Source organism: Myotis daubentonii, chromosome 2 (assembly GCF_963259705.1).
Source record: "Myotis daubentonii chromosome 2, mMyoDau2.1, whole genome shotgun sequence".
In the NCBI taxonomy this organism is placed as follows: Eukaryota; Metazoa; Chordata; class Mammalia; order Chiroptera; family Vespertilionidae; genus Myotis; species Myotis daubentonii.
This window is the reverse complement of record NC_081841.1, coordinates 127111539-127688254: the sequence shown is the minus strand read 5'-3', so window position 1 is coordinate 127688254 and position 576716 is coordinate 127111539. Positions and strand designations below refer to the sequence as shown.

The following is a 576716-nucleotide window of genomic DNA, read 5'->3' as shown; positions in this document are numbered from 1 at the left end:
TGTTTGTCTTCCTGGTGTTGAGTTGCATAAGTTCTTTTTTAAAACATTAAATCTTTAATGTTGAAAGGATTACATATGTCCCCCTTTATCACCCATTGACCCTTCTAGATCTCTCCAACTTCCCACCCTGGGCCTTCACCACCTGTATATGTTCCTAGAAGTGGGATCACTGGGTCAAATGGCAGTTCCATATTCAATTTTTTGAGGAAACTCCATACTGTTTTCCATAATGGCTGCACCAGTCTGCATTCTCACCCATTTTTTACTTTTTATTCTTTATTTTTTAAATATTTTTTTTAATATTGATAGTATTACAGATATCTCCCATTTTCTCTCCCTCATCCCTCCCCCATCCAAGCCCCTATCCACTCCCTCAGGCCTTCAACACCCTAGTGCCCATGTCCATGGGCTATGTATATCTATATATATAAAAGGCTAATATGCTAAATGTCCAACTGTCTGACTGGTCACTATGATATGCACTGACCACCAGGGGGCAGACACTCAATGCCAAGCTGCAGTGACTTGGCAGCAGTGGTTCTCAGGTGACGCACCCCAAAAACAGAGAGGAGGAAGCCCGATTCCTTATGAGCTGAGCAATTCTACCTTCGGCTGTGGGTTATGTTGTTGCTGGGGCACAGTTGGCCCCGAATCTGGTTTACTGCACACTTGCATTTGCATTCCACACCCTATATGACAACAACTTTGCAGAGTTCCCTCTCCCACTCCAGGACCCCTCAGGAGATATCAGAGAGCCAGTTTTGGCTCTATCTCTGCAGGCCAGGCTAAGGGACCCCACCTGCCGGAGGGGCCTCACTCAATCTGCAGACACCGGGGAGGGACTGCGGGAGGTTGGCTCCAGGGAGTGCTTGACTCATCTTGCCCAGTCCGCCCCACCAACCACCAGCATTTCCACCAGCATTTGCATCTCCACCAGCAGTGAACTAGGGCTCCCTTTTCTCCACACCTAACCTAGCACTTCTTGTCTATTGATTTTTTGATGATAGCCATTCTGACAGGTGTGAGGTGATATCTCATTGTGGTGTTAATTTGCATTTCTCTGATGATTAGTGACTTTGAGCATTTTTTTCAAGTGTTTCTTAGCCATTTGTTTTTCTCTTTGGAGAAGTGTCTATTCAGGTCTTCTGCCCATTTCTTAAATGGATTATTTGTCTTCTTTTTGTTGAGGTTAATGAGTACTTTATATATTTTGGATATTAAGCCCTTATCATATGTGTCATTGGCAAATATGTTCTCCCATATAGTGGGTTCCCTTTTCAATTTTGCTGTTCAGAAGCTTTTTATTTTGATGTAGCCCCATTTGTTTATTTTCTCCTTAGTTTCCTTTGCCCTAGGAGATGTATCCATAAACATACTGCTATGGCTCTGATTATCCCAGCTTGTCTTTCTGGCCCCTCCATGTTACAGAGATACCCAGGGCCCTGGGGCCCAAATAAACAAGCCATACAGCAAAGCAGATGAGAAAGATCTAGGTTGCCTACACAGCAATCAAGAGCTTCACTACATGAGCCAGAGATTGCAATTCTCCCTGGCCTGTGGCAACACTAAGCCACCTAGGGAGAGCAGCAGGGGCAGGGGTGCCAGTGGTTCAGTGTCCAGGCCTGGCGCCCAGCTGCCCCAGGGGCCAGCATGTGAGTGCCAGTGAGACATCAACACCAGGCACTCCAGCTGAGGCAATTTACGTGAGTGGATAATTGCACATAATAGAGTTAAAATGTAATTGTCTCATTAAAGTGGGTCACTAAATCTCATTGTATGTGAGTGTGAAAGAGATAGAGATGTGTGTTAAATTTCAAGAGAACAAAATTGCATACATGAGTGTAAATGGGAGTGATCTGAGAGCTCCCTGCTGCACCACCATGGTGGAGGATACCTTGGTGACTGAAGGAGTCTTCTGAATGACTTGTGGATCCCACCACTTTCGGCTGCTCTCGCACAATGATGGCTCAGAGTTGGGGCTAATGGTAACCAGGTCTCATCTCCTGCTGGGGAATCTCCATTTTGGAAGAGAAAACTCTAGTCTTGTATCAGAAGGATCTTTTCTGTCTCTTCACTGTCTCCATAGTTAACCCTGGCATAGACTCCCCAAGCAAGCTGACATGTCTGGTTGCTCTCATGGCAGAATTCAGAGTTGCAATTGGAGATGCCTAAAAATCAGAGAATGACTAGAGGGGGAACAGTCCCAAACAACAGCATAAGTCCTTGACAATCTGTAAGGGAGCCCATCCAAGTGACATCTCCCGCTGCTCACCTGGGCTGGAAGTATACACACAACCAGGCTTCCATTAGATTCAGTGAAGTCTCCCACCATTAACACACAGTGAAATAATCTCTTCTTTTCTCACAGGTGTGCATCAACTACAATGCTTCCTGCTACTGCCACCCCCAAATTACCAATCCCCATATAAGAGCTCTAACGGGAGAAAATCCCAGTTTTAAGGAAAAAATTCTCCTAAAAATAACTGAGCTCTTATTATCCCCAAGAGCCACAGGTGGTCATGCCTCACTTTGTTCTGTTTCTAACATGCACTCAATCTGGCGATTAGCATAACATAGTCTGAAAGAAACAAAGTTAAGTTTTGTCTCAGAACCCTCACACATTAAAATGACAAGACTAATGAGGTATTTCCTTTCCAGTATTAGAAAGTAGATAAACGTTAATAATCTGGTGTCCGTGTCACTAACAAGACTCAAAACCTGTGTGAGAACCTCCAAGTCTAGGAGTGTTTCATGTAGGCACAACTCAGGCAGAGGTGGAGAAAGGAAATAGAGGAGGAAGAGGATAGATAAATGGGTTCAAACCTCAGCCCTCACCTGTGTGCAGAACACGATGCCTATGGCCTTCACCAGCCTGTATGACGCACTCTCCTGAATTTAAATGCAGATTCACTTCCATGGACAGATTTGTTTTTATGATTAAATATCCTCTTGATTCCTCAGATAAGTTCAGAAGTGAAAAAAGGAGGAGGATAAGCTTTTTAATTACAAGCAGTTCAGCCTGGCAAACAGAACTCTCAACCTGTCCAAGTCCTGGACTTTTGAACCTTGCCAAGATCCCCATCTGCTTCTTCTGTGGGATTGGAGGGGGTGCTGATTCAAGTTCCCACAGAATTAGAAAATCTTGGACCAAATTCTTAGCTGTAACAAATAAAGAGCCTCAGTTCTGGACAAGAGCTGTTAAGACATTCCACTGCTCTAATATTTTGTAGGGGGGTGGGGGCAGGTTGTGGGACCAGGGCGGGATGGGCAAATGGCAGAACCAGATTTCAGCTCATCTTGATGAAACTTTGGCATTATAAAGACTACTCTTGTTTCCCCAGATATTTTTAGGTGCAGGTCTGGGGAGCCTGGATGTCCGTAATCCCCTGAGTGGATCTCCCTATCCCACCCTCATGCCCCATTTTCTTGAGTGCCAGGATATTTCAGAAGCCTCTGAATGGAGCCCCTGAAATGTTATGAAACAGGCATTGGCAACACTTTCCTTTCAAACTGCCAAGCTGGAGAAGGGGTTATGTGTGTGGGGACGGGGGGGGGGAGGGGAGTTGGGGAGGAGTGTCGTGGGGGAGAGGGCGTCACTGTAAAGGTGAATTTAATGTGTCAGATGGATGTCATGACTCAGCCTGTGTGGTGCACCCAACTGTGCACCCATTGCTCAAGTGGCAGGCAGATGGAGGACAGATGGGCAAGAAGGGTGGGGGCAGAGGCAGCTCTGGGGAGAGGATCTAAGCTAGCAGTGACCAGGTGGCAGCTGCTGAGACTCGGCCAGGCTGGCAGGCATGTCAGGAAGCCTATAGTGCCACTCTCTGGTAAGTGAGCCAGGGGCTAGTGGCTAAATCCTGTAACAGAATCCTCCCTACAGGCACTTGGCATTTGAGCCATAATGGTTTTGGCACTTGGCCTAATTGCTTCGTTAGAGAGAGCAATTCCTTCATCGCATTCAGTAAGTATCTGCACGCAGCCCAGAAACTGTGATATTTTTATTCCAATAATTTGACCACCAAAATTCTATGAAAACTTCTCAGAAGCTATTGAGTATAAACCAAACTGTTTTTTAAAGTTTATACTTTAGGTTATGGATAGTTTTATAAACAGCACAATAACCATAAACAAGAAACTGCCTCCTTATTTTTTTCAAGAAACCATCTTGAAGGAATGTTGCAACATTCAGTGATAGAAAGGATTCATATTTTTCTGCCTCAGAAACTGGAAGCTGGAAATCAATGTGACATACTTGCTAATGTTCATTATCCTGATTATGTACATAACTCACTTTGTGATAAGGCCATTTCAGTTAATGAAATCAGATTATCTCTAGTACCTAAAATACCAACATCTCCTAGAGATTAAAGTCATTAAAGCATTAATAACAAAAACAAAAACAGTCAGAGCCAACAAAATCCAAATCACCCCACCCAGAACTTGAGAGAGGCTAGAAGTGATAGAAGTGAAGAATGTGAATGCTATCTCAATATGCTGTGAGGAGTTAGTTTAATTTATCACGGGACCAAAGCAATCAGTGCTGCCAATAGCTCAAATATTAGTGACTAGATTAATTGGTAAGTCTACAGTTTATTTTTATAACTCTAGAGTAGGACACAGAGAAAGAGACATTAAAGGGGCATGCATGGCAGAAGGAAATCTACCCTTATCGCTGAGTAATCTGTTTTAAAAAAATCTGTATTGCCTTACTCCCTTGCTAAAACCTTAATAGAGAAAAAAAACCTTAATAGGAAATAATATACTTATGAGTAGATAATGCTTCAAATAAAATGTCACAATTAATAAAATTTAAATATATAGGCTTGTGTAGCCCGCCCCCATCCAAGGAACAGCACCCTCCTGATCACCACATCCTCTGTCTGAGGAACAGCAGCTGTGTGTGAAGCCTCCCCCCACCAGCCAGAGGAGCCACCACAACTGTGAACAGCACCCACCAGAGGAGCTGCTACCAATTGAGGAGCAGCTGCTACCACAACCACCTGAGGAGCAACCGCAGCCCGAGGAGCCACTGCCACCCAAGGAGCAGCCACTAAACGACTCAACATCTAGATATGGCGGTACGATCAAACATGGGTAGACAAAGAAACCCCCAAAGGAAAGAAAAGGAGGACTCGCCAGAAAAGCAGCTAAGTGATACAGAGGCATGCAACATGACAGAAAAATAATTCAGATTAAGGGTCCTAGAGTGCATAAACCAGATGGAGGAAAAAACCAACAACTTATGCAAGAAGCAAGAAAACAGATGAAAAAATCAATAAATTATATAAGAACCAAGAAGAAATGAAGAGTGATATAGCTGCAATAAAAAACACCATTGAAAGTAACAACAGTAGACTAGGAGAAGTGGAGGACCGAATTAGCAAATTAGAAGACAGGGAAACAAAACACACCCAAACTGAACAGCAATTGGAGAAAAAAATTAAAAGACAGGAGGAGAGCCTAAGGGAGCTATGGGACAACATGAAACAAAACAACATACGAATAATAGGGGTGCCAGAACAACAGAAAGAGGAACAAGGGTTAGAAAACCTAGTTGAAGAAATAATATCAGAAAACTTCCCAGAGGTGGGGAAGAAAAAAATCACACAAGCACAGAGTCCCAAGCAAGGTGAACCCAAAAAGATCCACACCAAGACACATCATAATTACCATGGCAAATGTTCAGGACAAAGAAAGAATCTTAAAGGCTGCAAGAGAGAGACGGAAAGTTACATTCAAGGGATCTCCCATTAGATTGTCAAATGATTTCTCAACAGAAACATATCAGGCCAGAAAAGAATGGACAGAAATTTACAAAGTGATGCAAAGCAAAGGACTGAATCCAAGAATACTCTATCCAGCAAGGCTATCATTCAAACTTGAAGGGGAAATAAGAAGCTTCACAGACAAAAAAAGGGCTAAGGGAGTTTATCACCACCAAGCCAGCAATGCAAGAAATGCTAAAGGGACTGCTGTAAAAATAAGAAATAAAAAGCTCAGAAAGAAAACAGCCACACAAAAAAAGAAATGGCTACAAACAAGTACCTTTCAATAATAACTTTAAACGTAAACGGACTAAATGCTCCAACCAAAAGACATCGAGTGGCTGAATGGATAAAAAAAACATGACCCATACATTTTCTGTCTACAAGAGACCCACCTCAGAAGAAGGGACTCACACAGACTGAAAGTGAAGGGATGGAAAAGTATCTTTCAGGCAAATGGAAATGAAAAAAAAAGCTGGGGTAGCAATACTTATATATGACAAAATAGACCTCAAAGTGAAGGCCATAACAAGCGATAAGGAAGGCCACTTCATAATACTAAAGGGAGCAATACAACAAGAGGATATAACCCTGATAAACATATATGCACCCAATGCAGGAGCACCCAAATACATAAAAAAAACTCCTGGAATATATCAAAGGAGAGATCGACAATACAATCATAGTAGGGGACTTTAATACACCACTGACATCACTTGATAAATCCTCTAGACAAACAATCAACAAAGAAACAGCAATCCTAAATGACGCACTAAATCAGATGGACTTAATTGACATCTTCAGAACACTTCACCCCAAAGCCACGGAATATACATTCTTCTCAAGGGTTCATGGGGCATATTCAAAAATAGACCACATATTGGGTCACAAACAAAGTCTCCCCAAATTCAAGAAGATTGAAATCATACCAAGCATCTTCTCAGACCATGATGGCATAATATTAGAAATAAACTACAATAAAAACAATGCAAAATACTCAAAACAAACAAACAAAAAATTTAAATATCTAAATATAGCCTTAAAATATGTAAAACAAAGACTGACAAAGCTAAAAATAAATATTAAAAATCCCCAACCAGTCCTGGCTAGGTGGCTCAGTTGGTTGGAGTATAATCCTGTATAAGAAAAGTGGCAGGTTTGATTCTCAGTCGGGGCACATATCTAGGCTGTAGGTTTGATCCCCGGATGTAGCATGTCAGGAGGCAGTGAATGTATTTCACATCAATGTTTTTTTCCTCTCTCTAAAAAAATCAATAAAAAAATTATACTCAAGTGATTATTTTAAAAAAAATCCACAATCACAGTTAAAAATGTTAATATACACTGAGTGTCCAGATTATTATAATCACCTGACGTCTGTAGGGAAATTAGCTATAATCTTGCGCTGAAGTTGCTAGAGGGCCAGACCATTATAAATAGGGAAGCAGGTTGTTTACCACGACAGTAGAAGTAATTTTTTTCTGAAGATATGGGTAAACAATGCAATTTAACAGCTTTTGAATGTGGGATATATTTAAACATGAGTGGCCAGATTATTATGACCACCCCATCAGTACTTCGTTGGGCCACCTTTTGTCTTCAATACTGCAGCGATTCTTCTTGGCATTGACTCCACGAGATGTTGAAAGGTGATGCAAGGAATCAGACACCATGCCTGATGAATAGCACTGTCCAGTTCTGTGAGATTTGATGGTTGTGGAACCAGCTTCCTGATGGCTCTTTTAACTTCATCCCACAAATGCTCAATTGGATTGAGATCTGGTGATTGTGGGGGCCACCTAAGCAAGGTAAAGTCTCCCTCATGTTCTTGAAACCACTCCTGCACAATACAAGCACCATGGCATGGCACATTATCTTGTTGGAAGAAGCCATCTCCATTGGGATATGCCATCAACATAATAGGATGAACTTTATCAGCAACAATACTTAGGTATGTTGTGCTATTCAGATGTTGTTCCACACGAATTAAAGGTCCCAAATCATGCCAGGAAAATATGCCCAAACCATAACACTGCCCCCACAAGTTTGAAGGGTTGTACTCATGCATGTGGGGTGCATGCTTTCATGCTGTTTCCGCCCAATTCTCACTCTGCCATCTGCATGATACAACTGGAAATGTGATTCATTGGACCTCATGACTTTTTCCCAATGCTCCACTGTCCAATCCTTGTGTTCCTGTACGAATTGGAGACGTTTTATCTTGGTAACTGCAGACAGCAAAGGTGTTCAAACAGGCCTTCGGCTTCCATATCCCATACGATGCAGTGTATGGCTAATATCCCTACAAACATCAGGTGGTCATAATAATTTGGCCATTCAGTATATATTTACTGAGTGGCCAGATTATATATATATATATATCCCATGTTCAAAGGCTGTTAGATCATGTTGTTTACCTGTATCTTCAGAAAAAAATCACTTCTACTGTTGTGGTAAACAACCTGCTCCCTATTTATAATGGTCTGGCCCTCTAGCAACTTCAGCGTGAAATTATAGCTAATTTGCCTACAAATGTCAGGTGGTCATAATAATCTGGACACTCATTGTATATCTCAGTAGCTGATCCAGCATGCAGACCAAATTTCATAAGGGCTATGTAGATTATTGGAACAAGATTAATAAAATTTATCCTCTTAACATATGTAGAATACTATACCCAATAAGTACAGAACACATTATTTTCAAGTATAAAGAGGAAATCATTTATTAAAATAGATCATACACTGGAATATAAAGTAATTATGAACAATTATAAAAGGATTGGTAGCTTGAAGTCAATAATAAAAGATAACTAAAAAAATCGTCATATGTTTGGACATACATTTCTAAATAATCCACGTATCAAGAAGAAATCACAAAGGAAATTAGAAATTACTTTAAAGTGAAAGATAATGAAAGTATCTATATATATATTGGCTCAGTGGATAGAGCGTTGGCCTGCAGACTGAAGGGTCCCAGGTTTAATTCCAGCCAAGGGCACACACCTGGGTTGCGGGCTCGATCCCCAGTAGAGGGCATGCAGGAGGCAGCCAACCAATGGTTCTCTCTCATCATTGATGTTTCTATCTCTGTCTCCCTCTCCCTTCCTCTCTGAAATCAATAAAATATATTTTTTAAAATCTACACTAATAAAAGGGAAACATGCAAATTAACCATCACTCCATCACTCTGCCACTCTGCTACACCCACCAGCCAATCAGAGCAACTATGCAAACTAACCCAACAAAGATGATGGTTAATTTGCATATACACGGAGTGAAGACTGAAGATGACTGAAGATGGCAGTGGCCACGGAGCTGGAGCAAGCAGGAGGCTTGGGTTGCTCCTGGTGATGGAGGAAGCCAAGCTTCCCCCCGGCCCTGGACTCCACTCAAGGAAGGTCTGGGGGCCTGGGCTCCGCTAAAGGAGCTGTGAAAACAAAAAAGGAGGGGATGGGAGCAGCCGGAGTGGAGAAGCCAAGCCTCACTGTTGCGGCCAGACCAAAGGCCTGGGTCCCGGGTGCCGGCAACCAGGGGAAGGAAGGCCTATTGCGCGAATCTTTGTGCAACGGGCCACTAGTAATAAAATAAAATAAAAAATAAAATAAAATAAATAATAAAATAAAATAAAAATAAAATAAAAAGCCAGGGACCTGAATGCTGTAATGACCAGAACAACCAGTCGCCATGGTGCCCACTGCGGCCAGCAAACCAGCCGATCGGGGGAGGTGGGGTCAACTGGCCAACCCCCTCTCGGCCTTTCCCCTCCTCCTGACCCCACCCCAGATCGGCCCCCCCACCCCGATCAGGGGCAGGGACAACAGCCTGTGGCCCCTCCTCTTGGCCAGCTCCACCCCCAATTAGCTCCCCCACTCTGATCAGGGTCAGGGCTAGCCAGCAAACCACCCATGGCCCCTTCCCCAGGCCACTGGACCTCAATCAGCCCCCCACCCATTTGGGGGCAGAGCCGGCTGGCCCACCACCCAAAGCCCCTCCCCATGGTCGGCCCCAACCCCAATCAGCCCCCACCACCCCAATAAGCCAGTGGTCCCTCCCCCCAGCCAGCTCCACCCCAATCGCCCCCCACACACATCAATTAGGGGTGGGGCTGGCTGGCTAACCTCCCCCAACCCCTCCCCCAGCCACTGACCCCTGATCAACACCCCCCATTCAGGGGTGGGCTGGCTGGCCCACTGCCAACATCCCGTCCCCACGGTCATCCCCTCCCCCAACCAGTCCACCACCCCAATCGGGGGCAGGGCCCACTGGCCAATCACCCAAGGCCCCCCCCCCCAAGCTGGCCCAGCCCTGATCAGGGCCCTGATTGGGGTGGGCTGGCTGGCCAATCTCCCGCTGTCTCCTCCTCCTGACAGCCCTGATTGGAGCCAGGCCGGCCAGACCCCACCTGTGCACTGGGCCTCTAGTGACATATAAAAACTTATGGATATAGCTAAGTCTGTGTTTAGATATGAATACAGATAGAAATTAAATGAATGAATATATTACAAAAAAAATCTGAAAACTGATGATATAAGCTTCCACTTTAAGAAGGTAGAAAAAAAGAGTAAATACCAAGAAAACTAGAAAGAAAGAAATAAGCATAGAGCAAAAATCAATGAAATAGAAAATAAGCATAAAATAAAGATAATAAACCAGATAAAAACCAGGACTTTTGATAAAACTAACAGAGTCTCTAACTCTTAGTAAGACTAATCAAGAAAAAAGAAAGAAAACACAAATTACTAATACATGTCAACAGACATTCAAAAAGATAAGGAGATAGTAAGAAAAACATTATGACAATAAATTTAGATGAAATGGACATAAACCTTGAAAAATATAGTTCACCAAAACTGACACATAGAAATTCCAATATGGCTGCAGAGTAGGTAAAAGCTACACACACCTGCTCCCGGCCCAAAACAGATTTACAGCTAAATTATAGAGCAATCAACCTGAATAACCAACTGAAACTAGCTGAACTGAAATATCATGACCAAGGATTTATAGAAGCCACATAAAGACTGGTAAGAAGAGTGGAAACACGGGAAGGATTAGCCCCTGCATGCAGGTGTAGCAGCTGAGAAGTCAGAGGGATATCACCACTGCAAAATTCCCTCCCGCCAGGAACATGGGCATCAACCCCAACCCCACACAGAGAGCCCCAACCCAGAGCAACCGAGATGGGAAGAGGAGCTGGCATAGCATCTGGTGGTGAAAATCAGTAGGGAGAGATCCAAGATAGCAGCCAACAGGACGGCAGTGCAAAAGAGAGAGTGAGTGAGAGAGTGAAAGGGGAGTGCGTGGACATGTGGGGCGTGTGTGTATGTGTGAGTAAAGGATAGCTATTCCGTGGGACTGTTGGGGGCTGGTGGATCAGGCTCCCCCAAGTGGGGCAACCTCTACTACCACTGAAATCTCTCCCAAAGTGGCTAGTTCGGCCACAGAGACCACGCCATCTTGAAGGGGAGAGCGGCTGTGACTGGGAGCCCAGCCTCACCTCCACCCAGGGAGACCTCGGACACCACCCGGGACCCTACAGCCACACCGGCCAGGGACCTGCTGACCTGGCTGTGAACCCACGAACACGAAGACTCCAGCCTCCCCAGCCACGGGATCCTAAAAAGTTTGTCCAGGGAGAGACAAAATGGCAGCCGAATAGGTAGACAGGTCCGTGCCTTCTCACAGAGCAGACAGAAGAAACAGCTGAATCGAATAGCATCTCCCTGGAATTGGTGAATTAAACACAGTTGGTGAGACAATCCGTGGACGGAAAGGTCAGAGGTCGCCTGGAAAGAGGTGGGATCAGGGTCCTGGGCTGGACGGAGAAACATGTGCAGCCATGACTAGAGTGTCAGAGGGAGACTGTGCTGCACCAACTCCACGTCCCTTGGGGACACATGCAGTGCTCGACTCTAGATCTAAGTCCACAGCCGGGGGAGGCTGCGCCCAGAAAGGCAGCCTAAAGTTGTGCAGTGCTGGAGAAGGGGGGTTGGGGGGGGGGGGGAGAGACGAGAGACGTACAGCGGCACGGTTGCTCTGTCTTATAATATCCTTGCTTTTACTTGCTAAACTCAGTGCATAGGATCTTTCCATTGCAAACACTCACCAAGGCTGCAATGCAGGGGAAGGTGGTTTTGTGGAAGCTGGGGAGAAAAATAAGGAGAGGTGATCAGGAAGCCAGCTCTGGGACAGTCCGATCCCACCAACCCTGAACAGACATTTTTCTCCTGAAGATCAGACCCCTCCTAGCAGCCCAGCTGCACCAGCCTTGAGCTCAGCAGGGAAACAAAGATTCTAAATACTCTCAGGGAGCCCTGGGGGTGGGGCCACTTGGTCCCAGAAACTAATACAGAAACACCGCCACCTAGAGGCCGTGTCAGAAATAAATGCTTGTGTAAATACGACTGAAAGCAGGGAGGAAAACAAAGCAGGCAGATTGATCCCACCTGCCTGAAACCAAGACTGTGGCGTCTGATACAGAGGAGCAGTGGATCGCTGGGAACTAAACAAGGTGCTATCTAACAGGAAACTGAGATGTGTCAGACAGAACAGTAGAGAGGGGTCTTAAACCAGCCCCCATGGGACTTTAAAACATAACCGGTTTGGCTCAGTGGATACAGCGTAGGCCTGCGGACTGAAGGGTCCCAGGTTTGATTCCGGTCAAGGGCATGTACCTTGGTTGCGGCACATCTCCAGTGGGGAGTGTGCAGGAGGCAGCTGATCGATGTTTCTCTCTCATCGATGTTTCTAACTCTCTATCCCTCTCCCTTCCTCTCTGTAAAAAATCAATAAAATATATTAAAAAAGAAAAAACTCAGCTGAAGCTAACAAACCTCACTACTTCACTTTTTCTCTTTTACTTAAGAAACTAATTTTTTTCTCTTTTCTTTTTAAAATTATTTTTATTATTATTATTATTATTATTATTATTATTACTTAACCTTTCACTTTTTTTGGATTAGTGTTCTACATTCTATTATTATTTTATCATTATTTTATTCTATCTCATTTTTTCCTTTATGCCAACCCTTTCTTCCTCACTTCCCCCTTTTTCATCCTGTTTCTCTTCTGTTCCTGGTTTTGTTTTTCTCTCTCCTTTCTTTTTACTCCTTGTTAAAAATTGATCTTCTTTATCTGCTTTATTGACGCATTACTATTATAGTAGTCTCTGTTGGCTTACTCATATATCTAATTTCCTGTCCCCTGCTCCAAGTACATGCACCCTTCTCTTTTCTCTTTCTTTGCTAGCCAATTTTTTTGCTGTTGTTGTTGTTTGTTTGATTGTTTATTAGTTTGTTTTTATTTTTATTTTTTATTTTATGCTTTTCTTTTTCCTCTCCTCACGTGTTCTCTTCTTCTACTAATAGCTTAATTAGTTTCACTCACCAAACTCAGGCCTATCTGCTCACTACTCTATTCTCCTTTTCCAAAAATAGATGAATATATAGATAGACAGATTAAAGAAAAGGGAAAAAATTATTTATATATATAATATATATTTAATTATTATTTATTATTATTATTTCCTTATTTTATTGAGTATTTTGTTTTTTACGTTTCTTCTTATGTATTCATTCTCTTTCTACCTCCTCTATACTGAATCGTGGCCATTCCTCCATTCGTTCAATTCCTTTACCTTACTTTCTGGAAATCAGCTCTGTCTCTTCAGATTCAGCCCCCCTGCTTTTTTCTGGGTGTTTGTTGTTTGCATTATTTGGTTTAGTTGTTGGTTTTGTAGAATTTTCTCCCTATATATGTATATTTCCCCCTTTTTTTTTCTTCTTTTCTTTTCTCTCTTACCTTTTTTTCTTTTCTCAATATCATTTTTGCACTCTTTTCTCTCCAATAATTTTCTTATCTCTGGTGGTCACCTTTATTTGGGGTTATCAGTGTCATGAATAAATTCGTGTTTTGTTCCCTCTGTGTCGTGTCTTGTCGAGGTATATTTTTTGCCTTTTGGTCAACCTGGTAGAGAGTGAGCCACATAACCAAACACCCTGAGAGGAGTGAAAATGAGGAGACAAAGAAATAGGCCACATGCAAAAGAAAAGGAGGAATCACTGGAAAAGGAAGTAAGCAAAATGGAGGCAAGCAATTTATCAGAGAAAGAATTCAGAGCGATGATCATAAGGATCCTGAAAAGGATGGACGACAAATTCAAGAACGAAGAGGAAATGAAGAAGATCCAAGAAGAAATGAAGAATGACATAGCTGCAATAAAGAACATAACAGAAAACATCAACAGTAGACTAGAAGTAGCTGAGGACTGCATCAGTGAGCTAGAAGACCAGGTAGAAAAAAAAACACCCAAGCAGAACAACAACTGGAAAACAAATGCAAAAAATAGGAAGAGAGCCTAAGGGAGCTATGGGACAACACGAAACGAAACAACATCAACATAATAGGGGTGCCAGAAGGAGAGAAAACAGAGCAAGGAATAGAAAACCTGTTTGAAGAAATTATGACAGAAAACGTCCCTGATATTGGGAAGAAAAAACTCACATAAGTCCAAGAAACTCAGAGTTCCAAACAAGAGGAACCCAAAAAGACCGACACCAACACACATCATAATTAAATTGGCAAACACCAATGACAAAGTAAGAATCTAAAAGGCTGCCAGAGAGAGACAGGAAGTTACCTATAAGGGATCTCCCATTAGACTATCAACTGATTTCTCAACAGAAGCACATCAGGCCAGAAGGAATTGGAATGAAATATACAAAGTGATGCAAAGCAAGAGACTGAATCCAAGAATAGTATACCAAGCAAGGCTATCAATCAAAATTGAGGTGAAATCAGGAGCTTCACAGACAAAAAAGGGATAAGGGAGTTTATTACAACCAAACCACCAATGCAAGAAATGCAAAAGGGACTGCTATAAAAAGAATAGATAGGAAGGGAAGAAGGGACACAGGCATAAAGAATAAAAATGGCGACAAACAACTACCTATCAATAATAACCTTCAATGTAAATGGATTAAATGCTCCAATCAAAAAACATAGTGTTGCTGAGTGGATAAGAAATATGACCCATATATCTGATGTCTACAAGAGACCCACCTCAGAACAAAGAATGCACACAGACTGATAGTGAAGGGATGGGAAAAAAAATTTCAGGCAAATGGAAATGAAAAAAAAGCTGAGGTAGCAATACTTACACCTGAAAAATTAGACGTCAAAGTGAAGACCATGACAAGAGATAAGGAAGGCCACTTCATAATACTAAAGGGAGCAATTCAACAAGAGGATATAAGTCTGGTAAACACATATGCACCCAATACAGGAGCACCCAAATACATAAAAAACTCTGGGAGATATCAAGGGAGAGATTGACAACAATACAGTAATAGTAGGGGACTTTAATACCCCATTGACACCATTGGATAGATCCTCTAAACCAGTGTTTCTCAACCTATGGCCCTTTAAATACAGTTCCTCATGTTGTGACCCAACCATAAAATTATTTTCATTGCTACTTCATAACTTTAATGTTGCTACTGTTATGAATCGTAATGTAAATATCTGATATGCAGGATGGTCTTAGGTGACCCCTGTGAAAGGGTTGTTCCACCACCAAAGGGGTTGCGACCCACAGGTTGAGAACCGCTGCTCTAAACAAAAAAATCAGCAAAGAAACATCAATCCTAAATGACTCACTAGATCATATGGAATTAATTGACATCTTCATTTAATTGACTTCAATTAATTGAGATTTCACCCCAAAGCCACAGAATATACATTCTTTTCAAGTACACATGGGACATTTTCAAAGATAGACCACATATTGGGACACAGGCAAAGTCTCTTCAAATTCAAGAAGATAGAAATCATATCAAGCATCTTCTCAGATCACAATGGCCTAAAATTAGAAATCAACGACAGTAAAAACAATGAAAAATATCAAACACTTGGAGGTTAAATAGCATACTATTAAACAATGATTGGATTACCAAAGAGACCAAAGAAGAAATAAATAGCATCCTGGTAACAAATGACAACAAAAACTCAATAATCCATAATCTATGGTACACAGTAAAAACAGTCTTCAGATAGAAGTTCATAGCTATACAGGCCTACCTCAAATAACAAGAAAAACGGTAATAAATTATCTAACTCTACAACTCAAAGAGTTAGAAAGAGAGCAACAAGAAAAACCCAGAGTAAACAGAGGAAGGAAATAATAAAGATCAGAGCAGAAATAAATGACATAGAGACCAAAAAAAACACAATACAAAGGATCAATAAAACCAAGAGCTGCTTCTTTGAAAGGATAAACAAGATTGATGAACCTCTAGCCAGCTCACCAAGAAGCAGAGAGGATCCAAATAAATAAAATCAGAACTGAAAGAGGTGAAGTAACAACTGACCCCACAGAAATACAAATGATTATGAAAAAATGTTGGGAGCCATTAGAAATATTGGCTTAGACAAAGCCATCTTAAAAACTATAAGTTTCTGGTTCCTCCAGAAACTCCTAATTACCAGAAACCACCTGTGTCTTGCAAATTGGCCAGCAGTTAAAGATAAACTACCCTCACACAGCCGCTAAATCACACATCTCCACTGATAAACACACAGCCATCCCGGAGCCTGCTAAATCACACATCTCCGCTGATAAGCACAGCCATCAGGAGCCTAATAAATCTCTAGTAATAGGTTACTGCCCATAGACCCCTTTACCCACCCCCCTTCCCTAAAACAGTATATATTCTGCCGTGGTGAGAATAAAGTTGGAAGCTTGATCAGGACTGACTTGTCTTGCCTCCATTCTTTCGTGTCCCTTGTTTGTCTCATTCTCCTAGGGTGTCTCTTCATTCCCCCGTTGTTGTCCCGTGGGTCGGGGCAAAAAAATACTATGAAAAACTCTATTCCAACAAACTGGACAACCTAGACAAAATGGACATATTCTTAGAAAAATGCAAGCTTCCAAAATTCAATCAGGAAGAATCAAAAAACCTGACTAGGCCGGTAACTACTGAATAAATTGAAGCAGTAATAAAAAATCTTCCAGCAAACAAAAGCCCTAGTCCAGATGGCTTTACATAGGAGTTCTACCAAGCATTCAAAGAAGAACTAAAACCTATCCTCCTCAGACTATGACAAAAAAAAAAATCAAGAGGAAGACACTCTTCAAAGCTCTTTCTATGAAGCCAGCATTACCCTAATACCAAAACCAGATAAAGACACCTCAAAGAAAGAGAACTACAGGCCAATATCCTTGATGAACATAGATGCTAAAACCCTCAACAAAATTCTACCAAATCAGATCCAGCATTACATAAGAGAGATCATACACCATGACCAAGTGGGATTTATTCCGGGAATGCAAGGATGGTACAACATCCGCAAATCAATAAATGTGATAGATCACATAAACAAATTGAGAGACAAAAATCACATAATCATATCAATCGATGCAGAAAAAGCATTGGACAAAATCTCACACCCTTTCTTGATAAAAACTCTCAGCAAAGTGGGATTAGAGGGATCATACCGCAACATAATAAAAGCCTTATATGACAAACCTACAGCCACCATCATACTCAATGGACAAAAACTAACTCCGTTTCCCCTAAGAACAGGGACCAGATAGAGATGTCCACTTCCACCACTCCTGTTCAATATAGTACTGGAAGTGCTAGCCATAGCAATCAGAAAAGAAGAAATAAAAGGCATCCAGATTGGAAAAGAAGTAAAACTGTCATTATTATCAGATGACATGATACTGTACATAGAAAACCCCAAAGAATGCATAAAAAAAACTAGTAGACTTAAATAAATTCGGCAATGTAGCAGGATACAAAATTAACACCCAGAAATCTATGGCTTTGTATACACCAACAATGAACTTACAGAAAGAGAAACTAAAAAAACCCCAATCCCATTTACCATTGCACCAAAAAAAATAAGATACCTAGGAATAAACTTAACTTAGGGGTAAAATTCCTGTACTCAAAAAACTACAGGACATAAAAAAAAAAGAGGAAGACATAAACAAATGGAAGAACATACCATTTTCATGGATCGGTAGAATCAACATCATTAAAATGTCCATACTACCCAAAGCAATTTATAGATGCAATGCAATCCCCATTAAAATACCAATGGCATATTTCACAGACCTAGGACAAACTCTCCAAAAATTCATTTGAAATAAAAAAGTCCCCAGATAACCACAGCATTCCAAAGAAAAAAGAACAAAGTTGGAAGGATCACAATACCAGATATCAAGCTATATTACAAAGCCACGGTTCTCAAACCTTCCTGGTACTGGCGCAAGAACAGACATATAAACCAGTGGGACAGAACAGAGAACCCAGAAATCAACCCAAGCCATTATGCTCAATTAATATTTGACAAAGGAGGCAAGAACATACTTTCCGTCTCTCTCGTGCAGCCTGTAAGATTCTCTCTTTGTCCTGAACATTTGCCATGGTGATTATGATGTGTCTTGGGGTGGGTCTTTTCGGGTTCACCTTGTTTGGGACTCTCTGGGCTTGTGTGACTTTTTTCTTCCCCACCTCAGGAAAGTTTTCTGATATTATTTCTTCGAGTAGGTTTTCTAATCCTTGTTTATCCTTCTGTTGTTCTGGTACTCCTATTATTTGTATGTTGTTTCGTTTCATGTTGTCCCAAAGCTCCCTTAGGCTCTCCTCCTGTCTTTTAATTTTTTTCTCCAATTGCAGTACATTTTGGGTGTGTTTTGCTTCCTTGTCTTCTAATTCAATAATTCGGTCCTCTGCTTCTCCTACTCTACTGTTGATACTTTTTTTTTTTTCCTCATTTAAAAGCTTTATTTATTTATTTTTTTTTTTTTTTTACCCCCCTACCTCCTGCCCCCCAACCCTCCCCGGCCTTCCCGCTGCAGTTTGACAATCTGTTTGAGGCAGCTCTGCCTCTGTATCTATTATTGTTCAAAAGTTTATAATGGTCTCTATTGTCCATGAATGAGTGAGATCATGTGGTATTTTTCCTTTATTGACTGGCTTATTTCACTTAGCATAATGCTCTCCAGTTCCATCCATGACGTTGCAAATGGTAAGAGTTCCTTCCTTTTTACAGCAGCATAGTATTCCATCGTGTAGATGTACCACAGTTTTCTAATCCATTCATCTACTGATGGGCACTTAGGCTGTTTCCAGATCTTAGCTATGGTGAATTGTGCTGCTATGAACATAGGGGTGCATATATCCTTTCTGATTGGTGTTTCTGGTTTCCTGGGATACATTCCTAGAAGTGGGATCACAGGGTCAAATGGGAGTTTCATTTTCAGTTTTTTAAGGAAACTCCATACTGTCTTCCATAGTGGCTGCACCAGTCTGCATTCCCACCAGCAGTGCACAAGTGTTCCTTTTTCTCCACATCCTCTCCAGCACTTGTCGTTTGTTGATTTGTTGATTATAGCCAGTCTGACAGGTGTGAGATGGTACCTCATTGCTGTTTTGATTTGCATCTCTCGGATGATTAGTGACTTTGAGCATGTTTTCATATGTCTCTTGGCTTTCTGGATGTCCTCTTTTGAAAGGTGACTATTTAGGTCCTTTGCCCATTTTTTGATTGGATTGTTTATCTTTCTTTTGTTAAGTTGTATGAGTTCCCTATAAATTTTGGAGATTAGGCCCTTATCAGATATGTCATTGGCAAATATGTTTTCCCACACAGTGGGTTTTCTCGTTGTTTTGTTGATGGTTTCTTTTGTTGTGCAGAAGCTTTTTATTTTGATGTAGTCCCATTTGTTCATTTTTTCTTTAGTTTCAAGTGCCCTAGGAGCTGTATCAGTGAAGAAATTGCTTCGGCATATGTCTGAGATTTTGTTGCCTTTGGATTCTTCTAGAATTTTTATGGTTTCCCGTTGTACATTTAAGTCCTTTATCCATTTTGAGTTTATTTTTGTGTATGGTGTAAGTTGGTGGTCTAGTTTCATTTTCTTGCATATATCTGTCCAATTTTCCCAGCACCATTTATTGAAGAGACTATCTTGGCTCCATTGTATGTTCTTGCCTCCTTTGTCAAATATTAATTGAGCATATTGGTTCGGGCCGATTTCTGGGCTCTCTATTCTATTCCATTGATCTATATGCCTATTCTTGTGCCAGTACCAGGCAGTTTTGAGAACAGTGGCTTTGTAATACAACTTGATATCTGGTATTGAGATCCCCCCTACTTTGTTCTTTTTCAGGATTGCTGCAGCTATTCGGGGTCTTTTTTTATTCCAGATGAATTTTTGGAGAGTTCGTTCTAGATTTGTGAAGTATGCCGTTGGTATTTTAATGGGAAGTGCGTTGAATTTATAGATTGCTTTGGGTAGTATGGACATTTTAATGATGTTGATTCTACCAATCCATGAACACGGTATGTTCTTCCATCTGTTTATGTCTTCCTCTATATCTTTTTTCAACGTCCTGTAGTTTTCTGAGTAGAGGTCTTTTACCACTTTAGTTAAGTTTATTCCTAGGTAGCTTAATTTTTTTGGTGCAATGGTAAACGGGATTGTTTTTATAATCTCTCTTTCTGAAAGTTCACTATTGGTGTATAGAAATGCCTCAGATTTCTTGGGGTTAATTTTGTATCCTGCTACATTGCCAAATTCATGTATTAAGTCTAGTAGCTTTTTGATGGAATCTCTAGGGTTTTGTATGTATAATATCATGTCGTCTGCAAATAAGGACAGTTTTACTTCCTCTTTTCCAATTTGGATGCCTTTTATTTCTTCTTCTTGCCGAATTGCAATGGCTAATACTTCCAGTACTATGTTGAACAGGAGTGGTGAGAGGGGGCATCCCTGTCTTGTTCCTGTTCTTAGGGGAAATGGTGTTAGTTTTTGTCCATTGAGTATGATGTTGGCTGTGGGCCTGTCATATATGGCTTTTATTATGTTGAGGTATGATCCTTCCACTCCCACCTTGCTGAGAGTTTTTATCAAAAATGGGTGTTGAATTTTGTCAAATGCTTTTTCTGCATCAATTGATATGACCATGTGGTTTTTTTCTTTCAATTTGTTTATGTGATGTATCACGTTTATTGATTTGTGGATATTGTACCATCCTTGCATCCCTGGGATAAATCCTACTTGGTCATGGTGTATGATCTTTCTGATGTACTGCTGGATCCGATTTGCTAAGATTTTGTTGAGGATTTTGGCATCTATGTTCATGAGGGATATTGGCCTGTAATTCTCTTTCATTGTGTTGTCTTTACCTGGTTTTGGTATTAGGGTGATGCTGGCTTCATAGAATGAGCTTGGGAGTGTTCCTTCCTCTTGAATTTTTTGTAGTAGTCTGAGGAGGATAGGTTTTAGTTCTTCCTTGAATGTTTGGTAAAACTCCCCTGTGAAGCCGTCTGGTCCTGGGCTTTTGTTTGATGGAAGCTTTTTGATGACTGCTTCAATTTCTTCCATAGTTATTGGCCTGTTGAGATTTTTAGATTCTTCCTGATTGAGTTTTGGAATGTTGTATTTTTCTAGGAATTTGTCCATTTCCTCCATGTTGTCTAGTTTGTTGGAGTATAGCTGTCCATAGTATTTTTTAACAATCATTTGTATTTCTGTGGGGTCTGTTGTTATTTCGCCTCTATCGTTTCTGATTTTATTTATTTGGGTCCTCTCTCTCTGCTTCTTGGTGAGTCTGGCTAGAGGTTTGTCAATCCTGTTTATCCTTTCAAAGAACCAGCTCTTGGTTTCATTGATTTTCTGTATTGTTTTTTTTTGGTCTCTATGTCATTTATTTCTGCTCTAATCTTTATTATCTCCTTCCTTCTGCTCACTCTCGGGTTTTCTTGTTGCTCTCTTTCTAATTCTTTGAGTTGTAGAGTTAGATGATTTACTACCATTTTTTCTTGTTTTTTGAGATAGGCCTGAAGAGCTATAAACTTCCCTCTCAGGACTGCTTTCATTGTGTCCCATAGGTTTTGGATTGTTGTGTTTTCATTGTCATTAGTTTCCAGGATGTTTTTAATTTCTTCTTTGATCTCATTGGTAACCCAATCAATATTTAATAACATGCTATTCAGCTTCCAGGTGTTTGAGTATTTTGGGTTGTTTTTATTGTAGTTTATTTCTAGTATTATGCCATCATGGTCTGAGAAGATGCTTTTTATGATTTCAATCTTCTTGAATTTGGGGATACTTTGCTTGTGACCCAATATGTGGTCTATTTTTGAAGATGTACCATGAGCACCTGAGAAGAACGTATATTCCCTGGCTTTGGGGTGAAGTGTTCTGAAGATGTCTATTAAGTCCATCTGATCTAGTGAGTCATTTAGGATTGCTGTATCTTTGCTGATTGTTTGTCTATAGGACTTATCCAGTGCTGTCAATGGTGTATTAAAGTCCCCTACTATGATTGTATTGTTGTCGATCTCTCCTTTGATATCTTCCAGGAGTTTTTTTTATGAATTTGGGTGCTCCTACATTGGATGCATATATGTTTACCAGGGTTATATCTTCTTGTTGTATTGATCCCTTTAGTATTATGAAGTGGCCTTCCTTATCTCTTGTTAAGGCCTTCACTTTGAGGTCTATTTTGTCCGATATAAGTATTGCTACCCCAGCTTTCTTTTCCTTTCCATTTGCCTGAAAGATATTTTTCCATCCTTTCACTTTCAGTCTGTGTGAGTCCCTTCTAATGAGGTGGGTTTCTTGTAGACAGCAGATGTATGGGTCATGTTTTTTATCCATTCAGCCACTCGATGTCTTTTGGTTGGAGCATTTAGTCCGTTTACGTTTAAAGTTATTATTGAAAGGTACTTGTTTGTAGCCATTTCTTTTTGTGTGTGTGTGTGGCTGTTTTCTTTCTGAGCTTTTTATTTCTTATTTTTATACCAGTCCCTTTAGCATTCCTTGCATTGCTGGCTTGGTGGTGACAAACTCCCTTAGCCCTTTTTTGTCTGTGAAGCTTCTTATTTCCCCTTCAAGTTTGAATGATAGCCTTGCTGGATAGTGTATTCTTGGATTCAGTCCTTTGCTTTGCATCACTTTGTAAATTTCAGTCCATTCTTTTCTGGCCTGATGTGTTTCTGTTGAGAAATTATTTGACAGTCTAATGGGAGATCCCTTGTATGTAACTTTCCGTCTCTCTCTTGCAGCCTGTAACATTCTCTCTTTGTCCTGAACATTTGCCATGGTGATTATGATGTGTCTTGGTGTGGGTCTTTTCGGGTTCACCTTGTTTGGGACTCTCTGGGCTTGTGTGACTTTTTTCTTCCCCACCTCAGGAAAGTTTTCTGATATTATTTCTTCAAGTAGGTTTTCTAATCCTTGTTCATCCTTCTGTTGTTCTGTTACTCCTATTATTCGTATGTTGTTTCGTTTCATGTTGTCCCAAAGCTCCCTTAGGCTCTCCTCCTGTCTTTTAATTTTTTTCTCCAATTGCAGTACATTTTGGGTGTGTTTTGCTTCCTTGTCTTCTAATTCACTAATTCGGTCCTCCGCTTCTCCTAGTCTACTGTTGATACTTTCAATGGAGTTTTTCATTGCAGCTATATCACTCTTCATTTCTTCTTGGGTCTTACTTAAGTTGTTGATTTTTTCATCTGTTTCTTCTAGCTTCTTCCATATGTTATTGATTTTTTCATCTGTTTCTTCTAGCTTCTTCCATATGTTATCGATTTTTTCATCTGTTTCTTCTTGCTTCTTGAAGAGGTTGTCGATTTTTTCCTCCATCCGGTTTATGCACTCTAGGACCCTTATTCTGAATTCTTTATCTGTCATGTTGCATGCCTCTGTATTACTTAGCTGCTTTTCTGGAGAGTCCTCCTTCTCTTTCCTTTGGGGGTTTCTTTGTCTACCCATGTTTGATCTCACTGACATATCTAGACGTTGAGTCGTTCAGTGGTTGCTCCCTGGGTGGCAGTGACTCCTTGGTCTGTGGTTGCTCTTCGGGCGGTTGCGGTAGCAGCTGCTCTTCAGTTGGCAGCAGCTCCTCTGGTGGGTGCTGTTCACAGCTGTGGTGGCTCTTCTGGCTGGTGGGGCGAGGTTTCACATACAGCTGCTATTCCTCAGCAGAGGATGTGTTGCTCAGGAGGTTGCTGTTGCTTGGATCCGCTGCATTGATTTAAAGGCACAAAATACAACACAACAAGGCACCACGTACCAGGCACTATACACAAATATATTCACGATATTAATAACTCCAAATAAAGGTGACCACCTGAATTAAGAGAATTAGGGGATAAGGAAGAAGGAAGAGAAAAAGATAAAAGAAAAAAAGAAAAGAAAAGTAGGGACCAAAAAAAGGAGTGCAAAAATGAAATCGGGAAAAAGGAGGGGGGAAGATAAAAGCGAGAAAAGAAAAGAAAAAAAAAAAGAGCAAAAAGAGAGAATGAAGTGGAAGAGGGGAAGAGACTTTTTATATGAGGAGAATACTCCTATAGAACAGCCATTAATCCCAACAAATTCCAGCAACAGCTCCCTGGATATGAATGCAAACTAGAAACAACCAATAATATAACAATGAAAATAGAATGGAGAACACTAATCCCAAAATAAAATAAAGAGAAAATAAAATGGCACTTTAAAAAATGGTAAAATGGTAGCAGTAATAATACTGGTTAAAAAATAAGAAGGTAGTAATTAAAAGGGTAAAATCAGATGATGGAAAAAGAAAAAAAAAAAGAACAGAAAAAAAATTTTAAAAAAATTGATTTCTTAGTTAAAAAGTGAAAAAAGAAAAAAAAATGCAGTAGTGAAGGTCCTTCGGTTCTTCTATTCTTCAGTGTGGCTCGCCTTAGACCTTCCAGGTATTCAGGAGAGTGTTGAGTTTCCCTGCGATATACTGTTCCTCTGTGTTGTGAACCACAGTCCTTATTTTAAAGCAGGTCGCATTTATTTCCCAGACTGCCTTATTTTGTGTTTAGCAATGAGTCAGTTTGTGGGTCAGCCTCTGGGTGGCAGTGTTCTGGGGTTGGCCTCTGGGGCTATAGGGCCTCTCTTTCCAGTGGAAGTTCACTCCGCAGAGCTGACTGCGTAATAGTTAGTTACCGGTGCTATGTTGTTGCTGGGATTGAAAATCCCTCTATAGGCCAGACCCTGTTAACTCCCAGGGACTGATAAGGTTATTTTAATCCTTGATCTCATACAGGGTGGAATCTGGGTGTGGCTGTGCTCCTTGCCTGGGGGCTGGGGGAGGAGCCTCACTCTCTGGAGAGAATGGCTGCCCCTGTCTTGGGCTCAGGGGTGTCTCAGCACTCAATTCGCTGCCACCTCTCCCGGCTCCCCCTCTCTCCCCAGTCTCTCCCCAGATTCCACTCCTCCGCACAATCTCCCTCTCTTCAGCACAGGTGAGTGTCTGTATCCGAAATGTCCCATGAACAGGATTCAGTGAAAACAGACAAACAAACGCCGGCCGCGGAAACGGGGAAGGCTTGGTTTCTGTAAGCTTCTTCTCTTACCGGGACTGTATGGTCAGGTCAGCTCTTCAGGCTGCCCCCTTTAGGCTCAGTCCTCCGCGGTCACAGAACCCAGCTCTCAATTTCCCTGGCGGCGCCAGGAATCCCGCGGTTCTCCTTTCCCCCCCGTCAGGGGCTGTGCCTGTCCCAGGGGACGCGGCTGTCTGCCACGCGGTCTCCCTCCGACTCTCTGGGCTCAGAGGTCTGGCAAACTTTCCTGCCCAAATCCCTGTTTTTTTTTTACCTTTCCAGGGGAGTTCTGCTCTTCCCGGCTGCAAACCCTCTCACCAGCTGAGCAATTTCGCCAATTCGGTGTGGGTGTTACTAGTTTCAGCTGTTCATTCCATTTGCTCCGGGACACGACCTGGGACGCGTCTGCCTATATCGCCGCCATCTTGGTTCTCCCCTACTGTTGATACTTTTAATGGAGTTTTTCATTGCAGCTATATCACTCTTCATTTCTTCTTGGGTCTTACTTAAGTTGTTGATTTTTTCATCTGTTTCTTCTAGCTTCTTCCATATGTTATCGATTTTTTCATCTGTTTCTTCTTGCTTCTTGAAGAGGTTGTCGATTTTTTCCTCCATCCGGTTTATGCACTCTAGGACCCTTATTCTGAATTCTTTATCTGTCATGTTGCATGCCTCTGTATTACTTAGCTGCTTTTCTGGAGAGTCCTCCTTCTCTTTCCTTTGGGGGTTTCTTTGTCTACCCATGTTTGATCTCACTGACATATCTAGACGTTGAGTCGTTCAGTGGTTGCTCCCTGGGTGGCAGTGACTCCTTGGTCTGTGGTTGCTCTTCGGGCGGTTGCGGTAGCAGCTGCTCTTCAGTTGGCAGCAGCTCCTCTGGTGGGTGCTGTTCACAGCTGTGGTGGCTCTTCTGGCTGGTGGGGCGAGGTTTCACATACAGCTGCTATTCCTCAGCAGAGGATGTGTTGCTCAGGAGGTTGCTGTTGCTTGGATCCGCTGCATTGATTTAAAGGCACAAAATACAACACAACAGGGCACCATGTACCAGGCACTATACACAAATATATTCACGATATTAATAACCCCAAATAAAGGTGACCACCTGAATTAAGAGAATTAGGGGATAAGGAAGAAGGAAGAGAAAAAGATAAAAGAGAAAAAAGAAAAGAAAAGTAGGGACCAAAAAAAGAAATGCAAAAATGAAATTGGGAAAAAGGAGGGGGGAAAATAAAAGCGAGAAAAGAAAAGGAAAAAAAAAAAAAGAGCGAAAAGAGAGAATGAAGTGGAAGAGGGGAAGAGACTTTTTATATGAGGAGAATACTCCTATAGAACAGCCATTAATCCCAACAAATTCCAGCAACAGCTCCCTGGATATGAATGCAAACTAGAAACAACCAATAATATAACGATGAAAATAGAATGGAGAACACTAATCCCAAAATAAAATAAAGAGAAAATAAAATGGCACTTTAAAAAATGGTAAAATGGTAGCAGTAATAATACTGGTTAAAAATAAGAAGGTAGTAATTAAAAGGGTAAAATCAGGTGATGGAAAAAGAAGAAAAGAAAAAAAAAAGAACAGAAAAAAAAAGAAAAAAATTGGTTTCTTAGTTAAAAAGTGAAAAAAGAAAAAAAAATTGCAGTAGTGAAGGTCCTTCGTTTCTTCTATTCTTCAGTGTGGCTCGCCTTAGACCTTCCAGGTATTCAGGAGAGTGTTGAGTTTCCCTGCGATATACTGTTCCTCTGTGTTGTAAACCACAGTCCTTATTTTAAAGCAGGTCGCATTTATTTCCCAGACTGCCTTATTTTGTATTTAGCAAAGAGTCAGTTTGAGGGTCAGCCTCTGGGTGGCAGTGTTCTGGGGTTGGCCTCTGAGGCTATAGGGCCTCTCTGTCCAGTGGAAGTTCACTGCCCAGAGCTGACTGCCTAATAGGTAGTTACCGGCGCTATGTTGTTGCTGGGATTCGAGAATTTTTTTTTAAATGAGGAAAGTCTAAGGCAGCAGTTCTCAACCTGTGGGTCGCGACCCCTTTGGTGGTCAAACAACCCTTTCACAGGGGTTGCCTAAGACCATCCTGCATATCAGATATTTACATTACGATTCATAACAGTAGCAACATTACAGTTATGAAGTAGCAACAAAAATAATTTTATGGTTGGGTCACAACATGAGGAACTGTATTTAAAGGACCAAAAGGTTGAGAACCACTGGTAAGGGACCTCTGGGACAACATCAAGCCTAACAACATCTACATCATAAGGGTACCAGAAGGAGAAGAGAGTGAGCGAGGAGAAGGAGAAGAGTGTGTTTGAAGAAATGATAGGGTAAAACTTCCCTAACCTGGTGAAAGAAAATATCACACAAGTTCAGAAAGCACAGAGAGTCCCAATCAAGATGAAACCAAAGAGACCCACACCAAGATACATCACAATTAAAATGGAAAATGTTAAAGACAAAGAGAGAATCTTCAAGGCAGCAAGAGAGACAGTTACCCACAACAGAGTTACCAGAAGGCTGTCAGCTGATTTCTCAACAGAAACACTTCAGGGCAGAATGAATTGGCATGAAATGCTCAAAAGGATGAAAAGCAAGGACCTGCAACAAAGACTACTCTAACTAGCTAACTATCATTTAAAATTGAAGGTGAAACAGCTTCCCAGACCAAAAAAAAAAAGCTAAGGGAGTTCATTACCATCAAACAAATATTGCAAAAAATGTTAAAGGGCCTGCTTTAAGAAGAAGAAATAAAGGGGGGGATATAGATAAAAAGAATAAAATGGCAATAAATGCATACCAATCAAGAATAAACTTAAACATAAATGGATTAAATGTTCCAATCAAAAGAAAAGATCTAAGGTAGCTGAATGGATAAGAAAACAGGACCCATATATATACTGTCTACAAGAGACCTACCTCAAAACAAAAGATACAAACAGACTAAAAGTGAAGAAATAGAAAAAATATTCCATGCCAATGAAAAGAAAACAAAACAAAAAAGCCAGAGTAGCAATACTTATATCTGACAAAACAGGGTTCAAAATAAAGACTGTAACAAGAGACAAAGAAGATAATACTAAAGGGATTGATCTAATAAGAGGATAATGCCCTTTAAATATATATGCACCCGACAAAGGAACACCCAAATACATAAAGAAAGTCTTGGAGCACATTGAGGGTCAGACTGACAGCAATACTGTCATAATAGGAAATTTTAATACCTGGCTGTCATCAATGGATAGATCTTTCAGACCAAATATCAACAAGGCAACAGCAACCTTAAATGACACACTGTATGGGGTGGATTTAATTGATATTTACAGAAACTTTCATCCCAAAGCAGCAGAATACATAGTCTTCTCAAGTACACATGATACATTCTCAAGAATAGACCACATGTTAGGATACAAAATAAGGCTTAACAAATTAAAGAGGATTGAAATCATATCAAGCATCTTTTCTGACCACAGTGATATGAAACTAGAAATCAGCTAGAATAAAAAAACTGAAAAACATTCAAACACATGGAGGCTAAATAGCATGGTAGTAAACAATTAATGGGTTAACAATGAGATCAAGGAAAAAATAAAAATTACCTGAAAACAAATGAAAATGAACACATAACTCCAAACCTATGGGACAAAATGAAATAAGTCCTGAGAGGAAAGTTTATAATATTACTGACCAACCTCAAGAAGCAAGAAAAATCTCAAATAAACAAGCTAAACCTACACCTAAAAGAACTAGAAAAAGAAACACACACACACACACACACACACACACACACACACACACACACACACACAGCCCAAACTAAGTAGAAGGAAGGAAATAATAAATATCAGAGTGGAAATAATGACATAAAGACTAACAAAACAATATAAAAGATCAATAAAACCAAAAGCTGGTTCTTTGAAAGGATAAACAAAATTGACAACCTTTAATTAGACTCATCAAGAAAAAAAGACTCAAATAAATGAAATCAGAAATGAAAAAGAAGTAACAACTGACAATACAGAAATACAAAGGATCATAAAAAAAAATCTATGTAAATAAAAGCCTAAGCAACTGTTATAACCTGAATGACTGGAACAACTGGTCAACCAGTCGCTATGACATGCACTGACCACCAGGGGGCAGATGCTCAGTGCAGGAGCTGCTCCCTGGTGGTCAGTGCGCTCCCCCAGAGGGAGCACTGATCAGCCAGAAGCTGGGCTCATGGCTGGCGAGTGCAGCTGTGGTGGTGGGAGCAGTGCTACTGAGCGCTGGTGGCAGCAGGCGCAGCAGAGCAGGGATGAGCTATGACACAGCAGCTGGCCCTGGCTCAGGTGCCTCCCCAGCGCTCAGTAGCTTCACTGCTTCAGCACTGATACATCCCTCAGGGGATGTCGGCCTGGCCTGCAGGGATTGGGCCAAAACCGGCAGTCTGACATCCCCTGAAGGGTCCCAGATTTCAAGAGGGCATAGGCCAGGCTGAGGGAGCCCACCCATGCATGAATCCATGCACTGGGCCTCTAGTATATTATGAACAAGTATATGCCAACAAATTGGACAACCAGAGAGAAATGGATAAATTCCTAGAAAAATACAATCTTTCAAAACTGAATCAGGAAGAATCAGAGAACCATCTCTTGTAGCAATATTTTTGCTGATATATCTCCTCAAGCAAGGCAAACAAAAGAAAAAATAAACAAATGGTACTCATCAAACTAAAAAGCTTCTGCACAGCAAAAGAAACAATCAACAAAATGAAGAGAAAACCCACTGTGTGGTAGAACACATTAGTCAATGATACATCTGATATTTTAGTTAATTACTAAAATATACAAAGAATTTATATAAAACCAGAAGACAAACAATCCAATTAAAAAATGGGCACAGGACCAGAATATATATTTTTCCAAAAATGACATACAGATGGCCAATAGACATATGAAAAAATGCTCAAGGTCATAATCATCAGAGAGATGCAAATTAAAACCACCTGCCTGAATGGCTATCATCAAAAAATAAACATACAAGTGCTGGCGAAGATGTGGAGAAAAGGGAATCCTTGTGCATTGTTGGTGAGAATGTAGACTGGTGCAGCCACTGAGGAAAACAGTATGGAGATTTCTCAAAAAAATTAAAAATAGAACTGCCTTATGACCCAGTGATCCCACTTATGGGAATATAGCTTAATAACCCCAAAACACTAATTTGAAAGAATATATGCACTCCTATGTTCACAGCAATGTTATTTACAATAACCGAGATCTGCCATCAATAGATGAGTGGAATAAATAGTTGTGGTACACAAAGAACATATATGCATATATGCATAACTCATGAACACAGACAATAGTGTGGGGTGCAGGATGGGTGGAAAGGGGCAAGGAGGGGTGGGGGCATCTTTAACATTATTAACAATTAAAAAACTGTGGTACATTTACACAATGTAATATTATACGGCCATTAAAAAGAAGGCAATCTTACCTTTTGTGACAGTATGGATGGACCTTAGAGATTATTATGCTAAGTGAAATAAGCCAGTCAGAGAAAGACAAATACCATTTTATTTCACTTATATGTGGGATCCAATGAACAAAATAAAGTGACAAAATAGAAACAGAGGTATGGATATATGGAACAGACTAACAACTGTCAGATGGGAGGGAGTACTGGATAAAAAGTAAAGGGATTAGCCAAAAAACATATATACTTAACACATAGACACAGAAAACCTTGTGGTGATAGCAACAGGGAAAGGTGGGTAAGGGCTAGGTGGAGGTGGGCAAAGATGGGGGAATTGAGGATGGAAGAGACTTTGCTTGGGGCAATGGGTGCATGATGCACTATGCAGATGATGTTTTATTGAATTGTACATTTGAAACCTGTATGGTTCTGTGTACCAGTCATCCCAATAAAATCAATAAAGAAAAAAGAATCATGCTAGGGAAAAAAGTTTAACTTTGCAAGGTAATGGATATTAACTAAACTTAGTGAGTAAATATATGTCAAATAATTATGTTTTACACCTTAAACTAATATGTTATATGTCAATAATAGATCAATAAAACTTAAAGGAAAAAAGTGACATGATAAGTGGGGAAAAAACTGACAGATAAAGAAATGGAGCATATGAATAGGCCTATATATAGTTTAAAATTTGAATCTGTAATTTAAATCTTTCCCACAGTCATCTCTAGGTAAATTGGCTTCACCTGGAATTCTTCCAAATATTTAAGGAAGAAGTAACAACAATTTTACATGAAACTCAGATAACTGAAAAGTAGAGAATATGACCCATGAGGCTAGTATAACCTTGTTACCAATACCTGACAGGGGCATTAAAAGAAAGGAAAATTACAGGGCAATCTCTCTCATGAATACAGATGAAAAAATTCTGAATAAAATATTAGTAAATCATATCATGAGATATATAAAATTTATTTCAAGAATGCAAGGTTGTTTTGACATTTGAAATTTTCCATATTAAGGAAATAAGAGGGAGGGAGACTATATGGTTATCTAAATAGATATAGAAAATAATTTTGATGAAATTCAATACTCATTCATAATTTAAAGCAGAGGTGGGGAGTTTCCAGCCAGCAGACCATACAAAGCCTGCAAAATTATTTGGTCTGGCCCTGCTAAGGTGTTAGGTAGGGGTGAGTTAATTAAATGTTTGACCAAATATAGTAGGCTAATTTTTAAGTTGATAATTTTGTATGGCCTGTGAATGATGTTATAAATATCCAAATGGCCATTTACAAAAAAAAGGTTCCCCACCTCTGATTTAAAGTAATCATAACAAACCAGGAACAGAAGGGAACTTTCTGAATTTGATAAGGTTTATCTACAAACAATCTTACCTAAATGTTTTCCCTCTTCCCCGCATTTTGGAGAAAGATAAGAATGACCACTATTACCACTTCTCTCTAACACTACTATTTTACTAGTTGAACATTACAGTGATAAACCCAGAAAAGGATAAAAGAAACAAAACTGTCATTACTCACAGACTATTGTCATTGAATCTACCTATATAAATAAAACCCTAATATGCAAATAGACTGACTGGCGAAAAAACTGAATACCTGGTTGCTATGACATGCACTGACCACCAGGGGGCATGCATGGAACATGGCAGGCATCGGCAGCAGGCGGCAGAACGCCGAACATGGTGGGTGTACGCTGTTGCAGGATGGTGGAGCAGGTGAGTGGGGACACCAGACCAAGGCAGGGTGGCAGTCGCTGTCACTGGGGCAAGCCTCTGGTGGTTACTGAAAATTCTTTGCTCCCCCAAGCTGCAGTCCCTCCTGGCGCTCGCACCTGATGCTGGCACCCAGCACTGGCCCCAATCACTTCGTGCTGTCAGCGGATGCAAGCAGTAGCTGCCAACCCCGATTGCCCCTCAGGTTTTTTCCACGTCCACCTGCTCCTGAGGGGCAATCGGGGCCAGCAGCTGCCTCTCACACCCACTGCTGGTGCCGGCCCCACTTGCACCCACAGACAGCACTGGCCCCAATCGCTCTGCACTGTCAGCGGATGCAAGTGGGGCTGGTGCCATAAGCGCATGGGAGTGGGGCTTCCGGCAGACAGGGGACCGATGGCCATGGCGGAAGGGGCCAGGTGGGGGCGCGGAGGATGAGCCGAGAACTGACCCTGTGCTCACCACAGCCTTGAGGCCCACAGTTCCTTTCAAGGTGCTCGAATTCATGCACTGGGTCCCTAGTAAAGATTATAAAAAACTCTACATGTAATGTTTAGAACTAATAAGTAAATTTGGCAAAGTCATTAGTGATGTACCAAAACAATACTAAATCCATTGAGTCATGCAAAAAGAAGAAAATAATATGATCAATTTAAGATTATCTGAGGAATACAAGAGTGGTTTATCATCAAAAAAAACTACAAATGACATTTATCACATCCTATATAATAAACAGGTGATATGCAAATTGACCATCACACCCTCACACAAGATAGCTGCCCCCATGGGGTCACAAGATGGTCACCACAAGATGGTTGGCAGGGAAGGGCAGTTGAGGGTGACCATGCTGGCAGGGGAGGGCAGTTGGGGGTGATCGGGCCCGCAGGGGAGGGCAGTTGGGGGGAACCAGGCCTTCAGGGGAGGTCAGTTAGGGGCGATCAGGCTGGCAGGGGAGGGCAGTTAAGGGCAACTGGGCCAACCAGGGAGGGTAGTTGGGGGCAATCAGGCTGGCAAGGGAGGGCAGTTGGGGGTGACTGGGCAGGCAGGGGAGGACAGTTGGGGGGACCAGGCCTGCAGGGGAGGGCAGTTGGGAACAACCAGACCTGTAGGGGAGGACAGTTTGGGGGCAACCAGGCCTGCAGAGGAGGGCAGTTGGGGGTGACCAGGCTGGCAGGGGAGGGCAGTTAGGGGTAACCGGGCCAACAGGGGAGGTCAGTTGGGGGTGATCAGGCCGGCAAGGGAGGGCAGTTGGGGGCAATGAGGCCGGCAGGGGAGCAGTTAGGCGTCAATCAGGCTGACAGGGGAATGGTTAGGGGGTGATCAGGCTGGCAGGCAGAATCAGTTAGGGGCAATCTGACAGGCAGGCAGCCAGGGATCGGGCCTAAACTGGACATTCCCTGAGGGGTCTCAGATTGGAGAGTGTGCAGGCTGGGCTGAGGGAGGCGCCCCTCCCCCCCCCCACCCCGCACCAGCCCGCAGTGCACGAATTTCATGCACCGGGCCTCTAGTTAACATATAAAAGAAAAAACCACATGATCATCTCAATAGATTCTGAAAGTCATTTAATAAAACAACACTTATTAAGAGCATATAAGAATAAAAAAACTTCCCTCTGGTAATATACTAAAAACCTACAGGAAACATAATTCTTAATGATGAGATATTGGGAACATTACCTTTAAAATCTGAATTAAGAAAATTGTCCATTATCACTGCTATTAGTTAACATTTTGCTTGAGGTGCTAGCCAGTATATTAAGACAAGAAAAAGAAATAAAGGGCATACAAATAGCAAAGATAGGAATAATGTTCTTCAGTCTCAAAAATATAAATGTCTTTACAGGAAACCCAAAGCAAATTCATTAGAAGTTATAAGTTAGAACAATGCTTGGATCTAATATAATAAATATATAAAAGTCGATTCCATTCCTATATACAGCAAGAAATGATTTTAAAATGTAATTAAAAATAGATACCATTTACACTATGAACAAATAAGTTCCTTAGGAATAAATATACCAAAATTTTGTTAGATTTCTATGGAGAAAATTATAAAAAAATTTAATGGACATTACCACCTTAATTTAACAGGGAACATTTAACATGTTAATGATCTGAATTATTTAATATTATAAAGAAATTAATTCTACATAAATTGATATACAGATTCAAAATCATCCTGACCATATTCCCAATTGCTATTTGAGAAATATAAGTGATACTTAAACCTAAGTGGAATAACAAAAAGCCAAGAATGCTTGAGGCAGTCTAGATGAAAATAAAATGGAACATCCTACTAGATACCAAGACTTACTTTAAAGCTATAATAATTAAGACATTTGTTATTGGTGCAGGAATAAATAAACCTATGAGAAGAATGCAAAAAAAGATCCAGAAATGTATCCACATCTTTGGAAATTTGATTTATGACAGAGATGGCACTAGATTCCCCACAGTTATCACACACAGAAGGTAGGGAACAACATTAATTCTGCACCATTCCCAAAGATCTGCAGTTACCAGGAGCCACACCTTGGCTAATGACTTACCACTTGCAAAGAGAGTCTTTCAGTGAATCATAAGAGTGTATTTGTACATTTTTTGGTACCTGCATAATCTATTATGGTTTATTATTAAATGATTTATTACATTAGTAACTTGTTAATACTCAATGGATAAGTAATTTTCCTCTTTTGAAGATTCAGAATAAAGACAGGGTACTTTGATATGCTGTTTTTGTTTTTATTTTTGTTTTTTAACAACAGCTTTTTGCCTTTGAATGCTTGTTTTGCTTACATCTCCATGAAAAGGAACTAATACAGTTTTTAAGCAAAACAATTCCTGGTCTGCTATTAAATACATATTGCAAGTCTGTGGAATATTAATTAAATATTTGGTTTCCTTTTTAAGATTTGGCTCCTAAGGCAAATGCATTTTTCTACTTCAGTTCAGTCCTCATTGCCATTTTACATTCCATTTGAGGCATGACTAGCAAACAGCAGCCAGCTCTTTCTTGACCTGAATCCTGCAAACTATGCTCATACACATGATACCCATAGAAAGGCTCATAGCATTTCAACACAGGAGACCCAACTCTTGATGCTGGCTTGCACAAGAAAAACCATTCTTGTTTCTTGTCATTTTGCTTTTTGCAGGCCAAAATCTAATGCTTACTCCACTGGAATTTCAGGTCCTGACATAAGGGAAATAGAATTTAAATAAATTTCCTGGTAGCAAAGCTATAAACTTTGAAAATCCTACATTGGCTTGGACTTTCACTGTTTAAAATACACAATGAAAAAACACTTTGTCAAAAATGACATAAAGCAAGCACAAGTATTTCATATGAAAACCTTTGGCCCTATCAAAAATTTTCCCCAATTCAGCTCATTTTTATAAGCTTAGTATCCGTTATTTTTACTGATTAAATTATCAGTGCTAGGAAAATTTTTACTTTTAACATTCATTGGTATTAATGTTAGTTGAATTTAATGGACTAGCATATTGTTATGAATATGGTTATTATATTAACTTATTAGCTAATTTATAGTAATTTTATATTTAGATTTGTAAAAATACATAATTATAGTATCTCCAAAAGCACATTCTCTTTGAGGAGATATAAATATGTATTTTCAAGCTAGTTGTGCTTAAATACAGTTGTAGCCTCCAAATAACCATATGGAGGCCTATCTATATTTTAAATAGCATATTTAACTAAATATGAAAACTGACTTGTTGCCAAGTTTTTAGCATTATTATGTAACTCTGCTTTTTACTTATATATTTATTTTAATTTCATATTATATAAAAGATGAAAATTGATTGCCTAACACAAGACCAAAAGATTTACATCTGTTTCCTACTGTTTTATAATTTTTATAAAAACTTATATTTAAATATTTTATCCATTTTAATTTTTGTATATGGTATGAGATATGGGTCCAACTTGAATATTTTTTTTGAAATATAATTTTATTGATTTTAGAGAGGAAGGGAGAAGGAGAGAGAGATACATCAAAGATGAGAGAGCACCACTGATCGGCTGCCTCCTGCACGCCCCCCACTGAGGACCTAACCCACAACCCAGGCATGTGCCCTGACCAGGAATTGAAGAGTGACCTCCTGGTTAATAGGTCAATGCTCAATCACTGAGCCATGCTGGTCGGGTGCCAACTTGAATCTTTTGCTTGTGAATTTCCAGTTGTTTCAGTGCCATTTGCTAAAATGACTATTTCCCCCCCATTAATGGTCTTGGCAGCCTTGTGAAAAATCAACTGACAATAGCTATATGGGTTTATTAATAAAACAATTCCATTTACAGTAGCACCACAAAGAATAAAATAGTTAGGAATAGATTTAAGCAAGGAAGTGAAATACTTATTCACTGAAACCTACAAAACACTGTTGAAAGAAATTAGAGGTGAATAAATAAATGGAAAGACATTATATTGTTGTGGATTGAAAGACTTAATATTAGAAGATTTGATAAGGATTAGTATTATGAATTCTTTCATCATTTTGTAGAATTCACCAATGGAGCCATCTGGTCCTGAGCTTCTTGCTGTTGTTCAAAATGTATAGATTACTGATTGAATCTCTTCACTATAATTTACTAGTAGAGTCTATTTCTCCTTGAGTGAATCTAGTTTGAGTTTGTATAGGTATTTGTCCATTTCATCTAAATCATCTAATTGTTGATATGTAATTATGCATAATTCTGTTATCCTATGTATTTTCAGAGTAATGTCTCCTCTTTCACACCAGATTTTAATAATTTGAGTCTTCTCTGATATTTCCTAGCAAAAGAATAGACAATTTTTTCAATCTTTTAAAAAAACAACTTTCCTATTCTATATTTTTACATATATATTTAAACAACTTTCTACATGCAATACTTAATGGTAAGCACGCCCAATAACTGATATAACATTATTCTCAAACTGACTGAGCAGGAAGCACTCCTAGAAACATTGTCTTACATGTGTCTTTAGACACTTGTCTGTATGTATACAGACATAATGGTCAGTCCAGGCTATAAAGTCTCAAAAATAACATTCTTCTCAATAGGCTGTGTAAGAAAATTTTTAAACATCTTTTTTATGGGTTCAAACATCTGTATTCAAGCACATCTCCACATGTGTTGCAGAATGGTTAGCACATCCACTCGCTAAAATATTTTTCCATTCTATATTTTCTGTCTGTTGTAATTTTATTATTTCCTTTTTTCTTTCCATTTCTTTTGCTCTTCTCTTTCTAGTTTTTCATGGTGTAAGACTAGAGGCCCAGTGCATAAAAATTCGTGCACTGGGGGGGGGACCCTCAGCCCTCCCTGTGCCCTCTAGCAGTCCGGGATGCCTCGGGGGATGTCCACCTGCCAGCTTAGGCCAGCTCCCCAGGGGATCGGGCCTAAACTGGCAGTCAGATATCCCTCTGACAGCCCAGGAGGCTCCAGGGGATGTCCAATTGCCGAGGAGGTGGGAGAGGCTCCCGCCACCACTGCTGCGCTCACAGCCATCAGCCCAACTTGTGACTGAGCGAAGCTCCTTCTGTGGGAACGCACCGACCACCAGGGGGCAGATCCTGCATGGAGCATCTGCCCCCTGGTGGTCAGTGTGTGTCATGGCAACTGGTCATTACTGGTTGTTCCACTGTTAGGGTCAATTTGCATATTACCCTTTTATATGGGTAAGATTCTGTTAACTTATTTATTTTTCTTTAACGTAGGCTACACATTTCCTTCTGAGCACTATTTTTGCTGCATCCTACAAGAATTGGTATGCTGTTTTACACCAAGTTTCATTCATCTCAAAGTTTTCTCTAATTTCCTCTGTGATTTCCTCTTTGACCCACTGGCTATTAAAGAGTGTCTTAATTTTTACACATTCATGCATTCTCAAATTTTCTCTTTGCTATTGATCTTTCATTGCATGACACTGTAGTTGGAGAACATACTTGGTATAATTTTAATCTTTTAAATTTTATTGAGAATTAGATTAGGGCCTAATATGATCTACCTTGGAGAATGTAGCATGCATACTTGAGAGGAATTTGTACTCTGCTATTGTTGGGTAGAATGTTCTACAGACATCTCTTAGTTCTAGATATTTTACAGTGTCACTGAAGTCTTCTGTTCCCTTGCTATTCTTTGTTTTGTTTATTCTAATTATTGTCTAATATCAATTCATTTCAGCCTCAAGGACTCCCTGTAACATTCATATAGGGAAGGTCTAATAGTTTTTATCTGGGAATGACTTGGTTTCACCTATAATTTTATAGGCAGTTTTACTGGATATAGAATTTTAAGTTAACAGTTTTGTTTTTCAAACACTTTGAATGTATCATCCAATGAATGCCTTCTGGCCTCCATGGTTTCTGGTGGTAAATCAGGTGTTAATCTTATTGAGAATCATGCATGATGGTTAAATCGCTTGTTGTTTTCAAGATTCCCTCTTATTTTTTGGCTTTTGATAGCTTATGATGTATATCTGTGTATCTCTTTGAGTTATTTTACTTGGAGTTTGGTGAACTTTCTGAAAAAAAAAAAAAATATATATAGCCTATCTAATAAAAGAGAAACATGGTAATTAGCCGTATCTCAGCTACCCTTCCCATTGGCTAATCAGGGTGATATGCAAATTAACTGCCAGCCAAGATGGCGGCCGGCAGCCAGGAAGCTTGAAGCGAACATGAGGCTTGCTTGCTTCAGTGACGGAGGACTCCAACGTTCCCCGCCTGCCACTGCCGGCCTCTGAGGTTGCAGTTTGAAACATTGTTACAAATATAGAAGCTAAACAAAACCCCAGAAACCTGCTTTCAGCCAGTTGGGATCTCAGAGCTGGAGTTGAAACAGTGTTTTGATTATAGAACCCAAACAAACCAGATACCTGCTTTCAGCAGCAGAGGCCTAAGAGCTAGAGCAAAGCCTCAGAGCTAAAGCTGACCCAAAATAAAAAAAAATAAAAAAAGGAGCGATTGGGAGCTTCAGTCACCTGCCAGCCTGAAAACAGCCCTCAGCCCCTCACCCAGACTGGCCAGGCACCCCAGTGGGGACCCCCACCCTGAAGGGTGTGTGACCAGCTGCAAACAGCCATCATCCCCTCATCCAGGCTGGCCAGCCACCCCAGTGGGGACCCCCACCCTGATCGAGGGCATCCTTCAGGGCAAACCAGCCGGCCCCCACCCATGCACCAGGCCTCTACCCTATATAGTAAAAGGGTAATATGCCTCCCAGCACCGGGATCAGCGGAGCCGCGAGGCCTCCTGACACCGGGATCAGCGTGACAGGGGGCGGTGCCCAAACCCCCTGATCGCCCTGCGGCTCTGTGTGTGACAGGGGGCGGGGCCACAACCTCCCTATCCGCCCTGCTCGGTTCGTGACAGGGGAAGGCACCCCAAGCCCCTGATCAACCCTGCTCTGTGCCTGATGGGGGGGAGCTCCCCAACCTCCTGATCACCTTGCGGCTCTGTGTGTGACAGGGTGCGGCGCGCCCCCCCCCCCCCCCCACCCTACGGGCCCTGCTCTGTGTGTGACGGGGTAGAGCCATAACCTCCCCATCGGCCCTGCCCTGAGTGTGACAGTGGTGGCGCCCCAACCCCCTAATCCGCCCTGCTCTGTGTGTGACAGGGGACGGTGCCCCAACTCCCCTATTGGCCCTACTCTGTGAGTGACGGGGGGGAGCTCCTCAACCCCCTTATTGGCCCTGCTCTCTGCGTGACAGGGGGGAGCTCCCCAACCCCCTGATGGGTCCTGCCCTGTGTGTGACAGGGTACGGAGCCCCAACCCCCCTGATTGGCCCTGCTCTGTGCGTGACAGGGGGTGGTGCCGCAACCTCCCCATTGACCCTGCCTTGAGTGTGACAGGGGGCAGTGCCCCAACCCCCCAATCGGCCCTACCCTGAGCGTGACTGAGGGTGGCATTGCAACCTCCCGATCCGCCCTGCTCTGTGCATGACAGGGGGGCGGTGCCCCAACTCCCCAATCAGCCCTGCTCTGAGCCCGACCAGGGGCTGCACCTAGGGATTGGGCCTGCCCTCTGCCACCCAGGAGCAGGTCTAAGCCAGCAGGTTGTTATCTCCCGAGGGGTCCCAGACTGCGAGAGGGCACAGGCCAAGCTGAGGGACCCCCCATTCCCCCCGAGTGCACAAATTTTTGTGCACCAGGCCTCTAGTGTGTGTGTGTGTGTGTGTATATATATATATATATATATATATATATATATATATATATATATATATATATATATATATGTTTTTTAATGAAATTTGGAAAGTTTCCTGCCAATATTTCTTCAAATATTCTTTCGGCCCCTTTCTTCCTCTCTTTTCCTTTGGAGACTCCCATTGCTTGTATACTGCTGATGATATCCTACAGGTCCCAGAGGATCTGTTGTGTGTTTTTTTTCCATTACTTTTTCTTCCTGTTCCTCAGACAAGACAGTCTCAATTATCTACCTTCAAGTTTATTGATTCTTTTTCTTGCCTTCACAAATCTTCTGTTGAGCTCCTATAGTTAATTTTTAAAATTTCGGTTATATTTTCAACTTGAATCTTCACTTGTTCCGGTAAAGGCCCAGAGGAAAAAATACAACAAAGTTCAAACAGAGTTTTTTTGCCAGGGAAATACCTCACTCTCTGAAGGAAAGGCTGGCATTATCTAAGGTTATACTTATGCCACATCAGAGCAGTTCAAAATCCAAACTATGAGGTATATGGAAAATAAAAGTGTTACACTAATGGATTAACACTTTTAATCTCCTTTTTTGACTTAGATCTCAAGATCATATTAATACCACGTTCACCACATCAGCCTTCCATTAGTTATCTCAATTTGACCCTATACTGTACTTCCCTTTCTATTAGTATACTTTCTAAAAATACTTTAATAAAATGTATAAAAATACAGCAGATAACTGATCTAGAAATAGTTTAGTATTTTATTTGAGAAAACTAGGTAAAAGGTCAAAATATGCTTTTTTTCTTAGAAAACAAAGGAATTCACTAATGATAAGGCAGCAATCTTTTTCTTAGTAAAAATAAATTACATAAAATTAAAGCTCTTGATTTACATCATACTTTATTTTCTATGTTTTATATATTACACAAAGTTATTGAAGGAAAAAGTTTAAAAATATACAAAGGAGATCATATATAATCTTCTTGCTCCAAGAGAATCATTTAATATAAATAATTATAAATTTCAGAGAGATGAATAGGCTATGTCCTGCAAATACTAATTTGTTATGTATATTTTAATATAAGTGTTAATTTTATCTTACTACTTTTCAAAATATCTTAACGTAGTCAACTTTCCTATGCTTTGGTTTTCTAATTTATAATTTAAGACTTCTTTTGGTTGATTTACCAGAAATTAAGATATTTTGTTAATAAGAAGTATTCTCAAAATCTTACCAACAAAGCAAGGTCACATGAAACACTGAAATTTATTTTTTAAAAATACACAGTGATTTTCAATATTACTCATAGGTAAAGTTCTAAAGTGAGAATCCAAATCATTCTTGGTAAGGGGCCACCATGGAGATAGATATCAATTAATGTCAATTAGCAATTGCTACTCTGGCATTTTTCTTCTACTGTTAAGAGTAGGTCATTATTTCTTTGGTTTGAACATCAGACAAAATTTGTGCCTGGTTGAATTTATAGTTCACATTGTATAACAAATATCTATCTTTAAATACTAGAGTTACATGCAGCACAGAATGCTACACACCTAAACCCTATTCTAAGTGCTAAACTTCACGTTGAATTAAGCCCAAGGATACACAGAGTGGAATTCACACTGTTTAAATACTCACATAACTAATGAGAAAGCAAACAAATCTTTAGGTAAAGAGACATTTGTTAGGTCATATCCTCCTACTAACTCTTAAATCTAATTTTTTACATATAGTTAATTTAAAACTAATCTTGTAAAAAAAAAATCCCTCTAACTTCATCTACTACATACAATCATATTCCAGAATAGAGGGGACACTACAGAGCTGGAGAGGTAGCTAACAGCTAACAGAGCATCTCTACATAGAGAGTAGAAATGGAGCAACACTAATTCAGGTCAACATACTAGTATGTTACTTAATTCCACAATATTGTGACCAAAGAAAGTAATTATGGGGACTTACAATATTATGACACATAGAAAACTGTAACTATCAAATTTCAAAGTAAAGATTAACAGACTAAATACCAAGAAAACCTTCAGTGTTCTAGGGATGCAATAATTTTCTAACATTCAAATAATATAATCAGGAGAGAAGTGTCTGCACTTGCTCCGGCGATCGGTGTAGAATGCTCTCTGGATCTTTGTATTCATTGACTGGATTCATCACGGCAGTATACACTTCGCCATAGGCTCTGCAGACTAATTCAGTAGACTGTTTGATGATCTGCTCTCTATTGACAAACAAACAAAATATGAAAAGATAATTTAAAAATACTAAGAATTGTAAGAAAGCTTTACATTTGAATTAATGCATTTCATTTTCATAATTATGATATCGATAAAAAATCACTATACTGCTACAAGTTACCTATCTTGATTTTGGGATAAAAAATTGTTTTATATTTAGTATTTCTTTGTTAAATTTTTCCGATTAGTATGTAGGTTTCAGGAAGGCAGGGACTGTATTTTGTTCACTGCTATATATCTTTTGGGCTGGAACAGTGCCTGATATATAAACAAGAAACAGAAACTGTGACCCACCATCAATGTATTGATTTTGCAAACACAGCTGATAACACATTAAAGAAAGGCTTGTAATTATTCAAACTGATTAATACTTCAAATCTCAGAATAACTTACAATAATCTGCCTTTTTACTTACACTAACAGACCTTGTTTTATTGTGTTTTGCTTCATTGTGCTTCATAGATGTTGCATTTTTTTATAAAATGAAGGCAAAATCAACTCACTTTATTGTGATACTCTTTTCATTGCAGTAGTCTGGAACTGAACTCACAATATCTCTGAGGTTTGCCTGTAGCTCCTACACCAGTGATGGCGAACCTTTTGAGCTCGGTGTGTCAGCATTTTGAAAAACCCTAACTTAACTCTGGTGCCGTGTCACATATAGAAATTTTTTGATATTTGCAACCATAGTAAAACAAAGATGTGTATTTTTTATATTTATTTTATATATTTAAATGCCATTTAACAAAGAAAAATCAACCAAAAAAATGAGTTCACGTGTCACCTCTGACACGTGTGTCATAGGTTCGCCATCACTGTCCTACACCAATAACTGTATCTAGATTTCTCATCTCTCTGTTTATATTACCAGGCTAAAATAATCTGACACTTGCCTATAACAAATCACAGCATGTTCATAAATATGCATTTCTACATAAGCACATAAAAATAATAGAAATAGTTTTAAATAAACTAAAGCAAATATTTTGAAAAATATATCTGGCCAGGAAAAAATACTATTTGGCTCATTAAAATCTATATCAACTCTCTCCATGTTTTCATGGCATTTACTTCTTGTCATCCCCAGCTACTTCTATTTATGTAACATTTTATGAAAACTACTGACACTTTTTCTGATTTTTATAATAACTAAATTAAAATGTATTTTTCAAGCTTTACTCTGAAGCCTACTTTTTTTTGCTATGTTTCTTATTTCTGTCAATGGTAGAGCCATGTTCCATCACCTCAGTTCAGACTTCAATGAACTCTCGCCTGGAGTACACAAAAAACTCCTATCTGGTCTTTCCCCTTCTAGTATTTCCCACATTAAATTTATCATAAACATTTCTGTCAATTTTTCTAAAGTGTATCTTTTATCATGGCTCTCCTTACCCAGGGCCTTCCTTCACAGAGCTTTAACAGCTTCTTCTGGTTTCAGAGAAGTCAAAATTTCTTACCCTATCATTCAAAATCCTTAAAATACCTTCTATATCACTACTGTAATTCTGCAGTTCAAAGAAATTCCTGAATGTCCTCTCTGCCCTGTTCTTGCTAACTTCAATCCCTTTGCTCATATTCCTTCATTTGCCTGAAATCCCTACCTCTCAACCACCTTTAAATGTCCTTAATTCTCAGTAATAATATATTCTCTACAAAGTCTTCTCTGATCCCCAGAACTAGAAATAATTACTCTGTTTTTGGAATGTCCATAACCAAAAGAATACATTTGTAAGACACTTGGTGAGTTGAAGCAAACTGATATTTCCCACAAATTGGTAAAACTTCCAAAAGGAGAGTAGGAAAAATGAAAACACACTGAGAATTCTCTGAGCAGTGTGGAGTAATGCCACTAGTTATACTAACCTTTGTTGGAAGGAAAGATGGTGGAAACTGGTTTGGAAATTTGCTTAACTGGATGAGGCTTTAAAATATTTTTTAATCTATCAATTGGTGATCATTCCTCTAATTGATTGAGCTTAACAATGAGTGCATTAAGAAAATGCAAAATGTTTTCTCCAAAAATGAAATAGCTGAGAAACACTGTAAGCTGGTATTTTTTAAATGTGTGAAATATAAGATATATTTGATATCCATTCTGCAGCAAGTCAAAGAAGATATTTTAGATATAGCATTTAGTTCTTTACTTAAAGCAATTAGGACAAACTCTAGGGGATATATAAAGCATTTGTTACTTTCACTTCATACTCTAAAATCTATACTCAATCTAAATATACTGTATATTTAAACATATACATAAAAACACAAAGTAACAAGGCTATTCCTTCTCACCAGTCTATAATCAGAATAAGGTACAATAATGAATAAAAATACTATCATAAAAAATGTAGGTAACTGGTAAATGTAGAATAAATTATTGAATATTTTGAAGTGATAAATTTTAAATTTTACCTTCAAGTCCAAATGATGAAAAATTTTAAGTTTACTTATAACTCAGGGCACCTATCTATTTATAAATGAAACTGGATTACATAGAGATTAAAAATGGCAGCAAAGTAAGTGGAAGCTACACTGACAATCTCCCAGGACCAAAATGGAAATACAATTAAAATACAGAAAAACCACCCTGAAAAATCAACTGAAGACTAACTAGACAGAACCCTGATAACCAAGGACAGAAAGTGGAGATCGCATAGAGACTGTAGGAAATGTGGAGATGTGAAAGGGGTGGCTGGGCTAGACAGCAGCTGAGGTTCAGGAGAGATATCTCAGCTGTGGGGGCATCCCACTGAGAACTCTGGGGTCTAACCCCAAGCTGGGCTCCCTAGCCCAAAGCACATTAACATCTGGTTGTGAAAAGCAGCAGGGTTGCTTCCTGCCAGGGAGAGATGGCTGGAAATGCAGGCACCCTCTTAAAGGACCAACACACAAAATTTCATGTGCAGCCACTCACCTTGGACTCTGGCAGAGGGAGGGCAGAGTGGACTGAAGCTGTGTGAGGAGAGTACAGTGGGGCCTTGATTTACAAGTTTAATTCATTCTGTGACGGAGCTCGTAACTCAAATTACTCATATGTCCAATCAATTTTCACCATTACAATGAATTGAAATGCCATTAATCCGTTCCAGACACCCAAAAAACACTGCAATTGTTTTATTAAATGTTTTTAAATAAGAAAAATGTATTTAAAAATAACCAATACTATCTAATAATAGACAAACACGGTAATTAACCGTACCTCCGACACGCTTCCCATTGGCTAATCAGGGTGATAGTCAAATTAACTGCCAACCAAGATGGCGGCCGGCAGCCATGCAGCTGAAGCGAGCAGGAGGCTTGCTTGCTCCAGTGATGGAGGAAGCCAAGGTTCCCTGCCTGCCACTGCCGGCCTTTGAGCTGCACTCTAAGAAACAATGTTGCAATTATAGAAGCTAAACAACCCCAGAAACCTGCTTTCAGCCAGCCGGGCTTCAGAGCTGGAGCTGCAACAGTGTTTCAATTATAGAAGCCAAACAAACCCAGATACCTGCTTTCAGCAGCCGAGGTCTCAGAGCTGGAGCTGAGCCTCAGAGCTAAAGCTGGCTCTCAGTTCCAGTAACAGCCATAGAAGGTAAATAAATCCCAGAATAAAAAAAAAAAGAAAAAAAGGAGAGGTTGGGAGCTTCAGTCACTCGCCAGCCTGAAAACGGCCCTCAGCCCCTCACCCAGACTGGCCAGGCACCCCAGTGGGGACCCCCACCCTGAAGGGGGCATGACCAGCTGCAAACAGACATCATTCCCTCATCCAGGCTGGCCAGGCACCCAAGCGGGACCCCCACCCTGATCCAGGACACCCTTCAGGGCAAACCAGCCAGCCCCCACCAGTGCATCAGGCCTCTATCCTATATAGTAAAAGGGTAATATGCAAACTGACCATAACAGCAGAAAGACTGGGTATGACTGGTCACTATGACACACACTGACCACCAGGGGGCAGACACTCAATGCAGGAGCTGCCCTCTGGTGGTCAGGGCGCTCTCACATGGGAGGAGCTCTGCTCAGCCACAAGCCAGGCTGACGGCATAGTGGTGGTGGTGGGAGCCTCTCCTGCCTCCTTAGCAGCGCTAAGGATGTCCGACTGCAGTTTAGGCCTGCTCCCCGCTGGCAAGTGGACATCCCCCGAGGGCTGCTGGGCTGCCAGAGGGATGTCTGATTGCCATCTTAGGCCCAATCCCCTGGGGAGAGGGCCTAAGCCAGCAGGTGGTCATCCCCTCAGGGGTCCCAGGCTGCGAGAGGGCACAGGCCGGGCTGAGGGACCCCCCCTTCTCCCGGAGTGCACAAATTTTTGTGCACTGGGCCTCTAGTATTGTATAAAAACACAATACTGAACAATAGAATGTAGTGCAATAAACTTGTTTTATTAAGTTTAATCTACAGCATTTACCTTGGAGATCAAATGACTTAAAGATGCTGATGGAGTTGGAGGAGAAAGGCTGAACTGAATAACTGAATAACTGAATCTTATTTGCTGATTTCTGCCCTTTTCGCCACGCTTTCATCACTTTCATCTACAGGAGTTTTCGATAAAAACCTGTCCAATGAAATCTGTTTCATCCTCCCTTTCAGAATATTTCTGAAATGAGTTAGGCAAGTGTCATTAAATAGCTCCATCGCACGCCCAGTTGCAATTTTATCTGGGTGTTTCTTTTGAATAAAGTCTGAAAGTTTCACCCTAGCTGGCTTGGCTCAGTGGATAGAGCATCAGCCTGTGGACTGAAGGGTCCCAGGTTCGATTCTGGCCAAGGGCACATACCTGGGTTGTGGGCTCAATCCCCAGTGGGGGTGTGCAGGAGGCAGCCGATCAATGATTCTCTCTCATCATTGATGTTTCTATCTCTCTCTCCTTCTCCCTTCCTCTCTGAAAACAATAAAGAAATATTAAAAAAAAAAAGTCTGAAAGTTTCTCCCACATTCCCAACATCTCCTTTATCTCACTTATAGAGATAACCTCCTCCTCCTCCTCCGTGTCATCTATTTCCAGCCAAACCTCCGTGTGCTGCCGTGTCTGTAGCTCCTTTAGCTCCTGCGTTGTCAGTTCCTCAGAGTGTTCCTCGATGAGCTCGTTGATGTCACCTTCCTTTATACCCGTGCTCGCTGCCTCACCATGTCTGACAATGGAGTCTGAATGCTGGTCCTCTTTTAAAAATTTTCGAACCAGCCCCGACTGGCTTTAAACGGCTCGCCCGATGCCTCGTCCACTGAAGTGCCTGGGGCCTGTTGCAGCAAATCAGCATAAATAGCTCGTGCCTTCTCGTAGATTGTAGCCTTCGTCACGGTATCTTCTGCGAGCTGCTTCTCCGTTAACCACACCATTAGCAGCTTCTCCATATTTTCATGGATAGCTGTCCGCTGTTTAGAAATTATTTTAACGCCCTTGGCTGGAGTTGTAGCCTGTATCGACTCCTTCTGCTTCAGTGTGGTGCAGGTCGTGGAAGTGCTGCGCTCGTATTGCTTCACCAAGTCGATCACACGCACACCGTGGTCATGTTTTTCGATAATTTCTTTCTTTAATTCAATGCACATCATCCGCTTCTTCTCAGCACTGTCCTTCGCACTTACTTTCTTCAGATCCATGGTTGAAAAAACGATGTTTTGCAAAATAACTGCAAGCACAAATGCAAGCACAACACTGATGCTAACCGCTTAAAGTGAACGAGTGAGACACGTGATGCTGGGTTGATGTTATGGCGTTCACTGTGACGTTCGCTGCGCCAACTAGCGGTGGAGTATCTGAAGCTGGCTTGTAACCCAAATTTTAGCTCGCAACTCAAAGCAAAAAATCGGCCGAGAGACAGCTTGTATCTCGAAAAACTCATTAGTTGGGACACTCGTAAGTCAAGACCCCACTGTACAGGGTTCAGGGCTCTAGGGTTGGAGGTTGGAGGGCAGCCACCCTGGTTTCCTGTGTGGATTCATTCATTCATGCTGCTGCAGCAGACATGTTTCTCCCAGGGACCTATGCTATGAAGATGGTTTTGGCCTGGGGGAAAGGCAATGGCCATACCCTGTTGGAAGACCTCTAACCCCACCCTGTGGTTGATAGTTTAAGGTGAATCTATGCTGATAACAATCACACTGCCGGCAGAAGAGGATCTCTGGAGGCTTTGAGTCTTTGCCTGATCTCCTTCTAAGCTCCAGGCTAAAAAAAAGCAGTCCAGGTACACAACTTGGTCCTTTCCAAAGGCACCCAGCCCCAGCAGAGGGAGGCATAAGCTGTGGATTGCTGACAACCCCAAACAGGGTACTCAGGGCCAGTAAGAAATAGTGTCTGACATTGTCCTACACTAGAGATGGGAAGTCATAGCAGATCTACTTAATACATAGAAACAAATCCAAAGAGGCAGCCAAAATGGGGAGACAAAAAAACAAAAAAAACAAGCCCCAATGAAAGTACAAGAGAATTCTCTAGAAGAAGAGCAAAACAAAATGGAAATAAGAAATTAACCAATATTGAGTTCAGAATTATGATGGTAAAGATGCTCAACAGCATGAGAAAAGATATAGCAACTATTAAAAAAGAACAGTTGGAAATAAAGAATGAAAAGCATAATAAAGAAAGAATGAAACAGCATAATAAAGAACACATTGGAAGGAATACACAGCAGATTAGGGGAAGTCAAGATCAGATCAGTGAATTAGAAGACAGGGTAGAAGAAAAAAATCACTCAGAGAACTAAAAGGAAAAACAATTAAAAAACAAAGGACAGCTTAAGGGAGCTGTGAACCAATATGAAATGTAACAATGTTCGCATAATGGAAAAGCCAGAAGGAGAAGAGAAAGAGCAAGGGATAGAGAATGTATTTGAAGAAATAATGGCAGAAAACTTGCCTAACCTGGTGAAGGAAAAAGTCACACAAGTCCAGGAGGCATGGAGTTCCAAGCAAGAAGAACCCAAAAAGGCCCACGCCCAGACACATCATAATTAAAATGCCAAACATTAAAGACAAAGAGAGAATCTTAAAGGCAACAAAAAAAGCGTGCAACTTGTTACCTACAGAGGAGTTCCCATGAGGCTGTCAGCTGATTTCTCATCAGAAACTCTACAGGCCAGAAGGGAATGGCATGAAATACTCAAGGTAATGAATAGCAAGGATCTGAAACCAAGATTACTATATCCAGCAAGGCTATCATTCAAAATAGATGGTTAAATAAAGAGCTTCCAGACAAAGAAAGGGTAAAGGAGTTTACCACCACCAAACCAACACTACCAGAAATGCTAAAGGAACTGTTGTAATGAGAACAGAGAGAGAGAAACATAAGCATAAGGAATTAAAATGGCAATAAGTACCTATCAATAATAACCTTAAATGTAAACATATTAAATGCTCCAATCAAAAGACAAAGGGTGACTGAATGGATATAAAAACATAACCCAATTATATGCTGTCTACAAGAATCCCACCTCAGAACAAAAGACTCACACGCGATGAGAATGAAGGGGTGGAAAAAATTTTTCCAAGCAAATGTAAACAAAAAAAAGCTAGGATAGCAATATTCATATCTGACAAAATAGACTTCAAAAAGAAGGCCATCACACGAAACAACAAAGGTCACTACATATTTCTAAAGGGATCAATCTAACAAGAGGATATAACCCTGGTAAACATATATGCACCCAATATAGGAGCAACTAAATATATTAAAAAACTTATAGAGGACCTTCTGGGAGAGATCAACAGCAATACAGTCATAGTAGGGGACTTTAGCACCCCACTGACTTCACTGGATAGACCTTCCAGATAAAACTTAACAAGGAAACAGTGACTCTAAATGACACACTGGATCAAATGGATTTAATTACTATTTAAAAAACATTTCACCCCACTGCTGCAGATTATACAATGTGCACATGGGTCATCCTCAAAGATAGACCACATGTTAGAACACAAAACAAGTCTCTACAAGTTCAAGAAGACTGAAATCACATCAAGCATCTTCTCATACCAGAATGGAATGAAATTAAAAATCAACTACAGTAAAAACACTCAAAAACATTAAACTAGATTACAAATGTCTGTAAAGTAAAATGCAGCTAAAAAAACCCACTGTAGATCTGCAATTGGGAAAAACCAGAATAAAACAATACTGCTAAAGAACAAATAATTAAATAAAGGTAATACAAACAAGTATTAATATAATTTTAAATGTTGCTATTTGATGGTACGGGGCTTCTTCACTCTGCTCCTCAGTTTACAAAGCCACCAAGTACATTTTTAAATAATGTACTAAAATCTATATTCATTTAACTTTTTTAATAACAAAATTCACATTACCAATATTAAACAATGGGACAATAAAAGTAAACATAAGGCTAAAATATATCTTCAGTAAAAAAGACAAACATTTGATTTGAAGTTTTAAAAATCTGAGTTCTCAGATAAACCATATATGCTAAATACTCCTGCTAGTTAAAGATTTTATTTTTAATTTTTATGAACATTAAGGAGGAAAATATTCTATTAAGAGGTATTCCTTGAAAGAAGATATCTCATGCAAATAGATACAAAAAAGGCTGGAGTAGAAATAGTTAGATAAATAGATTTTAAAACAAAGGCTGTAATAAGAGACAAATAAGGGCATTTTATAATGATAAAAGGATCAATCCAACAAAAGGATATAACTCATGGAAACATCTATATACCTAACAGAGAGGAAAATAAGTATATAAATATATTGACAGAAATAAAGGGAAAGATCAACAACAATAGGTGACATTAATACAACAACAGTAGTAAGAGACTTTAACATCCCATTGACATCAATGAATAGATCATCCAGACAAAACAAAAAGGGAAACAGTGGCATCAGATGATACATTAGACCAGATGGCCTTAACTGATATTTTAAAATATTTCTCCCCAGTTAAGCAGAGTATATATTCTTTTTAAGAGCACATGGTATATTTCCTAGGAGAGACCACATATTTGGCCACAAATCAAGTCTCAATGAATTTAAAAAGACTGAAATCATATCAAGCATCTTTTCTGATCACAATGATATCAAACCAAAAATCAATTAGAAAAACAACAACTGAAAACCACACAAACATGTGTAGACTAAATAACATGTTAATAAAAAGTAAATGGGTTAACAAGATCATCAAAAAATACCTTGAGACAAATAAAAGTAAAAACACAATGACTCCAAATCTATTAGACACAGCCAAAGCAGTTCTAAGAGAAAAATTCATAGTAGGAGGCCTCGGTTTGAAGAAACAAGAAAATTCTCAAATAAAAAAATCTAACCTTATACCAAAAGGAACTAAGAAAAAAAGACAAAGAAAGCCCAGAATGAGTAGAAGTAAGACATAATACAGGTAAAAGTGGAATAAAACAAATTAGAGACCAAAATAAAATAAACCAAGATCTTGTTCTTTGAAAAGATAAATAAAATTGATAAACCTTTAGCCAGACTTATCAAGAAAAAAAAAGCCAAAATAAATAAAATCAGAAATGAAAGAGAAGTGATAACTGGCACAACAAAAATAGAGAGGATTAGATGGAAATACTATGAACAATCATATGTCAGCAAATTGGACAACCCCCCCAAAATGGAGAAATTCTTAGAGACATACAAATTTTCAAGGTTGTGTCTGGAAGAAACCAAAAATATGAACAGACAAATTACTACTAACAAAATCAAAACACTACATGAAAAAAATTCCCAACAAACAAAGTTCTGGAGTGAATGGCATCACAGGTTAATTTTACCATAAATTCAAAGAACTATCACCTATCCTTCTCAAACTATTATAAAAAATTCAAAATTACAGGCTAATATCCCTGATGAACATAGATGCAAAAATCCTCAACAAAATGTTAACAAACTGAATTGTGCAATACATTCAAAAGATAATATACCATAATTAGGTGGAATTTATTCCTAGGATGCAAGAATAGTACAATATCAACAAATTAACACAATATACCACATAAACAAAATAAAAGATAATAATCTAATGCTTATATCAACAGATGAAGAAAAGCATTTAATAAAATCTGGCATCCATTTATTATAAAACTCTTAGCAAAGTGGGAATAAAAAAAGAATACACCCTCTACATAATAAAGGCCATATATTACAAACCCACAGCCAACATCATATACAAAAATGAAAAGCTAAAAGCATTTTCCTTAAGATCAGAAATAAGACAAGATGTCCACTTTCACCAACCTTATTCAACACAGTTGAAAGTCTTAGCCACAGTAATCAGATAAGAAAAACAAGTTATAGGCATCCAATTTGGAAAGGAAGAAATAAAATTGTCATTATTTGCAGGTGACATGATACTATATATAAAGAACTCTAAAGACTCCACCACAAAACTATTAGAATGATAAATGAATTTGGATCATGATTAGTGATGTTGTATAAAATTAATATTCAGAAAACAGTTGCATTTTTATACACCAATAACAAACTATCAGAAAGAGAAATTAAGAAAACAATCCCATCTACAACTGCATAAAAATATACCTAGGAATAAATTTAAGCAAGGAGGTAAAAGACCTGCACCTGCAAAACTGTAAGACATTGAAGAAAGAAATTGAAGAAGATACAAATAAAGGAAAGGGTATACTGTGCTGATGGACAGGAAAAATTAGCATTGTTAAAATGTCCATACTGCTCAAAGTAATCTACAGATTCAACCCAATCAAAATATCAAATATCATTTTTCACAGAACTAGAGCAAATAATCCTAAAACTTATATGAAATCACAAAAGACCCCAAACAATCAAAGCAATCTTGAAAAAGAACAAAGTTGGAGGTATCATACTACCTGATATCAAGGTAGGCTATAGTAATCAAAGCAGCATGGTACTGGCATAAAAACAGATACAAAGATCAATGGAACAGGATAGAGAAGTCAGAAATAAGACCATACCTATATAGTCAATTAATCTTTGATAAAGGAGGCAGATCGTTTCTTCAATAAATGGTGTTGGAAAAAGTGCACAGACACATGCAAAAGTATAAACTGGATCACTTTCTTATACCATAGACAAGATAAAACTCAAAATGGATTAAAAACTTAATTGTAAGACCCGAAACCATAAAACTCCTAGAAGAAAACATAGGCAGTAAACTCTTTGACAGAACTCTTAGCAATATTTTTTTGGATATGTGTCCTTGGGCAAGAGAAACAAAAGAGAAAGAAAAAAACAAACGGTACTACATTAAACTAAAGAGTTTTTATACAGTGAAGGAAATCAACAAAACCTAAAGAACACCTACTCAATGGAAGAAGATACTCGCCAATGATACATCTGACAAGGGGTTAATATCCAAAATATATAAGCAACTCATACAACAGGGCAAAGGACCTTAATAGACATTTTTCCAAAGAAGGTATACAGGTGGCCAAAAGACATGAAAAGATGATCAACATCACTAATCATGAAAGAAATGCAAATTAAAACCACAATGAGATATCTCCTCATACTTGGGAGAATGGCCATCGTCAATAAATCAACAAACGAATGTTGGCAAGAATGTGGAGAAAAGGGAACCCTCGTGCACTGTTGGTAGGACTGTAAATTGATGCAGGCATGATAAAAAATAGTATGGAGGTTCATTGAAATTTTAAAAGTTGAACTACCATATGACCCAGCAATTCCACTTCTGGGTATTTATCCGAAGAAACCCAAAACACTAATTCAAAAGACATTTGCACCCCTATATTCTTTGCAGCATTATTCACAATAGCCAAGATATGGACGCAACCTAAGTGTCCATTGATAGATGACTGAATACAGACTAAGTGGCAAATAAATACAATGGAATATCAGCCATAAAGAAGAATGAAATATTGCCATGTGTGCAACAATATAGTAAAAAAAAAACCCCAAACATCATATGATTTCACTTTGCTGGAAGCCGGTCCATCCTTGCTGCTTGACACAGTTGCTGCAGGGAAGAAACATCTGCATATGTCTCAAGGGACCTGGCGTATATGGCATACTGTTCTTAATATGTTTGCTCCCCTTCTTAGCGCTATGTGTTCTAACCAGAGTCACCTCTCCGAGAAAGGTTGTTTCCCCAGGTGGGGATTTTTCCCTGGAGTTAGGGATTAAAAGGACTAAAGAAGGGAATAAATCAGTAAAACCCCTTAACTAAGTGCCAGGCAGGTAGTTAATCAACTTAACTACAAACAATCATGCTTTAGCTACATAATCTTTACTTAAGATAATCTCCTTCAGTTACTTCCTTGTAGCTTAACAGAACAGTAGAGTAGTGACCTTGGAATGGAGATAACAAATGCCCTAACCTTTGGAATAGAATGGATAGGATTAAAATCAAATGGTATAAATACAGATGTAACAGGAGAATAAAGGGAGAACCTGGCTAGAGAACCTGGCTGGAGAACCTGGCTATGCTGATCATCTGAACGCTGCCTCATTTAATTCATTCTTCGCCGACTCTGTCCACACCTTTGGGAACCCCTGGACCTGCTGGGGCTGGACCCCAACACACTTATATGTGGAATCTAAAAAACAAGTGAACAAACAAAACAAACAAACTCATAGATACAGGGAACAAACTGATGGTCACCTGATGGAAGGAGAGGTGTAGAAATGGGTGAAAAATGTGAAAGGGATTAAGGACAAATTGCCAGCTATAAAAATAATCATGGAAAGGTAAAGTACAACATATAGGTAATAGTGTCAAAAGTACTCTAACTATGTATGATGTCAGATGGGTACTAGACTTACAGGAAATATAATTTCATAAGGTACATAAATGTGTAATCACTATGTTGTTCATTAAAACTAATATAGTACTGTATACCAACTGTAATTGAATAAATTTTAAAAAAGAGATATCCCTGAGCATAAGGCTATGTACTTTTAAAATGTTGATATCTGATATATTGCCAAATTGCAGTCTAAAATGATTGTACTTCATTATACTGTCATCAACAGAGTACGCAAATGTCTATTTCCCCAGACCCTGTCCATTAACATAAAATAAGAAACATTTTATTGTCGGTAATCAGAAAGGCTAGCTTAATTGGCTTTTTCTGGATAATTACTATCATCTCATATATTTATTTGACATTTACTTTTCTTCTATGAATTGTCCAAACATACACTACCTGTTTTGCTACTGTGTTTGTAGTGGTTGGTGGGATCTTGTTCTGCACTAAGGATAACTGTCTGTTATGTAACTTGCAAATATTTTTCTACATGATTGTATTTTAACTTAGTTTATATTGTCTTTTTCCATAAAAAGGTTTAAAATTTTATGTAGACAAATTTGTACATTTTTTTCCTTTATGGGCTACATGCCATTCTTTAAAACACATTAAAATCTCCACTCAATCATCCTATATAATAAAAGCCTAATATGCAAATCGACCGAATGGTGGAAAAACCTGTGAAACAACCGGTTGCTATGATGTGCACTGACCACCAGGGGGCAGACACTCAACACAGGAGCTGCCCCCAGCCCACAGGCCTCAGGCCTGCCAAGGCAGGTGCCAGCAGGACCTCCCACTCCCTTTCCTCCCCCCCCCCCCCCCCCGCTGATTGCCCCACCGGTCACCCAGCAGATCAGCCCTGATCGCTGGCCAGGCCTAGGGACTCTACCCATGCACAAATTTTGTGCATCGCGCCTCTAGTTATACTATAAAAAGAATAATGGTATCTTTTATATTTAGTGATGCTTCAAACCACTCAACATTCACATACTACATATTGAAATATGGCTAAATTTATAATAATTACCTGTATTTTGCTTAAAAATTAAATAATTTAAGAAAGACACAATTTGAGCCATAGCAAAGCAGAGTTACTTTTATAATCTCTAATGTCCTCAGAATTCTGGCTATGTACAAAGTATGACATACTTTAGAATAATAAATACAAATTACAAATATTAAAAGCATTTACTCTAACCACACCTAATATGGGACTTTGCTATGTCTGAGAGAAAAATGGAACATCACATTTTCAGCCAATTCTAATCAATATTAAATTCTTCTGCATATTGAGCCAAAATCTGTCTCCTTACTTTATTTACTGCTATAGGCCTACTCTCTAGAACAGGGGTGGGCAAACTTTTTGACTCTAGGGCCACAACGGGTTCTTAAACTGGACTGGAGGGCCGGAACAAAAGCATGGACGGAGTGTTTGTGTGAACTAATATAAATTCAAAGTAAACATCATTACATAAAAGGGTACAGTCTTTTTTTTTTTTTTTTAGTTTTATTCATTTCAAACGGGCCGGATCCGGCCCGCAGGCCGTAGTTTGCCCCTGGCTGCTCTAGAACAACATAAAACAGGTGCACCACCTCTGCACCACTACATCCTTTTAGATATTTGAAGTATTTTCAAGTTCAACAGTTCTTTCCTTAGTGTACTTTTTAATAAAAATATTTGTTCACATGTCTAAATGACCCATCCTATATAATAAAAGGCTAATATGCAAATAGACCGAACAGTGGAACAACCGGTCGGTATGATGCCCACTGACCACCAGGGGGCAGATGCTCAATGCAGCAGCTGCCCCCTGGTGGTCAGTGTGCTCCCACAGGGGGAGCGCCACTCAGCCAGAAGCCCTGAGCCGGCCTCATGGCTGGCGAGCACAGCAACGGTGCTCTCCTGCCTCCACGGCAGTACGACATCCCCCAAGGGCTCCCAGACTGCAAGAGGGTGCAGGCCAGGCTGAGGGACACCCCCCTCTGCCACGAGAGCATGAATTTCATACACCGGGCCTCTAGTTATATTATAATCTTTATGAAGACAGTGCAACTGTCTTTTAAGTCTTAATCATGAGTGCCTGTTACACAGAAAGCACTTAATACACAGCTGGTTGAATGGAAATAAAAAAATAAAAAGAAGAAAAAGGACAGCTGTGGCCTAATTTCCTACTTGTGGACACTTATGATTTCTTAACATTTCTCTTTTCTTTTTTTTTTAATCTAATTTCTTTTTATATGTATACTAGAGGCCCAGTTGTTGGACATCCCTCTCACAGTCCAGGACCCCTCACTCCTTACCACCTGCCTGCTCGCTGCTCCTTACTGCAGGCTCGCTGCTCCTTAGTGATGCCGCAGAGGTAGGAAAGGCTCCCACCACCACTGCTGCGCATGCCAGCCATGAGCCTGGCTTCTGGCTAAGTGGCACTCCCCCTGTGGGAGCGCACTGACCACCAGGGGGCAGCTCCTACATTAAGCGTCTGCCCCCTGGTGGTCAGTGCACATCATAGCGACCGGTCGTTCTGCCGGTCATTCCACCGTTTGGTCAATTTGCAAATTAGACTTTTATTATATAGGATCAGTGGTTCTCAACCTTCCTAATGCCACGACCCTTTAATACAGTTCCTCATGTTGTGGTGACCCCCAACCATAAAATTATTTTTGTTGCTACTTCATAACTGTAATTTTGCTGTTATGAATCGTAATGTAAATATCTGATATGCAGGATGTATTTTCATTGTTACAAATTGAACATAATTAAAGCATAGTGATTAATCACAAAAACAATATGTAATTATATGTTTTCCGATGGTCTTAGGCGACCCCTGTGAAAGGGTCGTTCAACCCCCAAAGGGGTCGCGACCCACAGGTTGAGAACCGCTGATATAGGATAGATGTTCTCCAATCCTTCCACTTCCAGGGAGGGTTGCTGAAAGTGATAAGGAAGGCAGCAGGGTGAACTTTTCTTTTTCTTTCGGGAGACAATTTTTCTTCTGATAAGGGGCTTCAAAGGACAGCAACCTACTTATGCTACCTTCTGTCTCCAGAGACACAATTTCTGATTGGCATCTGGCAGGACAAAGCAGTTGCAGGTACAGGACTGGGAGCACCTTTCTGCATTCAGCTCCCTGGAGAGTCTCTTCTGGCCAAGGAAAGCTTTGTTCTAACCATTTCTCCCGGAGCCAGGGCTGATGGGTGGTCTGGGGCAGGAGGGAAGAATGGAGGTGGGGCAGGGCAAGGCAGGGCAGGAAGAAGTATGGTGTAGAAGACTAGGAGGTACGGGAGGGAGAGGGTGAAATCTGTGTGTGTCTGGGGGGGGGGGGGGGCGGGGAGCTGGTGCAGGAGAGTTGGGGTCAGCATAGGAAGGTTTGGAGGTATTGGGGGAATAAGAGGGACCAACAGATGCCAGAATAGGGGAAGGGTCTACAGAATCAGGTAGGGGTCCAAGAGGGTGAGTATAGACCAGTCCCCTCCCCAGACCCTGACATCCCAGGTGGCTAGTGGGAGGGGTCCATAGTGAGGCGCTGAGCCCCCTACACTTTGTGTCTGAGGCTCCAGAACATGTGAACAACACGCCTCTGCCCCTGCCACCCCCCCCCCCCCCCCAAGTGCTGCCATTTGGAACACATTTGCAGACACATGGATTGTTTTTAAGTTAATGGTTTTTAATTCACTGTTTCCCATTTGTCATTTTTTATTGAAAAGGTGGATTCTGCTGGTGTGTGTTCCTTTGCGGGGGCGGCAGGGGTGTTCTCCACGGGCAGAGATCCGATGAGAGACAGAGACTAAAGCCCCAGAGAGATATAGGGAATGAGTAAACAGGATCAGAGAGCAAGGAACAGGGAGAGAGACACACAGAGCGAGACAGCCAGGCACGGAGAACCGGAGAACCGAGGAAGGCTAAGGGAGGGGCTCAGCCCTAAGGGCAGAGCAAGTGTGCTGAGAAATCCTGCTTCTGGAAGGCTGATACCTCCTCCTCCAACTAAGGCCCCTGGGGCTGAGCTTGCTCTCCTCTGTGCTCTGGTTCTGATCAGCGTAGACATGGCTGAACTGGACTCAGGGAAAGGGCTGGAAGGATGTGGTGGACAATGGACTGAGTATGCAGGACCACGATCGCCAAGGGCTAGGGATCTGAGATCAGAGAGAGGAGGACCTGGAGGCGTTCCCTCCCAGGTCCCCCACACCTTCTGTTTTTGAGCGAAACCTGAATCCCAAATTCTGTGCTGCGGCTCTGGAGAGTGGTGGCCCTGGCCTGCTGTGCCGCCTAGGCTAGGGTGAGTGCCCTAACCTCTCTGAGCCCTGGCAATGCCACCTACAGGAGAGGAGCGTGGGTGGCTGGGGTTTGAAATGACGCAGGGGCCGAGTAGACAGAGCTCAGTCTAGGACACCTCGGTTTGGCAGTTACATCCGAAATCCCAGGAATTTTCGGCCTTGGCTGCTGCTCACGTTTATGTAGGACTTTCGCAGTTGGGAGAGCTGGGTGTTAGCGCTTCTTTCCTTTGCAGCTGAGAACCAGTTTATCCTCCCCCTCCGCCCGCCCCGTGAACCCTCCTCTCCTCTCCTCAACGGTGCCTGGAGAACCTTCCCAGCGGCCATTGTAGACACACGACCAAGGACACACAAAGATATACCCAAGCAAGCATGTGGTGGCTGTGTAGACAGTTGGGCAAACACAGACACACGACACAGGGTGCTGTGAACAGGAATGGAGCTTCCCAGCCCCGGCAAGAGGACTCATTAGGTGGAGCAGCGGCTCTACAGGCACGTTCACCCCGGGCGCAGCTTCCAGGTCCAGAGTTGGCGAACTGAAAGCCCGGGATAATTAGAGCTAATTTCATGTGTGCACACAGCTGCCCCTCCCCTGGCCTGCCCCCTGCGATCCCGCCCGAGCAAAGGGGCTTTGCTGGCACAGCTGGGACTGAATGCCTGGGAGAAGGGTGTGCAGGTGGAGAGCCCCTGGGACCCAGGGGTTGGGGGTGAGCCCTCTGCCTCCAGAACGCCCCCCCACCCCCCACCTCCCGCCCCACTCGATTACACACTCCAGCATGCACTGCAGCCCTGGGATGACAGGTCGAAAACGGGTTAGGAATTGCACCAGAACTTGGTCTGACCTCCCCTTGGCCTTGTGCTGAGCGGGCCCTGGCAGCATGGGCCCCAGCATTTGGGTCCTTAGGTTTCTATATCTTGCCTCCTGAGCATTTCTGTCTCTGCAAAGATTCAAGACAGGGCTCTCCTTGTATCCTGCCATGGGGAGTGCCTGTCTGGAGCTGAGGCCACAGGATCAGGAAGGGACAGAGTCTGGTGCTTGGCTTTTGGTGATCAGTTTGTCTGCCTGGATGCACCACAGGACCCGAAACAAGTGACTTTTCTGAGCTTTCATTTGCACGTCCATACCGTGCATGCCTCCTCTGAGAAGTGGAGTCCAAGGGGAAGGAGAGAGGTGTGAATTCCTCACGTGAATGAGGCTTTATACATTGAACTGCTAGCCTGAATCAGTGATCTAATTTTGTGATTTCAGGAGCCTCTGGCAGGTTGGGTTTGATTGGTGGCGGGGTAGGGTTTTATATAGTGGGGCCTTGACTTACGAGTATCCCAACTAACGAGTTTTTTAAGATACCAGCTGTCTATCGGCCGATTTTTTGCATTGAGTTGACAGAGTAATTTGAGTTAAGAGCTCCTTAACGAGCTCGGTCTCGGAACAAATTAAACTTGTAAGTCAAGGCCCCACTGTATTTCTGAACAGGCACGGTGCACGGGTGGGGACCGGCCGGGAGCCAATCGGGGCTGGACTAGTGGGGGGGAGGGGGAGCGGGGGACTAGCTGGCTGGCCCTGCCCACAATTGGGATGTTGTGGGCCAATCGGGGACAGGGCCGGCTGGGGAGGGGCCATGGGCAGTTGGCTGGCCAGCCTCACCCCCGATCAGGGTGTTGGGGCCAATTGGGGGCAAGGCAGGCGGGAGTGGGGGTGGCAATTGGGGCCAGATCAGGCCAGTTGGCTGCCGCAGTGCACGTCATAGCCACCAGATGTTCCGACGTTCGGTCACTGGGCTTTTATATAGGGCTTTTATATATATACTAGAGGCCCGGTGCACAAAAATTTGTGCACTCGGGGGGGGGGCTCCCTCAGCCCTGCCTGCACCCTCTTGCAGTCTGGGACCCCTCAGGGGATGTCCACCTGCTGGCTTAGGCCCGCTCCCCAGGGGATCCAGCCTAAGCTGGCAGTCAGACATCCCTCTGGCAGCCTGGGAGCCCTTGGGGGATGTCCACTTGCTAGGGGGGAGCAGGTCTAAGCTGCAGTCGGACACCCTTAGCGCTGCTGAGGAGGCGGGAGAGGCTCCCACCACCACCGCTGTACTGGCACCTGTCAGCCTGGCTTGTGGCTGAGCAGAGTTCCCCCTGTGGGAGCGCACTGACCACCAGGGGGCAGCTCCTGCATTGAGCGTCTGCCCCCTGGTGGTCAGTGTGTGTCATAGCGACCAGTCATTCCCAGTCGTTCTGCTGTTAGGGTCAATTTGCATAGTACCCTTTTATTATATAGGATAGAGGCCTGGTGCATGGGTGGGGGCCGGCTGGTTTGCCCTGAAAGGTGTCCCAGATCAGGGTGGGGGTCCCAGTGGAGTGCCTGGCCAGCCTGGGTCAGGGGCTGATGGCTATCTGGAGGATGGCCAAGCCCCCCAGCAGGGACCTTCACCCCATGGGGGTGTGGCCAGCCTGGGTGAGGGGCTGAGGGCTGTTTTCAGGCTGGCCACACCCCCTTCAGGGTGGAGATCCCTACTGGGGTGCCTGGCCAGCCTGGGTGAGGGGCCAAGGGCTGTTTTCAGGCTGGCCATGCCCCCCGGCGACCCAAGCTCCCAGTCTCTCCTTTTCTTCTTTTCTTTTTTTTTTCTGGGATTTATTTATCTTCTATAATTGAAACTTTGTAGCCTTAAGTGGAGCCCAGGGCCAGCCAGGGCAGGTGGGAAGCTTGGCTTCCTCCATCGCCGGGGGCAACCTAAGCCTCCTGCTCACTCCAGCTCCGTGGCTGCCGCCATCTTAGTTGGGTTAATTTGCATACTCGCTCCTGATTGGATGGTGAGCGTGGCTTGAGCATAGCAGAGGGATGGTTAAATTGCATGTTTCTCTTTTATTATATAGGATAGACTAGAGGCCTGGGGCATGAACTTCATGCATGGGCGGGGGGTTCCCCTAGCTCAGCCTGCACCCTTTCCAATCCGGGACCCCTCAAGGACAAAGAAATGTGAACAAATTTTCAAAAGATAACATGAAGACTGGCTCAAGCCCAGGGGAAGAACTTCAATCTGAGCGCTGCAGAACAGAGATGCAGACAAGAAAGAGGCCAAAGGCTTATAGAACCCTTCTAAGAATCAGGTCTTTTTTTACAAAATATATTTTTATTGATTTCAGAGAGAAGGGAGAGGAAGAGAAATATAAACATCAATGATAAGAGAGAATCATTGATCAGCTACCTCCTGCATGCCCCCTACTGTGGACCAAGCCCACAACCGGGGCATGTGCCCTTGACTGGACTTGAAATCAGGAGCCTTCAGTCTGCAGGCCAACACCCTATCCACTGCGTCAAACCACTTAGGGCTTAATATTTTTCATAAAATTAAGAAACTCAGACAATATAATCTCTTACTTTCTTCTATCTATCTATATATAAAAAGCCAGTAACTGGAATGCCGTAAGAACCAGAACCGGTCGCTATGACACCCACTGTGGCCAGCGAACTGGCCTGATCAGGGGATGGGGGAGACCGGCCAACCTCCCGCAGCCCCTCCCCCTGGCAGGCCCTGCCCCCAGTGGGCCCCCACCACCCAGATTGGCCCACAGCATCTCCCCCTCAACTGGCCCTGCCTCTGATCGCCGCCCCCCAACCCCACTAGGGGTTGGGGCTGGCCAGCCAACCTCTTGCAGCCCTTCCCCTTGGCCAGCCCCACCCAAGATAGGCCCCCACCACCTTGATCAAGGGCAGGGCCGGCCAGCCAACCACTCGTGGCCCCTCCCCCCAGCCAGCTCCGCCCCCAATCGGCCCCCCATACTCTTCAGGGGCAGGGCTGTCCAGCCAACCACCCAGAGCCCCTCCCCCAGGCCACTGGCCCCCAATCGACCCCCCCACCCCATTCAAGGGTGGGGCCAGCCGGCCCACCACCCACAGCCCCCCCCCAAGGCTGGCCCCACCCCTGATCAGCCCATGGCCCTTCCCCCCAGCCAGCTCCACCCCTGATTGCCCCTCCCCACACCAATCAAGGGTGTGGCTGGCTGGCCAACCTCCAGCTGTCTCTCCTCCCAACAGGCCCGGCCCTGATCTGCCAATTGGGGCTGGGCTGGCTGGACCCCACCCATGCACGAGTTCGTGCACTGGGCCTCTAGTAATAACATAATGTTTTAATGTTTACAATTCTTTGTCCTGAACACATTCCTGATAAATATATAATACTGAACAATTTTATAATATATCTACACAAACTGTATAGGTCAAAAACAGTCTATAAAGTAGCTTATCTGCATGACACAATGAATATTCCATGACATATTCCATGTCACTCTGACATGTTTGTTAATATATGGGAATTTGGTATTATGGTTACATAGCTCCAATTATATTCATGTTGATTTAAAAAATAACTCACTAAATAGAGATTTTGGAGTTTTATGCATGCAAGAAATAAGTACAAACAGGGTAAGGTCTGCTCTCTTAGAGGTGTTGAGGCATAAAAAATGATTGAGAACTATAGATCTTCAATAGTAACTTTCCTCTTAATGAAAATAATTTTGTTTCAAAGAAATGTGCTTAATATTTAAAAATACGTGAATCTTTACCAACTAATTGGAACCAAGATATACTTACTTCACTGTGGCACTTAGAAGGAAGTTCAACTGTGGCATTAACAGGTTGTCTGGAGCTGATAGGTAACGATCAAACTGAACCTAAATGAAACAGAGAAATGTAAAATAAAGTATGTATATTTCCTAACAGACAACTCAAAATATATTACCGTATCTTTTAAGGGTTGAATATTAAGCAAAATTCCATATTCCAAATAACAAGTTCTCTGTGATCAAAATGAGTTGCTTCCTTAAATATTCTAACTAAACTCCCTAAAAATGTCAACTTTTTAAAGTAGTCAATAACCAGCAATGCCTACTTTTAAAATTCTGAACCTTAGCCATTAATTTTCATCTCCCTCACCAAGCTTTTGAGCAGTAATATTAGCAAGAAGTAAAGTCATCGGATTTCAAATCTACCTTACTTTCTTAAATCCATTGTATTTGTTATTTATTCACTCAACTAATATTTATCAAACATCTACCATTAGAAACATTATATTAGGTAATGTAAATATAATGGTGAGTGAAAGAGGACAGTCTCTACCCTCACAGAGCTAATGGCCTAGTAAGAGAAGTAGTAAATAATAATGTAAATAAATATATATTTAAAAACTGTGTTAAATACTAGTAAGGAAGAAACCAAAGTACTATAAAAGCATAAATCAGAAGGACAGACCTATTCTGTATGTTTGACATTTTAAGTAAGATCTTAAGAATAGACATTAAGTAAGTGTGTGTGTGTGGTGGGGGATTCAGGGTGTAGGGATAGCATGCATGGAGGCTTAAGGACAGAAAGAGAATGGCTTATAGTTAATGTTCAACTTGTATCCTTTTTCAAAGGATTTCAATTCTGACTGTAAAAGCACGAGGAAACCACTGAAGTAAGGGAATAATCTGGCTATAACAAGAAGAATGGATTGGAAGTTTGTAATGGTAGTTGCAAGGACAATAAATAGAGAACTACTATAGCATCTTAGTCTATGGGGCAATAAAGGTGAAGAGGAAAAATTTGAGAGAATTACAAAGTAAAATTATCAAGATTTGGTTAGAGATAGGATGAAGGGATTGGCTCTCAAATTTTGGATCTGTATAATTTAATTCACAGTATTATCACAAATTATAACTGTATAATTTAGACATTTATTTAGTTGTGTAATAGCTGCATCCTTTACTAGATCATGTCTCTTTTCATTTCAATTCTTAGTATGTTGCCTAGAAAACTGCAGATACTTGGTCAATAACTGTTGATATAATAAATGGATAGATGCTCTTACCATTGTGGGTTAAGAACACTTGGAAGAACCTGGGATTGAGGGTGGGGCTAGGGAAGAGTCAGAAGAGTTCAGTTTTAGAGATGCTGAATTGAAGCATCCAAGTGGAGGCAACAGACGGTTATATATAAAATGATAGATCACAAACCAAACTCAATCAAGACTTTGTTTCTTTAATGACACACAATATATCCAAGATAAATATTTTCACCCTGGCCAAGTGGTTCAGTTGGTTAGAACATCGTCCTGTACACCAAGAGAATGTGGGTTTAATTCCTGGTCAAGGCACATTCCTAGGCTATGGGTTTGATCCACACACAGGGTGCATATGGGAGACAACCAATCAATGTTTCTTTCTCCTCTCTCTCTCATCTTTCTCTATCTCTATCTCTGCTCGTGTGTGTCTCTCTCTCCCTTCCTCTCTCGCCAAAAAATCAATAAAAACATATCCTCAGGTGAGGATTTTAAAAAAGAATTATTTTCAAAGTTTAAAAGAGGGCAAATAATAATTTGTAAGGGGTTTAAATATATTTTGTGGATTTTTATTATAGACTGGATATGTGTTGGGTAGAAGAAGAAACAGAGGGAGGAAACACATTTATTGAGTACTAATTATGGTTACTGATCTTTGTGTAGACATGTCCTCATTTTGGGGAGGTAAATATCTTAAAGTGGAATCACTGAGTAGTATGGCAACTATATAGTTAACTTTCTAAGAAACTTATCTTTTAAAATAAATCTAAAATGTATTCATTTTCATTTATTTTTATTTGAATGTTTTGTAATAAAAATTTTTGCATTTCTAAATTTTTACTTTATGTTTCACATACAGAGGTTATAACTGTTACTTCTATATATGGTTTTTTTTTTTTTATCATGGCATAATGTTCCTATTCATCTGATTTATTCTTTCTAAAATCTACCTTGTCTAATATTAATATTATCAGCTATGCATTCTTAGCATTTGTTAGGTATACTGAGCCTATCCCTTTATTTTCTGTTAAATTATCTCTGTAAGGTGACAGAAAGGAAAGCCCTGGAAATAAAAAATAAAAAAAATCTAAGAGAATTATTTATTAAAGTCAAACTACTGTGGTAGTGAGTATATGTGAGTATTTAAACACTTAGGATAGGCAATATAGTACAGTAGTTAAGAGCATAAGTACTGGGTTGAATGGGGTTGTTAGGAGGAATAGAGAGTTCACATCTGAAAAATGTTTAGCAGGCTCAATAAAGTTAATGGCTGTTATTATTCATACTTGGTATTATTATTAGTGTTATTATCATAAATATTCCAAAAGGGATCATTTTGTGAGCTAAATGAGTATAGTCCAAAAGAGGAATTGGATGCAAAGAATATATATGCATACAAAGAATATACACAAACATGGACATGCTATAAAAAGTGGTGCTCATACAGAAAGGGATGTGCAAGCAAGGTCTTCACTTGAAAAGCAATAATGTGGAGATTCGGTTGAGTCTAACAATGAAGGGTAATATAGTACTTTAAGACTGGAATCAAATTTCAGGTATCATCTAAGAAAGAAGTCAAAAACCATAAGCCAAAGATCACTGACAATAAGTAGAAAGTCTAGAATGTTACAGCCTAACTTTTTCGTGTCTATCATTTCTGTTTCTCCATTAGGTTAAGAATAAAATTCTGAAAATGAAAAAAAAAACAAAAACTAAACATAAATAAAAAGTCTACTATGGTATGGTAGAATATTACTACAAATGTATGCCTTCATCAGACTTCCTTAGTAGAAGGAATCCACGTACAATCATTATTATTAGAGCCAGTGTGAATACAGAGATAAAAAAAAATATCACCAAATACAAAATACTTACACAGAAAAAAATTAAGAATAATGTTCAAAAAGCAGCATAAGAAATACAATTAATTAACTATAAGGGAGCTCCCATAAGACTGTCATGTGATTTCTCAATAGAAATTTGTTCAGGTCAGAAAGAATCGGCACAAAATATTCAAAATGATTAAAGCAAGGACCTACAACCAAGACTACTGTACCCAGCAATGATATCATTTAAAATTGAAGAAGAAATAAAGGGCTTCTGAGATAAGAAAAAGTTAAAGGAGTTTATCAGTAACAAACCAGTATTATAAGAAGTGATAAAGAAACTTCTTTAAGAAGAAGAAAATAAGAACATACAGTAAATGTAAGTAATAAAATGGCAATAAATATGTACCTATCAATAATTACATTAAATGTAAATGTATTACCCCCAGTTGGGTGGCTTAGTTGGTTGGAGTGTCGTCCAGTACACCAAAAGACTGTGGGTTTTATTCATGGCCAAGGTACATACCTAGGTTGTGGGTCCGATCTCTGGTCAGGACACATATGGGAGTCAACTGATTGATGTTTCTCATCTCTATCTCTCTTCTCTCTCTCTCGCTCTCTCTCCCTCCTCTCTCTGTCTCTTCCTCCCTTCCTCTCTCTAAAGTCAATAAAAACATATCCTTGGGTGAGGATCTATAATAATAAAAGCGTAATATGCTAATTAGACTGGACAGCCAAAAGACCTTCCGGACAAACTTCCAGACAAAGCTGGGGGGCCAAGGCAGCCACCGCGGCTGCAAGGACCAAGCCCATTGCATGAATTTCGTGCATCAGGCCTCTAGTTTAAAAATAAAATAAAATAAATATAAATGGAGTAAATGCTCCAATCAAGAGACATTGGGTAGCTGAATAAGAAAACAAGACCCATATACATGCTATCTACAAGAGACCCACCTCAGATCGAAAGACTCAGACTGAAAGTAAAGACATAGAAAAAGTTATTTCATGCAAATGAAAACAAAGGAAGCTCACTTAGTAATACTTACATGAGACAAAACAGACTTTAAAACAAAGGTTATAATAAGGGACAAAGGAGAATAAAGGGATCAATCCAACAAGAGAATATAACCCTTGTAAACATTTAAAGACACAATATAGCATCTAACTATATAAAAGAAACTTTTGATGGGCATAAAGAGAGAGAACAATATTAATACAGTTATAGTAGGGTACTTTAACATCCCATTGACATCAATGGATAAAGCTTCCAAACAGAAAATCAACAAAGAAAGGAGGGCCTTGAATGTCACCTTAGGCCAGATGAATTTAATTTATATTCTCAGAGCATTTCACAAGAAAATAGAATATACATTCTTTTCAAGTGCAAATGGAACATTTTTCAGGACAGAACACATGTTAAGCCACAATACAAGTTTCTTTTTTTTAAAAAAAATATATTTTATTGATATTTTACAGAGAGGAAGGGAGAGAGATAGAGAGTTAGAAACATCGATGAGAGAGAAACATCGATCAGCTGCCTCCTGCACATCTCCTACTGGGGATGTGCCTGCAATCCAGGTACATGCCCTTGACCGGAATCAAACCTGGGATCCTTCAGTCCACAGGCCGACGCTCTATCCACTGAGCCAAACCAGTTTCGGCCACAATACAAGTTTCAATAAATTTAAAAAGATTGAAATCATATCAAGTATCTTCTCCAACACAATGAATGTAGAAATAAATTACAAGAAAAAAACTGAAAACACACACACACAATCATAGAGGCTAAATAACGTGTTACTAACAAGGACTGTGTTAACAAGGAAATCAAGGAAGAAATCCAAAGGTGCCTTGAGACAAATGAAAAGAAAAACTCAACAACCCCAAATCTATGGAACACAACAAAAGCAGTCCTAGGAGGACTCCCATCTCAAGAAACAAGAAAAATCTCAAATAAACAATATAAATTTACATCTAACAAAACTAGAAAAAGAACAACAAACAAAGACCAAGTGAATAGAAAGAAAGAAATAATAAAATTCAGAATAATAATAAAATAGAGTCTAACAAATATACCAGATATATATATGTATATATATAGATATAGATATATAGACACACACACACACACACACACACACACACACACACACACACACTAGAGGTCCTAATGCACAAAATTTGTGCAAGGGGCTTGGCCCTCGCAACCGCGGCTGCTGCCTTGGCACTTGCATCCCTGGCATTGTCTGGAAGGTCGTCCAGAAGGACATCTGGTCTAATTAGCATATTACGCTTTTATTATTATATATATGAAACCAAAGACTGATTCTTTGAAAAGATAAACAAGATTAAAAAAACCTTTAACCAGACTAATAAAAAAAAAGAGAGAACAGCAGAATAAATAAAATCAGAAATGAAATACAAGTGACAATTGACACCACAGAAATACAAGGATTATAAAAAACATAATGTGAACAATTATCTGTCAAAAATCAGACTATCTGGAAAAATGGGTAAATTCCTAGAAAGATACACTCTTCCAAGATTAATCAAGAAGAAATGGAAAATCTGAACAGACTGATAATGACCAGCAAAATATGATTTAAAAAGACACCTTTCAATAAACAAAAGTCCTGGAATGAATGGTTCCAAAGAAAAACTAACATCTACCTTTCTCAAACTATTCCAAAAAGTATTTTGAGGTAAGGAAGACTACCAAGCTCATTTTACAAGGCCAGCACTATCCTAATTCCAAAACTAGATAGCACTACCAAAAAAAAAAATTATAGGTCAATATCTCTGATGAACATAGATAGATGCAAAAGTCTTCAACAAAATACTAGCACATCAAATCCAACAGTACACTAAAGATGATCCCACCATGATCAAATAGGATTTTTTCCAGGGATGCCGATTGGTTCAATATCCACAAATCAATTAATGTGACACACTACATAAACAAAGCAAAGGATAAAAATCACAGGATTATATGCAGAAAGAGCATCTAAGAATATCCAGCACCCATTTATGGGAATAACTCTCAGCAAAATGGAAATATAGGAAACATACCTCCATATTATAAAGGCCATTAATGACAAGCCCGCAAAAAAAACATCATACTAAATAAGTAAAAACTAAAAATGTTTCCCAGTAAGATAAGTTACAAGACAGGGATGTCCACTTTCACCACTTTTATTCAACACTAGAGGCCTGGTGCATGAATTCATGCATGGGTGGGGTCCCTTGGCCTGGCCGGCGATCGAGGCCTATGGGGGGGGCAGACGGCCTGGGGGAGGGACCACAGGAGGTTGGCCTGCCGGCCCCCTCAATCAGGGCCCAGGGGGAGGGACCACAGCAAGTTGGCCAGCCAGCCCCCTGATCGAGGCCAATGTGGGGGGGCTGGACAGGGGAAGGGGCTGTGGGAGGTTGGCTGGCTGGGGGGGAGGGGCCATGGGAGGTTGGCCAGGTTGGGGAGGCAGAGGGGCTGTGGGAGGTTGGCTGGCCAGGGAATGTGGGAGTGTCACAGGAGGTTGGCCAGCTGGCCAGGAGGTGGTGGAAGGGGCCATGGGAGGTTAGCCAGTGGAGGGAGGGGTCTGTGGGAGGTGGGCTGCAGGAGCATATTAGCCACCAGGGGGCAGCTCCTGCATTGAGCGTCTGCCCCCTGGTGGACAGTGTGCATCATAGTGACTGGTTGACTGGTCGTAACGGTTATCAGGTCATAATGGTCACTTAAGCTTTTATATATATATACTAGAGGCCCGGTGCACAAAAATTTGTGCACTTGGTGGGGAGAGGGGGTCCCTCAGCCCGGCCTGTGCTCTCTCGCAGTATGGGACCCCTCGGGAGATAATGACCTGCTGGCTTAGGCCTGCTCCCGGTTGGCAGAGGGCAGGCCCAATACCTAGGTGCAGCCCCTGGTTGGGCTCAGAGCAGGGCTGATTGGGGAGTTGGGGCGTCGCCCCCTGTCATGCACAGAGCAGGGCGGATTGGGAGGTTGCGATGCCACCCCTAGTCATGCTCAGGGTAGGGCCGATTGGGGGCTGGGGCGCCGCCCCCTGTCACACTCAAGGCAGGGTCGATAGGGAGGTTGCGGCGCCACCCACTGTCACACACAGAGCAGGGCTGATCAGGGGGGTTGGGGCTCCGTACCCTGTCACACTATGAGCAGGGCCCATCAGGGGGTTGGGGCGCTGCCCCCTGTCATGCACAGAGCAGGGCCCAACAGGGGTTTGGGGCTCCGTAACCTGTCAAACACAGCAGGGACCATCAGGGGGGTTGTGGCTCCGTACCCTGTCACACACAGAGCAGGGCTGATCAGGGGTTTGGGGAGCTCCCCCCTGTCACGCACAGGGCAGGGCCCATCAGGGGGTTGGGGAGCTCCCCCCTGTCACACACAGAGCAGGGCCGATCAGGGGGTTTAGGAGCTACCCCCTGTCACGCACAGAGCAGGGCCGATCAGGGGGTTGAGGCGCTCCCCCCGTCACTCACAGAGTAGGGCCGATAGGGGAGTTGGGGCACCGCCCTCTGTCACACACAGAGCAGGGCCAATCAGGGTGTTGGGGCGCTGCCCTCTATCACCCACAGAGCAGGGCCGATCAGGGGTTTGGGGCACCGCCACTATCACACTCAGGGCAGGGCCGATGGGGAGGTTATGGCTCTACCCCATCACACACAGAGCAGGGCCCATGGGGGGGTTTGGGGCGCCGCACCCTGTCACACACAGAGCCACAGGGCGATCAGGGGGTTGGGGAGCTCCCCCCTATCAGGCACAGAGCAGGGCTGATCAGGGGGTTGGGGCGCCTTCCCTTGTCAGGAACAGAGCGGGGCCTATAGGGTGGTTGTGGCCCCGCCCCCTGTCACACACAGAGCCGCAGGGCAATCAAGGGGTTTGGGCGCTGCCCGTCATGCTGATCCCGGTGCCAGGTGGCCTCACGGCTCCGCTGATCCCAGTGCTGGGTGGCATATTACCCTTTTACTATATAGGATAGAAGCCTGGTGCACGGGTGGTGGCCGGCTGGTTAGCCCTGAAGGGTGTCCTAGATCAGGGTGGGGGTCCCCACTGGGGTGCCTGGCCAGCCTGGGTGAGGGGCTGCGGGCCATTTTCAGGCTGGCGGGTGACTGAAGCTCCCAACTGCTCCTTTTTTTCTTTTTTTTTTAATTCTGGGCCAGCTTTAGCTCTGAGGCTTGGCTCCAGCTCTGAGGCCTCGGCTGCTGAAAGCAGGTATCTGGTTTGTTTAGGTTCTATAATTGTAACACTGTTGTGGTCCTGCTCACTCCAGCTCTGAGTTCCGGCTGGCTGAAAGCAGGGGTCTGCGTTTGTTCTATAATTGAAACAATGTTGCGGTCCTGCTGGCTGAAGCCCGCTGGCTTAAAGCAGGTTTCTGGGGTTTTGTTTAGCTTCTATATTTGTAACAATGTTTCTTAAAATGCAAGCTCAGAGGCCGGCAAGGCAGGTGGGGAACGTTAGCTTCCTCTGTCACTGAAGCAAACAAGCCTCCTGTTCACTTCAAGCTGCCTAGCTGCTGGCCGCCATCTTGGTTGGCAGTTAATTTGCATATCCTGCTGATTAGCCAATGGGAAGGGTAGCGGAGGTATGGCTAATTACCATGTTTCTCTATTATTAGATAGGATACTAGAGGCCCGGTGCACGACATTCGTGCACTGGGGGGGAGGGGATCCCTCAGCCCAGCCTGCACTCTTTCGCAAACCAGGAGCCCTAGGGGGATGTCCAACTGATGGCTTAAGCCCGTTCCCCACAGGAAGTGGACCTAAGCTACAGTCGGACATCCTTAGCGCTGCTGCGGAAGCGGGCCGCTGCGCTCGCCAGCCGTCAGTCTGGCTTGTAGCTGAGCGGTACTTCCCCTGTGGGTGCACACTGACCACCAGAGGGCAACTCCTGCATTGAGTGTGCATCATAGTGACTGGTCATTCCGCCGTTTGGTCGATTTTCATATTACACTTTTATGATATAGGATAGGTAGTATTGGAAGTTTTAGCCACAGCAATCAGACAAGAAGAAATAAAAGGCACCCAAACTGGAAAGGAATAAGTAAAACTGTCATTATTTGAAAATAACATGATACTGTATATGGAGAACCCTAAAGATTCTACCAAAAAATTACTAGAACTCATAAATAAATTCAGTCAAGTAGCAATGTACTAAATAAATACTCAAAGATTGGTTGAAATTTTATATACCAATAATGAGCTATAAGAAAGGGAAAGTAAGAAAACAATACCATTTACAATTGCATTTTTTTAAAAAACCTAGGAATAAATCTAACGAAGAGAGTAAGAAACCTATACTCAAAAACTTATGACATTAAAGAAACTGAAAAAGATACAAACAAATGTAAGCATATGTACACTGTGCTCATGGATGGGAAGAATTAATATTACTAAAATGTCCATACTACCCAAGCAATCTACAGATTCAGTGCAATCTCTATCAAAAAATCAATGGCGTTTTTTCATAGAACTAGAACAAATAATCCTAAAATTTATATGCTACCTGATATCCAACTATATAAAGACTATTGTAATCAAGAGTATAGTACTGGCATAAAAACAGAACCACAGATAAATGGAAGAGAATAGAGCCAGAAATAAACCTACATGTATATAACCAATCCTATATAATAAAAGGCTAATATGCAAATTGGCCAAATGGCAGAACGACTGGTAGCTATGACATGCAATGACCACCAGGGGGCAGATGCTCAACACAGGAGCTGCCTCCTGGGGGTCAGTGCGCTCCCACAGGGGGATCTCTGCTCAGCCAGAAGCCGGGCTCATGGCTGGCGAGCACCGCGGCAGTGGTGGGAGCCTCTCCTGCCTCCACAGCAGTGCTAAGCCATCAGTCAGACATCCCCCGAGGGCTCCCAGACTGCGAGAGGGTGCCGGCCAGGCTGAGGGACACCCCCCACCCCCAAGTGCATGAATTTCGTACATCGGGCCTCTAGTTAATATATGAAAAGGGAGACAAGAACATACAATGGGTTAAAGGTAGTATACTCAGTAAATGGTGCTGTGAAAACTAGACAGATACATGTAAAACAAAAAATGAAGCTAGACTCATTCTTAAACCATATACTGAAAAAAAATCAAAATGCATTAAAGACTTAAATGTAAGAATCAAAACCATAAAACTCCTAGAAGAAAAAACAAAGAGCAAAATCTTTGAAGTCTCTCTTAGCATTATTTTTTCTGTCATATCTCCTCCAGAAAGGGAAACAACAAAAAAAATTAAACAAATGGAACTACATCAAATTCAAAGGGTTTTGCACAGAATAGGAAACCATCAACAAAATGAAAAGAGAACCTAATGAATGGGAGGAGATATTTGCCAATTCTATTTCTGATAAGGGGTTAATATCAAAATTTATAAAGAACTCATACTACTCAACACCAAAAAATAAAAATAAAAAAACCCCATGCAATCCAATTAAAAAATAGGCAGAAGACCTGAATAGACACTTCTCCAAAAACAACAACATAGAGAAGCCAATGCTCAATTTCACTAATCATTAGAGAAATGCAAATTAAAACCACAATGAGATATTATCTCACTCCCGTCAGAATGGCTCTCATCAATAAATCAACAAAAAAAGTGTTGGTGAGGATGTAGAGAAAAAGGAACCCTCATGCATTGTTGGTGGGAATGCAGATGGGTTCAGCCACTAAGGAAAACAGTATGGAAGTTCCTCAAAAAATTAAAAAATGAAATTGCCTTATGACACAGCAATTCCACTTCTGGTATATACTGGAAGAAACCCTAAACACTAATTCAAAAGAATACATGCACCCATATGTTCATTTCAGCATTATTTATAATAGCCAAGCTACAGAAGCAACCCAAGTGCCCATCAAAAGATGAATGGATAAAACAGTTGTGGTAGATATATACAATGGTATATTACTTGGCCATAAAAAAGAATGAAATCTTACCATTTGCAAAATGGGTGAATTTCAAGGATATTATGCTAAGTGAAATAAGTCAGACAGAAAACAAAAAATACCATATGATTTCACTCATACATGGAATCTAAAGAACAAAATAAATGAACAAACAAAACAGGAGCAGACTCATAGACACAGAAAACGGACTGATGGTTGACAGAGGGGAGGGGAACTGAAGGGCTAGTTGAAGAAGGTGAAGGAATAAAGAAATACAAACTGTTAGTAACAAAACAGTCATGGGGATGTAAAGTACAGCATATTGTAATAACTATTTATCATGCAAGCAGGTACTTGAAATAGCAGGTGGATCACTTTGTAAAGTATATGACTGTCTAATTGCTATACAGTACACCTGAAACTAATACAAAATAACAATGAATGTAAACTGTAATTGAAAATTATAATAAATTTTTAAAAAGAATAATGTTCCATAAGGAAACCTATATTGAAATCCCTTATTATGGACTTACCATTGCAGCCTTCAGTGCCACAGAATCTAGGTTGGGAAAATTAGCTAAAGAACCCTAAAATAAATAAATAAATAAATAAATAAATAAATAAATAAACAAACAAACAAACAAACAAGAAAAGGAAACAAAATACAAAAAACATGCTATGCATTTCAGTTCATTTATAAAATACTAGAGGCCCAGGGCATGAATTCCTGCATGGGTGGGGTCCAGCCAGCCCAGCCCTGATCAGGGTGGATCGGGGCTGGGCCTGTCGGGAGGAGGAGATGGCAGGAGGTTAGCTGGCCAGCCACCCCGATCAGGGCCCAATCAGGGCCAGGCTGGCTGGGGAGAGGGGCCGAGGGTGATCGGCTGGCAGGCCGCACCCCCGATTGGGGTTGGGGGGCCGATCAGGGGTCAGCCGCCAGGGGAGCTGCCGTGGGAGGTTGGCTGGCCAGCCCCACCCCTGATTGGTGTGGGTGGTGCCAACTGGGGGTGGAGCTGGCTGGGGGGAGGGGCTGCAGGCTGATCAGGGTGGTGGGGACCCATCAGGGGTGGGGCTGGCAGTGGAGAGGGGCTGTAGGAGGTTGGCCGGCTGGCCCCACTTCCTACTGGGATGGGGGGGGGGGCGCTATCAGGGATGGAGCTGGCCAGGGGGAAGGGCCACAGTGGGGACTGGCCAGCTGGCCCCACCCCCGAATTGGACTGGTTCACTGACTGCACTGGGTGTCATAGCAACTGGTTGTTTCTGGTATTACGGCGTTCCAGTTGCTGGCATTTTATAATACAGACTAGAGGCCCGGTGCACAAAATTCATGCACAGGAGGGGGGGGGGGTCCGTCAGCCCGGCCTGTACCCTCTCCAATCCAGGACCCCTCCAGACATCCTTCTCACAATCTGGGACTGCTGGCTCCTAACTGCTCACCTGCCTGCCTAATCGCCCCTAACCCCTCTGCCTGCCTGCCTGATCACCCCTAACTGCCCTCCCCAGCCGGCCTGATTGCCAACTGCCCTCCCCTGCCGGCCTGATCACCCCTAACTGCCCTCCCCTGCTGGCCTGATTGCCCCTAACTGCCTTCCCCTACCGGCCTGATCACCTCTAACTGCCTCTGCCTCGGCCCCCGCCACTGTAGCTTTTTCCAAAAGGAAGGCAGGTTGACCAGAAGATGGCTGGTCGACCCAGTCTAATTAGCATATTACCCTTTTGTTAGTATAGATAGTCCATTAGTGAATTGCCCACATTTGGAAATTTAGCTTATTTCCAAAGAACTCAAGTATCATCTCTTCAACCTTAATTATAACAGGGATCATGATATGTTCATTTTTATATAAGTAGCAGAAAGGCACTCAATAATATTTATTGGAGATAGTAAAAAGCACATGTTTATTAACAACAGAAAAATCAGGATATCTCAGATAAGCAAAAAAAGAAAAAATGCAATCAGTTAGAGAATGGCAATGAGACATAGAGGCTTTAAGCGTTAAACTTTGACAATTTTATATAGTATAAAAACACAACAGCACTGGTTCCTTCTGGAAGAAATTCGCTTACTGCTTTATCAAAAGAAAAAATTTATAACATGATTTTTGACAGCTTCATTTAAGAATTCCTGGGATATAAAATATTCTCTTTTTTTCTTTATTGATTAAGTTATTACATATGTGTACTTATCCCCCCACTGTAAAATAGTTTTCATGTTGACATCATTTAAAAGAGTTTTCTGCTTTTTAAAGAAGGATGCTTACCTAATTTTCAAGGGTTTCTACCACTCCATTATTTATTTCTATTGGAATTCTATAACTTAATAAGATCATATGCTGGCCCCAGAAGTATTTACCTTTCCAAAGTAATATACCATGATTTTCTAAATTAAAGAAGGGATGACTGCTATTCATATAGTAATGCATGAGTTCAATGAACTGATAATGATATAGTTAATATATAGTTAAAAATATAGATAATATTTTCCAGAATATTCTTTATATGTTTTATACAAATTTTTGAATATTTTCATTACTTTTAACCCAAACTGTCTGTAATAAAAGATAATTCATGGAACTACACATGTATTATCTCATTAAATCTGAGACCAACCCCTTGAAGCACATATTATTACCCCCAATCTACAAAAGAAGAAATGGAGATACGTCATTTTCTTAGTGAAAAACAGCTATTAAGTGGCAAAGCCAAGATTCAAATCAAAGTCTAGCTCTAGAACCCATATTCTAACCTGAGGTATTTCTCTAATTAGGTACATCCACATGCTTACCTGTTCAGGTTTATGTTGCTGTATGGTGTTATAGATGTAACTCAATCCTGATCTAGTTAAAACATAAGAAGCTTGCTCATTTATAAGTGTGTCCAAATGTGCTTCAATCTAAAATAAAACACAATAAAAAAATATTTTAAAAGATTGCCCTAACTGGTTTGGCTCAGTGGATAGAGCGTCAGCCTGCGGACTAAAGGGTCCCAGGTTCGATTCCGGTCAAGGGCATGTACCTTGGTTGCAGGCACATCCCTAGTAGGGAGTGTGCAGGAGGCAACTGAATCAATGTTTCTCTCTCATCGATGTTTCTAACTCTCTATCCTTCTCCCTTCCTCTCTGTAAAAAATAAATAAAATATATTTTTTAAAAAAAAAGACTTATAAGACTGATGAGAGTAGAAGTAGACTATCCTTCAGTCTTAGTTCTTCACCAAGGGGCTGTTTCTTGAAGTGGCTATGGTATCAGACTGTAGGGCACAGGGACTGCTTCTGTAACAAAGGAACTTCCTTCCCCTAAAGAGGAAGTGCTTCTACAAAAAGGAGAGAAAGGCAAATTATAAAGATGATAATCAAAGAGGATTCCAAGACTAGCCACTAGTTCAAAATTTTGAGTTGCTTCTCAGCTCTTTTAAAAGCTGGTAATAAGCCCTAGCCGGTTTGGCTCAGTGGCTTGAGCGTCAGCCTGCGGACTGAAGGGTCCCAGATTCGATTCTGGTCAAACCTGGTTGCCCAGGTTGCAGGCTTGATCCCCAGTAGTGGGTATGCAGGAGACAGCCACTCAATGATTTTTTTCTCATCAATTATGTTTCTATCTCTCTCTTCCTCTCCCTTCCTCTCTGAAATCAATAAAAATACATTTTAAAAAAAAGCTGGTAATAAGTAAAACACAAACAAAAACACTAACAAACGACAGTGTAAAATAAAATAGTAAGAATTCTGGGAAAATAGGGACCTGATGTTCCTAACCTCCTCACTCCCTCACCCTCCTAACTTGCTGGACTGACTCCAACACTCAAACACGCCATCTGGAAAAGCCTGAAGTAAATCCCATTAGGGCTGAGGCAGTAAGTTCTCTTGAGGAGAAAGCAGGTCTGTGACAACAAGGGGAGAGTTGAGGAAGGCAGGTTAAAGATTTCAGGTTCAAGAGCTCCCTAAGACCCAGGTAGCAGAAATGACTTGTATGTGCTATCTGCTTTGTGCTGTCTTTGGGAAGCCAGAGGCAGAAGCCACAGAAGGGAACTACCTATTGGGTTGAAGTATTCCCTAGTGGGAAGAAATGTGCTGTTCCCTTATTTTTACCGGTACAGGCCTGAGAGTCTGGAGGTCTTCCTTCTATTCCTCACCAAGAAGTTCCCTCAGTTTTACCAGTTTGCCAGTAACACAGTACACTACTAACTGTGTTATTATCATCGTAATGCTTGCCACTGACTAAGTAACTCCAAGAGCTGGACCTCTCCCCCTAAAAAAAACTTACAACTAATTTAAAAGAGGTGAATAGCTTCTAATAGGAAACACATCTGAATAATCAGAACAGGTATCTCTTCTTGAGGTAACATTACTGAAAGACACAGAGTACTTTTATTTTTTTTTAAGTGAATGCCCAAGAAAGTAAAATGAGTCCTTATTTACTAGACTTACTGAGAATCAAAGAAAAATGAAATGTGCAAATGTAAACATTTAATTAAAGAGTTACAGATAAGAACCAAATCATTATCTGAAAGAAAAATGGAAGAAAAGTAACACGGAATAAACATCAAAGAAAGAGATTACAGTGAAGAGGTTTAAAAAGAAATTAGAAGACAGACTCAAGAGATAAAGTCAAATAAGTACTGGAGCTTCAGAATATAAAAAGTAACAGATGGACAAGTAATAATTAATTAAAGATAATACAAACTTTATTGAGAAAAAGAAAGGGTTAAATCTTCAAACTCAAATGGCTCTGAAAAGTCCAAAATAAAAATAAGGGAAAAAGAGATATACCAAAAAATATTCTGAGGAAATATATGAACTCAAAGGAACAGCCTCACAAGTTTCCAGATGGATAAAACAGATTGCCACAAACAAAAGAGAAAAAGGCTAGCCTGGACTTTTTACTTGAAAGACTAAGTGAAGCTGAGTCAGAGTAGAAGAAAATTAATAGAATTAATAGAAAAGGTCTGAAAATCAAGGATCTTTTACTCAACAAGGTAAACTGCTACTTTGCGGGGCCTAAAAAACCATGTCTTCCAGTATCCACATCCTTGTATAATCTGTTCGCACACTATGGGCTGGTCCATGCCACTGGGACCAGCCAACAGCCTATCAACAAGAAAAATGCAAGTGCACACTTAAACACTTACATAGTGGGGCCTACTCTCTTGAAATGCAAAAAAAAAAAAAAGTCTATGAATATTTAAGAAATGCAGGTAATTGGTGATAAAACATATTGATGAATACCTGATATACTTAAATACCTAGAAAAAGATTTAGACAAATGAAAAAATTTGAATTAGTGATACAGTAAAAACTAATATTTTAAAAAGAAATTTACTAATTCTATATAAAAACATTATGCAAGAAAGGAAAATTAATCACACTTCATTATATTTCTTTTTAAATAGAAAATATCACAAATTTAGATGGAGCACACTCATTCCTCAGAAAACCCTAAAACTTTACAAATGAATGTTTACCACTGCCAAACTGTTTATGTACTTGTGGTAACACAACATTCAGAGTTTTAAAAAATTATATCTACCAAAAATCACTATTTCAAAATCAGAATTCAAGTATCTGGTAAATTTTCTACAAGGCTTTGTTTTAGCCATTTTATAAAATCCTAAGGGATACCATTTGGTTTAAGGAAGAGAGTGATTGGTATAACAAATTGTAATGTTTTGCCTAACATTGGTTTACACACAGATAAAAATATAATTGTCATCTATAACATCTTCTGCACTAGCCACACCACACGGCCTGCGGGCCGGATACGGCCCATTTGAAATGAATAAAAAAAAAAAAAAAAAAAAGATGGTACCCTTTTATGTAATGATGTTTACTTTGAATTTATATTAGTTCACACAAACACTCCATCCATGCTTTTGTTCCGGCCCTCCGGTCCAGTTTAAGAACCCATTGTGGCCCTCGAGTCAAAAAGTTTGCCCACCCTGCATATTATTACTTACAGTTCAGAAACTGAAATCTGCATACAGAATGTTCAAATTAATCAGAAAAGCTTCATTCTACCACCACATACTGTGGCTTGAATATACTATCTTACCCATTACATATTCTGACTTCTCCAAAGCAAAACTAAAGACTGAATGTGGCCGAAGCCAGTTTGGCTCAGTGGATGGAGCGTCGGCCTGTGGACTGAAGGGTCCTGGGTTCGATTCAGGTCAGGGGCGTGTGCCTGGATTGCGGGCACATCCCCGGTGGGGGATGTGCGGGAGGCGGCTGATCGATGTTTCTCTCTCATCGATGTTTCTGGCTCTCTGGCTCTCTGTCTCTCTCCCTTCCTCTCTGTAAAAAATCAATGAAATATATTTAAAATAAATAAATAAATAAATAAATAAATAAATAAATAAATAAATAAATAAATAAATAAAAGACTGTGTGTGTGTGTGTGTGTGTGTGTGAGAGAGAGAGAGAGAGAGAGAGAGAGAGAGAGAGAGAGAGAGCGCAGCCTTCCATCAGACTATAACGAAGAGTTTATAGAAATTAGGGCATAAAGCTAGTAACTGAGATCATGTATGGAAAAATGATTCCATAACAGTGAAGTCATTTTATGGCAAAATTAACCTGAAACTGTAGCATTTCCAGACGTCGGTCAGTAAACTCAAATAGAGCTAATGTTGTCTTCATCATATATAGTGAATTGACCATGAAAGTTGCCATGTCAGCTGTGCCTAAATTGCTCGCTGACACAGTACACATCTGAAGGAGAGGATCCAAGATACACGATAAAACCTGTAAATGAAATATAAAATAAAATGTATTATTTAATTCCCAATCAGTGACACATGCCTGGGTTAATGGCACTTCAGAATGAAAGCCAAACTAATTTGAAGGGTGCCAACTTACAGAATCACATAAGAAAAGATTAAATGGCATAATAATCAGAATACTTTTTTAAATGGGCATATCGGAATGAATATTTTTTAAATTAAAGAGGATTAATTTAATATTTGAAAGAAAAATCAATGAAAAGGTTTGTCAAAATATATGGATCATAAAATACCAGAATTTCAACAGAATTTACAATAATAAGCAATAATTAAAAACAAATTTACAACATACCTGCACAAAATCAGCTTGACGGGCATCTAATGGTACAACTGAAGAATCATGAGATGCCAAAACTTCACGCAACAACATGAGTGTCTGATTTAATGCAGAACTTGGTCCAAGATCAGGTGGTGGGAGTTCAACCTAAAATAAGGTGTGGTTTATCCACTGCTTTAATTTTTCAACTAAATTTTAATGTATAAATAAATGAGAGTTCACAGTAAAATAATACATGCAAAAGTTATAAAGCATTGGCTGGCACATTAGAAAATCAATTAATTTTTCAACAGCTTATATTATCCCAATCAACACAGAAAGTGAAACAAAAAGTTTTGTTAATTATCTCAGAATTAATATATCACAGTTAGAAGTAAAGAATTTGTACATCTAAAATTCAAAAAATTGTGAGAAAATTTAGTGTTCTTTGAATTGTAGAATAATATTTTCATACAAATTTGAAGCGGCCTACTGTTTTGTTTCTTTTAGCCAAAGTTACAAGAAAAAAGCAATCCAGAGACACCAAATCTCAAAGATTTTGGTTCAATATGTATAGGTTTGGGGTCTAGGAACTCATCTTTCAACAAGTGCCCCAGGCAATTGTCAGGAGACTTGTCCATAAGGCTACATATACACTTCACAGAAAAAGTGTAACACAGCCACTAAAATCTTAAGCTCTGGAGTTAAGGAGATTAATTTTACATTTTGGATCTACCACTTACTTGTAGTGTGTCCTAGTAAAAATTATTTAACTTCTCAGAGTTTCAGAGGGATTCTGTAGGATTAAATGGGATTATTGCATCTAAACTACTGAATAGAGTATTTGACATTTACTAACTGAAAGGTATGCCAACTTCATTATCCCTACTTGCTGGGATCATGATAGCCAAAAAGAGGTGCCTATGAATTTTAAAAAGCAAACATTTTTCATAGTACTTATAATATTAACATAGATTTGTAAGTGAAAAAAATCCCATACTTAGAAGTCCATGCAGCATACTTGTATTTTTTAAAAAATATATGTTTTTATTGATTAAAGAGAGAGGAAGGAAGAGGGAGAGAGAGATAGAAGCATCAAGAGAGAGATTCATTGATCGGCTGCCTCCTGCACACCCTCCCTCTATTGGGGATTGAGCCTGCAACCCAGGCAATGTGCCCTGACAAGGAATCGAACAAGACCTCCTGATTCATGGACCAACACTCATCCACTGAGCCACACCAGCTGGGCAGACTATATAGTCTTGTGTCAGGAAGACAGAAAGGCATAAGAATTTTAAAATATCAGATTTATATTAAGAATATTTTATGTATAAAAGCTAATACATAAGTGATATCAGCAGAAATGATAAAGTATGATCTCTAAAAATACTCTCTCCTTCATAAAAACAACTAAAACAAAAAATTATCATACATGCAAATAAACAAAAAATTATGGTCCATGCACAGAAAAAAAAATGTCAATAGGAAAGTTCCCTGAGAAAGTTTAAATGCTGGAAGCCAAAAACTTTAAACCAATTTTTTAAATATATTCAAAGAACTAAAGGAAGCCATGTTAATAAACCTAAGTATGAGAACAATGTCTCACCAAATAAAGAATATCAACAGAGAAATAGAGATGATAAAGCACAATAACTGAATTTTTAAAAATTCACTACAGGGAACCAACAGCAGATTTGAGCAGGCAGAAAAAATAATCAGTGAACTCAAAGATAGGTCAATTAAAATTACCCAGTCTGAGAAACACAAAGAAAAAAGAACATCAACAAAAAAAATTAACTGCACCCCAGAGACCGCTGGTACACCATTAACAACATAAGTAAAATGGGTGATCTCAGAAGAAGGAAGGGATGCCAAAAGAATATTTGAAAAAATAATGGCAGAAGACTTCACAAATTTGATTTTTAAAAATCTATCTAAACATCCAAATTCATGAACTCCAAGTACAATAAGCTTAAAATGATCTGCTCTGAGATACATCATAATCAAACTGTCAAAAGACAAAGAGAGAGTATAAAAGCATTAAGAGAAATAACTCATTATGAACAAAGGATTCTCAATAAGACTAACAACTGATTCCTTATCAGAAAACATGAAGACCTGAAGACAGTGGATGAAACATGCAAAGGTCGGAAGAAACAGACTGTCAACCAAAAATTTGACATTCAGCAAAATTATTCTTTAAGAATGAAAGGGGAATTCCCAAAAAACACAAAAATTCTTCATTAGCAAGCCTGCTCTACAAGACGTTAAAGGGAATCAATGCTTTGGGCTAAAATGAAGGGACACTAAACAGTAACTCAAATTCTCATGAAGAAATAAAGAACACCATTAAAGATTCTGATATAAGTAAATATAGAAGACAATACTAATGTACTTTCTGTTTGAAACTCCCATTTTTTTCTCCTATCTTAATTAAAAGACAATTGCATGAAGCAATAATTATAAATCTATGTTGGTGAACACACAATGTAAAAAGACATAATTCAAAACAATAATACCATGAAGGAAGAGGATAATAGGTCTATATAGGAGTAAAACTTTTGTATATTATTGAAAATAACTTGGTATTTATCACAATTAAAGAGTTATAAATTAAGATATTTAATTGTAGTTCACAGGCCACCACTAAGAAAATAACAAACTATTCACACACACATATTTAAATAAACAATAAGGGAATTAAAGTAGCATACTAGAAAATATTTACTAAACACAAAAGAAGGCAGTAATGGTGGGACTGAGGAACAAAAAAAATTAAGAAATAGGAGAACAAGTAACAAAATGGCATATATAAATGCTACTTTATCAGAAATTACATTAAATGTTAAAGGATTAAACGTGCCAATCAAAAAGCAGAGACTGGCAGATGGATTAAAAAACAACAACAACATTGACCCAACTATATGCTGTCTTCAAGAAACACACTTTAGATTTAAGGACACAAAAAGCTTAAAAGTAAAAATATGGAAAAAAATATATACTTTGCAGACAATAATCAAAAGAGCCAAAGTGGCTATAGTAATTTCAGACAAAAGACAAAAACTACTACTAGAAACAAAAGGACATTTTTATAATGTTTACTATCATAAAGATATGACAATTATAAAAATACTAGAGGCCCGGTGCACAAAATTCGTACATGGGTAGGGTCCCTAGGCCTGGCTGGCGATCAGGGCCGATCTGTGGGGTAATCGGGGCCCCCGTTCGCACCTGCCTTGGCTGGCCTGTCACTGCCCGCTCGCCAGCCCCGCCACCCACCACCGCTGCCAGTAGGGGCCTGAAGGCTGGGGGAAGCTCCTGCGCTGAGCGTCTTCCCCCTGGTGGTCAGTGCATGTCATAGAAACCGGTTGTTCCGCTGGTCATTCTGCCATTCAGTCAATTTGCATATTAGGGTTTTATATAGATAGATGTGTACCTAATAATTGAGCCCCAAAATACATAAAGAGAAAACTGAAAAAAACTGAAGGAAAAATATCTCCCATAAAGGAAATATTTATTTCAAGTTTCATACCTCCTTCAGTTTTAGTTCCCCTTTTCTATTAAATGCAAATAAATTTGACCTAAGAAAAATTTCAGAATATAAAGTCACCTTTATAAAAGTAATTTTATCCATTTACCCTTCCCCCCCCCCTTTTTTTTAATTATCACCCAAGGATATTTTTTCCCCATTTGGGCTTTAAAAAAACAATGTTTTTATTGGTCTTAGAGAAAGAGGAAGAGAGAGGGAGAAACAACAATGTGAGAGAGAAACATCAATTGGTTGCTTCCAGCACTCCCCAGCACTGGGATCCAGCCTGCAACCTGGGCATATGTCCTGACTGGGAATCAAAATGGGGAACTTCTGGTGTATGGGAAACTCTTAACCAACTGAGCCACACCAGCCAGGGCCATTCATCCATTTTTAAAGAGTATCTAGAATGTTGTTAAACTGATGGTAACAATGGTTAACTGTTATTTCCAAGTTGAAAGATTTTAGAAACTTTCACCTTTGTGCCTTTCTGCATGGTGTGAATATGAGTAAATGCATATCAATTTTACAAAAATTGTGATCCCTGTTCCCAGAATAGAATAAAACATGCCAACCTGTTAGTAACGGTTAATTCCGAATGACAAGGTATGGATGATTGTTATTCTCTTCTTTGTGTAATAAAATTAAACATTTATTTAATAAAATAAGTATATTCATAAGTTTATAAATTTAATTAAAATATGCAGTTATAACATATTAATTCATATATATTCCTAAGTAATGTAAAGTGAACAGAAGTTACTCATATAAAAATTATTCGGTGAAATCTCTACAAATCATAAGATTCACCAGAAGTCTAACAGCTTTAATTTAGAAGAGGGAGCCACATACATAAGAGAAATGTGTGTGTCTCAGTTTCAAAATACCTTTCATAAATAGAAAAAATAATAACCAAGAATTTACTAAATCCTCCAGGAAAGGTAGGTTGGGTGTAGACCTTTAGTATAACTACAAATACTACATCATTAATTATCCTAGATGTTTAATGTGTAATTTTCTCTTTTTAATTATAAATGACAACACAGTGGCTTTTAGAAACAAAAGAACTTAGAGAATATCTTTCAAAAATTATTTAAAAGTTTTTAAATTGCCATTCAAAACAAGACCAATGATAGAAATCTTACGCACAGACGCAGGAAAGCTGAAAATCTTCTTTGCATCCCCTTGAATTAAGGTCTTTAAAAGCTGTGCAAATTTAAGCAAAAGTCATACCCTGTCATAATTAGACCTAATCTATATATATAAAACCCTAATATGCAAATAGACCGAATGGCAGAACAACTAAATAACCGGTCGCTATGACGTGTGCTAACCACCAGTGGGTGCACGCAGAACATGGCAGGCGTTGGCAGCAGGCAGCAGAGCACAGAACATGGCGGCCATCAGCCGTGGCGGGATGGTGGAGCAGGTGAGTGGGGGCACCAGATCAAAGTGGGGCACCAGTCACTGTCATAGGGGTGAGCCTCTGGTAGTTACTGGAAATTCTTTGCTCCCGTGCTGCTGTCCCGCCCGGCACTCGCACATGATGTCGGCGCCAGCCCTGCTCACACCTGTTGCCAGCACCAGAGATGCTGCTTGCACCCACTGCGGGCACTGGCCCCACTCACACCCGCAGCCAGTACTGGAGCCTCCATTTGCAACCTCTGCCAGGACTTGGCACAGGTCCCAATCGCTCAGCACTATCAACAGGTGCGAGCGGCAGCTGCCGGCCCCAATCACCCCTGAGGGCTTCTCCACCTCCCCCTGCTCCTGAGGGGTGATTGGGGCAGCAGCCACTGCTAGCACTCGCTGCTGGAGCCAGCCCCAATCACTCTGCACCATCAGCGGGTGCGAGCGGGGCCAGTGCTGTCAGTGAATGGGAGTGGCGGTGGAAGCAGGGCTGCCGGCAGACAGGAGACTGGGGGCCACAGCAGGAGGGGCCGGGCAGGGACGTGGAGGATGGGCAGAGACCCACCCCTGTGCCCACTACAGCCTCGTGGCCCACAGTTCCTTTCAAGGTGCATGAATTCATGCACTGGGCCCCTAGTGGTAAATAATACAAACGGGTACTACTTGAACTCACTTCATTCAACAACTGCCATTCTATAAGAAGCTATACACATCCCTCAGATCAGCAACAGGTCAGAATCATACTTTTTTTTTCTTCAGTAGAGTGTTAAGTTTTATTATTTCTAATTAACACTTTAAACTGTGCTCTGATGTTTTCCATTTCCTGTTTCTTAATAGCAACTTTTTTCAATTAAAAAAAATGTTTATTGTTTAAAGTATTACAAATAGTAGTACATATGTCTCCTTTTTCCCCCACTGACCTACCCCTGGCCTCCCAGAATCATACTTTTAAACAAAGTGAAAAGTATTGCAGTTATTAGATAAACAAGATTTATGACTTTATAATTCTTGTGTAGAAATAACAGAAAGAGGAGAAAAAGAGAAAAAACTCATGGACATGGGCAATAGTGTGGTGACTGCCAGGGTGGGGGTAGGTAGAGGAGGTTATAGGGGGGATAAATGGTGATGGGAAAAATTTGACTTATGGTGGTGAACACATAATACTGTGTACAGATGATGTGTTGTGGAATGGTGCACCTGAAACCTTTCTACTTTTGTTAACCAGTGTCACCTCAATAAATTCAATAAAAAGGAAACAATACATATATATTGCTATCCTTCCATCACTTCAATGTAATTTCATTTAATTAAATGAAATTAATTTCTAATGGTTAATCTTTATACAACACAAGTCTATTTCTTTGATATCCCTCCCATTCCTGTGCTTACTTCATACTGACCTTGTGTATCTACATATAGTGCTGTGGGGATCAAACACTAGAATTAAGTGGACTTTGTGATTTAAAGAACTATAGGAAGTTATAGCAACTGTTAAAAACGAACAAATTCTATGAACTTCATGTATGACAATAATCACAATACAGAAATTCTTAGCAGTTTTAAGGTGTGCAGCAAATACCAAGTTCTTTACATTCTACTTCCTTGAAAACCAGTCAGCACTGGATGCAGCAAATAAGTGGCAGATGCATCCGCCGAGTGACGTGAGGGAGAAAGAGGTGTTAATACTATCACTGCTCCTTGGGCCAGGACTCCAGCTAATGATAAAAATTTTACACACTGGTGGGAAATAATGTTGAAGAAAATCTAAACTTTTCCCCTACAAATAAATAGCTCCTTCTTTCTTTGTTTGACCTTTACCTCTACTTTTGTCATGATTTTCCTTTAACTCTCAGAAATCTTAGCTAGAGGTTAACCTGAAGCTGGCCACACATGCCAAGCACACAATGTTTTTGTTTGTGTTCCTGGAAGAATAATCTGTATGGCATAATGTTTAACTCAAAGTTAGAATAGCACTTCTCAAACCCTAACTTGCATATAAATAGCCAAGGAATCTTGTTAAATTCATATTCTGCTTTAGGGCTGGAACTTGAGATTTTTGCATGTCTAATAAGCTCCCAAGCTGCTGGCCCATGTACAATACTTTAAACAGTAAAAATAAATTCTAAACAGTAACTATATCCTAGAATTTAAATCACAATTTGTTTAAAAGACCATTTGGGTTTTTATTCCAGAGGTCTGGGCAAATTAATCCTAACTACTGTTAATTTGATATAGATTTCATTTGAGACATACCGTATCCTTTTAAATTAGAATTATACTATTACTATAGTAAAAAGAAGTGTAGAAAATGTTGTCTAGCTTATATTGATATGGTGTTGTCTTTTGCAGTATAGATATATATTTTCCTTAGACTTGGCCAGATTTGCAGTTATGAAACATTTGCAGAATGTTTTAGGAGAGCCAGGAAGGAAGTACATATACTTGAATACTCAAGGGCTTAAAAATGCTTTGTTAGGGAAAAGGCACATCTTTCAACAAATTGATGTTCTTGAATTTTCTTTTTTTTTAATGATAAAGAATTAGGTCCCAAATAGGTCTTTTTAAAAGCACAGAAGGAATTACATGAAAAGAATTCACCTTTGGCTATACCTTTATTTTAAAAGCTATTGTTCTTGACCTGGCTGGTTAGAGTGGATAGAGCATTAGCCCGTGGACCAAAGGACCTCAGGTTTGATTCTGGGTGCAGGTTCAATCTCCAGCGGAAGGCATCCTATCGATGTATTTCTCTCATGTCAAGGTCGGTCTGTGTCTGTCTCTCTGTCTCTGTCTCTGTCTCTCTCTTCCTCCCTCTGCTGCCTTCCTGCCTTCCACTCGGTTTAAAAATCACTAGAAAAAAATATCCTCAGGTGAGGATTAAAAAAATTAAAAGCTATTGTAATTAGCAATATTACTATCCACTTAAAATTATATTAACAGAAATTTCCATTTGTGAGCTTTGCCAATAATGAAAACAAACCTGGAACAAATGTTATTTTCTTTAAAAGGCTAGAATGTTTTTAGAAGTGAATGGTTTATAATATGCAGAGTAAGATATAAGTAATATAAAATATGGAACAATAAAATTTAATAATTATTGGAAGAAACCTGAAATAGTTGTAGATATAAGCAACATAAAAGCTATAAACAGCATGACACTCCAATTTCAATTTCATATTTAAAAAGAATACCTGAATGGTCCAATTCACATCTGAGGAAAACATTTCAGGGCACAATTACCCTTTATAATAAAAGCCTAGGTGGCATCGCACGGCACCATCACAAGGTGGCCACCCCGCATCGTCACAAGATGGCCGCCACATGATGGCCACCACAAGATGGGTGGCAGGGGAGGGCAGTTAGAAGTGATCAGGCCGGCAGGGGAGGGCAGTTGGGGGTGACCAGGCCTGCAGGAAAGGGCAGTTGAGGGGGAGCAGTTAGGCGTCAATCAGGTCAGCAGGGGATCAGTTAGGGGGTGATCAGGCAGGCAGGCAGTTGAGCAGTTAGGAGTCAGCAGTCCCGGATTGTAAAAGGGATGTCCGACTGCCGGAAGTTGGACAGCCCCCAAAGGGTCCCAGATTGGAGAGGGTGTAGGCAGGACTGAGGGACATCCCCCACCCGTGCACAAATTTCATGCATCAGGCCTCTAGTTGATAATAATGACAATAGTAAACAATAAAAATAGTCATAACCCATTCACTGCTATAAACTCACATAGGATACAGTAATAATTGGTACTTCATATGTTCAAATTGCAATTACTTTCTTTCCCTGATATAACCCTATTTTATTTTAGGTGTTAACTGGAAGATGCCATCTTGAAAACTTGCCTGTTACTATTCATTACATTTTCCAATTTTCTTGCAACTTTCATTTTAAACTGTACAAGAGAAATAAAATATATAAGGACCTGGTGATTTTCTTATATAAAATAAAATAAATAGATAACCATTTGGGAAAAATAAATAAGATCCTCCCTTCTCAGCATGGACAAAAATAAACATCAGGCAGGTTATCCTATATAATAAAAGGGTAATATGCAAATTGACCCTAACAGCAGAATGACTGGGAATCACTGGTCACTATGACACACACTGACCACCAGGGGGCAGATGCTCAATGCAGGAGCTGCCCCCTGGTGGTCAGTGCGCTCCCACAGGGGGAACTTCACTCAGCCACAAGCCAGGCTGACGGCTGCCAGCACAGCGATGGTGGCAGAAGCCTCTTCCACCTCCTCAGCAGCGCTAAGGATGTCCGACTGCAACTTAGGCTCGCTCCCCGCTGGCAAGTGGACATCCCCCAAGGACTCCTGGGCTGCCAGAGGGATGTCTGTCTGCCAGCTTACAGAGTAAGATATAAGTAATATAAAATATGGAACATTAAAATTTAATAATTATTGGAAGAAACCTGAAATGGTTGTAGATATAAGCAACATAAAAGCTATAAGCAGTATCATACTCCAATCTCAATTTCATGTTTGAGGGAGTGAAAGCACATAGGCCAGCAGATGGACATCCTCCGAGGGGTACCAGACTGCGAGAGGGCACAGGCCGTGCTGAGGGACCTCCCCCCTCCCACTTGAGTGCACAAATTTTTGTGCACAAAATTTTCGGCTTCTAGTAAATTTGATATAAAAGTGAAACCATAGAAAGATCAAAGAACATAATTTAAATGAATTTATTAAATAATTTAATATTTTCCCACTGATAGGTGCTAACTTTAGCAGATATTAAATTCTAAATATATTTTCTTATTGTCAGGAAGTTTTCAAGTATGGCATGCTCCCAAGGGAGAAACAATAAAAAGAAAATAAATAAAAAGCACATTACATTTTACTATGTAAAAATTAAAAGTGACATGTCAGATAATACAACTGGTAAATTTAGAGGCAAATGATAAAATACCTGTAATATATATGACAGTTAATATTCTTAATGTATAAAGAATAACAGAAAATAACAAGAAGATATTTAACTTAGAAGAAAAAAATGGCAAAGAATATGGAACAAGTAATTCATAAAGTTAATAAACGATTTAAAAACATTCATTCTCACAAGAAGCACCGAAATCCAAATGAAAAAAAAAAACAATGAGATACAAGTTTTGATGATATTGGTGGTTTTCACAGGAGGTAGTATGGTAGATTTGAGGAAATGGGTGAAAGGAAGTAAATATAAGTGGATACCTAATGACATGTAAGACTGCTGGACTTACATGTCCTTAACACTTCACTAATGCTAGCGACTGAATTTTAGTGACTTCAGTTTGTGTGGTTATATGATTTTCTTTAGCAGTGCTCAGCAGTCACAGTACACAAAGAAGAAATTGAAAAGTTAAATTAATAAAGGGTAGTTTTGCAAAGTAAGTATGATAAACTAACAAGGGTAACTGAGATTGAAAGTTAATAGCAAGATAATGATAGATCACAGACTAATAGAAAATGAAGTTAACCAGTTATTCATGTAACTAGTATTTACTGAGTCCTTTGTGAATTGGATTATAGGAAATGTATTTAATCACCTTAACCATTTTTAAGTGCACAGTTCAATGGTATCAAATATATTCATAATGTGCAACCATTACCACTATCTATCACCATTGCTTTCATCTTATAAACTGAAACTCTATAACCATCCTATATAATAAAAAGCTAATATGCAAATTATCCCCTTGACCAGGAGTTAAACTGGGAGTTCAACCAGGGGTTCAACCAGGAGGTGGGGCTGGCTGGCCAACCTCCCGCGGCCCTCCCCCAAACTGGCCCCGCCCCTGATCGGCCCCTACACTCTTAAATCACTGCCTGGCTCCCTGGTGCATGTACATTTAATGAAAGCACAAAAAAATAACTATCAGTCCCTTCTGCCCCCTTTTTTCTCCCATTGACCTCTTCTAACCTGCCTCCACCCCCCACCCCAGGCCTTCACCACCCTACTGTCTGTGTTCATGGATTATCCATATATGCATACAAGTTATTTGGTTCATCTCTTCCCTGCCTTCCCTCTGAGATTCCACAGTCTGTTCCATGCTTCTATGTCTCTGTATCTATTTTGCTCATTAGATTCCACATATGAGTGGGATCATGTGATACTTGTCTTTCTCTGACTGGCTTATTTCACTTAGCATAATACTCTCCAGGTCCCTCCATGCTGTCTTAAAGGGTAAGAATCCTTCTTTTTTTACTGCTGGTCAGTATTCCCTGAACAGCTATTTTAAGCACTCATCTACTTATGGACACTTGGGCTACTTCTCTTTCTAAATTGCTCTGGTTAGAACTCCAGTACTGTTAAACAGAAGTGAGGAAAGTAAGCAGCATCCTAGCCGTATTCCCAAACTTAAAGCAAAAGTATTCAATCTTATATAATTAGGTATAAGGTTAGCTGTGGGTTTTTCATATATGGTATTTATTATGCTGAGATAATTTCCTTCTGTTGCTAGTTTGTTGAGTTATTATTATTATGAAAGGGTGCTGAATTTTGTCAAATGCTTATTCTGTATCAACTGAGATGATCATGTGGTTCTTTTTTTTGTTCTGTTAAAGTGATAATTACATTAACTTTCATATGCTGAACAACCCTAGCATTCCATGAATAAATCCCACTAGGTCATGATCTATAATCTTTTAATATGCTTCTTAACTTGGTTTGCTAATATTTTGCTGATTTTTGCATCAATATTCATAAAGAATACTGATCTGCCCAAACCGGTTTGGCTCAGTGGATAGAGCGTCGGCCTGCGGACTCATGGGTCCCAGGTTCGATTCCAATCAAGGGCATGTACCTTGGTTGTAGTCATATCCCCAGCAGGGAGTATGCAAGAGGCAGCTGATCGATGTTTCTCTCTCACTGATGTTTCTAACTATCCCTCTTCCTTCTTCTCTGTAAAAAAATCAATAAAATATATTAAAAAAAAAAAAAAGAATACTGATCTTTAGTTTCCATTTCTTAAAGTGTCTTTTTCAGGCTTTGGTATCAGAGAAATGCTGGCCTCATAGAATGAGTTAGGAAGTGTTGCCTATTTAATTTTTTGAAAAGGTTTAAGAACTAATATTAGTTTTTCTTCAAATGTTTGGTAGGATTCACCAGTGAAGCCATGAGGTCTGGAACTTTTAGTTTAAAGAGATTTTTTATTAACTGATTTAATCTCTTGACTAGTTATAAGTCAATCCAAATCTCATTTTTCATGATTTGTTTTTGGTAGCTTTTGTATTTCCTGAAATCTGTCAATTTTATCTAGATTATTCAATTTGTTGGTATACAGTTATTCAATAATACCCTCTTAAAATACTTTTTATTTCCACAGATTGGTAGTAATGTCCACACTTTCTTTTCTGACTTTAGTAACTTGAGTCTTCTTTTTATTCTTACTCCATATAGCTAAAGGTTTGTCAATTTCATTGATATTTTCAAAGAACCACAGTTTAACTTTATTAATTTTCTGCATTGTTTTTCTATTCATCAATCTCTGCTCTAATCTTTATTTCCTTCCTTCTGCTAGATTTGGGTTTAGTGTGTTCTCCTTCTAGTTAAATTACAAAGTTAGGTTTTTGATCTGAGCTTTTCTTGTTTTTTAATGTAAGCATTTATAGCTATACATTTTCCCTTGACACTGCTTTCACTGCACTCCATAAGTTTTGGGTTGTTGTTTTCATTTTCATTCATCTCTAAGTAGTTTCTAATTTTTGTTGGGATGTCTCCACTGATTGGTTGGTTGTTTAAAAATGTTGTTAAATTTATACAAATTTGCAGATTTTCCAGTTTTCCTTGTTATAGATTCAAACTTCACCCCGTTGTGGCCAGAGGAGATAATATGTGGCTTAACATATAGTCTATCCTGATAAATGACCCATGTGCACTTGAAAAGAATATGTATGCTGTTGTTGGATATAATGTTCTGTGCATTTCTGTTCGATCTTATTGGTTTATTGTATTAATTCCTCTATTTACTTAAGTATCTTCTGACTAGTTGTTGTGTCTGTTATTGCAAAAGGGGTACTGAGGTCTCTAACTCTTATTTTAGATCTAGTTTCCCTTCAATTTTGTCAATTCTTGCTTCAAATATTTTTCTGGTCTATTAAAGGCATATAAATGTTTTAATTATTGTATCTTCTTGCTGTATAGAAATCTGTTTTTTATAGGAGAGTTTAATCCATTTACATTTAAAATAAGTACTGATAAGGAGAGCCTTACTTTGTCATTTACTATTTATCTTCTGTATACTTCATAGTCTTTTCTGTCCCTAACTTCCTTTTTTAAATATATTTTTATTGATATTTTACAGAGAGGAAGGGAGAGGGATAGAGAGTTAGAAACATCAATGAGAGAGAAACATCGATCAGCTGCCTTCTGCACACTCCCCACTGGGTATGTGCCCGCAACCAAGGTACATGCCCTTGACCAGAATCGAACTTAGGACCCTTGAGTCCGCAGGCCGACGCGCTATCCACTGAGCCAAACCGGTCAGGGCCTGTTCCTAATTTCTTGCATTACTATCTTCTAAGTTGACTTTTTGTACTAAGTGAAACACTTAAATTCTTTTCTCATTTCCTTTTATCTATATCCTTTAGCTATTTGTGGTTATTATGGGGATTTCATTAACATCGTAAAGTCATAACACTCTAATTAGAATTTATAAATGTTTTAATGGTATGTTAACTTCGATAACATACAAGAACTCTGCTCCTTTATAGCTATGTCCCTGCCATTGTTGGTTGCTGATGTCACAAAATTACATCTTTTTACACTGTGTGTCCACAAATATGAACTAATACTTTTAAATGCATTAATCTGTTAAATTCTGTAGAAGACAAAATATGAAATTACCAACCAGTTACAACAATACTAGCTTTCAGACTAATATTTTTAAAATTATTTATCAGTCTTTTAAATCATATAGAAAACAAAAAGTGGAGTTACAAATCTTTAATACAATACTATCTTTTAATTGCCTGTGTATTTCCCTTTATTGAGATGTTTATTTCTTCATTTAGCTTGAGTTGCTGTCTACCATCCTTTCATTGTATCCTACAGGACTCTCTTGAACAGTTATTGCGTGGCAGGCCTTGTGGCAATGAACTCTCTCAGCATTTGCCTGTCTGGAAATGTCATAATTTTTTTCCACTCTTGAAGGACAGTTTTGCCAGATACAGAATTCTTGGTTGACATGTGTTTCCCCCAACCCCTTTGAGCACTCTGAATATATCTGCCATTGTTTTTTGGCCTCCTAAGTTTGAAGAGAAACCTGATAATTTTATATGACAAATCATTTCTCTCTTGCTGCTTGCAAGATTCTTTATCTTTGGCTTTCAAATTAAGTGATTACTAGTAGCCCAGTGTACGAAATTCATGCGGGGGGGGGGGGGGGGTTCTCTCAGCCTGGCCTGCACCCTCTCCAATCCAGGACCCCTGGGGGGATGTCCGACTGCCGGTTTAGGCAGTCGGACATCCCTCTCGCAATCTGGGACTGCTGGCTCCTAACTGCTCACCTGCCTGCCTGCCTGATTGCCCTAACTGCTCTCCCCTGATGGCCTGATCACCCCTAACTGCTCCCCTGCTGACCGGATCGACCCTAACTGCCTCTACCTCGGCCCCCGCCACCATGGCTTTGTCCAGTAGGTCGACTGGAAGATGTCTGGTTGACCTGGTCTAATTAGCATATTACCCTTTTATTAGTATAGACTAGAGGCCCGGTGCATGAAATTCGTGCACTGGGGAGGAGGGGGTCCCTCAGCCTGGCCTGCACCCTCTTCAATCTGGGACTCCTTGGGGTATGTCAGATTGCCAGTTTAGGCCCGATCCTGCACCAGTAGTCACAATTCAGGACCACTGGCTCTTAACCACTCACCTGCCTGCCTGCCTGATTGCCCCTAACCACTCTGTTTGCCAGCCTGACCACCCCCAACTGCTGCCCTGATTCCCCCTCAACTGCCTCCCCTGCCAGCCTGTTTGCCCCCAACTACCCCCTGCCACGGGCCTGATTGCTCCCAACTGCCCCCCCTCACCAGCCTGATTGGGGTTGGGAGGCCAATTGGGGGAGGGGCTGTGGTTGGTGAGCTGGGCAGCTACCCCCCACAAATGGGTTGGGGGGTGGCGATCGGGGCCAGTGGCCTGGGGGAGGGGCCATGGGTGGTTGGCCAGCCAGCCCTGCCCCTGATTGCGGTGGGGGGGGGGGCAATCTGGGGTCGGGCTGGGCAAGGGGAGAGGCTGCAGGAGATTGGCCGCCCAGCCCTGCCCCCTCTTGGGGTTGGGGGGTGCAATCAGGGGCAGACAGCCACAAGGAGGGGCTGTGGGCCTATTGTGGTGGGGCAGGTTGATCAAGGGAGGGGCTGGTGAGGGGGGGGGTGGTGGGAAGAGAGGGGGTATTTAGCCAGCAGGCCTGTTTTTTTTTTTTTTTTTTTTTTGGCAACTTCACAACTTTTACTTGTGGTGCCTGTGCTATGTCTGAAAAATACCTTCTCCCCCTGCCCAGGACAACGATGGGAAGGGGGCAGCAAAAAACAGAAGACATCTCTTCCTATTGCACATGGACCCTATATACAGGCTCACCTGGCCCAGGCTGGCAGGATGCTTGGCACATTCTAGGATCCCTGCTCAGGGGCTGGAGGGGTGACTGGTGGCAGCACACGTGAGAGGGGACCTCTGGGTGACCACTCTGGTCCTGGCTACTGGTCTTGGCACTTCCTGGTCCCCAGTTCCTTTCTGGTCCCTCCTGCAGCCCTGGTCCCCCTACCTGGATCAGCCTCCTGTCTCCATCCTGGACTCAGATGGCCCCCTTGGCTCCTGGGGCTCTGTCCTCCCCTCCTAACCTGGAGATCTCAAGGAAGGTTATGGCTTCTCAGAGACTCCTCGACAGCCCTGTCACTCATGTTCACACAGGGAAGGGGTGCATGTGGCAAAAGCAGCTGTATAAATGCAGGCGCAGGGGCAAGTCCTCTGGGGTCACTTGGAAAGTTTGCTGATGATGCAGATCAGGGCCACATTCTCATCCTTGAGGCGCTGGTTATCAGCTCGGAGATTGGACAGGCCCTTTAGCTCCTCTTCCAGTTCAGCGGCCTTGCACTCCAGGGCCCTGCACTCAAATCTCGCCAGCTCCAGGATGGCCGGCCTCTCTGCAAAGCGCTCTTGCCTCTGCATGGTGCGCTCCAGCTCTACCTTGAGCTGCACCAGCCGCAGCGTGGTCTGGGTCAGGGCCTCACGAAGTCTCTCGTTCTCAATGTGCAGCTTTGTGTAGAGCTTTCTGAAGCTCCCTCAGGCTCTTCCAGTTTGGGCTGGGGTTCTGGGTTTAGATCCTGCTGCCTCTGGAGGGGAAGGGCTGGATTCTGGGCTGATGTCCACTGGCTTCACCTTCTCCCCTTCGCAGGCCCTCTCCTCTCATCGCCAACTCTGCAGTGCTCCCTGGAGGCCTGTGCTCCCTGTCCCTGCCCCTCAGGCGCCTCTACTCTCTGGGCAGGGCCGTCAGAATTCTCAGCCCCAGGGACTCGGGGCTGCCAGGAAGGGTCCAGGCTCTGTTCACCCTGCTCTTGATGTGGATGGGAGAGTCTGATCAGGGGAAGGCCTGCAGTGGGGAGGGGCTGCGAGGTTGGCTGCTGGCCCCACCACCTGATCAGGCCGTGTGCTGGCTACAGTGGGTGTCATAGCGACTGGCCCAATCAGGGCCATGTTCTGCCCGCTCACCACTCCCCAGTCCCAACACCGCCTCCACTGCCGAGCTATCAGGCCTTTGGGATCACCAGCTCACAGCGCCTGCTTTCCCACAGGCCTGTGGGAAAGCAGGTGCCAGTGACTTCAACTGCATGCATGTGCGCCTGGGTGGCAGCTGATGGAACGCACTGCCCGCTTGGGGCCTCTCACACCTGGGCGGGCAGGTCGAGGGCACTGCCGCCACTGCTACTGCCACTGCCGCTGCTGCTGCTGCTGCTGGGGCTTGAGGCACTGGCGGAGGCTGCTGGCGACCTACCCACCCCGGGTTGGGTGGCACATAGGATGCGCTGGCCGGCCGATCGCTACTGCCACCACGTGTCCCTTCACACAGGGGATACCAGGGAGGGTACCCGATCACCGTGGTCCCACCCGCCAACCGCAGGTCCACCGTGGGAGGGCTGGATGAGGGCGGGGCCGGTGCCCGATCACCGTGGTTTCACCCACCAACCCTGGGTCCCCCACGGAGGCCCAGAAGAGGGCGGGGATGAGGGCGGGATGGGTGCCGATCACTGCGGTCCCACCCGCCCGGCCGGGTCCCCCGTGGGAGGGCCGGATGAGGGCGGGGACCTCTGCCACCAGCCCGATAGAGGCGAGCTGGCGTTGGCACTGTCCCACACTGCCTGCAGTATGCAAATTAGCCGCCATCTTGGCTGGCGGTTAATTTGCATATCACCCTGATTAGCCAATGAAAAGGGTAGCGGTCGTAGGCTAATTACCATGTTTCTCTTTTATTAGATAGGATAGATTAGTCAGCTTAGACAGATGTAACAAAATATAAATTTGTGTTGCTTAAACAACAGAGATGTATTTTTCTCACAGTTCTGGAGGCTGGAATTTGGGATCAGGGTACCAGCATAGCATCATCCCATACACCAGAAAGTGGTGGACCAATTGCCAGTCAGGGCACATGCACAGATTGCAGATTCAATACCCAGTCCAGTGAGTGCAGAAACAACAGAACAATGTTTCTCTCTCTCCCTTCTCTCTGAGATCAATTAAAATGAATGATACATAAATAATGTTCTCTAAGTATGGTTTTAACAGGAAAGACATTAGTGATCTATGAAGTGAAAAACTCATTGTAACACATATATACAGCATGACCCCATTTTTAAAAATATATATATATTTATTTCAGAGGAAGGGAGGAGAGATTGAAACATCAATGATAAGAATCATTAATCAGCTGCCTGTTGCATGCCCCTACTGAGGATCAAGCCCAAAATTTGACTAGGAATCATATCGTGACCTCTTGGCTCATAGATTGATGCTCAACCACTGAGTCCCACCAGCCATGCCTCATTTTTATCAATACCAGGCACATGAGGTACATTGGCAAGATCTCATTCCTAGATGAAAGTCTGAAATTGCCCAAACTTCTTTGCAGCTAGGCTTCTGGATATGAATTCATTTCTGCTGATTGGATGCGTGCCACAATATTTTGAAAGCAGAAGTGGGGCAGAGGAATCTTCCTGCAGTTTGGGTGATGTGCTGCTGGTGATCATGTTGGCAGAGATGTGGAGGTTTTCTGCAGCGGAATCCAGGCTGTGCACAGGCAGTTGTGGCAGAGGCAGTGCCCAGTGACCTGTTTTGTGGGAGCTGGAGAGCATTTGCGGGGGCAGCAGTTTCCCGATTTCGAGGGCACAGCTGTGCCAGAGTGTCCTAGAATTCTGTTGTGGCTGAGGGGTCAGCTCCTCCCGCTGGGCAGGGAGTCTTTCCTGGGGGCCCAGCCTAATACCCACTCCTCCAGCTTCCCGATGATTCCCCAAGCACCAATCCCCTGTGCTAAATTCTTTCCTGCCTAAAATAGCAAAGATCTAAAAATATTTTGGATCCTCTACTTTCAACAAAAACAATGCTGCACAGGATCAGGTCTGAGAAGTGGGTGAGGTGTTGTGGAAGGCTCCCTTCTTTTAGTCTCAGCTTCCTCTTCTGTAGAACCGAGACCAAAGATTATCTGTTCATAGTTACCCAAGACTGTGGCAGCTATGTTTCCCGAAGATGGCTACAACATTTCCTATCCCTCCTGTAGCCTTACCACTTTCCTCCATATCCTCTCTCTTGAAGTGGGGCTGACCTCTGAATTCCAAGGCCAAGGCTGAAAAGGAGTGGGGCTGCAGCCCTACCCACCTCTCCAGGGTTTCCAGCTCTGGCCCCACCCATGCCGCTCAGGGCTCTGTCTGGCGCAGGCCTTGCCCTCCTGGCTTGCTTTCCCTCCCAACTGCGGCCCAGTGCCTTGCTGCACTTCATGGCCCACCAGCTGGTGCTGCTAGGCCCAGCGGGGGGGGTAAGAGCCCACGTTGGGCCTCGCACCTCCTGGCTCCTGCGTGCCGCTGTCCCCTGTGACCCGCGGCCCCTATTCCTGCCGCTGTTCTGACCGGGGCCAGATACCCAGGTGCTGTGCGTGGTTCATGAGGACTGCTGTGGCCACCAGGAAAGCCTCCTCATCCCTTCCCCAACTCCAGCACCCTGATCCCGGGTCCACTTCCGCCAAAGGAGAGCTTTGCCCACATCGCTGCCCGAGACTGAGACCAAGCAACTCCAAGGTCCCTGGACCCCATATTTCTGCCAGCCAAGGCGTTGACCGGCTGGTCCCGCCCTGATAAGGGTGTTGGGGGTGATCCAGCCCAGATCAGGCTGGTTTGCTGGCTGCAGCAGGTGTCATAGAAACCAGTTGTTAGGTCATTATGGTTGTGACGGTGTTACGGTCTCTGGCTTTTTATATATATATAGACTAGAGGCCCGGTGCACAAAAATTTGTGCACTGGGGGGGGGGCCCTCAGCCTGGCCTGTGCCCTCTTGCAGTCTGGGACCTCTCGGGAGATAACGACCTGCTGCCTTAGGCCTGCTCCCGGGTGGCAGAGGGCAGGCCTAATCCCTAGGTGCAGCCCCTGGTCGGGCTCAGAGCAGGGCCGATTGGGGGGTTGGGGCACCACCCCCTGTCACACTCAAGGCAGGGTCGATGGGGAGGTTGCGGCGCCACCCCTGTCACGCACAGAGCAGGGCCAATCAGGGGGTTGGGGCGCTGCCCCCTGTCACGCACAGAGCAGGGCCGATCAGGGGGTTGGGGAGCTCCCCCCTGTCACGCACAGAGCAGGGTCAATCAGGGGGTTGGGGAGCTCCCCCCTGTCACGCACAGAGCAAGGCCCACCAGGGGATTTGGGAGCTCCCCCCTGTCACGCACAGAGTAGGGCGGATCAGGGGGTTGGGGCGCCGCCCTCTATCACCCACAGAACAGGGCCGATCAGGGGGTTGGGGCGCCGCCACTCTCACACTCAGGGCAGGGCCAATGGGGAGGTTATGGCTCTACCCCATCACACACAGAGCAGGGCCCGTGGGGTGGGGGGGCTGGGGCGCCACACCCTGTCACACACAGAGCTGCAGGGCGATCAGGAGGTTGGGGCGCCTTCCCTGTCAGGAACAGAGCAGGGCCTATAGGGAGGTTGTGGCCCCGCCCCTGTCACACACAGAGCCACAGGGCGATCAGGGGGTTTGGGCATTGCCCCCTGTCATGCTGATCCCAGTGCCGGGAGACCTCGCGGCTCCGCTGATCCCGGTGCTGGGAGGCATATTACCCTTTTACTATATAGAATAGAGGCCTGGTGTATGGGTGGGGGCTGGCTGGTTTGCCCTGAAGGGTGTCCCGGATCAGGGTGGGGGTCCCCAATGGGGTGCCTGGCCAGCCTGGATGAGGGATGATGGCTGTTTGCAGCTGGTCACACACCCTTCAGGGTGGGGGTCCCCACTGGGGTGCCTGGACAGTCTGGGTGACGGGCTGAGGGCTGTTTTCAGGCTGGGACTGAAGCTCCCAACTGCTCCTTTTTTTCTTTTTCTTTTTTTATTCTGAGCCAGCTTTAGCTCTGAGGCTCCAGCTCTTAGGCCTCCGCTCCTGAAAGCAGGTATCTGGTTTGTTTAAGTTCTACAATCGAAACTCTGTATCAACTCCAGGTCTGAGATCCTGGCTAGCTGAAAGCTGGTTTCTGGGGTTTTGTTTAGCTTCTATTTTTGTAACTATGTTTCAAACTGCCAGCTCAGAGGCCTGCAGCGGCAGGCGGGGAACGTTGGAGTCCTCCCTCATTGAAGCAAGCAAGCCTCATGTTAGTTTCAAGCTGCCTGGCTGCCGGCCGCCATCTTGGCTGCCAGTTAATTTGCATATCGCCCTGATTAGCCAATGGGAAGGGTAGCGGTCGTACGCCAATTGCCATGTTTCTCTTTTATTAGATAGGATTATATATATAGATGATTATACTAGTGTCCTAGTGCACAGATTCATGCACACTGAAAGGAAATTAATTAGAATAAATATTTTAATATCACTATTCGTACCTTGCTAATGAAAAGAAAATAGGGCCCTAGCTGGCTTAGCTCAGTGGATAGAGCATCAGCCTATGGACTGAAAGGTCCCAGGTTCAATTCTGGTCAAGGGCACATGTCTGGGTGTGGCTCAATCCCTATGGGGGGTGTGCAGGAGGCAGCCAATCAATAATTCTCTCTCATCATTGATGTTTCTCTCTCTCTCCCTCTCTTCCTCTCTGAAATTAATAAAAAATATATATATTTAAAAAAAGAAGAAAAGAAAACAGGATTCTACCGAGTCTCCTATTTACCTATTCCAGGACTTCCGTGAGGATCAAATGAGATGAGCCACGGGAAAACGCTTCACAAACATTTGGTAAAACTGTAAAATGTTTGCACCTGGCTATAAAGCAAGTCAGGTTCTTGCGCTGAAGAAACTGCAAGGGAGAGGAAGCCAGGCGTTGCTACATGACATCATTACCTGGCACCCACAGCCACTGTTTCTGGGCTGAGCTGGGCTGTGCGCCGCATTTTGCACAATGGGGTCTTGGCAGAGTTGGCTGCAATTTGGTGGTGTGTCACTTTGGTGTGGTGGCGGAGCCTGTGTCCCACTTGGGGGAAGCCGGGTGTTGGTTTGTCGGTGCCAGGTGCATGGTGCCATTTATTTTTAAGTGGCCAATGTGTGTCATGGCAGCTCCTACATTGAGGGTCTGTCCCCTGGTGGTCAGTGCATGTCATAGTTACCGGTCGGACAGATGGACACTTAGCCTTCTATATACATAAATAGATGGGTCTCTTTGAGCTCATCTTATTTAGAGTTCCTTGAGCTTTTGGATATTTTTACTCATGTCTTTCATCAAACATGGGAATTTTTAGCTATTATTTCTTCAGATATTCTCTCTTCACCTTTCTCTCTTCTTTTTCTAGAATTTCCACAATACTCATGGTGGTCTGACAAACAGTATTCCACAGGTCACTTAGGCTCTGTATTTTCTTTTCACTCCTCAGACTTGAAATTTCCATTGAACTATCTTCAAGTTCATTAAGTCTTTCTTCTAACTGCTCAAATCTTTTTTTTTTCCATTGTTTTTGTTTTCTTTTTAGGTTCTCTAACTCTGATATTTCCAATATGTTCATACACTGTTTTCTTACCCTCTGTATTCTATATAGTTATGATTAATATCAATATTCCCAAGTGAATAACTTAGGAATTATTTTAGACCCCTCCCTGTAATTTACTAATATTCAGTCAGTCACCAAGCTTGGAAAATTTATCTTTACCCTTCAAGAATCTATCCCTTCATGGCTCTTCCTAGAAGCCTTAGAGCACACACTTCCATTAAAATTACTTCATTATTGCCCTAATTGTCCTATTTGCAACCTGGTCTTCTATTTATATGCCATACTACTTTCCAAGTGATTTTTTTACTAAATGAAAAAAATTTTTTATTGGTGACTCACAGCTTGTGTTCTTGCATGTTCTACTTATTTCCTCTACTCAGGATGATCTCTACCCAGTCCCCTTTTCATCTGTCTAAACCCCCTATGTCCTTCAAAGTTCAATTCTTACATGTCCCTCTCAGAAAAGCTCCTCTCTGCAAAGGAGTATATGAAGGTATATTCCTCTTAATGTGTTAAAAGGCCTTGAACACACACCTTTCAAAAAACATGTGATTCTGTAGTAATCACTAATTTATTGGACTATTTTCTGCTAAAGGAGAAGCAATTTGACGCCAATAGACCTTGATTGTTTGATTTTGAATTCTCATCAGCTAGCACATTTATTCATGTTAAAAGTTATCATATACAAGTAATTTCTTAAAATTGTATCTAAATAAAAATGCCTATAAACATATATACATAACCAGAATTGTTAGTAAACTTCTTGTGCAAACAGAAATACATAAACAGGAAAAAGTATAAGATAAATACGCCAGCTCTACAAATTCATGTTGCTTTTCCAAAAGAATTTGAGTCATGCATGGGGGTCAGAAAGAAAACTCCTATTAAGGTTTCTCTGCATTCAGGAATGTAAAAATTTACAAGCTACTCTAGACTGGATGCTACTGACTGTCATACACTATATTATAAAACCTGTGCCGAATATAACCAGGCTATTAGATACAATAGCATAGTTAAAAAAGGAGAAGAAGGAGCCAGTAGTGACTGTGATGCATTCTTGAAAAACTTTAGTCTTTAATAATTATAAGTAAAAAAAAAAAAAAAATTGATCACTATAAACCCATTCCCTTTGGTCCTATCACAACACACTGCTCAATTTAAAATAAGTTCTCATAGGATTCTTTCAGGTTTCTGTTGTTATTTACTTGGTTTTATTTCCCGGGAGAGGGGTTATTATGATGTTTATTTCCATAATTAATTATAGTACTAAACTCAAAGGAGCATACATTTCATAAAGACAAAGCTGGACCATCGGAGAGTAAAAATACAATAAGCTGTTTAGAAAAAACATTAAGTAAGAGTTCCAGTTTTGTAATTTGTATGTCATTTTAGCCCTGACCTAAATACAGTAAGTCTGATTTAGTTACAAAATTTTGGTTATAGAAAAACGGTAGTGAAACTAGGGCTTAAGATCCTATCTCCAATTATGACTCAATGATATGCTGTTCCAGGAACACAGGCTATAAACCTAGATCCAGTAAGCCATCTCAAAATGAATTTTGTTATTCATAGGAAGACCCCAAAAAAACATTTTATGGAATGAAAAAAAAATCACCAGTATAAAAACAGCAAAACATTAAATGTGAAAGATACACATTCAAATAGTTTAAGAATTGCATTTTTCAAACATACCTTGTCCATTAATTTACTTGCATGAAGACTCAAGCTATTGAAGAATATTTTTTTGCTTAGCAAATGCATTTCTTCAATGGTAGTCAACAATGTGGTAGCACTATTTCCAACAATGCCACTAAAAGCAAAGAACATTTCAGGTTGCAAAACAGACTAAAACAATTCAGTTATTTAACTGAATTATTTAGAAAGATCTAGATTTAAATAAAAGTTTCTTTTATTACATTTATTGGGGTGACACTGGATAATAGGATTATACAGGTTGCAAATGTACATTTCTATAATACATGAAGTGTATATTGCATTGTGTGCCCACCACCCAAAGTCAAGTAGAAAAAATAAAAGTTTTTATATAGAAGATTCATAATGATGTAAAAATTTACATCACTAACTGTGAATTAAAACCAATTACTCTGGTATCACATAAAAATGACAGTTTGGTGTGTGTGTTTTTCATTTTGAGTTAGATAATGAAGAAATGAAAACAAAGTACTATATTTTTAATACTTCACAATCTCTTTCAAAAAAACAGTGGGTTAGAACAGACTCATAATATGCAAACCTGTATTTCTATTTTTCCGCTACTAAAATAAATGCATGTCTTGTTTGTCTAAGAATATATAGTTTTAATTGTAGGAAAACCATTCCATCAATAGCTCTACTGATAGAACATTTAAATTTTATTAATACTGAGTTTTCCTTGAATTAAAATTGTTATACCATATCAGTAACACACCTATAAATTATACATTTTTTTTCAAAATTTATAAAGCTACCTAAGTAGCAGATATATATTTAGACTATGAGTAATGTGATATTTTGAAATAATCAGCCCATCTGTAATTCTCAATTTGCCATTACAAGGATATTTCTTTAGACCCATCCAAAGGGGTTTCCCATTTTTCCCAGGATATAAGACAATCATGTATATAAGAAAATTCCCAATTTGATTTTCCTAATTCGTGTACTGAAAGTGATTTTAAAATGTGTTTCTAGGGGAAAAGGGTTTTGTTGATGCAAAAATATACTGTAATCCCGAAGGAAATAATTTCCACAGGCAAAATAACATATTACTTACTATACTAAAAAATGTTTTAGATTGCTAAAAATACATATAATGGTATTAATGACAGTAAATAATAAGCAAAAAATACAGCAAATTGACTGAGAACTGACATACTGCATATGCTATAAGAGTAAACACTAATACTATATATTTTAATATATTCTGAAATGAAAATATATTGGGACAAATTCCTATACAGTTAATGGAGACAAAGCAAATTATCAATTTAAAATATATAATCAGAATAGTAAAAGCAGATTCCTAAACAGGGAAGCAAAATAATAGTACTTTTTGAAAATTAAAGTATCTCAGTTAAAAATATTATAAGCTAAACACCAAAATAAACTGGAATTCCCACATATGCCTATCCATATGAAAAAAATAAGTATGCCTCTTAAAAGTATAATACATCAAGTGAAGAGGAAAGAAAACTAAATGGATACAAAAAGAAACTGACATTTTAGTGAAAAATTTAGAGTGAGAACAAGATATATTTACATCATTTATTTTAAAAAAACTTGAGTTATCAGCCATATTTTGCAGTTACTCAGATCTAGAATTAACTAACGTTTACTAAGTAATCACTAGACATCAGTAACCAGACCAGCTACTTGTAGATACTTTTCTGTTTTTGTTTTTCCTTTAGGCTCCCTGCCTCAATTTATTTGGATTCAGAGGCCACTTTCCATTGAGCCTACTCTGGTTTCTTTAAAGCCATGAATACAAAGGCTAATCCTTATTATCATGACCTCTCAATCATTATCTAGCAGCTAGCTTGTCATATTCTGAATACCAATTCATGGTTTCTAATCACTCTCTTTTTCTCTTTTCTTTTTTTATTTCCTTCCTCCCTCTCTCCCTCCCTCCCTTCCCTTTTCCTTTTTCCTTATTTTAAAAGTACAGTTGACCTATAATATTATATTAGTTTCAGGGGTACAATATAGGGATTCAACATTTATATACCTTATCTTTTGGTATTCCACTTCATATTTCTACCCAATTTGCTCATACTCCTATTACTTAATTTTTCAATGTTAGGTATTACACACAAATTCCCTGATATAGAAGACGAGAACTAAATTCTTTTATACACTGCTCCTCCTCCACCTCAATACATCAAACTTCATCTTTTCCAGGCTTCCTAATTGTTATATCATAGCACTCTAGTAAATAAATATTCAATGTTTCATTATTACAAGCATGTAAATACTATTCAGAGCTGACCAAGTGTGCTAGGGGCAGGGGCCTGACAAAAAAGAATTACTAAGTAGGCTGAGGGGCAGGGACCATGGGAGAGAAAAATTGCTAATTATCTCGCTAGAAAAGAAATGTGTTATGATTGAACCCAGCCAGGTGTGACCCTGCTCGTAAATTTTATGTAAACTTTTTACCCTGCCAGTACCAGGAACGGCTAATGAACTGCCGGAAGCCGGTCCATCCTTGCTGCTTGACACAGTCGCTGCAGGAAAGAAACATCTGCACAGCATATGTTTCAAGGGACCTGGCATATATAGCATACTGTTCTTAATATGTTTGCTCCCCTTAGCGCTGTGTGTTTTAACCAAGGTCACCTCTCCGAGAAAGGTTGTTTCCCCAGGTAGGAATTTTTCCCTGAAGTCAGGGAGGGGATGCCTCTCCTAGAAAGGTTGTTTCCCCAGGTAGGAATTTTTCCCTGAAGTCAGGGAGGGGATGAAACTCCTCAACTAAGTGCCAGGCGGGTAGTTAATCACTACAAACAATCATGCTTAAGCTACATAATCTTTACTCCCTGGAATGGAGATAAGAAACGCCCTAACCTTTGTAATAGAAATTGACAGGATTAAAATCAACTGGGATAAATACGGATGTAACAAGACAATAAACAGCAGAACCTCTCTGGAGATCGAGACCAGAACTTGGCTGGAGATCCTGGCTAGGCTGCTGATCAACTGAACACTGTCTCCGTGTCATTCCTTCTTCACCGACTCCGTCTACGCCTTTGGGAACCCCTGGACCTGCTGGGGTTGGACCCCGGCATCTGGCGCCCAAACAGGGTTCCCTTAGGTAAGTCCCCCCGTACTTGGGACGGATAGGACTGCACCGTAGGGTGCTTCAGACCCCCCCTATAGAGGATAAGTAGGGTAAGCGGGCAGTTAGTACAGAACTTAGATTGACAAGATGGGTCATACTGAGTCTAAAGAAAAAAGACTCTGTATTGATCTTTTAACATATATGCTTGCTAGCAGAGGAATTAAGGTTACTCCCAGTCAGACAGAACGTTTTATACAAGAAGTATGTCCATGCTTTTCTGAGGAAGGAAAGGTAAATGTAATGGCATGGGAGAAGGTAGGCCCAAGGAGCCTTATCCTTAACCCCACTGCAGCCTTTCTACCCTGGGAAAGTGCAGGATTGGCAAGCTCTCCCTGGGATGATAGATCAGGACTCAGGTAATAGCGGAAAGCGCCAATCCTACTCTTAAAATGGATAAAAGAGAGCATTTGAGGTTTTTCTTTTTTAATGCTTGCTTTTAAAAAATAAAAAAGGGGGAATTTGCCGGGAGCTGGTCCATCCTTGCTGTTTTAAGGGACCTGGCATATATGGCATACGGTTCTTAATATGTTTGCTCACCTTCTTGGCGCTATGTTTTAACCAAGGTCACCTCTCCGAGAAAGGTTGAATCCCCAGGTAGGGATTTTCCCCTGAAGTTAGGGAGGGAATAAAACCCCTCAACTAAGTGCCAGGTGGGTAATTAATCACTTTAACTATGAACAAGCATGCTTAAGCTACATAATCTTTACTCCCTGGAATGGAGATAAGAAACGCCCTAACCTTTGTAATAGAGATTGATAGGATTGAATCAACTGGTATAAATACAGATGTAACAAGACAGAAAGACACAGAACTAAGAAGAGAGAACCTACAGACAGAACCTACACAGAACCTACAGACAGAAGAACTTCGCTGGAGAGAACATGGCAAAAGATCCTGGACTGAACCTGACTACAGAAATTGGCAAGAGAACCTGACTAGAACCTGGTGACTGAACCTGGCTGGAGATCTCAGACAGAACCTGGCTGGAGAACCTAGCAAGGGAACATGGCTACAGAACCTGGCTGGAGATCCTAAGCAGAACCTCTCTGGAGATCGAGACCAGATCCTGGCTGTAGATCCTGGCTAGGCTGCTGATCAACTGAACACTGTCTCCGTGTCCTTCCTTCTTCGCCAACTCCGTCCACACCTTTGGGAACCCCTGGACCTGCTGGGGTTGGACCCCGGCAATGAACCACTTTTCAGTTTGTTTTTTCTTTTTTAAAAAAAATACTTTGTAGTGTTGCAGATAAAAGGTCTTGCTGTACTCTTGGTCTGCACTGCAAGCTGTGGGCTCTTACGGGAAAGACACGGCTGGCAGTCAGCTGGCTAGCTTAATAAAGGCTCTTAAAATTTAAATGCTGAGTCGGTGGTCTATCTCGCTGAGCTAACCCATAACACAAGGAATCAGGGAATCCAAAACAAGAGAACGAGCAGGCTTGTGACAAGACAAATTCCAGGGTAATATCCATGCAGTAGCCTAGAGAGCAACTAGTTTAGACTGGAGTAGAATGGGGGCTCTGAAAGGGATGTGGGGAAGAGAAGAGAGGAGGTAAATTGGGTGTTCTTGAATATATAGTAGAAAATGCAGTCTACTTAATAGTTTAGGTCTAAAATAGTGATAAGGACATAGAAAAGCAAGTATAAAACCAAGCAATTATTAACTACAGAAAGAAAAAGTTTTACCAGAAAGAAAAGGCAATCAAAGTATTCTGGATTCCCTGTTTCCTGGATTCCAAATCTTCCCTTTTTTGGTTTACTCCTGCATTGTGATGGAATCTATATCCTTCAGTAGTTTTAATGTACAGGAGAAAAAAAAGTTTTGGAACTTGCATTATCTCCTATTTTTCCCCAACTTTAGTGCCTATTCCTTCCCAGTTTTCTTTGGGGGTTTCTTCTCTTCTTAACCACTAAATAAATAAATATTACAAGCATGTAACTATTCAGAGCTGATCTCATCTAGTTCACAGATGTGTCCTACTGGCTATAACTGGCTATCTCCAAAACCAACTACTTTTCACCATCTCCAAGACTATCACAAACTGCTTCCTAAATGCCTTCTTTGTTCCCCTTTTGCCCCACCACATTACATTATCCACAGAGTACCCAGAGTCAAATTAATCATAAATCAGCTCAAGTCTTTCAAAACTCTCCCACATCTTCCCAACCCACTCAGTATAAAAATCTAAAACCCTTGGAGAAAAAATGGCGACCAAATAGGCAGACATGTCATGCACCTCATCCAGGGGACAGGCGGAAATATAACTAAATCAGAAAACAACCAATTGGAATTAACAAACTAAGGACAGCTGAGGAGAAAAGCTACAAAAAGGAAGGGCAGAAAACACCTAGAGACCAGTAGGAAGAATAGGACATGGGTTTGAGAGGGCTGGCAGGCCAAGAGGTAGAGGAAGAAGCTGCATTACAGGAGTGCCAGCTCCCTCAGGAAAATAGAAGCCCTGCCCAGCCTAAGCACCAAACCTGCATCCCTTGGCAACAGGCTTAACAGTCAACTGTGTAAAGAAGCAACAGAGTTGCTTGCTACCATGCCATGAGGGGAAAACAGCACGGTGCTATGGGGAGAGAAAGCCGTGGTTTCCTTCTTGTTTTTGGTTTGTTTTGTCTTGTTTTTCCTCTCTAATCCCAGAACATAGGACTTTTCAATTGCAAACACTCACCTGAGGCTGGAGCTCACAGAGGCAGGCACAGACTTGAGGTGCCTGAGGGGAGGCTGAGGAGGGAAGCAGGGCAGGGAGACACTGGCCAGGGGCCCTGCATCTGGTCTTAAGCATCCAAACTTAAGGGGCCATTTTCCCCCAGAGAAGCTGGCCCCTCCCAGTAGCCTCAGGTGACATAGCCTGCCACACCCTTCATTCCAAGCTTTAGAGAAGGAAACAAAGGCAAAAGCCAAGCCTACAGGTCTGAATAGGAGCCCTTAGTGACTGCATTGGAAGAGGAGCCTTCAGCCCTGCTATTCTGGGAACCAGACGGATAAAAACTCCAGGTTTCCAGCCAACCCCAGTGGTCTCCTTACCAACCAATGATTCCTGACCAACCAAGGGCAGGGTAATATTTTGGGCCACTCACGAAGGAGAAGCTCTGGGTCAGGAAAAAATACCTATCTTATTCCCTGAAAGTGAAACAGCACCAACTACACCTAAAACCCGATCAGAAACAGATGCTTGAGTGATTAAAACTGACAGCTGGCACATAGGAAAAGAGAGCAGAATGGCCCTGCCTGCTTGTAGCCAAGGTCTACAGAGACTGACATAAGCAGAGGACCTGCGGACCACTTGGAGCTTCAAGTAAGGTGCTAAAAGCCTGATAGTGGCCAGCCAGCACCTAAGTACCTAACAGAAAGTCCAGAATTAGCAGACAGAACAGAAGAGTGTGGTCCTAAACCAGTTCCCAGGGAGCATTAAAACTCAGCTGAAGTGAACAACACTTCACTTTATATTTTTTATTTATTTTTATTTTTATTACTTTTTTAATATTATTTTTTGCACCTCTTTCTTCCTCTCTTCTCTCATTTTTTACTCCCATTTTGCTTCTCCTTTTCCTGTTTTAGTATTTCTCTTTCTTTTTTCCCATTTAAAAACATTGATCTTCTTTATTTGCTTTATTGATGTGTCATTATTCTAATCTCTGTTGATTTATTCATATATCTAATTGCCTCTTCCCTGCTCCTACTCCATTTGCGCTTCTCTTAGCTATTTCTTAACTACACAATTTTTTTCTTTTCTCTTGTACTTTTCTTCTTCTATTTTTTTTAGCTTGTTTCACTTGCTAAATTTAGTCCTATCTTCTCTCTCCTCTATTCTCCTTTAAAAATTTTTTTTAAAATCTTTTCATCTTTACTTCTCATTTCTTTTCTCCTTCCTCTATTCTAAACCATGATCCTTCCTCTACTCATCCAAATCCTTAACCTAATTTTCTTTATTTAAGCCCTGCATAAACAGATTCTGCCCCGCCCTTTTCTCTGGGTGTTTTTTGTTAGTGCTTTTAGGTTTATTTGTTTGTTTTGTTGTGTTTTCTCCCCACATTTCTTTTTTTTTTTATTTCCCGCTATTATTCTTGCTCGCTTTCCTCATTCTCTTCTCTCTGGTGGTCACTTTTATTGGGAGTCATAGGTGTCTTGTGTACATTCGTGTTCTGTTCCGTCTGTGTTGTGTCTTTTAATGTTGTATTTTGTGCTGCTCTGTAAGCTTGGCATGACATGGTAGGGACTGTTCCACATAATCCGACACCCTGAGAGGAGACTTCATCCAAGAAAGGGACAATAACATTAAAGACCCAACTACATCAGGAGAACCCAAATATCTCAAATAAGGGACCTCCCTAGAACATCCAACCCAGGAGACCTGAGATACTGCGCCACTGGGTCCCACAAAAATCTGCTACATAATACCAATTTTAAAAATCTGAGTGGCATAGCAATCTGATTTAATACATAGAAATAATTACAAAGGAACAGCAAAAAGGGGGAGACAAAGAAACAATGCCCAAGTGAAAGAAAAGGAGGAATCACCAGAAAGGGAACTAAATGAAATGGAGGCAAGCAATTTGTCAGAGAAAGATTTAGAATAATGATTATAAGGATGCTCAAACATCTGGATAAGAAATTCACCAGCATGTGTAAAAATCAAAGGGAAATGAAGAATGACATAGCTGCAATAAAGAGCACAATGGAAGGTTTCAACAGTAGACTAGAAGAAGCTGAGGACCAAATCAGCAAGTTAGAAGTTGGAAGAACACCTAAGCAGAACAGCAACTGGAAAAAATAATTAAACATCAGGAGGAGAGTCTAAAGGAGCTTTGGGACAATACAAAACAACACCCACATAAGAGGAGTGCCAGAAGGAGAGGAAGCTGAGCAAGGAATAGAAAACCTATTTGAAGAAATAATAACAGAAAAATTCCCTGACTTTGGGAAGAAAAAGAGTCACAGAAGTCCAAGAAGCACAGAGAATCCCAAACAAGATGAACCCAAAACAACTGACACCAAGACACATTGTAATTGAACTGGCAAATGTCAATGAGAAAGTAAGAATCTTAAAGGCTGCCAAAGCGAGACAGAAAATTACCTACAAGGGATTTCACATTAGACTATCAAGTGACTTCTCAACAGAAACACACCAGGTCAAAAGGGAATAGAATGAAGTATACAAAGTGATGCAAAGCAAGGGCCTGAATCCAAGAATACTATACCCAGCAAGGCTATCATTCAAAATTAAAGGGGAAATCAGGAGCTTCACAGAAATAAAAGGCTAAGGAGGTTTATTACCACTGAGCCAGCAATGCAAGAAATGCTAAAGGAACTGTTGTAAAAAGAAGAAATAGAAAGGGAAGAAGGAACATAGGCATAAAGAATAAAAATGGCAACAAACATGAACCTATCCTATATAATAAAAGGCTAATATGCAAATCGACCAAACAGTGGAATAACCGGTTGCTATGATGCGCACTGACTACCAGGGGGCAGATACTCAATGCAGGAGCTGCTCCCTGGCGGTCAGTACCCTCCCACAGGGGGAGCACCACACAGCCAGAAGCCGGCTCACAGCTGGTGAGTGCAGTGGCAGTGGCAGGAGCCTTTCCCGCCTCTGCGGCAGTGTTAAGGATGGCTTAGGCTTGCTCCACAGGGCCTCAGCCATCAGTCAGACATCCCCCAACGGCTCCAGGACTGCCAGGGGGCACAGGCCAGGCTGAGGGACCCTCCCCCCCGAGTGCATGAATTTCGTGCACCAGGTGTCTAGTAAACAATAACCTTAAATGTAAATGGATTCAATGCTCCAATCAAAAGACACAGGGTAGCTGAATGATAAGAAAACATGACCCATATATATGTTGTCTACAAGAAATACACCTTACAACAAAGGACACACACAGACTGAAAGTGAATGGATAAAAAACAATTTTCCAGGCAAGTGGAAATGAAAAAAATGCTGGAGTAGCAATACTTGTATCTGAGAAAATAGGCCTCAAATTGAAGGCCATAACAAGATATAAGGAAGGTCACTTCATACTACTAAAGGAATCAATACAATAAGAGCCTCTAACTCTCATAAACATATATGCACCCAATACAGGAGCATCTTAATATATATAAAAACTCCTGAAGGATATCAAAGGAGCGATTGACAGAAATACAACCAGAGTAGTGGACTGTAATAGCCCGTTGACATCACTGGATAAACCTTCTAGACAAAAAAATCAACAAGGAAACAGCAATCCTAAATGACACTCTAGAACAGTTGGAAATAATTAACATCTTCAGAACATTCCACCCCAAAGCTACAGAAAATACATTATTCTCAAGTACACATGGGACATTTTCAAAAATAGAGCACATGTTAGGACACAAGCTAAGTCTTTACAAATTCAAGAAGATTGAAATCATACCAAGCATCTTCTCAGACAAAAATGGCATGAAATTAGAAATCAGCTGCAATAAAAACACTCAAAAACAATCAAATACATGGAGTCTCAGTAGCATGCTATTAAACAATGAGTGGGTTACCAAAGAGATCAAAGAAGAAATAAAAAACATCCTGGAAACAAATGAAAATGAACACACAACAATCCAAAACCTATGGGAAACAGTGAAAGCAGTCCTTAGAAGGAAGTTCATGGCACTACAGGCCTACCTCATAAAAAACTGGTAATAAGTTATCTCACCCTGAAACTTAAAGAACTAGAAAGAGCAACAAGAAAAGCCCAGAACAAGCAGAAGGAAGGAAATAATAAAGATCAGAGCAGAAATAAATGACATAGAGACCAAAAAAAAAAAAAAAATACAAAAGATCAATAAAACCAAGAGCTGCTTCTTCAAAAGGATAAACAAGATTGATGGTCCTCTAGCCAGGCTCAACAAGAAACAAAAGAGAGGACCCAAATAAACAAAATCAGAGACGAAAGAGGTAAAGTTACAAGTAACCCCACAGAAAAAAACAAAGGATTGTAATAAAATACTATGAAAGACTTTATTCCAACAAATGGGACAAGTTTGACAAAATGGACATATTCCTAGAAAAATACAACCTTCCAAAACTCATTCAGGAAGAATCAGAAAACCTGAATATACCAATGACTGCTAATGAAATTGAAGCAGTAATAAAAACAAATAAAATAAAATTAAAAGAACTCCCAGCAAACAAAAGCCCCGGTTCAGAGGGACTCACAGGAGAGTTTTACCAAATATTCAAAGAAGTAATACCTCTATGGAAACTATTCTAAAAAATTCAAGAATAAGGAACACTTCCAAACTCTTTCTATGAGGCCAGCATTACCCTAATTCCAAAACCACATAAAGCCATGACAAAGAAAGAGAACTTCAGGCCAATATCTCTGATGAATATAGACACTAAAATCCTCAATAAAATTTTAGGGAGGGAGAAGGATGGGAGCAGGCAGGAAGAGGTTAATGGGGGGAAAAAAGAGGACCTACATAATACTTTCAACAATAAAGATTTTTTTTTTAATCTAAACTCTCACCGTGTCCTACAAAGTCCTATATCATCTGGCCTCTGCCTACCTCTGTGATTTCATTGCCCCCTAATTCATTCCACTCCAACCACTGGCCTTCCTTCTCCTCTACAATGCAAACTTTTCATGGCTTAAAGCCAGAGTATGAACCTACATAGAGCACTCTTCTCCAAGATATTTTCAATCCCAACACCTTAACATTATTCAGATCTCTATTTAAATATCCTCCACCAAAAGACCTTCAAAAACAGTCACACATATATACACCTACTCATTCATGGCCACTCCTTATACTTTCTACTTTCTTTGCCCTGCTTTATTTCTCATTAGTGTCCTTTCACACTACTGAAAATTATTTTATACTTGTTTGTCTCTGCCATTAGAATGTAAGTTTAAACTCTGTTCATTGCCATTTTATTAGGACCTAGAAGAATGACATTTATAGTCAACTTTTCAAATTGACTAAATGATAAAATGTGTGTACAAGTAGAAGAGTACATGTAAAACTATCAAAATATCTTAACTGTCATCTTCAAAATTATTATCTTCAAAGGTAGAAAAGTTATAATTGTCAAAGCCTTAAAAGTTACTACTGTATTCAGAATCCAAATTCTTTTATTCTTAACACTAGAGGCCCGATGAACGAAATTCGTGCATGGGGGGGGGGGGTGTCCCTCAGCCCAGCCTGCACACTCTCCAATCTGAGACCCCTCAGGGGATGTCCGACTGCCGGTTTAGGCCTGATCCCTGGCTACCTGCCTGCCTGATTGCCCCTAACTGATTCTGCCTGCCAGCCTGATCATCCCCTAACCACTCCCCTGCCAGCCTGATCGATGCCTAACTGCTCCCCTGTCAGCCCGATTGCCCCCAACTGCCCTCCCCCGCAGGCCTGGTCGCCCCTAACTGTCCTCCCCTGCAAGCCTAGTCGCCCCCAACTGCCCTCCCCTGCTGCACCAGTCACCCCTAACTTCCCTCCCTTGCTAGCCTGGTCGCCTCTAACTGCTCTCCCCTACCGGCCTGGTCACCCCTAACTGTCCTACCCTGCAGGCCTGGATGCCCCCAACTGCCCTCCCATGCAGGCCTGATCGCTCCCAACTGCCTCCCTTTCAGGCCTGGTCACCCCCAACTGCTCTCCCCTTTAGGCCTGGTCCCCCCCACTGCTCTCCCCTGCAGGCCTGGTCACCCCCAACTGCCCTCCTCTGCAGGGCTGGTCCCTCCCAACTGCCCTCCCCTGCAGGCCTGGTCACCCCCCAACTGCCCTCCCCTGCAGGCCTGGTCACCCTCAACTGCCCTCCTCTGCAGGGCTGGTCCCCCCCACTGCCCTCCCCTGCTGGCCTGATAGCCCTCAACTGCCCTCCCCTGCCAGCCATCTTGCGGCGGCCATCTTTGACCACATAGGGGCAGTCATCTTGCGTGTTGGAGTGATGGTCAATTTGCATATTACCTCTTTATTAGATAGGATTCTCTGCATTATAATTGACTTATTATCTTCAAATAATAAATTTCATTCACTTCCATATCGGCATTACTACATAGATAACTTAATTATTTTACCACTGTTGTTGCATAATACAGCATAAACTATGTGTTAGCTGCTTTCAGCTCTTAAGTATGTATCATTCTCTTATTTTAGGAAGCCTATACCTTACAATTGAAATTAATTTATTGCTTTTGAGTCATGGCAAGTGATAAATTTATATCTAAAATTTTAGAGAACCCAAATCCTATCTCTGATCAGTTGCATGGTTAGTTTTATTTGAAAATCTACCAGTAGGACAGGAAATCAATCTCATAGCTGTGAAGTTTTGAATGTTTAATCTCAGTCATTAGAATCTAGGTAACATCATTGCCATAGTCTTTTGGTGATTTGCAAACTAGTGATCCTTACACCTCTCTGAAGGGGCAAGGGCTACGCCCTCCATCTTGCCCCGTATCCTCCATCTTTGGGCAGCCATGTGTTCAGCAAGGCTTCTTCCTGGAAGCCCAAGCCTCTGCTAGCCACACCCAGGACTTCTTTAAACTAACCAATGACAATCAAGGGAAGTGCGCGCCATAGATATGATCACATCCTGTATAACGAGACACCGACTTGCACCTGGCCATTCGGCAGGGCCCACAGTCCCCTCTCCTCCCCTTACTCCACCCCCCTATAAAACTCCTCTTCCCACCGAGCTAGCGCTCTCTCTGCCACTTACTGCTGTACCAGTAAGGAGGGTAGGGGAGCCAAGCCTGGGTTTGAATAAAAGACTCTCTGCTTTTGCATCGGACTCGGCTGGCTCCCTGGTGTGGTCTCTTGGGGATCTTGAAATCTGGGCATAACACTCTCCAGGAACTATTAGTTATAATAATTATCTTCAATTTTAACAATGGACATTCTATTCCTCATACTGTCATACTGGATAAAAATTATTTTTTAAATCATTTTTAATGAACTAATATGGAAACTATCAAAAATAAAGTTTGAAAAGACAGTGTTTTAACATAACAACATATATAATATAGTCTTAAGGTGACATTTATAATAAAGCTCCAGTGTAGGTAAATACCATCAACATATATATATGCAAAGCTAAAATGAATGCAAACTTTGGAGTCAAAGATTATATTTTAAACTAGAGGCCCAATGCATAAATTCGTGCACCTGCGGGGTCCCTCGGTCTGGTCTGCGAAATTGGGCCGAAACCGGCTCTCCGACATACCCCGAGGGGTCCCAGATTGCAAGAGGGTGCAGGCCAGGCTGAGGGACCACACCAGTGCACGATTGGAGCCGGGGAGGGATAGGAGAGGTTGGCCAGCTGGGGAGGGACCACGGGAGGGCTCCAGGGCGTGCCCAATCTGTCTCACTCAGTCCTGATGGGCTGGACCCCAGCAGCAAGCTAACCTACCAGTCAGAGCATCTGCCCCCTGGTGGTCAGTGCACACCACAGTGATTGGTGGACTGGTCGACTGTCTGCCCCTTGGTGGTCAGTGCACATCATAGCGAGCAGTTGAGTGGCCTTAGCATATTAAACTTTGATTGGTTGAACAGCAGACTGGTCGACCGGACACTTAGCATATTGGGCTTTTATTATATAGGATAAGACAAATGGTCCTTAATCAGATAAAAGTAGGTTTTATTTAGAGACACTAAAACAGCTTTTATTTAGAGATGCTAAAGTAGCTTTATTTAGAGAAGATAAAGCTATGGTTTTGTTTTGTCACTAATAGAAAAATAAATGGTAAAAAAAAATTTATGTTATTTACATCCAGAATAGGATATTTAACTTATTATGCCTTATTCTGAGTATAATATATAGTGCTCTGGGTGCTATAAATCTATTTTACTAGTGCATTTACAATGTTATCTATGTTGTGGATGTATGTAAGCATGTATATAATTTTGTTTGAAGAATAAAAGCAAAAGGAAACAACAGACCTGAAAAAATGACACAGATAATTATGCATATGGTTCATTCATTCATGTGGAAGTTCTACCAGTTATACTTAGTCATGCAAACAATGAAAATTAAAAAAAAAGAAATCTTACACTGTTCTAACTGAACTGAGGCACCACAGGATTTAACAAGCACATTTAACCATTCCACTTACCTGATTGTATGATGGTAAAATTTTAGGAGGTTAGAAATTTTATATAATAAAACCGCTCCAGGTTCAGCGACTATTACTTGTTCAATTCGAACCTATTAAGACATGTGAGAAAAATATTAAACATTTCTTAAAAGCATAACTTTTCTTCACTAATCATTATATTAAAGAAAGCATTAAAAATAATAAAACTTTATTGTGGCAGAAATCATAAAATCCCTTCTAAATAAAAGATTTCAGAATATTAAATGATAGAGGATGGAAAAATAACAAAAATACTTTAACAGATATACTCTACAAAAAAATAATTGCTTATCTACAGAATTTGGCTTAAAGCAGTTGCTACCAGAAATAATCAATAGAATAATGAGCCCAGCCAAAGTGGCTCATTGGTTAAGCATCAACCTTAACCACTGAGGTCAGGGTTTGATTATTGGTAAGAATAAATCATGACACTTCTGGATTTCAATGTCTATACAGTAAACTGAAATCAGTCAACAAGGAAAAATAAACCAACAATTGCAAATTACTCTTTAATAAAGAAAAACAACATCTATTGCAGGCCTTATAGAAGCCAAGAACTACATACTTCATCTACAGTTTTCTCAGTTCATCCCTACACCCCTTGATGGTAGATATTTTTCTATACAGGTTTATTAACGTGAGAAAATTAAGGTGCAGAAGAGTTAGACAATTTGAACAAGTGAACACAACTAAGTTGCAAAGTGGGAATTCTAATTTTGACTTCAAATTCTGTTTCCTGTACTACAAATAGTATTGATAATAACACATACTTATTATTTTATCCTTGGATTTATTATTTATTGCTATCACAAAAGTTTACTATACTTGAAGCAATAAAATAAATGGAAAAGTTGTTAGTAAATCTGTTAAGTGTTCAGAAATTAGTTACTTCAATTCAAGGGATTGACAAATTACTATTGGAAACATAATAGGTAAAAATAAATCAACATATGCAAACTAAGAACGTCTCAAATTTTCTTTCTTAGAAAATTAACAATAATTATTTTTAAATATACATTATTATGTACAATACTGTGTTAATTTGACAAAATTACAGCTTTAATTCAGGCTGTTATCAGTGTGTTTAAACTCATAAGAATAAGGGCATAATTTAACCAGATACCATATAACATACATAAAAACAAAATGTTTTACCTTTAGAGGCCTGCACACCCCCTCAGTGATATGCCCAACAACTTCTTGAATATTTTCTTCAACACCTACAATTAATTATAACATAACTCAAAAATTTTTCCATATTACATTTCACTTTCAAAAAACTGAAAAAATACTACATATGATTAATGGCACTAACAACAAACATTTGAAATAAATATAATCATATTTTATTAAGTTCAATATCCCTTAGGCCATTATTAATTATGTTAATATCTGAGTTTAGAGCCTAGTTAATTCATTTGACTAACAAATTGATTAATTTAGTGATTGATAAAGTGAACACATTTTTTTTGTGAAAAAGTAAATATATGAGTCAAAGGAGAGTGTAAAAGATATTAATTGAAGGAAGCACTGTGAAGATTTATTAGCATTTGTTCTCCAACCACCTTATTCTAGGCAGTGAGAAAAATGGAAACCACACCTTGCAATCTAATGGAAAAGCTAAAATTTACTAAGTACTATTAATCAAGCTCTGTACTAGGTACTTGACATTTACTGCTTATAACCACCTTCATTTTTACAGATGGTAAAACCGAGGCTTAGAAGAATTAAGCCATTCCCATAGAATAACCTATTTCATCTAACTCCAAACTATTTTCTTCTCAGGTCTTAACACTGTCTCTCATATTAAGTTTTCTGAAACATTTTTTAAGAAATACATTTTCTTAAACTGGGTACTAAAGGATAACAGAAACCAACTTTAAAAAGTTCAGACTTTGTGTCTATCTAACAAATATGCTGGAATACCAAATAGTTAAAAATGAGGAGGTTAAGTCTTATCACCAATTTGTACAATGGCCTCTTGTGCAGATCATGTGCTGAACCAGAATGATGAGGGCCCAAGCTATGCAAAACAAAAGTGATTCCAGTGACAATAATTCTCTTCACTGCCTATCAATAACAGAATATCTTAACTAACCATTAGCCCCCTCTATGACATTCAACTTCAGGTAGTCAAAACAAAGATCTGAACTTCTGTGAACAAAAGACTTTAGCAATTCAAAAATAGTAATTTTTCTTCCTTGAAATTGAAACCAAAATTTTAAATACATTTAGTACATAGTTAATTATGCAAAAAACTTTAAAACTCACATGAGAATTAAAAGAAGGGTTGGTTAGTAGGAGTCAAAGAATTAGCAGCTTAATGACCAAGTCACTTAGTCAGCTTACTCACACCTAAATTGCCTTTAAAGTGATGTGGCATGGAAGATCTGAGATAATGTATGCTAAAGCAGTGCCTTAAAAGAAAAGCAGAGGACTCCAGATTTGATATGGAAGGGTCCACTATAAAGGTGTGAACAGTTGTGTGACAAGGATAAAGGGGATAGAGAAGAAAGTTTATTAGGAGAAAAAGAAAAACAGGAAGAGGAAATTTAATTAGGATGCTTATTGTACCTTGTAGGTGAGAAACGCTTATCCCCGTGAAGGAGTCATCAGTAAGTATAGAAACAGAGAAGTCTTGTGTTATTTTATATATTTAGACATTAGCAATACCATTGGAGGGCCCACCTTGTGTAGTTACATGCTTTAAGAGAGCTTCAAGGTGTTCTTTTTCAGAAGCAGTAGCTTGATGGAGCCAAGCCAACATATCTCCCACATATCTAATGAAAAAACTAAATATTAGTAAAGATTCCCTTCAGAAAACCATCAAATATTCCAATATTGTCTGATTACCATACCTTAAAGGGTCATGGGAGTGCATTTCAATGGGTCTAGGTGTACCTCCTGGGCCTCCTCTTGTAAGAGCATCAATAAATCCACGGACAACTGTACTTCTTCTGGCTGTTCCAAATTCATCTAAGGTATACCTAGAAGAAACAAGTAATATAAAAAATAATTGTTTTCTTCCTAATGTTTATATCAAACTATTCATGCAATTTCTAAGATAAGCAAGACATCTATAAAGCTTCTTTACACAACTCTCTTAAGTAATACTGTTTTTAAACAAGGAAAATATAGGAAACACGGTATCACAATGAAAATTCAATCTAAAAGTATACAACTTCACCACTGTTAAGAAAGAATGCTGGGATCTGGGATTAATCACAGGAGCAGTAGCAAAAAAAAAAAAAAAAAAAAAAAAAAAAAAAAAAAAAGGCAGTAGAGCCCCGGCTGATGTGATTCAGCTGATTGGACGTTGTCCTGTGCACTGAAGGGCTGACACTTTGATTCCTGGTCAGGGCACATGCCTGGGTTGCAGTCTCAATCCTGGGGGGGCATGCAGGAGGCACCCGATTGATGTCTCACTCTGACATTAATGTTTCTTTCTCCCTCTCCCCCTCTCTCTAAAAATCAATAAAAATATTTTTTAAAAGCAATGAATTAGGTAAAAGTAAAAATCAAGGTTAAGGTAGAAATCTTGGACTATTCAGGTTTCATTATCCTCCTAGTCCAAACATGATGCTCCACTGTTCACATAAGGCCATATTATCTAATTCTCAGGGCCAATTACAACTCTGCAATCCAAACTACTAGTACAAGCTTTTTCCTTCTACATTAAAAACCTCTCCTTTATACATATTATCACAACCTACCACCAAATTTGTCCAAAACATACTATTCACATTTAAAAGCTTATTTTGACTCCACTAGTAAATATATGTTTCTTAAATTTACTGATCACCTTAGCATACATAGCAAATAACTTTCGTTTACATATGTTTACATGTCATCAATTCTAGTTGAAAAAGGGGGAAGAGGCTTTCTAAGGTGAGGGAATTTTAGAGAAGGAAAACTCTGAAATGGGAGAGCAAACAATTTGGGGTGAAATTATAGGATGGCTTGTAGTTGACACAAGTACCCATTTCTTTGATTAAAATCTCCCTTTGTTTCCCATTATCACCACTATTCCTTACACCCATCACCCAAATGAAAGTTCTTTCTTTTTTAAAAGTACACAGAAAACAAAATTTTTTTCACAGTCCAATGGCAGCAGATTCTAGATCCATTAACTTATAAATGCTTAGGCAGTGTTCTAATAGACTAAATATTAAGAATTATTTTATTACTGTACATATAAACTAAAGCTACCAGGATTTCACAAAGGTTTCCAAAGAATTAATTCCTTCAGCTATTCTGCTTTCTTAAATATGCTACTGATTTTTTAATAGAATACATTTTTTTAACACAAGCTGGAAGAAAAAATATTTTTAAATAAAAGTGAAAGCGTAGTGAAGTGATCAATAACTATAAATTTTTAGGAATCTGAACCTTTTAAAAGACCATTCAGCAGTAACCAGATCATGGTTTTTTGTATGTGTTTGCATTCTGTTAAACTGATTTTGCAATTCCCTGCAATGACATACTAGCAATATGTCAAGATGGAAACAATATCAAGCTCAGTTTTGTTAAACTGTACAACTGCCTTGCATTCACTTTCTATTTTATAAAACAAATTAGAACAAAAATTTCTATTTTTCCCCTCATGCTCTTAAATTCTCAATGTTTTAGTGTAAAGACTGCATTCTTTTAACTCAGGGGTAGGGAACCTATTTTCTGTCAAGGGCAATTTGGATAGTTAGAACATCATTTGCAGACCATACAAAATTATCAACTTAAAAATTAGCCTGCTATATTTGGTCAAACATTTAATTAACTCACCCCTAATGCCTTTGCAGGACCAGACCACATGATTTCAGGGGCCTTATACGGCTCGAGGGCCGGACGTTCTCCACCCCTTTTAAATAATCACCAATTACATTAAGTGACTTTTGATCAAATGACTACTTATCACAAAACAAAATTCAAAACCTTTCAACTTTTTAAATATAGAAAATTAATCCTCACCCTCAGAACCCAACAATCTGATCAAAAGTTATATTAGAAACTATTGGCATTTTAAAAGAGAAGGGGGGAATTATCAAATCCCACAAACCATGGAATCTAATCTGTATAACTCTATAAAATATCAATAAACAATATTAATGTTAATCCAATTGCAATAATAGACATAATCTGAAGCAAGAATAATGTAAGCTACAATAAACCTTCAATGATATCTGTAAACATGAAACATCTCTTCCCAGAAATAGAAGAAAACTTCTTTAACCAAAACCAGATTCTTTTCCAACAAAGGCCAAAAATTCAAAATGCACATTTACAAAGGTGAATGTAAAATTATGTAAATATTCTAAAATGCCTCTAGTAAAATTAAAATGCCCATTTTTTATAATATCTAGCTATAGTGAAAAAGAAAAATTATGGTCAAAAAGCAAATTAAAAGATGAAAAATTTTGTTCAATAACAAATTAAAGGATAAAAGAACAGTATAAAAGCCTCCTAAGAAATGTAACAAATACAGAAAGAATGAAGAAAAATCAATACTGTACTTATTACATTCTTTATATTTATATTCTGAAGGTTTACCAAAGAAAAGAAGACATCTTTTTTTTTCATTTCCACATATAATAAATTTCATTTTGAAGAAATTTCTGTATTTTGAAGAAATTTCAAAAGTTAAGAATGCATTAGCATTCCAGTTATATATCACTAACAAAAACTGAGTATGGCAACTTTCCCTAAGGACTTCAATAACTGACATTTTTCTTATACATGATACCTACACATCTGAGACAAAATAATGAAAAGTAAAGCTAGTGTACATTACTTAAATAAAGTTCATATAATGCCATCTGGTGGTTAACATGATACATTAAGTTTGTGCTAAATTTAAAGAATCCACCACTTTGAAGATACACGATTACTTAATGAAAGGCCAATTTTCTTTTTCAGCACTCATCTTATGGTAATCAACTGGTCTTAAAATCCTCCCTTCTCACTCATCTTCCAAGTGCTTCATCTGCACTATTGTCTCCCTATTCCCTGGCATGTGCCCTTCAGAGAAAAATCATCTTTCCTCTTGATTATAGCTCTATTCTTTGTCCTTCAAGCTTCTGCCTGGCTGTCATGGAGACCCTAAAAACATTCCTTTTTAGTTGACAACTTTCCAGTTTATCTCTTTTCAAAATAAAAATAATAGCTAATATTTAGTGATGAGCAAAGTATTATGCTAAACACCTTAAGTGAAAAATATAATTTAATCTTCCCAAGAACCTGTAAGATAGGTACTAATATTATCCTCATTTTACAGCTAAGGAAACAGAAGCTTATAAAGGTGCAAGCAAAGTCTTCTCAAAAAATGTAACTCAGAACACACACACCTTCTAAGCCATTAAACAGTATTGCTCCTTTCCAAATGTTGATCAAAAAGCAAAATTTAGTGAAAATATATTTATAGAAGTCAGTTGACCTTTTCAAATGTCCAAATACAACGGCATTTTTGTTTAAAAAAAGGTTGACTTTGTGAACAAACATGAATCTGTGGGCAATGTAACACTTATTAAAATCAAACATCAAATGTCTTAGGTACTAAATGACTTATAACCAAACACCAATACCTTAAAGTGAAGAAGCTAGGAAACAAATTTCAAAGTAAATATAATCTAAAAAGCTGGTGACCCATAGTGAACATTAGCTGATCATATGTACATGCACAAGATTTACGGCTATTATGGTCCGGCTCTTACTACTAACCCAATGACCAGTGCAAGCTTTTGTAACGACTGCTCAAAGTTGCATGTTCTTTCTTAATCTGCATCTTCGCAGCTGCTGTTCTCTCAACCTAGGATGTTCTCTGCTCCCATTCTTTCTGGAAAATGCCTATTCAACCTTCAGAACTCACTTTACCTAGTTTCCAGAGGAAACTTTCCCTACTGTTCATCCCTATCTCTTACCACAGAATACTTGAAACATGACCTCTAGAACAGCAACTAGTATATTCATAAAATGGATGTGTTTATATCTGGCTTCATAAACTAAAGCAAATTGAGAGCAGTGTTTCACTGATGTTGTATCTCTAACACTTACAATTCTGCTTAACACAAGAGTGGAATGATATTTTTACACAGCTGTCCCAGCATTTGTGTTCTAGAACCTTATTACAAGCTAAGTAATGTTCCAATCAGAAAGCAGAGTAATGGGAAATCTTGTAAAATATTACTAGCATCTGAAAGGCATGATTCAGAGTAAGATTCAATGTGTATGTACAAGTCCACTTCCTTTCTGTCTCCTGAATTATAACTCCTCACTTGGTCTCCCTTTTTTCATATTATTCCAGTCATTAAAAATAAAAAGTATTTCCTTTTATTTTATACTAGAGGCCCAGTGCATGAAATTCGTGCACTTGCGGGGGGGGGGGGGGCAGTCCCCTCAGCCCAGCCTGTGCCCTCTCGCAATCCAGGACCCCTTGGGGGATGTCCACCTGCCAGTTTAGGCCCGATCCCCGGGGGGGATCGAGCCTAAGCCGGCAGTCAGACATCCCTCTCACTTTCTGGGACTCTCACAGTCCAGGACCCCTTGCTCCTTACCGCCCACCTACAGTGGAGTGGGGAGAGGCTCCTGCCACCACCACTGCACTCATCATTCATGAGCCCAGCTTCTGGCTGAGTGGTGCTCCCCCTGTAGGAGCACACTGACCACCAGGGGGCAGCTCCTGCATTGAGCATCTGCTCCCTGATGGTCAGTGCATGTCATAGTGACCAGTCATTCTGCCGGTTGTTCCATTGTTCAGTCGATTTGCATATTAGAGTTTTATTACATAGGATGAGAAATAAAATAATAAAATTAAAATGAAGATTAATAAAAATATGTAAACAAGTTAGTAATGCATATGTTCTTTTCTATACATTATCACTTATCTCTTGGCTGGCATAAGTTACAGAATCAAAGACCTGGACCCTTTTTTCATTTCTCAGTCTTCTATTTGACCTCTTTCTCTCCAAGATAGTGTTGCTACAGGAGTCTTAGTCACAATTCCAAGGTAGTTAATAAGATGACAGAATGGGGAAAAGCCCCTTAGCCTCTACATAAATATAAGAGGTAGTCTAGATACAGGAACACCTGAGTTTTCCCCTCCATTTTTCATTCTTTAGCATATAATATGCAAATAAACCAATGCTAAGCATTGATATAGACATAATATGGGATTAAAATATCATTGTAAGTTATTACAAGTATCACTCAAACTACTGTATTTAATAATACCAAAAGTTAAGGTGCATTATAAAAACAAAAGTAGGGCTTTTCTTTTTTAATTAGGAAAAAGTCACTTACTTATATAAGACAGGTCTATCCTGCAGGGCTTCCATTGCCTGAGTTAATACTGGAGATATGTCACATGATTCTTGTGTCAATGTTCTGCATTCACCTGAAAAATAATTAACATTAGAACCTCTGTTAAATTAAAGTTAGGTCTTATTATGTCTGTTGTACAATCATAGTCTAAATTCTATAGCAAATATTGCATTTTTAAAATGCTTGGGAAAACCTAGAGAATATGTCTATCAAGAACTGGTTTATGCTGTCAACCAAACTAAAAATTTAAGCTTAAGTATTTATATAACTTTAAATGACCACATATGCGACCTGGTACACCCCAAACTTACATTTTATTATTATTTTAAAAAACTATATTTCTAAAATAAGCATCAATGAAAAAATATTCAGTGAATAACACAGTAATGTTCAAGGCAAGAGGGGAAGAGTATTAAAAATATACACACAGACACACACACACACAATATATACATATATATTACAAAGTTCCTTCCCTTGGGAGTAATCTTTAAGCATATACTTAAAATGTTTAAATGGATAATGTATATTAATAAGAATATCATTTTAAAAGTTTTAAAAATCCCTACACCAAATTTTCTTCATTTTAATATTCTAATATTATCATTAAATACCTATTAAGAGTTCACTATGTTTAAAGAACTTCAAACTTGTTTCAGAAATACCAACCTTTAAGATATGAAGACCTCACACTAGCATTGTATTTTTAGCACCCATATATGTTTCATACATATGCATGTATGAAAATAGAGATATCTTAAAGTTCCTAGGAGCCAAAGGCCCACAGTTTGGAACCACTATGTTAGATGTCATGAGAGCACAAAGAAATTTGAGGCCTTTGAAAAAGAAATCGAAACTAGAGAGCAAAAATATACATATACAAAAAGTAATAATAAGTAGTAACTTATTAAATGCCAAATAAATATTTCCCAACAGTGTTCAGAAATGGGGAAAAGTCACTGTGATTAAATGTAGCCATGGAGAGTTCCAGAAAGATGTAAAACCTAAACTCAGCTTTGAAGACTGAGGTAGGACTTGTATATTAAGAGAGAAAGAGACAAGACTCAAAGTAGGAGTAAACAGTGCAAACATGAAAGGCAGAAAAAGAAACACATTTTGGAGTAAATCTTCTGAACCAGATAAATCATCTGAACCAGGTTTTCACAGTACAGTACAGGTGTTACCAGTTAACGAGATTTAATCCCAACTGCTTCAATAGTCAGTTGGTAACACCTATTAAAATTTCTGTTCTACTATTCCATTCTTGCTCTTAACTATCTTCTTTGGTTTTAATAGGAAATTTTGAGAACTTATTAAAAGATTTTTAAACAAAACTAAAGCAAATAAACCATTTGTGGTAGGCAAAATAATGGTCCTCCAAAGATCCCTAATCTTGTGATAGTTTACCTTACATAGCAAAGACACTCTGCAGATGGTATTAAGGTGATACACCTTAAAAAAGGGCAATTTCCCCAGATTTCCTTAGTGGGTCCAAGGTAATCATATAGGACCTAAAAGTGGAAGAGGCTGGCAGAAGAAGTAGAGATATAGATAGAAGAGTCAGGAGATATTCAAACAAGAGAGTAACTCCATCCTCTGCTGCTAGCTTTAAAGATGGAGGAGGAGGCCATAAGCCAAAGAATGCAAACAGCCTCTAAAAACTGGGAAAAACCCTCAGTGACAGCCATCAAGGGAACTCAAACCTCAGTCTTACAGACTCAAGGAACTAAATTATGCCAACAAACTGAATAAGTGAGGAAACAGATTATTCCTCAGAGCCTCCAGAAATGAATAGAACCCTGCCAACAGTTTAATTTTATTTATTTATTTTATTTTTTATTTTTTAAATATATTTTATTGAATTTTTACAGAGAGGAAGGGAGAGGGACAGAGAGTTAGAAACATCGATCAGCTGCCTCCTGCACACCCACTACTGGAGATGTGCCTGCAACCAAGGTACATGCCCTTGGCCGGAATTGAACCCGGGACCCTTCAGTCTGCAGGCCAACACTCTATCCACTGAGCCAAACCAGCTAGGGCAACAGTTTAATTTTAGTGTGGTGAGAACCATACATGATTCCTGACTTGTGGAACTACTAGCAAATAAATTTGTATTGGTTTAAGCCATTAGCTTGTGGCAATTTGTTACAGCAGAAATACAATATTATTCACTATTTATAATACAGTTATGTAAATAACAAGAAATGTCTAATCGAGATGGCAGAATCTCAGAGGAAAGTCGGGGGAGGTTGAGAGGGTGGGAAGAGATCAAGCAAAGAACTTGTATCCATATATGCATAACCCATGGACACAGACAATAGGATGGTGAAGGCCTGGGGCAGGGGGCAGAGGTGGGCTGGAAGAGGTCAATAGGGGTAAAAAGGAGACATATGTAATACTTTCAACAATAAAGATTTTAAAAAATAATAATTAAAAAAAAAAAGAAATTAAATAATCTAATCTAGCCCGGCCACCATGGCTCAGTAGTTGATCATTGACCTATAAACCAGGAGGTCAGGGTTCAATTTCCGGTCAGGGCATATGCCTAGTTGCAGGCTCCATCCCCAGTGGGGGGTGTGCAGGAGGCAGCCGATCAATGATTCTCTCTCATCATTAATGTTTCTATCTCTCCCTCTCTCTTCTTTCCTGTCTGAAATCAATAAAAATATATTACACACATAAAAACAAAATAATCTAATCTAGATCAGATAAAGTAGTCTAGATTAGATAGAATAATCTAATTAGATAAAATAATCTAGAAATGTTGACTTTATTTTTTAATTTCCATCCTTAATCAACATATTGCTTGACTGATGTTAAATGTTCATAATACAAACATAAAGAAAATATGTTCAGATGTAAAGTTTGTTTTCTTTTTAAAAGTACTTTTTGATAACTAAAATCAAAATATATCAAATAATGACCAAGTGAGATAAAAAATATTGTAACACTGATATTCACAAATCCAGACCACATGAAAGAAATCACTTACTTTGAGCCCATCGATAAAGTCTTTCATAAGCTGTTTCTTGAAGCAAGGCCATCTGTTCCATAATTTCTAAACTAAAAAAAAATAAAAATAAAAAATGCTTTACAATTTAAACTTTTAGCCAACAGCTACATCTAAGCACCTAAATATGGTTTAATTACAGAATGATTTGGTTACATCATGTTAGTTTTTTATCATTTTATGGAATGATTTTCAATTTTTTTATAGTTAAACAAATGTCAAATTTTATTACCATCACTTTGCTACCCAATTGCTGTTTTACTCTAAGCACATCAGGATATAACTCCCTCCTTACCCAAGGACACATAAAGATTAAACTTTTTCAAAAAGAACCTAGACTTTTTTTAATTTTGGAAATATAAGAGGCAATGCAATTATGAACTGAAAAGGTTACTCACCCTGCTGTTTGTTGGTTTGTACGCAAGAGAACTTTGACATCATTATGAATCTGTTTTACTCTTCCCAATCCCTTGAAAAAATCCTTTAAAATTAAGAATGCAATCTTAAAATGTCCATGTTTTCAGGTAAAATTACATTACTCTGAAATATTACTACAAAGGAAAAACAAATACTTTCCCTAGTCTGATGCTTTCTATACTGATCTCAACTTTCTCTAAATTTTCATGTAAAGTGTAATATATTTATTCAAATTTCAAAACATATACTAATTCAATGTCTACTATATGCCAATTGTCTGCTGCCATCGATGAAAAATTTATAAAGAGGAAGTGTATAGTCTAGTGAAGAGAAATGCAAACCTAAAGATTATCACAAAGAAAAATGTGCTATGGAGTGCACATCTTATGACTTAGTTAAGCATGGCTTTCTTATCATTAACATGATATTTTATATATCTTTTATATACCCATTCTTGTCCCCACATCTAAGAGTAGACTGCAAAGTTAGATGTATAAAAGATGCTCATTAAATATTAAAAGCTGAAGATACTGAACTCCAAGGTATTTTTATTTTAGAAAAACATATTGGAGCCTTAGTTTATAAAAGCAAACAGTGTTCTAAACATGAAAATAATAAATGTGTTACTTTTCTTTGATGAACTCAATTTAAATAAAAAACATCCCCTCTAATACAGTTTATTATTTCTCCCAAGAAGAGAAAAGGTGAGATGTCAAATATTTAAAATGTGCAAAGTTCCTCAAACTACAAGGGCTAATAAGTAATGTCCCTACCCACAGATAACTGCTTACATTCCAGCCTGGACTGTAAGATAATAGTGACATCTATCAGAGCCACTCCATGAGACTCCACCTGCACTTTAAGAAGTCTTCCTGCCCTCAGACCCCAGAATAATGACAGCAAGTGTACATTTGTAGTTCCTCCCAGTTAGGAGAATGAAAAATTCCTTTCTGGAAAAACTGAATGTTTTCAAGTAAAAAAAAAAAAAAAAAAAAAGGAAAGAAAACATTTCTCTGTTGTTTAGCATTTTGAGAGGTCTTATAATTCTACTAGAGGCCTGGTACACAAAAATTTGTGCACTCAGGAGGGAGGGGTGGGTCCCTCAGCCCGGCCTATGCCCTCTCCCAGTCTGGGACCCCTCGGGAGATAACGACCTGCTGGCTTAGGCCCGCTCCCGGGTGGCAGAGGGCAGGCCCAATACCTAGGTGCAGCCCCTGGTCGGGCTCAGAGCAGGGCTGATTGGGGAGTTGGGGCACCGCCCCCTGTCATGCACAGACCAGGGCGGATCGGGAGGTTGTGATGCCACCCTCAGTCACTCTCAGGGTAGGGCCGATTGGGGGGTTGGGGCACCGGCCCCTGTCACACTCAAGGCAGGGTCGATGGGGAGGTTGTGGCGCCACCCCCCATCACGCACAGAGCAGGGCTGATCAGGGGGTTGGGGCGCCACCTCTGTCACATAGAGAGCAGGGCCGATCAGGGGTTTGGGGCGCTGCCCCCTGTCACACACAGAGCAGGGCCCATCAGGAGGGTCGGGGCTCCGTACCCCGTCATGCACAGAGCATGACAGATCAGGGCAGATCAGGGGGTTCGGGTGCCGCACCCTGTCACACTCAGGGCAGGGCCGATGGGGAGGTTATGGCTCTACATCATCACACACAGAGCAGGACCCTTGGGGGGAGGGGGGTTGGGGCACTGCCCTCTATCACCCACAGAGCAGGGCCGATCAGGGGGTTGGGGCGCCGCCAATGTCACACTCAGGGCAGGGCTGATAGGGGAGTTGGGACACCGCCCCCTGTCACACACAGAGCAGGGCGGATCAGGGGGTTGGAGCACCGCACCCTGTCACACTCAGGGCAGGGCCGATGGGGAGGTTATGGCTCTACCCCGTCACACACAGAGCAGGGCCCGTAAGGGGGGTGGTGGGGGGCTGGGGTGCCGCACCCTGTCACACACAGAGCAGACCAATCAGGGGGTTGGGGCGCCGCACCCAGTCACACACAGAGCCGCAGGGCGATAAGGGGGCTGGGGAGCTCCCCCCTATCAGGCACAGAGCAGGGCTGATCAGGGGGTTGGGGCGCCTTCCCCTGTCAGGAACAGAGCAGGGCCTATAGGGAGGTTGTGGCCCTGGCCCCTGTCACACACAGAGCCGCAGGGCAATCAGGGGGTTGGGGAGCTCCCCCCTATCAGGCACAGAGCAGGGCTGATCAGGGGGTTGGGGCACCTTCCCCTGTCAGGAACAGAGCAGGGTGGATAGGAAGGTTGTGGCCCCGCCCCGTCACACACAGAGCTTCAGGGCGATCAGGGGATTTGGGCGCTGCCCCCTGTCACGCTGATCCCGGTGCCGGGAGGCCTCGCGGCTCCGCTGATCCCGGTGCTGGGAGGCATATTACCCTTTTACTATATAGGATAGAGGCCTGGTGCACGGGTGGAGGCCGGCTGGTTTTCCCTGAAGGGTGTCCTGGATCAGGGTGGGGGTCCCCAGTGGGGTGCCTAGCCAGCCTGGGTGAGGGGATGATGGCTGTTTGCAGCTGGTCACACACCCTTCAGGGTGGGGGGTCCGCACTGGGGTGCCTGGCCAGTCTGGGTGAGGGGCTGAGGGCTGTTTTCAGGCTGGTGGGTGACTGAAGCTCCCAACCGCTCCTTTTTTTCTTTTTTTCTTTTTTATTCTGGGCCAGCTTTAGCTCTGAGGCTTGGCTCCAGCTCTTAGGCCTCCGCTGCTGAAAGCAGGTATCTGGTTTATTTGGGTTCTAAAATTGAAACACTGTTTCAACTCCAGCTCTGAGATGCCGGCTGGCTGAAAGCAGGTTTCTGGGGTTTTGTTTAGCTTCTATATTTGTAACAATGTTTCAAACTGCAAGCTCAGAGGCCAGCAGTGGCAGGCGGGAAATGTTGGAGTCCTCCCTCACTGAAGCAAGCAAGCCTCATGTTCGCTTCAAGCTGCCTGGCTGCCGGCCGCCATCTTGGCTGGCAGTTAATTTGCATATTGCCTTGATTAGCCAATGGGAAGGGTAGAGGATGTATGGCTAATTACCATGTTTCTCTTTTATTAGACAGGATATCAATTTGAAAAGAATGGCATAGGTTAAAAAATTAATTAGATGAAAAAATAAGGAATTTCCAAATCTAGAAAAGACAAAAAAATGTAAAATGAAGAATATGTAATCACTGTAATGTCATTGAAATGAAAACGGAAAATGCCATGCTACTGTACTGTGAGGTACAAAGGAAAGAGAGAGAGAGAGTGTGTGTGTGTGTGTGTGTGTGCGCGCGCGCACGTGCGCGTGTATGGGGTGGTGAGGCTGAGGGGAAGAGGCTAAATCCTCTTCTTGTTAGGAAATCAATAAAAAATAGTTAACAGAGATAATTAAAAGAACATATTTGTTAAATGAAAGAACATATAGTTTATTCTTTATAATTGATCTAATATCCTGTACACCCCCATCCCCAGAATAACAGGCACTAAATTTAGTACACATAACTAATAGTAATCTTTAAATGCTTTTGATTGGATAACTTACTGCCTTTCCATCCCCACTACATTAAAAGCAAATTCTTTTTAATAATAGCTCTAGAATATAGAATTTACAAAAGCAGCAATTAACAGGTTTGAAATGGTTGACAAAAGACTTAGAGATAAGGAGGAGTGGAAGAGGTGATGTAGCTTTTCTTTATAAGCCTTGTGCCCTTTAAAAAGAATATGTATTGCTTTGAAAAAAATAAAACAATTTAAAATATGCATCTTAATTTCCAAATTTAAAAATATTTTCAAATCAAACATTTTTAAATGATAAAATAAAGCCTTGAAAATGACATCTGTAACTGCAATACTTTAAATGAATATAACAAAAGCAAGATACCTCAGTAATAGGTCCTTCTCTTGTACCTCGGAGAACACTCATTTCATCAGAAGTTAGTTGGAACTTGGATAAGAAAGCATCGGCAACTTGTGCTCTTATTTCTAATCTTTGACTGTAGTAACAAAAAACATAATAAAAATCAAATACATTGTGCATTTGCATAGCTTTAAAACAAATTATGTCTAACATACTAACCTTTTAAAATAAAGGTGTGAAAGATTCTCAACATCTCTAAAAGTATAATTTCTACCTCAAATACTGGAAGCTCATCAGGTATGTAGGTGATAAAATTAGCTGATATCATTCTACCTCAGATACTTGCACATAGTAAAAGGAGTTAACAATTATAAAAAAGAAGAAAAGAGTTCACATATGGTCCCTACAAGTACTTAAATAGTTCACATTATAATAGTAAGGTTATCTTACAGGAGAAAAATATGCCCATGTTCAACTATTTTCTTCTCAGTATTAAAATTCCTAAGCTTTGAAGTTTTCACATGAAGTACACAGCAACCAAAAATCAGGTATATTGTTTTTTTTGTTTTTTAATTTTCAGTTAGAGCTAGAACTCCAAAACTCATTTACTAATTTCCTTATAAACATATAGTCACTTCTCACTTTTGCCTTCCTGGCTTTTTCTGTACACTATGGTAATAAAAAAGTCTTTTAAAATATATTAACTGATTGCAACCTATTTAGACTAGTTGAAAATTAGGAAAAGGCCAACTCTAGTCTGGAATGCAACTTGCCAGGACCTGAAGGACTGAGCAGAGTGACCATCAAAAGGCAAGTTAGGAATACAAACTACCTGAGCAGAACCTCAACATTCCTGGCTTCTGTATCTTAGCTTTGAAGATATATAAATAAAATTCTAAGTGCTTCTTTAGTAGTATTCACAAGGCAGTAATATTCTATAACCTAATAATACCCCCAAAAAATGAACAAATATAGGTATTAACACTATTTGTATAGATAGTCCAATGTATCTATCATCTTTGGTTTGTACTCTTCGGTTGTGAGGTTTTAAATTCACAAAGTCAAATACTCCTGCTGAGTAACATAAAAAGTTAAAAAGGAAAATTCTTCCAGGTGGCAGTAATGTTCTATTTATAGCAAATGATAACATAAATCACCTTATTAAAGATATAGATTTAAATGGCATGTGTCCTTAATCATCATATTATTGATTATGAAAATTTACCTTAATAGGTTTTAATATTTTTTTTAAAAGATTTTGTATTTCACATTAATATATTAACTGGATTTTTTGGTCAAATAAATAGGGAATTCTCTTTAACCATCTCCTCACTTCATGGCAGTCCAAGAGCAAATAAGAGCACATTTGAGTGCATCCAGGGGCACACTGCCAACCAGGCATGAAGCTTAAAGGGAAGAGAGCAGGCTACGGGGCTGCCAGAGGTTGTGGTCAGCACATACCCCGGTTAGGTCCCAGGGGTCAGGGGCATTTGTTCCAGCCCACCCAGCACATCCCAAATGGCATGCTGGGCAGACACGCTTCTCGAATTCTAGAAGCCCCTTTGAGAGGGGAAAGAGAGAAGGCAATGGGAAACAAATTCCAGAAACACTAGCAGGAAGCAGAAGGTTCACCTCCTTGCGCCTCAGAGGCCTGTTCCTGATGCCACCCAGCCCCTGGAAGCTCATGTTAAAGCTCCAAAAGTCACACTGTGGTGGCAACAGAATGACCAAGGTCAGGGCAGAGAAGGCAGGTGTGACTGGGGCAGGAGGCTAGCTGGCAAGGGAATGTGGGCTGACAGTCCTGTGGAATATGGCCTCCATGGCTAGTCACAGCCCAGAGTGTAAGTGCAGAGAATGTGATCAGGGCTGACAGGGTTCTCGGGAGGACCTGAGGCTGAAGATAAAGTGGCTAAAAAATGAGGGAGCTGGAATGCGGAGGCGGAGGTGGCCAGAGAGTCTCCCCTTGGGTAGAAGCTACTAGAACAGGGCAGAAACTGAGAGAGGCATTGAGACCCCACGGAGAGCCCCAGAGATTCTGAGAAGGAAGGGCACTGAGCAAGTGTCAGTTCTGGGCTAGTGCGGGAAGCTGCAGGCAAGCAGCCCCTCCCTTCTGTTAAAGCCAGTTCCTGGTGTTTTGCAATCAGACAGGGAAGAACAAGCCCCTCACCCCTACCCCCACCCCCATCACCCTTCACCCTTCACTCCAGATTTGGCCCCTAGGGGAGGGAAAGGAAAGAGGATGAGAGGCAGGAGGCAGAAGGTGAGGGGTCTACTGGATTTTTTTATCTTCCAGAAGAGGGGTAATGGGTGGGGGGTAGGGGCTGGTTTGTGGGCATGTAGAGTTTGTGTGGGTTGCCCAGGTTGTAATAGGCACTAGCAGCTGCTTCTGCAGCCTTGACTCGGCTGCAGGAGTGGAGAGGACATCAGGGCTGCTGACCTGTGGTTCCCTGAGCCCAGGGTAGGGTGGTGGTGGGAGCTGCACATATCCCCTGGCCCTGTCCATTATGGGAGGTCTTAGATAGAACTCAGGTGGGGGTGGTGGGTAGGGGTAGCCAGGAAGCAGGGGCACATTCCATTGGCGATAGGCAGTGGAAAGACACAGACCCCACTGGGGCAGGTAGTAGTACTCATAGGTTCCAGTGGGGGCTTTAGCCTCTGGAGCAGTGGTTCTCAACCTGCTGGTCGCGACCCTTTCACAGGGGTCGCCTAAGACCATCGGAAAACACATATATAATTACATATTGTTTTTGTGATTAATCACTATGCTTTAATTATGTTCAATTTGTAACAATGAAATTGGGGGTCACCACAACATGAACTGTATTAAAGGTTCGCCGCATTAGAAAGGTTGAGAACCACTGTCTGGAGATGTGCAATGACACCTGTAGCTGTTTAATACTCTTAGATAAAGCTCCAATCATTATCATAGAGGATTAAAGTAATTATAAAACTTCATAAAATTCTTTAAGACCATACAAATGAACTATTTCAACTAAAAAATTTTTGGAGCTTCTTTTGAATCTTTAGAGTCTTCGTTAGGCACAAAGAAAATTAATCTTTTTATAGTTTCACTAGAGGCCCGGAGCACAAAATTCTTGTGCAGGTACGGTCCCCAGGCCCGGCCTGCAATCAGGGCCATCTTCCCCAGCTGCCTGCAGCCGGCCCCGACCCCTGCCACCCACCCCCGGTTCCCCGCTTGCCATCGGGTGATTGGTGCCTGACGGCCGGGGGAAGGGACCAAGAGGTCGGCTGTTCCCGCCCGCTCGCCAGCCCTGCCCCTGCAATGGGTGGTCTTCAGGCAATTGGAGCCTGCTGGCCAGGGAAAGGAACCAAGAGGTGGTCAGTGCACCTCACAGTGACTGGTCCAGTGATCGTTCTGGTCATTCTGTCATTAGGGTCAATTTGCATATTACCCTTTTATTATATAGGATAGAGGCCTGATGCACAGGTGGGGGCCAGCTGGCCTGCCCTGAAGGGGTCCCCGGATCGGTGTGGGGGGGTCCCTGCTGGGGGATGGGGCCGCTGGGGCAGGGGCCACGGGGTTTGCAGGCCAGCCCCACCCCCGATCAGGGTGGGGGTCCCTGCTAGGATGGGGTGGCCTGGGCAAGGGGCCGCCAGCGGTTTGCTGGCCGACTACGCCCGCGATCAGGGTGGGGGTCCCCGCTGGGGGGCAGGGCTGGCCTGGGAAAGGGGCCAGGGCTGTTTGCAGGTCAGCCACACCCCTGGCTTTGTCAGGAAGGTTGTTCAGAAGACATCCAGTCTCATTAGCATATTATCTTTTATTAGCATAGATTTTATTTTTACCAAATCAAGTATTACCTTTTTTTTTTTTTGGTTTCAAAATTCATTTATTTATATTCTCACAAGAATTTGAACATTACATTTGACATTTAAAGAAAAGGCAGAATTATTAGTCTTCAACTTTTGTAAACTTTAAAAGGATTATAAAAACATTTATACTTTTTTTTATTTACTTCTGTGAACAAAGTTTTCTTTGATGATTACAATCAAGAATTCAAAGAGCTCATTCTTAAAATGTCTTGATCAGCAATTGATAGTACACATTTCAAGTACACATTTTTATATTAAAAGTTATGAAGAAAAGGTTATTAAAATTTCTACCAAAAATTTGAAAAATATATTTGATATTTATACAAATTCAATGTTTAACATTGTCTCTAATACTGTGCATTTATTTTTTAAAATTACATGGTGTGAGAAAGCAATGGCATTTTTATTTATTTATTTTTAGTCTTTATTGTTGAGATTATTACATATGTCCCTCTTTTTGCCCCCATTGCCCCCCTCCACCTGGTTCCTGCCCCGCTCCAGGCCTTCGCCACCCTATTTTCTGTGTCCATAGGTAATGCATATATGCATATAAAATTTTTGTTTAATCTCTTCCCGTCCCCCGTTCCCCTAAGTATTACTTATCTTGATCATACAACATTAAAGTTAATTCCCAATGACACAGTTGACTTTTAAAATAAATACTTTGAACCATAGGTTCTAAATCTGCAAAAGTTTTGGCCCAAAAATATACTTAACAATGACCACACTGCTAAAGCAAGGGTTTGGATCTCCAGGTCACAACTTTTAAAATAGTGACGGAATAAATTCTAATAATAAAATCATACTACTCTTTAATTTTACCACATACGTTCCTCCACTCCCCCCCACCCTCCCCACCCCCCGCCATCTCCCTCCCTTCCACTCTCTCTAGAAATCAATGAAAAAACATCCTCAGGTGAGGAATAAAAACAACAACAACAACAAAAAACTACTAAAAAATAAAATAAGAAATATTCAGATAGAATGAGAAAGCAAATAACATAGCTGAGTAAAGCTACTGCAATTAAGCACAAAAGAGCCTAAGCTTGCTAGCCACCACAGCCTATTAGAAATAAGCTATGCTAAACAGGTTTCTTTATCTAACAAAAGAGGAGGGGGATGGAGGAGTACAGTTTCCTGATATATGTCAGGAGTGTTCTACACCTATATAAATTAGTTAATCATCACACACACATTATTCTCTTTTATCAGAGGTGGAAACTGAGGCCGTGGGAGATTAAAAAATAACTTGTACATTGCCGAAACCGGTTTGGCTCAGTGGATAGAGCATCGGCCTGCAGACTGAAAGGTCCCAGGTTCGATTCCGGTCAAGGGCATGTACCTGGGTTGCAGGCACATCCCCAATAGGAGATGTGCAGGAGGCAGCTGATCGATGTTTCTCTCTCATCCATGTTTCTAACTCTCTCTATCTCTCTCTCTTCCTCTCTGTAAAAAAATCAATAAAATATATTTAAAAAAAATAAAAATAAAAATAACTTGTACAAAATAAAAAATCTAATGAGATTTAGATTAGAACTCAGATTTTTGTCCTCAAAGCCTACATTCTTTCCATGTTAATATAGTTACCTCAAAAAGAAACAAACATTCACCGGAGATTTTTTTTCAGTTCAGAGAGAAATGGCGCGTGGGCTTTTACAAGAAATAATATCAACACTAATAAAAGAGAAAAATGGTAATTGGCGTACGACGATACCCTTTTCATTGGCTAATCAGGGCTATATGCAAATTAACTGCCAACTAAGATTGGCAGTTAACTGTCAACAAGATGGCGGTTAATTTGCATATGTAGGCACAATGCAGGGAGGCGAAAGGGAAACCAGGAAGAAGCCCCCTGCCACTGACAGTGATCGGAAACCCAGGGGGGAGCTAAGAGCTGGGGGGCAGGGCAAAGGCGGCCCTGGGGCCGCCTTTGCCCTGCCCCCCAGCCATGATCGGAGAATCAGGTGCCTTTTCCACCCTGGCCAGTGATAGCAGGAAGTAGGGGTGGAGCCAGCGATGGGAGCTGGGCACGGTCGAAGCTGGCAGTCTCAGGAGCTAGGGGCCCCTTGCCTGGACCTAAAGCGAAGCCCACGATCGCGGGGCCGCTGCAGCTGCGGGTCCCCGCTGCCCGGGCCGGACGCCTCAGCCAGAGGCATCCTGCAGGGGCAGGGGCGGAGCCCGCGCAATCGCGGCGCCACCCGCTGCCACTGCAGGTCCCCGCTGCCCGGGCCGGACGCCTAGGCCAGAGGCGTCAGGCCTGGGCAAGGGGCCGATCCTGCGATTGGAGGGTGATGGGGGTCAATGCCTGAGGGCTTCCCAGTATGTGAGAGGGGGCAGGCTGGGCTGAGGGACACTCCCCCCCACACACCCAGTGCACGAATTTCGTGCACCGGGCCCCTAGTATATAATAAATAATTATTTCAATTGTATTAAAAAAGATGGAAGTATGATCATGTAGATTTAGTCTTTCTGGACCATCAATGATCTAAATATTAAGGGGAAATGTTAAGGTGCAGTTCTATGAAGACAATTCTACATTGAACTTTACCTGTCAGAGCATCAGCTATCACAATGACTGACCTTTTTCAAAACCAGTTAGAAAAATATTCATACCCTGTATACATTTACGGTCTGAATGAGGATAATATGTTATCCAAATAAGCCCATTGAATTTCTATTCCTAAAGCTAATTGTTTAACAAAGTTTCATGTAAAAAAAAATTTAAAAATTTATTTAAAAATGGGGAAAAAACACCTCTCTGACAGCTCACAGGAATTTGTTATCATACTTTCTGCTATGTAATTTTCCTTAGATACATTCACACAAAATCCACTTGGTACAACATTTCTGTAGTTCTTGGCATACTAGAATGTCACAAATTTTCATTTGCTAAAAGTATACCAGGCCAAAATACTCTGATAGGCTTACTAAAATGATGATCATAACCTTACTTAGTTTTGAGAAAATATGAACAGAAGAACAATGTTCTAATATGTCTTCCTGTAGACATTAATCAGAATCCCATATCCTATCTAATAAAAGAGAAACATGGTAATTAGCCGTACATCCGCTACCCTTACCATTGGCTAATCAGGGCGATATGCAAATTAACTGCCAGCCAAGATGGTGGCCGGCAGCCAGGAAGCATGAAGCGAACATGAGGCTTGCTTGCTTCAGTGACAGAGGACTCCAACGTTTCCCGCCTGCCGCTGCCGGCCTCTGAGCTTGCAGTTTGAAACATTGTTACAAACATAGAAGCTAAACAAAACCCCAGAAACCTGCTTTCAGCCAGCCAGCATCTCAGAGCTGGAGTTGAAACAGTGTTTCGATTTTAGAACCCAAATAAACCAGATACCTGCTTTCAGCAGCGGAGGCCTAAGAGCTGGAGCCAAGCCTCAGAGCTAAAGCTGGCCCAGAATAAAAAAGAAAAAAAGAAAAAAAGGAGCGGTTGGGAGCTTCAGTCACCCACCAGCCTGAAAACAGCCCTCAGCCCCTCACCCAGACTGGCCAGGCACCCCAGTGCGGACCCCCCACCCTGAAGGGTGTGTGACCAGCTGCAAACAGCCATCATCCCCTCACCCAGGCTGGCCAGGCACCCCATTGGGGACCCCCACCCTGATCCAGGACACCCTTCAGGGAAAACCAGCCGGCCTCCACCCGTGCACCAGGCCTCTATCCTATATAGTAAAAGGGTAATATGCCTCCCAGCACTGGGATCAGCGGAGCCGCGAGGCCTCCCGGCACCGGGATCAGCGTGACAGGGGGCAGTGCCCAAACCCCGATCGCCCTGCGGCTCTGTGTGTGACAGGGGAAGGCGCAAAAACCCCCTGATCTGCCCTGCTCTGTGCCTGATAGGGCGGAGCTCCCCAACCCCCTGATCGCCCTGCGGCTCTGTGTGTGACAGGGGGTGACGCTGCAACCTCCCCATCGACCCTGCCTTGAGTGTGACAGGGGCCGGTGCCCCAACCCCCCAATCGGCCCTACCCTGAGAGTGACTGAGGGTGGCATCACAACCTCCCGATCCGCCCTGGTCTGTGCATGACAGGGGGCGGCGCCCCAACTCCCCAATCAGCCCTGCTCTGAGCCCGACCAGGGGCTGCACCTAGGTATTGGGCCTGCCCTCTGCCACCCGGGAGCGGGCCTAAGCCAGCAGGTCGTTATCTCCCAAGGGGTCCCAGACTGCGAGAGGGCACAGGCCGGGCTGAGGGACCCCCCTCCCTCCTGAGTGCACAAATTTTTGTGCACCGACCTCTAGTATGTTATAAGCTCCAATATAGTGTTTATTTTTCATTTTTTATTTTATGTTCCTTCCCTGATATTATAATAGTTGCATTCCACATCCATGCACTCAAAAATTTTTAATTGAATCCACATGTTAGGCACTGGAGACACAAGGAAAGAAATTGTCACTGTTCTCAAGGAACTCACAATTTAGTAGCAGAAAAGATTCAATGAAACCAACAATAAATTACAAGAGAATATAATACACACTACGATACATGACTCCATATTGTATTGATTGAGTCAACAAATATTAATATACCTATTTGTAAACCACTCCAAGAAGAATTTATACAATTACCTCTTGAACATACCAGAGAAAATAAATCATAGTTAAAAACAAAATAGACAATGATTGTAAAAAAAATTTTTTTTAATCTAAAAATACTGTCCGACTGGTGTGGTTCATTGGTTGAATGTCAACCTATGAACCAGGAGGTCATGGTTCGAATTTTTGGTTAGGGCACATGCCCAGGTTTGGGGTTCGATCCCCAGTGGGGGGCATACAGAAGGCAGCTGATCAATGATTCTCTCTTATCATTGATGTTTTTATCTCTCTCTCTCTCTTCCTTCCTCTCTGAAATCAATAAAAATATGTTAAAAATATACCTACATTTAAAATAGCAATCATTTTTAATCCTATAGCAAATAATAAACAACACATCGTCAACTCCAAAAAAAGGAATAAATTTACCCTTAACCTCAATATCAAGTTTAATGTTGGACAATAGCTTAAACCTTATATGTTATAACAATTTTGAATCATGTTTTTTAATATTTTGTTTTAAATTTGAGTTGGTTTTGTCTATAATTTTCTTTCCATTTAACCTCCAAATTAATGAAAGGGTGATTATATATAAGAAGAACTTACCTTTCAGCTTGAAGCTTAGTGGTTTTTACTATCAAATCCTGAGTCTGTTCTTTTGCTGCCTAAAATTATAAACATACCTAATATCAGTACATTTCAACTTTATTATACTTCATAAAACTGATACTACCACTTACTGGAGTTTAGACCTACAGCAAAGGAGATCATACTCCAGAACTCAAAAGTTTATAAAAACACTCGAGTCGTAATTAAAACGTAAGTTTTAAGGCTCATATACTTCCTTTACCAAGAAGAACTCACTCAATGTTCTCAAAACATACATCATACTAACACTTACAAGAAAGAAAAAGATATCAGGATGCTGACTAAGGAATTTAACAATTTGTGATGCTTTTTGTGAAACAGAAGCACTGGAAGAACAAGTTAAGGATGAAGAATATGACTTGTTATCCACATGTTGAGACACCATGAGACCTCTAAATGGAGTTGTAAGTTTAGTCACTGAAATACTCATCAGAAATGGCCAAGACAGAGATAAAAATTTGGGAGTTGAGATATAAAAACTACCTCTCATAGAGAGTTTTGGTGAAGATTAGAAACAGCCCTACCTAAAAGACACAGGCTGCTCCTGACCAAGTTCCATACCAAGCAGTCCTCCCTTCCCACAAGCCAGAGCTGAAAGAACCAGGGGCAAAATCCTGAAAAATAAGGTGTTCTATCCAAGAATAGGCAAATATTTATAAAGTGGATTAAAACGAAAGACAGATTCTCTCAAAGACCTGAAATAAGGCAGTTATTAATGAGAGAAGAAACAAATGGTTGTAAGACAAAAAGAGACAGAGGGTCTAAGCCTTGAGGGGATATTGAGTCAAGAGTATCTACACTAATAAAAGACAAACATGCAAACTGACCGTACCTTCGCTATGCCTTAAGCCACGCCCACCAGCCAATCAGAGCGACTATATGCAAATTAACCCAACCAAGATGGCGGCCGGCAGCCACGGAGTTGGAGCAAGCAGGAGGCTTGGTTGCCCCAATTATGGAGGAAGCCAAGCTTCCCACTTGCCACGGAGGCTCTGAGCTCCACTTAAAGCAACAAAGTTTCCATTATAGAAGGTAAATAAACCCCAGATACCTGCTTTCAGCTTGCCATGGCCACGGAGCTGGAGTGAGCAGGAGGCTTCTCTCCCGCCCGCCCTGGCCGGCTCTGAACTCCTCTCAAGGCTACAAAGTTTCAATTATAGAAGGTAAGTAAATCCCAGAATAAAAAAAAGGAGAGGCTTGGAGCTTCCGTTGCCAGGGGGCTTGGCCAGCCTGAAAACGGCCCTCAGCCCCTCACCCAGACTGGCCAGGCACCCCAGTGGGGACCCTCCACTCTAAAGGGGGCTTGGCCAGCCTGAATACAGCCATCAGCCCCTTACCTAGGCTGGCCAAACCTCCATGGGGTGATGGCGCCCACGGTGGGGGGGGGGGGGGGGGGGGGCCTTGACCAGTCTTCAAACAGCCATCATCCCATTACCCAGTCTGGCCAGGCACCCCAGTGTGACTCCCACCCTGATCCAAGGACACCCTTCAGGGCAAACCAGCCGGCCCCCACCCATGCACCAGGCCTCTATCCTATATAATAAAAGGGTAATATGCAAACTGACCCTAACAGCAGAACGACTGGGAATGACTGGTCACTATGACACACACTGACCACCAGGGGGCAGATGCTCAATGCAGGAGCTGCCCCCCGGTGGTCAGTGCGCTCCCACAGGGGGAACTCTGCTCAGCCACAAGCCAGGCTGACAGGTGCCAGTACAGCGGTGGTGGTGGGAGCCTCTCCCGCCTCCTCAGCAGCGCTAAGGGTGTCCGACTGCAGCTTAGACCTGCTCCCCCCTAGCAAGTGGACATCCCCCAAGGGCTCCCAGGCTGCCAGAGGGATGTCTGACTGCCAGCTTGGGCCCAATCCCCCAGGTAGCGGGCCTAAGCCAGCAGGTGGACATCCTCCAAGGGGTCCCAGACTGCAAGAGAACATAGGCCAGGCTGAGGTACCCCCCCCCCATTGCACAAATTTTTGTGCACCCGGCCTCTAGTATATACATAAATTCACTAGTAACTGGAAATTATAAAAATTATAAAGTACTAGGACTCTATCCAAAAAAACCAGAAACACCACTCAGAAAGGATATATGCACCCCTATTTTCATAGCAGCACAATTTACAATAGCTAAGATTTGGAAACAACCTAAATGCCCATCAGCAGATGAGTAGATTTAAAAACTGTGGTACATCTACACAATGGAATACTATGCCGCTATAAAAAAGAAGGAACTTTTACCACGTGCAACAGCATAGATGGAACTGGAGAGCATTATGCTACGTGAAATAAGCCAGTCGGAGAAAGATAAATACCACATGATCTCACTCATATGTGGGATATAATGATCAACATAATTTGGTGAACAAGAATCGATCCAGAGACAAATGGCAGGGGAGAAGGTGGTTAGAGAGCAACCAAAGGACTGTATGCATGCATATTAGCATAACCAATGGACACAGACACTGGGCCAGTGGGGGCTTGCCCGGGGTGGGAATGGCTTGGGGGGGGGGGGGGTGTCAATTGGGGAAAAAAGAGACATATGAAAATTTTAGACAAAAACACACAGAGTGGAGGGCAGTCTGTTAAAGAGAGAATACCAGAAAAAAACACACGAAGGTGGCTAGGGGTCATTTTCATGCTGGGTCAGTCCAAAAGAAAACTTCTGCTGCTAACGTTTCTAGAGCTGCATTAGATTTAAAAACAGCCCCCAACCACCACCATGTTCTGGGTTCTTAAAGGCCAAGTCCAGATTGTCAATGACATTTTCTCTTACGGATTTATCTACCTCCCCTCAGTCATTATCAGAGCCCCACCCCATCTCTAGGGAAGCTATTTTGAGTCTGTTTTCCTTGCAACCAGATTAAGTGCCCAAGAAATAGTAGATATTTTTAAGAAAATAGATTTAAACCTAGACAATTCAGCAGATCATGAACTTTTAATGAGTGGTGTCAAACAGGATAGCTTCCACGATACTCTTCTAAAATTATTACTCTTCAAATCCAATAACTTCTTCAAATGTTTATCTTTCCTAATGTCATTTTGCTTTAAAGATCCACTTCCATCCTTTACCTTGCCTTGTACAATTTTTTAAAATATTATATTTTAATTCTAAAACTTATTAACATATTTTAATATGTGTGAAAAATAGTGCTTTGCTAAATCAATATCATAAAATGCTTATTAGCTTCTTTTTAGCCTCATTAATTATTAAATAGAGGGTATGTCTTACAAACACCACCATCAACTAATCACTGAAATATGATACTTGAGCAAAATGTTATGCAATTAGAATTTCTGTATTATTTCCCGACTCTTCATTTATAAATTGTGGTAATAATTCCAAGTTAATGTTTAATAATACTAGTAAAGATTACCCTAAAATAATTTTAGTCAATTTATCTTCAGTGTTAAAGATGATTATTTCTCATTAAATAATAAAAACGACTACAAATGTAATTTATTAAAGTACAACCACAGCCAAAGGGATAAACCATAGCATACCAAAAGATTTCTGATTAAATTTCTGAATGCATCTCATAATATTTTCTAAAATGTCCTAAATCCAAAGCATTTAGAAAAATTAATTAATTAAATTATAATACTCCATAAGTCATTATAACACCCTATAATGTAAAAGAGAGAGGATATACTTCTTTTTATAAATAAATGAATTGAAAACATTATTCTAGAGTTGATAGTATAAGTGGGTACAATTAACACTATATCTAAATAAATTAGTGCCAATAATTAAGATTTGCAAAATAACACCTTCTAATCTGAGAATAAAAAATGAATGTATCATACATGAGTGAAATCATATGGTTCTTGTCCTTTTCCACCTAACATTGCACTTAGGATGGTGAACACACAATGCCATACAGATGATGTATTATACAATTGTACACCCGAAGCCCATAAAATGTTATTAACCAACAGTAACCCCAATAAATTAAATTAAAAAATAATGAATGTAAACAATAAGTAGTATAAAATATTTTTAAATATCCTATACTAGTAGCCCGGTGCACAAAATTCTTGCACACTAAAAGGGAATTAATTGCCCTAAGCGGTTTGGCTCAGTGAATAGAGCATCGGTCTTCAGACTCAAGGGTCCCGGGTTCAATTCCGGTCAAGGGCATGTACCTTGGTTGCGGGCACATCCCCAGTGGGAAGTGTGTAGGAGGCAGCTGATCAATGTTTTTCTCTCATTGATGTTTCTAACTCTCTATCCCTCTCCCTTCCTCTCTGTAAAAAATCAATAAAATATATTTTTTTAAAAAGGGAATTAATTAGCAGAGATATTTTAATATTGCTATTTGTCCTTTCTCTATAATAGAAGTGTGAGAGATGAAAGGAAATTAGTAAAATGTATATGAAAATAATATATAAATTTATTAATAAATAAACAGTAACAAAAGGATATAACAAGAGGCATGATATAAAAACGACAAAAACATGATATGAAAACAACAAAAACATGATATAAAAACAACAGTGATGCAAACAATGACTGATAAAGTGATTAAACTTATTCTAATATCTCCCTGTACACCACATTAAGACTGAAAACACTTTCAGAGTGCTTGACTAATTTCCCTTGTGATGAAGTACTTAGAACTTTAACTGTAACATCACATGCTCTTCAAACTCGAGAGAAAGCAACATATAACTGAGCATGTGCAAAAACGGGTTCAGGTAGGAATATGTCTACTCTGTCTAGAGTTTGTCCTTGTGATTTATCAATAGTCATCACAAATGCTGGCATCACGGGAAACCATCATCAAATCAATTTAAATGGGAGGCCAGTGTCAGATGGAGACAAATTAATTCTTGGAATCAGAACAGCCTCTCCCCTCTGCAGATCCTGTTAATACTTCAGCTTTGATAATGTTAGGTCATAATCTTTTGATAATAAATCTGGTACCATTACAAAGACCCCAGTTACTATTGAGATTTCTCAATAGCATGATGATTGCACCCACTTTCAATTTTAATTTATGACACGGCATTCCCAAAGGAGTAATACTATTAAGAAATTCGATGGGAAAATTTTCCTTTTCAGCATCATCTGTGGAATCAATGGAATCATCACTCAAATATGTGTGAAAATCTCCATTGAGTATATCCAAATTTTCTTCATTTAATTTTTGAACATGCTCATTTTTTGGACAAAGAATTGCACATTTAGATATATTTTTAATATTATCTACAGCAGTGGTTCTCAACCTTGGCTGCACATTAGAATCACCTGGGAATCTTTTTAAAATCCTGATTCCTGAGCCTCATCCTCCGGAAATTGTTTCTTTGTTATGGGGTGGGGCCACAACATCAGTAACAAAGAAACATAATTAAAACTTTATTGTGGGGAGCCGCTACAGTGTTTTGGATAGGTTCAAGCCTTGGACTGATGAGAGGGCACATCATCGCCACGTGCAAGTCCCAGCTTGGAGGGCAGGGCCCTCCCAGCACAATTATAGCCAACAGTTGTAGTTGTAAGCTTGAACCTATGGTCCAAGCACGTGGCCCCACATGCCTGAGTGATGTAGGCTTGATAGAGTTCAGTGCATGTAGTTGAGTAGGATTGAAACCCAGGAGAATGTTGTAAACGTCTTGGTCATGCCCTTACTTTGCCTCGTAGCATCTGCTATAAAATAAAGGCATGGCTGTGGGCATGGTCACTGCCTCTCAGAGAAGCAGCGTCCCACCGAGACTCGGCTTTCATTCTCGTCTGTCTTTTCTAAGCCTTTCAGCCACCAACCCCCACTCAGGTTCACCCCTGGCCATGCTGGCGCGGCACACTTTAGAAAGATATGCCTCCACGCTCGCAGGGCGGGTTCTTGCCTCAAACCCCACCCTTACAGGAAACAGCTCCGGGAAACAGCTCAGGGGAGGGCGCGGCCATTGCCAAGACATCCCCTGCTGGACTGACTTCCTTCCGCTTGGTCGCGGTGGTTGTGATCGTGATGAACACCACCCAGGGTTTTTATATAAGTAGATAATAAAAGGCTAATATGCAAATTAACTGAACCGGATGCTATGATGCACACTGACCATTGAGGGTAGATGCTCAATGAAGGAGCTGCCCCCTGGTGGTCAGTGTACCAGAAGCCAGGGTCACAGCTGGTGAGCTCAGCGGTGGTGGCGGGAGCCTCTCCCGCCTCCACAGAAGCGCTAAGGATGTCCGACTGCTAGCTTAGGCCTAAACCAGGGGTGGGCAAACTTTTTGACTCGAGGGCCACAATGGGTTCTTAAACTGGACCAGAGGGCCAGAACAAAAGCATGGATGGAGTGTTTGTGTGAACTAATATAAATTCAAAGTAAACATCATTACATAAAAGGGTACGGTCTTTTTTTTCAATAGTTTTATTCATTTCAAACGGGCCGGATCCAGCCCGCGGGCCGTAGTTTGCCCACGGCTGGCCTAAACCATCAGTTGGATATCTCCCCAGGGCTCCTGGACTGCACTGTGAGAGGGCACAGGCTGGGCTGAGCACCCCCGCCCCACCAAGTGCACAAATTTCGTGCACTGGGCCTCTAGTTCAATATAAAAAGCTATGAGGAAATCTTGCAAGTGCTGGAAAGAAAAGTCAAACAAAATCAATTACTACGCAACAAAAGTAAGTACAAAAAAGTGAAAAGAATATATAGAAGTTCATATGATTATTTAGGTATTGTATAATTAACAAAGATCTAAAAATTAGAAAATAAATATAGCAATAATATTTGATATGTTAGTTAAGAATAAAAAAATTAAAAACGCTAGGAAAGCTAAAATTTTAGAAACAAGAAATTGACGAGTTCTGCAGACAGATCACACAAGTACCTACAATTATTCTATGGAACATGCATAGATTCATGATTCTTCCTATAATAATTGTAGCTGACAATAGGTCCAAGAGAAGCTTATAGATAAAAGTTTGTAATAAAAATGTGAAGGTAGTAGAAATAATGATGACTGAATTTTAACTTAGGAAGAACCTATTCCAGAATCACATGACTGAGGGTAATTAGATTAAATGCTAACTCCACAGTCAAAATAGAGGTTCAGAACAGTTTTAATAAACAGACTATGAGTAAAATTATACATATTTTCCTGAGATTTTTTTTTTTTTAGGCTGAGCATGAATCATAATTAAGCTTAAATTTGAACTTACTCCTAAGGCTTTCTATTAAGAAATTATTTCTGCTGGACTTACAGCATATATGTGGGATTGAAAGGTTTATCAAAATTCTACACAGTTAGCTCTGTACCAGCCAGATCAAAATATAAAGGCTTCTGGAGTTAACAATATTACCAGCTTCCTATAGGGCATTGCCGGGAGCCGGTCCATGCTTGCTGTTTCAAGGGACCTGGCATATATGGCATACTTTTCTTAATATGTTTGCTCACCTTCTTGGCACTATGTGTTTTAACCAAGGTCACCTCTGAGAAAGGTTGTTTCCCCAGGTAGGGATTTTCCCCTGAAGTTAGGGAGGGAATAAAACCCCTTAACTAAGTGCCAGGCGGGTAATTAATCACTTTAACTACGAACAATCATGCTTAAGCTACATAATCTTTACTCCCTGGAATGGAGATAAGAAACGCCCTAACCTTTGGAATAGAGATTGATGGGATTGAATCAACTGGTATAAATACAGATGTAACAAGACAGAAAGACAGAACTTAGAACAGAGAACCTACAGACAGAAGAACTTCGCTGGAGAGAACATGGCAAAAGATCCTGGACTGAACCTGACTACAGAAATTGGCAAGAGAACCTGACTAGAACATGGTGACCGAACCTGGCTAGAGATCTCAGACACAACCTGGCTACTGAACCTGACTGGAGAACCTGGACAGAACCTCTCTGGAGATCCTAAGCAGAACCTCTCTGGAGATCCAGACCAGAACTTGGCTGGAGATCCTGGCTAGAGATCCTGGCTAGGCTGCTGATAACTGAGTGCTGTCTCCGTGTCATTCCTTCTTCGCCGACTCCGTCTACGCCTTTGGGAACCCCTGGACCTGCTGGGGTTGGACCCTGGCAGGGCATGATGTAGTAGATATCCATACATTTTGTAGACCTATCTAACAGTTACTTTGCACCAGGAACTATGCTAAAATCTAACCATTATACAGTACCTGTAAGCGACTTGTCATATCTTGACAACAGCTACTCATTGCTTGAACATCTTCATTTATGCTTTCAAGTTCCTAAAAGGAGAAAAGTAACACCATTAAATATACTGTTAAAATTTTTTTTCTTCTCTTAGCCAAATCCTGATTTTCAACCCATGAATTTTTTCCCCCAAAACATAACTAAATATCCCATATTTAAGACTGGAAATGATTAAAAAGAATAACATCTAGTGTTAGAAAAGGTGTAAAACAAACTAGTGAAATAAACAATGGCAAATGCTTAACTGAACCAATCTCTTACTATGAAAATATGTCACAAAATCACATTTAGCTTCATAATTCACTGTTACCTTCTTTTTTCTACTTCAATTCAGTGCCTCATAACAGAAAGATATGCGAAGAATGAAAGTTTCAGTGGTAGACTGGGTCTTACGGTCTGGCCCCTTTCAACACAATGCCCAGACAGACGTTCTAGTAGAAACTGGACAGTTTTATGAAGGGGTGGGCCAACTGGGGGCATCAAGCAGCCAAGCCCTAGCCAAGTAGCTCAGCTGGTTAGAGTATTGTCCTGAAATGACAAGGTTGCAGGTTCCATCCCTGGTCAGGGCACATACAAGAATCAACCAATGATGTGGAAAAAAGGGAACCCTCATTCACTGCTGGTGGGAATGTAGACTGGTACACAAACTAGGAAGTCTGGTGATTCCTCAAAATATTGAGAATAGAGCTACTGTATGACCCAGCAAATCCCTCTTCTGGATATACACCCAAAAATCTCGAAATCATGTATTCACAAAGATATATGCAACCTTATGTTCACTGCGGCATTATTCATGGTGGCCAAGACATGGAAACAACCAAAGTGCCCTGCGATAGAGGACTGGATAAAGGAGATGTGGTACATATACACAATGAAATACTACTCAGCCTTAGAAAGGATAAAATACTGCCACTTGCAACAACATGGATTGACCTTGAGAACATTATTCTAAGTGAAACAAGTCAGTCAGAAAAAGACAAGAACCATATGATTTCACTTATATGTGGGATATAAAACTGAAACTCGTGAACACAAAGAACAGTGTGGTGGATATCAGAGGGAAGGGGGTGGAGAAGAAAGTGGTCCTAATATAAGGTGACGGGAGAAGATTTGACTTTACATAGTGGGCACAGTGCAATATACACATCTTGTAACATAGAAACCCACACCTAAAACCTATATGTTTATGTTGACCAATGTCACCCCAATAAATTCAATAAAAATATGTAAATAATTTTTCAAAAGAATGAATGCATAAATAAGTAGAACAATAAAAATTGATGTTTCTCTCTCTCTCTCTCTTTCCCTTCCTCTCTCTCTAAAATCAATAAAAATAAAAATAAAGCAGCCAAGCAGGGCTATAAATAAAACATGAGGATGAACCAGAATTAGGAAGTCACTTATAAGAATAAAAGCATAAATCTCAGTTCTAGAATTAAGATTTTTTCCCTTCTCCCTATTAAGTACTTTATATTATAAAAATTATAGCACCATATGTTTTAGATATTTTCAAATGCTACTCTTTATATCTGTCAATAATCAGTATGTAATTCAAATTACTAAACTAAGTTCTAAACTGTTTTGATATAAATAATAAAAGAAGCAGGTATCAATTGATATCAGCAATAGCAGATACACAAACTCATCTCACCATTCCCTTAAATTTTACCGTATAATATAAAAAGAATAGTACTATGACATTATCAGTCAGGTAGGTCAACAATAACTACTTCTAATATTTACTTTAGCTACCATATTAAATGGGTTTGCTTTGTAAAATAATAGAAATTACATCTCTTAATATATGACTTAAATCTAGAGATTTGCTAAATTGTAATTCAAGAGCTTTTTACACTGTAGTCTTTGAACTTAGAGTAAACTGTCTTCTTTTTTCCCTAATTAAATAAAATTATAGGTTGTGAAATACAACTAGAGTATGATAAATTCTTTAAAATCTTTTTTGTTATGTAGAATTTTCAAAACTATCCAAAAGTTGAGATACTATGAATGCCCATGTACATATTATCTGGTTCAACAATTACCAACTTGTGACCACCTTTGTTTCATCTCTACCCACTTTCTTCCTCTCTCCCCACCCACTTTCTCCTTCCCCCACAAACAAAATCATTTTGAATTCCAGATATCATATAATTTCATCCATAAACATATCCATATGTATTTCTACGAGGACTCAAAAAAAAGACACAATGCTATTTACATATCTAATCATTTAATAATATGTATGCATACAAGTCCTTTGGTTGATCTCTTACCCCCCTCCCTCCTGATAATAATCTCTTAATAACAAATATCTAATCAGTGTTCAAATTTCCCCAATTGTCTCAATTTTTTACCAATTTGTTCACATCAGGAACTAAAGAAGATTCAAAACAGTAATTAATTGAATATTTCTTCTTTTTTTTTTTATTGCTTAGAGAGAGAGAAAGAGAAACATCAATTTCTTGTTCCACTTATTTACTCATTCATAGGTTGATTCTTATATGTGAACTGGATCAAACCTGAAACCTTGGCGTATCAGGGAGGCTCTCTAACCAACTGGATTATCTAACCAGGGCCCTCCCCCTCCTTCCCTCCCTCCCTCCCTCCCTCCCTCTCTCTCTCTCTCTTTTTCTTTCTTCCTTCCTTTTTTTCTCTCTTTCTCTATCCATCTTCTTTTTTTTTCAATTTATTTGTTGAAGAAACCAGTTCATTTGCCCATACAGTTTCCAACATTCCAGATTTTGCTGACAGTCTTTGTGCTGTTAATATACTCCTCTGATGCCTGCATTTCCTATAAACTGCAGCAGTTAGATCTAGAAGCTTGATTATATCTGGTTCCATTTTCTGGCAAGAATTCTGGTGTTGTATACCTTTATTAATGGTCACATATATGGTTTTTCCTCTTTTTGTGAAGGTAGCAGCAAGTGATGACTAAAGGCTTGATCAATGGTTCTCAACTGGGGCAGTTTTGCCCTGCAAGAGGGCATTTGGCATTGTCTGGAGACATTTTTTGATTGAAATAACTGGGGGGAAATGGTGTTACTGGCATCTAGTGTTTAGAGGCTAGAGATGCTACTAAAAATTGTACATTGTAAAATGTAGAATGTTGAAAAACCCTGAGCTAGACCCACATATTCAAGAGTGGTTGCAACTTCTAATCTAATTCTACCATTTCTTCTTCATTTATTAGCTGGAATCCTATATAATAAAAGCCTAATATGCAAATCGACTGAATGGTGGAATGACTGGTTGCTATCATGTGCACTGACCACCAAGGGGCAGATGCTCAACGCAGAAGCTGCTCCCTGGTGGTCAGTGCGTTCCCACAGCGGGAGTGCTGCTCAGCCAGAAGCCGGCCTCACAGCTGGCTGGAAAGCACAGCGGTGGTAGGAACCTCTCCCGCCTCCCTGGCAGCGCTAAGGAGCAGCGAGCAGGCAGGCGGTAAGCAGTGAGGGGTCCTGGACTGCGACAGGGCACAGGCTAGGCTGACCGCCCCCCCCCCCCCCCAGTGCACGAATGTCGTGCACCGGGCCTCTAGAATTTCTATAAAGAAAAGCTTGCCCTCAACAACCCTATATAATTGGTATGAAAGGTAGGATTAATGTTTAATTCTTTCCTTTTATTTCAAAGTTTTCAAAATAATAAGTTGGTTCTCTTATATCCACTAAAGATAACTAATGAGGGTTTTGTTCGGTTTTCGATATCATTATGAATTCACAGACTAAACATGTTTGATGTGTTTCAGTCCACTGAGTTATTCTTACTGATGCTCAAATAGTCCTACGTTTGGTCAGTAGAAGCCTTTTCAAGTAGCTCCAGTCTTTCTGATACTTTCCCAATCATCATAGACAGCTTTCTTACTTTCTGGTACTGATAACATTGTTTCTTTCAGTGGGAAAGGGTGTTTAGAGAGCCAAATCTGGATGTACTCATTGCTAGCTACCAGTTCTTCCTATTTTGGTGAACACCACTTTACTTTCCATTTAACCTTCTAGATTATTAGTCTTTACTCAATGAAAACCTACTAAGCTGTTTAAAATGTTTTTATTAAGTACTCATTGAAACCATGTATCACTCTCATACAACTCACACAGAAATATTAACTATGTAATATTATGATGTCATATTAACATAACTAACAATATATTATATAATGAAAATAGACCATAAAAAATAAAATTCATTTTACCTGATGATGAGTAGACTGCTCACTCAAGTATGATGAATCATTATTTACACACTGAAGTATTCATCTTAATTAATCTGAAATTTTCATAATTTAAAATGTTTTAAAGGAATTCAACCTTAATTACCTCCACCGGGGAAGTGGTTATCCAAGGGAGGTTTATTCAATGAGGGAATATCTCTACTGGAAAACTATTCAGAGAATTGTTATTTATTATTATCATTATTATTGTTTAAAAAGCTAAAATTCCACAGAGAATATCCTAGAAAAAAATGTTACAACTTTTTAAGAACCAGCATTAGTGGAAGTCACAAATTCAGAAATCACTCTAATCCACAGACCCAGATGCTTCTAGAGTAAATAGTTAAATTTTCTATTTGAACATGATACATGAATAGCAAATATGTCAACCTAATTAATAAAAATACTTAGTACAGAGTCAGGCATATAGTAAATTTTCAATAAATGCTTAATGAAAAGAGTTTACATACTTCCTTCACTTCCTTGAAAATGCTCACAAATTCTTCATTGATGGCTAAACTTCTGCGTTCAATATCTCCACGTAAATTTCTTCGAGTCCGCAAACTATTTTCAACAAAAAAGGTTGAAAGTGCCTTGAGAGCTTCCAACATTTCCTAAACAAGTGATGATAGAAGAAAATTATTGGGAACAATTTTCAAATGTTTTCATAAGTCTCGAGCCAAAAATTAATAAAATCATTTTCAAATAATTTTTTTCCATTAAACAACCCCCAAAATGCTGAATGACCTTCACATTACTGAACAGTACCAGTATTATTTCTGAAACATAATAAGGATATTCTTACTGTGTATTGTGGCATGTATACAAGGTTATTTACTTCAGAACTGTTTGTAATTGCAAAGATTAGAAATGACTTTAATGTCTATTTAAAGGGGATTGGTTAAAGAAATTATGATACATCCATTTTAAAAAGGTGAAAATTTGCCCTAGCTGGTTTGGCTCAGTGGATAGAGCACTATCCTGCAGTCTGAAGGGTCCTGGGTTCGATTCTGGTCAGGGGCACTTGCCCGGGTTGTAGGCTCCATCACCAGTGGGGGGCGTGCGGGAGGCAGCCGATCAATGATTCTCTCTCATCATTGATGTTTCTAGCTCTCTCTCCCTCTCCCTTCCTCTCTGAAATCAATAAATATATATATATATATATTTTTTAAAAAAAGGTGAAAATTCTTATATGCTTATATAAATCTTTTTCTGGAAGGATATATAAAAGAAATAAATACCAACGGTAGCCTGCAGGCTAGGAACTGAGTAAATAGAAGCAAAATGTAAAGAAACTTGGAGAGGAAGGCCTCTTTGATGTGACTTTTGAACTTAGGCCTCAGTGATAGGAAAGAGGCATCAGTGGGGGCAAAGCCTTCTACAGACAAAGGAAATGAAAACAAAGATCCTAAAGCAGCAGAAAGGCCAATGTGACTAAAGCTAAGGGAAACTACTAGAGGTTTTAAGCAAAGGAGTAATGTAATATACTTTACATATTTAAAAGTTTGTTCCAACTTTGTGAGGATGGGTGGTAGAAGGGGGCAAGAAAAGCAGCAAGTAGGGAAAAACTAAAACAATCCAAGCAAGATTTGACAGCAGCATACACCAACATGGTAGCAGTACTGCAGGTGACATTGCAAAAAATAGTTTTTTCAAGGTAGAGCCTATAAGACTTGTTAATGGATTGGATGTGGGATGTGAAAAAAAATGACAGGTATCAAACATTACTTACATGCTTCTTGATTATATGGGTAAAAGGTCATGTTCTTTACTAACAGTGGGGAGAGAACCAGTTTGGAGAAAAAGAGTTCTAGTGATGTTAAGTTTTTATTATGTCGATCAAGTAACCAATTGGAGGTGCCATATGGACAAATGATTGTACAAATCTGGATCTCCGTAGAGATGTCAGAAATAGGATTATAAATCTGAGAGTCATAATGCTTTTTGGTATTTAAAACTATGAAAATAAGAGAGTTCTTCTATAGAGAGATGAATAGAGGAGAGAGGACAGAGGACCAGGCCCAAGATATAAAACAGGAACCTAAATCTTACATATATGAATTCCTATAACCAAACTAACACACTATATAGTCTAACAGGCTTACCCTTCCATGTTTCAGTTAAAATGTTATTTTGAAATACTGGCTAGATTGACAAAAATAGTAAAGCTATTTAAATTCAATTTAATACTTAAGAGAGAGAAAAAATATCTTTTTTGTCATTGTTGACACTATTACAGATGTCCCCCATTTTCCCCTTTGCCACACCCCCTCCTCAGGCCTTCACCACACTTGTCTTTGTCCATGGGCTCTTTAGACTACCGTCTTGGAATGTGTTAGGGCTTGGCTACTGCATTTACTGACTACAAAGAAGTAGTCAGTAAATGCTGAATGAACAAAATCACACAGACTTGAGTGTAAATTACAACTCCACCAATTACTAGTTATATGATGTAACTTACACTCTCTACATACCTTCTTTTTCTCATGGGTAAAAGGAAATAATGTCAATTTATTGGAGTAGCTGTATTAAATGAGATAATAAATATCAATATTTGATACTGTTTTAAACACTTAATAAGTTGTATGATAAAATTAACATTTAATAACAAACAGTAAGTGCCTGGCATTTGTCTGAGCACTTCACCTGGATTCTTTCATTGAACCCTCACAACAATCCTGAGGTTACTAGCAGTATTCACAATTTAGAAATAATAAAACATAAGCTTAAAGAAGTTAACAGATTAACTTAAATCATAATGCACCAATTTGGTGGTTTTATCTAATAAGTGGTAGCCTAGAAACAGTCTTACTCATTATATTATACTGTTATTTTTTACACACAAATTCTTACCGACAGCTTGTTTTCAGTAACCTACAAATTTATAAAGCTCAGTGATATATTATCACTGAGGCCAATTTACTAGAGACTCGGTGATAGAGAAGAGATCACCAGCTATGACAGGAGCTAGAAAGTCCAATCTAAATTTCAGGAAATACTTGGGTGAGGATGTGGACAATCTATTTTGTACAGATATACAGCTTGAGCCCACAAATCACAGGAAGTACTTAGACCAGTAAATATTATTTCATCTTAGCCACGAGCAAGTTCTTTCGCGTTGCCTTACATAAAATATAACATAAATAAGAAGTAAAATAATGTCATATTTTAATTGTTTTCACTTGTCAATGGAAATGCTCAGTTACACCTGACCCTGCCCTCCTGGTCCTCGTGTCCCCGACTCACGGTGTCTCTTGTATTTTGCGCTTTGGCATCGGTTTTTTCTCCTACCCTCTCCCAATTCAGACCCCAACAACCCCGAGGTTTCGCGAGGGGCCCCACGCTTTTCCTCCCAGATCCGAACTTATCAAGAACCTTTTCAAATAGGAGGGATACCCAGGAAACCGCTTTCCTTTCCCAGGGCTCCTCGCCTCCCTCGTCACCCTCCCCGCGAGGGTCCGGGGTGTCCTCCCGGCGGGGGACTGGGTGTCGGACAGAGGGTCCCGGTTCAGCCTCGCGGGCGACGCACGCCCCAGTCCAGCCAGCTCCGGTTACCTTGTCGTTGTCCAACCGCGTCTCCAAAATCTTATGCAGCTTCCGCGACAGCGGGTTGTTGGGTTGCGCCGAGGGCCCGCCTGCCCCATTGCTGAGGCCGTTGGCAGCCCCGGAGACGGGGACTGCGACTGCCTCCGCGCTCCCCTCGGCCATAGCGCAGGAGTCCGCCCCCAGCTCTGCCGTGGCCGCCGCAGACCGGCAGCCGAGTACTGCGCGTGCGCTGGGTGCCGCGCATGCGCGGGGATGGCTCTGCAGGCACCGCCCCGCTCTGCCAGGCCCAGGGCAGCGATAAGGCTGGAGAAGGTAACGAGAGGCGGAGCAAAGCCCTCAGCGTGAGAGGAGGGGACCAACGTGGTCTGAATTGCAGTCAGGTTTAGCGTTCTGGGTTAATATTTATGGGATTAAAAGGATTTCATAATCCTGAATCTATGAGAGTATAAGCTGATGTTATAGTCAGCCTCCTCTCCCCAACACCAGAGAGGTGTTACGGACAGGACAGCCCCCTGAGTCAGTGGGAGAGAGCTGTTCCTAATCTCGATTCTTGTCTTCTCATATAAATGTGTTTATATGAAGGACCTTGACTGTATTGTGAAAAGCCACTTTATTAAAGCAATTAAAGCATGCACCTTTATTGAAAAAGCAAAGCAAGCGAACTGATACATCTGGTTTATGACAATGCAGACAGGCTTACAGCTAATTTGAAGAGCAGGTTGGGTGGGGATCCAAAGTGTTATATACCCTTTTGTTTATAGGATTTAAAATTTCTTCGTTGAATATTTGGCATAGATTAATTTTCAAAGTTCCTTTTTTTACTTTGTTGTGGCCTTCCCAGAAATCATGAGAAGCACCTGACAACTTTATCTTGCCAAGCCTTAAAATTGTTGGCTTCTCTGCTTAAGGAGTAAAACTGCCCTTTTTTGCTTTCCCCATCACCCCTCCCTTTCTGCATTCTCTTAGTTGGGAGGGTTTTTTTTAACCATTTGCTCTCATGTCCTTGGCTGGGGAAGATAATGGCTTGTTGGTTACCAGCTGGCTGCAAATTTCCACACTGTTTGGCCTTTATTTAATTTTCCTGTCTTAGTTTCCCTATTCCTTCTGACTTGGAATCCTGTGACATAAGTATTAGGAAAACACACTGAAACCTATGCCTGGCATTTAAATTCACTAAAAGTTAATTCAAATCAAATTCACCTTCCCTGAATGCTTTTCTTTTATTTATTTATTTATTTATTTATTTATTTATTTATTTATTTATTTCCATCGCCATTTTTCCTCTCTATGCCCCCTACCACCTCCCCCTCTTTTGTTTGAAAAGTATTTATTGAAGGCATTTTATGAGCCAGATACTCTGGTAGGCATTGGAAGATCTACATTTTGTGTCTGAGACAAAGGACTTAAAAAAATGTTATTGGACTGTGATTAGTGCTAAAGGAAAGGAAGTGCTGTTCAATGAAATAGTAATGGAGAGGGAGGCCTACTTCACCCAGGAAGGTCTGGAAAGTAATTGCCCATTAAACAGATTTGAAGAAAGTGAAACATAGGGTAAAATCATTCCCGCAGGAGAAAGTATAAATACAAAGTTCCCAAACCAAGGAAGAACTTGATTGTTCCACAAATTGGCCAAAGCCAATGTAGCTATAGAATAAATAACAAAGAAATGAGTAACTATATTAGAAATATATTCCTAGGAAGTTCTAGATGACAAGCATCATTATTTCTATTCTTTCTTTTCTCACTGTTTAAAATTTGGGTCAGACCCCACCGGTGTGGCTCCAGTGGTTGAGCCTTGACCTATGAACCTAGTAATAGGTCAAAACACTGTATAGATTTAATACAATCTCTATTAAAATATTACAGTTGGATTCCTGGTCTGGGAGCATGCCCTGGTTTCCAGCTCTGTTCCTAGTAGGAAGCATGCAGGAGGCAGCTGATCAATGATTCTCTCTCATCATTGATGTTTCTATAACTTTTTCACTCTCTCTCCCTCTCTGAAATCAATACAAATATATATGTATATATATATTTTTAAAATAAGTATTTTAAAATTGGGGTCAGAATAAAGTCTCTGAACCTCTTGTGATGCATGTGTCTGCTTTTATGCCAGTACCATGATGTTTTAATTAATATAGCCTTTTAGTATAGCTTGATATCAGGTTCTTCTTTCTCAATATTGCTTTGGCTATTCAGGGTCTTTTGTGGTTCCATATAAATTTTGGAATTATTTGTTCTACTTCTGTAAAAAAAGTCTTTGATATTTTAATAGAGATTGTATTAAGTCTATAGAGTATTTTGGATGGTATAGACATTTTAATAATATTGTTCTTCCTAACCATGAGCACAATATATGCTTCCATTTATTTGTATCTTCACTTTCTTTCTTCAGTGTCTTTTACAGGTATTTTACCTCCTTGGTTAAATTTATTACTAGGTATTTTATTTTTCTAGTACAATTGTAAATGGGATTGTTTTATTAATTAATCTTTCTGATAGTTCATTATTGGTTTATAAAAGTGCAACAGATTTCTGGATATTAATTTTGTAGGAGGAACAGAGAGGAAAAAAAGAGAGGAAAAGAAGAAATGCTTTAAAAAGAAATGGCCTGGCTGGTGTTGCTCAGTGGTTGAGCATAGACCTATGAGCCAGTAGGTCATGATACAATTCCCAGTTGGGATGCAAGCCAATTATGGTTCTCTTTTATCATTGACTAGAGGTCCGGTGCACGAATTCGTGCACAGGTGGAGTCCCTCTGGGTGGCCTACAGGGATCAGGCTGAAACCCACAGTCCAATGCTGCCTGCAGCTCCTACCTGTGGCTCCCGCTCATCCCAGCCCCACTGTGCCTGCCACAGGCTTGCGCCCAATTAGTCCCCTTTGGGAGAGGCTTGTGCTGCTGCAGCAGCTCTAGCCAGCCATGAGCTCTGCCTCTGGCACCCTCCCAAGGGGAGTGGCCTGCGGAATCAGGCTGAAACTGGCTCTCCGACATCCCCAGAGAAGTCCCAGATTGCGAGAGGGTACAGGCCAGGCTGAGGGACCCCACCGGTGCACGATCAGACAGGGGAGGGACCGCAGGAGGGCTCCAGCGCATGTCTGGCCCATCGAGCTCAGTCCTGATCTGCCGGACCCCAGCAGCAAGCTAACCTACCAGTCAGAGCATCTGCCCCCTAGTGGTCAGTGTGTGTCATAATGACTGGTAGAACAGTTGACTGTCTGCCCATTGGTGGTCAGTACATGTCATAGCGACCAGTTGAGCAGCCTTAGCATATCATTAGCATATTATGCTTTGATTGGCTGTTTGGTTGTTCTGCTGTTTGGTCTAATTGCATAATACCCTTTTATTATATAGGACTAGGGGCCCGGTGCACAAAATTCGTGCACTGGGTGTGTGTGTGTGGGGGGGGGAGTGTCCCTCAGCCCAGCCTGCCCCCTCTCACATACTGGGAGCCCTCAGGCGTTGACCCCCATCACCCTCCAATCCCAGGATCGGCCCCTTGCCCAGGCCTGACGCCTCTGACAGAGGCGTCAGGCCTGCGCAGGGGACCCTCATTTCCCCCCATCACTGGTTCTGCCCCCAGCCCAGGCCTGATGCCTCGGCCAGAGGCGTAGACCCCCATCACCCTCCAATCGCCTGATCGGCCCCTTGCCCAGGCCTGACGCCTCCGCCAGAGGTGTCAGGCTTGGACAGGGGACCCCCATCTCCCCCTTATCACTGGCTCTTGCCCCCGCCCAGGCCTGAGGCCTCTGGCCCAGGAATCATGCCTGGGCAGGGGACCCCCATCTCCCTCTGATCGCTTGCTCCACCCCCCGCCCAAGCCTGACGCCTCTGACCCAGGCTTCAGGCCTGGGCAAGGGGACCATCATATCCCTCCAATCCCCAGCTCCGCCCCCCACCCAGGCCTGATGCCTCGGCCAGAAGAGTTGACCCTCATCACCCTCCGATCACCAATCACCGGATTGACCCCTTGACCAGGCCTGAGGCCTCCAGCAGAGGACCCCCAGCTCCCCGTGGTTGCAGGCTCTGCCCCAGGACTGCCAGCTTCGACCGTGCCCAGCTCCCATCGCTGGCTCCACCCCTACTTCCTGCTATCACTGGCCAGGGAGGCAAAGTCGCCTGATTGTCCTTGGCAGGGGGCTTCTTCCTGCTTTCCCTTTCGCCTCCCTGCGTTGTGCCTACATATGCAAATTAACCACCATCTTGTTGGCAGTTAACTGCTAATCTTAGTTGGCAGCTAACTGCCAATCTTAGTTGGCAGTTAATTTGCATATAGCCCTGATTAGCCAATGAAAAGGGTATCGTCGTACGCCAATTACCATTTTTCTCTTTTATTAGATAGGATGTTTCTCTCTCTCTCCCTCTACCTTCCCCTCTCTAAAATCAATAAAGGCAAATTCTTTCTTTAAAAGAAGGAAGAAAGAAAATGCCTTTATGTAACTTTTACTAAAAATCCAGTGTTATTTTCTAAGTGTGGCTCCTGGAAAACTTGTATGAGCATCACCTGGAAACTTGTCAAAAAAGCAAATTCTCAGGCCCCACCCTACATCCACTGCGTGAGAAACCTTTAGGGTGAGGCCCAATAATCTGCATTCTAACTGTCCTCCAGAACACTAAAATTTTGTGTTCCTCTGTTCTGGCTTCATCACATGTGTTTTTCAGTGATGTCCAAATATGACAGGTCCCAAAGAGAAACTTTATTTCTGAAATAATTTTGTTCTCTCTCTCTCTCTCTCTCTCTCTCTCTCTCTCTCTCTCTCTCTTTCATTCTCACAAACCTAGAGTTTGTGGAAAAATAAGTAACAAGTGGAATTTGTATGTGTTTTTGCATACATTCCTCATCGGTGTCCTTGCTTATAAGATACCTTAAAGAACAGTGTTATTCATCTATATATCCCACAGCAGAAATTAGTATAATACCTTATGCATTCAATAAATATTTGTTGATGAACAAATAAATAAACTTTCTTATATAAAAATTAAGGTTTCGGGTTTTGTTTTTTTAATTTACAAAGACATCCAGTTAGGATGGTGGTTGTTTATTTACTCTTTGGTGGGCACATGGTCAGCTAATGTTACAACATGACATATGTGTGTATAGTTTACACATAGAGGGAATAAATTGCCACAATCAACAAAAAAAATTCAAACTAAGTATCATACTAATTTGGGGTAAGGAAAATCAGATTCTTAGTTCAGTCTTAGGTTCTTAAAATATATTCAGTAAATCATGTTTAATGATGATAATATGCATTTCAGGGTTATTAAGCCTTTAGGTAAAGATCTCACTGGAAAATTAGGTTGTCATTCCTGGCAACCTAAAGCAAAGTTATGCTGATCAGAAAATTGGAAAATATTTTCTAATAACCAGCCTACTAGAAAAAGCACATTAGATGTTATTACTGAAATATGATGAATTTTGAAAATGCTAAGACCATAAAATCAAATACAGATGGTTAAAAGCAATTCTTTTTATGAATACAGATTTATGGATCAGTTAATCAATATTTGAATTATATATATGTTGCTTAGTTGTTAAACCATTTCTTTACAAACTACAAGTGAATATTAATGAGAAATTCCATGGCATTCAGCAGCAGCATTCTGTCACTGTGTTAGGGTAATTGTTGATTTTAATTTTAAATATTAATACAATGGAATTTGGGGGTTCAGCTTAAAGCAGTAAGTATACAGAAACAGCAAGATCTAAGTCAGGTAAGACTCTATCAAAGGAGATTTGATAGCAAAGCTGTCAACAGTAACTGGTTAGCAAAATTGAATTGCTCTCCAGCAATTGGTGTATGATTATGACTGATTACATTCCTCATAACGAAGAGCTGACATCTGGGGTTATTTGGTTTTCAGTGTTCAGCCAGTCTGTTCAAAGAGATGCCTGGTGTCAAAGATGAAGTGATTCATTATGAACAAGAAATTCAATCATGAGACCAAGGAACAGAGCCTTCAACACTAGCTGGCACTTTGTACCATGGAGAGAAGAACTGAGAGAAAAGCTTGGGGAGCCACCTTTGTGAAGCACCAGCTTGGTGTGAGAGGCCTGATAAAATATGGACTGTGAATTATTGAGGTCAGCCCTATTCCTTATGTCTAAAAGAGTGAAAACAGTGTCCTGTAGTAATCTCAGAGGAGAAAAGAAGAGGAAGACTATTTGATTAAGATGAGATGATTCCAGCCCTAGCCGATTGCTCAATGGTTAGAGCGTCAACCTGAGTACTGAAGGGTCTCAGGTTCAATTCTGGTCGAGGGCACGTACCTCAGTTGTAGGCTCCATCCCCAGCCCCTGTGGGAGGCAACCAATCAATGTGTCTCTCTCACATCGATGTTTCTCTCTCTCTCTCTCCTCCTCCTCCCTTTCACATTCTCTCTAAAATCAAAAAAATATCCTCAGATGAGGATTAACAAACAAACAAAGCAAAAAAGGAAAGGAAAATGAGATGATTCCCAAAGCCTAATGAACAGAAATGCTGCAAACAAAAAAGTATCCAGATCCTGTCACCCTGGCATGATCCTCAATCCAGACCCAATCTCAGACTTAAAAACATATCAGATGAGTGATGCTGTACAACAAGCATGTCAAACTCAAAGGCTAACACGGGCCAAATAAATAAGATTTAAGTTTATGTGGGCCGCAAAAACACAAAAGCTTCCATTTTCATAGAAACATAGGTTTATTTCAATAGAGACATGCTGAATACAAAGGGCTGAAATAAATGAGTAACATAAAATAATAGAATATTTTAATAAAAATTAATATTTTTTCTTGAACATTAACTTACCAGACACTGAATAACTGCATAAATTATTAAGTGTAATTCAAATAAACCTATTTTTCTCATTCTACAAAAGTGAAATATTTCCTGTTGTGCACACCAAACAAGTCATTACAAAACTAATGACATGGCAATCGGCTGCTAAAATATTTGCTGCTAGTATTAGTGGAGAGAGATGGTGTGCCTGCACATAAGGTGCGTAAGAGAAATGAATGCAACATGATTATTGTAATCAGTCATTAGTGAACATTGTAGTTCATTATTAATAATTATGTATAACAGGATATTGTAAAAATTAAGTTACAATATTTTTATTAAAACATTTCTTACATACCGTTATATTGGCTGGGTCAAAAAATATTCATTGTGGGCCACATGTGGCCTATGGGCTGCGAGTTTGACATGCTTGCAGTGTACAAGGAAAAATGCTCTCTTTCTCTTGCATAAATTCAGGCTGGCTCCCCAGAGTCCTGTCTCTAAAATTTATTTCTTATTTTTTTAAGTAAAGGATAGGTACTGTTATTACTTCTGACTTATAAATCACCTGCCTCAGATAGAAAGTCAGCATCAAATAAAAATTACTTATAAAGTATATCTCTACATATTTTTCCATACCTGACACAAATTTATGATGATGAATTTTTTAAATATATTTTTTATTGATTAAGATATTACATATGTGTCCTTATCCCCACGTTACCCTCTACCCCCCCCCCCCCCCGCTCATGCCCTCACCCCACCCCCCCCGTTGTCCGTGTCCATTGGTTAGGCCTATATGCTTGCATATAAGTCCTTTGGTTGATCTTTCCCCCTTACCCCCACCCTCCCCTACCTTCCCTCCAAGGCCTGACAGTCCAATCAATGCCTCTCCGTCTCTGGATCAGTCCTTGTTCATCAGTTTATGTTGTTCATTATATTCCACAAATGAGTGAGATCATGTGGTATTTATCCGCTCTCCAGTTCCATCCATGCTGTGGCAAATGGTAAGAGTTCCTTTTTCTTCTTCCTCTTCTTAAAGAATACCTTTCAGCATTTCATATAATGCTGGTTTGGTGGTGATGAACTCCTTTAGCGTTTTCTTATCTGTGAAGCTCTTTATCTGACCTTCTATTCTGAATGATAGCTTTGCTGGATAAAGTAATCTTGGTTGTAGGTTCTTGCTGTTCATCACTTTGAATATTTCTTGCCACTCTCTTCTGGCTTGCATGGTTTCTGTTGAGAAATCAGCTGACAGTCGTATGGGTACTCCCTTGTAGGTAACTGACTGTCTTTCTCTTGCTGCTTTTAAGATTCTCTCTTTGTCTTTTGCTCTTGGCATTTTAATTATGATGTGTCTTGGTGTGGTCCTCTTTGGGTTCCTTTTGTTTGGGGTTCTCAGCAATTCCTGGACTTGTAAGTCTATTTCTTTGACCAGGTAGGGGAAGTTTTCTTTCATTATTTCTTCAAATAGGTTTTCAATATCTTGCCCTCTCTCTTCTTCTGGTACCCCTATAATTCTGATGTTGGTACGTTTGAAGTTGTCCCAGAGGCTCCTTACACTATCTTCATATTTTTGGAATCTTTTTTCTTTTTTCTTTTTCGGTTGGGTCTTTTTTGTTTCTTCGTATTTCAAATCTTTGACTTGATTCTTGGGATCCTCTTGTTTGCTGTTGGATCTCTGTATATTATTCTTTATTTCAGTCAGTGTATGCTTAATTTCTAGTTAGTCCTTTTTCATGTCCTCGAGAGTCTCACTAGATTTATCGAGGGCCTCACTAAATTTATCGGCGGTTTCCATAAAATTCTTGAAAAACCTTATAAACGTGGCCTTGAACTCTATATCCAGTCATTTGCTTTCCTCCATTTCTGTCATTTGTGACCTGTTTCTTTGTCTCCACATTTTTTATGCTTCCCTGCATTGGTAGAGTGGTTTTGTGTGCTAGGTGTCCTATAGGGCCCAGTGGCTCAGCCTCCCCAGTTACCTGAGGTGGACACTCTTGGTGTACCCCCTTGTGGGCTTTTTGCACAGTCTTATTGTAGTTATGCCTTGATTGTTGTAGGATCACTGGGAGGAATTGACCTCCAGGCCAATTGGCAGTGAGAATCAGCTGTGTCTGCAGTGGGAGAACTTCTGTGCTGAAGACACCCTTCTGGGGCAAGACTTGCTTCAGTGGGGCTTTGGTGCTCACTGAGTCTGCCCCCTGAGTGTGTCCCTTATGGATCTGAGGAGTTGTAATATGGATGGTCCCCCTCTGACCACTGGGAACACTGGCTCTTGGATCTAAGGAGGTGCTAATTTAGCCTCTGCCTGAGGTTACCCAGCAGGAGCTACGAAGAGAACTGCAGATTCCCCTTCCATTTTTGGAATTTGGAGGTACCCTGATGAGGCCCAGCTGTGAAGCAATGCAAGCTGCTGTGGGGCCTTGGGCCTTCTCTTGGAAGTTCTGGGTCTGTGGCCCCGCTGCAGTTTGTTAGGTAATTTTCAGGTTGCAAAGGGCCAGGGCATTCATATGCAAAAGCCTCTGCCACAGCCTGGGTGGGGCGGGGTCTCAGGGAATCAAAGGGCGGAGCAAGCAGCTATGGCGGATTCCCAGCCCTGCCCCAAGGGGCTGCGTGTCTCAGTGTCCTGGTAATTGCTGCAAGTTCCTCTGAGGGAAAGCCGCCCTCAAGTTCCGAGTTCTGCCTGCTGCCAGACAGTCCAGTTTCTCCCCGTATGAGTCCTGGGTCCCCAGAGACTTCCCGGAACCAGGGTTCAGAGCAGTCGGGAGCTTGTGACTCCCTCTCTATTTAAAAAGGCAGCCACGTCCTCAGGTACCAGCCCCTTTCTGCGTGCGTGAGCCTCCGTACCTCTGCACTTTACTTCCGCAGCTCCTCTGGCTCTCAGTGTGGTTTTCTTTCCTTCTAGTTGTGGAATTTCCACTCAGCCAGCTTTCCTGTAGTTCTGGATGCTGTTTGTTTTGTCTTTATGTTGTTTTTTTTGAAGTTGTTGTGTGAGGCAGCGATTTCCGGGTGTTTATCTATGCCACCATCTTAGTTTCTCGATGAATTTTTAAATCAAGAATTTTTTAAGGTCATTGAATTGATGTTCCTTATTCCTGCTTAACTTTATCTATATAATAAAAGCCTAAGTGACCATATGATGTGCACTGATGACCAGGGGACAGACGCTTAATGCAGGAGCTGCCCCCTGGTGGTCAGTGCACTCCCACAGAGGGAGTGCCACTCAGCTAGAAGCTGAGCTCATAGCTGGCAAGCACAGCAGCAGTGGCGAGAGCCTCTCTGGCCTCCACAGCAGCACTAAGGAGCAGCGAGCTAAGTGGTAAGGAACAGCGAGCAGGCAGGTGGTAAGGAGTGAGGAATTCCAGACTGCAAGAGGGCACAGGTTGGGCTGAACAACTCCTTCTCCTTCAGTGCATGAATTTCATGCACCAGGCCTCTAGTAAAGGAATATAAACTTTTTGTAAACTCTAATGATGCTAATATTACTTTTTTCTTTACAAAAAAAAAAAAGCCATAGCTCTGGTAGGTGTGCCTCATTGGTTAGAGCTCTGGCTGGCACACTGAAGGATTGTGGGTTTGATTTTCAGGCAAGGTCACATACTTGGGTTGCAGGTTCTATTCTTGGCCCCGTTCAGGGTGCATGTGGGAGGCAACCAATCAATGTGTCTTTCTTTCCATCAATGTTCCCCCCTTTCCCACTCCCCTTCCTTCCCTCCCTCCCACTCTCTCTGAAAATCAATGGAAAAAATATCATCCAGTGAAAATTAACAACCAAAGAGCCATAAAATACCGTTGAGTTTATTTTAGTTCCACATGTTAATTAGCCATGATTTCTGAAGAAATTCAGGTCAAGTTACAGGGTAATTTTCTTCTTTTTTTTTAAAAAACTGTACTTTTATTTATTTGTTATTTTTTGTTAATCCTCACCTGAGGATATTTTCCCATTGATTTTTAGGGAGAGTGGAAGAGAGAGGGGAAGACAAAGAGAAACATCGATGTGAGAGAACCACATCAATTAGTTGCCTCCTGCATGAGCTCTGACCAGGGCCCAGGCCAGGGAGGAGCTTGCAACCAAGGTATGGGCTCTTGACTGGAATCAAACCTGGGACCCTTTGGTCCACAGGACAACACTCTATCCACTGAACAAAACCATCAAAGGCCAGGGTAATTTTCTTTAGAAGTAGAAAGCAAAGTTAATTATTTGTTGAAATTATGATATCCTCCAAAAGGTAAGAGATCATTTAAAATTAAGTGTAATAAAAGAACACCTAGTTAACTAGCTATAACTTCTTATAAGCAACAACATTAAAATTACTATTAATGATTTAATAATGAGGTTTTTCCCCACTGGAGAGAAGTAAATAAAATGGAGATAGTAGTCAGAAAAATGAATGCATATTATTAGGCCTAACATTTCCGTTTGCTTCCAGTAGGTGCAAACAATATATCCTGGTAAAGTCTTATGTTTAATTCAAAGAAAGTACTTTTACCCAAAATGCCTTAAATAATATTTAAATTGGGATGAAAACTAAAACTACTCACACTTTTCCACATTTAGCATGCTGTATTTAAAATAGCTACGTATATTTGTATAATATTTTGAATGTCTATGTACTATATTGAGTTTTTATTATTAAATGTAAGAAAGTGCTACATTAAGTGTATTTTGGGATTAAGAGAGTATAAATAGTAAAAAAATTAAAAAGTATGAGAATATTCACAAAATTGTTTTAATCTTCACCCTAGGACATGCTTTCAGACAGAGAGGAAGGAAGAGGAAACAAGAGAGAGAAAAAGAGAGAGAAGCATCAAAACCAAAATCTGGGTATATGCCCTGACTGAGAATTGAACCCATTTCCTATCCACATAGAGGGAGGGCACTCCAACCAACTGAACCACACTGACCAGGGAAGTATGAGAATATTAATACAAATATATTTTATACATTTTATGTAAATTTTCATTTTATATACATAAATGAGTGTATAGACAAACTATACATTTATAAATAATAATATAAGTAGGGAGAAAAATACCAAATTTTCAAAAAGTCAGAGAGATCATATGGGAGAACACAGAAAAAAAAGGCTTCATTAAAAATGACAGTATGTGTTCTTATTTATGTAACACTAGAGGCCTGGTGCACAAAAATTTGTGCACCTGGGGGGGTCCCTCAGCCTGGCCTATGCCCTCTTGCAGTCTGGGACCCTTCAGAGGATGTCCACCTGCTGGCTTAGGCCCACTCCCTGGGGGATCGGGCCCAAGCTGGCAGTCAGACATCCCTCTGGCAGCCCGGCAGCCCTCAGGGGATGTTCACTTGCCAGCAGAGAGCAGACCTAAGCTGCAGTCAGATATCCTGAACACTGCTGAGGAGGCAGGAGAGGCTCCCACCACCACCACTGTGGTGGCAGCCATCAGCCTGGCTTGTGGCTGAGCAGAGCTCCCCATGTGGGAGCGCACTGACCACCAGGGGACAGCTCCAGCATTGAGCATATGCCCCCTGGTGGTCAGTGTGTGTCATAGTGACCAGTCATTCCCAGTCATTCTGTTGTTAGGGTCACTTTGCATATTACCCTTTTATTATATAGAATAGAGGTCTGGTGCACAGGTGGGGACCGACTGATTTGCCCTGAAGGGTGTCCTGGATCAGGGTGGGGGTCCCCCTGGGGTGCCTGGCCAGCATGGATGATGGGCTGATGGCTGTTTGCAGGCTGGTCAAGACCCCAATGAGGACCCTCACCCCATGGAGGTTTGGCCAGCCTGAGTGAGGGGCTGATGGTTGTTTTCAGTCTGCCCACAGACCCTTCAGGATGGGGGGTCCCCGCTGCGGTGCCTGGCCAGCCTGGGTGAGGGGCTGATGGCTGTTTTCAGACTGACCAAGCCCCCTGGTGACCGAAGCTCCCAGCCTTTCCTTGTTTTGTTTTGTCTTTTCTTCGTTCCAGCTCCGTGGCCATGGTGACTGGAAGCAGGTATCTGGGGTTTGTTTATCTTCTATAATTGAAACTTTGTTGCCTTGAGAGGAGGCAGCAGTTGGCTGGGAAGCTTGGCTTCTTCCATCACCAGGGCAACCAAGCCTCCTGCTTGCTCCAGCTCTGTGGCTGCCGGCCGCCATCTTGGTTGGGTTAATTTGCATATAGTCGCTCTGATTGGCTGGTGCATGTGCCTTGGGGCATAGTGAAGGTATAGTCAATTTGCATGTTTGTCTATTATTAGGTAAGACTAGAGGTCCAGTGCACAAAAATTCATGCACTTTGTCAGGGGGTGGGGGGCCCTCAGCCAGGCCTGCACCCTCTGGCACCCTGGGAGCCCTCAGAGGATGTTCAACTAATGGCTTAAGCCCGCTCCCCAGGACAGCAGACATAAGCTGGCAGTCAGACATTCCTCTGGCAGTCTGGGAGCCCTCAGGGGATGTCTGACTAACAGCTTAGCCCCGCTCCCCACACAGGTTGTGGGCCTAAGCTGTTAGTCGGACACCCTTAGCACTGCCGCGGAGGTGGGAGAAGCTCCCGCCACTGCCACTGCGCTGGCCAGCCATGAGCCAGCTTCTGGATGAGCAGCACTCCCCTTGTGGAAGCACACTGACCAGCAGGGAGCAGCTCCTGCATTGAGCATCTGCCCCCTGGTGGTCAGTGCACATCATAGCAACCAGTCATTCCCGGTTGTTCTGCCTTTAGGGTCAATTTACATATTATTCTTTTATTATATAGGATTTTCATGTGAAGGTAGAAAAATTAGACATAGACATTCTAACTATAGAAAAGTCCATGACAAATCATCAAAAATATTAGAGTTTTAAGTCTATAAAGTTTGTTATATAATGGAAAACAAACACTGAAACAAAGAAGAGACACTGGAGATATTTTTGTATAAATGATGATATTTGCTTGTTTAACTAGGAGGATATATAAAAGGATGCATCTGGCCTATTAAAAATGGATAAATCAGGGGACGAGGAAGCTGTGAAAGCTCTTAGCATTTCCTTTACACCTCTTTGTATTATTTCACTTATACAATAAACATATGCTAGTATTTTTTTCCACACTTAAATCTTTTGTTGAAGTAAAACAGAAAATTGCATAGATCATGTGTTCAGCTCAATGAAGTATCACAGAGTGAACATAACCATATTATCACCAAACTGATGAAAAAAAATTACTGTCATCTCAGAAGCCCCCCTCATGTCCCTTCTAGTCAGTACCCTCAGGATCCCATCTCTCTTACCTCTATCTCCACAGATTAGTGCCATTACTTTTCAACTTTATATAAATGAAACAATGCACTATAGACATTTTTTATATATATTTGTGCTCGGTAATTTAACTTATGTTTGTAAGATTCATCCATGTTGTTTTATGTAACAGTAGTTCATTCCTTTTTATTGCCACAAATACTCAGTTTATGCTCTACCATTGATGGGAGTTTTGTTGTTTCCAATATTAAGGTAGTAGAAATAATACGAATACTGCTGCAAAAATTCCTGTACATGTTTTTACTGGACATATGTTTTATTCCTTTGGGAATGTATCAGGGTTCTATTTGCACTGAGCAACCTTGATGTGTGAGGTAACATTCTGGACAAAGATCAGGATTGCTTACTGTTCCCTATAAAACAGCAGGCTCCCCAAGTTCAGTGTTTCTTCTCCCGGTATTGCAACCCACTGCATATGCAGGTGCCATCTGGGCTCTCTGTGTTGTGTCCAATGGAAATGGGGAATAGACATATTTCCCACTGTTCACACTATTTCCTATGCCAGGAGTAATAAAATACTTTGTCTCTGGCCCAGGTCTCTTCTACCAGCATCCTTGAAATAGTAACAGGCTAACTGATTAGCTTGTAATAAAAGTGAAATAAAATCCCAACTCCACACCCATCACTCCAAATGCTTCAGTGTATATTTTCCACAAATATAACCACAATAAAAACATCAAAATCAGGGAAATAACATTGAAAAATTACTGTCTGTGTAGATTGACTGGCTCAACACCACCAAATCCTTTGAGGACAGCCACCAGCACAAGCTGTGAGACAAGGAAGGGGGTGATGAATTCCGAAGAGTCGCCCACGGGCCTTATAGGGAACAGTGTGATCTGGCTGGGGCTACCGCGGCTACTGCATTCCCTTCATCCTAACGCATTCCTTTCATCATAGGTCAGCTGGCCAGGATGTACCAGGGCAGCTGCTCTGGCTCTGGCTCTGGCTCTGGCTCTGGCTCTGGCTCTGGGTGCAGCTGTCTGACACTCCAGGACCCTCAGAACCATTGTGACAGGGCGGCCCCTGGCGCTGGTGTAGAGGAGGTCTTGTACAAGTGGGTGTGTGTAGGGCAGTAGAAGGTGTGCATGCTGAGCCTGCCGATGGGGGCAGCCCAGGCTGCGTGAGCTGCCAGTGTCTGCTCTCCTGGCATTGCTAAATCCACCCTGAAGTCCCCATAGAACCTTTGTGCCCCCGCCATGGCACTGGCACAAGGCGGGAGGGGGAAAGGGAGCCTTTGAAGGGAAGAGGTGCAGACGAAGGAGGGCGGAGCAAATGAAGAAAGGAAATCCCTGGGAAGCCCGGTCCCCCCAGAGACAGGGGATCCAGGTGCCGCAGATTCTCCCACAGATACTTTGCACAGCCTGTCCCAGATGCTACCAGCACCCCATCTGTTTACTCTCCTCCCAGCCCTTTCCTGGCCTGTCCACACAGGTTGAGTCACAGTAAATTATTTGATGGTCTTGAAAAAAGAAGTACTCAGATCCGTCCAAGTTTCCTAAAGACAAGAATCACAGATGCCTTTCTTATCACTTCTTTATATTCTTCTCAGTCTTGAACAATTTCTCAACCTTTCCTAACTTTTATGGCTGACACTTTTGAAGAGTATAGGTCAGCCATTTTATAGAATGTCCCTCAATTTCACTGCTGAGCTGTTTCCTCATAAGGAGATTCAGTATGCAATATTGGTAGGGATACCACTGTAATTGATCCTGGGTTCTCTTTGCATCTTATCAGGCAGTGCAGAAGTTTATTTTGTCTAATTTCTGATGATATTCACCCTGGTCATTTGATTAAGGTGGTGTCTGCCAGGATTCTTCACTGTAAAGTTGCACCTTTTTTTTATTTCTAGTTAATGTGTTTCATGGGAAGTAATTTGAAACTATTTAAATATCCCATTTCTCATCAAACTTTAAACTTAGTTGTTTAGGACTTATAGTTTCCCATTTTATTCAATGAGTCACAATTCATTACTATTATTATTTATTTTTATGCTCAAATTGTCCCAGACTTTGCCAGTAGGAGGCCATCCAAAGTGGCTTCTGTGTCCTTTTTAAACAATTTCACCAATTATTTGCTTACATTCTGTCATAATAACATATTCCAGGCTCATTTCATGCTTTTGGTGCTTACATATCCATCCACACATTCTGAAAACCATGAGTTCACATCAATCCTTCTATTTCCTATCAACACCTCAGGATTCATTTTCATTTTCTTCCTTTCTGATTGTAATTCCCTTCTTAAACAATAGGAAACTTGGCTTCCATTATCCCTAAATTAGTTACTTATTTGTTCAATCACCTCTATGTAAGCTAGTAGAACCAGCCCCCCCCCCCCCCCCGCCCAAAATGGACAGGCAACTCACATAAGGGAATATCTAATTGTCAATACGCATAGGGAAAGGTACTCAATATCATTAATAATTCAAAAATGCAAATTAAAACCACAATAAAAATCTCACTAATACCCAAGTGGAGTTAGGATGGAGAACATAATATTACATTATACTAGTCATCTATAAATTGGTATAACTACTTTGAAAAAGATTTTGGACTTCTTTACAAAAATATGATAGAACAATTCTTCTACTAAAGTACATTCAAAGAGAATATCTATAATATATGAAAAGGAATATTAATAGTAACATTATTTGAAATGAAAACTACCTGAAAGTCCATAAAACTCTGAATACATGAATAAATTGTAGTATGTTCATATAAAGAAATGTCATATTGCAATGAACATGAACAAACTGCAAGAGACACCTAACAATATAGACTAATCTCGCAAACATACATTGAGCAAAAGAATGACCTTAAATGATGGTGTTATATGAGGTTTAAGAAAAAGCACCAGGCAGAACTAAACAATGTTGTTAGAATAGTGATGCCTACAGAGGTGAGAGAAAAACCTCTCTTCAAGAAAGGGCTGAGGAGACATTTCTAGAATGCCAGAATATTCTGTCTGTTGGCTTAGAGCTGCTTTGTAATTTTTTGTTAATCTTTACTTATACCTTCAGCTCTGGCTCTGGCTGCAGCTGTCTGGCACTCCACGACCCTCAGAACCATTGTGACATGGCGGCCCCTGGCGCTGGTGTAGAAGAGGTCTTCTACAAGCGGGTGTGTGTAGGGCAGTAGAAGGTGTGCATGCTGAGCCTGCCGGACGGGGGAGTTAGTAACTAAAAAAACTGTTTTTTTCCAGACTATCCCTTTGCTAATCAGTTAGCCTGTTACTATTTCAAGGATGCTGGTAGAAGAGACCTGGGCCAGAGACATGGTATAAGTATATCTTACACTTTCTATAGACATATTATATTTTATAGTTTTAAAAGGTTCAAAATCAATTGGCCCTTTCCTGATGCAGATAATTGATGTAAAGTCTTATTGTTTAATATATTGGCTTTAAATGCTCAGTCAGGCTTTTAATGCCTCTTACATAAGTCTTAAGTTATTTTTCCTGACTATCCCTTTGCCCTATAAGATATGTCTGCTATAAACAACCAAGGCACCACGAAGAAAAATTAGAAAAAGTTAAGAGCAAGCAATTCACCAAAGAAGAAATTGAAATGAAAACCATTTAAAAAAATAAATGTCATTACTAAATAAATACAAATTTTTGATATATATTCTTTACTTATCAGAATGGTAAAGTAATTATAATATCCAGTATGGCAATTGTGTGAGGAAATGGGAACTCCCATTAAATTCTAGAGAAGAAGAATAATGAAAAGAAAAGAGAATTTAATTGGACAATAAAGATGTCAAATGAATGTAATGAAGAAATGAAAAACTATCTATGAAACAGAGGGGAGAAGCCAATCATTGTCAATACCAAAAACACATTCGCTTGAGAGAAACATCCAGATCATGTAATTCAAAGAACATGTAAACTTAATTTTTTTTTCTAAAATCATAATCCTATCACAAAAACTCAGGAAAATTTAAGAATGGCAGGCACAGGTTTGGTGTCTGGAGAGGTTGTGGTGGATGGACCAAGGTTATGAAATACCTGGTGTACCGGAAGCAGCTGCGGTGCTGGCGATTGAGGCAACTCAGAGACACCAACCTACTAAGAACTACTTGAGCTACCTGAAAGTCCCAGATTATTCTGCTTTTGAAAAGGACATAATGAGGCCCTGGACAGGTAGTTCAGTTGGTTAGAGTGTCATCCTGATGCACCAAGGTTTAGGGTTCCATCCCTGGTCAGGGCACATACAAGAATCAACCAATAAATGCATAAGTAAGCGGAACAACAAATGAGTGTTTCTCTTTCTCTCCCTTTCTCTTTTTCTCTAAATCAATTAAAAAAAGAAAGAAAGAAAAAGGAAGGAAGGAAAGAAGGAAGGAAGGAAGGGAGGGAGGGAGGGAGGGAGGGAGGGAGGGAGGGAGGGAGGGAATAATAAGAAAGGAATTTAAAAGACTGGCTTCTGGACAACCAATTGAATTGCTCGATATGAAATAATATCAACCTCCAGCTCCTTCCTTGGGTCAGAAAAATGAAACCGCTACATGACAAGAATGACAACAATTCTATGGCCCAGTTAGAGCATCAAGCAGTTCTAATTGAGAATCTGAGGCTAATGTCACAGCATGGATGCAATGCCTAGAAAGTATATCATGAAAATCTAATTCATGTGATTGAACACACAGAAAGAGCTCCAGAAGTTAAGGAAACATGTTAAATATTTAAATTGGTAGCAAAAAAAAAAAAAAAAACCATTCAATTCACAGCTGGATCTAAATTAAGAGAAATGAAGTCAAACTAGATATCACTGGCCAGTAAGAATTATGAGATTGAAAGGAATATTGTGCAATTAGAAGATGAAGTCTTTCAAATGAAGTGCCAACATGGAGAGGCCAACCAAGAAGACATTAGACAAGACTTCTGAAAAGACAAAACTAATTCAATGGTGGCTGGGACTTGTGTCCTTTTGATGGATTCTTCACTCATATCTGACACCTGGGCTGGGAGGATTCACACAAAGGCATATGTCAGAGTCTAACAGAAGCTATATTACCTTCTATGACTTGGCCTTAGAAGTCACTCAGTGTTACTCCTCCTGCATTGAATTAGAAGTAAATCAGTGCGACCAGCCCATACTCAAGGGGAAAGGAATTAGATTCCACCTCAGATAGAAATACTGTTGAAGAATTTGTGGATATATTTGTTTTTTACAAACTTGGACATGTTTGAATACCCTCCCATTAGGTGCAGAGCAAAGTAGGCATCCATTTAGAGGGTGAGCCTTAAATAGATTCTGATAGGTGTCCTTGAAAGAAAAGGGGAAGACACACAGACACACATACAGGGAAGACAACATGAAGACACACACCACATGAAGACAGAGATTGGAACAATGGGTCTATAAGCTGAGGAACACTGGAAACCACCAGAAGCTGGGAGAGATGCATGGAACCAATTCTTCTTGGAGCCTTAAGAAAGAGCATGGCCTTGCTGACTTCAGACATCTAACCTCCAGATCTATGAGAAAATAAAGTTTGATTGTCTTAAGCCTCCTCCCAATAAAAATCAGAATGCTTCCCCCAAGATGCTTTGACATGGTCAGTTCCCTCCTTGTTGGTGTTGCCTTAATTATGCCTTAAGTCTACCAAATAGAAGCAATTAGAGATTTCTTTAAGCACTTAGATGTCCAGCAGAGATGTAGCTAGTGGGCTGTGGGTATTTGCAACCCTGAAGCATGCCTTTTGGGATATTGATTCTTTTAAACTGCCCATTTTCAGGAAATGAGACTCAGGAAATTTTTAAATTATGCCTTATTTTATGTGTTTATATTGTGGTAAAATATATATAGCAAAAAGTTTATCATTTTAACCATCTTTAAGTGTACCAGTCCCATGGCATTAAATACATTCACATTATTGTGCAACTATCACCACCATTCATTTCCAGAACTTTGTCATCTTCTCAAACTACAACTCTGTTCCCATTAAACAGTAATTTCCCTTTACCTAATTCCTTTAGCTTCTGGCAACCATTCCCTTTCTTTAATATACAAAAAATAGTGAGTTTATTATTGAAAGATGAGTTTATATCCCTCATCTGAGGTAAGTATACAATTAGCAACTATTCTAAGCAATAGACAGTTAAACCCATTCTAAGAAGTACAAATAGACAGTTACAAAATAGTCACAGATATAAAGTACAACAAAAGGAATACACTGTTGTTTTCAAGAGTACACGTCTTGTATTTCTTTTTTTATTTTTTAAATCTTTATTGTAGAGATTATTATAGATTACTCCCTTATTTTCCCCCATTGCTCCTCTCCACCAGTTCCCACCTCACCCCAGGCCTTCACCACCCTACTGTCTGTGTCCATGGGTAAGATCTTTGGTTAATCTCTTCCCACTCCCCCTTTCCCTCTGAGATTTGTCAGTCTGTTCCATGTTTCCATGCCTCTGATTCTATTTTATTCACCAGTTTATTTTGTTCATTACATTTATTGTTCATTTATTTTTATTTTAATATTCAATTGTTGATAGATATGTATTTATTGCCATTTTATTGTTCATATTTTTTATCATTTTTCTTTTTCCTCTTCTTAATGAATGCCCTTCAACATTTTATGTAATACTGGTTTGATGGTGATGAATTCCTTTAGCTTTTTCTTGTGTGGGAAGCTCTTTATTTGACCTTCAATTCTAAATAACATCTTTGCTGGGTAGAGTAATCTTGGCCATAGGTCCTTGCTGTTCATCTCTTTGAATATTTCTTGCCACTCCCTTTTGGCCTGCAAAGTTTCTGTTGAGAAATCAGCTGACAGTCTTATGGGAGGTATCTTGAAGGTAACTAACTGTCTTTCTCTTGCTACTTTTAAGATTCTCTTTATCTTTAACCCTTGGCATTTTAATTATGATGTATCTTGGTGTGGTCCTCTTTGGGTTCCTCTTGTTTTGGAATCTCCATGCTTCTTGGACTTGTAAGTTTATTACTTTCATCAGTTAGGGGAAATTTTCTGTCATTATTTCTTCAAGTAGGTTTTCAATATCTTGCTCTCTCTCTTATTCTTCTGGCACCATAATGCAAATGTTGGTACGCTTGAAGTTAGCTCAAAGGTTCCTTACACTATGTTCATATATTTGGATTCTTTTTTCCTTTTGTTGTTCTGATTGGGTGTTTTTTGCTTGCTCACATTTCAAATCGTTGATTTGATTCTCAGAATCCTCTGCTCTACTGTTGAATCCCTGTAAATTATTCTTTATTTCAGTTAGGTTATGCTAACTTTCTGACTGGTCCTTTTTAATTTCTTTGACATTCTAAGTACCTTGAAGCTCTCATAAAGATCCTTGAGTAACCTTATAACCATGGTTTTGAACTCTGTATCCAGTAGTTTGTTTGCTTCCCATTTCTTTCATCTGTGACATGTTTCTTTGTCTCCGCATTTCGGCTGCTTCCCTGTGTTTGTTTCTATGTATTAGGTAGAGTTACTATGTCTCCTGGAATTGGTAGAGTGGCCTTGTATGGTAGGTGTCCTGTAGGGTCCAGTGGCTCAGCCTCCCAAGTCACCTGAGTTGGGCACTCTAGGTGTGTCCCTGTGTGGGCTGTGTGCACAGTCTTATAGTTGAGTCTTGATTGCTCTTGGCATCACTGGGAGGAATTGACCTCTAGGCCAATTGGCTGTGAGGACCAGCTGTGACTAAAGTGGAAGAGCTGCTGTGCAGGAAACACCCCTATGGAGCAGGACTTGCTTCAGTGGGGCTTTGGTGCTCATTGAGTCTACCTCTTGAGTGTGTCACTTGTGGATGTGTAGAGTTGTAATCTGGTATGATCTGAATCTGTCCACTGGGTGCACAGGCACTAGGGCCTCCAGGATGCGCAAAGTCAGCCACTGCCTGGAGCCACCTGGCAATAGCTATAGAGAGATCTGAAGAGGGCTGCTATTTGTATTAGGTTTGGAAGTGCCCAGGTGATGCTCAGGTGACAACCAGCTGTGAAGCAAGGCAGGCTGCTGTTAGTGCCAGGTCTTTGACCTTTTATTGATAGGTTTGGGGAACATTGACACCAGCTGCAGCTTGCTTGAGAGATTTTAGCAAAGTCTGAAGCCTAAGCCAGGACAGGCCATTCATATGGAAAAGCTGCTGCAAACAGGTTGGGTGGGACTGCACAATGGATGGGTTGGGGTCTCAGGGAATCACCAGGGTGGAGCAAACAGTGTGAGCCATGCTGATGGAAACTCAGATATGGGTACCAGTCAGCCCTGCAACAGGGGAGGGCCCAGCACAGGACAATGACCCCTGCGAGCACCCTCATTGGGGAGAAAGCTGCCCCCAAGTTCTTGCCCTGATGCCAGTCAACCCAGTTCCTCCCAGTATGAGTCTGGGTCACCCAAAGCTGCCAAGTGCTGGAGCTCAGAGGGATCAAGTCCCAGTAAGTTTGTGCACCAGCCCTTTAAAAGGAACACCCGAGTCTCCAGTGGCCTCCATGTGACTCAATTACAATCCCTGCTTGTTTTTACAGCCCAAAGTTATGGGGACTTCTCTTCCCAACTCTGAAACCCTAGGCTGGAGGGCTGTTGTGGGTCTGGGACTCATTGCTCCTCATGGGGGGCTGCAGCAAAGATCTCCCACCTAATTTAAAAAATGGCACACATGGGTGTCAGACAAGCCTGTTCCTCACCTCTGCCCCTCCTATTAGTCTCAATGTGTTTTCTTCTTTACTTCTCTAGTTGTAAGACTTCCATTCAGCCAGATTTCAGGTGGTTCTGAATGATGGTTGTACTCTATGTTAGTTGTAATTTTGATGTGGTTGTGGTAGGCTGTGAGTACAGGCATTTACCTAAACCACCATCCTGGTTCTGTCAGGAAAAATTTTGACATTCCCCCTACCTGCCTAAAAGAATTTAGACAGAGGAACTTCTCAAGGATGGGAGCTGTCATCATATATAAACACAGTCTAATTAGCATATTATGCTTTTATTATTATAGATTATGAACAAAATAAACTGATGAACAAAGTGGATCCAGAGCCACAGAAGCATGGAACAGACTGTCAAATATTAGAGGGAAGGTGGGGTGAGTGGGTGTCACAGGGAGGAACCAAGTAAGTCCCATTTGACTAAAGTCATCTTTGTGTCCCATTGTTAAAGATGGCCCAGCATTCATATCTTGGCTACTATAATTAATGCTACAATGAACATAGGGGTAATATCCAGAAGAGGATTTGCTTGGTCAGTTTTACTTATTTTTTATTTATTTTTAAATCTTTATCATTGAAAGTATTACATATGTCCCCCCTTTTACCACTTCTAGCCCACCCCAGGCCTTCACCACCCTATTGTTTGTGTCCATGTGTTATGTATATATGCATATAAGTTCTTTGGTTAATCTCTTCCTACCCACCCACTCACCCCACCTTCCCTCGAATATTTGACAGTCTGTTCCATGCTTCTGTGGCTCTGGATCCACTTTGTTCATCAGTTTATTTTGTTCATAATCTATAATAATAAAAGCATAATATGCTAATTAGACTGGACAGCTGAATGACCTTCTGGATGAAGCCAGGGCTGCAAGGGCCGAGGCAAGCCATCGTGCCAGTGAGGGCCTAGTCCAGCTGTGAGCAAACTACGGCCCACGGGCCGGATCCGGCCCGTTCGGCTGTTCTATCTGGCCTACAGAGCTGAAAGAGCAGAGGGTTCTCTTGCTCTCCCCTCCGCTCCTTCACCAGCAGCAGTGTTAACATGGCAACGTTGGGAAACACGGCCGCAGCTCCTTCTTCTGAGTTCAGTTTAAGAACCCATTGTGGCCCTCGAGTCAAAAAGTTTGCCAACCCCTGGCCTAGTCCCTTGTATGAATTTCATGCATCAGGCCTCTAGTATTAAAAATATGAGTGAGATCATGTGATACTTGTATTTCCCTGACTGGTTTATTTCACTTAGCACAATACTCTCCAGGTCCATCTATGCTGTCTCAAAGGGTAATCCTTCTTTTTTACTGATGCTTAGTATTCCATGGGTGTAAATGTACCACAGGCTTTTTTTTATCCATTCATCTACTGATAGGCACTCGGGCTGTTTCCAGATCTTAGCTATTGTAAATTGTGCTGCTATGAACATAAGGGTGCATATATATTCTTTCTTATTGGTATTTAGGGATTCTTAGGATATATTCCTACAAGTAAGATCACTAGGTCAAAAGTAGGTTCCATATTTAATTTTTTTTAGGAAACTCCATAGTTTTCCATAATGGCCGCACCAGTCTGCATTCCCAACAGCAGTGTACAAGGGTTCCCTTTTCTCCACATCCTCACCAGCACTTGTCATTTGTTGATTTGTTGATGGTAGCCATTCTGACAGGTATGAGGTGATACCTCATTATCATTTTAATTTGCATTTCTCTGATAATCAGTGACTTTGAGCATTTTTTCATATGTGTCTTGGCCATCTGTATGTCTTCTTTGTAGAAGAGTCTATTTAGGTCCTTTGCCCATTTTTAAAAACTGGATTGTTTGTCTTTCTTTTGTTAAGTTGTATGAGTTCCTTATATATTGTACATATTAACACTTTATCAGATATATCATAGCCAAATATGATCTCCCATACAGTGGGCTCCCTTTTTTTTATGGTTTCTTTTGCTGTGCAGAAGCTTTTTATTTTGATGTAGTCCCAGTTATTTATTTTCTCCTTAGTTTCTTTTGCCCTAGAAGATGTACCCATAAACATGTTGCTACAAGAGATGTCTAGATTTTTCTGCCTATGATTTCTTCTTGGATTTTTATGGCTTAAACTTACATTTTATCCATTTTGACTTTATTCTTGTGTGTGGTGTAAGTTGGTGGTCTAGTTTCATTTTTTTGCATATACCTGTCTAATTTTCCCAACACCATTTATTGAAGAGACTGTCTAGGCTCCATTGTATGATCTTGCCTCCTTTGTCATATATAAATTGAACATAATACCTTGGGCTGATTTATGGGGTCTCTGTTCTATTCTATTGATCTATATGTCTGTTCTTGTGTCAGGACCAGGCTGTTTTGAGCACAGTGGCTTTGTAGTATAACTTGATATCTGGTATTGTGATTCCTACAACTTTGTTCTTCTTTCTCAAGATTGGTGTGGTTAGTCAGAGTCTTTTTTTGCTTCCATATAAATTTTTGGAGCATTTGTTCTAGATCTGTGAAATATGCTGCTGGCATTTTAAGGGATCCATTGAATCTATAGATTGTGTTAATTATATTAATTCTACCAATCCATGAACACGGTATATTTTTCCACTTGTTTACATCTTCCTCTATCTCTTTTTTCAACATGCTGTAGTTTTCCAAGTACAATTCTTTTACCTCCTTGGTTAAGTTTATTCCTCGGTATCTTCATTTTTGTTATTGTTGCAATGGTAAATGAGATAGTTTTGTTTCTCTTTCTGAGAATTCATTATTGGTGTATAAAAATGCCATGGATTTTTGGGTGTTAATTTTGTATTCTGCTACATTCCCAAATTTATTTATTGAATCTAGTAGTTTTTCAGTGAAGTCTTTAGGATTTTCTATGTACAATATCACGTCATTTGCAAATAGAGTTTTATTTCCTACTTTCCAATTTGGATGCCTTTTTTTCCTTCTTCTGTCTGATCCCTCTGATTAGGACTTCCAGTAGGATGTTGAATAAGAGTGGTGAAAGTGGACATCCCTGTTTTGTTCCTGATCTTAGGGGAATGGTATTAATTTTTTCCCATTGAGTGTGATGTTTGCTGTAGAATTGTCATATACGGCCTTTACTATATTGAGATATGATCCCTCTATTCCCATTTTGCTGAGATTTTTATTTATTTTTAAATTTTTTTTTAATTAAATCTTTATTGTTCAGATTATTACATTTGTTCCTCTTTTTCCCCCCCCATAACTCCCTTCCTCCCAGTTCCCACCCCACCCTCCGCCCTCACTCCCCACCCACTGTCCTCATCCATAGGTGCACGATTTTTGTCCAGTCTCTTCCCACATCTCCCACACCCCTTTCCCCCCCAAGAATAGTCAGTCCATTCCCTTTCTATGTCCCTGATTCTATTATAATCAACAGTTCATTCTGTTCATCAGATTATTTATTCACTTGATTCTTAGATTCACTTGTTGATAGATGCATATTTGTTGTTCATAATTTGTATCTTTACCTTTTTCTTCCTCTTCCTCTTCTTAAAGGATACCTTTCAGCATTTCATATAATCCTGGTTTGGTGGTGATGAACTCCTTTAGCTTTTCCTTATCTGTGAAGCTCTTTATCTGACCTTCAATTCTGAATGAGAGCTTTGCTGGATAAAGTAATCTTGGTTGTAGGTTCTTGGTATTCATCACTTTGAATATTTCTTGCCACTCCCTTCTGGCCTGCAAAGTTTCTGTTGAGAAATCAGCTGACAGTCATATGGGTATTCCCTTGTAGGTAACTGAGTTTCTTTCTCTTGCTGTTTTTAAGATTCTCTCTTTATCTTTTGCTCTTGGCATTTTAATTATGATGTGTTTTGGTGTGGTCCTCTTTGGATTCCTTTTCTTTGGGGTTCTCCGTGCTTCTTGGACCTGTAAGTCCATTTCTTTCACCAGGTGGGGGAAGTTTTCTGTCATTATTTCTTCAAATAGGTTTTCAATATCTTGCTCTCTCTCATCTTCTGGCACCCCTATAATTCTGATGTTGGTACGCTTGAAGCTGTCCCAGAGGCTCCTTACACTATCCTCGCATTTTTGGATTCTTTTTTCATTTTGCTTTTCTGGTTGGATGTTTTTTGCTTCCTCGCATTTCAAATCATTGACTTGATTCTTGCACTCCTCTGGTCTGCTGTCAGGCGTCTGTATAATATTCGTTATTTCAGTCCGTGTATGCTTAATTTCTAGTTGGTTCCCCAATATAAGATCGAGGGTCTTATTAGTTTTCGTGTAGATCTCATTAAGTTTATCGGCAGCTTCTAAACAGTTCTTGAGAGACCTTAAAAGTGTGGTTCTGAACTCTATATCTTCCATTGACAATTTTGTCCTGTTTCTTTGTCTCCGCATTTTGTTATGCTTCCTTGGTGCACCCCCTAGTGGTCTTTGTTCGCAGTCTTATAGTTAAACCTTGATTGTTGTAGCTAATTCCAGGGAGGGTTTGACCTCCAGGCCAAGTGGCTATGAGAATCAGCTGTGTCAGCAGTGAGAGAACTTCTGTCCTCTAGGGAGGTGCTAATCTAGCCTTTGCCTGAGGCTATCCGGCAAATGCCTCTGTGCAGGGCTTGGGCGGGGCGGGTCGCACAGGATCAACAGGGTGGGCCGGAGAGAGCAGTTATGGCGGCTCTCAGTCCTGTCCCCAGGGGCTCTGCCTCTCTGAGTTCCAGCACCCGCTGCAAAGCTCGGAGAGAAAGCTGCACTCGCTCTGACCGAAGCCAGACAGTCCCGCTTCTCCCGTTTGAGTCTGGGTCCCTAAAGACTCGCCCAGATCTGGAGCTCAGAGTCTGCGACTCCCTCCCTATTGAAAACACCAACCGCGCCCTCCGCCGCCAGCCCGCTCCACGCACTCCGCACCTCAGAATTTGACTTCAGCACTGCGCCTCCTCTGAGTGTCCGTGTGCGTTTCTCTTTCCTCCTAGTTGTAGGACTTCCACTCAGCCAGCGTTCCTGTGGTTCTGGGTGATGTCCCTTCCGTTTTTTGGTTTCACTTTTGAAGTAGTTGTTCAAAGCAGCAAACTCCGGCGTTAACCTATGCCGCCATCTTGGTTCTCCTCTGCTGAGATTTTTAAATAAAAAATGAATGCTGGATTTTGTCGAATGCTTCTCCTGCATCTGTTAATATGTTCATGTGATTTTTGTCTTTCAATTTATTTATGTGATGTATCACATTTTTTGATTTGCGAATATTGTACCAGCCTTGCATCCCTGGAATAAATCCCACTTTGTCATGGTGTATGATCTTTTTAATATATTGTGGGATCCAATTTGGTAATATTTTGTTGAGCATTTTAGCACCTGCTTATCAGGGATAGTGGCCTGTAATCTTTCAGTGTAGTGTCTTTATTAGGTTTTTCAATTAGCATAATGCTGTCCTCATAAAAAGAGCTTGGAAATGTTCCTTCCTCTTGAAATTTTTTGGAATAATTTGAGGAATTTAGGTGTTAGTTATCTCTGGATATTTGATAATACTGCCCTGGGAAGCCATCTAGATCAGTTTGTTGGAACAGAGTTGTTCCTAGTATTTTCTTATAATCCTTTGTATTTTTGTGGTGTCAGTTGTTACTTCTCTGCTTTTGTTTCTGATTTTATTTATTTAGGTCATCTCTCTTTGTTTCTTGATAAGTCTGTTTAATGGTTTATTAATCTTATCTTCTCAAAGAACCAGCTCTTGGTTTCATTGATCCTTTGTATTTTTATTTTTTTTGTCTCTATATCCTTTATTTCTGCTCTAATCTTTGTTATTTCCTTCCTTGTACTTACTCTGGGCTTTTCTTGTTGTTCCCTTTCTAATTATTTAAGTTTTAGTTTAAATAGTTTATTTTTAATTTTTCTTGTTTTTTTTTTTAGTAGGCCTGTAGTGCTATGAACTTCCCTCTCAGGATTGCTTTTGCTGTGTCCCAGATATTTTTGGTTGTTGTGTGTTCATTTAAATTTGTTTCCAGATAGTTTTTATTTATTTCTTAATCTCATTTGTAACTCAGTCATTTTTTAATAACATTCTATTTAGCCTGCATTTTTTCAAGTGTTTTGTGGTGTTTTTACTGTAGGTGATTTCTAATTCTTTTCACTGTGATCTGAGAAGATGCTTGATATAATTTCAATATTCTTGAACTTGTAGATACTTGTTTCGTGTCCTAACATATCTATCTTTGAGAATGACCTATCTATATTATTCAGCTTTGGGATGAAATGTTCTATAACTATCAATTAAATCCATCTGATCCTGTTTGTCCTTTAGAGTCACTGGTTCCTTGTTAATTTTTTGTCTGGTGTGAAGTCAGTAGGTGTTAAATTCCCCTTCTATGACTGTATTGTTGTATATCTCTCCCTTAAAGTCCTCTGGAGCTTTTTTATATTTGGGTGCATATATGTTTACCAGAGTTATATCCTCTTGATGGAATGATCCCTTTAGTATTGCGTAGTGACCTTTGTTGTCTCTTGGGATGGCCTTCATTTTGAAGTCTATTTTGTCAGGTATGAATATTGCTATCCCAGTTTCATTTATGTTTCCATTTGCATGGAAAATATGTTTCCATCCCTTCACTCTCATCCTGTGTGAGTCTTTTGTTCTGAGGTGGGTCTCTTGCAGATAGCATATAATTGGGTCATTTTTTTTTTAATCTATTCAGCCACCCTATGCTTTTTCATTAGATCACTTAATCCATTTACATTTAAGGTTATTATTGACTCGTAGCCCGGTGCATGAAATTCGTGCACATTGAAAGGGAATTAATTAGAGGAACATAATTGGACTCACTATATAATATCAATAATATGTGAGCGTGAGGCAGTCCGCATTTGTGAAATTCAATGACATGAATTTTAGCTATTACTTTGCTAAATAAATGGAATTTACAGATATCATTTAAAAGAGCATTCAGCTTCATATTAAAAACTCTGGCTACCAAGTCAGTTCTGTTTTCAACTTTTTGCCAGCATTGTAAATTGTTTGCAATATCTGCCCATTTGGGGTTGCATGTCATGGTTATGAATAAATTGGGCTTGCCATACCTCGTTACAATTGCCATAGCATCCTGATCGCTGCTGCATATTTTTGGGACTATCCTCAGAAGATGATGGAAGTATTATCATTTTACCAGTCGGCACATTGTCCTTTTCAGATCTAGATTTGAGATAGTCCACCAAACCACTATATTTTTCAACTCTCAACTTAGATTGGTTTGCTTTGATGAAATTTATCCGATTGGCCTCCATTTTTGAATATGAATCCAAGATAAACTGTTGAGTTAATTTTCCTGCATTTAATGTAGGATTGAACGTGTCCCACACAGAAAGATGAAATCCCTAATACTGCATTTGTGTGACTCATGTCCTTACATTTTGTCTAGTATTATTGTCGGTTGCATTGTCGTCTCTGAGTCTTAATGCAATATCCATTCGCCAGCTTTTTTCACCATGTGGAAAAAGAATAGGATATGTCATTGCATCTAATGTAGGAAACAGGATATTGATTTGTTTCACTTTAGTGGCATTTGCATTATTGGATCTGGTTTACAATGAATGAGCAAGCCCCTTTCAAAAGGAGGTTCTCCATCTTCGTATCTGAATATGACAGCAGCCTCGTTACTCAGGGAGAATTATATCTACCCGGGTCACTGTTACAATCATATTTAATCACCATTGTTACTTCTGTGGGAGCAATACCTTTTGCTGCTGCTTCAGGTTGGGCTTCCTTTTCTATCTCATGTAGCATCTTGTACGATTTTGTAAATTCATTGATTTCATGCATGAGGTTGTTGATGTTGATCATGCATCTTTCTGAGCAGCCCTGGTTTTCTGGCATTGCTAATCTTTTACTTGTACCGTTGGCTGTATCCAAAATATATAGTTGAGCAAACTTCCGAGAAACACCATCCAGAGGATGTAAAGTTCCAGTACGGTGATAAACTTGTCCGTGTATTCCAAAACAGTATGGCCCATATCCTGATGGTGATGCAATATTTGCACCCATGGAAGCAAGAGCAAAAGAACTATTTATGGAACGAATATTTTCCATGAAATTTTTAATGTTAGAATCTTCATTTGTCATTAATCTTTTTAAATATGCCAGGTAATCTGGAAAATGTATATCATTTGGACAGACTTTCCCTTTGCTACAACATCAGGTAAATTTCCCATCGGATGGTTTTTCATCAGAGAAATTTAGTGATAGGCAAAATTCACATCGAACAGTCATTCCACCACAATTATGTTCGAGGATTGCATCCTCATGTACTCCATTTTCACTGAGAAGGCAGTTCCTACCGGTATTGGTAGTACTTGTTGATGACTGTTCTCTCAACATATTCTGTCGTCACCACCGCCTTCTTTCAACTTCAAAGGCACGCTGGTCTTTAGACATTTTCTGTCGATAACGCTGGTGTTTTTCGACATCAGAGCAACGTTTTTCCAGTAACTGGTGTTCAGATACATCCTGTCGCAGGTGCCGCCTTCATTCAAGGTCAGACATATGCTGCTCTGCAGACACTTTCTTTTGATACTGCTGACATCTTTCAGCTGCAGAGCTATATTGTATCAACAGTTGTTCTTTAGACATAGTCCCACCTCCCTGCTATCATGGTCTGAGATGCAGGTGAATGAGAGTCCTGGCCATCAGGCCACTGGGAGCTGTCTGACCAATGGCTGATTCTGGCTGATTCTGTGGAGGTGGGACTTCCTTCTTCCTGCTGTCAGTTTCCACAGGAAGCTGGGATGACAGAGGGAGCCGCGCCCTCCAACCCACCCTCTCTCTTGCTCTTCTCTATGTCCAGCAGTCCCCTGCTCTGCCAAGTCCTCCAAACCTCCCGATCTCCACCAGCAAGGTCCTGGGAGCCGGCGGCCACAGCCACCATCACTTCCTGGGGCGCTTGACACCTGTGTATGCAAATTAATCGCCATCTTTGCCAGATAATTTGCCTAGTCACTCAGATTGGCTTGTGGGCATGGCTTGTGGGCGTGGCTTGAGCATAGCAGAGGGACTGCTAATTTGCATGTTTCTCTTTTATTATATAGGATAGGTATTTATTTATTTCCATTTTAATTCTGTATGCCTAGGTTTCTTTCTGTATTTCTTCTCATTACAGCAGTCCATTTACCATTTCTTGTAATCCTGGCTTGATGGTGATACACTTCTTTATTGTTTTTTTGTTTGTTTGCTTTTTGCTGGAAAGCTCTGTATTTCACTACTATTTTTGATGATAGTCCTGCTGGATATAGTAATCTTGATTTCAAATCCTTACTATTCATTAACTTGAGTACTTCATGCCATTCATACCTGTAGAGTTTCTGATAAGAAATCAGCTGACAGCCTTATGGGAGCACCTTTGCAGATAACAAATTTTCTTTCTCTTGCTGCCTTTAAGATTCTCTCTTTGCCCTAACTGGTTTGGCTCAGTGGATCGAGCGTCAACCTGCGGACTCAAGGGTCCCAGGTTCGATTCCGGTCAGGGGCATGTACCTTGGTTGTGGGCACATCCCCAGTGGGCGGTGTGTGGGAGGCAGCTGATCTTTGTTTCTCTCTCATTGATGTTTCTGGCTCTCTATCCCTCTCCCTTCCTCTCTGTAAAAAAAAATCAATAACATATATATATATTTTTTTTAAAAAAGATTCTCTCTTTGTCTTTAATTTTTAGGCATTTTAATTACGATGTGTCTGGTCATGGGCCTGTTTGGGTTCTACTTGCTTGTGAATCTCTGTGTCTCTGGAACTTGTGTGAATTTTTCCTTCACCAAGTTAGGGAATTTTTTGCCATTATTTCCTGAAACTTTCCTTTTTTCTCTCTCTCTATCCCCCTCCCTTCCTTGCTCACTTTTTTCCCTATCTGGCGCATCTATCATACAAATATTGTTAAGTTTCATGTTGTCCCACACCCTCCTTAAGCTGTCCTCTTATTTTTTAATTGTCTTTTTCTTTTTGGTTCTCTGATTGAATGTTTTTTTTCTACCTTGTCTTCTAATTCACTGATCTGATCCTCAGCTTCCCCTAATCTGTTGTGTATTCCTTCCAATGTGCTCTTTATTATGCTATGTCATGCTTTATTTCCTACTGTTCTTTTTTCATGGTTACCTTATCTTCTCTCATGCTGTTGAGCATCTCTATCATCATTGTTCTTAACTCTATATCAGATAAATTTCTTATCTCCATTTTATTTCTCTCTTCTCCTGGAGAATTCTCTTCTTCTTTCATTCAGGTGTTGTTTTTTTTTGTCTCCCTATTTTGGCTGTGCATTTGGGTTTATGACTATGCATTTGATAGATCTGTTATGCCTCCCAATCTCTAGTGCAGGACAGTGTCAAACTCTGTTTCTGACTAATTAGATTAGACAAAGAGTCAAAGCCTTGAGAGACCCACCTTTGCCTGCAGACTGATTGGATTCCATCTTTAGTAGCCCTCAGGCAATTGTCTAAAGGTGTGTTGAAATGTTTTTCAACAGGATGGTGCAATTGCTGCTGCCTGTAGAGTTTCTGATGGGAAATCAGCTGACAGCCTTATGGGAGCTCCTTTGCAGGTAACAAATTTCTGGAGGCTAATTGTTATTCTCAGTCTCTTAATGGGCCTCAGAAACGCCACACCATATGGCATGGTGTTTTCCAATAGGGTGGGTCAACTGTCTTGCCTCCAGACAAAAACCTGTCTGCTTAGCAAAGTTCTGCCAGAGAATGATAACTTCTGCAGTGTCAGGGAATGTCTCAGCACAGGAAGCTGGGGTATCTGCCTTCCAAGTTCTAACCCCAGAGCCCCCAACCCTGGCTTCTGCTCACAGAGCTCCAGTCCATTCTGCCCTCCCTATGCTGGAGCCCAAGGTGAGTAGCTGCACAGTAAATTTTGTGTGTTGGCTCTTTAAGAGAGGTCCTGCATTTCCAGCTGTCTCTCCCTGGCAGACAGCAAACCTGTTGCCTTTCACAGCCAGATGTTAGGTAGACAACTTCCTAAGTTCTGGTCTCTCTGCTGGGGGACCCCAGACTTCTCAGTGGCAACCGCCCACAACTGAGATATCCTCCAGAACTTCAGCTGCTATATGTGGATGCCCAGCCAGCACTTTCGTGCCTCCACCCTTCCTACTAGTCTCTATGATGTGGGATTTGATGCTTAGTGAAAGAGACTAGAGTTTCTCTAAGCAATTCACAGAAATGCAGGGGCCTCATTAGAGGTGGTTTTGCCGGTGTTAAAGAGAAAGGTAACCCTAAACTAGAGGGAACAGAAAAGAATCTAGTAGAACTTTAGACCAAATCTGGATTTTCATTTTTTTAACCACATTCACATGACTTTTATTACCATAGTAGAGGCCCAGTGCATGAAATTTGTGCACTTGGGGGGGGGTGGGGAGTCCTTCAGCCCAGCCTGTGCCCTCTTGCAGTCCAGGAACCCTCAGCAGGCCTAAGCCATCAGTTGGACATCCTTAGCACTGCCGTGGAGGCGGGAAAGGCTCCCACCACCGCCACTGTGATCACCAGCTGTGAGCCCGGCTCAGGGCTTCTGGCTGAGCGGCGGTACCTCTGTGGGAGTGCACTGACCACCAGGAGGTAGCTCCTGTGTTGAGCATCTGCCCCCTAGTGGTCAGTGAGCATCATAGCAACCGGTCATTCCACAGTTTGGTTGATTTGCATATTAGCCTTTTATTATATACTAGAGGCCCGGTGCACAAAAATTTGTGCACTCGGGGGGGAGAGGGGTCCCTCAGCCTGGCCTGTGCCCTCTCGCAGTCTGGGACTCCTCGAGAGATAACGACCTGCTGGCTTAGGCCTGCTCCCAGGTGGCAGAGGGCAGGCCCAATCCCTAGGTGCAGCCCCTGGTCGGGCTCAGAGCAGGGCCAATTGGGGAGTTGGGGCGTCACCCCCTGTCATGCACAGAGTAAGGCGATCAGGAGGTTGTGATGCCACCCTCAGTCACGCTCATGGTAGGGCTGATTGGGGGGTTGGGGCACCATCTCCTGTCACACTCAAGGCAGGGTCGATGGGGAGGTTGCGGCGCCACCCCCTGTCATGCACAGAGCAGGGCCAATCAGGGGGTTGGGGCACTGCCCCCTGTCACTCACAGAGCAGGGCCCATCAGGGGGTTGGGGCGCCACCCTCTATCACCCACAGAGCAGGGCCCATCAGGGGGTTGGGGCACCGCCACTCTCACACTCAGGGCAGGGCCGATGGGGAGGTTATGGCTCTACCCCGTCACACACAGAGCAGGGCCCGTGGGGGAGGGGGGGTTGGGGCGCCACACCCTGTCACACACAGCCGCAGGGTGATCAGGAGGTTGGGGATCTCCCCCCTATCAGGCACAGAGCAGGGCTGATCAGGGGGTTGGGGCACCTTCCCCTGTCACGAACAGAGCAGGATGGGTAGGGAGGTTGTGGCCCCGCCCGCCCTGTCACACACAAAGCCGCAGGGCGATCAGGGGGTTTGGGCGCTGCCCCCTGTCACGCTGATCCCGGTGCCGGGAGGCCTCATGGTTCCGCTGATCCCGGTGCTGGGAGGCATATTACCCTTTTACTATATAGGGTAGAGGCCTGGTGCACGGGTGGGTGCCAGCTGGTTTTCCCTGAAGGGTGTCCTGGATCAGGGTGGGGGTCCCCAGTGGGGTGCCTGGCCAGCCTGGGTGAGGGGATGATGGCTGTTTGCAGCTGGTCACACACCCTTCAGGGTGGGAGTCCCCACTGGGGTTCCTGGCCAGTCTGGGTGAGGGGCTGAGGGCTGTTTTCAGGCTGGGGGTGGCTGAAGCTCCCAACCACTCCTTTTTTTCTTTTTTTTTTCTTTTTTATTCTGGGCCAGCTTTAGCTTTGAGGCTTGGCTCCAGCTCTTAGGCCTCCGCTGCTGAAAGTAGGTTTCTGGCCTTTGCTTACAATGTTGCGATCCTGCTGGCTGAAGCCCGGCAGACTAAAGCAGGTTTCTGGGGTTTTGTTTAGCTTCTATATTTGTTACATAGTTGCTTAGAGTTGCAGCTCAGAGGCCTGCAGCAGCAGGCGGGGAACGTTGGAGTCCTCCGTCACTGAAGCAAGCAAGCCTCATGTTAGTTTCAAGCTGCCTGGCTGCTGGCTGCCATCTTGGCTGGCAGTTAATTTGCATATTGCCCTGATTAGCCAATGGGAAGGGTAGTGGTCGTATGCCAATTACCATTTTTCTCTTTTATTAGATAGGAAGATATTGTTACAATTGTCCTATTTTATTGTTAGGTATTGTTCATTTAAGTATTTTTTTATTAAAAATTTTAATGTCTACTACATTCTTGACATACACATCAGCTTTTTGACAGAACACTTACTGTGTTGGAGTTCACAAGATTTTTTATTTATTGATGAGAAAGAGAGGAAGAGAGAGAGAGAGTGAGAGAGAGTAGATTTTTGTTGTCTCACTTATTTATGCACACATTGATTTTTTTATGTGTGCTGACTGGGGATCAAATCTGAAACTTGGTATATCGGAAGGACACTTTAACAACTGACCTACCAGGCCAGGACTCACAAGTTTTTGAAAGGCATGTTCTGCTGCATCCACTTATGGCTAGGGTTCAGGATCTGAAGACGGGGCCACACACAAATGAAAGCACTAGACAAGCAATATGAATTTAGAAGGCATGGGGGGCCAGGCAGAAACTTCCCTCTATTGGAGAAGCTCCCCGAAACCCTGGATGTGTCATCTTTTATTCCATTTTAGATACACATCTTGCCCTCAGTTAAGCACGGAAAACTGGTAGCAGACAGACTATCTCAAAGGTCAGTAAAAGATTTACTTTGAGGCTATTAGGTCGGGAAATTGCTTTGTGCCATCACTATCTCAAAAGAACAATTGGTGCATGGTATTAGCCCTGCTAATCATGCAGGGTCCAGCTGCCTTCCAAGTTCCTTGTTGCACTTTCATGATAATATTGACAATGGATGGCTTCCCGCAATGTTCCACTTAAGGAACAACTTCTATCCATTTTTAGTCTGATCTGAAACATGCTTCTTCATAAATGGTTCTGTCCAGTGGATTAGATTTAGCTATTCTGTGTCTCAGAGGTCTTGTTCAATTGATAATTGGCTTCTACATCTAATTAAGCATTTTAATTATAGTAGTATAAGCAATACAGGTTATTTGAAGAGAGATTCAGAAATATGAATAAGCTAAAAGAAAAAAAATCTCTCAATATTATCACTTTAAAAAAAAATCCTCTCCCAAGAATATGTTTTCCATTGATTTTTGAGAGAGGAAGGTAAAGAAGGAGAGAGGGAAACATTGATGTGAGAGAGAAATATTGATCTATTGCCTCCGGTATGCACCCTGACTAGGGTATGTGCCCCGCCTGGGAATTGAATTTGCCACCCATCAGTGTATGGAGCGATGCTCCAACCAACTGAGCCACACTGGCCAGGGATCCATATTAGCATATTTTAATAATTTTCAAGTAATTGCTTATTTCAATTACCTAGTAAAAATTTTAACTGCATCAATCAAGGAATAGCTGATTTAGTTAATATATTTCTAAATATGTAAGGATTTTACATTTCAAACTTTTAATTTTTGCTATATGGCAATATTTCTAATGCATCTATACTAATAAAAGGATAATATGCAAAATAGACCAGGAGACCTTCTGAGAGACCTTCCGGATGTCCTTCCAGACAAAACCATGGTAGCGGGGCTGAGGCAGAGGAAGATTAGGGGCAAGCAGGCTGGTGGTGGTGGGGAGGTTGGGGACAAGAAGGCTGGGGGGCAGTTGAGGGTGAGCAGGCCGGCAGTGGGGGGCAAGTTGGGGGTGAGAAGGCTGGTGGGGGGGGCAGTTGGGAGCGACCAGGCAGGGGGGAGCAGTTGGAGGTGACCAGGCAGACAGGCAGATCAGCCTTTCTTTCTGGATGGGGAGGCCCTGTGAGACTCAAAGACATCAAGGCAGCACATGAAATACTAAGCCTTACAGTGTAAGCACCTGCTACATGCTTAGCAGACTGAGTAAGGTAATTCTTAAAGAGTAGTCAGGCTTGGGGTCTGTATCCACAACCACACAATTACATTGCATTGTAATAATCTGGTGTTGCTGGCATATTAGTCACAACATAGTAATCTATACTAATAATAGCCTAGGGCCGTCAGGACTGTTGGGATGACCGAACAGTGGGGTGTGGTGGCAGGAGCGATGGGTGGGCCCCGGGCCACTGGGGCGTGGCAGCGAGAACGACCACTCTCCTCTTGGTCCCTTCCCTAGCCGGCAGCTCCCATCCCCCAATGGCGAATGGGGAACCAGGGGTGGGTGGCAGGACATGTGCTGCGCCAGGCCAAGGCCCTGCCCCCCATCACCCCACACACAGAGGTCGACCAGCACCAAAGGCAAGGGTGGGGGGTGGAATCGCCAACTTCTTGGTGCCTCCCCGCCCCCCACCCCCCCAGGCTCTGATCGCCTAGCAGTGGTTCTCAACCTGTGGGTCGCAAACAATGAAAATACATCCTGCATATCAGATATTTACATTATGATTCATAACACTAGCAAAATTACAGTTATGAAGTAGCAACAAAAATAATTTTATGGTTGGGCGGTCACCACAACATGAGGAACTGTATGAAAGGGTCGTGGCATTAGGAAGGTTGAGAACCACTGGACCAGTTTCCATTAGTGGGAAGAAGATACAATAGAACAGTCTGGAAACGGCAAGTCTTTTTCCTTATTGATTCTTTATCCTGGGCTCTAGAAAAATAATGGCCAGGTCCCCTGTTGGGTCCTTCGGAGTGTCCCAGAGCAAGAGGCAGAGAAAAGCTGGACTTAGCAACCCCACCCCCCGGAGGGTTGGGGGTAGCAGAGGGACATGCTGACTTTGGAGTCACACAAACTCTGCCAGTTAGACCTGTGTAACCTCTCTGAGCCCCGGTTTCTTCATCTGTAAAATGGGTATGATTATAGTACCAGCCTCAATGGAATGTCACAGCGTGTGCATAAGATTATGCACCTAAGGCTCTCAGCCCGGTGCTTGACAGGTGCTAAGCACTCACTGTTGACACTGTGATTATCTGCCCCCTGCCCTCACTGGGCCTACGAACCCCAGTGCTTAACTGGCAATGTAGGCAGGTGTGGAAATTGCATGCTCCGTGTCCTGGGGCCCCTGGGAGAACTTGGATTCCGGATTCCGGATTCCCGGGCAAGATGGCTCTGCAATATAAAACCCCTGAGGGTCAGGAGTCCAGCCGGGTCCCAGCACGTGCTCCTTGGGTCTCCATTATTCGCTGCCTTCCCTCTCTTCCCGGCACTGTCTGTCCTGCCTCAGTTGTCACTCATGCTGGGAATTCCTGCGTTATCAGTGTGCACATCTGGTCCCCAGCAGCCCCCACTCCGTGTGCCTCCCAGCTCTGTCCGGCACTTGGGCAAATCGCTTAATCACTCCACGCCTTCGTTTTCTCATCCGAAAGCTGGGAATAATAGTGCCAGCCTCCTGGGGTTGTGGATCAAACCAGGTCACCAGGTGAAGCACTTAGAAGAGTGATGGGGCCTGTTTTTAGTGGCCATTCAGTGTCAGCCGTTCTGTTATTACTGTTAAAAGGTCAGTCTCCTAGGAGTAGGGGTTCTACGAGGTGCCACTGTCCTGTAAAAACCCTGAATGAGAATCTTCAGCCTCTTTCAGATATGATGAGCTCATTAGCATAATAAACCACCTGTGAAGGACCTTTTGACTCCTATAAGCATTAACAACGAAGAGTAAGAAGCCTGAGGCCTGGGCCTGGATGTCTGTCCTGTACACCAATAGGTTGCTGGTTAGGTTCCCTGTCGGGGCACATGCCCAGATTGTGGGCTCAATCTTTCTCTCTTTCTCTCTTTCTTCCTCTCTCTCTCTCTCTCTCAAATAAATGAAAACATATTTTAAAAAATAAAGTTAGAGGTGAAGCCATTATGGCTGCAAACTAGAAGAAAATATAACTCAACAAGAATAACAGACCCTTAAAAAAAAGAAATTATAGCAATAAAAATAACAGAATTCCAATGAGAAAGAAAACAGGCATCTAAAGGAATCCATGCGGCTACAGGGGAAATTGCTAATGAGCCTAGATTTTAAAAGTCAAACTGGGAAAAATGTATTTGCAGGAAATATTTAATAAATACTTAGTATCTTTAACATATAAGAGCTCACACAAATCCTATATAATAAAAGCCTAATACGCAAATCAACCGAACTGCGGAAGGACCAGCGGAACGACTGGTCAATATGATGCACAATGACCACCAAGAGGCAGACGCTCAACACAGGAGCTGTCCCCTGGTGGTCAGTGCGCTCCCATAGGGGGTGTGCAGCTCAGCCAGGAGCCGGGCTCACAGCTGGCTAGTGCAGCGGCCGTGGCAGGAGCCTCTCCCACCTCTGTGGCAGCGCTAGGAACAGTGAGCCAAGAGATAAGGAACAGCGAGCAGGCGAGTGGTAAGGAGCGAGGGGTCCTGGACTGTGAGAGGGATTCCGGACTGTGAGAGGGCACAGGCCAGGCTGAGGGACCCTCTCCCACCCCCCACCCCTCAGAGCATGAATTTCGTGCATGGGGCCTCTAGTATTTAATAAATATTTAAATGTGCTTACTTTCAGTTTGTGATAGTTCCTATTGGGGTCTCTGATGGAGCTGATAAGTGGCACTTTTCCTCTACAGTCACAACTGAACAAATTGAGGGGGAAAGTGGCAGATGAAGATCAAAATATCACTATGATTACTGATAAAGGCTAAAGTGGAGGGGAAGATGTGGCTTAATGAGAGGCCAACGGGCATGCTAACTAGCATCTGAGCAGGCAGACTTGCCCACTCTCTGTCTCAGCATGTGTCCTCCCTAGATTACAGAGGTGCTCCTCCTTGTGAGGAAGATTCACAGAAGAGCAGACAATCAAGAATGCAAGTGCAGTTCCTCCTGGAGTTTCCAATTGCCCCAGGTTCTCAGATGAGTGGACAGAGGCCAGGTGCATTCACGAGGAGTTGCTCCTGAGGAAAATCAGAGAACTGGGGAGGAAGCATTTGCCCTCTGCTATTTCACAATGGCTGTGATAAAAAATTACTTACTTTAGAAAAATCAGTGTCTAAGTCCCATTAGTGTGATAATACCAAATCAAGTATTTAAGTTTTGGCTTTCTTCTGTTAGGTCATTTTATTAGTATATTTGGTCCTTGCAATGCATCCTGTTTCCATGGGGGTAGGGTAGAATTTACGATTTTAAAATACTGTAGAAACAAGTCTTTGTGAACTTTCTTATAAGTTATGAGTGGTTGATGGCAAATATTATTTACACTAATAAAAGACAAACATGCAAATTGACTGTACCTTTGCTATACCTTAAGCCATGCCCACCAGCCAATCAGAGCGACTATATGCAAATTAACCCAACCAAGATGGCGGCCGGAAGCCACGAAGCTGGAGCAAGCAGGAGGCTTGGTTGCCCCAATGATGGAGGAAGTCAAGCTTCCCGCCTGCCGCCGCCCAGCTCTCAGATCCACTCAAAGCAACAAAGTTTCAATTATAGAAGGCAAATAAACCCCAGATGCCTGCTTTTAGCCGGCTGTGGCCACGGAGCTGGAGTGAGCAGGAGGCTTCCCTCCTGCCTGCCCTGGCCGGCTCTGAGCTCCTCTCAAGGCTACAAAGTTTCAATTATAGAAGGTAAACAAATCCCAGAATAAAAAGGAAAAAAGAAAAAAAGGAGAGGCTGGGAGTTTCCGTTGCCGAGGGGGCTTGGCCAGGCTGAAAACAGCCCTCAGCCCCTCACCCAGACTTGCCAGGCACCCCAGTAGGGACCCCTCCACCCTAAAGGGGGTGTTGCCAGCCTGAAAACAGCCATCAGCCCCTTACCCAGGCTGGCCAAATCTCCATGGGGTGAGGGTCCCCACTGGGGGGGCTTGACCAGCCTGCAAACAGCCATCAGCCCCTCACCCAGGCTGCCCAGGCACCCCAGTGGGGACCCCCACCCTGAAGGAGGTGTGACCAGCCTTCAAACAGCCATTCCTATTATCCAGGCTGGCCAGGCACCCCAGCGGGACCCCCACCCCGATCTGGGACATACTTCAGGGCAAACCAGCCAGCCCCCACCCGTGCACCAGGCCTCTATCCTATATAATAAAAGGGTAATATGCAATCTGACCCTAACAGCAGAACAACTAGGAATGACTGGTCACTATGACACACACTGACCACCAGGGGGCAGACGCTCAATGCAGGAGCTGCCCCCTGGTGGTCAGTGCACTCCCATAGGGGGAGCTCTGCTCAGCCACAAGCCAGGCTGACGGCTCCCAGTACAGTGATGGTGGTGGGAGCCTCTCCCGCCTCCTCAGCAGCACTAAGGATGTCCTACTTCAGCTTATGTTTGCTCCCCACTGGCAAGTGGACATCCCTGAGGGCTCCTGGGCTGCCAGAGGGATGTCTGATTGCCAGCTTAGGCCCAATCCCCCAGGGAGCGGGCCTAAACCAGCAGGTAGTCATCCCCCGAGGGCTCCCAGACTGTGAAAGGGCACAGGCTGGGCTGAGGAACACCCTCCGCCCCCCCCCCCACAGAGTGCACAAATTTTTGTGCACCTGGCCTCTAGTCCACAATAAAGAATTCTATATCTTTTTATAGAACTCATTATACTCATCTTTGTACATATGCTTGGGAATTTTTTAGAAAATAGAAAACATATTTATAACACTGAAAAAGTCTGAGATGTCTTGATACTGGAAGGGAAAAAAAGAAGAATTTGACAGGATCAAAAGCATAACACTGATTCAATATTAAACATAATTATGTACAGCTTTAAAATGCATACTGGGTCATGTAGAAAAGATATATATATATAATGTGCACCCCGGTCCGCCCTGCCCCGCCCGCACTCCCTCCCTCTCTCTCCCTCCCCGGCCCGGTCCGGCCCATCCCCCTCCCCGCAGGCTCCCTGAGGCCCTGCCTGGTCCGGCTGCTGGCAGCGGGGCGCCGATGGCCCAACAGAGGGGCAGACAGGCGCACGCGAGGACTGACAGACAACTCACGGAGAGCCGGAGAGCCGCGGGCAAGCACGGCCCGGGCCGGTGCTCCGAGGCCCGCCCGGGAGGGCTGGGGCCGCGCTCAGAATTTTTATTTGGACTACCTTGAAATATAGTTCCTAAAAATGCCAGCTTACGTGGATGTAGAGAATGACCTGGATAAATGATAAAAATTAAAAAAGATATTTTGGTTTTCTTTTTGTCCACTTGGCACTTGCTTCTGGAATAATATTTACCATGGTTTTGGATGACCTTCCAAACTTAGAAGACATCTATACTTCCTTGTGTTCATCAACAATGGAAGACTCAGAGATGGATTTTGACTCTGGACTAGAAGATGATGACACAAAAAGTGATAGTATTTTGGAGGATTCCACAATCTTTGTGGCCTTCAAAGGAAATATAGATGATAAAGACTTCAAATGGAAATTGGACACAATATTGGAGAATGTGCCCAATTTGTTACACATGGAATCCAGCAAGCTAAAGGTACAGAAGGTGGAGCCCTGGAATAGTGTGCGTGTGACATTCAACATCCCCCGAGAAGCAGCGGAGCGGCTACGGACCCTGGCTCAGAGCAACAACCAGCAGCTTCGGGATCTGGGGATTCTCTCCGTTCAGATTGAAGGGGAAGGTGCTATCAACCTGGCTTTGGCTCAGAACCAAAGCCAAGATGTGAGAATGAATGGACCCATGGGAGCTGGAAATTCAGTTAGGATGGAGCCAGGATTTCCTATGGCAAGTGGTCCAGGATTAATAAGAATGACCAACCCGGCCACTGTTATGATGCCCCAGGGTGGAAACATGTCATCTTCCATGATGGCACCAGGTCCCAATTCAGACCTGCAGCCCAGGACTCCTCGCCCTGCTTCACAGTCAGATGCAATGGATCCACTCCTCTCTGGGCTCCATATACAACAGCAGAGTCATCCCTCAGGATCTTTAGCGCCTCCACACCACCATTGCAGCCTGTGTCTGTGAACAGACAGATGAACCCAGCTAATTTTCCCCAGCTGCAGCAGCAGCAGCACCAACAACAACAGTTGCAGGCAAGACCCCCACAGCAACATCAGCAGCAACAGCCACAGGGAATTCGACCCCAGTTTACTGCCCCAACTCAGGTGCCTGTTCCTCCAGGCTGGAACCAGCTGCCTTCTGGAGCCCTTCAGCCTCCTCCAGCCCAGGGTTCTCTGGGCACAATGACTGCAAACCAAGGGTGGAAGAAGGCTCCCTTGCCTGGTCCAATGCAACAGCAACTTCAGGCAAGACCATCCTTAGCCACGGTACAGACACCTTCCCATCCTCCCCCTCCATATCCCTTTGGCAGCCAGCAAGCCTCACAAACCCATACAAACTTTCCTCAGATGAGCAATCCAGGCCAGTTCACAGCTCCTCAGATGAAGAGCATGCAGGGAGGGCACTCCAGGATTCCAACCCCCCTGCAGCAGCCCCACCTCACCAACAAGTCTCCTGCCTCCTCACCCTCCCCCTTCCAGCAGGGATCCCCTGCATCTTCCCCAACGGTTAACCAAACTCAGCAGCAGATAGGACCAAGGCCACCTCAGAATAACCCACTTCCCCAGGGATTTCAACAGCCTGTCAGCTCTCCTGGTCGGAATCCTATGGTTCAACAGGGAAACGTGCTACCTAACTTCATGGTGATGCAGCAGCAACCACCAAATCAGGGGCCACAGAGTTTACATCCAGGCCTAGGAGGAATGCCTAAACGCCTCCCACCTGGCTTCTCAGCAGGACAGGCCAATCCGAACTTTATGCAAGGTCAGGTGCCTTCGACCACAACAGCCACCCCTGGGAGTTCAGGAGCCCCTCAGCTGCAAGCAAATCAAAATGTCCAGCATGCAGGTGGTCAAGAAGCTGGTCCTCCTCAAAACCAGATGCAGGTGTCCCACGGGCCACCAAACATGATGCAGCCCAGCCTCATGGGAATTCATGGCAACATGAACAACCAGCAGACTGGTAGTTCTGGGGTTCCTCAGGTGAACCTGGGCACATACAAGGCCAGCCTCAGCAGGGCCCACCATCTCAGCTGATGAGCATGCACCAGCAGATCGTGCCCTCCCAGGGCCAGATGGTCCAGCAACAAGGAAGCTTGAACCCTCAGAACCCTATGATCCTTTCAAGAACTCCGCTTATGCCACAGGGCCAGATGATGGTGAACCCTCAGAGCCAAAATCTTGGGCCCTCACCCCAAAGGATGACCCCACCCAAGCAGATGCTTCCCCAGCAGGGCCCACAAATGATGGCGCCACATAACCAGATGATGGGGACTCAGGGGCAAGTTTTGCTCCAGCAGAACCCAATGATAGAGCAGATCATGACCAATCAGATGCAGGGGAATAAAAAAAAGAAAAGAAAAGATATATATATATATATAATGTATTGTAGACATTTTCCATTTTGATTATTTAATGTAAAATATTTTATAACACATTTTTTTCTTTGTATGAATAACTTATTGATTTAAATTTGTATGCCATATTCTATATAATAAAAGCCTAATATTCAAATTGACTGAACAGTGGAATGACCAGTAGCTATGATGCACACTGACCACCAGGGGGCAGGTGTGCAATGCAGGAGCTGCCCACAGCCCGCAGCCCCAGGCTGGCCAAGGTGGGTGCCAATGGGGGGCCCTGATCACCTTGCTGGTCACCCCACAGATCAGCCCTGATCGCTGGCCAGGCCTAGGGACCCTACCCATGCATGAATTTTGTGCACTGAGCCTCTAGTTAATTCATAAAAGAATAATATAGATAAATTATATCACACGTTATATTTCCAAAGTAATTATCAAACTTTTTGACTCATTTATTTTTTATCCTTTTTGATACAACTCTGAATGAGATTGTTTCTTTTTTTTTTCCAACAAAAGAATCCAAGAACATTTATTTCTACAGGTTCTTTTTTTAAAAATATATTTTATTGATTTTTTTACAGAGAGGAAGGGAGAGGGAGAGGGATACAGAGTTAGAAACATTGATGAGAGAGAAACATCGATAAGCTGCCTCCTGCACACCCCCTGGGGATGTGCCCCCAACCCAGGTACATGCCCTTGACCGGAACCAAACCCGGGACCCTTCAGTCCGCAGGCCGATGCTCTATCCACTGAGCCAAACCGGCTAGGGCTCCACAGGTTCTTGATAAAAGACCACAATCCAGAATAGAATTACACTGCACTTAAAGGCAAAATTACACAGCAAGCAGGAGCTGCCCCAACCCCTTTCACAGAGAAACTTCAGGAATGTTGGCCTCCTGAGGATTTGATAATTACCCATTCTTTCATGCACTGGAAGCCCATGTTGTCCCAGATTTTCTGCAACTTCTCTGACTGAGATGTGTGTTCACAAGCTGTATGTGTGCATGCATGTGTGTGGGTGTATGTGTGTGTGCACAAAAGGCTCATCTGACCTACTTAATGAAGGAGCTGAGACAATGGGTTGGAAAAAAGTACCCCAACATGATGGAGAAGCTCCCAGCCAAGAAGACTAGCTTTCTCCTCAAGAGTCCATACATTATAAAATGCCACAGAGGTTCCTGCAATTTGAAAGCCATTGACTGACCTCCCAGTTCAGGTCTGGGTGAGACACAGGGAAGGAGAATGTGGAGACGGCCCCAGAGAGGAGAAGGGACTGAAGTCCCAGGACGTGCAGTTTGCCTCAGGTTGGGGGAGAGAGACCATTCAAAAGCCTGTGCTTGAGACTGGATACCTGAACCCTGGCACCCCGTCAGGAGCTCCGAGGTAGCTGGTGGTTGCAGTCTGACCGTTTTCCTAGTTCCACAGCCCCTGGAACTAAGAGTGGGCAGCCTGCACGGGCAGACACAAGGCCTCTGTCTGTAGAACATCTCGGCGTTCCTCACACAGGTGGACGGCTAACAGAAGGAGAAGGCGGATGGAGGAGGCTGAGACTGCCATCACGATCACAGTGAACCCATGATGGTCACAGTGATCCCATGACGGGGCTGGTGAAGTCCCTGTGTTGGGGCTGGGCCGTGGGGCCCTGTTAGGCAGCCGCCTTTGCTGCTTCCTGAGTCAGGTGCTCCTGCTTTGCCTTCTCCCTGAACTCCTGTTCCTGCTGAATCAAGTACCACAAATCCTAATGCCATTGCTGCAACTTCTGCTCATAGGTGGCGATGTCCTCTGCTTCACAGGCGGGCAGCTGGTCTTTGATAAGCTGGGTGGTTAGCGTCAAAAGACTCTCTGACTCAACTTTGCCCAGATCCTGAAGCTGGGAATGTAAGGCCTTAAATTGCTCCAGGTAGCGGGGAAGCTTGGACTGCTCGGTTTCCTCCACGTCCAACTGCTCCACCAGCTCTTCTGGGCCCTGGCTGCCCTCCCCTCCTTGGGGCTGTTCCTCTGAGGACTCCTGGGCTGGAGCCATCAGAGCCTGCAGTGCTCTGTCCAGAATGTCGAGCACTTCTCTACATAGCTTTCCATCTTCTGGGGAGGAGGCCACCTTCTCCATCACCTGGAGGGCTCTGTCAAGGTAGCCTGGTGGCCACAGCAGAGGCATGTTGTGGTACACAGCCCGCAGCCCTCGCTGCAATTCCACCTTCCCCAGAAGTGCATAGCCATACAGCTGGGAACTCAAACCCACTGAGTTCTTTTGCTTTAGGCCTGGGAGTAACAGGGATGCACCAAAGTTCCTCTCCTCTTCCCAAGTGAAGTCTGTCTTCTTTGCCAGGCAGTGGTACAAACCATAGAGGGAGAGAAGCTGGGTGGAAGGTACTTCAAAGGCTTCTTGCATCATGACCTCAAAAACCACGGATAAAGCATCTCGGTAATTTTCTTTCTTTATAAAATAATCTATCAGTAAATTGAATGTAAAGTTATCTGGGAAAATTCCATATTGAACCTTATTTACAAGGGTATATAAGGCCTTGTCTTGTGTATCATATTTTAGACAGTGCCTAATCCAGGTGTGGACAGTCCAGTCTCTCAGGTACCAGCAATTGGGGCTGTGCTGGAATTTGTAAAGGTAATATTCTGCATGATCTATCTCTTCTCGAGATGAAATGTCCACAAACCGTGATATTGTTAAAGAACTGACAGGCAACTTTATCTTGTATGTTTTATCCATTAAAGATGCCAGATCAGCGAGGTGACAATCTTCTTTTTCTCTTGCTTCCCATTTCTGGCTGTCCATGTATGCTGCAGAAAACAGACACCTTTACCTGCCAGGGAGAGGTGAGGCAGAGGCACTTTTATGTGCCAGGAGGACCCCATGCCGCACCATGGGGGTCGCCATCTTGGACTCTCTGAGATTGTTTCTTTTTTTTTTTTTTTTTTACTTTTGTTTTATTAATATTCTTTCTTTCTTTTTTTATTGTTTTATTGCTTAAAGTATTACAAAGGGTATTACATATGTGTCCTTCCCACCCCCCACCCCCCGTCCTTGACAATCCCCTGGCCTCCCCTACCCCCGAGTGTCTTATGTCCATTGGTTATGCTTATATGCATGTATACAAGTCCTTCGGTTGATCACTGAGATTGTTTCTTAATTTTCTTTCTGATTGTTATACAGATTTTTGTATATTGATTTTGTATCCTGAAATTTTTCTGAGTATATTTATTAGTTCCAGCAGATTTTGCTGGAGTCTTTATATATCACTAAGGCCAATGTTTTTATTGATTCCGTCTATTTCATCAATCTATTTATGATGAAAGTGGAATAGTAAGGTTCCTTGTTATTATTATACTGCTGTATATTTTCCCCTTTAATATTTGCTTTTTATATTTAGGTGCTACTATGGTGGGTGCATAAATATTAGCAAATGTTATATCCTTTTGTTGGATTGACCTCTTTATCATTAACAAATGATAGTAATATATATGTAAAATCATGTCATCTATAAAGAGATGGTTTTACTTCTTGATTTTCAGTTTGAATGACTTTTATTTATCTGTCTTGCCTAATTGCACTGGCTAGACTTCCAATATTATATTGAGTAAAAGTAACAAGAGTGGGCATCCTTGTATTGTTTCTGCACTAGAGAAGAAGCCTTCAGCTTTTTATCATTGAGTATGTTGTTAGATGTGGCCTTGTTATATATAGCTTTTACTATGTTGAAGGATGTTTCCTTTATATACACTTTGTTGAGAGTTTTGTTATGAATGGATATTGAATTTTAAAAAACTGTATTTTTATCGATTTTAGAGAGGAAGGGAGAGAGAAAGAGATAGAAACATCAATGATGACAGAGAATCATTGATTGGCTGCCTCCTGCACACCTCCTACTGGGGATTGAGCCAGCAACCCAGGCATGTGCCCTGACCAGAATGGAACCCTGACCTCTTGGTTCATAGGTCAATGCTCAACCACTGAGCCACACTGGCTAAGCTGATGTTGAATTTTATCAAATTATTTTTCTGCATATATTAAGATGATTATATAATTTTTATCCTTTACTTTGTTGATATGGTGTATCACATTGATTGACTTGCCAGTGTTGAACCACCCTCGAATCCCTGGAATAAATCTGAGTTCATCATGGCATATGATCCTTTTTAGTTATTCTTGTTTTGTTTGCTAATATTTTGTTAATAATTTTTGCCTGTATGTTACTGAGAGATATTGACTTACGATTTTCTTTTTTGTGTTTTCCTTTTCTGGTGTAGGTATGGGGGTAATGCTGGCCTCACAAATGAGTTTGGAAGTATTTCCTCCTCTCCAATGTTTTGGATATATTTCAGAAGAATTGATCTTAACTCTTCTTTAAATGTTTAGTAGAATTCACTAGTAAAGACCTATAATCCTGGACTTTTGTTTTTTGGAAGTTTTTTGAGTAATGGTTTAATATCCTTACTAGTAATTGATCTACTCAGATTTTTTATTTCTTCATGATTCAGTCTTGTTAGGTTATATGTATCTAGGTATTTATCCATTTCTGTGTTGTTCAATTTGTTGTTATATAATTGTTTTATATGTTTTGGTATTTCTGTGGTGTCAGCTGTAATGTTTCCTCTTTTATTTCTGATTTTATTTATTTGAGTCCTCTGTCTTTATTTTTTCCTTAGGGAATCTAGCTAAAGGTTTCTCTATTTTGTTTATATTTTCAAAGAACCAGCTCTTAATTTTATAGATCTTTTCTATTGTCTTTGTAGTTTCTTTTTCATTTATTCTGCTCTGATTTTTGTTATTCCCTTCCTTCTACTAACTTGGAGCTTTGTTTGCTTTTCTTTTTCTAATTTCTTGAGTTGTAAAGTTAGGTTACTTAATTGAGGTCTTCCTTGTTTCTTAATATAGACATTTATCATTATAACTTCCCTCTTAGGACAGTTATTGCTGGATTGCAAATGTCTTGATGTGTTGTACTCCCATTTTCACTTGGCTCAAGGTTTCTTTTCTACTTCCCTTTTGTTTTGTTTTTTCGCCCACTGGTTGGTTCAATTGCATGTTATTTAATCTCTACACATTTATAAATTTTTCAGTTTTTGTCTTGTAATTGATTTATAGTTTTATATCATTGTTTTCCAAAAGATATTTGATATTTCAATATTCTTAAATTTATTAAGATTATTTTTGTGACCTATGATATGATCTCTTCTGGAGAAGTTCCCATGTTTACTTGAGAAGAATGTGTATTTTGTTGCTTTTGTATGAAATGCTCTCTACATGTCTTTAAGTCTATCTGATCTAATGTTTCTTTAAGGCCAATGTTTTTTATTGATTTAGCATGAATGATCTATTTTTTAAAAATATATATTTTATTGATTTTTTACAGAGAGGAAGGGAGAGGGATAGAGAGTTAGAAACATCAATGAGAGAGAAACTTCGATCAGCTGCCTCCTGCACACTCCCCACTGGGGACGTGCCCACAACCAAGGTACATGCCCTTGACCGGAATTGAACCTGGTACCCTTGAGTCCGAAGGTAGACGCTCTATCCACTGAGCCAAACTGATCAGGAAATGAATGATCTATTTTTGAATGAAAGTGGAGTACTGATGTCTCCTACAATTATGGTATTGCTGTATATTTTCAGTTAAATTTGTTAATATTTTCTCTGTACATTTTGGTACATAAATATTTAGAAATGATTTATCCTTTCGTTGGATTGACCTATTTATCATTATGTACTGACCTTCTTTGTCTCTTTGTTTTATTGTCTACTTTGTCTAATATAATATAGCCACCATAATTTGCTTTCATTTCTTTTGTTTCCAAGTTATTTTAATTTAAAACACCACTTGAGCTGTTTTCTTAATTTTTTCCATTGTGATTTGGGATTTTCTGATTAAATCTTTAAACAAGAAACTCAGAAATGAACAAGGACCCACAGGGCTTTATAAGATGGTATACCTAATTACCATATTATGAAGATTCTGGTAGCATGCAACAGGAATGAGGTATAGAATCAGACAGACCTGGGTTTAAGTGTGAGTACCAACACTTACTACTTATGTAAGTTTAGATATATTTATTAAAATCACTACATCTAATTTTTTGCACATATAATTGTAACAGTTGTGGTTAATGTTTTCATTAATTTTGAATGAACTTGACTCAAAACTTCATACATGGGTCCCATTACTCATTTTCCATAGATGAAGGTGTTCTCTTGTTTCTTATGTTTCTCTTAGTCATCCCTGCCTCTGAATTCATGCTCCTATTGAATTTGTTCAATTTCCAGATCATCTCACTTTTCTAAGTGTGTTGTCCTTTTTCTGTGCAATTTGTGCCCATGCTAGACTGTACCTTAATAATTTTGCTCTCTAAAATAAGTTTACAAAATTTGTGCAAGGGACAAGCATATATTCTGAGATGTCACAAGCAACTTAAAATTGAATTGAAGATAGTTCCATTCTTACCAAATCTTTGGTGATTCCCCACAGCAATTTCTCACTGGATGTTTTATTTTCTCTCAGGCTCATCCTGACACCTTATTGTTCATTCTTAACTCTGTCTTCGCTGGTTCCTTCCCATTCTTGTACCCTTCTCCCAAAATACTTCTTGACAATGATGAAAGTGGCACCAGATGTTAGACTGGAGGTGTCAGGCCAGACCGCCATTCAGCAACCTCGATAACTGAGTTCAGCTAAGAAAGAATTCAGAGCCAAGACTCAAACTATAAGAGAAAGTTTATTTATAACATCACAGAGGTAGAAGAAGTGATTTATAGAAGAAATGGGTGCAGGAAACAACTTACATAGGCAAAAGAAGGGCCCTTAGGAGAGAGAAGGGTAAAGGCAAAGCACCTGAGGGGGAAAAGGAGGGTATAGGAAAAGTGCATGTGTGCTTCTGAGAGGGAGAGCTGCCTCAAATGTTAAATGAATAATGAGGACAGCACACCTAGGAGCAGACCACACACTATATACACCTTATTTTCATCAGCATTCCTGAGGAGTATAGTCATACAAATCACTATGTTTAGAAGCTGTACATAACTAGGTATATACAATTTCTACAAGGAAGAGGGGTCTTGAGTTTATCAAACACCTGAAATAAAGTTCATAGAAAAAGAAATAGGCAACCCTTTTATAACAGGGTGTTGGGATAGCTATGATAAATGTATGTGTAAAAATGGGAGAATGAACATTCTAAAAGCAAGATCCCACTCAGAGACTACTTGAAATGGAGACCAGGAAACCCAAGAGGTCACTTATCTTGTGAGTTCCCCCCCCCCTATATTGAAGAGATGGACACAATGCAGTAAAATACCATAGCAATTTCCATTTAAATTTGTCTTAAAAAGGGATTCATGAAAAGAAAGGGTAGTTTAGGAAGGAAGGACAGGAGGAAATGGAAAACTTACCAATATCTTAAATTGCTTATTTTATATCTTTCTGTACTGAAGACTGTGATGACAGTTTAAGCCAGTGGAGCATTTCCTGGGGTATCTCACCGTATCCATAGAGGAACAAATGATATATTCTAGTAGATAGCTGAAGAGCTCCACAGCCAGCAGCAGCTAAGAAAAATTTTTCTTCCCTTGCTCTATTTAGAGTCTCTGTTGTTATCCTCTAGTTCTCTTGTACCTTCACCTTTCTGCATCTCTCTCTTCTTGGTCTGTATTCAAGGGGACCCTTCTTGGATCAGGTCATTTTATAATACTGAGAATTTCTGTCTTTTTTAATTTCTCAAAGTTAAGACTTAAGGGGAGGCATTTTGTAAGCTATTTTCTTAACTATCCCTGTTTCTATTGACAGATTTTCAGAAGGCCCATCTTCTCTTATATGTGTTGGAGACAACGAACACCCACTGCAGCTACCATTTGCTGGAGAATCAGCGCTCTCTTGGCATTATTCTATCCTCTTTTTGCTCTGCTTAGTGCCTCTGTATTTTGTGTCTAATCCACTTTACTGTGGTGCTGACTCCTGGACTGCAAGTGCACAGTTAATTTGAATAGTATAGCAGGCATATTTTAATTGCTAATAACAATGATTTAAAGAGCTAAGGGTTATTGTTCTCATTCAAGAGATGTCTGAAGATAATGCATCAGCCTAGCAAAGATACCAAGTGTCCAGACTCTGCCCACCATTTTACTTCATTATGCTCTGTGTGCTGGTTTTTGTTTTCATCCATGTCACCTCATGATTGAAAGATGGCGTCAGTGCTTCACGGCACTATCACATCCATTTTAAATTCAGGTTGGAAGAAAGAAGAACTGGATGTGATGGTACCAACACCCCTCCAGTTTCATCTTATTGGCTAGCACTGTCACACAGCAACTCAAACTTCAAGGGAGACTGGAAAATGGAAGAAGAGGGCTGGAAATGGACATTGTATCAGCCAAATCATAGTGCTTGCCACAAATGTGAACTAAAGAAGTCCTATTCTAAACTCTCTCCAATGGTCAAAAGTAATTGATCCCATGGTGTATGTTCACTATTGTACTCCTTCCCTAATTTCACATAGCATACCCCATTTTTTAAAAATTAAATAACTACTCTGTAAGCTGCACTAGAACAAGGGTAATAATCACAATGATGTTAATTTGCTCATTAATTACCTCAGCTAATTATTAAGTATCTATCTCTTATTGCCAAGCACTGGGACACAATGTTAACTAATGTGTATTTCATGTCATTGACCATGTCTTAGCTGCACAGTGCTTCACCAATTAAAAATGCTCTCAGATATTAAAAGCAGAAAATTCAAATAACTGTGATTTAAACCATATTATCACTCTATAACTTTCTTTTTAAAAATTCTAAAAGATGTTTGTAGCTCCACAATATTAGGGTACTGGGGTTATGTCTCTGTGATTCCTCTCATGGTTACAAGAAGGCAGTCACATTTCCAAACATCTCATCCTGCAAGAATGTGTTCAAAGGCAGCCAGGAGGGTGAGAGAACTGTTCTCTCTTGCCTCTTCCTTTTATCAGAGAATGGGAGAATTCAATCTTCCCCAGAGACCTCCTCAGCAGACTCACTGGCTAGAACAAGGTCATGTGGCACCAAAAAGGATCCAGTGAACAAAGGCTAGTGGGTTGAGAATGAATATAGCGTAGCCAACTAAAAGTGATGTCATAGATGCTTTATAGCTTTCCACACACTTTCACATTGATGATCTCATCTTATGAGACTACTTTCCAAACATACAGAAACTCAAACCTAGAATAAGAGGTATAAATGGTATCTGCTATGTGGGAACTTCTGGCTGGGAAGTAATTTAAAGGTCCTTTGAAGGTGCAAATTTAATGCAAGGGTTTTAAAGATATAATGTATTTAGCCTATAAATTATACATACAACAGCCCAAGGAGTAATTCAGAAGATTTTTATAGTTTGGGAAGATAATTACATGGTGGAATGAAAAGAGAAATTAGGGTACATGGATTCTAGGCTCAGCTTAGGGATTCTAGGTTCAGACACTGGAAGGATTCTGAAGCTCTATTTCATCATTTGTAAAATTATATATTTGAACAAAGTTAGATGACCCCTAAACTCATTCTCAAATATAAGAGTACCTATCTACTTATCATGCTGGAAGTCATGAGGTAGAAGAATATTAAAAGTCGTCTATTCCAACCTCTTTTTACAAGTGAGGTCATTTAGGCTAAAAAAAAATCACCATTTGTCCAAATTCACTCATCTAAGTTAGAAATTTGAGTCTTAGTATATAACACACTATGATTTCACAAATAACTGGAATTCCATAGATTTTTAAAAAATTCAGCTCTTCCTTTATCTTCTTTTTTACCTTAGGCAGGATCTCTCCATTAGCCTTTACTCTATTTAACAGAATGTGGATAATACAATAAAAAAATTTACAGCTTATTTTTTAGCTGTAAGATCTTAACCTCTCTGTAAAATGATAATTGTACCTTTCCCATAGTTTTTTTTCTTCTTTTTTGAGGACTAGATGAAGTAACCTATTAAGAAAAGTTAGTGTATGACTGACACTGCAAGTACTTAATCCCAGCCACCCATCTCAGTGCTTAAAACTCATCCAAGAGTGAGAAAGGTCCTAGACCAATTTCCACAGCAGTTAGTGTGAAGAGTGAATCTGAATCTCATGATCATTATTTTGTCTTCACACAGTCATATCTTTTACCTTCACATTATGTAGATCTGAAGGTTCTGTGTACTAGGTTAGGATGTAGTACATAACTGGAAGCCAGTCACTATGCTGTCATTGAGCTCAGTATCCAGTGTTTTGTACAAGACGATTTGAATCACTTAAATCTGGGATTCATGGATGGGCTGCAGGGGAACAGGGACCCATCTAATATTTCATTGAAATGGGTTTTTCCAACCATGGTTCTACTGACTGGATCATTCTGAGGAGCTGTCCCTTACATGGCAGTGTGGTTAGAAGCATCACCTGCCTCTAACCATTAGACACTAGTAGCACCTCCCTGATGACGGTAATCAAAAAGGAGTACCAAGCTCTGGCTGGGCTGTGTGGGATGTTTCGTTCTCACATCCCTGTTTCTCTTTCTCTCTCTCTAAAACTCAATAAAAAAAAAATCTTTAAAAAAATCATGTGTCCTAAACTTGCCAAATGTGCCATGGGGAGCATAATCTCTGCCCACCCCCTTGTTCCACTGTGATAAAGCTTAATATGTATGTGCACTTCTTTTCTGGGAGGCTTATCAGTTTCATCATATTCTTAAAAGAGTCTATGACCTCAAAAAGACTCTTACGCAAAGCCTTTCAAAATAATAATGAAAACGTGCACATTTCCAGTTGTAATTGTGGGGGAAAATACACCATCATAGCTAAATAAAATGGTGCAATTTGAAAATTTACTATATACATACTCATTTATTTCTTTCAATTACTTTGAAGAAGCAATTCACAAACTATACCTGGGAAAGTATCTACTTCACAAACTGCTATTCCCAGACTCAGGATGACTTTCACAGTCTTCTACTGAATGTAGCTCTAAACTGCCAAAGGGATAGCGCTCATGAAAAGTAACAACAAACAAAAATCCCAAACCTCGTCTGGAAGGAAAATAAAAATCAGTTGTTTCTTAGAAAATAAATCCAATGTCAGTATTGATTTCAAGATTGACTGGAGAGATGGAAGGGAAGGGAAGGAGTGGGAGAAGGTGAAAGGAGGGGAGGAGAGGGAGAGAGCGAGCTGGAACGCTAAGCCTTGAAAGTTCCCAAAGGAAGTGTCTTGGGAGAGGCTCCCTTTTGCTGGGAGTCGCCCCTAGCCTTCACCCTGGTCAGCCTAGAAAGACGGCCGCCAGACTATTCATTTCTCATTCCCAAGTCCACATTGTTCACCCACTTTCGAAGTAACCACATCCCAAGAGCGTCCTCAAAGCTCAAAGGGGTCAATTCACCCAGTCTTTACGGCCCCCATTCTCATCTACAACCGGAACTTAAATCCCAAATACCAGACCTACAAAAGCAAACAGGAAACGTGTCTCGTCTTCCAAGGCCCCTAGCGAGCTCCCCAAAAGACAATTAACTTTCTCCCCGACTTCTCGGTCTGTCTGCCTCCGCCGCTCTCCCTTTTGAAAGAGTCACAATGAGAGGAGAGCAGGAGGAGGCTCGGGGCTGTTGGAGCCGCGAAAGCCACCCCAAGAGATGGGCTTGGACCCCAGCGCACAGAGGGGCGCGCCCCTCCGCGCCCCGCGCGCCTTGTCCCCGCCGACCGCGCCTCGTCCGGGTCTGTCTGCTCCGGGTCCGCGGGGCGCGAGGGGAGGGAACAGCAGAAAGAGGAGGGCCGGGCAGCGGAGGAGGAGGCGGTGCGTGACTCGCCTGCCAAAGAGAGGTCTGTGCATCTGCGTGCGAGCCCCCGCCCGAGACACGCGGGGAGCGCGGGCTCCACTGGTGGCGGCGCAGCCCGTCCTCTTGGGCAGCCTCCGGAGCCGGGCCCTGCTCCTTCTCCCAAGTCTGGCCCGGGCGCTCTGTGGCTTCAGGGGCAGCAGCGAAGAAGGAAGAACGGTCTTCTCGGCTGTGGATGTTCCGTCCGGGAAAGACAGCAAGTTGTGTGTGCGCCCCGGCGCGGGGAGAAGGTGGCCGCCGCCCGCCAGCCATGTGAGTGAGGAGCTCGGCCGCCCCGGGGCGTGGGCTCCGCCGCTTTCTCTCCTCGGTCCCCCGGTCCCCGGACGCCGGAGTCGCGCTGCTCCCGGGCTCCGACTTCCTGCGCGGGGCTGCCGGCTGGGCTCTCCCGACCCGCCGCGTCGGCTGTTGGCGTCTGCCTCGGGGCGTTGCTGCCTTCCCATCCTGGTCCCCTCCCTTCAGAGGCCGGCTGGAAAATGCCTCGCTCCCTCTTTTTGGATTCAGGGATCTTATGTGTCTTCGAGGGTGGGGGTGGGTGGGTGAGGACATTGCTGGGGCTGATTATGGGCTTGCCTTGGCCTTACCCCAGGGCTCCTTACCCCAGCTCTAGATGATGGCCCCCCCGTCCCTTATGTCACCCCCGCTCGCCTTCCCCAGCCTCATGGCCCAGACAGACAACTTTAATCGTTAACGCTGGCGCTGGCCGCAGTTGACAAGGTTTAAAAAAAAAAATAGTAGCCGGAGCTCCCCTGGAGTGACACACTGGACTGTACAGGGGGCTGCGAGGTGGAGAGGAAGCCGCGGGGCGAGGCTTGGGAAAGAGGAGAGGTGAGGGAAGGGGGCATTTGCTGTGGACTCTGAACGCTGGAGTTGAGAGTTCTGGAAACGGAACTCCAGGGTGCATGGGCTTTGGGCTTCTGTATTTATTTCTTTATGGAAAGTGTGGGAAATGGTTCAGGAACTCTTTCTGAAACAGAAGCAGGGGTGGTAATCAAATGCTTGTGGAACTATTTGAATAATTGGGGTTGGCTGTAGAGTACTGGAAAGTATGGATTACTTTTCAGATTAGACACTGACAATCATTGAACTGGAGAGATAGTTCCAAAAATTTTATTGGAACCAATGAATCAAAATTGCAGAGATGAAAATGAGTCATACACGGGCTTTCTTTCACTTAGTCCAGGAGAGGATAGTTAAGATTGAAGGGATTCACAGATGCTATTGCATGAGTACTGGGAGTGCCTATTAGCTCCATCCATTCTATGTGTCCAGACAGTCTATAAAGTTTGGTGAATTTATGGTATTCTGGAAGTGTGAAATTTATTCTAATCATTTTGTTTGGGCTCATGCAGAGACTTGCCACTTTTGAAGTCTTGAGGCAAGTTGAGTGTTTATTAATTAAAAGTTGTTGATCAACTGAATTGATGTTATCTACTTCACTAAAAAACATTAAACTCTCAATATTTCTTATTGTTTTACCAGGGATCATCACCCTTACTACGGAGGACCGGAAGTTGAGGCCCAGTGAGGCTGAAGATCCGTTCTGTTCATAGACACTCCCCATTATAGAACTGTGGATTACCTGTGGTCCCAACACCTGGTGGTTTCACACCTTCACTTACTCTTGCAGCCTCAGAGCAGTTACTTTGGGTCCTCATTGCCCCATCTGGAGAAAGATGGCATCCAGCCTGACCTGTGCTGGGGTGATCTGGGCTTTGCTCTCGTTTCTTTGTGCTGCTACCTCCTGCGTGGGGTTCTTTATGCCTTACTGGCTCTGGGGATCCCAGCTGGGCAAGCCTGTGTCCTTCGGTACTTTCCGGAGGTGCTCATATCCTGTGCATGATGAGAGCCGGCAGATGATGGTGATGGTGGAAGAATGTGGGCGCTATGCCTCTTTCCAGGGCATCCCCAGTGCAGAATGGAGGATCTGTACCATCGTGACAGGCCTAGGTTGTGGCCTCCTCCTCCTGGTGGCTCTCACTGCTCTCATGGGTTGCTGTGTGTCGGAGCTCATCTCCAGAACAGTGGGAAGAGTGGCTGGAGGAATTCAGTTTCTGGGGGGTAAGTGACTTGCTACACTTGAGTTGTTTATTGGAATCCCAAAGTAATATTGAAAATTATGTTCCGGTTGTCTATTGAGATTATTATAATTGACACTTGGAATGCTCTGAAGAAATAGACATGAAATGGCTTTGGTGATACATTACCAAAGTCAGAGGTTTTTAGTGGAATTGCTTTACAACTTGGAGAGTTCTTAAATTTCTGTACATCCTTACACTTATATCCATCATTAGCCTGTGAGGCAATAACATGTGAGGTCATTTATAATGTAGTAGGGGAGACAGTTTGCATTCCATCACTTCTCGCTCTTCATGTTCAACAGTAAGCAATTAGATTATCTGTGTCTTACTGGAATCCTCAGGTCTTTAATCAAGAAGACATCATAGAAAAGTAGAAATGTTTTTGATTCAGCATTGTCATCATAGATCTTTTAATACGCTTTGGTAAAACTACCCTTACCTAATCTTAAACTATATTTCTAAATAAGTGATTACTATTTTAAATTAGATACCAGTTTTGCATTAAGAACTATGAATTTCACTATTCTACAAAGATAGCTATAGCCATAACTATCTTGTTAGGATTTCATTTCCCTAGGTACTCTTGCTGTTAAGAAAAAGGAAAAAAAAAGAACATTTAGCAAATGATGTCTACTTGTCCCAAATGGACTGGATAATGTCACTAACACCAGGACAGGTTTGATTTTTACTTGGGTTTCCTCCAACAAGTACTGCTTCAATATCTCTGGTCATATGGTTTTAATTATACTTTACATATTTTCCGCTGTGCCTTTCACCTCCATTTTTCAACCTGAAAGGCTGAACTTGTCTGATTTATAATCTACCCTGGTAAATATGACAACTATCATAGATAATGCAGAGTGAAGGGGAAAAGCTAGGAAAATATGTAAAATGTATTTGTAACTTAATTATAAAGTAAGAGTCTGTTACTATTTCATTTGGTGTTTCCTTACAGAGTTTTGTGAAAAATTCCGGAAAAAAGCAATTAAAAATTGGTAGTTCTGAGATAGAGTCTACTTACTGGAGAAACCCCAACAGATTATTTTAGATTATTTAATATAAAACTTTCAAGTAATGTTTAAGTAAGAAAATTCTTGTGCTAAAAAATGCAAGTGGCAAAAAGTTTTGTGTTTTAAAACAAGAGATAGAGTTGGTTGCAGTTTATTTCTTTACCAGATATAACTTTGTTTTCATCTGTTTTTTCTCTGTGGTTTTGCATCTCACTGCTCTAGAAGGCAATTTGAGGGCCTTAACTCTCCTTTCTTTATTGCTTCAGTGTTCAACATTAACCAAAGTCTTGCATGTGATATGTGTATTCATACAGAAATAAAGTAAATAAAGTAAAACTATTAGGAAACAGAAAGATTATTGTTTAAAGTTGCAATATAAATCCAGAGTTTGAAAACGTGATACCACGGATTTTAAGAATAAAACTAATGCCACGAGTATTTAAATATCTTTCGTTAAGAATAAACTTGATTTGATGTTTTGTTTCACTTGGCTCAGGAAAAGTGCTTAGGCAGTTTCTTTTTCTCCTCTTATGGTAAATATTACTCTCCTCCCTCCCCCCTTCATTTTAGGGCAGGAACTGCTATTATATCTGGCAGAACAGGAAAATGCTTACAAAGAGAAATCATTTTTTATTGATTATCTTTAAACATACAAGGGAAGAAGGCAACAGAAAGTGAATCTGAGACCCATGAGATTTTATGCTTCCCTCTCTAAACTATGTATAAATTTTTTTGGATTATATAGAACTAAATGTTTTACTTAACAGAAAAACTCAAGAAAGACCATTGTGGAAGTTAAACATATATTTAAAAGGTACTGGTTTTTCTCTTTAGATTTTCTTTTCATGAACTCTGGCTTGGTAAGTGTTACTGACATTAAGCTAAGGATATAGTTTATTACTAGCAGTTGGCATTCTCTCATTTTTCATATATATTTTTCATAATCTGGCAAAAAATTCTGAATGTAAAACCTAAGAGAGTTTTTCTGAATTGAAACTCTTCAGGGCACAAGTATTGGTAAATACATCCTATTACTCAAATAATAGTAAATTTAGAATTAAAAAATAACTTGAATTATGGCAAAGGCTTTGGGAAAATCTGCCATTGATTGCTATCATTTAATGGTAAACCAGTTGACAGACACAAAAATACTTCAAAAAGAATTTCTCCTGTTGTTTATTTCATAATTGTCTGGATTTTTATTCATAAACACTTAAGTGGTAAGTAATTTTATTTTATTCAAAATACCAAACCAGTGAGTTCTATGAGTTCCACACATGGCAATACTTCAGAAATATAGTCAACATACTCTGCTATAAGGCGGATTCTCTTACTAAAAATGGTTCACCAAGAGGGTTATGTTTAGCAAAAGTTAGGGTTGTTTCAAAAACACAGGAAGCAGCGGAATGGTGAAGTACAGAGGCATCCTGCTTAACCCTGCCTGCTGTGTTGAGAGTTTGCACATATGGTGTAACATCAGGCAGTAAAACCCCTGCAGTACTTTGGAACTAGTTAAAGGACAAAATGTCAACCTTAATTTTGAATAATCTTGCTATGGTTGATTAGAGGTTAAAATGTCACCTGTCAGCTGATAGAACAACACAAAAAGAGACTGTTGTACATGGGCATTTGCTACCTATAGGAGGAATACTTCTAAGAATCAATGACTTCAGCTTTTCCTGTGGTAACATAAACTTTGCCACCATCTCCATCTTATATTTGAAGTCATTTTTTTGTCATAATTTTCAAAAGCAAGTCTGAATTCAGTTTTACCCTTAAGAGTTGTGCTTTTGGGTTTTTTAAAAAGATTTTTAAAAATGATTTTTAGAGAGAGAAGGAGGGAGCGGAGAGAGAGAGACATTGATGGGAGAGTGAGACATCAACCGGCTGCCTCTGACACACTCCCTACTAGGGATTGAGCCTGCAACCCAGGCATGTGCCCTGACTGAAAATCAAACTGGCAACCTTTTGGTGTACAGGATGACATCCAACCAACTAAGCCACATTGGCCAGGGCCTTAATTGAGTTTTTAAAAGGCATGTAGAAAGCCTTTGAGAAATATAAGATAACAAAAATGCTAACATTTGCATCATGTGGAAATGTGCTATGAGAAAATAGAAGCTTTAATATTTATTTGTTTGTTGAATATAAAATTATTTGCTTTTAAATATTGCTGTGGTCATTAAGTACTATAACAGAGTTTTAAAAAGTTAACATCAAACTTTTTTATGTAAGTGATAGTAAAGTATGTGCTCTGTAGATGAAACATGTAAGGACATTATAAAGATATATTAACTAAGTTCTTGCGAATGTTGGTATCTGAACTTATAGATTTCATTTTAGGAAACTTCTGGTGCTGTATGTAATGCGGATTTGGAGTAATCCACATTTAATTTGAATGTGAGTCACATATCTTTATAAAATGGGTGTAGAATGCTAATCAGTAGCAAACAACTATCTTTCCAATTTAGAAATTGTTCTGTCCTCACAGGCCACGGGAGACCATCTCCTCAATTAATTGATACTGAAGTGCTGCTCAAGACAGTAATGATGACAAAGGGTTTCTTTGAGCAGCCTTTTCTCTGTCTGCTGAAAGTATCCTTGCCTTTCTAGTATTCCCTCACCTGGGCCTGTCTTTCACCCCTTTGGGATAAGGGCTTGGGACTCCCCTTCCTTCACTCCACTTTAAACCTGACCTGTCATATGATATGCCACATTCTGCTTTCCTTCATACCCAGGTTCTTTGTCAAGTGACAGCTGAGGAACAATATAAATGATAAGTGTTGGCATATTGATGAGCATAGTAGCTTTATAGTGGCAGTGTCTGAACTGGAGTTGCTCTAATTTTAAGGCCAGGCATTTCTTGGGCCAGTTCAGGGTTTACTTTAAAGTACATCTTAAAGATATTTTATTCATCTCCCTGTAACCTACAACTTAAGGTTGTTTTGAGATCTAAGCCAGGGGTTCTCAAATTTTAGTATGCATCAGAATCACCCATAGGACTTTGTAAAACACAGATTTTGGGGGTCCACCCAGGAATTTCTGATTCAGTAGGTTTGGTGGGGGACTAATAATTTGTATTTCTAATAAGTTCCTAGATAATGCTGGTTCTGAGAACACATCTTAATAATCTTGTTTTAAGTTAACCATTTCATGTTTTTAAAAATGTGACCTCTGGTAGATGGTTTACTTTCAGAACTTAAAGTTTAGATGTATCATGATCTGATATAAACCTCTCTAATTGGACTATAAAAAGACTCACCTCTGTAATTTAGTATTGTCTGAGCACATCCTCATTCCATCTCTCCTTGTTCTTGTCACAGAAAGTTGTTTTCCTGGAGTTCTCTCTCTTAATACATATTTTATACATATTATAATTATAATATATGCATTATGCTATATATATATATATATATATATATATACACATACAGTAAAGTATGTGCTCTGTAGATGAAACATGTAATGACATTATAAAGATATATTAACTAAGTTCTTGCAAATGTTGGTATCTGAATTTATAGATTTCATTTTAGGAAACTTCTGGTGCTGTATGTAATGCAGATTTATATATATATATATATATATATATATATATATATATATATATGGACATTATAAAGATATATTAGCTAAGTTCTTGCAAATGTTGGTATCTGAATTTATAGATTTCATTTTAGGAAACTTCTGGTGCTGTATGTAATGCGGATTTGTATATGTATGTGTGTGTGTGTGTATATATATATATATATATATATATATATATATATATAAAATTTGTATTTCTATACAAATATATATTCTTTCATTTACTATTATCTTTTACCAGAAACAAGATTCTATAGATGGAGAACTTAAGACAAGACCTTAATGTATCCTATGTAGTTTTCATGCAGTGGCTTTTCAGTAAGGAATTACTAACTGAAAGGCATGAAGACCACTCAGACCACAGAGTCCAGCCAAGACAGCCTTTGTCCAACTCTGAAAAACCATGTATATCTTGGAAAAGCAGAATGGTTAGGTCAGGAAGGCACTTAGGAATCAGCCAGTCTGAACTTCTGCTGCTAGGCAGAATGATACATTACTTAAACCAGTTTTGACCTGGACTTAAACATCTCTAGGGAAGATGTTACACTCTTGTTGAATAGTAGTACTTTCTAGGGCCACAAATCACACCTGCCATCATAATCAGATGTCCCACATTACATCCTATATAATAAAAGGGTAATATGCAAATTAACCCCTGGGAATGACCAGTCGCTATGACACACACTGACCACCAGGGGACAGACGCTCAATGCAGGAACTGCCCCCTGGTGGTCAGTGCACTCCACAGGGGGAACTCCGCTCAGCCACAATCTGGGCTGATGGCTGCGAGCACAGCGGCCGTGGTGGGAGCCTCTCCTGCCTCCTCGGCAGCACTAAGGATATCTGACTGCAGCTAGGCTATCAGTCGGACATCCCCCAAGGGCTCCCAGGCTGCCAGAGGGATGTCTGACTGCCAGCTTAAGCCCAGTCCCCCAGGGAGCAGGCCTAAGCCTGCAGGTGGACATCCCCCCAGGGGTCCCAGGATGCAAGAGGCACAGGCTGGGCTGAGGGACCCCTCGAGTGCACGAATTTTTGTGCACCAGGTCTCTAATTGATAATAAAGAGGAACAAGCTTGAGATGGATAGTGCAGCAGTGTGAGCAGGGCCTTGCCAATGAGGAAGAAGTGAAAGGGAGATGCAGTGCAGACAACCAGCAACGAATGCCACACACAACATCTACTCTGGCATTGGATTTCTTAAAGGCAGGACATCAATCATTTAACTTATCTTTTATAAAATCTGAAACATCAAACTTTATATAGTTGTAGCTAAGAATGTTTTAAAATTACATTTTCAAAAAGTCGTTGTCAAGTTTTACTTTTTTGCATACTTTTTCCAGAAGAACTGTTTTAAGCCTTTATTTGGAAAGTTTTTCATGGTTTTCAGACCCAAGTTCCCCATATGAATAATTGATATCAAAATTTAATACAATATTCTTTTAACTCTCTATTGGGTCTAAAAGTCACCTGAGAGTTTATTCCAAGTAGGGAGTCCAAGGCCCAGCCCCAGAGGGTCTGATTTTGTAGGTCTGGGTGGGGTCTACAAGAAGCACTTTTAACAAACTCCTCATGGGTTCTGGACACAGGTGGTCCACCAACCACATTTTGAGAAACAGGAGCCAATTTTATTAACTTAAATTCTTCTATGATACTGGTGTTGGGGAACGTAGACTTATATGTAAACTAACTGTGGTTTATCCAATCTCTTACATCTATAGTTGTTATTTTGGGGATGATGTGATATAAGCAGCAAATATCAGAATTAGTGTAGGAATGGAGCAATTTATAACTGTGTTTTCCTTTAAGGCATTTTACTGACCTGAGTTGTTACTGTTAATGGGCAGTTCTGTAAGCAGAATAACCAAATATTTTCCATGCTATGCTTTGACAAAAATTCTATTTTTGTTGCTGGTGGAAATGGGATTCTCCCAGAGTCATGGGTCCTTGAAAAGTCATGAGAAAAGCATTTCGGGGACCCATGGATAGGAGGATGTGATTAATTATGACAAGGTTTATTGGAACAAAACCAAAGGACTGTCCCCAGGTGCCTGGTGTCTCATCCAGGACCAGGTGGCTTAGCTCTGTCCAGCTGTGAAAGAAGACCAGCCTCTGGAGCAGCAAGCTTGCACTCGGGCCTATCAGGCCCAGGAGGGCCAGGATGCAGAGATGCAGAACTTCTCTAGGTCTCATTTCCCCATCTGCATGTCCGCCTCCAAGGCCTAGTGGAACCAGCATTGTGCTTGGGTGCATGAACAAATGAACAAAGAAATAAACTAATGAACAAACCAAACTTGGGCCTTTGTTAAGCTTTGATCATATCTTTTTGAGTTTGGGAAGGTTGTTAAGTTTTCTTTTAAACTATCCAATCTCTTTCCTAGCTCTTTGTAGGCTTGTGCTGGGGCCTCCTTCCCTTATCCAGCCCTTTCCTGGATCTTCCAGGGATCTGTGTCCCTGCCCAATCCAATCCTTTCCCCAGGCTAGGCACCTTCTCTTTATGGTTGCCATCTTGGCTCCTACTGAACATGCTGCTACTTCCCCATCATGCTCTGTGTAGTCTGGGAGAATGGACCAGTTGTCCCCTGGGGAAATTGGAAAGCTGGTCCTTTCTCCCTACTGGGGATTAGCTGTAACTTCTAGATTTAATCAGGGTTAGGCTTAGCCTAGTTTTGTTCCCTTCTCTTTCATTAATATCTAACTAGCTGCCCAGGCTAACATTTAAATTTCTGACTCCAGCTGCAAATTACAAACCACTGTCATTCCAGTGCTATGTTTTCATCCTTCACCCTTCAAAAGTGAACTGCTGCTGGTTTATGTTCAGTTAGGGTGCGCTCAAAGCCCTGGTTTCTTTACTGTCAAGTGTACTCAATATTTCCCTATTTGATTTACTTGTTTTTACTTCCTAGACTATGTCTTTGACGTCAAATGTAACAATAATCATTCTTAAAAATGGTGGAATAAGGAATTATCCATTGCACTGGAAGCTATTATAGTAGAAGCTATGCAAGACTTTCTTCTTAAAATTGTTTAGATTGTTTACTTTTTTTTTTTTTGACATGGTCCAAATCTTCATTTACTTTATATAGAGTTTTTCTAGAGTACCATTTGATTTTTAACTTACTTCCCTTTGTTACCATCAGCTAACACAGCCAGAGCCAGGCACTACTGAGGCAGGGTCAGTATTGACTAGTTAGCTTTGCTAACTCATAGACTGCAAATATCTAGTTTAAAAAATTCAAAACACACACTCAAGAGACCTTTTACATCATCCTATACAATATCACAAGGTGCGTAAAATGTTGCACTCCTACAGAGTTATTGTTGTTACTCTATTAGTATTTAACTCTCCAGTACATTTACTTGGCAAGAGTTGTGTGTTGGTTATAACCAGAAAGAATAACTGCATCAAGTTCAAGAGTTTTACTTTGAACTTCAAAGTTCATATTTTTGTTCTCTTAAGGTATCACCTGCAGATGTGTTCTGTAGTGTACCAGTAGGCATTAACAGGAAAAAGCAAAACAGTTTTGGAAACATACATTTGAGAAACACTTGGTTATAGGAGTTAATAGGTTTCATTACAGCAGAAGACACAGAGCCTTTAGTATGTTGATGCCTATTACCAATCTCCTGGGGTGTGTGTGGGGATGGTATACTGTTTATTAAGTGTAGAATTAAGTGTTTTCTAACTTATTTGAGCCCAGCACACCAATGGGACCACTCATCTGTGGAACACTCGGTTCTCGTTTCATCCCAGGGAGTCAGGTAAATTTTTTCCTTTACAGCAGAGAACACTGAATTTTAGAGAGTTATTGGTTGAGCTGAGAATATTATCAACATAAATAAATGCTAATTGAAATTCCACATTGAATTATATGTAGAATTCAGAATTTCTGACCATTATGATAATAGGTCTCTGAACATAACATTTTTAATGTTTCTTTGGTATTTAGTTTTTGTTTGTAGTACAGTAGAACTGCTTGGAATAATACAATATACCAACATTTGCCAGTTCTCAAGAAATAAATACATTCATTATTTATTTCAGGGTTAGTGTTCATAATGTTATGTGTAGTAGAGAGGCCATTAGAAGAGTATGCCAACACATTTAGCCAAAGCAAATATTCTGTCTTTTAAAAATTATTTAACAGAAGAATTTTATCTTTCACTGTTGCATGCTGGCCAGGTTTTCTAGTGTAAATATCCCTTGTTAGAAGCCTTTGTAATAATACTTTGTTAAGGATAAACATAATGTTAATTCCACTCTTCTTTAACAAAACCAAGGACCTTGTGTCTCTCTTTAGAAATGAAGGATAATATTCTATGTTGTAAGTCTTGATCAATAGAATATTATGATAAAAACAAAGTTCTAGATAAACCATTCTAATGGAGTCTACTGATTCCCAGGGACTTTTGAATGATTATTTTTAGAAGATCACGAGGTTGGAGTAACTTTGCCCAACTTCTGACACATTGATAGTGCTGACTCATTATTGGGGAATCTCATTAGCTTTTCTTTTTTTTCCCCTCTCTTTCTTTTTTTTTTGTTAATCCTCACCCGAGGATACTTTCCCATTGATTTTTAGGAAGAGTGGAAGAGAGAGGGAAAGACAGAGAGAAACATTGATGTGAGAGAAGCACATCGACTTGTTGCCTCTTGCATGAACCCTGACCAGGGCATGGGCCTGGAAGCAGCCCGCAACCAAGGTATGTGCCCTTGACTGGAATCAAACCTGGGACCCTTTCGTCTACAGGCCTGCTGAGCCAAACCGACTAGGGCTCATTAGCCTTTCTTTATATGGTAGACATCATACCAATTAGTGATTTGTTCTTGGAGTTCATGAAGCTCAACCTGTAATGTAAGCTTCAGAACTGATCTGCTTACAAGTTCAGTAAATAATTTTCCTTTCATTTGTCTCATTTTTAATAATCAGACAACACCAGATACCTTGATGTACTAAGACATATATAAACACTAGAGGCCCGGTGCACAAAAATTTGTGCACTTGGGGGGCATCCCTCAGCCCAGCCTGCCCCTTCTAACAGTCTGGAAGCCCTCACAGGATGACATACTGATGTCCCTGTGGGGAGCGGGCCTAAGCCGCAGTCTGGCTTCCCTCTGTGGAAGTCAACTGGTGGATCAGGTATATAGATACTTTCTGAAGGCAGCACAGACTCCTTCCTTATTTCTTTCCTCTGTGGTTGGAGAATAGGGGACTAAAAGGTGGAGACAGAACTGTGGCCGGGCCTGGGGCTCTTGTAGGCAGCAGAAAGAAGGAGAGGGCTGAGGAAAGTCTAGACATGGTTTTCTTCAGTTGTCCTCCCTTCCTCCAGGCCCCTCGCTCTGTTCTTTCCTTGTCGTGGTGGACGCTTGGGCCTCGGACTGACAAGAGCCCAGCGATGATGGAGTTCAGCCCCCTCACTTCTCAGCTGAACATACAACCGCCTCACATTCCAAGTGGAGCTGTTTTCAAGTGGCTAAAGTGCTGGCAATTCATGCCTCCCGGCCTTTCCCCTCTCGGGTTTCCTCCTTGGGTCAGTTGCAAACTTCACCGAGACACTGAAGCAACTCTGCCCTGGTAGTTCTGCACCAGCCCCTGCCCGGGCATGGCCGGGCACTCTTCCTTGAGGTCTCTTGGTTCACAGTCTGAGCTCAGGGAGGTCACCCAGAGCCCGTTCCCCTGGACAGGTGGGGCAGGGCGGCTAGCTTGAAGAGCTGGAGGAAGGTGGCAGAGTAAGAGTTGGTATGAATCAGTGCCTGCTTAGCCAGACTTCCTAAATTCCTCACCAGGTCCAGGCCGGGCCCCTTCCCCACCCCAGGAGGATCCCAGTTGAGGTCCCATCCCTGCCCCCAGTGCTCTCCTCCCTGTTCTACCACTGGGGGAAGGGAGCAGCTCACCTGCTCTGGACCCTGCCAACCTGGCAGGCTGAGGCACAAGTGGTGCAACCTAGGGTGCTGGTGGCTGCGAGCCTTCTCCCCCTCCCTGAAGCGTAGGGTGGGGTTGCAGCTGCTCACAGCCACACCTGGGCACCATGCATGGAGACACCGCTCTCCACTGAGCCACCGTCCGCCTGGGACCTGTGGGGGTTGGGGTGGCCTCAGGTTCCCACTGGCCCCACTGAAGCCAGACTCGGCTTGGCCAGCCACCCCCGCCGCCCGAGGGCTGCATTCCTGAACCCCTGGGTGCCCCTGCCCAGCACTGTACTCTCGGGCCTGGGGTGGGGGTGAGGGACCTGGAGCTGTGGCCTGAAGGCAGCCCTCACTGGCTTGGAATTGCAGTGGTCGATCAGGGAGGGATGCGGGGTGCCAAATTCCGCCTCTCTCTCTCTCTCTCTCTCTCTCTCTCTCTCTTTCTCTCTCTCTCTCAGAGGGCCCCCTGTCCCCGGCGGGTGGGCGGGGGCTCAGGCAAAGGCAAGTGATGCCAATTGCCTCACCTGAGCCCCCGCCTGCCCCCAGGTCGCACATGGGGGCCTGGATGGTGGCTCATGCTGTCCTGCCCAGCTTGCAGTATGCAAATTAGCCGCCATCTTTGTTGGTGGTTAATTTGCATATCACTCTGATCAGCCAGTGGCGGGCATAGCGAAGGTATGGTCAATTACCATGTTTGTCTATTATTAGTGTAGATATTGTTGGGTAAAAATAAAATTTCATTATATGGTTCTCTGTTTTTCTTGTCTCATCTCTTCAAATAAAGCAGGGACTTTATTGTACTTTATTTTTCTAGTCCTGCAGTGAGTAGACTAGTAAATATCTTATATTTTCAATTACTACTTGATGTATTATTTAGTTTTAATTATTTGTTAGCAACACTTTTTTTTTTATCTGTAAGGTGTGACCTTGTTCTTCTGTACCTCACAGAAATATTTCAAATATCAAATAATATAATGTTACAAATGTGGACATATAAAGAAAAGTCTCCTTAACTAAAGTCCCCTATAAAATATTAGTCCTTTGGGAATAGTATTCTTCAGTCATAGATGCTGAAATGATGCTGCATAACACATCCCTCTCTTCAAGGACATTTTAAAAGCCCTGAATAGGTTTTGTTTATTTTCTGCAAAAAGAAACCAGCTGCTGCTATGTTTTAATGGTGTGTGCCCCACAAATCCTTTGTTGAAATCCTAATGCCCCGTATGATATTATGAGGAGATGAGGACTCAGTTAGGTGATTATGAGGATTGAGCCATCATGAATGAGATTAATGCCTTATAAAAGAAGTCTGAGAGCCCGGCCGGTGTGGCTCAGTGGTAGAGTGTCAACTTATGAACCAGGGGTCACAATTCGATTCCTGGTCAGGGCACATACCCAGGTTTTGGGCTTGATCCCCAGTCGGGGACATGCAGGAGGCAGCCAATCAATGATTCTCTCTCATCATTGATGTTTCTCTCTCTCTCTCTCTCTTCCTCTCTGAAATAAATACAAATATACTTTTAAAAAAAGAAGTCTGAGAGAGCATCTTTGTCCCTCCTGCCAGTGGGGATACAATGAGAAGAGTGCAACCCACAACAGGGTCCTGACCCAACCATGCTGACTCTCTGATTTCTCACTTGCAGTTTCCAGAACTGTGAGAAATAAACTTGTTATTTACAAGCAACTCAGTCTAGTATTTTGGTATATTAGCTCCAAAGGTCTAAAATACCAGCTTAAATTTAATACTGTGTTTCAAAAACTTATTTGGGAATGGCAGAGTCCTATTCACCTGAAATATACATTAGCACCCATTTTTATTAATGGCCAGCAGAACAAGCTTTGGGAAATGCTGAGTTTTAAATCCAGGGGATCAGTGTTTATTGAGTGCCTACTATATGTCAAATATTGTGCTAGGTACAAATTGAGATAAGAGCTCTGCAGTTGAGCTCATAGTCTTATGGAGAAAACCAACATGTGGAGTGTAATTACAGTCCAGAAGACTCGTGATACATACACACACTTCCATGCTTGGCTGCACACATGATGAGCAAGGCCCACTCAGCAGCCTAGTGTGGTGCTCACCAACCTCACATAGTGTGCCTGTCATTTTCCATTCTGCCTTCTGCTTGGTCATGTATTTCAGAAGACTACATTTCCTGGAATACTTGACACCTGCCATTTGAATACATTCAGCCAATGGAGGCAGGGAGAAGCCAGGGTATTTCTCCCTCTCTAGCTCTTTTTGGGCATTACCTTTGACAGCAGTTGTCTCTCCTCCTAGAAATTCCAGCCCTTCATGGTCCCAGCTCCTATTAGTAAGCCATTGCCATGATCCTACGATACTCACACAGCCCAGCTCCTCCGTCACTGGTAATGCTATCTTCTTCCAATATCACTCTAGTCTAATGGATGGTAGCAGTTTTCTGATGTTGTAAATTTCTGGACCACCTCTTTAACTCCTGTTTGACTTTTTGGCTCTTCCATAATCTGTGTAACCAATTTCCTGTATCATATTAAATTCTCTGTGTTTGAAATACCTAGGGCTGGAGCCTGGTTAGAATACAATACATAATTCAAGTTCCTACCTCAATAAAGTGGTAGATTATGTAATACTATGAACTTTTGGGATTTTTGGTGAACAGACAAAGTCATAGATATTTAATCTAGGAATGCCCGGGCCCATTGAAGTGTGAACAAAATGCCATAGGAGCACAGAGAGGGAGTGACCTCCTGTCTGGAAAGGTCTGCGAAGGCTTCATAGCAGAGGTGCTATTGGAGCTGGGTTTGAAAGATGAGCAGAAGACTCCCTGGGCCTTCAGGCAGGGGGAACATCAAAGTTTTCAGAGCCAAGAAGTTATGAAAAGAGCTTATGTGAGTTCAGGGAATGGCAACATATTATAAGGAATGGAGTAGGGATGATGTGACAAAGGATGAAAGTGGGGAGGACAGATGGAATCAGGTTTGTAAGGTTCCTATTTACATTCCATGCAAATAATTCTGTACTTAACTACACTTAAGCTTTTCAGTGGTTTTGGTTGAAAGTGACTTAGGAACTATATAATCTAGTAGCAACAAGGAATAAAGATTGATTTGGGGAGCCACCAAAACCAGAAAAGTCAGTGAGAGTTGGTATAGTAGTCTTGGACAGAGATGGTGAGAACCTCATTGAAGCTGTGGAAATAAAAAGAAAAGTGTTTTTGAAGACATTTCTAAGGTAGAGGCAAATAGGTCTTGCTGCTCCTATTTTTATTTTTTTTATTTTTATTTTTTTTTAATTAAATCTTTATTGTTCAGATTATTACATTTGTTCCTCTTTTTTTTTCCCCCCATAACTCCCCTCCTCCCAGTTCCCGCCCCACCCTCCGCCCTCACTCCCCACCCACTGTCCTCATCCATAGGTGCACGATTTTTGTCCAGTCTCTTCCCACATCTCCCACACCCCTTTCCCCCCCAAGAATAGTCAGTCCATTCCCTTTCTATGTCCCTGATTCTATTATAATCAACAGTTCATTCTGTTCATCAGATTATTTATTCACTTGATTCTTAGATTCACTTGTTGATAGATGCATATTTGTTGTTCATAATTTGTATCTTTACCTTTTTCTTCCTCTTCCTCTTCTTAAAGGATACCTTTCAGCATTTCATATAATCCTGGTTTGGTGGTGATGAACTCCTTTAGCTTTTCCTTATCTGTGAAGCTCTTTATCTGACCTTCAATTCTGAATGATAGCTTTGCTGGATAAAGTAATCTTGGTTGTAGGTTCTTGGTATTCATCACTTTGAATATTTCTTGCCATTCCCTTCTGGCCTGCAAAGTTTCTGTTGAGAAATCAGCTGACAGTCGTATAGGTATTCCCTTGTAGGTAACTGAGTTTCTTTCTCTTGCTGTTTTTAAGATTCTCTCTTTATCTTTTGCTCTTGGCATTTTAATGATGATGTGTCTTGGTATGGTCCTCTTTGGATTCCTTTTGTTTGGGGTTCTCCGCGCTTCTTGGACCTGTAAGTCCATTTCTTTCACCAGGTGGGGGAAGTTTTCTGTCATTATTTCTTCAAATAGGTTTTCAATATCTTGCTCTCTCTCATCTTCTGGCACCCCTATAATTCTGATGTTGGTACGCTTGAAGCTGTCCCAGAGGCTCCTTACACTATCCTCGCATTTTTGGATTCTTTTTTCATTTTGCTTTTCCGGTTGGATGTTTTTTGCTTCCTCGCATTTCAAATCTTTGACTTGATTCTTGCGCTCCTCTGGTCTGCTGTCGGGCGTCTGTATAATATTCGTTATTTCAGTCTGTGTATGCTTAATTTCTAGTTGGTTCCCCAATATAAGATCGAGGGTCTTATTAGTTTTCGTGTAGATCTCATTAAGTTTATCGGCGGCTTCTAAACAGTTCTTGAGAGACCTTAAAAGTGTGGTTCTGAACTCTATATCTTCCATTGACAATTTTGTCCTGTTTCTTTGTCTCCGCATTTTGTTATGCTTCCTTGGTGCACCCCCTAGTGGTCTTTGTTCGCAGTCTTATAGTTAAATCTTGATTGTTGTAGCTAATTCCAGGGAGGGTTTGACCTCCAGGCCAAGTGGCTATGAGAATCAGCTGTGTCAGCAGTGAGAGAACTTCTGTCCTCTAGGGAGGTGCTAATCTAGCCTTTGCCTGAGGCTATCGGCAAATGCCTCTGTGCAGGGCTTGGGCGGGGCGGGTCGCACAGGATCAACAGGGTGGGCCGTTGAGAGCAGTTATGGCGGCTCTCAGTCCTGTCCCCAGGGGCTCTGCCTCTCTGAGTTCCAGCACCCGCTGCAAAGCTGGGAGAGAAAGCTGCACTCGCTCTGACCGAAGCCAGACAGTCCCGCTTCTCCCGTTTGAGTCTGGGTCCCTAAAGACTCGCCCGGATCTGGTGCTCAGAGTCTGCCACTCCCTCCGGGTTGAAAACAACAACCGCGCCCTCCGCCCCCAACCCCTCTCCACGCACTCTGCACCTCAGAATTTGACTTCAGCACTGCGCCTCCTCTGAGTGTCCGTGTGCGTTTCTCTTTCCTCCTAGTTGTAGGACTTCCACTCAGCCAGCGTTCCTGTGGTTCTGGGTGATGTCCCTTCCGTTTTTTGGTTTCACTTTTGAAGTAGTTGTTCAAAGCAGCAAACTCCGGCGTTAACCTATGCCGCCATCTTGGTTCTCCGCTGCTCCTATTTTTAGATGAACAGATAAAATGACTCAGTAATTTTATATTTCTGTTTATATAAGAAACCAGGCATTTTCTCTTTTTTCTATTTTCTCATATATTTTTTTAAAAACAATGAGATGATAGGACTTACAATAATATTGCAATAACTATTATGGTGTGGTGGCAGATGGGTACTAGACTTACTGGAATGATCACCTCATAATGGATATAAGTATCTAATCACTTATTATTACCACAGTGGGTAGATGTAACTTACTATACAACTTTACAGTGTGGAAGCTCTAATTGTAGAAGTGTGCATGTTTATCTCTGTGTAAATGAGGGTTACTGACTGCTCAGCACACCTGGGGGCTTCTAAGAGGAGCATTTTGATGACCTCTAAAGTAGTTGTCAGCATCATTGAACTACACTGGCTTCTTATGAGCAGATATTTTCTTTTTCTTCTCCAAAAGGTGCAGGAAATAAGTGTGTAAATACATAAGCAATAAGTAGATGTAAGATTTGTTTTATACATCTTATTTTCATAAAAATTTTGACATGATCAATTGCACCTTTATTTTATTTATAAAGAAAGAAATGAGTGTTATTGTCAACATGTTTACAATTGAAAATTGCTACCAGTTACCTGTAGTAAAGGAATTTTTTTGTTCAGAAACCTAATAGATTATTGTCATACTTATGTTAGTCATGTTATAGCTGCATAATAACATACAGCAGGAAAGGAAAGTAGTTACCCTTTTATTATTATCTATGAGTTAATATTTATGATGAAGGCCATGAAACATGAAATGTACTTTTGTCATTCCAATGTAATTTGTGGTTCTCATATATTTGACATATAAAATCTTTGAAAAACTTCTTTAGGTTCTAAAATAGTATGGTTCTATGACTAAATTTTATCCTCATTTGACATAGTACTCCTAGGTGAAAATCGCTGTGTCTGAGGCATAATTTTTTTTCTTGATGTTGCGTGGGATTGGGCACACAGATACATGTGGCAAGAAAGGAGGCCCTAGATGGTTTAGCTCAGTGGATAGAGTGTTAGCCTGCGGATTGAAGGGTCCCAGTTTTGATTTCGGTAAAGGGCACATGACCAGGTTGCTGGCTCAATGGCTAGGGGGCTTGCAGGAGGCAGCCAATCAATGATTCTCTCTCCTCATTGATGTTTCTATCTCTCCCTCTCCCTTTCTCTCTAAAGTCAATAAAAATATTTTTTTAAAAAAAAGAAAGAAAGGAGAAGCAGAGGTATATAGTCAAATTTGGTATGGTTTTATCTTATTCCTGGTCACAGTTGGCTCCCCTAAACAATCCAAGCTTTCCATATTATTTCTCCTCCTCTACTATGTGTGCACAGTTATCTTGGATAAAAATATAAGACTTTTCATATTCTCTTCAATGATGGTAGACCATCCTTTTTATTGCTGTTCCTTTCTTTTGTTTTTCTTATTTGTCATTGCAATACCTAATTTAAATGGAAAATTGTAATCCTTAGGAATTAAAGGCAATTCATTTATTGTCTCCATTGTCACTTCTAAGTAAGTAAGAATTAATTCTTCTGATAGCTGAGGAAGAATATCAATTCTAACCTTCACAGAAGTTACCCTGGTATTTACAAGGCTTGCAAGTGTAGACATACTGGATGTGACAACATGAAGAAAAATTTACTGTGGTGTTTTTATTCATTCATTTACGCAGCAAATGACTTTTAAGTGCCTACTATGTGTCAGGCTATAATTTAGGCATGAGCTAGAAAGCTGTTCAGAAAGGTATGATTCTAAACTACCTAGAATTTTAGTAAGAGAGATGAACATTAATTAAATACTCCCCCAAATGAATGTAAAGCTATAAATCTGATAGAGGTTAGGAAGGAAAGGTGGATATAGGCAATTGTGATCTAGATGGGGTACCAAGGAAGGTTTCTCTGAAGATACCAGGTTTGAGATGAGACCTGAAGCATGGAGGGTTAGGAGGGGTGAACATCCCAGTGAGGGAACAGAAGGGGCAAAGCCCTCAGTGTGAGTCAGCAGGATGCCTTTGAGGCACTCTAGAGCAGAAAGCTTGGGGGATGATATGTAGATGAGGCTGGAGAGGCAGGGGCAAGAAGGATTAGTATTAAGGATACTCATGAGATAAGAAGCCAATGAAAAGATGAAGAAGTTTGAGCAGGAAGGTATCATGAGAAGTCTGTTAATTTAAGGCAAGTTGTTAGAGACTTAAGCTGAGAGATAGTTGGCTGGAAATCTCCTGGATTCTTTCATTTATACCAGTGCTTTTGAGGTAAAGGTAACCATTGTTATCATTTGAAAAAAGAAAAAGTCATTTTGGAATTTCTGTGTGTGTCATTTGAATATAAAAGTTAAGTAATACTGATGTAAAGGTATTTTGTTAGGAGATACAACTTAAAATTTTGTACCCTTCAAACAAATGGAATGGAATAAAAAATAAATGGAAAAAATTACCGATATACAGTAATTTTTTTTCGTGTTGTTGCATCTAGTACCTTCATGTCATTGGTAGACTTGTGATTACTTACATAACTTTTGCAGTTTTGTGTACAGTGTCTTTCTTTTCTGATTCGGTGTAACACCTTGATAGCAGAGGCCTCTTTTGTCTTATTCACAACACTATTCCCAGAGCTTAGCAAAGTGCCTGAGAGAGAATAGGCAATAATAGTTTTCTGTGTGCCTGATAATATAACATGGTCTCTATGGAAAGCCATTGTATATATGTTTTTAAACCACTTCAATTTTGCAGCTATTGGTCAAATTTCTATTTTGCTGAATAGCAGATGTTGGGCCTGCTGTTGAGTACTGACTTGAATATGGTAGTGTCTGGCTTCAAGAGGCACAAACTCTAATATGAGGAGTTGTACAGACAAATGTGACACAGATGCTCAGATGATTCAGGGAGATGTTATTTGGTTGATGTCCTCACGATCCTGTGAGATAGACATATTGAATAAGCTGTGGAACAGGTCAGGTTTAGCCAGCCTTAGCCAAACACAGCAGCAGACCCTGAGTCTTTTTCTTCTGAATCTTCATTGAAAAAGCCCAGAGGGCCAGACGGGTACAATAGAAGCTCTATAATGTTTTTCTACTGATCAAATTCCTTTGTAAAATACTTTTCCATTTGATGGGGGTGGGGGAAAGCCTAGGTAGCAACATGATCATTTAATGGCAATCTTCTCCCGCTATCTTGCTTTACAGGATTGGCTTGCCTTGATTTCCTTGCTTTTCCTAGTCTTCACATTCCCCAGTAAGATAAAGTTTCTCCTGGCTGCACGTCACTTGGTTGGGCTTTGCTGACCCTGCCTAGGGATCTGTAAAGTGAGGCACTGGACCCTGTGAAATGTAAGAGTGAGATATGAAGAATGAGAGGAAAATACAATGCATGTAAATAGGCAACTGATTGTCATTGGTGAGAATGAGTGTCAGTAGTGGCTTTCTCTTTTTATGTCTGTGTGCCTCCTAGAATGAGGCTGCCCCCGTGAAGAGTGAGGTGACTTCAGGAGGCATGGTTGTGAGGCAAGGTGATGAGTTCAGGTCTGGACAGTGTGTGGTTCAGGTTCTAGTGGAACTCAAGGTGGAAGGTCAAGTGGGCAATTGGAAACATGGGCAAAGAGCTCATGAGAAAGATTAGGATTGCATATGTACGTGTGTGTATATATATATATATATATATATATATATATATATATATATATATACACATACATACACACTAGAGGCCCGGTGCATGAAATTCATGCACTGGAGGGGTGTCCCTCAGCCTAGCCTGCACCTCTCCAATCTGGGACCCCTCGGGGGATGTCTGACTGCCAGTTTAGGCTTGATCCTGGGGATCGGGCCTAAACTGGCAGTCGGACATCCCTCTCACAATCCTGAACCGCTGGCTTCTAACTGCTCACCTGCCTGCCTGCCTGATTGTCCCTAATGCTTCTGCCTGCCAGTCTGATTGACACCTAACTGCTCCCCTGCCAGCCCGATCGCCCCCAACTACCCTCCCCTGCAGGCCTGGTTGCCCCCAACTGCCCTCCCCTGCTGGTCTGTTCACCCCCAACTGCCCTTCCCTGCTGACCATCTTGTAGTGGCCATCTTGTGATGATATGGGGGTGACTATCTTCTGACAACAAGGGACGGCCATCTTGTGATGACATGGGGCGGCCATCTTGTGAAGGTGTGACAGTCACCTAGGCTTTTATTAGTATAGATATAGATATAGACATAGATATATGTGTGTGTGTGTGTGTGTATGTGTGTGTGTGTGTGTGTGTGTGTGTATATATATATGTAGATATGTAGATATGTATATATGTATATATATGTATATATATGGATCAGGCTCCAGCTCATGCCCCCAGCCTTGCAGCCCCACCTGACACCCAGCCTTGGCCTGATGCCACCCCCTCACCTGCTCCACCATGTCACCTGCAGGGCGATTGATTGGGGTTGGGCCCCCTGCCCAGCTCCCTCAGTGCCTGGGGGCAGGGCAGCGACCCCGCCCCTCCCATTTCTCCGCGTCCCCCGTCGCTGCCACTGGTTGCCATCTGTGGGGCAATTGGGCCCCTGCTCGCACCTGCCTTGGCCTGGCACCGCCCGCTCACCTGGTCCACCATCCCGCCATGGTCCCACTCTCCTCGGGGCCCATCGGGGCTGGCAGCACCTTCACTGCCACTCGCTGCCAGCGTCACGTTGCTGACGCCTGCCATGTACCGCACCACCCCCTGGTGGTCAGCGCATGTCATAGTGAGCAGTTGAACTCCTGGTCTCCCACTCAAATGACGGCACAAGGGGATAATTTGCATATTAGGCTTTTATTATATAGAATGTCTTTGAAAGCCTTCATATGAAAGTATTACTTCATTTACTCTTAAAAAGACATGGCTCTTGCCCTAGCCGGTTTGGCTTAGTGGATAGAGCGTTGGCCTGTGAACTGAAAGGTCCCAGGTTTGATTCCGGTCAAGGGCACATGCTTAGGTTGTGGGCTCGATCCTCAGTGGGGGGCTAGCAAGAGGTAGCCAATCAATGATTCTCTCTCATCATTGATGTTTCTATCTCCCTCTTCCTTCCTCTCTGAAATCAATAAAAACATATTTTTAAAAAAAGAAAACATGGCTTTAAATCTTGACACTTTTTTGTTTAACCATTTAGCTGTACTGATTGGAAGTCAAACTCTTAGCTACATATAACTTAATCATCAATTCTAAACCTCCTTGGATAGTGCCCATTGCTTAACAGCTACTATGCTGATCAGGATTATGGAGGAGTTTGCGCTTTGCAGGAGTATGTCTTATTTTTCTGGAATAAATTACCAGAAATATTGAGGTAGGAAAAAAATCATTTTGCATGATGTTAACTAACACAAAGGTACCTTGGAGAAGGAAGAGTCTAGACATGACCATGTAGTGAAAAGGCAGAGGTGTGAAGGATATATAGCTTAACTTTTTTTTTTTTTTTGGTTTTCATGCATAAAGATGGCATTTTATTTTGATCACTTAGTGAAAGAAACTCAGGTCATTTATCTCATCTACTCACTGGTGGCTGGCTTCCTGATTACTTCTGTAGGCACCATTGAAAATTCAATTTGCCTGTGCCCTTGGTGCTCAGTAGGTTTCATTAAATCACACAGCAGCTAGCTCTTCTCTGTGCAGGACTGTTTCATGCATATTTGACTTAAGTGTAATTTCAGACAATTGTGCTTTGTGTGGAGTGGTTTTACCATAATAATCTTTTAGTCCAGTTAAGGCAGATCTGGAAATTTGAATCTGGTGAAATTTTAAGATGGTGGAAAATATTGGACAGGGGAAATGTTTTTATTCCTTTCTACTTTCTCTATTTAGCTTGTTAGGCTTGTAAATTGTGGCAGATTGTTTTGTAGCATTACTTAAAACATAAGATTAGAATAACAACATGTTTCTATAAGACTAAATAAAATAAAAAATGTTAGCAATTTTTTCATATGTTAGCAAATCTTCAAGTACTGCCTTCTGTTCAGGGGTCCTCAAACTACGGTCCACGGGCCACATGCAAATACAAATACTGTATTTGTTCCCGTTTTGTTTTTTTACTTCAACATAAGATATGTGCAGTGTGCATAGGAATTTGTTCATAGTTTTTTTTAAACTATAGTCCGGCCCTCCAACGGTCTGAGGGACAGTGAACTGGCCCCCTGTTTAAAAAGTTTGAGGACCCCTGCTTCTGTTCATGTGTTGTGTTCACATTATTCTTTGGCATGTTCGTTGTGTAAAGCAAGTGAACACAAGATCTGGACAACAAGGTTGAATTCTACCACTCAGCAGCTTCATGGCCCTGTTTCCAAACTCAAGGGGTTTGCTGCTTGGGGTGTACTATTCAAGAATGACAGGTGGTTGTCACAGGTAGTTTATTTACTTTCAACAAGTAAAGGAGACAGGGGATTCATATTCAAAGCTTTGGCTCCCTGAAGGATTTTTTACACTAATTGATTTTTTACACTAATCAATTACATGTTGATTTCCTTTTTTGCAGTTGACTACATTTATCCAGTTTGTCAAACTTAATCTGTTTATAGCTTGTCTGCAAAATGTTGTGCTACATTTTAACGTTTAGCAAGAATAGCAATTAGTAAAAATGGGCCAGACCTTGAGACTCTTGTCCTATCTAACAGTCCTGGGAAAGGTACTGGCGCTCAGCTTCAGTTTTCATTTAATACTAATAGTGATACTAACTCACTGGGCTTTCGTGAAGTTTGAATATGTGTAAGTCATGTAATATCAGACCTCGTAAGCCAGATTCCCAATGAATGGTAGCTATTACTAATAGTTTTTTTGACTTAAAATTTTAAACTTAACTTAAAAAGTTTATATGCTTCATTCATTACACAGATACTTATGGAATCCCTATCTGTGCTAGACAACATTCCAGATATTAGGGATAAAGAAGTGAATAGGAGCAAGCTAAGAACTACAGAGAACTATCAGGAAAGAACTTTGGTTATACTTCCATCTACATTTAGTTTGCTATTGCAACCTACTGCATTTCCCCAACCAATTTTTGAACCAGTAATATTCTTACCTGCAGGTATGTTACTAGCTATATGTGACTGCCATAGATCATAATTTGAGGCACAATATAGATATCTGTATAGATATCCTCAACATCTGAACAAGTGTGTTTCTTTTTTAGCATGGACCCCCATATTGTGGTTTTCTTCATTAGGGTGTGTTTTTTTTTATATCACCTTAGGTTTTGTGAGGTTTTCTCCTTTAACCCTCCATTTCTTCTTCCATACAATCCCATGTATTTGTAGTTTGATTACTACTTGTCTATATTTTTAAAATATTTTTTATTGATTTTTTACAGAAAGGAAGGGAGAGGGATAGAAAGTTAGAAACATTGATGAGAGAGAAACATTGATTAGCTGCTTCCTGCACACCCCCTACTGGGGATGTGCCCACAACCAAGGTACATGCCCTTGACGGGAATTGAACCTGGGACCCTTCAGTCCACAGGCTGACACTGTATCCACTGAGCCAAACTGGTCAGGGCTTGTCTGTATTTTTATCCCTTATGAATAAAAACAGAGGCCTATTGAAAGTAAAATTAGTTCTTTAGAGTTCAAGTCAACTAATGTCAGCTACTTTTAACATAGCATTTTATAATATTCAACACACTTTTGTACACATTTTGTCAATCTTAAAATCCTGCTGCAGCTTTGAGCTCAAAACTGTGCTAGTTACTATGGGAGACAAAAGAAGTAAATATAATACAGGGTTGTGACCTCAAGCAGTTTATAAATTCATGGCTTTGGTCACTAGGCTTGCCTCAGAAAGATGTACTTGTTATTCTCCCTCCCCCCACTCCCACTCCCCCCAAAAAGCTTCAATATTGTGTTATATAGCTAGATTGCTATTTTATCTCCACAAAACAAACCTTGCCAGTGATATTTGCAGGTGTATGTTGAGGTGATATTTTCTAAGATTAGAGCTCAATTCAGGGCTTTTGAAGCTCTGGTTTCTGATCCTCAGGGGAATTGAGCAAAATACAATGAAAATACCTTTGATGGTTATATATAATTCTTTTAAAAATGTACCAGGTATATTGTAAGGGAAAGATAAAATTTATTTTGAAATGGAGATAGAAATGGGGCAGAAGAATGTGCTATAAAACAACACATTATCTATAATATAATATGCTAATTAGACTGGACGTCCTTCCGGATGACCCAAACGATGCCGGGGCTGCAAGGGAAGCCTGGGTCCTGGGTGCCAGAGGGAAGCCAGTGCTGGCAGCCGGGGGAAGGAAGGCCTAATCTTGCATAAATTTCATGCCTCTAGTTTTGATATGAGGTTGAATCATGTAGAATGATGAGAAATTTTGTTGTTTTGAATATACTGTGAGAAAGTTAATGTAATATTCCCCTATAATAAAGAGGTAATATGTAAATTGACCATCACTCCAACACATAAGATGGCTGCCCCCATGTGGTCAAAGATGGCCAGCAGGGGAGGGCAGTTGTGGGCGACTAGGCCTGCAGGGGAGGGCAGTTGGGAGGGACCAGGCCTATAAGGGAGGGCAGTTGTGGGCAATCAGGCCTGCAGGGGAGGGCAGTTAGGGGTGACCAGGCCAGCAGGGGAGGGCAGTTGGGAGGGACCAGCCCTGCAGGGGAGGGCAGTTGGGGGGGACCATCCCTGCAGGGGAGGGCAGTTGGGGGCAACCAGCCCTGCAGGGCAGCAGTTAGGCATCAATCAAGCTGGCAGGGGAGTGGTTAGGGGGTGATCAGGCTGGCAGGCAGAAGGGTTAGGGGCAATTAGGTATGCAGGCAGGCGAGTGGTTAGGAGCCAGCAGTCCTGGATTGTGAGAAGGATGTCTGACTGCCCTCAGGGGGTCCTAGATTGGAGAGGGTGCAGGCTGGGTTGAGGGACTAACACACACCCTATGCACAAATTTCATGCACCGGGCCTCTAGTGTAACTATATAATTGAAACATACTACTACAATGCTCATGATCTCTGGGTGCATCATTAAAAAAAACAATTGGCATTAAATATTGTTCACATTCAGTGTTGTGGTGTACTATATTTATTTCAAATGGCTTAGAAGGCCTGTGCTAGGTAGTGAATGTCTATCATTTGTCTGGGCTCTCTTCCTGCCCACCTGCCTTCCTCCATAACATGTTGCCTTCAGAGTAATCTTTTTGTCAGTGGTCATGGCTCTTCATGGCTCTCCAAATACCTCGGTTACTCCCTGTGTGATATAAACCTTCTGCACTGTGCTCCTAAGTTCCACTTGTCATATTGTCATCCACTGACATTCTTCCTGGTCATTCCACTGGGGCCAAGCTGAGGTTTTGTTTGTTTGTTTTGTTTTTAATTTTTATTGTTTAGAGTATTACAGATGTCCTTCCCCCCTACTTTTCCCCCATTGCCCTCCTCCACCTGGTTCCCACCGCACCCCAGATCTCTATCACACTATTGTCTGTGTCCATGGCCTATGCTTATCTATACTAATAATAGACAAATGTGTAAATTGACCATCCCTTTGTGATGCCCACAGCTAATCAAGAGTGAGTATGCAAATTAACCCAACAAAGATGGCAGGCCTGTGGGCAGTGCACACACAGGCGCAGGCATGGAGTGGCCAGGGGCAGGCGTTCCTGCCCCCAGCTGCTCCGGGCCTATGTAGTGTCTGGTCCTGTCAGCTCAGCCTGGGAGTGGCTGAAGTTCCCAGTCCTTTTCGTTTCTGCAGCCTATGGACCAGAAGTGAAAACCAAGAGCGTGGGAGCACCAAGAATTCTGGGAATCATAGTTCTGATGGCAGCCCCTGGACCTAAAGTGGAAGCCCAGAGTGCAGGGAGCACCAGGAATGCTGGGAATCATAGTTCTGGTGGCAGACGCATTGCAGGATCTCCTAGACCAGTGATGGCAAACCAATGACACGCGTGTCAGAGGTGACACGCATATAAGATCTCATTTTTTTGGTTGATTTTTCTTTGTTAAATGGCATTTAAATATATAAAATAAATATCAAAAATATAAATTTTTGTTTTACTATGGTTGCAAATATCAAAAAATTTCTATATGTGACACGGCACCAGAGTTAAGTTAGAGGTTTTCAAAATGCTGACACACCAAGCTCAAAAGGTTCACCATCACTGTCCTAGACACTAGAGCAAAGTGAGCCTGGAGCAAGTTACTGTTGCGGGTGGGGGATGGAGGGAAAGCAAAGGTGAGAGACATAAGTAAAGTCAGAGTGTCGAGGAAAAATTAAAAGGAAGATATCCTGCAACTTCTAGGAAATCTCCACCAATGGAGCAAAGAAAAAAAAAGAAGACCTCTACTATTCTGTGAGCACAAAACCAAACTGGGTTGGGGTCTCAGACAATTCGCTCATAGGATTGCAAAGACAAACAGAAAGTCCCGGATTGGAGAGGGCTCCCCTGAGGGCTCCCAGATTGGAGAGGGCGCAGGTCGGGCTGAGGGACCCACCCCCCGTGCACGAATTTTGTGTGCATCGGGCCTCTAGTATGCATATAAGTTCTTTGGTTAATCTCTTCCCATACCCTCCTCCCCTGTTCCTTCTGAGAGTCATCAAGTCTGTTCTATGTTTCCTTGAATCTGGTACTATTTTGTCAGTTTATTTTTATGTTTCTTGTGCACTCTCTACACAACCCCACTTTTATGCCTTTACTGAAACTATTCCCCTTCACTTTTCTCTTCCCCTTCTTAAAGGACCCAAATCAACTTATCTTTCAAGGCCTGATATGAATGTTGACTTCTCCATGAAGTCTTCTATGATTGCACAGCTTGAAGGAACCCTGCCTTTTCTGAGTTTCCTTTGAACTTTATCAACTTTACCAATTTTTTTTTTTCTTCTGGTGAGGTCTGGTGGAGGCAGCACTACCTACCATGTATGATTGTCATACCACCTGCTATAATGTCCCAGAACACTATGTACTTATCACAATTTTTACATTTATTTGACAGATGATTTGCTTAGAACCATTCTGGAAAATTTTAAATCCAGGTATTCTCCTGTGCAAGATATTTTTTGTTGTTTTGTTACTCCAGGATTACAGGATATTTTTTCCATTGATTCTTAGAGAGAGTGGAAGGGAGGGGAGAGGAGAGGAGAGGAGAGGAGAGGGAGAGAGAGAGAGAGAGAGAGAGAGAGAGAGAGAGAGAGAGAGAGAGGAACATCGATGAGAGAGAGACACATCAATTGGTTACTTTCCCCACGTGCCCCAACATACAACCCAGGTATATGCCCTTGACTGAGAATCAAACCTATGACCCATTAGTGGGTGGGCTGATGCTCTAACCACTTAGCAACACAGGCCAGGACATCATCTGTGCAATATATTAATCTGGAGTCCATGGAATACTTGGCCTATGTTCTCTATGTGACACTGTTAATTAGCCTTTCTTTTGGCTAGGTCACTTCTTGTGTTCAGTACTCTCAGACCTCATAGCAAAATACAGATTCAATGGAATTTTCTGTAATAGATGCCAATAGCCCTATGCTTGAAATAAAGATCTGTTTATAACTTTTTCTTTTTTTAAAAAAACCTTTATTGTTGAGATTATTACAGATGTCCCTCTTTTTGCCCTCCATAGCTCCCCTCCACCCAGTTTCCACCCTGCCCCAGGCCCTTACCACCCTATTGTCTGTGTCCATAGGTAATGCATATAAGATCTTTGTTTAATCTCTTCCCACCCCCCAACCCCCTTCCCTCTGAGAATTGTCAGTCTGTTCCATTTCCATAGCCCTGATTCTATTCCATTTACCAGTTTATTCTGTTAATCAGATTTTTTATTCATTTGATTTTTAGATTCAATTATTGATAGATATGTATTTGTTGCCACTTTGTTGTTCATATTTTTTTAGCTTTATCTTTTTCTTCTTCCTCTCCTTAAAGAATACCCTTCAGCATTTCCTATAATACTGGTTTGGCGGTGATGAACTCTTTTAGCTTTTTCTTATTTGTGAAGCTCTTTATCTGACCTTCAATTCTAAATGATAGCATTGCTGGGTAGAGTAATCTTGGTTGTAGATCCTTGCTATTCATCATTTTGAATATTTCTTGCCACTCCTTTATGGCCTGCATAGTTTCTTTTGAGAAATCAGCTGACAGTTTTATGGGAGGTCTCTTGTAGGTAACTAACTGTCTTTCTCTTGCTGCTTTTAAGATTCTCTCTTTGTCTTTTGCCCTTGGCATTTTAATTATGATGTGTCTTTGTGTGGTCCTGTTTGGATTCCTCTTGTTTGGGGATCTCTGTGCTTCCTGGACTTGTAAGTCTATCTCTTTCACCAGGTAGGGGAAGTTTCCTGTCATTATTTCTTCAAATAGGTTTTCAATATCTTGCTCTCTCTCTTCTTCTGGCACCCCCATAATTCGGATGTTGGTACGCTTGAAGTTGTCCCAGAGGCTCCTTACACTATCTTCATTTTTTTGGATTTTTTTTCTTTTTGCTCTTCTGGTTGGGTATTGTTTTCTTCCTCATATTTCAAAATCGTTGATTTGATTCTCGGGATCCTCTAGTCTACTGTGAAATCCCTGTATATTATTCTTTATTTCAGTCAGTGTATACTTAATTTCTGACTGGCCCTTTTCCAATTTTTTTGTCATTCTTAATAAGATCCTTGAAAGTATCTCTAAGTCCCTTGGAGGTTTCTAGAATATTCTTGAGTAACTTTATAACTGGTTTTGAACTCTATATCCATTAGTTTGCTTTCTTCCATTTCTTTCATTTGTGACATGTTTCTTTGTCTCTGCATTTTGGCTGCTTCCCTGTGTTTGTTTCTATGTATTGGGTAGAGTTTCTAAGTCTCCTTGAGTTGATAGAGTGGCCTAGTCTAGTAGGTGTTCTATAGGGCCCAGTGGCTCAGCCCCCCCATTCACCTGAGGTGGACACACTAGATGCACCCCTTAGTGGGCTGTGTGTACAGTCTTGTTGTAGTTGGGCCTTGATTGCTATTGGTGTCATTGGGAGTAATTGACTTCCAGGCCAATTGGCTGTGGGGAGCAGCTGCAACTATAGTGGGAGAGCTGCTGTGCAGGAGACACCCTTATGGAGCAGGACTTGGTTCAGTGGGGTTTTGGTGCTCACTAAGTCTTCCCCTTAAGTGTGTCACTTATGGATGTGGAGAGTTGTAATCTGGTATGGTTTCACTCTGCCCACTGGGTCTTGGGTCTCCAGGGAGGTGCCAAGTCAGCCACTGCCTGGGGCCATCCAGGAATAGCTACAGAGAGCTCTGCAGATTCCTCCTCTTTAATCAGGTTTGGAAGTGCCCAGATGAGGCCCAGCTGTTAAGCAAGGCAGGCTGTTGCTGGTGCCGGGTCGTGGGCCTTTATTGATAGGTTTGGGGCTCCCTGACCCAGCTGCAGCTTGTTTGACAGGTTTTAGCCTGAGCAAGGACAGGCCATTCATATGCAAAAGCCTCTGCACACAACTTGGGTTGGGTTGTAAATTGGATGGGGTGGTGTCTCAGGGAATCACAAGGGTGAAGCAAACAGGAATGGCTGCCTGTCAGCCCTTCAACTGAGGAGGCCCCAGCATGGGAACAATGACCACTGTGAGCACCTCCGCCTGGAAGAAAGCCACACCAGAGTTCCTTCCCCGATGCCAGACAATCCAACTCTTCCTCCCTTGTATGTGTCTTGGTCCCCAGAGCCTCACCCAGCACTGGAGCTCAGAGGAAGTAGGAACTTGTAAGTTTTCAGTCTTTTAAGAGGAGCAGCTTGGTCTCCAGCAGACTCTGTTTCTCTGAGCCCCAATTCCCACTGGTTTTTACAGCCCATAGTTCATACTGCCCATAGGGACTTCTCTTCTCAGCTCTAGGACCCTGGGCTGGGCATCTGATGTGGGGCTGGGACCTCTTGCTCCTCCAGGTGGCCTCTGCAGAGGCGATATCCCTCCCAATTAAAAAAGAGGCACATGTAGTGCCAGATCAGCCTTTTCTATGCCTCCGTACCTCCTGCCAGTCTCAGTGTGCTTTCTTCTTTACTTCTCTAGTTGTAGGACTTCTATTTAGCCAGCTTTCCAGTGATTCTGGATGATGGTTGATCTGTATTTTAGTTGCAATTTTGATGTGGTTGTGGGAGGTGGCGAGTACAGGCATTTGCGTACGCTGCCATCTTGTTCCTTCTCAAAATAAAGATCTGTTTAAATATACATATTTCTGATCAGTTAATTTCTAAAAGGTATCTTATTTACCTGTTACCATTTTAGTTACATTCAGACCAGTGGACAGCACTGAAATTGTCAACGCTACCATGACAGAGTTCACAGCTATTACTTCATGTTGATTCAGTCATTTTTGTCACGGGTCTTTAGTATGGTGCTTTTGTCCTGTGACTCCCCAATGATTGAGTCAGCCATTTACTTCAGATAAAACTTAAGTTGGTTGCTATTTTCCTGAAAAGGAAAAAGAGAAATTGTCAGTGATATTGGTTGAGATATCCTGCCAGTGGGTATTTTAAAAGTGGTGATTGTTCTGAGAATTCTCTTCAATTCATTCTTTGTTGATAAAGAGCCTTTCTTATTTGTCAAACTGCCAGGAAACTTGCTAAAATATTAGCAAATTTAACCATCAATATTGAAGTTGTTAGAAGGAGACCCATAAGCCATCAGTTAAAGCAGATATTGCTATGTTCATTAGGGCCACCATGCCAGACTCTTTCTGGTAGATGATCACAGTCCTTATCATGGGACAGTAACTCTTGGGGTATGTAGGACTTGATACTTTTGAAACAAGTGGAACACTTGAGTGCGTGGGCATTGAGTTTCATTCCTTTAACTTGTGTTGGAAGTACTTGTGCTCCTTTCCAAAATGCTAACTTTTTCCAATTTGTAAAATGATTTTCTAAAACTGTGAACTATAATTGGCCCTCAAGTATTGGCTCCCTCAGTTTCGCTTGGAGGAGCACTGCTTTGTTACTCAGCAAGTAACATGGAGGAGAGAAGGGGAAGGAGGAAGATTAAGAAGAGCAGCAAAGTTGGGTATATTTGTTGAATTTAGTAATATATCCTTTTTAACTGCCATGTGGAATTTTTGTTTAAAGTTTTAAAGGTCAGCTTAGAATTAAAATATTTTTTTCTATTTAAAGGCTATTTTTCACTATTTTGTTTATTTATTCAGTCTGTTAACAGCATGAGGATACTGAATATATCTATCTTAGAGTTTCTCACATTTTTAGCATGCAGTCGGTATCAACAAATAGCCATTTAATGAATGGATAAATGAATTCTATTCTGCTAATAAAACGATAAGGACAATAGATTGATAATGGTCACACCTCTCAAGCAGGACTGGTGACATAATTTTGGGGGTCCATTGCAAAAGAAAAATGCAGGACCCTGTGTTCAATAATTTCAGATGGTGGCAGCAGATCATTGAAACCAAGTGTGACCCTGTGAGGGTCACATCATGAAGCTGCCCTGCTCTAATGCAGAAAGGAGCCAGAGGTTTGATTTCCCATTCTACTTATTTTTGCTTGCGAATTAAACATATTTTATTATTTTGTTTCTAATTAATAGTATGAATGCTTGCTTCTTTCAGTTCCTAATGAAATAGGGAGAACAAATATTTAATACTAGTACCTGTCACACCAAAAATTTGAACTGATGTTTAATTTGCCATCTTTGAAGTCAGTCTGTGCCAGTTTTCTTAGCATAATATTTATTTATTTTAAATTTTATTTTATTTTTCCCCATCACCATATATTCCCTCTATACCCTCTTCCACCCCCAGCCATCCCTCTCCACCCCCACAATCACAACACTGTTGTCCATGTCCATGAGTTCTCTGTTTTCTTTTTTGTTAACACTCCCTCCCCGCAGCTGTCTTCCTGCTCTCTGTTTATGAGTCTGTCTCTATTTTGCTTGGAGTTCAGTTTTTTCATTAAATTCTACATATGAGTGAAATCATATTGTACTTGTCTTTCTCTGACTGGCTTATGTTCTCCAGGTCCATCCATCTTAGCAGAAAACTTAAAGGAGTAAACTCTACCAACCTAAGCAATCTATTCTCATCCACAATACTGTATTTTACTGACTTAGTGCTGCATTAGTAAATGATTTGACCCAAATTTGGTCTGTATGAACTCTGGTAAAACTCAGTGAAAAATTAGCTTCTTCCTCTAGTTTTGAATTCTTTCTTTGCCTGTGGCTTTATGACCTGGTGGCTCAAAGACCACTTGACTGTGGCTGACTTAGAGGGAAGAAATTAATGGTCACTAACTGAAGTCTCCCACAAATCCTCCTGTTTAGAAAAAAGATAAGTTTTTCTACCAGTTTTTGATGGCTTGGGTACATAAGCTCACAAGGTTAAGGTTTGGCTATTGGTGTAGTAGTTGAGGATTAAAGTGGATGGTGATGATCAAAGTGGGTACATTGGACAAGAAGACAGAAAGAGTGAAGGAGACGAAGACAGCCCAAATGAACAGAGGAAGGTAAGTGGCTAAGCCTACCTTGTGTAGAAAATTGTATCGTGGTGTGTTTGCCTTTTCCAAAGCCACAAAAATTAGTTATAAAGCTTTTGCTTCTTAAAGAGAGATTTTTAGTAACAGGAAATGCACATAGTATATATATATCATTTATTGAACAAAGGACTTGAACCTCTAAATTAGGACTTCTTACTTCATACATTAATAGAAGATTGACATCTAGACCCTGCATTTGGGTGTGTACCTGTTAGGGTTGCCCAAGGAGGAATGCAGGAGACCAAAGTGGTAAGGGATTATAAATTTATTAGATCATCTGGATACCAGATGGGCTGAGCCCCAAAATGGCGCCAGCATCCAAGGATGGGGAGTCACAGGTTTTTAAAGGACTCTAGGTGAGCTTTTTCTGGGTGGAGAATTCTCTGGGCGTGTCCTAAGGGGAAAGACAGTGGTTTTAGCAAGTGAAATGTGGTCTCAGCAAAAGGGAATGTTCATCGTGAAGTGGCCTAAAGGGTAGTTCCCAAAGGAGGAGTATCGATTCAATTATTTGATCAAACATAACAGTACCCATTCTGGAAAGAAGTCTCAGACTTTCATCTGATTTCCAATGGGAACTATAATACACAAAGTTTAAATAAGCAAACAAACCATTACTATAACTCTGAGCCTTAGAAGAGTAACTCTTTGATTGTTCTTAAATGTTTTATTTTATATATAATTGTATTCAATTTTAGGTGACTTTCAAGGATTTCTTTGAAAGCTTGCCATTTTCCTATCTAATTGTTTTTTATGTAGGATGCAAATACTAATCTACTCTAGGAATTCCTTGTCCTGTGGTATACCATTGTCCAGTTTACGTTTTTCCCCCCTGATTTAATTACTACATTTGTAAACTTTCACATATATGGTCACAAACATTGATTCTTCAGCTTATTTATAGTATGAGGCTTCTCTTGAAATTTCCTAAAAAGAACAAGTTTGGCTAAAATTTGGACTGTGTAAAATGCTTTGTTTTTTTCCTTGTTTATACTTTCAATCAAATGGTTATGTGGCTGTACTAATGGGAATGAAGGATTCTTGTTTACTGAGTCTGATTGGATGAGAGGATAGAGAATGTAAACCATAAACTGCTGGTAAAAGAAATAATAGGGTTCTCCCTACATTGAACATTCCTCTTCAAGAGATAGGTTAATTTGTTTTAGCCTACTTCTTTAAACACTGAAAAGAAAAACAATAGTATGTGTCCCTAAGCACACACACACACACACACACACACACACACACACACACACACACTGTTGTTACCAGACTGATAGTTGATATTACTTAAAATGGAACTGTCTTACATCTGCTGTGGCTTTAATCACAATTAAGTCATTGTTGTTCACAAATGTTAATTGTGTGGCTATTTTCATGGTTGGCTCTTTGATTATCATTCTATCAGATAAGGTCCTACCCCCATCTCCTCTTTTCTTGAAATGTTTTTAATGAATCCTGGATATTTTAAATTATATAAATCTTCTCAGGTATGAAGGATTTCAGCTATTTAAATTTTGTGAGTTTGTGTTTTGGAATGTAAAAGAAATCATTGAAGGGAGTATAAATTTTCCTTGCTTCAAGTTCCTGAAGCTTTCCAAGAACATGTGAGGGAATGCAAGAGGCAAAACAAAGAACGATTTGCTTATTTTTATTGCTGAGAGTTTGATGCGACTTTGGCTTTTGTGTTCAGTTCCAAAAGAAGAGTTGGAAAATATAGTATGAACAACATGTCATTTTGGTGAAGGAAGGTTTAGAGTCAGAGCCCTACTGTAGGTTTTAATCCTTAGCCCAGGGGTGGGCAACCCCTGGCACGCATGCCAAACATGGCACGCCTGTAACTTTTGCTGGTGCGCGAAACCCTCTCTTATAATCTTCCATTTACAATTTTTTTCTTAATATCAACTTTTTTATTTTTCAGATAAATTCAGTGTAGGTGCATCTTAGATAAATAAATAATTTTACATAACAAGTGATCTTAAAGACCAGAGACATGGATTGACGAGAGAGAGGAAGAGCAATTTCTATGCTTCTGCCTTAACTCTCCTTGCCTTCCTAGATCCGACCAGTGTTTTGGTTTTATCCACATACACTTGTGAATCTTTGTTCTCAGTGATGAATTTTGTTAAGTCTCGTAATAGGAGTAGCCTGACAGATGAAAGTAGTAGCTCGTGCATATCTCTGAAGGTCACGAAATATAAACTTGATGTAAAATCTCTGTCATCAGTGATGCAGCAGCAAAATTCCCACTAATATCAAACAGAGTCATAAAGTTTTCTGTTGGACTATCAGTGTACATGTATACATTAAAAAATAAATGTATTTTTCATCATCATATACTGTGTTTTTGTCGCTCAAATGAATTTTATTATTTCTTCAAGGTTCTTCACATATGTACACCTTAAGAGATATCAAGTAGGTATAACATGTTCTCAAAAAATTAGGGTTGGCACGCAGAAGAATTTTGAGTCAGAGATTTTGCTGGTTTTGGTACGCACTCACAAAAAGGTTGCCCACCCCTGCCTTAGCCTCTACTATTTAACCTTGTGAGCTTAACATTAAGGAACTTGGACTTTCATTTGATATGATGAGGAGACGTTGAAGGGTTTAAGTATTGTAAAGTTATTGTTGTATTTGTTTTTTAGGTAGACCACCTTTACTAGAATAGATTTATACAGAGATATGATTCAGGGTTCGAGATCATAATGAGAGATTAGTGTTCTATTTGGGTCAGAAAAGATGATGGCACAACTAAAGCACCAATTGAAGTGGAAAAGAGGACTTAGATTTGAATCTAGGTAGGATTTCAATCATCAGAATAAGTCTGTGGTCATGTCACCAATTAAAATAAGGAATGTAGGGGTAAAGATACTGAAGGATTGATGACTTCAGTTTTGAACACTGCTGAGTTGTCAAAGCTCTGTCTTGCAAGCAGTCAGATATGTGATGGTCATGTTTGAAGGAGACATAGCCTGGCAAGACATAAATTTTGTACTTGTCAGTAAATGGTGATATTAAAGCTTTGTGAGTGAATGAGGTCATTCAGAAAGCATGTAGAGCCAGTAGACCATTAAGCATAATATATGCCAAACTTGTAAGACATACAAACATGACTTTGCAAGAGTCCAGAAAAAGGAAAGATAAAAATAATTTTTAAAAAGTGGAAAGGATGAATAAAAGTTTAAAGGTAACAGATGTGATGGGCCTTTGAAGGTGAGGAGAATTTTATTAATGGAAGAAAATTAAAATAATAATATAATTAATGTAAAATATTAAAGATGACTTCCAGGAAAAGGGAAAAGAATCTGCAAAGGTGAAAAATCCTGGGTGTGTTTACCAAACTACACATCATAAAATTTTGCTGGAGTGATGTATACAAAGGAATAAAGATTAAACTTACCTGGCCAGTGTGGCTCAGTGGTTGAGCATCCTATAAACCAGGAAGTCATGGTTCAATTCCTGGTCAGGGCACATGCCTGGGTTGTAGGCTCAATCCCCCAGTAGGAGGCATGCAAGAGGCAATGGATCAATGGTTCTTTCTCATCATTGATGTTTCTAGCTCTCCCTCTCACTTCCTCTCTGAAATCAATAAAAATATATTTAAAAAATTAAGCTTGAAGGCTAAATTGGAGCCAGAACCTGCAATATGGGTTTTCATTATGACATTATTCTTTTTCTATATAGATATTTTATAAATTTACAGAATTTTAAAGGGAAAGATACGTAAGAGTATGTTTATCTCTCATAGGCCATCTCCCTTCTAGACAGTCAGAACCACCCTGTGCTTGAACAGGTGACTTCTGGAAGTTGTCTCATCTATTTTACAAACTTTTTAATTGTTCACATTCTCATTACTACATTATTTAAGCTTGTATTTTCTTCTAACTTCTGTTGTTTCTAGTTGGGCCCTCTGTATATACCAACGATTAAGACATTACTTTATTAATAACACCCTTTAGTGATAATTTTTCAATCAGTTTTGAATCCACTTTACCATCTTGCCTTCCAATCCACATTTTTCAATTTTTACCATAAAGAACATTAATATTTGTCAAATATCTTGCAAAAATCAAGACACATTATGCCTGTAGCATTTTGCTAACTTATCAAACCTAAACATGAGGTGAGTTTAATATAGTTTATCTTAGTGATATAGCTCTGCTTTTTGGTAATCTCCTTCCTCTTGTGTAAGAGCTAATGATACATTGGTGAGCAAAACAGACATGATCTTTGCTCTCATAGATCTTACTCTCTTAGGGTTTTAAATTTTCAAGCAGTAAGGAAAACCAGCATGGAAAATGTTTTCAAGCATCAATGAAAAGGATAACTGCTAAGATTTAGGAGACTGGGTGAGGGTTCAATAGAAAACCCTCTCTGTTTGTTGAATCATCCATCATTTCTTGATCTCCAGAACTGAGGTCACTGGATAAGGTCAACTCAGATTCTGCTCTGCTCTTGGGAAGCAAAGCAAGAGCCCTTTCATAGAGGCTGTGTTGGCCTCTGCCTAAACTTTATAGGGTGAACAGTATTCAGGGAAAGGGTGGAAGCCAGAGCCTGGAGCTTGAGGTGGGCAGGAAGGAGTTTTGACTTAATGGCATCATGCAGTGGGAAAGTGAAATACAAAATATGAAAACAAGGTCATAGCACTTTCCAAATTTAATTCTAGGATAATTTACTGTAGTTTCTAGGATGAAATACTCTATTTGCAGAATTGTGAGAAAGCAACATAGCTTTTGGAAATTATTTTGATTTGCTTTTTGTAATTATAAGAGCAGCTATGCATGGTGCTTTGCTCTTGTTATATAGTGTTTTTACATTTTTCTAAAGTGAATTGAAATTGATACATAAACATTTTGAGAATTGAGCCAGTGGGTTATTGCCATGAGTAAACAAAGCAACTGTGTTCTAAAGTACCATGCTAATTCACCCAATGTTCATACACCACAAAAAGATGTTTTTCCCGCTGAAGTTTATGTTGTATATCCTATTCGGGGTTTTGGATAGACTGTGTCAGTTTTGTATTGCTTTTCTTTCAAAAGTTCACAAGACACAACATTTCCCATTCTCAAAAAAAAAAAAAAAAAAAAAAGGACAGAAAGAGAGTTTGTTTGGGGCAATGGACGCACAATGCAGTGTGCAGATGATGTTTTACTGAGGTGTACACTTGAACCTGTATGGTTTGTTGCGGATTGGGGTTACTGGCTGGGACCTCGGTTCTTTTTGTTGATGCAGAAAAGATTTTAAGTTCAATGAAAATGAAAGGAAAGGAAGGAAAGGAAGGAAAGGAAGGAAGGAAGGAAGGAAGGAAGGAAGGAAGGAAGGAAGGAAGGAAGGAGAGAGAGAGAAGGGAGAGAGAGAAGAGAGAGAGAGAGAGAGAGAGAGAGAGAAGGAGAAGGAGAAGGAGAAGGAGAAGGAGAAGGAGAAGGAGAAGGAGAAGGAGAAGGAGAAGGAGAAGGAGAAGAAAAGAGGAGGGGAGGAGATGGGAGGGCAGGGGAGGGGACGGGAGGGGAGGGGAGGGAAGGGAATGGCTGGGCTGCTTACATTCCAATGAAGAGCTGGCCAGTGGAGAGAGACAGTGGTGGGGCTGCTGTCAGCTCACTGGGAATTCAGAGAAAAGGGGGCCTTGGGGCCAGGTTCAGGGGGCTAGCCTGGGATGAGCTGCAGCTGCTTATTGCTCCCCTGGTTGCAAGTCTCATGGGGTCCTTTAGAGGTTGGGGGATAACTGCCTGTGGGGGAAGGGAAGAGGAAAGGGAATGGCATGGGGATGCTCCTTGGAGTTAGAGGAGAGAGAGAGAGAGAGAGAGAGAGAGAGAGAGAGAGAGAGAGATCTAGAACTCCTGGGCTTAAAAGAGAGATTTTCTGGGTTGAGCCTTTCATTTGCATTCAGGGATGATTGACAGAAGCTATCTTTCTTCTGGGCATGCCCTTACCCATAATGCGTACAGAAAAACCCACAGGGGTGGAGGGGTCACAGTTGAAATGCAAATTTCATTACAGTTAATCCAGGGCCCTAGTAAGGTTACATTGACATTGAAGTCATGTTGTTTTCCTCTGAGCTTATGCCAAAACAGGCTGGTCCTGAACCTGCCTGGTGGACTGCTGGCTGGATTCGCCCATAGAGAGGAGGTCTGAAGGCAGTGTTGGCCCGTCCTGTTCAGAACCCCAGGGCAGGCCTCACCCCAGCCACTCAAGTCTAACTTCCTACCTAACAGTTTCGTGAACCAATATCACCCTAATAAATTCAATAATAATAATAATAATAAAAGATTTCCCATTCTCTGTTGTAACAAAAAATATAAAAATACATCCCACCCATTTCAAAAAACATATGGATGTCTGGAAGTTTTCTCTACCTTATGCCAGTTTCTTGTTCAAAATTTATTATCCCCAGTCCCTGTCAGGGTGTGTTCGGGAGGCAACCAATCAATGAGTTTCTCTTACATCGATGTTTCTCTTTCTTCTCCCACCCCCTTTCACTCTTTCTAAAAATCAATGGAAAAAATATCCTCTGCTAAGAATTAAAAAAGAGGGGAAGAGAGGGAAGGGTGGAGAGGAGGAAGAGAAGTTACAGAGACCTTAATGTGGCCTACAAACCCTAAAATACTTACTGTTTGGAATTTTATGAAAAATGTCTAATGACTCTTACTCTAGAAGACTGTATAAACCAAAATTAATTTTAAACTGTAATAAAGAATAAATGTAAATTATTCTCTTATCTTGAAAAACAATTTTTTTAATTAAATCTTTATTGTTCAGATTATTACATTTGTTCCTTTTTTTTTCCCTCCCATAACTCCCCTCCTCCCAGTTCCCGCCCCACCCTCCGCCCTCACTCCCCACCCACTGTCCTCATCCATAGGTGCACGATTTTTGTCCAGTCTCTTCCCACATCTCCCACACCCCTTTCCCCCCCAAGAATAGTCAGTCCATTCCCTTTCTATGTCCCTGATTCTATTATAATCAACAGTTCATTCTGTTCATCAGATTATTTATTCACTTGATTCTTAGATTCACTTGTTGATAGATGCATATTTGTTGTTCATAATTTGTATCTTTACCTTTTTCTTCCTCTTCCTCTTCTTAAAGGATACCTTTCAGCATTTCATATAATCCTGGTTTGGTGGTGATGAACTCCTTTAGCTTTTCCTTATCTGTGAAGCTCTTTATCTGACCTTCAATTCTGAATGATAGCTTTGCTGGATAAAGTAATCTTGGTTGTAGGTTCTTGATATTCATCACTTTGAATATTTCTTGCCACTTCCTTCTGGCCTGCAAAGTTTCTGTTGAGAAATCAGCTGACAGTCGTATGGGTATTCCCTTGTAGGTAACTGAGTTTCTTTCTCTTGCTGTTTTTAAGATTCTCTCTTTATCTTTTGCTCTTGGCATTTTAATGATGATGTGTCTTGGTGTGGTCCTCTTTGGATTCCTTTTGTTTGGGGTTCTCCGCGCTTCTTGGACCTGTAAGTCCATTTCTTTCACCAGGTGGGGGAAGTTTTCTGTCATTATTTCTTCAAATAGGTTTTCAATATCTTGGTCTCTCTCATCTTCTGGCACCCCTATAATTCTGATGTTGGTACGCTTGAAGCTGTCCCAGAGGCTCCTTACACTATCCTCGCATTTTTGGATTCTTTTTTCATTTTGCTTTTCCGGTTGGATGTTTTTTGCTTCCTCGCATTTCAAATCTTTGACTTGATTCTTGCGCTCCTCTGGTCTGCTGTCGGGTGTCTGTATAATATTCGTTATTTCAGTCCGTGTGTGCTTAATTTCTAGTTGGTTCCCCAATATAAGATCGAGGGTCTTATTAGTTTTCGTGTAGATCTCATTAAGTTTATCGGCAGCTTCTAAACAGTTCTTGAGAGACCTTAAAAGTGTGGTTCTGAACTCTATATCTTCCATTGACAATTTTGTCCTGTTTCTTTGTCTCCGCATTTTGTTATGCTTCCTTGGTGCACCCCCTAGTGGTCTTTGTTCGCAGTCTTATAGATAAATCTTGATTGTTGTAGCTAATTCCAGGGAGGGTTTGACCTCCAGGCCAAGTGGCTATGAGAATCAGCTGTGTCAGCAGTGAGAGAACTTCTGTCCTCTAGGGAGGTGCTGATCTAGCCTTTGCCTGGGGCTATCCGGCAAATGCCTCTGTGCAGGGCTTGGGCGGGGTGGGTCGCACAGGATCAACAGGGTGGGCCGGAGAGAGCAGTTATGGCGGCTCTCAGTCCTGTCCCCAGGGGCTCTGCCTCTCTGAGTCCCAGCACCCGCTGCAAAGCTCGGAGAGAAAGCTGCACTCGCTCTGACCGAAGCCAGACAGTCCCGCTTCTCCCGTTTGAGTCTGGGTCCCTAAAGACTCACCCGGATCTGGAGCTCAGAGTCTGCAACTCCCTCCCGATTGAAAACGCCAACTGCGCCCTCCACCGCCAGCCCGCTCCACGCACTCCGCACCTCAGAATTTGACTTCAGCACTGCGCCTCCTCTGAGTGTCCGTATGTGTTCCTCTTTCCTCCTAGTTGTAGGACTTCCACTCAGCCAGCGTTCCTGTGGTTCTGGGTGATGTCCGTTCCGTGTTTTAATTTCACTTTTGAAGTAGTTGTTCAAAGCAGCAAACTCCGGCGTTAACCTATGCCGCCATCTTGGTTCTCCTCCTATCTTGAAAAAATTTTAAGTGGAAATATAAAACACAATTATGTATTCCTTCTTACTTCTGTGCCTTAAGTTTGCATCTCTCAAACTTTATTTGTGACAGAGCATACTCTATCAATGTGACCTTTTCAATAATTTAAATGTTGTTCATTGCTAACAAAAATATATTAGTTAATATTTAAATCAGTGCTTACTATGTGAGAGGCACCATGATAAGTGCTTAACTTTCATCTTCATACAAGGATTCTAGGAGGTAGCTGTATTTATAAATCCTAGGTTTAAGGCTGAAGAGATCAGGATACAGAGAAGTTAAGTAACTTGTCCATGCTAACAAATCCAGTTAATGGCAGAAATTAAATTTGAACTCAGGTTTTGGACAACTTGTCCTCAAGTAGAGGTCACATTCAATTTTCCTTCAGTGCTTTTCAAAGTGAATTCTTATCTTATATTCATTAATCTCATAAACTTCTTGTAAGTGATACTATAGATAACATATTGAGTCATTGAGTCACTTTCTGTTCTCTATGGGTTTATTTTCTTAAAATGATGCTTGAAGTATAGCCATTAGAAAAATCAGTTGCCTTAATAAAATATAAGGGAAAAAGGAGGAGCTAGAAAATTAGCAGTCAAATGTTAATTTGTTCTTGTCTACAGATAAGTACAATTTCCATCCTCTTGAGGTGGTGAGCAATTCCATTTGAAGACTTTCTCCTTTTTCTTTGTTGCCTTTCCAACTGTCACACATCGACACTTTGAGCTTGAAAAAGCTTATCTACACTAATAAAAGAGAAACATGCAAATTGGTGTCACTTTGCTATGCCCACCAGCCAATCAGAATGAGTATGCAAATTAACCCAACAAAGATGGCAGTTAATTTGCATATGTAGGTGCAGAGTGAAGACTGAAGGCTCCGGCCTGAGCAAAGACTGAAGACTGAAGACAACTGAAGACTGAAGATGACTGAAGACTGAAGACTAAAGAAGACTGAAGACTGAAGAAGCTTGGCTTGTCCGCTGCAGCTGGAGCGAAGGCCTGGGTCCCAGGTGCCAGAGGAAAACTGGTGCCAGCAGCCAGGGGAAGGAAGGCCTATTGCACAAATCTCTTCGTGCAACATGCCTCTAGTACTTGATATAAAAAGTATTTATAGTGTCTCAAGTTCCCAGAACCCCCTTTTGTATTTGTTTGTGTTTCAGGTATATTTTGGGGGTGTAATAGTTTAAAAATTGAGTTAAAATATAAACAAAATGGCCTTATGGCTTTTCTATTGATTTGGATCGTTTTGTTTGGCATCAAATGTTCTCATCACACATTTGTTATTCCTCACCATTACTCCGTGAGCTGGTTTGGGCCTGGCATCCTCACATACAGTGGGCTGGAACTCATTAGACCCGGGAGCCCCAGTGTTGGTGGTTCAGGCAATGAGTCAATAGGACTGGAATTTGTTCACTTCAGAGTGGTAATTCTTATGCAAATAGTTCTCAGATTTTCAACAGAAGGGCTTGTCAGCTTCATACTTTCAAGTTGACTCTGCCAGAAATTTACAGGAGTTTTTAACAGATTATATAGAATGCTCTCTTATAAAAATCAAGTGTTAATTCAGAAATAAACCAATTAAGGCAGACTGAAAAAGCCCCACCATTCCCACCAAAATCTCATTCAAACTACCTGTCACTTCTCTACTCTGATTCTTTAGTCATTTTCCCCTCATTCAGTAGCTTCTTTTCAGTTGTCTTGATACTTGTGCCAGCATTTTATCTTATTGTACCAACTACACAAATATAAAACCCACAACACCAAAATTAGAGTTGGAGCTTTATTTTGTAGCATTTATGAACTGTATTATCATATGTAATTTACAGTAAACTTAAACTCAGAATTTTAAAAACCCTCTTTTTGACCATAGTTTTTAGAAATAATATTCTCTTTGATATAAGCCAATTGTTTTCTTAAATGAATACTTTATTACTCTGTGATATGTTGTAATTTAATTTAATTTCTCTATTTTTTCTTTCTGGGTTTATCTTCCCCTTGGATATAGGATGAGCTGGATGGCAAGCTTATTTCAGGACTTGTTTTATTGTAAGCAATGGTATCCTTATTTTTAATCCTCACCTGAGGATCTGTTTATGATTTATTTGAGAGAGAGAGAGAGAGAGAGAGAGAGAAGATGAGACAGAAAAATCTATTGATTGTCTCTCATACATGCCCTGACTAGAGATCAAACCCACAACCTAGATATGTGTCCTGGCAGGGAATCAAACCTGCAAAGTTACTGGGTTACAGACACACCAACCAAGCCACCAGGACAGGTCAAGCAATGGCATCTTTTCAATAGCATCGGTTAATTTGATCTTTGAAGTATTCTTAGAACATTGGAATGTGGAAGAAGTGTTTATGCCCTGGGATTTCTAATCATCTAGAGCAGTTTGTCTGTGAGAATCTTTAATTTATTGCCATTTATTTTACTTATTATTGAAGGACACTAGCTATACAATATCAAGATATAAAAAGGTATATATATATATATATGGGCAGGTTTTACAGAATCTTGCCCCAATAGGATTTTTTTTCATTTTGTCACATTTAGAGTTAGTATACTGCCCAATTTCCAGATAAAAATTGTTCACTGGCAGAATATTGAAGTGGTATTATTAACTTATTATACACACAGGCTTTATCTATAATAATAAAAGTGTAATATGCTCATTAGACCAGACGTCCTTCTGGACATCCTTCCTTTTGAACAAAGCCACAGAGGCGGCAGAGGTCTCTGGCACGGTGGCAGCGGTGGCAGGTGGGGGCTGCAGCAGAGGCGGCAGAAACCCCCAGCCATGGTGGTGGTGGGAAGGGGCCAGGGCCAAGACCCTTGCACAAATTTCGTGCATCGGGCCTCTAGTATTTAAATAAATATATTTAATCTTTCATCAGTACTTCTGTTTCTTAAGATCCAAACTCAATTCACTTGCCCATGGTTAGATGCTTTTAATTTGTTTTATACTTCCAAAAGACCACCAAAATAGTGCTTTTTCATGAGTCACATTTGGTGTCACAGTAATTGTTTTTGATATACACTTCACCTCTAGGTGGGGTGGATGGTTATAGGTGAGGCATTACAAGCAGCATCCAGGACCATTATTTAGTGCTCTTGAGTTTTGCACTGCATGGGCCACGCATTGCAGTTTAGAAATATGAAGATGCACAGATCCTTGTTGCTCTGGCCCAATCTGGATGACATAGTCTAGATGGGTTGGGTATAGATAGCAGACAGATAGATATTTGATATTCGTTTTTTTCCTTTACTGCCTTCATTTGGAAGGAATCCAAAGAGGTCACCTCATTTAATCCTGGCAGTAAGCTTTACCATTTTCTTAAATCAAATATTCCTTATTAAGCAGTCCTTATTATATATTTACTAGGGGCCCGGTGCACGAAATTCGTGCACTGGGGGTGTGTGTGGGGGAGTGTCCCTCAGCCCAGCCTGCCCCCTCTCACATACTGGGAGCCCTCAGGCGTTGACCCCCATCACCCTCCAATCGCAGGATCGGCCCCTTGCCCAGGCCTGATGCCTCTGCCAGAGGCGTAGACCCCCATCACCCTCCGATCGCCTGATCGGCCCCTTGCCCAGGCCTGACGCCTCCGCCAGAGGTGTCAGGCTTGGACAGGGGACCCCCATCTCCCCGTGATCACTGGCTCTGGCCCCCCCTCAGGCCTGAGGCCTCTGGCCCAGGAATCATGCCTGGGCAGGGGACCCCCATCTCCCTCTGATCACTGGCTCTACCCCCCGCCCAAGCCTGATGCCTCTGACCCAGGCTTCAGGCCTGGGCAAGGGGATCATCATATCCCCCCAATCCCCGGCTCCGCCCCCTGCCCAGGCCTGATGCCTCGGCCAGAGGAGTTGACCCTCATCACCCTCCAATCACCAATCACTGGATCGGCCCCTTGACCAGGCCTGAGGCCTCTGGCAGAGGTATCAGGCCTGGGCAGGGGACCCCCAGCTCCCCGCGGTTGCAGGCTCCGCCCGGCTGAGGCGTCCGGCTCGGGCAGCGGGGACCCGCAGCTGCAGCGGCCCCGCGATCGTGGGCTCCGCTTTAGGCCCAGGCAAGGGACCCCTAGCTCCCGGGACTGCCAGCTTTGACCGTGCCCAGCTCCCATCGCTGGCTCCACCCCTACTTCCTGCTATCACTGGCCAGGGCGGCAAAGGCGCCTGATTCTCCGATCATGGCTGGGGGGCAGGGCAAAGACGCCTTTGCCCTGCCCCCCAGCTCTTAGCTCCTCCCTGGGTTTCTGATCACTGTCAGTGGCAGGGGGCTTCTTCCTGCTTTCCCTTTCCCCTCCCTGCATTGTGCCTACATATGCAAATTAACCGCCATCTTGTTGGCAGTTAACTGCCAATCTTAGTTGGCAGTTAACTGCCAATCATAGTTGGCAGTTAATTTGCATATAGCCCTGATTAGCCAATGAAAAGGGTATCGTCGTACGCCAATTACCATTTTTCTCTTTTATTAGATAGGATAATGGTATACTAGGTGCTATATTCAGAGTATACAAAATAGAGTTTATTCCTGGCCTTGGCAACTTATCTGCTGATTTGACTAAACATGTGCTATATTTCTATAAAAAAAAAAATCTTCTCCAGAGGAAAAACAGGTAGGAATGTCCTGGCTTACTGATTCTCCATGGCAGAAAGTTTCCAACGCAATGATAACTGCAACCTATATTTACTGAGTGCTCCCCATGGGCCTGGCATGGTCCTAGGAGACTGACATACATATTATACAAGTTGGGTTGCCTTTTGGAAATATACAACAAGTGTCTGTTCTCTTACTGGGCAGCCTTGGGGGACAGTGTCTATTACCATCACTTCACAGAACAAGCAGAGGCTCCAAGGAGAAAAGGAACATGTCATTTCTAACTCTTAATTTTGTTTTCAAGGTGAGTTAGCTGTTATATTTTATGACCTTACATTGTGACTCTATTGTTACCCAGGAATAATAAAATATAGAGTCATGACGATGAATTAATAAAGATCTCTTGAGGAGCAAGAACTTCCCAATCACCTCAAGAAATGCTGCTCCCAGGAAAGTGGAAATGATATTCCAAGTCCCCTACCTCCCCTTTGCCTGTGTTTTATTCTTATTAGCTAAGAAGGCCTTAAAATATGCAACAATGCTGCTCTTGAGAATGCTTTATATTGCTGATTTGTAAGCTTTTACCGGCTAAGGATATTTTTGGTTCCTTGTTTCATTATCTAACACCTATATTGAACTGTATGAGTCAATCTGTACCAGGCTCATTTATTCTAGTCAGTTAGGATTGTGTTTTCTTTTTTCCCTCTGCACAAAGATATCTTTCTGTATTTTGTTTCTATCATCAGCAAATTTAGTGACTTGAGGGAGAAGGGACTAACACAGAAGGAGTTTTCTTTTTTGATTCATCCTTCTACTTTCCTGCTATTTACATGATTTAAAGTTATTAGAATTTCATTTGGATTTTAATTTTTATGTCATTCTGATTTTAATTTTTCACTTAACTTTTCCTTTCATTTTTTTGGTCATTGTTGCTTTTCTGGATAATTCAGAGATGGTGTGTGTGTGTGTGTGTGTGTGTGTGTGTGTGTGTGTATGTGTGTGGTATTGCTCTATGACCTTTATGACTCATTTAATGAGGAACTAAAAAAATATTACTCCTATTATATTCATTTTCAGTTAGCAGTCATCTTTCTGCATAAAATATTTTTTTCATAGGATACCCTCTATTTCCCCTCTATGAAAATTTATTCTTCCCTTGATGTGTGGGGACAAATTACATTCATAAAAGCCATTAATGGTAATGGGAAAAGTGTGAATCTTTGATGCATTGAAAACCAAGTGACAGCCTGGTGGGTCTTTTTTCCTATCTTACCTACCAGATTTTGTTTGGCAGCATGGGGTATAGGTTGGTTAAAGTGCCCTTCCTCATATTTTTCTTTATACAGTATGCACATGGTGTATTCATATGCACGTATACACACACACACACACACACATGCGCGTGTGCGCGCGCGCACATGCAAGTGTGGTCTTAGAAAGTTAAGAGTCCAACATGTGATTCTTTTTTTCATAGTGAGCCTGACTCTCCATCTGAGTCCTTGGTTTTTCCTTTCTACGTATTTCCACCACACCCTGGACTCCCAGCATGGCACTTCTCACACTGGATGAGGATTATTCTTCGTTTGTTGTATCCCCATGAGAGTAGGAACTGATTTGGTTAGCCCACCTCTGCATCTTCAATACTGTACACAATGCATGGTCCATGTGGGTGCTCAGTTAAGATTTTATTGCATAATAAATAAATGAGTGTATGGACAAAAAAGCAAAGTGTCTACTAATTCTACCTGGGCAATATTCTAATGCTAAAATAAATGTGTGAATTGTTGGATAAATATTTGTTTTTATTTATAATATACTAGAGGCCCGGTGCACAAAAATTTGTGCACTCGGGGTTGGGAGAGGAGGTCCCTCAGCCTGGCCTGTGCCCTCTCACAGTCTGGGACCCATCAGGAGATAATGACCTGCTGGCTTAGGCCTGCTCCCGGGTGGCAGAGGGCAGGCCCAATCCCTAGGTGCAGCCCCTGGTCGGGCTCAGAGCAGGGCCAATTGGGGAGTTGGGGCACCGCCCCCTGTCATGCACAGAGCAGGGCGGATTGGGAGGTTGCGATGCCACCCTCAGTCACGCTCAGGGTAGGGCCGATTGGGGGGTTGGGGCACCGCCCCCTGTCACACTCAAGGCAGGGTCCATAGGGAGGTTGCAGCACCACTCCTGTCACACACAGAGCAGGACCGATCAGAGGGTTGGGGCTCCGCACCCTGTCACACTGATCCTGGTGCTGGGAGGCCTCGCTGCTCTGCTGACCCCAGGGCCAGGACGCCTCTGGGCTCCCCTGATCCCTGGCCTGGAGGCCTCTCGGCTGCTGATAACCATGGCCTATAGGCCTCTGGGCTCCGCTGATAACTGGGGCCTGGAGGCCTCTCGGCTCCGCTGATCTCTAGCTAGGAGGACTCTCGGCTGCTGATAACCTGGCTGGGAGGCCTCTCGGCTCTGCTGATCATGGGTCCGGGAGGCCTCTGGGCTCCGCTGATCACCCGGGCTGGGAGGCCTCTCGGCTCCGCTGAGCGCGGGGCCTCCGACTCCGCTGATCACCGGGGCTGGGAGGCCTCTCGGATCCACTGATCACCGGGGCTGGGAGGCCTCTGGGCTCCGCTGATCACCTGGGCTGGGAGGCCTCTCGGCTCGGCTGATCACCGGGGCCGGGAGGCCTCTGGACTCCGCTGATCACTGGGGCTGGGAGGCCTCTCGGATCCACTGATCACCGGGCTGGGAGGCCTCTCCACTCCGCTGATCACCTGGGCTGGGAAGCCTCTCGGATCCGCTGATCACTGGGGCCGGGAGGCCTCTCGGCTCGGATGATAACCGGGGCTGGGGGGCCTCTAGGCTCTGCTGATCGCGGGGCTGGGCCGACTCTCGCCTCCCTGATTGCGGGGCTGGGCTGACTCTGGCCTCCGCTGATCTCGGGGCGGAAGGCCTCTCGACTCTGCTGATCCCAGGCCCTGAGGCCTCTCTGCCCTGCTGCTTCAGGGCTGTTTGGCTTGCTCTGCTTGGAGCCTGAGTATGCAAATTAACCGCCATCTTTTAGCTTCTATAATTGAAACACTGTATCTTTTGGAGTTGTTGCTTCAGGAGCTCAGAGCCCCCGCAGCTGCGGGGATCCTTGGCTTTCTCCATCGCTGGGGCAACCAAGCCTCCTATTCTCAGCTGCCTGGCTGCCAGCCGCCATCTTGGCTGACAGTTAATTTGCATATCTCACTGATTAGCCAATGAAAAAGGTATCGGTCGTACGCCAATTACCATTTTTCTCTTTTATTAGTATAGGATAAGATATAAGGAAATGAAAAGAATACAAAATTTGAAGTTAGAATGCTTGGACCAACCTCATCCTGCCAATTACTGGCTTTGAGTTTTTGGAAAATGTCTTAAAGTCTTTATCCTCAGTTTTCTCATCTGTAACATAGACAGAATAGCTCCTAACTAGAGGTTGCTGTGAGAATCAAATGAGATCACATATTCACTTTGATTCAACAAACATTTACTGAGTATTTACTCATTGCTGGATCCTGTACTAAGATCTGAGGACGCCACTCCTCTTATCCTGAAATTCATAGACTGTGAGACTTCTAAAGTACACCGGAATCAAGAAGATATTGTTAGCAATTGTCTATTCTGATGCTGAGATTTAGGGGGCACCTGAGATCCCTAGGATATGTGGGTGCTAGAGGTTCAAGAGGTTGGGAAACAAGTATTGATGCAGGATGATAAGGGCTGCTACCTTGGCATTTTGAAAGTCTGATGGAAACATAAGGAGGGAGCAGTTAGTTAGTACTGGGGAGAGAAGATTAGGTAGGCAAAGCTTCCTAGAAGTGGGTCATCTGGGTCCTGAAGAGTGGAGTGGATTTACCAGGCAGTAAAAGTGTGAAAAACCTTTGGTCAGAGGGAGGAACATGGATATGGAGAAGGGCTAGCTCGAGTGTAGAGAATTAGTAAGGCAGAGGAAGAGGAAGGATGGAAAGAGAGGAGGCAAGAATACTCACCTGGAGGCAGTTGGTCATGTTTGCCAAGTTAAGACCATAGAGCCAACATGGCGTCATGAGGTTTAGCAGAGGCATTAGGTGATACTTGTAAAACTGCTTTGAAAATAGCCAAATGCTGTATCATGTTAGGTAATTTCCATAACTTAAAGTAGATTGTGCTTGAATATTCCGAAGAAAGAAATGAAAGAAATAAGACTGTAGGTGAAAGGCAGGTTTTTAGACTTTGGAGTCAAACAGCAGGAATTGAATTCTGGACCCACTAGAAACATTTTACTTACTACCTATATAGCCTTGAGAAAGAGTATTTACCTTCTGAATCTTAGTTTTCTTATGTACAGAGTGGAGGTAATAAATACTATCTCATAGAATAATTGTGAAGGTGAAATTAGGTCATTTATTTAATTCATTGATACACCATTTTTTGGCAAAGCATTCAGTTTGATGTTAACAAGAGGTTTTTTTGCTAACTTATCCTATATAATAAAAGACTAATATGCTAAGTGTCTGGCCATCCAGTCGGCCATTCAACCAATCAAAGCATAATATGCTAATGATATGCTAAGGCCACTCAACCGCTTGCTATGACATGCACTGAACATTGGGGGGCAGACAGTCCACTGGCCTACCAGTTGCTATGATGTGCACTGACCACCAGGGGGCAGATGCTTTGACTGGTAGGTTAATTTGCTGCTGGGGTCCGGCTGATTGGGACTGAGCAAGACGGGCTGGACATGCCCTGGAGCCCTCCTATGGTCCCTCCCTGGCCCTGTTCATGCACTGGTGGGGTCCCTCGGCCTGGCCTGTGCCCTCTCTCAATCCATGACCCCTTGGGGGATGTCGGAGAACCGGTTTCAGCCTGATGGCAGAACGACCAGTTGTTATGATGTGCACTGACACCAGGGGGCAGATACTCAATGCAGGAGCTGCCCCCTGGTAGTCAGTGTGCTCCCATAGGGGGAGCACAGCTCAGCCAGAAGCTGGGCTCTCAGCTGGAGAGTGCAGTGGCGGTGGCGGAAGCCTCTCCCACCTCCGCAGCAGTGCTAAGGACATCTGACTGCCAGCTCCCGGACTGCGAGAGGGTGCAGGCTGGGCTGAGGGACTTCCTCCGAGTGCACGAATTTTGTGCACCAGGCCTCTAGTCATTATTAATAATGTTGATTTTGAGCTCATATAAATTCTTGCTTAGAAAACAACTTAGTGGGATTGGACAGTTATCATGTCGATAAATTGCCAAGTGTCTTTTCTCCTGTGTGGTATTCTGATGCCTTTTTAGACTAGAAGCTCAGTTGCTTTTGTGGGTGGCAGAGATTACCAGTAGTCTGATTGGACAATGCTCTGAGAGAATTTAAAGGGTATTTAGTAAAGAGTGGGAAGGGTTTTCTTAAATGTTTATAAGTTAAAAAGTCAAAGAAATATTTTCTTTCTAGGGAAGAGAAGATGGGGAACTTAACTAGTAATTGTCCAAGGATTTAGTTCAACAAAGCATCTACACTAATAAAAGAGAAACATGGTAATTGGCGTACGACTACTACCCTTTTCATTGGCTAATCAGGGCGATATGCAAATTAACTGCCAACAAAGATGGCGGTTAATTTGCATAGTAGGCACAATGCAGGGAGGTGAAAGGGAAAGCAGGAAGAAGCCCCCCAGCCATGATCGGAGATTCGGGCGCCTTTGCCGCCCTGGCTAGTGATAGCAGGAAGTAGGGGTGGAGCCAGCGATGGGAGCTGGGCACGGTAGAAGTTGGCAGTCCCGGGAGCTAGGGGTCCCTGGCCTGGGCCTAACGTGGAGCCTGCGATCTCGGGGCCGCTGCAGCTGCGGGTCTCCGCTGCCCGGGCCAGACGCCTCAGTCAGAGGCATCCTGCGGGGGCAGGGGCGAAGCCTGCGCGATCGCAGCGCCGCTGTCACTGAGGGTCCCCGCTGCCCAGGCCGGATGCCTAGGCCAGAGGCGTTAGGCCTGGGCAGGGGCGGAGCCTGCAACTGCGGGGAGCAGGGGCGGAGCCTGCAACTGCGGGGAGCTGGGGGTCCCCTGCTCAGGCCTAATGCCTCTGCCAGAGGCGTTAGGCCTGGGCAGGGGCAGAGCGGGAGATCGTGGGGAGGTAGGGTTGCCTGCCCAGGCCTAACGCCTCAGACAGAGGCGTTAGGTCTGGGCAGGGGCAGAGTGGGAAATTGCGGGGAGCTGGGGGTCCCCTGCCCAGGCCTAATGCCTTGGCCAGAGGTGTTAGGCCTGGGCAGGGGCGGAGCCTGCAACCGCGGGGAGCTGGGGGTCCCCTGCCTAGGCCTGAAACCTCTGCTGGAGGCCTCAGGCCTGGGCAAGGGGCCGATCCAGTGATCGGCGATCGGAGGGTGATGAGGGTCAACTCCTCTGGTGGAGGCATCAGGCCTGGGCGGGGGGCGGAGCCAGCAATCGGAGGGGGGTGGGGGTCCCCTGCCCAGGCCTGATCCCTGGGCCAGAGGCATCAGGCCTGGGTGGGGGGCGGAGCCAGGGATTGGGGGGATATGATGGTCCCCTTGCCCAGGCCTGAAGCCTGGGTCAGAGGTGTCAGGCTTGGGCGGGGGGATGGAGCAAGCGATCAGAGGGAGATGGGGGTCCCCTGCCCAGGCATGATTCCTGGGCCAGAGGCATCAGGCCTGAGCAGGGGTCAGAGCCAGTGATGGGGGGAGATGGGGGTCCCCTGTCCAAGCCTGACACCTCTGGCAGAGGCGTCAGGCCTGGGCAAGGGCGAAGCCGGTGATGGGGGGGCGAGGGGGGTCCCCTGCCCAGACCTGAATCCTGGGCCAGAGGCATCAGGCCTGGGCCAGGGGCAGAGCCAGCAATTGGAGGGGTCTGGGGGTCCCCTGCCCAGGCCTGATGCCTGGGCCAGAGGCATCAGGCCTGGGCTGGGGGCAGAACCAGTGATGGGGGGAAATGAGGGTCCCCTGCCCAGGCCTGACACCTCTGGCAGAGGCGTCAGGCCTGGGCAAGGGGCCGATCCTGCGATTGGAGGGTGATGGGGGTCAACGCCTGAGGGCTCCCAGTATGTGAGAGGGGGCAGGCTGGGCTGAGGGACACTCCACCCCCCACCCAGTGCACGGATTTTGTGCACCGGGCCCCTAGTCTATAATAATAAAAGTGTAATATGCTAATTAGACCGGACATCTTTCTCAATGACCTTCTGGACGAAGCCGGGGCTTCAGGGGAAGCCCGGGTCCCGGGTGCCAGAGGGAAGAGGTGCCAGCAGCAGGGGGAAAGAAGGCCTACTCTTGCATGAATTTCTTGCATCAGGCCTCTAGTATTGAATATATTTGAGAAGGTTTTCTTGACTCAAGCAGTTCTACGTAGGTAGCTTTCTGTGTGTCTGCACCATGCAGTGACCATCTGCAACACAGCACTCATCACATTTTACTTCCTCTACTGGTTTTGGAGTTTCTTGTGGTGGGGACAGTTGTCTTCATCTCATTTCCTACTGCCTGGAGCAGGGATACAGTTGGCTTTCAATAAATTCTTTCATCTTCATAGTTATTCTCTGAGACTAATTTTCCTTGCTAGAAAGGAATGACACACGAAGGGCAGGTTTAAGAAGCTCCATTTCATTGCTCTGGGAATTTGCAGTGTCCTTTTTGATTAGTCTAATTCTGACTCTGTGCCCTATTTTGGTTATTGTTTGTGAGATTGAAGTTCCCTCTTGAGTCCTATCTGCATTCACATCTTGTTTCCTGTCCATTAGGCTAGTCACATTAAGAATAAAGATACTGTCTCTGAATCTCAGCCTGAGGAATGGAGACAGTGGTCTTCTACTGCATTTGTTGGATGTGGCCATCCTGGGAAGACATCTCCACCTGTATCTGGAAGAGAAGCATTGGGTATTTTCTTGGCCTTCAAGCTGATATCTCCCTTGCTGTTAATTGTCCCTGAGACTTCCAGTACCTGCTGCTGTTGTTGTGCTTGGTTTGCTCAATGAACCTCATCTCAGCACCTGTATCTGAACCTGTTTCTCAGCACATCTCCAAGGGGAGTTCTGTTTCCAAACTCTAGCCCCTTCTAGACTGTTTTGTCGAATTATATTTGAATGAACCAAAATCCAAACGTAATTATATCAAGTGAACAGAAATTTCACAGAATGGAATGGTTCATAAAATATTCGTCATTTCCAAGAAGGGTTTTTAAAAAGGTCAACTTTGTTTAAATATATACAAACAGGGTAGCATTTAGGGATTAGAAACCATCATTTAAGAAAATGATAGGTTCTCCCCTTCCTAAAATAGGGAAACCTGCCTATTGGGGAAGAGAGTGAGGTAGATCCAGGGTTTCCATTCTCTATAGTATTTATGCACACCAAATTTATTGCCAGATATTCCCTTTATTTCATATGTCAGTGTGGAACTTAAGCCAAAACTTGTATCAGATCTGTTTTTATGAAGAAAGTTACTGTGGCTCTTTTTATGGCATTACTAGAGGCCCGGTGCACCCACCAATAAATCAACTTTCTATCCATGTCTTTGCATCTGGATTCGTGGGGGATAGGGAACCTCTAGAAACCCCAGGATCATTGTCCCTTGTCTTCCAAAAAAGGCTGGCAACAGATCAGAACCAGGGAACAAATAAGCCCAGCACAGCAGCCTAGATAGGAGTTCAATAGGTAGGGAAGAGGGAAGGAAAATAACATTTCAAAGGCACAGAGATGTGAAAGAGCAGGTCTGTTTGGGTGATAATCCCAGTGTGATGTGACTGAAGAAGTTTGAAGTGATGCTGTAGAAATGACTAAAAGGAAAGATTGGGGCCACACGATGGAGCATTTTGAATCCCACACTAAGCTGTTCAGGACATCTGTAAGCAACTGGAGCTGTTAAAGTATATGAGGTGGGAATGATAAATCTGACATGCATTTTGGTAAAATAATGATTTGATTTGGTAAGAAAATTACTTTAGTGACTAAGAATGTATTAAAGAAACAAAAGAATGAGCAAAGGAGACCTTTCAGAGGACAAATGATGAAGCCCTTTACTAATGGAATGCAGAAAAAGCTGGGGAAAACATAATCAGTAGGGCAAAAGTAGGTTTACAGTTGTTTGTTGTTTGTATGGAAAATAATACAATAATTAATAAATAATAATACAAGAATAAGCTCTGTGTTTCATGTACTCACCACAGTAAACCTATTTTGCCCCACCCGGTAGATTTGTGATCCACTTCAGAATAGAAGCTACAAGACTAAGTGACTGATTATGGGAAATATGAGAGAGGCAAAGGTCAAAGTGGATTGAACAATCAAGAATCATACCCACAGTGAAATTATTATGCTTATCCAGGGGACTTGAATGCATCCCTTAGGAAGTGGAATCTTTATGTAAAATAGACATTTGGGAAGTAATTATTAGTAATTACAGGCCCTTTTGTCACAGATTTTGATCCTTTGCATTCACCAATACTCACTACTGCTGTTCATGAGTGTGGCAATAGTGTGGCCTAACAATGGCTTCGATGCCATTAAGAACAAAGGGGCTTTTTGAAAAATAGTCAGATTACCATTTACTGTCACAATCTAGTCTTTGTAGTCTTATATTTCTTTTCATGATTTCTCCTTATATTAATGCTGGCTCCTGCCTCTGTTACAGGTTTAAAGGGTACATGTTTAAACTGGCTTGTTGATATTGCGGTTAGGTTACCCATGTGTATGTTTTATTTTGATCAGAAAACCTTATGAGAGATAATCACATACAGTTTTTAATCCACGAAGGAAATGGTACCTAGCACTAAGCGTACTGATTTTTGAAATTTGATGTTTTCATGAATTTTTTTCTGATGTTTGAATACTTGCCCTGTCCAATAAAAAACATAGGTTGACTGCATTTAACTTATTCACACATAATTAAGGAAGTTAGCCAAGATAATCTGAGCCAAGATAATCTGAGCCATTATTAAGTGGAAACTTTTAGGTACAGAGGGCTATCATTACGTTAGTAACTGAAAATTTAAAAATATAAAAAGCGTTACTTTTTATTTATGTCTTAAGGACATCCCTTTTTAAAGAATATGTTTTTATTGATTTTCAGAGAGGAAAGGTGAGGGGGAGAGAGAGAGAGAGAAACATCAATGAGGAGAACGAATCATTGATTGACTGTCTCCCTGCACTCCCTCTACTGGGGATTAAGCCTGCAACTCACTGGGAATCGAACCTTGATCTCCTGGGTTATGGGTCAATGCTCAACCACTGAGCAACACTGGCTGGACTTAAGGACATTCTTTAATGTATCATGTTGACTTTAGGGAATGGAGGGAGGGGGAGACAGGAATGAAAAAGAAGATGCTAGAAATGAAAACTAAATTTCCCCTTAGAAATAAGTTCAAAGAAGACCTGAATAAATGGAGAGAGAAAAAACAATGTGTGCTAGTATTGGAAGAGTCAATATTGTTAAGATGTTATTTCTCCCCAATTGATATATAGATTCAATGCATTCCTAATCAGAACCCAGCTGGACTCTGTAGATACTGATGAGTTGATTTAAAAATTTAAATGGGAAGGTAATGGAACAAGAATAGCCAAAATAATTTTGAAAAGGAAGAACAAAGTTGAAGACTCATTATTTGATTTCAAGGTTTACTGGAAAGATTTATTAATCAAGTGGTACTGATGGAAGGATAGACGCATAGATCATTGTAAGGGATTAGGAAGCCCAGAACTAGACACATATATATGCAAGAGGGGAAAAGACAACAAATAAAGTCAACGTTCAGTAATAAGTGAATCTGGATAAGTGGTATATAGATGTCCTTTATACTATTCTTATTCTTACAAATTTTCTGTATGTTTGACATTTTTTGTGTGATTTTAAAACATTCTTTTTCTGTAGTAGGAAAATCTAACATACTTTAAGAAGGCATCCCAAAACAAAATAATTCAATTTTGGTAAGCAATTAAATTTCCCTTTTCATAAAGCCAATTGTTAAGTTAATAAGCATATGTAAACTGAATTTCTTATTCATAAAATCAAAATGAGTAGAGTCAGAGTTTAGCTAGTAGCTTTATTATTGTAACTAGAAATGTGGTTACTGCATTACCACTTTTGATTATTAAAAATGTTTAAAATGTTGTATATAACCACTTCAGTTATAAAAATGCATTCACAAACTATGTATTTGGAGTCATTATGATTGTGACCAACCACTGATAACACAGGTTCAGTGGGTAGGTGAACAGTAGTATATCACTCCAATAACAAATTCAAAGCCATGAAACTAATGAATATTTTTCTAATGGGAAATGTAGGGATTTTTTTAATACTCACCTGAGAATATTTTTTCCATTGCTTTCCAGAGAAAGTAGAAGGGAGGGATGGAGGGAGAAGGAGAGAGAGAGAGAGAGAGAGAGAGAGAGAGAGAAAGAGAAACATCCATGTGAGAGAGACACATGGATTAGTTGCCTCCCAAACCTGCCCTGACTGGGCCTGGGAAGTGAACCCATGATCCTTCAATGTGCGGGCCGATACTCTAACCATTTAGAAACACTGGCCAGGGTGGAAATGTAGGTGTTTTTGTTTTGTTTTTTAAATTAATATCAGGTTTATTGAGTTTTATTCACTTGCAGGAAATTCATTCTGCTTAGCTATTGCATGAGTTTGGACAAATGCATACAGTTGTGTAACCTCTACTACAATCAAGATGCACAATTCCATCATCCCCCAAAAGTTTTCTTAAGCCCTTTTTAGTTCTTCCACCCTTTCCAGCCCCTGACAAAAACTAATCTGTTTTCGGTGCTTATAGTTTTATTTTTTGCAGAATGCCATATACATGGAATCTTAAAATTCATAACTTTTTTTGAGATAAATTCACATACCATATAATTTATCCATTTAAAGTGTACAATTCAGTGGTTTTTAGTATATTCACAAAGTTGTGCAACTAGCATTACAATTAATTTTGGAACATTTTTATTACTCCCAGAAGATCCCCAATACTCATTAGTGGCCACTCCCCATTTCCCCCCAACTTTCCCAGTCTTAGAGAACCACTCATCTACTTTCTGTGTCTAATGTAGCCTTTTCAACCTGGCTTTTTCACTTGACCTAATGCATTTGCAATTCACCAATTGTTGCATACAATAGTACTTTATTTTGTTTTATTGCTAAGTAGTGTGCCATTTTATAGACTATAGAGGTATTAGATTTTGGAATTAATATATGCCAGTTGAACAACATTTTCTTCTTTTTCCTTTTCAGTTTTAATAATTATGAATAGAGTTACTATAAACATTTGCCTAAAAGTTTTGTGTGAACATTAAGTTTTCATTTCTCTTGAGTAAGTGCCTAGGAATCAGATTGCTGGATTGTATGGTTCCTAACTTTATAAGCCAAACTATTCTCCAAAGAAACAGTACTATTTTGCATTCCCACCAACAGTGTAAGAGAATTCTAGTTGCTTTGCATTCTTGCCAACATATTTATAGTGTTTCATGTGCACTAGAGGAGAGTGTATATTTTTGTGTTTGGGGATGATAAGCTCTGTAATGTCAAATGTGAGCTAATGTGTTATTATGGCCAATATTTCCTTATTTTCTGTTTGGATTATCTGTCCATTGCTGTCAATGGGGTATTTATGTCTCTTACTATTATTGTGTTTTTGTCCATTTCTCCCTTTTGTTTTGTTAGTAGTTGCTTTATATATGTTGGTGCTCCAAGATTGCATTGTGTTGACCTCTTTATCATTGTAAAATGTCCATCTTTGTGTCTTGTTACCTTTGTTATCTTGAAATATATTTTGTCAGATATAAGCATGGCTATAGTACTTTTCTCTGGTGACTTTTGCTTGGAGTATCCTTTTTAGTCCTTCATTGTGAGTCCATATCTGTCCTTGTAGCTGAGATGGGTCTCCTGAAGGCAGCATATGGTTGGGTTTTGTTTTTTGGTTCATCCTGCTCCTCTGTGCCTTTGGATTGGTGAATTCAGTCTATTTACATTTTGAGTGATTATTGATATACCAGGATTTTCCATAGCCATTTTATCTTTTGTGTTTTGGTAGCTTTATGTCTCCATTGTTTCTTTCTTTTTTATTTTTTGTTAATCCTCACCTGAGGATATTTTTTTCCATTGATTTTTAGAGAGAGTGGAAGGGAGGGAGGTAGGCAGAGACAGAGAGAGAGAGAGAACGACACCAATGTGAGACACATCGATTTGGTTGCCTCCCTCACATCCTACGACTGGGCCAGGGAATGAACCTGCAACCCAGGTACTTGCCCTTCTCTAGGAATCGAACCCACAATCCTTTGGTGCATGGACCAACACTCTAATCACCTGCCATGGCTCTATTGTTTCTTTTTGCTTGTGTTTCTGTCTGTTATTTTAGTTTAGTGGGATTCTATGATTTCTTTCTTCTGTTTCCTCTTTTTCAGTGTTATGTGTTGCAGGTTTAGATTTTGTGTGTGTGTGCTTACCATTAGATTTATGCAGAAGAAAGTTTCATACATACAATCATCCTTTTTTCTCCTGATTGCATTTTATCTCCTTTTACCTGTGCAAGTCAGGCCTTTTCCTTCTCCTTTTTTATGTTTTTGTTGTCACAAATTATTCCTTTTTATGTTGTAAGTTCATTTCCAAATTGTAGTAAATATTGTCTTCCTTTTGAAAAACTATTATCACTTTTAACCTTTATGTTATATTTAAGTGTTTATATTTAAGTGTTGGATATTCTATTCTGTACAAGGGTTGCAATTTCTTGTTTCTGTCTGTCTTACTCATATATTTGTATTCTTTCATCTTTTTGTTCCAGGAAGAAGAGCATCCTTCAGTATTTCTTGTTTGGTGGTATCAATCCCCTTAGCTTCTGTATGAAAAGATCACATTTTAAGAAACATTGGATCTGGATTAAGGTTGATCTCTAGAGACGGTCACTTACGGATGACCAGCTGGGTTATCTGCCTCAGTTTTCTTATTTGTAATTTCATCATGAGATTTCACAGCCTAATAGCTAATATTTATTGAGGTCTTACTATGGACTAGGCATTCTTTAGTTATTTTATATATATTATTTAGATATGTTAGTTTTTTAAAGGTTTGCCAAACTTCATAAAGTAAATACTATTATTATTGCTGAGGTGATGGAAATGAAAGAAGGTAGTAATTTGCCGAGGATCCTGGAGCTAGTGAGTAGAGTCATACCTATCTGTTGCCACACAACTTCAGAGTTACTTACTGACTACATGCTTTTCAGTTCTCGAGGATGTGAAAGTGATGCATTTTAGGAACTGAAAGAATACGGTGTGGCTGGAGAGAAGGTGGCAGGTGAATGAGCCAATACAACCAGGATCCCTTCTCTTTGTACTTATTCTGTTAGATTTTTTTTTTTTTTTTTTTTTTTACCATTTACTTGTGTTTGCGTCTTATTCATTTTTAGTAATTTTGTTTTGAAAATAAATTAAATTTGTTATTAATGTGCTGATTTGTAATACATCTATTGGTGTTATTCATTAAATAATCTTCCAGGTAATTAGTCAAATGAGTATAATGCAAACAGTAATGAAAAAATACTAATAACTTTTTGGACTCTAATAATTTTTAGCATATAGGTCATTCCTTAAGATTTTTGTATTAATAGTTTTATTTTAGTATAATTCCTTTTACCATCATCTTATAATATTTTTTCCTTTCAAATATGAATTATTAATGTTAGTTTATTATTTTAAAGGAAAGGATCAATCTCATTCAATGTGGTCTGAGAGGGTTTCTGTTTATTTTAGTTGAACTATTTTTGCTGGCCATTATTACTTCCCTAATCATTACTCAATGAAGGGACCAAATGCACTTGCAGAAGTATCACTTTGAGCACCCTGTATTCTTAAGGAAGAGTTTAGTGAAGAAAAACAGTAACTGGATCATTAGTTTCTCTCTCCCTTATCGTAGGCCTCTGGGTTTTGGTTCCTCTTTTTAGATTTCACCAGTTCATCTCTGTCACTCACAAACAGCCAAAGCAGCTTAAACTTTTATGAGGTGGAAAGGTGCCTAATGGTCCAATTACCTTCATAGAAGTTTCTAGAACTATGAAGCATCACATAGTGGCAAAACATACTAGCCAAAGCTGACCGCAAAATAAATTCTTTCTCACTGAGAGAGCCAAAACAATTTTTCTTTAAATTTTACTGATTTTTTTTTCCTTTCTTTTGGTGGCTTCCACTTAATTCTTCAAGTTTTCAAGTAACACAAACATTATTTCCTTTCATTTCCTTCTGATCCCAAATAATGCTAGTTAAGTAGTCTATTTCCAGTTAGAAATGATACTTCCCTTGCCTACTTATATAAAAGTCTGGGATAATTTTTCAAGTGGTTCAAATGTAAAAGAAGCAATACAGTGGAATTATTAAAGAAGACTGTAAATTTTTTTGTATATCATAAGCATTTTAAAATATATATTTTATTGATTTTTTTTACAGAGAGGAAGGGAGAGGGATAGAGAGTTAGAAACATCTATGAGAGAGAAACATTGATCAGCTGCATCCTGCACACCACCTACTGGGGATGTGCCTGCAACCAAAGTACATGCCCTTGACTGGAATTGAACCTGGGACCTTTCAGTCCGCAGGCCGACGCTCTATACACTGAGCCAAACCAGTTAGGGCTATCATAAGCATTTTAAGAGTCTTTTTTGACATGCAGATATGTTTGAGACATTTCACCAGGATATTGTTTTTCTGATGTATGCTAATTGACATTGTGCAATTTTAGAACTGAACAGTTTAGCATCTTTACTTTAGGCTATAACCACAGTTTACTGAGACCTGAGGAGCTTGTTACTTGGCATGGTTATAGCATAGCAAATCTGGAACCACTAAAGTTTGTATCTCTGAACTCCTAAACAAGCACCATTTGTACTTATTTCTCATAAATACTCTTCTCTGAGCTGAGGAGATGATTTCAGTAAATATTGAGTCTATAGGGGCCAGATGTCACTAGTCTTACATAGAAGAAAATGAGCAGAGCATCAAAGGCAGTGATTACAACTAAGTATAAGCAACCTCAGAGTCTTCTCAGGAGACCCCAGGAAAGTCATTCATTAATAAACAACTATTAGTTGATTACTTATTATGTACCAGCACCACTGTAGACAATGGGATAGAGGTGGAAGAGACACATGTGTGCCAAGCAAAAACAGAACACAAAGTGTGTTGGGATAGAAGGTTTTAGATATAGAGAACATATTGGACAAAGATCAGCAAAGTAGTAGGCAAGAACTGGCATGCTTTCCCTGCTACACAGAAAACTCTTCAAAACCAAGAGGCACTGAATAGGTAAGCAAAATGTGGTAAATATGTACAATGGAATATTTTGCCATTATAAAAAGAAATTTAATTCTGATACATGCTACAGCATGGATGAATCCTGAAAACATTATGCTAAGCCAGACACAGAAGGACAAATATTATGTGATTCCACTTATATAAGGAACAAGGATTAGGAAATTCATAGAGACAGAAAATAGAACACAGGTTACCAGGAGTGGGAAGGAGTGAGTAATGGGAAGTTACTATTCAGAAAGTACAGAGTTTTTGTTTGGACTGATTTAAGAATTTTTCTGGAAATGGATAGCTGTGATGGTTGCATAGCATTGTGTACTTAATACTACTGAATAGTACACATAAAAATTGTTAAATTATATATTTCACCACATACACACAAAAAAACCTTGGAGGCTGCCTTATTCATTATAACCCATTCCCTAGCACTTATCACAGAGCAGGCTCAAGTATTTATTAAACTGAATTGACTCAGGTGCCAAAGAAGGAACTCAAGACAGAATTGGGATATACATCATGTTGGGGGTGGCAAACAATTGGAGACTTCAGCTCATGCAGACAGAATGGATTCCCACAGTAAGAAAAGAAGGCTTCCTAGAGCTTGAGGTTCAGCATCATGACAGTTGGAGTGGCTTGGTACAGTCGGGTGGAGCCTAGACTGGTGGCGGGTTCAGAGAAAGCACAATGAAGTGACCATTCAAGCAGGAAAGACATTTTGCTCTGTGTGTGTGTATGTTCATATTGTTATTATCCATTCAGTATTTCATTCTTACTAAATGGTGAAACTAGACACCATACTACTTGAAACATCAAAGAGCATTGTAAGCCATGTTTTCAGAAGAATGCATCCTATATTAGTTTGGATTCGTTCTGCTGCTGCTTCAGTTTTTCAACACATATATACATACATACATACAGGGTCCCAAAAATGTATATACACATTTTGAATAATTATAAAGGCAATGTTTATTAAAATATATTTCTTTTTCAAAATTGAGCTATCAGCTGTTAAAGAGTGCATACATTTTTTAACACCCTGTATGTATGCATGTATATGTGCATATATATACTTACATATATATACTTATAGATATACTAGAGGTCCAATGCACGAAATTTGTGCAAGAGTAGGCCTTCCTTCCCCTGGCTGCCAACACTGGCTTCCCTCTGACACCCGGGACCCGGGCTTCCCTCGCAGTCCTGACTTTGTCCTGAAGGTGGTCTGGAAGGACATCTGGTCTAATTAGCATATTATGCTTTTATTATTATAGATATTTATATGTATTACAGCTCAAACATACTATGTAAATATCACTTAACTACCATCCAAGTGAAGATACAGTGTTTTTAGCACTCCAGGAGGTGTCCCAATCCCTCCTTTCAGTCAACCTTTCCTTTCACTCCCATGTTAACCTGTTCCACACATTTTAAATGAGTGTCTACTCGGTGTCAGGCACTGTTCTAGGCACTGGAGCAGATACAAAGATGAATAAGGTGATCCCTGCTCTCTAGCAGATCAGAGCTCAGAGATGGAAATAAGCATATAAATAAAAATGTGTGTAACTACTCATAATTATAAAGGACAGTGAGAGTAAAGGGAGATAATTCATGTGAGCTGGAGTAGTTAGAAAAGACTGTGCATAAGAGAGGGGAGTTTATTTTAGTTGGATCTTGAAGGATAATAAATAGGATTTTCAGAGGCAGAGCTCAAGATGAGGCCTCCAGGTAAGGAGAACACTTGGAGTTAAGACTCAGAGGCAGGAGTAAGGGTTGCAGTGGCTTATGGAGGGACTGAAATCTTGTGTGAGTGCATAATTAATGATATAATGGCAACCTTGGACATCCCTGAACACCAGAATAATGAAACATGCCTGTAGAATTTAATTTTATTTTTTCTATCTGAAAATTTTCATAAAGAGCAAATACGGAAAAATTGCAGGATTTGATTTATATTCAAGCTATGCCTTTACAGCCACAAAAACCAAACTACCTTTATTAAGAGTGATTCATTTTTCTTAGCAGGATAAGGAGATGGAGGGTGCTCTAAGGAAACTACTGGGTTGGTCAGAGGCAGCTTAAGTTTCCATGCTTTGACCCCTGATGGTTTTCATTAGTAAAATCTGCTAAAGTACTGGAGAAATAAACCTCTATTAATCTTGTCAGATTTACTCATCTTGTAGAGGAAGTATACTTCTAGTATTTTCTCAGCAACAGACTACTTGCTAAGTATTAGCTATTCTTGTTTTACTTTGAACGTCTACTCAGAACTAAAATGAGTATATTAGTTTCTCTCCCTGTTCGTTTGTGTTCTAATGAGAAAAAAAATTTTGAAATGCATTTGTTTCTACTCTGGTAAACTGTCCTTTATCTAAGTTAATAAAGAAAAAGGGTTATCCCAAATTAGCTAAATAGAAGTTTTACAATTTAAAACAATTTGAGAGGTGTGTAATTTTATTATTTCCCCATTAAAACATTTTTTTCAACTTTTAGATAAGTATTATCTAATGGAAGTCTATTTATGGGAGCATACAACTATTTTGTAATTGTGATATTAATTGCTAACCCCCAAACTCCCACAATGGGTTGAAAACTCATCATATGAAGGAGGTCACATATATCCCTGATGATCATATTTTCCATCAAAAAATCCTATCTGCTAGGTTAGGGCAGAGATAAATCTTGCCTCCTGTCAACAAATTTACATAAATCTCCAGGCTACAAATTGTAAAAATACAGTAGTATTTCTAGTAATATGTATTATTTCCTGGGTGAGTATATTTAAAAGTAGGTTATTTTAAAAATAACACGTTTCTATAAACAACTTTCTAGTTGTTTCAAATTTCTAAAAATAATTTATTTTTATAATATCATTTAAAGTAATTTCTTTTTATATCATTTCTGGAGAGTTTAAATTAAAAATCACAAAATAATACATAGAAGTAATAAGAAGACTCTAATGTGATTTTTTTACGAGCCTCCTACTTTACTGCCCAATTTGAGCCATAATGTATATTACCATAAAAAAATGTAGTTCTATATATAGCTTTGTATTTTATTTCAATTACTTTTATGACCTTGAATCTTGGCAGGAGTTCCACTCCACCCTTTCTCCCTCATTTCCAAATAATTTATCAGCTATCTTAACCCCATAGTTTTCTTCCCTAAAAATTTAAATCATGATTTCTTATTATTAAAGCATCTGTATACCATGAATTTTCCCTAAGTTTTTTATTCATCATCTCTATGAAATTCTTTTAGAAACTAAGTCTATTCAAATTTCCTGCCAACCATATTCTATCATGGAAAGTTTATTACATGCAGGTTAACTGGTAGAGCATAAAATTGAATAGACTAAAACTTTCCATTATACAAGGTGGGACAAAAGTAAGCTTACAGTTGTTCATATGGAAAATAATACAATAATAAATATAGTAATGATACAAGAATAAACTGTTTTGCATACTCAGAACTGTAAACCTACTTTTGCTATACCCTGTATGTAAACTTTTAATAGGCAGTCTGAACCAATGGTGAAACTTAATCCTCTAAATATTTTATCCTACTTCTATATTTCTACTGCAGTCTTGAAGAGAAATCTGAGTTTGTGGGGATCATTCCTTCAAGTTGCTCATTTATGAGCGTCCAGACAGACAGACACATTTGTTTTAATTGAACATGTACCTACTTGGTAAAAGGGCCTGACCTCATCTATTTCGTGTGCAGGTGGATTGAGTCCACTGAGAGTAGTTTACCCAGACCCATTGGGAGCCTCCCAGCCAACTTGGCACATGCATGCATATTGTGAATGAAAATACTGACTTGCTGAGTAACCAGTGTCCTGAGAACCTAAAAGAGTGATTTGTTTGGTAACAGTGGTGTAGTGAGGTGACTTTTCCAGTTTTCTTCAAAAGCTTCTCAAATGCTAATCAGTTTCAGAACCAGAGATCCCTGGTGCATTTAGGACAGATGAGCCTTTTCAGGATTGAATATTCTTCTTATATACTTATTTTGTTTTATAGTACATTGATTTTTTAAATATAAAATCTCTGAGTCACATGATGGAGAAAAGACTAGCTGTGTAGTGTAGGAAAACACTTGGCAGCTATTACATTCTCAAAGTGGATAGGAACCATATGCTGCTACTGTTCTAAATGCAAAGGAAAAAAGAATCGAAAGGATAAGGTAATACCCAGCTGGTGTGGCTCAGTGGTTGAGCGTCGACCTATGAACCAGGAAATAGAGATCAGGGCGCATGCCTGGGTAGAGGACTTGGTCCCCAATGGAGGGAGTGGGGGAGGCAACCAATTGATGATTCTCTCTCGTCATTGATGATTCTGACTCTCTCTCCCTCTCCCTTCCTCTCTGAAATCAATGGAAATATATATTTTTTAAAAAGATAAGGTATGCCATATTGTATACTGTGGCCAAAGATTATATTTGTTATGAGCCCAGCATCTATTTTTAAATGAAGGGATATATTGGGGCCTGCAAATTATGCCCTGTATGCACCTTTTTTTTGTAAATAAAGTTTTATTGAAACATAGTCATGCACATTCATTTACATATTGTCTATGGTTGTCGCCTTGCTACAATGGTAAAGTTGAGTAAATGCAAGAGAGTTCATAGGTTCCATGGGGGCTAAAATATTTACTGTCTTGCTCTTTACAGAAAAGATTTGCCAATCCATGGGTAAATGACTAAATAAAATTTTATGTAGAGATATTTTAATGTAAATCACAGATATCCTCACATTCCACCTTTAATTTCTTAAGTTGAGCAATTTTTCCTAACAAAATTATTATACCTAACAAAATTAATAGTTATTCCTCAATGTAATTAGATACATTACATAAACATTTCAGTTCATATAAAAATTTCTGAATTGTTTTCAAAATGTAATTTACAATTGGTTTGTCCAAGCCAGAAGCCAATCTGGTACAATGCATCTGATGTTTGTGTCTCTCAAGTCTCCTTAACTCAAGATATGTCCCCTTTTTCGTGACACTGACTTTCTGAAAAAGCCAGGTCATTTGTCCTGTAGGATGTCTCACTTTCTGGAATGTATCTGATTGCTTTTGATTGGTATCATCCAGTAAGTTTCTCTGTGCCCTGGATTTACTGTAAACTGGCCATTAGATTTCAACTGAATTCATGGTAAACATGATTGTCAAGAAATCATGAGAAGTGATCCTCAAATCTGCATCAAATCTGAAGTCTTTTAGTGGCACTAAGATCGACCAAGTTATTTTAAAAATAAGAAAAATGGCATCTAAAAAGTAAAAATATAATGCAAGAAGTAAAGACATAGGAAAGGAACTTGCAACCTGACATTGATTTCCTGGTCTCTGTACTGTTCCAGGCTGCTCCTCAGCATGGTAACCTGACCTTGACTCTCCATTGTTTTTTAAGTGGTTTTGTCCTTAGATCATATTCTAACTCAGGGGTGGGCAAACTTTTTAACAATGGGTTCTTAAACTGGACCGGAGGGCCGGAACAAAAGCATGGATGGAGTGTTTGTGTGAACTAATATAAATTCAAAGTAAGCATCATTACATAAAAGGGTATGGTCTTTTTTTTTTTTTTTTTTTTTTTTTTTTTTAGTTTTATTCATTTCAAAAGGGCCGGATCCGGCCTGCGGGCCGTAGTTTGCCCACGGCTGTAAAAATCTAACTCAATGAAGTTTTGTGGTAATGGTTTAGTAAAATTGGCCTAGACCTGTTTTACTGATAATTGTATTTTGAGTTTGGGTTTTGAGTTACTAAGAGTTTTGCTTTTGTTGTATTCCTTTCTTTGTTGTTAAGTGAACTAATATGAGAAAAAAAGGAACAAAATGATAAAGATTGCAAAGAATGATAATAACGTGAAGGAAATTGAAAGAAGTTGTGATTCAGATTTAGTTAAATTTAAGCTGTAAATTAATAATTGCATTTAAGTTATTATAGCCATTTAAAATTTTGAATGGGTTTATATGTATATATAGAGAGACATCAATATGAGAGAGAAACATTGATCAGTTGCCTCCCATACTTGCCCTGAGTGGGAATTGAACCCACCACTTTGGGTGTATGGGATGACGCTCCAACCAACTGAGCTACCTGGCCAGGGCTGAATGGATTTTTAAAGCATTCAAATTTCCTAGTGTGGAAGGTTGCAGAGGCTTTTTCTCTGGCATGAAATAAACTGTAAGGATAAATCTGTCTGACGTAGACACTCTGGAACATGTGCCCTTTGAAGATGGACTTTTATCATGTTGGTCTGAGTTTTCTATTTTACCTTATAACTGTTATTTCTTTGGTTCATGAGCTTATGTTTTACAGCCTAGGTATAATTTCTTGTGCATTTTAGCTAAAATTATGTAGAATTGTTTGGTGTGTATATTTAAGATTGTGAACTTATAACGGTCAGTGATCTAACCTGTCCCATTATTTTCAGGCAGGAATGTGTGTGTGGCTTTTGCAGAAAGAGGGATAGAGTGAGAAGTGGGAAGACACTACAGAGAACAGTGAATGAACTTAAAAAATTCCACAAGGTTCAAGGATCCCATCAGTAGGAAAACAGTTAATCAAAATGACAGGTGCAGAGGTACAAGTCAGTTGAGGTAATACTGAACAGCCTTGTAATTACCTTAAGGAAATGTCTGAGTTTCTCTTCAATCTTGAATGTACCAGTATTAGAATAAGTACAGAGAGGAGATGCTAGGGCTCAGGAGTTGACAAAGAATCATGCTTCATTGTTTTAGGAAAATAATTGCCTAAAAAGAAACTGCCTATCACCTGCTGATGAAGTCTTATGTAAATCAGAACTGGATTCATTACTAACTGACTCATTACAATATAAGTTTAAGTAGAATTTTAACTGCATTCTGCTGGTCAGACATGCAGGGGATCTGGGTTAGGAGGAAAGATCCTGGTGAATGATAAAAGGAGAGGGATTAGGAGGAGGTGGAGAGAGCTGCTGGAGCAGGCTCTAGGTATGCCACCTGGGAATTGAGAGAAGGCAGGAAGAAGGTTTGGTGGGAACAGCTTCAGATTTCAGTGCATTTCTGAGATCTCAGCTAGGTCAGTGGGGAGTCCTCAAGTACCAATTGCCCATTAGAAGAGTCCCAAGTGGGACAGGAATGACTAACTCTAATAGTACCCTTGCAGTACTTAGTGATTGGCTGGGAGAACATTGGGGGAGGCATGACTTTGGCATTAGTGCAGAAGATATGGTGAGTGGCATCTATTCTGTTGACCCTGCTTCTCTCTTGAAGGGAGATCTGAGTGGTAAAACTCCATGGCTGCGAAAGCCACCATTGTCTATGAAAGCAACTTCTATCAATACACATCCGATCTCCCTCCCAACCTTTCCCCCAACTTCCCCCCACCTCTCCATCACTTCCCTCCCCCTCACCTCCCCACCTCCCTCCCCGTCTTTTTTTTTTAAATATATTTTATTGATTTTTTACAGAGAGGAAGGGCGAGGGATAGAGACTTAGAAACATTGATTCCCTCCCTGTCTTTATTCTTGGTTTCCATGCCTTCATAGCCATCGCTTGGCTGCATAATTAAATTTAACAAAGAGAATGACATTCTGCAATGTATATTTCTTTAACATTTTAGAGATTGCCCCATGGGAAAATATTTTGATAGTTCAATTTTATTACTTGCTGCTTGTGAACTTAGGACTGTGACCTGATAAATGGTAGATCTTTTGCCAACTAGATAATGAAAAAGACACTTAACGTATAAAGAGAATGGTGATATTACCATAACTAACTTTTCCTTTTCTACATAGTGTCAAGCAGAGTGGCTGAAGTAGGTAATCAATAAATGCTTTGTGAATGGTTGAGAAGGGTTATTCTGATCTCTACTTACTTGAGTTATTTATTTAGATTGCAGATGGTCTCTGTCTAACCCTAGACCCCTTCTTTGTTAAGTACCAAGCTTAATTGTTCACTGTAAAAACCAAAACAGGCAATTATGACTCTCAAAGGAAGAGATAAAATCACAGCAGAAGAAAAGTGTTTTTGTCTCTAACAAATCTTCAATTTAATTTATTTGCTTTAATTTAGGTACAAAAAGTAACAGCACACATATCTCTGAAGGTCAACTTCAACCAAATAAAAGTTGGTACCTAGTAAAACAGAATGCGTACACTACCCCTGAATCCACAGAGCAACCCAACCAAGTGCCTGAAATTACCTTTTAGTGATATATAAAGACCTTGCTTCCCTTAATTCCCTATTTATAGCTAAAAATATCTACCCTTCTGCTCTTTTGAATTTTTATTTAAATTTCTTCCAGCAAGAGATATATTTTTTATTTTACAATGCCAGCCAAATTTTTAAAGGAAAACAAGTGATCATTGGGGTAACACAGCTGCTCTGCTGTTTCGAGCTCCAACAAAAAAGAATTCTTGTTTCATTTATTAATTTTTTTGTCTTAGAAATGTCTATGACATGAAATGAAACTAGTTAGTATCAAGTTGGTTATAGAGATATTTTCCATGGTACTTTTCAGGCCACTTATATTCATGAGTTATAGATTTAGTATCCAGTTCCAATGTAAAGGAGGGGTTCCCCCACACCAACAAGTAATTCTCTGACATCAGCTGGGTGTCTTGCAATTCAACTCAATTCTAACACTATCTATCCAGAGATAGCATCAGATTCTACAGGTTAATGGCTGCCTTCCACTTCAGATGCCAATTGTAAGTTTAGGTTGTTATTTGTGTTTCTGACTAAATGGCTATAAATCAGAGGTTCCCATGACCCCTTTAGGTTTGACTAATTTGCTAGAGTGGCTCAGAGAACTCAGAAAAACTGTTTATTCACTAGATCACTGGTTTATTACAAAGGATATTAAAGGATAGGTATCAACAACAGATGAAGAGATACATAGGGCAAGGTCAAACAAAAGAGCTTTTGTTTCTGTGGAGACTAGGGTCAGCTAAAACAAGGAAGCATTCTGGTTCCCCAACCTGGAAGCTCTCTGAAGCTCCTCCTTTAGGGTTTTTATGGAGGCTTTATTACATAGACATGATTGATTAAGTCATTGACCACTGGTGATTGATTCAATCTCCAGCCCCTCTTCCCTCCCTGAAGGAAATCAGGGGGTGGGACTAAAAGTTCCACCCTTCTTGTCATGTTGATTCCCTTAGCAACCAGCTCCTATCAGTAGGTGCTTTATTTTTTAAAAAATATATTTTTTTTATTGATTTTTTTTACAGAGAGGAAGGGAGAGAGATAGAGTTAGAAACATCGATGAGAGAGAAACATCGATTCAGCTGCCTCCTGCATACTCCCCACCTGGGATGTGCCCGCAACCAAGATACATGCCCTTGACCGGAATCGAACCTGGGACCCTTCAGTCCGCAGGCCGACGCTCCATCCACGGAGCCAAACCAGTTAGAACAATAGGTGCTTTCTAAGAGTCACCTCATTTGAGAATATCTGAGTACTTCCTACCATTGTGTAGGTTGTCTTTACATTTTGTTAATGGTTTCCTTTTCTGTGCAAAAGTTTTTTAGTTTGATGTAGTCCTTTTGTTTATGTTTTATTTTGTTGCCCTTTTCCTAGGAGACATAAAAAAAAATACTACTATGGAAGGAGGCAGAAGGGCATCAGGAAGCAGCCTGGGGGACATACTTGTGAGACCGGTACTAAGTAGGACAATTTGTAAACCCTCCTCAAGAGGACTCAAAAAAAGGAAGGAAGGAAGGAAGGAAGGAAGGAAGGAAGGAAGGAAGGAAGGAAGGAAGGAAGGAAGGAAAGAAGGAAGGAAGGAAGGAAAAAGTCATCTCATTAACATAAACTCAGTTGTGGTGCAAAGGATCTTGTTATGAATAACTAGAGGCCCAGTGCACAAAAGCATGCATGGGTAGGGTTCCTAGGCCTAGCCTGTGATCAAGGTCAACTTCTGCCTGCTTGCCAGTCCCCAGTCCCACCCTGCCACCACCCACCCAAGTTCCCCATAGTTCCCCATTTGCCTCCCAGTGATCAGAGCCTGTGGGCTGAGAGGAGGGACCAAGAGGTCTGCCTTCTACCTGCTTGCCAGTCCCCAGTCCCACCCTGCCACCACACCCACCTCGGTTCCCCATGGTTCCCCGTTGGCCATCCAGCGATTGGAACCTGTGGGCTGGGTGGAGGGATTGAGAGGTGGTCAGTGCATCTCATAGCGACTGGTCAGTTGGTCATTTGGGTCATTATGCTATTATGGTCGCTGGCCTTTTATTATATAGGATGACACCCATTTTACCCTATGGCTATGAAGTAATTTCAGAACCTGAGAATGGGAGACTAAATATAACAGAAGATGCTCCCATTGCTTTTATTGCTCAGAGAATTGCAAGGCTTTGGGGAACTGTGAGTCAGAAACCATGGATGAAGACTAAAATACACATTTATTATAAATCATAATATCATAACATCTAAAAACAACAACAAAAAGGTAGGGGATGATTTGAAGACAGTAAGTGTGAAAAGTAGTGGGTCAAATAACTGTAACCAGTTTCTTCAGAGCTTGTAATGCAAGCTAATAACATTAATTAACCTGCCAGTGGGAGGGTATAGTGTGCAATATTTTCCAATATTATTTAATTCTGGATATCTTTCTTTGCAACATTTATTAATGTTTTGTGTAACTGGTATTCTGAAACATAGCTTGGAATTACAGTGTTACAACTGTATGTATTTTATTCTTTGCCATTAAAGATGATTATAATCTCATCCACTTTGGGTTGATTAAAACTTTTACTCCTAGAAAGAAGCCATGTTTATTTATTTTTAAGGTCTGGAGGAGATTACATTTGGTCCTATGGGCTACAAATATGGTACAAGTAAAAAATTAGTATTTCTCTTCATTAAAGAGAATGTTATAAGTTTGAATATATGAAAAAATATCCTATCTAATAAAAGAGAAACATGGTAATTTGCTGTACCTCTGCTACCCTTCCCATTGGCTAGTCAGGGTGATATGCAAATTAACTGCCAGCCAAGATGGCGGCTGGCAGCCAGGCAGCTTGAAGCGAACATGAGGCTTGCTTGCTTCAGTGATGGAGGGAGCTAACGTTCCCCTCCTGCCGCTGCCGGCCTCTGAGCTTGCAGTTTGAAACATTGTTAAAAATATAGAAGCTAAACAAAACCCCAGAAACCTGCTTTCAGCCAGCCGGGATCTCAGAGCTGGAGTTGAAACAGTGTTTCGATTATAGAACCCAAACAAACCAGATACCTACTTTCAGCAGCAAAGGCCTCAGAGCTGGAGCCAAGCCTCAGAGCTAAAGCTGGCCCAGAATAAAAAAGAAAAAGAAAAAAAGGAGCGGTTGGGAGCTTCAGTCACCCACCAGCCTGAAAACAGCCCTCAGCCCCTCACCCAGACTGGCCAGGCACCCCAATGGGGACCCCCACCCTGAAGGGTGTGTGACCAGGTGCAAATAGCCATCATCCCCTCACCCAGGCTGGCCCGGAACCCCAGTGGGGACCCCCACCCTGATCCAGGACATCCTTTAGGGCAAACCAGCCAGCCCCTACCCGTGCACCAGGCCTCTATCCTATATATTAAAAGGGTAATATGCCTCCCAGCACCGGGATCAGCGGAGCCGCGAGGCCTCCCAGCACTGGGATCAGCGGAGCTGAGAGGCCTCCTGGCATTGGGATCAGTGTGACAGGGGGCAGTGCCCCAACCCCCTGATCGCCCTGCTCTGTGGGTGATAGAGGGCGGCGCCCCAACCCCCCCCCTCCACGGGCCCTGCTCTGTGTGTGACGGGGTAGAGCCATAACCTCCCCATCAGCCCTGCCCTGAGTGTGACAGGGTACGGCACCCCAACCCCCTGATCCGCCCTGCTCTCTGTGTGACAGGGGCCGGTGCCCCAACTCCCCTATCGGCCCTACTCTGTGAGTGACAGCGGGGAGCTCCCCAACCCCCTGATTGTCCCTGCTCTGTGCATGACAGGGGGTGGTGCTGCAACCTCCCCATCGACCCTGCCTTGAGTGTGACAGGGGGCGGTGCCCCAACCCCCCAATCGGCCCTGCCCTGAGTGTGACTGGGGGTGGCATTGCAACCTCCCGATCCGCCCTGCTCTGTTCATGACAGGGGGAGGGCCCCAACTCCCCAATCAGCCCTGCTTTGAGCCCGACCAGTGGCTGCACCTAGGGATTGGGCCTGCCCTCTGCCACCCGGGAGCAGGCCTAAGCCAGCAGGTCGTTATCTCCCAAGGGGTCCCAGACTGTGATAGGGCACAGGCAGGGCTGAGGGACCCCTCCTCCCCGCCGAGTGCACAAATTTTTGTGCACCGGGCCTCCAGTATTATTTTAATACACCATTTTGCCTGGTTTATATTACTTGGGTCATTATAAGATTTTATTAACAAAAATGGTGATGCTGCAACAAAAATAATGAAAAACCATTGTTTGTGTGAGTAGAGCAGTGGTGACTGAAAAACATCAATCAGGGCTGTATTGTGGACCGCATGAATTTCTATTTAATTGGCTAAGTACTGGGAGCCATTGAGTAGGCAAGAGTAGGATTAGTGTTATCCTTTAAGAAGAATAATCTGACATCGGAATGAAAAATGGTTTGAGCTGAGAAAATATCGGAGGGAATCTGTCTCATCAGTCAGAAGTCTACTGCAACCATCTATGGGAGAGGGACAAGGAGGAGATGGTTTAGGGGTAATTTTTAAAATTTCTGTTTCCCAGTCCTACTGTTGGCATTATATTTTGTATAGAGTTGTCATGTGGACTTTTAGAAACATAAACCAATAACAAAAGGTGAAAAAGTAGAAGCATACGACTACACCTGAAATGTAAAAGCCGTGTCTGTTTTCACGGTTGCCTTTTGACAGCTGTTGATGAAGTGCATCAGATGGTTCTTCACAGCCTTAGCCTGAGTCACCCATCTTTTGTCTCAGAGCTCTCCTTGCTTAGGTGTACTTGTGGCAAAAGGGTTGAATTACAAAATTATGTTCTGCAACATGTTTTTTCAGCACAAGTTATTTCCTCTTTAGTTGAGTTTTCCTTGTTCTTATTGTGATGTTTGAACTTCTCTGTTAGGGGATTTGCAGATCCTACATTTTTATTTCTAAGTGTATATGCTTGCCTCAGTCCACAAAAATGCTTTGACTTGAGTTGTCTGGAATCTTAACAGAGCCTCAAGGACATGTTAATTTAAAATAACCCCTTCCATTTAATATAGTGTGCTCTCATTTTCTTTGTTGTTGTTTAAAATTTTTGTATAGAGGAAGAAAATGCAAGCACAGCTGTGTATTCAGAGACAATGAGATTCATTAATTCTCATTTGCATAAATGACATTTCTATCAGTGCAGCTTCTTTTCCTATTACAAACGAGATGCAGTCTATCCAGGAAAAAAAAAAGATGTTTCCTAAAAATTAAATAATTTTTAATACTTGTTCTGACAATAAACTGTCTTCATACAAATCATTGGGGAAAAGCTAGACAAATACCATATGATCTCACTTATATGTGGAATCCAATGAACAAAGTAAACTGATGAACAAAATAGAAACAAAGCCCTGAAAACATGGAACAGATTGATGGCTGTCAGAGAGAAGAGGGGAGGGAGGACTGAATGAAAAAAGATGAAGGGATTAGCCAAAGAACATCCTATATAATAAAGAGGTAATATGCAAATTTACCATCACTACAACACAAAAGATGGCCACCCCCATGTGGTCAAAGATGGCTTGCAGGGGAGGGAAGTTAGGTGTGACCAGGCCAGCAGGGGAGGGAAGTTAGGGGGGGACCAGGCCTGCAGGGGAGGGAAGTTAGGGGTGACCAGGCTGGCAGGGGAGAGCAGTTGGGGGTGACCAGGCCAGCAGGGGAGGGCAGTTGGGGGGGGGGCAGGCCTGCAGGAGAGGGAAGTTAGGGGTGACTGGGCCAGCAGGGGAGGGCAGTTAGGGGCGACCGGACCAGCAGGGGAGGGCAGTTGGGGGCGACCAGGCCAGCAGGGGAGGGCAGTTGGGGGTGATGGGGCTAGCACGGGAGGGCAGTTGGGGGCAATCGGGCCGGCAGGAGAGCAGTTAGGCATTGATCAGGCTGGCAGGGGAGTCGTTAGGGGGTGATCAGGCAGGCAGGCGAGTGGTTGGGAGCCAGCAATCCTGGATTGTGACTAAATGGGCAGTCGGACATCCCTCAAGGGGCCCCAGATTGGAGAGGGTGCAGGCTGGGCTGAGGGACACCCCCCCCAGTGCACAAATTTTGTGCACCGGGCCTCTAGTATATAGATAACCCATAGACACAGTCAACAGTGTGGTGATGGCCAGAGGGAAGGGGGTGGGAGCTGGGTGGAGGTGGGCAAATGAGGGGAAAATGGGAAATATCTACAATAGTGGCAACAATAAAAAAAAAAAGAAAGAACAAAAAAATCTATAGTTTATTCATTAGCTATAATACATAATTCTAGCATGAGTTTAACTTGCAAATAGTTACTCTATGAAAGGCTGAGGCAGTTAAATGTATATTGTTTGTGATACTGTCCTAATCTATAGGCAGCAGGAGGCAGTGCTTTCAGGAGTTTCTGCTTGATTCTCTAACCAACACTGTAATTTTGACAGAGGTTTTTTAAGGAGGCTTCTTTGACTCTGTTGAAGTGAAGTTGAGAGTTTGAACTTTCACTGCAAATTTTAGGCTTTTTTCCATGTGTGCTTCCCTAGGTTCAGTTGCAGGTATGCAGCGTCATTCATTTGCCTTGTCAGGACTTCCATCTACCCAGTTCTTGGTGTGAGGAGACACCATTCATATATGATATAAAGTGCACGGTGCCTTTTGGATTTGTGGGATTTGATGACACTGATCCAATTATCCACATTGAAAACTTTCCAGTGGGATAAGTTCAAGTTCTTAAACACTGGCAGGTACAATGCTCCACGGTGCCAATCCCTGCCCCTCCAGGCACTTCTCTTCCTACAATCTCCCTGCCCACTTACAGTTCTCAGAGAGGAATGTGGCTTTTCGAAGGTCTCCATGCCTTCGTATACTCTCCTTTAATAATGGTTTTACCATTTTATGTTCACCTAAAGAAATCTGACTCATTCATTCATTAATTCAATCGTTATTTATTGAGCACCTCATATGTATTATGCTAAGCACATAGAATATACTCAATTATAGCTTTAAATTGGATAAATTAATCTTTGGAAAAGCCTGAGCATAAAATTACCTCTTATAAAACTTTTTTCTTCTTGGCATTTTATGCACAATTAAAAAATTTTTTTTCACTTTGTTTTCATTTACATTGTGTTGTGGTTGCTTGTTTTATCTGTGTATTTTCTTCCCCTGGACCATAAGTACTTTGAGTACAGATCTTATTTTTTATTTGTTTCCCAACAAATACCTCAATAAATTTGAAAGAGCAAAAGTTAGAGTAGAATAGACTGAATTCCAATTCCACCTCTTACTAGCTTGGCAAGTTAATTAACTTCTTAAAAACTGAATTCCTCATTTGTGTATTGGAGATAAGAACATGTAATTTAATTAATTAAACAAGGTTTATTTATTTTCACTGTGTCCTTAGACTTTAAATGAGAACATGTTTGTACATTTCCAGTACAAATGCCTGGAAATGCCTTCCACACTGGGTATGAACATTCTGAAGTGTCCACAGTGGTAGTTTTCTTCTTTCCCCTTTCCTGTGACTTTGAGCATAGTAAGAACTAATGAATGTCTGTTGAACAAATGGATAAAGCACACAGGGTTTCTGTCATTAAATATGTTTAGATGGAACGGAGGGAATTGGCATGAATTTTATATTTTTTGGTAGTGGCATCTCTGCTGATCGTGTGCTGCATAACAATAACCATATCTTCCAGCTGTCTTAAACAGAAACTAACTGGCCCTGCCTTAACCATCTTTCTTTCTTTTGGCAGAAAAGAGTAATTATTTAAAAATTTAGTCATATTTTTTTCCTTCCAAAGACTCTAAGGATCACCATAAATAACTTTATTATTCATTTTGTGTTCATCCTTTTTGCCAAACATGAAAAAATATATTTAGAGGGAATTCCTGGAAAAATATCTGGGGGCCTAAAAATAATAATCATGGTTTTATTTTAAGCTTGTCCACAGGGGTGTCAAGTTCAAGAATGATAGCCCAGATGTACAGGAAGTAGCTCATAAATTCTGTTTCTCACTGTTTTATCTTCCCTACAATGGAAATAATTTTTAATATCAGACAGAAATGGGAAAATTCCACTCTTTTTGTAAAGGTTACACTATGGTGACTGAACATTGACAGGGCACTCTCAGTGGCTGGCTTCTGGGAGAGTGAGATGCTCTATACTGTAGAGTTGGTAGCCTGGCATTCAGGATCTACCAGATGTTGCTGGGCCTGTTCCTCTTTGGCATCTCCAGACTGCTGTTTGAGGCCCTAAAAGGTGACCATGGTACCTGATGAGAAGTTCTTTGATTTCTCATTTTAAGTCAAACTTCTTCAATATTCAGAGGCCTAGTTCCCTTTAATTAGAGGGGAGGGGAAGGATTTGTAATTTGAGTAGGGAGTGGTAAGCAATCCCATGAGAAGCAGATTCAGCCCAGTTGGGGGTACAGGGCAGCACTAGGGGACATTAGTGAGTGCGGAGCTGACCTGGACTCTGAGGCCCAGTGTAGGGAATGTGCCAAATTGTCCTTCTGTCTAAGTTCTGGCTTGATTCACAGTGTGGATCACTAGATACTTTTTCTTACCCTCAACAAAAGCCAAAATGGTGGGTTCTCTCTTTGTAGGATCATCTCAAGAGGAAGAAGATGTTAATTCTGTATGATTTAGAACTAGACTTTGAGCTACCATATATGTACAAAGTAGGAAACAGACCAGATATAAACTTGTATTTTCTACCTTAAAGTTTTATGACTGCAAATCTTATTCCTAATGGAAGCAACCATGGGTACTTAAATCTGTAAGTCTGACAACTTGATTGAACTCCTGCCATGTGCAGGGAAGTTTTTGGGATGTAAATAAAAAGAAGTATGAACGTATGTCCTTGTTCTACTGGGTTTATAACCTGTTTGGGAAGGCAAAAAGAAACGTTAAAGGTAAGTCACAAGAGCACAGGAAAATAGCAACTACATAACTAGAAGCAGCCTCAGTTCGATACTGACCCTGGGAAGTTTTTGGATTTAGAGCAAAACTTGAAAGCTGACATAGTCTGTTCTGACCACAGAACATTAAATGGTTTCTGCTCCTCGGAACATAGTGTCATCTTTTAAAATTGACCTCAACTAGGTAGATCCAAATCTAGCAGCACAAATCTGTCACAGGAAAGAAAGAAGAACTAATCTCAGATATATCTTCAGCTGCTCAAGGAGCATTGTCTTTTTATTTTTTAAAAAATATATTTTATTGATTTTTTACAGTGAAGAAGGGAGAGGGATAGTCAGCAACATCGATGAGAGAGATCGATCAGCTGCCTCCTGCACGCCCCTAGTGGGGATGTGCCCACAACCAAGATACATGCCCTTGACTGGAATCGAACCTGGGACCCTTCAGTCATGATACATGCCCTTGACCGGAATCGAACCTGGGACCCTTTAGTCTGCAGGCCGATGCTCTATCCACTGAGCCAAACCGGTTCAGCAGCATTGTCTTTTTAACAAGATTATTTTTAGTTTCTGTCTGTTTAGTGATATGATAATGCATGCATTTATTTCGAACCAATATGAAGATAATACTATGAAATGATAGTAGAGGAAGGCAAGAGACTTCATTGTAAGTGGCAGGACTTGGTTTTATCCATGATGCTGCATTTATTAAGCGTTAGTGCCTATCAGATAACATTGTTTCTTTGGGATTGGTCAGAACCATTCCTTCCTACATCCACTGAGTTTTAAGTAAAATGAGAAGTTGTTACTACATATTAGTAAACTTGAGACTTTTCATGAGGATTATGCTTTTACTGTGTTGATTATGCCTTTTGCGTGAATGGTATATTGGTTTCTATCATACAATTATGAATATTTCCTAATGGGTCATCTTAAGAAGAGATAAAGTTTTTTTAATACATAATCTGACTTTTGGAAACATGTATGGCTTGGCCATTCTTATTTTTTTGTCATTGTTCTTCAATGTCAAAGTGCATAAAGAAGATGCAAGGTTACTTAGGCACTTAAGTAACATTTACCAGTCACTCTCCCTTTCTAGTGGCTGAATGCTATTTAAATTAAACCTTGAGAGTTTAATCTGGAATTAGTGAATAACATTAAATTTACTGAAGCTGGACACAAAGGTTAAAGATGATATTAAATGCAGAAATACAATACTATGACACAAGGTGTTCTCAGGAAATTATTTTATCATCTCCTTTCAGTTCAGAACTATGCCACAATGCTTTTCACTTTTGAAACCCAAGTGTTAAAAAGACAATACCCTTTCAGACTTGTGGGAGCTCCCTTGTAGGTAACTAACTGCTTTTCTTTTGCTGCTTTTAATTCTTTCTTTGTTTTTAATTTTGTATTTTAATTTTGATGTGTTTTGGTGTGGGCCTTTTTGAGTTCCTCTTGTTTGGGACTTTCTGGACTTGTATGTCTATTTCCTTCACCAAGTTAGGGAAGTATTATGTCATTATTTTATCAAATAGGTTTTCAATTTTTTGCTCTCTCTCATCTCCCACATGATGTGAATGTTGGTACACTTGAAGTTGTCCCAGAGGCTCCATACACTATCTTCACTTTTTTGGATTCTTTTTGCTGTTCTGATTGGGTGTATTTGCTTCCTTACATTCCCAATTGCTGATTTGATTCTCGGCTTCATCTACTCTACTATTGTTTCCCGGTAAATTAGTCTTCATTTCAGTTAGTGTATCCGTCATTTCTTACTGATACTTTTTTATGTTGTCTATGTCCTTTTTCATGCTGTTGGAAGTTCTCACTAAGTTACTTAACCATCCTTATAGCCATTGTTTTTAACTCTGTATCTGAGTGTGTCACTCATGGAGGTGGTAAGGTTGTAATCCAGTGTGGTCTGAAACTGTCCACCATGTGTACTGGCTCTGGGGTCTCGCAGGAGGTGCAAGTTCAGCTACCACCTGTGCCCTGCCTGGAGCCACCCAGCAAGAGCTATAGAGCAATATGAAGATTGCTGCTACTTGTGCTGGGCTTGGAGGTGTCATGTCCAGAAGAGGCCAAACTGCAAACCAAGGCTGGCTGTCACTAGTGTTTGGCCTGAGACCACTTAGCAAGAGATACAGGGTATGCAGAGGTCAAATGCTGCATGTTTGAGAGATTTTAGGAAAGTCTGAAGAATGAGGCAAGAGAGGCTATTCATATGTAAAAGCCATTAGAAATGGCTTGAGTGGGCCTGAAAGTTGGGTGGGCAGGGTCTCAGGTAATCACCAGGGCTGGGCAAACAGTGTGAACCAGATTGGTGGAGACTCAGATAGGATGCCTTCCCGCTGGTTCTGTAGGGATGGTCTCAGAAAAGGAACAGTGGCCTCTGCCAGCATTTCTTTCAGGTAGAAAGCTGTCCTATGCCAGCTCTTGTCCTGATGCCAGACAATTTAATTCATCACCATATGTTCTTGGTTCCTTTCAAGCTGCTACTCCAGCACTTGAACACAGAGGGAGTAAATATGAGTAAGTCCATGCATAGGCCCTTTAAGAGGAATTGCCTGGAACTCCAGCAATTCTGTTTCCCTCCATCACAACTACTTCTGGTTTTTACAGTCAGAAGTTATGGGGACCTCGCCCTAACCGGTTTGGCTCAGTAGATAGAGTGTCGACCTGCAGACTGAAAGGTCCCAGGTTCGATTCTGGTCAAGGGCATGTACCTTACTTGTGGGCACATCCCCAGTAGGGGGTGTGCAGGAGGCAGCTGATTGATGTTTCTCTCTCATTGATGTTTCTAGCTCTCTATCCCTCTCCCTTCCTCTCTGTAAAAAAAATAAATGAAATATATATATATTATGGGGACTTCTCTTTTTGGCTCTGGAACCCTGGGTTCCGAGGCCTGGTGTAGGGTTCCACAGGGGGACCTCTGCAGCTGAGATATCCTTCCTAATTTTAAATATGTTTTCATTATTGATTTTAGAGAGAGGGGAAGGGAAGGAGAGAGAGAGAAACATCAACATCAATCGCTGCCTCCTGCACTCCCCCAACTGGGGATGAAGCCTGAAACTCAGGCATGTGCCCTGACCAAGAATCAAACCAGCAACATCTTGGTGCATGGGTCAACATGCAACCACAAGCCATACCGGCCAGGCTCCCTCCCCATTTTAAACTGCCACATGTGGACATGCCTGTTCCACATCTCCAACCCTCCTCCCAGTCTTGTAGATTCTTCTTTAAATCCTTAGGTGTAGGACTTCCACTCAGCTAGATTTCAGGAGGTTCTGAAAGATTGTTGTTCTATAGTGTAGTTGTAATTTTGATGTGTTTGTAGGAAAATTCAAGTACTGTGTTTACCTACACAACCATCTTGACCAGAAGTTCCAGATTTTCTTCTTTTTTACAGTATTATAGTATTCAGGTGTGTAAATGTACTGTAGCTTTTTTAAAAAAAATATTTTATTGATTTTTACAGAGAGGAAGGGAGAAGGATAGATAGTCAGAAATATCAGTGAGAGAGAAACATTCATCAGCTGCCTCCTGCACACTCCCTACTGCCTGCAACCAAGGTACATGCCCTTGACCGGAATCGAACCTGGGACCCTTGAGTCCGCAGGCTGACGCTCTATCCACTGAGCCAAACCGGTTAGGCTGTTGCAGCTTTTTTATGTACTCATCTACTGATGGGCACTTGGGCTGTTTCAGATTTTGATTATTGTAAATAATGCTGTAATGACCATAGTGGTGCAAATATTATTCCAAATTAGTGTTTCAGGCTTCTTAGGATATATTCCGAGAAGTGGGATCGCTGGATCAAAAGGCAGTTCCATTTTTAATTTTTTGAGAAAACTCCATACTGTTTTTTCACAGTGGCTGCACCAGTCTGCATTCCCACCAGCAGTGCACTAGGGTTCCCTTTTCTCCACATCCTCACCAGCACTTGTTGTTTGTTGATTTATTGATGATAGCCATTCTGGCAGATGTAAAGTGATATCTCATTATGATATTTTACATTTATTGTTGTCAGTATTACAGATGTTCCTCATTCCTCACCTTCTTTGTCCCCCTCCACCAAGCCCCCACCACAGGCCTTCCCTACGCTATTATTTGTGTCCATGGGTTATGAATATATGGATATATGTTATTTGGTTAATCTCTTCCTGTCTCCTCCACCACCTCCACTTTGAGATCTGTCATCCTGTTGTATGCATCTATGCCTCTGGACATATTTTGTTCATCAGGGTTTTTTGTTCATTAAATTCCAAATATAAGTGAGATCATGTGATATTCTTATTTCGCTTAGCATAATAATCTCTAGGTCCATCCACGCTGTCACAAGAGATAAGACCTCCTTCTTTTTTACAGCCATGTAGTATTTCGTTATGTAAAAGTATCACAGCTTTTTTATCCGCTCACCAATTGATAGGCATTTGGGCTCTTTCCAGATCTTCAATATTATAAATAATGCTATTATGAACATAGGGCTGCATATATTCTTTCTTATTGATGTTTCAGGCTTCTTAGAAGTGTGATCCCTTGGTCAAAAGACAGTTCCATTTTTATTTTTATTTTTTATTTTTTTTTTTTAATAATTTTTTAAATGTATTTTATTGATTTTTTTACAGAGAGGAAGGGAGAGAGATAGAGAGTTAGAAACATCGATGAGAGAGAAACATCGATCAGCTGCCTCCTGCACACTCCCCACTGGGGATGTGCCCACAACCAAGGTACATGCCCTTGGCCGGAATCAAACCTGGGACCCTTGAGTCCGCAGACTGACGCTGTATCCACTGAGCCAAACCGGTTAGGGCGACAGTTCCATTTTTAATTTTTTGAGAAAACTTCATACTGTTTTCCACAGTGGCCGCACCATTCTGCATTCCCACCAACAGGGCACTAGGGTTCCCCTTTCTCCACATCCTTGTCAGCACTTATTGTTTGTTGATTTATTGATGGTAGCCATTCTGGCACGTGGGAGGAATACCTCATTGTAGTTTTAGTTTGCATCTCTCTGATGATTGGTGACATTGAACATTTTTTTCATATGTCTATTGGCCATCTGCATGTCCTCTTTGGAGAAGTGTCTATTCAAGTCTTCTGCTCATTTTTTAATTGGATTTTTTATCTTCCTGGTTTTGAGTTGTATGTGTTCTTTGTATATTTTGGAAATTCACCCTATACAGATGTATCATGGGCAAGTATGTTCTTCCATTTAGTGGATTTCCTTTTTATTTTGTGGGCAGTTTCTTTGGCTTTGCAGAAGTATTTTAGTTTGATATAGTCCCATTTGTTTATTTTTTCCTTTGTTTTCCTTGACCTAGGAGTATCAGTGAAAATACTGTTGCATGAGATGTCTAAAATTTTACTGCTTATGTGTTTTTTTTCTCTAGTATTTTTAATGGTTTCACAACTTACATTTAAATCTTTTATCCACTTTGAGTTTATTTTTGTGTATGGTATAAATTGGTGATCTAGTTTCATTTCTTTGCATGTACCTGTCCAGTTTTTCCAACATCCTTTATTGAAGAGATTATTCATTTTCATATTGATAATAAGCATACATATCTTAATGTATGCTCTTGCCTCCTTTGTCAAATATTAATTGACCATAATGGTGTGTGTTGATTTCTGGATCTCTGTTCTGTTCCATTGATCTGTATGCCTGTTCTTATGCCAATACCAGGCCTTTTTTTTTATTACAAACCTAAAGCCAACCTCATACTCAATGGGCAAAAACTGAAAATGTTTTTCTTAAGTTCCGGAAAAAGGGATGTCCACTTTCACCACTGTTAGTCAGTCCTAGCCATACCAATCTGACAAGAAATAAAAGGCATCTAAACTAGAAAGGAGGAAGTAAAGCTATCTTTATTTGCAAATAACATGATGTTATGCATAGAAAACCCTAAAGACTCCAACAAAAAGCTACTAGGTCTAACAGATGAATTTGGCAAAGTAGCAGGATACAAAATTAATATTAATAAATAGGTGGCATTTTTATACACCATTAATGGACTGTCATAAAGAGAAACTAAGAAAACAATCCTATTTGCTATTGCAATCACCACACTGTTGTCCATATCCATGAATTCAATCTGTCTTTTTTCTTTTTTTGCTCAATCTCTCCACTGTCCCTCCCACCACCACCAGAATTGTCTGCCTGCCTTCTATTTATGAGCCTGTCTCTATCTTGCTAGGAAGTACAGCTCATTAAATTCCCCATATGAGTGAAAGCATGTGGTACTTATCTTTCCCTGGCTGGCTTATTTCGATTAGCATAATGCTCTCCATGTCTATCCATGCTGTCCCAAAGGTAAAATTTTCTTCGTTTTTTTTTATGGCAGAATAGTATTCCATTGTGTAAATGTGCCACAACATTTTTATCAACTCATCTACTGATGGACACTTGGGCTGCTTCCAAATCTTGGCTATTGTAAATAATACTGCAATGAGTATAAGGGGGCATATATTCTTTCAAATTAGTGTTTTGGTTTTCTTTGGATAAATTTCCAGAGTGGAATTGCTGGGTCATAAAGCAGTTCCATTTATAATTTTTTTGAGATTATCCCGTATGCTTTTCACAGTGGCTACACCAATCTGCATTTCCACCAAAAGTGCACAAGGGTTCCCTTTTCTCCACATCCTCACCAGCATTTGTTGTTTGTTGATTTATTGATGATAGGCATTCTGATAGGTGTGAGGTGCTATCTCATTGTGGTTTTAATTTGTATTTCTCTGATGATTAGTGACATTGAGCATTTTTTCATATGTCTATTGGCCATATATATGTCCTTTTTGGAGAAGTGTCTATTCAGATCCTTTGTCCATTTTTTAATTGGATTGTTTTTTGGGGTGTTGAGTTTTGTAAGTTCTTTAAAATTTTGGATATTAGCCCCTTATCAGATATATCATTGGCAAATATGTTCTCCCATTCAGTGGGTTGTCCTTTCATTTTGTTGATGGTTTCCTTAGTGGTGCAAAAATTCTTTAGTTTAATGTAGTCCCATTTGATTATTTTTTCTATTGTTTCTTTTGCCTGAGGAGATGTATCAGAAAAAATATTGCTACGAGAAATATCTGATATTTTACTGCCTGTGTTTTCTTCCAAGATTTTTATGGTTTCGAGTCTTTTTTAAAAATATATATTTTATTGATTTTTTACAGAAGCCTGAGAAAGCCTGGGAAGTTGACTGCTTATTGGGACAGATCTCAAGGGCTGCAAAAGACTAAGCTTTTTAAAAAAAAAAAAAAATATATATATATCAACACTAATAAAAGAGAAAAATGGTAATTGGCGTACGAGCTACCCTTTTCATTGGCTAATCAGGGCTATATGCAAATTAACTGCCAACTAAGATTGGCAGTTAACTGCCAACAAGATGGCGGTTAATTTGCATATGTAGGCACAATGCAAGGAGGTGAATGGGAAAGCAGGAAGAAGCCCCCTGCCACTGACAGTGATCGGAAACCCAGCGGGGAGCTAAGAGCTGGGGGGCAGGGCAAAGGCGGCCCTGGGGCCGCCTTTGCCCTGCCCCCCCAGCCATGATCGGAGAATCAGGTGCCTTTTCTGCCCTGGCCAGTGATGGCAGGAAGTAGGGGTGGAGCCAGCGATGGGAGCTGGGCACGGTCGAAGCTGGCAGTCCCAGGAGCTAGGGGTCCCTTGCCTGGGCCTAAAGTGAAGCCCACGATCGTGGGGCTGCTGCAGCTGCGGGTCCCCGCTGCCTGGGCCAGACACCTCAGCCAGAGGCGTCAGGCCTGGGCAAGGGGCCGATCCTGCGATTGGAGGGTGATGGGGGTCAACGCCTGAGGGCTCCCAGTATGTGAGAGGGGGCAGGCTGGGCTGAGGGACACTCCCCCCCCACCACACCCAGTGCACGAATTTCGTGCACCGGGCCCCTAGTATATATATATAATTGATATTTTACAGAGAAGAAGGGAGGGGGATAGAGAGTTAAAAACATCAATGAGAGAGAAACATCGATCAGCTGCCTCCTGCACACTCCCTATTGGGAATGTGCCTGCAACCAAGGTACATGCCCTTGACCGGAATCGAACCTGGGACCCTTGAGTCTGCAGGCTGACACTCTATCCACTGAGCCAAACCGGCCAGGGCATGGTTTCAAGTCTTTTATTTAAGTCTCTAATCCATTTTGAATTTATTCATATTTGCAGTGTAAGAAGGTTGTTTAGTTTTTTTTTTGTATGTATCTGTCCAACCCACGCCTTTAATATTTGACAAAGGAGGCAAAAACATACAATGGAATAAAGATAGTCTATTCAATAAATGGTGTTGAAAAAATTAGAAAGGTTTGATTATTTTAAAGTAAGCGTTTTGTCTTATGAGTAGATTGCTTTTTGTTATTATTGTGGGTTTGAAAGGAATTAGATAGAACCTGGTTATGTTAGAGTATTTTAAAAAGTCCAGTTTGAACTCCAAATCCAGTTTTCTTTTAATAGCTTTTTATGTACATGAATTGATAATGTAGTTAGCTGTACTATGCTCTTAGCATGTGTAGACATAGTTTTAGGATTATGTAAAATCTGGCTAGTTTTGATAGCATGAAGCAAGATAATTAGAAATAAACCAATGTTTTAAAATATTTACTTACTTCAAATAGTTTTTTACATACCATTGCTCTCATTTTCCAAGCAGCAACTTTGCTTATTAGTTCATTTTCATATTGACATCAAGTAAACTTTGATTCTGCTGGATGTTATATCATGGTCCGGATACTGCTCATCATTTTCTAACTTCAGGGAGCATCAGTAAACACAACTGTTCGGGCCTCATATCTGAAGATTCTGATTCATTAAAGGTGGGGTGCCCAAGCATGCATTTTTTAAAAGCTCTCTAGGTGATTCTGATGTATCCCAAAGCTGAGAAACACGATTGCAGAAGGACTCAACTAAATACCAGGCTGGCTTGACCTTTAGAATTTTCCCATCCCTGAAATTCCTTATAGGTTGGTCCAATGTGAGGTATCAGAAAGTTTTAGAAAGATTCAGAAAACTTATGAAAATGAGAAGTTAAAAAACAGAAAATATACATTATAAGAGAATCCTTAGCACTCAGAAGGATTTTCTACAGGGCTATTTCAAGTAGAAGGCTTCCATAAAACATTCAAAATATAAGTTGTTTAAAAATACAAAAAGACTGATGCAGTATTTGGAAACACTACTGGGACTATAGCCAGAGTGTCCCATAACTTTCTTTTACCAGAAAATAAGTTGGTGAGGATCTGCAATATTGGCTCCTTAATACTTTAAGCATCTGGGAAAACTAACTCTGTTTGCATTATTGTTATTAACAAGGAAGTTCTAATATAGTTTAATTCAACAAACATGTGATGAGGGATTTACTGAGTGAAGTCAAATCATGGAGGACTCTGAATTTTAGTACTCTAAACTTTATTCTGAAAGTAGAAAATTTAATGAAGCAGGGAGTGACCTTATTATATTTTCACTGTACAAAAATCACCTGGAAGGAGTGGTGTGCTTAGTGAATTGGACGAAGGAACGGATGCCCTGCAGATTGGAAGTCCAGTTAATAGGTTATTTTAGCAGCCTGAGCTAGGGACAATGCTACAGCCTCACCTAAAGCTGGACAGGTGGAATGGAAGAGGTGGAGAATGTAACCTAGCCATAGCAGGTTTTCTTTAAAGAAATTTCTAGGAAAAGGTGTTATTATGTAGGGAGATAAAAAAAAATTTAAACCTCCTTCTCTCCTTAAAACTACATAGCACACTACATTTCCAATATAAAATATTTAAATTGATGTTGTTATGTAGTGTGCTTTACATTAATAGAATGCTACACAGGCTGACTTTAAGGGACTTTGTATAATTTGTTTGACAGCTAAAGTGATACAACTCACTCTTGTGCTGGCACTTTTGATGTTTGCTTTGTGTTTTGATTGTCGTCTTTGGAATTGTAAATTACTCTGGAAAACTCATCACAGAAATTAAATCCAACATCTAATTTTTGTCAAGATTTTTTTTTTCTTCAATTTTACTGTTCAATTAATTGAGGCTTACAGAGGTCAGGTGCCTGAAGCATAGTGTCTAGCATGTCAGTGTCTTAGCTCAAATGAGTTTTCTTTTAGAACCTGATAATTCCTGCTTTATATATTCATCAGTCTGTTCATTAACATCCAGGTCATCCTTGTTGCTCTCTTAAAGAATGGCCTGGCTGTGTTTAAAGGTTCCTCAACACTAGTGAGACTTATGGGAAGTCTGCATGTTCATTTGTTACCTTTTATCTGCAAATGATGAACATATAGATATCAATTATGATAATCTCCAGCATGGTAGATGTGGCTCTCTAAAGATTTGTTACCCAGCAAAATCCAGCTGTGTGCTGTTCAGGCTCAACAGTAGGATGCCTGTGCGGGGTGGGATGATAAGTCATGTGCTGTCTGGTATTTGAAGCTGGCACGGCAGAAGGCAGGATGGCCTCCAAATAAATTACTTCATTTTCAGGGGAATGGATCCTTTGCCAGGAGACAAATATTTTGCATTCATTTCCTAGAGACTGCTGGAAGTGTGGCATAGTTAGATTTTTGTTGCTGCTGCTGAAGGGCTTTGTCTGCCCAGATACCAAATGCAGAGCTCCTGGGAATTCGGCTAGGAGACCATTCCAGAAGGATTAGACTATAGGAACTCGTAATTAGCCTCCACAGTCTTATACCTTTTAGGATATGCTAGGTTGCAAAACATTTTGAAAAATTCTTGGTTGAAATTCAGTTTAAACATATTAGCATGAGTAAAGAGAAGGGTATACTGTAATTATCTATAACTTTTGAGGTATGGATTTATATAAAACTTTACTCAATCTAGTTTTTTCTCTCCTTAGTAATTATTTTATGAAAGCGAATGTTTTGTATTATTGGTCTCCCCTCTCAGTTAATAATGCTTTTTATTTCAGCAATTCCTTCAATTTGTGTCTCTCCCTTCCTTCATCACCACTCACTTGTGGTGTGGCTAAGAAGACAATACTGATGCATTGAGGGGCAATCTGTGAGCAAGTTAACACTAGAAAGACTGAAATTTAGTATATACCTATATTGCCCAAAAGCAGTCAAAATGACTGCATTGTGAAAGAATAATATCGGAGCACTCTTCACTTATGTTCCTTAGCTTTTCCAATAACTCACTTCTATTCGACATTTCTTTCATGAATTTAGGGTGCAAAAGAAATAAAATAAACAACTTATTAGAACAAGTATCACTGCATAAAGATTCGAATAACAAGTACTAGTTTAGCTTACTGAGCAACTGCAACTTATCAAGTATCGACAATTTATCATGTACTTGTATGTTATCATGTGACGGTAATCGAAAAAAAATGAAAACTGTTATTTCAATACAGAGCCGAACTGGTCATATAAGAAATTTACTCAATTCAATAATAAGAGTCTAAAATTTCCCAAGCAGTCAAAATGACTGCTTTTGGGCAATATAGGTATAACACATATATATATACCGGAAATGAAGGAGGGGGAGGTAACTACAATTATTAATAAACGCATTTATATGTTGTACAAAAAGTCACAAAACTCTAAGACATTGTGTCCTTATATACATAATTGTTTTTCTAATTGAAATTAAAAAGCAGTCAAAATGACTTCCTTGGGCAATCTAGTGTTAATCACCTGCTTCAGCACACATAGCTCGGAGCTGCTTCGCTGTTCTGTAGGACAGAGATAAAATAGAAAGGAAGTAAGATGATTTTTAAAGCAGTGCCTTCAAATGATTATCAAACAAAGGAAAGCATTTGGGAAGCTGTTAAGTTGGAAGGAACTTCCCAGGAAGGAGAAGGCAATAAGGGCAAATGATAAAAAAAAAAAAAAATTTAAAAAAAATGTCAGCCCAGGTACATATTATGTCAATTCAAGTGACTAATGGCCAATTTGGCACTTGCCTTTGGATCATGTGCTGTTAAATGCATGACCTTGTTTCCTGCAGCTGATTTATAGCTTTGTGTGCTTCAAGCTCTATTTTGCTTTCTGAAAAAATCCTGGACTCTTGACGGAAAAGTAGGGAAAGTCTGAAGTGGCTGCAGAAGTTAAGGCGCATCACTTCTTGAAGGCAACAGGCTTATCCATGGTTTGGATTGTTTTGTTCCATAAGTGGAGCTAACAGGCAGGGACTGTACTGTGTCAGAAAACCACCAGGTGTAAAATGGAATGGGATTCTTTGCAGGAGAAGTAGGAAGAGCTGTTAGAAGAGCACCACTCCATTTAAAGGGGATGCAGGTCTCATCAGGATCAAATGAATGAAGTTCAACAGCAGTGCCCAGATGGCCCTAAAAGGAATGCGTAGGACGGGTTTGGCAGTTATTTGCTGATTTGGTCTATTCCTGCAAATGCCCAGAAAACTCACATGTTCATCTTACAAGTTCTTTGAGCTTGATTCTAATATGGGATGATACATGGGGGATAGGAGTCCCTATCCTTTAGCTGGTCACTGTCTTTCCTCTGGTTTTTGGTTGGCTGGAAATAAAAACATTTACATCAATCAGTTGTGTCCTTGGTTGGCTTCTGCAGCTTAGGGATATTAAATTCTTTTCTGAGTAAGTGCAGAAATGCATTTACATTTAAGTTGGTGCTTTGCTGCTGGTTTTGAAACTCAACTCTGCTGAGTTGGCAAGCCTTCTACCTTTTCCTCTCCCATCCCTTGGCATTCAGTTAACCTTGACTGAATAATAAGGAGCTACTCAGGTGGGTTTTGTGGCTCGCGTTTCTTTGGTAACTGTTATTTTCGCATGTAGCATGGCGTTCCTACGTAGGTTCTTGTGATTCCTGTTTGTAACTGGATCACAACAATAACCTGCTTTTTAGAGCAGGTACAAATGTGCTGCCAGGGGACCAGAGCACGTTCCTTCATCAGTGTCAACAGTGAGAAAACTGATCAGCTTCAAGAGGAGAGACTTTCAGTCATTGCCCTGCTGACCTGCAGGTGCAGCTGCGAGATGATGAGGCTCTCTCTCAGTCTCTGTTTTCAGAAGAGACTCTGACACTTAGAGCTTTGTCACTTGTGGCTCCACCCTTCCTTTTAGTCCATTCATAACCAGGGAAACAAGAGAGAAATGCAAAATACTGGAGCTTGATAAGATTGTAGACGTCATCTTTCCAATCATTCAGTTCACAGATGAAGGAATGAAACCAGTTCCCTTAATTTGGCCAGTTTAAATACCCAGTGCCTACACCTGGGCCAGAATGTGGGTCTTCTGGCCCTCAGTCTAAATGATTCTTCTAATCACTCAGCTTCTCACCAAAATGAGTGTAACCACTGGGAGTAGGGATTACAAAGATTAATTGTTAGATTTCAAGAATCAGGTTGAAAAGAATGGGTTCATCAGTTTGTTTTTTAATGGTTCTCATACTGAGAAAGAGAGGAATATTCCTTGGATATCCATAAGATCTAAGTGTTAGTTTTTGTACACCTTTTTAATTTTGCTTGGAGAAAGCCGACCTTTTGCATTCATTACCAGTCAGGAGAAATACAGCCGTTACTGGACGAGCCATTAATTTTTCACTTGCTTCAGCTTCCTCATGTGTAAAATCGGAACAGTTGGCCTCATCACCATCAGTAAGAGATGATATGAGCCATCTACTCTGTTCTCAGTTTCACGTAGGAGCCTGATCATTCTGGGGATGATCTAAACCAGTGGTTCTCATAGTGTGGTCCTCACACCAGCATCAGCATCATCAGGAAATCGTTAGAAATGCAAATCCTTGGGGCCCAGCCCTGACCTATTCTGTATCACAAACTCTGGGGTTGACCTTGGCAATCTGTCTTTTAACGAGTCTTACAAATGATTCTAAAGCATTAGAACCACTTACCTAAACAATTCTTTCTCACCTTCCTCTAGTATAGATGGTAGTTATGGAATTCAGAAAGTTAAAAGGAAACAGTTGTATGAAGAAAAGACGTATTCACAGAACTAATCATCACTTACACTTCAGGAAGGAGAAATAAATGTTCTGTGGCTCTATTCTATGCTTTTATTATTAGCTATAGGGGGGATCTTTACCAAAATATAATCTCTGCAAGGCAGGGATCACACCTAGCATTTTCCCTATTATTTCCCCAGTATCTACCTCAGTCTCTAGAACACACTTGAGATTTAATATTTCTTGAAGAATGACTTAATGAATGTTAAGAATGTTTTGGCACCATAGCATGTGGAAGAAGCATAAAATTTGACAAGGAACAAGTCCAACGTCCAAGTTTGACCCTCTTTAAGTGGGTAAACTTTATTGAGTTGCTTACTCTTTCGGCTGGAGGGCCCTCATCTGTGTAATGATAGGACTGAGCTGCAGTTGCTTTTGGAGGACTCCCACTCTAACATTGAATCTTCTATGAAAGAAGGTAAAGGGGCAAGGTGAATGTCGATAAAATGATAAGTCCATTAAGAAGTTGACTTAATTAGCCCTTTTCCATGATGTTTCCCATGTCTCCAACAGTTCAAGATCTTCTTTTTCTAACATGTTAATTGTATTTTTCTCTGTACCTCCCCCTGTCCTTCCTCCCCAATTTTTTTATGATTACTGACTCTGACTTAGAAAAAATGGAATATATTCCGATTAAAGCTATTGATATCAGGGTCTAAATTTTACATATTATTTATTCCATAATGTCCTAGGACAGTCAGGATCATATAATACATAGTAAATACTTCTTGAGTGTGTTTGAAGAAAGGCATTATGTGAACTAACAAGGCTCATATATGTGTTGTGATCATAAAGGCCTGGGTTTAGATCTTGTCTTATTGAATTTTGGGGAGTGACATTGGTTAATAAAATTATATGGGTTTCAGGTATACGATTCTACAATATGTCATCTGTGTATTTTATTGTGTTTACTACCCCAAGTCAAGTCTCCTTCCATCACCATTTATTGCCCCTTGACCCTCTACTACCTCCCCCATCCCTCTTCCCTCTGGCAATCACCATATTGAAGTCTGTGTCCATGAATCTTTCTTTTTTATTTTGCTTTGCTTAATCCCTTCACCCTTCTTGTCCAGTCCCCAATCCTCTCCCCTCTGACAACTGTCAGTCTGTTTTCTCTATCCATGAGTCGGTTTCCATTTTGTTAGTTTATTTTATTCATTAGATTCCAGGTATAATTTGAAATCATATGGTACTTGTATTTCTCTGACTGGCTTATTTTAGTTAGCATAATAATCTCCAGGTCCATCTATGTTGTTGAAAAGGGTGATATTTCCTTCTTTTTTACAGCAGTGTAGTATTCCATTGTGTAGATGTACCACAGCTTTTTTATCCACTTATCTGCTGATGGGCACATGGGCTGCTTCCATAGCTTGGCTATTGTAAATAATGCTGCAATTAATGTAGGAGTGCTTATATTCTTTTGAATTACTGTTTCGGGTTTCTTTTGATATATTCCAAGAAATTGAATTGCTGGGTCATAAGGCAGTTCCATTTTAAATTTTTTGAGATAACTCCATACTGGTTTCCACAGTGGCTGCACCAGTCTGCATTCCCATCAACATTGCACAAGGGTTCCCTTTTCTCCACATACTCGAAGCACATGTTATTTGTTGATGATAGCCATTCTGACAAGGCCCTTTGAACTATTCTAAAGGAAGGAAATAGAATTAGGGGAGGGCAAGACCAGAAAATGGTGAGGACATTTCCTTTTTAAAAACACCCAGCACATTTTGGCTATTGGTCTGGATAACTGGCCTTTCTAGTGGCCAATCAATAGAACAGAAATGAAAGGCAGAACAATGTAGCACATGACTGAGTGGGCCTTTCCAGCCCCTGCCAGCTATCCAAACCTTCGAAGGGGAAGGGATGGTCCATAAAACAAAACTGGCTAGAAGACTGCCTGGATTCTTATTTTATCTCCTTCCAGATTCCAAACATCCCAGGCCCAGTCAAGCTGTTCTGTTTTTAGAATTGAAGAGCAGTCTGAAGATACAGATATTTCCCAAAACAACTTCACGGACTAAAATAAACAAGGGGATAGTATCGGCTCAGTCATTTTGTGACAGAGATGACTGAGAGAGAAATCTGACTTTCATTCTTATATATTTTACATACTATGAAAGGAAGGAATGAAAGTTATTACTTGATTTTTAGTCAACGAAACAGATGCCACACAAGCAGGGCTGTAGAGTTAGGATGAAATAGGAGATAACTTGAAGACTGGTTATTAAGCATGAAGGAGAAGGAAAGGATTGGGAAGTTGTTGAAATCATAGATAATATTTAAAAATTGAACTGTTCCTTAAAGTTATTACATTTTCAAATAAATGGCATTTTAACTGCTCATCGCATTTCAGGACCAGAAAACAGTAGGTGCTAATAGGTGGTCTCAGGGAATCTTGAGAACCACTTTTCTGGAGAAGGACACTCTCAGAGAAGCCACAGGCATTGGCTGGGTTGGGTGAGGCAGAAAGTCCTGGAAAGTCCTGAGGGGATAATAGGCAGTCCCATTGGAGGGTACGGGAAGAGATCTTATGTCATTGCTATCATCAAAAAGCATTCTCAAAGACAGTGCTGCACCTATTTTTGTTCCATGAGGTAGATACCTAACAGCAGGCAAAATCTTACACGATGGAAAAATAGATAGCAAATCTACCTTTTCAGTACAGTACTCTACTCTTATCAACAAGATCCCCTGTGGATACCTGGAACATTGGGGAGTACTGAACCCTATATATAATGATTTTATATATACCTACCTATGATAAAGTTTAATTTCTTAATTAGGCATGGTAATAAATTAACAATAACTAGTTATAAAATAGAATAATTATAATAATATACTGTAATAAAAGTTATGGGAATGTGGTTTCTTTCTCTCACCACTCCCCCCACCCCTCTGATAACTGATTTGATAACTGAGATGGCTACTAAGTAACTAATGGGCAGAGAGTATATACAGAGTAGAGAAGCCGGACAAAGTGATGATTCACATTCCAGGTCGGTGGGACAGAGTGCCATGGTGTGAGATTTCATCATGATACTCAGAATAGTGCATAATTTAAAACCATGAATTGTTTATTTCTGGAATTTTCTATTTAACTAGAGGCCCAATGCATGTAATTCGTGCCAGGGGTTTGGCTCTCGCAGCCATGGCAGCTGCCTCGGCCCTCGAAGCCCTGGCTTCGTCCAGAAGGATGATTGGAAGGTCATTCAGCTGTCCAGTCTAATTAGCATATTATTCTTTTATTATTATATATATGTTTGGACTGTTGACTACTGATAATTGAAACCACTGAAAGTGAAACCATGGAAAAGGGGGAATGACTGTAAAACTCTTGATCCAGATCAAACTAGACTTTAAATTGATAAATCATTCTAAAATATTACTAAAGTTCAGAGAAAAAAAGTAGCTTTTTATTTTCTTCCTAACCTTTTCCCTTTCTTTATAAATGTCTGGAAGTTTTTACAGAAAGAAAATAATATGGCTTGAGATTATTCATTTTTCATAAAGCAAAATTTCAGTAATTATTTATAACATCATGCTAGTTCTAAAAAGTTCAGTCTCCGCTCCTTCCATCATGGATGGTGATTTTTTTTTTTTTAACCAACATTAATCAGTTGATAGAGGATAAGAACAAACAGCAAAGCCTGTGGGAAGTGAGAGGAAATATGTTAAGTATATGTTTCATGCCTTACAGTTCATTCTTATTTGTAAATTGTCAATCAAGAATGATGATGTATTATTTTTAAAAATAAACAAATTTGGTAAGATATTAAGATTTGATAATTTGGGAAGTAGATATAGAAATGCTAATTATATAAATTCATTACTTTCTGCATATTTGAAATAATATATCATAGCAGGGAATGAATATAGTACACTCATATAAAGCTACCCATAGTAATCTTAGTAAATGTTAAACTCAGACTGTTACTCTAACCTGATACAGTAAACCCTCAATTTTGCAGACCTTGATTTAGTGGACTTTGGATTTAATGGACAAAATTTCTAGTCTATATGTCATATGTGAAAATGAACACCCTGTTAATTTTAAAATGCTTTTAACCAAGATTTGCTTATAATTAAATTAATGGGTTTTTTAAAAAAATTAATTCACTGTTATTTTTAACAAATTTTAGCAAAAAGGCCATATATTGGAAAAAACACTGTAGTTTATTTACTTATCAGACTTTTAATACATTCTTGCAAGAGCATGTGTCCATCAGATTGAACAGGCACACACAGAGTAGCGATCACAGGCTATTTATCCCTAAGAGTCCCACCTCTGGTCCTTCATTGGCTGAGTACTATGGGGTTAATAGTTTTTCTCATACGTTGCCTAGGTCTTATTGTCTTGCATTGGGCCATTTAAAAAATTAGACTGAGGTTTTCTTCTAGTTGTCTCCACCTCCCCCTGTCTAGTTGAGGCAGCGTGAGGTGTTTTGTCTTGGGTGCCTTGGGGTTTTCCACCGTGATGCTGGCTCACATACACAGTTCTTTGTTCTTATATCCTCTTTCCTCCTCCCTACATCCTGCTTGCCCTGGGGAGATTCAGTAACCATTTCCATTAAAAGTTGCGCCCTAACCAGTTTGACTCAGTGGTTAGAGCGTCGGCCTGCGGACTGAAGGGTCCCAGGTTCGATTCCAGTCAAGGGCATGTACCTTGGTTGTGGGCACATCCCCAGTAGGAGGTGTGCAGGAGGCAGCTAATCGATGTTTCTCTCTCACCGATGTTTCTAACTCTCTGTCCTTCTCTCTTCCTCTCTGTAAAAAATCAATAAAATATATTTTTAAAAGTTGACTATGCTGAAGATGGATCACAGAGGCCCACTTCCTACAGTACATATAAATATTACATACCTACAACTATAGTCTACATATTTAAATCGCAGTCACTGCTCATAAACAATGTTCCATGAGTGATTAGCATGTGATCACACCAAATTGAGCCCAGTGATTGGTTCTGTTGTCGTGTGGCATGGCTTTCTGAAGCAGTTTTAACTCATGCCAGCTGATGTTCTGATGTACACTAAGCCATGCTCCAGCCATGTGCATTTGTTTACTTGTGGTGACATGAATTCACACATTTACTAGACCTATTCAGTATAAATTTAAAATTTACTGTAATACATATAGAAAACTTATCTGAAATTAAACTTTTCATACATATTTAATTTTAATTATACAAACAGGTCTGCATAAGTAAAAACAGGTAAACGAATGAATTTGTCAATTTTTTAACATACACATTTGGAAAACCTACTTTATTATATAACGGGCTTTTAGCTTCAATGAACACCCCCTCACCCGAATTAGTCCATTTATCAAGGTTTTACTGTATTGTTCTCTTGAAGCTATAGCTTCCATGTTAAAAGTTTTTAAATATACTTTACAATTCAGGAGTTTCAGTTCCTGTGTCAACCCAAGGAGCAGCCTTCAAGGCCCTTGCTAACACAGACTGCCCAGACACAGGAATTCAACCAGATGGCCAACTATGGACGCTGACCATGAGAATCCATATACGGACCAGCAATGACACTGCCTGCATGTCCACAGCCCATTTCCCTGTCTCCTTGTTTTGCTTTCCCTTGCCTTCATAAAAACCTGTCTGCATTGAGATCTGAAGATGGGTTTTTGAGGACTGGAAAAACCCCCCATCTTCTCGAGATGTGGACACTTGAATAAACGTCTTTCCTTTTTTACCAACACCTGTGTCAGGAGTTTGGCTTCCATTAGGGCAGGTAAGCGAACATTATGAGAAATATTTTTAAAATAATAAGTGAACATTATGAGAAATATTTTTTAAATAATAATCAAGGGTACCAATAATTTAATTTCAGGTTTAAATTGTGTATTTCAAATTGCAGTCGTTCTCTTTGACTATTTTTGTTTGTCTGTTTTACTTTGTTTTGCTTAACCTTTCCTCCCAAAATTATCCATTTCCATTTCTGTAAAGAACTTATTTTTCACTAATTCCTATGACTCCTAGCTTGTTACATTTTCCTCAGTCTGTCTTTTTCCTTCTTTTTTCCTGGAAAGATGCATGCTGATTAACATAGGGTTTGGTGAAGAATTTAAGTTACAGATCCAGTGATTTCAGACCTATGTAAAAAATACAATATCCCAGAATGAGCCCTACCCCAGCGGTGCACCAGCTGTCCTCCCTGCAGTTCCGGTGGCTCTGGGAGCCTCTCTGAGCGCAGGCAGCGGCCTCTGTGGGTTGATCAGGGCATCTTACAATGAGACTTTTGCTGTGGCTAGTGGCCCCTTGGAAGGCTTCCATGAAGTAAACCATGCTTCACCTACTTCTCCAGACCTTCTTGGCATGTATGAATTGAGAGCTCAAGAGCAGACTACTTCAGCATCCATGTTACAGATCCAGCACTTTGCTCTGATACTTTGGAGTATCAGCTAGGTCAGTGGTCGGCAAACTCATTAGTCAACAGAGCCAAATATCAACAGTACAACGATTGAAATTTCTTTTAAGAGCCAAATTTTTTAAACTTAAACTATATAGGTAGGTACATTGTTATTAACTTAATTAGGGTACTCCTAAGCTGGTCTTTGCTAAAAAAGTCCTCAATCTGAGGGGTCAACCTCAGCGAACGTACCTTCACTTCTTCTAACGCCACTTCTTCAAAATAGACTCGCCCAGGCCGAAAACTGACTTCTGTGCATGGGCCACGAAGTTTCAATCGCACTGTTCGTGCACGCCCGCACGTGGTATTTTGTGGAAAAGCCACACTCAAGGGGCCAAAGAGCCGCATGTGGCTCGCGAGCCGCGGTTTGCCAACCACTGAGCTAGGTTAACTAAATTAACTACCAGAAAGGACAAGCGTATCGCATACAGGGAGTTTTTGCTGGGTTCTTCTATAACAGAAGCTTGTGATGGCAATGATAATATTTTCTGGTTGAGTACCAATAGTCTGTCCCATTTATGAAGCCCATCTATTTGGAAGTCAGAGAAAAGGGCTATGAAAGATTAAAAGAAAAACTTGCAAAATCTCAGAGGGAACTGAAGTTAAAAGATGAAGAGTGTGAGAGGCCTTCTAAAGTATGAGGTCAATTTAAACAGGAATTGGAGAAACTCACAGCTACTCTATTTAAGGAAGCTCATAAGATGGTGAGAAAAGCAACTGTCAAGCAGGCAAAAGCAGAACAACAGCTAAAAGAAGCACAAGGGAAAATTGAAGTACTTCATGCTGAGTAGCTGCTTTGTCCAGTTCTTATATTGTCCAGTTCTCCATCATCACCTACCAAGAGCCTTTGCCAGATGAAAAGACACCCTTTTAAAAAGGGGCATACAAGAAATAAAAATATAGGCAGTGCTATGAGTGGCAGTCCTCAGGACCTCAAGGTAATATAGCTGTGGATGAAAAGGGACCACATTCTAACCTGACAAGTTCAGGAAAGGCCTGTGTGGCTGCCTTGTAAACTCATAGACCTAAAGTAACCACAAAGGATGGTCTGAAATTAAAACTTTTTAGCTACCCAGTTTATGGTGGGAAGTCATTTCCTAGGCTGGCATCTTCCTTGACAAAGGTCAACTGTCTGTTGTCTTTTTGCATCTATGATAGTGATAACGTATCTTTTATCAGACCCCTCAAAGCACAGCTCTGCGGAGACCACAAATCTTCTCATATGGAGTTAATTATTGACTGTTAACGTTCCTGCACCCACCTATATACCAGTAAAAGAAGTATGTGCCTATCATTTTACTTTTTATCCAATCCCAGAGATTTCCCCCCTTTGCTTTCTGCCACCTCCCTAATCTATCACCAATGGATTTCATTTAAACCACATATATCTCTTTCAATTGTAATGTATAAAATAAGGTGCAAAACTGCCATTCTCCGGAGCATTATCTCAATCCTTTAAGATTTTTGCTTCCTGGAAATTGTCAACAGTTTGGCTCAAACACAAAAATTATTCACAGGTTTGAATATTTCTAATGTTGACACAGCCAATTGTGAAAGAATGCAAAGAGACTAATTATCTCTGTATAACGAATTCAGATCTTGGCAGGATGAGCCCACAATAGACAGAACCTGTCCTTTCTTAGACAAAATCTATCAGAAAGATACCTTTTCCATGTTTAACATTATCAAAAAGAGAATTGGCTTCAGTGGTTTTGGAGGCTGTGGAAACAATACTCTAAGGCTTAGAGTCTAAGTATTAAAGCAGTGGGATTACAACCTGTTGGATTTGTGAAGGCTTCAAAAACAGTCCTCTCACTGGCAGAGTAAGTCCTGTAAACACAGAATTAAATTAGGAGACTCAGCAACTATTATCATGTTTCTCCGTTTTGTAAATACAGGATCACTTCTGTATGCAACTTTTTTACATACATTTGATATATCCAGCAGGGACTTGTGAAACAGCAGGTTGTTGATCACATGTTTTGGGAAGTTGCACAGTTGAGAAAAGAGATGTCACTGGCAAAGCTGGGATATCTGAAAAAGGAACTCTGATCCTTTGCCTGGGACCATGCATGAACCTCCCTGATACCTGGAAAATAGCTGAATATTTTTATGGTTACTTGATATTTATTTCCAAGGTGTGGGCCAAGACATTTTCCCTCTTCTGCAAATAACACCAAGAAATACTGTGATTTTTAAAAAACTGATCTATGCTGTGTTTGCTTATTCTTCAGTTGCACACACACACAAAAATTACAGGTGTGTAATTACTAGTGATTGCAATTTATAGTTGCAAAAAAAGATAATAAATAAACATTAGATTAAAAAAATACAACTTTCTAGGCACCTACCATTCCCACCTCTGAATCTTAAAAGTAAAACCCTAGAGCAACCTGAGAAACAAATGATTCTGGATTTTTAGTTTCTAGTGATTTCCTCCGAGAAAGAGACAAAGGCTTGCTATTCCACTGGATTCAGACATCTCCACCCCAGTTTGCCCCAGGGTAAAAGTAGCCCTTCTGGAAAACAGTATCATGTTTTATAATTCAGAGAAAAAAAGTTAAAGGTAAAGAAAAGTTGAGGAATGTTACTTAACCAAGAGGGCTCAAAATGTATAATTTGATAGACTTTTAACTCTGCCTTTAATGAGTGATGCTATCTTTGTTTTTCAGTCTCTGGTAAGGTGCCTTGACAGTATAGAACTCCAGAACAACACACATTTGCTGTGCTACCTTCACTGTTATTGTCTGCTGAGAAATCAGTAACCACCAGCAAATGGGCAACTGAGTGGGGCTTCAGCCTTCCACGAGGATTCTTTCTCTTTGAGCATAGTGAATTCCTCTCACAGAGTCTATCTATTTCTTATAACTTGTTAGTTACTTCAATATTGTTTGGTTTGTGCTATTTACCATCTTTATTTTAAAATCTCTTGCCTTGGCTGGTGTTTCTCAATGTTTAGAGCGTTGGCCCTCTACCAAAGGGTCAAGGGTTTGACCTGGTCAAGGGCACATACCTGGGTTGTAGGCTTGATATCCTGCCCTGGTCCAGATGTGTCTGGGAGACAACCGATTGATGTGCCTCTCTGACATCAATGTTTCTTTCTCTCTCTCTCTTTCTCTCTCTCTCCTTCCCTCCCACCTTTCCCCTCTCTCTAAAAATCAATGGGAAAATTATCCTCAGGTGAGTATTAACAACAAAAAATCTCTTATTGCTGAAACCGGTTTGGCTCAGTGGATAGAGCGTCGGCCTGCGGACTGAGAGGTCCCAGGTTCGATTCCGGTCAAGGGCATGTACCAGGGTTGCGGGCACATCCCCAGTAGATGTGCAGGAGGCAGCTGATTGATGTTTCTCTCTCATCGATGTTTCTAACTATCTCTCTCCCTTCCTCTCTGTAAAAAATCAATAAAATGTATTTTTTTTTAGAAAAAATCTCTTATTAATTGATCATGGCATTCCTAAAAAACATACCCATTGATAATATTGGAATAGAGGGATGCTTTAAAGTAGTCAAAGCCAGGCTGGTGTGTCTCAGAGGTTCTGTGTCAACCTATGAACCAGGAGGTCATGGTTCAATTCCAGGTCAGGCACATGCCTGAGTTGTGGACTTGATACACAATGGGAGGCATGCACAAGGCAGCCAATCAGTGATTCTCTCTTATCGTTGATGTTTCTATCTCTCTTTCCCTCTCCTTTCCTCTCTCAAATTAATAAAAATATATTTTTTTAAAATAAATTAATTAAAAATACAAGCTCTCCATTAAAAAATAGTCAAAAAGTTTTTAAATTACAATTTAAATATAGAATAGTAAAATAAACAAATAAAAATATACAGTTCATAATTTACACCATGTTCATAATTAACTGCAAACATATTACAAAATGTAAACCCAAACTATAAAACCTCTAGGAGAAAACATAGGAAGAAATATTTTTTACCTTGTGTTAGGCTAAGATTTCTTAGATACAATATCAAAAGCGTGGTCCATAATGAAAAAAAATGACTAAATCTAACTTTGTCAAAAACAAGAATGTATGTTCCTTGAAAAACACTGGGAGAAAATTTTTGCAAATCTCATATCCAGTAAAAGACTCGTATCCAAAATATCTAAAAACATTTAAAACTCAACAACAAGAAAACAAACAATGCAATTAAAAATATTGAACAAAGCAGATATAAGATGGCCAATAGCCATATGAAAAGATTTTAAACCTCATTTGTCATTAAGAAAATGTAAATTAAAGCCACAATGAAATATCATTTAACACCTGTCAGAATGATCAAGTTAAAAAAGACTTACCATGCTCAGTATTAGTGAGGCTGTGGATGAACTGGAACTTTCACACACTGCTGTGGCAATGTGAAATGATAGAACCACTTTGGAAAACAGCTTGGCAGCTTCTTAAAAATGTTAAACATACACATACCCGATTATCCAACCATTCCACTCCTAGGTATTTACCAAAGAGAACTGAGTACATATATTCTTACAAAGATTTCTATATGACCATAGCTGCTGTATTTGTATTAGCCCCAAACTGGAAACAATCTGAATGTTCATCAACAAGTGAATATATATATAAAAAAATTGTGCTATATCCATACACTGGAATATATTCAGCAATAAAAAAAAGGAATGAATTCAAATTCAAACCAATCTATAATGAAAGAAAGCAGACTAGTAGCAGACTAGTAGTTTCCTGGGATAAAAATGTTTATAAAGAAATTGTTTAGAAACATGCATATACTGGTACTGTTTTTAAAAATGCAGTTTCTCTTTCTACTAAACATCTACTCCTTTGATAGCACCAAGTGTGGAAGTAGATGCAAGCACTAAGCCATTTAAAATCTAAATGAGACTAAATTTAATAAGGGAATGTCATGTTTCATTTTAAAGATTCTCTTCACCTCCTTTTCTTAAGCTGTCAAGTGAAAGAAAAGGCAGCTTTGTAATTACATGGCTGCCTCAGCTTCAGATTACATGTGAGATCTCACATTATTTTCTCATACCTTTCTCTCCCTTCCTCCCTCTCTACCCCTAACCCACCTCCTTCCCTCTCTGCCATCCAACTCGCCCCCACCCCAGCTTTCTGCCTTACACTTCCTTCTTAAGCAGCTGACAGAATGATGGAGTTTTGCTGATTAAGTTGCTGAAAGATGGTCGCCCTTATTAATTTAGGGAGTGTCAGGCATAAAATAAAATAAAATAAATGACAAGAGTGAAAAAATGTTTCTTAGTGTGGATCATCATCCTAGCCTGTCTGGGTTGAAAACGAGGTGATTTTGGTTTCCACTGCTTGGCAGAGTGTGAAATCAAATGGAACTTAACTTTGTCAGACATTCACTGTCTTCCATTCCACACTCCCACTGCTGTTCTCGTAACCCTGAGGGCTTTGTTCACATTTGCTCACAGTGAGCAAAGAATCCCACTGACCATTAGGATTCTCACCCCTTGTTAAAAACTTAGCAAAGGTATTAGCAGAAGTAACAACAGGTCTCCTTTCAGATATATTTTATAGTAGCCTCTTGTTTTTCAAATCACAATTATTAACTGCACTGTTGGTCACAAAATAGAAATAAGCCCACGAAGCCAGTGCTGAATATTGGAAACTATCACAAGGTTCCCTAGAAAGTTGTAACAAAGATAGTGTGGAAGATAATGGTGCAGAATGAAGCTATTATTTTCATTCCATTTCCTGCAGTGATATACTTGGTGTTATTTTGTTTGTAAGAGATGGTTCTTACAAGGTCACCTGCATGACCAGGTGGCTAGTTTTGATTGTAGGCTTGATCTGAGTTTCGTGGTAAAGGACAGAGAGAGGGATGTGTCACAGATCCTTTACAATGCCTGGTAAGGTCTGAAGAAATTTTGGATAATTCTTTTGTGGTAGAAGGCAATGCATCACTGAATAGATAATAATATTTTGTGTATATTGTAAACAAAATATTACTTAGACAATGCACTCTATCATTGGAAACCTGTAGAGAGAATGAACTTGTTAATAAGAAGGAAGTAAAGAGAATCAGACATTGTTGAGTTTGGTAAAAGTGAGGAACATGAGGCTGTTTGTTTCACCAGGAAGCTGCAGCTTCACAACCCTCCTTCCCCCTTGTAGGGAGCAGCCTACCCTCCCACACAGGATTGGAGGGGAAAGACGGACTAGGGAGAGGTAAACACAGGGGAACTAGTAGTCAAAATGGTGCAGGAGGAGGTGCTTGACCATAGAGGCCTGTCAGTCTAACCTAGGAGAGGGATCATTGACTAGGGGTGGACCCATCAGAAGCCTGAGAAAGCCTGGCAAGTTGACTGCTTATTGGGACAGATCTCGAGGGCTGCAAAGGACCAAGCTTTTTAAAAATATATATATATATTATTGATATTTTACAGAGAGGAAGGGAGAGGGATAGAGAGTTAGAAGCATCGATGAGAGAGAAACATCTATCAGCTGCCTCTTGCACACCTCCTACTGTTGACATGCCCACAACCAAGGTACATGCCCCTGACCGGAATCGAACCCAGGACCTTTTAGTCTGCAGGCCGACACTCTATCCACTGAGCCAAACTGTTTAGGGCTAAGCTTTAATATGAAAAAGCAACTGTGGACACTGGTCTTTGTCTTGGCCTTGATGAAGATAAGGTTGGACTTTTTTCATAGCAGGTGGACAAAGATGGGGCATTGGGAACCCAGGAGGGGCACTCCTTCGATTTTGCATCATAGTTAAATCACCTTACCATACCACAATCTCCTGTGGCTAGGTCCTTGACATGCATTTCTCACAATCCCATGGAAGAGCCCAATTTCTACCAACAGCAAACCTAGTGGGAAGAGCTCCTTCTTCAGATTTGGAAGGAACTAAGGAAGTTGTTTATTCTCTACCTGACACATTAATCCTTCCACAGCATCTGCAAACCTCTGTTAGACTATATTCAGTGAGCCCAGCCAGCATTGCTCAGTGGTTGAGCGTCGACCTGTGAACCAGGAGGTCACAATTCCATTCTGGTCAGGGCATATGCCTGGGTTTCGGGCTTGATCCCCAGTGTGGGGCGTGCAGGAGGCAGCCAATCAATGATTTTCTCACATGGATCTCTCTCCTCTCCGATCTCTCTCTCCTCCCCGTTCCTCTCTGGAAAAGGGGGGAAAAAAGAATATATTCAGTGAGAGGGAACTCACTATCCCAATGTTACTGAATAATTCTGTTAGTTGGTCTTTTAGCCAAAATCAACCTTTCATGATTTGAACCAATTAATTAAATTCTGTATTCTGGAGCCAGAGAATAAATCCAAGTCCTTCCTCTGCCTGAGAGCCTTCAAGTTTTGTGGACAGCTCTTATATTTATACTAATTCTTTCATTCACCAAGTAAAAAAAATTCCTCACTTCTTTAAGTAGTTTCTCTCTCAATTTCCCTAAGGGTCTTACACAGTTCCTTATCTATATATACATAGTAGGCCTTCAGGAAATGTTTGACTTGACACAAGTCTGGCTATTGACAGTTATATTCCACTCAGATTCCACTCTATATAATGTGGAAATAGCAGTGATTACTAGCATGTTTTTTTTTTTAATTTATTTTAGAGAGAAAGGGAGAGGGAGAGGGAGAGGGAGAGGGAGAGGGAGAGGGAGAGGGAGAGGGAGAGGGAGAGAGGAACATCAATGATGACAGAGAAACATTGATTGACTGCCTCCTGCACGCCCCACTGGGGATGAAGCCCACAACCCAGTGCCCTGATTGGGACTGTGACCTCCTGGTTCAAGGTCGATACTCAACCACTGAGAAACACTAGCTGGGCACTAGCATGTTTGCTGTTGATAACATCTTTATGTGATTGACCACAAACCATTAATTTAACCTCATGTTTCCTCCTAGATTGGTTGACTGATCCTCCTTCAGGTGGACGATGTTCCTCTCTCTTTTTAATTTACACCAGTGCCCAGAAAAAAATGTTTAGGGGGAAAAAAAAGAGGCATGTCTGTGTAGACTTAAAAAAAGGACATGCCTATGTAAATCTTAATTGAAATATCTAGGAAGAAAGCCTGAGCTTTGAGGAAAATATAAGTTCTTTTATTCTCCCTAGTTGATGAGAAAAAGTGGAAATCTTAGTTATAGTTAAAATTTAATTTTAATTAATTCATTTATATTTTAGCCAGTTCATTTCTGTTTATTTTAGGGAGGTGATGCACATTGAATATGAAACTGTGTATTTTTCTTTTAGCTTTTGGTTACATATATGACAGCAGATAAAGATGTAAAATAATGTAGTTATTGCTGAGTATGTTTTAAGTATTAGAATTAGGAATATGATGTTTTGGGATGAATTATGTTCCCTCAAATACATATGTTGAACCCCTAACCCCTAGTACCTCAGAATATGACCTGGAGATAGGCTCTTTAAAGAGATAATCAAGTTAAAATGAGGATATGAGACTGGGCCCTAATCCAATATGACTGGTGTTCTTATAAGGAATTAGGAGACAGACATAAACAGAGGGAAGACCATGTAAAGACCAAGGGAGAAGAAAGCCATCTGTAAGCCAAGGAGAGAGGCTTCTGAAGAAACCAAACCTGCCAACACCTTGATCTTGGACTTCTAGCCTCCAGAACTGTGAGAAAATAAATTTATGTTGTTCAAGTCACCCAGTCTGTGGTACTTTGTTATGGTAGCCCTAGCAAACTAACATAGTAGGCAAATGCTTACAGTCTACATTCTGAAACATGAAGTCAAACCAAGTTTAAAGGACATTTAAGATCCCATAAGATAGAACTACAAATAATTGGTTATAATATTAGGTCTATTAAAGTTGTTCATCTGAATTTATTCATATAAAATCAACCAGTACTTTCATTTGAACAGTTTTGAAAGGAAATCACAAAACATGTTGATTAAACTATAACATTATTTAAAACATTATTCTTTGCTTAACTTGAAAAATGTTAGTATTTCTTTTGATGACTCACTGATGCATTATTTAGTATACTCACGTGTTTATTACAACTTTGCTGTGTAACCTCAAAGTTAAATAAGCATGTTGGCAAAGGAATTATATGCCCAAACTTCTAATTTTATCATCTTCCTCATTTGTACATGGAGTATTACAGTTGTTAACCCTTGGAGGAAGCTTTTTGTATTTGACTCATCAGATGGCACATTGTGAGAAATTGGTCTGATGACATAAATGGGCATCCACCACGTTATTGTCAAACAAGCAGCAGAGTTTTAATTGTGTCAGTGCTTTTCATTAATCGAGTAGTGAGTTGCTGCCAACACTTTAATAGAATAGCATAGAATTGGATTGACCTAATAAAGAATATTGACATAGTAAAGTTAAGTATTGTTGGATGAAGTTTTGTTCCAATTTCATTAATTAATTAATTAATTCAACATGTATTTATTGACATACCTGGTACTGTCTAGGTGCTTGGGACAGACACATCAGTAGACAAACAAACAAAGACCCCCCAACCTCATGGTGCTTACTCTGTCACAGGAGAAGAAGGCTAATAAATAATAAGCATGATAAGTAAATTAAATGGCATGTTAGAAGGGTAGTAAAGGGTATTAGGAATTATAGGAGTGGGATAAGGTTGTAGTTTTAAACAGGATGATCAGGGAAGACTTTATTGAGCTGCTGCTAAGCAGACATATAGGAGGCGAGGGAGTTGGCCATGTGGATATTTAGGAGAAGAAAATTGTGCTAGGCAGAAGGAACAAGCAAGTGCCAAGTCACAAAGACAGAAATTCCTGGCACGTCTGTGGGCTGGCAAAGGGCCTGTGTCTGGAGAAGGATGAGTGAGGGAGTTGGTGTCTAAGAAGCAAGAGTGGCCAGCTCATATAGCATTTGTAGGCCATTTTAAGGATTCTTGCTGTTATGCTGAGTGAAAATGGGAATCATTCAGGGTTCTGGGCGGAGGACTGACATATATATGAGTTGTGACAGAAATGAGATTATTACCCTGGGATGGTCTCTTAAATTTTGCAATTGGCTTACCAAACAATGCAAATAAGAATTACATGAAGCTTTTTAAAGATTCTGTTTCCCAGCCTCATACAGACCTACTAGAGTAAAATGTGTATTTTTTTAATGAAGAAAAAGTTTATTATAAAATCCACTCATAAAACACTGCATTTCTGCAACCCAACTTGGGATTTCATTGTTAAGCAAATGAGTCTTATGGTAGAAATAACATCTGACAGCCTTGATTCTTATTTTAAAATTAAACATTAGACTAACAATATTCATGTTAATAACTCCTTTTCATTTCAATACCATTATTTCTAAGATTAATTTTTTTAGTTCATTTTCAAATACACTTGCCTCTTACTGCCTTGTTTCATGTGGTTTCAGTATTTCCAGTTGTTTCGTTATAGAGTCTATGCTCATCTACTAACCCTTTCCCTACTGTTGGTTTGTGTTCTTTTATGGCTTGTAATGTTTTCACATTAAGCTCTGTGAGTTTTTTTTATTAGACATCAATGTTACAAGTGTGAGGCCATCCCTATACGCTGGCTTTACTTGGCAGGGAGTTCTATTTCCCTGTGCATAGGTTGCTCTGTTCTTTCTCTAAAACCTCCTGTGACCATGGAGGTCTTTATTCTCAGCCAATAAAGCCAATGCACTCTAATATTTTAAAGCTTCATTTTTTTGTTTTGTTTTTGATACCTTGGCTTAGAGCTTGGCCACTTATAGTTATTGTTTTTTTCACATGGTATGCTGCTAAATCCAAATGGGGATTTCCCTGATCAGTTTAACATACTATATTGACTTCAGTTTGGCTTGAGTCTAAGATGCTGTCCTATTTGCTAGATAGATACTTATTTATTCCTGCATATGGGTATTTTGGAGAAAAACTATCCAAGATAAGTTTACTTAGAATTTCTGTATATCAGGGAAAAGTTAATTTTTATAAATTCAAATATAAAATTTATTCCCACAGAGAAATACTTTATGAATTTAAGTATTCATAAAGATTAAAATAAAATAGCTTTTGAAAAAGCTCACTGTATACTTCAGACTGAATAAACTAAATGAGAATATTCTAGGTGCTTGGGACAGACACATCAGTAGACATATGTTAAGACCAGCTGCATTTCAAGTCATAAAAACTGAAATACTTTAAAAAATAATTACATCCAGTGTTTGCTCTCTTGGAAGTGACCATCTTACTAAAAAAAAAAATGGTTACCAAAGTGACTGGATAGTCATATCAAGTTTTTATGTTGGCCTATTCTTTGTGCATGTTTATGAATTGTGCATATAATGCAGAAGGACTTCACAAAACTTTGTGGCTTTCCCAGGATTTCCCACAAGTCTGATCTTGAAGTCCTGAACTTCTGTCCATATAAGCTTCAAAATGTAGCCTTACCTGAGTGATTCAAGAAGCAGTACTTAAAGATGCTTATATAACACTTGAGCTAACTATTGAAACAGTTTCTATAGTTTGTGATCCATACATCATCTTCTGAACATTACTACTTTATACATATTAATGGAATCCATCTTCAATTTCTTCTCTCACTTTTTCTCTTCCTTTTGCGTTTCCTTGCTGTGGCCTGAGGTCACCAGCTCCTTGGGTACAATCAAAACACTTTTGTCATGGCTGCATTGAAGAGTATATTGGTTTGACTGGCCTACCTTCATCACCTCTTAACCTACTAAAAATATTATGCAAATGTTATGCAGTTTCTGTTTTATTACACTGGGCTCCCTCTCTCTTGAGGGTTTCTTTCTTTGCTTGCAAGTTACATAGATCATCTTCTGGAATCAAAATTATGTTCCATTGTGCTTATGACAGTTCTGAGCAGCAACTTTATTTTTTCCTTTTCATCTAGTATCATGGATAAGTGACACTTGTAAATCTGTCAGGTAGTGCCTCCTTAGCATGCTGTTGAAAGAATCAGTAGGCATCCAGACAGTTTTAGCTGCCGAAAAAGGCATGTGCAGAGTTTTAGCACAGCATTCATCATAGCTTAAGTTTCTGTCTATGTCATTGATGTATCTACCTACTCCTTTTTATCTGTGACTTCTCAGGCCATGAAAACGATTCAGAAGTGGATTCTAGCGCACCTGGCTGTAAGTGGTAAGTATGGTTATGGAATATGTATTGAAATACAAGGTCCCCAGGAAAACCAGAATCACTCCTATAATCCATGGGACAAAGCTTATTGGGCTCTGAGTAGTAGCTTCCTACAGCCCCTTCTAAGGCATTATGGGAAAGGGATTCGAGGTCACTTTTTAGAACCGATAGCATCTTCTTCACACATAGAGGAATTAGACTTGGTGACAGAGGTGCCACTGTGGCTTGGATTTAAGAAAAGCCCAGAATCAGAATCCAGTTCTTCAAAAAAGCAAGAGACTTGCATTGGAGTAAAACGTTCTTGTGTAGCCAAAGACATTAGCTTTATCTCATAAAATATATTTATATCACAGTCATATAGAAGATCTTGGCTTGTTATATTCTTCATCTGATGGTCAAAAAGTGGAAGAAATCCTGTCAAATTAGTTGCAGGATGGGTGAGTTCAGGATTGGTGGTAGGAGAATTTAACTGCAGAAATAGTCCTTGTGGCTGTGGAGTCCTTGCTACTAGACCTCTTCTAAATGTATTGTCAGGACACAGCAACATGGCCTCATGGAGATGCACACTTTGACTTACAGCCTGGCTAAAATTATGCTTTGAAGTGCTAAAGAATTCATGTCATCATTGATACTTCCTGAACAGGAGGAGTATCTCCCAGTGAGATGCTCCACAGCTTCCCAGCTGTGATGAAAACAACGGAAATAATTCTTCCAGGGAGACAGATGCGTCAGACCCAGTTAGATGTCTCTCATGTATAGATTCAGCATTTTTTTTCTGCCTCCCACTCAGATTTATCTGTCATTGTATTTTCATCTTCATTCTTCTTCTGTGGTGACTTTCCCTTCTGGGCTCACACTGCTCATTTTCCTCCTGCTGGGAACTGTGACCCATAGCTCTTTGTACCTCTTTCTCCTCGCTCTTACATCAGCTGGAATCAGGTACTTGAGCCCTAGGTTTAGGTTTCACGTGCCTTTCTCCTCCCCAGTGACCAAAGAACTACTTGTAGTCACTCCGGGGTCCTTGCCTCCCTCCACCCACCCATGCTTACAAATACCTACGTCTTGGGCCGAAGAGGTAGCGGTGGTACCAGGTCAGTCCATGCCTGTGCAGGAGGATGAAGGGAACCCTTAGTACACATGCCTCCCAGAGCAGTTGCCCCTCGGCGTCCACCATGGGTCAGCTCCTGGCCTTTGGGGTGCAGGTGGTTCACATGCCCCAACTCTCCTGAGGCCAAAAGGGGCTCAGTTTAGGCAGGATTCCTTGGGCCACCCCCTGAGAAGCAGTTCATCCTGGAGGGAACAGCAGGTAAGATGCCCAGGTCCAAGTAGAGCCTGGTCAAACTCAGCAGGACATGATATTTTTAATAAGCAGCTCAGGTGATTCTTTTGTAATCAGAAGTGTTTGCAAATCATTGACTTTTTAAAAGATCTGAGTTCACTTCCTGTTCCTTCTTAGCAATGAGGCATGGTTAAAGTCATGTCACCTGGAGCCACAATGCCTACCTTCCAGGGTTGTTTTGAGGTGTTCATGAGCAATCTACAACATGCAGCAAATACTCCTCTGCAAATTTTCTCAAGTGCAGCACTTTAAACGGGAAATAACTGGTAAAGAATTCACAAGGGAATGATTTACAAGAAAACAAATTCTGTCTGTGAACAATTAGTCCTGATGCAAGGCTGTTTGTTAACTTCTCAGAAAGTCGTATGGGCCTGGTGAAAGCTGTAAACCCAGGTCCCCTTTGATCTGACTAATTATAGTGAAGCATGAAAAAAATGTTAATTGTTAATTAGTTCTTGGTTCCTGTTTTCCTTAGCATCATGCTTCTCTGCCCTGGTTCACTTAGGCTTTTGAGCACATGGTTGATGCCTCTTCAGAAACTCCATGACCACAGTAAGAGTAAGGTCCCATCCAGCTTGCACTCTTCATGTAGGTAAATGAAAGAGAGCAGGAAACAATTAACCATGTTTTCCTCTTGCTTTTGTATTTTTGTGAAATGCCCAATTAATCATCCTTCATGGTGGTAATAGGGTTGAAAATTTCCTAGATAGAGCCTATGGGAGGCCTCAATATATTTTGTAGGAAAATCATTCATAATTGTCAGGGGGAGAGGAAATGAGGCTATTTTAACCAAGTGTCCAATTTGTTTTAATGCACAAACTTTCCAAAATTTGAGTTTTAATTGAATTAGGCTGAAGGAAAAAAATCATTTTCTGATATAATGAAAAAAAAATATGGGTTGTCCAAAGTAAGGCAGTTTTAAACATTGTAATATAACAGAGTAATAGAATGAGACATTGGAAAGGATAATATTAGAGGTCAGTACTATAATGAAAGGTATCTTCATATATGAGATATTGTGGCTGAGTTGAAAGAATCCTGGACTGCAAATCAGAAGACTGTTAACTTCCTGTTGCTAACAGCAATAACACCAGTAATAACAGAATTTACTGAGCACTTATTATGTGCTGAACATTGTGAGAAGCAATTCACTTTTAATCCTTATCTGTGATGTAAGTTTATTATTGTGTCATGCTGTATATTAGGGAATGGAAGCTTAGGGAGAGTAAGGAATTTGCCAAATCAAGGCCATCCAGCACCATGGAAGATCTAGAATAGTAACCTATTCTGTGTGACCACAGAGTTCGACTTAGAGCCTTGTGCTCTATTGCCTCATATTATAACTTCTCATGGTCATAGAGAGGCAGAGATGGAGTGCTGGATCTAGACCTCAGTGATCATGCTCTTATGGAAAATAGGGTAGAGAGAAGAAGGACATGCTTACAGGGCAATGGTTTTAAACTGGTCCTCAAACCAGAGTATCACCATCACTTGGGAAGTACACATTCTTACAATCTGCCCTAGACCTACTGAAAAACAAGCTCTGGAAGTAAGACCCAGGAATCTTGAGTCTTCCTAAGCTTTTCAGGTGATTCTGGTGTTCACCTGAGTTGGGAAATACTGGTCTTGAGGACACAATCCAAATTTATTGGCCAACTTGAGTTTAAAAATGCATATTGAGTATTTTACCAAATGTTGAGCTTGGTTTTGGTAACCATGTTTAATTTGTTTTGAAATTTCAGGTAATATTAAAATAGGTATAAAATTTTTTAGTTATCAAAAAGAGAATCATAAATTTTTAAAGTTTTGAGAACAATTATTATACAATTCATGGTTCTTTTCTTAAGACATTTATAATTTGATTAAGGAAACTAAGTAATTAGTTGAGGAAGTCACATTAACCCATCATCAGGTGTGTCAGGGAGGAGGAAGTTCCCCCAAACCCCCACTCCTCTTGAGTTCTTATGGGTGGACTAGTAGTAAAATTGACACAAGACCAGATTAACCAGAGAAAACCAACTTAATTCATGTGCATGGAAGACATAAAAGATGTTCAGGGAGAAATGATGAACCAGTCAGTGTTTTATACTTTTTAGAAAATGAAACAATAAGTTTGTGATTAATGGACTGGACAAAGAAGCTTATGTTTGGCTGCACATTATTAAAGAATCTAAACAGACATAGGGCTTGTGTTAATAAATTAGTAAAGAGTGATAAGGCTTGTTTATATAGGCTTTTTGGCCTTGGATTCTCTTACTCTAACCCCCTTGGAGCAAGGAGGGCATCTTTCACAGGGGAGATTTATTTTCTGCATTTAAGGAGACAAGGGAGGGCCAATGTGTCCTTCTTGCACTGGCTGCTTATCAAGTAATTTTAATGCAAAGTAATCAATATGCCATTATGGGATATTTGGGGACAGCCTGCCCTGAGCCTTGACAGGTGCATACTAATGGAATATAGGAAATGAAAAAGTGCTTATGAGAAGTAGAATGAAGAATTTGGATGAGTTTTAAAAACAGCATTTAAAGATGCAAAAGACTTTTTTTTTTTGCAAAAGGAGATGAAAAGGGATTTTGAGGACAGCACTGTGTCAGGACTGGGGGTCAAGGGAGAGGGAAGCTGGCACATCTATAATAATAAAGGTATAATATGCTAATTAGACCGAATAGCCGAATGACCTTCCGGACATCATTCCAGACGTCCTTCCGGATAAAGCTATGGTGGCGGGGACCAAGGCAGAGGCAGTTAGGGGTGATCAGGCAGGCAGAGAGGTTAGGGGCGATGAGGCATTCAGGTGAGTGGTTAGGGGCGATGAGACAGGCAGGCAGAGGGATTAGGGGTGATCAGGCTGGCAGGCAGGTGAGTGGTTAGGAGCCAGCAGTCCTGGATTGTGAGAAGGTGCAGGCTGGGCAGAAGGACCCCACTGGTGCACGAATTCGTGCACTGGGCCTCTAGTCTATAGATAAAGGGACCAAATTGTAAAGAGGAGAATTTGGAAAGAAAGAATGGACCAGTTTGGATTTTGAGGAAACAATGTGAAAATCCTGAGCAAAACAGCACATTAGACAAGCTTTCAAGTAAGAATGTCATGTCAGAAGTGTGTGTGATTTGTATCAGCGAGGATCATTTCAGCTTCAAGGAACTAAAAAAGAGAATTTATTGGCTCATATCACTGAAGTCCAAGTCTTTGGGCCTGCTGTGGATCCTCCCCTTCTTGCCATCTCTCTACCAGAGCTCCTTTCTCAGGGAATTACCCTTCTTGTGACAAAAATCTGGTGACCATGAGCTTCAGGCCTACATAAGATTCTCAGAAACCCAGGGGATGTCTTAGAATTGAACTTCGGGTTTAGATATGCTAGACCAGATCCATGTCTCTCTTGGAAGGGGGTGAATAGAGCCATTGACACCTGAACATCCTGGGCTGAAAGTGGGAGTGGGGTGGTTCCACTCACTGTACTTTCCAATACCTGGAAGTGTAGGTATTGGAAAGGGGTGCCTAAGTCCTGGGTTCAAAAATATTGAATATTCAAAAATATTGAAGTAAGGAAGAATAGAGAAAAGAAGATAAGCAAAGAGGCTGTTGCCCAGATCCAGGTACAGACTGATGAAGGCCTGACTTGGAGTCATTTCTGCAAAACCAGTGAGGACAAACTTTAACCACCATTGTAAAGAAATAATTACCCTGATTTTTCAAAGAAACATACCTCATTGTCATGCTTGGAGTATAGGAAAGATATTGGTTCGTGCACTTAATAGTCATGGTAAAGTTAAGAAGTTTGGAGATACTGCGAGCCTCACATTTCACCATGGGAGGTTTTGGAGTTGCTAGTGAGAGATCCAAGAGGCACTGTCCATCCTACAGCCTGAGATGTAAACTTCAGACATTCGCTCCCTGTGTCCTTCATCCTTGAATTCTTAGCACAGAGTTGTCAGGGCTTCTGTGCCTTTTCTGTTTCCTTTGTTAAACGAGATGTTTTAGGGCTTGTATATCCCTCTCATTGTAGCTAGCTATAAGCATTGAGAGCCAGGCTCTGTTTTGGATTTACTAACCATAGCCTCACTCTCTAATTTCTCAGAATTTCATTCTCTACTGATTTTCTCTCCTTCATTTTATCCTTTGAAATAAATAAATCTCAGGAGGAAAAGTGGCTTTCGAAAATTAAAAATATCTTGATACCCCCTGTCTAGATGGAAATGTGCAAAACTTTGGAACATGATTAACCCCTATTAGCTAGGTTGAGCCCACAGGGCAGGTGCTTGTAAATGGTCTTTATCTTAATGAAGCGGTTGACTGAGAAACAAAGTTTTCAGCTCATTCTTAATTGGACAATAGATAACTCTGATCTTGGGAAAGTCACTGAATGGTTTGAGAAGAATCTCTAAAAACATTTGGAAAATAAAGTGATACTAAAATGTTAAATGCACCATAGGTTAATAAAGTTTCAGAGTAAAATGGGAATGTTCAATGGTTTATACCAGTAATTGAGAAAACTCTAGGTGGGGTTGATTTATCCTGGTTCACTGAAGAAGCTTCCACTGTAGCTGAGAAGAGCAAAGCTTTGCAAGTGTATATGAGCACTAAAATCAGGCAGTGTTTTCACTAGAGTATTAATCATGGTATGAGTGGGAATTAAACTTGACAGCATGACAGAGAAGATGACATCAGAATTATTAAATTGAAAAGATTGCCACTCAAGTCAAATCAGATGTTATTACTATCATCTCTGGCACTCTCAACACTATAAGGAGAGTGGAAAAAATAAGCCCTAAGTTAAACAGCTGTGTGCTTCTCCTCCATTTTTTGAATTGTTGTCATTATATCAGAAGATTAAATATGAAATCAAAGCAGAAAGTCTGATCACTGATTGACTCCTATAAAAATATTAAAAATTTATTAGTTCCAAATGAATTTTCCCATGACAGTAATAAGTAAAAAGACATCTAATTGCACAAGAGAAGTAACTTATGCTAGTAAATTTGAACCAAGAGTTCTGAAAATGTACCCTTTGCTCTTCTAAGAGGTTTGTTCCTCATGCAACTGTAGCATGAGAACATCTCTAGGGATGACATGAAATTCTTTACAGGGAATTTGGTACAGTTCCTGTAAATAGGAGTGTTCTCTCTTAATTTCTCTTCCTCAGTCATGGTGAAGTTAGTAGAGCCCATGTATCAAGAATAAAATCAGTTCTTTCAGACCTCTCTCACCTTGACCTTTTCCTCTTCATAGTCGCAGTCAGTGCCAGTAACTGCAGCCCTTGTGGTTTAGTGATCACCAATTTCCTACCTCACTTTTGCTCCACATTACCATAAATCCTGAATCATGACCCAGTCTGCCTTTTGAGGATACCTCAGTAAGTGGGAGTTTGGCTTAAAGCCCATTAGTAGATTTGGAAAGTAGTTTACTTGTCAAGATGATGAGTGAAACGATCTATCACTAAATTCATACTTCCTTCTGAAGGTTAGTTGTTCAATTTTTCTGGCTCTGCAATTTAAAGCCAGCAGCTAGACTTGAGATAGGCCTTTGAATTTTAGATTGGGGAATGTTAGGATTTAAGTTAGTACAGAGGTTTTCTGTGGCCACCTGCAGCCTGCACACCAGAAATGCTGGCAATGCTATGGCCTTTGCTTCTGTGGACTGCGCTACACTCAGGGATTCCTGGAAAGTAATAACCCTATTTCACGCTGTCCTGTCATTGAAAATGCCTGTGGAATGAGTGACATCTGGATCTCTGTGGTAGCCAGCAGGGCAACTGTTTTCTAAAATGGAGTACAATTAGCGTTTTCACTAACAGATTGCCTGCCGTCCTGCGGTGATTGTACTCAGTCTAGACTCATGAAGATGCACACTCTTTGCTATGTTCTCTACTGGTGAGTAACCCAGTCTGTTCTGTGCAGGAGGGGTGTTTTTCTTTGTCATACAGACAGTTGGCTCTTCTCTGAATTTGGGAGGTGTAAATGCCACTGCACACATGTGTTTTGAAGTGGTGGGTTCTGAAAGAGCCTTGTTTAGGGTCTGTTATATCACATTTCATGCTAGTCTTATCAAGGTATCAAGGAATTAAGTTGGCTGAGCTCTCCATCTTTATCTCTTTCCCTCTATTCTCCCTTTTCCATAGAGTTATTATTCATTAAATATGTATCATGTACCAACCACTTTATAGCCATTATCTTATTTTACCTATACTTTTGCCCTGAGAGGTTTTCTTCATTGGCTCCAGTTGAAAAAACTGAAGCTCAGAAAAGTAAAATAACTCCTAAGATCACTTAGCTGGTAAGCAATTGATCCAGTATTTTAATTCCAGGTCAGTTGGGTTCCTGAAGCCTGAACTCTTTCCACAGCACTACTGGTCTTAACATTGGCTATATAACAGTATAACCTGGTGAGTTACCAAAATAAATCCTCAATTACATTTACAAGCTTCTCATATCTCCAGCCCAAGCTTCCTGCCTGGCACTTAGTTGACACATTATAAATATTAATTTGATGCCCAGCAGTTTTGAAAGGTAGTAAGCAGTTTATAATATTTGGGTCATAGAGTGACCATATAAACAAGTCCCAATATGGTTGTTGAAAGGAGATACGTCCTTGCTTCTTGTAGTACCACAACTCTTCTCTCTTTACTCCTAACTTCTAAAATGAGCATAATTTCTCTTTATGCCCATAAGTGAAATGTTTTGATCACTCAACAAATGCTTTGAGAAGTATAAAATGCAATATAAATAAAAGGTATTATTATAAAAAAATAAAATTATAAGAGAAATATCATAGATGATTGACTAGATTCACTAAATCCTGTTAAATAAAATCACAGGTCAGAGTGTAAGAGCTTTTAAGCTGAGAATACAGCTTCGTAAAGAGGTTCTGGGAGCCTTACACCCTAAATTCTGAAGAGATCCATTAACTCGAGATATATTTTTATGTTAATAAAATATGTTGCAAGGTCTTGAGGCAACACAGTGAAAGTACTTGGAAAATATACTTTTCTCTGTTTGATCTACAATATCTGTTTCTAAAGGCCTATTTTTCTTTTAAGTCTGAAAGTCAATTGAGGTCAACTGCTTTCCATTGCTTTCTTTTACTAACAAATATGAATGTGAGATGGAAAAATGGGGTGCAGTCATTTCATGTTCTAACTTAATACCTAAGGATGATATATGAAGTGTAGAGGCATGACAGTTCATAGTCTCATGATAAATGACTTTCCTGTTTCCGGCCCACGTGATTAGTGTTAATAAAAATAGAAAATTCTGAACTAATTAATTGGAAAAGGAATGCCCTTAGTCTCAGTCAGAGAAACATTTATTTTGGTACAGTACCTTCCTTATGGGTAGCACTGAAAGACAGCTGGGACTAGTAATAGTCCTGCAAGTGGTAACAACAGCTTTTAAGACCAGGTAAATGAACTCAGTCTCCTCTTCATTTGTACTTGTATTGCAACTCTGTCCTATTTATTCAGGGCATAAAAAAATATGCCTAAACAATTCTTGTGTCCTTTGGGATCAGTGAATAAAAAGGAAAAGGATAGAAGGAGAGGCCAAATCCCCCACAGGATCCTCTGTATTCCATTATTATATCTTTCTTTTTTTGTTATCTATTATTTCTTTATTTTTTTTGTCTCTAGCTTTCCAACTTCTGGGACAGAAACAGCAGTTTGGATTTTATTTGAACTGGTGCTTACTTTTAATTTCATGTTTTCTACTTTTCCTGTTAATGTGGACTGTTTTGTTTTTGTTTTCATTTTTGTGGCTCTCTAAATAGAAGTTTATAATTTATTTCAGCTCTCCAAAGGTTGTATATAAAATCAGTCAGTCACTCAAAAAATAAATAAATAAACAAATCATAGCAGATTTCTTCATTCCTTTATATAGCTTTTAAATAAACATTCATATGAAATCATGGAATCATATTATTATACATATATTTTAAGGTCAATAGAGAGCTGAGAGATTATCACGTTCAAACCTTTTGAAGAAACATCAGCTTAGGGAACTGAAGTATCTTGCCCAAGGTCCCACTGCTCCTGCTTTCGGGCAGCACTGGGACCAAAATCCAGACCCCCTGACTTCAAGTCATTGCTCCATCAAAGAGATTCTTTAGCTTATGAAATTGAAGAAACTATTAGCTTTGCAAAGCAACAACTCAAGGGTTGTGCAGTAGTTTCCTAGATCTTCCAATCGTTAGGTCCTAATGTTATTGTTCAATGACTTCTGCACACTAGTTATGATATGAACATCAACCACAAAACCCTCTGCAGCAAAGAACGTATCAGCTTTGAACATTTTGTTGGCAGACATGTTTTCATAAGAGAGGAGAGACAGGAGTCTTTAAATGATTTGGGTCAGATCATGCATGAGAGTTGTGGCAAAAGGAAAAGTGAAGCCAACAGATCAAGGAAGGCATAGGAGCCACATCAACTGAACAGGTTTCCATTAAGGAAGTTCTGTGCACATCTTCCAAATTCATAATGAAGGACATTGAATCTGAAGCAATATCTACAAAATCACAGGTGTTGAGTCTAAGTAGGGTGCATTGGTGGCAATTTATTTTTGAAAAATTGCACCATGATAAATATCTAAAGACTTTTTAAAATAATCAGAACCATTCATTGCATGGTCTTGGATCGGAGAGCTCTATTATTGAGAGCTCATGTTACTCTTCAGGAAGTGGGAATCTAGGGACTGATCCTAGACACTGACAGTCTTATGGGGGTCATGTGTCAGGATAAAACTAATTGCAATTAACAGTCTATTAATGATCTAACATGACATGATTATGGCTTTATTTGATAGAGAAGACTTTCTTCATGTGGCTATGTAATAGAATCAGAGTTTATCTAACCTGAATCTGCCTTAGACGTTTCATCTTTGATGGAAAAGAAGGACTTAATATGATAGGGAGAGAAGAGGTCATCGTGATAGTGTTAAGGGTGAGAATGGGAAAAATAACAAGCTGCTGGGATAAAAGGGAGAATCACTTCATCAGTTATCCATTACCTGTTCTCAGAATCTCATTAAAATTGTCAAAGGCTGATCTTTCACTTGGATAGGTTTATAATTCTCACTAAACTGGGGTAAATAGCAAAAGCAGTTAAAGAATGTTTTTTTCTTTTTATGTTACGTAAAGTCTTGCCCATAAAGTAACCTGCATGCACTTTACTGTGCAAAGCCTTTGATGCAATTCTATGGACCATATATATTAATTAATGTGGAAATCTGCTAACTGTTGTTGAATGCTTTTAAAGCATACAAGTACTTTCAAAGTCCAATACGATTAATTCATAAAACACGTCAATGAGGTATGTAGGTGTTGAGCCTTATTATTGTTGTCATTATCTTTCTTATTTCACAGTTGAGCACACTAAAATGCAAGAAGTTTAAGTGCTTTGCCCAGGAAATCAATAGTGCAGCTAGATCAGGACTGGAGAGCTTCAGGGTGAAAATCCTTTGTCTACTAAAAATTAAGCCAAAAAGACACTATAATGTTTTGATAATTGAGACATCTCTATTCCATATTCTGTTCATTTCTTGAATAATGTTGTAGAGGCATATAATATTTTCCAAACTGATTGATGGTCCATTTATCATTTTTAACAATTTTTGAAAGAAAGCTTTTTCAGGGTGGCCCTTTTTGTCTGTTTGATATTAAAGCTTCTTGGGTTATATGCTTAGTTTCTAACAAACAGCTGGCATTTTATTTATCGGTGAGTTAACTACATATCCTTCTTTGGCTAAAAAGGGCAAATATGCAGTTCATTGAATTGAATGTTGACCCTATGTAAGCTGTGGCTGCCTCCAAAGATTTTGTACAAGAGTCTCTGTCATGTGCTGATTAAGTGCCTTTGATTGGATCATCAAGAATAGTCAACCAACTTTTAGTAATCTTTCATTAGCAAAGACACAATTTTAATATTTTCTATGGCTACCAACTTGTTCTGAGTCATTGAGGCAGAGTAATCCAGTGGGGAGCTAAAATGTTTTCTCCTTTGAAGTTAGACACTCTGACATGTTAGCATTTCTTTCTATTCTATAATAGGGGAGCAAAGTGATCCCTGCTTTTCAAGCTGGCGAGATTGCACTTCCACTTGTAGTAACAGATTGCAATGCTTCTCTTCTTGACAAATCTCTTTAGGGTGGAGCGAGCCACCCTGACTGCAGTAATCACATTGGCAGGAATACTCAGTGACCACTGCAGGTCATACATTTCCCCCCCCCAGCAACTGCTCCCACTAGGCAAATGGAATGGATTTGTATGTATGCTACCCATTTATAAGTGATAGTACAGGGCCGCCTTTTAAAAAATATTAGCTAACAGTCTATACTATACCAACTTCTGTTGGTAGCAAAAGCACTACTATTTCTACACAGTAATTTCATTGCTGCAGCTGGCCTTTCTGTAGAAACAACACTAAAACAAACAAAAGTCCTCTACCGAAATGGAGACTGGAGACTCAATCAGCAGTACTTATTGAGCACGGCACAGAAGACAGTGAGTGATGGCACTTCCAGGTCCTTGTCTCGTTCAAGATTCCTCCACTTCCCTCCGCTGATACTTAGTTTCATTAAGAGAGAGAACAGGACCTGTGAACAGCTGCACTTGACACTGAGAAAGCTGTATGGGGAGAGTCTGGAAGTCTTGCATTCAACAGTTATGCTGCCACTGACCCAACGAACTTTGTGGCCTTGAGCAGGTTACAGGCTCCTGGGCCTGTTTTCCTATCAGTAAAATAGGAATGATAGTAGCTTGGAGGGCTGTCGTGAGGACTAGAAATATTGTGAGGTGCCTTACATAGCTTGGAACATAGCAAAAACGTACAAACTGTTATTATTACTAACAACAATAATGGCACAAGCCAGCTAAGTGCCAAATTGGTGATACAAACATAAATGCTATTGAAGGTCAAAGCCAATTAAATTTATTTAACTACAATACCTAAATTTGTTCCCCTCTTTGTTTTATTTTAAATTTATCTTTATTGTTGAAAGTATTACAGATGTCCCCCCCTTTTTTCCCCCATTGACTCCCCTCCTCCCCCTACCATCCTTTCCCCAGGCCTTCAGCCCACTATTGTCTGTGTTAGCTTTTGTAAGTAATGCTGCTATGAACACAGAGGATGCATATATTCTGATTGGTGTTTCAGGCTTCTTAGGATATATTCCCAGAAGTGGGATCACTAGGTCAAATGGCAGTTCTATTTTTAATTTTTTTAGGAAACTCCACACTGTTTTCCATAGTGATTGCACCAGTCTGTATTCCCACCAATAGTGCACTAGGGCTTCCCTTTCTCCACATCATTGCCAGCACTTGTGGTTTGTTGATTTTATTGATGGTAGCCATTCTGGCAGGTGTGAGGTGGTACCTCATTGTTTTTGTTTCTTTCTAATAATTTGTGATGTGAGCATTTTTTCATATGTCTCTTGGCCATTTGTCCTCCTTGGAGAAGGGTCTTTTTACTAGGTGTACTGGTTAATAATAGCAGATTTTGTAATCAAAGAAAACACGATAATTTCAAGAGAAACATTCAAAATGCTTTATTCAAAGTAATGTCCATCACTAGCTACACATTTCCCCAACTTTCAGGTAATTTGTGGATACCGTCCCAATAGAACTTTTCTTGTTTTTTTGAGGCAAACCATTCAGAGACCCAAATTTCCACTTCTTTGTATGTGTGGTTTTTTTGTTTTTTTTTTTTACTTTTTTTTCTTTATTGATTAAGGTATTACATATGGGTTCTTATCACCCCATTCCCCCCCCCCTCAGACCCCCATTCATGTTCTCACCCCCCTGGTGTCTATGTCCATTGGTTAGGCTTATATGCATGCATACAAGTCCTTTGGTTGATCTCTCCCCCTTACCCTCACCCTCCTCTACCTTCGTATGTTTTGAAGTGCTGCTCAGAAAGTGCTTGTGCCATCAATCGGAACAAGTGGTAATCTGAAGGAGCAAGGTCTGGTGAATACAGCGGGTGGGTTAATTCTTCCCAGGCAAGATCTTTTAAGGAGTCTTTAACTGGTTTTGAAGTGTGAGATGGTGCATCATCATGAAGCAAAATTACTTTTCCATGTCTTCTGGAACATTCTGGTCATTTCACGATCAAAGCATGGTTCAAATTGATTATTTGTTGTTGGTAGCGATCAGTATTAACAGTTTCACCTGGTTTTAGAAGCTCATAATACACCACACCTTCCTGATCCCACCAAATGCAGAGCATTTTCTTCTTTCCCAAGAGATTTGGCCTTGCAGTCAATGTTGATGGTCAACCTGGATCAACCCATGATTTTATGCATTTGGGATTCTATAAATAAATCCACTTTTCATTACCAGTCACAATTCAATGCAAAAAAGACTTTCTTTCATGCCATTGAAGCAACATTTTACTGATAACTTTTCGGTTTTCCATTTGTCTTTCATTCAGTTGATGTGTCACCCATTTTCCTTCCTTTAATATCTTTCCCATTGCTTGTAAATGATTGGGAATTGTTTGCTGAGCAACGTTTAATCTTTCTGCAAGTTGTTTTTGAGTTTGACACGCATCTTCATCCAATAATGCTTGTAATTGTTGGTCTTCAAACTCTTTCAGTTGACCTGGACATTCTTTGTCTTTCACATCAAAATCATCACTTTTAAAGCATTTAAACCAGCGTTCACAAGTATCTTGAAATGGAGCATGTTCACCATAAGCTTCCCGAAGTATACGATAACTTTCAGCAGCACTTTTATTCAAAATAAAGTAATGAATTAAAACTTTCTGCAAATGCTCTTTTTTTGGCATGAAATTCAACATTTTTAAGTGTAAAAGTATCTATGATGTTAACACCTTCAGCAAATTTGACATATGAAGTTTTGAAGCTTGTTGTCAATACAACAAAATAGCATACATATCAAATCACATATATATCAACATATGTGTAACTCCATCTATTAAAAACAATCTGCATTATTAACTGGAACACCTAGTAGGTCTTCTGCCCATTTTTTGACTGGGTTGTTTGTCTTCCTTTTCTTGAGTTGTATGAGTACTTCATATATTTTGGATATTAACCCCTTATCAAATGTATCATTGGAAAATATGTTCTCCCATACAGTGGGTTCCCTTTTCAATTTGATACTTATTTCTTTTGCTGTGCAGAAGCTTTTTGTTTCAATGTAGTCCCATTTGTTTATTTTTCCTTTGTTTTTCTTTTCTTTTTTTATCTTTATTGTTGAGATTATTACAGATGTCCCTCTTTTTTTCCCCCATAGCTCCCCTCCACCCAGTTCCCACCCCACCCCAGACCCTTGCCACCCTATTGTCTATGTCCATAGGTAATGCATACATGCATATAAGATCTTTGTCTAATCTCTTCCCACACATCCCCCTACATCCTCTTCCCTCTGAGTATTGTCAGTCTGTTCCATTTCCATGCCCCTGATTCTATTCTATTCACCAGTTTATTTTGTTCATCAAATTTTTTATGTGTTTGATTTTTAGATTCATTTGTTGATAGATATGTGTTTGTTGTCACTTTGTTGTTCATAATTTTTTATCGTTACCTTTTTCTTCTTCTTTCTTTTCTTAAAGAATATCCTTCAACATTTCATATAATACTGGTTTGGTGGTGATGAACTCCTTTAGCTTTTTCTTGTCTGTGAAGCTCTTTATCTGACCTTCAATTCTAAATGATACCTTTGCTGGGTAGAGTAATCTTGGTTGTAGGTCCTTGCTATTCATCACTTTAAATATTTCTTGCCACTCCCTTCTGGCCTGCATAGTTTCGGTGTGCACAGTCTTGTTGTAGTTGAGCCTTGATTGGTATTGGTGTCATTGGGAGTAATTGACTTCCAGGTCAATTGGTTGCGGGGACCAGTTGTGACTACAATGGGAGAGCTGCTGTGCAGGAGATACCCTTATGGAGCAGGTCTTGGTTCAATGGGGCTTTGGTGCTCACTAAGTCTTCCCCTTGAGTGTGTCACTTATGGAAGTAAAGAGTTGTAATCTAGTATGGTCTCACACTGACCACTGGGTACATTAGCTCTTGGGTCTCCAGGGAGGTGCCAAGTCAGCCACTGCCTGGGGCCATCCAGCAGGAGCTACAGATATCTGCAGATTCCTCCTCTTTGAACAGGGTTTGGAAGTGTCCATGCAAGGCCCAGCTGTGAAGCAAGGCAGGCTGGTGGTGGTGCTGGCCTTGGGCCTTTTATTGATAGCTTTGGGGCTCCCTGACCCAGCTGCAGCTTGTTTGACAGGTTTTAGGCTGAGAAAGGACAGGCCATTCATATGCAAAAACCGCTGTGCACAGCTAGGTCTGGGTTGTAAATTGGGTGGGGCAGGTTCTCAGGGAATCACCAGGGCGGTGCAAACAGAAATGGCTGCCAGTCAGCCCTGAACCAGGGAGATCCCAGCATGTAAACAAGACCACTGTAAGCACCCCCGTCTGGAAGAAAGCCTCCCCCTGAGTTCCTGCCCCAATGCCAGACAGCCAAGTTTCTCCTTGTATGTGTCTGAGTCCCCCAGAGCCTCACCCAGCACTAGAGCTCAGAGCAAGCGAGAGCTTGTAAATTCAGTTCATGGTACCTGCCTTTTAAGAGGAGCAGTTGGGTCTCCAGCAGCCTGTGTTTCACTCAGCCCCAATCTGTACTGGTTGGCCTCCATGGAGGGATATTCCTCCTGATTAAAAAAGCGGCACACCCAGGTGCCAGACCAGCCCGTCTGCCCCTCAGCACCTCCTACCAGTCTCAGTGTGCTTTCTTTTTTACATCTCTAGTTGTAGTACTTCCACTCAGCCAGCTTTCCCGTGGTTCTGGATGAGAGTTGGTCTGTATTTTAGTTGTAATTTTGATGTGATTGTGGGTGGGAGGCAGCAAGAACAGGCTTACCTATGCTGCCATCTTGGTTCTCTGCCTCTTTTGTTTTTCTTACCGTAGGCATTGTGTCAGTGAAAATTTTGCTACATGAGATGTCTGAGATCTTGCTGCCTATGGTTTCTTCTGTGATTTTTATGGTTTCACGACTTACATTTAAATCTTTTATGCATTTTTAGTTTATTCTTATGTATGGTGTAAGTTGGTGATCTAGTTTCATTTTCTTTACATGTGGCTGTTTAGTTATTCCAACACCATTTATTGAAGAGACTAATTACTCCATTGTATGTTCTTGCCTTCTTTGTCAAAGATTAATTGAGCATAATGGCTTGGGTCAATTTCTGGGTTCTCTGTTCTGTTCCATTGATCTATTTGTATATGCCTGCTCTTGTGCCAGTACCAGGCTGTTTTGATTACAATGGTTTTGTAATATAGCTTGATACCTGGTAATGTGATCCCTCCACCTTTGTTATTTTTTCTCAAGATTGCTGTTGCTTTTTGGAGTCTTTTTGGGTTCCACATAAATTTTTGGAGTTTTTGCTCTAAATCTGTAAAATATGCCATTGGTATTTTAATAGGGATTGCATTAAATCTGTAGATTGCTTTGGATAGTATGGACATTGTAATGATGTTAATTCTACCAATCTATGAACATGGTATATTCTTCCACGTGTTTATATCTTCTTCTATCTCTTTTACAATACCTAGATGTTTAAACATTGGGCTCATTCATAATTTTTCTTTAGTTCTGTCCCTGAAAATGTACTGTTTTTCATATCTGCCTTCATATTAGCTAGCTCCTAATTATTCACAGTGGTGGAAACCAATATAAATAATTGAAACTCCAAGGAAGAACATGGCAAGAAGTTATTTTAGTCTATTTTCTTGTCCAGTCTTGCCTTTACCAGAATTCTACCAGAAATCTAATATGCAACAAAATGAAGTGTGTTTGTTTTTTATCTTTCTTTCCCTATTTCTCTTTTTATCTTCCTTTCACTATTTCTTCCCAAGGTGCTTCTAATGACTTGTGAAACAAATAAAAGATGACTGTCTTTTACTTTGGGATAAGAACAGATTTCCCTTGAATCACTTATAAATTATATAATTAATTGTAGAATATCTGAAAAATAGCCAAACCTATTTCTCTGAATCTAATATACAAATAAAATTGTCAGAGTATTAAAATGCCTCTAAGGCATTGTTCAATTAGAAAATGGTGGTGTTAATAATACAAATTGAAATATACTAAAAATATTCCTATTTGTGTTTTATATGTAACATGATTTTTTTCCTGATGATTTATCTTCCTTCACATTTTGCATAATCTGATGTTACATATAGTTGGTATTTCCTAAGCAGAATTGACTAATGAGGGGAAAGTGACCCTGAAGGATTGGAAAAACCTTTCTGGAACTGAAAATTTGCCATGGAAAATCCACAGACTTACAAGTGAATGATTGTGAATGGCTATAGATGAAAACTGACATGTTTGGTCACTTGTTTTTACCACTCTAAATATCAGTTAGTGCTCTCTTGCTATATTAGAAAGGGGAGAAAAATCCATCAGTTGTTCTGAAGGTTAGAGTGATGATTGGCAGCCACATACACAAATCTGTAGGGAACTTGCCTACCACACACAGACCCTCCCATTTTGATATTCACCTCCCCTCCCCCAGGTGAGAACTTCTGCATATATCGAAGTATATTGGCGAGAGTGGTTTATTGCAAATATGGATGTGATAAAGGCTGGAATTAAATTCCTAACTGACTAAGGCCGCCTACTATGATGCTTCATTCTTTTACAGGAAGTTTGAGTTAATGGGAAAATACCTACATGTTGAAATAAATCATCCCAGTACATGAAGGGAGAGAGGAAAAGAATAAAACAGTGGTTCTCAACCTTCCTAATGCCGTGACCCTTTAATACAGTTCCTCATGTTGTGGTGACCCCCAACCATAAAATTATTTTCGTTGCTACTTCATAACTGTAATTTTGCTACTGTTATGAATCGTAATGTAAATATCTGCTATGCAGGATGTATTTTCATTGTTACAAATTGAACATAATTAAAGCATAGTGATTAATCACAAAAACAATATGTAATTATATATGTGTTTTCTGATGGTCTTCGGCGACCCCTGTGAAAGGGTCGTTGGACCCCCAAAGGGGTCGCGACCCACAGGTTGAGAACCGCTGGAATAAAAGGAGAGGGAAGAAGAGAAAGGCAGGAAGGTCTGGTGATTTTCCAACAGTGGCTGATTTGCCCCAGGAGAATCCACACTATTTATAATTCAGCATCATATGTTCATTGAAGAAATTATTTTTCTGACCAGCCAGGGTTTCCTCTCATTAAATTTTGTTACCACTGCAGCAAACTAAAGCAAGATTTAGAAAACTATATTTGGAAAGTAGAACTAAAAAGTACATGTATAATTGTATTCCTCCAAATAAATCTTTTTAAACTGAGAAAATAACTTATTATTCAACTAAGAAGATTACTAATAATTCTTCTGGCTGTGATCAGTAATATCCTTCTTCCTTATGGAGTGCCAGACTTTAAAGCACCTTGAACACCTAAAGTCTCCTCTAAATGTTAAAAGGCAAACTGAGCTCAGTTAGTCTCACATCACTCTCTGGTATAGCAGTAATAGGGAGATAGATTCTGGGAAGCAAGTAGTGGCTGAATTTCTTAGCCACTTCGTATTCTCAGTCAATAAATTATTTGCATTGGTAACTCCATCTTCTTCATCTCTGATTAATTTTTGGTGCTTTTGTAAAATCCTAAATTGGGTCTACTTTGATTCTGAAACCAATGAAGAAAACTGCATCAGTGTTTCATCTTAAAAATTAAAATTAACAGTGCTTAATATGAAGTAAGCACTTAATAAATATGGGCTGCATAATTATTGAACAAATATTTTGAAATATTTTCCTTTAGTCCTTTTTTACTATGAACTAAAACACTATATTTTAATCACAACTTATCCAGTTTTTCATTGCTTGATTTTTTCAATAGCTATAATAAAATTAGCATTTACCCCATTTGTTAGACATTTTTTGCAAATACTTTTAATTACAAAACTAATACTAATTGGGTAAACTTAAAAGTATAGGCAAACTAAAATAAGAGGAAAAACTAACCCATAATACTCATTAATAATTTGCCACATATCCATTCACATATCCTACCTAATAAAAGGGAATATGCTAATTGACCCTCACATCGTAACAAAGATGGTGGTGCCCACAGCCAATAAGGACGGAATATGCAAATTGACTGCCACACCCACAAAGATGGTGACACCCACAGCCACAAGATGGTGGCGCCCAATCCCCTCAGCCCTGCTGGGGCAGCAGGCATACGGCAAGGCCGGGCCCACCCCTAGACGAACCTGGCCTTGCTGTGTGCCTGCCACCAGAGTCCCCCAGTCCTCTCAGCCCCCCAGCAGCCCAGGGCCGGCCCAAGCCACAGACAAGCCTCAGATTGCGGCTGCCCAGCTGATGCCCAAGGTGCAGGCAAGCCTCAGCTGTCAGCTGCCCAGCCACCCAGGGCTGCCCCAAGGCTCAGGTAACCAGGGCTGGCCAAGGCTTGTGCTGCGGCAGTGGCAGAAGCAGAGGTGTGATGGGGGTGTTGCCTTCCCCTGATCACCAGGTCGCCTCCTGCTCCTGAGAGCTCCTGGACTGTGAGAGGGGGCAGGCCAGGCTGAGGGACCACTCCTCCAGTGGATGAATTTTCATGCACTGGGCCTCTAGTAGACATATAAATAAATATATTAGAGGCCCAGTGCATGAAATTTGTGCACTGGGGGTGGGGTGTCCCTCAGCCCAGCCTGCACCCTCTCCAATCTGGGACCCCTTGGGGGATGTCTGACTGTGGGATCGGGCCTAAACTGGCATTTGGACATCCCTCTCACAATCCGGGACTGCTGGCTCCTAACTGCTCTCCTACCTGCCGGCCTGATTGATGCCTAACTGCTCCCCTGCCGGCCTGATTGATGCTTAACTGCTTCCCTGCCAGCCTGATCACCCCCAACTGCCCTCGCCTGCCAGCCTGATCTTGCCCCTAACTGCCCTCCCCTGCTGGCCTGATGGCCCCCAACTGCCCTACCCTGCAGGCCTGATCTCATCCCTAACTGCCCGCCCCTGAAGGCCTGATCTTACACCCAACCGCCCTCCCCTGCTGGCCTGATGGCTCCCAACTACCCTCCCCTGCAGGCATGGTCACCCCCAACTGCCCGCCTCTGCAGGCCTGGTTGCCCCCAACTGCATTCCCCTGCTAGCCCAATTGCCCCCAACTGCCCTCCCCTGCCAGCCTGATCACCCACAACTGCCTTCCCCTGCCGGCCATCTTGTGGTGGCCATCTTGTGATGAAGTCACATGATGCCACCTAGGCTTTTATTATATAGGATAACTCATTAGATGAAATTATTTGTGCCAGTTAATATAATTTTAATAGCTAAATAGTGCTTGTCTCTATGGACATGACATAGTCATTCATTATGCTATCAATATTTAGTTATTCCAGCTTTTAATATGAAAATAGCATTGTAATATGGACCTTTTTTTGGACCTTCAAAAATAATTTCAAATTATATGATTCTAAGATTTTTTTATTTTAATAAGATTGGTGAGAGATAAGATTGCAGTCTTGTGTTTACTTCATGTTAATAATCATTACATAATCATATAATAATTTGCCTAATTCTTCTTTGACTTACCATCTACAAGTCTTTCTTCCTATGGGGATTTTTTTTTTTTTGAAGGGTGTTCTCTTTAACCAAGGAGTCCCTATGAGAGGTAAGGAGTTTAGTGGCCCACACAAAGATATTCCTGTTGTGTCATTTTCTCTGAGACCAATTAAGACAAGTCCTTTTGGGATGACAGTAAATGGCCTTCCTCTAGGGGAGTTGTCTTGCTATCTCTCTGCCTTAAAAATACCATAAAGGACCCTTTATCTTGGGACAACAGTGAACAGATAAGAGGGCCAGTTGAGCAGAATAACAGTAAATATGCATGAACTATACATATTTATATTTATGTAAATATATATGAATATAGATGCTTCTATATCAGATGCTATAAAATGGCCCTGCCCAGTGTGGCTCATTTTGTTGAGCATCATCCCATGCACTGAAAAGTTGCTAGTTAGATTCCCAGTCAGGTCACATGCCTAGATTTTGGTTTTGACCCCCAGTTGGAGGACATATGGGCGGCAACTGATCAATGTCTCTCTCTCTCTCTCTCTTTCTAAAACCAATAAAAACAGCCCTAACTGGCTTGGCTCAGTGGATAGAGCATCGGCCTGTGGACTCAAGGGTCCCAGGTTCGATTCCGGTCAAGGGCATGTACTGTGGTTGTGGGCACATACACAGTAGGGGCTGTGCAGGAGGCAGCTGATCGATGTTTCTCTCTCATCGATGTTTCTAGCTCTCTATCTCTCTCCCTTCCTCTCTATAAAAAATCAATAAAATGTATTTTAAAACCAATAAAAACATACTTAAAAAGATACTATAAAATTTAGATGTAACCATCATGTGTTTGGGGGTGGTAATTACTTTCAGTTAAATAGGCATAAAAACCTTTTTCCAGGAGTTTAATATTACATAGCTCAGAGTCCAGATCCAGCTTCAGATTTTTTTTTCTCTTTGTATTTTTCATTCTCTTGTCTTTGAAGACGATCATCTTCAAACTGGCACATTTGGAAGAATCAGTGCCAAAATATTAATGGGGGTTTCTATGCTTGAGGAATTATGAGTGGAGTTTTCTTTTATTTTTATTTATCTATATTTTCTAGTTTATCAAATTAACTTGATTTCAGGGTTTCCAATAACATGGGAAAGTTCTACTTTTATACTATAAGTTCAAAAAACTAGGCTATGATATACAGCAATAATATGTTTGGATCCACGATAGTACATTTTTGGCTCCATGGCAGTCCTCCTTGCCCTGCCACTTGTGTGTTGCAGTGTACTTATGTTAGTTTCAGGGGATTGTCAAAGTCAATCTGCCCTTAAAACATGTTTTTTGACCCAGTACCCACAGAGTTCTGATTACTGTTGATGGTATTTCTATTATATATTCCTACTGTGTTCTTTCTTTTTATCTTTGTCTGTTTTTCTATTCCAAATTGTTACACTAACCTTGAGACAACTCTGGAAAGTTCTGTAGTTCCTGCCTTAACTTGTGGTTGACTGAACTTCTCTGGAGAAAGGATCCTATGAATTTATTTTTTAAAATATGTTTTTATTGATTTTAGAGACAGAGAGGGAGAGAGAGAAACATCAATGTGAGAGAGAAGCATCAATCCACAACTCAGGCAAGTGCCCTGCATGTGCCTTGACTGGGAATCGAACCCATGACCTTTCGGTGTATGGGGCAGTGCTTAACTAGCTGAGCCACACCAGCCAGGGAAGGCCTTTGCTATGAATATATATAATTTTTAGTTAACTTCTGCCTAGGGTTGCCTCAGTGTTCAAAGGATGTTTCTGGAATTATTTCCTGTCTCACTCTAAAAAGATATCTGTGCCACCTTGATCACTGTAAGATCAGATGTGCTTATAAACTTTTCATGATCATAACCATGATCATGATCATGAGGGGCAATCCTTTCCATTTGATTATTTGAAACAATTTTATAAAAATAAATCCATGGAGAAATGAGAAATACATTTTCTGTTGTTATTTTTAATGTAGACACTGATGTCAGAATACAGTGGTTTGAAACAACCAGCAAAATTGTGGTGGCAGCACATCTCATAACAGGTAATGCAGATGGCCCACAAATACTGCAAAGACTATCCACAGCCACACACAAGGGGGACACTGGAAAACCAAATGCAAAAGAATGAAACTAGACTGCTATCTGACACATAAAAATTAACTCAAAATGGATTAAAGACTTGACTATATGACCTGAAACAATAAAATACATAGAAGAAAATACAAGTACTAAGTTTATGTGCCGGTTCTCAGGGAAGTTTTTGTGAACTTGACCCCAAAGGCAAGGGATATAAAAGTAAAAATAGATGAATTGGTTCCCACCAGTAGTGCTCTAAGGTTCTCCTTTTTCCACATCCTCACCAGCACTTTCTGTTTGTTGATTTATTGATGGTATCCATTATGGCAGTTGTGAGGTAGTACTTCATTGTTGTTTTAATTTGCATCTTTCTGATGATTAGTGATGAGTATTTTTTTCATATGTATCTTGGTCATCTGTATGTCTACTTTGAAGAAGTGTCTAGCTTATTTGCCCATTTTTTAATTGGATTGTCTTCAAGCTATTATGCTCAATTAATATTTTTTAATATATTTTATTGATTTTTTACAGAGAGGAAGGGAGAGGGATAGAGAGCTAGAAACATCGATGAGAGAGAAACATCAATCAGCTGCCTCCTGCCCACCCCCAACTGGGGATGTGCCTGCAACCAAGGTACATGCCCTTGATCGAAATCGAACCTGGGACCCCTCAGTCCACAGGCCAACGCTCCATCCACTGAGCCAAACCAGTCAGAGCTCAATTAATATTTTACAAAGGAGGCAAGACCATACAAATGGAGTAAAGACACTCTCTTCAATAAATGGTATTGGGAAAATTGGAACATGTGAAACTAGACCACCAACTTATACCATACACAAGAATAAACTGAAAATGGATAAAAGACTTAAATGTAAGTCATGGAACCATTTCAAATCCTAGAAAACAAACAAACATAGGCACTAAAATCTCAGACACCTCACACCTGCCAGCATGGAGGGACCTGGAGGGTATACTGGTATGCTAAGTGAAATAAGCCATTCAGAGAAAGACAAGTATCACATGATCTCACTTACATGTGGAATCTAATGAACAAAATAAACTGATGAACAAAATAGATCCAGAGACATAGAAGCATGGAACAGACTGATGAACCTGAGAGGGAAGTGGGGAGGCAGTAGGGCGGGAGAGATTAACCAAAGAACTTATATGCATATATGCATAACCCATGGGCACAGACAATAGTGCAGTAGGGCCTAGGGTGGGGTTTGGGAGTGGGGTAGAGAGGGTCAATGAGAAAAAAAAGAGGACATTTGTAATTCTCCCAACAATAAAAATAATTTTTTAAAAAATAGATGAATGGGGCTTCATCAAATTAAAAAGCTTCTGCACAGCAAAAGTAACTGTCAAGAAAACAAAAAGACAACCAATCAAATGGGAGAAGATATTTGTAAACAATGTCATTGATAAGGGGCTAAGATCTAAAATATATGAAGAATGAGTACAACTCAATAACAAAACAAAACAAAAAAAATCCAGTTAAAAAATGAGTGAGGATTACCCTGGCCTGGTAGCTCAGTTGGTTAGAGTGTTGTCCAGATATGCTGATGTTGCAGGTTTGATTCCCCAGTCAGGGCACATAACAAGAATCAACAAATGAATGCACAAATAAGTGGAGCAACAAGTCTCTCTCTCTCTTTCTCTCTCTCTCTCTCTCTCTCTCTCTCTCTCTCTCAAATAAATTCTTTTAAAAAAAAAGGAGGCTAGGGCCTGAACAGACACTTTCCCAAGAAGACATACAAAATGGCCAACAGATATATGAAAAGACTAGAGGCCCAGTGCAGGAAATTCATGCGGGGGGGGGGGGGGGGTGGTCCCTTTGGCCCAGCCTGCACCCTCTCATCTGGGACCCCTTGAGGGATGTCCAACTGCCGGGGATTGGGCCTAAACCGACAATTGGACATCCCTCTCACAATCCTGGACCGCTGGCTCCTAATTGCTCACCTGCCTGCCTGCCTGCCTGGTCGCCCCTAACTGCCCCCCCTGTCAACCTGATCACCCCTCACTGCCCCCCGCTGCTGGCCTGGTCACCCCCAACTGCCCCCTCCCTGCCTGCCTGGTCACTCCTAACTGCCCCCCCACCAGGTTGTTCACCCCTTACTGCCCCCCTCTGCTGGCCTGGTCACCCCCAACTGCCCTTCCTGCTGGCCTGGTTGCCCTAACTGCCCCCATCTGCTGGCCTGGTCACCCCTCATGGCCCCCCTGCCGGCCTGGTCACCCCATGCATCCTGCTTGTTCAGTCGTTTGGTCGTTCCCCACTAACCCCCCTGCCAGCCTGGTCGTAGGCAGCCATCTTGTGAGGGTGTGAGGGTTAATTTGCATATTACCTCTTTCTTATATAGGATGGCCAACTTCACTAGCTATAAGGGAAATGCAAATTACCACTATGAGATACCACCTCACACCTGTTAGAATTGATATTATCAATAAGACAAGAAATAACAAGTGTTGGAAAGGATGTGGAGAGAAAAGAATCCTCATGTACTGCAGGTGGATGTAAACCTTTATAACTTCTATGGAAGATAATATGTAGGTTCCTCAGAATACTTAAAGTTACCATATGACCCAGCAATCCTTTTGGGTATCTACCCCCAAAAATTGAAACCATTTATTCATAAGGATATATGTATCCCTATGTTCATTACAGCATTATACATAGTAGCCAAGACATGGAAACAACCTAGTTATATATTCAATGGAATACTACTTAGCCATAAGAAAGAATGAAATGCTGCCATCTGTGACAATATGGATGGAGCTTGAGACTTTCATGCTAAAATGAAATGTCAGATATAAAAAGTCAAGAACTCTATGATTTTACTCACATTAACCAATATGTAATGCATATGGTACAATACATGCAAAAACCTCAATATATAGCATATAACCAGCTAATCTGTATGTGTTCCTGATAAATCTATATGCAGAGGGTTCAGAACTGAGGTTTGGAAGCGAAAAGGTTTGAGTGAGTCTCTGAGGCACTGGGACTATACAGCAACCATTTTATAGGACTTTCTGGCTGGGCTGTGTGGATAAAAGGCTACGTAGGCATCATTGCTATCTGCAATGTAAAGTGACAACCCTCTCCTTTCTCACCTCACTAGGCCTGCACTTATCATGGTACAAGGAATTCCTCTAGGGCCGTGGTCAGCAAACTGCGGCTCGCGAGCCACATGCGGCTTTTTGGCCCCTTGAGTGTGGCTCTTCCTAAGCCTTAGGAGTACCCTAATTAAGTTAATATCAATGTACCTACCTATATAGTTTAAGTTTAAAAAATTTGGCTCTCAAAAGAAATTTCAATCGTTGTACTGTTGATATTTGGCTCTGTTGACTAAGGAGTTTGCTGACCACTGCTCTAGGGAATTCATTATGAATGTCTTCTAGGAAAAGTCCTGAGGGTCAGCAATGAAGTAATGGCAATTAGGATAGAGGAGGGGATAGATGTCAGTGATGCTTTCCTGGTGGAAAAGTGGCCATGATAGAAATTTGTGCCTCCTTTGGTATAATCTTCTCTTCTCTCCAACACCTCAGCCAATATTTCCTTATCCTTGAGTCTTTTAAAATTCAGCATAGGCATCATATCCTCTAGAAAAATTTTCTTTTTCACTCTGATTGAACACACCCAGCTTGTTTGTCTACCATACCTGCACTATAGTTGTTGATTTTCTTGATGTCTCCCTGGCTGGACTCTAAGTCCTTACAGGACAAGGACACTCTTATTTTTTTTCTAGTTTTTCATTTTTTTAATATATTTTTTATTGATTAAGATATTACATATGTGAAGGACACTCTTATTTTACTCAGTCGCTCGTAATTCCTAGAATAGAGCTTTGCTATCACATTGCGGTTGCACAGTGAATATTTGTTGAGCAAATGTCCTAAGGCCTGACATGGAGAGTGAGAGAAAGGAGCATCTTCTAGAGCAGTGATGGCGAACCTATGACATGTGTGTCAGAGGTGACACGCGAACTCATTGTTTTTGGTTGATTTTTCTTTGTTAAGTGGCATTTAAATATATAAAATAAATATCAAAAATATAAGTCTTTGTTTTACTATGGCTGCAAATATCAAAAAATTTCTATATGTGACACGGCACCAGAGTTAAGTTAGGGTTTTTCAAAATGCTGACACGCCGAGCTCAAAAGGTTCGCCATCACTGTTCTAGAGTGATGATCTGACTTCTGTTTTGGACCACTAATTGAAATGTTTACTATTATTACATGATAGCACTTTATAAATTGAAAGACATTATCTAAAATCAGAGGGATTATTAAAGTTGTTTTGAAATCAGAATGCATTGCACTCAACTTCTTTTTAAAATTAGAATCCAAGTTTAGAAATTTGTTGGATCAAAAATCTGCCTGGTGTGACTCATGGTTGAGCATTGACCTATGAACCAGGCGTTCTGTGCCTGAGACAACAATTGGCAATTGGCTTAGAAAGAGACAATGTGTGGTGTTTCATCTTTGCTTCCCAGGTGCTTAGTGCACAGTCAATATTCAGCAAATGCTTTGTGAAATTAATTATACTTTGATTCTATTTCACTTTGATATGGTGATAGATTTAGCTCACTGGGTCGATCAAAAACCACAAATGTCTACTAGAAATTCACTTCATCAGCCTATATGGTCTTCCAAAGTCAGGGCTTACTATACTCTGATGACTTTCTCCTGATTTATTTCTAGTCCTGGGCACTTAACCATTTGTTTGCTTTCAAGGCTAGCAAGGAAACCTGGTCTTTGTAGGGAGGATATAGGAGCCAATCTGTGAGCCTCAGATGTCTCACACTTTCTATGTGTGAAACACAGTGAAGAAAGACATGAGCAGTTTTGGAGGAGGAAAGAGCCAGGGAACCATGAACCATGTTGGTAAAGAGGGAAGGGGTTGAAGGGGTTGGATGAAAAAGGCAAAAGGATTAAACAAAAAAATACACATAAAACAGACAAATAAAACCTCATAGACAGACAACAGTATGGTGATTACCAGAGGAAAAGGGGGGAATTAGGAGAGAGTAAAGGGGGATCAATGGTGATGGAAGGAAACTTGACTTGGGGGTGATGAAGACACAGCGCAATATACACACAATATAAACAGTAGATGATGTATTACAGAAATAACCCCTGAAGTCTATATAATTTTATTAACCAATGTCACCTCAATAAATTCAATTAAAAAAAACTATGAGAGATGAATACTGTAAATAGTTAGGAGGAGATTCATTAAATCATCTTTTCAACAAATGTGTATAGAATGCTTTCCATAGGTCAGGCATTGTAGTAAACATTAGGAATTAAAATACAAATAAGACTTACTAACTAAAGTCAGGAAACTTAGGATCTAGAAGAAAGATAGGAATCATGGATGAATAAAGATAGTAAAGGAGAACAGGTGCTATAGATTGGGGACACAAATTAGATGGTAAAGACTAAACCCAGACTCCCTTTGTAAATAAGAATCCTAATTGCTCTAGCTAGCCCTTTGTCTAATTTTATCAGAACTCACCTCCTGTTCTTTTAGGATGGTAGATCTCTGTGTTGTCTTCATCACTTTGTCACTAAGTAAGATCAGTTTATAGAAAATAATGTAGGACTTATAGAATAAAGTGAATAGATAAAGATAATACAGAACTTCTGTGCTTAGCCTTTATATATTTAATATATGGTTACCTAAAAGTTACTTAGAAAAACCTACATAAGAACAACAAATTTAATTTATTCTGCATTGTCATCATATGATAAATGCTTAAGAGGTTTGGTCAGGAAAAGTATTTGTAGATAAACTGTAGACCAACTTTTATAATATCATTAATTTTTTATTTTACAAAGAGATATGAGTGGAGGACAAGAACTTTAATTACCTTTGTAGATGCTGTAAAATGAGACGATATTCCAAATTACATAGGATCTCATAATTTGTCAGTGACTGAGTCTTATTTCAGCCCAGCCCATCTTATTCCAAAGCCTGGTCTTCAAACTACTAATTAAACTACTCCCCTAAATAAGTACCATACAAGAGAGGATATTCTAATTACTTTTATCTTATTTCTCTTACTAGGGGCCCAGTGCACAAATTTGTGCACCTTGAAAGGAACTGTGGGCCATGAGGCTGCGGTAGACACAGGGGCAGGTCTCGGCCCATCCTCCACAACCCCACCCGGCCCCTCCCACCGTGGCACCCATCCCTGTCTGCCTGCAGCCCTGCTCCCACCACCACCACTCCCATGCACTGACAGCACCGGCCCTGCTCACATCTGCTGACAGCGCAGAGTGATTGGGTTTGGCGCCAGCAGCAGGTGCGAGTGGGTGCAAGCAGTGGCTGCTGCCCCAATCATCCCTCAGGAGCAGCGGGAAGTAGAGAAGCCCTCAGAGGTGATCAAGGCCAGCAACCACTGCTCACACCCACTGATGGCACGAGTGATCAGGACTGGCACCAGGCACCAGCAGCAGGTGTGAGCTGTGGCTCCAGTGCCGGCTGTGGGTGCGAGCAGAGCCAGTGCTGGTAGTGGGTGCAAAGAATTTTCAGTAACCACCAGAGGCTCGCTCTGATGATAGCAACTGGCACCCTGCCTTGGTCTGGTGCCCCTGCTCACCTGCTCCACCATCCCGCCATGGCCAACACATGCCATGTTCTATACACACCCCCTGGTGGTCAGTGCACATCATAGTGATCAGTTGTTTGGTTGTTCCGCTGTACGGTCTATTTGCATATTGGCCTTTTATTATATAGGATTACTCTGTGAACTTTGTGAAATCAGACAGTATGTATTAATCATACTCATAAAAGTGCTTCAAATCTGTGCAAGACGATGAGGTGTAAATGAAGACAAATATTCATCCCTGCTTTTCTCACAATAGTTCTTTGTATTTGCCAACTGTCTAATTAATATTTGCTGATTTAAATTTGTGCTGCTGTCAGGTGGAGGTGAATCTGAATCAGGAGATCTTCCTCTTCTGTCCTCTTCCTTTTATGACTGAGTGTTCCATTTTTCTCAATCTGGGAGGATCTAGATTTATGAGGCAATATTGAGAGGATCTTAGGGAAATCAATCAATCAAACAAACAAGCTCAGCTACAAAAATTTTAGCTGAACCTCTTAATAATTCCTAAATAACTTTTGCAAAATCTCTCTTCCAAGTGAAAGGTACAGAGCTGAAGAATGAAGAGAAGTGGCCTTTCTCCATAAAACAGAGCCTAACCTGATTGAAACACTGGCATTCAGGGGGGAAATTTTTTTCCCAAAGAGCATAGAGGGTAGTGCTCCAAGGAAGGGCGTGAACATTGTACCCAGCAGCACCACACTTAGGACCAGAGTCTAGAGGAAGCCACCACCAAGCTCCACTAGCCAAGTCTTCTGAGCAATGGGAGGCAATCTTCCAAACAAACATCCTAATAGGTCATCATTGGCCTCTGCCAGACCATGTTTCAGTGAAAGGATCTCTCTCCTTCTCTCTCTCTCCTTTCTTCTTCATGCTGATTCAAAACCAGGATTCTTATAATGTGCTACCTCTGCTCTCTGAGGCAGTCCTGAAATTCTGTCCCTTGAAACCATGTAAGAAGGTTTAATCTTTTTTTTTTAACCAATGAACATTTCAAAGATTTTCAGATAAAAATTATAAAATAATTTCCCAGTTTTTCTTTTCTAGACAAACATCCCTAGTAACATTCTGTGCTTAGCTCTTAACCATTCCTCCTGGAATTGATTGCCACCATGGAGAATAGCAGTACTCTTATTTTCTTTAACCTAAGATTGCATTAACTAGCTAATAGATGTTTGAAACTATTGAATATGTTGGGAACATAGTTCCTAAGTTAGGGGAATTAATTCTTTAGAAGCCACAGAGACAAGAAGACCCTAGAATTTTTGAGCTCTCACTCATGCAGTGTCTAGGAATTGCCTGGCTGAATGTCTTGTTAATGATAGATTGAGATGCCACTACCTGTCTCAGGCCTCTCTAAAAATTGGTATTAATAAAGCCATCTAAATGCTTCAGAAAAGAAGTGATTGCAAAGGATCATTATTGTATGGCTGCAGTCAATAACCTGGCAGGTGTTTTTCTCTGTGGTTTCTGATTTCTTTGAAATCCCATGAGAATAAGGAATCTCTCAGGTGATCAGATCTTTAACCCTTCCTTTATTGCCATAGCAACCAAATCTGTCTTTACTACTCACGTTAGTTAATTAATCCTGGTCCCTGATTTATGTTGTTTGACAGCAGCCATCCCTAAAGATGACTGGTTTTTTGTTCTTCTATAGCCCATAAGTGCCACTATTAAGAGACAGTATTCCGAGATAAAATACACACGAAATTACCTGAAGGACTCCTTCAGTATGTGAGTCTGAGATCTCATTTTAGGATAATTAGCTTGAATAATAGCTAAAGCCATGTTGTCCCCCATTGTATGTTATTGATCGAGGAGAGAAACAAGTGCACAATTTCCAGTTCTCTGGAAATAGGTCATGTACTTTATTTCTGTAGTGAATAAATGTTTAAAACCCAAATCAAGGCATTAGGTTTGACTAAAGACTGTCTTTTTTCCTGATATTTGAATTTATTTGTAGTCAGTCTTTCAAATGTTACAGAAATAAAATCATAAGTAGTTACATCTTTAGTTAATACACTTCATTGAATAGAATTAAAGAACTTTGTATTTGAGCTTTTTTGCATTTTTTGTAGCAGTTTGGTATTAAAACATATTTTTTACATGCATCTTTTCATATGAAGTCCACTACTACAGTTCATCTAAAATTCAATAGTAATAGTCTTTAGCAACTTTGGATTTTGAGTTTATCTTAAATTTCATTTGACTTGTATTTCTGTCTAGTTAACTACTTTTACTTTATTATTCTTGGTCAAATGTGAAATGATGACTATCATTTACTCTTTTATATAGGGTGTGTTTGCTAGCATCAGTCCTTTAAACTTGTTGATTTGTATAAAAATTACCACTGGAAAGATTTAATTGGCCCCAAAATATCACTTCTAATTTGATATCTATTTATTCTCACTGGTGTTTCTGTGCTGAACTGGAGATTTGTTAAAAATGTGTCACTCCTTTGAGTTCTAATTCATGAACTACTTCATCACTGAGCTTATAAGAAAGAAATGTTAATCACTGACCTACTTGAAAACTCACCTTTTATGAACATTTCCCTAGCTCATAAATCCCTTTGGGTCTGGCATATTTTTACTTCTGTAGCGTTTGTGACTATATAAATTACGACTCCAAGTTCTAATTTTCATCATAACCTTGTCAACAGCAGCATGAGGGTTGCCACAGCTCCATGTCCAATCAGCACCAACATGTTAGGCTTGCTCAATTTGCATATCTAGAAAACTTACAGCTAGATCAGCAGAAGTAGCAGACTACCCACAGTCCACAGTGTGCATTTATCATATCTTGGAGTAAATTAGGGTTTGTTAACTTGCACATGGCCAATTATAATATGGACTATCACAGGCACCTACCTAGAGATTAAGGTACTATGACCTTTAGCCCTACCCCAAATTAATATTTTTATTAAAAGTATGTTAATCGGAAAATTTAGATAGATTAGATAATTTCATATTACATAGTTTTTGATATGTTCAATAGTTTTGTAATCAATATATACACACTGCCAAGTCTACCAGATTCCACCAACACTAGTGAAGTAAACATGGTAAGAGCTACTGTAGATCTTTGATATACATCCTCAGTTTTGACAATGTATTATCAATGAACAAAATTGTTTTATGGGTGGGGAGAAGTTGTAGGAATAATGGTAAGTGAGATTGAAGTGATATGAGTTTGAAGTCATTTAGAGACTCATACCAGAAACATAATGGAGTGAGGGCAATGAAGCTTTACTGATTGATTCTGTCCTCTTGTCATGGCCCAGAATCTTTTTAGCCATCACCCACGATAGCATCTCTCCATCAACTGACAATAGTGATGACATCCATTTCCTGTCACTGCCTTAAATGGCTTTGTGGGTGAGGTAGAGGAAGAAGAATGCAGTTGTGTGGGATTTAAGTTCCCTTGGGAGCTACTTCCCCTTCCTGGGCATACTCATGTGATCCTTTCTGGAAGCAGAACCAGCAGGCATTACCTGATAATAGTTTACATTATTGCAGCCTGTTTTGGCTTAGCCTTTCCATGATAACATTTCCACTCTAACCTGAAGAATGACCCTAAGCCTTTCAGGGAGACACTTGTCCTCACAAAATTTTAGTTCCTGAGGTTGATGAGGGTCAAAAAAAGCAGAGGAAAGGATACCACAGGAACTTAGAGTCACACAAAATTGGGCTTGATTCTTGCCTCTGCCATATAACACTTGTGAGATGTACCTGAATTTGTTTTCTTATCTATAAAATGGTGACAGTAATATTCATTCCCTACTTCATAGTGAGATAGTAATGGAAAGTTCATAGTCAAGTATATGTTATTTATTTGTTGTTTAATATAGGTTTCTTCCCTTTTCTAAAAGTTCTCAAGTGACATACAACTTTATATGGATAGGTTGTTAGAATTTGGAAATATTTGTAGAGGGAAATGATTTTGGAGGTAGTGAAAATTATGTGAGTGAGAGCAAAAGCCAAATATTTCCAATTCACTAAAATTTCCCAAAGTCATGGTGCATGTGATACAGTTAAAGGACACATGTTAGAGAAAAAAAATGGCAACCAAAGCAAAGGAATTTAACTGGAGTCCAAAGGGAGCTCTATCCAGGGAGCACTATTTTGCAGTGACATCTTGATAAATAAATCCTTGGGGGAGTGTGTCTGATGGTTGAGTCATCTCTTCTCCTTCCTCTAAAGATAGTGTTAGCACACTGTCATTCCCAGGGTTTCTGAAGAGGGAGAAAATGAGAGAAAGTGGATCAGCTGCTGAGTGTCTGCTCCACCCACAGAGAGTTATACGATGCATATAAGAAAGAAATGTTAATCACTGACCTAGTTCAGTGAGAGAATACTGCCTGCTGGTGATAAAGTTCCCTGAGCCTCTGAGTCAGGAAATCCACAGAGTCAGCTCTACCTCTGCTGAGCATGGATTCCAGATAGGGGGCTGACTTCCCATAACCCCTAGATGACAGATTTAGCCATAGGGCTTCTTTCTACAAATCCTAATCTACTTTGCTGTCTGTTGTTGTGAGAGATTTCTAACTAAAAGAAATTCAGGGATCAAAAAGTGTAGTAGTTGATAACATGACAAATGCCTGTAGTAAGTTCTTACTAAGGGAAGAAAAAAGTTCAACTGGAAGTACCATTGTATGCTGGTTTGAGACTTTTTAAATATACATCCTTCAACAGCAAATTTCCAGATAGATTTTTTTGGGGGGGAGGGGTAGTGGGAGTGGCTTTTGCAACTACTCCTCTACTTCCACCCTCCTCTGATCCCTTCCCTGGGTATAGCTAGTAAGAAATCATTTTTTTTGTTTGTTTGTTTCTGGGCATACACTAGACTTAGCATCTCTGAAAATATCCCTCAGCTGTAAGGAAAAAGTTGCCTAAAGCACGGTGACTTGCAATGGTGCCTGGGGAGTTATGCTCCTCTCTACTTGCCCTTGCACATGTAGCCTTAAACATGTATAGATGAGCACATGTGGTTTTTAAGTATTGGCAGGACCACAGAGGGAGTCTTTTCTCCCCATTAATATTTTCAAAGAGCAAACTAAATGTCTACTCAAAAGGCTCTAACTCCTATGAGCATCTTTTAAGAATTTAAATCACTTAGGAGCATGAGGCAAAGAAACCAAAAATCTGCATTTGTTTTGCCATCAAATACTTCTTGTTATGTGCCCACAAATGTCCTGAGTTCAATACCAAGTAACTTAAAAGAACCAGCTACCGGTCTTTGAGAAATCATAATCTAGAATGGCTGAAAGATGCTGTGAATCTTGGGCTAGCTGCTTGTTTGTATTCTTTATTTTTCTTTCACTTATTTATTTTAGACTTTTACAGACTAAAATCTATCTAAAATAACTCACAAGAGCTCACGACATGTATAAAATGGTTCCTTTAACAGAGCTTTAAAGTTATAAAGATTTCAAAAAAGTTTTGTTTTTGCAAAACACCAAGTTTGAGTAGGACACATGAAAAACAGGGCACATAGAATCCTAGGATTTTTAGTAAGATATTTTATTTGTAATCACACTTTTTAAAAAATCTTTATTATTGAAAGTATTACATATGTACCCTCCCCCCCCCCCCCATAGACCCATTCTACCCCGCCCCCACCACCTGCTCCAGGCCTTCACCACACTAATGTCTGTGTCCATAGTTTATGTATATATGAATACAAGTTCTTTGGTTAATCTCTTCCCACCCACCCACTTACCCCCACCTTCCCTCTAATATTCGACAGTCTGTTCCATGCTTCTATGTCTCTGGATCTATTTTGTTCATCAGATTATTTTGTTCATTAGATTTCACATATGAGTGAGATCATGTGATACTTGTCTTTCTCTGACTGGCTTATTTCGCTTGTTTTGTGTCCTAACATGTGGTCTGTCTTTGAAAATGACCCATGTGCACTTGAGAACAATGTATATTCTGCAGCTTTGAATTTCATGTATTAATGTCATAAAATAGCATTCTTTTAATTTTTTTACCCTTTGAAAATATGAAAAACCATGTCTAGCTGTGGACCTTATGAAAACAGGCAGTGTGTAGGATTTGGCCCACAAACAATCACAGTTTGCTGACCCCTTTGAAAGAAATGCAGAACTAGAAGCAAGAAGCCTTACGTTCCAATTTCAGTTTACTACCTTTCAGCCTTGACTTAGTCATTTAACTTCTAACCTCACTTTCCTCATCTGCAAAATGAGTATGGAAGGGGCAGGAGTAGAGGGGGTAACTTAAGATGGAGAAATTTGGCAAACACTACCTCAGCCAGGCAATCAGTGGAAAGTCGTGTTGATAGCATGTACCCTTGATATTTGCCGTGAAAATGGTACTTTGTCTCTATGATCATCCTTAAAAAAAAACAACCAATCACCCCAGTCTAAACATGCGAAAAACATCAGACAAACCCAAGTTCTGCAAATACCTGACCAGGACTCCTCATCAAAACTGTGCAGATCATCAGAAATATCTTGTGCCTCTGCTTCACAGGGACTTGGCAAATCATTTCATAAGTATTTGAAATGTTTGAAAAGAATTATAAAACATAGTGTATAAATTTACATGTCCTTGGAAAAGAAGCCATGCCTTTAAATTGAGCTATTTAAGTTTAAGGATGCCAAATAAGACTTTAAAAGCTCTCAGGAAAGTTATATTTTATAGAAGGAAGAAAAAATGTTGAGAACCTCTGAAGAAAGATTCTTCAAATTATTTCTCTGGTATTTCCTTAAAATATTCTCATTTTACAACAAAATAATGTACTGGCAGGCTCATATCTCACATTCCCATCCAAATTTGGACTTCTTTACCCTCCTTAACTTTCCTCATTTGTATTTTCTACATTTTTCTTTTCTCTTCTTACCTGTTCAACTTGGTTTCTGACTCAGCTTGCTTTCATTTCTCTTGATATTTACTCTAACATCTATTTTTCTTTGTGCTTTTCCTTTGACATTATTCAGCTCTTCTTCGGCTTTTTTCTTAACCTCTTTTTTTTCAGCTGGTGCTTTTTATTGGTGTATTTGTCAGCTGTTCCTTCTGGTGGACATTGCTCTCTCCCCTACCCCCTTCAGCTCTCCTTCCAGTCTCTCCTCCTCCCACTCTTTCCTCTTTCATTCTCTGAGGTTTGCTAATGGCAGACTGTCATTAGAAATCTGTTATAAGACTTAGCTTTTTCTCCATTTTGTAACTGAATGTACCCAGAAACAGCTGTTATTACTGTTTTATTTTTCCTGGTGAACAGTTTCCCACAAAATAAAATGCTACTGGATGATATTCAGTGTTGGAAGGTAGTGTGTTTGGGCTTGACTTCACATTTTAGGATCTGGATATCTAATCACTCACTCTCCTCTCAAAATCTTCACTGTGTTACTCCATGGTAGTTTTTCCAGGGACTGTGTCATTTTCTTTACCAAAAGGTAGCAAATAAAGAAACATATTTGTATAATTTTGCTTTAATTATTAAGGTATTTTATACAATGAAATTCACCCATTCTGCCCTAGCTGTTGTTATTCAGTGGTTAGAGCATTGGCCCACAGATTCAAGGGTTGTAGGTTCAATTCCCGATCAGGGCACATGCCCAGGTTGCAGGCACATGCTCGGGTTGCAGGTACATGCCTGGGTTGCAGGCTCATCCCCAGGAGGTGTGCAGGAAGCAGCCAATCGAAGTCTTTGTCATTAATGTTTCTATCTCTCACTCCCTCTCCCTTCTTCTCTCTCTAAAAATCAATAAAAAACATTTTAAAATTCACTCATTTTAAAGGTAAGGCTTAATAAATTTTGGTGATATATACAGTTGTTTCACCACCACCACTATTGAGGTATAGAATAATTCCTTCACTCTAAAATATTTCCTTGTGCCCCTTTATAGTCCATCTTTCCCTCTACCTTTGATCTGCTAATTATCACTGTGGTTTTGCTGTTGTACAGGCTTAAATTTTTATTTCTCCTGGATAAATTACTAAGAATGGAATTGCTTAGTTGTATTGTAAATATATATTTAATTTTATTAGATATTTTCATACTGTTTTCCTAAGGATCAGTACCATTTTTCATTCTCACCAGCAATGTATGAGAGTTCTTCTTACTCTACATCCTTGTCAGCAATTGATATTGTCAGTCTTTTTAACTATAGCCAGTTTAGTGGATGTGTAGTCATATCTCACTATGGTTTTAATGACTAGTGATGCTGAATATATTTTATGTACTTACTAGAGGTCCAGTGCATGAAAATTCATGTACTTGGGGGATTCCCTCAGCTCGGCCTGTGCCCTCTTGCAGTCTAGGATCCCTCGGGGGATGTCCACCTGCCAGCTTAGGCCTGCTCCCTGGGGGGATCAAGCCTAAGCTGGCAGTCAGACATCCCTCTGGCAGCTCGGGAGCCCTCAGGGGATGTCTGACTGATGGCTAAGCCGAAGTCAGACATCCTTAACAGTGCCAAGGAGGTGGGAGAGGCTCCTGCCACCACCGCTGAGCTCGCAGCCATTGGTCTGGTTTGTGGCTGAACATAGCTCCCCTTGTGGGAGTGCACTGACCACCAGGGAGCAGCTCCTGCGTTGAGCATCTGCCCCCTGGTGGTCAGTGAGCATCATAGCAACCAGCCATTCTGAGTCGTTCAGCTGTTAGGGTCAATTTGCATATTAACCTTTTATTATATAGGAATATTTCCCATTTGTATACCTTTTGTGAAATGTATTCAAATCTTTTGCTCATTTATAATTGAATTATCTGTCTTGAATTCTTTATATATTCTAAATACAAGTTATTTGTTAAATATATGTCTTGCAAATATTTTCTCTCAGCCTATTGCTTATATTTTTTCTTAACTGTATCTTTCAAATTAAAAAGGTTTTAGCCTTAATGAAGTCCATTTTAGCAATTCTTTTCTTTTTATAATTTGTGCTTAAGAAATCTTTACTTAATGTCAAAAATTTTTTGCAATAAAAAATAAATAAATAAATAAAATAAATAAAAAAAAATTTTTTTTTTGTTTTAGATTTTCTTCTAAAATTTTATTTCTTATAGTTAGGCCCACAGCCATTTAGACTGAATTTTTAAATGTAATATGTAGTTAAGAGTCAAAGTTCTTTTTGGTTCCCCCCCATAGATATACAGTTGATATAGCATCATTTGTTGAAAAGTCTCTTTTTCCCTATTGAGTTATATTGGCGATTCATTACCAAGACATTAGTTGTCTTGAATTCCTGAGATAAACCCCACTTGGTCATAATATATTATACTTATTATATATTTTGGATTTTGTTTCCTTATGTTTTGTTAAGAATATTGTTCTGTTAGTCTTTGGGTCTATTGGTCTTTCGTTTTCTTTTCATGGGACATCTGGGCTTATTTAGCATCAGGGTTTTACTAGTTTCAAAATGAGCTGGATGTATTCCTTCTTCCTCTATTTCTGAAGGAATTAGTTGGGGTTGGCATTATTTCTATATTTGTTTCCAAAATGCAGAAATAAACTCAAAGAGAATGATAGACTGAGTATAGATACTCACATACTCCCTTCAACCCTCTTCATCTCTGGGCTTATTCTCTCTTTGGTCTAAAGTGTCATGTAGGGAAATATGTTGCTCCTTTGATTGTCCCAATTTATAAAAAGTGAAAATTCATATGCTGCTATCTCTGATCAACTTTTTACAGATTTGGAAGTAAAGTCAAATCCTTGAGTAGCCATTTTTTAAATAGTCCTCTGAAGTTTGGAAGAGTAAGTTTATCTTGTAATGAACTCCGTTTCTGCCAACAACAACTTATCCCAGGAAGATCTGGCTCAGATTGGTTAATAAGTACCTTCAAGAAACTAACACTTGTCTAGATGTGAGGTTCACATTGGCTTTTGCCCTCAGGAAACTTCTGTCCTTCTCTTGCTTGCTAATAGGCTGTTACTTGCTTGTTTACCATGCTGAGTAACACCTTACAGCTTTTACCACATTCCTCCAATCACCTTGAATATATTTGTGTCCTTTGTAGAGTGTTTAGGAGATGATGATTTTTACCCTACCTGTGGATTTCAGAAGTATGCATGTGCGCACACATACACACACGTATGGCTCATCATAAATTTAATCAAATTTCTATTATTATTTTGTATGTGTTTTGTTATTTAAACAGCTGTAATGATTATGTGATTTTTAATGAGGTTAGGAAAAAACAACTTCTTTCCTCTACTATTTCACATGGTAATCTTATTTGCCACTGATGACTAGAGCAGATGAAGTAAATGCTTTCTAACATTTGATAAATACATTACATCTACCATGAGCAGTAACAAGAGACTTGAAAGCCATGCTCCCTAATGAAATAAAATCAGGTTATTGTTCTCATAAATTATTTATTTTTCTTGGGCTTCTGAACAGGAGTCATTGCTGCTGTGACTAACATGTCTATATCTCTGGAACTAACAAAACTCTTGTAAATTTAGAATAATGCTCATTATTGTTAACAAAATGGAAATTGGGGTTTGTTTCCAAATGATTTATTTTACATTGCTTGTCACATACATGCTGATGGTCTATGACAACAGAGGCACACCTTTTCTTTCATGAGAGCAGAGTATATCTTTATATTCAGGTATTTCAGAGCATGCTGCTGGAAACATGAACTTCTCTGTTTTCTGTATTCAATAACTAACCCAGATTGGGTTAGAGACTGCTGCTGTTCAGTTTGTAGCAGTTCAGCTGCAGAGTTCTACGTACTCTGGCTGCTTAGTGAATTTTTATTAAGTGATTTAGACATTAAAAACTTGAAACCCACTTGATTTTTACTAACAGAATCTCCAAAGTGAAAATAATAATAAGGGAAAAAAAGTGAAGGGCATTCTACAAGGATAACATTTTTTTCCAAATGAGTTAAAATGCCAGCAATTATATGTACATTGACCTTTGGGATGAAAATATTGTCTCTCTACTCTTTAAACAGTACCACTAAGAAGTCAAAAGTGGTGAATATACACAATAATGAACAGATTCTATCTATGAAAAGTGTTCTTTAAAGCATCAATGTTAATCAGGTGGTGCTGAAATGGAATTACAGAAAGAAGAATTTTTGTTTTATCCTTAAAGTGAACCCAACCCTTACCCAGGCACTTCTTAATTACAACTTTATGGACACATTTAGAAAAGAAATTAGTGTCACTATCCCCGAAGAACAGATGGTGTTGAAGTGTGTTTTAAAGTACTGTATAACTATAGGTTTCAATAACCTTGATTTTAGTATTCTGGGGTTTTCACTTGCCCTACAGAGGTATAATAATTTACAATGGAGACAGATTAAAAGGTTATCTGGTAGTTTGAGATCTAAAGTTCCTTAAATTCTCAATTTTACATTAGTTATTGATTATCCACAGGGATGGAGAGAAGCTGGATTGCACCATTCCAAGCAGCTGATAAGTCTAAAATCAATTGCATTTGCCTAGGAGATGCAGTAAAAGACTCAGTTAAAGTAAATTCAGGCATGCAACATGTAAGACACTTAACACCTCTGGGACTCACCTTGACTTTGGCCTTTTCCCAGTTCCTCTGGTGGTTGATGGTCCAGTGTATTGAAGATAAGTTTAGATTCATCTTTTCTTTACATATATCTTACATGGCTTGCTTATTGAGTCTTTCTTTAATCATGGTGAAGACTTTGCAGTAGTCCATCTGTCTTGTCCATCCCATACCACTGACATTGAATTAAAGTGCGTCCTTTGCCTTCCCCAGGGTAGCTAGTGAGAAGGTAGAAGTAAAAACATTCCATTACCAATTGTGTATCTTGATTTTCATTTATCTTCTTTGTACATCATTTTATACTTCTTAACAGGATAATAATAATACTTGCCTTTCCAATGCTACATGTTTTAATGAAAGTTAAATGAAATCGGTAACATAACATTTGTTTTTAATTTTAGCACTATAAAAAAGCATGATGCATAAAGTTTTTATTTTCAAGATAAAGAGTGCTGTATTTTTTTTAATCCTCACCCAAGGGTGTGTTGTCGGAGAAACATTGATTGGTTGCCTCCCATATGAGCCCCAATAGGGGGTTGAACCCACAACCTTTTTTGGTGTACAGGAAGATGATCAACCAACTGAACCACCCAGCCAGGGTAAGGGTTCTGTATTTTTAGATGAAAGGTACTGTATGAGTTTAAATGCACATCACAACACTTCAAGGCTTACAAAAAAAAAAAAAATACTAGGTAAGCCTAAAATTGATATAGCTTAATTAATCTTTCTAATTAGCCTGATGCTGCATTTTTTCTATACTCAAGTACAAGTTGCTTATTTTACTTAAATAATTAAAACTACTCTTGTCTTAACCCATAACAACAATGTCAGCACTTAAATGTACTTCTTCCAGTAAAGCCAGTGAAAGTACGTTCTCTTACCTGAAAAATGACCCATCCCCCAGGGTGCAGCCAGAAAAGGAATGGCCTATGTTCCTCTTTCCAGTGTATATAGGTGAGCAAAGTCAGCAGGCTTCTTTGTCCTAAGTGTCCATGAAAAGCTTTTGATTTGCATCTCTCAGATGATTAGTGACTTTGAGCATGTTTTCATATGTCTCTCGGCCTTCTGTATGTTCTCTTTTAAAAAGTGTCTATTTAGGTCCTTTGCCCATTTTTTATTGGATTGTTTATCTTTCTTTTGTTAAGTTGTGTGAGATGCAAATCAAAACAACAATGAGATACCATCTCACATCTGTCAGAATGGCTGTCATCAACACATCAACAAACGACAAGTGCTGGCGAGGATGTGGAGAAAAAGGAACCCTTGTGCACTGCTGGTGGGAATGCAGACTGGTGCAGCCACTGTGGAAGACAGTATGGAGTTTCCTCAAAAAGTTAAAAATGGAACTCCCATTTGACCCAGTAATCCCACTTCTAGGAATATATCCCAAGAAACCAGAAACACCAATCAGAAAGGATATATACACCCTTATTTTCATAGCAGCACAATTTACAATAGCTAAGATTTGGAAACAACTTAAGTGCCCATCAGCAGATGAGTGGATTAAAAACTGTGGTACATCTACACAATGGAATACTATGCCTCTATAAAAAATAAGGAACTTTTACCATTTGCTACAGCATGGATGGAACTGGAGAACATTATGCTATGCGAAATAAGCCAGTCGGAGAAAGATAGATATCACATGATCACATGATCTCACTCATATGTGGGATATAATGATCAACATAATTTGATGAATAAGAATAGATCCAAAGACAAATGGCAGGGGACGGGGTGAGGGGGCGGGTAGAGAGCAACCAAAAGACTTGTATGCATGCATATTAGCATCACCAATGGACACAGACACTGGGACGGTGAGGGCTTGCCCAGGGTGGGAATGGCTGGGGGAGGGGGAGGGGCAGGGTCAAGGGGGGGGGTGGGAAGGAGACATGTGTAAAATTTTAGACAATAAATTTAAAAAAATAAAAAAAGCTTTTATCTAGGGCAGCCGTGGGCAAACTATGGCCCGCGGGCCGAATCCGGCCCATTTGAAATGAATAAAACTAAAAAAAAAAAAAAGACCATACGTACCCTTTTATGTAATGATGTTTACTTTGAATTTATATTAGTTCACACAAACACTCCATCCATGCTTTTGTTCCGGCCCTCCGGTCCAGTTTAAGAACCCATTGTGGCCCTCGAGTCAAAAAGTTTGCCCACCCCTGGTCTATGGAGACTGGTTGCTGGTGTCTCAGTTTTCCCGCTGATGCCTTTGGCACATGGATTTTTGCTTTCCTGCAGAGTGGCAGTAAGGTTACAATCCCTGCGGAGAGGAAACTGGGACAGATGGACAAAGCCAGAGGATGGATCATAAGGATAAAGAACAGGGCCAGCTAGGCAAGGGGTAGGCTTTAAAAAGAGAAAACGACTAAGATGTGCTGTATCATAATTGAATGGCCTTTCCAATTAATCAAATTGATAGGTATCTCTTTTTTTAATTTCTACATTTATTCTGGCTAGTGTTCCTGCTGTTCTTCCTTAGATGGAATTAGTCTTCAACATCTTTTTTTAAAATATATTTTTATTGATTTCAGAGAGGAAGGGAGAGGGAGAGAGAGATAAAACATCAATGATGAGAGAGACTCATTGATCGGTCACCTCCTGCACACCCCCTACTGGGAATCAAGTCCACAACCTGGACATGTGCCCTTGACCGGAATCGAAGCTGAGACCCTTCAGTCCACAGGCCAACGCTCGATCCCCTGAGCCAAACAAGCTAGGGCAGCCTTCAACATCTTAGCTCAGTATTTGAACGGGATTCTTAAAGAGTTGGCAAAAGAGGAATGTGTGTGAGAAACATCGTGTCTGCGTATCATCACACTGGGTCACATCTAAGCTCTGCCACCCACACTCCAACAGATGTGCAAGAGAACTCTGGTATTTGTAAAGAAATGGAGGAGCATTTCCATCACCACTCAACTTTATATTTTAAGACATTATTTTAATACTGGCAATTGTGGTTTTACATTTGCATTAGCCAAAATGTAAGAGCTCCTTCCTCTTCTCTAAATTGAAGGCTGTATTTCTGAATTTGACAATTCATTTCAAAACCTGGGCTAAATGGCTTAATGTAAGAGTTTCTCTTTGAAGGACAAATATTATAGAAGTTAAAGTTTTAACTTCTATTAGTACTCCCTATTCTAGGCTGGCTGAAGATTGCTTTTCAGCACAATTAGCTGTATTTATTTAATTTTTCTATGAAGCTTTGCCGGGATTAAATCTCAATTATCTTGCAGATTGCCTCACTTCCCTCTACAACCTGGTGTGGAGTGGGACCAGCTGGTGACATTTTTTTTTTTTTTTTACCTCTTTAAGCTCTCTGTTTTATACTCCTTTTTCTTTTCTTTTTTTCTTTTTTCAACTTGGTGTAGTTGTACACAGGAATTTTCTATAGAAAGCTTTTGTTCCTTTAATATGCAGGGGTCCTCTTGGAACTCTATGATGTCCATGTTCATTCATTTCATGGCCTTAATCCAAAAATTATTTCTTAAGCCCATCTATTCTCAAAAGAGAGCAACACACACTCTCTCACACACACACACGTGCACATTTTGTAGTGCTATGCTTCTGCTTTCTGTAGTTTTATTACTATGCTTAGATAGAATCCCCACCCCACCCCACCCCAAATTAACAAGAATGTTTGAGTATGCTTGAATCTTTAGGAATATTTGTGAAGGATATAACTTGATAAAGCTAAAAACAAACAAACAGGAAAATGAAACCTATTTGGCTTAACTATATGAGACTTATTGGGAAGATAACATTAGCAGTAGAGACCCATGCTAATAGAACATGTAAAGAATTAAACTACCATTATAATAACATGCTTGGTTATAAACAGATTTACATGCTTTCAAAATATACTACTTTATTCATCTGAATAACACAGTTTAGATTACAGGGGTGGGCAAACTTTTTGACTCGAGGGCCACAATGGGTTCTTAAACTGGACCGAAGGGCCGGAACAAAAGCATGGATGGAGTGTTTGTGTGAACTAATATAAATTCAAAGTAAACATCCTATCTAATAAAAGAGAAAAATGGTAATTGGCGTACGACGATACCCTTTTCATTGGCTAATCAGGGCTATATGCAAATTAACTGCCAACTAAGATTGGTAGTTAACTGCCAACAAGATGGCGGTTAATTTGCATATGTAGGCACAATGCAGGGAGGCGAAAGGGAAAGCAGGAAGAAGCCCCCTGCCACTGACAGTGATCGGAAACCCAGGGGGATGCTAAGAGCTGGGGGGGCAGGGCAAAGGTGGCCCTGGGGCTGCCTTTGCCCTGCCCCCCAGCCATGATCGGAGAATCAGGCGCCTTTGCCGCCCTGGCCAGTGATAGCAGGAAGTAGGGGTGGAGCCAGTGATGGGAGCTGGGCACGGTCGAAGCTGGCAGTCACAGGAGCTAGGGGTCCCTTGCCTGGGCCTAAAGCGGAGCCCACGATCGCGGGGCCGCTGCAGCTGTGGGTCCCCGCTGCCCGGGCCAGACGCCTAGGCCAGAGGTGTTAGGCCTGGGCAGGGGCAGAGCCTGCAACCACGGGGAGCTGGGGGTCCCCTGCCCAGGCCTGACACCTCTGCCGGAAGCCTCAGGCCTGGTCAAGGGGCCGATCCGGTGATTGGTGATCGGAGGGTGATGAGGGTCAACTCCTCTGGCCGAGGCATCAGGCCTGGGTCGGGGGCGGAGGCAGGGATTGGGGGGATATGATGGTCCCCTTGCCCAGGCCTGAAGCCTGGGTCAGAGGCGTCAGGCTTGGGCGTGGGGTGGAGCAAGCGCTCAGAGGGAGATGGGGGTCCCCTGCCCAGGCATGATTCCTGGGCCAGAGGCCTCAGGCCTGGGCGGGGGCCAGAGCCAGTGATCAGAGGGAGATGGGGGTCCCCTGTCCAAGCCTGACACCTCTGGCAGAGGCGTCAGGCCTGGGCAAGGGGCCGATCAGGCGATTGGAGGGTGATGGGGGTCTACGCCTCTGGCCGAGGCATCAGGCCTGGGCTGGGGGCAGAACCAGTGATGGGGGGAAATGAGGGTCCCCTGCCCAGGCCTGACGCCTCTGTCAGAGGCGTCAGGCCTGGGCAAGGGGCCGATCCTGCAATTGGAGGGTGATGGGGGTCAATGCCTGAGGGCTCCCAGTATGTGAGAGGGGGCAGGCTGGGCTGAGGGACACTCCCCCCCACACACACACCCAGTGCACGAATTTCGTGCACCGGGCCCCTAGTCATTACATAAAAGGGTACGTACGGCCTTTTTTTTCTTTTAGTTTTATTCATTTCAAAAGGGCCGGATCCGGCCCGCGGGCCGTAGTTTGCCCACGGCTGGTTTAGAACAATCTTTTTTAATGGTTTATAAACAGTACAAGTATTTGGTACAGTTGCTTTTTATGAACAGATTTCTCTCTTTGGCCAGGAAATGTAATAGTTTTAATGGAGGTTGTTTCTCAAAAAAAGATGATAAATTATTATAAATCTTGATCTTTGTAAATCAAAAAGCATATACCCAGCTTGAAAAGAAATTTACTTTTAATAAAATCATAATGCCATTTGATATTTTCCCCCATTGCTAATCACCCAATATCTTAGTTGCTTTGCTTTTGTTTTGTTTTTTACTAAAGACAATAACGAAGTTACTAATTTCTTCAATTAGTTCTGAAAACTATTTGTAACAACCCCAACCCCTTGCTAAATAAAAATAACAAATGTAACTCATGACAAGGAGAAGCACCTGACAATTTCCACTTCAGCTTTGGCTCAGATTCCCTGAGTGATCATAAACCAACAATCAGCTATCTTCTGGATAGTAAAAATAAAATAGCCAACATTAGTGTGAGTTAAGATTAAACTCTTCATGGTTAATTTGCAGTAATTGAGGATCCTAATATATGATCTTCCAAATATAAACATTTTTTCATCATCATGGTTTCCATTAGAATATTAACCACATTTTTCATTCCAGGGTTCCCACTATCCAGTTACTGTATGCTTATAACCTAATCTAATTTTATAATTTGCCTAAGTAAAATATAATATGGAGAAGATAAACAGATTACAAAATACCATTAGGTACAGCTTTATGAAATTGTTACTGCTTTTGACCTAAAAAAATGGCATTCACTTGGATCACACCTGTCAAAACCCCACTGTAATGGTTGAAATCAAGAACCCACCAGTTGAGTGCTTTTAGAGTAAAGGTAAGTTGCTGAAAAGTGCATGGGCTGCAGAGTAAGTCAGTCCTATGTTTCTGTCCGGACTCTGGTCCTGTAACTCTAAACTTAGGGTCAAATGATCTACCTTTGATGAGCCTAGCTTTCTCATTGATAAAATAAAGATAACAAGAACTACCTTCCTCTGTTATTTTTAGAATTGGAAATAATGTATGAAAAAGCCTAGCATAGTATTTGGGACTTACTACATAATAAGATTTTTATTATCCCAAATACTATGCTAAATGTAAAAGGTATGCAATTGATTGAAAATTACATTCGGCAGCTTCCAGTAAAGATGGTGGAGTAGTACTCTTGCCTCCTCCCATGACCACATCAATATTACAACTAAACTATTATTGAAAACCGCCTGAAGTCTAACTGAACAAAAGTCCTATAATTAAAGATATACAAAAGGAGCCATACTGAGGCTGGTAGGAGGGGCAGAGATGAGGAATGGGCTGATGTCACACCCATGTGTGGCCATTAAAAATTAAGAGGGATATCTTGGCTTCATAGGTTCCTCTTGAAGAGAGAGATCTCAGCCCCACAACGGGCTCCGCAGCCCAGAGTTCCAGTGCTGGGAAGAGAAGTCCTCAAAACATCTGGCTGTGAAAATCACCAGGGATTGTGGCTGAGTGAGACAGAGAGCTGCTGAGGTCCCAGAAGTACCTTTTACAGGGCCCTTATATAGGCTTACTTGCTGATGGACTCACCCACTCTGAGTCCCACTGCTGGGGCAATAGCTTGAATGTGCCATGGACATACGCAGAAGAACTATTATCTGGCTCTAGGGTGAGGGCTGAAGGGGCAGTTTTCTCCCAGATGGAAGTGCTGGCAGAAGCCATTGTTCCTTTGATGAGCCCTTCCCCCATCCATCCTGTAGGTACAATATCTGAGTCTCCATCAATCTGGCTAACAGTGTTCCTCCCACCCTGGTGATTCCCTAAGATCCCACTCCATCCAACTTGCATGCTCACCCAAGCCACTTCCAGTGGCTTTTCCATACAAACAGCCTATCTGAGCTTATGCTATGGAATTTCTTAAAATCTCTCAAAGGGTCACAAACCCCAAACAAATAGCATCTAGACTAGGGGTGGGCAAACTTTTTGACTCGAGGGCCACAATGGGTTCCTAAACTGGACCGGAGGGCTGGAAAAAAAGTATGGATGGAGTGTTTGTGTGAACTAATATAAATTCAAAGTAAACATCATTACATAAAAGGGTACAGTCTTTTTTTTTTTTTTTTTTTTTTTTTTTTAGTTTTATTCATTTCAAATGGGCCGGATTCGGCCCGCGGGCCATAGTTTGCCCATGGCTGATCTAGACTCAACATGCCACATACCTCTTGCTAAGCAGCCCCAAGCCCAGCACTAGTGGCAGCCAGCCTCATTTCACAGCTTAGCTTCTCCTGGCCACCTTCAAACCTAGCACAAGTGGCAATCATCAGCTTATCAGTTTGTAGCTATTACAAAAGTTAACCAGGCAGGGCACAGGCATCAGCTGACTTTGGCCTGAACCAGAGCCCCTCCCAAGAGATCTCAAAAGAAACACACCTGGTGGACAGCTTTGGACCACACCAGAGCACCACTCAACTACATCCACAAGTGACATACCCAAAGGGCTGACTCAGCAGACACCAGAGCTGTGCTAAATTAAATCCTGCTCCATAGGGTCAGCCTGTGTACAATAGCTTCTCCACTGTAGTCCCAGCAAGTCCTCACAAATAGCCTGAGGGTCAGTTCCTTTCATTGAGGTGCCAAAGTAATCGGGGCTTGACTGCAAGAAGAGGACTCATACAGCCAACCCTAGGAGAACTCATACAACCACACAAAGGACACACCTGGAGCACTCAGCTCAGGTGATCAGGAAGATTGAACCATTGGTCCCCAAAATGTGCCTACCACATAGGGCTGTTCTGCCAAGACTGGGAGACATAGCAGCTCTACCTAATACATAGAGGCAAACACAGGGAGGCAGCCAAAATGGGAGACAAAGAAACATGTCCCAAATGAAAGAACAGAACAAAACTCCAGAAAAATAACTAAACAAAATGGAGGCAAACAATCTATTAGATGGAGAGTGTGAAGAACTGGGTATAAGAATGCTCAATTATATCAGTGAGAACTTCATCAATGAAATAGGAAATATAAAAATGGAGAGAAAACATAAAAAAGAACTAGTCACAAATGAAAAATGCAATAACAAAATTAAGACTACATTATAGGGAATCAGCAGTAGATTAGATGAAGCAGAGGATCAAATCAGTGATTTGGAAAGTAAGGTAGCAGAAAACACCCACTCAGAACAGAAAAATAATGAGGATAGTTTAAGGACCCTCTGGGACAACATCAAGTATACCACCATTTGCATCATTGGGGTACCAGAAGAAGGGGAGAGAGAGAGAGCAGTGAATTGAAAACCTATTTAAAGAGATAATGAAGGAACATTTTCCTAACGGGGTGAAGGAAATAGGCAATCCCAGAGTCCCAAAGAAGATAAATCCAAAGAGGCCCACACAAAGATACTCACAATTAAAATGTCAAAGGTTAAAGACAAAAAGAGAATCTTAAAAGCAGCAAGAGAAAAGCAGGTATCTACCAGGGAACTCCCATAAGACTGTCAGCTGATTTCTCAATAGAAACTATGCATGCCAGAAAGGATTGGCATGAAATATTCAAAGTGATGAAAATCAAGGAACTACAACTGAGATAGCTCTACCCAGCAAATTTTCATTTAGAATGGAAGGACAGATAAAGAGCTTCATAGACAACAACAAAAAAAAAAAGGGAAGAAAGAAAAGCTAAAGGAGTTTATCACCACCAAACTAGTATTATAAGAAATATTAAGAGGAGGAAAAAGAAGAAAGATAAAAAATACGAATAATAAAATGACAATAACTGTATATCTACCAATAATTACTTTACTTTAAATGTAAATGTATTAAATGCTCCAATGAAAAGATATAAGGTGGCTGAATGGATAAGGAATCAAGACCCTTACATATGCAGCTACAACAGACCCACATCAGATCAAAAGACATACACAGACTAAAAGTATAGGGATGGGAAGAGATATCTTGTGAAAATGGAAAATAACAAAAAAAGCTGGGGTAGCGATATTTATATCAGATAAAATAAACTTTAAAACAAAGACTATAACAAGAGACAAAGAAGAACCCAATAATTCTATTTCTGGGTATTTATCTGAAGAAACTTAAAACATTAATTCGAAGAGATATATGCATCCATATGTTCATTGCAGCTTTATTTGTTTGTTTGTTTATTCCTCACCTGAGGATATTTTCCCATTGATTTTTAGAAAGAGGGGGAGGGATGGGGAAAATACAAAGAAAGAGAAACATTGATGTGAGAGAGATTGGTTGCCTCCTGCATGTGCCCTGACCAGAGCCAGGCATTGAACCTGCAACCAAGGTATGTGCCCTTGACTGGAATTGAACTCAGAACTGTTCAGTCCAGGAACATAACCAGCTAGGGTGCAACATCCTATCTAATAAAAGAGAAAAATGGTAATTGGCATACGACCGCTACCCTTCCCATTGGCTAATCAGCGAGATATGCAAATTAACTGCCAGCCAAGATGGCGGCCGACAGCCAGGCAGCTTGAAACTAACATGAGGCTTGCTTGCTTCTGTGATGGAGGACTCCAACGTTCCCCGCCTGCCTTGCCGGCCTCTGAGCTTGCAGTTTAAGAAACATTGTAACAAATATAGAAGCTAAACAAAACCCCAGAAACCTGCTTTCAGCGAGCCCGGGATCTCAGAGCTGGAGTTATACATTGTTTCGATTATAGAACCCAAACAAACCAGATACCTTCTTTCAGCAGCAGAGGCCTCAGAGCTGGAGCCAGAGCTAAAGCTGGCCCTGAATAAAAAGAAAAAAGAAAAAAAGGAGCAGCTGGGAGCTTCAGCCCTCAGCCCCTCACCCAGACTGGCCAGGACCCCAGTGGGGACCCCCACCCTGAAGGGTGTGTGACCAGCTGCAAACAGCCATCATCCCCTCACCCAGGCTGGCCAGGCATCCCAGTGGGGACCCCCACCCTGATCGAGGACACCCTTCAGGGCAAACCAGCGAGCCCCACCCATGCACCAGGCCTCTATCCTATATAGTAAAAGGGTAATATGCCTCCCAGCACCGGGATCAGCGGAGCCACGAGGCCTCCCAGCACCGGGATCAGCGGAGCCGAGAGGCCTCCTGGCACCAGGATCAGCGTGACAGGAGGCAGCGCCCAAACCCCTTGATTGCCCTGTGGCTCTGTGTGTGACAGGGGGCGGGGCCACAACCTCCCTATCCGCCCTGCTCTGTTCATGACAGGGGAAGGCGCCCCAACCCCCTGATCAGCCGTGCTCTGTGCCTGATAGGGGGGAGCTCCCTAACCCCCTGATCGCCCTGCGTCTCTGTGTGTGACAGGGTGCAGCGCCTCAACCCCCTGATCGGCCCTGCTCTGTGTGTGACAGGGTGCGGCGCCCCAATCCCCCCACCCCACGGACCCTGCTCTGTGCGTGATGGGGTAGAGCCATAACCTCCCTATCGGCCCTGCCCTCAGTGTGACAGTGGCGGCGCCCCAACCCCCTGATCAGCCCTGCTCTGTGGGTGATAGAGGGCGGAGCCCCAACCCCCTGATCCGCCCTGCCCTGAGTGTGACAGGGGGCGGTGCCCCAACTCCCCTATCGGCCCTACTCTGTGAGTGACAGGGAGGAGCTCCTCAACCCCCTGATGGGCCCTGCTCTGTGCATGACAGGTGGGAGCTCCCCAACCCCCTGGTGGGCCCTGCTCTATGCGTGACAGGGGGGAGCTCCCCAACCCTCTGATGGGCCCTGCTCTGTGCATGACAGGGGGGAGCTCCCCAACCCCCTGATCGACCCTACTCTGTGCGTGACAGTGGGGAGCTCCCCAACCCCCTGATCGGCCCTGCTCTGTGTGTGACAGGGTGCGGCGCCCCAACCCCCTGATTGGCCCTGCTCTGTGCCTGACAGGGGGCGGTGCCCCAACCCCCCAATCGGCCCTACCCTGAGCATGACTGTGGGTGGCATCGCAACCTCTTAATCTGCCCTGCTCTGTGCATGACAGGGGGCGGCACCCCAACTCCCCAATCGGCCCTGCTCTGAGCCCGACCAGGGGCTGCACCTAGGGATTGGGCCTGCCCTCTACCACCCGGGAGCAGGCCTAAGCCAGCAGGTCGTTATCTCCTGAGGGGTCCCAGACTGCGAGAGAGCACAGGCCGGGCTCCCCCCCGAGTGCACAAATTTTTGTGCACCGGGCCTCTAGTCTTATATAATAAAAGGCTAATATTGCAAATCGACCAAATGGTGGAACAACCAGTCGCTATGATGCACACTGACCACCAGGGGGCAGGTGCTCAATGCAGGAGCTGCCCCCACAGGGAGAGCACCGCTCAAGTGCTGCTCAGCCAGAAGCCAGGTTTACGGCTGGCAAGCACAGGGCAGTGGCAGCGCTAAGAACCCCTCTGGGTCCTGGACTGTGAGAGAGTGCAGGCCAGGCTGAGGGACCCCTCTCCCCAGCACACAAATGTCGTGCACCAGGCTTCTAGTTATTTATAATAGCCAAGATAAGGAAGCAAGGTCTGTGTCCATCAATAGATGAATGATTAATGAAGTGGTACATATGTAAAATGGAATATCACTCAGCTATAAAAAAGAATGAAATCTGACCATTTGCAACAGCATAGATGGACATGGAAAATATTATGCTAAGTGAAATGAGTCATGCAAAGAAAGACAAATACCTTATGATTTCACTTATATGTGGAATCTAAAAAACAAAATGAACAAACAAAATAGAAACAAACTCAGAGAACATTTTGATGGTTGCCAGGTGGGAGAGGGGATGGGGAGGATGTGTGCAAAGGGAAGGGATTAAGAAGTACAAATTGGTAGTTACAAAATAGTCATGGGGATGTAAAGTACAGCATAATATAGAAAATATAGTCAATAACACTGTAATAACTACGTATGGTGTCAGGTGGGTACTAAATCTTTTGGGATGAACATTTTGTAAGTTATATAAATGTCTAATAACTATATAATACACATGAGGCTAATACAAATTGTATGTCAACTGTAACTGAAAAATAAAAAAATATATATTAAAAATTAAGTTCAGGCAAATTTCAGCTTGAAGTTCTTAGAATCTAAGCATCTCTCTTGATAGATGATAGATAGATATACCCATTTACCCATATATACACATATACAAACATGTATGTAGACATTGTTTTGGCCTTTTAAATGGATGCCTTCTAAAATGAATTAATAATTGTATGACTTGTTAAGTGGACTAACCAAACAAAATAATAACTTTTCTGAATGACCATCAATTTTTTTTGCCATGCATATAATACCTATGGAATTGTGTGTTAGGTGTTATTGCCTCTCTCCAGACTATTGTGCTTTTGTCAGTTTCAATAGCTTATTTCTTCTACTATTGTGGGCATCATTTCTTTCTGCTCTCATAGCACCTATAGCAAGTCTTAACCCCACTTACTTATGGATTTTAATAGTCTTTGGATTTAGAAAACAGGTCACCAAGCTTCTCATATATTTTTAGCAAAAGCATAAAAGCAGCCCTAACTGGTTTGACTCAGTGGATAGAGCGTCGGTCTGCAGACTGAAGGGTCCCAGGTTCGATTCGGGTCAAGGGCATGTACCTTGGTTGCAGGCACATCGATGCTTCTAACTATCCCTCTCCCTTCCTTTCTGTAAAAAAATCAATAAAATATATATATTTCTTTAAAGTGTAAAAGCCAATGATTGTGAAACTGAAGGTGTAAGAGCCTCTTCAAGACACAGTTGCTTGTGAGTTTATGATCTGACTCACTGATTCTGTTATGTTCTAAATATGTGAGATTGCCAGGTAAATATTTGTGAATAAAGGAGATGTCACAGTAAGGAACCAGGGATGATAAATTTGATGTAGAGCTAGTAGAAATTACCAAATTATTCAATTTTAATTGGTTTTGTTTATTTCACCTCAGAATCATTCAACCCTTAATCATTAGCCTTGGATAGCCTTGGCAATTGAATTACATATATAGTTATTATTTCTTGGTTGACATAATACCATTTAGTTTTCAGGGCAACTTCTAATGATGTTTACAGTAATGAAAGTTTAGTTACTTGGAGAATTTGGCTCATCATCTCTATTTCCATCTTATATTCTGTTATAAAAACAAGATCCAACATGTAAATTAAAATTAGGGCAGTATGTGGCATCTAAACTTTGTGGTGAATGTTAATATTTCACAGTCACAATATTTTTAAAAGGAAAATCTACAAATTAACCTTTGTCAATTAAATTGCAGGAAAATCATAGTGCTTGCAACCTTGAAAAAATGCTGTTCCTATTAACATTACTTTCTCATAATCTCTAATACCATGTCCATTTATATTCTCAACTATGACATATTTGAAAATATTGGTTATAACTCTAGCCCTATATATAAGTAGAAATTTCTTTATTCACTTGTCTAATTTGGAATTAAGTGTTAATTTCTTGGGTTTGCCATTAAAGTATGCTTGAAACTAGATGTACATAGTGCATATTTAAATGTACCTACCATGAAATACAGTCAGGAGTATCACCGGTCATTTGGTCCCGAGGGTTTGTTTCCAGTTGACCTGGACTTCTGTTTCTGTAAGAGGCATTGAATGCCATTGAAAGTCTTCTCTTTGTGCGGTAAGTAGCACCCCGCTTTGCTCTATTAAACCTTCAAACTAGAAAAAAATTCCCTTTATGCTTCCATATGGCTGAGGTAGTTTAGGAGGAATGACCACTTTGGAATCAGTGTTTCACAGATCAGATGATTTTAGTGCTTCTGCTTACATAGTTCTGCCAAGTTCCCCTCAAGCTCCTTTCATTTCAGGTTTAATCCTATTAGTTCTTTCCCCTTTAAAAAACAAAGCATTACTATCTCTTTTTTTGTCCTGAAATAAACTCATTAAGGAATTTATTATAGCTTTCCAGTAAATTATTTCTATTATAAGCAGTTTAAATAGTTCCAAATGATTTTGTCAGTTTAACAATTGAGTTCTCTCATAAATTATGACTTAACCAAAAATTCCATTAAAAAGAATGATAGCTATGTTATTTCTTTTAAAGAAGGTTTTTCTGTGTCTAAATCTAGAGTGACCACTAGACATTATGATAGCAAATTTTTACATAAATTGTACACTGTTTACAGAAAATAAAAGTAAAACTATTGGAGCAAATGATGAATTTCTAGTGTATGTAATGCCTGGTTTTACTTTTCAAAGCTACAGAATTTATCCAACATACCATATTATTTTGCTAACACTGTTTCTGCCTCTTAAGTACATTCTCTACTTTGCACTTTTCTTTGTTTTTCTACTTGGTGAATAAATGAGCACAGTGTAATACAGGGCCAGGCTCCTACATAGAAGCATTTGAACTTAGAATGTGAGTTATGATATTTAAGATCTAATGTCAGCACATGAACGCCTATTTAGCTCAAATATACTTTGGATAACAGTTCTATCAAACTTAGTCATCTTGGAGAACATTATTTCTGTGAAAAGACAGACTTGTAAATTAAAGGCAGCCAATAAACCTGCTTTCAGTGAGACTCTGTAGCTTTGAGATCAATGCCTTCCTACCATTCCCCAGAGGTGGGTGGGTGTGGGGGGACTCCCAAAAGTCTGAACGTGTGATTGCTGTGGCTGTAGCCTGGCTATAACGGATGAGATTATGAGTTTGGGAATGAATAAGGTGATGAAAGGAATTATAATAAAGATAGGAGGACGATGTCAGGGGGTTTGGACGGAGGGAGAAGGGATGCAAGAGTAGCCCCAGATGTGTTCCCTCTGTCTTTCTTCCCCTTATCCTTTCTGTTTCTCACTTACCAGCCCTTTCAAAATTATTGAGCACTTATTGTGGATAGAGAGGAGCAATGACCCACAGACTGAACGAGGTATAGGATGCCAACCCTCTTCTTGCTTCCTCTTCTTTTCCTATCCTGCTCTATAAGAACTCAAGTGGGGATGTGGGACTGAGCCTTGTGTGGAGAACATGGTGATGTGTTGTTGCAGAGGCCTGATGGCCAACAGCAAGAGATTTGGAGAAGGAATTCCTTTGTCATGCTTTCTGGGCTTACAGATCTTAGTGAGTGTGTGGTGCTATTCCTTTTCATTTAAAACACACTGTCTTTCATAGGATATGCCTCAACTCAACAATGAAAGGTCTGATTTTTTGCCTATGGAGTGGAGATCAATTAATCTGATGAAAAAAATGGCACTTTGACCACTATTCTTTTAAATAACCCAGATTTCTAGGTTAGATATATCATCTTCAAAACAAAAAGAATAAAATGATGCAGCAAAGCATAGGCATTATTACTCTAAGATAACATCAACATAAGATTTTAATGTTTAAAAAAAAGATTATAATGTTCTCTTACAGTTCCAGCTGTTTTGGTGGGATGCTCAGAGGGCCTGCAGTATGTTAAGTTGGGGGACATGTAAAACCAGTGCATGTTAACTATGTGCTCCTTTAAAGGGTCACCTCAGATTTGTGGTTTGAAAGGATTGAGACCATAATTTATTCACTCAATAGTCTATGGCTAATTAACTGACTGGTTAGAAATCAGCCCTCAAGAGCTTAAGGTCAAAGGCTAGTTTCTTTTTGGAATAGTTTATCATCTCTGTTTCATGGTCATTGATTACACTCTTAATTCCTATTTAAATGGCTTGTAAAATTATGTTATTGATTACAGAAATTGGGTATGAATAAGTCAAACAAGTACTTGGCCAGATATTTTACTTCTCTAAGCTTAGTTTCTCTACAAAAGGGGGTAGTATCAGCCCCACCGGGAAGTTATGGGGATTATCAAGATGTTAACTGTTATACACAGGATGGGACATGATCCTTGCTGACACTGGCCCAGCTCCCCTGGGGTATGCTTTCTGCCATGCTCAATGTCCCTGGGCCCCTTCCCACTCCTCCATGCTCTGCTGCTGCAGACACTCAACTCCCGTTCCCTGCCCTAGTTCACGTAGCTGCTATCTGGAGCCAGACACCAGGAAAGCTTGCTTGTGAGGGCAATTTGTTTAGTGGTTTTATTTATTTAACAAGGCGCCCAGTGCACGAATTCCTGCACCTTGAAAGGAACTGTGGGCCGCGAGGCTGGGTTGGACACAAGGCAGGTCTTGGCCCATCCTCCACGTCCCCACCCGGCCCCTCCTGCTGCAGCCCCCGGTCCCCGGTCTGCTGGCAGCCCCACTCCCACCACCGGCACTCCCACACGCTGACAGCACCAGCCCCGCTCGCACCAGCTGACAGGGTGAAGCCCTCAGGGGTGATCGGGGCCAGCAGCCGCCGCTTGCACCCGCTGATGGTGCCAGCAGTGGGTGCAAGCGGCGGCTCCAGTGCCTGCAGTGGGTGTGAGCCAGGCCATCGCCGACAGCGGGTGTGAGAGGTGGCCACTGGCCCTGATTGCCCCTCAGGAGCAGAGGGAGGTGGAGAAGGCCTGAGGGGTGATTAGGGCCAGCAGCCACTGCTCGCACCCGCTGATGGTGCAGAGCAATCAGGGCCATCACCAGGCGGGACAGCGGCACACGGGAGCAAGGAATTTTTAGTAACCACCAATGCCCGCCATGTTCCGTGCACACCCCCTGGTTGTCAGTGCACATCATAGCAACTGGTTGTTCGGTTGTTTTTGCATATTAGCCTTTTATTATATAGGATAGTACCTTTAAACTAACTAAATGGTTCTGAGTGGTGGGAGTTATATAGCCCAGGAGAGGGAGGGAGATTAACAGATATGTACACAAAAGATAAATAAGCCTACTCTGTGGGAAGAAATTATGTCACTGGGCTTAGAGCTGTGTATAAATCTCCATATTTCTTCCACTTTAGTAACTGGGCTTTCCAGTGACTTCTAGTCCTGAAGTCATTTTCAGTCATTTTCAAGATTGTGCTCCTGAGTAAGTATTTTCCTTGTTTCCTCATTTGTAAGTTTGCTCATCTTCTAGGAGCAGAGTGGAGGTAATAGGAGCCATACAAAAGACTAGGAATACAGATTATAAAAAAGATCAATAAAAATATATGTTTTTTAATTCTCCTTCTAAGATGACTAGCTCCTTTTTGTGGAAAAATGTAAATGTGATGGTAATTATGGAGATCCCTCTGTTATACTATAGGAAAACCCTAAATGTAAAGCAGCTCTGCAGTACTGTGTCCATTGTGAAGACTCATTTTGGAGAGGCTGTTTCCCTTTCAAGCTAACTTTGATGTCCTCTAAGGTAGCAAGTCTTCTTAAAGGACTCTGAGCTACCTTGTGAAGAGGCCAGGTTATTCTGGCTGTACCACTTTTTGTTTGTTTTATTCCACAGCCAATATACCTAGTATGGTCTCTACCAAATATGTAATTACTAGACAATTGAATAACTACTTGGAAAAGGCTGCCAAATAAATTATGAAAAGGAAGTATTAGATAACTATCAACCCCTCAGTACTTATTCAGATTATTTGTCTCTTTTAATACCTTACCTGGCAGATATTCCAAAGAATACTTTAACAAAAATTTAATGAAATCTGCACTAGGACTGGGCACTCTCCTGTTAATTTGGGTAAGATTAGTAGCTGGGTGAGTAATTAATCTGACCTTTCTTGTTCTATGTTTTTTTAATTTGTGAAATTGGAAAAGTTATTTTCAACAGGTCTTTGCAAAGTCCTGAGGCAGTGGTTGGCAAACTGCGGCTCGCGAGCCACATGCGGTTCTTTGGCCCCTTGAGTGTGGCTCTTCTACAAAATACCACGTGCGGGCGCGCACATACAGTGTGATTGAAACTTCATGGCCCGTGTGCAGAAGTCGGTATTTTGTGGAAGAGCCACACTCAAGGGGCCAAAGAGCCTCATGTGGCTCGCAAGCCGCAGTTTGCCAACCACTGTCCTAAGGTAAAGAACATCTCTAAGTATTACAAAATTCTCAAATTATTCCGATAACCCATTTCCATTGTGTGATGGGACATTATCAGGCCTAGAGATAAATTTGTAAGTTGTTGATGTAGAGGTACTAGTGGAAGACACTAGAAAGGATCAGTTATTTGGAAGAGGAGAGAAGGAGAGAGTGGCAGTACAGAAACTGAGCCATGAGGCCAAGCCATAATTGAAAACATAAGTTCATGGAAAGAGACCCTGAGTTGCACTCACACTAAAAGCCAAATACCTGAAAACATCTGCCAAATACTCATCTGAATTATACTTTGTCATTTGTCATTTGTTGTTTCAAAGAAAAATGTTTCATGAAAAATGAGGCTAATTCAGCTTGAAACTCAAAACACTCAATTACGCAAGTGCTTTACCTCAAGACAAGCATCAAATTTCTGTGTGTATACTTCCCAATTTGTCACACAGAATATTAAAAAGACATTTATTCAAGGGTTGATATTTAATAAAACTATTAATTTGTACTTCATCAAAGATATTCTTAAGTGTCACGGGCATTTTTCAATAGCAGGTATGTAAGTGGTGAACAAGACATGGCTATAGTACACGTTAGTGTGACTACTATTACAGTTTGGTGGCACTACCTCAATTTGTGCTAAGGTGCTGCAGTTTTAGCCACTGTTGATTTTGCACTGTCCATGCAAATGTCAGCACAGTGAAAATGGCTCTTAAGATTTTAGTGCTATTTCAAAAGCAAATTCAAACTCATGAATCCCCTGCCAATCTGTGGTCCACATACCAAGCTTTGAAAGCCACAGCAATACACTGAAATTTCACAGTTAATTTCATCAACCTCTAAAATTGTAAAGATCTTGTTGGGTTATGTTTCTAGAAACGAAATTGCTGTATTAAAACAAATAAACACTTTTCAAAACCTTTAAGGCATATTACAAAATTGTCCTTTAGAAAGTTATACACATATGTCAGCAACAAAATTGTGTTTTATTTTCATATGGCTTTTCAATAATGGTATATAGTTTTCATGTTTAGAAAATATTTAACTTGGCACCAAAATGATTAAAACATTTGTGTCAATTTGACCACTATGTAATATGCAAAGGAAAAAAATGCCACTGGACTCACTCCTGCTGTAGCTTGATAGAGAAACAGTATGTCTGAGCAGAAGCCATTCACTCTGGAGTTAGAATCCTGGTGCCTACTCTGCTTATTTATTAGCTACTAGAGGCCCGGTGCACAAAAATTTGTGCACTCGGGGGGGGGGGAGGGGGGGTCCCTCAGCCTGGCCTGTGCCCTCTAGCAGTCTGGGACCCCTCGGGAGATAACGACCTGCTGGCTTAGGCCTGCTCCCGGGTGGCAGAGGGCAGGCCCAATCCCTAGGTGCAGCCCCTGGTCGGGCTCAGAGCAGGGCTGATTGGGGAGTTGGGGCGCCGCCCCCTGTCACACTCAAGGCAGGGTCGATGGGGAGGTTGTGGAGCAACCCCCTGTCACACACAGAGCAGGGCCCATCAGGGGGTTGGGGCTCTGTACCCTGTCACGCACAGAGCAGGGCCCATCAGGGGGTTGGGGTGCTGCCCTCTATCACCCACAGAGCAGGGCGGATCAGGGGGTTGGGGCACCGCCACTCTCACACTCAGGGCAGGGCCGAGGGGGAGGTTATGGCTCTACCCCGTCACACACAGAGCAGGGCCCGTGGGGGGGGGGGAGAGCTCCCCCCTATCAGGCACAGAGCAGGGTGGATAGGGAGGTTGTGGCCCCGCCCCCTGTCACACACAGAGCCACAGGGCGATCAGGGGGTTTGGGTGCTGCCCCCTGTCATGCTGATTCCAGTGCCGGGAGGCATATTACCCTTTTACTATATAGGGTAGAGGCCTGGTGCATGGGTGGGGGCTGGCTGGTTTGCCCTGAAGGGTGTCCTGGATCAGGGTGGGGGTCCCCACTGGGGTGCCTGGCCAGTCTGGGTGAGGGGCTGAGGGCTGTTTTCAGGCTGGGGGTGACTGAACTCCCAAACGCTCCTTTTTTTCCTTTTTTTTTTTTTTTTTTTTTTTTTTTAATTCTGGGCCAGCTTTAGCTTGAGGCTTGGCTCCAGCTCTTAGGCCTCCGGCTGAAAGTAGGTTTCTGGCCTTTGCTTACAATGTTGCGAATCTGCTGGCTGAAGTTGGGCGTATTTGTTACAGAGTTTCTTAAACTGCCGGCTCAGAGGCAGCGGCAGGCGGGGAACGTTGGTTTCCTCCGTCACTGAGGCAACCAAGCCTCATGTTAGTTTCAAGCTGCCTGGCTGCTGGCCGCCATCTTGGCTGACAGTTAATTTGCATATCTCGCTGATTAGCCAATGAAAAGGGTATCGGTCGTACGCCAATTACCATGTTTCTCTTTTATTAGATAGGATGTGACTTGGGAGGAGTCATTTAACTTCTCAGATCTTTCATTTGTAAAATGTCAGTAACAATGAATTTTCTTATGAAGACACTGTTGTAGGTGTTAAATGAGACTACGTGTGGAAAATGCCTGATATAGTACCCCCAATGTTATAAGTATGTAATAAGTGAAAGTAATTATAGTCTTAATAACGTGAGAAAGTTTTTCAGAATCCAGGAATCTTTCTTAATCCAGAGCTCTCTTTGATAGACCTCTAAGAGTGCAAATCAAAGAGCCCATTGACTGATGTGGTGGCAGAAACTGGGAAGGCTAATCAACAGGAATAAAAAAGCCTGATACAAGAGCCTATAAGAGTCACCAGAACAGAAGAAAGAGGATCAGAAATAGATCCAGAGGAAAAGGAAATCAATGTGTTGAAAGGAGTAAAAGAAACAAGGTTTGGATCAAAGGAGATCCCTGCTGGCTTCTGGATTATTTGAGTTCTCTGTGGCATGGCGAGCTGGTTTATAGGGCCATGATGAGACTTACAGGAATTCCTGTACTTTTAGGCTAAATGAGAATTTTATTACCAACATGACTACTCTCAGTAGCAATTAAGAGCTCCTGATTCCCAGAAAAACTGAGGTCATTCAGTTTGCACTTAACTTGCCAGTTTTGTTATTATCTCTAGTATAACATTGGATTTTTGGTAATAATCATTTATCACTGAATATCAGATTGACACTAATTCTTTCTCTAGGGTCTTCTATTCAGATCACTGACTTATGAACAAATGTGCATGTCCAAAGGTCTGCAACCTTTTTCTATTCAGAATTGTGTGTGCACATCTATCATATAAAGTAATAAAATTCTGAATTGCCAATGGTTTCATGTGTATATACTGTATATACAGTCTGTTTTTAACTATTTGCTGTTGCTTATTTTCACATCTTTCATTTAGTTAAGCATTATTATTTAAACTTGATTCCCCTAACTTTATTAGGCCGTATCTTTTAAATATGTCAAGTTTATTTATTCTTAATAAATCTGCCAAAAAAATTAAAGTTACAAAATAAAACTAACTTTAGTAGTTCAAAAAAATATTAAGATACTTGGTCCTATTAGAGTTCTGGGAAATATTCTAGGAATGTACAGTGCCCTCTAAGTTTCATATTAATTTATTAAAGACAGGAATGAGTTATGATAGCCACACTGATTCCAGTTCTTTGAAAATATACCAGAATATTTTCATCATTTTCAAAAATTACAATGATTTTTTTAACTCTGTAAAAATTCCATGATTTTAAATTGGGTGCTTTCTCACTGTCCATTTATGTGACTGTAGACAGGCCCCTAAAGAGATGGTACATTTTTCTGTAGCTCTACTTTGCATTTTCCTTTACGCATGTTTCCTTCACATTCACACACTGTGACGTTTCCTTCACAGCCCATATTATTATCAGTATGATGAGGCTGAGCCCATGGTGCGACTCTTGACAGCTATATTTGGCAGTCTGTTTTTAACTATTTGCTGTTGCTTATTTTCACATCTTTCATTTAGTTAAGCATTATTATTTAAACTTGATTCCCCTAAATTGTGAGATTTACAAGTTATAATTGTTCCCCTGAATTGTAAGATCTACATTTTCAATTTTTCATTTAATTTCCAAATCTAAGGTCAAACCATTTTTAAAAGTCCTTTCATTTTATTGTCCAATTTCAATAATTTTTATTTTCATGTTAATATATAAGACACTTTAGGAAAAGCCATATTTTATATAACTTTTTTTATGTGCTCTTAAAAATATACTTATGCTGGTTTACAGGACTTTAATAAAGATTTCACTTCCTCCCTTCCCACTGCCTTTACGTAACTCAAGTCATTATCGTCCCTGGATTCTTGCTATAGTCTTCCTAAGTAGTTTTCCGCCTTCTAATTCAATTCTAGACAGAGTGAGTATTCTAAAATATAATCATAATAATACTGCAAAGAATCCTTCCACAACATTCCATTGCTTTGGGAAAAGAATGCAGACAACTCAATGTGACTTACGTAAGATCCAGCGTACCCTGGCACCACTTTATCTCATTTCTCTGTTCCCTTTCTCATATTTGACTCATTCTCCATTGAAATGTTTCCAGGTCTTTTTCACAGTCACTTACTCCTGTGCCTGGGATCACTCTTTCCCACCTCCTTATTCTCACTTGTTTTTCATGTCTAAGCTTACATTACTTTTATCCAGAAGCCTTCCTTTTCCCAAGCTAAGTTTGATGTTTCTCCTTCGTGCATCTCGAAGCACCTTCATTTCTCCTATCAGAACCTTTTTTAGAATATTCAAATTCTATTTTAACTGCTTATCCCATTATACCATAAACTGTATGAAGTTGGAGACTATGCCTGTCTCAGTCACAATCTTATCTTCAGTGCCTGCCTAGCGTAGTATGTGGTGAATGACAAATGAGTTATCTTGAAAAGGAAAAGTGCACATAATAAACTAAATGCATGTGTGATCATTTTAGAGCAAAAAGTGAGAACTTTTTTCTATTCAGATTCAGATACCTAAGCCAACAATAGGAGTTCTACATATAAATAAGAGGCAGTTTAATTATCTCAATGTGTTTATTGCTTAAGATAAATTTTATCCTACCTGTGTCTTCTAAAATTAAGTCATCTAATTTCTCATATATGAGGTACCTAGAATAGTCAAATTTACAGAGACATAATCAGAATAGTGGGTACCAGGGCTTGGAGGAGAAGAGAAAGCAGGGGGTGTTGTTATTTGATGGGTATGGAATTTTGGTTTGGAATTATGGAAAAGTTCTGGAGATGGTTGCACAAAGTGCAGATATACTTCATACCATTGAACTGTACACTTGAAATGGTTAAAATATACACTAATAAAAGACAAAGATGCTAATTGACCTTACCTTTGCTATGCCCTAAGCCATGCCTACCAGCCAATCAGAGCGACTATATGTAAATTAACCCAACCAAGATGGCGGCCAGCAGCCACAGAGCTGGAGCAAGCAGGAGTCTTGGTTGCCCGGGCAATGGAGGAAGCCAAGCTTCCCCCAGGCCCTGAGCCAGCTGCGGCCTCCGCTCATGGCAACAAAGTTTCAATTATAGAAGACAAATAAATTCCAGATACTTGCTTCCAGCCAGCCTCCACTGGGAGCTTGGGTGGCTGGAGGTTGTGGCCAGCCTGCAAACAGCCATCAGCCCCTCATCCAGGCTGGCCAGGCACTCCTATATAATAAAAAGGTAATATGCAAATTGACCCTAACAGCAGATGACTTGGAATGGCTGGTCACTATGACACACACTGACCACCAGGGGGCAGACGCTCAATGCAGAAGCTGCCCCCTGGTGGTCAGTGCACTCCCACAGGGGGAGCTCTGCTCAGCCACAAGCCAGGCTGATGGCTGCCAGTACAGCGGTGGTGGCGGGAGCTTCTCCTGTGGTCAGCAGGTGGTCATCCCCTGAGGGGTCCCAGACTGCGAGAGGGCACAGGCCAGGCTGAGGGACCCCCCTGAGTGCACAAATTTTTGTTCACTGGGCCTCTAGTAGTAAATATAATGTTTATATTTTACCACAATAAAAATTATGTAGAGGTGTGAAAACAAGTAAACCAACTAAAAACTCTATTATGAGGAAAATTACATACATTCTTCAGTTTCATATTATAGCCAATTCATATTGAAGTTTGAGAGAAAGGACAAGATGGAAAATGGAAGACACAGAAAGACAGTCATTGAGAAATGCGAGGTATAAAATTTCCAAGACAAATAGCTCAGGTCATATAGTTTCTTTAGACAAATGCATTCATAATATGCAGCTTCTGTATGTCATAGAGATGCAGGCATTTGAGTAATTATCTCAAACTACTATTTTCCTCTCAATTTTTAATTTGCTCTTAATACCCAGAGAAATATTCCTTATTAATAAGAAAAGAGCGTGCCTTTATTTTTTTCTCTTTTTTATTTTTCAATTACAGTTGACATTCTATATTATTTTATATTAGTTTCAGTTGTATAGCATAATGGTTAGACATTCATATAATGTACAAAGTGATGACCCCAATAAGTCTAGTACACAACTGGCACCATACATAGTTATTACATTATTATTGACTATATTCCCTATGCTGTACTTCGCATCTCATGACTGTTTTGTAACTATCAATTATACTTCTTATACCCTTCACCTTTTTTACCCAGCCCTCTAATGCTCCTCCCATCTGGCAACCATCAAAATGTTCTCTGTATCTATGGGTTTATTTCTGATTTCTTTGTTTATTTTTGTTTTTTTATTTCACATACTAGAGGCCTGGTGCACGAAATTCAGCAGGGGGACAGGGGGGGCGGTGCTTCAGCCCAACCTACACCCTCTCCAATCCGGGAGCCCTCAAGGGATGTCCTACTGATGGCTTAGGCCCGCTCCCCATGGTTTTCTGCTGTCTGCGGGGCCTGCTTGGCCGCTCCCAGGTCACCACAGCAATGGCCCTGCTCTCAGCGGCTGCCCCCGGGACTGGAGGACTCCAGCAGGGCTGAGAGGACTGGGCGCCACCATCTTATGGCTATGGGCACTGCCATCTTTTGTGTTGGAGTGATGGTTAATTTGCATATTACTCTTTTATTAGATAGGATAAGTGATATCAAATGGTAGTTGTTTTTCTGTGTCTGACTTATTTCACTCATTACCCTCTAGATCAGCAGTTCTCAACCTGTGGGTCGCGACCCCTTTGGCAGTCGAATGACCCTTTCACAGGGGTCACCTAAGACCATCCTGCATATCAGATATTTATATTACAATTCATAACAGTAGCAACATTACAGTTATGAAGTAGCAACGAAAATAATTTTATGGTTGGATCACAACATGAGGAACTGTATTTAAAGGGCCAGAAGGTTGAGAACCACTGCTCTAGATCCTTTTATCCTATTGTAAATGGTAAGATTTTGTCCTTTTTTATGGTCAACTAATATTCCATTGTATACATGTACCACTTGTTCCTTATCTAATCATCTATTGATGGACACTTAGGTTGCTTCCATATCTTGGCTATTGTGAATAATGTTGTAATAAACTTAGGGGTGCATATGTCTTTTATAAGTAGTGCTTTTTGTTTCTTTGCATATTAACCAGAAGTACAATTGCTGGCTCATAAGGTGGTTCTATTTTTAATTTTTTGAGGAATCTGCATACTACTTTCCATAGTGGCTACATCAATTACAGTCCCTCCAGCAGTGCTTAGGATTCCTTTTTCTCCACATCCTCACCAACACTCATTTGTTGATTTATTGATGACAGCCATTTTACAGGTCTGAGATGATATCTCATTATGTTTTTAATTTGCATTTCTCTGATGTTTATTGACAATGAGAATTTTTTCATATGTCTATTGGCCATCTGTATGTCCTCTTTGGAGAAATGTCTGTTCAGGTCATCTGTCCATTTTTTAATTGGATTATTTGTGAGGTTTTTGTTGTTAAGTTGTGTAAGTTCTTTACAAATTTTGTATATTAACACCTTATTGAATGTAGCATTGGTGAATATCTCCTCCCATTTAGTGGGTAAATTTTTATCTCCTTGGTTAAATTTATTCCTAGGTTTTTTTTTATACAATTGTAATGTATTGTTTTTATGATTTCCTTTGATGTAACTTTTAAGTTTGATGTAGTCTCATTTGTTTATTTTTTCTTTTGTTTTCCTTACCCAAGGAGTTATATCAGAAAAAAATATTAATAAGAGCAATGTCAAGGAGTTTACTGCCTATGTTTTCTTCTAGGATTTTTATGGTTTCAAGTCTTACACTGAAGCCTTTAATTGTTATTGAGTTTATTCTTGTAAATGGTATAAAAAGTAGTCTAGTTTCTTTCCTTTTATCACATGTATCTATTAGTTTTCCCAACACCTTTTACTAAACAGAGAGCCTTCACCCCAATGAATGTTCTTGCCTTTTTTTGTCAGATGTTAATTGATCATAGAGGTGTAGGTGTAATTCTGGGCTCCCTATTTTGTTCCATTGGTCCATGTATCTGTTTTTATGCCAGTACCATGCCTTTTTGATTACTATAGTCTTGTAGTTTAGTTTGATATCAGGTAGCATGATACATCTAACTTTGTTCTTCTTTCTCAAAATTGCTGTGGCTATTCAGGATCTTTTGTGGTTTTATATAAAGAATGATTTGTTCTGTGAAAAATGCCATTGGTATTTATATAGTGACTGCATTAAATCTATAGATTGCTTTGACTGATATGGACATTTTAATGATGTTATTCTTATCCATGAGTACAGTTTATGCTTTCATTTATTTGGATCTTCTTTCATTTCTTCAATGTCTTATCATTATCTGAGTACAGGTCTTTTACCTCCTTGGTTAAATTTATTCCTAGGTATTTTTTTATGTAATTGTAAATGTATTTTTTTCTTAATTTCTCTTTCTGTTAGTTCATTGTTGGTCTATGAAAATACAATCAATTTCTGAATATTCATTTTGTTATTTTACTGAATTTATCAGTTCTAATTTTTTTTTTTTTTGGTGGAACCTTTAGGGTTCTCTATATATAGCACCATGTCATTTGTAAATAATGACAGTTTTACTTCTTCCTTTCCAGTTTGGGTGGGAAAAGCATGTCTTTAAATTTTACTTTTGAACTTTAAGCGATACTGGTCAATTTAGCCTTGACTAAAATTTCTTTGATATGTAAAAGTTTATTCTAGTTTTATCTTTTTTGAAAAAATGGTGTTATTTTATTTCATAATACTTAAAGTTTCACTTAACCAAGTACTTGTGATTATATGTTTCCATTGACAGTTCAGTCTGTAAAACAGGGACAAGACTTTAACCAAATGTATACATTAATGATATAGGAATACAGACTTTTCCCATAGCAATGATGGACAAGGAAATGGACACATTGGACAAGGATGGGACAAAAATTTTCATGCCTGATATTCTAACACTAAGAGTTTCTGTCTTATCCATAAGACCACAGATGATTCTGTGGTTACCACCAGAACATGGAATTGATTAAACGAAGTAGGAGAAATAAAGGGTTTTTGCTGGTAAGAATTCTCAGCTATAAACATTGGTATTTGTGAACTCTCATGTAGGCTGAACTTTGATCTCTATAGTCCATATAACTTTGAAGATTTAATTGCATTGTGTGTTTGAAAAGTAAATGCTTCAAATATTCCTTAAGCAAGACTTTTGGCATCTGGAAGTGTTGTTGATATTCCAACCAGGTAAAATCTTGTGTAATATCTGAGATAATCTGAGTACTGCAGGAACCTTTTGAGAGTTACATACCAGTACATGTAATTCATGTGTATACTATATTTTTGGTTCCAATAAAAGCCACCAAATGAAGCTTCTGACCCAAAATAAATTGTTGAGGTAAAGGGGAATGTGAGCTTTCCAGATAAAAGGACATACTTTTATAAGGGACTCGTGCCTCTTTGGTTACAGTCACCCACTGTATTTTTCTTCTTGAAATGAAATACATCAGCATCATTTTCTTTTAGAATTAATGGTACCTAACATTAAAACATACAATATAGTCTGCTGCCATTTATATAGAAGATTATGATAGCAACATAACTTCTTTTATAACTTGCCATTTCCTAGAACTTGCCCCCAGGTTATTAACCCAAGATTATCTCTGACAAAATCTGCTAAAAATGACAGGAGAGGAAACAAGGTCATCTCCTGAAGATTTAAGCAAAACACACATACATATAGCTCAGCCAGTGTGGCTCAATGGTTGAGTGTTGACCTATGAACCAGGAAGTCATGGTTTGATTCCCAGTCAGGAAACATGCCCAGGTTGCAGGCTGCATGGGGTGACCAGGCCGGCAGGGGGGTTAGTGAGGGACAACCAAATGACTGAACAGCAGGCTGCGTGAGGCAACCAGGCTGACAGGAGGGCAGTTGGGGGCGACCAGGCCAGCAGAGGGAGGCAGTTGGGGATGACCAGGTTGGCAGGAGGGGCAGTAAGGGGTGACCAGGCCAGCAGGGTGGGAGGCAGTTAGGGGCGACCAGACCAGCAGAGGGGGGAAGTTGGGGGTGACCAGGCTGGCAGGAAGGGCAGTTGGGGGCAACCAAGCCAGTAGGGGGGCAGTTAGGGGTGATCAGGCTGGCAGGGAGGTGAGCAGTTAGGAGCCAGCGGTCCCGGATTGTGAGAGGGATTTCCAGGATTGGAGAGGGTGCAGGCTGGGCTGAGGGGACACCCTCCCACCCCACACCACCCCGACCCTGCACAAATTTTGTGCACTGGGTCTCTAGTGTTTCATAAAAAGCATTGTTCATGTAGCCAGCCTTCAAATTATACTATTCTGAAACCACTTTTCAACCTTTCTCCACCCACTCTACCCACCACCACCACCCCTCCCCCATCCTTTTATTTGACTTCTTTGGGCAAGTAGAAACAGATGACAGTTGTGAATTTTCAAAATTACCCCAGTAATTTTTTCATTGTTTACCTGTAGAAATGAACTTGGAACCTTGAGCTTGTTGATCATTAACGTAAGCTCTTGCCAAGTGAATGTTCATTTAGAAATGATGATAATTATTGCTATGAAACTTTTGATTTCATACCTTATTAAACAAAACGTGGAAAGTAAACTATTACTCACCCAATGAATTCATCTAAATGACATTGAGAATGGTTTTTAACTTCTTCCAATTTAAGCCATAAAGCTGGAATCTATCTCATCACAGTATATATATTATTGGTGTTTTATGAACATAAGGCTTAAAGATTTATGAATTCAACATTGAATAACATCTTTAAGAGTAATTTTAAATTATTAGTTATATTTTGCAAAATGTTTTTAAACAAACATTTTTGTAATTGAGGAATTTTAAACCAGTAAGCAAATGTGATAATCAAACATCACTCTTTGAAATGCATTTTGAAGTTTTATTTTCACTCTTTTGGATTTTCTCCATGATTGACAGCCTGTCTGTTGGGGGTATAATAGAAAAGTAAATGGACATCCACACTTATGATTTAGTTTATTTGTGATCTGATAAACAGATATTAGAAATTGCTAACATCAGGAATAAGAATGCCCTCCTGGCAAAAAAAATGATAAATTACAACTCCTTTTCAATTCCGTTACCAAACTGTTTCCTGGTTTTAAAAACAAAAACCCTCAGACTCAGAATAAAGGCAAGATATTGCTATTTATAAGAACCACACTGCAGGAAAGAAGGAACAGAGTTCTTTTTAGGACAAAACTTCGGGACTTCTGGTACAAATTGAGAAACTGCTGGGCAAATACAGACTGTAAAGGTCATAATAGTTTAACCTGCTTACAGTTATTTGCAGTGGTATACCTGCCACGTCTCACCATATTTATCTCCCTCAAGTATCTCTTGCAATGAAAGTGAAAATACAATTCTTGCAAGCCTTTCAAATAGTCTTCTGAAAGTTTTCTAACTTTTGACAAAGTCTACCTTCTACAATCTTGCTGCAAGTTTTAAGGTTTTTTTCTTCCCTACCTGTCACAAAGCTCAGCTCCCTTGATATTCACAGGCCAATTCTTGCAGGGGTTCTTGGGTTATACATATATATAAAAGAAATCCTGTAATTTTGATGTGTTAAGAAAACTGGTGTGATGAGCCTCAGTTTCTAGCTGCAAGCACTCTTTTCTTCCTTTAGAGCAGTTCTTTTAAATGGCAGTCTTCTTTTCCCCATAATGGAATAACATGAATTGCTACTTATAGAAAGAACACGCAAAGGATGAATCTACCTGAGAAAGTTTGAGGCATTGTTTACACTTTGATAGGCAAAGGCACACTCTGTATGTTGGGAATTGCGTAATAACCCAGACCATAATGCTTACACATTCCAAAGTCTTTGGGGGGGAAACCTTATTACTTTTCAGCGGTTCTCAACCTGTGGGTCGCAACCCCTTTGGCAGTTGAATGACCCTTTCACAGGGATCACCTAAGACCATCCTGCATATCAGATATTTATATTACAATTCATAACAGTAGCAACATTACAGTTATGAAGTAGCAACGAAAATAATTTTATGGTTGGGTCACAACATGAGGAACTGTATTTAAAGGGCCAGAAGATTGAGAACCACTGCTTCAGGGTGTGGTTTGCCTCAATTAGGAAGGGAGCTGTTGGGAAAAGTAGGTACAGAGTCCAGAGAGCCTCATTGGAAGGTTTGCCTGACACTATGGAGTCCAGGTGCAGAAGAGCAGGTGCAAATACAGCTGGGAAGCTGTGTCTTTTCTATATTTAAAAAAATACCTTTAGTAACTTATTGAAAATCATCACTCCTTCAATTTTTACTTATGTGATATATATATATATATATACATGTATATATATATGTATATATATATACATGTATATATATATATATATATATATATTCTCAACAGTTATAGACAGTACTTGGTTATTTAAAGTATCTCTAGAAAAAGTTTTTATTAATTCTAACCTATATTGGTAATCTCCAGACTGAGAAAAAACCCTCAAGAAAATAGAAAAATAGTTTATGAATTCTTTGAAGGCAAAGAAACATGATTATATTTTAGGTATGTGAAAACTCATGAGTAGAAATGTCAATAAAAAAATTAAGATTTAGGAGGAATAATGAACTTAAACTACTTTGCTCAAGCAATTAGAAATATAGCAACTTTAGTAGAAATTAAAACATTTTAGAAAACTAACTCAACTTTCTTTTTACATACAGTGAATGAGGAATTTATTGCTTGTAAAGCTTTTTACTTAGAATTTTTAATGAATAAAACATGTTTATTTAAATAAGAATTATAGTAATTTATTTCTCATTTTTATTCCAGAGAAGAGGATGGGAATACCGAATTTTTTAAAAACCATTTCACCCAAGGCTGCCTGGAAATGTTCCTCTTTTCCTTTGTTCAGAGATGTGTAAAAGACTCTGACCGTAGCCCACTCTGATTCCACCAATGACATCAATTTAAACTTACTGAGGAGAAGAGATGAAATTGTACTTGTACTTTACAAGAAGTCCCAGAATAGAGAAACAACCTGTTATTATGTATCATTTATTTTTCTTTTGTAAGCAAGATTGAGGTCAGTACAGGAGGGAGTGCAGTGTGTCCTAGGTTTTCCGAGACTTATCTTCATAAACTAAGTGTATGGATTAGCACAATCAACATTTGTCACCTGTTGACAAGTTGGGAATCTTAATCCACCCTCTAACTTTATTTTAAAAAGGGGGTGTAAGATTACTGAAACATTTCAGAAAAGGTGAATCTGTTGAATTCTGGTCCTGGGCAGCACCTTATTACTAAGTATTGAGTCCATTGTCCGCCTTTCCTTCTGAGGCAGCTCAGGATGACTGTGACTGTTGATGTGCTGTAAAGTCTGCAGGGCTGTGGGCCACTCTGGGTATTTTATGTTAATGCCAGAGTATAAAATAGGAAAGGTGAAGCTGTTTAATTCCCCGAAGATAAGACAACATTGGGAGATTTTTGTGATCAAATTAGATATTTTATTTGAATAACTAAAGAGAACACACAGCTGCTATTTTGAGGTATTCTGCCTTAATGACAGTCTTGCAGACATGGATCTTCTACTGCAGTGGTTCTCAACCTTTCTAATGCCGTGACCCTTTAATACAATTCCTCATGTTGTGGTGACCCCCAATTTCATTATTACAAATTGAACATAATTAAAGCATAGTGATTAATTACAAAAACAACATGTAATTATATATGTGTTTTCCGATGGTCATAGGTGATCCCTGTGAAAGGATCATTCGACCCCCAAAGGGGTCACGACCCACAGGTTGAGAACCGCTGTTCTAATGTGTCTGATAATTATCAATGGCTGCACACATTCAACCTGATACTAGCTTCCACCATTTTTAATATGTGGCTTTTACTGTCTGCTGATGCCACTTGCATTATAATGAGATTCCTGGATAAGATGTAAAATATATATAAACCTATTAAAAATAAGGGGGATAATACAAAAGTAAGAAGTGGCCCATTCTTTTTATTCCTATACTAGAGGCCTGGTTCAAGAATTCATGCACCAGTGGGGTCCCTCAGCCTGGCCTGTGGGATCAGGCCAAAACCAGCTCTCCGACATCCCCCCAGTGGTCCCGGATTGCGAGGGACCCCACTGGAGCATGATCAGGGCCGGAGAGGGATGCGAGAGGTTGGCCAGCTGGGGAGGGACTGCTGGAGGACTTCAGGGGATGGCCAGCCTGTCTCACTCAGTCCTGATCAGCTGGACCCCAGCAGCAAGCTAACCTACTGGTCAAAGTGTCTGTCCCCTGGTTGTCAGTGCATGTCATAGCAACTGGTCGACCAGTTGACTCTCTGCCCCCTGGTGGTCAGTGCATGTCATAGCAAGCAGTTGAGTGGCTTTAGCATATCATTAGCATATTACGCTTTGATTGGTGGAATGGCCGACTGGACGACCGAACACTTAGCATATTAGGCTTTTATTATATAGGATTAGCTCTACTGTATCCTAGAACAAACAAACAAAAACTTTACTCTGTTCTTTAAAATTTTACATTAGGAATCAGAGTGTATGCATAGCCAATCAATTATTTATTTTGAATCTATTACACTTTATGTGGATAAATGTGGACACCTACATTAATTTGGTCTTTAAGTTCACTGAATATTTAAATATCACTGCAACATTTTCTTTCAAATCTCATACAGAAGGACAAGCAGGTAATTCAGCTTTTGCTTCTATATTATTCATAGGGAAAAACATACATACAAAAATATATAGGCCATAGTCAAAAAGGACTTTTTTATTTCATTCATTCATTCATTTGGTCATTTGTTTGTTCATTCATTCATGTTTATCTTGCCAGGGATAGGATAGAAATGGGACGGCAAGGTGGTAAGAGTAATTGTGGGTTTTGTTTGGTTTTAACTTGAGTTTATTTTAGAAAATGTTGTGTAATGTTGTTGGCCAGATCTGCCCCTGGATTGGGTGTCAGGACACAACCATAAATGCCCTTTCTCTTCCCTCATAATGCACTAACTTTTCTGACAATACTAACCCAGTAACTCCAACTTCCATACTTTTTTCCCTTACTTGCTTTTGCTTTCTAAACATGTTTATGTTATGAATCATACTCAGATAGGGGACCCATTCACAATGGGGCTGGAGGGGTCCCTGTCACCACCTCACTGAATTGGAATGCAGTCCACAGAGTCACCATGCCCTGACCCAGGAGCTGGGCTGGGTGAGAATTTACAGATGTGCTGAATTATCACAAAGACCTCATTCTGTGCTGAAAGGTTAAAAAAAGGAGGGGGGGGGGAGGAAAGGAGAGAAGAATAAAGATGAGGTCTGTGGAGAATGGTTGATTCAGCTAACTTTTGCAGAATGACTAACAAGGAAGAGTTTTTCTGAAAGAAACTTGGTCATTAATGCAACCCATCTCCCTTGTCTTTGCCCTTTTGAGGGGGAGAAAAATTTAGATTAGCTGTTTGTTCTATGATAGGGGAACAGAGAGAGAGAGATTTTTTTTAAGCTAAATAAAAGCTCCCACTTTGCCTTCCAATTCATGCTTTTTGGAATGTAAGCCTTTCATGGATTTGTTCATGCAGCCCTCCCCTCACTTAATGTTATGCAACTGCTGTCACATAGTCTAACCTTGTCAGTCCCTGGCACACAGGTCAGAGGACTCCAGGGGTCCCCACAGATTCTTCTGCGCCATGGCTACCAACAGACAGTGCCTTTGGGAGGAAAGTTAGAGAGTTCGTCTCTATGGTAAAGTCCAATCTCATTCTCTCTCCAGAGAGATAGGACTATGCCAGGATGATTTCAAGGGAGAGAAAAGACACTGATGAGAAGTGTAATTAAAACATCGCAGCCTGTTCTGCCTTTGCTTCTTCCTGGAGTTCAGAGGGGTCTCCATATGCCGTTTGGCTCTTCTAACTTTGTAATAGCCCAAGTGTATAGGCAGGAGAGGAGGGATCCGCAAATGACACTGTAAAACAGAATGTGTTCACATTTAGGAAAACAACCTGATGTGATTGTGCACAATGTATTCACTGTTTAAACACTTGTGACAAATGTTTCTATTCCTGTTGTAGGCAGCAAGATAAAAATAGGTGCTGATGCTAGCAGAACTGAGGTTTTATAAACTTGAGGAAAATTTGATTTGTTTGTCATTCACAAATGATTTCTACCACCTCTCGCACCAAAGTTATAAAAGTTTAAAAAACTACACAATGGCTTCACAACTTCTTTATGTTTGACTTATGTTCACCTAACGGCAAAAGAGAGAAAGCTGGCATGTTCTCTCTTGCAACTAGATAATTCATCATACATTAAGTAGATAATTGTTTTTCAGCTTCAAACATTAGCTATTTTTTTGTTCCTCTTTAATAGGATTAAAATGAAGGTAAAATATATTTTTCCTTTTTTTATTAAATTTGTTGGGGTGACATTGGTCAATGTGAACGTATAGGTTTCAGATGTGGGTTTCTGTTACAAGATCTGTGTATTGCACCGTGTGCCCACCATACAAAGTCGAATCGTCTCTCACCATCATATATTAAGACCCCCTTTACCCCTTACCCCCTTCCCTATGGCAACCACCACACTGCTGTTTGTGTTCATGAGTTTTAGTTTTATATCCCACATGTGAATGAAGTCATATGGTTCTTAGCTTTTTCTGGCTGACTTATTTCACTTACTATAATGTTCTCAAGGTCCATACATGCTGTTCCAAATGTTTCTTATGGCTGAGTAGTATTCCATTGTGTATATGTATCATATCTTCGTTGTCCAGTCCTCTATCACAGGACACTTTGATTGTTTCCATGTCTTGGCCACCATGAATAATGCTGCATTGAACACAGGGGTGCATATATCTTTGCAAATATGTGATTTTGAGGTTTTTTTGATATATACTAAGGAGTGGGATTGCTGGGTCATATGGTAGCTCTATTCTCAATTTTTTGAGGAATCACCAGTCTGCTTTCCATAGTGGTTGTACTATTCCCACCAGGGGTGAATGAGGGTTCCCTCTTCTCTAGAATCTCTCCAACACTTGTTATTGCTTGTCTTATTGATAATGGCCATTCTAACAGGTGTGAGGTGATATCACATTGCACTTCTGATTTGCCTTTACCTAAGTGCCAGTGAGGTTGAACATCTTTTCATATATCTATTGGGAGAGGTGTATTTTCAGGTCCTCTGCCCACTTTTTGATTGGGTTGTTTTTTGTTTGTTTGGTGTTGAGTTGTATGAGTTCTTTATATATTTTGGAAATTAAAACTTTGTGGGAGCTACTGTGTGCAAATATCATCTCCCATCTGGTTGGCTGCCTGTTTGTTTTCTTGCCAGTTTCTTTTGCTGTGCAGAAGCTTTTTAGTTTGATATAGTCCCATTCTTTTTTGCCTTTACATCCTTTGCCTTTGGGCAAGACTTCAGTTTGTATTCATCTTATTTACCATTTCCATTGCAGTTTATGTTTGCTCAGTGCTCTATTTTCAGATGTTACCCAGAGAGACTGCATAATCTCATCCATTGGACATGTCTTCAGCCTATATCCATTCTATTTCTGATTTGGCACTTACCACAGGCAGAGACTTAGGTTGATATCTAAAGGGTCTTTCTAGTTTTTTATTCTGTAAATACCTAAGTATCAAGTATCCACTCGAGCTAGGTAAGTACTGTTTTCTCTCCTTGTTTCTTAATGTATTTACCAAAAGCCAAGGAGATGACAGTGAATGGGAAGGGCTTGGGTAGTCAAATTCACTTAGATTATGAAGCTTAGCTGCTTGGTTGTTGTTTTTAATCCTCCCATTTACTTGTTCATTAATTTATTCTTCACCCTGTAGACTTTTGGTTACTGCAAACTATGTGCCAGACCCTAACTCAGCCACTAAGGAAAGCAAGAATAAATCAAACAGCCATAGCTCTCTGGAACATAGTCTGGTGGGGGACCAGGATACAGCTTTGCAAACACGATTCTTGACTTCAAGTCATGAAGGACTTCAGTGTTTCTTCAGCTGGTTTTTGTATTTTTAAAATATCTTTATGATACATTGTACTTGCCATCAGAGGTACATATCATGTGCATATTAATCACAGATTCGAGTCAGCTGACGTGTGTGCATAGGTGACATGCACACACACACACACACACACAGATTTCTTTCCACAATTTTGCTGAACTAAGTTTTCAACTATCTGTTATAGCAGTACAGGGATATACAAGCTTTCAGAACTCCGAGCTTCATGCCAACTGGATGATTTCATTCTGCTCTATGTGTCAGTTCCTGGAAATTATCAATAGACCATTTCATGTTGGTCTTTGCTTCCACCAGTTCAATTATGGTATTTTTCCAGATGTTTCTGTCTCAGGTTGCTATTACAAAAAAGCACAATACAAGTTAAGCCAGGCCAGTTGGCCTGTCAAGGAGGCAGGAGGGGCTGAGGAATGTGCTCTTCCCCAAATCACTTGGTCATGTGTTACATAAGGGTTAGGAAAATGGAGAAACACAAACTTTGTCATCTGAGCAAGCCCTTGAATTATAAGTACTTTAAAGAAAAATACCATGTCCAATGTCTTCACAAAGACATTGTTTCAGCCTGGCCCTAGTAAATTATTTATGTTTTGAAATAAGTTAATGTGCTATTTTCTTTCAGTCCAATTTACCTCATCCTGTCTAACATATCAAGGGTCTAAATGACAATAGCCATGAATAAACCTTTAACTGCCAAGGGATTATGCCATTTGGGTGTTTTGGCAGAAAAAAAGACAAATAATTGACATTATTAGGCTCTCTATCAATGTTTCATAAGCAAAAATTTTATAGCATGTTTTAACACAAATGTTAAAAAAAGAGCTTGAAACAGGAACTTGAAACATTATATGTGATTAACTTGATTGCTCCAGAAATAAGGAGAACAAGTAAAAAAAAAAACAGTGCCCCAAGAGAGATTCCCTAAAGGCTCATAACACCAAAAGCAGGAATTCTTATTCTACCTGCACTTCAGCCAAAATCAACCATGAAGACTTTTTTTAGATGTCCTGAAACATGTTCCCTAAACCTCCTTTGAGAAGTTAAAAGCAATTTTTTTTGAAAATGACAAGAGTCAGGTCTCCTTCATAGGCTATTACCAACCTGTGGCTAATATCTGACTCTATAAAGAGACATTAGGAAGACTATATTGTATGAATATTGACACTTCTATTCTCATCTCCAAAGTTTATTTTTTTAAGGCTTTCTCTTTGGACCTGTGCTATTACTAACACATAACATTATTCCAGGTAGGACATACCTTTAGAAATTTCTGTATGTTGACAGGAGATTTAACTTTGAATGGTGGGTAAGATCTGTGCGATATACAGGTCTTATAACATAGAAACCCACACCTAAAAACTATATGACCAATGTCACCACAATAAATTTAAATAGATAGATAGATAAATAGATAGATAAAAAAGAAATTACTATAAACTCTATGATTTAGCATCTTCAGTCTTAAGTATACTCCAAACAGCAATATGCAGATAGGTGAATGAGAAGACATATATGAGAATGTTCAAAGAAACATTGTAGCAAACAAAAACTATCAACAGTTGAGTGAATAAATTGTAATGTATTCACACAATGAAAGGCTGTGCAGCAGTAACAATAATATGTTTTCATTCATAGCAATAGATGAATGATATAATATATCATTCAGCAATATAGATGATATAAACATCTCATAAAGTTGAGTAAAAGAAGTCAGAACAAGAATACATAATTTATTATTTCACTTATAAAGACAGATACAACCAATCAATTCTGTTGGAAGTTAGGATAATGGTTATCCTTAGGATAGGTGTAATTTAAAAAGCGCAAAAGTAAGGTTTCTGGGGAACTGGTCACATTCTGTTTTTTAATCCTAGCAAAGGTTTCATGGCATGTTCAGTTTATGAAAATCCATTGAGCGGTCCCCTTATATGTGTACTTTTCTTTTTTAAATATACTTTTTTATTGATTTTAGAGAGGAAGGGAGAGAGATAGAGAGAGAGATAGAAACATCAATGATGAGAGAGAATCACTGATAGGCTGCCTCCTGCATGTCCCCTACTGGGGATGAAGCCCGTAACCCAGGCATATGCCCCTGGCCAGAATCGAACCTGCGACCCTTTAGTCCGCAGGCCAACGCTCTATCTACTGAGCCAAACCAGCTAGGGCTATGTGTACTTTTCAATATGCATGTTAGATTTCAGTATACTTGTGCAAATGCAAATGCATGTTCACTTATTATATAATAGATGCCCTGCACATGAAATTCATGTGTGGATATGGTCCCTATGCCTGGCCTGCAATCAGGGCCATCTTCCCCAGCTGCCCACAGCTGCCCACTCACTCCCGGTTCCCCATTCATCATCAGATAATTGGTGCCTGATGGCTAGGGAAAGGAACCAAGAAGTGGTCAGTGCTCCTCACAGTGACTGGTCCAGCGGTTGTTCTGCTGTTAGGGTCAATTTGCATGTTACCCTTTTATTATATAGGATAAGGAGAATATCATGGCAGAAAAACTCATTTAACAGATACTTTTTTAAAAAGGTTGGTTAAGGTTTTGAAGTTGGAATAGAAACATTTTGTGAATAATAAAATCTTATTTTAAACTTTAAATGATAATACCTAACATTTCATAGTTATTATTTATCTAAGATCTCTAAAGAATTAGCATAAAATGGTGCTCAATAGAAGCATGTATAATTAAAATGAATAATAAATGCTTTCCTTTATAAAATATTCCAAATTTATTTGAGTAGATACTATCTTTCATTTATTTGAAACTTTACAATGTTTGTTTTCCCCTTAGAGATACATTAATATATTTTGTATTATACTCAATTTTATAAATTCCTTGGGGAGTCAAATCTTATTCATCTTTGAATCTCCTGTGATAATCTGGAGTCAGGCAATACAGTGATGAGATTAAGAAGGTGCACACTGCTCTTAATTGCATGGGTTCAAATCCCCTCTCTACCACTTATAAATTGTACAATTTTGAATATACTCAGGTTTTCTTATTCATAAAGTTGAAATGATTGTGGCACCTGTCTCTTAGGATTGTTATAAAGATTAAATGAGTTAGATTCATAATGTTCTGAAAACAGATACATAAGTGCTCAATAATTGTTAGCCACTATTTTTAGTCATTGTAGCATAGTTATGATTCTTATTGTGCTTCTGGAATGAGAAAAAGAAAAATATTTAAAAATGGCCTAGAAGTGGTGGTCAATAAAAAATTCATATATAAAATAAAGAATTATCTGATAAAGAACCTGTCTATTAATTTCCAAATACAACTCTTTTTCTCTGATCACATAAACCCAGTCAAATTCTTTTCAATCAGTTTTGTCACATGCAGTTAGCACTCACTTTTTAAGTATTGGTGATGTCCTAATTCAGTTAGGTAGGCTAGACTATGGTAACAAACAGACCCAAAAATGTGTAATGGGTGAAACACGATAAAAGCATACTTATAGTTTACATTAATGTCTAAGTAGATATTACTAGTCAGTTTCCACCTGGTTATTCAAGGACCCCGGCCCCTTCTGTAGGATTACCATTCCCCAAGCCTCATCTATATCTATATCCAACTGACGGAAGTGGGGAGAGAGTGTGGGCCACTGCATCTACTTTTCTAAAAGCATGATGCAAAACGGCTCACTTTACTTCTCTCACAGTCCTTTGGCTGTGTTGTGCCCAGATTTCAAGATTCCCAAGGGCCCACCAGGGAGCCAGCCAGTCCGATGCAAAAGCAAAGAGTCCTTCATTTCGAACTAGTTCGGCTCCCCGACCACACTCACCGATGCAACGGTAAGCCCAGTGGCCGAGAGAGCGAAGCCTGATGGGACTGTGGGTTTTATAGGAGGGTGGAGTGACGGCAGGAGAGGGGACTGTGGGCCCCGCCGATTGGCCAGGCGCGAGTCGGTGTCTCATTACACAGGATGTGGTCATAGTGATGGCGTGCACTTCCCTTGATTATCATTGGCTACTCCAGAGAAATCCTGGGTGTGGCTAGCAGAGGGTTGGGTTTCTGGGAAGAAGCCCCGCCGAGCACATGGCTCTGCCCAAAAATGGAGGACCCAGGGCAAGATGGAGGGCGCAGTCCTCTCCCCTCGATAGGCGTCCTTCCCTGAAGGCCGCTCCCCAGCACCCAGGAGCCCAGGGCGCTGTCCCCCATTGGAGGGGCTCGGGCCACCCCTGCTCCCCCAGAACCCCGGGCCTGCCACCTCTCTGCGGCCCTCGGTTTTCCCAGGCAGGAAACTAGACCGGGGCGGCCAACCCAGCGCAGGTGCCGGGAGACGGGCGGGGACGGGCTGGGGGGAGCCCGCGGCGGGGAACGCTGGGACCGACCGCAGGGAGCGCTGACCGACCGCAGGGAGCGCTGGGCATCAGGGCCTCTAGGTTGAGGTCTCGCCCTTTCAGGCTGGACTTCAGTGAGTGCCTGCATCCAGTTGAGGGGAAGCTGGCAAATGCAGTTTAAGTGTGTGCCCCAGAAGAAGAAATTGAATTTGGGGAACAGTGTTTGCCAGTATTTAGAGGTGGGTGGGGGTTATAGCTCCTCTCCCTGACTATCCCACTACAAACAGAGAAGCATACTTAGGACACATTTTTTTACAAATAGTAAGGAAGCCCTACCAATGATAGTGTCTTTTCTGAAGCTCATGAAAATCCCAGATCTCTGATGTTTTAGATGCTTCAAACAGAGCTGACATGAAGTCCCCTTGAGATAAACATAACACTATTCTAAGAGCAAGACTTCAGTTAACCTGAGAGATGGAATCAGGCAACCAAAGTCCTATGCATCATACCTGGATAGAGCACGATTTTGGAATAAAGTCTCGGAAGCCATTTCATCGAGTCTGCCCTCCATAGCTCACTAGAGTCTTCTAGTACATACATGTAAGAGTGAAGAATGTCTCCATATTCTAGCCCATCCTTGTATGTTAAGCACCAATAATTTTACTAACCAAACCCCCCACCTCTTATATCCATTTTGCTAATTATAAAAAGTCCTAAGGTTAGTGCAAAGAAAAAATAACTAAAGCAAATCTATAGTAGCCACCTGGAATGTGGCCTTTTTATGAAACACTAGCTAACTACAGTTGAAGTTAAAATGTATTTTCTTAGTTAGAGCAAGTAATTGCCCCTGTGTTTAGAGTAAAACATTATTCACATGCATATGTCATACTGCCCATGCAGAAATATGTTCATTATAGGTAAAAGAACATCATGAAAGATAAATTTGGCCTTTCATTTAAATATGTTTCTGACAGATATGTTCACCTGGGAAGATTTCCCTATAATAAACCACTTATTTATAATTCTGTGGTTTAATATGTAGTATTTGCTTGCAATATAAAATGTTGATTGGAAGCCAAGCAGTTGTGCTGTGCTATGAGGAAGTTGTAGATTCCTGTCATTGTTGCCTATAAAGATTAATAGAGGACAGTGACTTCCTGATTCAATAATTTTCAGAAAAGATATAAATAATGAAATGTTAACATTCTTTGCAGACTTTGCTGTGGAAAACTTCCCAAGGCCAGTGTATGCTGATTGATCATGTCAGTAGGGTTGTCCTCAGGGTGGTTTTATACAAAACTAGAGGCTGGTCATGGATTCGTGTACGGGTGGGGTCCCTTGGCCTGGCGGGCAATTGGGGCTGATTGGGGCTGGCTGGCAGGGGAAGAGGGACCGAGGGAGGCTGGCCAACTGCAGGGAGGGACCGCGGGAGATTGGTCGGCCAGTCGGGGAGAGGGACCATGGGAGGTTGGCCATCCAGCCCTGATCAGGGCCACCCAGTGGGGGGGAGGGACTGCGGGAGGTTGGCCATCAGGCCCTAATCAGGGCCACCCAGTGGGGGGGGAGGGACTGCGGGAGGTTGGCTGGCTGCCAGAGGTTGGCTGTGGGAGTGCACTGACTACCAGGGGGAAGCTCCTGCATTGAGTGTCTGCCCCCTGGTGGTCAGTGCACATCATAGCAACCAGTCAACCAGTCTTGCAGTCGACCTGTTGTAACGGTCACTTAGGGTTTTATATATATAGATACTTGTGTTTAGGTTGTACAAGTAACTGTACCTTCCCAGGATGTGGTGGAAAGTATCTGTTGTAAATGTTTATACGTTTTTTTCCGATACTGGAAAATTCTTCTTGTCTTTCATGAAGTGAAAGTCTTTGGTTAGTTTTGTATCACTGTTGCTGGTGGGATGGGGAGAGAGGACAATTTTTCTGAAATGGTATTTAAAGTGATGTTTTATAGATCCTAGGTAGAGGATTCATTTCTAAATTGTATTTATTTTTGTAATATGTTTTTATTTATTTTTGAGAGAGGAAGGGAGAGAGAGAGATAGAACCATCGATGGGAGAGAAACACCTATCAGCTGCCTCCTGCACGCCCCCCACTGGGGATTGAGCCTGCAACCTGGGCATGTGCCCTGACTAGAAATTAAACTGGCAACCTCCTGGTGCATGGAACAATGCTCAACCACTGACCTACACTGGTGGGCTATAATATTTATTTTTAAGTTCAGTAGTGGTGTTCCAAAGGAATATTGGAGACCGCCCCCCTTGTACTGGGAGGACTGCTATCCTCATTTGCTGTGGTCTTCACCCTGGCAATAGGAATAGAATTTTGGCTCTCTGAGCTCTTTTGCATTCTTAAGTAAGCTTACATAATACTGCTGGGGACAAACCAGTTGCTTGCTGAAAGCCAAATAAATGAATAAACTTGGCCTCAGGATTTTTTAAGTGTTGTGAAAGATGTTTTGTTTCTTAGCTTTTTAAAAAAACAGCTAAAATTTTTTTCTTTAGATGATATTCTTACTATCTAAAATGTGATGTACAACCCAGATAGATAGACCATTTAGCACATAAAAGTTATAGATAAAATAGTTGAGTGTCTGAATAAAGATATCCAGTCTACATAGTCTTTTAAGAATGTTTTTCTCACATAAAAGCTCTCCTTTTATCCATTTGTCTCACTTTGGCGCTAAGCGTGCTGCAGCGCAGCATTCTTGTGTGTGGGACAAAAGTGATAATCTCTCTAGATTCTAGAACCTGGCTTAGAGATCTGGCCATACTATTGAATAGTATTGAACAATAGTGAATCATTCTGTTTCTAGAAGATGACTGATTTGTTTTTCTTGTTTGTTTTTTGTCACATCTTTTCCCTTACCAAGTACCCATTTTAAATACCATTTTGATAAGTTTTATTCAAAACTAGGGGCCCTGTGCATGAATTTGTGCACCTTGAAAGGAACTGTGGGCCAGGTGGCTGCAGTAGACACAGGGGCGGGTCTAAGTCCATCCTCCATGCCCCTGCCCTGCCCCTCCCCCGGCAGCTCCTGGTCCCCTATCTGCCAGCAGCCCCATTCCCACCACCGCTGCTCCCACACACTGACAGCACTGGCCCCGCTCGCACCCGCTGATGGTGAGGACCAATTGGGGCTGGTGCCACCAGCGGGTGCAAGTGGGGCCGGTGCCATCAATGGGTGTGAGCGGTGGCTGCTGCCCCAATCGCCCCTCAGGAGCAGGGGGAGGTGGAGAAGCCCTCAGGGGTGATCAGGGTCGGCAACCACCATTCCCACCCGCTGATGGCACCAAGTGATTGGGACAGGTGCTGGGCACTGGCAGCGGGTACGAGTGGCAGCTCCAGCACCAGCTGCGGGTGTGAGCAGGGCCAGCGCCAGCAGCAGGTGGGGGAGCCGGGCGGGACCATGGCACGCGAGAGCAAAGAATTTTCAGTAACCACCAGAGGCTCGCCCAGATGACAGTGACCACTGCCCCGCCTTGGTCTGGTGCCTCCAATCACCTGCTCCACCACCCCACTGTGGCAAACACCTGCCATGTTCCGCACACGCCCCCTGGTGGTCAGCGCACATCATAGCTACTGGTTGTTCGGTTGTTCGGTTGTTCCGGTTATTCTACCATTCGGTCTATTTGCATATTAGCCTTTTATTATATAGGATACCTCAATGGTTACTCTAGGAAATGTAGAGTTATTGTGTCTGTGGAACTGTCATCCCAGATTTGTAGAGTGGAAGGTCAGCATTTAATTCAGTGAGAACTGCTTGACTCAGATACACTTATGAGTATCCAGGGCTTAGACCAGCCGTGGGCAAACTATGGCCCGCGGGCCGAATCCGGCCCATTCAGCTGTTCTATCTGGCCCGCAGAGCCGAAAGAGCAGAGGGTTCTCTTGCTCTCCCCTCTGCTCCTTCACCAGCAGCAGTGTTAACATGTATTAGTTCACACAAACACTCCATCCATGCTTTTGTTCCGGCCCTCCAGTCCAGTTTAAGAACCCATTGTGGCCCTCGAGTCAAAAAGTTTGCCCACCCCTGGCTTAGACACTGATGACAAAAATGCCTATCTAAATTGGCATCAGGTGTGGTATCTCAGTGCATCTTTTTAAAAATGATATTTTTTATTAATTTTTAGAGAGAAAGGAAGGGAGAGGGAGAAAGAGAAACAAAGAAACATCAGTGTGAGAGTGGAACATCCATCAGGGATTAAGCTGGCAACCTGAGCATGTGCCCTGACCAGGAATCAAACCAGCAGCCTTTTGGTGCATGTGTCAATGCCCAACCAACTGAGCCATACTGGCTAGGGCTCTCAGTGCATCTTAATTTGAACTATAAAGTATTGAGATGTCAGGTCAGATGAGTGAAGGAGTTATGCTGTCTTTAGAATTATTAATCAAAAGACATATTGGCCTGGAGGTCTAAGTGATCGGGACAGGTGCTATTAAGTGATATTAAAGTCACCTGCTTAATACTATGAATTCCTCAAATTGTGCAGTACACTAAGCCACTTTCCCACTATGGCAAACTAACCTGTGACAACTTTATTGTTGTGGTAGCTTGTTACAAAACATTCAGGTTGTTTTGTGTGGAACAAGACAAATGAGAAGCCCTTATTTTCTTAAAGATAACCAGTTTAGCAAATTTAAAAAATAATAACAACACAAATTTATCATCCCTTTCATTACTATTAAAACTATTTCTCTAAATTACATGTCTGATCATGCTGCTGGAAACCCCAATCTGTACTAGTTTCTTTTTTTTCTTCTTCTTCTTCTTCTTTTTTTTTGAAGATGACAGGCAGTTATTGTGACAGGGTCTGTCATGGTCTACTTCTATTTGAACGTGATTTTTATTTTTCAATAACTCAAGCCACAGCAGTTCAGTCTGGTAAGGAATGTGTTTATTGTGTGTTTGTTGCAAAATATAGTAAAGCACCATAACAAAAATAAAATTGGCCCAAATTGTGGGAGGGTGCATTATTTATTAAAGCATTTTAGTTTCCTATAATGTGAACTGAAGTCTCTGGGTATCTTTAATTGGTTATGTGCAAGCAGCAATCCTGGGAGATCTGTATAAGAATCAAATAAATTACACTTATTAAAGTGATTATACAAGAAACTTCATAACATTGTTTTCAATTTGAGGTTCAGATGATATTTTCAATATTATGGAATACTTCTTTGACCTTCTGATAGTCTGAGGTAAGACTTCTGCCTAGAGTAGGTCAGGTTAGTTTAGTCTACACATTACCTGCTGAACAGAGTAATAATGCGGATTTTGTAATCAAAGAAAACACGATAATTTCAAGAGAAACATCAAAAGTGCTTTATTCAAAGTAATGTCCATCGCTAGCTACAAATTTCCCCCATCTTTCAGGTAATTTGTGGATACCGTCCCAATAGAACTTTTCTTGTTTTGAGGCAAACCATTCAGAGACTCAATTTTCCACTTCTTTGTATGTTTTGAAGTGCTGCTCAGAAAGTGCATGTGCCATTGATTGAAACAAGTGGTAATCTGAAGGAGCAAGGTCTGGTGAATACCTTAATACTTCCCAAGCAAGATCTTTTAACATGTCTTTAACTGGTTTTGAAGTGTGTGATGGTACATTATCATGAAGCAAAGTTACTTTGCCGTGTCTTCTGGAACATTCTGGTCGTTTTACAATCAAAGCGTGGTTCAAATTGATTATTTGTTGTTGGTAGCGATCAGTATTATCGGTTTCACCTGGTTTTAGAAGCTCATAAAACACCACACCTTCCTGATCCCACCAAACGCAGAGCATTGTCTTCTTTCCCAAGCGATTTGGCCTTTCAGTCAATGTTGATGGTTGACCTGGATCAACCCATGATTTTATGCATTTGGGATTCTATAAATAAATCCACTTTTCATCATCAGTCACAATTCAATGCAAAAAAGACTCTTTCATGCCATTGAAGCAACATTTTACTGATGACTTTTCGGTTTTCCATTTGTCTTTCATTCAGTTGATGTGGCACCCATTTTCCTTCCTTTAAAATCTTTCCCATTGTTTGTAAACAATCGGAAATTGTTTGCTGAGCAACATTTAATCCTTCTACAAGTTGTTTTTGAGTTTGACACACATCTTCATCCAATAATGCTTGTAATTGTTGGTCTTCAAACTTTTTCGGTTAATCTGGACATTCTTTGTCTTTCACATTAAAATCATCACTTTTAAAGCGTTCACAAGTATCTTGAGATGGAGCATGTTCACCATAAGCTTCCCGAAGTATACGATAACTTTCAGCAGCACTTTTCTTCAAAATAAAGTGATGAATTAAAACTTCCCGCAATTGCTCTTTTTTTGGCACGAAATTTGACATTTTTAAGTGTAAAAATATCTATGATGTTAACACCTTCAGAAAATTTGACATATGAAGTTTTGAAGCTTGCTGTCAATACAACAAAATAGCATATCAAATCGCATATATATCAGCATATGTGTAACTCCATCTATTGAAAAAATCTACATTATTAACTGGTATAGATGGTAGACCAAGCATGTCAAACTCGCGGCCCGCGGGCTGCATGCAGCCCACAACGAATATTTTGCAGCCCAGCCAATATAATGGTATGTAAGAAACATTTCGGTAAAAATTTTGTAACTTAATTTTTACAATATCCTGTTATACATAATTATTAATAACGAACTACAACATTCGCTAATAACTGATTACTTTAATCGTGTTGCATTCATTTCCCTTATGTGCCTTATGCGCAGACGCACCATTTATCTCCACTAATGCTAGCAGTGAATATTTTAGCAGCCGATTGCCATGTCATTAGCCTTGGACTGATTTGTTTGGTGTGTGCAACAGAAAATATTCTGCTTTCGGAGAACAAGAAAAATAGGTTTATTTGCGTTATGCTTATTAATTTGTGTAGTGATTCAGTCTGGTAAGTTAATGTTCAAGAAAAAATATTAATTTTTATTAAAATGTTATTTTATGTTAACGATTACTCATTCATTTCAGCCCTTTGTATTCAGTATGTCTCTATCGAAATAAACCTACGTTTCTATGAAAATTGAAGCTTTTGGTTTTTTTTGTGGCCCACATAAACTTAAACTTTGTTTATTTGGCCCGTATTGGCCTTTGAGTTTGACATGCTTGCCTTAGACCATCAAGATATTATCATGAATACAATAGCAATTTCAATTTACATAATTGCCTTATTGATAAGTATACCTAAACCTCAGCTACTTCTTAGCATAATTGAATAGTTTATTCAGTAATTTTTGACATTTTAGCATTGCATATATATTGTTTTTACCTAATTTCCATTGTATTTTGAAAAGCATTTGAGATAGCTGAGTATAAACATCCTGCTTTACACTGTGGCAGATACAAAGATAAATTAAGTAGCCTCTGGCATTCTTTTTTACTCCTCAGTTATTATGCTGCAGAGAAGCACAGTGCCAGACACTGAGTCCCAGACAGGCACCTAAGCCCTCAGAAGGACTCCTATTTCTTTACAGAGAATCCAGTACTGTTTATATGACTCTAATCACTGGTTTGTTATATAGTCATTGATGGCTACATAAACAAGTCAACTTTGGTAAAGTGGTCTTTGAAGAAAAAAAAGAGAATAGGTCATAAATTAGTTATTAAAAATCATGTACAAAGGTATATGTTTTGTGCAGCTATGTGTACAGATGAATCAGTGACTATTAAGGTGAAACACACTATTAAAAATATTTACTATGTAGAAGATCATCACCTTCATAGCATATTACATTTAATTACTATTTTCAGCTCAGGTTTTTTTTCAGTCACAGGCAAATATGTTTAAGTTATTTTCCATATCAAATACCAAGTTTTGATGGCATGACCTAATTCCTCCAGTTTTCAATTTCTGAGATGATTGGCCTATGCTCCATCTGGCATTTACCTGGGAAGGATCAAGAAAAGTTAGTGAAGACGTTTGTAGCTAAAAGTCTGGAAAATGGAAACTTGAATGCCATCACTTGAGGCCTTAGCTTGTATCAAGGTTAGCTTCTTGCTGAGCTATGTTTAGAATATGGGGCACTTCTCAGGGACTTGCTCTGGAAAAAAACAGATTTGATTTTAACCTAGAAATTCTACAGGTGGAAGATCCACATAATATTGGAGAGACTGGGGAAATCATAAACTACTTGGTCAGTACATTTTATTTTTAAAATGGAGAGAGTCTGTAGAATCCAATGAAGAAATTAAATATCTATAAAACCCAAATAAATACAATTGAAACAGTGAAAGACATTATCTCTAAACTTAATGAGGGTTGCAAAATTCTGTCAGTAGAGGAAAAGTCAGGAGACCTGGGCTGGAAGTCACGTTCGTTGGAGGATATGTTCTTGCTATCCTTGTTGGCCTAATGCCTGTCAAAACAGGGTTTCCTTGGGGTGATAGTGAGTAAATGCACTGGATCTCTTGGAGTCCCAGAGTTTACCTCTAGGTTAAAACCTGCAGTTGATATTCAGTTACTTTCAGTAGATAAGGTAGCCTCAAACATCTGCTTGTCGGTGTCACCATAAAGTTGTTTGAAGTAATCTAGTTGCTTTCATAAGAAGACTTAAAATTAAATGAGCAATGTTTAAGAAAATCACCCTATAATATAAAATGCTTTTACAGAGGGAAATGCAAGTGTATATGGCAGCTTAAGTGGTTATCTTCATTGAGCCATGTGATTAAATTAAAAATGGGTAATTGACCATTTTATTCAGACTTGTAGTTTTAAGTTGAAATATTAAGTTTAGAAACAATACTGAGCCATTTGAGATAACTTAAGATCCACTATCTTTAAGGCTTAATTATGTAGTTTATGAGAACTTATGTGTGTAGTAGGGTTTGTTTGTACTCAAACAGTTGAGGCAATTGAGGAAATTAAACATAATAAATTTGTAATGTTAGCTTAAAATGTTTAGGAGCTTGATTAAATTAATAGACCAGTTATTGAGCAAAGTTCACTTAAAATAAATTGTTAAAATTTGCTAAATTTCAAAACATAAAATAAAAGATTTTACAAATTGAATTTGGAAACTTCATGGATTTTATTTTTTAAATAACTTTTAGCTAATCTTACCTGTGCACAAAAATTACCCTTGGGGATACTACTAAGAGTCACTCATTGATACTATTCTGACACAGTTGTTCCTCAAATAATATGTTTATTGAAAAGAAATGAACCCAACTAGACAACATTTTACGTAACAATCTCAAACCTTAATTGGGAAAGAGTATCTCTGCCCTCTAAGACATAGGAGTGAGCTGGCTGGAAGAGGACAACTGCGCTGAAGGCCTTATTGTGATTTCCCAACCATCCTGAACTCTGGGGAGCTCAGTTACAATGCAGAATAATGAACTAATGTCAGTCACACCCATGGGATCTTTTTGATGTTACCCATTACCAAAATAGTTTGAACAAATTATATCCTATGCTTTAATAGGATGAGTCCTGCCATTAACTTAGATTTAGTCAAGTAGCTTTGCCTAATCTCGAATGTCCTTCATTAGCACTTTTACCACGTGCCTCCTTTCACCCTGTAGCTGCTTGGAATTTATCCATCCTTTCTCTCTGCTGTGGCCTGTGAACACCACTTTTATTTGCAGAAACTGCTTAGGAGGCTGAAGGGCCTGAGAGCTTCTTTTGGTCTGCCAGCTTATGTGCTGCCTTCTTGAAATTACCAAGAACATTTATTGCCCCTGGTCTCCAATCTGGGTTCCTGCTCAGAAGTTATCTATTCATGCTGGGTGCAGAAATTGTGGTTTGCAGAAACAGCTCAGAAAATATTTGTATCATCAAGGATTTGGGTGAAAGATTAAAATGTGAAGAGAATAAATACTTTAGAACACATAGACAGCTCTATGATTCAACAGGCTAATCCTAAATGCTTGATAAAAATTAAATAAAGTTGACAATCTGTTTTAAGATGATGATATTTCTTCAAAGTTTGTGACTAGGTCTAGTTTTCTGATTCAGATAAGCAAACATTTGCTGATTTAGGAGAATGTTGTGTGACGGTCAGGAAGACATTCCGGGTAGTGGAATTCAAAAATCTGAGAGACATAATGCAAAGCTGGGATGGATGGAGACAACCTGCACTATTTGACTTATAAATCTAACTGTATAAGCCCAACTTCCCTCAGGTCTAGGAGAACATGTGTCCATATATGTGTTACTCATCACCTTGCATTCCCCATCACTTTATTTAAACTCTAGCTTTTAGACAGAATTCAGAAGACAGAACTAAGAAGACAGAACTTCAGACAGAATCAAGAACACAGGGCTTGGGAGGAGAACCAAGATGGCGGCATAGGTTAACGCCGGAGTTTGCTGCTTTGAACAACTACTTCAAAAGTGAAACCAAAAAACGGAAGGGACATCACCCAGAACCACAGGAACGCTGGCTGAGTGGAAGTCCTACAACTAGGAGGAAAGAGAAAAGCACACGGACACTCAGAGGAGGCGCAGTGGTGAAGTCAAATTCTGAGGTGCGGAGTGCGCGGAGCGGGCTGGCGGCGGAGGGCGCGGTTGTTGTTTTCAATCGGGAGGGAGTCGCAGACTCTGAGCACCAGATCCGGGTGAGTCTTTGGGGACCCAGACTCAAACGGGAGAAGCGGGACTGTCTGGCTTCGGTCAGAGCGAGTGCAGCTTTCTCTCCGAGCTTTGCAGTGGGTGCTGGGACTCAGAGAGGCAGAGCCCCTGGGGACAGGACTGAGAGCCGCCATAACTGCTCTCTCCGGCCCACCCTGTTGATCCTTTGCGACCCACCCTGCCCAAGCCCTGCACAGAGGCTTTTGCTGGATAGCCTCAGGCAAAGGCTAGATTAGCACCTCCCTAGAGGACAGAAGTTCTCTCACTGCTGACACAGCTGATTCTCATAGCCACTTGGCCTGGAGGTCAAACCCTCCCTGGAATTAGCTACAACAATCAAGATTTAACTATAAGACTGCGAACAAAGACCACTAGGGGGTGCACCAAGGAAGCATAACATAATGCGAAGACAAAGAAACAGGACAAAATTGTCAATGGAAGATATAGAGTTCAGAACCACACTTTTAAGGTCTCTCAAGAACTGTTTAGAAGCTGCCGATAAACTTAATGAGATCTACACGAAAACTAATAAGACCCTCGATGTTATATTGGGGAACCAACTAGAAATTAAGCATACACGGACTGAAATAACGAATATTATACAGACGCCCGACAGCAGACCAGAGGAGCGCAAGAATCAAGTCAAAGATTTGAAATGCGAGGAAGCAAAAAACATCCAACCGGAAAAGCAAAATGAAAAAAGAATCCAAAAATGCGAGGATAGTGTAAGGAGCCTCTGGGACAGCTTCAAGCGTACCAACATCAGAATTATAGGGGTGCCAGAAGATGAGAGAGAGCAAGATATTGAAAACCTATTTGAAGAAATAATGACAGAAAACTTCCTCCACCTGGTGAAAGAAATGGACTTACAGGTCCAAGAAGCGTGGAGAACCCCAAACAAAAGGAATCCAAAGAGGACCACACCAAGACACATCATAATTAAAATGCCAAGAGCAAAAGATAAAGAGAGAATCTTAAAAACAGCAAGAGAAAGAAACTCAGTTACCTACAAGGGAATACCCATACGACTGTCAGCTGATTTCTCAACAGAAACTTTGCAGGCCAGAAGGGAATGGCAAGAAATATTCAAAGTGATGAATACCAAGAACCTACAACCAAGATTACTTTATCCAGCAAAGCTATCATTCAGAATTGAAGGTCAGATAAAGAGCTTCACAGATAAGGAAAAGCTAAAGGAGTTCATCACCACCAAACCAGGATTATATGAAATGCTGAAAGGTATCCTTTAAGAAGAGGAAGAGGAAGAAAAAGGTAAAGATACAAATTATGAACAACAAATATGCATCTATCAACAAGTGAATCTAAGAATCAAGTGAATAAATAATCTGATGAACAGAAAAAAGAAAAAAACTCTAGCTTTTAATATATTCTGCCTTATCCAGTTCTCCTAGGATTTCATATGCCTTAATCATGCTTATAAATAGACTACAAATTCCCTCCTATCATTCCAAAGTACCTGTTAGAAGACTGATCACACAGCTAGCACTCAAATATTTGGTTAGTTGGATAGTTTTAATTGGGGGAGAAAGTACCAGTGAAAGATAAATATTGAATTAACTGATTTATTAATTTTGCACAAATATATACTGCGCTCCTCCTATGAACCAGGTGCTGTGCTAGCTGTTTCAGATGCTGAAATGAGAAAAAACAGTTAAGTTGTGGCCCTCATAGAGCAGAGAGTCAAGAGGTAGACGGCTCCCAAACAAGAATGACACAGCTAATTATAAAATAAGAAATGTACAGAGAGCTATGAGACAAAGGAAACTAAATTATAGAGAAGCCTAAATTAGGTAGAGTGATTAGTGGTCTTTGCAGAAAAAAAAAATAACACTGAAGCCAGTGGTTCCCAAATGGCTGCACAAATGGAATCACCCAGGGGATCTTTAAAAATTTTTGATGCCTGACTTCCACCTCTAGACATTCTGATTTAGTTTGTATTGGTGTGACCTGGGCTGCAGGATTTTTTAGAAGCTTTCTGTGTGGCAACCTTTCAGTGCATGGGTTGATGCTCCAACCAACTGAGCCACTCCAGCTGGGCACCCCTAAGACACTTTTTATGGCGTTCTAATACTGCTGCTCCTCTTTCTGTACACACACACACACACACACACACACACACACACACACTTACACATACATACACACAACATATTTATGCATACTGAGTCTCCTAGACCTCAAGATAGTTCAGGGTTTATAGCTTTAAATAAATGGTAATTTTGGAATAGATTGGGCCTTTCTGAGCAACCCTTTCAAAAAAAGGCGGGGGAGGGAATTAGAGATAATTTTCTTCTATTCAACAGGAGCTCCCCAAAATAGGTTACATGGAAATATGAGCATCAGCTTCAAAATAAAAGTGTGTATATTGAGAAAAGAAAAACTGAACAATTCTGAAAACAAAAATAAGAAAAAGTAGCCAAACCTTGAGATACCAGAAGGAAGGGGAATATGTGACCTTACTTTGCCTTATTTATGGCCTGCGTGGATTAATTAAGTCTGTCAATTTCTTTGAGTCTTTTGGAGAAAGAAGCTTTTAAATATAAATTGTGATTATGAAGCTTGCATCTCATATATCAAGCATGCATGGTAAGTTGTGTCTGGTGTGTAAGTTATACTTCCTCCAGATTATACCAGTGAGGTTCCCTGACCAACCTTCATTCTTTGACCCAGTGGTAAGGTAGAAATTTATGGTGTTAGGTGTGGCCTCTGAGTGCGGCTGCCTCTTTGAACCCCAGTGTTGTGCTTGAAGAAACCAGAGTCCCCATGTATGTCCCTTCTTGGAGGCATTTTCTTAAGAGACCTGTGGGGAGGGTTGGGAAGAGGGGCAGGAGTTGGTTAGTAAACTGAGAAAATAACTTTCTACTTTTTTAAAAAATTTATATTATTGAAAGTATTATAGATGTCCCTTTTTCCCCCATTGACCTCATCCACCCCCCAGGTCTTTTCTTTATCTACTTATTCCCTGAGAGGTTAAAAAAAAACTAAACTGGGAAAAGAAAGGCCCAATCATGTAAGTTAGTTTCCTGAAGCTGCTGTAAGGACCACAAACTGGGGGGCTTAAAACAACAGACATTTATTCCCTTTTAGTTCCAGAGTCTGAAGTGTGAAATTAAGGTGTTGGCCAGGTCTCCCTCTGAAGATCTCGGAGAATTCTTCCTTGCCTCTTTCTACCTTCTGACATCGTGGCGTGTGGCAGCATCACTCCACACTCTGCTGACCTGTGTACATGGCCATCCCCCCTGTGTCTGGGTGTTTTCACATGGCTGTCTTCTTAGAAGGATGCTGGGGTCCAAACCCAGCAGGTTCAGGGGTTCCCCAAAGGTGTAGATGGAGTCGGCGAAGAAGGAATGACACAGAGACAGCGTTCAGTTGATCAGCAGCCTAGCCAGGATCTCTAGCCAAGTTCTGGTCAGGATCTCCAGCGAAGTTATGGTTAGGATCTCCAGCCAGGTTCGGTGTCCATGTTCTCTTGCTAGGTTCTCCAGCCAGGTTCTCCAGGTTCTCCAGCCAGGTTCTGTAGCCATGTTCCCTTGCTAGGTTCTCCAGCCAGGTTCAGTCACCAGGTTCTAGTCAGGTTCTCTTGCCATGTTCTATCCAGGTTCTGTAGCCAGGTTCTGTCTCTAGGTTCTTCAGCCAGGTTCTCTTGCTAGGTTCTGTGGCCAGTTTCTGTCCAGGATCTTTTGCCATGTTCTCTCCAGCGAAGTTCTTCTGTCTCTAGGTTCTGAGTCTAGCTTCTGTGTCTAGGTTCTGTGTCTAGGTTCTGTGTAGGTTCTGTGTCTAGGTTCTGTGTCCTATTGTCTTGTTACATCTGTATTTATACCAGTTGATTCCAATCCTATCAATCTCTATTCCAAAGGTTAGGGCGTTTCTTATCTCCATTCCAGGGAGTAAAGATTATGTAGCTTAAGCATGATTGTTCGTAGTTAAAGTGATTAATTACCCGCCTGGCACTTAGTTGAGGGGTTTTATTCCCTCCCTAACTTTAGGGGAAAATCCCTACCTGGGGAAACAACCTTTCTCAGAGAGGTGACCTTGGTTAAAACACATAGTGCCAAGAAGGTGAGCAAACATATTAAGAACAGTATGCCATATATGCCAGGTCCCTTGAAACAGCAAGGATGGACTGGCTCCCAGCAGAAGGACACCAGTGATATTGGACTAGGACAGTGGTTGGCAAACTGCGGCACGGCAAACTGCGGCTCGCAAGCCACATGCGGCTCTTTGGCCCCTTGAGTGTGGCTCTTCGGTCCCTTGAGTGTGGCTCTTCCACAAAATACCGACTTCTGCGCATGGGCCACGAAGTTTCAATCGCACTGTACGTGCACGCCCACACGTGGTATTTTGTGGAAGAGCCACACTCAAGGGGCCAATGAGCCGCATGTGGCTCGCAGACTGAAGTTTGCCGACCACGGGACTAGGAGCCTGCTCTGCTCCAGTATGATCTCATCTTAACTAATTACATCTGCAACCGCCTTATTTCCAAATGAGGCCACATTCTGAGGTCCTGGAGGTTAGGACCTCAACATATCTGTCTGGGAGAGAGAGATATACAATTCAATCTATATTATCAGGTTAGGATAGCTTTCAAAAATATTTAAGAGCTGAACCTTTCCCTCCTATAAAATATCACGTGGAAGCCCAGCAGCAGAGCAGAGCAGCCCTGGGTGAAGTAGCAGTGGAGCCCAGGGCCTCTCCACCTCTTTAGTCTCCTCACCTGCCCCACCTGCGTTCATGCTCTTTAGACACCAAGGAGATCCCCCCATCCCGCCACACCAGGCCTCAAGGGGCACAATATGAAAAGCTAAGGAACTAGGTGTTCCATTTGGTTCCTTTCTCAAGTAAAATCTTATATCTTTATAGCTGGCAGCTTTAAGGAACATAAATTCTGAAAATAGGTCTGTTTAGAAAGTTTGTTTGAAAGAGTTGCATTTCCTTTGTTTATTGGTTGTAATATAAAGGAATTAGAATCTATATATACTGAAAGGAAACCTCCTCCAGTGTCACCATAGTATTGTCACCAGCAGCCATTCAAAAAGAGTTGGGTGAAAAAGCTTAATGCAGACGGATTGAATTTCTTCCCCCCTAAATTTAAACACCCATATAAAATCTTGGCATGCAGCTCACCCTCTAGAATCTCACTCTCTCCTTTCATACAGGTTGGAAAAGTAGAAACTCATCCTTGAAAGGATTGAAACAGACTGACTTACAGCCAGTCCCACCTGCTGGGCAGCACCAGATCCACCAACAAAGCCAATATTTCCCAACAGAAACTCGGACAGAGAGCCCTGCCGAATCCTGCCCTGGGGATGGAGCACTTGCAAATAGTTGCCCAGGCTCTTGGAAAGAATGCAGACTTGCTTCCCAGTCTTTGGGAGGTTGTAACCCCCCGGCAAGGAGAAATAATTGTATGTTTTATATGGCTAGAATGCTGTTGGAAGAGCAGGGTTTGGGAAAGAATACACAAAACAGCCTAACAGGAAAGTCCTGACTTTAACTCCATAAAAGGAGGCTTTAAATAGTCTCAGTTGGTCCATATTTTTAGAAAATCGTTTTGTCTCAGCCTGCCTGACTGTAATGCTATTGCCAGAACCAGCAGTGAAAGAGATAAACATGGTGTTGAGGTCTTTTTATGCCTTCCAAGAAGTCCTGGGTAGTACAAATCATGCTTGACAGCCTTTGATTAGCAGCTGCTCAGCTCTACACAGGAAAGGGGGCATTCATCTGAGGCTCTGTTCTCCCTTTGTAAATAAGCTAGAAATTTCCATCCCCTGGAAGAAGCCTGCTGTAAGTCATCTCCTTCACACCATTAGAAGCTGTTCTGCGTGTGTGTGCACATGTGTGCGTGGGGAGGGGGTGGCATGGTGGGACCTGGTGGGCCCATGGGGCCCACTCTGGGGAAGCATGTATCTCACGCTATGGTAGCACTGAGTGAACGCTGAATCTTTTTGCATGTGATGTGCCCTGTGCCAGTCAGATCAGGTCTTTCTTTTTCTGTGTGACAATGTGGTGTTGCAGAAAAAGCTTTGGACAGAGGGACAAGAGATATTTCATCTCTGATTCCTTTACTGTCACCTTGAGCATGTAACTTATTCTTTTTGAGCTGCAGCCTCGATTCATAGATTCATTCTTATAAAACTGAGCTCCACTCTTACTAAAAGGGGAAAAGGCTGGTGTGCTATGTGTATGTGAAACCACAGGATAAACCCCAAATATTAATTTTACTTCAACTCCATATTGCAGAAAGCATTTTTATTCAAAAAGTAGTGCTATCACCCTGGCCCAGTGGCTCAGTTGGCTGCAGTGTTGTCGCATACAACCATAGATTGTGGGTTTCATTCCTGGTCAGGGCACATACATTCAGGTTTAATCCCCAGTTGGGGCGTATATGGGAGGCAACCAGTGGATGTTTCTCTCTCATGTGGTTCTCTCTCTCTCTCTCTCTCTCTCTCTCTCTCTCTCTCTCTCTCTCTTCCCCCCTCTCTTTTTACTCCTCTAATATCAATAAAAACATATCCCCAGAGAAGAATTTAAAAAATAATAATGCTATCTCTGAAATTCAATGGAAAATCCCACAATAATTTTTCAGATTGAAATCAGACCTTCCGTTTTAGAGGCGGACTGATAAATAATGTAGGACCTCTGACTGCATAAGGTATGAAGTTCCCTTCTCTTGGTCTTTAGGAATATTTTGATGGCAAATTTTGAGAAGCACTAGATTACCTCCTCTTGAGGGTCCCCTTCAGCTCTTATGTTTGGGAATTCAATTCACAAACCGTAAGGTCCCTTTGCCCACTAAATAAATCCAACTTTCTTGGCCCAGAATTAATGACCTTCTGCAAAGGTCACTTGCCCCTTCTCAACCATTTGACCATCACTCCCCTCTACTCCCTTAATTCTCAACTTAGTTTAGTTTCATTTTCCCCAAATTTATCCTGCACCTGCCAATTGCCAGACTTTCCTTCACCTGGGATGACTACATCTACTTAGAATTCCTGATTCTACCTTCTACTAATTCTGCTATGTAAGATGCTATATTATCCATTTCCCCCCCCCCCATCTATACTAATAAAAGGGTAATATGCTAATTAGACCGGACATCTTCCGGATATCCTTTCGGACAAAGCCATGGTAGCTGGGGCCGAGGCAGAGGCCGGCAGGGGAGGGCAGTTAGGGGTGACCAGGCTGGCAGGCAGAATGGGTAGGGGTGATCAGGCAGGTGAGTGGGTAGGAGTCAGCAGTCCCGAATTGCGAGAGGAATGCCCGACAGCCGGACATCCCTGAGGGGTCCTGGAATGGAGAAGGCACAGGTCAGGCTGAGGGACCCCCCTCCCATGCACAAATTTAGTGCACTGAGCCTCCAGTTTATTTAATATGCCTCTTCTAGAGTAATATATTTGAAAAAGATATGAGTGACTCATTGTGACTGCTTATGCTAGTATTTATAATACTCAGAATATTATAAAAATTTACCATTGTGAAATACTTCGCATTTCTATGTATATTTTTAAATATTTTATATTTATATTTTTAAATATCAAATCCTCCACAGAATAACGGTTTTGCAGATTAGAGGTATGTAGGAGAGAATGTGGTATTTTAAAATTGAATTAAAATACAGTGAACTGACTGGAAACAACTTCTTGAGTACTTTCAAAACTTGTTTGGGATTAATCGGTGAATCATAGATGGAAAAGTAAAAAGTTTCAGTTATCCTTGACATTTCAAAAGGGAAAGAAAAAAAAATCATCATAGCTGTCTTGAAAGAATTTGCTTCCAAATTGTTTGTCAGCTATTCCAGATGGCTTTACTGTTTTTAAATGGACTTGATATTTTTAAAATACCTGGGGAAAATAAAATGAAGTTTTTCTTTCCTAATGTCCCTGAAAGTGAAAGAAGGGGGAAAAATAGTATCTTTAAAGAATTGTCTGTTTTAAGTACCTTGGCCACTTGTACCACCTCATTGATAGCACACAACAATGATTTTATATATTCACTGGAGACCCAGTGCACGAAATTTGTGCACTGGTGGGGGGGGGCAGTCCCTGAGCCCAGCCTGTGCCCTCTCACAGTCCTGGATCCCTTGGGAGATGTCCGCCTGCTGGCTTAGGCCTGATCCCCCCCGGGCCATGTCTGCCCCTGCCTATGTTCCCCCTGCCTTTTTTTCCATTGGACCCCTGCCTGTGTATTTGCCTGTCAAGCTAACTCTCACACCATAACAATGAGATCTTGAGTTGAGGACAAATTTTTCCCAAGAAGGGAAGGACAGGTAAATGGAAGGCAGTCAGGTCTTACAGCTTTCACTGCAAATAAAACACTGGGGATCATTTCTATCCTGTGAACTGTCATAATCTGAGTTTTGCTTTCCGCCTCATTTTTCAGTGTTTGGCATCTAGTATAATATTTACATAAGCCATGAAAAGAGTACTAACATTTATCTTATACATGTTCAGTAATAATAAACAGTCTATATAGAAACACTCAAAGAACACATATAACTATTATGACTAATATTAGAAGGCAGGTAAAGATGAACAAACAGATTCTGAGTTCTGTACCAATCCATAGGTATACATGCCTATCGAAGTCTTGGGACAGTTGTCTATCTCTGGTGTCAGCAGCTTCTCATTGATGTTTGTTGTAGGCAGAGGTGAATGTCATAGACAGGGGCAGATGTCTATTCGTGGTTAGGTGCCTGATAAGTTCCTCTCCAATGAGGTTGGAGACTGTCTCTTATTTGATGTTGTTTCCAAAGAGCAATATCTAAAGTCTTTGTTTCCTGGGAGCTCACCAAGTTCACCTGATGTAAACTGGGGAGTCAGTAGGCACAGTAGGTCCTTGTTTGTACCTAGCATTGGTTTAGGGTTCACAGGGCAGTTTGGGGTATGCTTCATAGGAATCCTGCTGTACTACTTCAAGTAAATGTCATACACACAAAAAGTGTCCAACCCTGTAGAGAATTTTTATGAGAGTGTATTTGAGCCAATTTGATAGCATATACCAGGAACAAGATCTCAAATGCTCCCTACCCTAACACTTTTTTTCAAAGTCAAGTAGTAATGAATGAAGAATGTTTGGAAGCACAGAATTTGTCCATTCTTGGGCATTTGCTGTATTGGCTAAAGGCACTAGTGAGGAGAGAGGTTTTATTCTGTTTCATAAATATTGTTATGAACTGAAATAGGCTCCTAGTATGGAACTCATCACTCTTTTAGATTTCTCTACCTGGTTCTCCTTTGTTCTGGGTAACTTTATATTAGGGTAACACAACTAGGGAGGGAGATATTTTCATTCAAATAGTTTGCTCTCTGTCTGTGCTTATCCTTAACCATCTGCAGGGCACTTTGCCTGTCACCAATTCCTGGAATGTCTACCTGCACTGGGCAACCAACATGCACTCTCTGATCATCACACCATCCCTGAGAGGTACAGGTGGCTTATCTATGCTGGCATGAGGGAGGTGCTAAAGTTTAAAGTGAGTGACCTGCCTAAGCCACCACAAACCTGTGCAGAGCCTAGCCCCACAGGGAAGGACCTCTGGCTCCCAGCCTCCCACCCTGTATCCACAGCAGGCTCCCAAGTCAGGATCCCACTGGAGTTTAAATCTAGCCAGGCCCATTCTTCAGACTCTGTAGCTTTGGGTGCTAATTTAAAAAATAGCAAATTAATGTTTTTTGCCACCATATGAAAAGACTCATTCTCTGATCCCCATCTCCCCAACCCACAATCAGCCCTGCCTCTCCTTTCTCCCAAGTGAATTTGGTTACTCACTTCCCACATTTCCCCACTCAGTCAGGCCCTTCCCTCAGACCTCAGATCCATAGGTCTGCTATGGATTAGCCAAATGAACATAGCACTTTCTCATCAGATATGCCTAGAACTAGGGCAGCTTGGTTCCACTGTTGTCTCCATTCAAACAGGATGCAACCCCCAAATTTGCTCCAATTCTTGTAGGAGACGGTGTATTTCAGGAGCCTTGTCCCCTGCCAACTATCTATGCACTGCTGCACCCTCAATCCCACCGCCAATGTCACTGGTATCAGCTCAGCCAGGCCTCTGGGGGGATTACACAGTAAGCCATCAGGCATATGGGATGTTATTCCCCTTGTCCTGGCTAATTCACTCCACAGGACTGAGGGCAAGGAAGCTGGGAGTTAGTGCTTTCGCAGGAATCAAAGCGAAGACCGGTAAGCATGCCAGGGGAAGACTCAGAGGTGGCTGGGGAAGGCAGTCTAGTTTACGCGTGATATGTTAGAATGTGTTATCTTAAAACTTAGGACCCATGGCATCATGTGCTCTATGATTCCAGCAAGTCCTGCAAACGTGTGGTAAAAGCAGTGCATCCCGGTGGCAGTGCACTTTTTTTTTTTCCATAAAGTGACTGTTGTGTAAATAAATGTTTAGAGTGTTACCTTTCCTTCTTCTTCTTCATTATTTCATAAGAGGGAAGCTACACCTATGTGCTCTGTACTATATTGGGACATTTTGTCTAATTCTCTCAACAACTCTGTAAGGAGACACTGGTAGATCCATTTTATGGATGAAACTCTTGGGGCTCAAGTTTAAGAGACTTGCTCCATCAATATCTAGTAAGACCCGACATTCAAATACAGGGCTCTCTGACTCCACCCGCCTTGTTCCTAACTGTTTGCTTCTGGAATATTTATCTGAGTGTAGGTAATCACAATTTGCCAACATGCACTAATTGAGTCTGGTTTGGACTTGATGTAGGATGGGGTCAGGGTTTGCAGTGTAAATGTACTTACAGGTGGGTTTTTTGTTTGTTTGTTTTTCATTTCCTGGTTAGAACTTTTTGACAGGATATGTTGGAGCCTACCTCTGCTCCCGGAGAGCTTTCCTGTTCAAGTGCGATGATTGGGTTAGCTCTTTTTTTCTCATTTAGGGGGTATCAGGAGTGATTTGTTTTATGCAAAACAGCAGTGATCCTTAAAGAATGTATGTCCACTGAAAACCCTGAGCTGAGTGGCTGGGCTTTCCTAGAACCTTTTATGTTGTCACTCTGGCTTTTGTAAAATGTCTTGTGAAGCCCTATCCAGTTTGGCTCAGTGGACAGAGCATCAGCCAGAGGACTGAAGGGTCCTGGATTTGATTCCAGTCAAAGGCACATGCTCCAGTTACGGGCTCAATCCCCAGTAGGGGACGTGCAGGAGGCAGCCAATCAGTGATTCTCTCTCATCATTGACGTTTCTATCTCTCCCTTTCCTTCCTCTTTGAAATCAATTAAAATATATTTTAAAATAAAATGTCTTGTGAAGTTTTTATTGGTTTATCAGTGTCAGACAGCTAAAGTAAGCTGATACTATTTTGGGTTGTAGGATGGTAGTTTGAGAAATTTTTGCATGGCTGATATGACTGTTGGGGTTCAGAGGTAGTCATTGCCCTATATAAATTGCTTGTATATAAATGTGTGTGTAAATCACTTCCAGGTAGGTGGTATCCAAAATTAGTGCCATTAATCTGTAAAGCAGGATTATATCAGTTATGGCTTTTGGGTCTAAATTTTGGGTCTGCCTCATAGGTCTGTGCAGACTAATGGGCCAAGGGAAGGAAAAGGGATGGAGTATGAATAATGAAAAGAGCCTTCATATGTACTGATGTTTGAAACTTACTATGACAAACATCTCCCCTCTCCCCAAAGAACAGATTGATGAATCAATAGAGGAATGGGAAAATGGATAGATATGTAATAAAATAAATTTTATAAACCTGTTTATCCTGGAACTTAGATGATGTATATGGGTGTTTATGATACAACTAGAGGCCCGTTGCAGGAAGATTCCTGCAAGAATAGGGCTTCCTGCGGCTGGAACGAAGCAGAGAAAGGAGCGAAACCCGCTGAGGTGGGCTGCGCTCCCGCTTCTAGCCGCTGTGGCTGGGTTTCCCCTCCCGCTACCAGCCACTGCGGCTGGGTTTGCCCTCCCACTCCCAGCCACTCTGGCTGGGTTTGCCCTCCCGCTCCCAGCCGCTCCATCTGGGTTTCCCCTCCTGCTCCCAGCTGCTCCAGCTGGGTTTCCCCTCCCGCCTCCCGCCTCCCGCCTCCCGCCTCCCGCCTCCGCAGCCTTGGCTCCATTCCTGTCTCGGCCACCTCTACTTTGCTCCCTTCTGTAGCACTTCGCTTCCACGTTGTCTTCAGTCTTCACTCCCAGCCAGTATATGCAAATTAACCGCCATCTTGGTTTGGTTAATTTGCATATAGTCGCTCTGTTTGGCTGGTGGGCCTGGCTTAAGGTGTAGCAAAGGTATGGTCAATTTGCATGTTTGCCTTTTATTAGTGTAGATTCTTCCAACTTTTCAGTAAGTTTGAAATTTAACTTAATATAATGTTAGGGGGAGGAAAGAAATGTAATAATTCTTAGTTTATAGAGATATGGTCAGCTCCAGAAAATATATTTGTTGTGAAGCTGTGCGCAAGCAGTAAGACAGAGACCTCTGACTTTGATTAGTGTTTTTATTTGTTTGTTTTAAACTGGTGAGCCTCTTTCGCTGCTAATGAAGAATCTGAAATTGGCAGGTATAATGGAATGAAATGTATGCAGTTCTAACACAGCAGCAGCAGTGGTACAATTAATTACATTATCATTTTGTATCATTGACTCAAAACTACTATTTACTGATCCCCTTTCTTATGCCCAACACTGAACTGGGCACTTTTATTAAGCCTTTTATTTATTTCTTATAACAATGTTCAAAATATCGACAATATTATGTATGTTTTATAAATGAAAGTCTAAGCTAAGAGAAGTTAAAAGAATGCTGCTCAAGATCACACATCTGGTTAAGTAGTTCTGGGATTCAAATCTGACATAATAAGCCCACACTGTTTTCAATAGATTCCCTCCCTGTTAAATAGACCCTCACTGTCCTAGACAGCAGCCTTGCCTCCAGGAGCTGGTTCAAAATACTAGAGATCTGAACCCGCCCCAGAGATACAGAATCAGAATTTGCATCTTCACAAGCCTCCTAGCTGTGTCCCAGCTCTAGTTCTGGTTATCCACTTGATGACACTCAGATCTCCCCTCTTGTCTGTCACTCCATTCCTTCATCTACCAAATGGGGACATCAGTTTTAGCTCTACCTGCTTCCCAGAAAGACTAAAAGTATCTTTAACAATAAAAGAAAAACAAAACAGAATAGATAAAAGTGTTATTCTCTTTGTGGTAGTGAAACTGAAAAAGTTGGTGTCCATGCTACCGATCATTACCAGAACCAATAAGTAGAGACAAGGATTGGATCTTTATGGACGCTTTATTCAGATGGCCGGAAATCTGAAAAGACAAATGGCAAGTTATATCTTACAACTCATCTCAAGTTGACCTTTTTTCATCAGAAGAAGAGAAGTGTTGGTAAAGGGTTTGGAATTCAGGAAAAAGTAGGTAAGGGGTTTGGAATTTGGGGAAAAGGTTAATCAGATAAAAGCTGCAGTCCAGCAATTTTCCTAACATCCCTTCATTTGCGGACTGGTGATTCTTTATCTGTGCCCTCGGCAGCAGACGGAGAGGTTCTCTCCCTGAAGCACAATAGCTCAGATAGCTCGATCACTTGCAGTCCTCCAGGGTACAAAGGTCTAAATGTGTGCAGGTCTCCTGGGGTCAGGGTAGGTCCAGTTATACATTTCAGTTCCTGGAACAACAGCTTTCTACATGCATTAATTACCAAGCCTATTAACTATGTAACTAAAGCTAACAAATTTTTGACTTCTTGAGTTCTTCATCATTAGCATATGAATTATTTGCCTAAGTGTGAGGGTGACCCTGTGGCACTTTCATTTGTGCCTATGGAGGTTTGCATGGGTGATAGGACCATTAGGGCAAGTGTTCTTTGCTCATAGTTCCAGGAATGTCTTGCTGGAACTCTGCCTGCATTCCATCTAAGAAGCAAACCTCTGAGTGTGGAGGACTTGATTTTAAGCATGTTTTTTCAGGCATTTCTACACACAGTGACTAGAACCAAATTCACCACCCTGTTCCACATATAATACAAAGCCCAAAGCTTAATAATAGGGATCATTCATTGAACTCTTACTGTGAAGTTCTGTGCCCATCTCTTAATATATACTATCTCATTTAATCCTTGCAACAACCCTGAGAGGTAAATATTTTCCCCATTTTACAGATAAGGAAAACTAAAAAAGACCTAAAGAAGTGAAATGATGGAATTGAGGTGCTCTTATCTACTAAGGTTAAAAGATGTTGCTTTCAATCAGATGTAATTTACAAAAAAAAAAAAAAAACCTATTATATATAGAAATTGCAAACTCTTCCCCCAAAGTTTCATTATTTGAAACAACTTTATTTACTTATTTTTTATTTTTTTAATAATGTTTGCCTAAAACTCTAGAAAGAGCAAAGTTGACAAGTCACTCATGGCTAAAATTAGCTTGTGAAGTTTTTGCTCTGAGGTAAGGAGCAGGTATTCTATTGTATGTCTTCTAAGCAAAAATATAAGCAGAGCCACTTTAAAATGGAGCCACTGCTGCCACACCAGAGGAACTGCCTTGCATGCCTTATATCTCAAACCTTGGAATACTAAAATAACTTTGTGACTGGCCTTATTTCCCTATTTCCTAAAAATATATTTGCACAGATAACAAGAAAGCTATTATTATGACTACTGGACTGAAAATAAAAAACGGTGTTTAGATAAATGTTATGTTATCTGCACCATAGAACTGCCTTCCTTCTAAAATGTAAGCGTTCCCCTTCCTTTTAATAAATACCTATTGCCTTTGTCTCTTAATGGGAACATTATTTGGGTTTCTGATTGAACGTATGATTCCAAATAGTTATTTTTATTGATCTCAAATTAATGCTTGTTTGAATGGCTTTTTTTATTTTAGGTTAACAATTTTTTGTGTCTTCTTGGAAAAGAGAAGAAATGAGAATCAAAGAGCTATTAGGTTTAATCAAGCAATTGAATCGATACCCACCCCCGAGAACTGGCTTTTCAGGTCATTTCACTATGGACATCCCCTTTGCTGTGACCACATTTCACTTGCAATGACCACATTCCATTATCTCCCCTCCGGTTTTACATAAAGAAGTCTCTGCCCAGAAAAAAGCCCACCAAAAGTCCTTTAAAAACCTCTGACTCCTGTCACTGGGTGCTGGAGCCATCCAGGCTCAGCCACCTGGTGTGCGGATGATCAAATAAATTCATAATCCCTCATCATTCTGGCCTCATGCTTTCCTCCTTCAGCGACCTAACAAGAGCCATTTTGGAAAACATTTTAAGAAAACCTAAAGCATTTTCTCTTCTGCAGGATGTTTTCAGCAAAGAAACAGTCTTGTGATTTGTAAAACTATTTTTGACAGTTCAAAAATGATCATATTTCTATTTTATATTGTACTAGAGGCCCGGTGCACAAAAATTTGTGCACTTGGGGAGGAGGGGGGTCCCTCAGCCCAGCCTGTGCCCTCTCGCAGTCTGGGACCACTCGGGAGATAACGACCTGCTGGCTTAGGCCTGCTCCCGGGTGGCAGAGGGCAGGCCCAATCCCTAGGTGCAGCCCCTGGTCGGGCTCAAAGCAGGGCCGACTGGGGAGTTGGGGCGCCGCCCCATGTCATGCACAGAGCAGGGCGGATTGGGAGGTTGCAATGCCACCCTCAGTCACGCTCAGGGTAGGGCTGATTGGGGGGTTGGGGCACCACCCCCTGTCACACTCAAGGCAGGGTCGATGGGGAGGTTATGGCTCTACCCCATCACACACAGAGCAGGGCCCGTGGGGTGGGGGGGTTGGGGCACCGCCCTCTATCACCCACAGAGCAGGGCCGATCAGGGGGTTGGGGCGCCGCCACTCTCACACTCAGGGCAGGGCCGATGGGGAGGTTATGGCTCTACCCTGTCAAACACAGAGCAGGGCCCATGGGGTGGGGGGGGGTTGGGGCGCCGCACCCTGTCACACACAGAGCTGCAGAGCGATCAGGAGGTTGGGGAGCTCCCCCCTATAAGGCACAGAGCAGGGCCGATCAGGGTTTTGGGGCACCTTCCCCTGTCAGGAACAGAGCAGGGCGGATAGGGAGGTTGTGGCCCCGCCCCCTGTCACACACAGAGCCGCAGGAAGATCAGGGGGTTTGGGCACTGCCCCCTGTCATCCTGATACCGGTGCCGGGAGACCTCTCGGCTCCGCTGATCCCGGTGCTGGGAGGCATATTACCCTTTTACTATATCGAATAGAGGCCTGGTGCATGGGTGGGGGCTGGCTGGTTTGCCCTGAAGGGTGTCCCGGATCAGTGTGGGGGTCCCCACTGGGGTGCCTGGCCAGCCTGGATGAGGGGATGATGGCTGTTTACAGCTGGTCACACACCCTTCAGGGTGGGGGTCCCCACTGGGGTGCCTGGCCAGTCTGGGTGAGGGGCTGAAGGCTGTTTTCAGGCTGGGACTGAAGCTCCCAACTGCTCCTTTTTTTCTTTTTCTTTTTTTATTCTGAGCCAGCTTTAGCTCTGAGGCTCCAGCTCTTAGGCCTCCGCTCCTGGAAGCAGGTATCTGGTTTGTTTAGGTTCTACAATTGAAACTCTGTATCAACTCCAGGTCTGAGATCCCGGCTAGCTGAAAGCTGGTTTCTGGGGTTTTGTTTATCTTCTATTTTTGTAACTATGTTTCAAACTGCCAGCTCAGAGGCCTGCAGCGGCAGGCGGGGAACATTGGAGTCCTCTGTCACTGAAGCAAGCAAGCCTCATGTTAGTTTCAAGCTGCCTGGCTGCCAGCCGCCATCTTGGCTGGCAGTTAATTTGCATATCACCCTGATTAGCCAATGGGAAGGGTAGCGGTTGTACACCAATTACCATGTTTCTCTTTTATTAGATAGGATATGGACAAGGTATCTTTCTGTGGTTTAACTTCTGATGAACAGAGAGCTTTGTGTGCTAGACCTCACAGTCGGGTCCCAGGGAAGGGGGAGTCTGTAGGGTTCCCCAGAGGCCTTACCTTTGTTCATAAGCAACAGTAGAATCAATCCTGGAGAAATGGCAACTTGAAGTCACTCTTGACCTCTGCTCTATTCATTCTTCTCCACTTGTAATAGAGTTCAGTACATGCATGGACATGGGAAGTCAGCCCAGAGTTAGAACTTGGGGATTCGGGAGGCATTTGAAGGTGGAGGTAAAAAATACTGGGTTAGGACTCAGACCTGCAAGTAAGTCCCTGGAGTTTCCATTTAGTAGCATCAAGAGCATGAGCCTGCTCCTCCAGACTTCAGTTTCCTTCTCTGCCAAATGAGGTCAATCATCTTTTTTATATTCTGTGTTATGTAATCTTATACAATGCCTGTATTCTGAGATTCTTATAAATGCCAAATAAATAATATTACTTAATATTTAATATTTAACAAACATCATGAACCAATGAGTTGGAAAGCAAGTGAACGTATAGTAGAGTTTCTGGCCTTCTAAGAGAAGTAATACTTATAAATAACTACAATGTAAGGTAGTAAGTCCTAAATAAATGGTACATAGTACCAGTAGAGATCACAGGAAAGGGTAAAACCTAGGGCTCACTTCTTTGCTTGGTGATGGGGGAGGGAATAGGGGGGGTGGCAGGCTGCCTGTTGAGGCTTCTAGGCATTTACAGTTGGTATTTTCATATGGTGGAGTTTGAGCATAAAGTAAGGAGGGAGAGTATCTCAGTCAGAGAGAAGAGATTTAACTTTCAGAGATGCGAAGTTTAAGACATATTCAAAGAACCAGTAATTAATGGGTGCAGTAGGCCAGGGATTCCCATTCAGAAATGATTCTGGTATTGACCAGTGTTAGGTGGCTCAGGAGGCAGTGTAGGAAATAAAGAGAGCCGAGTCAATCAGAAAAGAAAGAAAAGGAAAGGTTTTATTCTGCGTCCCCGGGCGACCCATGAACCCCAAAGAAAGGGCCAGTAGATTCGCGCCAACAGGGAGGGGGGCGCTTTTTTATACTGCGGTTGGGTGAGGGGTGGTGACATGAGCTGAGGAAGCTCCCGCTGCAGGGTGTCTCGGCAGGGTATTCAGGAAGGAGTCAGTATCTGTGTGGGGGTCGTTGTGGATACCAGGGAGGAGCCAGTATCTGTGTCTGGCACGCTGATCTGTTAGAAATTCCAGGGAGGGTCCATTATCTCGTCACGCATCTGCATGTATCTGATCCTAGGCTCTCTCCAACCTAACAACCATGAGTCATTTAATAGGACTATCATGGCTTGGCCCTAGCCAGATGTGTGCAGGCTCAGTATTGGCACATCTCTCAATTTGTGGTAGGCATTTAGAGACATGAGCAGAGCAAGGACGATGGGCCAGGTATAGAAGGTCACCAGGGCTTAAACCCGCTGACCTTACACATTGCTGGTCATGTAGTTAGGATCCTCCCCTGACCTTTCCTCCCCTGGCATGTCACTAGCCATGTTATAGACCCTCTTAGAAGAGGAACAAGGGGCTGAAGAATAGCCTCATGCGACTTCCATGCTGGCCTTTGCACAACTACTCCCTTAAGCCTGAATCCCCAGGGATAACATCTAGGCCTCGGTAATGTTTCAGGTCCAGGCCCAGAAAAGCAGCAACACCAGACAAGCAACACTATGGCTGACTTCAGGACCCTTTGCCCTGGCTCCATCTAATCAGTGGAGACCATGACCCTGAAAGGAAGCACCTAGAAAGCTGATGAATATTCTATTGAGACCGCCCCTAAAATCTCCACCCTTAAGAGCCCTTAGGTTGGAGGACTTAGCAAGCCCTCCCAGGGAGAGCACTTGCCCTGGAGGGAAGAGGCCCTGGGACTGATCTGGGTAAGCCTCTTCCATCCTCTGTGCCTCCATTTCCAGTAAGCACTTTGAAAGGAAATGTGGTTTATGAGAGAGAGCCTAACCAAGCCTCCTTCTTGTAGAATACTTAAGTAGATTCCCCCTTATTACGCTTTCAAGGTCTGAAGAGCTAAACACTGGCCCTTGCTCTCTTGTTCTCTCCCCACCAATGGATTTATTTTGTTGTTACATTTTGTAAAGGGACCATTATCTAGTTCTGGAAAGGGACAAATATCATGTACATAAATTAGCATATGGAGACTTGAAAATGGAAAAGTGCCAAAGTCTTCCAAAGAGAAGTCCAGATAATAGTCTACAAGACTGAGTAGCTTTCATGAGAAAAGTAAAGAAAACAATTTCCCTCATTGCTTGTCACTGAAAAGAAGATAAAGGAACTAGAGAAAGGATAAAAGTATCCAAAAAACATAAAAGATGCATTCATGGGAAAAGCTGGTTTGATCATTGAAAGGGCAATAGGTGGAAAAAGTCACACTATAAAAAAACAAAAAACCCAACTGTGGAAAAAGAATGGAGCAATAGTCATGGAGAAAAGTGAGATCACATAAAAACTTTGAAGAGTAGCCTGGAAAAAAAAAGAAAAGGCTTCATGACTTTAACATGAGGACTCTATTCTTACTACTTTTGCAGAGTAACTGGCATTTGGTGACTAGAGATTTGTGTTGCTTTTTTTGCAAGAACCCAATTGTCATGTTAATATGCTGATGACTATGTGTTAAGTACTGACACTGAATAGAAAGTGCTGTAAGGATGGGAAAATTCCCAGCATCCTTTTCTTACTTGGACCGTTAAGTTCTTTAGGAGCTTAAGACTTAATACTCAAATTCTAAGAAATAATTAATATCATGACAGCTATTTCCAGCATTGTGCAAAAACAAATACAGCTTCAACTATGAGTGGTTTATGGCCTGCCAAGGCATACTGGACTAAGATTTACGCACAGGAGCCCATGTAGAGCTAAAGGCAGACCTCTTTTACAACATAGCATCACTACAAAGCTCCCAAATGCTGATCTCTGTGCGTTTATCTGTGCTTTCTCTTCTCCACTAACACTGGCTTCTCCTTAGAGATCATTTCACTGACCTAGTTCTTCAAATACTTTGTCTTGTACAGGGTGAGGCCAAAACCTTTGGGTACTCAGGTTTAAATGGTCTATTAGTCAATGCAATATTCACTTATTTTAAATTTAAGAATTATTGAGTTATTTGTTGGATTATTGTTTTTTCTTTTATAGGAGGCAGCATCTCCCTAAATTCCTAAAACCTCCCACAAAATTATCTTCCTAATGGTCTATAGCCTCCTGATAGCTGATTCCAAATAGGTACTGAGAGAAAACTAAAGATAGAACTAATTTACACTAATTTGTGATTTATTCATGACCCATTAAAAGTTACAAAGTTTTGTCCTAGTCGATGTGGCTCAGTTGGTTGGGCATCGTCCTATGCACAGAAAGGTTGCTGGTGGAGTTGTGCAGAAGACAGCAGATCGATGTTTCACTCTCACATCAATGTTTCTCTCTCTCCCTCTCCTTTCTCCTCTCTCTAAAAATCAATTTTTAAAAATCTTTTTTTTTTAAATTTACGAAGTCTTTCAGATTGCAAAGTCTTTCCTGAATTGCAAATGAGCCATAGCTGCAAATGATATCACACCTTTTCCAACACCCCATCTCTGTTGTCATCTTCCTCAGTTTGTTTTCTAGCTTCACAGCCCCTTTTCTCACTTCCACTCCTATAGGCACATATCTCCAAAATATCCTACAATGTGACTTTTTTTCATGATGTCTTTTATGGCAGTGACATAGGAGTTTGGTTAAAATGTCACATAATTAAGTCCATGTGGTATCCACAAGGTTTACAAATCTAATAAAGAAAATCTGTGTAAATGATATAAAAACATGTGAGTCAGAAGATTCTAATAGAGCCGTTCACTTCCCAGGAGCAATTAGTCCGTTTAAACTCATTCTGTCATTAAGATATCATTTGGGCAATGACTTTAGATTCCAGAATCTTTTCTGAGCCCTATTTCAGTGTACAGTACTATAACCGGACAATCAAGGGGTCTGGTCTTGCAAGGCGTGTCAGGCCATAAAAACTGTGAACAATGCACTGCCCTGGGGGGGGGGGGGGAGGTGGTTATCGCTGGCCCCAGGACAGATCATCAGATATGGCCTGGGGACCCCCAACACCTGGGGGCCTTTTTGTAAGCCCACAAAAGGGGGCAGAACCATATCTGCAAGACAAAGACCCCAGAAGGTTATAAAAAGTGAAGCCCTCTGCGTGTTACTTCACTCTGATTTGGAAATTATTCCCGGAGTCCACTAATGTTAATAAACGGGGTCCCTCCCTTTCTCTAGGAAGTGTGCTTGGTATTCCTTTGGTGTTCTGTAACAGCTCCAGCACCCAGTGACAGGAGTTTTTAAAGGACTATTGGTGGGCTTTTTTCTGGGCAGAGACTTCATGCATATCCGGAGGGGAGATAATGAATGTGGTCTCAGCAAAGGGAATGTCCATAGTGAAATGACCTAAAAAGCCAGTTTTTAGGGGAGTGGTATCAATTCAATTGCTTGATCAAACCTAACATTGTTTAATTGAGAAAATGGATGATGTTCAAGTAATAGAATATGTTAGAAAGATATGCATCAGCCCCTCTGCCTTTGAACAAGTTGTGCATGTACCAGCCAGGGTTTGGCCAGTAAAAGGAACCACTCTAGATATTTCAAGTAGGAAGGAATGTAGCCCAGGGACACAAAGTTTCAAAGACCTATTAGAAGGTCAAGGGAAGTGAAGTTCAGAGACAAATGCAGGAATTCAGGGAGTGCAAGGATTGAAAGAAGTTGCAGTTGATGACATGTCCTTAGTGGGTGATGCAAAGGGTATTCCAGGTAGCCATTTGCAAAATCACATTTACTGTCTGCAGAAAGACATGCTCCTAGCTGCGGCTGCCAATGGGGAATATGGTTTATCTCTTTTACCTTCTAAATCCCACCTTAGGGCTTCTCATTGACAGAATATGAACGAGAATTTCTGTTAAAGGAGAGTTTTTGAAATGTAGTTTCCTGGCCTCTAGCCCCACCTAGGAAGTGAGAATCTAAATGAGCAGGGATGATTGTTAACAAGCAGTAGCAGGCACAGCATATAAGAATCTGGTCAGGCCAGCATCCCTTTGAAGTGGTGTTTTAGGTCTAGAATAGCCCTCCCCAATAGCACATTATGCAATTATGAAAATGGTCTATATTTATGCTATCCAATATGGTAGCCACTGGAGTCATGTGGCTATTAGGCACTTGAAAATGTGGCTAATGCAACTGAAGAACTGAATTTTTAGTTTTACTTAATTTTAATTTATTTAAATTTAAACTTAAATAACTACATGTAGCTCATGGCTACTACCTTGAGCAATGTAGATCTAGAACTCTCTTTGATCCTATGCCCCGCTCCCATTCCATTAAATGGAAGATATCGCCTGATCTGATCTGAAGTGGCCTTGATCCTGCCATCTGAATATTTGTTGTATTTGTGTGTCCAAGGTATGACTATCTGATGGAGTTGGGGTAAGATTTCACTGAACTAAGTGAATTGATCCTCTGACTACTTTTTGTGCCAGCTTGCTAATAAACATTTGTTGTATATTTGGTTGAATTCACTCTGAGATTTGCTTTCACCTTAACATACAATGGTAGCAAGATAGTTGGGGAGACCACTGATATTTACCTACAGAACTTGATAACTGTGACAGTTAATTAGCCTGATCAGTTTGCAACGTACACTTTTCTCCCAGAAATGTTACCAAAAACCTTTGAAATCTGCAGAATTTTTGCTCTTAGAAAATATTAGCAGATGACAAGACAAAAACTACATAAATATTAATATAAAAATCAAGGGAAGGTGGTTGCCCTCTACTGAACACTTCTTTTTAATGTGAGCATATTTAAGAGTATTTTAAAAAAATTCATACATATAACAAAAATGTCCTATGTATAAAATGGTTCCTAATTTATATGGTTGAACCTATATTTCACAGTGTCACACAGAAAGCCCAATATTCTACAAAAGAACCCTGACTGCCAAATGTACCACCACTTATATAACCATAAGCCTACTTGCTCCATATTGTAGGCCCTAGAGGCCTGGTGCACGAAATTCATAGACGGGGCGGGGGGGGGGGGGTTCCTTAGCCCAGCCTGCACCCTCTCCAATCTGGGACCCCTTGGGGGATGTCCGACTGCCTCTCGCAATCCAGAACCTCTGGCTCCTAACCTCTCACCTGCCTGCCTGCCTGATCAACCCTAACCCCTCTGCCTGCCTGCCTGATCACCCCTAACCACCTCTGCCTGCCTGCCTGATTGCCCCTAACTGCTCCCCTACTGGCCTGATAACCCCTAACTGCTCCCCTGCTGGCCTGATTGCCCCTAACCGCCTCTGCCTCACCCCATACCTGAGACCCAGGATTCCCTCCTCCGGCTGGTGGCAGGCACCCGGGACCTGGGCCAGCTTAGCCCTGCCCTCCGCAGCTGCAGGGGACCATGGGCAGGCGGTCCAGGATCGCGGGGCAGGCGGCTTGTCCCTCTCCTGGGCTGCAGGCACAGGCACAGCCTCTGGCACCTGGGACAGTGGGGCGGGCGGTTTGTCCTTCTCCCAGGCCATAGGTGCAGGTGCAGCTGTTGGCGCCCGGGACCACGGGGTGTGTGGCTTGTCCTTCTCCTAGGCTGCAGGCGCAGGCGCAGCTGCTGGTGCCTGGGACCACAGGGTGGGCGGCTTGTCCCTCTCCTGGGCCACAGCCTAGCTGGTCCCCATTCCTCTCTTGTGAGCTCATTTGTGTCTAGCTGGTGCCCATTCCTCTCTCTCCAGTGTTGTGTGTCTGAGCCGTTATGGCATGATGGCTTGAGGGCATGATGACCATTTTCATATTAGCTCTTTATTATATAGGATTTTAAACTCCTTTTGATTTAGTCTCCCAAAGTGCCTAAGTCATATTAGACCAACGCATGTGCTTTCGTGAATACATGACACATACCAGTATTTTCTGCCATACTGAAAAAGAACATTAGCAAATCAGATTGTCTATCATTTGTTTGCCTATCAGATAAAAAGAAAATGATGGTTTAAATATTACTATTTTTCATTTTTCTTACACTTGAACACCTTCTGGTTTAACTGTCTTTCTGCATTAAAAATGTTGCTCACAAGATCTCAAAAACTAGTGTTACTTATTAATTTAAGATGTCAGTACATCATGAAATGATGTCATACTATTTATTCATGGAATTCAGTTTACACAAACATTTATATCCTCGTTAATGATCTCTTTAATTGAAGCTGGATAACACTAATTTGGAAGTGTTATAAAAATACCATATATATAGGCCAGTCAGAGAAAGATAAGTATCACATGATCTCACTCATATGTGTAATTTAATGAACAAAATAAACAGATGAACAAAATAGACTCAGAGATATAGAACCATGGAACAGACTGATGAATTTCAGAGGAAATTCAGAGGGGGTGGGGGAATTGGGGGGTAAGAGATTAACTGGGGGACTTATATGCATATATGCATAACCCATGAACACAAACAACAGTGTGGAAGGGAGCGGTGGGTGTGGGGTGGAGGGGGTTATGGGAAAAAAACAAAACAAAGGGAGCATCTGTAATACTTTCAATAATAAAGATAAATAAATAGATAGATAAATGCAATGGAATGCTTAAAAAAAAAGAATGCCATAAATGCTATCATGAGAGGAAAGCCTAAGGAAACCAGTCAACTGGAACATTTGCTTAGTCTGCAAAGCCCCCTATCACTGCCTTCTAAATCACTTTTAAGCCTCAATACAATTCATATTTATACATAGGACATCCTGGGATTAGTGATTTGCAGTTTCAATTTGCAGACATTCCCTCACATCACAGCCCCTTTGCATTGGATATTCGCTTTGCTGTTAACCAAGGGGCAGATTGGAGGTAGGGGCACCAGGGTGGGGAATGTGTGTCAGATCATGGGGAAGGTCTCTCCATACTGCTCAGCATAGAGGTCAGGTGTGGGGGTGGAAAGCAGCTTCTCCTTAAATGCCTATGAGAAAATAAACTATTTGTATGAATTATAACTACTCAAGTCACCCACAAGGGGCAGTGGGGAGAAAAGCCAGAGGGGGAAGGAAGACCAAAGGAAGAGACTCAATCCAGAAACAGTGGAGGTCTCTTCGAGATACAGTTGGGTCCCTGTCATTCTGCCTCTACATTACCATGTTAATGCATTTTCTTATTTCGGGGGGCTCCCTCATTTAGCCCCTGATAACCCACAGTCCCTCCAACCAGGAAGATATTCTCACCAATCAGAATATGTATGCGTTGGTCCTACTGGCCCAGCACACTTGTGGGACTTACAGGTGAAGATGTTACTTTTATATTAGCCCTCAGATTCCAGTGGTGGGTCTTTAAATCTCATTCAGCTTCTTGTTAAACCATATGAGGCTTTAATGCAAAACTAAAGACTCGTCAAGCCAGTGGAAAGCTATCAGGTCAGTGTGCTGCCATGATAACTTAATCCATATTAAAATAAATCCATCACTTTATTCAGTTCAATCATCAAACCTTTTGTTCTTAGCTGCAAGGAGGACTTAGATTACAATAAGTGTCTGTCTTCTTAGGTATTTCTGAGACAAGTGGATGCTCCTCGATTTTCAGCGTCTCAACAGAGCATTATAACAGGTAGTGCACAATCAATGTGCTGAAGTGATTTATGATAATCTTTATGTTCTCTCTGCCTATGGTAAAATTTGATGATGCTGAAACATTCTATTTTGATTCTTAAATTAGAAAAACAACCTAATGAATTAGGAACCATAACCTATTAGGCACTTTTGCTTGCTATTGAATTACTTTACATGGATTGATGGTGGAATTGGTTGGCTTTTATAAGAGTAGTTAAAAGGAGTTCTGGATTTTATTTCCTAAACAAGATTGTATTTCCTAAAGCAAGACTTTTGATGCTTTGAAAGGCAAAGTTGGAACCAAACTAAGCCATTTGTCAAGGTGTGTGTGTGTTTTTTTCTTTTTTCTTTATAAGCAGACTTGAAATTGTTCTTGGAATCTAACTTTAGATTGCTTGAGAGAGCTGTGACTGCTAATTTCTTAAAAGCAGACACCATGCTCCTTTGTTATATTGCTAATATTGATTCCCCTCGCACCCCCCCCCCACACACACACACACACACTACCTTTATCTAGGGATGCAGAAGGACACTGCTAAGGCTCCTTTCATTTATCTTTTTGCAGGCTTGTTGATCGGTGCTGGCTGCGCCCTCTACCCCTTGGGCTGGGACAGTGAGGAAGTTCGGCAGACTTGTGGCTACATTTCTGGCCAGTTTGACCTGGGTAAGTTCTTTTCATAGAAGGCGCTCCCTTTAGAGAAAAACCTATTTGATCTTTCATAGGAGCACAAGGTGGAAAAGGGATGGGGAAGAAAAACACATCCCGGTATTGCAGCCAGAATCATGTGTAACAATACCCGTACATTCATTGATCCTTCTGTTTTAGTGAACAGTCATTGATAATCAACTATTTGTCTGAATTAGGGGAAATATTGTAGATACAAAGAAAAAAAATAATCCTTGCTCTGACGTGTTTATATTTATTGATTAATTTATTCAAAAATCATATATTTATTACTCATTGTAAATGTTAAAAATAATTGTCTATGGAATTCCCATTCTATCTGAGAAATAAAGCAAACAAAACCATCAAGGAAATGACAGTAAGGGCTATGCAATCTATAGAAATTTCCACTCCAGAGCAACAGACAGCTTTATGACAGGGATAAGAATCAAACTGGGTTTTGAAGAAAGTGATGTGTGGGTTTTCTGGCAGTAGACAGAAATACCTTGCTGGCAAGGATTATGGTATAGCAAAGGCACAGGGGAGGAATGAGAAGAGTTCATCAGGAGACCATACAGAAACTGGAGAGGCGGGAATTCACACATTGATGAAGGGGCTTATGAATTTTCCTGTGTACTAATTAGAACATTTCAGATATTTTTCACATGTAGATATAGTGTATTCTTCTCAGCAATCTATAAATTTTTTTAATATATTTTTATTGATTTCAGAGAGGAAGGGAGAGGGAGAGAGAGATAGAAACATCAGTGATGAGAGAGAATCATTGATTGGCTGCTTCCTGCATGCCCCCAACTGGGGATCGAACCTGCAACCCGGGCATGTGCCCTTGACCAGAATTGAACCTGGGACCCGTCAGTCCGCAGGTTGATGCTCTATCCACTGAGCCAAACTGACTTGTGCTCAACCTATAATTTTTTTTTTCATACTACATGGTTTCACCATTATAAGTTGTAATGATAGGATAATATTTCAGTTGGTTTGTAAACCTCCATTAATTTCATCACTTCCTTATTTCTTTCTTACTCTAGTTTCTCTTATTTAAATATGTAGTATAATGAGTAGTTTAATTAATATGTCTTTTCCTAATTGAATTATTTTCTTAGGATGTTCTTCTAGAATTGGTGTTATTAGAACAAAGACTATGAACCCATAAGATGCATTGCTATATGATAACAAATATTTTCCCCTGATATGTGGACAGACAGATTATTTTTGACCTTCAGTGCATAGTGAGTTACTTACTTAAACATCGACTTTTCACATTAAATATTTTACTTTTAGAATAAAAATTTTGAGGGAATTGATCTAATGGCAGTATCACCATATCCCAAATCGTTTGAAATATGTTTATGTTAGAACTTCTATGAAAAATTTGTTTCTATGAGATAATGGGGAAAAAATAGACAGATGTGATACCATATCAAAGGTCTGTGAATTTGTAATGAAGCAATTTTATTTGACTCAGTGAGTGACAAACACCCTGTTTCATTCAAAATAGCACCTGCTCTTTTGGTAGAGAATATGGTGCTCTAAACATCACCTACTTTGCCCGAATACAAACTGCCCATTCTTCCTCCTAGATGATGAGGCTTTCCTAAGTCTGGGTTCATTTGTGCTTGCCATAAATTAACTGAAGGGGTAAATGCTGGCATAAACTTGACTATCAGCATTTTGTTTTGGTTTTTGTTTGTTTGTGAAAATCAAACTGTGTCCAGAGGAGATATTTTAAAATAGTGTTTGGCATTTTCCTTTCTCTGGTGTTTGAAGCTCTCTTGGCTGTTTCATACAGGCCTCAACTTGATTAGAATACTGCTCTAGCTGACCTCTCTTGTTATTGTGTGTTGCTATACTAATCATCAGGTTATAATGAAATGGAGATCTTGTTGTTTATCTTCATTACTGCACCTCAATGTTCTACATCTTCTCAGCATTGTGGGTTAAAAATGTCAAACTTAAACTTACAAAAAAACCTCTTGCCTCTTTACTAGTGGTAATAGTCTCTTATGTTATTAAACTCACTGAAGCCATTTTAGTAATTTAAAAACTGTAATGTCATTTTAATTTTTGCCTTTTTATTTATAAATTTCTCTTAGACTGCATGCTAAGAAAAAAAACACAAAACAAAACTGGCATCATCCTATATAATAAAAGCCTAATATGCTAAGTGTCCAGTCATCCGTTCAACCAATCAAAGCATAATATGCTAATGATATGCTAAAGCCGCTCAACTGTTTGCTATGAGGTACACTGACTATCAGGGGGCAGACGCTCCAACCAATAGGTTAGCTTGCTGTTGGGGTCCGGCCAACCGGGACTGAGCGAGACGGGCCAGACACACCCTGGAGCACTCCTGCTGTCCCTCCTGGGCTGGCCAACCTCCCCCGTCCCTCCCCGGCCCTGATCATGTACCAGTGGGCCTGCACTCTCTCATAATCCGGGACCCCTCAGGGGATGTCAGAGAGTCGTTTCAGCCTGATCCCGCAGGCCAGGCCGAGGGACTCCACTGGTACACAAATTCATGCACCGGGCCTCTAGTTTACACATAAAATTTGTTTCTAGATCCCCTGAACAAGTATTTTGAGTGTATTCAGTTTGCTTTCTTCAGATTACAATTATTTTTGCAGACTCTGTTATCTTTATTTTAGAAAGAAAATGTAAAGAGAAACTGTGGCATAGAGCTATCACTATGCCTATCTCACTGGATTGCCTATGTTTATTATCTTTAAGAAGTTGTTACTGTTCCCTGAACACTAATGAAGGCTGAGCTTCAGTGAGTGAGTGAAGTCACAGATTATGGGGTTGGCAGCAAATTTGGGGTTGGGAGGCACAGCATTCATGTGAGGGTGAACATTCTCAGTAAGGAGAGCTCTGGGCCTCACTTTTAGTGGCATACACCCTACCTCTGCAACTTCTGAGAATCTTAGCTTATTTCTGCCTCCTCTCAAAGGAGAGAGTATATAGCCATATCTTCTTCCCAGAGGTTGGGAAATGTTAATGATAAGGTTCATGTCCCTCTTATTGTGGAATATGGGCCAATTTCTTGGCATGCCTTATTGAAATATTGTTACTCTCTTTCTATAGCACATCCTGAAAGAAATCATTGCTTCTGTTCCCACATGAAAGATTATTTAAGGAGCACATTCATTCTCTCACTCAGCCAACAGATATTTATGGGGTACTGCCAGTGTACCAGACCCTGTGCTAGATGCTTATGACCCAGCACGAGCAAGTAATTTAAAAAGACACTGTTCACGGCCCCCAGGGAACTTAAAACCTAGCAGGAGTGGCAGGTATTCCAGAAGATAATATACATGGGAAGTATGTTAGAAAGGAAAAGTGTCAGATGAAGCAGTAGGCATGTGGTTGCTTTGCCAATATCATTCCACTATAGTTGGTGACTCCAAACCAGAGGCTGGCAGACATTTCTGTAAGAGACAGGTAAGTAAATATTTTCAGTTTTATGAACCATATATTCTCTATTTTAACTACTCAGCTCTGCAGTTGTAACGTGAAAGGCACTTCATGTATGAGTTGGTATGACTGTGTCCCAATAAAACTTTATTTACAAAAACAGGTGGTTGGACTGTAGTTTGAAGCCCCCTGATTTCAACCAAAGCATACCCATGACATGCCAGAAATGTCTTCATTCCAGATGTGCTCCTTTATTGATCCCTTCAGCCCCCAGGTCAGGGCTTAGGTCAGTCCAAGACTCTGCACTGAGCAATCCCATCCAATTATCCTAGAGCAGAGGTTCTCAATCTGTGGGTCGCGACCCCTTTGGGGGTCAAATGACCCTTTCACAGGGGTCGCCTAAGACCATCGGAAAACACATATATAATTACATATTGTTTTTGTGATTAATCACTATGCTTTAATTATGTTCAATTTGTAACAATGAAAATACATCCTGCATATCAGATATTTACATTACGATTCATAACAGTAGCAAAATTACAGTTATGAAGTAGCAACAAAAATAATTTTATGGTTGGGGGTCGCCACAACATGAGGAACTGTATTAAAGGGTCGCGGCATTAGGAAGGTTGAGAACCACTGCTTTAGTGGGACATGTTGTTTCCCATGAAGTACATAACCACTCAGTCTGGGGAGGCCCGAGAAGTTCTGTGGAGGAAAATGTGCCCTCTGTGCCTGTGCACTGCTCTGGTCTTCTGCGGGAGGTGCCTGGAGGAGAAGAAGTCTATCCTCCATTCCCTGTCCATGTGGCCATACTTGTCCTGCACACATACCCTCCTCACTTACCATTTTCTGTTATTTTATCATTAATGCCTAAATATCGTCTTTATTATCTGCAGGCTGTTTGCTCCATTTTTTTGTGGTTGGCTGTGGTTGGTGGGAATGGGCTGTGGTTGGTGGGAATGGGCTGTGGTTGGTGGGAATGGGCTGTGGCCCAAACAGGGACCTCCTCAGTTATCCCGCTGTGTGCTGAACTCAGCAGAGCAACATGTGCAAATGTCATGTAAGAGGTGAATGCATACTACACAATGCAAATTGTCATGTGCAGGTTTCTCATTTTGCATGTCATATGACCAACGTATTTATTGAGTTCTTCATACTAACAAGTATAGGAGTTGTCCACTGATTTTACACATGTATGTATATGCATGCATATATATATGTATATATATATACACACACATATATATATGTGTGTGTGTATAGCTAACTTTTAATTCATATTTGTTTACATTTGATTTTGAAATAATTTCATATTTATAGAAAAATTGCAAAAACAAAGAATTCCCATATACTCTTCCTCAGATCCCCTTAATGTTAAATTTCATCATATTTACTTTGTCATTCTCCCCCTGCCTTCTGCTCTGTTCCCTCTCTCAGACACAATGTCCCTCCAACCAGTTAGTTAAGTGAATAATACCTTAAAATAACATTATTTTATATAGCAGCACAATTACCAAAATTAGGAATTTGTCATTGATATAATACTTCTTTCTAATCTATACCTTTTTGATATACTTTATATAACAAATTATGCATGAAAGAAATGGAATTTACTTCTTTTTCTTTTACTGGGTATTGCTTGTTCTGGACTTTATTTCAGCTTTATGGTTTTCCATTTGTATAAAATAACAAATACAAGGTAGTATTTAAAATCTCCAGATGTTCAAAACTAAAAAGAATGCTAGCTGCCCATACCTACACTCTAATATGAGAAATTATTAAGAATCCAGAAAGCATTAATAATTATAGTAATAGTTATAATAATAAACAGAGCCGTCTTTTGTCTTTTTCTCTGATATATAGTTTGGGCTCGGTATGACTGAACCTCATATCAAGTCCAGCTACTGTTCTGGCTGTCCTTCCCTTTCATGAAGTTGAGCAACTGAGGAAAGTATGACCTCAGATCAGTACTTTCTGGTACATCCTCAAGTTAATGATGGCTAGCATCCTTTTCTTGAGGCACAGTAATAGTACTTGGGTAAATTCTTCTCTTTTTTCTCAGCTCCTTATCTTAGAGGTGGAGCTATGGGGGCAAGAGAAAATTAAAATTACAACTCTTTAGCAAGATTTTTGGAGGAAATCCAGCAGAGAAATTTATACCATCTAATCCAATAATAGACAAACAGGGTAATTGACCATACCTTTGCTACCCCTTCCATTGGCTAATCAGTGAGATATGCAAATTAACCACCAACAAAGATGGCGGTTAATTTGCATACATAGGCACAAAGTGGTGGAGTGAAGACTGAAGGGAGTTCTGGCCAGAGCAGTGCGGGCTTGAAGGCAGCTCTGGCCAAAGCAGCGAAGACTGAAGGCGGCTCCTGCAGGAGCAAAGGCCTGGGTCCCGGGTGCCGGAGGAAAACCGGTGCTGGCAGCCAGGGGGAGGTAAGGTGTATTGCACGAATCTTTTCGTGCAACAGGCCTCTAGGTGAATATAATTGAAAGAATCTACAATTCAAGATTTTTCCCTAAAATATGTAACCCATGTAACATGTTCTGATATTTGAATATGGTCCTTGAACAGCCAGTCATTGCCCCTAATGTACTCCTCTGTATATCTCTCACCTCACTCCTGCTCCAGCTACAGAATGATTGGAGCTGTACTGAATAAAATTTATAAGGATGATATAAACTTTCCTATCAAAATTCACTGTAATATATCTCCTTAGACATAGTGCTGTTATGAGCTCTTTGCCGATACATCTTTTCCAGAGAGTAAATCCCTGCTCTCTCTGACATATTTGGTTGTATGTAATGGTAGGAACTGCCCCCTGCCCCCTCTCCCCACTCCCCACTCCCCCCTCCCCCCGCCACCAAGTAATGCCACAGCTTGAATGCATTAGTCCTTAATGATGGACATGTCTGCATTTTATGTTCTGACTCTACATTCTGGTTATCTCTGTGGAGAAATAAAGCAAACAAAGAAGGTAGGGACTCTTTTAAAAATTTTTTGCCTCCTCTTTTTTTGAAGTGGCAAAGCTCCAATGCTTCAAGCTGGAGCGACATACATGAGGCATGCTATGTGTTTGGGGTGAAAGGTATTCAACTGCCAGGAGAGTTCAGCCCCTAAACCTGGGAGTGAAGGGGCAGGAGAGGTAGGAAGATATTGTCAACCTAGTACATTAGAATCAAGAGCTGCAGTTCTTGAGGAGAGATGCTGGATTTCCATCCACTGTGCTCCTGTACACAGACTCAGTGCTCAGTCTTTGGTGGTGGCGGGGGGTGGGGGGGGGGGGACAGTTCCTACTGTTATGCCCAGAATTCAAGATCCCCAAGATACCACGCCAGGGAGCCAGTCCGATGCAAAAGCAGAAGGTCCTTTATTGAGTTAGCTAACCCGACCCGGGCCTCCAGTCGACGCAGCGACCGGAAAACCGAGTGATATCCATGAGAAAATCAGGGCTTTAATAGTGAGGGGAGGGGGCTAGCTGTGGGCCCTTCGGATTGGCCAGGCGCCAAGTCGGGTCTTGTTGCACAGGATGCGGTCATCTCTATGGCGCGAACATCCCTTGCTTGTCATTAGAAATCCCGGGCGTGGCCAGCAGGGGCCTGGGCTTCCGGGAAGAAGGCACTCTTCTGAGCACATGGCCTCTGCCCCAACATGGAGGATCCAGGGTAGGATGGAGGGCATAGCCCTCGCCCTTTCATTCCCCCCTTGTCTTGGAACTTCCGTCTCAATCATGAGACGGACTGCACTTTTATTTCACCGTTGCTAGGGGCCCATAGTGAGCACACAGAACTATCAACTGAACTATTTTATACACTTAACAAATGGTCCGGTGGAAGGGAAAGAAACCATTTTAGCTTTAACGACTTCTATTGAAATAGGATTTTTCTTCTTAAAATTCCTCCATGGCTATTAAAAAGCCAAATCAAGATAAATTTATTTACTGTCCTGATGTTTGCATAAACACAACAAGAATGGTAACTGACTATCTTTGCTGGAATTTCATGGTTGAACCTTAATGTGCCCCGTAGGGCCAGGAAGCCAAGCCATCCAGCTGCCATCAGGCCTGCCTGCAGTATCTGCTGAGTTAGGTGAATCCCTCACCTGTAGCAACTCCACCTGAGCCCACGCTCCAGGCTTTAAGGCCCATCTCAGTAGCCCTCCTACTCGTTGCGGCCCAGAGTGTGTGGGGGTTCTGCAGGGATGCAGAGGCATCTTTACTGCTCCCCTTCTACTCTTACCAACCGCCAGTGATGGTAGGGCATGGGCCTGACGCTCCAGCGCCAGCCATCTTCAGGGCTCCCAGGCAGGACACCAGGCTTTCTTCGTGGCATTCTTAGTGGCTTCAAGTCTTTAGAGCTCAGATAGGGCTCTTCAAAACATGATACTCCAGTCAAAGTTTTCCGTTAATAAAACCACTATTAGGAACCAGTCTTACTGAATCTATGCAAAGAAACGTACTTACTTAGCATTGCCAGATTTCGGAGGAATTACATAAGGAGAAAAACATATTGATCTACTCTAAGATTTTCTGACTTTCCTTGCTAATTCCTTTTCATGGATTTAAAACAAAACAGTAATTGTTGGTATAAAACCTTCTTTCTATGCATAACCATGCCTCAGACTTTCTAGTCTAAACAGGCTTTTTCCAGCTTTACTACCCCTGACATGGGCATGGTCACGCAGGCCTGCAAGACAGTATTACAGGCTGTCAACTGTTAGCTGTCTCTCAATAGAGACCAAAATCTGATGGGCACCCTTCCCTGCCCAGTTGGGCACCTGCCCCCTTGGCAGCTAGGCACCCTTTACTTTTGGGGGTCACCCCACACAGCTCCCTTCCAGGACAGCCAACATACATTCAAACCTGCAAAGGAATCAAAGGTTAATTAATATAACATATCAATACAATGAAACATAATATTGGCATCATGGCCGCTTCAGGTAGCCAAATATTCTACTAAACATGTGATTCTATAAATGGTCCTTGTCTTTTTGGAGCCATGTCCATGAAGATGCAGGCATTATCTAAGTGTATTACACAGTATTGTGGGGGCTCCTGGTGACAGGAGCGATCGCGAGTCATGTTACCGGAATCAGGCAGGTCAAGCACTCCGTAGCTTGAGCTTGAGCAGGTTGGGTTGATCTCTATCGATCGATGCTCCATTTGGTGATGAAGTCTTTCCGGATGGACCCAGGTTGTGGTGCCGTCTACCTTGAGAGCGGTGGGGGTCGTCAGCCCCATAATGTAGGGATCCTTCCAACGTGCCTCTAGGGTCTCCCGGCGGTGCCTTCTGATGTAGACCCAATCTCCTGGTCTGTGCTGATGAGGAGTTGGGGTTGGGCTGGTCTCATAGATGGCGCGGAGGCGTGGCCAAATGTCCTCGGGCGCCCTCTGGAGCCCTCTCAAGGAAAGAGATAGTTAAAGAAAAGTGACCCAGTCCTCGCCAGTCTCTGAGTCAGATTCCTCCTCTCTTGGAGAACTTCAAAGTCCTGATGGCTTCTCGGTAACCCTGTTTATCAGTTACAGCACTCTGCTTTCTTGCCTTTCTACCAGTTCCCTTTGTGGCAGAGCAGCAACCAGGCCTCTTTGAAGGGAGTGCGCTAGAAGGGGTACCAGCCCCTCCTTTGCTAGCAGCAACAGGTACCAAACCCTTTCAGTACATTTGACCAGCTTCATTCCTGCCCACCTTTACAGATTCTAAGGCCCATTGTTTTCCTTTAACCAGCAAGCTAAATGACACTGACCTGTATTATTTAATTCAACACAGGCAGGGGGAAGGGCCCATGGAATCTCTGCCCTGAGGAACTGTGAGCCTCACCTTTAAATGTCCCAATCAGACTAGAAAAGCCGTAAATACCTTTTAAATCTACCCTAGAATTCCAAAATTCCAACCTAGCGCAGAATATACTTCCACACTTACATGAACAAATAATTATACCCAAGTAGACATATAAACACCAAATAAACATCCATACTTACATCCTTTCAGTGAACAAATACTTTTACAGTCTTGGGATCTTGAGCAGACAGGAACAGATGGGGAGGGCTTCCTTTCTCACATCCTAGGACAGGACTTTTGACCTATGTCTCATCCAGATAGAAACGGTCCACATTTATATCACAAAATACCAACAAATCAGTTTCAGTTGTGTAGCCAGTCTGAGTTTTGACTTCTCTCTGGAAGTCTCAGAGATGGTGAATACCATCTAGAAGCTATTAATCCATTCACACAGTCCCCCAAAAGTTAAAGAGGAAGGAAAGAATCATTCAATGTCACTCAAGAGGATTTCGGCGAAACAACAAAATTGACAGATTAAACATATTGGAAAACCAAGGCCAGAAGTACCCTCTGACGTTTCAGGGGTACCAAGGAAGGAGAAGTTAGGCCACAACCAGCCCTTCTCACAATCCACCATTAGTGACCAGTCCCAGCTCACTGGTCTACCATCCATTTAACATTTCTTTTTTCCTCCTATCACACCAAGGCCATGCTTTCCAGGTAGCTAGAACTTTTAGCCTTAATTTTTAGGTGATTAGCACTAGTTAAACAATTTTAAACAACAAAGATACATATTTAAGTAAACACATTATCTAGAACCTAGGTTAAACTTGGGCATATCCTGGGTCTCCCAAATACTGAGTTGGCAAGGTAACTGGAGCCCTTTAAGATCAGTATGAAACCACAGTTTCTACCTGAAAGACTTTGACATAACCTTTAATTGTCCTTAGTTTAAGGAAAGCAGTGTTTTCTAGATTTCATTTCTCAATACTTAACCAACAGATTTAATTCTGTCTTCTAGATTTTTCATGAGGCAAATTACTTTTTACTTTCAAGCGGCTCTGGAGAACCACATTCGAGCCTTGCAAGACAGGTTTTTGGCCTCCCTGGTCTTTTCAGATGTAAATTGACCACATTCTTTAAGATTTTGCTGCAGGCAGGAGGCGACTATCTCCTCCCTCAATTAAGAAAAGCTTTCTTAATTAACAAAGGACCAGTTTTTTGTTTTTTTGTTTTTTTTTTCCCCTTTGGAAAAACTGTTCTTTATTATGGATTAGTCTTGGGATTTATCCTGCACTTTTGAAAGGAGACGCTAGCTTAAAACCCTATCCAAAATAGGACGGTGCGCACATTAGTTTTAAGCCAGCTTTTCTCCCTACACGTGCACAGAAATCCCAGACGCATTTACCTGGGGAGGGGGTGACCTGTTTCCACAGACCCTCACTCAGGCAGCCTCCGACTGCCACACAAAGGAGGGGTGAGAGCAGTCCCCCCTCCCTCCACATTCATACACTTTCATCAGACATTCATTCAGAGTTTAAACAATCTATTCAACTCCTAACAACTTCCCCATTCCTGAGGGAGCTCTAAAGCCTCCCCCAATCTCCTTGAAATTATTAATCCAGCAAGTCTACAAAATAAAACGGAAACACAAACAACTAAAGGGCCCAAAGAAATACAGCCTTCCAACTCCATGGAAGCAAAAAACAAAGACAAAAAACAAAACAAACCCAAAGCCAGACGTTGGCTGCGCGCCAACCAGCAGGAGCGACCCGCCTTTTCTCAGATTGAGGGGTTTCTACAGACCTTCCGACTCCGCGGAAGCAAAATTTCCCCTCTTCAGATGGAGGATCGGGGCGCCCCCCGACTCCTCCTGCCTGTCTCAGATTAAGGGGCTTCCTACAGACCTTCCGACTCCGCGGAAGCAAAGCTATACCCCTTCAGACGGAGGATCGAGGCGTCCCTCGGCTCCTCCCACCTGTTGATCCTGTGCATCCACGGGATCATTATTACAGGCATTTACAGGCATTTACAGATTTCAGAAGTGAGCTCACACCAAAACACACGACACACACAAAACACGACCTACCGCGGTCAGTCAGGCCCTCCGGACTGGGAGTCCCATCAATGGTGTTGGGGATCCCGGCGAGCCCCCAAAATGTTATGCCCAGAATTCAAGATCCCCAAGATACCACGCCAGGGAGCCAGTCCGATGCAAAAGCAGAAGGTCCTTTATTGAGTTAGCTAACCCGACCCGGGCCTCCAGTCGACGCAGCGACCGGAAAACCGAGTGATATCCATGAGAAAATCAGGGCTTTAATAGTGAGGGGAGGGGGCTAGCTGTGGGCCCTTCGGATTGGCCAGGCGCCAAGTCGGGTCTTGTTGCACAGGATGCGGTCATCTCTATGGCGCGAACATCCCTTGCTTGTCATTAGAAATCCCGGGCGTGGCCAGCAGGGGCCTGGGCTTCCGGGAAGAAGGCACTCTTCTGAGCACATGGCCTCTGCCCCAACATGGAGGATCCAGGGTAGGATGGAGGGCATAGCCCTCGCCCTTTCACTACCATTACTCTCGTAAGTCTGCTCTGTCTACCCCTGGGAGGTACTAATGGGGACCCACTACTGAGTTCTGGTTGTGGACAGCACACCCTAGAACACATCCTAGTGGGTACATAGAGTACATCTTGAAATTGTCTACAGAATGACTCAGAGAAGCAATGTGAGTTTCTACTTCCAGTAATAAACAACAGGAACACTCAGGGGAGCTTGAGAAAGAGCCACACCTCACAAGCTTTCTTTCCTCAGACATTTTACTTCTGCATTTTTTGGCCACCAACCAACTTTGGTGTTCTTGTCATCTCTTTTCAGACCCATGAGGGATCATTTTAACCTGTTCCATTAAAAGTTTGAATTAAAGCTTTTGTATGTTTTAGGTCAAAGTTTTAAAACCTGTTTCTTTTTTACTAGAGATACCTTTGTTCAGTAACGTCACAAAAGAACAAAATAGAATCAGTCCCATGACAGATTATTTTTGTCCTTGGTTTTAATGCATATGCAAACAAGATGCTCTGAATATGAAGAGGCAGGAAGGAATTTATTCAAAAGGAGAGAGACACCTATTGAACTTTTGTTCATGGCATTTAAAGTACAAAAGTCTTTTTCTCCATTGATCTTTTCACCTTCCTGCCTTCATTATTTATACAGCAAAAAAAAAAGGTGAAATCTAATATGCCTGCTTCTTCTCTATACAAACTTTGCATTTATATCTTAACATGTTTTAAAAAATTAAATATCAAAGATGAAAGATATTCTGCCTTGATAAATGAAGACAGCCAACTTATTATGTCTGGACTCAGGCACTTATGGCCACAAGGCTGGGCACTCAGCAGCGCCTGGTAAGGAAAGAACTAAGCTGGGGACTGTGGGGCTCAGGCACAAACGGAAAGCACAGGAAGGCCCAGAGCCATGGAGGTTTGTGTTCGACAGCTTTAGTCAGAGGGCAGGACAGTCTGAGTTGCTGTGTTTCGTGCTGTGCTTACCAGAGCAACACTGTGCTGTTAAGGTTGTGTTGCGGTGCTGTGGCAAGGTCTCTCGGTAGGAGTGAGGATGGTATGGTGTCTCCTGTCAAAACACTGAGGGTTTACAGGCAGACAGCAGTCCAACACAGGAGCTGGGTGTGCCCACGACCTGGAGTCCTAAATCAGTTGTGCTCAAACTGTGTCAGGGATGGTCAAAAACACCCAGTTTGGGGGTGGGGGTGAGGGGCATGTGTCCATGGCTGGTTTCTTACCCAGAAAAAATCAGTTATCTGAATTCATCAAGCAAGTTTATTGGGCCCCAATTCCTACATCCTCTAATGATGGGGAAAATAAGACATTTGCGGGGCGGGGGGGGGGGGGGGGGGGGGCGGGGGGCACTAGCAATCTGAATTTGTGCCAGTAACCTAACGTACATTCTTGATAACCTATAATTAAGCATTGCCCCTTTCTCCTCAAACTGGTCTTGCAAGACCTGTTAGCTAAATGCTCACATTTCACAGAGGCCATAAGCCATGACACAGCCCCCAGAGGGGGTTATCAGTGCTGGCGCCAGGCCAGGCCCTTAGATATGATCTCAAGACCCCCATCCCAACCCACGGGGCTTTTTGCAAAGCCCACAAAAGGTCTGGAAGTATAATTCATATTTGGGGGACAAAAACACCAAAAGGGGATAAAAGAGGGGCTTCCACCATATTGGTTTGCTCAGATTTTGGAGGTGACTCCGCTGAGACTGACAGCATAATAAAGCTGTGTAATTCCATTTCTCTAGGTGTCACTTGGGTTTCTTCGGTCTTCTACAGCACTAGAAGGGATGGGTTTGCCAAGACAGTGACAGTTTGGTTCCATTGGCTCAAGAATTGGGAGCGCCAAGTCTGCAAGATGTACCCTTTTAATAACCAGAACCATGCAAGGTGGACACAGGTCCCTGGAATCTTCTAAGAAGACTGATAAATTCAAAGTGGTAAAAAAAAGTTCTTGATCTGATGGTGTGGCTTAGTGGATTGAGTGTTGTCCCATGCACCAAGAGGTGACTAGCTTGATTCCTGGTCAGGGCACATGCCTGGGTTGTGGGCTCGATCCCCAGTAGGGGGTATACAAGAGGCAGCCAATTGATGTTTCTGTCTCTCTCTCCTTCTGCCTTCCTCTCTCTCTAAAACCAATAAGCATATTTTTAAAAAATTACTATATAACATAGGAAAGATACATTTGATATAGATATTTTTAATACATAATCTGAGCACAAGAAAAAGTTCTGGAATCAGTTTGAGCCAAGTTTAAGTTCAAGCTTCACCATTTATTTGTGATACTGGGAAAGTTACTTATTCTGCGTGTATATTAATTTCTTCATCTTCAAAATAGGAATAATATTGGGAAAGTACAAACAGATTTGCTTCTCTAAATTCCTGAAAGCATCATAGGCAAAAATAATTAAATTAGATGCCACTTCTAAACTTTATAGCACCTAGCACACATTCTATACATGACAGCTATTGTATGATTACTAATTTCAGATCTTTTTTCTAAGCACAAGTATAGTGTCACAAATGTCTATTTACTTTCTGCTGTGATGAAGGCATTACACTAGCATAAAAATGAAGCCTGCAGATACAGTGATACATAGTAGACTCTGAAACACTAAACAAATCAATGAAAAGGCAGATGTTCAACTACAATGTCCCCAAAAGATGATCACTGAAATTCCATTGTTATTTGTATAAGATAGTGTTCTTTGTACCCTTTTCTCTGTCTCTATTACTAATAAAAGCTCCACTAAAAACCAACTTGAGCTACCCTAAAAAATCAGCCACACCTCTCCTACCCATCCTTTTTCTGGGACTGCCCTGGGATGCCACCATGACATTTTTTTCCCCATTGACTTGGCATGTGATGTGATTTGTTGCTTTCTGTCCTTTTATTGACATATAAAATATTGATATATTTAATCTGTCAAGAATAATATTCCCCATTGTTGAAAGCAGCAATTTTTCAGTCAAGCAACTCAGAGTCTTGTTTGATGGAGCATTATAGGGAGCAAAAGAGAAAGTTTTAACAGATTTACTTCTCTAATTAACTGAAAAGATTACAGACAAAACTTGACCTCTGGTAAAAGGCATCCTATTTGTATTATAATAACAAGCATTTATTGCCATGGCTGGAAAGACAGAAGCAATGGAAGAATGGCACCATAACTCCTGGTTTAAATTAGTTCCAAACTATTCATGTACTACTATGCTGTTTAAGACATATGAACTTAAAGTCTGTGTTTTTCTAATATCCTCATATACTCAAAAAGACTTTTTTCTCATGTTACTGTAAAATGCAATGCTACTTTCTTATTCTTGAGCAGCCAGGTTTTAACAATGACTCATGCTCAGAAAGAAAAAAACTCTATTTTTCCTGTGAAGAAATTCAAGGTATAGTATTCAATCTGTAATTTAAAAATTCATAGTCTTGCCCTAGCTGGCTTGGCTCAGTAGATAGAGCATCAGCCTGCGGACTGAGGGGTCCCAGGTTTGATTCCGGCCAAGGGCACGTGCATGGGTTGCGGGCTTGATCCCCAGGTAGGGGTTGTGCAGGAGGCAGCCGATCAATGATTCTCTCTCATCATTGATGTTTCTCTCTCTCTCTCCTTCTCCCTTCCTCTCTGATTCAATAAAGAAATATTTTTTTAAAAAAAAAAAATTCATAGTCTTGGGAAGATCCAAGATGGTGGCGGAGAAGGTGGAAGTTAAATTCATCTCCTTCTAGGACCAAACTGGAACTACAGCTAAATTATAGAACAACCATAAGCAATTGAACACTAGCTGAAGAGAAGTCTTATAACCAAGGGTTTACAGAAAAAGCCACATTGAGACTGGTAAGAAGTGCAGAAATGTGAAAAGGGCTGGCCCTGCTCCCATGGGTGGCAGCTGAGGTTTTGGAGGGATGTCTGACCTGCAGGGGGTTCCCTTTGAGAAGCATGGGGACTAAGCCCCAAACTGGGCTCCCCAGCCTAGAGCACCAGAGCCTAGAAGAGGAGCCACATAACATCTGACTGTGAAAGCAGCAGGATTTCTATCTGGCAGAGGGATACAGGAGTCTACTACAGACACCAGCATCCTGTTAAAGGGCCAACACACAAAATTTCATTCTCAGCCACTCAGCCTGGGCTCCAGCAGAGGGAGGGTGGAGCAGACTAGAGTTGTATGAGGAGAGTCTGGGATTTTGTGTCTCTGGGGAGAGAGCTGAAGGGACAGCCACCAAGATCACTGTGCTAAATGATTCTCCCATACTGCAGATGCCATATTTCTTGGGTAGAGCATTCCCTACTATGGGGGAAAGCAATAGCCCCACCATCTGGAATCCCTCCATGCTCCACTCCATGGAGCTGACATCATACTAAGGAATGCAGCCCGGGCTCTTTCAGTGATAGCCAGTGGGCGGAGTCAGGCAGAGGCAGATCTAGGGGTTACTTGGGATTTTGCTGACCTGCCCCTAGGCCCAGTTCTGGTCCTCCCCACAAGCACCCAGACCCAGCAGAGGCAGCCGCAAACTGTGGGTTGTTTGTAGCTCTAAAGAGGTTGCTGAGGAGCAATCACAGACAGTGTCTTACATTAGCCCTCACAAGAGTACCACCCAAGAGGCCCAGAAACAACACACCCTGTGGCCAACTTCAGACATCAGAGCAGGATTCAATTAGATTCACAAGTGGCATACCAAAGGGAGATCTGCTGAGGCAAATTCTGCTTTGGGTAGTCAGCACCTACACATAAGCTTGTACACAATCAGTAAGTAAATCAACCAATAAATTGCTATTTTAAAACTATTATTATCATTGGATATGGGAAAGGAGAAATCAAGGATGGCATGTAGGTTGAGAATTGAATGACAGCTTATTGTCTGTGTACATAGGTAATGTCCTAGTTACTTTTGAGATGTGGAAGCCCTTAATCAAATTTTGCCACTCTTTACTTACGATGACAAGCCGATGACTCACTTTACTTTGCCTCACCTAGCCTTCTAATCTATAAATAGGTCACATGCTACCTACCCCTCTAGTAAACATCAATAAAGATAGGAAATCAAATTGCATGCTATACCTGTCTTTGAATATTTTAATAGAAAAGTTATTAATGAACAAGATAAAACTACCTGACTTGTAAAAAAGAGACATGGCTTTCAATCTATGGTTTATTGTATGTTCAATGAATATGAAACTCAAGTATGTTGGTGCATGTGTTTATGTCTAATGTAATTTGCAAACAAGAACAAAAGAAAAGAGAGGAAACCAGTTGTTGTTGGAGTATTTTCTGACCAGATCATAAGACTAAAAGACTGATTAAAATTGGTGAAGAAAAGACAATGTTCCATGAGAGGTATAGAAGCCTTCCATACTGTGCACTCAAAAAGAATAACGTGGATGCTATAACAATAAAAATAATTAATGAATACAGAAACCCATTTAATTATCTCAGGATATTTTGAGTCAGTGACTTTTAATTCTTACAAGTTGTACAGGTTTGAGTCCTAGCTCTGAGGGCATCTTGGTTGCTTCAAAGTTTTGAAAATTATGGATAAAGCTGATATTAAAATCTATCTGCAGATTTTTGTGTGGACATAAGTTTTCAGCTCCTTTGGGTAAATACCAAGGAGTGTGATTGCTGGATTGAATGGTGAGAATATGTTTAGTTCTTTAAGAAACCCGCAAACTGTTTCCACTGTGACTGTAATATTTTACATTCTTACCACCAATGTATGAGATGTTCCACATCTTTGTCAGCATTTGGTGGTGTCAGTGTTCCATATTTTGGCCATTCTAATAGTTGGGTAGTGGTATCTCATTGAATTTCCCTGATGGTATCTGATGTGGAGCATAATTTCATATGCTTATTTGTCATTTGTATGTCTTCTTTGGTAAAGTATTTGTTAAGACGTTTAGCTCATTTTTAATGAGCTTGTTTGTTTATTTGAATGTTGAATTTTAAAAGTTTTTTTTGTCTATTTTGAATAACAGTCCTTTATTAGCTGTGTCTTTTGCAAATATTTTCTCCCAGTCTGTAGCTTGTATTCTCATTCTCTTGATACTGTCTTTCAGTTTTTAAAGTTTAATGAAGTCCAGCTTATCAATTAGTTCCTTAATGCCTTTTTACCTTTGGTGTTCTATTTAGAGTCATCACCATACTCAAGGTCATCTAGGTTTTCACTTAGGTTATTTTCTAGGAGTTTTGTGTGTTACATTTAGATCTATGATTTATTTTGAGTTAATTTTGTAAAGAATGTAAGGTCTGTGTCTAGTTTTGTTTCTTTTTTTCTTTCTTTTTTAAATTTTATTTATTTATTTATTTATTTATTGCACATGGATGTCAGGTTTTTCCAGCATCATTTGATGAAGAGACTATCTTTACTCCATTGTATTTCCTTTGCTCTTTTGTCAAAGATCAGTTGACTATATTTATGGGGTTCCATATCTTGGTTCGCTCATCTATTCCATTGAGCAAGTTGTCTATTCTTCACCAATTACTGTAGGTAAGTCTTGAAGCCAGGTAGGGTCAGTTGACTAACTTTGTTTTTCTTACTTAATATTGTGTTGGCTTTCTGGGTCTTTTGCCTCTCATAAACTTTAGAAACATTTTGTCAATATCCACAAAAAACTTGCTGGGATTTTGATTGAGATTGCATCGAATCTATAGGTCAAATTAGGAGGAACTAACATGTTGACAATATTGGTTCTTCCTTTCTATGAACATGAAATACCTCACCATTTATTTAGTTCTTTGATTTTTTATATATTTTGTTAGGTTTACATCTAATTATTTTACTTTTTGGGTACGAATATAAAGGTATTGTGTTTCCTGTTCTCAAAACAGCCTGGTACTGGCACAAGAACAGACATATAGATCAATGGAATAGAATAGAGAACCCAGCAATTGACCCAAACCACTATGCTCAATTAATATTTGACAAAGGAGGCAAGAACATACAATGAAGTCAAGAAAGTCTCTTCAATAAATGGTGTTAGGAGCCTGCTGGACGAGGCCCTGCAGAACAGCAAGGTGTCTTCCTGATCGCGCAGGGCTTGTACCACGTAGTCAGCGTCCTGAGGATCCGGCACAACCCCCACCTGAACGTTGGCTGCTGCACTGAGAATGTGCTGCTGCACCAGAACCTGACTGTCAGCAGCCGGAAAGGGAGCGAACCAAACCTGGGAACCACAGGCAGCAACACAGAGATCCCAGGCGACGCCGAGGCGGGGAGATCCAGGACCTTTGTGGCCGCCATCGCGTTGCTGCTGACCGTGGTCGTGGTGGCGGCTGCAGGCTGGTGGTGCAGGAGCCAGTGTCCTGGCTGGGGCTACACAGGTGCCCAGGCTGCGAGGCCAGAGCCGGGGTTCACCGACCACGTTTGACAAGAACTCACCACCCAGGATGTGGACAAGGCTTCCGAGAGATGCCACCCAGAGGGACGTCAGAAGGCTGCTTGCCACCTGCAGGCTGGTGGCAAAGGGGAGCTCAGCCTGCGCCCTTAACAAGAAGCTTCATGGGCACGAAGCCTCTCTGGCCTGGGGTCCCATCCCCTGGAAAGACCGCGCTTAACCCCACGTGAGCGGGCGCCCCAGCTTCCCTGCCAAACAGCAGAAAGGGACCCCGGGACCGCTCCTTCCCGCCTCCAGCCCTTCTCCGTGTCCCCAGTGCGCGCTGTGGGGCAAGGAGTCTGAGAGTGACAGGAGAGGGAAGGCCTCTGCTCTCCCTGGCGGCCCTGCTGGGTGAGGTGCGGAGGCGGGGCGTGGATGTCTGTGTACACGTGCGCGTCCCGCGTGCAGGGAACGGTCAACACGGAGACCCCGGGATTCACTTTCCTCTGGGACCCTCACTGGGGAGAAACAACCTCGGGTGTTTGGGTGAAAAGCTAGGCTTCCCTCCTGTAAAAGCACAACCAAATCCACGCGAAGAAGGTTGCTGCAGGCGCCCACGTGCCTGGGCCCCGCGGCTCGGCTCCGGAGGGATTGAGGACACGGACGTGTGACCGCCAGGCCTGAGAGGGGGGCGCGGCGGCATGAAGAGGGCTCTCCAGCCGTTGGCAGCCTTCAGAACACACAGCAATTCCCTCAAAGTGTGGTCTGGGCAGCTCCCTGCACTGTTGCCACGGCCTCTCGCCCGGCTGCCCCTGAGAACCTGCAGGGGGTGATGGAGACCCCAACTCAAACACCCGCTCCTCGGAGCCCACGGGCCCCCCAGGTGATGGGACGGGGGCAGTGTCCTGGCCCTCCCCGGGCAGCGTCCACGTTGTGGCCTGGAATGAATCTTGCAGTTTGATGTTTCCAGGACGTTCTGCGAAGGAGGCTGCCAGGTAACCCAGGTGTGCACACCCCCGAAGATGGGGCCTGAGGTCCCGGGGGCACGGATGGGCCCCAGACCCAGACTCGGAGCAGAAGTGAGGACCGGGCTCCGTGGTGAAGCCGAGTCCCACACTTGTCACAAGAAATCCTTGGTGCGTCCTTGTGGCAAAAAGCCCTCGTGTGGCTTATTACGTGAGGGCGACAAGGGCCCACCAGACTTTTCACATGGAAGCAATAGAAGACACGTGTCATCCTGAGAGAGTGACAGAAGGGCCACTAACTGGCATTTGGAGCAAAGCACTGGATGTGGTGCCCCCCTCTGTCCCAGGCCCTGGGGGCCCGGGAGGTGATGGGGCAGCCGCGAAGAGAAGCTGGTGTCCTCAGAGGTGGCGGCAGGGGAGGCCACCTCAGCCTTCTCCCAGCACGTGTGGACCTGGGCCTGGGGCTCCCGATGCCACGAGCATGCTCTCCAGGCTCCGTGCCGATTCCTCATCTCTCCGCTGGTCCCCGACAACCCTCAGGCACAGCCTGGCAGCCCCTCCCCTGGGCCCGGGGAAGGTGGACTGGCCTTGGGACACAGCGCACTTCCGAGCCCTCCTGGCTTGCACTGTAACACCCCCCCTCCCCCTCATTGCCGTTTGCTGCCTGTGCTGTAGACCCACTGAATCCCAGTGCTTGACACCTGTTCCCACAAACCCAGTTGGAGAGAATGCAAGATAAGCTGTGCCGTGGCTTTGCTCAGCTCAGCTCATCCTCACTGCAGGTCTGGGCCCCTGCCTTGCCCATCGGCTCTCGCTCTGGGGGTTTCAGCCCTCCCTGCCCCGGGACGCTGGGAAGGTCTGGAGACATTTTAGTTGTCTCACTGGGGGATTGCTACTGGCCTCCGAGGTGTAGAAGACAGGGGCACTGCTCCAAGTCCAAGAACACACAGACGGCCCATCGCAGAGAAGTGTCCCCCCTGAAGGCCGGGGCAAGGGTGAGTCCCTGCCCTCCGAGGCCACTTTCCTAGGGTGGGCAGGGCAAGGGGAGCCCCTGCCTCCCACCCCCATCCACACTGGGTCTCAGAGGAGGCGTATGGTTAGCAGGGTTAGGCATGGAGGGTCCAGGTCAAGGCTGTTGCCCCCCGACCCCATCCCAGTCTACACCGGGCCCTCTGCTGCATCCTGACCAGGACAGCCTCCCTTTGGTCTCCAATAGCCCAGATCCCCAGTGGTGCGTCTCCTTGGGGATGCCTAATGCTTTCCTCGAATCCATACTTGTCCTGCTTAATCAGGGAGAAGTGACAAGCCCGGGACTTCTGTGAGGAGGGTGGGGCCAGGCAGCTCCCCAATGTGCAGGGTGGACCGGGTCCGAGGATCCAGTGGTTTTTAATTAAATGCAAACGGAGTAAGTGCTCCCATCAGAAGACAAGCTGTAGCTGAATGGATAATAAAACAATCTCCTTACATATTCTGTCTATCAGAGACTCACTTCGGATCAAAAGACACACACAGACTAAAAGTACAGGGATGGGAAAAGGTATGAAAGTAAAAACAAAAAAGCTGGTAGCAATACTCATGCTGGACAAAAAGGACTTTGAAACAAAGGCTATAACAAGAGACAAAGTCCCAGCAATTCCACTTCTGGGTATTTATCCAAAAAGCCCAAACCCTAAATAAAAAGACATGTACAACCATGTACATTAATAAATAAATAAATACATGGTGTTGGGAAAATTAGATACATGCAAAAAAAAAAAATGAAACTAGACCACCCACTTACACCATACACAAAAATAAACTCAAAATGGATAAAGACTTAAACATAAGTTTCCCATAAAAATACTAGAGGAATCCAAAGGCAGCAAAATCTCAGACATATGCCAAAACAATTTCTTCACCGATACCGCTCCTAGGGCATTGGAAACTAAAGAGAAAATAAACAAATGGGACTACATCAAAATAAAAAGGTTTTGCACAGCAAAAGAAACCATCATCAAAACAAGAAAGCCCACTGCGTGGGAGAACATATGTGCCAATGTTATCACCGATAAGGGTTTAATCTCCAACATTTACAGGGAACTCATACAACTTAACAAAAGGAGGAAAACAACCCAATCAAAAAATGGGCAATGAACCTAAATAGATACTTTTTGAAAGACATAGGAAGGCCAAGAGACATATGAAAACATGCTCAAAGTCACTAATCATCCGAGAGATGCAAATCAAAATGACAATAAGGTGCCAACTCACACCTGTCAGAATAGCTATCATCAACAAATCAACAAAGGACAAGTACTGGCGAGGATGCAGAGAAAAAGGAACCCTCGTGTACTGCTGGTGGGAATGCAGACTGATGCAGCCACTATGAAAGACAGTATGGAGTTTCCTCAAAAAACTAAAAATGGAACTCCCATTTGACCCAGTGATCCCTCTTCTAGGAATATATCCCAAGAAACTAGAAACATCAATCAGAAAGGATATATGCACCCTTATGTTCATAGCGGCACAATTCACCATAGCTAAGATTTGGAAACAGCCTAAGTGCCCATTCAGCAGATGAGTGGATTAAAAAACTGTGGTACATCTACATAATGGAATTTTTACCATTTGCAACAGCATGGATGGAACTGGAGAGCATTATGCTAAGCCAGTCAGAGAAAGATAAATATCACATGATCTCACTCATTTATGGAATATAATGAACAACATAAACTGATAAACAAAAACAGATCCAGAGACAGAGAAGCATCAATCAGACCATCAAACCTCAGAGGAAAGGTAAGAGAGGGTGGGGGTAATGGGGAGAGATCAACCAAAGGACTTGTATGCATGCATATAAGCCTAACCAATGGACACAGACAACAGGGGGGTGAGGGCATGAATGGGGGGGTGGGGGGCAATAGAAGGCTAAGGACACATATGTAATACCTTAATCAATAAAAAAAGTAAAAATAAAAATAAAGGTATTTTGTTTCCAATTTCAAATTCTACTTGTTCATTGCTGGTATATAAGGAATAATTGACTTTTATATATGACCCTTGTATCCTACAACCTTGCTATAATTGTTTATTAGTTCCAGAGTATTTTGTGGATTCTTTCACATTTTCTACACAGACAATTATATTATCTACAGAGACATGTTTATTTTTTTCCCTAAATTGTATAGCTTTTGTTTTCTTTTCCTGCCTTAGTGCATTAACCAGGATTCTAGGTCATATTGAAAAGGAAAGGTGAGAGGATACATCCTTGCTTTGCACCTGATCTTAGTGAGAAAGTTTTGAGTTTCTCACATTAACTATAATATTAGCAATAGGATTTTTTAAAGAATTTTTAAACAAGTTGAGAAAATTCCCCTCTATTTTACTGGCAATTTTTGTCATTAGTGAATGAGTGATTTGTCAAATACTTTTCTGCATCTATTGACATGATCCTGTGATTTTTTTTTTTTTTTTTAGTCTGTTGATGTGATGGATTGTATTAATTTTAAATTGTTGAACCAGCCTTTATACCTGGGATAAATATCACTTGGTCATGGTGTATAATTCTTTTTTTTTCTTTATTGATTAAGGTATTACATATGTGTCCTTACCCCCCAATGCCCCCCCCCACACCCCGCTAATGCCCTCACCCACCTGGTGTCTGGTTATGCTTATATGCATGCATAGAAGTCCTTTGGTTGATCTCTCCCCCTTACCCCCACCCTACTCTGTGTATAATTCTTTTTTATATGTTGTTAGATTTAATTTGCTAATATTTTGTTGAGGATTTTTGGATCTATGTTCATGAGAGATGTTTAACTATAATTTTCTTTTCTTGTAATATCTGTGTCTGGTTTTGGTGTTAGGGTAATGCTGGCCTTATAGAATGTCATTGATTTCTACTCTAATTCCTATTTAGAAACCTATGTTTCTAAAGTGGAAACAGATAATTAATATTAGACCTTTCTTTTTTTTCTAATATTTGCATTTGATTTTCCTCTCAGTGCTGTTTTTACTGAAACCACAAATTTTGACAAGTTGTGTTATTTTCACTTAGTTCAAAATATTCTAAATTTCTCTTGAGATTTCTTTTTTGGCACATGTGTTATTTAAAAGTGTGTTGTTTAATCTCCACAAATTTTGGGAATTTTCTAGTCATTTTTATGTTATCTATTTCTAATTTAATCCCATTGTGATCTAAAAGCAGAGAGTGTATGATTTCTATTCTTTTAAATGTGTTAAGTTTTTTTATGGCCCAAAATCTTGGTGAATATTTCATCTTCGTTGACAAGAATGTGTATTTTGTTGTTCTTAGATGTAGGCTGGCAATGTAAATTATATTTAATTGATTAGTGGTGTTGTTGAGTTCAACTATATCCTTATAGGCTTTTTCTACCTGTTGGACCTATATCCCTTTTTAACAGAGGGGTATTGAAGTCTCCAGCTATGATAATGAATTTATCCATTTCTCCTTGAAATCTGTCAGTTTTTGCCTCACATAGTTTGATGCTCTATTGTTAGGTGCATACACATTTATGGATTATTATGTCTTTTGAGAGAATTGACTCCTGTATCATTGTTAATACTTTTCGTTATCCCTGATAACACCTTACTTGAAAGTCTGCTTTCTCTGAAATTAATATAATTGCTCCTGTTTTCTTTTACTACTTGTATTTTTAGTATTGTGGATGCTATTATTGGTATAAGGACTAAGCCAAGTCTTAGAGATCAATTGGACTTTGTTATTATGTTCTCATTTACATGGTGCTTTAATTTAAAGGTGAGTGTTGACCTCAGAAGAACCTGAGAATTTTTCTTCTCCAGTTCAGACTGTATGCATAATTTAACAATTACATGTAAATAGCAGTATTCACTTAACATTATCCTTCAAATGGGTCTCCTCCATAGAGTGGTCCTTTTCAGAAGGATTTCATCTATTTTGAATTTTTCCTAAGGTACCTCATTATGCATATGAGTTTGGTTGATTTAAATTAGTTTAATAGCTTCATCTTTTCTATCCTAATTATTGCCATTCTTCCTTTTCTTCATTAGGACTGTGGCCATTGGAGGCAGGAGGCATAGGCCTAAGATCTTCCTGAAATACAAAGAAACCATTCTTGCGTTCTTCAGTCTTGAGATAATTTTCAGCATGCATTTTCATTCCATTTGCTTGAGTATACCATATTTATAGTGGGTATTTCAATGTCACTTCTGTACATTAGGAACACACATACAGAACCTCCTACAAAATCATCCTGATCTGTGCCTCTTTTCTCTCCCCTTCTTGTGTCTCTAGGTAAGTGTGAAATCGGCTGGGCCTACTACTGCACAGGAGCAGGTGCTGCTGCTGCCATACTTCTGTGCACATGGCTGGCTTGCTTCTCTGGCAAGAAGCAGAAGCAGTACCCATACTAAGATGGAGCCACCAAGAATAAAGAGAGGAGAAGATGGGCTGAAGGGGCTTGGAGGTACTAAAAAATCCAGCTACTTTCAAAAGGTGTAATAGTGGTTCTAATTAGTACAATGCTAATGAAATAAAATCCAATGGAATCAGAAACATTATGTATTGTGGAAAGGTTGTACAAGATTTACAAAAGAAATGAGCGCTGAGAATGATAGGGGGAAAAATGGACCAAAGGCTAAAAATATTGAGGGGGTATTAGTTGTTTCTATTCCATAGAGTATTATTAATGTAGAACATATATGCAGGCAAAACAAATCTATATATGCACACAAGGGTTTTAGATTTTTTTAAAGATAAGGACTCAGATCATCAAAAGGGCTAGTAGAAACAGTATTATGTTGAGAAGTCGGGTAACCTGCAGATGTTCCCTGTAGGTCATGGTGCTTCTGAAAGCACACAAGCACATAGAGACATACACATTCACACACATGCCCATGCACAAACATATAAAATTGTCACAAATACTGTACAGAGGTTTAGGTATGCATTACTCCTCTGTTTTTAATATGCATTTAAAATACTGTATTGTCACTTTATAAAGCATACATTAAACCTAATAAATGTACCAGTAAGCCACTCTATCAGTATTTTGTATAGTCTGCATAAACTCCTTATGCCCTCAATCTGTTGTCAGTGTTTATGCAGACCTTTACAGTTAAGCCTTTGTGTTTCAATATTATTCAAAACATGCTACATTTCTCTGAGTAGCTTCTTCTATGATATACTTATGAAGTAAAGGGGAATATTTCTATCCTTTTTTCAGGCATTAGATCTTATTTCTTTTGTCTGTTATTATACTGTGCTGTACCACATTTATTTCAATATTCACTTTGTGAAAAAAAAAGCAAAACATGCTATTTTGTTTGTATTTGAAAAACTCTGTGAATAAACTCTCTCTTTAATCAATAACTAAATGAGTCGTAGAGTCTTAAGTTCCCTGATTTGCTTCTTTAATCTCATGAATATAGCCTTTTACTCCAATGGTCCTGTAAATTTTTCTTTTTCTTGTAAGGCCTCAGATTAATTCATGGGATATTACAGGTGAGTATAAAATAGTTCCTGCTTTCAACTTCAATGCTTTGCAACCAGAATTCTAACTTCCTTTTCATTGCACTTCAATCATGACTAAATTTTTATGAGAGAAGTTTTTTGTTTATTTAAGATTACATTTGAGAGGGCAGTGAGAGCCAGCTCATGGTTCAGGAGGTGTCTGGGCCAACAGTCTCCTGGATGATGAAAGAGTCCCCACAAGCTGCATGTGACCTGCTGCTCCTTTGCTTTTACATGTGCTGTATCTTCAGTACTTCTGCGCTAGGGGAAATCTCACACCTCTCTCTCAGGAATCTTGGCCACTTGAGAAAGATTATCCCACACTCCTGACCCCAGCATTAAAACCTTGGCTAAAGAGAAAAATTTCAACCCTTTCATGACTCCCTAACAGAACCAAGTCCTTCAGGAGCCAAGATTTGCATACTGGATGATGGATAGATTGTTTTATTAGACAATGCTGAGGTATTGCATCAGATCCTTAAAAAACTTCAGTTATAGTTAGTTTCTAAATTATATACTTTCACATCTGGCTATTTATACATATAACTATATTTTCTGTTCTCTCTATATAATTATCATCTTAACTTGAATATCTGAATATCATGCTTGCTTCTGGTATTTTTAATCATGCAGGGTGAGGATTCATGCTGCCCTGAAAGAACAATACAAGAATCTGGCCAATAAAATTCTGGGCCTTTTGCGGCTTTGTTGCTATGGTAAAAGTCACTCTGTTCTCAAATGCTTAATTCATAATGTGCTGAATGTAATTTGATTGTGTCTTGTCCACTGAGCAGGGGATTCGCCACTCTGGGTTTCCTGCAGAGAGGGTAAGATGGCACTTTGCTTCCTCAATTAGACCATCATTTTCCTGTACTGTTGGTGCTTTTCAATTTTTTTCATGGCACTTTTCCTGTCTCAATAGAATTATGACTTCTTAGTTCCCATTATCAAGTTGAAGTTCTCTATGGAATTCATTAAGGTCTAATTTCTTAAACAGATTTAATGACAACCTTATAATTTTATATAGTTTTAATGATTTTTTAAAACTTATCTTTATTGTTGAAGTGTTTCAGACGTTCCTCCTTTCCCCCCATTGACTCCCTCCCCCTACTTCCATCTCCTCCCCAGGCCTCCACAAACTATTGTCTGTGTCCATGGGTTATGCATATATGTATATAAATTCTTTGATTAATCTCTTCCCACCCCCTTCCCACCTCCTCTCTGAGATTCGTTAGTCTGTTCCATGCTTCTATGTCTCTGCATTTATTTTGTTTGTAGGTTTATTTTGTTCATTATATTCCACATATAAGTGAGATCATGTGATATTTGTCTTTCTCTGACTGGCTTATTTCACTTAGCATAACTACCTGGAGAGTTTTTTATGATTTTAGATATTAGTGAACTTCACTAGATTAAAAGGTTGATCGCTTTGACATGATTACATCAAAAGATAAACCTTTATATCTCAAATTCTGACTACTCATATGTGGTATTTTTTTTTAGAACAAGCAAAGGATATTTATTCAGAGCTTTTATAGCAAGGGTATCATACATCATCACTGTGTTTGGCAGAGACACAAATACAGGCAGAGAGTGGTAAATATTTATAGGGGAGAAAGAGAATGCTTCAGGTATGCCCTGATTGGACTTTGTTGAATTGAGGAAGCTGTAAGCAGGCTAACTGGTGTGTCCTATGTGATTGACTAGGAAAGGATATTTGGCTTTCTATTGTTATTCCTAAATTGAAAGTGTGGACAAAAACTAAAAAAACTGACGAATATTAACCAAATCTTGATTGGTTTGGCCAATTACTCTAAGATTATTGTTTACTTTCTTGGGTTGGTTACTACAGACAGTAGGTTGGTTTCCTGGACAGGTTGTGGCTTAGTTTTATGTTTATATATAATCTACTTCCTATGCATTTTTATATTAATCTCTCACCTCTAGCACCATTTTATTAGGTAGATTATAACATGGCTTTGCAACAACATTATGAATACATACTTCTATGTGCTTCCCACGTAATAGTCAAACAGTATTTAATCCTTTTTATTAATGGATAATGAAAAGAACACTTTTACTGCTTCAATGTCATCAGTAGTTATCAGTCTATTCAGATTTTCTGATTCTTGCTGGTTGAGTTTTGGAAGATTGTATTTTTCTAGGAATATGTCCAATTGGTCAAGGTTGTCCAGTTTATTGGAATAGAGTTGTTCGTAGTATTTTTTACGATCATTTTTATCTCTGTGGGGTCAGTTGTTACTCTACCTCTTTTGTTTCTGATTTTCTTTAGTTGGGTCCTCTCTCTTTGTTTTTTGGTGAGTCTGACAAGAGGTTCATCAATCTTGTTTATCCTTTCAAAGAACCAGCTCTTGGTTTTATTGATCTTTTTTGTTTGGTTGGTTGGGTGTTTTTTTTTGGTCTCTATGTCATTTATTTCTGCTCTGAGCTTTATTATTTCCTTCCTTCTACTTACTCTGGGCTTTCTTGTAGCTCTCTTTCTACTTCTTTAAGTTGTAGGGTTAGATAACTTATTACTAGTTTTTCTTGTTTTTGGAGGTAGGCCTGTAGTGCAATGAACCTCCCTCTCAGGATTGCTTTCATTGTGTCCCATAGATTTTTGGTTGTTGTTCTTTCATTGTCATTTGTTTCCAGAATGCTTTTTATTTCTTCTTTGATTTATTTGGTAACCAATTCATTGTTTAATAGCATGCTATTTAGCCTCCATATGTTTGATTGTTTATGATAGTTTTTATTGTAGTTGATTCCTAATTTCATGCCACTGTGAACTGAGAAGATGCTTGATATGATTTCAATCTTCTTGAATTTGTAGAAACTTAGCCTATGTCCTAACATGTGGTCTATCTTTGAAAATGTCTCATGTGCACTTGAAAAGAATGTATATTCTGTAGCTTTGGGTGAAATGTTCTGAAGATGTCAATTAGTTCCATCTGATCAACTGAGTCATTTAGAATTACTGTTTCTTTGGTAATTTTTTGTCTTGAGGATTTATCCAGTGGCATCAAAGGGATATTAAAGTCCCCTACTATGATTGTGTTGTTGATCTCTCCCTTGATATCTTCCAGAAGTGTTTTTATGTGTTTGGATGCTCCTGTATTGGGTGCATATATGTTTACCAGAGTTATGTCCTCTTGTTGTATTGAGTCTTTTAGTATTGTGAAGTGGGCCTTCCTTATCTATTGTTATGGCCTTTACTTTGAGGTCTATTTTGTCAGATATAAGTATATGCTACCTCAGTTTTGTTTTCATTTCCATTTACCTGAAGAATTTTTTTCCATCCCTTTACTTTCAGTCTATGTGAGTCCTTTTTCTGAGGTGAGTCTCTTGTAGAGAGAATATATATGGGTCTTTTATAACAGCCCCTTTAGCATTTCTTGCATTGCTGGCTTGGTGGTAATAAACTCCCTTGGGCTTTTTGTGTGCGCGAAGCTCCTGAATTCACCTTCAGTTTTGAATGGTAGTCTTGCTGGATAGAGTACTCTTGGATTCAGTCCCTTGTTTTGCATCCCTTTGTATATTTCATTCCATTCCCTTCTAGCCTGACATATTTCTGCTGAGAAATCAGTTGATAGTCTAATGGGAGATCCCTTGGTGACCTTCTGTCTATCTCTTGTAGCCTTTAAGATTTTTTCTTTGTGTTTTATGTTTGCCAGTTTAATTATGATGTGTTTTGGTGTGGGTCTTTTGGGGTTTATCTTGCTTGGGATTCTTTGTGCTTCTTGGATTTGTGTGACTTTTTTCTTTCCAAGTCTGGGAAGTTTTCTGTCATTGTTTCTTCAAACAGGTTTCTATTCCTTGCTCAAATTCCTCTCATTCTGGTACCCCTATTATGCTGATGTTGTTTCTTTTCAAGTTGTCCCAAAGCTCCCTTAGACTCTCCTCCTGTTTTTTAATTTTTTTTCCAGTTGCTGCTCTGCTTGGAGGCTTTTTTCTACTTTGTCTTCTAATTTGCTGACTCAGTCCTCGGCTTCTTCTATTCTACTGTTGAAACCTCCCATTGTGCTTTTTTATTGCAGCTATGTCATTCTTCATTTCCTCTTAATTCTTATTCATGTTGGTGAATTTCTCATTCAGCTCCTTATAATTCTCACTGAGTTGTGTGTATTTGTCATCCAGACATTTGAGTATTCTTTTAACCATTACTCTGAATTCCTTTGCTGACAAATTACTTGCCTCCATCTCATTTATTTCCATTTCTGGCAATTCCTCCTTTCCTTTACTTTGGGGTGTTTCTCATCTCCCCATTTTTGCTATCCCGTTGCATTTGTTTTTATTTCTTAGATCCAGCTGCTATGCCACCCATTTTTTGTTTTGTTGTGTGTGTGTGTGTGTGTGTGTGTGTGTGTGTGTGTGTGTGTGTTTGGGGGTGGTGAGGGGTGGTCCTATGTATTCGGTGATTTGTGTGACCCAGTTGTGTGGTTTCTCAGATTTCCTGAGCTGGGTATTCTAGTGGAGCCCCCTACTTGAGGTATTTGGGCTCTCCTGATGTAGTTGGGTCTTAAATGTTAGTTTCTCATTTGTGGATATAGTCTCCTCACAGGTTGTTGAACAATGTATCTCACCCCTGGCCTCATCATGCAAGCTGTGGCAGATGTGTTTGTAGTTCCAGCTATTGTAGTATGGGTTGCCTGAGGTCTCACTGGCGTGCATCTCACCATGAGGTCCCAGAACCCACGGCAGGGTAGCGGGGATGCTGGGGTCCACAGTTGAGGCAGTGTGACTCTGGCCACTGTGTTGTGACTGTTACCCAGGAGGTGTCAAGACACATGAATCCCTGCAGAGATCCCAAACCCATGTCCTAGGAGGCAGGCGTTCTGGCGTCTGTGGGTGCAACAGCAGGACTCTGGCCAGGGTGGTTTCACTCCGTGAATCACGAGAGGGTCCAGGGGCCAGTGGCTGGGTATGCGGGCGTCACAGGTTCTGCTGCTGAAGCAGTGCAACCGAGGTATCCAGGAGCCGGCAGCCAGGAGTTGTGAGTTGAGCGGTGTCTGCAGCTGAAGCAGCATAGAGTTGGCCAGAGAGGCGTGCACTCAGTGTCTCACCGAGGGGTCTAGGAGCCAGCAGCCTGGGAGGTGGGAGTCGTGGAGCCTAAGTCTGAAGCAGTGCAACCAAGGGGGTCCAGGAACTGGCGGCTGAGGAGGTGAAGGTCTCTGTGTCTGCAGCTGAAGCAGTGTGGACTTGGGCAGAGAGGCGCACTCCAGGACTCACTGAGGGGTCCAGGCACCAAGGTGGGGGTCGAGCAGGGTCTGCGGCTGAAGCAGCATGGGATTGGCAGAAGGGGCATTCGCTCTGGGACTCACAGAAGCTGGCAGCTGGGGAGGCTGGCGTCCTGGGGTCTGCAGATGAGGTAGCAGGTCTTTGGCCGGACTGGTTGTAGGGCCCAGGGAGGTGTCTAAGGCCAGTCTGGGTGGTGGTGAGGCTGGGCTCCTAGTCACAGCAGTTCTCCCCTTCAAGATGGCATGGTTTCTGTGCCAGAGCCTGCTGCCTGGAAGTGCTTGCAGTGGTAGCAAGGGCTTCCCATCCAGGACAGCCTGTTCTGCCAGCCCCTGAGACTCCTGCAGGGTCTAACTGTCTCTCAAGCACACACACACATACACACACACACACACATACACGTACACACACATACATGTACACACGCACACATGCACACACACACAACACGTCCACACACTCCCCTTTCACTCCCTCACTCGCTCACAGTCTCTTCCTCACTGCTGTCCCGCCAGCCGCCATCTTTACAGATGTCCATTTCTTAAATCTATTTCTTCATCTGTCCTAGGTGCCTTTTCTATAGGCTGTGATAATATCATTCACTTTGATGGCTTGGGGAACCACATCTCTCTTCTGAACTTCTGGTCCATATATCAACCTTTTCTCTAACATGAACTCATAGAAGTCCTATAAGATGTTCTAATTCAGTGTATGTCAAACTGGATTCTGATCTTTCTTACCCCCTTCATTCTACTTCCTGGGCCAGAAGCCTAGTTATTGCTTGTAATTCCTCCCTTATTTTATTTTATGTATCTAATCAATTCTACCTTCTATAAACTTACCAATATGTCCCCTCACCTTTTGCCTTACTCCCGCAATCTACTTTAAGACAACCATTATTTCTCATCTATCTTTTTATAATTCTATCTTTAATCTGGTCCCTCTAATTTTTTCTCTCAGCCTACTGGGTTTTCCTAAACTGATAAATATTATTATTTGCTTCTTCTTTAATACCCTTCAATGGACCTTGTTGTTTTAGTACTACACTTTCATGCCTTAGTATGACATATGGTTGTTTTATAATCTGGCACCTATATTTCTCTTCAACCCACCTGGTGAACTGTATTTTCTGTTGGTCTGTTCCATCATACATAGAAAGAAATTGGTTTAAGGTAATGTGTATAAAGTAATCTCCCATTAGCCTTAATGAACATTTTTAAATATTAGTTCAAATATTTATGCTTAGATACTATCGGCTTTTTACATTAGACAATTGTATCATTCATAATTTTTAAAATTTTTCTGTCCTTCTACTTTTATTTCCTAAGGATGTTTGCCCATACAGAATGACAAATATCTAATCAGCAACAATACATAATCCCACAAAAGCGAAGTAATACCTTAGTAGTTTTGAGGAAAGTAATTGTCAACCTAGAGTTATATAACTAATACTACTGTCATTCAAGGCTGAGATGAAACAAAAACATGTTTTAAAAAATTAATATCTAGAGAAATTACTTTCCATAGGCTTTCACTAAAGTAACTACTAAAGGATATGAAAAAGAAGGCAGTCCTGGCAGTTCAGGTAGCTCAATTGGTTCGAATGTTGTCCTGATACACTCAAATTGCAGGTTCAATCCCCAGTCAGGGTACATACAAGAATCAACCAATGATCTATTTATATAAGCAAATTTTATATATGGACACAGACAATACAATAGGGGGGAGGGTGAAGGCCTGAGCTTGGGGGTGGGGGTGGGCTGGGAGAGGTCAATGGGGAAAATGGGGGACATATGTAATACTTTCAACAATAAAAATATTGTTTTAAATGTTTTTACCAGTAAAAAAAAGTCAACCAATGAATGCATAAATAAGTGGAACAACAAATCAATGTTCTAAAAAGTATTGGATATAAATACATAGCAATAAAAAAAAAAGTATTTTGCCCTAGCCAGTTTGGCTCAGTGGATAGAGTGCCAACCCATGGACTGAAGAGTCCCGGGTTCAATTCCTATCAAGGGCATATACCTCAGTTGCAGGCTAGATCCCCAGCCCTGGCTGGGACATGTACAGGACGCAACCAATTATCTGTCTCTCTCACATCAATGTTTCTCTCCCTGTCTCTCCCCCTCCCTGCCACTCTCTCTAAAACTATCAATGGAAAAATATCCTCAGGTGAGGATTAACAAAACAAATAAAAGATAATTTTTAATGGTTTTTTTTTAAAAAGTCAAATGATGTGGCTCAGTTGGTTGGAGCATGTACACCAAAAGGTTGTGGTTTGATTCCTGGTCAGGGCACATACCCAGGTTTTGGGTTCAATTGCTGGTCTGGGCGCATAGGGAAGGCAACTGATCAATGTATCTCTTCCACACTGATGTTTCTCTCTTTCTCTCTCCCTCTCTCTTCTTCTTTCTCTGAAATCAGTAAGAACATATCCCTAAGTGAGTATTGGGGAAAAAACTGTAAAACTAAAACAATATACAAAAATATGGAAGATGGACATGTAAGATCACAGTTTAAAGTTCTAAGATCCTTGTGTTGTTTGCAAGAATAATGAGAAACTTTAAATAATAAGGAATTGTATATTTTATTAAATTGTGTTTATGTGCAAAGTATTAAAGCTAACGACAAATCAGTAGAGGAAAAAAATAAAAACAATCAATTTTCATAATAAATAAGAGAAAGAGAGGGGGAATGCAAAGAAAAGAATGACAAATAGAAAAATGTAAAGAAATGTGGCAGAAATAAGTAAAACAATATAAGAAATTATGAAAATTGACATAAAAGTCATTGCCCTGACCAGGTAGCTCAGTTGGTTAGAGCATCGCCCCAATATGCCAAGGTTGCAGGTTCCACCCTCGATCAGTGTACATACAAGAATCGACCAATGGATACATAAATAAGTGGAACAACAAATCTCTCTCTCTCTTTTTCTCTCTCTCTCTCTCCCTCCCTCCCTCTTCTTTCTGAAATCAATAATTTTTTAAACATTTTTAAAGAAACAAAAGTCATCAGTTTATTAAGAGAATGCTACATCAAATATATAATTCATACAATTATGGTAATACTGAATAAAAGTAACCTCACTGACCTCAACTAGAGGATTCTAGGAAACCAAATCATTTCTCTGAAAGTTGATAAGTCTATGGAAAGAATACAGCCTTTATCCTGACTTTCTAAAACAAACTGAATTTCTAAGTAACCAAATAATTAAGAGGAAAATGTTTTTGTAAAATTGCAACTAATAAATGAAGAAGAAATGACAGAATTAGAAAACCACCAATTCATAATAAAACTAGAGACCTGTTGCACTAAAAGATTCATGCAATAGGCCTTCCCTTCCCCTGGCTGCCGGCACCGGTTTTCCTCCAGCACCCGGAACCCAGGCCTTCGCTCCGGCCGGAGCCACCTTCAGTCTTCACTCCACCGCTTCACGCCTACATATGCAAATTAACTGCCATCTTTGTTGGCATTTAATTTGCATATCGTGCTGATTAGCCAATGGGAGGCATAGTGAAGGTATGGTCAATTACCATGTTTGTCTATTATTAGATAGGATAATAAGTCTAGGACAAAATTATCAACACATGTTAAAATCATTGTATGAAATGCTGATGAACTTTGTAATAGAGGAACCAAGAGGAACATCCTTAAAAGTGGGATGTGCCTAAGACATTATGTGCCTCATAATGTGGTACAATATAAATATCAACACTGACTATGACTGAGTGTACCCACCCCCAACTATTAAGCCTGAATTTAACTAAATCTCTAAATCTAATTACCAGTTTATAAGAATTATATGGGGGTAAAGAAACAAGTTAAAAGCAACCAAGAAGAAGCAAACTATCAGATTGAGGATGTGAGATATTTTAAAGGAAAAATAGTATAATTTTTCCAATAAACCAATGACATTGAATAAAAAGAGAAGAACAGGGAAAATAGTTTTATAATAAAAGAGACTTAAAATGCAACAAAAAATACAACAGGTGAAACCTCCTTTGGATTCTGATTTGAACAAACCAACTGCAAAGAAATACATTTCATACTGATTGGGAAATTTTAATATAGACTGGTTATTAAATATGTTTAAAATTGTTGTTAAATTTCTTTCAGATTTTATGATGAAATGGTGGTTATGTTTGAGGAGAAAACTCATTAATTAGCTGTTAAATTTACTGTAAAATTCTCATGCAAAGAAAGAGAGTAATAAAGAAAGAAACTATTATGAGGAATGGATAGGTGAAGCAATATGAAAAGCATGACTATAAGTGCTGAATCTGAGTGATGAGTTCATGGGATTTATTATACTACTAGAGGCCCAGCACACGATTAAATCGTGTGTGGTTAGGATCCCTAGGCTTAGCTGCAATCAGGGCCATGTCCGCCACCCAGCGTCGCTCCCCCACCTCCGTGGCCCTTGCCCCATAAACCTCCACGCTCACAGCCCCCACCCTGGTAGGCTCCTTGGCTTCAGCAGCCCAAGCCCCGCGACACTCCTCCACCGCTGCGAAACTCCACGCTAACAGCCCCCACCCTGCGAGGCTCCTAGGCCTCACTGCTGCCCACACCCTGCAATGCTCCTCGGCCTCAGCCACCCCACGAAGCTCCACGCTAACAGCCCCCACCCTGCGAGGCTCCTCGGCCTCAGCCACCCCACGAAACTCCACGCTAACAGCCCCCACCCTGCGAGGCTCCTCGGCCTCAGCCACCGCAGCAACAACGCTCCTTCGCCTCACCGCCCTACAAAGCTCCATACTCACAGCCCCAACCCACCCTGCTCCTCCGCCTCAGCCACCTCAGGAAGCTCCATGCTCACAGCCGCCTGCCCTGCGAGGCTCCTCAGCCTCCACGGCCCCACCCCGCCACACTGTGAGAGCCAGACCAGTCCTTTGGTCATTTGGGCCCACAGCTCCCTCCTCCTGCCACACCGCGGGCGGCCGAGGGCCCACAGCTCCCACTCCCTCAGCTTCCTAGCCTGCTGTTTGGTCGTTCATCCGGTCATGACAACACCTGGCTTTTTATATATATTAGGATTTTATTTGAAAATTTTCACAATAAGAATCCTATAAGAAAGGGAATATTCTTATCAAATGATATTTTAAAAATCCAGCCCCATACTGCTTTATAATAATCAAATCTAAAAGAAATATCACCTCACACCTGTCAGAATGGCTATCATCAATAAATCAACAAAGAACAAATATTGGTGAGGATGTGGAGAAAAGGGAATCGTCATGCACTGTTGGTGGGAATGCAGATTGGTGCAGTCACTTTGAAAAACACTATGAAGTTTCCTTAAAAAATTAAAAATGGAAGTCCCTTATTACCCAGCAATTCCACTTCTGAGAATATATACGAAGAAACCCAAAACACTGATTCAGAAGAATATTGTATATGCACCCCTGTGTTCGTTGCAACATTACAATAACCAAGATTTGGAAGCAGCCCAAGTGCCCATCAGTAGGTGAGTAGATAAAAAAGCTCTGGCATATTTATACAAATACACCAAAGCCATAAAAAAAAAAAAAATAAGGAAATTTCCCTTTCGTGACAGCAGGTATACGCCCTGAAAGGATTATGTGAAGTTAGATAAGCCAGTCAGAGAAAGATACATACCATAGGATTTCACTTATATGTAGACTCTAATGAACAAAATAAACACAGAGAATAGAAACACACTCATAGATACAGAGAACAGACTGACAGCTGTCAGAGGGGAAGGGTTTGGGGCTGTGTGAAATTGGTGAAGGAATTAAGCAAAAAACAAACAAAATGCACAGACACATACAACAGTACTGTGATTACCAGAGGGAATGGGGGGGTGAGGGCAGGAAGAAGAGGGTAAAGTGGGGATAAATGGTGACAGAAGGAGACTTAACTTTGGGTGGCAAACATACAATTCAATATACATATGATATATTATAGAATTGTACACTTGAAACCTATATGACTTTATTAACCAATGTCACCCCAATAAATTCAATAAATGTTGAAAGAAAGAGAGAAAGAAAAGGAAAGGAAAGGAAAGGAAAGGAAAGGAAAGGAAAGGAAAGGAAAGGAAAGGAAAGGAAAGGAAAGGAAAGGAAAGGAAAGGAAAGGAAAGGAAAGGAAAGGAAAGGAAAGGAAAGGAAAGGAAAGGAAAGGAAGATTTAGTAAGGACAAAAATATTTGAAATACAAGTCCCAAACCTGATCTAACAGCTGCCTATAAACTCTTGAACTAATAAATGGAGGACATATATCCTTTTCAAATACCCATGGAAAAGTTCTGGAAACTGACCATACTTTAGGCCATAAAGTTCCAAAGCAGTAATAACCTATAAACCAATTTTTAGCAGAATGCAATTAAATTCAATATCAACAATAAAAGATGCTAATAGGTAAATAACAGTGCAAATCATGAATTTCATAAAAATAATTTCCAAAGAAAGTTAGCAGTGTTTAGAGAAAATTTACAACTTTAATGACATATATTTTAAAAAAGAAAGCTTAAATATAACAATAGAAACTACAGCTGAAAACAACAGAAAAAAATACAAATGAGAATAAAGGAAATAATAGATTAGACTAGAAAATAATTAAAAAAGTATTTAGATATTACCATAAAAACAAAAGCTGATTCTTTGAAGAAAAAAAAAAAAAGGTAGTAAATCTCTAAAAACATCTATATTAATAAAAGGGTAATATGCTAATTAGGCCAGGTCAACCAGACATCTTCCGGTTGTCCAGTCCTCCTTCCAGACAAAGCCACGGTGGTGGAGGACGAGGCAGAGGTGGTTAGGGGCGATCAGGCTGGCAGGGGAGGGCAGTCAGGGGCGATCAGGCTGGCAGAGGAGGGCAGTTAGGGGCAGTCAGGCTGGCAGGCAGATGAGCAGTTAGGAGCCAGCAGTCCCGGATTGTGAGAGGGATGTCCGACTGCCAGTTTAGGCCTGCAGGATTAGGCCTAAACTGGCATTCGGACATCCCCCAAGGAGTCCAGGATTGGAGAGGGTGCAGGTCAGGCTGAGGGACACCACCCTCCCCTGCTGTGCACAAATTTTGTGCACCAGGCCTCTAGTATATCAATAAAAAGAGAAAGAAGTACTATTTTATTTTTCCCATCACCATTTATTGCCTCTATGTCCTTTTCCACCCTTACCCATCCACCTCCACTCCCTGCAATCACTACTGTTGTCATGAGCTCTTGCTCTCATTTTTTTTTCTTTTTTGCTCATCCCCTCCCCACTCTCTCCCACCCCCTGCTCCCCAGAGGTCTGCTTGCTCTCTCTATCTATGAGTCTGTCTCTATTTTGCTTGGTAGTTCAGTTTGTTCATTAAATTCGACATATGAGTAAAATCGTATGGTACTTGTCTATCTCTGGCTGGCTCATTTCACTTGGCACTATTATTAAATAAAAAAAATTATTACTCAGGCTACTGTATGCAACAGTAAAAATCAATAAAAAAATTTCAATTGTTTAACCAAATAAAAGCAGATTTATGCTCACAAAAAATCCTCAGTATATTTAGGTAACTCTTAAAGGTCCTCCTGGAGGTCTCAGTATTCCAGGTTGCTTTGATCTTCTGATATTTGCCTCTATGATCACCCCACACACATATCTCTTCCTCTCATGTTACACTGGACAAACCAACTCAGATGGCCAGTCATAACATCAAGGAGTTAGAAAATTGTAACCCACCTGCATGCTTCCTGAGGAGAAAATAAAAAATACAGACAAACATTAGTAATGTCCACCCAAATCATGAATAATTTTGTGATAATAAATTGAAATATTTGTATGAATTATAAAAATTCAAAGAAAACAGAACTTATCAAAACTGACTGAAGAAGAAATGTAGGACCTAAACTATTTGAAAAAATTGGATCAATAATCAAGAACCTCCTCGTCTACCCCCAAATACCATCACCAAAGTTAGTATTGCAAGTGTTAGTAAATCTTCAAGAAACAGATAATGTCTCACTTATATAATTAAGAATATTTTTAAAAGATTAAAAGTTATCCAACTACAATTATGAGGTTATTATAATTTTGGTGAGAAACCAGATAAAGATCATATCAGAAAGGAAAACACTATAGCCTATATGGTACAGCCCATTGTTCCTAGGCTGCAAGCCTGTACACAAGTCATTGTACAAAACAATATGGGATTAAATTAAGTACAAGAGAAAATGATGCTATCAAGAGATATGATAAACATGAGGTGTATGAGGCCAATGCCAGCACAACACAGCATACTGTTTTACAGAAAACTTTTAAAATATAAGTAAAAAGAGTAATGCTAAAAAAATGATAAAAAAGTATAGTATAGTTAATACATAAACCAGTAACAGTCATGTATATGATTATCAAGTATTATGTACTGTACATAATTGTACATGTGATACTTTATACAACTGGCAGTGCAGTAGACATGCTTACACCAGCATCATCACAAATGCATGAGTAATGCATTGCTCTACCACATTATGACAGTTAAGATATTACTGGGTGATAAGAATTTTTCTGCTCCATTATAATCTTACTAGAGGCCTGGTGCATGAAATTCATGCATGAGGGAGGGAGTGTCCCTCAGCCTGGCCTGCACCCTCTCCAATCCAGGACCCCTTGGGGGATGTCCAACTGCCGGTTTAGGCCCGGGATCAGGCCTAAACTGGCAGTTGGACATTCCTCTCACAATCCAGGACCACTGACTCTTAACCACTCACCTGCCTACCTGCCTAATGCCCCCAACTGCCCTCTCCTGTTGGCCTGGTTGCCCCCAACTACCCTCCCCTGCAGACCTGGTCACTCCCAACTGCCCTCCCCTGCAGGCCTGGTCACCCCCAACTGCCTTTCCCTGCAGGCCAGTTCGCCCTCAACTGACCTCCCCTGCCAGCCTGATCTCACCTCCAACTGCCCTCTCCTGCCGACCTGGTCACCCCCAACTGCCCTCCCCTGCTGGCCTGATCGCCCCTAACCCTTGCCAACCTGATCTTGCCCCTAACTGCTCTCCCCTACCAGCCTGATCACCCCTAACTGCCTCTGCCTCGGCCCCCACCACCATGACTTTGTCCAGAAGGAAGTCGGGCATCTGGAAGATGGCCAGTTGACCCGGTCTAATTAGCATATTACCCTTTTATTAGTATAGATAGATTATATTGGATAGAATTGCTTAAATGAGGGGGAAAGCCTTTTTCAGCAGGAGGAGATGCTCTTGGCAGACAAAAATACTTAACCCCTATATCTGGACTGATAGCCAGCCACATGCGAAACCAGTTATTAAAAAACTAGAGGCCCGGTGCACAAAAATTGTGCACTTGGGAGGGGTGTGTGTTCCCTCAGCCCAGCCTGTGCCCTCTTGCAGTCTGGGACCCCTCGGGGGATGACCACCTGCTGGCTTAGGCCCACTCCCTGGGGGGATTGAGCCTAAGCTGGCAATCAGACATCCCTCTGGCAGCCCAACAGCCCTCGGGGGATGTCCACTGTCCACTTGCCAGCGGGGAACAGGCCTAAGCTGCAGTCTGACATCCTTAGTGCTGCTGAGGAGGCGGGAGAGGCTCCCACCACCACCGCTGTACTGGCAGCCATCAGCCTGGCTTGTAGCTGAGCAGAGCTCCCCCTGTGGGAGTGCACTGACCACCAGGGGGCAGCTCCTGCATTGAGCATCTGCCCCCTGGTGGTCAGTGTGTGTCATAGTGACCAGTCATTCCCAGTTGTTCTGCTGTTAGGGTCAGTTTGCATATTACCCTTTTACTATATAGGATAGAGGCCTGGTGCATGGGTGGGGGCTGGTTGGTTGGCCCTGAAGGGTATCCCAGATCAGGGTCGGGGTCCCGCTGGGGTGCCTGGCCAGCCTGGGTGAGGGGCTGATGGGTGTTTGCAGGCTGGTCACACCCCCTTCAGGGTGGGGGTCCCCACTGGGGTGCCTGGCCAGCCTGGGTGAGGAGCTGATGGCTGTTTGCAGGCTGGTCAAGCCCCTCCCCAGTGGGGACCCTCACCCCACGGAGGTTTGGCCAACCTGGGTGAGGGACTGATGGCTGTTTTCAGGCTGGCCACACCCCCTTTAGGGTGGGGGGGTCCCCACTGGGGTGCCTGTCCAGTCTGGGTGAGGGGCTGAGGGCTGTTTTCAGGCTGGCCAAGCCCCCCAGTGACAGAAGCTCCCAGCCTCTCCTTTTTTTCTTTTTTTTAAATTCTGGGACTTATTTACCTTCTATAATTGAAACTTTGTTGCCTTCAGTGGAGCTCAGAGCCAGCCGGGGCAGGCGGGAAGCTTGGCTTCCTCCATCACTGGAGCAACCAAGCCTCCTGCTTGCTCCAGCTCCGTGGCTGCCAGCCGCCATCTTGGTTGGGTTAATTTGCCTATAGTCACTCTAATTGGCTGGTGGGTGTGGCTTAAGGCATAGCAAAGGTACAGTCAATTTGCATGTTTCTCTTTTATTAGATTAGATTGAACCGCTTTCTTACACCTTACACCAAAGAGCTGTTGCCCTTAAAACCCCTCCTCAGCCCCCACGTTAGGTTCTGCCTTTGCAGTTCACCCAGATTAGGTTCTGATTGGTTGGTTTCTATGCCAGTCAGCATCCAAAGCTCTGCCTCCTAGGCAGCCATTGGCTCCTCTGGGAAGTCCAGAATAGCCCCGCCTTCACGTTGTCGGCAGCCCTTCAGTCACATCCCCACCCAGTCTGCTACTGAATGTATCTCTGGCCGCTCTGAGAAACAGCACCTCAGGTCTGTGCTGGTGGCAATTTTGAATTCTCATCCCTGACCTAACCTTCTTATATATATAGATGAGGCCACTGTTGTACATATATGCAGCTCATCATTGACCAAAAATCCTTATTGGGCACATGACTACAGTATAGTTTTCTTGATACATAAGTGTGCTTAAGAGGTTAAATGCAAGGACTGGAAGAGCATTTACCAAATTTGTGACTAGGTTGCCCATGAAGGGGAAAAGTTGAGTAAGAGAACAAAGAAGACTTTAATTCTATTGTAAAGTTTTGATGTTTTAGCTTAAAATTTGAATTAAAAATAAAAACAAACAAATAGGTTAATTCTCAGTGTTGGATACTTGCAGTTGTTCTTCTTAACTAAGTTTTTTTTTTTTGTATTTTTAAAACTCCTTAAAATAAAAATTAAAAAATTGCATAAAGTGTCATTCCAGCCCTAACTGGTTTGGCTCAGTGGATAGAGCATCGGCTGCGGACTCAAAGATCCCAGGTTCGATTCCAGTCAAGGGCACGTACCTTGGTTGCAGACACATCCCCAGTAGGGTGTGTGCAGGAAGCAGCTGATCAATGTTTCTCTCTCATTGATGTTTATAACTCTCTATCCCTCTTCCTTCCTGTCTGTAAAAAAATCAATAAAATATATATATTTTAAAAGTGTCATTCCATAGAGATCATAGAAGACAATAATTAGTGGGTGTGGTGATCTATAATAATAAAAGCATAATATGTTCATTAGACCAGACGACCTTCCAGACAAAGCTGCAGTGGCAGGGGCTGAGGCAGAGGTGGCCACCACGGTGGGTGGGGGCCAAGCCTCTTGCATGAATTTCATGCATCAGGCCTCTAGTTCTAAATAAAACTATCAGCCAGAATGCTTAAGAGATACTAAGGTAGGAAAAAATGATGGAATATGAAGGGCATTCAGTGATAAAGTGAGTTGTGGTTAGGTAGAAGTCCTACTAGGCATCTGAATTTGGGCTTAATTCAATAGTCAATGAGACTCAATTAAAATTTCTAGGTTAAAATATAGATTTTAGGAAAACCAAGATGGCAGCATAGGTTAACGCCGGAGATTGCTGCCTTGAACAACCAATTCAAGGGTACACCTAAAAGATGGAACGAACATCATCCAGAGCCACAGGAAGGCTGGCTGAGTGGAAATTCTACAACTAGGAGGAAAGAGAATATCATACCCAGACTCAGAGGAGGCGCAGTGCTGAAGTGAAATACTCAGGTGCGGAGTGCGCTCTCGGAGCAGGCTGGCGGCGGAGGGCGTGGTTGTTGTTTTCAATCAGGAGGGAGTTTCAGACTCTGAGCTCCAGATCCGGGCGAGTCTCTAGGGACCCAGACTCAAACGGGAGAAGCGGGACTGTCTGGCTTTGGTCGGAACTCGAAGGCAGCTTTCTCTCCGAGGTTTGCAGCAGTTGCTGGGACTCTGTGAGGCAGAGCCCCTAGGGACGGAACTGAGAGCAGCCATAACTGCTCGCTCCGCCCACCCTATAGATCCCAGGGGACCCGCCCCGCCCAAGCCCTGCACAGAGCCATTTGCCAGATAGCCTCAGGCAAAGGCTAGATTAGCACCTCCCCAGAGGACAGAAGTTTTCCCACTGCAGACACAGCTGACTCTCATAGCCAGTTAGCCTGGAGGTCAAATGCCCCCAGTATTAACCACAACAATCAAGGCTTAACTACAACAAGACTGCGCACAAAGACCACTAAGGGGTGCACCAAGAAAGCATAAAAAAAATGCGGAGACAAAGAAACAGGACAAAATTGTCAATGGAAGATATAGAGTTCAGAACCACACTTTTAAGGTCTCTCAAGAACTGTCTAGAAGCTGCCGATAAACTTAATGAGATCTACAAGAAATCTAATGAGACCCTCGATGTTATGATAAAGAACCAACTAGAAATTAAGCATACACTGACTGAAATAAAGAATACTATACAGACTCCCAACAGCAGACCAGAGGAGCGCAAGAATCAAGTCAAAGATTTGAAATGCAAAGAAGCAAAAAACACCCAACTGGAAAAGCAAAATGAAAAAAGAATCCGAAAATACGAAGATAGTGTAAGGAGCCTCTGGGACAGCTTCAAGCGTACCAACATCAGAATTATAGGGGTGCCAGAAGATGAGAGAGACCAAGATATTGAAAACCTATTTGAAGAAATAATGACAGAAAACTTCCCCCACCTGGTGAAAGAAATAGACTTACAGGTCCAAGAAACACAGAGAACCCCAAACAAAAGGAATCCAAAGAGGACCACACCAAGACACATCATAATTAAAATGCCAAGAGCAAAAGACAAAGAGAAAATCCTAAAAGCAGCAAGAGAAAGAAACTCAGTTACCTACAAGGGAATACCCATATGACTGTCAGCTGATTTCTCAACAGAAACTTTGCAGGCCAGAAGGGAATGGCAAGAAATATTCAAAGTGATGAATACCAAGAACCTACAACCAAGATTACTTTATCCAGCAAAGCTATCATTCAGAACTGAAGGTCAGATAAAGAGCTTCACAGATAAGGAAAAGCTAAAGGAGTTCATCACCACCAAACCAGTATTATATGAAATGCTGAAAGGTATCCTTTAAGAAGAGGAAGAAGAAGAAAAAGGTAAAGATACAAATTATGAACAACAAACATGCATCTATCAACAAGTGAATCTAAGAATCAAGTGAACAAATAATCTGGTGATCATAATAGAATCAGGGACATAGAAAGGGAATGGACTGACTATTCTTGGGGGGGAAAGGGGTGTGGGAGATGCGGGAAGAAACTGGACAAAAATCGTGCACCTATGGATGAGGACAGTGGGTGGGGAGTGAGGGCGGTGGGTGGGGCGGGAACTGGGAGGAGGGGAGTTATGGGGGGAAAAAAGAGGAACAAATGTAATAATCTGAACAATAAAAATTTAATTAAAAAATATATAGATCTTAGAAAGATGTCTTTATTTTACAAAGTTGAAAAATGTATGCATAAGTGTGTAGAAAAAAGAAAAAGGTCTACTGGAATTTTAATTTAGTAATTACATGTGGCCTTCAAGAGAGTAGTTTCATCAGAATAGAAAGAGAAAGATGATAAATTACAAGGAATGAGTAGACTATAAGAAACTGAAAGTGAAAATAGATTACTTGGTTTAAAATAGAGTAGACAAATAAGTGTGGCTTGAGGAGGTATTTGGACTGGAAGAGTTATTGTTTTCAATGATAGGACACATATGAGTATACTTATGCCCAAAAAGTAAAGTGGTGGGAAGGAAGAAAAGGAAAATGCAGTAAGTAGTTCATGAATAGAGTAGTATCCTGGAGTGAGAAGCAGTGTATGAGATAAAGTAGAAGTTATGAACTTAAGTGTGTTAAGGAGAAACACCATGTTCTCCTCAGAAATAAGAACAAAGCAATAAAAGACAAGTGAAGATGCCAGTAAATTTTGAGTTGGAGACACAGAAATGCTAAAATCACAATGTATGTTCTCAATTCTTCAAAATGAAGGAAGGTCATCTATTGAGAATGAGGAATGTAAAGGTGGGGCTATAAACTGAGAAAAGGATGGGGAAAATGTGGCATATTTGTTGGGGAAAATTCTAGACAGATTGAAGCTTCTGGATGCTATTGACATCACTATTGGAGCTGAGATCCAAATGTGGGAAAAGAGGGGGCACAAAATTATCTCAAGTGGAATCTCACTTTAAATATTTAAATATGGAAAGCATATGCTCTATGAAAGTTTATTCCCCAAGAAAAGTTTAGCATCCAAAAAGACATTTCTCCATCTAAGAAAAATATTAATATGTTAAAAGATGTCTGATAGTTTTGGCCAACACGCACCAATAGTAATGACAAAAAAAATGCTGATTTCTGACTGCTTGCAAAGTAATTAGCCCAGCTGTGTTTCTTTTTAAGATCCAAAGCGTGCCAGTAAGGAGAAGACTAAAGGAACCAATGAAAATATATTTTCTGTTACATATGTTATGGAAGAAACCCAAAAATATTCAAGTGGTAAATATTTGAAATAGAAACAGTGGAGGGAGTCCAAGTTCTCAGTAATTCCACTGGAATAAGTTTCATAAGACATGTATGATATTTATTTTAACCCACTTATGTTCTAAAATAAGTCACCAGGATATAACAAAAGGTTGTCATGTTTTAATTAAGTTAGCAAAAGAACTCTTTATAGAATTAGACCCAAGTGTTAAATTACTGAAGCTAAATTACATGCAATGAAATTAGGAATAGGCCAACTATTGCCTGCTAGCTGTTCTTGTTTTTTTGTTTTGTTTGTTTTATTTTGTTTTGTTTTAATGGCTCAGGATCTAAGAATGGCTTTACATTTTTAAATGGTTTCTTTTAAAATGGTTACATGATTTTGGTGTTTTCCACCTTCATAATATCTTTGATGTTGCTTTTTGGCTAACCAAGTCTAAAATATTTACTAGTTGACCATGTACAGAACAAGTTTGCCAACCCCTAAACTAAATGATCATAAGAGTAGGAAAGTCACAAAAGGAGGCAAGCCTCAAGAGGGGTGGATGTATCCCTAGATGTAATGACAGTATGATTATGATGCTCTTTATCCGCTAATACTAGTCCATTTGAACTAGTTTTCCTGTAGCAGTGAAGGGTTTGCCCTGCATTTTATCACTTATCTCCATAGTGACTTAAAAAAACACACAGCAACAACAATTAGTTCTATGAATTTGCAAATGGCCTTAAGGTGCATAATTGTGTTGGTGAGTGGCTGTGCATTACTAAAGATGGCAAGTTCTGGAATTAAATTAACCATTTGTTGAGGGAAATAGAGGTGAGTATGATGACTAACCCAGATGGTGAGCAAAGGTCCTCTGAGATCACAAAGCATTTTTGTATTAGATGTACAAAGACATGTGGTTAGCTAATTCAAGCCTAGAGCCTTCTCTCTGCATGCTTCAATAATTTTGTAAGCATCTATTTTCCAGGTTTACATCCCTTTCTGTGTAAAATAGAGAAGCTTCAGCTTGATTCATACACTCTTTTTTTGCTTCCCTCCCCTTCCTGGTTTACTTCCCTTAGTCCCACAGGATAACTCTCACTTCCTGGGATCACTTCCGAAATTAACAACATACATCCCAATCCTTGCAATAGGGTCAGCTTTTGGGGGATTCAAATCGAGAAAACAATGAACATGTATTACTCTTATAATTTGGGGAAAAGTTCTTTTAAAATCCTGTTACAAGGAGTTGTCAATATTTTGAAAAACCATATATCTGTTAAAAGGGATATTGCTATTTGCTTTTCAATTTATAATGAAGGTATAAATCTTCATTTTCTACTATGGTGGGATCATATTTGGAGAATATGGATATTTTTTCCACATCTGTGAGCTCATTAAAAAAAAAAAAGTTATTTCTCCCAATCTGGTCAAGTCATCCAGAGAGGAACCAGAAAAATAGGCTACAAATGGAAGGAAAAAAATTTTAAAACAAGCCAAACCAACATACAACTTTCTGCCCTAGAGGAAATAAATATGTAGTTGTATACTTGAATAGTGATGCTTTTCCATATCAAAAAGCTAAATGGCCCTGGTTGGTTGTGGCTCATTTGCCAGATCAATTCCCAGTCAGGGCACATGCCTTGGTTGCTGGCTTGATCCCCAATGGGGAGTATACAGGGGACAGCTGATCAATATTTCACTCTTGCATAGATGTTTCTCTCTCTCCCTCTCCATCCCTCTCTCTAAAAATAAGTAAAATATTTTTTTAAAAAAGCTAAATGATCTTCACAGTGGCTTGGATAATAAAGGAGCAAGAGAAAGGGCCAGAATACTGGCTGGGATTGGAACTTTCCCTCACAGCAGCATTTTGGAACAGTTACAACCTGGAGCAGTATGTTAGTCTTGTTGCCCACTTAAGACTACCAAGCTTTAGGAGATAGCACATTTCCTATCCACTGATTCTTCTGGAATTGTTCTCAACTGAGCTCTGAACACTTGTCCAAGCATCCCATCTAACCCACACCATATGGACAATTCCTATCAGATATAGCAGGATGCTTATAAACTCTACCTTCTGAAACAGGGTGGGAGATCAGGACCCCTTATCTGATTGTATTGATACAAAGGGTAGAGGAGTAACAATATACTAGTAAGCCTGAATTGAAATTTCCTCCTGAGCTGGGAAGTGGTGAAAACATCTCTCCATTACACTATGATTGCTAGTACTAACAGTAAATATTGATATTTTAATGCTATGCTTTCTATTTAATCTCACAGCAACTCCGATACAGATATATATATTTCTCTCATTTTAAAGATGAGGAATCTGAGATGCAGAAAAGGTAAGTAATACAAGGATTATACCACTAATGAATGCAGTACTGAACTCTGACACCAATGCCTGATGAACTAGTAACAGCTATAGTACATACAGCATAAATTTTTTCTACTGTTACATCCTGAAAAAAAGCAATGGAAGGGACACATTTAAAACAGCAAAACAGGTTAGGGATGGTTATTACATTGTAGAGTTAAGAGTGATTAATCATCCCAAGTTGTCCACTAAAATATGACATTATTAATTATCCTGATGTTGTTTTTGCTTACTTTGCTTTATGGCTAGAATCTTGGGTTTCAGAGCAGTAGCATCAGATTCTCATTTTAACGTTATAATGAGAATGGGCTTTGTTTGTGCCTTTTCTTGCTCATGTTATCACCGGCACCATTAGGAGAGATTCATGTGGTGTTATTCCTTATTCCAATTATATTTATCACAATAATATGGTTCAGTATTGGAATTTTAATGGCTCATATATTCTTTGAAACATAATAATAAACTGTAGTGCTCTGACTTCAACTTTTTAGTATTTGATAAATTGTTCATTCCCTACCCACCTTGCTCCCTCCTTTCCTCATGAAACTTAAACAGGTATGAGGTGGAATGAAAAGTCATTCTAAGCATCAAATACCAAATAGAAGGCCCCTGTTTATAAACCTATTAAAAGTGTATAGCCATTCATGTTCTATTTTGGGGGAAAACAAATCACCATTTCTCCTCAGAGAATACAAGGAGAATACAAACTAGAAAGACTTAAATCATATTTATTCCAAGGATTACAAGAACATAAAATGACACATTTATTATCTATTCTTGTGACAATGTCTAAACCGAGAGCTGAATGCATCACAAATACAACTTCCTCCTGAAATTTGCTTCACATATCTGTGGACAAAGTGGAGAAATATTGGAAGGTGAATGAAAGACAAATTCAACATCAAAGTACAGCCTCATTGTTTATTTAGGACTTATTCCACAACTCAGGTATGACAGAGGAACAGAAGCCTCCATGGAGCTGAGCAAGAAATACCATGGCTAAAAGGAATCATTGAGTCATATGTGTCACAGTTTTATCTATCACTGGGTTCTTTATCACAGGGCTCTAAAAGCAAAAACTACAATTACTCTTGTTACAACTTTCCATGGGAAATGAGGCACTATGTTTTTCTGGTTTCAAATTATGTGTCCATCACTTTTCTAGAAAAGCAGTGATAGCAAAATGAGAAAATTTGACACCAAAAGGTGATGAAGTTTAAGACAGTCCATGAGAATGAAGAGGGTGCTAGAAAAGAAAAGTGGGTTGAATTACCTGGAATATTAAATATGCTTTAAGTTTGTCCCTCAGTTATACAAATCCAGAAACTCAGTTTTCATTCCCCAGAGTACAACAAGCTCAAGTTTTTTTAGGTATGCAGAATTATTCATGATATAGTATAAGCAGAATGCTAATTTATTAATTTACTAGTAGCCCAGTGCACAGATTCACACACATTGAAAGGAAATTAATTAGAAGAAATATTTTAATATCACTATTCACCCTTTCTCTATAATAGCAGTGTCAATCAAATTCACAATTGACAATGACAGATCTAAACACACGCATGTGATTGGTACCAGCAAGAGCTTTATATGTATTGCTCATGCACAAGTCAACTTAGCCTTTTATATATATAGAATAAACTTGCTTAATTAGACCTGCTTTCTGATTTAGCTAAATATTTTCCCAGCCCAATGAAGCACCCCAACTTCTCTTTCAGGTAATTATCAACAACACAGCAGTAAATATCAACACGAAGCAGATTATTATTGTAGATCATGCAGGAAGAACAAAGGGTAAAATATTTAACTGCAGCAGTGTTTGACTATATTCTACACAGTGAGAAAACCTGAAGTCATTTTCAAAGTCCACCATTCCTTACTTCTTTTCAGTCAGGTCAAGTTTCTAAGCTTTCTAAGTCTCCATTTTCTGGCCAATGAAAAGAAAATAGGATTACCAAGTCCCCTATCTACCTACTCCAGGATGTCTGTGAGGATCAAATGAGATCAGGCATGGGAAAACACTTCACAGACATTTGGTAAAACTGTAAAATGTTTGCACCTGGTTATAAAGCAAGTCATGTTCCTGGACTGAAGAAACTCCAAGGAGGCTAGTCACTAGGGAGAGAAAGCTGGGTGTTGCTATGTGGCATCATTACCCGGCGCCCACAGCAACCATTTCTGGGCTGGGCTGGGCTGTGGGCCACATTTTGTGCCATGGGGTCTTGGCAGCATTGGCTGTGATTTGGTGGGGTGTCGCTCTGGGGTGGTGGCAGGGCCTGTGTCCCACCTGGGGGAAGCCAAGTGTTGCTTTGTGGGCACCAGGTCTGCAGTGCTGTTTCTTTGTAAATGGCCAGTGCACGTCTCAGCAGCTCTTGCGTTGAGCTTCTGCCCCCTGGTGGTCAGTTCACATCATACCTACCAGCCAGTTGGACGGTCGGACGGTTGCTTAGCCTTTTACATATATACTAGAGGCCCAGTGCACGAAATTCATGCATGGTGGGGGTCCCTCAGCCCAGCCGGCACCCTCTCCAATCAGGGACCCTTCAGGGGATGTTCGACTGCCTCTCGCAATCCAGGACCGCTGGCCCCTAACCGCTCGCCTGCCTGCCTGATTGTCCCTAACCACCTCTGCCTGCCTGCCTGCTTGATTGCCCCTAACTGCTCCCCTACCAACCTGAGCATCCCTAAATGCTCCCCTGCTGGCCTGATCACCCCTAACCACCTCTGCCTTGCCCCGCACCTGGAACCCAGGATTCCCTCCTCTGGCCAGTCGCAGGCACCCAGGACCCGGGCCTGCTTCACCTGGGCTGGCTGCAGCTGCAGGGGACCATGGGTAGGCAGCTTGTCCCTCCCCCGGCCACAGCCACAGCCACTGGCATCTGGGACCATGGGGCAGCAGCTTGTCCCTCTCCCGGGTTGCAGCCTGGCTGGTCCCCATTCCTCTCTCACGAGCTCATTTGTGTCTGGTTGGTCCCCATTCTTCTCTCCCTAGTGTTGAGTGTCTGAGCTGTTACAGCATGACAGTGTGATGGCATGACATCCATTTGCATATTAGCTCTTTATTATATAGGATAGGTTAGTTTTAGGTGTACACCATAGTGATTAGACATTTCTGTAATTTATGAAGTGATCCCTGAGATAAGTATACTATCCACCTGGCACCACAAATAGTACTACAATGTTATTGACTGCATTCCTTATGCTGTACTTTATATCCCCATGATTTTTTTTTAACTACCAATTGTACTTCTAATACTCTTTACCTTTTTCACTTATCCCCAAACCCCTCTCCCATCTGGCAACACTCAGTTTGTTCTCTGTATCTATAAAACTGTTTCCATTTAGTTGATTGGATAAGAAAACAAAACCCATACATATGCTGTTTACAGAAGACCCACTTCAAATCGAAAGACACATGGGCTGAAAGTAAGGGATAGGAAAAGATATTTTATGCAAATGAAAATGAAACAAAAGATGGAGTAGCAATATTTATATTAGGCAAAATAGACATTAAAATAAAGGCTATACAAGAATATAAAACATGCTTCTAAATAATGAATGAATTAACAAAGGAAGAAATCAAAAGATAATTTGAGACAAATAAAAATGAAAACACAATGACCAAACAGTTTATGGGACATAGCAAAAAAGCAATTCTAAGAGTGAAATTCATTGCAATACAGACCTACCTCAAAAATAAGAAAAATCACAAATAAACTGTGGAAGAAAGGGGCTACATGCTAACCTGACAAGCTCAGGAGAGGCCGGCATGGCAGTCTTGCAAACTCAGAGACCTAAAATAACCACAAAAGATGGTCTGAAAATTAAATATTTAACTACAAACAGGTTATAGTGAGTAGTCATGTCCTAGGCCAGTATTTTCCCTGACAAAGATCAACTTTGCCTCTAAGAGAACATATCTGTGAAATGTCTGGGTAACTTGTAATTTCCCTTTTTTCCCCCCGGATTCCTCAGGGCACAACAAATGGCACCAAGACATTCCCTCATTGGTATTGTTATCAACTGTTAATTATGTTAAACTATCCTGTATCCATCTGTATAAAAGAAGCATATGTCCATCATTTCACTTTTACCCTATCCCAGAGGTTTCCCCACTTAGCTTTATCCCACCTCCTTAATCTATCACCAATGAATTTCATGTAACCTACCTACGTCCCTTTCCTTTTATTGCAATGTATAAATACAGATGTAACCCGCCATTCTCCAGAGCATTATCTCAATTCATTGAGGTTCTGCTTCCAGGCATAAGCCGACAGTTTGACTCAAACTCACAAAAATTCTTTACAGGTTTCAATGGTTTTTTACGTTAACAAAGCAATCTAACTTACACCAAAGAAATTAGAAAAATAAAACAAAAAATGAGTAGTAGGAAGGAAGTAAATAACAAAGATCAGAGAGAAATAAATGAAATAAAGTCTAAAAATATAGTACAAAAGACCAATGAAACCAAGAGCCGGTTCTCTGAAAAAAAAAAAAAAAATTAAAAAGTGAAGTGTCATTCGCTTCAGCTGAGTTTTAATGCTACATGCAAACTGACTTAGGACCCCACTCTTCTACTCTGTCTTCCAATTCTGGGCTTCCTGTTAGGTACTTAGGTGCTAACCAGTGTCAGGCACTGTCTTTTGGCTTTTAGCACCCTGCTTGGAACTCCAAGCGATACACTGGTCCACTTCTGTGTCTATCTCCACAGGCCTTGGCTCCAAGCAGGAGGGGCCAATCTTCCCTCTTTGCCTGTCCACCAGCTGTCAGTCTTAATCATTCAAGAGCCTGTTTCTGGCAGGGCATTAGGTGGGGTTGGTGCTGTTTCACTTTCAGGGAATATGATGGGTATTTTTTTCTTGTCCCATAGCTACTCCTCTGTGAGTGGCCCAAAATATTACTCTGCCCTTGGCTGGACAGAGATCCTTGTATGGAGACCAATGGGGTCAGCTGGGACCATGGAGTTCTTATCAGTCTGGTTCCTAGAATAGTGGGGCAGATGACCCCTCCTCCAATCAGGTACTTAGGGTTCCTTGAGACTGTTCGGACGTGTAAGTTTGGCCTCTGCCTTTGTTTCCTCGGTAAAGCTCAAAACACAGGGTGAGGCAGGCTAAATCACCTTGGGTGGGGTTTTTTCCCTTTACTTGCCCTTGGGTGTTGGGAGCAGATAGCTCCTCCCAGGGAAAATGGAAGCATATGAATGACTCAATGCTGGACTCCTGGCTACTGCTTTTCCAAGTCTCCTAGCCCTGCCTCCCACCCCCACCTGCCCTCAGGCACCTCAAGTCCACACCTCCCTCAGTGTGCCAAAACCTTGGGTGTGTAGTTGCAAATGAAAACTCCTGTGCTCTGGATTTAGAGATTTTTTTTAAAAGAAAAGGGGGAAAAAAAGGACAATCTAAACCACGGCTCTCTCTCCCCCACTGGATCTGGTCTGCTGGGTCTAGATTCCACTGCTGCCAGCAGTCCTGCTACCATTTGCAACTGCTTGGATGATAAGGGCGCCACCAGGGCTTGTGGGTTGTGCCACAGCAGGTCGGGAAGCTCAACACCTGCCTGTGCTCCCAGAACAGTTTTCCCCATAGCTCAGCTCCCTCCTCTCCAGGAAACCCCCCTCTTGTGAGCTCGCCCTTCCCACTGGTCTCCCGGTACCTTCTGTTCTTCCTTGTTATAAGTCACCTCCTCAGCTAGACCACAGTTGGAAATTCCAGGTGAATGTTCTTCAGTTTAGTTTTATTTCCAGCTGGCCCTGGGACGAGGCATAGGACAGGTCTGTCTCTTCAGCTGTCATTTTCCTCTCATCTAACTCTTTCTTTCATTTGTCTGGATGCCTCTTACAGTTTATGCCAGGGTCTTTCATGCAGATGCAATCCTGTATCTTTAGAGTGGGAATGGGAAAATAGATTTCCAGAACAATCTCACTCATTATCACCTTAGACTGCTAACATACTACCTCAGTGAAGAAGTTAGAAAGTTAAATAAAATGGTTAAAATCATCCAAGATTCTCAAATGACTATAAAATAACTAAGGAAATAGTAAATATAAGCACTTTCTTGAGAAATGTTTTCCAAACAATGTATTAAGATAGCTTTTTAGGATTTGAAGTTCTAAAAGAATCTGAAAGGTATAGCTGCTTGTTCTAGAATAGAGCATTACAATCCAATGCACCCCATGATACACACAGGTTTTGCCTTTCTTAAGATTTCTGTCAGGTTCTATTGTTTATTTCTGTTTAAAAGAGCAGCTAGACTCTTTTCCCCACATGTTGGCAAGGCATAAGAAAATCAAATCTGCAGCCATTGGCAGGTCTGGCCAACATTGGCATGCCTCCCCCAATCTAATTCATATTTGCCTCTCAATGTTTTCTTAAACTTTTGAGAGCTGACGGAAGCCAAGGTACATTTCTTCCAAAATCTGTGTTTCAAATCCAATTTGAAATTTAACAAGTGTCAGCCTAGTCTTCTTGACAGAAAAAAATAATAATAAACCCTTAACTATTTCATTTATTTGCCGTGTTTCTCCTCCTGAGAGGAAAAGTTAGAATAAAGGTAGATTTATAACTCTATTCCTAAAAGTAGACTTGTCCAAATGGCTTTCTGGCATAAATTTTTAAAAGTAAGTAAAGAGTTTCATTGTGCGTTTAACCCTCACCCACAGATATGTTCTTGTTTGTTTGTTTTATTTTGTTTTGGTTTTTTCTTATTTTTTATTAAATTTATTGGGGTGACATTGTCAATATGAATATATAGGTTTCAGGTATGGGTTTCTATGTTACAAAATCTGTATATTGCACCATGTGCTCACAAACCAAAGTCAAATCTTCTCCTGTCACCCTCTGTAGAGAGCGCCTGGGAAGGCACATGGGCATTTCTTTAATTGTTGTCAGCTGAAGCCAGTGGCATTGGCAAAGCCACGTCCTGGAAACACCCTTTGCCAAATGGCAGGAGTGTTGTCAGCTTGACCTTCAGCCCAGGTGCCAGGGAGTGGGTTTTGTTATCTAAATCCAGCCAAGCACCAGGAATGAATACGACTCAAGAATGCAAATAATCTCCTTTGTCTTGACTTTTAGTAGAACTTCCTGTTTTTTGCTGCATAAAATAAATACGTTGTATCGGCTCTGGGTCACTGTCTCTGCCCCTGTGTCTCCATCAGAGGACAGTCCCACCTGGCCCCAGCTATATGCTTCTATCTCTGTGTCTGTCTCTTTTTTTCATTTTCTCAATCCCCAGCCGCCCCTACTCAGGAACCGGACCGCTCTCTAGCTGCGCTGGACACTGAGAAGAGAGACATATTTACAACCCTCTTTACCCCTCATTCCTTCCCTCTGGCAACCACCACACAGCTGATTGTGTTCACAAGTTTCAGTTTTATATCCCACGAATGAGTGAAATCATATGGTTCTTAGCTTTTTCTGACTGACTTATTTCACTTCGCATAATATTCTCAGGGTCCATCCATGTTGTTGCAAATGGTACTATTTCATCCTTTCTTATGGCTGAGTAGTATTCCACTATGTATATGAACCACACCTTCTTTATCCAGTCCTCTATTGCAGGACACTTTGGTTGTTTCCATATCTTGGCCGCCGTGAATAATGCGGCCATGAACATAGGGGTACATATATCTTTGCAAATACATGATTTTGAGATTTTCTGGTATATACCCAGGAGAGGGATTGCTGGGTCCCATGGTAGTTCAATTCTCAATTTTTTTTTCTTTTGGTACATATTTTATTTTTCTTCATTTTTTTATCTTTATTGTTGAAAGCATTATATAGGTCCTCCTTTTTCAACTATTAACCTCTTCCAGTCCATTCCCATCCCTTCCCCCACCAGACCCTCACCACCCCAATTTCCATGTCCAAAGATTATGCATATATGCATACAAGTTCATTGGTTGATCTCTTCCCACCCACCCTTCCTACCTTCCCTCTGAAGTTCAATAGTCTGTTCATGCTTCTATGACTCTGGGTCTATTTTTGATCATTAGTTTTTTGTTTCATTAGATTTCACATATGAGTGAGTGCATGTGATACTTCTCTTTCTCTGACTGCCTTATTTTGCTCAGCATAACATTCTCCAGGTCCATCCATGCTGTTGCAAATGGTAAGAGTTCTTTCTTTTTCATTGCCATATAGTATTCCATTGTATAAATGTACCATAGTTTTTTTATCCACTCATCTCCTGAAGGCCACTTAAGCTATTTCCAAGTATTAGATATTGTAAATTGTGCTGCTGTGAACATATATTCTTTCTGATGAGTGTTTCAGGTTTCTTAGGATATATTCCTAGAAATGGGATGACTGAGTCAAATGGGAGTTCCACTTTTAATTTTTTCAGGAAACTCCATACTGTTTTCCACAGTGACTGCACCAGTCTACATTCCCACCAGCAGTGTACTACGGTTTCCTTTTTCTACACAACCTTGCCAGCACTTGTAGTTGGTTGATTTGTTGATGATAGCCATTCTAACAAGTATGAGGTGACATCTCATTGTTGTTTTGATTTGCATCTCTCAGATAATTAGTGACTTTGAACATTTTTTCATAGGTCTCTTGGCCATCTGTATGTCCACTTTGGAGAAGTGTCTATTTAGGTCCTTTGCCCATTTCTTAAATGGATTGTTTGTCTTCTTTTTGTTAAGTTGTATGAGTTGGAGATTAACCCTTTATCAGATGTATCATTGCCAAGTATGTTCTCCCAGATAGTGGGCTCTTTGTTATTTTGATGATGGTTTCTTTTGCAGTGCAGAAGCTTTTAATTTCCATATAGTCCCATTTGTTTATTTTCTCCTTAGTTTCCATTGTCTTAAGGGATGTATCAGTAAACATACTGCTATGAGAGATGTCTGAGATTTTGGTGCCTATGGTTTCTTCTAGGACTTTTATGGTTTCACATCTTACATTTAAGTCTTTTACCCATTTTTAGTTTATTCTTGTGTATTGTGTAAGTTGGTGGTCTAGTTTTATTTATTTTTTTTTGTATGTATCTGTCCAATATTCCCAACACCATTTCTTGAACAAACTGTCTTTGCTCCATTGTATGCCCTTGCCTCCTTTATCAAATATTTATTGAGCATAGTGGCTTAGGTCGATTTCTAGGTTCTCTGTTCTGTTCCATTGATCTACATGCCTTTTCTTGTGCCAGGACCTGTCTATTTTGAGTACAGTAGCTTTGTAGTATAACTTTATATCTGGTATTGTGATTCCTCCAACGTTTTTTTCTTCTTTTTCAACATTGCTGCAGCTATTTGAGGTCTTTTTTGGTTTCATATAAATTTTTGGAGTGTTTGTTTGAGGTCTGTGAAATATGCCATTGGTATTTTAATAGAGATTGTATTGAATCTATAGATTGCTTTGGGTAGTATGGACATTTTAATCATATTGATCTACCAATCCATGAACCTGGTATATTCTTCCACTTGTTTATATCTCATACTAGAGGCCCAGTGCATGAAAGTCATGCACGGGGGGAGGTGGGGGCATGAGGGGGAGTCCCTCAGCCCAGCCTGCACCCTCTGGCAACCTGGGACCTTTTGGGGATGTCTGACTGCCAGTTTAGGCCCAATCCCGCCTGCGGATCGGGCCTAAACTGGCAGTTGGACATCCCTCTTGCTATCTGGGACCACTGACTCCTAACTGCTCACCTGCCTGCCTAATCGCCTCTAACCACTCTGTCTGCCTACCTAATTGCCCCTAACCACTTGCCTGCCTGCCTGATCACCCCTAACCACCCGCCTGCCTGCCTGATCTCCCCTAACTTCCTCTGCCTGCCTGCCTAATCTCCCCTAACCACTTGCCTGCCTGCCTGATCACCCCTAACCACTCGCCTGCCTGTCTGATCACCCCTAACCACTCGCCTGCCTGCCTGATTGACCCTAACCACTCGCTGGGGGGAAGGGCTGTTCTGGTCTCTGGTCATTCTGGTCATTCTGTCTTTTTGGTCACTGGACTTTTATTATATAGGATTTTTAATGAATTGCCAAACTGCTTTCCATAGTGGCTGTGCAGTCTACATTTCCCACCAGCAGTGAATAAGGGTTCCCTTTTTCCTACAACCTCTCCAACACTTGTTATTGCTTGTCTTGTTGATAATGTCTACTCTAACAGGTGTGAGTTGATATCTCATTGAAGTATTGATTTGCATTTCCCTAATTGCCAGTGAGGTTGAACATCTTATTATATATCTACTAGAGGCCCAATACATGAAATTCATGCATGGGTGCGGTCCCTAGGCCTGGCCGGCGATCGAAGTGTGAGCATCTGATGTGGAAGGGCAAGTCTCAGCTGACGTCTAGGCCCTGGGCAGCACCTGGGCCCCCAGACCCCACATGCCCTCCTCCACCTGAGTCACAGCACCTGAGTCCCACGCGGAGATTCGGTGAGCGTGGCCAGATGCCATGGACCAGGGCACAGCATGGGCCTCTGGGCCACCCAGCAGCACTGCATGGAAGCCCGGCGGGCAGTGCACTCTCTCCTGGCTGGCCTCTCAGACCAGCTCCTGCACGAACCCACAGGGAGCCTGACCAGCCCCTGCAGTCCCAGCAGCTGCCACCTGGTTCACCCAGAAGAGGCTGCACAGGTGCAGGGTGTGCTCCTCATGGGCGCCCGACACCTGGGTGTGGGGGATTCCCTGGAGTGTGAGCCATGGTGCCCCGGGAGAGGGTAGCAGGGGGAGTGAGAGCGAGCTCAGCAGATACCCCACATACTCACTGCACCTCCATCCCCATCACCCCTGCCCCCAGGTAGTCAGCGAGAGGTCACAGCGTGTCACTAACACCCACCATGTTCCATGATGCCCCCTGTTGGTCAGCACACGTCATAGTGAGTGGTCGAACTCCCGGTCTCCTTGTCGAACTCCCAGTCGAACTAAAGCTCGAGGGGACAATTTGCATATTAGGCTTTTAATATATAGGATTGGATGTTCGAATGTCTTCTTGAGAGGGGTATATTTTCAGGTCCTCTGCCCACTTTTTGATTGGGTTGTTTGTTTGGTGTTGAGTTTTATGAGTTCTTTATATATTTTGGAAATTAAAACTTTGTGAAAGCGACTGTTTGCAAATATCATCTCCCATCTGGTTGGCTGCCTCTTTGTTTTTCTGTCAATTTCTTTTGCTGTGCAGAAGCTTTTTAGTTTGTTATAGTCCCATTCATTTATTTTTGCCATACTTCCCTTGCCTCTGAGGTCAAGTTCATAAAATGTTCTCTATGACCAAGATCAAGTTTGATACTTATATTTTCTTCTATGTAACTTTTGGGTCTTATATTTAGGTCTTTGATCCATTTTGCATTAATTTTTGTACAGGGAGACAAACTGTAATCCAGTTTCATTTATTTGCATGTGGCTTTCCAGTTTTCCCAGCCCCATTTATTGAAGAGACTATCTGGACTCCATTGTGTGTTTCTAGCTCTTTTGTTGAAAATTATCTGTTCATATGCATGTGTTTCTATAGCTGGGCTCTCTATTCTGTTTCATTGATCTGTATGTCTGTTTCTCTGCCAATACCATGCTGTTTTGATTATCGTAGCTCTGTAGTGTAATTTGAAGTCAGGTAGAGTGATAACTCCTTCTTCGTTCTTTTTTCTCAGTATTGCATTGGCTATTTGGGGTCTTTTGTGGTTCCATAAAAATCTGATGATTTATTGCTCCATTTCTTTAAAAAATGAAATTTGGATTTTGATGGAAATTTCATTAAATCTACAAATTGCTTTGGGCAATATGGCCATTTGAACTATGTTGATTCCTACAATCCATGAACTTGGGATATTTTTCCACTTTGTCATTTCTTTTTCAATATCTTTTAATAACGCTTTGTAATTTTCAGTATGTAGATCTTTCACAATCTTTGTTAAGTTTATTCTAGGTATTTTATTCTTTTGGTTGCAATTGCAAAAGGAATTGTTTTTTTTCATTTCTTTTTCTGAAGTTTTGTGTTAGTATATAGGAAGGTAATGGATTTTTGCACATTGATTTTGTATGCTACAACTTGACTGCATTTGTTTATTGTTTCTGATAATTTTTTGGTGGAGCCTTTTAGGGTTTTCTATATACAGAATCATGTCATCCACAAAAAGGGACAGTTTTACTTCTGCCTTCCTTATTTGTATGCCTTTTATTTCTTTCAATTGCCTTTATTGCATAGAACTTCTAGCATTATCCTATATAATAAAAGCCTAATATGCAAATTGTCCCTTCTACCAGGAGTTCAACCGTTCGCTATGACGTGCGCTGACCACCAGGGATTGGCGCAGAACATGGCAGGTGTTGGTGACGCAGCTCTGGCAGCAGGTGGCAGTGGAGGTGCTGCCAGCCCCAATGGGCCCCAATGAGAGCGGGACCACAGTGGGATGGTGGAGCAGGTGAGCGGGCAACTCCAGGCCAAGGCAGGTGTGAGTGGGGGCCCAATAGCCCCATCAATTGCCCCACAGACAGCGACCAGCAGCAGTGGTAGGGGGCGGGGCCACTGCCCAGCTTCCAAGTGCTGAGGGAGCCGGCAGGGGTGTGGGCAGGGGGATGTGGGGGGCTGGCCTGGTCACCCCACAGATGGCGACCAGTGGCCAGCAGGCCCTGATCACCCAATCAGGGCCAGGCCCCTGGCTGGGATCGAGAACTGGGGGTGGGTAGTGGCGACCAACCTACCATGGCACCCGGGTGGGGGTGACAAAGACGGAGGTTCGGTGAGAATGCAGGGTGTCCAACAAGCTCGCTCTCACTCCCCCTGCTACCCTCCCCCGGGATGCCAGGGCTCGCACACTAGGGAAGCCCCTTTGCTCAGGTGCTGGGCGCCCACAAGGAGCCCGCCCCGCACCCACGTGGCCTCTTCTGGGTGAGCTGGGCTGCAGCTGCTGGGACCACAGGGGCCAGTCGGGCTCCCCATGGGTTCCCACAGAAGCCAGTCTGCGAGGCCGGCTGGGAGAGAGCGTGCTGCCCACCCAGCGTCCATGCAGCGCTGTTGGGCAGCCCAGAGGCCTATGCTGCACCCCAGTCCATGGCATCTGGCCATGCTCACCGCATTTCTGTGTGGGGACTCGGGCCATGACTCAGGCGGAGGGGGCACGCAGGGGCTCAGGGGCCCAGATGCTGCCCAGGGCCCAGAGATCAGCTGGGACTTGCCCTTCCTCGCCAGATGCTCTCACTTCTATCACCAGCCAGGCCTAGGGACCACACCCATGCATGAATTTCATGCACTGGGCCTCTACTGTTGATTAAGAATGATGAGAGTGGAGGAAAACTGGCGGCCCAATAGGCAGACCTATCGTGCACCTTGTCCCAGGGTCAGACTGGAAATACAACTAAATAGGAGAACACTGACCTGTAATTACCAACTGAGGTCCAGCTGATGAGGAGATTTATATCAAGGAAGGACAGAACACTCCTGGAGACTGGTAGGAAGGGGAGTTCATGAAAGGAGCTGACCCAACTTCCAGGGGCGGCAGGCCAACAGGCTAAATTTTAGAAGGGAACACTGGGCTATAGGAGGTTCTTTTCCCTCAGAAGATAGAGGCCCGGAACCCCGGCTGGGCTCCACACCCAGAGCACCAGAGCCAAGACTCAGGGCCCATGTAACAACCAGTTGTTAAAGGCCGCAGGGCTGCTGGCTGCAGTGGTGTCTAGAGTTGGTAGATCAGAGCCGGTCGAAGAGAAAGGCGCAGTTTGTTTAGTTTGTGTGTGTGTGTATGTTTTTTAACCCAGAGCACAGGAGTTTTCATTTGCAACTACTCACCCAAGGCTTTGGTGCAGGGAGGGGAGGGGGACACGGACTCGAGGTGCCTGAGGAGAGGCTGTGGTAGGAAGCATTGCAGGGAGACATGGAAAAGCAGTAGCCAGGAGCATTTGGTTGTAGGCCCCAAACCGAAACAGCCATTTTTCCTGACAGGAGGTAGCCACTTCCAGTAGCCACAGGGCAGGAATCAATGGTTAAATTGATTAAATGTAAATTAAATCAATACATAATTGTGGGGGGGAAATATCAGTTTTTCCCACACTTATGTATGCTCACTGGTTAGAACATCGGCCCATGGACTGAAGGGTCACAGGTTCAATTCCAGTCAAGGGCATGTACCTCAGTTAGAGGCTCAATCCCCAACCCCAGACAGGGTGCCTGAGGTAAGCAACCAATTGATGTGTCCCTCCCACATTGATATTTCTCTCTGTGTCTGTCTCTCCTCCTCCCTTCTATTCTCTCTAAAAATCAATGAAAAAAAATATCCTCAGGTGAGGATTAAAAAAATAATAATTAACACAGTATAATTTTTAAAATAGAGCTTTACTCATGAGAATGAAATTTTTTTGTGTGTTCTCTATCACCAAATTATTTGCAAATATTTGTCTGTAAAAACCGTTTTTTGTTTAGCATATACTCTTTTATTGAAAGTCCTTCATTTTTTCTTATATTTTCTTTATTTCTTGACTTTTTGTATTAATGCTGTCAATATTGGCCCTGATTTCTGTTTGTTTTCTTTTTTTTAATTTTATTAAATGTATTGGGGTGATACTGATTAATAAGATTATATAAGTTTCAAGTGTACAATTCTACAAAACATTATCTGTATATTGCATTGTGTTCACTACCCCGAAGTCAGGTCTTCTTCTGTTACCATATATTTGGCCCCCTTTACTCTATTCGACTCCCCTCTAACACTCTTCTCCTCTGATAACTACAGTGTATATAATGGAATACTACTCAGCCATAAGAAAGATGAAATACTGCCATTTGCAACAACATGGATGGATCTTGAGAATATCATGCTAAGCAAAACAAATCAAGCAAAAAATGTGAGAACCATGTGAGTTCTCATAAGTGGTTTTAAAACAGAAAGCAACAAATGATCAAACCAAACAAACAACAAATACAGACAAGAGTGTGGTGAAATGATATTTTTAAAGCACTTCAGCATAGCTTTATTTTGATTCAAGACATAAGGAACAGGCACACAGAATATAGCATGGAATAAAAATATTTTCACATAAAGCCTTTTATGGTCAGTTTAATGGATACAACAAATACAGTAAAAATTGAGGTGGTTTTAAGATAAATCAAATCACTTTAAGTCACGATTTAAAGCAACTCTCAGCAAGGCTTCAATTAATCCATTTTAATATTCAGAATATTGCTTAATATAACAAACTGTCCATTGAAAAGACACTGTGTGATGAGTACTGAAAAGCTGGGTATGGGATGCAAAATAGCATATTGGTGGGCATGAAGTCTTCCCAAAAGTGAAAGTAAAAACAGGGAGGGAGGTAGAGAAGTTGTGTGTTAGGGGTGGAGGGGCGATGGCGGGCAGAGAAGAGTTCTCACATAGAAGAAAAAGCACTGAAAGACAGGACTTAAAATGATGCTTTGAGTATCCAATATAGCTGGGGAGTCAAATGGATTTAAGAGGTAGAAGTGAAAGATGCTGGAGTGATGAGAAGAAAAATAGATTAATAGGCATTGTGTGCTTAGTATCATGTAACCCATGGGTTAGGGTTGATAGCAGGGAGACTTTGGAAGACTTTCAGCATGAAAGTAACGTGGCTAGATCTGTACAGCAGAGAAATTACTCTGGTTCAGTGTGAACAAATAAGGGATCAAGAATAAAGTTTGGGGCAGCATTTAACAGGCTGCTGCAGGAATCCAAAGAGGAAGTGATGGTGATTTGAACTAAGGAAGGAGTTTCTAAATAAGGTGGTATATTTGAGAGATATTAGAAAAGTAGAATCAATAGGTCTAGTTGGCTGATTGGACATGAAGAAGGAAGAGAGAAGATGACACCAGGTTTCTGTGTCATTCGAGTGGATGCCACATTATATCCATTATGAAAGGGCACACGGAGGGAAAGGAAAGGACAAGGTTGAGCTGGAGGTCACTATATCTATTATTTCTCCCATCCAAGTACTAACCAGGCCCGACCCTGCTTAGCTTCCGAGATCAGACGAGATCGGGCACGTTCAGGGTGGTATGGCCGAAGACTATATCTATTATTTCTAATACAATAGAAGGCCCTCAGATATGGGACTTAGGAAAATATATTCGTTTTCCACTGCTGTGTAACAACTCACTAAACACTGAGCAGCTTAAAACAGCACCTGTCTTTTGACTCTCAGTTCTGTAGGTGAGAAGACCAGGTGTGCTCTCCAGGTTGGGTCTAATCCAGTGGTTCTCAGTCTTGTCTGCACATTAGAATCACCTGGGAATCTTTTTAAAATCCTGATTTCTGGGCCTCATCCTCCAGAAATTCTGTTTCTTTGTTATGGGGTGAGGCCACAATATTAGTAACAAAGACACAGAATTTCCAGAGGATGAGGCCCAGAAATCAGGATTTTAAAAAGATTCCCAGGTGATTCTAATGTGCAGCCAAGGTTGAGAACCACTTTTCTAATCTGAAAGCTCTGGGAAAATTTGTTTCCACCTTTTTTAGGTTTTTAGCGGAATCCGGTACCTTGTGGTTGAGGGTCTGAGGTCATCATTTCCTTGCTGGCTGTCATCTCAGCCAGAGACTGCTCTCTGCTCCTAGAAGCTGCCTGCATTCCACCAAACCAGCAAAAGCACATGGAGTCTCTCATATAGTACTTTGGATCTTTGGGACGTTCTCTTTTCTCACTACCTGAAAAAAACTGCTTTGTTTTTTTGGTGTATGTTTTAGGGGGTTGGGCATTGCTAATGTCTGAAGAGTTGCATTTATTTATTTTTTGTTATTTTTATTGAATTTATTGGGATGACATTGGTTAATAAAATTATACAGTGTTCACATGTACAGAGAACAGAAGAGAATAGACTGAAAGCTGTCAGAAGGGAGGGGACTTGGGGCTAGGTGAAAATGGTGAAGGGATTAAGCAAAACAAAAACAACTCAGAGGCACAGACAACAATATGGTGATTACCAGAGGGAAAGGGGGGTGGGGAAGATAGAAGAGGGTAGAGGGAGAATAAATGGTGATAGAAAGAAACTTGACTTGGGATAGTGAACATAGTAAAATATACAGATGATGTATTATATAGAAAACTCTGCTTTTTAAGGGCTCATTTGATTGAGTCCAGATAATTGCCATATCTTAAGGTTCAGTAACTTGGCATAATTAATTACATATGCAGATGGAACTTCCCTATAATTGATACCTATTAGTCTTCATTTTAATTGATTAATTTCAACTTTTCTTTAAATTCTCTCTTGTTTTAGCCCGGTCGGCATTGCTCAGTAATTTAGCATCGACCTATGACCTGGAGGTCATGGTTCAATTCCCAGTCAGGGCGCATGCCTGTGTTGCCGGCTCTATCCCCAGTATGGGGCATGCAGGAGGCAGCCGACTAATGATTCTCTCTCATCACTGATGGTTCTCTCTCTCTCTCCCTCTCCTTTCCTCTCTGAAATCAATAAAAATATATTTTTTAAATGAAATGGTTGCTTAAGTAAAGAAATGAACAATGAGCTTCTCACTTACTTACTTCTTAGTACTAAAAACCCTCCATGGGGCTAAGAGCCTTCCCCAAACCCTGCTTATGTTATGTGTCTAAAGCCCCACCAACTATCCTCTTCCATGCTAGCCCCTTTTCCCACAGTATGGACTCTCTTCTTTTCTTCACAATTTTGATTAGGGACTATGTAATGTTACCTTTTCCCTGACATTAAGCATCTCTGCTGCCTAAAGACCTCTGGGACAGCTGAAGCTGACCTCCCTACTTTACCATGTCCCCTGAACTCCCAGCCACTTCTTTCAAGGGCCAGATCTTCAAATGATGCTACTACTGAGTCAAAAACCATAGTTTTTTATCCTGCTTCTTTGTTTGCTGAGTCTATTGAAATCCTAGTATGTCTTGAAGCCCAGCTCACTGTATCTCTGACACAATGAGATGCCATAATATTTAGTTTCTAGAGTTTAGAGCAGGTAATTATATTAATGCTATGTGAAGTTAGAATGACATCAGAATCACACATTTGCTGATTAGGTAGCATGGATTTAATAGGCCTATGGTGGTGCTGGGGAATTTGTATTTTCAAAAGTTCCGCATGTGAGCTCTCTAATGAATATCTCAACTTGTGAATCACTATTTTTGAATCGTGTGAGTTCTATTGACTTGAAAACACAGAAGTAAATGTAATTTAGGCGAAGAAGTCAGGGACCATTTGAAGGCAACAATGATTATCTACATAATAAAAACAATGAGCTTGGAATCATTAAGGTCCTTTCCAACTTGGAAATTCTCAGGTACAACATAGAATGCAAAGCCTTTCACAGTACTGGGATTCATGTCGATACAGGGAAAAACACAACTTTGGGTCAGACAGACATGAGCGTGAATTCTGCCTTAGTCATTTATTAGCTGTGAGGCCGTGGCCAAATTATAAAGTTCTCTGAAACACAGTCACATCTGAAAAATAGAGATAATACTGGCTCTCTCTTACATTTGTTATAAACTATAAGGCAATAATATAGAGATAAAAATTGTATTTACTCCGTGGGTTTGATGTGAGTATTGAATGAGTTAATACACATAAAGCAGGACTGTGCACATACGAGTGTTTATTGTTACTATTTTATTATTATCTTAAAGAATCTAAACAAGGACTAACACATACTAAATGCCCATAAATGTTAGTCCCTTTCTCTTCACCAACCCTCTGGATAATTAATCTACCAAAGGACTTTGAGCAGAAAGGTCCTAATCTCAGTGAAGGTGTCAAATTGGTTTTAACTGGCTGATTTTGAACTCTTATCTCTGAACTCCTATGAATTATTTCTTCTCTTTACAAGTAATAGGAATGACACTCACTCCCCACTTAGTACATAAAGCTTCTTCACTGAGTATTGTTCACCTGTTACCTTACAGGCAAGGTGCTCTCTAGTGTTTTGTGGGCAGGATAATCAGGTTACCTGTGGGAAATGGCAGTCATAAAAGACAAACGAGTATACTGTATGGTCTGAATTAATATCTGCTGCTGCCAAATTAAAAGTGAAACCACAAAAACATGTTCCTAAGCACAAACAAAGCAGTCTTAACAATGGTGTTCTTAATTAAGCCATGGGGAGTTACAGGTGTTCAATGACTCATTGATTTGAGCAGATTCCATTACCTCTAGGAATATGCTATGCTGGACCTTAGTGGATATGAATGGATTTTCACAATCATTTCCTGGAAGACTGATTACATGCTACTTCAGCAGAAATGGAACTGAACAGATGTGAAATAGAAAATCTTGGCTGTGGAAGCTCATCTGGTCCCTCTCATTTTAATCATGAGGAGACTGAGGTTCACAGAGGTTGGATGTTTTCATACCAGTGAATTATGAGTGTAGGCATTTTATTTGCACAAAGGTGGATGATCAAAGCTATAGAATGGTTTTTATTGGGACATTTAAAATTTGAACATTTAGTGATTGGAACTTCTACATCCATATACAAACACATGTTATTTATGGCAGAAAATGTCAGCAGTACTGAAATTTATGTGGGTACAATGAGCAGAGTGCCTGAAAACAGGATGAACAGAAAATCTAGGGTATATCATAGCGATTGCCAAAGACTACATGTCTTACTCCCACTGAGAGATGGGATAGCTAAGCAATTAACAAGTAGACTCTGAATCTAGACTGCTTGGGTCCAATTATAAATTCTGCCCTCTTACCAGTTGCATGTCATTGAACATGTTACTTTTATTCTCTATGCCTCAGTATCCACATTTGTAAATTAAGTGTCTGCATTTGTAAAATGGGATAGTAAAAGTTAGTAACTACCTCATACTGCTAACTTAAGTGAATTTACATAAATTATCTAGAATGTTATCTATATATATAGTAGACACTATAAAAGATTAGCATTCTTCTTATGTTTCAAACCCTCACAGTAATATTAACCGAGTGACTCTAGTTTTCAGTTTTAAAGTACTCAACAGTTGGGTGCTAGTGAAGGAAATTTCAGGGAATGGGGCTAAAGAGGCAGAGCCCAGTAATAGGGCTTTCCATGGAGGGTCTACATTTGGGGAGTAATTGCGCTTCCTTGGTGATCTGTTGGATTTATGATTTTATTTTTTCTTTGCAAAACTCATTTCTAAATTACTTCTACTCAAATCTGTTCTTAATAGTAATCAAAGTTATCATTAATGTTTCCTGCCAGGGTCATAGGGAAGTTTACCATTATAACACATGGTAGCTGAAACCAAGAGTCTCATCTTTTTTTTTTAATTTTTTTTAATATATATATTTTATTGAGTTTTTACAGAGAGGAAGGGAGAGAGATAGAGAGTTAGAAACATCGATGAGAGAGAAACATCCATCAGCTGCCTCCTGCACATCTCCCACAGGGGATGTGCCCGCAACCCAGGTACATGCCCTTGACCGGAATCGAACCTGGGACCTTTCAGTCCGCAGGCCGAAGCTCTATGCACTGAGCCAAACCAGTTCTGGCAAGAGTCTCATCTTTTGCTCTGAAGAATCTCTGTTCTAATGTTCCCACTGCTTTGTGTCTTTTACTTTCGCACACACAATTCCTGCCCCCGACTAGCCAGTCTAAATGCACCATTTTTATCTTCCCATATTCCATGTATATTTTAAGCATAATTTTTTCTTCTATAAGAAAAACTATTATTTTAAGTAGCTTAGGCATTGTCTGATTGATGATGACTCAAAGCATGGTCATATTAAAACTTTTACCAATCTCTGGCAAGATTGTAGTGGCCCTTGAACATCCTCCACTCCACAAAATATAATTCAAAATAAAAAGAATATTATACCATGAAATCCTAGCTAATAAAGAGGGAATATTCTAATTGACCCTCACACCATCGCAAAGATGGAGGCACCCACAGCCAATAAGGAGGGAATATGCTAATTGACTGCCCCACCCTCAAAGATTGTGGTGCCCACAGTCAATAAGGAGGGAATATGCTAATTGACTGTCACATCCTCAAAGATGGTGGCGCCTACAGCCACAAGATGGCAGTGCCCAGTCCCCTCAGCGCCATCGGGGCAGCAGGCCCAGTGGGCCGGGCCTTGCTGCATACCCTCCTCCAGAGTCCCCCAGTCCCTTCAGCCCCCCAGCTGCCCAGGGCCGCCTGAGGCTCAGGTAACCAGGGCCGGCCAAAGTTTGCTCTGCCAGCAGTGGCAGCAGCAGAAGTGTGATGTGGGCATCACCTTCCCCTGATCGCCAGTCGCCTCCTGCCCCTGAGGGCTCATGGACTGTGAGAGGGGGCAGGCTGGGCTGAGGGATCCCCCTCTAGTGCATGAATTTTCATGCAACGGGCCTCTAGTGTATATAATAAAGTGCAATAAAATTCTGATTTCCCACCCCCCCCATCATGACCAGTTTATTGGTATTTTAAAATATCATATAGAGCCCAACCAGTGTGGCTCAGTAGCTGAGCATCAACCTATGAACCAGGAGGTAACAGTTTGATTCCTGGTCAGGGTCCATGGCTGGGTTGCAGGCTTAATTTTCAGTAGGGGGGATGTGCTGGAGGCAGCCAATCAATGATTCTCTTTCATCTTTGATGTTTCTATCTCTCTCCACCTCTCCCTTCCTCTCTAAAATCAATAAAAATAAATTTTTAAAAAATATCATGTAGAAAATGTTCTCTTTTTTGATACTCATGTCTTCTGAAAAATTCTTGGCCAAATTTCTCTTTACAGACCTAAAACTCCTTAATATTTACCAGACTGGTAATGAATTTTCCCTTCTTATGAGAAATAAGAGAGACTAGCAAATCTGTTGCATACAGTACTAAAATAAATCACACAGTGAATTTCTATAAAAGATAAATATTTCATTGTTGCAATTAAATTGAGATAATGCATGCAAAGTTGTAAGAAATCAATGCAGTATCACTTTTTAAAAATTCAGAGAGGGATCTGTTGTTTCTGCCTTTAAAAAAAAAACAAATATGTGGTAATAAAATATTGGTTGGACTTCACCATGTCCAATCATTTATACTCCAAAAGAGATAATAAAATTGGTCCAAATATCTGACCCCATCTGGAATCAGATATTTTGTTATAAATCAGAGCATTTGTATATGTGCCCTAAACATGTGGGCTACATTTCTTTGGGACAATTGAAACAAAAGGAGAAATCCCACTGAAACCAGACAAAAGAGTCCAGCTGCCCATGGCTACCAGAGTCAAATAAGTAGAGACAAGGTTGAGTTCTTATGGTACGTTTACTAATCAGATAGCTGGCAATCCAAGCAAACAGCCGATGTAACATTCAGAAAAGATCGCTCTGACATTTCATTTCAAGTCAGCCCTTATATATGGTTAGAGGGTAGGAAAAATCTAAGTTCCCACGGTCTGCCTTCTCTCATTGTCCTTGCAAAGATTAGCCCCGGAAAAGATTAGCCCAGAATGCTATCTCCTGTCAGATAGTTCCTGTCCTTGATCTGTTCTTGAAATGTGTTTTCTTTTTAGTGACAGGATCATCAGGGCTCCAGGGCTGCCTTATCTCCAGAGCCTGTTCTCCTTAAGGCATCCTTCAGTTTCCCAGGGTCTGTAAGAAAATCTCTTCTTTATAGTGAGTACCTATTAAACAACTGTGGTTCTATTTCTATTACATGCCCCCTCCCCTATCACCATCAGTAGAGGGCTGAAACCAATGTGGTACTGTGTTGGTTACATACTAGGCATAAGATTGTATAATAGTGTTTCGAGAAAAAAAAATGGAAGTGTGCAATAGCCCCTTGACTGGTGGCTGGATCTCTTTGTGACCAGAATCTCCTGCTTCATTTACTCATTTTAATTTTTATTTTTAAGAGAGGTACAATTAAGCCTAATCAACAGAAGGCATGACTCTAGCTTTGGCAAATACCTCAATGACTGATTCAGCGGTGCCTTGGCAGGGACTTAGGTTGCTTTTCATTTTTCTGGAGTGGTGTCTAATAAATGATATTACAGAGATCAGGCAAAAAAAGAAGGGGAGGAGAAGGAGAAATAGAACAGGAGAAAAGGAAAAGGGGAGCGTAGGAGAGAAAAAAAGAAAAAATGGGGGAAGTGGAGGAGAAAATTAAGATGGAGAAAAACCACAAAGAAGGAAGAAAAGCTGTTGAGTATAAATTATGAACTAGATACCCTTACTATACAAACTCTTCCTAAAGTCTCAATAAGGAATGCATTTTTATCTTCATTTTACAGAAGAGGCATCAGAGGCTGAAAGTCCAATAATTTTCACTGGGTCACCAAATGTGTGTTTTCACAGTGATATACTTTTCATCTCTGTCTCAGTAAAGTATGCCTTGATTTCTTCAGATGGATTTCTTGGTCTCTACCCTTTCTATGCCCACACAAGCACTTTGTACAGTGATTACACTCCTGTAACTGGTAGATTACATTCCTTTCCCCTACAACTGTGAGCTTTCAAAAGGTAGGAAGGGTCAATGCCAAGAAGAGAGTAAATAAGTAGCAAATATCTTGGACGAGAATGAAAGAACTGTGAAGTCAAGTAGTATTTTATAACTTAGGTTGAAAAAGTTAACAGCACTCTAAAGAAGACATAATTCATTATTTAAAAAGGCCTACCAATCTAAACCAAAGCAGTAGTTTTGAGCACTTTAACTTAAGAAAAAATTTGTTGGAAAACATTTTTACCAAAACAATTTAAATAGTATTACTCTTTTATTTTTTTTTTATAAAAGATACTTTTACAAACTTAAATAAATCTACTCATCTATTGCACTGAATTGTGACTAATCTGTGCAGCCAGCTCAATTAAAATTGCTGAACTTTGAACCTGGCAGGGCAGCTCAATTGTTTGGAGCATCATCCTGTACACCAAAAGGTTCAATTCCCCATCAGGGTATACCAGTATACCTACGTTGCAGACCAGGGGCAAGTTCGGGAGGCAACTGATAGGTGTTACTCTCTCTCTCCCTTCTTCTCTCTAAACATATCTTCAGGTGAGGATTAAAAACAAAACATAAAATCAAACAAAAACTGCTGGATTTTGTGTGTAGCCCAACACAAGAAATGTTGTTCTTGTTTTTGTCAACTCCTGTAGAGAAATATGCTCATCATCAAATGATCACAACCTATGTATAGAACATATTTTTATAAGAGATTTTAGAAAATGCTTTTATTAATTTGCTAGAACTGCCATAACAAAATACCATAGATTGGGTGGTTTAAACAACAAAAACCTATTTTTCACAGTTCTGGAAGCTAGAGTTTAAGACCAAATTCTGGAGTCCAAGATCAAGATGCCAACAGAGTTGGTTTCTTCTGAGGCCTCTCTTCTTGCTTTGCAGATGGCTGTCTCCCTTACCAGTATCTTCACATGCTCTTCCCTCTATATTCTAATTAGGTCTGAGTTGTAATTTCCTCTTCTTATAAGGACACCAATCATATTGAAGTAGGGCCCACCTTGATGACCTTATTTTAACTTAGTCACTTTAAAAATGCTATCTCCAGCACTGACCGGTTTGGCTCAGTGGATAGAGCGTAGGACTGCAGACTGAAGGGTCCCAGGTTCGATTCAGGTCAAGGGCATGTACAGTGGAGCCTTGACTTATGAGTTTAATTCGTTCCGTGACGGAGCTCATAACTCAAATTATTCGTATGTCAAATCTTAAAGTGAACGAGTGAGACACGTGATGCTGGGCTGATGTTGTGGTGTTCACTGTGACGTTCGTTGCGCCAACTAACAGTGGGGTATCTGAAGCTGGCTCGTAACCCGAATTTTAGCTCGCAACTCAAAGCAAAAAATCGGCCGAGAAACGGCTCGTATCTCGAAAAACTCGTTAGTCGGGACACTCGTGCCCCACTGTACCTTGGTTGTGGGCACATCCCCAGTAGGGGGTGTGCAGGAGGCAGCTGATGGATGTTTCTCTCTCATCGATGTTTCTAATTCTCTATCCCTCTCCCTTCCTCTCTGTAAAAAATCAATAAAATAATTTTTTTTAAAAATGCTATCTCCAAATATGGTCACATTACAAGGTACTGCAGTTGGAACTTCAACATATGATTTTTCACAGGGCTCAATTCAGCTCACAGCAATGCTTAATGCTTACATTTCCTCCATGAGATGGCTCATAAAACAATAAAGCTAATAACAGCGTTGAATATCTCCACCAAGCAGGGCAGGCCCAACACTGCCCCTAGTGGACCGTGTGTTGTTAGGTTAGGCTGAACCTGCTAAATTAGATGGAATTCGCCAGGAAGACCCAAGTCTAGCTTTGTACTTTCCAAAAAGAAACTCACAGATTTGGTGCAGTGAGGGATCATGTTCTTTTGTGACTTACTCTCCAAACATGTTCCAGTCTCATGAGCACCAGAGGTTATCTACAAATGTAATAGGCAAAATAGTACCCAATAAGCCTCTTTATCATCTCAGAACTATAAGGAAAATAATACCTCTCTAGCCATGAGCCATGTCCAGGTACTATTGAGCAGGTGTGATTGCTGTAGGGTTTGACCTTGGTGCTAACAGATGCAGAGCCTTCCTGCTTGCAGAAGAGGAAACTTCTCTGATGAAAATGGATTTATGGTGTTTGCGGAGGAGCTGCTCTAATTAGGGACCAGAGGCAGCTTATGGTATTCTGAATGCCCCAGAACAGGCCTGCTGTGTAAAACTGTCCCTTGAAATTATGGCATTGTCTTCTGTCTATTAGTGGTTTAATTAAGAAGATAAAATAAAACTCTTATGACAGGTGTTTTTGTTTCATGACTAAGAGTTGATAGCTTTGTGAGTTGCAGTATGTTTTTATGAGCACACATAACATAACTCACTGGAATATGCACTGCAGTGCTGCTGCTTCAGTGAGACACAGGCAGAGGGGTCAGACACAGATTTAATTTGACATAAACATCCCTGTTTGCCTCAAGCCCACGTGTAACCGAAATGCTCAAAGTGGAGAGGGAGACAACAAACTTCTCCTGGCTGCCATCTGCTTTAGGCCACACTTGCTCACAGCTAAGAAGACAATGTGAGACAACGTACACATTGAAACTAGCTCAATCTGTTATGAGTTCTTGTCCCACCTTCTGAACTTGTGAAGTAACTAATAAAATGATAAAAGGTGATTTGATATCTCTCATTCTGGCTTTCACCTCTGACTTTGTTTACAGTTGCTGTGATGGTTTAGAAGCCTGATCTCTTTTTAAAATTTTTTATTGAATTTGTTGGGGTGACACTGGTTAATAACATTTATAGGTTTCAAGGATATAATTCTATAACACATCATCTTAATATTGTATTGTGTGTTCCCCACCCAAAGTCAAGTCTACTTCTGTCATCATTTATCTCCCCTTTACCCTCTTCTACCTGTCTGATTTCTTCTAGAATGTCTATGAAGAGAGACTCTCCATAGAAATAGAATTGAGAACATTCCAAAATGTATTCCAAGTTTAAAAAACAAAAAGTTGTTTTAAAAATATATTTATTGGAAAAAATAAATTGCCCAGAAAATTTATTTTCTCCCAAAATTGGTTTGTATATTACTCAATATTTTATGGGACAGGGGCAGAATTATATTCATTTTTTAAAATGCATATATCTGAGCCCATTTCTTTCTTTTACTTATACTCATGCCTATAGAAGAGGATGTTACTTATGGATAAACTAACTTCTGGGAAATAGCTTTATTTTTTGGGTCAGAAAATAAGAAATAACATTTTTATTTTTAGATCAATAATAAATAATGTAATATATACCTAGAATATGAGGCAGGCAAACATACTGATTATTTTATCAACAACAATTCTAAGTGGTGCTTTAGAGTATGAATTAAGTTGAATTGAGCTTCATAACATTAGACACAGCAGTTAAAAACTGTACAAAATCTCTAAATTATGGTATATTGAAATGAGGAGTGACCCATGGCTCACCCACACTAGTTCATGAATGATGACCAAGAGGATAGCACCTGGAGTTGGTCAGATATATCTGGTATGAGTGACACCCAGGGAATGGTGGGAAGTAAATCATGTCACATTTTTACTACCCTGGTGACCTTAGGAAAGGTAACTTAAGTATTTTGCCTCTCTTCCTACTTTATAACATTTTTCTCATATTTTATAATTATTTCTATATCATGAAGTCACTTGAGATACAACATCTCTCACATTTTTCTCTGGTGTAATCTTTCTCCTAACTTTCAGACCTTCCCCCCCCCCCCTTAAGATGTATAAGTCTATATTATAGACTCTATAAAAGAAATATGAGTGTTCTAAAACCTGCATCTTCAGAACTAATTTCATTACCCTCTCTCCCTATAATTCACTCTTTTTTTTTCTTCATCTTATAGCTCAATTAGATAATTTCAAATTGTTCTGCTTCTTTCTTTCCTCTCTCTTTCCTATATCTAGTCTCTGCATTTTTCTCAAATTCTTCCCATACTGCCTACTGCCTACTGACTTGTTTATTTGTTGAGAATTGGGTGCTAATATTAATGTATTTATAACCTTCATTTTATAAACTCTTAATTAGCAGGTATTGCCACAAATATGGCAGTAACTATGTTAAGCAATGAAGATTCAGAGATAAAAGATACTAGGCTGAGGTTATAGATCAGGAAAAATAAACAAAAATGGGAGGGGAATGGGGGTTCACTGGAGTGTATTAAATCTAATTGGTAGAAGGCAAATGGTAGAGGTAAACAATAAAGAAGGAGACTTTGATAATGTTGATGTCTGAGTAAGGTTTTGAAGGATAAGTAGAATTAGCTAAATAAAGAAGTAGGCCAGATATTACAAGCGTACGGAATGGCATATACAAAGACTTGAGCATAGAGAAATAGCAGTGAGTTCATACAGCTAAGTCATTAGGCAGTGCTGAAGGATGAAGATATAAAGAAAGTAATATGAATATTGTAAAAAGCATTGAAAGATTTTTAGAAGGTGCAATGGTTTTAAAATATGCCTGTAAACTTTTTCATGGTTTTCTCTCCAAAGATGGAGCTTATTTCCCCTTGCTTTCCTTCTAAAAAATAGAATGTGGCAAAAAGTGATTCTGGTGACTTCTGGAGCTAGATCATTAAAAGGTCGGTGTAAGGACAATCACGCGGCCTGTGGAAAGGCTCATGTGGGGAGGAACTGGGGCCTCCTGCCAACAGCCAGCATCAACTTGCCAACCACAGGAGAGAGCTACCCTGGCAGTGGATCTGTCAGCCCCAAATCAAGTCTTTGACAATTACAGCCCCAGCCAACATTTTTATTGCAATCTTTTGAAATACCAATGTTTTCCCCCACAAACAGCTATGCCTGAATTCCTGATTCACAGAAATGGAGGTTAATAAATGTTTATTATTGTTTCAAGCCACTATGTTTAGGATGGTTTGTTATGCAGCAAGAGACAACTAAAACAAAAGAGTATTCAGACATATTTCATAACAAAAAATTTAATGGCATAAATTATAGAGATATGATTAAAGATGAAATAGAATAGAGGTAGTTAATAAATTAGGTGGCTGTGACAGTAATTAAGTTGGGATGTGATAAGGACCTGTATTAAGTTCTCACCATTAGGGTATAAGAGAAGGAAAAAATGTTTGAGCGGTTCAGGGAGAAAAAAGCAACACAATTTAGTGACTGATTAGAAGTGAAACATGAGTAAAAGGAAAACTATTAAAGATATGATTCACATTTATTGCTTAGAAGATGAAGGATATGAGGTATAATTTATGAAAGTGAGGAATGAAGGAGAAACAGTTTGATTAAAGTAATTAAGCTTCTGGTTTTGAACATAGTGATATTGAATTGCCATGGAAAGATCTTCATGAATAATCTTCTTAGTTATATAGACACAAGAATGTAGACCTCGGGAAAAAGAAAGACTGGAGTTAAATTTGGAATTAAAGGAGAGTGAACAGTGAAATACAAGGTGGCCAATAATAGAACATTAAATCACTTCAACATTTAATGATAGAAAAGGAGACAGGGGCAGGAGTGTGAAAGATTAAACAACAGCAACAATAAAAAACCTAGAGAGAAAGCACAGAAACCAAAGCAGGAGAGAATTTATTTTTTAAAAATATATATTGAAAGACCACTAGGGGGTGCACCAAGGAAGCATAACAAAATGCGGAGACAAAGAAACAGGACAAAATTGTCAATGGAAGATATAGAGTTCAGAACCACACTTTTAAGGTCTCTCAAGAACTGTTTAGAAGCCGCCGATAAACTTTATGAGATCTACAAGAAAACTAATGAGACCCTCGATGTTATATTGGGGAACCAACTAGAAATTAAGCATACACGGACTGAAATAACGAATATTATACAGACTCCCAACAGCAGACCAGAGGAGCGCAAGAATCAAGTCAATGATTTGAAATGCGAGGAAGCAAAAAACACCCAACCGGAAAAGCAAAATGCAAAAAGAATCCAAAAATGCGAGGATAGTGTAAGGAGCCTCTGGGACAGCTTCAAGCGTACCAACATCAGAATTATAGGGGTGCCAGAAGATGAGAGAGAGCAAGATATTGAAAACCTATTTGAAGAAATAATGACAGAAAACTTCCCCCACCTGGTGAAAGAAATGGACTTACAGGTCCAAGAAACGCGGAGAACCCCAAACAAAAGGAATCCAAAGAGGACCACACCAAGACACATCATAATTAAAATGCCAAGAGCAAAAGACAAAGAGAGAATCTTAAAAGCAGCAAGAGAAAGAAACCCAGTTACCTACAAGGGAATACCCATATGACTGTCAGCTGATTTCTCAACAGAAACTTTGCAGGCCAGAAGGGAATGGCAAGAAATATTCAAAGTGATGAATACCAAGAACCTACAACCAAGATTACTTTATCCAGCAAAGCTATCATTCAGAATTGAAGGTCAGATAAAGAGCTTCACAGATAAGGAAAAGCTAAAGGAGTTCATCACCACCAAACCAGGATTATATGAAATGCTGAAAGGTATCCTTTAAGAAGAGGAAGAGGAAGAAAAAGGTAAAGATACAAATTATGAACAACAAATATGCATCTATCAACAAGTGAATCTAAGAATCAAGTGAATAAATAATCTGATGAACAGAATGAACTGGTGATTATAATAGAATCAGGGACATAGAAAGGGAATGGACTGACTATTCTTGGGGGGGAAAGGGGTGTGGGAGATGTGGGAAGAGACTGGACAAAAATCGTGCACCTATGGATGAGGACAGTGGGTGGGGAGTGAGGGCGGAGGGTGGGGCGGGAACTGGGAGGAGGGGAGTTATGGGGGGGAAAAAAGAGGAACAAATGTAATAATCTGAACAATAAAGATTTAATTTTTAAAAAACCCTTATTTAAATAAATAAATAAATAAATAAATAAATAAATAAATAAAAATATATATTTGTATTGACTTCAGAGAGAAAGGGATGGTGAAAGAGAGATAAAAAACATCAATGATGAGAGAGAATCATTGATTTGTTGCTCCCTGCACAACCCTCACTAGGGATCAAGCCTTCAAGCCAGGCATGTGCCCTAACTGGGAATCAACTGGAATGGAACCAAGTCCTCCTGGTTCATAGGTCAAAGCTCAACCACTGATAGAGAAAGAAATTGGAGGATGGGGCCATGAGCCAAGGAATGCAGGCTGCCTCCAGAAGCTAGAAAAGGCAAGAAAACAAATTCTCCCCTAGGACCCCAAGAAAGGACACGATCCTGCTGACACCTTGATTTTAGTCCACTGAAACTATTTGGAACTTCTGAACTCCAGAAGTACAAGATAATAAATTTTTGTTGTTTTAAGACATTAAAAAAAAAAACAAAAAACAAAAAAAACTCAACCACTGAGCAATGCCTGCAGGGCTAAAGCAGGAGAGAAGTTAAAGAAAAAGTTGAAATTAACCAATTAAGATGAAGAATAATAGGTGTCAATTCTAGGGAAGTTCCATCTGCACGCTCCCAGCCCTGGACCAAACTGCAGAACATTCAACTTGAAAAATAGCTGATCTGAAATATTGTAAGTGGGGAGTGCAGAGCGGGGACAGAAGACATGGAGTAAGTGAGCCAACTCACACAGCTGCGCAGTGCAATTGGGAAGCCAGAGGGAAGGTGTGGCAGCACAGCTCCTGCTCACTGGGAGCATGGGGTCTCAGCCCCACACAGGGATCCCCAAACCAGAGAAACAGAGAAGGGAAGGGAGCCCCTGTAGCATTGGACAGTGGAAATCAGTGGTGATTTGGTCCACCTGGGAGACTCAAACTGCACTATCCCAGACAAAAATGATTGCTTAGTTACAACACCAGCCTGGGAAGTTGGCCAGATCTGTGTATACAGAAGGGGCCATGCAGCAGAACTCCAGTCCAGGGGAGGGGGTCTGACCAGTTCACCCAGCAGTGAATCTGAGGGTCCATTGTTATATAATAAGAGGGAATATGCAAAATGACCATCACTCCACCACAAAGATGGCTGCACCCTCAGCTGAGGCAGACCGAGTTCCCATAACGAGCCTTAAGGGGCAATCAGCAGGGAAATGAGGTTGCATGCCCCCCTACCCTCATGGGGCCTGACAGGGGACCTCAGGCCATGCCCCCCGCCCTGGCACCAGACCGGGGGACCTCAGGCCGTGCTTCCCACTGGCAGGTCTTGATGGGGGACCTCAGGCCATGCCTCCCACTGGCAGGGCTTGACAGGGGACCTCAGGCCATGCCCCCTGCCCTGGCACCAGGCCAGGGGACCTCAGGCTGTGCCCCCCACCCGGCAGGGCTTGATGGGGAACCTCAGGCCACACCCCCACCCCTGCGCCAGGTTGGGGGATGGCAGTCTGCTCCCCCCACTCAGCAGGGCTTGATGGGGGACCTCAGGCCATGCCCCCTGTCCTGGCCTGGGCTGGGGGACCTCAGCCAGGCCAGGGGACCTGAGGCTGTGCCCCCACCAAGTGGGGCTTGACAAGGGTGGGACCGGCCAGGTATGGATCTAACCCAATGAGAGGGGCCAGCTGGGTCTGGGTCTTGCACGATTTTGAGGCATACATGGGTGGCTGGGGACTTTACTCTGGGTCCTATGGTGCACCTCAGACTCTGACAGGAGGAAGATTTTTATATACATTTTACTAATTTTCTTTCATCTCTGACACTTCTATTATAGAGAAAGGGCAAATAGCAATATTAAAATATTTCCTCTAATTAATCCCCTTTTAATGTGCATGAATTTCATGTACCGGGCCACTAGTTATTCTATAAAAGACATTTGGCAGAAAGCAGGACAGGGGCAGACAGAATACCCTGGGAAAGAGGAGCAATCCTCCCACCTTGGGAGAAGAGGAGGTGCCCCTTCCCCCTCCTATGGAATGGCTCTGGGCTAGAAGTCTGCACCCATGTAGCTAGGCCTGATGGTGCAGGGGACTCAGACATCTGGCCTGGTGGGAGCCTGGGTAGAAGCCCCACCCAGCAAGGGGCAGCCATGCTGAAAGAGTAGAGTCAAGTGGGCCTGGGTTTTTGGGGGGTTTGTGGGGTTTTATTTTATCCCCTCCTGCTTGGGGTGGCAACAAGGGGATGCCAGTGACCCAGGTAGAGCTAAGAGATTGGAAGGAGAGGAAGTGCCTGCCTACGCCTCCTACAAGCTATGGGCACCACCCCTAATGCCAGTCTGTTTAAACCATCCTGACCATGACTGGGACACCCTTATAGAGCCCAGTTCCATGGGAGAAGGGAGAGAGCTCAAAACAAGGACATTCAAGGTGTGAGCCCAGAGGCAGGCACAGCCTATGGTCTATGGAGGTCTCACCTGCTGGACTACTTGGGGATCCTCCCTACCAGGCTTAGGTATGTACAGCCATTCACATTGGCCTGCACAAGAGAACTTCCCAGGAGGTCCAGAACCAACACACCAAGGAGTCAGATTGAAAAACATCGAAGCATAACCAGTGAGCTCCACAAATAGCAGATCCTAAACTATTTTTTGTTTTGTTTGCTTTTTCTTTCCCTTTCTTCTCTTTCTCCTTTCATATTTTCTTATGTCTATCATCCCTTATAGTCTATTCTTTTTTCTCTTTTCTTTAATTTTTTACTTTGCTCTTTTCTTTTCCTATTCTATATTTTATTCATTATTATTACTTATTAACATTATTATCATTATTTCATTTATTTTTTCTTTCTTTAAATTTTTATACTTATTCCATTACTTGTCTCTTCCTTCTTTTCTTTCAAGTTCTCTTTTTCTGTCTCTCTTTTTTTTTCTCCTCTAATTCTTTTGGTCTTGTGCCTTTTAGTATACTTTGTTTGTTTTGTTTGTTTGGGGAGGTTTCAGATTTTTTGTCATTGTTGTTTTATTGCTGTTGTTTTCTTTTCTTTTATGTTGTCTTCAGTTTGTCTTGTCTTGTTTTGTTTTTTCAGCACCTGTATAATAGTTGGCATGACATGGTCAGGGATGAGACTCTCAGTCAACAAGTCTGAGGGCTGAGCCCACCCACAAATGGGACAATAGCAATCAAGACCCAAATTCAACAGGTGGGCCCACATAACACACACGGGACATTTCTAGAGCACGCAGGTCAGAAGATCAAGGGGACTACACCACTGGGTCCCACATGAAGGCCACCCCACCAAGACTGGGAAGCATAGCAGGCTTATCCAATACACAGAAAAAACAGCAAATGGGGAAACAAAGAAACAGACCCCAAATGAAAGAAAGGAGGGATCTCCAGAAAATAGCTAAATGAAATGGAGGCAAGCAATTTAACAGGAATAGAGTTCAAAGAAATGGTAATAACAATGCTCAAACAATTTAGTGAGAACTTAGTGGAAGCTACATTGATATGAAAAAATATATAGAAAACATGACTAAGAACCAGAGATGAAGAATGATGTAGCTGAAATAAAGAATAACCTGGAAGGAATCAACAGTCACTTAGAAGAAGCTAAGGAGAAACTCAGCAAATTAGAAAACAAGGCAGAAAAAAATAACCACATTAGAGCAGCATAAAGAAAAAAAAATACTTTAAAAGCATGAGGACAGTTTAAGGTAACTATGGAACATGAAATGAAGCACCATCCGCATCCTGGGGGTTACAGATGAAGAAGAAAGTGAGCAAAGGTTAGAGAATCTGTTTGAAGAAATGTTGACAGAAACCTTCCCTAACCTGGTGAAGGAAGAAGTTACATGAGTCCAGGAAACACATTGAGTCCCAATCAAAATGAACCAAAAAGCCCCACAGCAAGACACATCATAAAATGGCAAACATTAAAGAAAAGAAACAAATTTTAAGAGCAGCAAGAGAGAGACAGAAAGTTACCCACAAGGGAGGATCAATAAGGCTGTCAGAAATCAACTGAACAGAAATACCACAGGCCAGAAGGGAATGGCATGAAGTGTTCAAAGTAATGGAAAAAATAAAGGATCTGAAATCAAGAGCACTCTATCCAGCAAGACTATAATTGAAAATTAACAGTGAAATAAAGAGCTTCCTGGGCAAAAAAAAAAAAAAAGATTTATTACCACCAAACCAACATTGTGAGAAATGTCTGTTGTAAGAAGAAATAGGGAAAGAGAGAGGAACATAGGTATAAAGAATAAAAGTGGCAATAAATAAATACCTATTGTTAATAACCTTAAATGTAAATGGATTAAATTATCAGAGAGGTACAAATTAAAACTATTATGAGGAAACACCTCACACCTGCCACAATAGCAGGTTGAACTCTCTAGAAGCTCACCATGAACAGGAGAAGAGGCAGCCTCCCAATTGTTCATCCTGCCTGGATTCTGTCCTCTCTATTTCTACTTTCCAATTCTAAACATTAGAGCTTGTCAACATCCACATCTACCCAGGCTCCTGATTAAACATGGTAGACCAGCCTCATGTAATGCTTTCCCATCAATGACAAGATTCCACTAAAAAAAGGAAAAGGAAAAAAAAATAAGTTAAATCAAAATTACCAGTGGGTGAAAAATATCAACTAATTTTTGGAGGAAGGAAAGCCAAAAAAAAAAAAAGGATTTGCAAAATAAAGGGAGAGAAAAGTTCATCTTCCTTTAGAAGACTGAAAGAATCTGCCTGATTACCCTCATAGGATCTCTGGAATTCCCAGGACTTGCAGACATGAGGTGAGACAGAGAATTAGTGAAGTACTTGGCTGAAAATTTGAAAATTAATTTAAAGACTATTTATACACACTGGCTGAGTATGTTGACGTTTATTTTCTGTGTAAACAGATCAATGAGATTCCCAAGAAGAATGCCATCAATACCAAAAATTTAAGAAAGACTCTTGAGAGACTTCCAGCTTTACTTTAAAGATCAATATTGAGTTTAATTTGCTCTTGGTCTTGCTTTGTGAGACAGAATACATCTCCATCTCCTGCTTCCAATTATATAGTCTATTTGATCTCTATATTGGCTACCTGGTGACATCCATATACACCATTGTCTGTTTACTCGTGTAAAGCATGTATTTGCAAAAGAGAAGTTGGTGGCACAGAAATCCACAAGTTGATCCCCTGGTTTATTTCTGACTGATAGTCCAAATTTTCCAATGACAGTTGATTCTGGGTTTTTTTTCCTACTTTTGTATTTCAGTCATTTATAATTAGTATTAGAAGCCCGAGCCTTACAAATCAGACAAGAAAAGGAATAACAGGCATCCAAATTAAAAAGGAAAAAATAATACTCTCATTATTTGCAGGTAAGATAATATTATACAGAGAGAACCCTAAAGAGTCCACAATAAATTATCAGAACTGATAAATGGATTCAGTAAAGTAGCAGGATACAAAATTAATATTGAAAAATTGGTTGCATTTTTATCCTATATAATAAAAGGCTAATATGCAAATTGTCCTCTTGACTGGCAGTTCAACGGGGAGTTAAACCAGGCGTTCAAACAGGGGGCGGGGAAGACTAGAAAACTGGCCATGGCCCCTCCCACCCCCCCAGCCAGCCCCGCTTCTGATTAGCCTCCCCCACCCCAATCAGGGGTGGGGGCGGCCAGCCAACCACCTCCAGCCCCTCCCCCTGGCAGGCCCTACCCCTGATCAGGGGCAAGGCCAACCGCCAACCATCCGTGGCCCCATCTGATCGGCTCCAATCGGGATGGGCCAAACCCTACCCATGCATGAATTTGTGCACCAGGCCTCTAGTATACCAATAACAAACAATAATCTCTCTATATAAAAGCCTAAGTGACTGTTATGATTGGAACGACTGGTCGACCAATCACTATGATGTACACTGACCACCAGGGAGAAGACACTCAATGCATGAGCTGCTTGCTGGTGGTCAGTGCATTCCCACAACCAACCTCCCGTGGCCACACACCCACCTCTGACTGGCGGGCCAACTTTCCACAGCCCCTCTTCCCCCTGGCTGGCCAACCTCCTGTGGTCCCTACCCCCTGTCCAGCCACCCATGTAGACTTCAATCACCAGAACCCACCCATGCACGAATTCATGAACTGGGCCTCTAGTAAAAAATAAACAAACAAAAAAGCCCCAATCCCATTTACAATTGCATAAAAAAAAAAAACTAGGAATAAGTTTAATCAAAGAGTTAAAAGACCTGTACTAAAAAAATCATAAAACATTGAAGATTTTTTAAATAAATAGAAAATTTGTAAATAAACAGAAGCAGATACCATGCTCATGTATAGAAATAATTAAAATTGCCCAGCCAGTGTGACTCAGAGGTTGAGCATTGACTTATGAACCAGTAGGTCAGGGTTCAATTCCCAGTCAGGGCACATCCCCAGGTTGGGTACTTGATCCCCAGTAGGGGCCGTGTAAGAGGCAGCCAATCAATTAATCTCTCATCATTGATGTTTCTATCTCTCCCTTTCCCTTACTCTCTGAAATCAATAAAAAAATATATTTTAAAGAAAAGAATTAACATCATTAGAATGTCCATACTACACAAAGCAATCTAAAGATTCAATGCAATTCTTACCAAAATACCAAAGGCATTTTTCACAGAACTAGAACAAATAATCCAAAAAGTTATATGGAACCACAGAAAACCCTGAGTAGCCACAGCAATCTTAAGAAAAGAAAGTATGTTGGGGTCCAGCCCCAGCGGTCCAGGGGTTCTCAAAGGTGTGGACAGAGTCGGCGAAGAAGGAATGTCACTGAGGCAGTGTTCAGTTGATCAGCATAGCCAGCTTCTCCAGCCAGGTTCTCTAGCCAAGTTCTCCAGCCAGGTTCTCTTTCTATTCTCCTGTTACATCTGTATTTATACAGTTTGATTTTAATCCTATCCATTCTATTCCAAAGGTTAGGGCATTTGTTATCTCCATTCCGTCACTACTCTAATGTTCTGTTAAGCTCCAAGGAAGTAACTGAAGGAGATTATCCTAAGTAAAGATTATGTAGCTTAGGCATGATTGTTCATAGTTAAGGTGATTAACTACCCGCCTGGCACCTAGTTAAGGGGTTTTACTGATTTATTCCCTTCCTTAGTCCTGTTAATCCCTAACTCCAGGGAAAAAAATCCCCACCTGGGAAACAACCTTTCTCAGAGAGGTGACCTTGGTTAAAACACATAGCGCTAAGAAGGGGAGCACCCATATTAAGAACAGTATGCCATATATGCCAGGTCCCTTGAAACTTATGCTGTGCAGATGTTTCTTCCCTGCAGGGACTGTGTCAAGCAGCAAGGATGGACCGGCTTCCAGCAAAAGTACAAAGTTGGAGGTATTGTGCTATCTGATATAAAATATACTACAAGACTACAGTAATTAAAACAGCATGGTACTGGAATAAAAACATACACATAGATCAATGGATCAGAATAGAGAGATCAGCAGTTAAGCCACACTTACATAGTCAATTAATATATGACAAAGGAGGAAAGCATATACAATGGAGTTAACACTGTCACTTCAATAAATGGTGTTGGGGAAAACTGGACAGATACATGCAAAAGAAAAAATATTAGGCTGCCTTCTTACACCATATACAAGAATAAGCTCAAAGTGGATTAAAGACTTATATGTAAGATGCAAAGCCATAAAACTCCTAGAAGAAAACTTAGGCAGTAAATTCTTTGACATTGTTCTTAGTAATATTTTTTTCTAATATACCTCCTCTGGCAAGGCAAACAAAAGAAAAAACAAACAAATGGGACTAAATCAAACTAAAAGTTATTGCACAGCAAAACACACACACACACATATATACATACACAAACACACACAAATGAAAAGTCAGCCTACAGCATGAAAGAATTATATTCACCAATGACATACATGATATGGGATTAGTATTCAAAATGTACAAGGAAATTATGCAAGTTAACACCAAAAGGAAAAACAATCCAATTAACAATTGGGCAGAGGATCTGAGTAGACATATCTCCAAAGAGGACATATAGATGGCCAATAGACATATGAAAAAAATGTTGAGTCACTAATCATCACAGAAATGCAAATTAAAACCACAATAAAATGTCACCTCACACCTGTCAGAATGACTATCATCAATAAATAAGTGTTGGCAAAGATTTGGATGAAAGGGAAGCCTTGTGCACTATTGGTGGGATTGCAAATTGGTGCAGTCACTATGGAAAACAGTATGTAGGTTCCTCAAAAAATTAAAAATACTTGACTTTGGGTGATGAATATACAATACAATATACAAATAAAGTATTATAGAATTGTAACTTGAAACCTATATAATTTTATTAACCAATATCACCCCAATAAATTCAATTAAAATTTTTTAAAAAGAGGTATCCTATATAACAAAAGCCTAATATGCAAATCGACTGAACGGTGGAACAACTGGTGGAACGACTGGTCGTTTTGACATACACTGACCACCAGGGGGCATATGCTCAATGCAGGAGCTGCCCCCAACCTCAGGCCAGTCAAGGTGGGTGCCAGCAGGGCCCCCCACCCCATGATTGCTCCACTGGTCACCCCTCAGAGGGAGGCAACCGGCAGTGGTGGCAGGGGGCAGGGCCAGCGAGCGGGGTGCCAGGCTGGCAATGGGGGGCCCCCGATTGCCCTGCCAGTCGTCCCACAGATCAGCCCTGATCACCAGCCAGGCCTAGGGACCCTATCCATGCATGAATTTTATGCACCAGGCCTCTAGTTACATATATACAAAGGAGTTAATACTCCTTTAGAAAGAATAAAAATCTCACCATTTGGGACAATATGGGTGTACTAGTGAGTATTATTCTAAGTGTAATGAGTCAGACAGAGAAAGACAAATGCCATATGACTTCACGTACTTGTGGAATCTAAAAAACAAAAAATAAACAAATAATACAGAAACAAACTTAGATACAGAGAACAAACTGATGGCTGCCAAGGTTTGAGGGGGTTTGGGGATAGATGAAAAAGTTGAATGGATTAAGAAGTAGAAATTGGCAGCTGTAAAATACTCATGAGAATGTAAATTATAGTATAGGGTATATTATCAATAATCTATATATATATATATATATATATATAAAGCCAGCGACCATAATGCCAGAATGACTGGAATGACCGGTCACTATGATGCCCACTGTAGCCAGTAAGCTGACCCAATCAGGGGGTGGGGCTGGCCGGCCAACCTCCCGTGGCCCCTCCCCCCATTGGGCCCCTCCCCTGATTGGCCTCTCCCACCCTGATCGAGGGCAGGACAGCCCGGCCAACCCTCCCGCCCCCGCGGCCCTTCTCCCCAGCTGGCCCCGCCCCTGATTGGCCCCCATTACCCTGATTGGCTGGCAGCCCCTCCCCCCAGCTAGCCCCACCTCTGATTGCCCCCCAACCTAAATAGAGGGCGGGGCCAGCTTGACAACCTCCTACAGCCCCTCCCCCCACACAGCCCCACCCCAGATTAGCCCCACCACCCTGATCAGGGGCAGGGCCAGCCAACCAATCGCCTGTGGCCACTCCCCCCAGCCAGCCCCACCCCCAATGGGCCCCCACCACCCCATCAGCCCACGGCCCCTTTCTCCAGCCAGCTCCACCCCGGATCAGCCCCCCCACTCTGATCAGAGGCAGGGTCAGCTGGCCAACCACCCATGGCCCCTCCCCCAGGCCACTGGCCCCTGATCAGCCCCCCACCCCATTCTGGGGTGGAGCCAGCTGGCCCACCACCCACAGCTCCTCCCCATGGCTGGCCCCAATCCCCATTGGCCCCCACACACTAATCGGGGTCATGGCCCACGAGCCAATTGCCCGCAGCCCCTCCCCACAGTTGGCTCAGCCCTGATCAGGCCCCGATTGGGGTGGGCTGGCCAGCCAACCTCTTGCCATCTCTTCCTCCCAACAGGCCCTGCCCAAATCTGCCCCAATTGGGTCTGGGCCAGCCAGACCCCACCCATGCACGAATTCATGCATTGGGCCTCTAGTCCTATATAATAAAAGCCTAATATGCTAAGTGTATGACCATTTGTTTGACCGTTCAACCAGTCACTATCATGCACACTGACCACCAGGGTGCAGACACTCCAACTAGTAGATTAGCTTGCTGCTGGGGTCTGGCTGAATGAGACTGGGCAAGTCGGGCCAGACATGCCCTGGAGCCCTCCTGCAGTCTCTCTCCAGCCCTGATCGTGTACTGGTGGGGTCCTTCAGCCTGGCCTGCACCCTCTCGCAATCTGGAATCCCTCAGGGGATGTCCACAGGCCAGACCAAGGGACCCCACCAGTGCATGAATTCATGCACTGGGCCTCTAGTATTGAAATAAATATGTATGGCATCAGACTTATTGAAGGGATCACTCCATATGTTTTATAAATATCTAACCACTATACTGTATACCTAATAAAACTAATATAATATTGAATGTCAACTGCAATAGAAAAAAATTAGAAGAGAGTAATGCAGATCAGTTCTCTACATCTGTATCTGTCAGACCTCCAGGGAAAGGCTGTAGTTCATTAAAACTCTGTTGTCATGGCAATCTTCTCAGCTAACATAATTTACACTGTAAGATTGCTACTCAGCAGGTGGGAGCAGAGACACAGACCCAGGCAGGTACTAATAAAAAAACCTGGAAAATAACAAAGAAAGTATTTTCTGCACTCATCAGAAAATGTCACCCATAAGAAGTGCAGCTTTGTCTGTGAGGCATGTGGGCTTCATCATGGCTCACTTGGCAGAGCGAGATCAATACTGCTGTCTACAATGGGCACAATACACACTATTGTAGCTGTGGTAATGACTTCAGTGACAAAGCAGGATAAATGGCATTTGGTTCCTCTATCCTGAAATGCCCATGTTATTGAGTGGCTTACCTCCTACCTTTCCCCCTTTTCATGTTTAAGTCAGATTCTAACTAAAATGCCCCATGGTTATGCTGCCCTGTTTTAAAGATCACCCAGGTTCTACATTTCTGTTTATTTTTCAATATTCTAAAGTCATACCTACAGTAGAGGCCCAGTGCACAAAATTCTTGCACTCGGGGGTGTCCCTCAGCCCAGCCTGCACCCTCTCACAGTCCAGGAGCCCTCAGGGGATGTCCAACTGCCACAGAGGCGGGCAAGGCTCCCGCCACTGCCACTGCACTCACCAGGCGTGAGCCTGGCTTCTGGCTGAGCGGCACTCCCCCTGTGGGAGCACAATGACCACCAAGGGGCAGCTCCTGCATGAGCATCTGCTCCCTGGTGGTCAGTGTGCATCATAGTGACCGGTCATTCCACCATTTGGTCAATTTGCATATTAGCCTTTTATTATATAGGATGTGCAAAAAAGAAAAGACTGATTCCCAAAGACTAATTTGATTTTCACATACTCCTCACCTGCCCTAACATATTTATGTTTATAAATTAGACCAAGTTGAGTTTTGGTGCTTCTCCATTCCACAGCACATAGTTTTGGCATGGTACATAGGTTACTCAGGTTGGAAAGAAATAAATCCAATAAATGAATGCACACTAAGAAGAGAGTGGTAAATTCAATTTTTCCTTACTGGAATCCTATCTAATAAAAGAGAAACATGGTAATTAGCCATACATCCGCTACCCTTCCCATTGGCTAATCAGGGCGATATGCAAATTAACTGCCTGCCAAGATGGCAGCCGGAAGCCAGGCAGCTGGAAGCTAACATGAGGCTTGCTTGCTTCAGTGACGGAGGACTCCAACGTTCCCTGCCTGCCTTGCCGGCCTCTGAGCTTGCAGTTTGAAACATTGTTACAAATATAGAACAAAACGCCAGAAACCTGCTTTCAGCCAGCCGGGATCTCAGAGTTGGAGTTGAAACAGTGTTTCAATTATAGAACCCAAACAAAGCAGATACCTGCTTTCAGCAGCGGAGGCCTAAGAGCTGGAGCCAAGCCTCAGAGCTAAAGCTGGCCCAGAATAAAAAAGAAAAAGAAAAAAAGGAGCGGTTGGGAACTTCAGTCACCTGCCAGCCTGAAAATAGCCCTCAGCCCCTCACCCAGACTGGCCAGACACCCCAGTGGGGACCCCCACCCTGAAAGGTGTATGACCAGCTGCAAACAGCCATCATCCACTCATCCAGGCTGGCCAGACACCCCAGTGGAGACCCCCACCCTGATCCAGGACACCCTTCAGGGCAAACCAGCCGGCCCCCACCCATGCACCAGGCCTCTATCCTATATAGTAAAAGGGTAATATGCCTCCCAGCACCAGGATCAGCATGACAGGGGGCAGCGCCCAAACCCCCTGATCGCCCTGCGGTTGTGTGTGTGACAGGGGGCGGGGCCACAACCTCCCTATCCACCCTGCTCTGTTCCTGACAGGGGAAGGTGCCCCAACCCCATGATCAGCCGTGCTCTGTGCCTGATAGGGGGGAGCTCCCCAACCCCCTGATCGCCCTGCGGCTCTGTGTGTGACAGGGGGCAGTGCCCCAACCCCCCCCCCCCCACGTGCCCTGCTCTGTGTGTGACGGGGTAGAGCCATAACCTCCCCATCGGCCCTGCCCTGAGTGTGACAGGGTGTGGCGCCCCAAACCCTTGATCCGCCCTGCTCTGTGTGTGACAGGGGGCGGTGCCCCAAATCCCCAATTGGCCCTACTTTGTGAGTGACAGGGGAGAGCTCCTCAGCCCCCTGATGGGCCCTGCTCTGTGCATGACAGGGTATGGAACTCCAACCCCCCTGATGGGCCCTGCTCTGTGCATGACAGAGGCAGTGCCCCAACCCCCCAATCGGCCCTACCCTGAGTGTGACTGAGGGTGGCATCACAACCTCCCAATCCGCCCTGCTCTGTGCATGACAGGGGCGGCCCTCCAACTCCCCAATCGACCCTGCTCTGAGCCCGACCAGGGGCTGCACCTAGGGATTGGGCCTGCCCTCTGCCACCCGGGAGTCCAGCAGGTCGTTATCTCCCGAGGGGTCCCAGACTGTGAGAGGGCACAGGCCGGGCTGAGGGCCCCCCCATCCCCCTGAGTGCACAAAGTTTTGTGCACTGGGCCTCTAGACTATATATAAAAAACCCTAATATGCAAATAGACCAAACAGCGGAACAACCGAACAACCAGTCGCTATGACGTGCACAGTACATGGTGCATGTCAGCAGCAGGTGGCAGAGCACAGAATATGGTGGGCATCGGCCATAGTGGGATGTGCTGGGATCCAACCCCAGCAGGTCCAGGGGTCCCCAAAGGTGTGGACGGAGTCAGCGAAGAAGGAACGACACAGAGACAGCGTTCAGTTGATCAGCAGCCTAGCCAGGATCTCTAGCCAGGTTCTGGTGAGGATCTCCAGCCAGGTTCTGTGTCCATGTTCTCTTGCTAGGTTCTCCAGGTTCTCCAGCCAGGATCAGTCACCAGGTTCTAGTCAGGTTCTCTTGCCGTGTTCTATCCAGGTTCTGTAGCCAGGTTCTGTCTCTAGGTTCTGTGGCCAGTTTCTGTCCAGGATCTTTTGCCATGTTCTCTCGCTAGGTTCTGTCTCTAGGTTCTGTGGCCAGTTTCTGTCCAGGATCTTTTGCCATGTTCTCTCCAGCAAAGTTCTTCTGTCTCTAGGTTCTGTGTAGGTTCTGTGTCTAGGTTCTGTCTTCTAAGTTCTGTCTCCTGTTGTCTTGTTACATCTTTATTTATACCAGTTGATTCCAATCCTATCAATCTCTATTCCAAAGGTTAGGGTGTTTCTTATCTCCCTTCCAGGGAGTAAAGATTATGTAGTTTAAGCATGATTGTTCGTAGTTAAAGTGATTAATTACCCGCCTGGCACTGAGTTAAGGGGTTTTATTCCCTCCCTAACTTCAGGGGAAAATCCCTACCTGGGGAAACCACCTTTCTCAGAGAGGTGACCTTGGTTAAAACACATAGTGCCAAGAAGGTGAGCAAACATATTAAGAACAGTATGCCATATATGCCAGGTCCCTTGAAACAGCAAGGATGGACTGGCTCCCGGCAGGGATGGTGGAGCAGGTGAGCAGGAGCACCAGACCAAGGTGGGGTGCCAGTCACTGTCATCAGGGTGAGCCTCTGGTCGTTACTGAAAATTCTTTGCTCCTGCACGCCGTGGTCCCGCCTGGCACTTGCACCTACAGCTGGTGCAAGCCCCACTTGCACCCGCAGCCGGCTCCAGAGCCACCATTTGCACCTGCTGCTGGCACCTGGTGCAGGTCCTGATCGCTTGGCGCCATCAGCTGGTGTGAGCAGTTGCTGCCAGCCCCAATCACCTCTGAGGGCTTCTTCACCTCCCCCTGCTGCCGAGGAGTGATCAGGGAAGCAGTCACCACTCACACCCACTGACGGTGCTGGCCCCGCTTGCACCTGCTGCTGGCACTGGCCCCAATCACTCTGCACCATCAGCAGGTGCGAGGCGGGGCTGGCGCCATCAGCTCATGGAAGTGGCAGTGACAGGAGTGGGGCTGCTGGCAGAGAGGTGGGTGGCCATGGTAGGAGGGGCCAGGCAGGGGCACAGAGGATGGGCCGAGACCTGGCCCTGTGCCCACCACAGCCTTGCGGCTGACAGTTCCTTTCATGGTGCACAAATTTGTGCACTGGGCCCCTAGTATATCTATACTAATAAAAGCATAATATGCTAATTAGACTGGGAGACCTTATGGAGACCTTCTAGACAAAGGCAGGGGCTTGGCCAGCCTGCAAACCACCTTTAAGCCCTCACCCAGGCAGCCCCGACCCCCAGCCCAGGCCATCCCGCCCCTAGCAGGGACCCCCACCCCATCAGGAGGGTGGCCAGCCTGAAAACTACCCCAGGCCTCTCTCCCAGGCCACCCACTCCCCAGCAGGGACCCCACCCTGATGGAGGCATGGATGGCCTGCAAAGGGCCCTCAGCCCCTCACCCAGACCGGCCCCGCCCCCAGGAGGGATCCTTACCCCAATGAGGGCATGGCCAGCCTGCAAACGGCCATCAGTCTTTTTCCCAGGCCCACCCTGCCCCCAGCAGAGGCCCCCACCCTGATGGGGGTGTGTCCAGCCTGCAAACAGCCCTTAGCCCTTCACTCAGGCTGGCCCCGCCTCCAGCAGAGACTCCACCCCCACCCCAATGGGGGCATCACCAGCCTGAAAACCACCCCAGCCCCTCGCCTAGGCTGGTACCACCCTCAGTGGGGACCCCCACCCCAATGGGGGCATGGCCGGCCTGCAAACCACCCCAGGCCCCTCGCCCAGGCTGGCCCCACTCTCCAAGGGGACCCCCACCCTGAGCCGAGACCCCCTTCAGAACAGTCCAGCTGGCTTCCACCCTTGCACCTGGGCCTCTATCTGTACTAATAAAAGGTTAATATGCTAATTAGACCGGATGACCTTCCGGATGAAGCCGGGGCTGTGAGGGAAGCCCGGGTCCCGGGTTCCTGCTGGCAGCCGGAGGGAAGCCCAGGTCCCGGGTGCCAGATGGAAGCAGCTGCCAGCAGCCAGAGGAAGGAAGGCCTACTCTTGCATGAATTTCATGCATCGGGCCTCTAGTTATAAAATAAAAGCCTGGTGTTTGAGGCAGACTAATTCTTCCATATATCAGACAATCTCTTCCTCTGCAGGATATTTAGTAACCCTGCCTGCCTCGTTTCTGCTCCTCCTATCGCCATACTGCTGCACTGTGATAACCAAAATGTCTCATACCTCTCCAAATACTCTTTATTAAGATCCAACATAGAGACAATCAGGCTTATAATAGAAAGAACAACTTCAATGATGTATTAAATGCTTGCTATATACTGAGCTCGGTACTACTTGCTTCCTATAACCCTAGAATAGACCAATCTCTGGTGACAGACTTTCAGATTTGTGATTGGGTAAATATTTGGGAGCAGATGAGGCTTGCTGGTGCTACTAAAATTACACAGGCAAATAAGCTGTTCATGCTTTAGGTCAAACCTAAAGCTGAGACTCAAGTGAGGAAATTTCTGTGAACTTAAACACAAAGCAGGTCTGCTCCATCACTGCCAATTTCTTCATCTAAGGAGGCCTTATCTATGAACTACATGGTATTTCTTAGGTCTGCTTGTGTACATAGCTCCACAAACCCGAGTATAACTCTTTTGTCTGCCATCTTCCAAATCTTATAACATGCCTGTCCAGTTTACACCCAAGCATTTTCTTTAACTGCTAATAGTCATTAATGGGCTTCAAAATTCAGAGCATCTAATGGTCTGCCATGTGTCCAACCAGCCTGACCCACACTTGTTAACCAGCAGCCAGACAATGCTATTCTGACAATAGGGAGGGGAGGAAACCTTATTATTTGACATAAACCACTAGCAGCAGGAATTTGAATTCACAGAACCTTGCAAATCAATTTTAACATGTAGTAGAAAGGGGGCCATATGAGAATATCTGTTATCACAAGATGGCTTCTTAAAGGAGACTCAAGGTTTTGGAAACAAAGACAAATATTTACACTTACTAAAGAATCTGGTCATTGTCTACATCCATTTTTTTATATTAGAGTCCTTGGTAATATTTCACTGAAAAGAGAAGAGTTTTCAACATTTAAAAATATTTTCAGCCCAACGTTCCCTGATCTGCTTAGAAGAATAGTATTCTTATTCACTTTATCAGGTTATATCTCTGAGCAAATGCTGTGGTTTAAAAAGTAATATCTAGATTCTCATAGCCACTTGGCCTGGAGGTCAAACCCTCCCTGGAATTAGCTACAACAATCAAGATTTAACTATAAGACTGCGAACAAAGACCACTAGGGGGTGCACCAAGGAAGCATAACAAAATGCGGAGACAAAGAAACAGGACAAAATTGTCAATGGAAGAAATAGAGTTCAGAACCACACTTTTAAGGTCTCTCAAGAACTGTTTAGAAGCTGCCGATAAACTTAATGAGCTCTACACGAAAACTAATAAGACCCTCGATGTTATATTGGGGAACCAACTAGAAATTAAGCACACACGGACTGAAATAACGAATATTATACAGACACCCGACAGCAGACCAGAGGAGCGCAAGAATCAAGTCAATGATTTGAAATGCGAGGAAGCAAAGAACATCCAACCGGAAAAGCAAAATGAAAAAAGAATCCAAAAATGCGAGGATAGTGTAAGGAGCCTCTGGGACAGCTTCAAGCATACCAACATCAGAATTATAGGGGTGCCAGAAGATGAGAGAGAGCAAGATATTGAAAACCTATTTGAAGAAATAATGACAGAAAACTTCCCCCACCTGGTGAAAGAAATGGACTTACAGGTCCAAGAAGCGCGGAGAACCCCAAACAAAAGGAATCCAAACAGGACCACACCAAGACACATCATAATTAAAATGCCAAGAGCAAAAGATAAAGAGAGAATCTTAAAAGCAACAAGAGAAAGAAACGCAGTTACCTACAAGGGAATACCCATACGACTGTCAGCTGATTTCTCAACAGAAACTTTGCAGGCCAGAAGGGAGTGGCAAGAAATATTCAAAGTGATGAATACCAAGAACCTACAACCAAGACTACTTTATCCAGCAAAGCTATCATTCAGAACGGAAGGTCAGATAAAGAGCTTCACAGATAAGGAAAAGCTAAAGGAGTTCATCACCACCAAACCAGGATTATATGAAATGCTGAAAGGTATCCTTTAAGAAGAGGAAGAGGAAGAAAAAGGTAAAGATACAAATTATGAACAACAAATATGCATCTATCAACAAGTGAATCTAAGAATCAAGTGAATAAATAATCTGATGATCAGAAAAATAAAAATAAAAATAAAAATAAAAAGTAATATCTAGCTAAGGAAAGAACAAAGACTCCTAAGTATGTTATCTTTTTCTTGAAGTATATGGAAAACATTATTTTTGCTTTATTTTCTGGCACTCTTAGAATTATGTGTGCTAAAATGTTGGGGAATAACTCTTTAAAAGCCATTTGTTTTCATAGATACCTATTTTTTTCACCGTTTATCTTTTCTCTGATCATGCACTGTAGAAGTTCTAAATTTTTCTAGGGGATTGAGAGAAGGTGGTCTACATGATAATGGATATAAATGAGTTACAGTCCCTCAACTATTCTGATCAAAGATTTGCTTCTTGAGGTTATACAAGAAACAACATGGGCTGCTCCAGGGCCTCCAGTTTTACTTCAGACATCTATCAGAGGATAGGTCAAGGAAGGCATAACTTCAACATGAACTTCTTTGTAGCATGGAGTGAGTTTGAATTCTTCCAGTGCTACATGAAAGGGAGATGTAGGCAATACTATGTCCTCTGAGGTTGTGAATGACTCAGTGCTATTTGGTAGTTAACATTTATTTTGTCCTATTTGGAGGATATCAATAAGTCTCCACTGGTTATATATTTTTTAAAATCTATAGATCTTCATCACAAAGTCACTTCCAGGTGATATATTATGAGAGCAAATCTTTGAGCCAATTCTGACATGCATACAAGCTTTTCTTGGTTATCAGGCACAAAACCAACCACAATTTGTTTTGTAAGCTAAGTGAAGTGACAGCCCTCTGTTGTTTTAAGTACACTAATAAGTACTTGTCTGAAAACTGCACTCAGGACAAAAAAACAAACAAACAAGAAACAAAATCCTGCATGTGAGATAGGCTAGAATCCTAAGCCAAGCCTTTCTCAAAGGTTTGGGCTACCATGTTTGTTGGATTTTCATAGTACCTGTATGACATTTCTCACCAATTCACATACCTTAGATGCCCCCTATTTACCAATGAAAAATTATTTCTAATATCTATTATGCTAATATTAACTGGAGATAAAGTCTTTACTGTCCATGGAGGTAAAGATAGTTGAAGTTCTTGGGCCTTTGATTAAGAACCTTTAAATTGCTTATTAATCTCCAATGGGATCCACATTCTAGGTTAGAGCACATCAATTGTTAAACAATTGTCCCATGTCTAGAGTCAAAAATGTAAATTACATGTTCCATGCTGAACTATTTAAGACCAATTACAGGTAATATTAAAGATGAGTTATAAAAATAGAATCATGAGACAGAATAAAGTCATTCCCTAAATGAATGGGGGGGGGAGGGGTGTGGAATGTAATACTACTCATCATTAAAAAAAAAATTGCCATTTGAGATAACATGGATGGACCTAGAGATTATTATAATCCTATCTAATAAAAGAGTAATATGAAAATTAACCATCACTTCACAATTAAGACGTTGGCGCCCACAGCCAATAAGGAGACAATATGCAAATTGATGTGACAAAGATGCTAGTGCCGGCCAGAGCCACGAGCTGGCCAGAGCGGGTGGGAAGCTTGGCTACTTTCATCACCCCAGCTGGCTCCCTGGTCACCCCCCAGACAAAGCCATATTGGCAGGGCTGAGGCAGAAGCAGTTAGGGACAATCAGGCCAGGAGGGGAGGGCAGTTGGGGGTGATCAGTCCGGTGGTGGGGGAAGTTGGGGGCAAGCAGGCTGGCATGCAGAGTGGTTAGGGGTAATCAGGCAAGCAGGCAGGTGAGCGGTTAGGAGCCAGAGGTCCCAGATTATGAGAGGGATGTCCGACTGCTGGTTTAGGCCTGATCCCTGTGTGGTCCCAGATTTTGGATAGGGTGCAGGCCGGGCTGAGGGAACCTCCCCCCACCCCCACCCCCCATGCACTGATTTCGTGCACCGGGCCACTAGTAAGTGAAATAAGTCACACGGAGAAATGCAAATAACATATGATTTCACTTATATGTAGAATCTAAAAATCCAAAACAAATAAATGAACAAACAGAAACAGACTCATAGATATAGAGAACAAGCAAATGGTTGGTACAGAGGAGGATGGGAAATGGGTGAAATAGAATAAATTGCTTAAAAAAAAAATAAGGATGGGGAGATGTGGGTCTTGTCCTGGTTTTTAACCAGCCAGTGACCTTGGACAAGTCACTTATGAAGGTCAAATAAGTAAAAAAGAATAAGTTAAGCAGAGACAGCAAGCATTTTTTTGTTTGTTTTATTAGCAAGCATTTTTTAATTAAATCTTTATTGTTCAGATTATTACATTTGTTCCTCTTTTTTTCCCCCCCCCATAACTCCCCTCCTCCCAGTTCCCGCCCCACCCTCCGCCCTCACTCCCCACCCACTGTCCTCATCCATAGGTGCACGATTTTTGTCCAGTCTCTTCCCACATCTCCCACACCCCTTTCCCCCCCAAGAATAGTCAGTCCATTCCCTTTCTATGTCCCTGATTCTATTATAATCACCAGTTCATTCTGTTCATCAGATTATTTATTCACTTGATTCTTAGATTCACTTGTTGATAGATGCATATTTGTTGTTCATAATTTGTATCTTTACCTTTTTCTTCCTCTTCCTCTTCTTAAAGGATACCTTTCAGCATTTCATATAATACTGGTTTGTGGTGATGAACTCCTTTAGCTTTTCCTTATCTGTGAAGCTCTTTATCTGACCTTCAATTCTGAATGATAGCTTTGCTGGATAAAGTAATCTTGGTTGTAGGTTCTTGGTATTCATCACTTTGAATATTTCTTGCCACTCCCTTCTGGCCTGCAAAGTTTCTGTTGAGAAATCAGCTGACAGTCGTATGGGTATTCCCTTGTAGGTAACTGAGTTTCTTTCTCTTGCTGTTTTTAAGATTCTCTCTTTATCTTTTGCTCTTGGCATTTTAATTATGATATGTCTTGGTGTGGTCCTCTTTGGATTCCTTTTGTTTGGGGTTCTCCGCGCTTCTTGGACCTGTAAGTCCATTTCTTTCACCAGGTGGGGGAAGTTTTCTGTCATTATTTCTTCAAATAGGTTTTCAATATCTTGCTCTCTCTCATCTTCTGGCACCCCTATAATTCTGATGTTGGTACGCTTGAAGCTGTCCCAGAGGCTCCTTACACTATCCTCGCATTTTTGGATTCTTTTTTCATTTTGCTTTTCCAGTTGGGTGTTTTTTGCTTCCTCGCATTTCAAATCATTGACTTGATTCTTGCGCTCCTCTGGTCTGCTGTCGGGAGTCTGTATATAATATTCGTTATTTCAGTCCGTGTATGCTTAATTTCTAGTTGGTTCCCCAATATAACATCGAGGGTCTCATTAGTTTTCTTGTAGATCTCATAAAGTTTATCGGCGGCTTCTAAACAGTTCTTGAGAGACCTTAAAAGTGTGGCTCTGAACTCTATATCTTCCATTGACAATTTTGTCCTGTTTCTTTGTCTCCGCATTTTGTTATGCTTCCTTGGTGCACCCCCTAGTGGTCTTTGTTCGCAGTCTTATAGTTAAATCTTGATTGTTGTAGCTAATCCCAGGGAGGGTTTGACCTCCAGGCCAAGTGGCTATGAGAATCAGCTGTGTCAGCAGTGAGAGAACTTCTGTCCTCTAGGGAGCTGCTAATCTAGCCTTTGCCTGAGGCTATCCGGCAAATGCCTCTGTGCAGGGCTTGAGTAGGGTGGGTCGGACAGGATCAACAGGGTGGGCCGGAGAGAGCAGTTATGGCAGCTCTCAGTCCTGTCCCCAGGGGCTCTGCCTCTCTGAGTCCCAGCACCCACTGCAAAGCTCGGAGAGAAAGCTGCACTCGCTCTGACCGAAGCCAGACAGTCCCGCTTCTCCCGTTTGAGTCTGGGTCCCTAAAGACTCGCCTGTATCTGGAGCTCAGAGTCTGCGACTCCCTCCCAATTGAAAACAACAACCGCACCCTCCGCCGTCAGCCCGCTCCGCACACTCCGCACCTCAGAATTTGACTTCAGCACTGCGCCTCCTCTGAGTGTCCGTATGCGTTTCTCTTTCCTCCTAGTTGTAGGACTTCCACTCAGCCAGCGTTCCTGTGGTTCTGGGTGATGTCCGTTCCGTCTTTTAGTTTCACTTTTGAAGTAGTTGTTCAAAGCAGCAAACTCCGGCGTTAACCTATGCCGCCATCTTGGTTCTCCCACTATCCACCAGCAAGCATTTTTTAAAATATACTTTTATTGATTTCAGAGAGAAGGGAGAGGGAGAGATAGAAACATCAATGATGAGAGAGAATCATTGATTAGCTGCCTCCTGCATGCCCCATACTGTGGATTGAGCAGGCAACCCCAGGCATGTACCCTGACCAGGAATCAAACCATGACCTCCCGGTTCATAGGTCAACGCTCAGTGACTGAGCCACTTTGGCTGGGAGAGAGCAAGCATTTTTATGGTACATATTTAAGGGAAGCTCCAAAAAAAAAAAAAAGTCCAGGGAGATAGGTTAAATGTACTTTTCCTTATTCTTCCCATTATGTAAAATCAAATTAGAGATTTCTGTTGGCTTTGAATTGGCATCAATGATCATTGGTTGACATATCCTATCTAATAAAAAAGTAATATGCAAATTAACCATCACACCCTCACTCCATCAGTCCATCACAAAGATGGTGGCGGCCACGGAGCTGGAGCCAGCAGGAGGCTTGGTTGCCATGGCAATGGAGAATGCCAAGCTTCCCACCTGCCCTGGCCAGCCCTGAGCTCCACTCAAGGGTACAAAGTTTCAATTATAGAAGATAAATAAATCCCAGATACCTGCTTCCAGCCGGCCTGGCCTCCGCTCAAGGAGGCGCTGGGAGCCTGGGTTGCCAGAGGCAACCCAGGACTTGGGCTCCACTTAAGGCTACAAAGTTTCAATTATAGAAGTTAAATAAATCCCAGTTACCTGCTTCCAGCCCGTGGCCGTGGCCAGCCTGAAAACAGCCATCAGCCCCTCACCCAGGCTGGCCAGGCTCCCAGTGGGACCGCCCCCACCCTGAAGGGGCTGTGTCCCGCCTGCAAACAGCCATCAGCCACTCACCTAGGCTGGCCAGGCACCCCAGTGGGGACCCCCAGCCTGAAGGGAGTGTGACCAGTCTGCAAACAGCCATCAGCCCCTCACCCAGGCTGGCCAGGCACCCCAGTGGGACCCCCACCCTGATCTGGGATACCCTTCAGGGCAAACCAGCCAGCCCCCACCCGTGCACCAGGCCTCTATCCTACATAATAAAAGGGTAATATGCAAATTGACTCTAACTGCAGAACCACTGGAAATGACTGGTCACTATGACACACACTGACCACCAGGGGGCAGACACTCAATGCAGGAGATTCCCCCTGGTGGTCAGTGCACTCCCACAGGGGGAGCTCTGCTCAGCCACAAGCCAGGCTGATGGCTGCCAGCACAGCGGTGGTGGTGGGAGCCTCTCCCGCCTCCTCAGCAGCACTAAGGATGTCCGACTGCAGCTTAGGCCTGCTCCCCGCTGGCAAGTGAACATTCCCCGAGGGCTCCCTGGCTGCCAGAAGGATGTCTGTCTGCCAGCTTAGGCCCGATTCCCCGGGGAGCGGGCCTAAGCCAGCAGGTGGACATCCCCCAAGGGGTCCCAGACTGTGAGAGGGCACAGGTCAGGGTAAGGGACCTCCTGAGTGCACAAATTTTTGTGTACTGAGCCTCTAGTTATATGATAATATGTTATTAATTGTATATGAATGCATATTAACATTAATGTATATGTCTTGTCACTGATTAAGTGTTACATACCTATACACACATATACTCAAAGTACACTTAAAATACTATAATCAAAATTAAATTTTTAAATGAAATAGAAAGCCTCTTGAGTATTTCATGCTATTCTAATGTAATCATTTTTCAAAATAACAATATCCATTTCTTTATGGAATTCAGAGTACACATATCTTTTATTTAATTGTACTTATATTTCATTTTTTATTAACCAGGATTTGATTAACAAGATAATATACTGAGAAATTCTCTTTGATTAAACATGTCCTTATTAGAGTTTACATTTTACAATGGAATTGAGAAAATAAATGGAAATGAAACAACAATTGTGTAAAAAAAAATGCTTTGTTAGGGCAACTGGATTCCTGACCTTTCTCCTAACAAGGATAGTGTTTTTTTTCTTTCTATGCCTTTCCTTCCTTACTTACTCCCCATTCCCCAGGATCTCTGAAGTTCTCTTTGTGCTGATTACATAAAGACAAGTGAGTGCCTTCCCATCTTTTAGTCAAATGTTTTTTCTATTAACACCAGCAAGCATAAAGAACTGCTCAAAAGTTACAAAGTAAATGCATTTCAAGTTAAATCTGACACCAAGGAGCTAACTCCAAAGAAAATAAACTGTAACAGGAACATTAATCTCCAGAGTAGACTGCTCATCCCTAAGTGATATTTTATTTGACCACACCTGCCAGCAGGAAACTTATTTAAAAGAAATGGAGGTTGAAGAAACCAGCAAGTTTCAAGCTAGCCGTTTCCCAACACCTGATTATTGCAAACAGGCAACCATAAACACACATCACCAATGTGTGCGTGTTTTTTTAAGTTTGAATTAGTTGCATTTATTTAGAAACTCAGAAAATGTATTGAACAATTTCTCTTTGAGTAGGTCCTCACTTTTCTTTAATATTTTCTTTCAAAAATGCTATAATGAATGCAAAGTTTTCACATGATAGAAGTATAAGTTCATGATAAATTTCTAAAAGAGGACTTAACTTTCTTTAAATCTGAATGTTTGACTCTGAAAAAATGAGAGATCTAGCATGCTGAGGCAATATTCCTCAATGGTTGCAATTAGCTGGAGCTGAATATCACATGCTATAAATATATAGAGCATAAAAATTCTTTGCTGCCATTCCCACCATTCCTTATCACTAAATCTGGTTCACTTCAGTCATTTTCATTACTCATCTGGCATAAGTAGATATTTGATTTACAGTCCCTGTTGCTAAAAGCAAGCTACCCTTTGCAATGCCAACAGTGCATCAGTATCTTCATTTATGTGAAATATCCCTCTGTTCCTGGAGTAGTCAAAGTCCTTTCAGACCTCTGAGCCTTTATTTATTTCATTTACTTTGTTAAGAATAAGTTCTCACCCAACATTCCACTCTGGAGAATTCCTGCATCTTCTTTAAGACCAAATTCAATAAGATGGCAGATTAGGAGGTCCACAGTCCATGTTCTCCTATAGAAACAAATATTTGGCAACCATGCACGGATAAAAGTGCCTTTGTGGGAGTTTAAGAATTCAGGTAGGATGTGGCAATCCCTCAGTGGAGCCCAAGACCAAAAAGGACCACTGAGGAAGGCAGGATCATACACTGGTTGCTGACTCATCAACCATGGTACCAGATGTGGACTGTAAGCAGCTCCACCAACCTGTGAACTTGGCCCTTGTCCTGCTTATTTATGGGCTTACCACAAACCTTGACCTTCTTCCATGGAACCTGGGTTCCCAACCTCAGATTCAACTCCAGTGACCCAGATCCAGTCCTGTACTACTATGGTCCGAAGGAAATCCAGCCCACTCAGGCACCAAACCAGCAACTGACAGTAGCATGCTGTATCCTTGGTAACAAGCCTGCCAACTGTAAAACAAACTGCAGACCCAACAACAGCCATAAGCCTTGATTTCGGTTTTGCTGGATTGTGACACTAAAGGCAGGCCCATCAGTTTGGGGACTTGACAAAACAAGGTTTTTACCTCCTAAAACTAGTCTGTAAGATTGGAATTGTGTCTGCTTCTTCATATGTGCAGACACCAACACAGAGCTACATGGGTCATGAAAACTCAGACAAACATACTCCCAAAGGAAACTTTAATAAAGCTCCAGTAACTGACCCTAAAGAAATGAAGATCATGCCTGACTGGTATGGTTCAGTGGTTTAAGCATCAACCTATGAACCAGGAGGTCACAGTGCGATTCTGGGTCAGGGCACATGCCCAGGTTTCGGATTCAATCCCCAGTGGGGGGCATGCAGGAGGCAGTTGATCAATGATTCACTCTCATTATTGATGTTTCTATTTCTCTTTCCCTTCCTCTCTGAAATCAATAAATATATATTTAAAATATATATTTAAAAAATTCTGCACACCCCTGACGGAATGAAGCCTACAACCCGGGCATGTGCCCGTGACCAGGATTGAACCTGGGACCCTTCAGTCTGCAGGCTGAAATGTCTTGATGTTGGCCTCTTTAGGTTTATCTTGTTTGGGACTCTACACTTCCTGAATGTGTTTGTCTTCTTCCTTCACCAGGTTAAGGAAGTTTTTAGTCATTATTTCTTTAAATTTGTTCTATAGTAGATGTTTTGTGGGACCCAGTGGATGGAGTCTCCTCTCACAGTGTCTGGTTATGTGACTGTCTCTCTACCACATTGACTGAACAATATGAAATACAACTCGACAAGACACTACACAAAGGGAACAAAACACAAATGTACACACAACACTGATAACCCCTATAAAAGTGACCACCACAGAAAAGAGAATTAGCCCAGAATCAAAACACCCAGATTTGACATCAGACCACATCAGTCTGTGTCCCTTGTGTGGGTCATTTGCTCTCACCTCTTCTTCTAGTACCCTAAATGATACAGCTATTGTTACATTTGATGTTGTCCCAGAATTCCCTTAAAATCTCCTCATTGTAATTTTTAATTTTTAAATTTAAATTTTTTTCTAATCCTCACCTGAGGGTATTTTTTCATCTTTTTTTTTTTTAGAGAGAATGGAAGGGAGCGGGAGAGACACAGAGAGAGAAACATCAATGTGAGAGAGACACACATGTGCCTCTCGCACATGCCCTGACCAGGGGCCAGGGATCAAGCCTGCAATCAAGGTATATGGCCTTAACCAGAATTGAACTCAAGACCCTTCAATCTGCAGGCCAATGCTCTATCCACTGAGCCAAACCGGGTAGGGCTAAAATCGCATTGAAAAATTTTTTTCTGCTCTTTTTGTGTGTTTTCTGCTATATTGTCTTCCAAAATTCTGATTCAGTTGTGTGCTTCATTAAATCAGCTATTGATTCCTTTTTGTGTATGCTGCATTTCCAATATTGTATTCTTCATTTCTGACTTTTTTATGGTATCTATGTTGATTTTTTTAGATCTTTAAGTTCTTACTAAGTTCTTTGAGCAGCCTTATAACCATTGTTTTTAGTTCTGTATTTAGCATATTGCTTATCTCCATTTCATTTAGCTCTTTTTTTGGGGAAGTGGGGATTTTTCCTGTTCTTTCATTTCTCCTGTTCTTTCACCTCCCCATTTTGGCTGCACCTTTGTATTTGTTTCTGTGTATTAGGTAGGATGGCCTTATGTAATAGATGTCTTGTGAGGCTCATTGGTGAAGTCTCCAAGATCACCTGAGCTAGGTGCTCTAAGAATGTTCCTTGTGTGGGTTATGTGAGCTCTCTTGTTGTAGTTGAGTGTTGATTGCTGTTGGCTCATTTGTGGGTTCAATTGACCCTCAGGCTGGCTGACTATGTGGATTGACGCTGACCACAGTGTATGAGCTACTTGGGTGGCTGGCCCCACAAAGTGGAATTTGGACCAGCAGGGTTTGGTGTCTGCTGGAATCTTCCTTTAAGTGTACCCCTCATGGAGCTAATTACATCATGCTCCAATGTGGGCTGATGTCAATCCCTGGGTGTTTTGGTTCTGGGGCCTCTTGGAGGTCTCCAGTGCAGGTCAATATCAGATGTTGCTTGTGACTGGCGCTGGGCCATTTTTTAAGATGTACAAAACAATTCACAGCAGCGTGAAGGCCAGGGAGGGGTGGGGGATGGGAGGGGGGTAAGAGATCAACTAAAGGACTTGTATGCATGCATATAAGCATAACCAATGGACACAAGACACTGGGGGATAGGGGAGGCCGGGGATGTCAAGGTGGGGGGGGGGGGTGGGGGGAGGAGACATATGTAATACTCTTTGTAATACTTTAAGCAATAAAAAAAATTAATTAATTTAAAAAAAACACACACACAATTCACAGTTGGTGGTTGCCTCTGCTGGGCCTGGGTGTGTGTGTGAAAGGATCCAAGCTGAGTACAAGGCTGGCTTCTACCAATTCTGAGTCTGGGCCAGCTCAGCAAAAGGCCCAAGGCACCATGAGATCCAAGTCCAGTTGCTGGCTGCTGTTAGGCTCAGCCACTGATAGAGCCTCTGATAAGTTGTGTGAGGCATATTTTGAGTAACCAGTTAGGAGATGAGTGGTGTTCAACATATTGATACAAATTTAACCTGGGCACCAGTACTGGGTCAGCAAACACTCAGCAAAAGTCTCAGGGTCAGCCACCATTGCCTGGGGCTTGCAAACCTTTGTAGTAAGGTAGGGTCTCGGAGTTGTCAGGGTGAGGCCAGTCGAGCTCATCAGGCTAACACATATTAAAAATTGGCTATGTGGAAGGAGGGGTCTTCCCAGGAATGATGAGGGGGAGAAAATGGCCCTTGCCCAGAGTCACATTACTTGGTTTCTCCCTGGGTATCTCTTTATCCCTGAGTCTGCCTAGAGTCCTTTTCAAGAGCCTTCCATGAAAGAGTGCAGTGGACCTAAGCTTGTTGCATCTAGCTGATTGTTGGCAGGGTGGAGCCACAGGGAGTTGAGAAGGTAGGTCTAGCAATTCTCTGGTTGGGCATTTGGGGGAAAATGGCCCTCACCCAGGAGCCACACAACTCAGTCTCTCCCTTTGTATCTCTGATATCCCTTGAATTGGCACCAACTTCCTCGAGTGCCTTTCAAGAAAAACTGTAGCAACAAAAATAAACTCAAAATGGATAAAGGACTTAAACGTAAGATGGGAAACCATAAAAATCTCAGAAGAAGCCATAGGCAGCAAAATAGTAGACATTTGTTGTAACAATATCTTTACCTATATAGTTCCTAGGGTAATGGAAACGAAAAAGAAAATAAACAAATTGGACTACATCAAAATAAAAAGCTTCTGCACAGCAAAAAAACAAAACAAAAAACCATCAACAAAACAACAAGAAAGCCCACTGCATGGGAGAACACATTTGCCAATGTTACATCCAATAATGATTTAATCTCCAACATTTATAGGGAACTCATACAACTTAACAAAAGGAAGATAAACAATCCAATTAAAAATGGGCAAAGGACCTAAATAGACACTGTTTGAAAGAGGACATACAGAAGGCTAAGAGACATATGGAAACATGTTCAAAGTCACTAATCATCTGAGAGATGCAAATCAAAATGACAATGAGGTACCATCTCACACCTGTCAGAATGGCTATTATCAACAAATCAACAAATGACAAGTGCTGGCAAGGATGCAGAGAAAAAGGAACCCTCTTGCACTGCTGGTGGGAATGCAGACTGGTGCAGCCACTGTGGAAAACAGTATGGAGTTTCCTCAAAAAACTAAAAATGGAACTTCCATTTGATCCAGCAATCCCACTTCTAGGGATATATCCCAAGAAAACAGAAACACCAATCAGAAAGGATATATGCCCCCCTATGTTCATAGCAGCACAATTTACAATAGTTAAGATTTGGAAACAGCCTAAGTGCCCATTAGCAGATGAGGGGATTAGAAAACTATGGTACATCTACACAATGGAATACTATGCTGCTGTAAAAAAGAAGGAATTTTACCATTTGCAACAGCATGGACAGAACTGGAGAGCATTATGCTAAGCGAAATAAGCCAGTCAGAGAAAGATAAATATCACATGATCTCACTCATTTGTGCAATGTAATGAACAACATAAACTGATGAACAAAAATAGAACCAAAGTCATAGAAGCATCAAGCAGACTGTCCAACCTATGAGGAAAGGCGGGTAAATGATCCACCAAAGGACTTGTATGCGTGCATATGAGCATAACCAATGGACACAGACAGTAGGGGGCTGAGGGCATGTGCTGGGGTGTGGGGGTGGCCAGGGAGAGGTAAATGGGGGGAAAAGAAGAGTCATATAATACTTTAAACAATAAAGAATTTTTTTAAAAAAAGATGTATGCTGGGTGTGGCAGGCTGTATTAGGTGCCTTGAGGCTGTTGGGAGGGGCTGGCGTTTTAGGAGAGAGAAGGCCACTTAGGTTTGGAGGGTCATAAATGTCTCAATGATGGATTCCCTTTCAGCTTTCCCTGCCCTGCTTTCTTCCACAGCCTCTCCCCAGACTCTATAAATCTGCACCTCTACCTGCACTGTAGCCTCCAGTGAGTGTTTGTAATTGAAAGGTCCTATGAACTGGGTTTAGCGAATAAAAGCAAAGACAAAACAAAGGCAAAACAACCACCAGCACCACGCTGCTCAGGCAGCTCTTCAGGACACCTTTCTAGGTGCAGCTTCTCACAGCTGTGGGCTTAGATCTAAATTCCACAGCCTCCAGCATCCCTGTGGACTTCCTTTCCCCAGTTGAATGTTACGCCTGTCCCCAAGGAACACAGTCTTGGTGCAATGCAGCTTCCTCCTGACCTTCTTGACCCAGTGGTCGTACAACTCTCTCCAGCCCAGATACCTGATTCTACCATTCTTCAGGCACCCTTCCCAGCTGCAAATTCATTTAGAAAATCTTAATGTGTGAGTATTATTATTCTCATGGCAATGTGTTTGTTTGCATAAGTCCAATAAGAATCTGATTTGTTCATAACAGGACATAAGCCAGTTTCCAATTGTGGTTTTATTAACCAAGACTTTGCTGGAATGTCATGTCTCAGAGAGACATGCTAAGACTCTGGATGTCACCAGAAAGTCCTAAGGAATGAAGGTTGACTTTAACGCCAATAAGCCCCTTGGATAAGTAGCCTGATACCTTGCTTGGTCACATGGTTCTTGGCAATCTTTCCAGGTAAGGAACGAAGGTTGCTTTCCTGAAAGATAGCAAGAAGGAACCTCAGGACACCTGTAGGTCCTCAAAAACTTGAGGAACTTATCCAAACCTACAGGTATGGCAGGCAAAGCCTGATGGCAACTGTGTGGCTTGGCTTCACCCCTAGGAGTAAACTTTCTCATGAGAATCCAGCAAAGCACATTTTTTTTAAAGTATATTTTATTGATTTTTTTACAGAGAGAAAGGGAGAGAGATAGAGAGTTAGAAACATCGATGAGAGAGAAACATCGATCAGCCGCCTCCCGCACACCCCCCACCGGGGATGTGCCTGCAACCCAGGCACATGCCCCTGACCGGAATCGAACCCGGGACCCTTCAGTCTGCAGGCCGACGCTCTATCCACTGAGCCAAACCGGTTTTGGCGCACATTTTTTTTATAGCCTATGTGATCAACTGTTCTTCTTGTTGTGTTGATGCAAACAATCAGGCCAAATTATAACTAGATTTAATGCAGTCAATAAATTGGTCTTAATTTGGCTCTTTAATAAAAATGAGGGTGATTTTAAGAAGAAAAAAATGTGTTTCAGTAGGAAATTATTAGAACAGAAATGTGTTTTTCCTCCCACCAGACCATTTGTCAGAATTCTTGCTGTTCTAACTTTTGCCCTATAATGCTAAATTTTATAACACAGTTTGTCTCCACCAGGTTACAAGCTCTACTTGCACCTAGAGAATACCACCTTTAGGCACCATTGCCACCTCCTTCTGTGCCCAGGCCTCATCATCCCTCTGATGGAGAGCAAGGATCTCTTAGCTCTAAAGGAGAACTTCATCCCTCCTCAGCATGAAGCGGTTACAGAAGAGATCCTGCGACCCTTTCCTCAGACAGAACTCAGAGCCAAGATCCTTGAGGGGAGATGTGATAGGCAGTTAGACAGACGTAGGCAGAACAAGGACGATGGGCCAAGTAGAGGAGAAATGGATAGGACCCTGAGATGAGCTTCTCACCACTCTAACTGCTCTGAAGCTAGCAACAGAGGAACTTGTGTAGAACTGACCTTTACATTTTGCTGAGTAGCAGTTGGGACACTTATATGTCACCTAAAAATAAATGTTTCTAAGGTTAAAGAATTCTAACTAACTGAAAAGAATTTATAGTTTTGGTATAATAGAAGGCATAAGGCATAGAGATGATTTTGAAGGGAAAAGAAAATGGATTCTAAAACTGGTTATTTCTGAATGATATAAGAAGAAACAAACTGAAAAGGACTAGGTAAGTTGCAGAAGGTGTGTGTAAGTTACAGAGGATCTGTGTAAATTAAAGAAGAATTAGAGTTGAGGAAGTAAAAAAAAAGTGAGAAGGGCTATAAAGAAAGGGATATAACAGGAAGAAAGGATATTGGAGTAGGAGTACTTAAGAAGGGAATGAAAAGAAAGTTATAGTATTGGTAGTAGAAGGCATGAGGCATGGAGGTACATTCTGAAGGAAGGTTTGTGAAAGCCCTAGAAGGGTTGTGAAGAAAAATCGTAAAAAAAAATTATAGGCATACTGAATAACAAATTAATTAATTAGATAAATGAATCTAAAGGAAACTAATACAGAATTTGTTTGGTTCTTTTCCAGTCTGTTAAAAGGGAAGGCTTCTTTACAAAGGAATTTACTACTCTTACCTCAAGGCTACCCAACTGGGCTAGTATAAAGGAAGCCGTCCTCATTTTTTTAATTCATTATAGTAATTCGTTTAATATCTTGTTGCTGTATTCAATGTATGCCTCTCTTTTCTAGTACATTTCAATTCATCAGACTTAAAAGGGGTAGTTACCACGTAGCAGGGAATAAATTAGTGGCATTACAGCAATATAATGAATTAAAAATAAAATTTATTATAGTATAAAGTTGATAGATAGATATCAACCCATCTACCTAATCAGAGAGGGGAATGATAGGGGGAGTTGTAATCTGATTGAGCACCTGAATTAATCTAAAAAATAATCATATTATTTTAAATCTTAGAACACATATACTTGTGAATAGGGGCTTATGTTTTTCTTAAGTTTCCTTTTCAAGGCCTGTGTGAAGTGATTGAGGAGGTGACTCAGCTGTAAATACAGCAAGCAGAACCAATATAGTCAAACTGACCCACCAGGAGTCAAAACATCATCTTATCACCTGACGACTAAGGACAATAGCTGACATCTATGGATCTCTAGGGCTGAATGTAGCTGCATTCTGTTCCCAGCCTCACCCTGGACCATTCCCCTTTATAATCCTGTCCCCTGCACCTTGTTGTAAGACAGGATTTGAATACTTGTAAGCTATTCGTGGTTGGCTAGCCTTCTCAATAGATGCCTTATATGATTCAACACTGCCTTCGTTATTGGGCACATCAAAAGGCAGCCTGAGCCCACCTGGGAGTTTCCTGGTAACACTACTTACATAAATAATATCTAGCACTTCATTGGGACACTACTATTTCAAAGGCCCTGGCAAAATACAACACCCAACCCCGGTTGTTTTCAGGCTGTTGTTAATGAAGCTGCATGTAGAATGTGAGGCCCCTGAAATAGAGCACAAAGTCAGGGCAAGTTGAGGCATTACTGGCAATGCTCAGAGCTGCTAGCCAGACTCCAAAGAGGGAGCCCAAGTGGTTTTTTCCTAGGACATTCTATTTGAATTATTGTTCAGTCAACACAATAGATTTTTAAAAGAGAATAATTAATTAACATGATAAGGAGGTTACTGCATTCTTTGGAATATATGTCATAATGTGGTTAGTAAATTCCAAGTCTTTTTTATTTAGTCCTCACCCAAGAATATTTTTCCACTGGTTTTCAGAGAGAGTGGAAGAGAAAGGGAAAGAGAGAGCGAGACCTATGTGAGGGAAACATATTGATTAGTTGCCTCCTGCACGAGCCCTGACCAGGGCCTGGACCAGATAGGAACCTGCAATGGAGGTATGTGTCCTTGATCAGAAACAAACCTGGGACCCTTTGGTCCACTGGCCGACACTCTATCCACTGAGCTAAATCAGCTAGAGAACCAACAGTCTTAAAAATAGCCTCCATCATTTGTTATTCAATGATATGTATGAAGATAACTTAATTCTCCGTTGGGCTTTTTGTTTTGCTGGACAATATACTAGTGATAAGCTATAAATGACATTGTTTTATGTTATAAAAATACCAGCTTTTTCCATTTATTATGTTTATAGGCATTCACTGCTTGAGTCAAGGTTTGTCTTATTAAGTGATTAAAGGCAATCAACACTAATAAAAGAGAAAAATGGTAATTGGCGTACGAGCTACCCTTCTCATTGGCTAATCAGGGCTATATGCAAATTAACTGCCAACTAAGATTGGCAGTTAACTGCCAACAAGATGGCGGTTAATTTGCATATGTAGGCACAATGCAGGGAGGCGAAAGGGAAAGCAGGAAGAAGCCCCCTGCCACTGACAGTGATCGGAAACCCAGGGGGAGCTAAGAGCTGGGGGGCAGGGCAAAGGCGGCCCTGGCCAGTGATAGCAGGAAGTAGGGGTGGAGCCAGCGATGGGAGCTGGGCACGGTCAAAGCTGGCAGTCCCAGGAGCTAGGGGTCCCTTGCCTGGGCCTAAAGCGAAGCCCACGATCGTGGGGCCACTGCAGCTGTGGGTCCCCACTGCCCGGGCTGGACGCCTAGGCCAGAGGCGTCAGGCCTGGGCAAGGGGCCGATCCTGCGATTGGAGGGTGATGGGGGTCAACGCCTGAGGGCTCCCAGTATGTGAGAGGGGGCAGGCTGGGCTGAGGGACACTCCACCCCGCCACCCAGTGCACGAGTTTCGTGCACTGGGCCTCTAGTCTATATATATAAAAGCCTAAGCAACCATTACAACCAGTCAAGCTGGCCACTATGATGCTCACTGACCACCAGGGGGCAGATGCTCAACGCAGGAGCCCAGCTCACAGCTGGCGAGCGTTGCTAAGACAGCGGGAGCCTCTCCCACCTCCAGGGCAGCGCTACCGAGCACTAGCGGCAGCAGGTGCAGCAAGGAAGGGATGAGAGGGAGCAGCACAGCACCCAGTCCAGCTCGGGCTCCTCCCTGACCCCCTCCACTTAGTGCACTGCTACATCCCTTGGGGAATGTCAGACTGCGGTTTCGGCCGATGCCCCGGCTGCCTGCCCTGCGGGGATTGGGCCAAATCCAGCAGTCCAACATCTCCTAAGGGGTCCTGGATTGTGAGAAGGTGCAGGCCAGGCTGAGGGACCCTACCAGTGCATGAATCCATGCATCAGACCTCTAGTTTTATTATAGCAGCATGTGTTTATTTTAATAGAATAAAATGCATAAAGAGAAACGGCTTTTATTTTATTTGCAATCTATAAAACTGAGTTCTTTTGCTGATATAAAAACCAATAACTCACTTGAGAACCATGCTATCTTCTGAAAATGCCACACACCTGCTTCTTAAACATGTCAAAGTTACCGCATGCCTTAGACTTGTCCAGAGAGCTGAAGCAACAAGCAACTAACTGGTCTTGAACAACAGGTGCTTTCCTGGGCCACAACTCTGACTGTTAGGAAGCAACCATGGAGCAAGACAGTGCAGATAGATAGAAGGGACTTTTCATTTAGAGGCAAAATACCCAAATGTCTCTCTGGCATGTACTTTCAGCTTTGTACATGATTCCCTAACCTTAGTTTCTTTTATTTAAGGGGTTAATCTGGATTGACTTTTTGAGAATGGTGTCCATTACCTAAATAAGTAATGGGAGAAAAAGATTTCTGTGATTACATGCAAATTTGTGATAGGTCTACAGATGAAGAGGTGAAGAGGATGGTAAAGAAATCAGCTACAATCCATCTATGTGAAGGTCACACCAGCTTCACTGTACACTTTCTCAATGGCATTGACGTAGGCATCTCTTCTCAGGTCCAATCCCAGTCTATACTTCATGGCTGTGCACATGATTGGCCTGCCCACGCACTCCATAATGTAAGCTAACCAGAATGCACAATATCTTGCTCAGATGCCCCTGATATCCTGACTTGGAACTCTCCTGTGCATATAACAGGAATAGTTCCACAGTGCTTTCCAAATTTCTTTTCCAGTTCTCTTGAACAGAAATGAGCAAGTAGTAGTTAGAATCCCTTTCATATTTGAAGGTCAAACAGCCAGAGCTGACATGATTTAGGTTCTTTAGCCACTCAAAGTATGATGCTATCACTCCTCTAGCATTCAAGTAGAGATCTGAAATAGCCATAATGTTTCTCCCCATGCAAATCTTATCAGCTTCTGGAGTTGTTGGTCTATCAGCACCTCCAGCAATGATCTTGGTTTTGATTCTGAGTGCATTGCACTTGGTCAGCTGCTTCTCAATGGCAGCAGGGATCAGTATGTCATAGTCGACTTCTAAGATGCTCCCTTCATAAAGCTTTGCTTTGGAGAAGCCCAGGATTTTTTTTCTTTATTGATTAAGGTATTACATATGTGTTCTTATCCCCCCATTGTCTCCCCAGCCCCCCACACATTCCCTCACCCCCTGGTGTCTGTGTCCATTGGTTAGAGAAGCCCAGGATTGATCCACATTGCAATTTGAAGTTTTCTATTTCCTTTTGGTCAATACCATCTGAATTCCATATGCTCCCATCACATTCACCAACACTAACACATTTAACACCAAAGTGATGCAAATATCTCATAGAGTGCAGGCCCACATTACCAAATCCCTGAACAACAAATGTTTTATCTCCAAACCCTGGTATCATTCCTAAAATGTTCATGTAAGTAGCTTCATTGGTGAAGTTTTCATTCCCATGGAAAATTCTCCGGCCAGAAGCAGAAATCTGCCCTTAGACTCCACCCTGATTGATGGGCTTACCAGTGACAGAGGCATGGGCATTAATATAGTGCCTATGGTGCTAGAATAGAAGTCAGCAATTCAGGACATCTCTGCCTCACCCATGCTCATGCCTTAGGCAGACCAATAAAGCCATTCTTTGCCAGTTCCATGATGAACCCCCTTGTGATCTTTTCCAGTTCATTATCAGTATAGTTATTGGGATTGATGTTAACACCAGCTTTGGTGCCCCTAAAAGTCACATCAACCACTGCGCACATGTGTCATCAGAGAAGCCAAAGCTTTTACTTCATCTACACTCACATCAGTGCTCTAAGAAATAACTCCTTTGCGAGGTGTGCCGTGCTGGCTGTGCTGGGCCCGGTAGCCCTCAGATGACCGCCAGGAGCCGTGGTGGCAGCAGATGAGGAAGGACAGGCTCAGCACATGGTTACAGGGCTTGATGATCGTGAGGATGCTGGATGCCGTGCACCTGCTTCTGCTTCTGCTCCTCACTCTCCCGGGTCTTGAGGTTCTCTATCACCGTGTTCTCCATGATGCTGGCGCCTTGGTGGAAAAAGCCCTGCACCGTCTTGAAGAAGCTGGGGTTGTCCCATGGTAAGTGGGGGCGGGCTGCCCACAGCCTGGCCCAGCGGCGGGGCCGAGCCCATGGCTGCGACTGGCGCCTGAGAGCAGCAGTGTTTCACCCAGGCAGCGGTGCAGGCGGTGGAGCGGAGGCTCGCGGACTGTGGGAGGGAGGAAGGGCCCAGCATAGTGCCCTTTTCAGCCACAGCTCACTGCCTTCCTAGGTGTTCCTCCCCGGCACTCACCACCTAACCACGAGGATGGACTTTGGGGCAGGGGCCTCTGAATGGCAAGGTGGGGGCGTGACTTCAACACTCTTTATTTTCCTTATTCCTTGAGATTTTCTTATCTTTTTCTTTCATTTCTAATACATTTGTGAAAAGCAAAGGTATTTTCCTCCCTTCTTATCTCAAGCCAATTGCCCCCTGAGAAGGAGATGGGGTTCATGTTTCCTAAACTTTAAAACTCTGAGACTGAATTGGATCCAACAGACAGTTTTTATTTACCTAAAAGAAACTACATAAATTTAGATAACTTTTTTCTTTTAACAACTGAAAGACTAGTCTCGTCATAAAATATAAGAAATGACTCAGAGAGGCAAAGGAAAACCATCTTTGGAAGCTCATGAGTCAGACTATTTTAACTAAACAAAATTCAGAAGTGGTTGCTTTCAGAAGCTATTAAACCCTATAGAATATGCTAAACCTGCTGATTCCATCAGGCCTGTGCTCTGAAGGGATCTTGAGACTAGAAAGCTACATACTAAGAAGTAAACATGACAGAAATTCCCGTTCCCTTGTCACTCAGAAGAGCCATCTGCTCCTAAGTTAAAGCCATTTTCTATTAAATTCACCAGCATACTAATTAAAGAATGACTGGAGGATGGTGAAGCTGCCAGATGCTATAAAGATATATCACTGTCTTTTTATATGGTTAAGCAAACATTTAATTAAACCTGCAGATGCTATGTCTGCTCTACCCACCAACACAGCTAAATACCATTTACTGAGAAAGTCATTTCATATTAGTGTTTTTTAAGAGACTTTGCTGAAATATTTAATGCCTTTGTACATGATTTAATTAAATGCACCAGTAATTACATAAGGGTGACTTGAACTTGACTTTCCTTGGAGTCTTGTGTCTCCTCAGAATTAATCAAACATCTCCTCAATAGTATCCTTATTTGTAGGAGTCAAATTACAGAGAGCCTAGGTTTAAGTATGGGTGCTCAGCCTGTCTCTGACATTTTGCTAGGGTGTAATTTTTAATACATTTAAAAGGCCTCTTTTGAAGAAAATTAGAGAAATCTGAAAGGGGATAGAAATGAAATGCCATCCCTGGGTTTGCTTTATATGGAATTCTTTTTAAAATATATTTTTTTATTGATTTTTTTTGAAAGAGAGTAAGGGAGAGGGAGAGAAAAACATCAATGTGAGAATGAAACATCAACAGGCTGCCTCCTGCACACCCCCTACTGGGGATTAGCCCACATCCCGGGCATATGTCCTGACCAGGAATCAAACTGGCAACCTTTCACTGCATGGGATGACGCCCAACCAACTGAGCCGTCACTGGCCAGGGCTGTTATGGAGCTCTTGCTAATAACCAGAGAACTCTGTGGGCCTAGACTGACCACTCTCTTCAAGAAAATGTATAGCCATTTTCTTTTGTAACAGAATGTGTTTGAATTTTGAAATTATACACATTCTTCTCTTTAACTGAGCACAATATTTTGATCATCAGTGATTTTAGACAGAAAACATGTTACATATCACTAAATTTAACAACAAATTATAACTATTAATGGATGCTAACTTTGGGCCAGAATGGAGATCATTATTTTAATTGAGGATATAGTCTCTTCAATTGATGGGTTTTTAAGTTAATTTCTTAAGGAGCTTATGCAGTGCAAAGGAGAAAGGCAGGGTTTAAAAGCAATAGGTCTGCTGTGAGATGAGCTTCAGCTGCACCCACCTTTGCTTCCTCACTCAGCTGGGTCACCTGCGTGCTGTAACAGCAAAGTTGGTGAGGTCATTTGTCTGAAAGATGTGGCAGGATATGGCAGTAAATATAAGACAACCATCATGTGCCTGGATTTGTGCTGTAAATGTAACCCAAAGAGTTTTGGATTCCATTGGCTGTCTGTTGCCAGTATGCTTGGCATCCTAGCAAGTACTTGCCATGTATGACCAAACCATCAGTCTTTCCTTCAGACATTTCAGTACCAAGGCTGTTTCCCTCCTGCAAAAGCTGTTACCTTTTCAATGGGTGATATTTATATTGTGCTGGTGCTGGGGCAGCATGCTGGGATCTGGGTTTTCTTTCTTGCTGAAGAACCTGAAGGAGCTTGCTGGTATAGCTCAGTGGTTGAACATCGATCCATGAACCAGGAGGTCACCGGTTTAAATCCTGGTCAGGGCACATGCCTGGGTTGCATGCTGGATCCCTGGTGGGAGATGTGCAGGAGGCAGCCAATTGATGTTTCTCTCTCATCAGTGTTTATATTTCTCTCTAAAATAAATAAAAACATATTTTTTAAAAAAAAGAACCTGAAGAAAGTTTTCTTAGAGGAAAACTGTGATATTGTCAGTTTGATTCAATGAATATTTTTTCACACTGGTAATGGGACAGTTTGATGTTTCACCAGCTAACTTTAGAATAATGACCAATAAAAAAGAGTTTCTAAAGTCAATAATTGAGAATGCCCAAGAAGTAATAAAGGTGGCACGTAGGGAAGGTATGAAACAGTGAGGGCTTGAGGGTAGAGCATTGTTTAATGAGCCTGCACGCTAGTGTGCATTTTGATCCATTTTATTTTAATAATGTCAGATTGTATGACTCTGAAATCTGTGGAATTAGCTTTTATCTTTTTGGGTTTGTTGTTGTTATTTACTTTTGTTTTTTGTTTTTAAGGAGAACATTCACCATCCCATAATCACATCATCTCTGCGTTTTGACAGCATGGAACACAACCACTAACATACTGTTCTCTTTCATAGTTTTCATTTGGAAATAAACCAACACATAAACTAAGAAAGCAGACACACAGATTGAAGTGGGATTTCTTTAAGCAACTTGATGGGAAAGTGTTAGACCAGTGGTCGGCAAACTGCGGCTGACGAGCCACATGCGGCTCTTTGGTCCCTTGAGTGTGGCTCTTCCACAAAATACCACGTGCGGGCGCACATGTACAGTGCGATTGAGACTTCGTGGCACATGCACAGAAGTTGGTATTTTGTGGAAGGGCCACACTCAAGGGGCCAAAGAGCCGCATGTGTCTCGCGAGCCGCAGTTTGCCAACCACTGTGTTAGACCATCTCTCTTACCTGGTCTGTTTTAAATCAGTCCTCAAAGTGTCCCCCTTTCTGAGTATTAAATTGACTCTCCGAATTAAAAAATTAAAAAACAGGCAATCAATCAGAAGGTTACCACTTGGCTTATGCTTTTCTGGTTTCAAACACACAATTTACTGAAACTTTTCCAATGGGAACAGTCCAAGAAAAGGTCTCTTGTATGCTGGACTTTAAAATATTAAAACAAAATCTTCAAATACAAATAGATATGCTACCTATTGTTCTTTCATCAGGGTCAACTGATAGGTAAATTCCCCATTCTTTATAAAAACACACAAAGTAAACAGGTTTGAGTTCTTGAAAATCTAATTCAAAAAATTAAGTAGCTATGGTGCCATAAATGAAGAGCCATTCATTATCCTGTGAGTCTAATAAAGAGGAAAAAATACTAATGTTAAAAGTCAGTTATAGAAAAGTAATTGAAAATTGCTCTTAACTTATAAATATGGCACTTTTAGACCTCTGCTTAGGAGAAAATGGGTTTTGGATTAATTTCCCAGCAAAGAGGTCATTCAGTTTTGCTTTCTTAAGATGACTGGTTATGGCTAAGGATGTGATTTGTAACTTTGTATTATGATGGGCTGATTGATATTAGCCTTGTTAGTGCCATCTACTAAACAGTTGACATGTACAGTAAGAATAGAGTAAAAAAATTGTAGAAAAAGCATTATGTGTGTGTTTTAGGAAAGTTACCAATCATAGCTTTCAAGTAGATAATTCAGATGGGATAGTTTATTAGTTAACTCAGGTGCCATAATAAAATACCATAGACTGGGTGGCTTAAACAACAGAAATTTATTTTCTCGCAGGTTTGGAAGCTAGATGTCAAGTTCAGGGAAGTCCAGATAGTCAAGTTCTGGTGAGAGCTCTCTTACTGGTATATAGACAGCTGCTTTCTAGCTGTGTCCTCACAGAGGAGAGAGACACAAGTAGAGGGGGTGGTGTAGTGCTCTCTGGTATCTCTTCTTATATGGGCACTAATCCTATGATGAGGCTCCATCTTCATGACCTCATGAACCTAATCAATTCCCAAGGACCTCATCTTCACACTGAAGGTAAGGACTTCAACATATAAATTTTAGGAGAACACATCTGGTCAATTAGCAGTTAGCAAAAAACACATTTATGAGCATTTCTGTTTTATTCATTTAGCAATTATTTTTTAACACCATTATCGACATATAAAGGATGCAAAAATGAATAAGGCACACATTTCCAGACCTGAAGTAGGTCATAGCCCAGTGAGGAAGTCAGGTATGGAAATTCAAATGTTACAATAGGAAAGGAAAAAATGGCGACTGAATAGGCAGACGTGCATCTTGTCCCAGGGCCAGACTGGAAATACAACTAAATCGGAGAACATCACCTGGAATTAACAAATTAGGCCCAGCTGAGGAGGCAACTTATAGCAAAGGAGGACAGGAAAATGCCTGGAGACCGGAAGTGGGGGTGACCAGGGCTCAAGAGGGATGGCAGGCTAGACAGCCCAGAGGGAGAAGAGGAAGATGCATTACAGGAGTATCAGTTTCCTCAGAAAAATAAAAGCCAGGCCCATACTGAGCACCAGAGCTATATCCCTTGGCCAAAGGCGTAACATTCAATTGTGGAAAGCAAAAGCTGCAGGGCTGCTGGCTGCTGGGGAGTCTGGACCTGAGACCACAGCCTTGAAAGGCTGTGCCATGAAAGATGGGCCCCATAAAAGGCAGCATCTTGAGGGAAAAGCAGTGCGGTGCTGGGGGGAGGGAAAGCTGTGGTTTCATTGTGGTTTAACTTTGTTTTGTCTTTGTTTTTATTCTCTAAACCCAGAACACAGGACTTTTCAGTAGCAATCACTCACCTGAGGCTTTGGCAAAGGGAGGGAGGCACAGACTTGAGGTGTCTGAGGGGGAGGGAAGCAGGGCAGAGAGACGTGGCCAGGACTTCTGCATTGGTACCTTCTTAAGCTTCCAAACCTAAATGGCCATTTCTCCCCCAGTAGCCTCAGAACATGGAATACAGCCTGCCACACCCTGCAGTTTGAGCTTTACAGAGGAAATAAAAGCAGAGGCCACCAATCAGGGCCAATCAGATTCCCCACCTCACCGCTTCCCCACCTCCTCCTTCCCTTGCCACCTGCATCACACGGTTCCCCACCCCACCACCCCAGTCTCCCTGCCTCCCCACCTCCTCCTTCCCGCCCTGCCTCAGTGCCCCGCCTCTGCTGGTCACCTGCCATGTTCCATGCCTCCCCTTGGTGGTCAGTGCACATCATAGCAAGCGATCAAACTCCTGGTCTCCTGGTTGAACTCCCAAGGGGACACTTTGCATATTAGCCATTTATATATATAGATTATATATATAGACCTAATTTCCTCTTCCTGCTCATACTCCATTTCTCCTTCTCTTTCCTTTTTCTTCACTACTTGGGTTTTTTTTCTCTTCTCTTGCTCTTTTCTTCTCCTTATTTTTTAACTTGTTTTACTTTCTAAATTCAGGCCTATCTGTTCTCTCCTCTATTCTACTTTTCAAAAACAATTTCTTTTTCTTCTTGTCTTCTCACTTCTTTTCTCCCTCCTATATTATAAACTGTGGTCCTCCCCCTATTCCTCAAATAACTTAACCTTATCTTCTTTATTCAAACTCTGAATTTACAGATTCTGCCCCCAACCCTTTAATCTGGGTGTTTTTCCTTTGTGTTTTTTTGGTTTCTTTGTTTGTTTTGTTGTATTTTCTCCCCAAGTCTTTCTTTCCTTTTTTTTTTCTCTCTATGTCATTCTTGCTCTCTTTTCTCTTTCCTAATTCTCTTTATCTGGTGGTCACTATTGTTGGGATTATAGGTGTCTTGTGTACATTCATGTTCTGTTCCTTCTGTGTCACATCATGTCATGTTGTATTTTGTGCTGTTCAGTAAGCACCTCCACAATGGCTGGTACGATGTGATATGGAACAAGCCACATAATAAGAAACACTGAGAGAAGACACCACCCACAAATGGGGCAATAACATTTAAGACCCAACTGCATCAGGAGAACCCAATAGCTCAAATAGGGGACCTCCCTAGAACACAGCACAGGATACCTGAGAGAATGCAACACTGGGTCCCACAAAACATCTACATAGACCAACCCAAGATCTGGGTGGCATAGCAGTTTGATCTCATACACAGAAACAATTACAAAGAAACATAAAAATGGGGGGACAAAAAACAACCCCCAAAAGAAAGAAAGGGATGAATCACTAGAAATGAAACTAAATGAAATGGAGGCAAGTAATTTGACAGAGAAAGAATTCAGAGTAATGGTTATGAGGTTGCTCAAATGTCTCTATGAGAAATTCACCATCATGTGTAAGAATCAAGAGGAAATGAAGAATGACATAGCTGCAATAAAGAACAAAATGGAAGCTTTCAACAATATACTAGAAGAAGCTGAGGACAGAATCAGCGAGTTAGAAGAAAATGTAGAAAAAACACCCAAGCAGAGAAGCAACTGGAAAAAATAATTACAAAGCAGGAGGGGAGTTTAAAGAAGCTTTGGGACAACATGAAATGAAACAACATCTGCACAATAAGAATGGCAGAAGGAAAAGAAGCTGATAAAGGAATAGAAAACCTGTTTGAAGAAATAATGACAGAAAACTTCTCTGACTTTGGGAAAAAATAAAAAAGTCACACAAGTCCAAGAAGCACAGAGAGTCCCAAACAAAATGAACCCAAGAAGACTGACACCAAGACACATCATAATTAAACTGGCAAATGTAAAAGACAAAGAAAGAATCTTAAAGTCTTCCAGAGAGAGAGACAGGGAATACCTCCAAGGGATCTCCCATTAGACTGTCAACTGATTTCTCAACAGAAACACATTAGGCAAGAACGGAATGGCATGAAGTATACAAAGTAATGAAAATCAAGGGACTGAATCCAAGAATACTCTATCCAGTAAGTCTATCATTCAAAATTGAAGGTGAAATCAAGAGCTTTGCAGACAAAAAAAAAGGCTAAGAAAGTTTATTTCCACAAAACCACCAATGCAAGAAATGCTAAAGGAACTGTTGTATAAAGAAGAAATAGAAAGGGAAGAAGGAACACAGGTATAAAATATAAAAATGGCAACAAACAAGTATCTATCAATAATCATCTTAAATGTAAATGGATTAAATGTTCCAATCAAAAGATATAGGGTAGCTGAATGCATAAGAAAACATAACCCATATATATATGCTGCCTAAAGAAACCCACCTCAGAACAAAGGACTCACAAGACTAAATTCAAGGGGTGGGAAAAAAAAACTCTTTGGGTAAATGGAAATTTTTAAAAAGCTAGGGTAGCAATACTTATATCTGACAAAATAGATCCCAAAGTGAAGGCATTAACAAGAGATAAGGAAGGCTACTTCATAATAATAAAAGAATTGATACAACAAGAAGTGATAACTCTGGTAAATGTATATGCACCCAATATTAAAGCATCTAAATATAAAAAATGAACTCTGGAAGATATCAAGGGAGAGATAGACAGCAATGCAATCATAATAGGGGACTTTAATACCCCACTGACATCACTGGATAAATCTTCTAGACAAAAAATCAACAAGGAAACAGCAATCCTAAATGACACTGTAGAACAGATGGAACTAATTGGCATCTTCAGAACATTTCACCAGAAAGCTATGGAATATACATTCTTCTCAAGTGCACATGAGATATTTTCAAAGATAGACCACATATTAGGACACAAGCTAAGTCTCTACAAATTCAAGAAGATTGAAATCATATCAAGCATCTTCTCAAACAACAATGGCATGAAATTAGAAATCAGCTACAATAAAAACACTCAATGACAATCAAATTCATGGAGGGTAGATAGCATGCTATTAAACAATGAATGGTTTACCAAAGAAATAAAACACATCCTAGAAACAAATAACAATGAACACACAACAATCCAAAATCTATGGGACACTGTGAAAGCAGTCCTGAGAGGGAAGTTCATAGCACTACAGGCCTACCTCAAAAAATAAGAAAAATTGGTAATAAGTTATCTAACACTACAACTTAAAGAATTAGAAAGAGAACAACAATAAAAGCCCAGAGTAAGTGGAAAGAAGGAAATAATAAAGATCAGAGTGGAAATAAATGCCATAGATTTTAAAAAAATAAAGATCAAGAGCTGGTTCTTTGAAAGGATAAACAAGATTGATGAACCTTTAGCCAGACTCACCAGGAAACAAAAGAGAATACTCAAATGAACAAAATCAGAAATGAAAGAAGTGAACTGACCCTACAGAAATACAAAGGATCATAAAAAATACTATGAATGGCTTTACTCCAACGAACAGGACAACCTGGATGAAATGGACATATTTCTAAAAAATACAACTTTCCAAAACTCAATCAGGAAGAATCAGAAAACCTGAATAGGCTGATAATTACTGATGAAATTGAAGCAATAACAAAAATTCCCAATAAACAAAAGCCCTTGTCCAGACAGATTCACAGGAGAGTTTTACCAAATATTAAAAGAACTCACTCCTCTACTCCTCAAACTATTCCAAAAAATTCAAGAGAAAGGAACACTTTCAAACTCTTTTATAAAGCCAGCATTACCCTAATTCCAAAACCAGATAAAAACAAGACAAAGAAAGAGAACTTCAGGGCAATATCCATGATGAACATAGTTGCTAAAGTCCTCAACAAAATTTAAGGAAATTGGATCCAGTAAAACATTAAAAAGATCATACATCATGACCTAGTGGGATTTATTCTGGTGATGCAAGGCTGGTACAATATTTGCAAATCAATGAATGTGATACAGCACATAAATAGATTGAAAGACAAAAATCACATAATCATATCAATCAATGCAGAAAAAGCATAAAACAAAACCCAACATCATTTTTTGATAAAAACTCTCAGCAATGTGGGAATAGAGGGAACATATCTCAACATAATAAAGGCCATATATAATAAACCTACAGCCAACATCATACTCGATGGGAAAAAAACTAAAACCATGTTCCTTAAGAAAAAGAACAAGACAGGGATGCCCTCGTTCACCACTCTTGTTCAACATAGTTCTGGAAGTCATGGCCATAGTGATCATATAAGAAGAAGAAATAAAAGGCATCCAAATTGGAAAGGAGGAAGTAAAATTCTCATTATTCACAGATGACATGATACTGTACATAGACAACCCTAAAAAATCCATCAAAAAAACTACTAGATTTAATAAAAGAATTCAGAAACTTAGCAGGATGCAAAATTAACACCCAAAAAATCATAGCATTTTTATACACCAATAGTGAACTCTCAGAAAAAGAAACTAAGCAAGCAATCCCAGTTACCATTGCAACAAAAAATTAAGATACTTAGGAATAAACCTAACCAAAGAGGTAAAATACATGTATTTGGATAACTACAGGATGTTGAAAAAAGAGATAGAGGAAGATATAAAAAAGTGAAAGAATATACCATGTTCATAGATTGGTAGAATCAATATCATTAAAATGTCCATATTACTCAAAGCAATCTATAGATTCAATGAAATCCCTATTAAAATGCCAATGGCATATTTCACAGGCCTAGAATTTATATGGAACCAAAAAAGACCCCAAATATCCACAGCAATTTTGAGAAAGAACAAAGTTGGAGAAATCACAATACCAGATATCAAGTTCTACTACAAAGCCACTGTACTCAAAATAGCCTGATACTGTCACAAGAACTGGCATATAGATCAATGGAACAGAACAGAGAATCCAGAAATTGACCCAAGCCATTATGCTTAATTAATATTTGACTAAGGAGACAAGAGCATACATTGGAGCAGAGATAGTCTCTTCAATTAATAGAGTTGGGAAAATTGGACAGGTACATAAAAAAAAATGAAAATAGACCACCAACTTATACCATGCACAAGAATAAACTCAAAATGGATAAAAGACTTAAATGTAAGTTGTGAAACTATAAAAGTCCTAGAAAAAACCATAGGCACCAAAATCTCAGACATCTCTCATAGCAATATGTTTACTGATACACCTACTAGGGAAAGGGGACCTAAGGAGAAAATAAACAAATGGGACTACATGAAAATAAAAAGCTTCTGCACAGCAAAAGAAACCATCAACAAAGCAAAAAGAGAGCTCACTGAATGGGAGAACATATTTGGCAATAATATATGATCAAGGGTTAATATTCAAAATACAGGGGAGAACCAAGATGGCGGCATAGGTTAACGCCGGAGTTTGCTGCTTTGAACAACTACTTCAAAAGTGAAACCAAAAAACGGAAGGGACATCACCCAGAACCACAGGAACGCTGGCTGAGTGGAAGTCCTACAACTAGGAGGAAAGAGAAACGCACACGGACACTCAGAGGAGGCGCAGTGCTGAAGTCAAATTCTGAGGTGCGGAGTGTGCGGAGTGGGCTGGCAGCGGAGGGCGCGGTTGTTGTTCTCAATCAGGAGGGAGTCGCAGACTCTGAGCACCGGATCCGGGCGAGTCCTTAGGGACCCAGACTCAAACGGGAGAAGCGGGACTGTCTGGCTTCGGTCAGAGCGAGTGCAGCTTTCTCTCCGAGCTTTGCAGCGGGTGCTGGGACTCAGAGAGGCAGAGCCCCTGGGGACAGAACTGAGAGCTGCCATAACTGCTCTCTCCGGCCCACCCTGTTGATCCTGTGCGACCCGCCCTGCCCAAGCCCTGCACAGAGGCATTTGCCAGATAGCCTCAGGCAAAGGCTAGATTAGCAGCTCCCTAGAGGACAGAAGTTCTCTCACTGCTGACACAGCTGATTCTCATAGCCACTTGGCCTGGAGGTCAAACCCTCCCTGGAATTAGCTACAACAATCAAGATTTAACTATAAGACTGCGAACAAAGACCACTAGGGGATGCACCAAGGAAGCATAACAAAATGCAGAGACAAAGAAACAGGACAAAATTGTCAAAGGAAGATATAGAGTTCAGAACCACACTTTTAAGGTCTCTCAAGAACTGTTTAGAAGCTGCCGATAAACTTAATGAGATCTACACAAAAACTAATAAGACCCTCGATCTTAT

At 41.2% G+C, this 576716-nt stretch overlaps 4 protein-coding genes and 3 pseudogenes across 6 annotated transcripts; 4 read left to right on the top strand and 3 right to left on the bottom strand.

Annotated features, from left to right (window-relative positions):
* Positions 1 to 41368: 41368 nt before the first annotated feature.
* Positions 41369 to 160956, bottom strand: COG6 (component of oligomeric golgi complex 6). Of its 2 annotated transcripts, XM_059684507.1 has the most exons (20): positions 160738 to 160956; positions 157653 to 157796; positions 152939 to 153010; positions 144777 to 144835; positions 135818 to 135929; positions 131942 to 132024; positions 131526 to 131596; positions 128513 to 128606; positions 123082 to 123210; positions 122912 to 123003; positions 121379 to 121443; positions 120203 to 120294; positions 105997 to 106114; positions 82291 to 82422; positions 81793 to 81960; positions 78017 to 78124; positions 75768 to 75821; positions 68293 to 68312; positions 64288 to 64367; positions 42582 to 42721 (listed from the first exon to the last, which is right to left on the bottom strand). In XM_059684507.1, the coding sequence occupies exons 1-19, from the start codon at positions 160888 to 160890 to the stop codon at positions 64325 to 64327; spliced, it is 1809 nt and encodes a 602-aa protein (XP_059540490.1). In that variant the 5' UTR covers positions 160891 to 160956; the 3' UTR covers positions 42582 to 42721; positions 64288 to 64324. The 2 variants fall into 2 exon arrangements, with proteins under 2 accessions (XP_059540489.1, XP_059540490.1); XM_059684506.1 differs by lacking the exon at positions 68293 to 68312 and having other exon boundaries at positions 41369 to 42721; positions 160738 to 160955.
* A 17734-nt stretch (positions 160957 to 178690) lies between these two features.
* Positions 178691 to 179632, top strand: LOC132226320 (pre-mRNA-splicing factor SPF27-like; annotated as a pseudogene).
* A 23694-nt stretch (positions 179633 to 203326) lies between these two features.
* LOC132228312 (nuclear receptor coactivator 6-like) lies at positions 203327 to 205667 on the top strand (the record flags this gene model as incomplete). Its single annotated transcript, XM_059684504.1, is given in 3 exon segments — positions 203327 to 204263; positions 204266 to 205312; positions 205315 to 205667. Coding segments are annotated over 3 exon segments (2121 nt in total), but the record flags the coding sequence as incomplete, so codon positions are not given.
* Positions 205668 to 206452: 785 nt separating this feature from the next.
* On the bottom strand, positions 206453 to 208521 carry LOC132228311 (small ribosomal subunit protein mS27-like). The gene has a single exon (XM_059684503.1). It carries the CDS (start codon positions 208468 to 208470, stop codon positions 207421 to 207423), a length of 1050 nt encoding a protein of 349 aa, XP_059540486.1. The 5' UTR covers positions 208471 to 208521; the 3' UTR covers positions 206453 to 207420.
* An 8929-nt stretch (positions 208522 to 217450) lies between these two features.
* Positions 217451 to 475831, top strand: LHFPL6 (LHFPL tetraspan subfamily member 6). 2 transcript variants are annotated; one of them, XM_059684502.1, is made up of 4 exons: positions 217451 to 217762; positions 218990 to 219568; positions 330668 to 330716; positions 449317 to 449415. In XM_059684502.1, exons 2-4 carry the CDS (start codon positions 219184 to 219186, stop codon positions 449366 to 449368), a joined length of 486 nt encoding a protein of 161 aa, XP_059540485.1. In that variant the 5' UTR covers positions 217451 to 217762; positions 218990 to 219183; the 3' UTR covers positions 449369 to 449415. The 2 variants fall into 2 exon arrangements, with proteins under 2 accessions (XP_059540485.1, XP_059540484.1); XM_059684501.1 differs by lacking the exon at positions 330668 to 330716 and adding an exon at positions 474750 to 475831 and having other exon boundaries at positions 217465 to 217762.
* LOC132226319 (rab-3A-interacting protein-like) lies at positions 318889 to 320843 on the top strand (annotated as a pseudogene).
* Positions 475832 to 563771: 87940 nt separating the features above from the next.
* Positions 563772 to 565134, bottom strand: LOC132226318 (glutamate dehydrogenase 1, mitochondrial-like; annotated as a pseudogene).
* Positions 565135 to 576716: the final 11582 nt, after the last annotated feature.

What these genes read in the sequence shown, in the direction of transcription:
- COG6 (XM_059684506.1), bottom strand. Translation starts at nt 160,890, where the DNA reads ATGGCCGAGGGGAGCGCGGAGGCAGTCGCAGTCCCCGTCTCCGGGGCT. An exon ending in ACAAACCAACAAACAGCAGG is followed by an intron (nt 131,597 to 131,941) that starts GTGAGTAACCTT and finishes ATTTTTTTTTAG; the next exon opens with TTTAGAAATTATGGAACAGA. An exon ending in CACTCCCATGACCCTTTAAG is followed by an intron (nt 123,004 to 123,081) that starts GTATGGTAATCA and finishes TTTTTTCATTAG; the next exon opens with ATATGTGGGAGATATGTTGG.
- LOC132228311 (XM_059684503.1), bottom strand. Translation starts at nt 208,470, where the DNA reads ATGGACAGCCAGAAATGGGAAGCAAGAGAAAAAGAAGATTGTCACCTC.
- LHFPL6 (XM_059684501.1), top strand. Translation starts at nt 219,184, where the DNA reads ATGGCATCCAGCCTGACCTGTGCTGGGGTGATCTGGGCTTTGCTCTCG. An exon ending in AGGAATTCAGTTTCTGGGGG is followed by an intron (nt 219,569 to 449,316) that starts GTAAGTGACTTG and finishes ATCTTTTTGCAG; the next exon opens with GCTTGTTGATCGGTGCTGGC. An exon ending in TTCTGGCCAGTTTGACCTGG is followed by an intron (nt 449,416 to 474,749) that starts GTAAGTTCTTTT and finishes TTGTGTCTCTAG; the next exon opens with GTAAGTGTGAAATCGGCTGG.